This window comes from Aphelocoma coerulescens, chromosome 1A, assembly GCF_041296385.1.
Source record: "Aphelocoma coerulescens isolate FSJ_1873_10779 chromosome 1A, UR_Acoe_1.0, whole genome shotgun sequence".
NCBI lineage: Eukaryota > Metazoa > Chordata > Aves > Passeriformes > Corvidae > Aphelocoma > Aphelocoma coerulescens.
Window position 1 is genome coordinate 49,521,443 of NC_091014.1, and position 440,843 is coordinate 49,962,285.

At 37.3% G+C, this 440,843-nt stretch overlaps 1 protein-coding gene and 1 long non-coding RNA gene across 22 annotated transcripts; one reads left to right on the forward strand and one right to left on the reverse strand.

Annotated features, from left to right (window-relative positions):
• Positions 1 to 12,422: 12,422 nt before the first annotated feature.
• Positions 12,423 to 427,204, reverse strand: ANKS1B (ankyrin repeat and sterile alpha motif domain containing 1B). Of its 21 annotated transcripts, none has more exons than XM_069000638.1 (25): positions 427,032 to 427,204; positions 383,257 to 383,337; positions 379,435 to 379,591; positions 370,536 to 370,832; positions 362,939 to 363,014; positions 360,679 to 360,780; positions 352,330 to 352,440; positions 349,136 to 349,311; positions 327,147 to 327,287; positions 309,341 to 309,506; positions 286,125 to 286,261; positions 271,619 to 271,799; positions 229,321 to 229,901; positions 227,333 to 227,405; positions 207,584 to 207,690; positions 180,454 to 180,552; positions 170,011 to 170,163; positions 63,196 to 63,303; positions 57,697 to 57,876; positions 40,834 to 40,962; positions 35,914 to 35,985; positions 25,492 to 25,575; positions 20,819 to 20,956; positions 15,463 to 15,630; positions 12,423 to 14,320 (listed from the first exon to the last, which is right to left on the reverse strand). In XM_069000638.1, the coding sequence occupies exons 1-25, from the start codon at positions 427,163 to 427,165 to the stop codon at positions 14,210 to 14,212; spliced, it is 3,762 nt and encodes a 1,253-aa protein (XP_068856739.1). In that variant the 5' UTR covers positions 427,166 to 427,204; the 3' UTR covers positions 12,423 to 14,209. The 21 variants fall into 21 exon arrangements, with proteins under 21 accessions (XP_068856739.1, XP_068856747.1, XP_068856732.1 ...); XM_069000646.1 differs by having other exon boundaries at positions 12,423 to 14,317; positions 25,492 to 25,578; XM_069000631.1 differs by having other exon boundaries at positions 25,492 to 25,578.
• Positions 15,262 to 20,643, forward strand: LOC138102941 (uncharacterized). Its single transcript, XR_011147623.1, has 3 exons — positions 15,262 to 15,371; positions 16,017 to 16,203; positions 18,676 to 20,643. It is a non-coding gene; the product is annotated as an uncharacterized lncRNA (long non-coding RNA).
• Positions 427,205 to 440,843: the final 13,639 nt, after the last annotated feature.

The following is a 440,843-nucleotide window of genomic DNA, read 5'->3' on the forward strand; positions in this document are numbered from 1 at the left end:
TCCACCCCAAAATTATTTTGCCTCCTTTTGAAAATTGCGCAGTTAAACTCCCTATTCCAGAACGCTGTGCAAATCACTGCTTGGAGGGGTTTTTTACAATTTTTAAATTCAGTGAAGTCTCTTCAGGGAAGGCCCAGTTCCCCAGGTTGCATCTAGCCACAACAGAGTCTGTGTCCTTGTCACTGCTCTCCTGAGGTGTTTTGCAGAAGCTGATGCCCTTGCAGGTTTCCGGGGAAAGCCAGGCTGAAAGACTCCGACTGGGGTGGTTTCTTCTGCCCTCCTGGAACAGAACATTGCAGGGAGGGCACTTGCCCTCATCTTCAAGAAGCCAGTAAATGCAGAATAGCAGCAGATCACAGAGAATTCAGGTATGGTTTTGCAATTGCTAGTAGAACATAGCTCCCTTACTGAACTGTTTGGTTGCCTTTCTCCTTCATAGCAAGTACAGACTCCATGGCAATGCCGAGGTGTATTTGTCCACCTTATGCTTTCCTCTTCCTTCTGTCTACTATGGAGACACAAATCTGTTTGGGTTCATAGATGGTGATGATGATGCCCAAGAGCTCTGAGGACTTGGGACACCTTATTTCTGTTGTGATTCCAAGAAAAGGCAGAAGCCAAATGACCTTTACTCTTTGGAGAACAGGGAGGGTGCCAGATACTCTGAACACTTCCAATATGATACTTTTTTTCTTTTTCTGTGCTCAATTTAATTTTGTTCTTTCAAGCTAGGAATGGGGCACAGTCACTGGCTCTTCCAATATGCAGGAAGATGTTAAGCTGAGACCAGGCTTGTTTGTGGCTGGAACTCTGCAGTAGAGTGACAGTAGATTAACTGTGTTTTTCAGCACTTCCAAAGCTGTTTTGTGGCGTGCTTCTATCCACGTGTACGTTGGTGTGGGCTTTTATTTGGGAGGGGGGGGACCAGCGGGTTTGGAGCACGGATGCTGGCTTTGCTTGGCTTTTAAGAGGCTTTTCTTCCAGATTAATTTACTGCACACCTTTCTTCTAGGAGAGTTTTTTATGAGCAACCTTGCAACTAGACTTAATAGAGGCCTAGGCTGAGACTGTTAGGATGCATCCTAAAAGAGTATAAAGGAGTAAGATTTTCAGTCTGCATGTGTCACTGACAGCTTCATCACTTCCTATATCATCTCCCACAGTTACACTCGAGGGATATAGCACAACTGTGTCATAATTGGACTAGAACTATTTAAGCTGCCTCTGTGTGTTTTTCAGGAGGATGAGAAAGCTAAAGTATCTTGTAAGTGTTTCAATAGGCAGTTTCTCTCTTGGGGCCTGACTGTTTACAGAACAAATTAGCTTCCTGTGCTTGTTTCCATTTAACAAACCATATGTTGTACATAGGAGAAGTGCTTTGAGAATGGTTAGATTCATGTCCTTCAGGCTAGAGAGGATTCTTGTTCTGTACTCAAGAGGCATCCTCTGAGTACTACTTAGGATGCCACAATTAGATTCCATATGTTTATGTGGTATTTTTAATTTCTTACTGTATTAGCTTCCTTCAATTTATTTGTGTGTCTGATTTATTTTTAGCTTTGTTCAGTTTCTCTAATAATGTATGAACTTAAATGAGTTTTGAAAATCATGATGTTTAAAATGACTCAAAATGAGGCAAAGACAAATTTACCCATTCAAACTCTTCAAAAATAAACATGATGCTTCTGAGGTAAGCATGTGTTATTTCTAATGCATAAATTCACACGAAGTATGCTTGATATTAAAAATACCTTTTATGTTACTTTTCTAAAGCATTAGACTCTTCTAACTCTTCTCTGTAACTGTATAGAAAATATAATTTCTATAGCACTTTTCTGTAGTACTTTCTAGAACATGATAGCAGTGTTTTCTTTTAGTTCTAAAAATCATATTATTTGCCTGCAATATCCTCTGAATGTAGTAGTACCTGCTTATATTCCTCTTCCTCATTAGTGTCAGTATTTAGGTTGATAAGACTTTGTAGCCTGCTGGTTCAAACTCTTACTTCAGTGTTAAGAAATCTTGGTCTTAATATGTTTTGAGAGCAAGTTTTCCTGTTCTGGAGTAACAATGACAGCATTTCTTTTTGTGCTTCCCAGTTATAACCACTTAAATTCATCCTTTAATTTAATACTACGATCAGCATTGGCTGTTGCTTATAGGCCGCTTGGCAGAAGTAGTGTAGGGAAAAAGGATTAAGGGAAGACTGAAAAATACACTTTTGGTTTAATAGCCCTGAAATAATACCTGAGAGGAATAGCATATTTTTAGTGTGAGACTTGGAAATGCTTAAGGTTTTGTCTTTTTAGTAGAGAATAGATGAATGAATAGACATAGGCGTAGACCAGTGGAAATCTGTCTCTAAATACAGATCAAACATTTTGCTCTAAAGAATCCAACCTGAAGCCAATAATCATGACTTTATGGGTGAACACTCAGCATCTACACAATAAGGTAAGATATACTTACGGAAGCTGGTAGCTACTAATTTTTTCAGTGTATTTGCATGATTTCTTAAAAGGTGCTGTGGAGTTTATTTATATTCAGTTCAGGATAGCAATTATATGTTTTATATTTCCAGCTGAGATATTGGAGAAAATGTGTAGTCTTACCAATATGTGACTTAAATTTCAGAACTAGGAAATAGGAGGAGGAACAGTTTAAAACAGTTTAAACAGAAGAAATGTTGCCTAGATTTTACCTCTATTTGAGTGTATGTTTAACAATAGCATGAAAAAAGGTCACCTGAATGTGTCTGAGTTTTCAAAATATTTAAAGAGATGCTTTAATGTCTTGTGGATGTTTAACTCTCAATTTATCCAAGCCAAAGAGTTGTAGTTTTTCCACTTCAAAAATTATAGAGCAGATACTGCTTTTTAAAAAAAAATATTTCTACAGTATCAAGGATTGATACTGTAGAAATTTTTTATTTTGACTCAGCAGCTGGTTTTCTATAGTCTGGAGCACTGAGTTTGAGGAAGATCTTAAGGGTACACATTAATTCAAAGGAATGGTTGAGTGGCCAAGCTGAACTTGTGGAAGAATTGTTTTTCACTCTGAGATTGTGACTACCTGCCACTTTATATATAAAGTGAATACCTGCTAGAGATAGGTACAATTCAACTGAACTTCATGAGAATTTTCTTCATAGCATATCTTGAGAATTTAAATTAGGTTAAAAAGATATGGAACTCAGTAGGTGGCAATAAGCTATAAGTCTACCAATTTCACTGTTTTATCTCCTTTTCCCAGAAATATCTTTCTTCAAAGGGTTAAACTTCTGGTGGCTATAGAAAAAAAACCTCTCTTCCTTGAGTTATGATCTATTTTTCCTCTTAAGCGTCTCCTAGCTGTGAGCTCTTTACACGTTGCAGTTTCTCAAGCTCCTGTACTACTCTTTATATCTCATATTTAGTCCTTAATTACTTATGTCAACCTTCCTTCAAATAAGGGGTTCCACTGCTCTGGGTTCTCATATTGGTAGTGTTAAGGGAAGACTCGTTGCAGCAAAGTTGAACTTCACTATTCTTGTTTTCTTTATCACAAAGTAGTTCTGTGGAATGGAACATTTTCGCAGTTTGTGTTCTGGATTCTGGTTTCTTCAGCATGTAATAGCAAAAAAAGAGTGATCTTTAACAAGCTGTTACATTTATGTGTTATGCATCATATAGCTGTTTTTTTGCTAAAATACAAATTTAGGAAATTAAGATCATGTTCTTTGAAAATGATAATCCGTCCTATATTTATTTTTATTTTGCATAAAAATTACATCTCCTCCTTTTCAAAATTAAACCACAGTGCCTCCAGCTCATGCAGCTTGTCCCTCCATTTTGCTTTACTTATTTTGCTCTTTGAGTTCTGTGATGGGTTAGAAGTTACTTTAGGATTCTTATGTGTCTGCCTATGTGTTTGTTTTGTTAAGCAGGAACCTATCTGGAAAATGAGAATTTGATCAAAGTGAATACTTTGAGCAGTTAGAACCAAATACAAGAGGTCTTAACTTTGCTTTTGTGAGAAAGAATATCTCGTAGTTTGGATGTCTAAATTGGAATTAATACCCATGACAAGAAGCAAAGGGCTTGGAGCTTCTGTTTAGGATGTGTTTTGTGCAACATTTGAGTTCTAACAAAATGGTTTTTCTATTGAAAATGAGATTTTTTTGTTGTTGTTATTTATAAATTGACTGTTCATAGCTGCTGAGATTCCTTGAAGGGAAAGAAAGAAATGATCATAAACAAAGTCAGAACTTCAAAGTGAGAACAGCCAGTTTAGGTATGGTAACCCAAGGACTTAGTCCAAGGGGAGGACTGCAAAAATTCTTTCCCACAGGAAGTGAAGACAAGGTTTGAGCAACCACTGTCAGAGATCAGTAGCTCAGATAATCCAGCAGCAGTGGCACATTCAAGGTAACTGTAGTGGTGGTGGTTTTGTGGTGACTGGCAGAAGCAGCACTTCTTTTAGCAGTTAAGCACTTTTCACTTACCATTTGAAATACAAGGTTTTCTCTTGCAGATTCATGGACTTTGCTTTTTCATTCTCTATGTTGATTTTAGAGGCTTTGTTGAATAGGATGTTCAAATAATTCTGGCATTCCTTAAGGACTGAGTAGAGTTTGAAAACTGGGTACCTTAATCTATCCTTCCCTTTCAGAGTTGTTTTTTTCCCCAACAGATTCTTGTTACACTAAACAAATGAAGCCATATAGCAAACATTTCAGTAATCAGGCCAACATAAAGTACTCATAAATTATCACCAAGCAGCTCTAAATCTGTCATAAACTCTTACTGACTGGCTCACAGGAATGTTTATGTAATTGAGAGGAACTATAGAAAGGAAGTTAAGTCTCCTTTTACAAGTTAAATCAACTACAGTGAGATGAAAAACACCCACACATTTGGCTTTGGATCAGCAGAGACATTCTTGAAAAGCAAACCTTTATGAAATCTTTATTATAAAACCAATTTCAAGGTGTAAAAAATTATCACTTTTCCAGGTGTCATTGATTGTACTCTGCTTGCATATTCCTTGTATAACAGGGTATTACCTTGATCAGGGAGTTACAGATTTGGAAACATTCCAGCAAATAAATTTTGACATGGTTGGGAGCACAGATGTAATGTAGGATGTGTTAAAGCTGGAAAGCTTTGAAAGAGGTCCAAGAAGTCACAGTTCCACAGATGTGAAAAAAGCCCCCACACCACCTAATCTGCTGAATGAGATGTTACATGACATCCTTTTACAAAAGGTGTACAAGCTGCAGTGCAACACAGACATACATTGAGATGATGTTTATAATATTTTAGAGTGCAAATTATGAAGTATAAGAGCAACTGATAAGGGTTTTTACACCAAGGAGTGAAATACCAATAAGCAAAGCAAATGAGAGATTAATATTAAACCTATGTTTTAAAAAAAGAAATCTTAGAAAAAGAAGCTTATTCCGTTGATCAAAGGGACACAGTTTTGAAATAGGATGTTGGAAATACAGCATTGGAAATTGAAAATCTTAACAGAACAGGTTGCAAAAATGCATTTGTTCAAGCTAAAGAATTTTAAATTAGCAAGTCCAAATGATAAACAGCCGTTTGTCCGCAACAGATAGGATGAAGAGTCCTTTGAACCACACCTGGTAAAATTCATCGCACCTTAAAAAAATGAGAAGTTTCCAAAAAGTTCTGAATCATGGCATTTCTGGTGTTTTTAAAGAGGTGACCAAGGCAACTACTGACCTGAAGTCAGTCCTGAGGCAAACAGTGGAATGGCAGGTTTGAGGTTATATGGAATAGTAGAGTCTACTCTGAGCGCCACAGAATTTTTCTAGGCATTACTGACTGCTGTGGTTTTTTTGAGAGACTGGTTTTGGCAAATGTTACTGACAGATTTCTGATTGTTTTGTTTATGATTTTTGTTCTTAACATATCATTGTCAATACAAGAACTTTGGATTTCTTAAAGGAATTTAATTTATTATCACATCATATTTTGATTCAAAACAATCTTGTAGAATCATATACAACAACGGAATTAGCTCTTAATTCCTACATCTCTATGCAAAATGGAGTCTAAACAAACATCTCAGGAAAACATTCTGTTCCTACTTAAATACTGTCAGATGTTCTGTGTGTTTCAAATGTTATGTATTATTATAAAGCTAAGATCTTTATTTCCTTCCTTTCCATGTCTCACCTAAAAATAGGTACAGAAAGGAACATCAGAGACCCTCTGATAATGCTCCTTGACTCAGGTCTGCATAAGTCTGCTCTAGAGGAGGGATTGTAATGAAATTCAAGGATTCAGAGGTTTTGTTGGTCATCTGCAGATCAGGAAGAATTTCATTTTTGTGCTGTGTAATTTGATCTTTAAATCTTTTCACCTTCCTATGAGATTGGCTTTGGGATGTGCAGTATTGAACACAGGTGATCTGTACCTTCAGGTGCAATAGATACTCATATTTTTGTTTCCTTGCAGACTGCATCATGCAAGGACTAGACTTCTGGCTGGGAAACAGATACCCCCAAAGTCAGACTGGCAGGAATATTTCCTCCTGTCCATGGAGCCGGCTGTATGTATCAGCAGCTGGAATTACTTAGGTACTTCTCACCAAAGGGCTTTCCTGCCCCATCAGGGGCTGGGGATAATGTTGGCACCTTAATAGTCTCTTTTCCCTACTACTACTAACAATCAGTTCAATTTTCCAGGTTTTTGAGGTACTTAGCTTAGTTAACTCTTCAAGTTTTATGTAAGTATAACTGAGTTAAATGTAATGGCTGTGACAGAGAAATGAGGCCACAGTGAATGATCTAATATATTTTTATATTAACTTCCCCTCATGCACAACATTCCCAGACACTTGTATGTTTCAGTAGATTCACTCAATTCCAATGCAGAATTGTTAATTTAATCCACCACTGATACTTTTATAGACTTACATACTGTCTGGAAGGTAAATTAAAGAAAGCATATTAGTCTTTGCAATATAAACTCAAGAAAGAAGTAGTGCTAGCCTCAGCTATATACATTAGGATATTTTTGCTTAGGACATGCCCAAGCCTGACATTCTGCAGCCTAGCAATTATCATTATCCAATAATCACAAGTGCAAGAATGGAGACTGCACAGCATCTAATGCAGTTTTTAAATTAGTGTGGTCTATTTCTTTTTTTCCTCATGGTGTCACTATAGGATAAAGTTAATGCTCATTAGGTATTCTCTATATTGGAGCATATCTCCATTTCCTTTGTCTCACTGGCTTTCTGATTTCCCGTTATGTGTTTAGAAAATATGATAACAAATATACTGCCTTCAAATTTGAACACATTCTCTCAAGCATTGACCTATCCTTAACACTGAGCACAAATTTTTATTTTTCTTTTCCTTTTTTTCCTCCCTAAGGATTTAATATTAGTATGACTTTAGCTTTATATAAGGGTGTGGAGAATTTGAGCAGTTCTAATGATTTGAAAGTAGGAAATGTCATGTTTAAAAAGACAAAAAGGCATGTGTCTTACAATCAAGTGATCCTATGAAGTTACATCTGTGATAGACTTCTTCATCACACACAGAAACTGTATGAATCACAGAATGGGTAATGTTGGTAGGGACCACAGTGGATCCAACCTCCCTGCTCAAGCAGTGTCATCCTAGAGCACGTGACACAGGCCTGCATCCAGGCAGTTCTTGAATATTGCCAGTAAGCTTCATCTTTCCTTATTGTTGTTGTAAAGTATTTTGAATACAGCTTTTATGATTGATAGAAAAAGCAGTTTTTCTATCTAAGCTCAGAGTGGCAGGAGAAGACAGGAGAGAGAGAGGAGAGAGAATTTGGTTTCATTTACATACTGATAGCATTTTTGTCTGCCTAGTTGTTACCACTTCACCCAGACCCACATTCTTAAATATATCTAGGTACCTGACTTCCACAGAAGGAAGAAAGATGTGGCACTATATAAAGGTTAAGAAGGACTGAAGAGAAGTTTGCTTGTGGTCTTTACAGGAGCAGGAGCCAGCTGGAGATGTCATTTCCCGTTCATGCATTTGGAGCACAGCCTTCCTGAAAGGCAAGGACCATAGGCCATGTCTCTGCTTTCCCTCTTCTGCCTCTTCAGCAGGACAGTGGCGTTTGGGCTGGTTGCATTCAGGCTTGTAATGAGGATGAGTGTGACTGTCTAATCAGTAGGACTGAAATTATCTACCAGTTCTACAAAATCTACATCCAGTGTGAACTCTGGCCACAAGTGAGACTTGTGGTCAGCCTCTGTCTAGCTCAGGTCATCAGGTGTGAAAGTTAACAAGAACCAGCAGATGGTTAACCAGAATCAGTGCGGCCTTGATAGCAGTAGTGTCAGGTTGCTGGTTTAGCAAAGAAGTTGGTTCACCTAAAGAACCTGAAGAACACTGAACAATTGCAGAGCTTTTCAGTAGAAGCTTGAGCATTATCCCCCTATGCTTTCCAGTGGGCTGAAAATCCTGCTAGGATTTCCAGCCAGTTAAGAGCCTTTTTTTCTCCCACTCTCTTCAGATGGTCTTTTAACATGAGATAACAAATATCCCTCTTCTTAGGTAAGTGCCCACAACTAAATATTGTCTCTAATCCCTGTGCCATGTCTCTCACTTACATGCTTGTCACTGCCATGCAGTTCCTTCAGAGTCAATTGTTCTTTGGGCTGGTACTTTGGAGATAGTTGAAGTTACTATTTCTGGACTGTTGTCTTGATGACATCTTAGACATCATCTTCCAGTGAAGTGTGAAGCAGGCCAGCTGAACAGCACACATTGAAAGAAATCTAGGGCAAAATTAGAGTCCTGCATGTGGCACAAACTGCCTGTTTTAACCTAGAATGGGAGGTAAACTATTTCACAGTTGTCTGTGCATTAGTTGTCTAGCATGCTGCTTCTTTTCCAAATGACAGACACAATCTTCTTCACAACCTGACAATTCCCTTGCCAATGGTTACCATTTTATGGCCATGGCAGTTTTTGATGCCAAGATGTTGACTTTAAACTGAAATGCATGTGCACCTTGTGGTTCTGCAGGTGAAGCAGCCTCTCACAAACTTCCTGGCAGAATACCAGAACCGGAGATGCTGTCTTCCTGCCAGCAGTGGCTCTTCTGGCTTTTAATAAACACCAGGCCAGTTTGGAGGAGTCACTGCATCCAGTCTCAAATGCAACATCAACATCTGCTTTAGGAAACCCTCTAACTCCACAAACACAGAAGTTCCCTGTTGTCAGGACTTTCCGCAGTTTTAAGCCTTGTTCCAGCAGCAGCTCTTTTACTGTGCATATGTGGTGGTGCATCCCCCCCCTCACACTGGCCCACACTATCATTTCAGAAATGCTTGTTAGGCCTTGGCCTTGATGAATGACAGCTCAGCTAAGCTCCTTGAGCTTATCAGAAACACTGTGTGCTCCCAGGAACTTATTTTGGCTAATGAGCTCCTGCTTTTTAGCGAACAGTCTTGGAAACCTATTTTTCTTGCCTGCATAAGAATGCAAGTGTAACACTACTTTTATGATTGAACTTTTACAGAAAGTTACTGACCTGAATTGTGGCCAGGATGGAAAATTGCTGTGACAAAAGAAAACTCTCTTGCAACCCTATAAACAGTGGTTCTAAGTGAGACCCTCTGAGCTCTCCTGGACCACAGAGGGCTGCAGCCAGCAATTTCCTCTGAGTAGGACACTTCGCGGAGCGAGCAAATTCTCAAGTGCACTCTATTTGTAGGACCACTGCCAAAAGCCAACAATGGAGCCTGGGCTGATAACCCCACTCCTCAAGGCTCAAGTCTTCACCCTTCAAAATGATGCAAAGGCATCCACTATGAGTACTTCACTGAACCTGAGGGGAATTTTTCAGAGGTATGTGTCCATACTCCTTTAGAGTGTGTCTGCCAAGTGTGAGTATACTACAGCAAATTGTTATGGTTTAAAACCAAACAGCTGCTTCCCTTCTCCCCAATCCCCTCCAGCGAGAAAGGGACAAAAAGGCAGATATTATGGGCTGAGATAGCAATTTACTAGAGAAAAAGCAATGAGATAAGGAAAACAAACAGTAACAGCAAACAGTAATTGTAACAACAGTGCATAAAAGAGGTGATTTGCATACAAAAAGGTGCTCACCACCCCGCTCCAGCTCTGTATGGCCACCAAGATGAAGACAAAATGGTGGATGTTACTGCAGCCCAGCAGCTACACGGCTCTTCCCAAGACAAAGGACAACATGGCGGACACGCCCACAGCTGGTGTCCTCCTTCCCCAAGCCCAAGACAACGAGAAACAATGACGGACAAACCCTCCAAGCCAGATGGTCTGCATGGCACTGGCCACTTTGCTTGCACTGGCTGCCCTACTCCACATCCGCACCATCCCAAGGTCGCTGTTTTGCTCCGGAAAAAAGAAACAAGATGGCACCATTGCCACTGCGCGCTCACCTTCTCTTCCACCTGGAACCAGGTCCCCCACAATGACCTGGGTGGTTTAGAATAGTGACCCAGCCACACCCACGCGCCTTCAGGCCCTGGCCCTCTCAACAACAGTGAGAGAATTAACTCTGTCCTACACATGTGCTAGTAATTCTTAAGTAGATTAAATATGTATGCAAGTTATGCCTCTGAGTTACTGTCCTGCTCACTGTACATTCTAAACAATCTTTTCTTAACTTGTTTAAATTAGGCTATCAATGAAGTGCTATTAGGTTTAAGAGCTCTTAAAAACTTTAGGCCTAAACCGTTGGTCAAATCTGGAGCTAAGCTTGGTAAGAGGGTCTACTCTGAACTTTGTGACTCACTAGGAGGGTCCCCCTCATTCCTTTTCATCCTTATGCTTTGCCATCCTTAACTTTTTCCCATCTCCAATCTCCACATAGATAGTGTTAGATTGATTTTAGTTTGATAGATTTTAGATTTTAGTCTGATTTATTTCTGTGTGCTTCAACGACATAGTTCAGCAGTAAAGTGAACCTTGCCAATGAACTTTATCACACTTTCACTTTTTTACTAAACCTGCTTTAGCTGATACCTTTGCCAGTGATTTTTTGAGCAACCTAAAACACCCATTCACAACAGCATATTAGAGACCTCACTACTCATATAATTCTCAAAATCCTTTGTCACCCACACCTCGTTTGGATTTCAATTTTCTTACCTTCTCATGTCAAATGCAATCTACTTCTGTATCACCTTCTGCCTATTCTCCACCTTCCCACTTTAAGGCAGTCATTGGAATTAATTCTTGGTTTTACAGCATCCAAATGCTCCACCTTCTTCATATACCCTCCTTGACTGCCTCTGCTTCCCTCTTACCCTAGATGTCAAGAATAGCAATTTTCCTGACTTTCTGATCTTACAGAGATCTCTGGCTTTCTCCCTACCTTCACTCTTAAGACTGACCATTATCTGCTTACTGCCTATGCACTTCCAGCATACCAGGACCTTAAATGAAAAGTCACCTCAACCAAAGAAGACAAAAGATCAAGTGGTAACTCCTTTGGATTAGTGCAAGTTTGTAGAAGTCCCTTTGGATCTGAAGAAAGGACTGCTGAACCCCTGTCCCATGCTAGAGGAGGCCCCGTGGACTTCTCTCCAACTGGCTTACACTAGTATTGGTTAGTAGTGATGGATACGTTTCCTTCTAAAATCCCAGGTTTCTCCAAATACATAAGTCCCTTATGTGTGTTAAATATTTTCTTTCCTTCCAGTTCAAATTTATGTCTGCTGTGGGGGCTTCAGTTGTTCACTGCCTGTGTCCCAAAATCTTCACACTCAATTCTCTGCCCTACCAGTCTTTCATCTGTCTCATCTTTCATCAGTCCTGCTAGTTATCTTCAGTCTCTCTTGCCCCAATTATCTCTCCCAAATGAGTTCAGCTGCTTACTGTGCCACCTTACTTGCTTGACATCTCTTTGATGAACCTAGATCAAATTCTTCCTGCAAGGTGCCAGTTCTTCCTGTTGTTTCACACCTTTCCTTTACATCTGCTTAGAGTTTTGCTGCAGCTCCTGTCTCATCCTTTACTTTTAGGGGTCACTCAGCTGCATAAGAGGTGCCCCAGTTTTATATCCTGAAAACCTGGCCCATTTGTACTTTACGTGCCTGAAGTGAATGTGTTTTAACATAACTCCTGCACAAGTCTTTACGGGGTGTGATTAAATATGGGAAGTCAGCAGTTGAGGAGAGCATGGAAGAAGCAGTTAATTAAGGACTTTAAAGAGAGATGTTTTTACCATCTGTAAACAAAATCTGTATTGCAAACCAAAACTCCCTCCACAGCAGTTCCTAGGTTTCCTCGGTGCAAGATCCAAAGCCCAGTGAAATTAATGAAATGCGAGGGGGGATCTTCCACTGATTTCAGTATCCTTTGCATCAGGTCCCTGATTCCCCTTAGCAATGACAAAATGATACACAAAGCTGGGACTGTACAACTTCCTTTTATTTTGTGTGCTTTTATAGGATATAAATAAATGACAAAATTACAAAATTTATAACTGGAAGCCCAAGCATATTTACATAAGTATTTGTTGCAGTGAGGCTACTATTTACTGTTCTCCTATACAATTTTCCTTTTGGTACCATATTTTTAGTGTTATTTTTTTTTACTGTCAGTTGACTAAGTACATATCAACAGTGAATAAGCAAAAATATGTACAAGGAACTATTTTGTTCAAGTAAATTGAATACTGTATTAAAAGGATGTCATCACTCAGCGCTATGATTAGGTTTAACTAAACCATATACAATTATCAGTTTCAAACCAAGTTCAATTATCCATTTTTTGGAATATACCAACTGATGATTCTAACTGAAAAACCTCAGCTGGATAGGAAATAATAATTAAAAAAACATTAAGACAACCACACAATTTATCAATATCTCTATAATGAACTTCAAAATGATTCACAATTTGACTGGATAGAACAATATACATTAAAATGTCATTTTTCTCCTATAATGATATTTTTACTGTTATAATTTCAGTTCTACATAAATATACATCATGGTATTATACAAATACTCCACAGACATTAAAAAAATTAAAACACTTTAAAGAAAACGTAAGTAAATCTTATTTAACCAAATATTAAGCAAATGCTTAATTATTTTGTTTCATGAAAACAATTTTATTACTTTGGAATTTTTTTCTTTTTCTTGCTGTTTTTATTTAGAAAATGTTTTGCAGTAGAATTTTATCAACACTCTTCCAAACAAGCTTTCTGTGACAGAAATCTTGATAGCAAAATCCATGGTTTTGACTTTTTTTAGAACCACTGAGATTATTTTTTTAAAAATAGTAGAATTCATGGCTATAGCAATGTTGAACTGCATAAACTATATGTAGGTGTAGTAGAATGACCATTCCACTTTCATTCCAGACTTATCACACAGAACATCCAGTGCACTGATGCTACAACTCTTACAATTTTCATAATGCTGCAATAGCAGTCATTTACTTAACTTTAAAATAAACAATATTTCTCATCTTTAATCTGGCTTCCTTCCATAAATATTCATATGTTTTCCTATAGTACTTCTCTTCCATAAAAATATCTAATAAATGTTTTCTGTGCATTATTAATACCTTTTTCTAACCATTCATAAAACTCTGATCCTTTGCTACAATGCAAGAGGTTCTTATTTCTGTAGAGGATCAAAGGACATCAATGATTACATATAAAATCAGCGCACACAGAAATCAGGGTGCCTAATTTCTTGTCACTTTAATGAGTTCTTTATTCAACACAGTAATTATTAATGAATTCAGTGGTTTCACAAATAATCTATTTATTAATTCTGGTTCTATTTCAATTAAAAACTGCCAAGTTTTAAATAAAAAACCCAATCAAATACTCTACTCATAGGCAGCATTAGTGTTAGTTTAGAGACCTTTTGTTTTTTTTTCTTTAAAAAGTAGAATTCTAAAATAAGAAATCAAAGAAAGCACTGTGGCAGAGTCACAAGGGAGAACTGCATGAAAAATAAGGTTTCTCACTCCTCTTGTGGACTGTAATTTTAAAAGTCTTCATATAATGTCATTCTTCTGTCAGTGCTGCAGGAAGAAGAACATCACCAGAAATGACTGTCAGCCTTTTTTGTTACAAGGCCACTCATACAGTGCAGTCTTCCTCTCTGCTGGATTGAAACGTTGCCATAAAGGAAAGGCTGTGCTGTGACTGCTTGGCGTGCAAGGCACAACAAGGAACAGGGGGACAGTTTTGTATCAGAAAATTGTAGTTTCATACTTGGTATTAATGCCTCTTTTGGCCTCTTGTCCAGGTTCAACAATCCAGGGTAGATTCGCAAGAGTCTTTTGTTCGGATGGATCTATCTGCTTTAAGACAAATGCAAACATACAGACGGGTTACCATCTCCGTGCACGGCAGCTTGAGCAGAGGGGTTTTCTTTAAACTAACAGGGCAAATCCTGAATTGACAAAGTCGTACAGCAGCAAGTATGGTGGTGTCTACACTCCCATGTACTCATGGCTGCCTTCTTCTTCCTGTTGAGATCAGAGCTGTGTTTACCCCCAAGCTATAGGGTATCATAGTTCATTAAAGCCACACTTCATCCTGAGAAGTCTGTTCGCTAATGAGACAGACGATGGCATCAGGAAATGTTTCTACTTAAAATTTTATGGAGGAAGATTCTGTGGCAATGGATGACAAAGTGTACAGTCATACATTCCCCCCGCCCCCCCCCCTTACTCTCACCCAATAATTAAGTGTCATAGAGTACAGTTCTCACTTTATAGTCAGTGAATATGATACAATGTGCAGTCATTTTTCTCCTTTCCCTCCCAAATCACCCTGTGCCTGTGCTTTCACTTAATTTATGATAGTTTTCATAATTTTTTAAAAGGTCTACTGTAAAAGAATATTTCTCTGTCATCTCTGCACTTTAGGAGGGCACTTTAAAGACAATCAATACATATGCTTCAATGAGCTTTGTTTCTTAGGAGTCTGTGATCAATACTGAAAAGGTATATTGAATCCCAGATCAAAAAAAAAAAAAAAAAAAGGAGAAAAAACAGGGTAAGAAAAGAAAAGAAGTTGCTTGGTCTGACAGGATAATTGTAAATTGATGTGGATTTGTAATTTAATTAGGATACATATGCCGTGATGCTATACCAAACAAGTTGGGTGATAGGAGATTAGGGAAGTCTGTGAAACTTCAGAGTTTGAGAGGTATGCATTGATTAAATGGAATTAATTAAAGCTGTGTAATTACTGTAAGATACATATACACGAGACTAACCAAGCAACATCTTAAACTGGAGGAATCTGAAATAAGCAGTTGCTTGAAATGGCTGCCAGTGCTGTGGTGACACAACCCTGCCAGCTGATGAGCAAAGGTGGCAAGATGGAGCATTTCTGACTCAAGAGGTATTTTTATTTTACAGCTTCTAGTATATAAACTCTTAACTGTATAGCTGAATTTTAGATTTTTTTACATGCATAACTACCTTCTACTTACCACTGACTTCCGAATACTAACACGTGGTTTGGGAATAGGTTTAGAGGGTTTGTTTTCAAAGCTTTCAGGGAGGGTTGAAGAATGGCCCCCTTTTCGTGCTTGTAGTGCAAGCTGATAGGCCACCTCAAATGCTTGTCCTAGTGTAAGAATGATTTCGTAAGCTAAATTCTGGAACAAAACAGAAACAGTTAAAATTGAGGTGAGGTTGAATTATTGTCAGATACATGAAGTGGGGTAGTGATTTGTAATGTAAATAATTAAAATCATGCTGGTAATATGCTCCTCAGTCTTGGTAGTGTTTACATCTGTCATTTGATTTCTCATTGATTAAAAACAATCTAAATGTAATTTATTGTATTGAAAGTAACTACTTCTACACCCCTTGAAAATGTCTCACTAAACATGAAAACATGAGTGGGTGATTGTGTGCCATCTCTTTTTAGAACAAGTACATTAACCTTCCCACTTTCCCAACTCATCCTGTATCTGTTGTTCTCAGGATCCAGCCCCTCTTGCACTGTTGCTGTGTGATATTTGGCCTCTCTTTATTTCAGAACTCCTGAAAGTTCTGTCGTCCTCCAGAGCTGGCAGCCTGATGTGCTGCTTCCCTGGGCACATGGATGCTCTGTGCTCTCACCAAGCAGCACAGGAAGAGGCTGCAGCATGGGTGTGATGCTTCCAAAAGGACAGAATGCCAGTGCTGGAAATGTGTGTTCTGATTTACAGATGCAGTGCAGCTGGGTATGTGTGCAGGTCAGAGCACCGCTTCAGGTGCATGCTGCAAGTCCTGGGGAAACCTCCTCATGGGTTTGTTTTCTAGAAGTAAAACTGAGCTCAAATACTCGTGTAACAATACTCTTGTAAGCAAGGGGAAGGGAGGTTAGTGGGCATAACCAAAAAAGTCAGGCTATTATGCCTAAAACCAGTCCTCTGTTTATGGGGGAAAAAAACCTATTGAAAGATTTATAAAGCATGAGTGAGGTATCAGAGGGGTTGATATAAATACCTTTTCATATTTATATGTACAGTTTCACATCAATGAAAAAGCAGCTGTGAGTTTCAAATTTGACCTTAATCTAAATGGCAAGTGAATTCCTATGGTAATTTTTCTTCAGGTTTGTGGGTTTGTTTTTGTATATTTATTTTCAGGCTCCTACTGGAGCCTATTTTTAGGCTCCTACTAGAGCCTATTTCTGGGCTACTAACTCTGCAATAATGTTTAGAACCCCTGCAGAGCATCCATATGATGTCCTACAGTCCCCTTAGAATAATTCATAAATCTTTGATGTGATTCAGACATTACCCTCTCCTTCCTCAACCTCCACAGCCTATAGTTGGAAGCAATTCTGCATTGCTTAGAACCTAGGTGACCCCTTCAAATTCTCATGTTTCTGATACTTTTTCAAATGGGATATGTCTTTACTAGTCAAGTCTAACTGTTAAGCTTGCAGTAAGTGAGAAAGCAATGCAATGCACTTGGAAATACACTATTTGCCACCCTTCAATCATTAAAACAAAGTTAAATGGACAACCATTTGATTTCATGCCCTACACTTAAATTTCCCTGAAGAATTTCCATTCCTCTTTTATCACCCATATATACTGTGATAATATAGGCTAAATTCAGCATATTTAGCTCATTATAAGAGCTTCTTATAAAGGTGCCAGCTCTGTTCTGTGTTAGGTCAGACAGAAAACAATTATACTCCTGCACTGGGACATGCTCTCTGATGACTACAGTCACAACAGCAAGCCAGCCAAAGTTTCATAGCTTCCTAAATAAGAATGTCTGCCTGATTTGATAGCTGTAGTCTCCAAATTATCTCCCCTTTAACTTCAAGGGAAACTGGCCAGGACTGAAAAACACTGAGGATGCAGTTTGCCAGTGGAATAATAAAAGCAAAGCTAAAGAGGCTATAAAGTGCTCTGCCTTTTAGCAGAATTCTGGCTATGGAATTAAGAGCAGCAGAGTATAGTCGTTAAAAATGTCGAGAATAATATAATTTGAAATGGAGTGTGCTTTTCAGTGGGATAAGAATATTATTCTAAAGAGAGATGTCTTTAGAATCAGCTGTCATGACAGTAAGAGAGCACACTATATCATGATGAGATTGTCTGCAGTGGATATTATTAAGGAATACATCAGCAGGACAAGGTGGAGGAATGGCTTGTTGGAGAATATGCAGACTACAATACTAGTAGGAGTGAGAAAAACACCATCCAGTGTGGCATACAAAAAGATCACTTGAGACTGGCCTGAAAATTTGGGAGATCAGAGTGGAGACAGACTGAAAGTTTGCCATACTGAGCCATAATTTAAGTCCTGCATCTTGTATGAAGCCACTATAATCTGTTTTCCTTTGTTGTCTGTAAAATGAAAAAAATAGGCCTGCCTGGGACCTGAAAACCATAAGAAACATGTAACTGTTTCTCTGGTTAATAAATATTTGAAATATAGCAAATAAAACAGAACATTCACTGTTCTGTTCAATATTCGAAAAGCAAACTGAACCATAGCTTGTACATAAATTCATACATTGTGTATTATGGTAGAACCTTGACAAAGGGAAGTCTGAAAATGGAGGCAAGGAGGGCTTTAGAACTGTACATTGTAAAATTTTAAAAAATCATCTGAAAAAAACCCATAAGTAAATAAGGTTGGTTTGAAGAATTTCCCACCTGTAGTACTGGGAGAGAATTATAAGGACCAGAGTTGGTACAGATTCATGCAGGGGCTGTATTGGAGAGGTAGGAGCAGGACTCCCTTGAGGAGAGGGGTGGAAAACCAAACCAAAATCCATAGTGGAAATTCTTCTGATGGAGTGAAGAGACTTTACACCTTTTACATGTGGCACAAAAGGAAGGATCCAGGTGTCCCTCACCGACAGACGCCTAGCACAGAAGCTGTAGAGCCCCTGGCCACTGTAGGAGAGTCTGATTCTCCCAGCACCCCATCAAGCTCCTTAGAGAGGAGGGCCTGCAGTGCTTCCCAGCTGCTGCAATCCTGCTCCTTGCTTGGTATGCCACAGAAGGAAAGTGAGTAAGTCAACGCCCTTAAGCAACAATTTCTGGGAGGTGAGGAATGAGGTCAGCTGCCTTGTTTGCCAGGCAATGCTTCTGAGTCAGGATTCTTCAGCTTTAACTCAGCCAACCTGTTAAAATGGCTAATTGTTTCCTTACATTTTAACTGACTTTTTTGTTGTCTGTTCATAGGTGCATTGGGCAATGAAGGATTATCTTATAGATATTACTTTGGATATGTCCAATACCTGAACCAGAAATTGATACAGGACCTGTGTTGATGGTTTGTTTGTCCAGAGGGAATCCTTCACTTGTAGATAAAAGGCTGCTCGGTAAATGAATGAAAGTGAAGTGGATTTCAAATATTGAGCAATAAATCCTATTCTTCCCTCAAACCTTTTCCCCTTCACTATTCTGTAATAAAGTCTGATGGTTTTGCAATTTTGATTATAGAATTTTAACTCTGAGTACTCAAGTTAAATGTACAGTGACTCCTAAATAGTATCAGTAATGCTTGTGGTTGCATGTCACGACACTAAAATACTTCCCTATCTACAAATAAATTATTCTTGCCCACATTTCCTGAGAAACTGAAGGACCCAAGACAGTGATTTTTTTTCATAACATACGCAATATATTGCATTACAAAAATATATATGGTTTAAAATGCCTTCCACCTTACTGTGGATTTCTACCATTTTAAACTTTAGGTTTTTTTAATGATTGTATTTCTACCCATTGGCAAATGGGTAGAATTATTTTTATTAGCAAATGGGAAGATCAAGTTAACATGAACGTTAGCCTTTAAACAGAAAATTTAGTTCAGAGTATACTTGCATTCTGAATATCTAGCTGGATTTTATAGAGCTTGTACTCAAAAATGCTAGTTCCTGAGAAATAAAACAACACAAAAAGAGGATATCTGAGTAGGTTAACACCCCACTGAGGATTAGGTTGTAGGAGAAAACTAAGTTAAGACAGTTAGACATTAAAGTTTCCGTATTGCTTAAAATAGCCATTTAAAGTGCTTGGGATATTAAATGCTCCTCTTAAGGTACAGGAAGTGGGCAAAATGTAATTATTCCTGGATTACTTTTCTTCCCTTGCCAAGAAAGGAGATGAATTTCATCTGCAATACCTGAGTCTATGTTTCTGCTTGATTACTAAACCTATAAATGAAACTGCAGTACTCCAAAACCATTAAGCAGAATTTAAATGGACCAGGAGAAGTAATAACCTCACTCACTCAGTCTAATTTCAGTTGTTCACATAGCGCTAAAACCTATGTAATGTACCATCTTGTTGATCACTGTCTATCTATTTTTAACACAATTTCAAAGTTTTTCTACTCCCTGTGGATACTAAAATGTCAGCAGAGAATTTAAATAACAAAAGCACTCAACCAAAATGCTAAAATTCCTCTAACCTACCTGTACATCTTGTTATTTAAGTTCTCCCACACACTATTGCTGTGCAATGTTAACTATTTCCCCAGTCCCAAATAGAAAGCTGCAGTTCAGGCACCCCTGTTCTTTTGATTTAACTTATTTATATTCATGTAAGCATGTTTCAAGAATTCATACACATTCTATTAAAACATTTTTTCTTGAATAATTTTGAAGTTTTAATAGCACCTGAAATTTCTCTTGTTCACAACTCAAAGGGTAAGTTTTGGTCTATAAATCTAAGCCATAAAAACTTTAGCCACTACTTAATTCACCAAATTTAGCTGAAAACTGCATGACTGATTAATTGATATGTGCTCACGATTTCTTGAAACAATAATACTTTGTGCATCCCCATCAGAAAAGTACAACTGTAGGAAGAAATTACTAATTTTCCACCAACAGAATAGGAGCTCTAAGGACTTTTGCTGAAGTTACATTTTGAGATATGTAGGCAAGAATTATAGAACAAGGAAATAAGAATTAAATAATTAATTTGCTATTTTCAAAATAAAGGCAATCTTGCAGTGTGTGATGAGATTTTAGAATGGACGGCAAAACATACTCGTTACAAACTTTTTGGAAGGCTTAGGCTTATACCTTAGGTTATAAGAATTACATGGCAAGACTTGTATGAAAAGACACCCGCTAAGTTTACACTCAACAGCTGAGGTGACAGAGGGGAGTTATTTCAGATGGGAAATATCCAAGAAAATCTCTGCTCTTCTCCAGAAATGTCTTTTTGCTATCCCATAGTAATCTTTTCCTGGGGTAAATGAATGATGCCTTCCATTAATCACCATTAATATATCCTGAAAATGTTTTAACAGAACAAAATAACTATTACTAATAGAAAGAACTATTAAATGAAGTATCTTCTATAAACTGACCACATCAAACGCAGTGAATACGTGGCAGTAGTGGTGATTAGTCTTCAAGTCTTTAGTGATGTATGCAAACGTAGAAAGGTCTTCGGGGTCTTGTGCAGCACAGGAAATGTTTCGGATTTCATGTTCAGCAATAATATTCTGTTTAAAAGAAAATTCAATCAATTTAGGAATTAAATTTAAAAGAGCCATAAAATGTCTTAAAAAGAGATTTAATAAACCCCATGTGTGATCTTATACAGGTATTTGGAATTTTGACTCTCTCCAACTGCCAATCATCTGGTAGGAAACCATTATGTTCTAGAGTCTTCCCTATGAGGCCACTTGTGCTGTGGAGTTTATTCATGATCCTTTGACAAAGAGACATCTTTCCTGGCACACAGGACACAACTTCATAAGATGCTGGTATAGTGCTTAGAAACTGTATTTATAGATACATTTTCCAAGCACTATACCAGCATCTTATGAAGTTGCTGGGGTTTTGTATAATCAAAATGGGACACTGTTTCAGTCCACTGACAGACAGGATCTGGTGAAACCTAGCAAGCTCAATAGCCAGGTTTTTGCACATGCTGTTTGACAAATTTTAGCTTAGGAGAAAAAACCACCAAACATCACTTATAATTGAAACCGTGAGATATCTAAAGGATTCTGATTACTAAAATGGCCAGCTACAGGAGGATCTGGCAACTTATCTCCCCTTACTGACAACAGCATCCTGTAAGAGACATGTAGGAAAATGAAACCATTCATGCACCGAGCACACTACTTGCAACAGCCAATGTAAGCTATAGCACACTACTGGGAGAGAGGTAGGGCATGTCTGTCTGATGGAATAAAGAAAAGCTGTCTTAAAGCTTTGGAGAAAATTATGAATACTCATTACATAAACTGCTGATATGTAATTACTGTGTTCAGGCCAAAGGAACCATGAAGCCAGAGAAGAAGATACTGCAGAGTGGCTTATGACTAGGCCTTGCTTCAACAACACACGGGTTTCAAATGGTTTGTTTAAAGAGAAGAATGAGTCATTGAATAGGAATTTACTTAGGGGTTAGTTTATATGCTTTCTTGAGTTGTAGCCCTGCTGGCTGTAGCTCTGGCATTTCCACAAAAGCCCACAGTGACAAATCTTGCTGCAGCATGACATCACTACTGCATCATGGAACAGGTGACACCTGTAGTGTCCCAGTTCCTCACACAGCCACCACTTCCTGCTGCCATGATGGCATCTGTCCAAGTTAAAACAATCTCTGAGCATATCTGGTTTTCCCTCACCCCCCTCTTTTCCTTCCCACCTAGTTTCCTCCACCTCCTTTAATTTTTTTTTTTTAAATACATGCAACTAAATCGCTTCAGATGCTTTGCCATATCTTTTCTCATTTGCTAAGTGGCAACTTTCCCCTTGCATGTAGGTGTCAAGTTATCGAAAAGAGGTATTAACAGATCTAATTGAAGAAATCATGACTAAGGAAAAAATCTTAATAAAAAGCACACCAAATTTCAAATTATGGAAAAACCGAGATAAGGAAACTCTTACTGAAGAAAAGAAATAATCCTCTTAAATTGTTGCAACATACTTGATTATTTCTGTTTAATGCATTATTCATAAAAATGACAAAACCAGTACTTGTGTTTCAATATATGCCAATTTATAATGACATGTATAATCTCTGCTCAACAACTGCTTGCTTTTAATGTTACTTGAAGCATTTTATTTCCTTTGTTCTCAAATTGATAACTTTTACCCTCAATAAAGATTTTGATGAGAATTAGAATTATACCAAAACCAGGGATTTAGATATCCACAGATAGAGCTGTAATACACTGTCGTTGATGTAGTGTTGGCAACAATGTAGTTCAGAAAACAGAAAGAATTCAAGCTTGGAAGGTATTAAAATCATATGTGAAGTATTTATGCCAAATCATGAGCCACAATGGAATCACCTGAATTTATGCAGCATATGTGAAAAGAGCTCTGCTATACTGAAGCTTATTTCTAGGTGACCTGGGGTTGACACAGGGATTTGCACTTGAGTCAAAATTCATGGAGATTATTTTAATGTTTTAATTTTAAAGCAAGTGAATTTTAGAAACATACACATATCAAGTTTGTTTTGAATAAAATAAAGTATACCTAAACTAAATCTTCTGGATGGAAATTGATAGTGAAATTGAGTTTTTCCCTAGCTGCTCTAGGATATGCTCTGTGTTCTCCTTTCAAAATGAAACATTTTTCAGTGCACGTGTTTACTGTGTCCTACTGTCACATTTCAGTAGACCATGGTCATATTCTGTAGGAAGTAGAAGGCTATGAACCAGCTTGCTGTTCTGGGTACACTCCTCAGGCACTGACTGACACTCTACAGCTGTTCTAAAAATTGTCTTTCAGTTTGGCAAGAGAAACCTCCAATGCTTCTCAAAAAGTGGGGAAGCTGAAAGTCAGTTCTGGTTCTGCCAAGGAAATACCTTGGAGAGACCAGGTTTTTGTTAAGCAGCCTTCCTTTTGCTTGCCTATCTCATGCCAGCCAATCTCCCTTCTGGCAGAAATCACCCAGAAGTTAGGGTGAGCTGTGAGCCACAAGAAAATTCTGTAATCTGCTTTTTCCTAGGCAGCAATTTCTTTCTGGCCTCACTTGCAAAGAAATGGTGTCATGCCAAGCTTCAAGATGCCACTGAAATAGCTGTGGTGGAATGAGGTCAGGGCCCCTTCGTCACCTGAAACTTTGCCTGCTATGACTGGGAATACAAATTCTTAGTTTGGTGGCATAAAGGAAAAGGATGAACAGCCATGAGAGCTGAGTGTTCAAGCACAGAACTGCTAGCTAGTTTTGTCATTAAAAGGTATGTATTTATTGCTAAGTGGTGCCCAGCGCTGTCAACTAGAAGCTCATATGGAAGCAGTACAAGTCTGAATATGCTCTCACCTTAGTGCTAATCTGTTTTGGGTCTTGAAGGAATTGGGAACAGCACACTGTGGACAAGGATGATAACAATGCTTCTGGGAGAGTTGCAGGCTATTACCTGGTTTTTACAGAAGGGAAAGGCAGCGCAGATTTTGAACTGGAGAGAAAGCAATCTACCACTTGAGAAAAAACATTGGACTGTGGCACTATTTACCTCCATCAAATACATCCGTTGCACTACTAGGTTTCAGTGGGACTCATCTAGAGTGATCTAATGCAATTTGCCAAACTTCTTTCAGGTTTCCATCTTACATAAGACTCTATGCACTGTGCAAAGAGACACAAGAAGCTCCTTTTGTTCTCCTGATTTTTTTTGTAAAAGGACATTGCAGTTACATCCTTTACGCTACAGAGGAGATTTAAGAGCTGAAAACAGCATTATCCAAGTTAGAGTCAATAGCATTACAATGTCCTGATTTATGCCCTACACATGAGAGAACATAAAGGGAATGAGGGTTGTAGAAGCTCAGTTTTGAATCAATGGAAGGAAAAAGGAGCTGTCAGGAATCTCTGGTCCCTCTGCTATGGCAAATATGCCAGACTTGAAACAACAGTAATTTCACCTCAGTTTTTCTTTTATGCCATCTTCTAAATATAAATATGGCTTCCAAACTTCAGCAGAGGTTCACAAATCTGCTTCCACCCTTCACTTAAAACACAGTTAAATTAAACTTAGAAACTGATTGATTTGGCAAGTTTGATGGATACTGGGATAGATGTACTGTGTGGTGTGAATGTTCAGCAACACAAAGCTGCTATATACATTATTAACCCGGTCAGGTAGCTGGGTTGTCAGATTATTCTTTATATTGCTTAGTCAGTTTTAGTCACATAACAGAAAAGAGAATTTCTTTTCTGTTCATATAAAATCATCAGTATGGATTGTGTTTCCTTGCCGTTTTAGACTTACAAAGAAGAGAAATTAATGCATTACTTTACTTCTGTTTACAGAGCTTATACATTTTACTTTGGCAAAGCAATAATCCATTGCTCTATCCATCACTGAATTCTCTGATCTCTCAATTTCTGCTTTTGTGGCTTTGGTTAGTTGGGGTTTTTTAAAGATTTGGATGTATTTCAAAATGTAAGAAACAAAGCACAGAAGCATTGCCACACAGGAAGATGAAAAAAAAAGTGGAATAACAACTATTAAGAAGCTGCTGCACTTCAGGTAGTTAAATGGCTAGCATCAAGAAAACAGCTCACAGAGAGGCTGTAGTATTTGAGTGTCTGGAAAGGACATTCAAGGCTTGTGTTTCTTAATCTTAAAATATCTGGCCCTGGATGAAACTGCATCTTTATTCTTTATTGAGACATCTTTTTTTTTTTTTTTATTTCCCCAGATTATATTAACGAACATATATATATATATATATATAATGCATACTAAGGAACTGTATAGAGAAAAATATGGTAAAGGATTCCACAGAGGCTCCCTGCTGAATGTCTGTTGTGATAAGCTTGCATTTAATAGCAGAATGCTGGACGCAATGATCTCCAAATAAGCCATTAAAACTGCTTCACTTGTCCTCCAGACTGAGTTTCTGGAGAATGACAATGACATTATACCCATTTTGGAGAAAAGAGGAGAAAAAAAGGAGAGGAAAACATGAAGTGCAAATCTGTCCCCTCTCTGGCCTGGCCTTCATAGGTATTACTATTTTTCCTAGTTGTGAGAAAAAAAAGCTAATATTGAATAATTGCACATACCTTATTTGTGGCATCAATAAATTTGACTCCCTTGTAAGAGACAGATAGGACAATAGTTGGTACTTTCTTCATCTGTTCCGTAGACTTCTGAAATCAAAATGAAGATATTATTAGAGTTGTGTTGCATTGCAAGAACAGTGCTCTCTTCTTCTGATTAAATACCTAAGTTAAACAAATATTTTACTTTTTCTTCAGCCAGCTCCCAATTTATGCTCTCTTGTAGTTAAAAAACTAAAAAAAGCTTTAAGTTTGTTGTGAGGATGGTAAAAATTTTCCTTTTTCATAACACAGTGGGAAGATAATAAAGCAACTTTTCCAGGCTTAAAAAGACCAGTCATGCAACCAGTGTTTCCCAAAACATGTGTGTTTAGGACATCTATCTGATATGCCCCATCCACTGCTGCCTCCCTCCCCTTCTCCTGCCCTTCCCAGCTGTAAGAATCAACAGCACAGTACTTCTTGTACTGTTTTTCTTTGCTGCAATTAGTTGTTATTTAGAAATATTTCCCTGGTTTTCCCTTCTTCGCAGTTGTATTTGTGACACGAGGTATCCTTGCAGCCTGCCAGGCCTGCCAGTCAATCCGTCAGCCCAGCGTTGTATCTTGTCACTCCACACTTCGACTGCAGCTGCTACTGGAAGCTGCTTTACACATGAATTAGCACACAGGCTTATTCTGCATTCTCTCAGTGCCAGGTTCTCCTACCTACAGTTCATGCCCTCCTGTGAGATTGTTTTTCCTTTTATGCTAGTCTGCTTCTGTGTGCCTTCAGTGTGATGCACACAGCAAATATATTTCCCCCTGAACAGAATAGGAAAATATTTGGAGCAGATTTAAGTTCTCTGCAGAAAAAAATGTTCATTAGTTTACAGATTAAATTTACTAGAACAACCCCAAAACCAACCAAACAAAACCCCAAAATACAGCATAATAGTTTATAACTGATTTGAGTTCTTTTAAGGCAGAAGACAATTCTACATAAAACTACTAGACTATTCTACATAAAACTACTATAGATAAACAGGTAACACTCAGAAAATGCTTATTTATGGAGCTATCTGCAAACAATCACAGAGATCAATCAAATATTTTCTTGAGAGGAAATGAACTTTTGACAGTTACAGGCAAACATGAAGAAACGGGCACACAGAAGGTGAGTGCAAACACACTGAAGTCTAGAATTGGCACATAGGAAGATCATTAAAGCAGCTGAACAAAAGTAGCAGTGGTGGCTTTGTATTATTCAAAAAAACCCAGAGCAGCAGAGATAGAAACTTGAAAACACAAACAGTAACTAAAAAAATGTTTGAGAAAGTAGGCGATGCTAACACTAGAGAGCAAAACAAACAGAAGCTTAAAACAAAAAAAAAACAACCCTGTAATCATGTCTCCTTATTGGCTCTTGATCCTCCCAGAATCAACCAAGACTTCATTTTTGTCAGCATAAAGTTCTAAGCTACAGATCCTGCTACATTCTGCAATTAGTGTCTGGGCCATGAAGACTATAACCTCTAATTAAACTTCAAGGAGAGCCCCACCCGTCCGTGTAATAGAGAGGACTTGTTGGATCTCTCCATCTCAAATGACGAGAGACTTGAGACAGCAATCAAGCGTCAATTTATCCTGCAGAAAACTCCTTTCACCCAGAATACTCGGCACTTTTAAGAAATGAAAGCTTAAATGATAAAACATCCTGAAGAATTTTAACAAAATCTGAAGACACTAATCTGATCTGTGTGCTTCTGAACTGAGTGGGGAAAGAAATGGTATCCCTGCCAAAAGCAGAGCAAGCAGCTACCTGTATGTGTGTGTCACTGTAAGATCTTAAATGAGCCTTTTCATAAAATTCAATTTCAATGCACAGAAAGCATGACAGTGACTGTACAGAAGCTGCAGTACATACAGCTATCAGAATAACAAGCAATAAACCCCATACACGCTCATACTAGACAAAATAGTCACAAATATGACAATATCACTTTAATCATCTGGCAAGGCAGCAATCATCCAACTTTTGTCCTTTCATTCTAGTCCAACAGCTACACACAAGAGCGCTTTCTTTTGCATTTTGATTATTGCAATTACCTCCTTAACAGCAAAATTCCTTTTCTCCAATGAGCTATACAAACACAGGTACTCAGTTCACATATTTTAGCTTTTTGGTATAATTCCCACCATCTGCTATTTGCCATAAAGGTGAAGCATCCTGTTGGCCAGGCCACACTGTACCAACAACCTCCTTCCTCTAGACCTGCAGTTCATAATTTAATCATCTTCATCTGCTCCACATTCACCTGGGTCTGTCTAGACCAGACCTGACCTCTAGTATTTAATTGGGGTTGCGAACTGCCAGAAGACTGTCTCTGAGTGAAATAGCTCACCAAGATGCTATTAAATTACAGCTGGCAAATTAGGAAATGAATCAGAGACTGATGGACACTTGTAATTTATTAAACCAAACTGTCTCTTCTGGTAAGGAACACAGGATGTTCCTCATCAGCCTGTAAACCATACAAACCCCAGGATTTATGCAAAGGTGTTCTGGAAGACTGCAGTCCAGTGTAGAATTATGATCTGGGGTAACAATTCTGCACTTGTACTTCCAGTGAAACAAACAGCTGGGCAGTGGAGTAACATCCTTTGTTATTATGACAGTGCCATCAAGAAAAACACGCAGCTCTATTGCCTGGCTCGACTCTTAGTGATACAGTAACTGAAGTCCACCAGATAATTATTATTTCCAAGCAGTTTCCAGGCTTCAACAGTTTTGAGTTGTCATGGTGAGCTCACACTATTTGCTTGTTGTTCCTTTCTTTTTAATGAAGGAGTTGTCTGCCAGAACGTGTAACGTGAGAATTCAGAGATACAGGATGAATACCTTTTGCTCAGGCACTGTAGGTGCTTTGGCTCTGAATTCTAGGATGGCGAGATGAAGTCCCACAGCTTTCTTGGTCAGACATTTCACACCTCTGTGCAGGCCAAGTGGGCATCTCTGCCCATGTCTGTGCCCAGAATCTGAGAATAAGGTGGAACACAGGAATCAGTATTCCCTTTCCTCGGGCTTTTAGGTTCTAGCCACTGTATCAACTCCATGAGGACACGAGATGACAAAATATTCTTGTCCATCTGGTGTCTCTGTGGGAAGCATATGGACTTGAGCCAAAGTTACAGGAGTCACAGCTGAAGGCTGGCATTGGATGTCATGTGTATGCTGACATATGGTCTAATGCTCCAAGGCATGTTCATACCATAGTAGCAGGATTAGATTTCATCTCACGTAGAAGCAATCATAGTGACAGGACACTGTCTTTGGGCAAGTGCTCACTGGCCTGGAAGTGGTCATAGTTCCTATGAATTCCACTGTTTGTGACTGTAACTGCTCTTAATTTCAATGCACTTCTTCAGGAGAATCACCTGGGTGAACAGCAAGCCTCTTCCAGGCTCCCTGCCAGTGCCTGTTGCTGATCAGCTGGTCACCTATGTCAGGACAGATGTGCATGCCCCGTCTCCGTGGGTGCACTGCTCCTGCAGCCAGGAGTCTCTGCACTGCTAGCTTTGGTCCCACCTCTGAAATCCTTGCTGCCAGACAGGTAGGTGACTACATGAAAGCAGGCCATGTATAATTCAAGAACCGTAAAACAGGTTTGTCTGCGTACACAGGAAGACAGAAAAAAGCATCACCATCCTAAATCTAATGTGACATATGTGCAGCTTCCCCAGACTTCTCAAAAGACACAGAGCATCTTTCTCTTCAGAACAAGGAACATCAGGAGTACCAGTCTTGTCTGTATTTTGATGCAGCTGCTGCAGTGAAACTGCTTCATCCCCTCAGCACCCACAATGGAGATCAGCCCAGTGGAAGAAGGTAGAAGGTACCTTCTGCATAACTGCCTGGTTACTATAGTGACTGCTTTTACAATAAAGGTCTGAATTTAAGACTCTTCTGAGTTTGCATCTGAACTCACAGCTGCCATTATTTAGGACAGTGCCAAAAACCTGCACAGGCTTGGACAGTGCTGCTCCCAATTCCTCCTTTTGAAATGGGTTACAAGGCGATGCAAGACCAGTGGTGCCAGAGAGAGCAAGAGAGGGAGTGCAATCTTGCTTCTCATCTTGCTCATGGATCTTCTTTAGTTTCATGGAAAAAAACACCACTCTCATATCCAGAGTCTAAACTCATTTTCATACTACAGTAGTACTACAAATTATCTTAAGTATGGTAAAGCATTTCCACTTGCATATTAATTTTGAGTTAAAGGCTGGACAGAACTGCTAGACATTTATTTAGAATATAAACTAAAATACAACTAATTTGAGATCCACCCTGACAGTGTGCCTAACAAATCAAGGTAATTAACAATGACTTAAGAGGCAGAGGACTGTTTTTTAAATAAAGTAATATAAACCAGTGGTTTATTTTTAAAAATCAAATACAAAATCTGCAACCCTGAAGGGCTTTTAACCCTTTCAAGACAGGATTGTACCTAAATACCTTACTCTGATGCAGAACTGAGAGCACTAATTCAAAACCTTTGAATGCTCCTGCAGTGTACAAACCATGCTATCTCTGAGCACACACACACAAAGCAGCCGAATAAGAAATTCAGAAACACACATAGAATGGCGTCCAAGTAAGACGCTCACACATTCCCTTGATAAACTGTAGCACATGGTGTAACACAGCCCACTCTGAAAATCTTGCATCTCATTTATTTCCTGACAAAAGGAAATGGGACACCCTGGTACTTCTACTTTGTCACGTTGACCACCTCAATGCACTTACACATGTATTTATAATTAGATTACTCAGCTTTCACACAGTGGCCAAAATGAAAAGGTTCACTTATAGGTTTATATGTAATTATATTTGATACTGCAAATATACAGTAAAGAAACATTATTCAGCTATGACAAGTCACTAGCAATCCCATATATAAATAAATTCCAAGTAAAAGTTTATGAGCCTGTAAAATCTTAAGTCTTCATCTTGGCTTTCTACTTTTGCAAATGAATCTTCAGTCCTATATTGATTTTTAATATCTATATGAACACTGTAGCTGGCAATTCTATTCAGTTATGTACTGGAATCCACTTCATTATAAGAATCTGAACTTTTTCCCAAACTGGGAGCAACTATTAATTCTAAATGGCATCAGACTGCACATCTCAAAACATGTGAAACATCCGTTGGTATCACCTACTACCATACCTGTAAGCCTGTTATTTATTTAAGGCTTATGAAACTTCACTAAGCAGTTCAAAGAATCATAGAAGTCTTAGCTGGAAGGGAACCAGAAGAATAATTTAATCCAACTCCCAGCCCTGCACAGCACCATCCCCAGGAGTCACACCCTGTGCCTGAGAGCATTGTCCAAACACTTCTTGAGCTCTGTCGGGCTGGTGCTGTGACCACTGCCCTGGGGAGCCTGTTCCAGTGCCCAGACACCCTCTGGGTGAAGAATCTTTTTCTGATATCCAACCTAAACCTCCCCTGACACAACTTCAGGCCATTCCCTGTCACTGGCCAGCACAGAGAAGAGATCAGTGTCTGCCCCTCCTCTTCCCCTCATGAGGAAGCTGCAGACTGCAATGAGGTCTCCCCTCAGGCTGAACAGACCAAGTGTCCTCAGCTGCTCCTCATACAGCTTCCCCTCAAGGCCCTTCAACATCCTCATGGCCCTAATTTGGACACTCTCTAATAGCTTTATATCCTTCTTACAGTGTGGTGCCAAAACTGCACACAGGACTCAAGGTGAGACTGCACCAGCACAGAATAAAGTGGGACAGTCGCCTCCCTCAACCAGCTGGGGAAGAGGAGCTTGAGTGAATCACTTCGACAAGATCATGCATGAGATGAAATTGAAATAAAAAGTCTAAGTCCACAGTTGACCAGTTAGTTTTGAAGCCAATTTGCCTTTTGACAAATATTTACATACAATTATACAATCTGCCTTTTAAAAAATATTTACTTACTTCTCTCAGTCCAAAAGGTTTAAAAATGCATTAATGACATAATTTAACACCTCTTAGAATAAAACTACACCTGCAATCCTTGTGATACAAAACTCTTTACTTCTCTACAATTAGTGGATGTCTCCAAGCTACATCATTAATATGAACATTGCACTTGGGGTGCACCTGCAATGTGCCTGGTTGAGAGTGAGATGGTTTTTGTCTTTTGCAGTATCTCTAAACATTCCTCTGCATTCCTCCTGCCCCTTAGATTCCTTTCAGCCAGAATTCAAGGATATACAGTCCTCTGAAGAACATGGTACAGCATGATGTGGATGTGCATAGAGACTGAATGTACATAAGATGTTCCACCACTACTTATTTTTAACTTTTGAGTAATATCCATGTGCCTGTTCCACTGCAGACCCGCTGAAAGCAGTGGCCACACAAGAGAGAGGCAGAGCTACAAGTCCCAAGAGAGCAGAGACTGAAGAATCTAAATCCTGAAACAGTGTTTGATCCTGACATGGTATTTGTCTAGGGAGTTTCACCAGGAGGCATATGGAGGCTTCTGCACTTCTACTTTTGGAGGAAAAATGAAATGGAGATTGAAAAGTAAGAAAGGATTTAGTAGAAACGAAGAGAAACTGTCATCTAAATTCAGTTCCTTCTTTATATAAGAAGAAATGAAATGAGGAAGAAAGGCCCCAGATGCTGCCTGTTTTCAGTGAATCAACTCTGCTTCACCTTCCTCTCCAGAGATAAGAGAAGCAGATTTTGTAGCAATTCCAACTTTGACATTTTGGTCTTAAGTTAGCAAGACATTTAAATACCTGCTTTGTGAGCAGAATTATATTGCTGCCTCCTCAGAACTTTGACCTGAAATTTAAGAACCTATTTCTAACAAGAAAATATTTAAGAAAGAAATATAATACTCAGGAAGGTGGCAGGATCCAAGAACAAAATTTAAGTTCCCTTCTGCTGCAGTAAATATTTGACTGGTTTAGACTGTTCAGCTGGTGTATGCAACATCAGTGATTTAACACTGCTGCAAAGAAAGAGTCTACCTTGTTGCTGTGCTCATGCCAGTAAGTATAAAACAATCCCTTTCCCACCTGGTCAAGGAATTCAGATGTGTAAACGCCAGATGAAGTCTTCTTTAGAGAACAAGTCTCTTTCTAGCTCAAATTTAACTTTACCCCTTGTCTTTATTTTGATGCAAACACATCTTACTCTCCATTCATGTTCCTGTGATAATTTGCAATGAAGGCAGCAATCTGATTGAAAACACAACCTGCAGTATTTCCTGTTCCACACTGAAAAAGATGAGAGCTCTTAGCTTCTTGAAGGCATCTCTCAAATATAATTAATAAATCTATTCTGGCCAGCACAGCAAGATTTAATCTCCAAGTAGCAAAGGTCAGCTTACAGCAGGTGGGGACGGAGATAAGGACAGTGCTGTCCACTAGAGAGGGATTTTGTGACAGAAATAGCTGGAAGCAAATAAGAAACCATAAAATATAAAGGAGTGCAAATATATGAATGGGAAAGTAAAGTTCTTGACAAATATCTATAATTTTGGGTGGTTGCACGAATCTGAAGTTTGGGTGGGAAAAAACCTTGACCCCAATGTTGAGCTCAAGCTATTGCATCTGCATGATTTTCCCCAAACAAATCCATCACCTGCCCTGCTAGAGCACACTGCTGCACAATGCTGAGTAGCACAGTAGATTGCCAAGAAGAGTTATTAAGGTAAAAATTCCCAGGTTTTTGGCTTTTTTTTAAAATTACTATTGGAGTTTTTTTTACATTATAGAAGACTTAGGATCTCCCTTCACTCTTAAGGTGTAAGAGAAGGAGGCTGCTTTAAGCCTCTCTGCAGAGAGACACATGACACTTCCCTTGAGAACCAAAACCATCAATTGCAATAATTGAAAGCCCTGGGAGCATCTACAACTAACAGCAAGGGATCTGCAGTCAGCAAACATGTCATTTTTGTTGTTTCTCTGTATTTATAAATGATTAAGGAAGATCAAGATATTTTTTTCACTGATACACTTCTTTCATCCTTGTGTACCTGCTGACTGAAAGACATCCAGTGAATGTCAACACTTTTTTGAGAAGCATTAAGTTAAAGATGGAGAATCAAAAGCCACTTAGACAGAAAAATTAGGTACCTAATTTTCATACATTCTCCATAAAACCATTATGTGGCTGAGTCCAGAAAGATTTAAAAAGTGTGGGGAGTGACCTCAACCTGGTACAAGTTTATATGTCCAACATGTTTGATTGTAGCATGCTATAGTTTTGAAATATGTACATGGAAAAACCAATAAAATACTAGAATAAAAAATTATTGCTCTATCAAAATAGTACAGCCTTATGCAAAAATCTTACTGACTCTAGAGACACTGGACAAGTGTAAAGAATTCAGTACCTGAGAGACAAATAAAGTATCTAGCTTTTCACTTTTTTTTTTTTTTTGGAAAGTGAAAGGTCCCTTTCAATGTAAAATGTAACTAAAACAGAAGCCAGCTTTTCAATGACAACCCAGGGTTACTTAAATACAATAATGAACATCACAGCAAAATTTCAGGATGGCTTTGGACAACCTGGACTCCCAATTCACAAACAACAACTTTCAGGAGACATCCAGGGGGAGAAAGTTTTGGAAAAACATACATTTTTCTCACTGCAAAACAGGCTAAAATAATAATTTGTTCCCATTAAGTCAAAGGTTTTTGCTTTTGACTTGAATAGGAACATGATTAAGAGGACTACATAGAAAGAATAGTAGAAATCCTGATTAAAAACTATTTTATTCAAATATCTTTGCAATAAAAAACGTCAAACCAGAAAATAAACACTCTCACAGAACAACTGTTTCAAAAGAGTGTAAAAAAGAAATGTACATAAACCCCACCACTGTATTATATGTGTCCTGTATGGCACTATAGAAAACTAGTGCAACTGCACTATTTATATAGGAAATGTGTATTTTAAAATAAATTTTTTTCAAACACTTAGTTTTTTCAGATTTATAATTTTAATTGGCTAAACTTATTACTTATAGAAATAAATATTAAGGTGCCTATAAATTATTTAGAGTGCCTTTTTTGATGTTAAACCTCCTAGTTCAGTCAGAAAACTTACTGAAGTTGTCATATGCTACTATGGTGTCAACTTCTGCCCTAATTTCTGCACGGGCACACGCCTAAAGAATTGAACTGCTAAGCCTGACAGTTTCAAAACTGGATTGGAAGATGGTAAGCTTGCAGCCTCAATTAATTCCCCAGAACACGTGTATGTGATTGTAGATCCCTCTGTGTCAAATTGTCAGGATTTTTTTTAGAGGACTTTAAGCCCAGGTAAGGAATGATTAGCATGTAATTAGCTGAGAAACTTCAGCTCTTCAGGCAATCTAGTAATTGAGAATTACTGCCAGCCCTCAGCTAAAACAGCTTGTATGAAACTCTGTGTGCTGCACATGTGTAACCAGCAGGAAATGGTTGTCTGATTGCATGAATTTTACACACATTCCAGCTTTCTAACTGATCCAAATGTCACGTCTTGTGCTCAGAGACATCTTGAATAAGAGACGGATGATACACAGAAGAAAAGATTTTGCTCATTCACCTAGGCAATTGTACACCTTTGGTAGATTAGTGAACAATTATATTCTTCATTAATTAATGATACCAGACCATGATATGTTCACCATGGCTGTGAACAGGTGTGTTCTTATTACAACTACAGTTGGGAATAAATCAGGTGTGGTTTGTTTTGACTTTCCAGCAGCAATGTTGCTTGGAGATAGGCTGCTGTAATTTTCTACAAACCAGCATCAGGCCAAAGAGTCACAGGAAAACATATTTTTAACAGTCTGAAGGAAACCTAGCTGCTTTTCCCCCATCAGGTGAAACTGACTCAGATCCCATTTCACCCTTTAATCAAAAAGTATGTAAGTAACTCATAATTAAAGGAAATACTCATGTGAGTAAACGTATCCATAGGATTATGTGACTGTTGGATTAGACCATATGTAAAAACCAGTGTGCCTGGTAACATGTTAATATATTTGCTACTACATATTTAACACTGAAAATTCAATCTAGATTATCATATAAAAGCTATAAATTCTGTTTGCAAAACAACTGGATATGGGCATGCTTAAACTGTGTGGAGGGTACTTTGAAATGTACTTGAAGATTCATGAGAAAACATAACACATACATTTGGGTTTTTTTGTTAGATACAGCATGCAAAATAAAAATTTACCTTTAAATTCTGGTATTACTTCAAATTAAGATATAAGGCAGAACAGATTTCCTATTGAATACCAATGTAAAAGCAAGGAAAGGAAATGGGTAACAGTACATTACAAAAGCAAAAAGGATACAGTACAAGCAATCACAGATTGATGTTACTTAATACTATTACAATAGAGAAAGAAGTAGGTTTACAAACTTACCCTCATCTTTGCACATGCATCCTGTGTTGACTCTGTACCTCGTAACTCTTTTACCAGCATAGAACCTAAATACTAGAACAAAAATCCATTGAACTTAAATTAACTGAAATTCCCAAACAGACAAACATCTGCAGAAATGCACTAAAAATGCTTTAAAAAACCTAGTGGTATCAGTCAATTTCTTAACATATTGCTTTAGAGTTTTTTTACTCTGGAGTTCTTTGACAAATCACTTAAATCAATGTATTAATCAACCCATGAGACAAGAATGCACAGCAACAAGTGTATTGAATCAGCTGGAGTCCTTTGAAACAATATCCAAAAGTCCTTGAGCTTATAATTTTAGTTACTGAAGCAACAAACAAATACTAAAGATTCCATCTTAAAAAGCCATTTGATTAAGAAATGGAGAATCTGCTTTTAGCTGCCACCTGTCCAACTCCTATTGTATGTGTGCAATCACATGGATGAGAAGGCCAGCAGTGATCTTAACCTCAGTGTACTCAATCTGTAACTAATTTACGTGCAAATAGCAGAGCCCAATGTCAGCAAACAGAGAAAATAAATCTCTTCTAAAACTAGTTTAAACCATGATTTCTTCCTAAGGAAAGGCTGACCCTGAACTATTATTTTGAAGCCTACAGTGATCTGGAGGAGGGCTGTGTGAGAGGAAGCAGAAGGGTGCTGTGTCCTGGTCCAGCTCACTGGAAACCACCGTGCCCTCAGAGGAGCCTGCTTATCTCCAAGGGCAACAAGGCAGGCAGAGCCTCAGCGACACAGCCCCTGTCCTATAGGCCTCTCCCTCACTATGTCACTTGTTGGCACACACAGTTTGAGCCCTCCTGCACCCTGACAGCAGGCTCTGCTCCTCTGAGGTCTCAGTACCCCCCTACACCATGTCTGAATGGCACTGCTCCTCCAGGGATGGAGCTGGCTGCATCATCCCTGCCATTCCCACCTAGCAGCGAGGGGTCTCGTTACTGCTAACTGAGCTGTACCAAAGCCACACCACGGTCTGCATTTCTCCTATAGATGCATGCATCTTTGTTGGTGTGCATGTGTTCTTATAGCTCTGTGCAAACAGGACGTTTCTGAATTTCTATATGATGTCACATGCAAGTCTGGCTTAACTGGGCAGAGAGCACAACAAGGCACCCCTCCTCTTCCCCAGGCACAGAGAAGTCTCTATCTGTATTCTCACTGCAGCACAAAGCTACGGCTCCTCCTAAGTCTCTACTCCTAAGTGAGCAATGTGGGAGCTGAAGAGAAGTCATGCCATTGAGAGAATATGGTAAATAGGCTGCAGGAGGAGAGAAAGCGCTTTGGGCAGGAGTCTCTTTCCGGAGGATGCTTCAGCCCACCACTGCTGACCCTTCTCATTCTACCAGACTGACTCCTCTTGGAAACAGCTTAAGCTGACCCAACCAAATGGTGAACCAGCTTCAGCTTAGACAAGAACCTATCAAAAAGAACTTCAATTACAGATGAATGCAAGCTGGAACTGAACAGAGCGTACTGGTTCAGTTCTCTGGTCTCCTGACCTAAACTGAGATATTTTTTTTAAAGCCTCCAGTTTACACTGTGTACTGCAGGAGTCTCTGACCTGCAAAAAAATGCATAAATATTTCAATGTAGACAGTAGCCAATGCAGCAATTAGTGAGAAACACTTTATAGGACATTATAAATGGGCCAGTGAGCAACATCAACACTACCAGATAAGCACAAGCATAAAGGAATGAATGAAGGACATTCCTAGAGGACTGCAGATGTGAAAGATTCATAAACCGAGCAGCTGTGAGTCCCGCTGGGGGCTCAGTGGTGACGTGGATAGGGGTTTGGGCATTAATTTGATGGGACAGTTTGATATCACCCTTGAAGAAAAACAACAAACTTAAAGCAAGCTCTGAAATTAGAAGAGTAAACAAAAGCATATTGAATTGAACTGTATTTTTCTCTGGATCCTGCTGTCTGACACCTTTGGAATCCTTAGCCTTCTCTGGGCAGGTTGCAATTAATGTCTTCAATTTTTTGCTTGTTTAGTTGGATGGTTGGGGTTTTTTTGTTTAGGTTTGGGGGTATTTTGTTTGGTTTTTTGTTTTCTCATTTTTTTGGACTACAGTACAATGAATTGGTTTTTCCTTGAAAGCTACTAGTTGGTCAGGCACCAGGGTAAAAAAAGCAGTGCTTTTTGCTTACGGCAGAACAAGAGGAAGAAAGAGAGGAGAAGGACAGCTTCTGTCCCATCTGCACAGCAGCAAAAAGCCTCAGCTGAAGGCACTCAGAAATGCTTTGCAAGGTGGACTGTGGAATAGACACACAAATCACAGAAGTACCATCCAATTTAGTTGTCAGAAAAATCTGAAACTCTAGGAGGAAATTTTGCTTCCTTTTGACTTGCTGTGCTTTTGGATATGTTCCTTCTCAAACACCCAGAGCATGTGGGAGTAATACAGAGAACATCCAACTGTTTAACTGAGTGATGCAGCACACAGTGAAAGCTGCCCCAATTATAACTTACAAGCCAGGGTTTTACCCTATAAGGCTGAGGTCAATAGAGCTCAAGGAGCTGAAACAAAGCTGTGACACATGGTCCTCTAGGAAAGGAAGGTCCTTCCTTAATTACTACTATCTTGGATATTCCTGGTCATCCCAACTTTGTTTCTTTAATGATCCATCTTCCAATCTACTACAAAGGTTACATTCAATTATGAATTTACTGCTGGATCATGCAATAAGAGAAAAGGCACTCTTGAGATAAATATGCTCACTTCACTGAAAACTATGACAAATATTTGAAGAACTAGAAATTCATTTTCAATCTGAGGTGAGCAAGGAGGTTTTGAATAGTAGAAGAAGACTGAGAGCAGGTGAGATGGTCCTTGACTATAACTTCTGTAAGGAAGGCAGAGGTTCTGTCCAGGGATAATCACTGCATGCCTGGCAATTTTTAACCCCATGAAGGTCTGATGGAAGATACAGATGTGCTCCATAAAGACAGGTCTGTAACACCCCTTCTGCCCCTCCTCAGTGGGAGCCAGGCTCTGTCTCACCTGCATTTAGTCTCTGACACTTTATTGTGCCATAAATCGAGTCTCTCCTGATGGGAGAGAATTTGTTGAAAGTCCTTGCAAGGAGTTTAAAAGATAAAGCAAGACGTCTTCTGTAGTTTCAATGCTTCCAGATAGTTGTTTATTAAGTCTTATCAGAGGAACTGAGCCACTAGTGTGACCCAGGTACAGCATGGAAGGAGGAAAAGTAGGAGTGAGAGCGAGAGAGACTAATTATCAAGATTTACACAGCCTTTTAAAGACATTTTAACCAATAGTTACTAAAAACGTACATTATTTTTACTTTTTTACCAATTATTCAGTAACACGACTAGGAACTGTGGAATTTTCTATCCAATCAATCCAAACTACTTTTACTGCAGAATATGGAGTAATAGAAGAAGGAGAAGAAGGTCTAGAGAACAACAACAATCCTCCATTTTGATATTTTTTACTCTTATCTATTTATTATAAAGAGAAGCCTAAAAAGTCTAAATTTTTCACCCTGTGACAATCTTACATAGTAGTCTATCACCTAATTCACACCACTGTATTTTCTAGTTGTTGTCTCACTGCTGGTAATTTTTTCCAAGGTTTAAAGCTATACCAGTGGTGTCCAGGGGGGTAAAAACCCTTAAAAACAGGCAGAGAAATATTCTCAGCACTCTGGGTTCCTACATCCTCTAATTCCTGTCTTCCCGGATATGCCTTAATCTGGTCCAGCAACCTCCAACTGTTCCCCAAAATGCAGCAGTATTTAGTGAACAGAGCATTATCCTAAAATGCATCGAAGATCCAAGCCCCTTCAAGTGAACAGGATCTCAACCCCACATCCTGGACCAGTAGTTAACCTCCAGCTATCATCCTAAAGACACTGCAACTACTGAGTTTACTACCCTTTCCTTTGTACAATAAGCCAGCCTTCCTTCATAAGGTGGCCACCTCCAGAGAGGACACACAGTGGGCTGGCAAGCACCTTCAGCAACTTCAGCAATGCTATCCAGCAAAGTCGGAAGGGGAAATGCAAGCATTTAAAAAGGTGGGCTCAGGTACCTCCTCCAGAAGCTCCAGTCCCCCCACGCTGTTGACAGGGAACTCAAGATTTCAGAAAACTTTTTCATTTAAAAAGAAAGCCTTCCAATGACTTTCTGTACGGTAGGAGGCTTCTCTCCTCCACAAGCATTTATAACAGCCAGAGAAGACTAACTGTCTTTAGTTATAGACGGAAGCTCCATTTCTCCAGGAATGGGAAGTGGTAATCACCTGCAGCCACAGGGAGGTAAAAGTAAGTATGCCCTGACCCTGATGGAACTGACTGCTACTGGTACTTGAAGTAGCCATCAGTTTGGGAAAGGTCTGAACGTGCCCTTGTCCCATGGACGGAAAACACTCAGGACCCTCATCTTCATCTTCTCTATTTCCTTTCCCAAAAACATGTATAAAATTCAGGTGAGGCGACACTCACTTTAGCTGCCATGCACACAGCATTAAGGTATGAGGTATGGGTATGAGGATCCCATATTATGTTTTATTATTCTTCCATAACTACTAGACAGGGATTTGTAACAGATGAAAAGTGGGGGTGTTTGCTCTCACTGTCACTTCAACAACACTTAGCCACTTACTCACAGTGCCCTTCCTCTAACACTAATGCCACATGGACTGCAATATGTCACAAAATTCATAGCAAAAAAGTACTGTGCATCCTTGGTTCTCATTTATTACAATTACAGTATTTCAGAAGAATTGACCTGTCTCTCTAAAAGTGACTGAAAAAATATTATAAATGAAAGTAAAACACAACAGCCTATCAAAATCCAAGTTTAATGTATCTATACCCCAAATCAAACCACTACATTTATCAACACTTACAAATGCTTTATAATCGCATGACTGGAAGATGAGTTTCTCTGGATGATGTTGCCAATACTGTACAGGCGTTGATGCTGTGGCTTCATTTGGAGGTCGCAAGGTAATTGAAGGCTCTCCCCAGTCTCCTGTCTGAAAATCACAGTTGTTCAAGATGTAAGAGCATGTGCAGGCAATTTCACTATAAAGTAGCCCTCCACTGTTGTGTTCAATTAGCAAGAATTTATTTTCTACACATAGAGCCATGTTACTAAAACAAGGGAACACAACTCCTACAACATTTTTCATTATTTAATTTATAATCCAAAGTCATCTACTGTAGTGTTTAATGAGGCTTTAATTAAATCTCTTTGCTTTGAGAATAAAATCATTAGGCATCCAAAGTGTTCCTTAAACATAAGTGTTTACAATACATATATGAGAATGAGAGCACTTGAAAAAAAATCATGAGATGCACAAAAATGCCTTTCACAAATTCTGCTATGTGTTTCACAAGCTTTTCTGCAGAGTTAATACACCTTCCATTATCCAGCACACATAACCAATAACTGATTTTCTAAATGGCTAAATATCAGACTTTGTTTTGATCTGAAGACTTATTATACATTCTTCAAACACGAGGCATTCTTTAATCTCTTTATGAATATTTACTTTGATCACCTTCTCTTGATGCCTCGTTGTGGAGGTACTAACACTGCCCTTCCACATTCATCATTCTCATTGATATAGGAGATTGCCTTTCTGAGCTGTCATCTCCTCTCTTTCCTCAAAGTCCTCAGAGAACACAGGTAGGAGTGCAGTTTGCTGCCAAATCCCTTCCCAGCTCACTCTTCTTCCCTCCAAAAGAGCCAATGTAGGCATCAGTACAGGAATGTCCCCAGCCTGGCAGTGCTGGTCTGGGTCTCACTTGCCGTTGTGTATTTTTGATTCTGGCTCCACAGGACATGCACTGACCACTCCTTAGGGGCTTCTTCTACCTTGCAGGCCCATGCATCAGCTCACTTTAACTGAAAATGACCCGTGGATGGACTTCTCCTCTTCCTAAGCCCTCTTCCCTCTGCCACCACCCTCACTTCTCTCCTATCCTGTCTGGTCTGGACTGCCTCTCAATTCCCCTCTTCTCAAAACTGTCTTTTTGCAATTACATTTGTCCTTCCTGATGCTCCTCCTTCCCCTGTCTGTTCTCTCAAATTATTTTACCCTTTCCTATATGATTATTTCAGTTTGGGTTATGCTACTTCTTTCTTTACCTGCACTTATCTTTGTGTATTTTCTATGTATGTCATATTGTTAAAATGTGTGTTGGAACTGGCAAGGAATTGTCATCAGCACTTCACACAGAATATGGCTAGAAGTTTAGACTTCTACAACAAAAAGAAGTTAAGCATCAAAAACACATGAAAAAGTTCTATCAAAGACATTCAAAGTCTGGCAAACTATCACATCTTACTAATTAAGTCGGGACAGAGTAAACAAAACAAGTACATCATTTTCATGTGTCACAAAATAACGAAATGACACACGTTTGCACAGCTCTGCAATGAAAAGCAAGAGATAAATCTGGAAACATCAACATTACCCTGCCAATATGGCAACTTTAAGCAAGAGAACATCATAAAACAAGTCGAACCTAGCTGCTGTTGGCACCATTAGCAAATCTACCAATTACACAGCAGTGTAATTTCTGTCTTGCCTAGTTAAGTTGCCTATATGCCATGGATATGACTTCAGCATCAGATTTTGAAAGGAAAGCAGCAGGAGGAATTGCTCCAATTTTTGGCAGTTTGCATTCACAAAAACGAGTCCTTCTGGCCACTAATGCATAAAAACTTTCTATCTTATTTAATCTGAAGTGGGAATTTGATTTCTTTATGAGGCAGTTCTTCTTATAAAATAAATTTCCATCATATTACAAGGGGCAAGGACCTGCATCCTTATTAGTGGAGTCTGTCTTTGACAACAAGAGAAGACGGACTGCACCCATCACAAATTCTCACAGTGTGCTCAGCTGTCTCTTATGAACTGTTCAAGGCCACAGCTAACAGACCACTTGATTTAGTTCTTTTTTCCCCCCTAGTAAAGATACACTCCTGCATGTTTTGTGTAAGGAAGCAGAGCTCAGGAGGTACATCCAGGCAATTTAGCAAAAGGCCACTATGATGGAGAGGGAGTGAACTCAGGACAGAAAAGCTACAAAAGTACATCTTTTGACCACTGGTCTTTCCACCAAGCAAGGAAGTACAGGGATGGCCAGGAGGCAGGACCAGAACTTCTACTGAACAAGTGACTAGGGGTAGTGCTCCAAACCCTTGTTGCACTGCTCAGCAGGCAGCTTTCCTCACATGCAGGAAAGGGACAGCACTGGCAAAGTAAGCAGGGTACATAAGGAGTAAAATGAGTACACAGTTTTACAGTTTGTTTCCCTTTAGCAAATTAAGCATTAAAAGTGCTGAGAACTGCATTGTTTCTGTCTGAAAATAAAGGGCAGAAAAAGGGGAACAGTGATCACCTCCTGTTTTGGCTCAATTTTACAAAGAAATGAGAAATAATCTTCAACCAGGCTAATAAAACTAGTTTATGAGACACTCAGAGAGGGACTGTGCGGAGGCCATGTTTGTATCCATTTATTGCTCTATAAATGTATCATCCTACTACCTACTCCTTTTAAACTAGACAAAACAGAATTGCCGAGATTGCTATACATATCTCTAGGATGTTGGAAACACGCAATAGAGCTGAGGTTGGGGAATGCAGATACAGGATTTCTACTGTTCCTGACAGACCACTGCCCCTGGAAGCCTTTACTGTATTTCAGTGTGTCTTGTAGAGGGAGCAGCTACTAAGAAAAGACATTATACATAGTCAAAGTTTTTTTTAACAGCTGTATCATAAGTGATTTTTAACGCTTCAGCAGAAGTGGCTCCTGGTTTCCTTTCCTTTTGTTTCACACCAAACTCCTTGGACTTTTAAACAGTACTACTGTTAGCATTCAAAACCTATTTAAATGGAGTCATAACAGGGTAGTCTCCAAAGCCCAGATCCATGAAGATATTTAGAAGTGTAATTCCTGTTACATATTCCCCACCCAATTTCCTTTCCTTTTCTTTTTTTTTTTTTTTTTTAGGGAAGAAAAGCTTTTAAACAAGACAGCTAAATGCATTCATAAATCCATATCTAAAAACCTTAACAGGAAGAACAGGAGGTCCTCAGCTGACTGGCTCTAGTCAGATACTGAAATTCTGAGATTTAAGACGTGATGATGACAGTTAATATCAGGCAAAATACAGAATAGGACCATCTTTGACCTAGAGAAGACTTGAAACCATAGGGCTCAAGTCAGGGAAGAAAAATATGAATTACTAGTAGTCCTAAATCCAAGCAGTTGATGTGGAACAATTCATGGGTGATGTATTGAGATTCCAGTCCTTCATAAGCACCTAATACACTTTTCAGGCAGTACAGAAATGTTCATAAATTGCCGTGCAAGACCAACTATAATGTTTGATTTAAGTTTTAAAAATAGATATGATAGGATAACGATTTTCTGGTTTGAATATTTAATTTGCAATTATAAGAAATAATCAAACATTTAAGCTTATGTATTTTTTATGACACAATATACGGATGGAGATATTTATCTCTCTGATGAAGTAGAAAGGCAAGAGATAATTTCTTCTTCATCTAGCTTTACAGCTCATCAGACAGCTGTGCAATTTATCACATGGGTTTTGCTGTAATGCCTGTGTTTTAGTATTCTAACCTCCCTGTGACTTTAACCAGCACCCTAACTCTCATTGGCCTCTACTAACTTGAAAAAGAAGCTTTTTTTGCTCTGCATTTTGCAGAAAAAAAATTTGTAATCAGAAAATGGTCTCAAGGCAAGTGTCCGAGTGGTAAGGATTCAATACTTTTACAATGACAACTTTTAATAGCCTTAGAGACCAATACCTCTGCTCTTGCCGGGTTTTCTAACCCCAAAGATGGGCAGATAGGCACTTCTCAGTGCTCTAGAAAGGGTTGGATGCTTGATGTCAAAAGAGCAACAGAAGCAGACTACAGCTATTATTCTTTCTACAATTTTTTCTACAATTGCTGCACATTTTCCTATATCATCCCATTCCCTGAGAAGTGTATTTGACTTGTATTGAAGGCATCTGGATGCAGAGATAGTTGCAGATAAGAAGTAACCTCAATAAATCTTCTATAAAAATCCAACACCTCCCTCATCTTTTTATAAAAATGTCAAGTTAAAAAGCCTCCATGCTAAAAGGAAGAAAAAACCAAGAAGGCCTGGTTTTGAGTGGTTTGAATGTAGTTATTTTTAACAAGGACCACATCTTATAACTTTTCACCTGTTAAGCCTCATGCCTGGTTATGATAACGTGTATTAGTCACCATGACAACAACAAATTGGAGCACACATGGATACAACAGTTCTGGCTGAAAAATTTATAATTTTCTCCCTGTAAAAATTTTAAATGTTCTGCAGATCTGTCGAATCCTCATTATTTGCTTATGTTTTAATTCCTAGAGGAAGACACATTTTTTTAGCTCCTTACATGTTTGGCTTTTGAAAGAATGGAAACACGGTATACTTAGATTTAAAAAACTTCTAAAGCTCAGTAGCCAAAATGGCCCCTCTCTGGCAGAAATGTTCCCAGGAGTCATGACAGAATTAGGAGAAATCTACAGCTGCTCTCAAATACTCTGCTGAACAACTGGCTGTCATCCTTACCAGTCTGCAGTACGGATCACCAGGTTTGCTCTCACGTGCACAGTGTTTGTGACTGCCACAGAAGTGACAAAAAATTCAGGGCACCATCAGCATTACCTCCAACTCCCCCAAAGTGCCTCTGCAGAGGCAGTGTGTAACCACAGCTGGGCAAAGCCTACAGACCAACACAGAGAGGGCAGCACAACACACTGCGGGGGCGAAACTGTGCAAACCGAGCTGTTTACACAGTTTCCCGCTTTGGAAGAGTGAGTGAACAAAAACATCAGGAACAGAATTCAAAGCTCCCCCGGGAGAGACGGCTGCTGGCAGCGCCCCCCGTCCTGTACGTACGCACACCACGGAGCCGACACACGCTAACCACAGGGCACGATACACGAATGCGCGCACACACGGTCCCCGCACGGCGGACAAGGTACGGACTGCTTTTGTCATTTCAGCAACATGACACCCGTAGAGAACACCAAGGCAACAGACTGTACATCCATAGAGTGACAACATAGCCATTTATCACTGTATCTTACATTATGAACCTGATGAATCGATGAGAAAGGATATCCTGCATTCTGGTTGGTCCAGATCTCACAGACCGAAGACTGCTAATATAAACAGAAAACTGTATCTCATCTTGTAAATATTAATGCACTGCAACTGCCAAAAGGCAAGAATAATTAAGAAAAGGCTTGCAATAATACTAAGAAGGAAGTAAAACAGTTGTTAAAAGTAATTTTTTTATTTATTTGCTGACAAAATATTTTTGGACTGACTGAAAAGAAACATAGCTTATTCAGAGACTTTAGAAGAGGTTTCAGACTGTGAGTACAAGAAAACAATTTAGTCAGAAGTGCTTGTGATGTAAAGAGATAAAGTTATGCAAGCATAAATAGAAACTGCCTAGAGCAGAAGAAATATTGGTTACTTTCAGTTTTCAGCAGGGAAGAAGTTTGAAGTCAACATCCCAAGTAAGTTTTGAGACTTAAATTTCTCTTTGTTGGAGACGTTCACAGGGAGAAAGGAAGGGAAAAATCTGGCAACACAATCAACAGGAAAAATACATTTTCTTTATAACAATTACCAGAAATGAATGCATTGCAATTTAGTGAAGCAGCTGCCCACCATCTCCTTCCAACAACAGTTCCTTTGCATACTATGATACAGATAATATTACCTTTGGCATTGACCATGACCCCGATGTGTAAATGAAAGGTTTCAGTCTACCCTCTACATTACTATACAGAGAACCTATAGTAGTGAAGCAAAGTAAGCATATTGTAGCATCTCTAGCAAAAGCAGCAGAATTAGGCAAGCACAGCATTCACCAGCACCTTTTATATATTTCCTTGTTTGGACAATCATCAATAAATCATCTGTGGCACCTCAGCAAAAGCTAAGATAACGTTTTACAGTAGCCAGGCAACTAAAACAAAGCATCAGACGTAGGATCTGCCCACGCTATCTTCAGCAGGCAGCAACAAAAGGCAATAAACAGACATGAAAAGTGGAACTGCAGCATCCAGAAGAGATAGCAATTAATATATCAGTAATTTAACACCATCAAGAACATGCATTGCTGGTTTTTCTCAGCAGCAGCAGCAGGAGTTTAGCACCAATGCTCAAATCAACCCGAAGAAGTGCAACTCTTCTTAAAATATGACTCTTGCTCTTACCTTTTGTAGCCTGCAATCTGGCTGCCTGGCTGGTGACAGAGTAAGTTACCACTTCTGGTTACTGTCAGGGAAGCCTGGCATCCTCTGGACTGACTAAAGAGCGCTGCCAGACAGCCTGGTGGCTGCTTAATGTTGTTAATTGTCCCTTATTTACTTCATCATCTGAAATGCATGAGCACACATCCCATCCTCCAGCTTCAGTAATTTTAAAACTTCCACATATGTGGTTAATTCTACCTCCCTCATCTTGCTTTCAAAGTTCTTTGCTTCTCCTTCATGATGTGCAGGGCTCTACATTTTGATATCATTAGCTAATTAAAACTTTGACTTTTGTTCAGTCTTCTGCCTTGTCCTCTGCAACTTACTACAAGCTAGTCCTCCTCCATGTGATGAACACATAGTCTCAGTCCAAGGCCAGCAGCAAACACTGCTGCAGCTATTTCTGCTGTACCATCCTTAGGACATTGCACTAGTGGTTACCAATAACCTTTTTCTGTGTATGTCAAGCAAACTGACTTCTGGATGTTCTGGCCATGCCCATCACTATGATGCCTGTATCTGTTTGCCTGAGGAGGGGAAGATTCCTGAATAGGAGTCCATGGCAGAAGGCTGTGCCTCTGCTTTTCAAGAGAAGAGCAAAGAGAAGGCATTTCCATGCTGGTGCAGCATGCCCAAGCATCTGGTAATCAAGGTACCCAAGAAAACCTCCTGCACTGCTATTTGTACACACCGAGGTACTGAAAGCAGTAAGGAATGCAGGGTACCACATGCTGGCAGATATTTTGTTTCTCCCCAGCGCTGACAAGGGGTTGCCATGATGCTGCCACACTGTGCAGCCACTTCTCAGCATCATGATATTCTTGAGACAAAAGTGTGCCCTTGAATCCTGCACCTCTCCAGGACCTGCCTTTAGGGACTGGTGTGGGGCCACAGCCAGCTCGGTCGTGACCCGGAGCCCGTTCCTGAGCAGCAGAGGCGCGTGGGGCTCTCCCAGTGGGGCTGCAGCACCGACAGCACGGCTGCCACCACAGCCCCGTGTGCTGTGGCACTAAAGGTGTCGGTACATTGGGCACATCCTTCAGCTGCCCTGGTGCTAGCTCAGATGTGTGTGCGCAGGCTTCAAGTGGCTCCATTTAAAAAGAGGGCAGGCAATTAATCCTCTCTTACACTTGTCAATGGTACCCCATCCTGGCCCTCCGTCCCCAGCCCATCTTCTCCCAAATGGAAGCACAGCAGTTAGGGTACTCCCTCCAGGAACTGGGAACTCTCAATTTGATGCCCTTTTCCGACTGGGGGAACTCACATCTTTGCAGTTCACCTTTGTCTTTCACAGGTTAAAGCAGCAGCAGAAGACAGGCTGTCTTCAGCCCCTTTTATAAATGGGGGAAAGAAGAGTGCCTAAATGTAGATGTTTGGAGCACTCACCTGTGAGAGACAAGTGTTGGCTCCAAGTCTTTGCTTCAAGAACTGTTCAAGTGAACTTCCCCCAATCAAACAGATCTACCTCCAGAATTAAATTTTGAAGGATCTAGGCTTAAGCGGAATCATCTTAATACACAATCAACAATAAATCAAGCAGGCCAGCAAAGATTGAGAATTTCCCACGACTTCATGAATGCCCCATCAGGAGGGCAGCAGTGCAAAACATTATTTAGTTTTGCATTCATTAATATTTGAATGACTAAGGTACTGAAATGCAGTGCAGATGGAACATTAATTTTATGGATGGTAATGAATTCAAATTCAGAAATCAACCTTTTCCTCGCACCATTGTAAAAATATTTAGCATTTACTAGATACATATTTTATGTCTTCAAAGTACTTAAATTTTTTAATGAATTATGAAATGCCCAGGAGAAGTACTTAAAGTTGCATATTCCTGTGCTGGAGAGGAAGGAACCAAGGCAAATAAAAAGGTTAAGTGATTATCTGAGGCCAAAAAATAGGCAGTAGAAGGAAGAATGGGGATTAGGCTTCAAACACTCACAATTTTCAGCTCCCAAAACATATGTTCTCAAAAAAAAAAGCCAAAGAATTCAATCTGTGCATACACTTCCACCACAATAAACACAAATACACTTGGGCACCCAATACCACTGACACAGAGGTTCTGTGAAAAAGAGTTTAATGAAGAACATTTTCCTAAGTAATATGGTAAAGAGCAAAATAACAGCATCATCTATTGTCTGATTAGTATCAAACATGCCGTTATCTTAATACTTCCCAAAAGATAAATGCTTACAAGTAATGCCACAGCAAGACTCTGCTACCATATCCTTTTTGTGGTGTTCCATGTATAAAATGTTTCCCTGTCTAGTCATGGTGGAACACAACTCTGACAGGCAGCAGGGGCAAAGGAAGGGTGAAAAGAATTATCCAAGGGAAACTTTAGACTTCCTCCTCATAGACAAGAAAACTTGGTTAATAATCTGAAGAAAGAAAGTAACTACAAGACTGATCACAGAAATCATATACTTTCTAAGGAGAGGAAAGGAGGAAAGTGACAGAAAAGAATACCTGGACAGCACATGCAGGAGGAGAAGGAGCTGGGTGGAAGGCAGTCCAGATGTATTCATTACAGTTACATCAATGAGTTTCACTCAATGGCATGTTAGGAGATATTAAAGAATCACCTAAATTAGGTGCAATTATCCTTGAAAAGTCATAGAAGATACTAAAGGAGCAAAGAAGGGCTAAAAGAATATTTAAGATGGGAGAAAAGGAAGGTTCAGAAAGTTTCAGGCAGCTTAACTTCAAGGACCAGTAAATGACTAGAAATGTTTAAAAATCCAGACACCGTCCTGTGGTTCTCATGACCTTCTGACATCGCTCCTGGCCATCTGAAATAAACACTCAGGAATATATGTATGCATGCGTATGCATACATTACTGAGAATAACAAAGAAAAAGTGTAATATTGCCTGCCATGTGCTACCGAGACAGTTACTATGCACCAAGAAAAATTCAAGATGTTCATAATGAGATGATTCAGTATGAATCATCTCAGATCAAATTTCCTTCCTGTGTCAGAAAACTGGCCGATTAAATCAGCAGCAGCAAGGAGAAATACAGCAAGGCTTGGACACTGTGTGACTCCTGATGCAGCACGTTTTGAGAATGATTATTGGTATTTAAGCACAAATGGACTGAACATGTTGAGGCAATCTGCAAGGACCTGCTCCATGCTGTGGCTTGGAGGAGTGCCAGTGCTCTCTAAGGAGGATCCAGAAGTGAAGGACTTTTCAGAATGGGGTAAGAACTGAAAACAGATCTGATGAGCTACAGATCAGTCAGATGAAATTTAGTAGGATTACACATGGAAATAAAATAGTAAATAAATTAGCAAAGTGATTTAGGTTGGGGGAGATCAAAAAAGATCTGAAAGTTTCAGTATACTTCAAATTAGATAGAGCAGTCTTTCAAAAGAATAAGGATATAAATCACAGGATAATTCATGCTGCAAGGAAGCTCAGGAAATCTCCACTCCAATTTCAGCTCAAAGCAGGAGCAGCTGTGAGATGAGACCAGATTGCTCAGGGCTTCATCCTGTCAGGTCTTGAAAACCTCAAGGACAGAGACTGGACAGAGTCTGAACAACCTGTCCCCCTGTTTGCCTGTCCATATGGGGAGAAAGTTTCTCTTGGTGTCCAGTACCTCTCTCAGTTTTAATACCCAAAGCTACCTCTTCTCCAGCCAGTCCTGGTTGCTCAGACTCTCCTTGGAGGGCAACTGCTTTAGCTCACAACCATCTTGGTGGCCCTTTGCTGAATTTCCTTCTCCGATATAAAAAATTTCAGGTATTTAATAAAAGTATCATGGGAAGAAACTTTTATGCCCTATGGGGCAGCCACCAGTGAGGTCTCATATGGGGTGGTGCTCAGTTTTAGCCACTGCAGTGCAAGGAGGGAATCCAGGAGAGAGTGACAACAACAAACAGAAGTCTAGAAAACACCAGGGCATGGCTCTGGGTAGGAAAACAGTTTGTTTAGCCCTGAGCTGGTCCAAGTAGAGGTTGTTGCTGACTCCTGATCTTCTGCCGCCTTTCCCAGCTTCTTCTCATTGACAACACCCCTTCTGCTGGTGCTGCCAGCGACCAGTATACTCCAGGCTCTTATCCTTGCAGAGAGGATACAAACTTCTGGACAAACACCAATGAAAATTATGAGACTTTAATCCCTGAACACTGGGTATACGTATCTACCTTTCTGCCAAAAAATACCCACCCCCAAACAACAAAAACGCTCTTTCAGAGAAGTGCCCCCAAACTCTAAGCATGGCTTTTTCCAGCAGATCAAAAATGTAAATGTTAGATATTAAAATTCAGTTTTCATACAATCTTTTCAATGTAGACCTTCTAGTTCACAAGACTGAGTGTGAAAAACAGTAAATTAATGAAGAACATTTGTCCTTTTCTTGGTGTAGTATTTATGGCTAAAGTTTGGAACATTAATACTGAATATAGAAGCGGCTTCCTTAATTCCATTTGCTGAAGCAGCTTGTAGGTAGGACCAACCTCACATGAATTCAGTCCTAAAATGTTAGCTTCTGTAACATGCTTGAAAAAATTCTCTCTCTCTATTCAGGCAGAAATTAAGTAGATTTCTTATAATGTCTTTATCAGGTTACTTGTCCATTGCGCAGAGAAGTGCTGGATACCGCACACATGGAAGTGTTCAAGGTTATGTTGGATGGAGCTTTGAGAAACCTGCTCTAGTGGGAGGTGTCCCTGCTCAGAGCAGGGAGGTTGGAACTAGATGATCTTTCAGCTGCTTTCCAACCCAGTGGTGGTTCTATGATTCTATGAAATACACAATTCTCAAAGGATCTACGGATGTAAATGAGCTGAAATTTACAGACCAAGATACAGCCATCTATGGCATTTGCATGTATGTGAACTACAAATACAACTGCCAGCAAAACCTATACCATGCACTAGATTTAGTTAAGCATTTTTCTTTTGATGTTAAATTGAAGGTTGTCACAGCTCAGTCATCTTTCCATATTAAAAATATAATGCACCTAAAATATGAACCTTATAGCATTTTGTTTGGATTTGACTTCTTTTTAGATAGCTGTCCATTTATCCTCACAACATAAACTATTTTATGCTTATAAAACATGGAAATAAGAAGCCTAAGAAGTAACAAGAGAATGAATCTAGAGATCTGTATTTTTGTATTTATTGCTTAATAAATCAACTAGTAAAGAATTCTATTATTCCACAAGTAATTTCAACCATTGATAAAAAAAACCTTCTTCATTGCTTCTTAGATAATCTCATTTTACACACCAGTATTCTCTTGGGCATATTTTTCTTCATTCACAGTAATCTTTAAATCCTTTAAAAGCAGAGGAGATGGGAAAACAAAACATGAAACGAGTAAATAAAAACAAGTCATACTGTAGTTTAAAGTTACAAAACTAAAGATGACTTCTTTATTTTTGGTTCCTTCAGACTTTCTATGTCATCTTACTGAACCAGCAACATTCCAGTACATCAGCTTTCCTAGCTGAAAAATTGAAAGTATGATTTTAAATCACACAGCCTGACAGTGCACTGGAAATACAAATGCATTAGTATCTGTGAAGTATTTGGAAGACATTGCTGAGTTGAAGGTATTACTTTAGAAAGAAGCAAAAATATTTCACAATTTTAATATAAACCTGCCTTTGCTAATTCTGTCTTTTTTTAAATGACATTTCTCCTCTTCTGTAGGTAAAGGATCTGCTGTATTCAAACCATTTAAATGATTGTCCCCTACTTATCAATCCTAACCCAGCAATGAATTATTGTATCTTACAAAATAATTTTAAAAGGCAGAATCCCAACGCTTAGGACAGATTTACTTCAAACTTACTGTGCAGTCATTACAATGACCTTAGATTTAAGCTATCTTGTGTTTTAGGAAAAAATTAAAAATTAAAAATTTTAAAAAAACTTAAAAAAAACCGCAAGAGCACTCAGACCATGTGACTGAAGAACCCAGAAAGGCTTGAATGAAGTCTGAGTTCAGCAACTCTGGGAAAGAACTTCTCCTGTCAGCATTTGTTAATAATTTTTTCAACTCTCTCAGATCTTAAACGATCTCTTCCTTCCATCACAACTCAGTGGGGTGCCCCCATATGGCCCATGACTAGGTTTATCCTACTAGGAGGCTTGCTCTGACTCACTACCAATTTGTCCTCCCAGAGGCAGACACATGCTGGAGCTGTCCCCAGAGCCCCAGAAAGGCTCCCACCCACTGCCTCCCAAAATGACAGACCTCTCCTAGCTCGGGCTGTGTCGGAGGTTCAGCACCATGGCGAGGGCGTGTCACAGCATCGGGGGAAGCCTGTCCCAGCTCTCCTTCTGTAAGGAGTGCCGTGGGCAGGGGTGCTTCCCGCATCTCCCTGCATGCCTGCCACGGGAAAGATGTTTTTGGCCCTCACTCCTGGCTTAGGGCAGGGTGCAGAGCTCTGAACACCACGGCAAGAGGTCTTATGGACCAGGGTGGCTAAAAGCACCATATGTCACTGGCTGGCGCAATAAATAGCCACAGCCTCAGGGCTGGCAGTCTGGAATATGCTTGCAGCTAGTACCTAAAGCTTCTCTCCTGCCTGGAGAATTGCAAAACCTAAAAAGGTGACATTTTAACTGATGTATTTTAATGAACTTAGCTATGATTCCTTTGGACCTCCAAAGTTCTTCCCTGCAACTATTTCAGGGCTGAACGAAGGGCCCAATCCCTCCAGTGGGACTCCTCCTCCTACCAATTTTGGTTCCAAAGTACTCAAGCTTTGCCTGCATGATTTCAGTTCTATTTTAAAGGTTCAGCCAATCTTAAGAACAACCTCAGCTATTTTAAACTACGTTAATTTGATCATACTAACCTACAGTTTGCAGGCTCAGAATTCAACATCCACAGTCAATGATGACTCAGACTACTCATTTCTTTCTAGATTTTTTTTTTCTCCTTTTTTTTGGAAAACAAACCATCTCACAACCTTCTGTATTACCATTTTGGCAGTTATGATTTATACAACCAGACATCACAGACTTTCGGAGTTGGATGATCAACTAGGGGGTTGGATGACCAAACCTATTCCATTGGGGAATCTAAATTGGTTAGACTCATTGTTTATATTATGATTTTCCCCTTAGGTCACAAACAGTATGCTAGGGAGCTGCGAATGAAAGTACACGCTGGCCTTGAGACAAAACCACCCACATTAAGTAAATTTAAATCAGTGCTTCCTCCAGGAAACAAAGAGTTGTATTACTTACAAGCAGATTTGATTATGGTTTAGAGACTGTTTAAACCCATCTAGCACATCAAAGGAAAACAGATTTAAGCTGCGGTGCTCATTGTTTAAGAAGGACTGGTTGATTGATGCAAAGATCAACATGCTTGATGACTCCCTGTACCAGTTTCGTGACAACACAGACCATAGTAAAGATGGAAACATTCAGTTTCAAAATATCTTCAGATTTTAGATTTTAAATTAAGAATAAGATAGTCTTATTCTAACATTTTTGAAATAAAATCAAGTTCATGAAAGCAATACAATAAATAAATTCCCAATACCGTGTTGGCCTCTCTCTTCAAGGCCATAAAAATGCCCATTAATCTCATCATCAAGAACACGCTTAAAACGCTTTCAAAACATCACAGCATCCAAGATGTCTTTGTGCACATTTGTGTACTATAGCATCCGGTAAACATGCAGATTCATACAGCAGCATGCAAACAGCCTAGCAAAGAAAGGGCTAAGACAGAGGAACATCCTCAAAGCAATTCAAATAATCCCTCTAGATCATTCTGTATGTGAGAAGTATTCTAGCTGGGAAGCTGGACTAGTATCAGTTCAGAAGTTGCTGTTGATCTGACACAAGCCAAAGGAACCAGCAAACTGCAAGGAGAAAGTTGCTAGATAAAAGAAAAACCCCAAACCCCCCACAATATACAGAGCAGAAGGTTCATGCTAAGAAGCAGTCAGATCTCCTTAATTTTGCAGAAACAATTATTTTACTTTTAATTTCAAAGGGGCTTTGGGGGAAAAGACTGAAGGAAATACAGTTCATTTTGGCAGAGCAGATATTGTACAAAATAAATTTAAGAATCTATTTTTGGGCTAGAATGGTTGAAGAAATCCCTGATTAGCCTCTTAATGGGGTGAGTCCAATTTATTGAGAATGATCACCAGAGGGAGTCATTGACTTTCCCATTAAAGTCAAAGGGAATTTTACATACATCAGGAATGCAGAATTTGGGGGCAGAGCTGAAAAAGACTTCAAACAGATTGGAGCTCAGGGAACAACACAAACCACTGTTTTATGGATTTCATCTGAATCCATTTTCCCCTTTGGAGTCCCAAAGGATGACAGCTATATTCCATGGTTGAAGTTAGAGAGAAGGCACTGAAGTCATCCATTCAGTGGGTACACACTCCCACAACAACAAAAAAACCCAACCAAAAAAACCAAACAACAACAACAAAAAACGCCCCTAAAACCACACTAGCAAAAAAATCCCCTTAACCAACCAACCAAAAAAAACCCCAAAAAGCCCAAGAACAAAAAAAATCCCTTAAGCACTTAATTGGCTCTAGAGGAGTTTGGAGCGGTGTAAGTAATAGCTGCTCAATTTTGTCTTTGGGTGTACAATGTACCACAGTCCTTCTGGAAATGCAGTACTCAACAGCACAAAGAAAATTTCCAGGTGTCATTTATGAGAGTATGTCATACCTCTTGGGAATATCAGTAAAAGAAAGGAGTGAAACCGAGTCAGAAAGAATTGTTAGCATAGGGTTTTTTTGTTGTTTTGGTTTGTTTTATTTTTTTGTCTTCAGTGTTAGTGACTAAAAGAGGTAGTGAGTACAGGGATTTGTGAACGAAGTGATAAAATGAACTAATTAGACAAACAAGTCTACTCAGCCATGAGCAAGCGTGCATTTTATGCTCAAACACCTAAATTTCATGACCTTCAAAAAATATTTTCATGTTAAGAACTTGTCTTTTCTTTGCTGGACTTCAGCTCAGCCTTACTCTTGCCACAGAAGCCCAGCAGACTTTGGTTTGAAAAGAAGCTCATTCACTCAGCAACTTTCTCCTTAATTCTGTACAAGAAGATTATATAGCAGAAAATAGGATTAAAAAAGGGCAAGGCAACAGCTCCACCCAACCAAATGCAATTTCACTTTCCTAGAAATGTCCTCTGAACAAATGGAATTCAATTTGTTTCTGTGTTCCCAGGTAATGGCAGCACCTTGTTTTGTTTGTTTATTTAATTACTTCTTGTTCATGTAATTAGCTGACAGACTGCAGCCTTTTGTTCATTATAATACAGTTATTTGCATAGCTGTTTCCATTTTGAGGCTGAATTTTGGACAGAGGCTCTATTTTGGGTTGTGGCAGGCAGAGACACTGCTGGGAAGTCTCATGCAGGGAAGCATGCAGCAACCCTCTCCTTCGTGGAATGAGTCTCTCCAGGAATTGCCCTGGCTGCCCATCTGCTTCTGACAGCAAGTCAAAGTCCTATTTCCAGCATGCAGCTTAAGACCTGGCCGTCTTTCGTCATCATCAGTATCAGCAAAAACCAGTTGAGTTCATTCTAAAGCATTTTCACCAACAGGGTGTCCATGTATAATTTACTGCGCTTAGGTTGAATATTAGGAGAAACTTCTTCACTGAATGAGTGGTCAGGCATTGGAGTGAGCTGTCCAGGAAAGTGGTTCAATCGTAGGTGTGGCCCTTTGGGACATGGTTTAGTGGTGAACATGGAAGGGCTGAGTTAAGGTTTGAAGACCTTAAGGGTCTTTTCCATCCTACATGGTTCTATGGTTCTGTGGCATCACTCTGCTCAATGTATGCTTAATTTAAAATTATCGGTACTCTTTCAGAGGTGGGGGGAAAAAATTTAGAGATGGAGGCTACTTTAAACTTTTTTTCATGAACAGTTTGATTTAATATCCAGTTGAGTTTAGTGCTGTTCAAATGCATTTTTGCATAGTTAAATCTTTCTTTTAAATAATAAAAATATATGCCCAGATCACAGTTTTGCAGAATGATGACCCTTCCCATTAATGAATGCAGCAATCATCACCCTTCAAGTCCTCTGAGTTTCCAGCAGTGAACTGATGCCAACTTATTCCTCAGAATTTGAGGGATCTGCACCTTACTACAAAAACAAGAGGCAGACTCGGTGCTGGGATAAGACTGTGCACTCTGGTGCACAGAAGCCACCTTCATCTCAGCCTCCAGGCACCTAAACACCCCCAAACCTCCACCTCTCAGGGGAAATTATACACCAACACACCAATTTACACTAATTGAAATATAGACAGCTGGAACAGACAGCTTGGAAAAATTGTTAACATTTGTTATTTACAACTCAGCCTTCATTTACAACCTACTGCTATGGTCAGGATTAGTCCTGTAACTAAAAGCAGCAAAGCCCAGCCTTTTAATGGCACTGGTTTTAGTCCTACCTGTGCCATCTGCCTCTCCAGCTTTGACCGCGGGATATCATCAAAATAGTTTTCATTTCTTCTTCTCCTTGCATCGCCCTGCATGATAATGTGGGGAACGTCCAGGGAGCCACCAGTAGTGAAAGTGCTTTGGCTAAGTGATGGAGACAACTGAGGAGGAGTGTGGTTACCACTGGGTTCCTGGATAGAGAAAGAAAAATGCAGCATAAGAAAAACAGCATATTGCTGACTTCAAATCACACATTTATAAGTGCATTTGAATGGCTCACACTAAAAAAATTATGGAAAAATTCCTGCAGTAGAGGTTACTGTGGATGGAATTTGGAGATTTCCTACCTGAAGTGCAGAGCCCATGTAGAAGGAAAAATAGTTCACTATTTACATGAACTAGTGGCAAATTTCCTCTCCAAAACCTCCTTGTGTAATATATACCCTCTTCTAGAGATAAAACAGTGAGCTACTTCTTGCCAAGGCCCAAAAAAAGCCATGATTTAGGACTAGCTATTTGTAAGATGAAATACATTCTCACCACTTCTGAGCAGCTGCTCTGAGCAGTGAAAGTGATTTGAACACTAGCAACATCTCTTGCTGGAAAAAAGAAATGCGTGTCCATTTACGCAATATAGACACTTTGTTGCAATTTTTATAGGTTTTGCAGAACATCCATTTTAACTAGAAGTACCAAATATCAGACACAAGTCAAATACCAATTCCTGGAATTCATGAAAGCATCAGAGTACAAATATTTTACCTGCTTTTCTTGTTACCTGTACTGAACTGTAGCCTTGTATCAGTCAGTGTGCAAATACCACATTGAATTGATACATAAACTCTACCTAATAAATAAACAGCTCCTCCTGGTACACGTTTTGCCAGGATCTGCCACCACACCGCCCACAGCCAGACATCGTGTGTATGTTTGGAAACACCTACTCTCCTGCACAGCACATCACATCCCTTGTTCAAATACCAGCTACAAACATTGGTGTCCAGGTCCACCGTTCCACACTCTCTTGGAGCTCCATCAGCAGGAGCAGGGAGCTGCAGTGTACTGTCCAGATAGTCTGCAGGAGTACTGCCCGGTGTGAGCAGGAAAACTCTTGTCACAGCAACTGAATGGGAAATGTTCCTCTCTCATGAGGTAGGTTACTGGGCAGAATGTACCTATGTTCACATATGTTCACACAGTGCAGAGATTCTCCAAACCACCTGCTGCTGTAATGCTCTATTTCAACACCGAGCAACAAGAGGGGACCTGAAGATAGTGGTGCAAGCAAACCCTGCTCCAGTGTGGAAGGTAAAAAAGTGCTGCATTTTTTCTTTAAAGAGAGAATTAAAGTGGATGATTCATGCATTATTACACTGAAGCAAGCCTGGTTCTGAAAAGCATCAAGGTACTTTACTCCATGCTGTTAAGAAACAAGATCTGTTGTAAGAAATCAGAGTTGCAATCTCTTCCAAATGGAAAGGAAAGTTCCAGTCATAGTAATGCCTGATGTCAATATCTGAAGTGTAGGAGTCTATGTGACATTATTCCTTGAAATCAAAGTAATAGATTAGTATTTTTCATGTTGCCAACAAGAAAAATGCTAGGAAAATATAGCTCTTTAGTAATTTTTAATTAACTGGGATTAAATTTTTTTTTTAAAAATTCTCTAGCTTTTCTATGATCTGAGACAAGCACTTGACATTTCCCAGGGCAAAGAAAAGAGTGTTTTCCTCTTAGGAATAATCTTTTCCCTCCTTCACAAAAATCCACCTACATTTGGCCCAGTTAAAAGCTTCTGAAAAGCTGCAGTCTGCACATGCTCAGGAAGTTTGGTGAGGGATAATCTCTAAAACCCACCCTCCCTGGGCCTAACAATATGGTGCACACACCTCTGCCCTGAAAATAACCTGAGTACAGGGGCACCAAACAAGATCCTCTCCAGTGACTGCTACCTACTGCAGAATCTCTGCTCTGAATCAGGATTCACCCACTGTTGCAGGTTGATAGGGCCACCAGTGTATCAAAGTGACAGATGAACATAGAGATTCCAGCTCTCATCGAGCTTTTCATATTTTATCAAACTGCATATGAAGAGGAAATTCACTCTGAGAGGAAATTCACTCCGAGATCTATATTGGAAGATTGCTGGCAAGGCAATACAGACAAGAAATACCAACTCAAGAAATAAAAGAATTACCATGCCTCTGCATTATGGAACAGTATGTCATTGTATGATTTTATGCTATTTTCTCAAAGTTGTCCTTCACAGCACAGATGGATCCTCAACTGTGCAGCATGTTGTCGTATCCTCAGCACCGCGTTATCATTAGTTACCGTGTAGTCAGTATTTTATTCTTGCCTCATTCTGTGGCCCCAAACCTCTCTCCTAAAGTCTTTTCAAATCCTGCTCTGAAGATTGGATGATTAATATCATCATATTCATGATGCTCATAAGTGCTTTACAAATGTCAATCAATTCATTTTCACCACACCCTGTGACTTCTGGCATTTTATAATCACTGCTTTAGTGTGGGTGACCTGAGACACACAGGCAAACGTTAGAAAGTACCAGTCACTCAATTACAACATCTATTGCCCGATTTCCCAAGTGCTTGAGTTACAAACTCCACTTCTGTTGATCTAATTTTTAGCACTATGTGCTCAGCACTTGTATAAATCAGACTCAAGATTTTAGTCAAATATGGAGATTGTCAGTAACATACAATTAGTGACTCTTTAGGAGGCAATTAATTAAATAACTTACCATGCATTATCCAAGTTTTTTGTGGAAAAAACAGGTGTAAATCTATATTTTCATAGGTACAGCTATTCCTTCAATCATGAGCCTCTCTCCCATTCTTCCTTCATTCCTCTTCCTCACTCCCACCCACCTTCTCATCTCCTTAAACAAACCTGCAGACCAGGCATGGACACCCTTGCAGGTACTACCATGGCCGAGTACCACGCTACTGTTAGTCACCAGGTACTCTTGCCATGTTTCTACCCAGCTGTGAATGCAAGGACACATGACCTGCAGGGATGTCTGACCATATATTCCACTGTCAAAATCTGCCTCATCCCCTCTCAGACCTGCGCTCATGTAAACCTGGAACCACAAAGGTCAGGGCTGGAAGAGAGCTTAAAAGATCCTTCCCCAAGCTGCCTGGGCACACTTCATGTCCCATAGGTGTTTGTCTAAAAAAAACCAGAATTGTCTCCAATGAACTAACAATTGTGTTAAACTATCATTACCATTGTAACATTTCTCCTCCAAATTTTCTGCCTAAATTGTTGGTCCTCCAGTATAAATTCCAGCCTCCAGTGCTGACTGGGTGAGGAAGGGCTCCCATAAACAACATGGACACTGGTCCTATAATTAAAGATTGTCATGCACTCCAGGAAAGAAAGCAAGATTGCATAGGTAACCTGAGATCCAGCAATTTCTATACTTTTGTGTACAGAGAAGTATATCTATATATAGTGTGTATATATATATGTAAGAGATATATAGTGTGTATATATATATTTGAATATAGTATATTTGAGTATAATTGAAATCGAAGCAGTGTTTCCTTAGTACACAGTAACATACAACAGGGAATAACATATGTTGTGGATATTTTTAAGATTTTAAAGATTTTTTGCTTTTCCTCAATATTTAACCTTTTACTTTGAAATATTTTAAAAGCTAATACAAAAACAGTCAAAAAAGATGAAGCATTAGCATTGCTTAGTTTGAGCTTGGGAACTTAAAAGTAGACTTTAAATAACCAACTTTATTTTCTACTGATGTAGAGCAGCCTGATCTAGTGGAAAGTGCTCCTGCCCATGGCAAAGAGGGCTGAAACTTGACGATCTTTAAGGTCCGTTCCACTCCAAACTATTCTATGACTCTATATGAATCAATCTCATAGCAGCAGCAGTTTATTTAAGCCAATTTTCAAGACACAAATTATTGCAGACTACAAACTAAACTTTCTTTGGTTTTGTTGTTTTTGTTTCATGTGAAATGGCATAGTAGCAGCTGATGGGAAAGAAAAACTTTATTCCAAATGCATGTCCTCCTCTTTAGGATTCTCTGTGAAGACTCCAATTCCAAGAGGTGATAAATGACATTTAGCATTGGCCTGCATCAGTAGCTCTAGCTGTGCAGCAGCAGACTACTTTTTATCATTTAGACTACAGATGGAGGACATCTGGTTTTCTCTTCCATATTAACTGAGAATATACAGTTCTGACCAAGAATGTGGACTGTGGAAACTTTCTCACTTGCTGAAGAGGAATTAATTATGCAGTCCAGAGTACTGAAGGCATTGAGGAAAAAAGCGTGCCTTTTAATCTATTTCTCTTTCCTTGGAGTGTTTTAACACCTGCCATGCATTAGGAATCATTCACAAAATGCATTAAAAAAATAAAATACAAGAAAAATATCCACGTTTGCTCAATGTGCCTTAGAGGATGTTAAAGACTTGTCAGACCTTTTTAAATATGGCATTGGGAATAGGTTGAATTAAGGGATAGGATCTAAAATTTCTGTATGGGGCATCTGAGAATATGCAGGGTGAGAACTGGCTGGTCACTGAAATTTTAAGTACACTTAAAAATAAGCTCTCATTCTGTCTTTCTGTATTTCTCTTTACACCAGGAAATCTAACTTGGGAGCACAGACACTCTCTGACATTTTGAGATTTAATCCCAAATGAGATTCCCATCAGAAATGCAGCCCCATGAAAATAATCAGATCCAATCAAATGCAAAAGGTGTGACCTAAAATATCAAAATTAAAATGTTGCTATGAACTCTGTTGGAGAGAACTCAATAGGAATTAGTCATTAGACCACAACTCGTTAAGAGTAGCAGACAGCAAGTAAGCAAAGACATTGGATTGAGAAACCGAGTGAAGGTGGTGTAATAAGAGGAGATTAAATGTGGTCAAGTGTGGAAAAACCCCAGGGACATTGCAACAAGGTTTCTGAAAGAGGGAATATAAATGAAAATTAAAAACATGATGAAACTTTTGATATACAGAGACGCCTTAATGGCATTTTTATCTCAACAATTTCAAGAGGTTCTCCTTAAAGGAAGCCTAAAGCACATGTTTGAAAAGTAAGTGCAAACATACAAAAACATGAAAGGAAATTGGTAACTCTCCTGCAATGTCGATCAGCTGGGCTGGGATTCCTGTGGGCAAATGTAGATGTGCAGCTTTTACATCCCTGGTCCTGAGCTAGTTTCTTGAACAAAGATAAGCTGGTACTTCTAAGATTCTACTTATCCTAAGGCAGACATCTGAAGCAGGTCAGATGCATCACCCTGTAAAAATGTCAATATATCTCCGCTGGCCATAAGGGGAAGTGTGACAGAGCAGGTCAGCCTAAGATGTCCATATTGTACACCTCCAAAATGAGGTAAGTTGGACCCCACTCAAAGCAGCCGCTGTTTTCATGTGAATGTTATGAAACCCTTGCTGACTTGTCAAGAAATGCAAACAAATTTTCATGAGGACTCACCCTGAGGGTTATTGACCGAGGGGGTTTCTGAGGAGGATCTTCGTGAAGCCTGTCTCCCAAAGATGCCAGAACACGCTTCCGGTGGCCAATCAAGCTAATTTTTAAGACCTGAAATAATATCAAAAACACATTATTAAAAGAGCACATGGTAGTCATTAAATGAAGATCTATTCAGATTGAAGCAATTTTCTCTTTAAACCTCTTAACAAGTTAGTCCTGTAGACAGGCTGAGCAGACAAGGAGCTGTGCGAGCCAAAAAATCAGCAGAGAAAATGAGAGGTGAGATCAGAGGAAAAACACTGTAAAATGAGGGAAGAAACTACAGCCTGTATAGGTGTGGAAAACTGAAAAAAATAGACTCAAACATGAGTAAAGAAGAAACAAAAACGAAATGAAGAGAAGGTAGAAGAACAGGAAGAAAAAAAGGGAAGGGGATGAGAAGACTGGAGAAGGAAATGCAGAGGTGCATGCAAACAATGAATGATGAGCATTAAAGTGATTCATGGGATGAATGAGGAAAAGAGTGAGAAACAGCCAGTGAACACTTAGAGGGAGCGAGAAGGGAAAACAGGAATTGTACAATGAATAAATGTTACCACTTTTAAATCTATTCACCATGCCTTTCACAGTGTTGCTAGAAAAGGGTTAAAACTGGAAGATTTGGCACAGGATGAGGGAATAGTTTTGCTCAAAGTGACCTTGCAGCTGGGAACGCTAAAAATGTTGGTGTGGGAAAACTCCATTTATTATGCCTAACGTTGTTTATCCTCTGCCTGTTTTGAGAAGTAGAATTCCTGTGGAGAGACAACACTCTCTCACAGACATGCGGGTAGCCTTGTGTTATAAAGAGGCAGGAGCCCTCCCCTCCCCTGCTGCTGGCTAGAACAGAGCCACATCCCTGTCCCTCTGTCACTCGGCATGGTTAGCAAGGTAATGAAATAAACCTACTCTTCTCATTTTGGCTGTGGTTTGGTGGTTGCCCTTGGTTACCTATATGTGTAGATTCACACACACAGGTAATCTCCAAGTTAAGTCCCACAGTTTGCATTATCATGTAGAATCATCCTTGTGTAAGAAACAGGGTGGAAAAAATTTGCCCTGGAGTTCTGTTACTTTTATCAGACACAATGAAAAAAATCTCTGTTGAATGGAAACATGTCCATCAGTGAATACATTCACACACCTCATGCTTGTCCAAACTCCAAGAATACTGCCAAAAAGTTGCCCCACATTTACTGCAACTACTCTTCATTTGTATTTCTCTGTGTCCCTGCCTCATACAAAACCACCACTGCTCTCAGGAAAACAGGGAGAGCAGATGCAGTGAGTAGGAAATTTTAAATATTAGAGGGGAAAAAATATCATGTTCCAATGCTATTCTTTAATGGCCACAATGGCTGTAGTGTAAAGAGTGTAAAGCAGCGCTAATTGTAGCAGCAAGCCTCTGCTCTGCAAACAGCAGTGTCCTTACGTAACTCCTCCAGACTGTACATGTGGTTTCATACTCCAGAGCTGCCTCCATTCCCTCTCAGAAAACAGTACTTCCCACTATATTTAGGACCACCGTGTGTCAACACCCTTCAGTTGAGAGGAAGTTCTCGCTCAACCTAGAAAAAGTAATAGTCCCTAAAAAAACCTGGAAATGCTGCATCTTAAATGAACAACTACCTCAGCTTAAGCAGTAGCACTAAGAGCTACAATTCATGAGAACAAACAAACCCCATCAACTCCCCTGCTGCATCTCTTAGTTCCAGTATCTCAAAATATGATCCAGCAACATGCTGTCGTTATTCTGGTCTCCATGCCTATCCACCCATTATCCTGCCTATCCATGTGCACACGAATTCATCCATGCTTCCTCTGATGTCTCTGTGCTGATACTCTTGAACATCAACAACCTCTTTTCTGCCCGCACCTCCAAAATGATGGGCTACGACATGAAGCAGATGCAGGCCTTCCTCCAAGAGGCCGCTTACAGGGGTGTTGCAGACCCTGCAGTTCAGCAGCAGACACAAGCTGCAGTCCCACAAACCACCCTGCTAATGTGCTATCCTTTCAGTCTAAATCTAGAGAAGCACGAGTGAAGCTGAGATAATGCAGCACACAGAGAAATGCCTGAGGCATGCAGGAGACTTAGTTATGTATTCAGTTTACACTGAGTGTTAAACAGAAGGGTGCACAGTTTATCTCTGTATTTAACTATATGAAACACGTGAATGAACTACAGCTGCTTTAAGCATTACTCAAGTAATGCACTTCAGCGAACTTGCTTCTTTCATAATGCTTCCCCATCAACAAGATCATTTATCCAGAGATTTTTTAAGCCAAGCTAAAGTTCTTTGGGTTGTTTCAAGGTCCTCAGCACTCTGACTGCCTTATTAGCTATATCAAAACACACAAAGCAATTCTCTTTGACTTCACAGAGCTGCTGAACAACAGGAGAGAAAAGGACATGAGTCTTGAGGGACTGCACACATAAGAGATCAGCAGATGGGTCTTAATGACTAAATTATTTCAAAAACAGTTCTCAACTTGAAAGTAATACAAATCTTTAAACACCATAGGCACTGCTAAGCTAACTCCACATTTTGTTTTTCTATTATAATGGTGGTTGCCCCAAATGTGAATGGGAGGGAGTTAACGATGCAACCTACAGAAACATACGGTCCTCATGATGCCATGATGATTTTTTGCCTTTTCTTTTATACCTCTTTTATACCTTTTTACAACTTCTGTATTCTTAGTGTTTTTAGCCTACATTCTTAGACTTATTTGTCAGGCTAGGAGACTAAACATTTTAGAAGCTTCGTAGTTAGGGGTTAGTGTGCCCCAGACCCCAAGGTCCTCTCCAGAACACATTCTGTAAACTAAGATAGAATCATCCAGGGGAAGTTTCCTTGGGGAGGGGGGACTCCTTCAAACCTCTCATTGGGGAATCTTTGATAGATATGTTAATTAGTAAGACCTATAATGTTAGATCTTTTGGGGGTGTGCATTGAGGTGTGCATTGAGGTGTGCATTCGACCTGGACATGTGCACCTAAGGATCCTTAAAATAAATACCAAGGTAAAATCTCTTTTTCCCTTCTAACTGTGTTTGACTCTTGATTTTAAGACCAGGAAAAGGCATCACTCAGGCAACAGGCAGCTGCATCCCAGTCTCATCTGGAGCATATACTCTATTAACTGAAGACAGCTTTATTCTTCTGGAAATGACTCTCTAGAAATTTTCTTACTTGGCAAACCTGTTTCTCAACCTAGGAATGTAAAATACTGTTTTCTGAAACACTTCTATATTTGAGTTATGAGGGTTTAACAAACATCCTGAAACTCTGGAAACTCACCCTGTGATGGATTATCTTTGACAGTATTTATCAAAAATGTCAAATATCACAAATATAGGTCAACAGTGTGGAATGGTACAGTTGCCTAAAGCACTACCATAGAAATGTGTTAATGCTGTGTATCAGGTAACCATTAGAAATCTTGCACTTACACAGCCCACAAGTTAGCTTTCCTGGTATATAATTTCTATAAATCAGGTAACAATGTACTAACACTGAATAAGGACAGTCAGTACAGTGCACTTCAGTGTCATGCAGTGAGGCATTTTGTCAAATGGATTGTAGCCCACTTACTATACAACAATGAAATGAGTTTTGCAGCGTGGCTGCAGGAATCAGCAACAACGTCATCAAACTGTTCAGAGTAGCTGAAGGCCCTCCAGAGCCTGTTACTTCATTACTGGGACAAAAGGACAAAAAAAAAGCACTTACATGACCTGCTTCTTTCCACACTGACAGCAGGATACCCAAGTCAAAAATGATACTACTCCATTTCATGTATGTGATGTCGCAATACAATTAAAAGAGAATGGGACAAGTCATTTGTCCAAAGAACTGATACACACACAAAAATTTAATCTTATTTTTACTTCCATACTCTACAATGATTATCACACAAAATGGAATTCCACTAGGAAATGTAAGAAATCCACAAATATAACCAATGTAACACTTTGCATTTATATCTCTGTCTTAGTTGACAGATGTTTCAAAAAAACACATGTAGCCCAATAACTCCCTGATGACTGTGTATGTGCAGATGCTGGAATAAATGAATTATTCCATCTAAAAACGAGCATTATTTCTGCAACATTCTTCTGCCTGATCTTTTCTTCTAATTGAATAGTAATATCCAATATTGCATGATTCTAATTTTTTTTTTTTTCTGGAATATTACAAAGATTCCTGAGATTCAAGATATCAATTCTCTTTCTTTTGGAATAATCTGAAAAGTTATTGTATGGGCTAAAATCAGTATCATAATAGCACAAGAGGTCTGGACTAAATGTGTAGCAGCAATTGGACACTAGGAACCAACTACAAAATGGAAAAGTAAAGAGTGATCAGAACAGTGCTAGTGATTCTCTGGTAGCAGCATCAGACACCAGAATTCAAGAAAAAATGGTAAATGTAAGCCAAAAAAGTGGGATCTTCCTATTTCTGCAAGAAAACAGCCCAAAACATTTGCTAAAATCAATATTATTAACCATTTTACTGCTGGTCATATTGGAATAAACTCCAAGCTATCTGGAATTACGGATGAAGGGATACATTTGATTACTACCCCTCTCCTGCCACAGTGCTGCCCCACAGGGCCCAGAATACCCAGGAAGTGAGCCCAGACCAACCGTACAGCTCACTTGGCCAACAGGACTGGTTTAATTGAAAATATGAAAAAGGATTAAACAGACTTGTATAAATTTTCAGCATCAATTTTACAAATCCTACCCATAGAAGTGCTCTCAGTGTTAACAGTTAAAACAAGCATACAAACAAAACCCACCAAACAAACAAAAAACGTCAAAAAACTTCATATTCCCCATACTGACCAAGATTATTTGGTGTAATAATTGGTATATTTTGAAAATTAAATAGGCCCAAGTCAGCTATGATACTTAAAGAGGGCAGGTTTGGATTAGATATTAAAAATAAATTCTTTATAGTGAGGATAGTGAGGCACTGGAACAGGTTGCCCAGAGAAGTCATGGATGTCCCATCCCTGGAAGCGTTCAAGACCAGGCTGGATGGGGCTCTGAGCAATCCGGTCTAGTGGCAGGGGGCCCCCATGGCAGGGGGTTTGGAACTAAGTTGTCTTCAAGGTCCCTTCCAACCCCAACCACTCTGCGATTCTATGAATGCCCAGTGGCTTTACCAATACCAGACAAAGCCAAATCCAGTCAAACTATATTAGACTTCCATCGCATTTTTCACACGGGGATACTTTATGCTCTTTCTCAGCACATGGGAACAGAGAAGCACCAAAGCACCCTGCTGGTCAGAGGCTTGCTGCAACTTCTCTGGGATCCACACCTGCAGGGGAAGCAAGTGTTTGTTACGCCTATGAAGACACTTTTAAGAGACTTATTATTTCATATCATAATGATTTCATATCATAAGGATATGAAATATGTGTCACAATCCTCTGGAATTTTTCACCCAACTGGAAACATTTGTCAGTTGTCTTGCTGACAGCATTTCACAAAGGCTGGAGGCTGTCTCGTAAGCCCCATTTCTATATGCTACCATGAGGAACTGATGTTGGTCCTGGATCACTCAAATAAATAACTGAGATGCAGATTTACATTTAAGGACATTGAGAAAACAAAGGCCAAGAGTCTTCTCCAAGTAAAGTTGCCACTGCCACCCCAGGTCAGATTGAGGCAGGTGAGAATTCATCACTTTTTGTCTGGGTTCTCAGGACAAACTTTGGTGCTACCAAGGCTGCTGGAATGTTTGTCCTGACTTGGCCAGACAAGCCATTTTTGTCATTAAAGAGTCTTCTAAATTCTCATTAGTTTAAGAAATGGCTGACTGAAAATATCAGGTGCTAGTACTTTGGCTCCACTAAAGATAAAAATAGTAACCGTAATTTTGTGCTTGTAATCAATAACCATTAATATTGTGAAAAAAAATAGAAATTTAATATTTCCTTAAAAAATACCAGGAAAATGCAGTGAAATAAGACCTGGCCAAAACTGATACCTGGCCACTTTGCCTCCTGAGGATGTGTCTCAGGCTACATGCTGCACTGTTTTTTAAAAACAATTTTTAAATGAAAAAGTTAAATACATGGCCTCTTAAGAAATAGGTCACAGTTCAATCATTTTACAAGCCTCAGCTGAAATGACAAATATTACATACGTGATTTTTATCACGTTAGACTCAAGCCCCCATAAATCAGAAATCCTAAAGATCTATTATACATGCAAACACCAAGATTGTTACAGCAATGATTACCTATTCTAAGAGACAAGGCTGAAAGCATTATTTATGTGAAAAATGGCAAGCACTAAGCAGGTCTGTATACACAGGAAAACATTCCATTTTCAAAGAAAGTAAGTAGAAAAAATATTAAACAGTTCGAAAGGTGGACCACATTTCCAAATTGTGTCCTAGAAGACAGACTGTTCGCTCCACTGAGGATTTGCATTTCCATCTGTGTGTTGAGCTAATGATAGGCCCAGTTACTGGTTCAGGTCAGATCTGAAGAATGTGTGTTCACAGAGACCAGGAGAACCTGCTCCTTGAGGTCTTCAATGTTAATCATTTAGCACTACAAGAGAGCAATTGCAATACCAATATGTTATCCCATAATATTTTTCAGGATTACTTACACAGCAGATAAATTATAATTAAAGTTACTGGTACTACAACATCTTTCATAATGAGCTAATAATTTATTTATCTATTTTTAATAGGCAATTACCAGCAAAGCACATTAATCTGTACACAAGCATGAAATACAGCTCATGTAATGAGAAATAAGAGATAAAATAAAAATCTCTATAGAAAATTTTGATAGCTCTAAAATTGATCCTTTTTTTCCTGATTTTGATTCAATTTCATTGCAGAATTAATTCCAAGCAAAAGGAAAAAAAAAAACAAACATTCAATCCCATTTCAAGAATGGGACATTTGTCTACTAAATGAATAGCTTTTTTAAAAAGTCATCTAATAACATAGAGTAATGAGAGTTTTTACAGTATCAGAAGAAGAAAACAGCCCTTCACCACTTGGAGTAAAAATGCACATTACTCTAGCTCACAGTCATAACCCAGGCTGTCATGAAAAGGTAAGTTCTGTAATATGGGAATAGTATCAGTTAATTATAAACATATAATTAGTTTTGGAAATAAATTGTTTACTTCTATATCATGCAATTATATAATCTGATAAAAATTGCAGCAAAAATTGTGAAAAACCAAGACAGTGTTAGATATCTTCTAATACTAGAGTTTAATGAAAGTCCCTCTATGGATTTTTTGGTTTTTCTTTTAAATCATCAACATTCTTTAGATATACAATGACTGCAGAAAGACTGTTGTCAACATGCAGAAAGAAAACCCAAACACTGGAGAGAAGAACCCAGACCAAGGATCAGAACTAATGTTGTTAAGAAATGCTATTCAGAACACATTTAGCTTCTTGGTATATTTGCCAGTTACCAGATGTATGCAGGAAGACCTAATTACTTCTGCATCACAATTATTTCAATTTAGTAAAACTATTTTTCTGTACTGTAAAACATTCACATTAAAAGCATCGATTCCAGTCTTGAATATCTAGTTCAAGCCAGATCTATGCACAGGGGCTATGGCTTCATTCAGGCTGTGCTATCAGAACCACAGAATCATGGAAATCATTTAAGTTGGAAAAGGCCCTTAAGGTCACTGAGTCCAACCATAGAACTCAAACTTCCAGGTCCAACACTAGACTGTGCCCCTAAGTGCCACATCTATACATCTTTTAAATATCTCCAGGAATGGTGACTCCACCACTTCCCTGGGCAGCCTGTGCCAGTGCTTGACAACCCTTTGGGTGAAGAAATTTCTTCCTAATATCCAAACCTCCCCTGGTTGCAGCTTGAGGCGATTTCCTTTTGTGCTGTCACTTGCAACTTGGGAGAAGAGGCTGACCCCCACCTGGCTACAGCCTCCTTTCAAGCAGTTGCAGAGAATGATAAGGACTCCTGAGCCTCCTTTTCTCCAGGCTGAACACCCCCAGCTCCCTCAGCTGTTCATCATCAGACTTGTGCTCCAGCCCCTTCCCCAGATCCATTGCCCTTCTCTTGGACACGCTCCAGCATTCTGTGGAGCAGTTCACACAGGACATACAGCAATTCAAAATATACTTATCGCCTACAGCAGTATATATCCCAGAGTTACAACCATGACAAGGTATTATTGTTCTACTGCTAGCATTAATATTCACCCACTTTTTAAGGGGAAAAGTTGTAGAAGTATCACAATGATAAAAATCTGAAAAGTGTTTGTAGGCTTTGATACAGGAGCCATCACTGGTAATGTCAGTAGTCTAGCACTATGAAGTGACAGCATGATGCTACGGCCACAGCCCATCCCAATTCACTGCCAAAACACACGCACATTGCCTGTAAATCTTACGAAAACTGTGTGGAACTGCTTCCTTAAAAGAAAGATCTGCAGGAAGAAATACCAGGGTTTGGTCTCACAGGAAGAGTTCTGGGCTGCAGAGTGGGAGCAGCTGCAGCAGAGCAACCTCCCAGGGATCTCACTCCTGGGATGCCATCCACTCCAAAAATGGACCTGGGAGGTGGGCAGGGAACAGCTTTCTGTATGGCCAGCTCCCTATCTCCTTCGTTCTTTGATCATAGAAATGCTAACACTGGCACAAGTAAAGGGGCTGGAAAGTACAGCCAGATATGGAGGAAAGAGGAAGGGATGCAGCTGCTTGTGCTTACAGCAGCACAAAGCAAACATGAGATGAACCACTATAGTGAAACTTCAACTTCTCTCACAATGGGCCACCCAAGAGAAGAGGGCAGCTAGGATAAAAAAAAATCTGTAAAGAGCCATAAAGCAAATGCTTTAACAGAAACCATGATCTATGAGCCCATGCATTCTAGTACTCAGTAGCTCCTGTCTTAACAGCAATGAGTGTGGACTCACCCTATTTCAGAGTGGCTGCTTAGCCTTGGCCATACCACTGTCGCAGACAGCATTTGGCACACTGGAGGAAGCAAAACACATTTTGTGACATGTTGGTAATAGGCAGCATTAACTTTATTTTTGGGTACCGTGTGTTATGTCATCCAGGAATGTCACCACTATCAAGATCTTAAATTCATTAATTTACAGGAAATATGCACCAACATGTATGATGTGACCTAAAGAGGGTCCTCAATTATCGCTCTACCTGCACTGCAGCAGCAGCCAGCTGACCAATTTCATCACTTTTCTTTCAGCAAGGACACTCCCTAAAAGAATAAACTTTGAATAACTGATAAACTCAGTATAGGTTATGTTGTGACATACAACCTTAGCATGAAAATAATTAATTAAAAAAATTCTCCATCTAAATTTTTTTCCTGACATCTTTTACTACCTTGGTTTGTAATCTTTGCTCATTAAACAATTATGATATTAAATGCCAGCCCCCCTCTCCCCAAGTTTCACACCCCCAATCCACCTTCACCAACCTCATATTTTAACACCAAACAGAAGAAGCTACTGCATACGTAAAAGCTACAAATTCATCTCAACTCCAGCTATACTAATCTATACTATATACAGCTATACTACCTATACAACTCCAACATTTAATCTATACTAATACTGTTTTCTTTCAGGTAGCCTGATTGATCAGCCTACTTTAAATAAATTGAGAGAAATTTTGACTAACCTACATTCAGTTTGGATTGTGATGTTGCTTGCCAGATTTTTAACCCCAAATCTTGTACATTTTCCAAATACATGATATGGCTTTAAAAAAGCTATTAGTTCTCCCTTATATCCTGGCTTTGTTCATATCCTTAATGCTGTCACAACGGTATCAATGGTAGTCCTTAACTTAAAAAAAGGCAATGGCCATCATGGCAGAGCAGAATCATACATCACAGGCAGAGCCAGCATCATCCTGTACTTTGACTCTTAATCTGTGAGGAGGAAGCACCGTGGGTGGGAAAGAACAGGCTCTATAAGCCCAGCAGGACGGCTGGATTAACTCTGCCAGGGGCAGCAAGGGGACAGCAAAAGCATTTCTCAAAATATCTCTTTCTTTCATGCTTTGAGGTAAGAGCAGGAAGGAATACCATCAAAAAGTGGGGTTACAAAAGGATACAAATAAAGTAGCAAAAATATTCATCTGTCAATAGCTCAAGTAAGTTCTTCCCATGTGGTTCTGAGCAACACATTGAATTCCAACAGAAAAGATTATTGTCTGTGTGATTCGAGAGAAATTGAAACCACAAGGCAGTTCAGATCATACACATCTTCTTATGCAGATTCCTTCATTAAACATTCAACATTCATCTGGCTTAAGGAAGAAACGTTTTTGTACACAACCAAATTAGAACAAAGCAAGCTGTACTGAAGAGCTCTCCAAACATGAGGCTGATTTTGTACTATGGTTAAGAAAAAAAAGATAAACCGAACTTCATATTAACAGTGAAAACTGGCAAAGTTTTGGTCATCTCAAACTTCTGTCCTTGATGTCATTTTATAACATCCAAACTGGAACAAGAATACAGATGTATGTTTTTGAATCTGCGGTTTGGGCAGATCCATTATTAATGAGGCATTCTGGCAAAACCCACCAATGAATGGGCTATCAGGGGAAAGGTTTTCTTGCTACAAATTCTATTTGAATTTTCTCAGTGAGAAGGGCTGTACAGGACTGACTCCTCATACAGGGTAGTGCAGCATGTGCTCTACACCTCCACTCTTTCTCCTTTTTCTCTTCAGCCTTACCAAAAGTTCCTGAAAAAGGAAGGTTCTCTTCAAAGGGAGTATAAACCTCATCTCCATGGCCCAGGCTTTGATTTTCTTGTTCTTTATCTTAACCCCACCCAACCCATACAATAAAGTCAAAAGAAGGAAAGACATTTCCAAGGATTCCATTTCTCACTTTTCCCATCAGTAGCAGTAATACCGACAGGTCCTTATTTTGCAGTGTTACATGAGGGGATATTTGGACTTCCATGAAACCAAAATGACTTATCAAACCTGTGGGTTCAGCTAACCGCAGGATAGTTGTCCCATGTTGCAAGAAGTCAGAGGCCCTGAATTACGCCTATAATGATTTCCAAACCACATGGAATGTTGTCAAGAATCTCCCCAATCTCTAGTCATGTCTTTTTATAATTCTAAATATTGTAATTCAGCAAGTATCTTGGCAGTGCTAGCTTAAACTTAGCATTGTTAGCTTAACAGTTGGACTTGATCATCTTAGAGGTCTTTTCCTACCTAAATGATCCTATGACTATAAATATCCTTAACCCAACAACTAACCCCTCTGATTCTTGAATTATGGTTTTTGTTAATATTTAACCTAAATGGTCACTTCTGTATCTCCTGTTCTGTCCTCACCAATTTATGAAAATAATTCATCATTATGAAGAGTTTTACTTTCTTCTGCAAGTCCTTTACTGTAACATGCATACCATTTTGCAAAACTCTCCTACCAAGAACAGAAATTTGTTTTCTTTTCCTAGTTTGTTTTAAGTGGACATAAAGAATATATGTATAAGCACATTTTCCCAGGTGAAATATGAAGGGAAATATGCTAGGGGACAGAAATCTACAAGTTTCTATTCACACTCCTCTTGCTACTATGCACAACATTCATATATCACTGTACTTTTTTTGTGTTCTGTTGTTGACTGATGTTCAGTCAAATATCCAGTAACCCTAGTCCTCCTGCCCAAATTATTCCCCCATAGTGCTGTTCAGTCATATACTCAGAGCTCATTATAGTCTCTCATGTGATCTGTACTTTCAAAATAAATCACTTTCACATTTCTTCAATTAAATCTTATATAACTGTTCAGCCCATTTATGCATTGTGAAGATCATACTCTATTTTAATCCTATTTTACAACTATTACTACAATGTTAAATAATCACCCTTCAGATCCGAAATAATGCCATGAAAACCCACATTTGTTTGGGATGACAAGTTTTGCTACAGCAAAAAAAGAGATTAGTTTACATGTACACTTATATCTCTTTATATATAGTATTAGGTATAATAGCCAGAGGCATTACTGTGAAGCCAATTAAGTTTCTATATCATCTTGTCACAAACATGCACTAAAGTACAGATCACATTAACTCACTATAACATAAGAAATCCTGTCATGAACATTTTACACCAAATCACCACATGAACTCTGATTAATAATGAATCAGAAGAGTAGATTTATACGAATAACAGGCAAAGAGAAAAAAACTCTTATTATGGACAATTAGATGATAATGTAACCTACATATTTGCTATATTCTAATATGTAGCCACCTGGGGTATCTTCACATGACTTACTTAAAGTGTATTTCTGAGTTGTACTAGAGAATTAAATAACATTTTGGCTTTTCAAATTAGTCAGTAAGCCTAAATTTAGTCACTGTTAAGTATAGTTTTAGAAAGTCTACTATTCAAGCATGCATCTCATTTATGTGGGTTTTTTAATTCTTCCTGTATTTGTGATCCAGATCTGGATCCAGAAAAGTGTAAGCCTTTTCTCATTTTAAGAATCCTGACATTTAAACTTGTTTCTGCTGTAATAAGAATCTTTGAATCATAAAGTATTTTCCATTCATATTTTGTGTCCACATTTTCTTCTCAAACAGATTTGTCACAAATACTCAACTGCATAAATAAACCAAATTTCTGAACAGAATTGTAAGGAAATGACTGTGTTGAATTTAAAATATGCTTTTGAAATGTTATATTTCTGCATTAAAAACCACAGGCTTACTTAGCAGTGGGCAACTTCTTAATTTTCAGGAACTTTTGCTTTGTTTTGGCCTAAAGTTGGTCCAGTGATCTTTCAGGAATGAACACCGATTGCAAGGAATTTACCAAGCACTGATGTTCCCACTGAGCCCTGGGAGCTGGGTACTCTCCCTGGCTATGGGTCCAAAGGACAGAACCAGCACAAGAGTGGTGCAGGCAGCTTTTTCCCATCAAAGCATGGGAAAAATTATCCAGGTTCTTCACACTTGAAGATTCAGAATTATATATAAAATTAGCAAAACATTTTAAAATCATAGAACCATAGAACAAGATGAGTTGGAAGGGACCCATCAGGATCGTCAAGTCCAACTCCCAGCCCTGCACAGAACCATCCTCAAGAGTCACACCCTGTGCCTGAGAGTACTGTCCAAACGCTTCTTGAGCTCTGTCAGGCTTGGTGCTGTGACCACTGCCCTGGGGAGCCTGTTCCCAACCAGTGCCCAACCACCTCCTGGGTGAAAAGAAAGCACTGAATGTACTGGCTCTTCAGAATTGCTCAGGATATGAAAATATGTATTTCAGTTTGGAAAACAGAGGGAGCAGAGTACAGTGCACTGACTAGCTCCCTGAAGTTTCAAGACTGTTCCTAGAGAACAGCTCTCTGCTGGCAGAGCCTTCTGGGGACTGACACAGAAGATCCAGTTCAAAACCAGGATGCTGGTAGGCTTAGGGGTGGAGTAGTCTGAAGCACAGTGGAATGCTACAGTGCACAAATTTTCCTACCACCACCCCAGAGTGCCCTTTCTGCTTGGAGCTGCTTTGCTGCCATCCTGCACCTCCACTGCTGCCAACAGGGTCATGCTGAATGCATTGCTGCATGCTTCATGTCTGGCTTCACCTCGGGCATCAACGAATGCTCTCATCTTCAGAGACAACTAGGACTGTAGTGATCAGTAAGGCCTCAGTAGATTTGTTCTACATTTGATCTACATTTGATTTACAGACCAATGGGAAATAAGACCTTGCACAGGCCAGGGATGCCTCTGCATCGATGCTCAGGGCAAGCAAACAAATGACAAAACACCATGTGCAAATCATAAATGAAAAGATGGTGAGAGACACCATGAGTTACAACTAAGTGCTAACTGTACAAGGAATTATATCTGTTGAGAACTTAAAATGCAAATGCTAGGTTTTGTTAATCTGCTTTTTAACTGCAGATACAACCAACGCAAACTCCTGAAATAATAGGCAAAATGAGAATTTGGAACCTACGAGAGATAAAATGAGTGCTAGAATTTTAAGAGGATGAATAACATGGGAGAAGAATAGGAAGACCAGAAAATGGGTCATTATAGTAATCAGATGAGAAGTAGCTAATGGAAGAATTAACATTTTACAATAAAATTAAAAAGCAACTATTTAAAGGATATCAGTAGGTGACATCAGAAGGCATTTGTGATAACCAGAGTAGACTATTTTATCTGTCTCTTCTGGCTGTTGGGGTAACTTTCCCATTTTCTTCTTTGCAAATTCAACTTCCTTCCCTCCCTGTCAACCTCCCTCTTTCTCTTTACATTTCATTTTCAGCTCAACAGACCCCAAATTCCTTTTCCCTTGCAGCTTTCCTCCTTATTAAGGAGGAAAAATGTAAGTAAAAATGTGTGATGTGTGTTACCGTCTATGTACACACACAATGGCTAGAAAGGTCTCCTTTATTTATTTAGCACCCATCACCAGCTCAGCAATTTATCTGCACTTGCAACCATATTCCCACCTCATCCAGCTGACCACTGCAGAGGTGACAGGGAGAAATAACAACAAAAGAATAAGCAAAAACTGCTGACCAATGAATAAGGCAAAAAGTCCACAGAAACATGGGAAAGAAGCAGTTGGATTAATAATAAAATCAGGTTTGATTTAATGGCATCTGCTCTCCTCCATAAGCAGTGAAATAACCATGTAATGAACATTTTTAATGTATGTTTAATGTCTATTATATATGTTATTTACAGGATAACCACTCAGGGTTGCAGAAAAAGACCACCTCATTCTTCAGCAATCTCTGTCCTTATTTTGCAACTCTAGGATACCGTGCAAATGAAGAGAACAAACACCCACATACGTTTCTATTCTTTCATGGTCTGTGCAGTCTTGTGTACAAGTGGTGCTGCAAGGAGAACTGCAACCACCTCCCCTCATCAGCTGTGACCTAGGACGACTGAGTTTACAACCACACATAGTATGATTGCTTAATTCTTTTTTGAGATAAAACGTATAGAGAACACATTGTTTTACCAATAGGAAGCATTATGCAGAATGGATGGCTATTCAATAACATTTTGAAGAAAGAACTGATTTTGTGATCATGGGCTCCTGCTATGAATTTTATTTGTATAAAATTGTGCATCTAATTTTTAGCTATTTAAAATCCCACGAAATCTCCTCACCGGGATACATTTTCTTCCTGTCTAAACCAAAAATTATTACACTGTCATGACACAAGAAACACTTAGAAAATCTAAAAATTTAGTCCTGTATGTGTTACCATTGTATAATTTTGATAAAAAATTTCATAATCCCCCAGGAACAGGCATGTATGTTAAAACCATTTACGGTCATCTTTAGTAATTTACAAGCTTCAGTGGTTCAGAATTTCATATTTTTAAGAAAATGTGGCATGTGTTTGTATAAGCAAGTTTCATCCCTCATTATCCATCTCCCTCCTACACCTTTCTAGTATAAAAACCCCTTCTGCTTGCTGACAGAATACTAATTTGGCTCCATTTAAATGCTAAAGCAATGTAGTCCAGCTATCTCATTTAAAACATGTGTAAAGCTGTGAAACAATTGACAAGCACAACGAAGAGTGTCTATCATAAGATTTGCAGGGAATTATTTTTCAATAGGTACTCAAAAGCCAAAAGCTTATACTAGTCATCTTTTTCTTTTTCCACGTCTCTTAAAATCAGGGACAGGAAAAGGGTAGTATTTATCTCACAGCCCACCATTTCATATGACCTGTTAAGATTAAAGGCCAGATGATGTATATTCAGAACACACACACACACACACACACATATATATATATATATATATAGGTCTCTCTTTGTGCAAGGGCAGTCACTTATTCTTTTAACTTCAACCACATTTTTATTCTGCGTGTGTGATAAGAAAATGTGCATTAACAAAGCCTGCATCAAAAATAAATTGAGGGCAGGAAGAATTTCCATATGTGAAAAGTACAAAAACTCTAAATACAGAGCACTCTACAGACAAGACCTGGGCTGGTATCCCTCAGAGATACCTTCAAGTGACCTGTATTGACAAATCTCTCAGACAACCCTCCTCACAAAGGCATAGTTTTAAGGCAAAAATGGAAAGTATAATGAATCTTGCATTGGCATGATTCATTGAGTTGATTCCAAACACTTGGTCTGCAAGTATGTGCGGTTTAAATAAATACACCCACTCTTAAGTAAAAATGCGTGATGTGTGTTACTGTCTTTGTACACACACAATGGCTAGACAGCAGGAAAGAAAAATGTGCAAGAGACCCCTCATACTACTGCAGCAGAGCCAGGCACAACATGCCTGAGAAACAGAGATCACCAAAGCCTGCATTTGAGTAGCATCAATCTGCTCCAGGTCAGAGCAAACTGGGAGCTAAGCCTCATATTTCTGGGGTACACAACTGAGGAAATACTCATTCAGATGTTCCACAGAGGCTCACACAATCTATTTTAAGTTCAATATCAAGGCAGCTTCCCCCACCCCAAACAAAAATGCAGACACAAGCTACTGTGCTAAAATGTTCCTCACACAGCAGAGAAGGTACATGGACAAGTGAGATAGCAGAACCTGATAAAATTTACAACTGAGATTAAGATGAGATGAAAAAACATTTTCTCTCTAAACTCTCTAATTCCTGAAAGGTTAAAAATCTCCAGAGATTTAGCAGCAGAAGAGTCACTAGTAAAAATAATTTCTTTCAGAGGGTATATATAACTTTTGTTGTGCAGCTTGCAAGAAGACAAGAGCTGTTGGACACATCTGTATTTCTAAATATAATAATCTCATTTACAGTACAGTATTTTAAAGAAACGAAAATGTGGAAGACCTGATTGCAGTTCTAAACCTGCTCTGTGCAACAACACCAATGTAAGACTGACTTAAGAAGTTGACCCACATACTGAAAAATAGGATCTAAAATTAAATGGGAAAATGTACATCATTATTTTAACGTAGCTCAAAGTTGCACAGCTAAATCTCTGTGCAGCAAACTGAAAAGTTATCTGTACACTGCAGATTATTATGCACTCAATGAACACACATTTAAATCATTTTTGCTATGTTAGTAGCATTGAATTTTTCATGCATTTTAAAGTTGGATAAATGGTTATGAAAATAATTCAATAGGTCAGACATTTAATTAACTTAAATATTACCAACAAAATCCTCCAAGCAGAATCGAAATAATCAAAATGCCTTTTGTTTTTTGCCCTTGCCTGTGGACCCATGTACTTTTTCCAGGGCAGGAGAACCCAGTGAGAAGCCTTCTCAGCTTGCTGGAAGCCCCAGTACATCTGGGGCTGTACAACCCATACTCCCTGTAGAAACTGCTCATCTTGAGATCTGAGCTAACACTTTATCTTTTGTCTAGATTTACATTTATATTCTTGGTCTGAGGTGCCCTGTTCCCAAAGGAATCTTTGCTTTGTAAGAATTTTTGAATGCACACTGAATATCAGCTTGACACTGTTTAGTAACGAAGTGTACATGCACTACAACTTTGAAAGTACCTAAAATACTTTCCACAAGTTTATAAGTTAACTGCCTGCAATGATCTAATGCCAGTGCAAGATTCTCCTTCAAACACCACATATTGGTAACAAGGATGAGAACCTGGTTTTCTTGATGTCAATGTCAAATACCATTGACTGGAATGAAGCCAGTGTCTCGCTTGGACATGCTGTACTCCAATAAAATAGGGATTACACTGCATTGCAGAACTGAAAAGGATGGGTACAGTTAAAATGAAATGGTAGAATGAAAGCTGACTGTGTAAAAATAGTATTTTCTTATTCAGCAGACCTACCCTACAAATGTATTCAATCTCACAGCTGCTTATACTCAGAGCTAGAAAAACACCCTAGGATTACTTTTAATTTCAATTTCAGAGATGGCACGGTTATGGTGAGAATAAGCAGATCCTGTATATTGTCTTCCCCTCTTGTGGTTTCATCACGAGCCTCGACAAAGTCTACCTTCTTCCCAAAATCACAAACTTTTGAATCTCAGCTTTTGTTAGGAAGACAAATGCACAAGTCCCATGACTGCATAGACAGTTTTGAATTAAGACTTTTGTTTTCCTATGATATTTCAAGTCCTGAGCTTGACTAGTTTTTCATCATGTAGATAATCACTAATTAAAGGACAACTGAACTTCCAAATTCTACACACAGGAACAATCTGCCCAAGCAGGAGCAGCCCTACTGTAAATTGCCACCTTATTACTGTATAAGGCCAAGAAAGAAGCCTTACAGACACCAAATTAGGCTTTCAGGCAACATACATATTCTATTTAAGGGAAACCTCTTATTTCCAAACTTGACAACTTTTTCCTTGTGGTTCATAAGACAAAATGAACAGGGCACTTTGTTAATTCCCTAAAGCTTCAGCTTTTCACAACACTGGGTTGTCAATGATTCTAACTTTCACTGAAGTAAAAAGAATTTGCAATCTCTGAGGGATGCAAAGAAAAGCTTGGACACAAGTGTAATCAAACTACAAAAACCCAAAACCATATACAAAGATGAGAGGAGTCGTATGACGGTATCTCTCCCTGACTGTGTTTTGTAAAGACCTCTGTTGAGACTCAGGTGTAAAGGACACTGCTGTTAGTGCTAATCTCCTCTTGCCAACCCACTGATTCAGTGTGTAAAGCTGAGGCAGATCTGAGACAAGCTGGGGACAACCTGCAGTTTTGATGTGTTTCTCCCTCCTCTACAGGAACTTCGTCCAGGAGGTTGGTGCTAAGAGCCACAGATTGGCTCATCCCAGTCACAACATTAGTGATATGCTAGGATAAGACACAGATGTTAGCAACTTTTACTAATAGTTGCTCTTGATCCTATATTGTCAACTCTCAACTTTTCCAGACTGCTTTGTTAACACCCATGTTTTACTACAGCAGAAGGATCTTGGGTCTCAAGAAGAATGATACTCTTGGTGAAATGAAGACAACTGGATGCATCCTATTTGGTAAGATTTGTCTTTGCATCTCAGGCATCTAAGACTTCTGTCACTCCATGGTAAAGCATAAGAGAAGACATGGGCCATCAAGATGAAATGAAAAAGGGCAGTAAACTGCACATCAAATGAGTTTGGAACTGGAGAGCAGGGAGCGAAGTACAAGTGCTCAGACACAGCCTCCTGCTTCACTAGATAAATAAGAATAGGGTAGAGCAAGGTGATATAAGAAGAAAAATATATGACACGGTATGTTGTATTTCACAGCATGCTAAAAAATGATTAAAGAAATGTGAAGAAGAATGAAAGACTTGCTCTTTGAGTTTTACTTTCAAATACAGCAATATAACACAGAACCATTCTGATATGTGGCTGTATGCGTCACTTCTGTGTCTATTATCCAGCTTCCTAGAAAAATGAAATCCAAACCTACACATTTTATCTTATAACAGCAGCACAGGTTTTGCAGAGAGAGAGCTTATGAATGGTAAAACATGAATTTGGCACAGTGAAAAATACAGTCCAAGTTCAGGGGTCTATTCTCATTGCTTTTATACACTTCTGGAAAGTTACGTAGAAGCATTAGGAGTAGAATAGACTACTGTGAAATGAGCTCACAAATTAAATTAAGAGAGGGACAGAGCAATGAATAACTGAATCCCCTGAGCCAGAAGAATGCCACGCTGGAGTGTCACAGAAGGATATACAGTATGTGCTTCTATGCACCCACTTTGCAGCAGACCCACGTAATTTATTAACCTGACAGCAATGCCATACATACCCACAGGCTCTTCCTAACCTCCCTCCTGCCCATCAGCATGCTTCCACAGAGAACTGCCAAGGAGACTGACACAATGAAAATGCAGTGGTTTGGCTGCTTTTCAACCTTCTATATACCCTGGAGACATAAGGATTACTTATTATTAGCAATTAAGAAATTTAATCCACTATCCTACATTGCATATGATCAAGCTTTATTGTACTCTAGTGAGTCTTATCATAGTACAAACATCAGGCTATAAGCCCATTTTTTAAATGCATTGACTTTAATTTTATATAGAGTCAACCTTCCCTGTTGCAATGTCATCACTTGATTCTGTGTTGTTGATGAGAATGTGGCTCTTGAGTCTCTGAATAATGCAAGTTTATGTTTCTATCAGTGCAGAGGGGAAAAATATTAACTTGATTTCTCTTTCCTATTTTATTTTGAACAAATGTGAACCTGAAGCACATGTGGATTAACTGAAAAATTTGAGGCTGCAAGTGAAACTTGGCATACTAATAGGAATGAAAACCACATCTTCTAAATCCTAACACCATGCCTTATTCATAAAATCATTCTGGCTTTACTTGCTGTATCCACACAATCAGAATGGGTGAAATAAGACCATAAAAAAAACATCTACCATGTATACAGTCTGGCCAGGCACTGTAAGAAGTGATTCACGGTCTTCACTCTCTGAAAGCCTAAAATCAGATTTACCATGCTATTTTCTTATAGTGGCCTTTGTTCTCCTTAACTAAAGAGGGTATTTATGAAGGTAACAACACTCTTTCTCATGGGCTGCTAGTTCAAGTGAAAAACTGTTATGGTTACATAATAGACATTGCATTTACTGACCAAAAATATAAAGAAAGTCCCAATCAAGGATCGTCAAACATTAATCCTTGTAAAAAAGTAAAATATCTGATTAAAATATGTGAGAAAGAAAAAGTGAATTTCTAATGTCACCATCTATCACACCACTCCATTGCCTTCCATCCCAGACAGAAGGCATATTTATCTGCCTCTGTCTTCCCAGCACAAACACCGAGGAACTTTCCCACAAACTGGCATTCTGCTCAATCCAGCTCCCATGTGGTACTGGCTTTTTCCTGGGCAGAAGACGAGAGCACCAGGTGCTGGTGGTTCTCATCAGCCAGGGTACACTATCACAGTGAGAAGAGCAGTATGAAAAGTCACCTGTAACTGAGAGCTTTTACTTAAGCCAATATGCCATTTATCACACAGTGACTTGTTTTAAAGAGGCAACTGGTGATTGACCAGTACTACCAGGAGCATAAATAACAGCACATTTTCCTATGGATTTTCATGTATGTGTCCACAATCCTTCCCTTGGCTCATGCAGAACTCCTCCTTTCTCTGTACCTGTTTCTCTGTATTATTTTCAGCTTCCTCCATCCTCACTGTAATTTCAGCTTCCAACCATGGCTCTACTACTTAACTGCACTTTTTCCTACCCTCAGCAGTGCAAGCCACAATATCCCTGCCACAATGAGGATATTAAAAGGGTTCCATCTACTCACTTCCATGAAAGTTGTGAGAACTTAATACCTCTGAAAGAAACCATTCTTCCAGCTCAAATGCCCAATCAGTTTGAAAGACCAACAGAATCACTGCAAGACCATACTTCTTTAGGATAAAAAGTATTCTCCAAAAGGAAACTTCAATGAAGTAAATCAGTAACCAAAAATGCTAACATGCATGTCTTTCAATAATACAGTTCAGAGCAAGAACATCAAATCTTGTTTCTTATGTAACTTCACATAACTGCAGTTATTTAATTACTGCTCACCTCATTAAATAAAAGGATTGTCCTACTCTTAATATTCTTTTGCTTGTAACAGAAAAGTTAAAGCACTCCAAATTTAGATTCCATTCTGTCCTTCTGCAATGATAAACACAAGTCAGCAAAAGAAACCTAGGCTGCGCACTCGTGTTTACCTAAATGACATGATGTTCATGTAGAGTGAATGTCAATCTGTGCTCCTGTCAGAACAGTAATTAAGCAACTGTCTTCAGTGATTCCTCTCACCTGAGTATGCATGTCCAGAATTTATACACAGCATTCTTTTGATGCAGATTGGAAAGAGAGATCTGATCCTTAGGAAGAGCAAGGATCAGATTGATTTCTGAGCTTATAATACATCTACACTAACATATTAAAGTATTTTGAAATTAGAAAAATTCCAGTTCTTTGATGGTTTCTCCATAAAGGAAAGCATTTTTACCAAAATAGCCATACAGGTGATCTTCCGTTCAGTGAAGAACCAAGTCGTCAACCTGGCTGTTCAAATAACGAAAACATCAGACAGGCTTCTGTCAGTCTCATTATTACTACTGGGGAATTTTAAACAGGGGTGAAATGAAACACAAAGCTCACTAAATCCGGGGAGCCAAGGAAGTCCTACAGTCCATGTTAGTATGCCGCTGCTGCTGATGATGATCCAAGGGTTGTCTAGACGCTGCCAGTGCCAAGATAAATCAACACCTAACCCCTAACACCTGAGCCCTAACACACTGCAGCTAGGTGCTGTCAGAAGAGGCGAAACTGAGGTGAGGATGGTCAAACAGGCAGTGACCAACCCAGGATGCATAAGTTTCCTTAATGCAGAATTTTCACTTATTAGGACATGAAAATGTAAAAAAAAAAAAAAAAAAAAAATTATTTCCTCTAACTTTAAGAAAACAAAATTGTATATACTGAAGGCCTTATCCAGCAATGGCTCCAAATTCTCCTTTTGATGATCCACAGAAGAGAACCATCCTTATTTGTCCTTTTGACTCATACTGAAGCATAATTGCTGAACTTTTTTTATTGCAGCACCCATCTTCTCTCATTTATCCTGTTTTCCTTTTATTTCTTTTGTTCTTCTACATTTATAGATATAGAAACAGCTTTCTAAATTTTATTCTTTTTGATTCTATTGTGTTTTGGCTTTTTTTCCCTTTTCTGTAGCTTTTCAGGAAAGCCAGATACTGAGAGTGTGCCATTTTGCCTCATTTTATTTATGCATTGTTTGTGCTGAAATGGAAGCCAAAAGATCAGGACTACTTTAGTTCTTAAGACACCGTCCAAGCCTGCAGCTATTTACTTACGAAATGATCATGTCGATGACTGTGTTGGAAGTCATTAGAGGTCTACGGGAAAATGTCAAGTGTGATACAATACAAAAACTACAACAAGCTGAAACCACAGCTGCAAATACTTCTTAGCACAGGTAAGGCACACTGAGATAAACTTTGCTCTCTCTTCTGTCCTGGTTTTGTCTGCCCATCAACTGCCCCCTATAGACTGATTTTGTTCTCCATCACAGACTGATAAACGCCCCATTTTATTTAAATGAAGCAGGATCTTGCTTTGCAAAAAAACCCCAAGAAACCAACGAAACTGAATGATCAGGACTAAAGATAATAGCCTTTTTAAAGGTAAAACCACCAGGGTGAGAAAATCTGTATGAGTGGAGTGGAGGGGAACTGCAGCCTTCTGGAGCAGTAGGTGAATATCTGGAACCAAAGTTGAAAGCCTAACAGGTAATCTTGCAGGTTAAAAAGATTTGTAGCTGCTAAGAACTGATTGACATGAGGAAAAAGTCAATGTTTACTCTAAAAATAGTAGAATTATGCATGTGATTTATTATTAAACTTCAGTCCTTGCAAGAAGGAAAGGTGTCAAAAATTTAGGCAAGGGTGACTCAAATTGAAGCAGAGGGCCAGGCACTGATCTGTTGTTTCTGGTGACCAGTGACAGGACCCAAGGGAATGGCATGGAGCTGATTCAGGAGAGGTTCAGGTTAGATATCACAAAAAGGTTTTTCACCCAGAGGGTGTTTGGGCACTGGAACAGCTCCCCAGGGCACTGGTCACAGTAGCAAGCCTGACAGAGCTCAAGGAGCATTTGGACAATACCGTCAGGCACCGGGTGTGACTCTCGAGGATGGTCCTGCGCAGGGCTGGGAGCTGGACTTCGACGATCCATGTGCGTTCCTTCCTACTGAGGATATTCTATGATTCCGGGAATCATACTAAAAAAACATTCAGCCATACCGCATTCACTAATTTGGCTAATGCTGAAGACAACTTTCTTCTGAGTCAATATGACTTCCACCACCCTGAAAGACCAACTGTTCTCCTTCAGCATGACAACAGAAATCCTCCTCCATGCACTCCAACAGTCATCCTGCATCCATGAACACTAGTGAGACCTGGTTAATATATCTCACATAACAGACAGGGATGAAGGTGCTTACGTGGTTAAGAGTAACCTGACCTAAGAGGAGCAAGCATCAAGTCGATGGGGCTCCTCCAGGACTGTATATGCTTCCCTCTCACAAATAACAGCAAAACTGAACAAGATGAACAGCAGTGACATTTTGGTCATGGATACAGCATCCAGCTCCCCCTAGTCAGTCACTGTGCCAGCAGGGGCAGCAGGTGGCATTAGCATTTACCCTGAAGGCAACTGTGATCATTCTGAATTTCCAGACTTGTGTGAGAAAGGAGGCAGTGGAGTGGCCTGGAGACCACCTGCCGGTCTTCTTGGAGGCAGAACCGAGATGGCAGCCTGCCACAGGAAAGGAGCCAGCTTCTGCCCTGGTGACTGGCAGGTTTGGCCTTGATCCCTGGAGGAAAATGTATTGCTGCTGAAAAAGCAAGCCTGTCTGTGAAAGGCCAAAAAAACTATGAATGGACAATTACAGCTACACCTCATAAATCCCCTTGTTTTGGTACCACTTTACTACTTGTTTTGTATCTGAAAGAACCCATTTTAAGACACTAAATAAATGATACAGATTCTGGTGCTTTACTAAATAACTGGACATTCTTAGTAATTAAGCATTTATTCTACACAGTAGAAGGAAATATTCTAATGAACTGATTATATATTTTTTCCATGGCACGAAGCACATAAAAATAAGCAATTTCAGTAATCATTATTACTGCTACAGTATATATTAATACATTTCAGATAAATCATTGCCTCCACTATAACTCAGCTACTGCTCCTGCAAATAAAGCAATACCTTGTTACCTAGCAACAAAGCAAGTCCTTGCTATGCTGCAAAAAAATACATAAAAAAGGAAATATATATATTTATATATTCCCTTCATTTCATGTTGAGAGAACATCCATAAAGAACAAAGAATAATCCACTCAAATGCTCTCAAATTCAATATTTAAATAAAATGTTTGATCATCCACATTTCATGAGTATTTTCAGAAGCCTGGTCTAGATTAAACATGCATAACCTCTCGCTGACAATATAATGTTCTTGCTATGTATTTCTTGGAATATTTTAATGCATACATAAGTACACAACCATAACACATATAAGTCATGACAGGCTCTTAATGTTACATCTGATCTGTAACAGAATAGGAATAGGTATCACAGGGCGTGTTTAAAGTTCGCTTGCTTATGCTAAATCAGTTCCTCTCCCATTTAACACAGCAGTGCATAGTATCGCCTCTTACTGATGCAGTATCTCTTTTTAGGGTGCTGTCATTTGTACAAATTGTTCTTTGCGTTGCATTAAAAAAAAAAAAAAAAGTACTAAAAGCCCCACTACTTTGTTGCTTTGTATTTCATGTCTGTTTCTGATAGATTGTCAACACTGTGTGGTCAAAACCAAATAAAAGTAGCTCAGGAGTCCTACTCGTGTGGATGAGCTACAGAGTTGGGCAATGTGGAAATTGACAGCAGCTGGTCAAATCTGAAATCTGAACTCTCTGGTTACCAGTATGTGCCTGGTCCGTGCTTTACTCAGAGCTGGAAGAGGCAGCTCAAGGATTCATGGCCCCATGACCACGAAGTATGAAGAGAGATCCTTCCCTATGACAAGGAGTGCAATTGAGCTTGTGCAATAGAGAGAATATGAAGTCATTAAAATCGCTGTCCTGAAGGCCTACAGTTTCATTAGTAGGTTCTCAAATCCAGTCTATTGTCTAGGTCATCACACTGCCCCCAGACACAACATGAGATACATCTTAAGATAAAGCAAATTTCACTTCAAATTTGGTGGCTAATCACATACCACTACTTCTAATCACGAATTAGAAGATCACTAAACACCACACAAAAATTTTGAATGTTGCTCTTGGTAGCAACACCTATAGGGAAAGCATTCCTGAAACATTCTGTTAATGTTCTCTGGAAACTTTTTGAAGTCACCTATCTCTTAGCATGCAAGGATATTGGCTCAGTTAATCAGAGCACAAAGGTATACACAATCTATATCATGCTGCCTCGAACATCTGCTGCTGCTGTAATCCTTGATAATTCATAGCAAAAATATTCAGAAAATTGTATGCTTGCACCCAAAGGCACCTTAGTTTTTGTGGCTCTTGCCATTATCTCTGAGCTTTATATACTAGTTGGAAATTTTGTGCAGCTTGGTGTTGCCCATTTTTTAATACTCTTGCAATCTTTAACAACTAGGGATCATAGTTCACCTCTCAGAGGAATGTGTGGAGTTCAGTAAAATGCATAATGCATACAGAGGGGCAAGGATGAAGTAAGTATCAGCTACTGTTGTGTTCAAAAGCCTCTTGCAATAAAGATTTTAGAAGTTAGTGTAACACTGGAACTTATACATATTAGAAGGATAAAACAAACATCAGAGACCATACCCTACAGGCTTTGCATGACAAAGTCTGTGCATATTGTCTCTCCCTCTGGAACACAGTCTTCAGTGACAGATGGCACAACCACTACCTACAGATGGCTCCAATGGGGGCTCCATAGCTTTGATAAATACTGCAATCAGCTCCTAGGATAGGTATGGTTCAGGCAGCAGAGCAAACACAGGGAATAAATCCCTCAAAAACTTAACTGCATAAAATTCACACACATAGTATTATCCTAAACAGTCAGATGAAAGTCCAGGGCTCTTACTGAGCTGACAGAAATTTAGGACTACTTAAGAGGTCAGTAGTTTAGGATAAAAGTGTTTGAAATGAGCATCACTCAATTTCTTATCTACTTCATCCAGAAAAACATTTCCACTTTCATCATGGACCAAGTGCTCCAAGTGGTGAAAGTATTCTTGCTTTCTAGTGGGATTTGTTATACTTTGGAGGAGCAATCAACCCTATCACCAAACAAAGCCTTGGTTTGGTTTGTAGAAAACAGCCTTGCCTCAGACAGATGATTCACTACAGTGAGCAGAAGTATTTGAATCTACTACTCTAATAAATCAAAAGTCATGGACTGATACTGGAGCTATTTGTAGCAGACTAGCACCATCTTCTTCTAATCTTCTATAGAAGGCTTCAAATAAAAGCAACTGGAGTGATTTCATAAAGGAACATTTGCTTTAGTTGAGCCAATGCCTCAGAGACCCTGCTCTCTCACTCCTTACTGCTCAAAAAACCAAATACGACTTTGCAATGTCTTTTGTGGCAACACAGGGCTAGTGATGAGCCACATCTGCTATGACAGAATCATAGAATATTTTGGGTTGGAAGGGACCTTCAAGAACATCTAGTTCCAACCCTCCTGCCACGGACAGGGAACCTTCCACTAAATCAGGTTACCCAGAGCCCCATCCAGCCTGGTCTTGGACACCTCCAGTGACGAGGAGATCACAACCTCTCTGGACAACTTGTTCCAATCTAAACTTACCCTCCCTCACCTTAAGGTCATTCCCCCTTGTCCTATCACTATATGCCCTTTGGGAAGAGCCCCTCTCCAGCCTTCTTACAAGCCCCCTTTGTTGTTGTTACCTGCCTTCAGCCACTCACACTTTGTGCTGTTTGGCACAAGAGCTTTCTCCCAAGTGGCATCTACCAGAATGTTCTCATTGATGAAGCACTGCAATGCTATGGACAAATATGCAATTCAAAATGCACCGATTCCATAAACTTCAGATAGTCAGTTAAATAATAGGAATATTGCATTCTCAAGGTGATGTCAGAGATGCACTCTGTAAAAGCTAACATGCCCTTTGCTCTAATTTGCCTAGTCCCTGTAATGTACACACCTAAACATAAGCACATAACTATCAAAGTATCTCCCCGATACATGAGGAAGGCGGACTCAAGCTCCATACAGAGTCCTTGGATTACACAAGTTCCCCAGCCTGCACCTGGAGTATAACAGAAAACAATACCTTTACAGAATCCTCACAAGTGTAGCTCAGCAAGTCTTGTATCCCAGAAAATAAAACAAACCTACCCCATTAGCAGGAACTATTTTGGTCTTTCAAATCAGCCCTAACAAAATCTAAACAAGAATATGCCTACTGGATTCTTGCCTGGGGAAAAAGATACCAGAACACAAATAACAATAATTTAAACCTTGATTATGGTCCAATTAATACAGTATCTAGAATCAATCCTGAAGACCTGAAGTTTCTATTCCATTCTGCCATTACCGTTTTCCAGACTACAAACATGAAATACTAAAATTGCTGTTTTCAACTACTCCTCTTCACAATTTAACAAGTTTACTTTCCCTAACTTTCAACCTTCAGACCCTGTAAACACAGAGCACTGTAGAGTGAGGAAGAAGTCCTCTTGTCAGAGCTTCAAGAAATAGAAAAAAACCCCTTTATCTAAATTTTTTATGATGATTAACTAACACAACTTTTATCCCTTCTCAGATTATAGAAAACCATGACTGATACTCTTCTTTCGGAAAAACTGCTGTGTAGAAAAGGAAGACAGAGTTTGCTTAAATGTCAATGTAGTTTCTGAATGCATCACACAATCTTTTGTAGTATGTCAAAAGGATAAACAAAAACACTCCATGTGTCACAGTCTACAAAGGGTATCATGTTTGATAGACTAATAATGCATGACAGGTCCCTTAATGCTTCCGATATATCAGTAATTATGTAAATGCCTTCAAATTTGATTATACATTCAGACACACCATTAAAGTTTGAGCCACATTCAATGCTTTATCTGTGAATTCAGCAACATGAAAGCCTTTAAACCAAACTCGTTTGGTTCATACTGCTCACCACAGCAATGTGTAACAAAGAGTGACTTGAAGTTATACTACAGTCCCCTAATCCTCATTTTGAACCTGTAAAATATGAGGATGCCTCAAGACTGAGTTAAGCTTCAACCACCTGCTTCCTCCCATGCACATGGAGATTCAGAGCTTTGTCTCATCACTGGGGCCCAGTGCTGAGGTAGGAAGTCAGGAACAGGAGGAACAACAGGAAACTGAATGGTGAGATCCATCTTGGAGACCATCAGTTAAGGAGATTCTGCACACACACTCTGGAAGGGCACCACCACCTCTCCTTTGCCCATGGAGAAGCACAAAGGCATCAAGGCAAAAGGTCAGGATTTGTTTTTTGGAAATGGCAGATGTGAATAGTGAAATATAATATCCATAATATAAAAGTATAAAACTTAGTCTAAAAAAAACCCAGGGGGAAGGTAGAAGAAAAAAATTCAAGATAAACCAAAAAGGATAAATTCCACTTAGTTTACACATTCAAATCAATCTCTTTAGGGACACCTGACTTGTAAGGATTTCCTACATTCCTAATAAATTAAAGTAATACTTCAGGGATGTTATTAGTTTTTAACAAGCCCCCTCACTCTCTTAGTTATGTCTGCATTAGGATCAACATAACAGGGTTTTAACCAGAACAGGGCTGTGGTGGCTGAAATAAGATATTCTAAAAATAAGATTTATAAGAATGTGACACATCAGCCCCTAGCAATAGCAACAATACCAGATATAGCTTTTGTATAATGCATGAACGCAGGATTACTTCCATGAATCAACAGTTTTGCATTAAAGTATAAAATCATCATCACATAAGATAACTAAAAGTGAAGATTGATTAGAAAAGAAGAAATTTTACTTTACACTAGTATTTGTACCTCCAGCATAGAAAGAGATTATGAAGGTCAAAGAACAATCCTATTACTTAAATTACATAACTCAAAGCAGGGTGCATGTCAATGTAAAAACAACATGGAAAGATGACTGCTGTTTTGTGTTTATTCACTGCTTCTAACTGAGAATGTTTATTTTACACTACTTCTGTTCTAAACTGCTTTTGCAAAAGAAATTTTTTCACATGCACTCTAATTTTTTCTACTGTAAGTCAAGGAAGACATTTTTAAAAATCAATCCTATGCGATGCTCTGCAGATAAAAGAGGATCCTTCTCTAGCAAAGATCTCAGCATAGATTACCAGTCTCAGACACCAAAGAGCCAGAAGCTGGGGAATCACTTCCCAGTCTGACCAAGCTACTGTCCTCAGCTGAGGTGGTCTGACCACTATGGGGCATCACCAAGCCCTTGGGCCCCATGAGTGTAAGATGCCGTACCATACCGAGAGTCAGCAGAAGCAAGCAGCAGCTTTCCTTTACATGTAAAAGTATTTAGGAAACTGGTCAAAAAAGGAAGAAGCTTCCCAATTTTCTGTTAGCTACAGTAGTCTTTCGTCTCTCTAATAACCAAAAACTAAAATCTCAATGCTGTCAACTATTTAAATGGAAAAAGAATTGCTATTTTGTGGGCTATGATTTGCTCTCTAGCTTATGCTTTTAATAGCATATATTTTTTAATGAACATTAACAATACTTTCATTACAGAAGGGTAGTCCTGCAGTACTACCCTTAAATATCAAGGCCAAAGGATTTCAACAAAATATTTGACCTAGGAACATCCCTTGCTTGTATATACAGTAGAACATGGTATATTTAGTGAAATATACTTCAAAGGGAAACTTAACACTCTTCAGCCAAGCTTTTCAGATCAGGACCACCTAACATTAGTTTCCTATTTCCACAGCTGAGCATTTACAGAGAATATTAACTATACTAACATTTCCTCTAAAGGCACCTTTCCCTTTGAAAACCACATATCGAGTTTCCTCTTCGACATTTAATTTTCTTTGAAGTTTTAGCCAATTAACTGGTCAATGCAAATGAATCAAGAAGTAAATAAAATCACGTTAAAAGACGGCATCTTTAGCAAGACTCCACAGCGTTTCTCAGTGTCAGAGCTCTCATGACTGTGACAGCAGTAGGGAGATGCTCTCTACCTTCTGAAAGGTACATCCGGAGCAGCCCAAATGCTGCTTCACTGCAGTGGTAACTGAACACACTCTATTGCTTGTCCTTCTTCCTAGTATCCAGGAAGATTACTCCTGACAAGGTACCTGACACAAGCTCTTCAGCCTGTGCAGTCAACAGAATCAATGGTGCTATGACAATTTTCACTAGCTGAGAACTGTGTTCAAAACCTCTGAGTGCAAACCCTCAGGGTACATGATGCTTCCTTCCCCTGCCCTATGCTTCCCTGTGCATAACATCACTGCAGAGCTGCTGCTTAGTCCCAGACAGCTCTGTAAGGAACAAAAATGGCAACAGCAAGGAATGGGCACATACAACTACAGGTGTAAAGGGCATATTTCATCCAGGTAAGCCCCAAGATTATCCTGCACTGGTTGGCAGGTGCTTATGAAAGGAACATGATGTGGACAGCATTAAACAACTAAACTTGTAATTACTGTGCTGTGACTGTGACTAACACATGTACAAAGTATTTAAAAGATAAGTATGGAGCTGTCTGGCGTGGTGCTGAGATGGTTCAGAGCAGACAGTGATTTGGAAGCACTCAAGTCACGGCACCACAAGATGATTCCAAAATCTGTATCTTGTGCTAAGGCAACGGGTCTGTTAATCTTTCACACAAGTTAAAGATACCCTTGCCAACAACAAAAATTAGGATCAATACAATTCAAGCAGAAAATGATAGTTGTAATATTTAATGTTCTTTCCATATTTCCATATTTTAATGCTAAAAGAAGTGCAACTTTGAAGTATAGAGACAATATTGAAGATTTATTGTCATTTTGCACAAGTATGTAAAAATGACATGGTTTGTTAATTAATTAAATTAATAAGGAAAGGTGAAATCCCTAGGAAAAGGTTAGAGCAACAGGTTTTTAAACCTGTCAGCACCAGTTAAACATAACACTTTTATCTGAGTTTTTAAATGAAGATGAGGTTTGGAAGTTTTTTTATAGTATGCCTCCTGTAGAGCCAATTTTTGCTTCTGAAATGCCCAAGCTGGGCATAACATGCATTATAATTGAAAAATACTCACAAAAGCCTATGGAAATCCTTAAATTCTTGTCTCTTGCTAGTGCTAAGAGCCAAATCCCTACCACATTCAGATTTTAAAGAAAAATAATAACTTACATCCAGTTTATAATAGCTTCAGTAAAAATACAATGAATCATACAATACTTCCCTTAGGTTTTGCTAAAGTATTTTTCTGTGTGACTATTCACTCCAATATCTACTTACCTCTGTGGTGGTTTATTAATACTGGTACAGAAAATTGAAGTTCTATGTATTTTGATCGTATAATTACAACACAGGTGCTTCACAGACCATTTGGGTACACATTAATAATGTGCTTTCCAGGTGGCTGCACTATTAACAAAGTAACACTTTTCCAAGGTTTAGAATTATATCTGAAACATTCCTGGAAAACAAAAGCATTAAGAAAGCACAACAGTGACATAACAGCTCTTTGATTACTGGATTCTGAAGGAGATAATTAGCCAGTTTTCAGTTAAGTTAAAAATTAAGTGTTTTAACTATTTGCAAACTGACATTTACCAGCATATTTATTTATGCAGTGACACTATCTAAGATTGTATAAACAGTAAGAATTTACTAGATTATTTTTACAAAGCACTTTTTATGATTCTTTTTAAAATTATGAGAGCTTTAATATCAATTTCAGTGGGGTAAGATGAAGCTTGAGAACAGTGAGATGATCACATATTACAATAGTAAGACTTCTAGAATTAAAATTATTCCTATTATACATGCATACACACATACATAAACACACATTTTAGTATTATATAATAAATCTTGATGAACACTGTAACTGACTTTGCATTTTCCTATATTGGGAATAATTACATCCAACCATTTTTATGGCTCACCAATTTACCAGTGGCTTGTACCATCATTGATTGTATTGAGATATTTAGAAATAAAGATATTGTGTGTAATAGTGTTCTTCACTGAACAGATACACGAAGAAGAAAGAAATTATCTTCAGTATATCCATGGTAAAAGAGACATATATTCTCACTGATATCATAGCAAGAGCTTTACTTTACAGTACACAGAACCAGCAAAGGCAGCCTACATGCAAATAGCCAGAAGTACTGAAGGTCTGACTCCAGACTGCAGCCGGGAGGACCAGTCAACTAAGTGAAGAGTTTAGAAAATCATCAACAGTTGGACAAGCAAAACAAGTGGTTATCACCTTCACATGTCACCATGTTTGAATGTACTGCAAAACTAAATGTTTATTCTCCACTGTAGAGAAGCACTTTCTGGAAAAAAGAACTCCAAAAATGAAACAATGGTCCAAAATCTTCTGTCAAACAGGCAAAACTCCCTGCTGACTTCATCTGCTATTATTGCAGCTATTATTTACCCTTTTTACAGCCTCAGAACTTAAAACATTCTAAACAATAGAAAAAACTCTCTCAACGTTTGCTGACTGCGGGAAACAAGAGCAGAATGAAGAACAAACCAATTACATGTAATGAACTTCATATAAATCACCTTGGATTTCCTGCATCAAAGAGCTGGAAAAATGTAAGAAAAGAGACATATCTTTCCTTAACATGTCCCAGTTTTGTGCTTCTAGAAAGAGCAAACTCCAAAGACAAAGGCCTGGGAGAAAGAACTTCCATCTGAAGCTTCCCAAGACCCCACCAGACACTTATTTCAGGCACTGCCAGTAAGCCTGCAGCATGTGTGGTACATTTAGAAAAAACAGGATGGTTACAATAACTTAGTTCTGGACCAGCTGGAATTTCCAGTTGGTTTTCCCAAAGGAAAATTACTCTTCTTTTAGCAAGGGATCATGCAAGTCTTGGAAACAAGCCAAGATGTGGATATCCACAAGGGAAAGAAAGTACAATCTTAACCATCCACAGAGTGAGTATATTCCAGTGCTGAAGACTGCTTTCTAACACTGAGCAAGTGCCCTCAAGTGATAGCACAGCCAGAGATTTTAGAAGGTCCTCAGATATGCTGTCATTGCTCATTACTTCTTCTCTTGATCAAGCTGTGTTTCAGGCATTTGACTTTAACCCAAACTCAGTTCTCAGGGTACAGATATATTGGGATTTGAGTCCTAATGAAAAAGAGACAAATGCTGGGTATTGTTAACACTGATAGCCCTGCAGCCCCTATGTTCTTGTTATTCCCCTAGAGATACCATGAAGATACCATCCAACCTCACAGGATGGGCCAAGCAGGGACCAAATATCATTTGCCTTTAGGAAAGGCAGTGTAAAACTCGCTATGATTTTCCTCAGTCAACTGAGTTAGATATAACCCACCGGTAAGAGGCTGAAGGCAGTAAGAAAGGAATGGAGGGAGAACAGATATGGTCCTGGATTTTCTCTGTACTTGAGCATTTTCATGACAATAAGAAGCGCTTTGACTCTGTGATCAGAGGACAGAGACAGTCTCCAGGAGATGTACCAGCACTTCTCAACCAAGAATCACCATCCCTTTAACAAGGAAGAAAGGCTATCTCCCTGGTGATTTTCCTTTGGTTAAGGTTTGTCCAACACCAGTATCATCACTCCCTTAGGCCAGACATAACAATTGCTATCTGCACCTAACATGAAGCTGAGCACAAACGCCATCTGAAATGTTGCAAGATACTTCACTTCAGAGAAATTCATTGTGGGGTGTCAATGTCAACAAGATCCTTTAACACTATGCTCAAGTTTGTGAGAGTGAATCCAGCCCAAGTTTGAGGGTTTTTTAAATGAAGAATCTTTGGAGAGAGGAAGAAATGTTTCCTGCTTGACTGAAGGACTTTTAGAAAAATTCTACTGCTCCAGAGTATGTAAATAGAAAAGAAGGAAAACAACCCCAACCCAACACCCTGTATCTCCTCTTTTCTCCGAGTACTGAGCAGTATGTAAGTCCATGTGAAAAGCAGTCTGACCACTGAAACTGACCCAAAAATGCCTCACTGTCTTAACATGTAATCTGTAAACCAAGACAAGCTCCAAGAGCAATTCAAAGATAGGCACAGACTGATGCTCGATAGAGCTAAGTGGTTGAGAATAGGGTATATGAAGACCTGCATCTTTGAACTGCAGTGCCCAAAATACTCAGTTTAACATGCTGAAACACTCTAACAAACTTACAACCTTTTGAATCTTTTCTCCTCAAAGGCAAAGAAATATTGGAAAGACTATGGATAGAGACAGCAAGCAAACTAAGACAATGAAACACCTTCCCCAGCTTAATTACCTTGTCAAAGCCATATTTATTTGCAGCATAACCCTTTGATACTTGGAACCATGACTACTGTCTTGTAGACAAGCTGGCATAGTTGGCACACGGACTAAAAGATCAAGTACAAGCAGCCCTCTGTTATTGCCTACACAAAGGGAAAAATTGCATCGGATTGTAAAGAGTGCCAGTATGGTACAATTTTCTGAAGGTGTTATTCTCTGGAATTTGACTGTGATTTCTTAAAAATAAGCTTGCAGCTCATAGAACTGTGAAGACAACATTGAAATTGTGAACTAGTATAAGCCAGTATGTTCCCAAATGTACAAACAATACCAAATCGCATCTCTCAGAGTAAAAACTGGCCAGTTCATCACAATGCATGTTGATTTAGAAGATTCATATAAATTTCCAACATTTAATAAGCAAAGCATTATGATAATAGGATCATCAGAAAAAAAATCTAGTCATTGTTGGTATTTGGCAAATGAATAAGCTTGGACCGAGAATGGTGCCATTCACTCTCATCTCTGCTTTAACTTGCAGTCTGCATGCAGAGCAGGTCTCAGGACCAAGAGCTGAAAGAGCTCAAGTCCAAGGCTTGACAGTTTCTGTCTGCCCAAAGCAAGGTGGGAATTTACTATTTGTGAAAAATATTATTCATTATGCCTATCACTAACAGGTAACAAATAAATACAAATATCCTTACCAAAATGCCAATTGTTCAATGTTAAAGCAAAACCTGCATCCTCCCGAGTGATGGAAACAAATTAAAATTAACATTTCTGACATGGAATTCTGCTTTCTTCGACACTAAAGTGTCTTGTTCTTGGAATGACATTATGACTGACCTAGCTCTCTCTTAAGTTCCTCAGCAGCAAAACTTTTACCTAGAGCCAGTTTGCTTTAGGTTCTTACTTCAGTGCAGCCACCTTTGATGGCAGTTTCATTGCCAGTTCTGTTCCCAATTTTCACATCCTTCCTTTTTAACTCCATGTGCCCACTTCCAGTTAGAGTTGTCATTCTTCCCTCCCCATACCCAAGAAAAACGCTAAGAGAAAAAGCAGCAGGCCCTCAGCTTTCTGAATTAATTTTGGGGTACTGCATTTCAATGCCTTCTAAGTAGAATGAATATGTATAGTACATTTTAATTTGCCTTCCTACTGGATAAATTTATCTCTTCCTGACTATCACATCTCCTTTCTCTGGAAAAAAAAAAAAAAATTATAAAGGAGCTCACCAATAGTACAGAAAGCAGAACTTACTTTGGGCTCTTCTACTTCTCATCTGTCAACCATTTGCACAAATTCTTGAAATGGAACTTCTCAGGTGTGTAAAGTTAGGAGGGTGTGGGAGCGACAGCACAACTGCAGCTTGTATGTGTTATGTATCAAAAAGAACAGATCTCTTAGTGAGCAACTGCCAACAGACCAAAATTTTCTGCAAAAATCACTTGCTCTTCATTTTTTTCAGAGCACCACTGAAATTTTAGAATGCTATCAGAATGGAGCTTTAATTTGTTATCCTAATTATACACCATAGGATCAAGGTTTTGTACTCAGCAAACAAGTATCAACTTCACATGAGTGTTTACAATTTATGATCATATTTATTCAGGAAAAAAAAAGTCATATGAACAACCTTCCACTGAGGTTTTTTTCTAGCAGGTGACTATATTTTATATTTTGGCATATACAGAGGAGGACACAAATTGGTTCTTAAGGTGCATTCAAATGGGAAATCACTATCCATCATGTCAGGGTCTAGTCTAACAGTATTTTGTGCCTCGTTAAAGGAACAAGTTAAAACGTTCTGTAAGGAATCGTAAGATACGTTCTATCGGTAATCCTGTCACAGATGGACACTGTAGCATTCCTCATTAGTACTGCTGCTCCTAAGAACGGTACGGAGTACACCTTGATTTTGTGCATGTTGGCACACATTGCCACTGTTCGCACAGCTAAAGGAATTTTGCTCGGCACATGGCAACATGCATCACTCCACATGCTAAAAATGCTCAGGAAAACTGTTACTGCACGTGTGCAGCAAACTAAATTCCAAATTAAATGCTAAGGTATCGTTTGTCTCCCGATACCAATGCTGCCTTCTCGCCGTAAGGTACAATAACTGTTCGTATTTTTCAAACACGAGCCTTTTCTGAGATACGGAAACATAAACCATCATTCTGATCTTTACACACTTCTGCTTTCCACCCCTTTTATTCTTTCTCCTATTTTTTTTTTTTTTTTTTTTTTTTTAACAACCGTAACACTTCGCCCAGCTAGCGTTCCTGAAGAACCGAGCGGACAACCAGCGGTGCCGTGAAGGCGAAACCTCGCTTGGCAAGTTTCGGACCAGGGCACACCACGGCCAAGTTAGCAGACCCAAGCAAAGAGAGCTTTGCAGTGCACACACGGACACGGCCCCCCCGACAGCCGCTGCTGCGGGCTCTGCGCGCCGCGCTGCCGCTCTCCCGTGCGGCACCAGAGGTGGGTGCCCACCTCCCCCCTCCCCTGGCATTCATCACCGCTCCGAACGGCTCGGACGGAGCGCACCGGGGCGGGCGGGGCTGCCCGGGACGCCCTGTTCCCGCGGCCAGGCCGGCTCGGTGAGAACTCACGAGCCCCGAGCACCGGCTCCGTCAGGCGGCTCAAACTCCGTCCGGCCCGCCGCCCACCGCTGCCCCGTGGCCGCCTCCCCGTCGACCCCCGCCCGCCGCGGAGCGCGGCGCCCCGCAGCGCCGCCGGGCGGGAGCTGCCGCCGCCGCTCGCCCCAGCGGCACCGGCGAGGCGAGGGTTGACATAATCCGGCGAACGCAGCAACCGCAGGCGCCGCCGGCTCCCGCCCGCCCGTCCCCCGGGGTCCGCTCCCAGCTCTTCCCTTCGCCTGGGGCCGGGGGGAGACACCCGCGCCGGGTCCCCGGCTCCCGCTACCCCCGCGCTCCGGGCTGCGCGGCGGGGCGGGGGCGGTGCCCGGTGGCCCCGTGCCCGGCCCCCCGTGCTCGCCCAGCACCTCCCCTGGCCCCCGGTCTCACCTAGGAGCGGCGGCGGAAGGCTGAGCTGCCGAGCCCGGCGGGGGCGGGGAGAGAGGGGGGGGCCCCGACGTCTGCTCCGCAGCCGCTACCCCTCCGCGCTGAGCATCTTCCCCGCGCCCCGCGGTGAGTCAGGCAGGGAGAGCGCCGCGGAGCCGCGCACACCGGAGCCCCCGCCGCCCTCCCCGTCCGGCCGCCGCGCGCGCGCGCGCCCCCGCCGGCCCCCGAGCCCCCCTCCCGCTTTCCGCGGGGCCGCGCGCGCGCGCTCCGGGCCGCGCTGCCCGCGGGGGGGGGAGGGGCGGAGCGGGACGGGGGCGCGCGCGCGCTCACCGCGGCTCGGTGCGGTCCCGGCTGCGGCGGGCGGGAGCTGCCGCGGCGCCTCCCCCGGCCCCCGCCGTTACTATGGATATGGGCCCTGCGCGCCCCCGCGCACACCGCGCGGGCGGGGCGCTCCCGCGCGGCGCCGCTGCCCCGGGCCTGGCGGGGGCCGCCGAGCGGAGCCGCGGGGGCCGGGGGAGCCGCCGGCGAAACTCCGTCCCCGCCGCCGGCTGGCGAACGCCTTCCCTTGCTCCCTCGGCAGAACCACTTAACCACTTTTTTTTTTTTTAAACACGAGTGTCTAAATCGCATCCGAGCTCGAATTCCTGCGTTAGTACGAACAAATAAGCATCCCACGGGACTGTTTGCTTCGGTAACTGCATCCCATTAAGCAGCACCCGCACTGTCTAATAAATGAAATAAAATACAAAAGATAACGCCCCTACAATTTAACTTTACAAAATGTCAGAGGACAGAGTTGCACTTTCAGTCCCCCATGGCGGCTCTTATCTCTTACTCTGCTTCCCTGAGGAAGTTATACACTTGATGGCTGAGCACATTATCTGACAAGCTCAACCGGTGGAGACTGGAAGAAACATTTTACCAGGTCAAAAAATTTTACTCAGTTACAGCAGGTGAAGTGATGGGGAGGATGTGGTTAGTAACGCCTGCTGCATTTCTCCAGCCCACTCCTGGCAGATCTATCCAAGACATCAACCAGGCAGGTGCCTCAGGCCCCAATCCTGCCTTTGGAGGCTTTCTGTCTTCCATGAAATAAAATCCTTGATAAACAAGTGGAAGAAAAACTAAGTGTTTCTCTCTGGGCACCACAGCTTTACACAGACAAGTCACAGTGCTGAAATTCAGTGTCATTTTCAGCCTCTGCAAGAGGAAGAGCACAGATGAATGATGTAGTAGCTGCAGATCCAGCACACCAGCAAGGCAAACTTTCCAGGCGTACAAGTTCACAGGCAGATTTCTCAGAGACCTCACACTGATTAAATGTAGAAGCCTAATTCACTAGCCCTTTCGTCTGGCACGTTCAACTGCATGTGCTTATACAGAACTTCAAACATAGATGGCTTTGAGCACCAAAATAAATTGGGTTTAAGGCTCCGAGTGTATGTCCCTCAGAGCATTAATTAGGTCTCAAACTAGTGCTAAGCTGCATTTTTTCAAAAGCAAATCTTTCAAGGAGTGAATGATCATATTAACAAATGGTTCTCTTGGTTACAAACAGAGTTGATAACGTGCACATAGCCATGAGCTCAGCAACTTGTAATGGGTTGGCTGGACTGACTCAACCACAAGATAGTGCTGACTTTGAATGCACTGGTACATGTGTGAGTAAAGGCAGCAGTGTTTGCCTATGAATCACTAAGATAAACTGCTGATTATTTAAGGGTTGAAAGCAATGCTTAAAGTAGTAATGAAAACTCCTAGAGATACAGTTTTCCATATTGTAACTGATTTCAGCTAATTACTCCTGCCCAAATAATGTTGGGGAACCCTAAGCATTAGTTTGAAAGCACATTTTGGGATAAGATTTGGAAAGTGATTTTGATTTTAACTGAATACTCTCTGCTTCTTCGCAGAGCTGCATTGTTTCAATAAAATCTTAACAGTCTGGTGTTTATATAGATTTGATGTAGCCCATCTGGAGAAGGACTGGACAGAATACAAAAGTTTAGTTTCATCCTGAATCAGGAGAAAACATAAACATTTTGCAACACTTCCTGAACAAAATTTCAAAGACTGAGGCTGTAAATATGAAAATGTCCATTTCAAAACATTTCCTTTTCATCTTTTCAAAACATGTCAATGCAGTTTAAATTTTTACATCTAAATTGTCAGTGTCACTTTTGTTCTGACATGAACAGGTCTTTTCAAAGCAGATGCTTTGGCAGCATTTCCTTAAAATGTTGAATGATGTTTATGGATTTGTCTATATTTTTCCAACACCTTGGGTCTCCACGTCTCTATCCCTGCAACTAACAAGACTTTTAACACAGTTTCAACTTGCTTTGTCCTGGATTTTGTGATCTGCATTTTTAAACTGAAATCAGATCTTTAGTATCGGTGGGATGTGATCCATTAACAACTGTCTGAATTAGGAGCAATAATTAAATGGAATTGCTAAGGCAGAGGAGGAACCAGTTAAGGCTGTCAGCATGAGGCCAATGTGATGATGGCAGAGCATAGCAGATGTGCCAGCCGTTTTCTATACCTACCATAAACTTCATTACTTCCACTAATTGTAGCATATTCCAGACTATAGCAGCTCTCCATGAAGGAAAAAAGTGTGTAACACCTAGCAAATCCTAGGAAAGGATGAAGGTTTCTAGAAAGATGGTGAAAGAAAGGGCATTTTTAGACATTTAGAAGCTCAGTGAAGAGGTGAGCATGAACCCAGATTTTGTAATGTTTCGACAGGGAAGATCTGCATGATTTCCCCACTAGGTACATCTCCCATTCTGTCACTCTGGCCTTCTTTCTGCCTGGATTCCTTTCCAGCCAGTAGTATTTTCTCTAAGGTCTGACCACCTACAGGTGAGCAGATGCCATGATGTCTTGGGGTGACTTGATGATGCTGTATCCCCTATGGGCTGCTCTATGCCAGACATGCATCCTGTGCCTTTCTGTGCCTTTAAATTGGGTCCAGGAGAGGGAGAAGAGAAGCCAAGCGAATTCTTCAGAGCTGTTTTATGTTCAAGGACACATACACACCCCTGCGTTCTTACAGCTGCAGAGCCAAGGAAGCAGCTTCCTGCTTTTCCCCGGTTTTCGGCTCTGTTTCTCAGGACAGAGATGGAGAGTTAAAATTCTTTGCTTTTTAGCTAGCCTGCTAGCTGAGGCAGGACAGTTTTTTTCCCTGGGACTTTGGCTTCTTCTTCTTTTCTTCTGGACCGTTCAGCAACACCAGAACATCACCGAGAGGCCCCACACCATGGCCTGGGGTGGGGGGCCCATGCTGAACCCCAGCTGTGGAGAGGGCAGAGTCACACGTACAAAGAACTCTGAATCTACCCAGGTCTTCTTCACAGCAAGAGGTTTTATAATTTAACATGATTAATTCTCTTTTTTGGTGCCTGCGTGCATCCTGCTTGTTAAATAAATAGGTTTTTTTTCACTTTCCTCTGAAGAATTTCTTTCTGAACCTGGTGGGGGAGGGGCTGCTGAAATCTGCCGTCTCTTAGAGGATACGTTCATTTCGGATGTTTTCCTCCAAATCTGTCTCAAACCAGAACACATGGCTGTGTCAGTAGTGAGTGAGCCATGTCTGCACCTGCATGCTGTCATCAGCCCAGACAGTTGTACCTGGTGGTCTTGCCCTGCTCGTGTGATGGAGCTGAAGAGAAGTTGGCTACTTGGCATCCTGACAGGGCCAGATAAGATAAAAATAAATGAAGTGAAGGACCTCCGTCATAGCAGGACTGTACATTAGGATACCTCTCAGTCTGGTCTGTAAGGGAGATCTGTTACTCTAAAGGGAAAAAAATTGCTTCTCTCATAGCCAGGAACAGGCCATTTCTTCAGTGAGTGTTACAGGCTGGACAGAGATGGGGTGTGAGAAGCAGAAACTGTGGACAGACTGCAGTCCTGGCTTGAGGGCCATGGGGACAATTCTGTGTTTCAATAAGTGGAATGGCTGTCTTTTCATGAAGGCAGTGTAAAAACTTATTTTAGTAATGGAGATATAGGTAGAAGAGACAGGGATTCATTCAAAGAGTTTTAGTGAATACTTTTTTAAGCTTCAGAATCTTAGATGTGTATGTTGAGGCCAAACTTTGTCAGTGATATGAGTGGATCTGATCACAAATATAATTTTCTTTTCTTAAAATTTCACTGTGATTTTCCTTGAACTGATCAGCAAAGAATGCTGATGTGCTGATAACAGTGATCAAAGCTTGGTTCAACACTTCATTTATCTGTAGATCTGTGGATCACTATGAGGAGCTGCTATAGTGGTCATGATTCTTCTCATAAGGAATTAGGCAGCTTGCTTTCCCCTTTACAGCGATGGCACAATCCTGTGAAATTGTTTGGTTCTGTGAATGGCTTCAGAAATTTTTTGGGTGCCTTTACACATTCCTGCAAGCTTCATCCATTGTGACTAATTTGTGGACCTGGTTCTCTAAGCTGATGTGATGCTAGAGGGAAACTCTTAAGTGCTAAAAGCTGGAGAACAGTGGACACCACATGATTCTCCTGCCCTGGGAGTGGCTCAGGCTGAGCAGCAGTGGTTCAACTCGGGTATCTTCAGCAATGTCAGATGAGGAGTGCTACTTGCTAACCAGCCTCAGGGGAAAGGACTACCATTATTGTAATTGTCTGAATGAAATTTATCTGACCAGTAGGGAACTATGGTGAAGAAGTCTCCATTCCTAGAGAATGGCTAAAACAAGATCTGCTTTCTTATGCTCATCTGGTATCAAGATATACCCTAAAATCAGGTACTCTGGGGAATTCCTCATTGTTGTGGAAACCACCTGTGGGCAGCAACATTCCATAGATTCTAGTCCTGAGTCACCTGCACGTGAAAGTAGCAGAAATGTCTTCTACAAATGAGATTGCAGAAATGGGAGAGTTGGATTATTTCTGGAAAAGGATCACCCTAATCTATAGCATACAAGACCATTTCAAATAAAGAAACCAGTTACCACATGCATAGAGTTAATTACATCCCAGATTTCACAGGCTTAATCCATAAGTATCACCACACTGCACATTGATGAGTAAGTCAAAATAGACCTAGATTTTTAACAAAATGGCCCCTGAAAGTTATTTTTTCTACTGACAAACAATGTTAGATATATTTTCACTGAATGTGAAATCTGTTGAAACATAGGGAGGAAATCTGTTTCCTGCTTAAAATTCATTGTTAATAAATACTTAATTAGCTTCATACTGCAAGTTTTAGTCATAGAAAATTAATGTCTTTAGCAATGAAATTTATTTCTGAAAATAAGTTGAATCAGCTTCTTCTTAGTAAAATGTAAAAATACTGTATCCTGATTCTTCGAATAACTTCTCCAAAAGTTTGTACTCCTTTTGTTCTTTCACCTTTACAGTGCTGTAAAGGTCTGTGTTATAATAATTTGACTCTTTTTTCTTAGAGATAAGATTTTGCTAATTTGAACTGCTTTGCTGATATCCATACTCTTACTGGTTTATAGTCTATCAAGGGATCTAGAAAGTTAAAGCAAGATAAAATTAAATCACATGTTCAAGTAGAGAAGTGATCTTCATTAAAAAGCAAGATAAAAAGACTGAAAATATTTAACTGGACTGCTTTTACAATCTTTTTTCAGAGCCATGTTGATTTTAAATTTCCTGAATGGGACTGAGCAGATTGACTTTATACCATAGGTTATTAGAAGTACACATAAACATAATAATATTTAAATATTGAATAAAGTAATTGCTTACGTATGTTTACTGAGCAAGCAAAATCAGAATGTGAATCTAAGAGATAAACATAAAGCATATTTGAAAATTTTACTAGTAAATTATACTTGCCAAAATGCCCCTATAGCTGGTATATATAGGTCCCTGTAGTTGGGAATATACAGGTGAGAAAGGACACGTGGAGAGGGAGAGTTGCAAACAAGAATCACAGAAGTCTGTGGCTGTGCACAGTCCTGGAAGTCCAGTACTCAGTGAAAGACTCTGCACTTGGTAAAATCTGCTTACGTAATGCTCATGATTATAACTTGACAGAGACTGTAACACTTGCACCAGTGCTGTAGCAAATCAGGACAAAGGGAATACACTAACTGAAGATAGATGGAACAGCTGTGTTGGCTCAGGTAGGAAGCAGAGACATAAGTTTAAAGTGAGGAAGAAAAAGGAAGTTGTCATTTTTTGAACACAGAAAGCTAACAGAATGATGTTTTAAGCAGGGAAATCTCATGGGGAATTGAAGCCAGTCCTGCAAGCTTGCTTTATTTTCAGCTCTGGGTTAGCACTCAGATGATGGGATCTTGCTGTATAGCACAAACACTTCTGACAGCTTAAATATTCTGGAGAAAAAAGTTAAGGACTAGAAAGAAATCTAGCTATCATACTACAACGAGAGCTGTCTTTATATGTTTAATTCCAGTCTCAGAATAAGAAGCTGAAATGCCCATATTTCAGAATAATTCATAATTTTTAAAAATGTTTGTTCTTAAAATTGTCCAGTGCTGGAGACAATTTCAAAGAAGCTGTTAAATTTGGACTATACAGTCCCTTTGGCAAGAGTAAGCTCCAAATAAAGTTGTGTGGGCATGCAGTAACTGTAGGACCCAAAGAGATAACTGGTGCTATCTTCTGGAACCACTTGAGTCTCTGCAGGAGCTGGTGCTATGGTGTGCTGGGGTTTAAGGAGAAATTCTCAATGGCAAACATAGATTGTGCCCTCCCCCCACCCCAGGACAATCTCATAGGTCTGTAAAGAAATAAAGCGTTAATCAAAGAAATTTAATATGTGAAGATCAAACGAATGTACAAAGAGAGAGGTCTTGTTCATACAGACTCACAGAACACCTGGTTCTTGCTTGCTGAGAACTAACAAGTATCTGGGTGCCAAAGGAATGAAATAACTAAATCCCCTTAACCTGCCTTTGAATGAAGTGCCAAGAAATGATCCAGTCAATTACTGATGCTGGTGGTGTTTATAAACATGGAATGTGCTTATAAACATGGAATATTTGTAAAGTCAGTTTCCCTGAGAGCAAAAGACAGCACAAAGAGTTCCTGAGATGGTATGGGCTTCATGCTTTCAAGTTTGGTTTTTTTTTAATTTCCCTAAAAGAACCACATTGCAACCTGAATTGATACAAAAAAAAAAAAAAAAAAGATATAAAAATAATTTCTAGAAAACTATATAATCTAGTCTGAAGTGTCTATAATTTTCCATATGGAATATTGATATGAAGTATAATCTGGTTTCAAGTAGGTTAATGGAAAGAAACAAAGAAATCTAGGAAAAGTATATGGATCCATTTTATTCTTGTGACCACAATAGTTATTCTACCTTTAATTAAAAAAGAAAATAAAGAGTTGAATGAACAGATATAATGTAATGTGTGATCAGAAAGCAAAGCAATGAAAAAGAGTGAAAATCTGCTCTTAATCCTGATTAAGCAATGTATAAAGTGGAATATTACCTCAGAATTATAGAACAGAATATTTGTTTCCTAGTAATCAGATAATTAACCATGGACCCATGAAGGGGATGTATGTGAATGTTAATGTGCATGTATTTACTGGGAGAAGGGAAACAATAATGGAATATTGAAGTGAAGTAAGGAGGCACCTGGCTCAGCCACTTGGTGGTTTTTATCTAGAAAAGGAAAGCATAAAATCATAGAAGTAGTTCTGTTCTATTATTTTTTCTGAGAATGCACTATTTTTAAAGCTTGGGAGTCAGAGAGGAAGGAATAAATGCTTCCCAGAGAGTTAGAAAGAGAAGGCTACTTGAGAAAATAAATTTTGAGCTGGATGGTATAGCTAGTCCAAAAATACCATGAGATGATCAGCTTCTAACAGAAAGAAAACTTCACTTGACTTTAGAAATGCATGCATATACATATGCATGCAGATTGTATACAAACACTAAATATATGGCTTCAAATGTATATTTAATGTCCCTGTAAGATGCATATACATGTTTTAAAACAATCTAAATACTGAATTCTGCTATTGGTGTCAAAGGCCATGCTGCAAGTAGTTATTGTATTGTAATGGTGGTCATAATATATTTTAACTACTCAAATATTAGACACAAACAGTCTATTTCTAAGACTCTTTGGTGTAAAATTTCTCAAGATATTACTAGCAGATTGACAGATGGATTATAAAGTAGAGGGATCAGAAAAAAGTTCGAAGATAATCAAAAGGTACACAGTATCTTTACTAGGTGGCTTACTTTATTGAGAGCTGTAGTTTCTTCATAATTCCATGTTCCATTAAAACCACTGAATTTTCATTTGGAAGTCTAGTAAAAACATTTCTTCCTCAAATGTTGTGTTTTGAATAAGTAAAACAAAATTAAATATCCCATATTAATAACTTCTTAAAAAAATAAAAAAATTCTTTACTATCTTTCCAAATCAATGATTTTCTCCCAGAATCTATAAGTAAGATTTCTATGTTTTCCCAGAAGAGTAGAATCCCTTAAGGTCTTTTACCACAGTACAAGATTCCTTCTGAACAAATACCATGGTGAATCAGAGGAATCAGTGGACTACAAACTATGATAAAATATGTCTATGAATACTGATCCCGCATGAAAATGAATAGTTTAAAGTGCAATGCTACTATTTTTTTTGCCTGAAAATTCAAAACAAATATTTGTCTATGACCAAGAAATATGGACATATTATACATCCAGACTATGTTCTGAAAACATTTGCAGAATATTTTCTCCATTAAATATTTTCTGATTTCAGTTTCTTGACATGAATCAGTTAAAAGACATTTTAAAGTTACAGAATAGTCACTGATCGGAAAAATCTTTTTTTTTACCATTTTAAGGAAAAACCTATTAAAATTTTAGTAATTAATAAAAGAAAAAACATACACTGTATAAATACAAAACCACATTAATGATTGAGAAAATTCCTATCTTCTATGGCCAGAAGGTATTGCTACATAACAAGTGCAAAACAAAGGTAGAACGACCTTTAGTTCTCTCCCCAGGATCAAATATAAATTCATCTCATGTTAATATTTCACACGGCTACAAAAGAGAGAAATGTGTTATTTTTCTGTATGAAGATATTGGAATATCATCCTGTAAGACAATTTATGGCAAGGGAGAGGATCTAAGGAAGCTGTCTCCCATCCCAGGAACACCTGTATGCAAGAAGGGTGATAATACACACACTCCTGGGCTTGTCAGAACATCAGCTCTTGCTGTTCTGTAGTCACACCGGACTGACCCGGGTAAGCCATGGGAGAGAATTTCAGGACTCTCGTGGCTGCTGCCCCTCTTAACATCACTCTTAATTTCCCCCTTAAATTGGCCTCTGTCTCCTCCTTGTTTGTAGGGTTCCCTTTAGACTCAGATGTTACTTTTCATTCACTCTAGAAAAGTACAACGCAAACACTGAGCAAGATGGCTGTGTAGTACTCGACAGTGATTAAAGATCAGAGAATTGTCAAGGGACACAGTATTTAAAAGGATGTGCTCTGGCCAAGCAAGCTGAGTAGACTGGAGCTGAACAGAGGTGTTTGGAAAACAAGATCTGTGTGGGATTATACAGCTGAGGAAGTGCCATCCAGAGGAAAATGACATAACAAGAACTGTCTACGAATAATTAAAGGCATGTCATAAAGTAGGCCATATTTTTTGATTAATCAAAGAAGACTGAGGAACTCATTTAACATGCAGACGGGAAAATTTAGGTTACACATTAGGAAAGACTGTATAAGATTTGAACAAATAAGAGTTCATATACAAACCAGAGTGTACCATCACTAGCTTGAAGTGAAAAACCGTTCAAGAAGTCTTAATTTCTTTGGGGTTGTTTAAAAATAATTAAATAAACTCTGTGCTTTCTAAGAGAAAGTATCAGGTGACCCCTAGAGGTCATCTCAAGACCCAGCAACTCTGCAGCTGCAATCGCCTATGGCTTTTGTTAAAAGGCAACAAAAACATGAAACTGATTAATACCTTTGTACTGTATACAATAACACTGTATTTTAACCACCCTCTGGGTACCTCAGACATCTGCATACTATGTATGCAAACCATTCATTTTCATAAATGGTTTGCTTCAAATACTGTTAGATTAAGGATGTTAGTGTAACCTTATAATATAAACAGAAAGTGATTTATGGGCATGAGCGAATAAAAAGCAGACTGAAAAGCCAGACTCTGAAAGAATACATTTGGTTTTGTCAGTAACAACGTTTTCAAGGCTGCTGTAGAAACCAAATGTAAAGTGTTATAACATTGAATTGTGCATGACAGTGACTACTTAGTCCGCAGTCTTATAATTTGCATTGTGGTGAGACAATCACTGCCAGCACGGTGCAAAGTCCAGTGCCTGGCAAACTACCTTGGATGTTGCATGTTTTCATCCATTAAAAAAGATTTCCAGGAAATTACTTTTTTCTCTCTTCCATTTCATAATTCTTTATTTGAAGGTTCTCCAAATATCTTTCTTATTTCCAATGAGCTTTTGTGCCCAATGAGACTACACTTTTTTCTTTCTAAATGCTGTTTGTTCCTCCCAAATATGTATTAGTCAATGGCAATTTTAGCAATCACATTTTTGTCAAGGTAAAATCTTGTAGATGCTTCAACTCATTATTTTAAAATGGCATTCATAATTACCTATTCAAATTATTTCTTGAATTTGGCATGGTATTCTGCAAAGGCCAGAAGGGCTATTAATTAGCTGTTAATTAATCTGAATCTGTGATAGTTTTAATGCATATGTTTCCAGCATTATATCGTATGTATGCACAGTACATATATCATTAGGAAAGTAGAAAGGGTCTCAGTGAAAAAATTCTGTTAATAATGAAGATGTGACATAATTCTCTATCCATTCATTTGTGATGAGGCAAATGGATATAGTGGAGGGTGGACCATTTAGAAAAGTTCAATTGACTGCCTCGAAGAACACATAAGCAAGGCAGCCCAGCCAGGTCAATTCAGATTTTTGTTATCAAAATTCTGCCAGTTGATAAAGTATCAGAGTTTAGCTGGCTGTATGACTTACAGCTGGCTTTAGCACCTGTTTTATGACCATTTTTAATGTAAGTTTTATATATATATATATATATATATATATAAAAATAGATATAGATATAGATATAGATATATAAAATTGAAACTTTAATACAGTATCTGTATTAATGACACCAATGCACAACAAACTGCAAACTCCAAGCACAGAAAAATTTAATTATTTGGTAATCCATGATTCTGGAAAGTTTAGCCTGAAAGATTTTTGGTTCAACCTGAACTCTACCCACAGCTTTGGGGTTCAATACAGCCTCACCTAGAGCAGTCAAGGGGGTTTGAGTTGCTTTTTGTACAAGCTTCTCTCATCCATTCTATTGATTTCATGTTGTTTCAGGCAGAATGAAGCAAAATACCAGCAAGCTTGAGCCTGTTCCTGAATGGATACTGCTTATTTTTTGTAGTCAGCAGAACCTGCACATGCCAGAAAGAGACCCTGATTAATTTTTTGGTAGTGTATAATTTTGATAGTTATTTTTTCATTAGAATATGGGAAGATTCACTGGTTACAATTTTCATCTTCACCTACGAATCTATAAAAGAAATGGCAGGTGGTGATAATGAAATGAGAGCTTTCAGGGTGTCAAAAAAGGTACCTTTAGGATAATCCGCATTTTCAAGTTGTTTTCCAATTGGTGCAAGGAATCAAGCAGTTTACTATTGATATAGGCAGTTCTGTTGTTGATAAATAAACCTAATGTGTATAACATGTTGTAACATTTCAATAATGGATATATCAATAGGTATTTACTCAAAGCACCACATCCTATCAAATAAATTACATATTTTAGAGGCCAAATGACTAAAGTAAATTATTATATGAAATCAGTTTTAATAATATATTTTCTTCTGCTAAAATAACCTAACAAAAGGCAAGCTTAAATAAACATATTGGGGGGCGCAAACAAAATTTTAATGACATTTGTAATACTTTTAAATTTGGATAATATTTTTTTAATATATACTATTTATATATATCTATAAATAATTTTATATATTTATTTATACATTATAAAATAAAAAAAAAATTTAAATCATTCTTTAACAAGAGAACTTGCATTTTTTTCCACATGCACAATACTACAGAGCTCAGCAAATTAAGAGTAGTGGAATTACAGAGCAGAATAAAATTACTCCTTACTGATCTGGAATCTAGTATAGTGATTAAAGCATGTGGGCCATGCTTTAATCAACAACAACTACCTACCACAACTATAAAATTATTCAAAAGCAAAACACTTAAGTCTGAGCCTAGAGAGGAACAGAGTCTTCTGGACAAAAATAGAGTGGGAAATATGCTAATGGCTCTGTAAAGATGCTCAATCAGGTTTTGGTAGACAATTAAGATGAAAATAACTTGTTGCTACAAAACTACTTATTTTCCTCTTAGTTTTTCCTTAGAAGCTACTGTTCTCTTGGGATATTGTAGAAATTAATTCAGCTGTACTATTTTTGTATTCCATTTTATAAAAACACAAACTGTTGCATTATCTGTAATTATTTTTTGTTATCCAAAGTTGCATAATCAGCAGCTGCATAAATCAACATCTCAAAATTTTCTCTTCCTTGTGTTAGCTGCAGCTGATACAGTGGTTATTGGAATGAAATATAATGCATATTATTGGGTGAAACCTCAGATTAACTTCTGTCACTGATATGTTCAAACCTAACTATAATAGCTCAATTCCAGAATTAGAGTTCTCATATGGAAAACTAAATTTTGCTGATGTTTTAAAAATATAAAATAAAGCATCTTCCCTTAACTCTTTTAGATGAATGAAAGGACAATAATCTTTCAAACTTGAAAAAGTGATTTGCTACTCTGTATTTTTCATATTCCAGGGCAAAAATTAAGTTTCTTTTCCACTTTTTCCTGTATTAGTTGGTAACTATATTACAGGACTCTCTAGTGGCAAACTAGAGAGTCCTGTAACATTTCTCTAGTTAGACCTATTTCCAAAAATGCAGAAACCCCCCAAATCTGTCACCAAATGAAAATAGCCTTCTGTATTTCACTGACATAGCAGTATATTTTCAGCTACCTATCTATATTGTATTGAGTTAAAAAAGAAATAAAGAAAAGGATGACAGCATCACGATAAGATTCTGTCTTAATGAAAAATGTGTGGTCAGCAAGGAATACTTTAAATTAGGTCTTATGCAGTAAGAGCAGCAGCAAGGGCTGGTAATGTTGCCTGACTCTAAGCTCTGAGCAAAGACTTGCCAAGAGCAAGAAGTCCAGGCTGGGGCTGGGGTGCTCTTCATGAACCAGAAGATTGACTTTGAGGAAGAAAATAATCCTGAAAGAGAAACTGGATGATTCATTTTCATAGAAATACTTTGGTTTATCAGGTTTGGATAAACAAAGGCAATGACAGGAAATACCTGATGTTCTTTTTCTCCACGCAAGATGGCTGAGGAAAAAATTCTTCAGATCAGTTAAGTACTTGCTGTTATGGTTCTCCAGTGAAGGCCAGGTTTGAGATGAGAAAGGAAGAAAATCTTCCACTGTGAATGAACTACTAGGAAGACGCTTTCCTAAAAAAGAAGTTCCTGATCCTGATGGAAAGACTGGATCAGTAAGACATTTTCTGTAGTATTAGTGATTTTATTTAATTAAGTGAGACATTTTGTGTAGTAGTAGTAGTAGTGTAAGACATTTTGTGTGTGCTAAACAAGGAGGAACTCCCCAGCTTATCTAAATGAGTGTTAACTGAGCATAATTTTCTTACAGCCCAGTCAGCTGTTCACTTCTGCCTGTCTGTGCTGAAAATGTCACTTGGCTGGCAAGTATCAGAACATAGTTGGTCCTGGAAATGGTGACTCAATCCCCGGCCCCCATCACATCTCAGGGCTATAAAGCATTGATTTAATGATACAGAAATCCCACCAAACCCATGAGCATCGAGGTAGTTAGAAAACAGCTAATGCCAACTTCATGAACAGACTTTGTGTCTGATTTTTACAGATCTTTTCTTCTGAATGTCAGGGGAAAGGCAGTTGAGACTGTCCAAGCTGATAGCTACACCTTACAGCAGCCACGATTAAGGAGATTTCACAGCTCAGAATGAAAATTTCCTTTTTTTTGGGAATACATATATTTGAGCCCCTTGCATCCTCTCCCTAATAGAGCAGACATCCCTTGCTGTACTCTGACAAAAAAAAAGAAATTGATATTTATATCAGACATTTTCTGGGTAATATTTACCTTCCTGATAAGCCTCTAAAAATGTCTGCAAATTCACATGTGTTCAGAACTGATCATACAGGATGAATATGTTGAAGTCATTTATAATTTTAGAGATTATTGCAGGTTACTGTCTACTAGAATGGTAGTTAAACAGCTTTTTTATTTATCATTTGGACTGTGTAGCTGTCAGATCTTAGTAACTGCAATCCTCTTTATTGTGATGGATCTCGTGTAAGGAAAGCCCATAACACTGAACAAAATGCTTCTGGTTGTTTAATGAATGGGGCTTTTCCTTGTGAGTAAATAGCAAAGTAGTGCACAAACCACAGACCATATTATATAAACATGATACCTAACTACTTGCAGTTGTAAGGGGAAAAATACGTTGAAGTTTCCCAGAAAACACATAAATCTTGCTGACTGACTCTTACTTTGGATGATTTACTTCACTTTATTCAGTGAATTAATGAAATTCTGTAATTCTCATACTTTTTTTTTTCATTTTAATCATCACTACTCTTTTATCATTATCGATTTTTTTTCCTGTTATTTCTCTTTCTATTCCTGCCTATTCTCCACATTTATTTTCTGCATCTTGCATTCTCTGATCTGCACTTAAATATCTTTAAAAAAACCCTATTTTAATTAAATAAAATCAGTTTGTAGTGATGTTAAAGTACACATAAAGTGAGTAAATTCCAGATAATTGAATGAAATATAATCTTAATTACAAATCATAATTTATAAAAGTTCCTAGTGAGACATCAAGCAGTTTGGTGAAAATGTACTAATGTTTTACCAGTTCTACTAATTTACTAGAATTTTATTTATTACACTTATCTAGAAGCATTTTGGTAAAGGAATACAGACACAGGCAGATATTCTACCATGTTAATCAAAGGATTTGAGATTCAATTTCAGTACTGATAAATTACAAAAGTACTGCTAAAAAAGATCAGAGCATCTGAATTAAAAAGTTAGAGAAAGAACAGCAGCAATGAGACCCTACTTTAGAGTTTTTCTAGGAATAAGCACTGAAATAAACAAGATGATCCTGTGTGTGGTTGTAGGACAGAAGATTAGGGTGGTGAGAAATTAGCAGCTGTAAAGGGCAAATTTCATACATAGGATACATTGCTGGGAACTCTGTATTTGTCTGAAATAAGCTTTTATTACATCTTCCAAACTATTAGAAGGCTTAACCTCTTGAGAAATTTTCATTAGTTGTACAAAAAAATGCCATCAGATGGCTTCCTTTTTCCAATCAGGGATTCCACTCAAGAAACTCTGTGTAGCTGCTGGCTTTGATCTTTGTCCCATTATTTCAGTTTCATGCTTTCTCTCAAAGAGTTTTATAATACCCACTTTATGACAAAAATAATTTCCCTGCCAAATGAGAACTCCCCTGATAAATCTAGAGTGTCTGGATGTTTTTAAAAAGCACGATAGAATACAGTAAAAACTGCACTAAAACACACCCTTTTAACATCTGAAATAAGCAAGACAAATGCATTAAAAAATAAAGCATTTAAAGGGGCATCTGGGAAAAAAAGAGTAATCGTGGTAAATATGAGCAAGAGTTACAGTAAGATCACCTTAGGAAGACTCTCTCAAGATTTGCTATAAATTGGAAATGTGAAAAAATGCTTGGTAACAGTGAGAAAGTCTGGCAGCCAAGATGTTTCTACATCCAAGATACAGCTATTTTCTGTCCTAAATTTCATGGTAGAAATCCTAAAAAGGCGATAGTCATGAAAGCCCAAACAGCAGACATTTGAGGTCCATAAAAGAATGGCCCAGATGGAAGCTAGACTTTTAAATTAAGACATATAAGAGAAAAATATGGCAAAGTGGAATTGAACATACTTACATTTTTAGATTAAACGTCTTGTAACAGGGAATCTTATGATTTTTTCTTCCCTAAGGAACATCAGCATTACAATATGTTGTCATGGGTAAGGGTTGCTCATCTTTACAAACCTAATTTCTGTCTGTCAGTACAGTGCCACTGGCCAAACAAAGTATTTTACGTTGCTTTACTGCATCTCTGTTTACTAGTTTCTCCTGGTGTTTGCTCTTGTGCTTTGCTGAGATATCCCTGTAATTTGTTTACTTTCCTAACCACGGCAAGATACTGCATCAATGACTTTAAGTTTTCTATTTAACATCAACATTTTGGGTTGTCTTGCCCAAAATTGATTCAAAGAAGTTAGAGCTGGAGAAGATCTTTATTAGTGTCCCATTAAATCTCTGCAAATACAAGGATATTCCCTATATTTCCTAGGTTTTTTTTTTTTTCCCCAGACTAGATTAAAAGATCCCAAATGAGAAAGTTTTGGCAGTTTTCACAAGTGTTTTACTTTTTCACTATTTTCACGAGTCTTTTTCACTGTACCTCAATGATACTTCATGTTACTGAACTCTCAAGTTTTTTTTCTTTCCTTTTACTAATGGCCTTTGCTGCTGTTTATTCTTTTGTGAATAAATTTATTCTTCTTTTGTATTTCAGTCATTTGGACACTATTATGTTACTGCTTGTGTATGAAAAGTTACACAAATATTCAAAAAGTCTACGCCCTTAGTCAAAGCAGATCTACTGAATGCTTTATAATATTTGTATTTAGTTTCTCAAGACCAAGGTTCAATTACTCCACTGTACTTCCTGTTATTTCCCTGATAATGTTATTCTCATAAAAAAAACCCCTTGATATTATTTTTGCAGCCCATTTCTACAGATATGGTTCAAAATAAGACACCAGCCTTCCTAGATTTATATAATTTCTAATAAATGTTTTGATTTGGTTTAAATAAAGCATTTCTAAAGCTTAGTGAAACCCCTGTCTTATCAGATTGTCTAATAAATATGGCAGCATAAGAAACAAAAACCATAACACCTACCAACAGTAGAGCCACTTGAAAGTGACAGGAGATACACTAGAAAGTGATTACAAACAGATGCTTCCAATGCAAGAAGGAAGGAAGGAAGGAAGGAAGGAAGGAAGGAAGGAAGGAAGGAAGGAAGGAAGGAAGGAAGGAAGGAAGGAAGGAAGGAAGGAAGGAAGGAAGGAAGGAATAGACAATAATTCCTTATAAATATACACAAGGTCATATAAATTGCTGATAGGGAAAGCATACATTTAAATAAAATCACATTGCATGCTATTTGTTGAGGGTTTCCTGAACACAGAAGGCTGTGGAACCTTTCATGGCTTTTCTACTCCAAGTCCCATATTCATTCATGTGTTCCCTTTACCATCCTGTTGCCATTTCCTCTTCCCTGTCTTCCTTCCCTGCCCTGAGAACTCAGAGATTCTGTTTGCACATGGTGAATCTCTGGCTGCACCAAGGGCAAAACAGAAAATTTACGTCCTTGAGAAATTGACTGTTTTCAGTGTTCTGGAAAAAACAATGGGAGGGAAGAGGATTGGCACAAATTAGCTAGCTCGGATGATAATAATAATGAAGTTTAATAGACAGTCCAAAAGTGAGTTATTTTTGACATATAGTGGACAGTTGAGGAAAGGCAATTGAGGAACAAAGTGCAGACCCAGCAATTTGTTACTTTGTGGTACCTAATTACTACCCACAGCTGATATCCTGACAGAACAGGGAGGAGTCCTGCTGCAGCTTCTGGCAGAGGCAGAAGCTTAATAAAAGCAAATGAAGAGACGAATTCTGACAATTCTTGTAGCTTTTTTTTTGAGAAGTTTTTCTACTTCTGCCATATCTTTGCATAATCAAAGTAAGTCACTTCAGTACCAATGCTTGTTACAGAAGGGAAGGAATATATTCACCTGTCTGTCATATTGAAGAAATCACTTGGGATTTCCCCCAAATTGAAGATGACATGGAAAGACAAAGTGCTGGAAGGGGTTATGAAAAAGTTGTAATCTAGACTTGTGAGAGAATTGTAAGAGGAAACATCCTAGGTTTTCTTAGGACAAATCTTGACTGAAAATTCCTTTATTGAGAGACTTAGTATGATACTGGGCAAAATAAAAGGACAAGGACATATTCTTTGAGCCTTTTTTCAAGTAATAGGAAAGACTAAAGTAAAAAAAAGGTTTTATTGGAGCAGAACTCCTTGCCCACACTAGCTGTACTATATGTGTTGCCACTGTAGAGGGGTCAGAGAGCTACAAAATTCACCATTGAGCACAGACTTTCAAGGTACCTCAAGGTACCTAGCCAAAGAAGGTTGAGCAGGAACAACATCCTGCAGTAAAAACCTGTACATTTCTGACCAGAGAGAAGAGCTGTTCAGATACAGAAAACATTGCTGAGAAGAGTTTTACAACCCAAGCATGCAAACTGCTCAATTTTAACTTTAAAATTAGATTACATCTCTTTACGCTAGTGCATGGACAGCATAGTAATGCAGTGCTTTTTAAATGCCTAGGAAAAAATGTGGTATATTTATGGAACTGTATACCAGATTTTAAAAAGGGGGCTTTTTTGTCTTTTTGAAAGAAATAATGTCTTTTAATGTGAAATGGCTTTTTTATGGTAAAAGGAATATACCATTGAATATAAATGGTGCGGTGACACATAAAATCTTAGGTTCTAATGTATATTCTCAGTAGTATCTGAATACTCTAGCATTTGCAAACATATTTTTCTAGTCCTGTTTTCTTTGAGTCCTCTCATCTGGCACAGATGGCTTCTAAAGGTCCCTTCCGCCTTAAATTACTTGGGATCCTATGAAAGAAACAGGGTAGCATAGAAGTAAAAAATAACTAAGACCTGCAGATATTTTTGTGTCAGTTATAGTCTAAAAAATAAACTCTAGCTTCAGTATTCTTAGCTGGTAGTTAGAAGAATGCCTGTATTTGAATGACGAATTTATACAAGCTGAATTCTGCCCTCAGTTATTCAGATTCCTTCCCACTGACTCCCTTGGACTCTGGAATTTGTTTAAGCAGGATATGAATTAGTTCATGGAGTGCCACCAGGCCAATTCATTCTGGGGTATTTATATAATGTCTTTTAGTAAGTAAATTATTTGGGTTCAGACACTGGTAGTTTCTTTAGATTTCAGTGACATTGCTACCTGAGAATCTGAGTGCCCAATAACCAAGAAAGGCGGAAAGTAACTTTGAAAAGCTATTCAAAATAGAAAAAAATACAGGTCAAAAAAGTAATCTTCTTTTAGTTTTATGGAAACATCTAATTTGATAATTAGCAATCATATTATTCTCAAATTGCTACTCCTTGTAATATTTGCAATTAGATGTGAGCATTATACCATATATTCATGTGTATTATATTATAATCTCTATATGAACATGTGAAGGTTTGCCTACCAGTAAATTATACAAAATCTCAGGTAAACTGTAATATGCAATAACAGCTACACTAGTTAAATGAGAAAGTATTTGCCACATTAAGTTGTTACTGTATGATAATTACCAGAAATTAATGGAACTCAATTAAGATGCTATTCTTTCACTATAAATCACTCTGAGAATGGCTACAGCACATTTCTAATCAGCATCTGGTGAAAATTCTTCTGAATGTATTATTAGGCCAGAGGCAGTAAGGCAGGTATGCCTCAAGGACTCATGTCCAAAGGGTAGGTGGGGTACTTGCATGTAGGCGGAGGTTGTGTCCAGGTGTGTTACAGAATGAAAACTCTCTGCATTCAGCACAAAAACCCCCCACAAATCCAAGGAATTTGTCTTTGCCAGTGACCTTTAGCCAAGTCCTGGATATGTCAGAATAAATTATTAAAGGCAAATGCCCCTATCTAAATAGATAACTTACTTTTTTTTTTCTCATTTCAGTAACGTATAGATTTCATATAAAATTTACTGTGATAATTCTACCAGTGTATGTAATTCAAAATACTTTCATGGCAGTAAAGAAAACAGGAAAACACCTTGAGCCTTCCAGCCTCTATCCACAGGGAAACAACATAATATGATACTTTCAGCAGAACAAACTCCTAAGTTGTGTTCATGTGTTCTCTCTGTCATGTACCAATTAGCACTGTTCTATCTTTTCCCCAAAAGGCTCAGATGGTTTGCTGGATTTCATTCCTTTTGAGTGACAATAAAAAGCAGCAGTAAGTCCTAAGTTCAAATACACATGCCAACAATGAGCTACTGTTCAGGACAAGATCTGTAACCTTCAGATTGTACTCTTTCACTTCAGCTGACTGAGTTAAATACTGAGGCAAGCCATCATTCAGAGCTCTCAAACCTTAAAACTAAGATCTGATTCTAAGTAGTCTGTGCAAACACAGACAGAGTTGCAGCATTGTTCTATTTATTTTTCACACATCTTCTGGCTTTGTGAAATAAAATTTGCGTTGTGGAAATGAAGAGCCATTCAGAAAAACACTAATGTAGCCATTGACTATAAATACCCTAAAAATCAATCTGAAAATAATTAATGCATCCAGTGGCCCAAAATTGACAAGCTGTGTGAAATGCAAATTTAAAGAATGCCAGGAGTTATTTCTGATGCATCCACTAGCCTGCCACAACAATTGTATTTTGTGAACTACTATATGTAAAGTTTTGTACTGTTTGATACTTAATCAATAATAACTGAAGTATAATTGGAAACACCTTCTAGTAACCATGCCCTTTAAGAACCAACTACATCCCATAAAAGGGAAGCAGTCAAAGCACAGGGATGCATACTAAATATAAAATATATCAAGAAAACCAGATAATTTCCTACAGTGGAAAGCATTATCAGTTCCTCTCCACACTTCATTTAGCAGTCACCTTTTCTTATGATCCGTCTTTTAGAGCTCCAGTTTCAGCAGGGGCACAGTATCTCTCTCTGGATTTATGCCTCTGAACGGCATCCCAAAGCAAGCCAGTGGGAACCACAGGTACTTGGGAACTTGCTCAGCAGTTTGCAGAACTGGAATCACTGAAGAGTTCCCAGGCAAGCACTCTGAGAGTGAAGTATGGGTCACCATTCCTACAGAGCACCAGTGCACTGCTAATAGTGATACATGGCATATGTCACTGAAATCAGCCCGAGTTTCTTTGGGTTTTGTGGTAGCTGGATTTTGAATTTCTGCCACATTCTCTCTCTTCACTATAGGAATTGTTTATCCTAACATAACTGTCAAAGAGAAATATTTTGTGGGAAAACAGTGATTTAAATGCCTAAGGGATCAACCTCCCATTGATGTCCATGGAAAAGCCAGTGACTCTGAATAGTCCCTTTTGGACCAAATTCTCATCAACTTAGTTTAATGCTTTACTCCTTTTGAAAGGATGGGCAGTGAGTTTAAATTCATTATGTTTTAATGACTCTTGTTCATACTTGGATTGGACATTCCAAATCAAAGCCCCTCTAAAACAGAATAAAATTGAATTGAGCAGCACCATTACAAAGTATAAGATCAATGGCTTTAGGCTGGTAACATTTTTTAACAAATGAAAATCTCCAAGCTACTATTTGCTTTACCTGAAACTAATGCACATGCCATTAGAAAAACAACAACAAAAAAGAAATAAGTTGACAGTTGCTCTGTGGCTCACTGATAATTACTTTCCTTGCCTTTTAATGAAGATTTAGCACCACTATCAGGCCCAGGTTTCTCAGTTTAAAGATGAATGGGCCTGCAGATGCCAAATCCTTAATCCCCACAGGTGAGGAGGTGTCCATATTGTCCAGCAGTAATTCTTCTGGGTAACTACACTGTGTTAATGGGTTCTCAAGAGAATCTTTTTTTCCTAGACAGGAGTCAGTGATCAACATTAAAATATTACTTATGGTCCTGCCCACAACAGCAGAAAGGAAAAAATCAAGAATTTTAAATTGGGAACTTGAGAAGCTCTTCTGAGGCCTATTTTATTACCCATATATTCTGAAAAATTCTCTGCTCAAGTTTTCCTTGAACTTCAGGGGATTACGGATAAATAATGAGGAGAACACAAATGTTGCTTTAGCTTTCTCAAAGAATGAAAGCATAAAAGTAAAAGTTCTGTCACTAGGGGAGGAGAGAAAGGGAAAGAGATGACTAAGCCCTGCAGTTCTGGCACATTAAGGGGAGGAAAGGACTGTCCTGAAGCAGGAAAACAATAACCTAAAAAATAAAAAGAAAAGAAAAGTTATTAAAGCACTCAGAAGAATTCTTTTTTATTTGACTTTTAGTTCAGTTCATAATCAGATTTTTCTCTATTTAATACTGATTTTTAAGAACTGTGGTTTTTATAACAGTATTATTTCAGTGGGTTCTTTTCTAATTCCAAAAAGAGTTCCAGGAAATATACTGGCAAGAATGTCACCGAAAAGGACTTCAGTAGTTTCAGCTCTTACTCAAGGCCTGGGCATGGCAGCCTTTCAAATGAAATATACACTACCATGCCTTCTTGCAGAAATTTCAGCAATAATGAATGCCTTTGGAAACAAACATTCAGCTGCTAGCATGACAAGAGTTAGTTAAGAAACTACACAGAGCACCCTAAGAGCAACTAATTTACAAAAAATTGGATGAGGTGCAAAGGATGAACAGACCTTTTTTCCTCAGGACACCTTTTCTAATTAAAAGTAAACAAACTTCCATTTCATAAAGTAGACCGATTTCTTTAACAGCTTTACTTATTATCAGCCTCATTTTATGCTTGCAATAGAAAATTCTGTAGAAAGGGGTTCAGATGTCATCGCCATGGAGACTAATTCCATAATGAGCTGATGGGTTTCAGGAAGATATCATTGCTTTTCCTTCCTGTTGCCATGTGCTTTGGATCATGCTCATATTGAATTACAAAAAATCACAACAGTGACACTTATGGCAGAAAATTTTCATATTATTTGATTAACTACTGGAATAGAGAACTGTACTGTTCACAGTTCTCAGTTTCTGCTAATCAGGTAGTACAATGTGAGGAAGGAGGAACTATTTTAAAGTGCTCTAGAGTGAAACATTATTTTCTACTTAGATCATGATTTGAATTGATGGTATTATGTTAGTGCTTTGGCTGACAGTCTTTGATAGCCAGTTCCTCCAGATTTAAGTAAGGCTTTTGAAGTTGTTGTGAAAGTGCTTTTGATGGCTTCTCCTGGAAGATTATACTGAATTGTGAAGTTTTAACAAAAACTGAGTCCGTTATGCAGCATCATGGTTTAACCCCAGTTGGGATTAACTCTAATCCAGCCAAAACCAGCACATGCACAGAAATTAAGTGCATAGATGGGATTATGTGAAATTTATAGAGGTCTGGGTTTGCTTTTTTTCCCCCTGGAACATTTAAAATAAACCTTTCAGCAAATGGAGTCTTTTCTATCAAAATGCAGATCTTCTCTATACATTGAAGATTTTAATTTAAAAAGTGATCATTTTCAATCTCTGTAAAATTATGCCCTATGTTGTTCTATTTCATCCTGAGATAGGTTTTTATCATTATTTCAATCACCTCTTAAGGCACTTCTCACCACAACTATGATAAACAGCATTGTTCCACTTCTGCCTTGCTTACAGAACTCTGTTCTCTTCCATACTTTGATCTCTTCAACCTGTGACCCACCCTATTCATTTATTTAAATGTAGACATATTCAAAACTTGGCAGCTGGTAATTCCAGCACATGACAAGGCCTTTGATGGTGAGTCAGCTGGATGCAGAAGTCTTGTGCTTCTGAACAGGCATGATACAAGATCCTGATGTTTCATGGCTTTAAGATGAGGTACATTTTAACTCTTGTTTCATTTATGTCCTAGCACATTGCACTTACTGTAATTAACCCTGTTTCCAGGGGCAAGCTCCTTGCCAAAATTCTCAGGGTGAATAACCAAAACCCAAAGTCAAAATAACCTTTCTCAGTGCACATTTCCATATGTGCTGCGTGAGAAGCTGGAACAGGTTTTTACCTGGCAGTCACCACAGAACCATGATGTGTGTCCGATATTTTGTGTCTGACTTGCTATACATCAAACATTTCCCTGAAACCATGAAAGCCACCAGAGTGCAGCCAAGAGAAATATCTGCTTTCACTTGCCTTCAGCCTGTTTTCTACCCAGTGAGAGTCCCACCATCAGATAGCCTATCAGAAAGATAAGTAGCAATGTTGTAGAAAGTCTCTAATCCAGGAGGTACAAAGTGTGTTAAAATTAAGTCTCCCATTGCTGCTTGCTGTATAGGATTTGAAAAATTCTGCGCTACCTCTACATTTAGTAAGTAATGACAGGACAAGACTTCAATGTCCTTCAGTCCTCCAGCTGCTTAGGTGTTTTTCTAATGCTGGGGCACCTTCAGAGTATTACTGAAACAAGAAAACAGAGCAGTAAAAACAGTGACCTATTTTCTCCACTACACATTTTAATCCTTTATCTATAAATCAAATAAGACTTCTCCCACCTTTTCTGATTGGTTTGACCATTTCATCTCCTATATCTGCTTCTGATCCTCATTTTTCTACTTGGTAGTGTAACATTCAGAAATAAATATTGATGCCCTTGAACTTACCATGGCCATGTACGAGAACAAAAGAAAAAAAAGTCCAAGAAATATACCAGGAGAAAATTAACATAAGGTCACAGATTTGGTGCCATACCAAACTTTTAGAGATAATAAAATTTTCTTATACAGAAAATGAAATCTAAACTGCACACAATTGAGGCTAAATTATTTTAAGCTTTCTTCTAGAAACCATATAAGCGCTATAAGCTATTGTTACATAACGATTAGAAATTCTTTTCCAATAAACTTTCACCTGTAAGCCACACTTAAATTTGTGCCAGTGTTCCTGATATGTCATCGTGATCACTAATTGGTACTGATATTGCTGCTTCACTTTGCTTTGGAGTTGGGGTTATAAAAGTTCAAGCAAAGCAATCTAGAGGCTTGGCTGCAAGCTATGTAGGTAGTCCTTCCCTACTTCATCACCATCTTGTGAAAATGGAGGTTGTTTCTGCAGTGTTAAATCAGAGTTAAGAGGCAGGACAACGTTTTATACTTCAGGAATTTCTTTTAACAGCCTTGTGTGCCCCTATTAGTCTTGCCCTCTGAATCATTCCTGCATATCTTGAAAGCCAGGCCACTAAAGGAACACTGTGGTATTTCCAATGACTCAGCTGATTTTTCTCTGCCAATCTGTGCACCTATCTTGACCTTATTAACATTCTGGTCAGAATCCCTTTCCCTTTCACCCAAAAAAGATAAGGTGAGTGAAACCTGAAAGTACATTAATATGTAACACCCATTCCTTCTTCAGGTGTCCTGTCCAGATACTGCCAGTCAGAGTAGATTTGAATCACTGTTTAATGGCTATTGAAATACTGTCCTGCCAAACTAAGCAGCTGACCCAGAAGCCATACCTCATTAATATTATTTTGTATAGTATGAATAGAGATCCTTCAAGAACAGGAATATGTCAGAGACTCCTTAATGATATGTCCACTCCTGCTGTCATCAATTTAGTCCAAATTCTTGAAGAAGGAAGAATTGATACTAGCCTATACCTCTTTTCTATATACTGACTAATTCATCTATATAATGACTGAGAAGTAATATATGCCATGAATGAAGTATGTATCACTTCATATATGAAGTAATATCATTGCCATAAAAATAAAAGATAAATCATAACTATAAGAAATAGAAATCTAGGTTTAGAGATTTCTTATTCATATTTCAAATTAACTGTTGATTAACCTGAAATGTGTAATTTTATTCACCTTTATGAATTGGCAGGCTTAGAAATATAAATCATAAATAAATTCATAAGACTAATTTTCAGAGCCTGCCTTACCAAAAGGATTCTAGGGGAGGTTAACTTTTTGAAAAAGAGCAGCTGGCACTATAACTAGCAAATTCCTCTAACTTTGCAGATGCCATAAGATTTATAATAGCAACTGAAAAATGGATAGATAAAATAAAAAAGAATCCACCTTGTTTTCAAAGGAATCCAGGCTATATCCTTGCCAAATTAAGTTCCCATGACAGAACTTAGTCTTTTACTGGTGAGTACAAATTAATAACACCTTTCATACATTTTTAAACTATATCATGTGCAAAAGTAAATTTATTGTCTAGGGATATAATGTGCTGCAGCTGCTAAGTGATACTCTGACAGAAATTTTTCTAGACCATTTAAATAGACTAAATATGAAAAAACCACATTGTACTGGCACTCACATGGGATCAAGATGTTGGTCAGGTCTAGTTTAAACATTTTGCTCTCATGATAACTTCTTGGAATTGATCATTCTACATCTCAAAGAGAAAGGCTTTTCAAGGACCACTTAGATCCTTTATCCCCTGTATAAGAAGAGAATCTGGTTGATAAATTTTCTTTTCCTGTTTATGAACTGCATCTGGTATCTCTGGCAGAACACTGCTGGAGGAATGAAGAAACTTTATGTACTTTTTATCTTGTTCATAGAGAATCAATTAGTAAAACTGTAAGTTATATCTCAATCACGTGTTGTTTAAGAGGAAAGAGCATTTCTCCAGTGTAATGTATTTTCCCCCCAGTTCAAAAGAATCTGATAATGGCAGCTTATCTTTGGCAGTTTTCAGCTGAATAAAAGGTTAGATATATCTCGTTGAACTAGATCTCTTTGAGCCGATTCGTGTATACATGTTGTTCCCTGCTGGCTTGATCCTCTGTGCCATTATCCTTGCCTACAAAAAGGATATTGACTTATTGGTCTCCCTCCATTTTTATGCCATTTGCTAAACCCTTGGTCTCAGGATGCTGAGGAACTTTTAAGTGCATCTTTCCAATTTTGGGGGTTTTTTTTATTAATAGCATGCTGTAATTCTGGTTGGTGCTATCTTCAAAGAAAGGACAGCCTGTCTTGAAAGAGTTAAAATGAGGTTACTAGTCTTACCACTTTTAAATCCTTTGCCTCTGCTTAGGAAGATGTGTGGTAGTATTTGAAAGGCTATTGTTACACTGTATTGCAGGGAAAACACACTAGAATAAAAAAAAAAGAAAAAAAAAAAGAAGAAAAAACCCCACCATTTAAAAATCTTACTCTTCTTCCTGGAAAATTCTCTTCAGTAAGGGAATCAAAAACGTTTCTCTTTTTTAGCACCAAGTACAGCATAACATGAGGTGAAAAAAACTGGTATCAATAGGTAATATCTTTCTTTATCTCTAAGTGATGAGAAAGGGAATGAAAAATTGTGTTGCTTTAACAAAACCCAGATATGCCTCCAAGTTAGCAGCTGCACAACAGCAGAAAGGAAGACTTATGTTAGAAGAGAAGAACAAGGCAGAAGAACTAGAAAAATGCCAGAAAAATTCAAGAAAAGGAAGAATGGACAGAAAGAGTTGTATCCAGGAACAGATACTGGATAAGAAGCAGTAGAGCTGAGCTCACTGAAGGACAGTGATTGACATGCATAAGTGTATTGGCCTAGCTAACCCTGTCCTAAAACCTACTGAGAACACAAGAACACTGAAAGTTTTCTACTTACATGGGGCAGACAGACCCTCCATCAGCTATGGTCCATGGCTGTACAAATATGCATTCATCCTGCACACTGCCTTTTGATATGCTGCTTTAGTTTTCCAGTCTACTGTGCTGTTACACCTCAAAGCTACAGCTTTATTACTCCAGAAGTGCATTTCACTGAAAAATGCCATTCAACTGCATATCTCCTTTAATTATGAATTTTACTAAGAAAACTAAGCAGGTACTATAGTGTGAAATAATTTCCTACCGAATATTAACCACTCAAAACCTAAAATCCACTTTGCAAATAAAGCACAGTGTTTTCTTGGTCATGACCCCAAAGCCCAAGAGGACATCTGAAGAACCACAGTTGCAGCCTATTGAGAGCATTCTGACAGACTCTCTAGACCTGGTCCCCATCCATCACCTCTGTGTAAACATCTTTCTGATGTGCAGACAGTACAGATGTCTACCACAAGAAATGAGTATCATTCTGTAATTTGGATACAAGTAACATCTTTCAGCATACAAACAGCAATAATTTTTTTGAGACAGGGAAGCATGAGCCAAGGTGGATCTTTCAGATTAAAGTCTGGAATTATAGCACCACTAATATCTGTTTCAGGCAAGAGTTCAATTATTCAGTGTTTGGAGAAGGGGGAAATCTCAAAATGTCATGCTACAATGGAACTTTTCAGATATTTAATAATGTTAATGGATCAATCACACCTAATCAACTGGTACTTGCAGTGTCTTTTGCTCAGTGGTGAGAGGGCAAATATTAGCTATATATGACTCAGAGAATCACAGAATGGACAAGGTTGGAAGGGATCAATCATTTGATCCAACCTTCCTGCTCAAACAGGGTCATTCTGGATCCAGGATTGTGTCCAGATGGCTCTTGAGTGTCTCCAGTGAGGGAGACTCTACAACCACTCTGGGGAATCTGTTTCAGTGCCCAGTCACCTGCAGTGTAAAGTTCTTCCTCAGGTGGAACTTACCTGTGCATCAGTGTCTGCCCATTGCCTCTTGTCCTATTCCTTGGCACCACTGAGAAGAGCCTGGCTCCATCCTCTTGACACCCCCCACTTCAGATATTTACAGATGAGGTCCTCTTTCAGTCATCTCTTTTCAAGGCTGAACAGACCCAGCTCCCTCAGCCCTTCCTCATAAGTGAGGTGTTGCAGTCCCCTCATCATCTTTGTTGCCCTTTGCTGGGCCCACTCCAGGAGCTCCATGTCTCTCTTGTACTGAGGAGCCCAGAACTGGGCACAGCACTCCAAATGCAGCCTCACTAGGGCTGAGTAGAGGGGCAGGATCACCTCCCTCAACCTGCTGAAGGGCTGCACACCACTCTGGAGTATTGGCCACTCCTCCCAGCTTTGTGTCACCAGTGAACTTGCTGAGGAAGCATCTGCCCCCTCATCCATGCCGTTGAGGAATAAGTTAAGCAATGCTGGGCTCAGTATTGAACCTTGAGAGACACCACTAGTGACAGGGCTCCCACTAGACCCTGTACCACTGTTATAACCCGCTGGCATCTGCCATTCAGTCAGTTCTCAATCCACCTTGCTGTCTACTCACCCAGTCTGCACTTCCTGAGTTCGCCTATGTCATTGTGAGAGACAGTGCCAAAAGACTTCCTGAAGTCAAGGCAGGCAATATCCACTGCTCTCCATTCATCCAGGTAGTTGTTTCATTTTAGAAGGCAATCAGGTTGGTCAAGCATGATTCACCTTTAGTGAATTTGTACTGACTACTCCTGATCACCTTTTTGTCATCTATGTGGATAGAGATGACCTCCAGAATGAGGTGCTCCCACCTTTCAAGGGATTGACGTGAGGCTGACTGGCCAGTAGTTGCCCGTGTCCTTTTTCTTACCCTTTTTGAAGACTGGGACTGCCTTCCAGTCCTCAGGCACCTCTCCTGACTGCAATGACCTAAACTATGGTGTCCACCAGCTCTCTCAGCACTCGTGGATGCACCCCATCAGGGCCCATGGACTTGGGGATTTCAAGTCTGCCTAGGTGTTTTCTGACCCAATTGTCTTTGACCAAGGGAAAGTCTTCCTTCCAAAATTCTTTTACCCTAGTCTCTTGGGTCAGAGATCCAGAGGGTTGGTCTTGTCAGTGAAGACTGATGCAAAGAAGGCATTCACTAACTCTGTCTTCTCTGCATCCTCTGTTACCAGGCTCTACTCTCCATTTAGTAATGGGACCCCTTTTGTTTTTCTTTTGTTTTTGAAGTGTTTGGAGAAGACTTTCTTGTTGTCCTTGACATCCTTGTTCAGATTTAATTCCTGATGGCCTTTGGCTTTCCTTGTCTCATTTCTACTTCTCTATATTCATTCCAAGTGGCCTGACTCTCGTTCCATTTCCTGTGTATTTCCTGCTTATGCTTGAGCAAGGATAGGAGTTCTTTATTCATTCACACAGGTCTCTTGCCTCTTTGCCCAATTTCTTGCTCATCAGGATGCATCATTCTCGAGCCTGGAGGAAATGATCCTTGACTATCAGCCAACTTTCTTGCACCCCTCTTCCCTGCAGGGCCTGTTCCCACAGGATTCTTCAAAGAACATCCCTGAACAGGCTAAATTTAGCTCTCCTGAGGTCCATGGTTAAAATCTTACTCACTGCATGGCTCCCTCCTCACCCAATACTGAACTGCACGATCTCACTGTCACTACAGCCAAGGCTGCCCCAACCGTCACATCTGGCCATCAGCAGAGGCCTTCCCTGTTTGTTAGTATGAGTTCAAGCAGCACAACATTCCTTGTGGGAACCTCCACTATTTATGACAGGATGCTTTCCAGGAACCTCCTGGACTGTTTGTGCTTTGCTGTATAGCTTCTCCAACAGATATCAGGGTAATTAAAGACCCCCAGAATAACCAGGGCCTGTGACTTTGAGGCTGCTTCAAGCTGCCTGTAGAAGGCCTCATCCACTTCTTCCTCCTGGTCAGGCAGCCTGTAGCTGACACCCACAAAAACGCCACCTTTACTAGTCTGCCCTTTTATCCTGACCCATAAGCTCTTGACTTACTCATCATCCACCCCAAGAGCCTGATACATTCCAAGTGTTGCCTTGCAAAGAGGGCAACTCCATCACCGTGCCTTCCTGGTCTGTGTCTCCCAAACAGCAAAAAGCCCTGCATGACAACACTGCAGTCATGCGAGCTATCCCACCATGTCTCCATAATCACAATGAAGTCAAAGCCCTGGGACTGCACAGGGCTCTGTAGTTCATCCTGTTCGTTCCCCATACTGCAGGCATTGGTGTACAGGCCCTTTATAGAAGTATTTGATGGTCTCAGTATCTCAGTGAAGGTGGGGGTGTGAAATGACGTGCCACAGTCCTGTCTTTGGCTGCTTATGCTTGCTCGACTTTAGAATTTAGACTAATTACTAAAACCTGTAATTAATCTTCTTTTATGCCAAGTTTTATGGCCAGTGAAGGCTTATTTTGACTTATCAGAGTATATGTCTTAATAAAACACCTTCAGTGGTTGATTTACCAACATTAAAATGGCTGATTATAGGCTTATACAACTGGGAAAGAAATAGCTTTCCAGGTGGCAGTGGCTAAACACTTTTAACAAGATACAAAGTGCACTCCCATTACAGCTCCAACTACAGCTTCATCTAGGTCATCAGACCCATGCTCTGTGGTCAGTCTACTATGTTCTGAAGTGCCAAAAAAATAGTCTTGTTCCACCAGCTGAAGCCACTTCAGAAAAATATCCTGTAGAAGTAATGCCTGGTCCCACCTCCATCTCTTCTTGATGCATGAAGGTACTAATGATCTTCCATGCTTTCCAAAGTCATCAGTCATCATGACTGCTCATCTATTCAGGGCAACCTATTCATATGTATTGCACTGTTAATCACTGATGTTTCCACCTGCTCTTTAACATAATTTTGAAATAACGTTTTGAAATCTGTTTTGAAATAATTTGAAAATATTGCTAGCTGGGGGCAAAAGAATGACAGAATTGGTGGAGTTTGATTGTAACTTCAGGAATTTTGTTTGGTAGATCACCATTAAAAATTCCTTAGTGTGTCAATATCTGTTCAGAATATTATGTAATTGTTCTTTAATTGTCTTAAAGGCACTCCTCAAGAGACACCAGCTTCCTAACAACCCAACCTCTAATGAAAGGTGGAGAAATGCCTGCAAAAGTTGAAACTTGACAAAATATAAAAAAAAAGGAACCTTGCTGGATATTCCCTAAATAAACTTCTTCTGATCTTAACTGTGACTTCATGTACATTCAAAATTGTTTTTATAACATGAAACTTGATCTATCTTTAATAATGGAAAAAGTACTGTCCCATACTAGGACCTTATCACCAGGTATCCATTTATGACTATCACCTTATTAAAAGCTAAAAAAATATGTAAACAGACTTTTTTTGACCAGAAAATAAACCCTTTTCTAAATAATTTTTGTGTATCACATAGTAAGTGGAAAGTGAAAAAACTACCTTTAATAATTAAAATAACTTGAAATGTATTTTGCCTGATTCCCTAAAAAATGCAAAAAAAAAAAGATGATCCAGCTATCTAGGTATACAGTACCTGACAGTATAGCTTAGAGGAAAAAAAAAGATTTTTAAAATAATAATCTCTCTGAGGTGCGAGTAGCAATTAATTATATTGCAATTTTGAGATTTCCCCCTTTTGATCCTATTCATTATTCATTGTCATGTGAAGTGTTTTTTCTAATTTTCCCAATGGTAATTATCATTCCATTTATTATAATATTTTCTTTTTTGTAGTTCATTTTCACATTTAACTCAGGTTTCTCTTAACTGCTTCCAACTGTCTATGTATTTCATGAAACCTTTTTTCGTCATTTTGTTCACTCTTTCAAGTTCCCATTCCCTCACCAGAGAAGTGCATCAGTTCCCATTGCAAACTTCCCCAGAGCCCTGCCAGCACTCTTCAAATCATTTTGCAAGCATCAGCTCCACAGACATGCAAATAATTTTGCCTTTGAGTACACACAGTCTTAACCAACACCACTGAAAATTTGTAACAAATATAGAAGCTAGAATGGCAGCCATGAAATACATTTCACATAGTCCACTCCAGAGTCATCAAACAGCAGTATTAACAATTTGGTATTAACAGCTTGTGTCAGCTTTGAAGGATTTCAGATCCAAAAAGAAAGAGCAGGCTCTGTATGATGATCCTAATTCCTCAGCTTATCTAGCTGCAAAAAAATATGAATGTGTATGCATGACTCAAAGGAGTTCACTCTTTCTTGCTATTCAAAAAACCAATATCCTCATCAGTGCAGAAATACTATCACCAAATATTCCCACACTACACAACTAACAATGCTGAGGCTTAAAAAGAATGCAATACTAAACTGTACCAGAATTATTAGGCACGTATTGGGCATGAAAGCATAACATGAACCTTGTTCTTGGTTCTGCACAGTACTCTCTGGTCCAATACTGTACCTCTGCTTTTGCCCCCTTGACCTCTTAATACAATTTTCCTAGGAGCTAGGGACACAGTACCTGATAGTTATCTTAGAGAGTAGATGTACAATCCCTGAAACATATCATTCTGCACAGCCTGCAGCATCCCTCCTTCTCCCTCATAACTGCTGGAACAGATCATAGCTTCCCCATGATCTTAGTCCACTGAGATCAGACTGATTGGACAGTAGGAGTGAGAGAGAGAAAAACATCCTGCCTATGGCCCTTGAATCCTTGGTGACTCTCTGTCCAAAGATTTAACAGAACTGTGATAACTTAAGGCTACCATGATCCATTTCTGTTACCACATTTATCAAGACAGCATCAAATTAGTTCATTACTAATCCAATGATGTTCTTCTAAGATACTAATGCTTATCTACTGAGCTGTGCTCCATGAGACATTCTCCACACTTACACATCGTATCAGAATATCTTGCAACAAGTCCTAAGCTTTAAAAAAAAAGGAATGGAAACAGGAATAATACTCTAATATTAAGCAACACTTTTATAAGAAGAAATAGAGTTAATGCCTGAACAATGGAATAGATGGATGTTTTACTAAGGATGTTTTGTTGGACTTCATGTTGATTCCTATTGCCACTTTTCCTCTCTCCTTTGAAACTTTTTTGCTTATCTTTATATATATTTTTACTTTCCACTCTTATTTCTCCGATGTTCAGTGTACCACTGTTCTTACAGGTTCTGGAACAACAGCAAAAGTTAAGCTATCTGGGCTATGCTCCTGTTAACAGCATTTTTCCTTTGGCAAACAGGCAGCAGTAAAAAGGAGGGCTCTCATCAGAGACACAACATCCTTACCATGCAATCAAGTGCACCTTTAAAAGCCTGAGGTGGCTTATCTCACCCAAGAGAAAAAAACATATGCCCCACTGTACACCTGGCAGTATTTATGCTCATTTCCCTGCTTCTGGGTTGTTTGAGTTTGGGTTTTTTTTCCCCAGTGAAATTCTACACCCCTGAAAGAAAGATTTCTCCCATCAAAACAAAAAAATGCTCTCATGGTCCTGTCTTCCTTTCTAATGAACATTTTTTAGTAAGCTTGGAGTTTTATTGAACTTTGTTCCTTTTCTTGCCCCTACAATTAGACAATAGTGATTTATGATTTCTTTTCTTGCTGGTCCAGTCTCTATGGAACAACGCCTTTCAAACTCAGTTCCAAAACTTCACTGTTTTCTATTAGTGCAAGGAAGACTAAAATGTAACCTTGCAATGTGAATCCATCAATCCATTATTGCCACCTCAAATAAAAGCAAATGACAGATCATTCAAAGTACTTGTAAAATAATTTCAGATACATTTTTCGGAGTCATCTGGGAAAAATGGCACTACACTATCTAAAAATACCAATTTTTACCCTGAGGCAGACTACCTACTGAAAAGAAAGACTTTTACTTTGAGAATGATTTTGAATTTTTACCATAATTGAATTGACTAATTCTGAGTCTTATTTGAAGAGAAACAGAGGGAAAAACAGGAAGGAGCAACATTAACAGTCCAACTGAGTAGAAGAAGAATTCCTAAGATGAGAAAAGGAAATGTGCACCATCTGGAAGAGAAGTTTCTAAACATAGGCTATTAGGTTATATGGTTCATGATTAAAATCTGGCAAAAGCCTTCTTTTCTCTGGCAGAACAGACAGTATCTTGACTCTTGAATAATATTCATGATACTGCTTCAGAGCAGAGAACATTAGTTTCTAGGGATATGAAGTTCTGGATCCCCTGGGAAGAGGCCAATCTCTTGTTTGAGTTAAATACATTTCACAGATGAAGGGAAGGAAGAAGAAATAAAAAGATCTTGCCTATTTACCATTGATGCTATCAGCTGGGGAAAGCAGTCTGGCACAGCTCCATAAAGTGGGCTAGCAAGTATCAGTACTAGTTTTATTTCTTTGGTTGAAAGGACACAACTTTTTGAATCAATCCCCATAATTATTTGAATTTTTAATTTATCAACATCCATAGTCCAAACTGGAGCAATTCAAAAATGGCTTGGAATACATGTAAATACATGTAAATTTAGAACTAATTTTTTTAGCTGTGTTCTGTAGGCATCTGTTACCTATTAGTGAAATTATGCAAGATAATCTTGAAAAATCTGGGTATCACAAGGGATTTGGGAGTGATGACACCTGACAAATCATTTTGCCAGGCACTACACCAGAATTTCTTCTATGCAAGGGAAAAAGGAGAGTAAAATGAAAACCAGGTAATACCACTCAGAATAATGTATGAAAAAATAAAATCTTTCATAATTGCTTATCTTTACATTTTTACCAGAGAAGAAACCTTTTCAATTATGATGATACAGCACAATTCAGCACAGAGTACATCAGTGACTTGCAACATCGCAGTCACACCAGAGAGGGGATATGCCTTGTCCAACATACACAACTCCTTGGCAGAACAAATTAAAGCAAGCAGAGTGCAATAATACAGCTATATTGCTTCTTACTAGGTAAGCTGCCACAGTCTCCTGCAAATACCCTAGAGGTTAGGGCTGCACAGAGCTGTCTACCTCAGGGACTGCAGCTCCCATCTAAACATGTTCTGTGTTTAGCTATTACCTTGATTATTCAAGAAACAGCATATTTTATTGAACTTTGAAAGATTGACATACTTTTCCATCTAATTTTTCTATTTTTATGGACGTTTTTGCAATAGTAACGCCAATTATTTTCTTCTAGCCCTCTAAATTTTCAATTCACAATTTAAAAGTATCCAAGATAAGATAGTCTTGCTATGTTCTATTTTCTCACCCTCAGATTCTAAATAAGTTACTCAGAATGGTAGTATTTTCAGTTAAATGAGTATCTTGTCTTTCTTAATCAGTCTCCATGTACACAATAGAATACGAGCATAAAGTGGATAAAAAAAGGTGCATGTGTTTAGTCACATTGGAGACATTTGGACAATATGTTTTTTATATTTAATTACTTTCTTTGATTTCTCAGAGGCTGTGGGATATTCAGGGTCACTCGCCTTTACAAGGAGAACAAGCAGGCCAGAATGTCCTCAGGTCAAGAACTATCAAAAATGAAGGATCTTTTTCTAAAACTGATTTTAAAAAAGATAAACCATGACTAATGAGACAGTGTGGTAGTCTAAAGTCTCTAGCATGCAGCCTGCATGCAGGAATTTTCAGATCATGTATCTGATTATGAATCAGGGGAATTGGTTCCATGAATTATAAGAGAAGGTTGGACAGATTAGAGTGCATAACTGTTACGTAAAATTTGTTGAAAATAATTTAGGAAGATTTCATGAGCAGATTGGTGTCTGATGGTCTGTTAAAAACATCAGCAATGTTTTCTTCAGGCAGAGTGCAGAAGCTTTTTCCCTTTTGAGAAGAAATGGAGGTTTCTGATTTACTGCAGACCAGCTAGGTGCAGGAGGCACCTTCCCCTAGAAGACTGCAGAAAGCCATTTTTCACTGTAGGTCTTGGGCAGCTGATTTAGCAGGGAAGAGAAGAGAATGAAGGTAAAACGAGCTAAAATAGCTAGGAAAGTAGCTTCTAGTATCTGAATGCAGAAATACACATACTGCAGCTGTGGCATTACAGAGGCAATTAAATGGGTGTTCCATAATCTTAGCTTGACTCACAAGTCGAATGGGATGTACCGTTTTAAAATTCTGCCTTCATGTACTACATATGTGAATAAGTGCTGTATAATAATGTTCTATCTCCAGAGTAGTGGAGACAACATGACTAAGCGTGCTATTTTAATCACCTTTGCAGTGATGATTACTGTAAGACGCTTCTGAGAATCTTTAATCTAAGACTAGTCATTCATCTCCATTTCTTTCTTGTCACAATCCACCCAGATGCTGTCTATCATGACCTTTCTGCTCTTATTTCACTGTGCTGTTTGCCAGAAGATTATTTTTGATCCCTATGCTACTTCATAACAAATATGCCTTACTGCTGTCTTTTTATAGACTGAAAAATAGTGGTTATCTCAATATCTATGATAATCTGTTTAAAGTAGTACAGTGAAAGAGATTGCACAGGAAATACTTCTATGTCAGTTAATTCTGCTTCTTCTATCTGCCATACCTTTGTTTTTAGAAAGGGAGAAAAGAAGCAGACACAGGATGTTTTTGTGGAAGAACAGGAATATTGGATAAAACTGCCCTGTTCACTAAAGGACTGTCAGTGGGATATTATCACTGCAAAGCAACTCACTGCAGAAATAACCTTTATATCCTTTTTGTGCTACCAAATTTGTATTCTGATAAATAACAGTGATCCTTAGCTATTCTCTCAGGATATGAAGCTCATACAGGAAAAAAAAAATGCAAAACTTGCATTCATCTGGTGCTAGTTTTTGCTACTTCTTTACTATTCATATAATAAAATAATGCTGATCCCAAACTGGTGATCTCAGAGGGCCTCAGGTAAGCCAGCAACATCTTTTTATGAGAATTATGTTAAAGGGGCTTACCCAAAATTCAAATGGAGGGCTCTGTGTTATCTTCTGTTCTTTACAGAAAGTGTAGAAGAAGTGATGGACCAAAAGTTCCTATATATCTGAGAGCTCCCATTCTGCTATGCTCCAACAGATGGCAGGGCTTCCAGGAATTTCTAGGGTTTTTCCTGCTGGGATCCTATGTAAGGTATGGTTGTCCCTCTGCGTGAAAAAAAGGCAGAAGAACAAGCCATCATAAAACATAAGGGATATCCTTGTGTTTATTTTGCTAAATGAATTTACATAATTAAAGAAAGAGAAAGCTATAATTACCATTTTTGACTGCTAGATGGTATTGCTGATTTTTTAAGCACATCTCTACAAAGGGCAAAATATAAAAGTTCATCTTGTTCTAAAGATAGCATTTGTTGTCAGAGCGTTACCCATTCTAAGTGGTGGGATAGCTCTGGAAAAATAACACACATTTAATTGTGTCTATTAGATATTCAAGATAATAATTTATTTACTGGGAACAGCTTCAGAGCTTTGTGTAAGGTTGTCAGAAGGAGCATCTGCTAACTACTTGAAATAAAAACTAGGCAATTAAGATATACAAATAGGAGAGAAATAATAGTCTGTAGTAACTCTGGCCATGCTCTGTCCTCAGATCCCTCTTTGTAGTTCCAGAACAAGTCTTCCAAAAGCTAACAGTCACTCTGAAACAAGAAGACTGAAAGCAGTACTTGCTCTATGTTTGGAAACACTGTGTTAATTTCTACCTGAGACTACAGAGGTGAACAAAAATGAAGGTTAAGTTATACCAACTTCAATAAATCTGACTGATACTATTTAAGAAACCACATTACTAACTGTCTTGCTGGTAGCAGTAGCCCTAAAAATGCTACTTGTACCGAGTCTCTGATCACTGGCAATTAAGATGTATAAATGAATGTTTCTGATGTAGCACACTTACAGAATCTTGTATTGTGTTGAATGAACTCTGTGGCACACTTAGAGCTTGCTGTAAAATATATGTAACTTCCTCTGTTTAGACAAGCATATGCTTGGTTTTAGTTACCACAGAGCAGGAAGAGCCATAGTGGAAATGACAATTTGCAATTCTTACATGTTTCAAGTCTACAGAGAATTTAAGCATATTCTGAATTTTGAATTAGTCCCACTGAAGTATTTCTTAATAATTTTAATTAGTTATGGTTAAAGTACATGACACTAAATGTCATTATGTCCTAATGATATCTGCAGTATGAGTCTATACTAATGAACATATCCTTATTCATAACTTTCTTTTAAAATTATACTAACCACTACAAAACTGTGGAGTATGTAATCAATAGATTTTGTTCAGTTCTGTCTCTTCCACAAATTATTAGAGGTAAAGGGCAGGTCAATCCAATTGTAACAAAGTATTTCGTTCCATTATGGGGTGTGTGAATTAGGTGATCAGGCCAAACGTGACCAGCTTCATTCACCATCATGTATCAGCAAAACTGAACAGCTGCCTTGGGGTATTAGTGCCTCAGAACTTTAATTTTTGATCACTACATATAAGTAATCATGTCAGAAATACACCTTTGAATTAGTTATAGAATTTAGAGTAACAGAAATATATGTACCTCCTAAACCTGTCCTAGAGTCAAGTATTAGTTTAAGGGCTAGCTCCTTTAAATGGTATCAGAGTAGAAAACGTGTGAATGCAAAAATGAGTATACAGTTGCATTCAGAAATTTTGGGCTAGTATTCAGTGCTGATTATATGAACTCAGACACTCAGGAATAAATACTTTTCCTTAACTACAGCACAAAATACCCCAGAATTCCAAATGACCTTTCCCTCCCTCCCTCCTCCCCCAGTTTGCAAGATCTAAGTACTCCCATGACAAAGTCACTTCAAAAAAAAGTATGTCAAAGCACATTTGAAATGGCCAATTCATGAGGTATATATCTACCTGAGTGGAATTTCCAGAAATACTTACTTGGAAAAATGCTGACTCTGCTGTGGCTGTGTTTAGACTCATTTTGAGGCTAGTTTTTGTGTGCCTATTCAAGCAAATGAGTCAAGTAGCAGAACAGTTCACAAAAGAGAGAATAAGAACACAGAAAATTTTGAACTTAGAAATGTGACTAGTCATAAAAATTTGTAAGTTTCTTTTAACCAGTCCTGGAACACAAAAATACTATATGAGGCATACATCAAATCAAAGCTCTTTAAAACAGCTTAGATGTTGAATTTCAAGAATTTGTGAACAATATATACAGTAAAACTTACTCAGAGAAATTTTCTAATGAATATATTTGAGAAAATGATAACATATTCATGACAAAATCACATGCAGAAACAGAGCTAAAACTAATTAAATCAATTATTTCCCAGAAATTATTTGAAACTTCTAGTTTCACCAATATCAGATAACAAGCTTGTGAAATAAGAGTAAAAATGCTTTAAAACAAGAACAGTATCAGTCCCTTCCAACTTAGCATATTCTGTGATTCTGAGACAGTAGCCAACATTCACGCCCTTACTCATGATTATATTATTTACATATGATTTTAGCTATGACAGAATACAATCAGTCATTTTTACTTAGTTCCTTAATTTTATTAAAATTGTTTCTGAAAGAGCTCAGTATTGTTACAACTGCTGGAAGCATGCTAGATGACTTACAGTACAAACAGAAGAAAATTAACTTTATGCCAATGAGTTTATTGTAAGAATGTTTTTACTTTCGCTTTCTGGCAATTTCTTATCAAAAAACCCCAAAGAGATTGATTATTTGCATATAATCAATAAGTAATATATATTTGGATAAACATAGGGTCACAGACTTCTATGCAAACAGATAATGAAACAACAAAAGAAAAACTTCATTTGTTCAATTTGATACTGTGCATAAAAATTACTTCCAACTCTTAAAACTGTTAATTTAGCATGAAGCCTTAAATCATAACATAAGTGGATATCCTCCATCAACCCAACAGTATGGCTTTAGACCTACAGTCAATGAAGTGATCTGCAGAGCTCACTTAACCTCCACTAAAATGATTTCTTACTGCTGGGTACTTGCTAGAAACACAAAAAGAAATCCGAGTGAGAAAAGCAGCCTTCAAACTGGAGATATGCTAATATTTCCCTAATCAATAACAAATTACTAACGTGATGGTGCTTTGAGAAGGAGCTTCACATTTCCCCAGAAGAAATCTATTTAAGAGGTGCTCCACAGGAAGGAGGAAAGTTGTTTGGAAAGTCAGGACTTCAGTTTTAACTTTGGGGATAATGGCCCACAGTAGGGATTTTGAATGGTTTCTATCTCTAACCAAGAAACTGCCAGGAGAAGACCACTCTCCCTCAAGTCTAAAAATCACAAACAGTTGCAAAGTGGAACAGCTGAATTAGTAACTAAGTAAAATAAACCAGATTTATTTGAGTAATTTTTACTTCACTGCCTGCAATTTTAAAATTCACATTTGTATTTCAAGTAGATGACTTTGAGAATGGCCTGAGAGACATAGTAATGCAGGAAGAATAGGAGACATGATATCGAGTATCTCATACAGATGGAACCTTTTTGAATGAAAAGGTAAAGAGAGACAGGGCAGTGCAATGCACTGCAAAGATGATGATTTATTAATGCACTAAATTATTAAAATGGATGTTAGTTGTTGTGAAATGTGTAAACCAATTACTTCTATAAATTCAGGGTTGTTCTGTAATTCATTCTCATGATTCAGCAATGGACATAAACAATAACATGAAAAGCTGCCAATAGTTTACTTCTTCTCATAACCTCCTCCTTCTCCAAGAGAAGACAGAAGGATAACATGAAGGTCAATGAGTCTATAGAAATAAAGAAACAGTTTCAGAGAAAAACTAGTCTTTGCTCACTAGCAGCAAAACTGTGATTCCCTCTTGATGCTTTGCTATAGTCTATCTTACTTTCTTTTGCAGTGTTTTTTTTTCTTGTTGCTACTGATCCCCTTTTTTCAGTATTGTTCTGATATGCTGAGGATACAAACTCTACAGAAGGACAAAGGGGTTCACATCCTATTTTTGCTTACTCTTTTCCCCTTTCTTATTCCCCTGGGCTTTTGCAATTCAGGATATCTTCATAATTCCTTGCATAAAAGGAGAAAGACGTTGCATCAGTCTTCTGTTCTTCTGAAAGTTCAGTTGCTGTGCAGCTGAGCTCTCTCCTGGCCTCTTTCTGCTGTTGTATGACCATATGTAATGTCTTCTCACTTAGAAAGAAAAAAAACCAAAAGGTATGAGGAGGTTAGCAGTGATATTGGGTACTCCATTTCTCATCAAGTTTTAGACATGCAACATGTAAAAGGTAAGCTGGCAGTGGAGCAACACTAATTCAGGTCCTCTGGGGACCTCAACTTTAGTATTGATAAATCACCTTTATGGAAATGCACCTACTTGGAGGGCCAAATCAGAGTACAGTAGCAGATAATGCAAACCTGCATGTTTGGTCCTAATCCAGAAGGTCCTATTTGCACTGGTTAGCATCAGCTACAGCAGATTTGGAAGACCTCTTGGCCTCACAAGCTTATGCTACCAGTATCAGTAAATTCAGTAAACAAAAGTCAAACTTAATAAATCAGCACAGGCAGAAAATCTTGATAATGTGAGGTGGCCACCTAAGCATCTACAGATTGAAAACTAAATAGGCAGCTATTCCAGTGCCCTCATCTAAACATATTGATCAATTCATTACTAGCAGATAGACTATAAATAACAAAGTAGGCTACTTGCTTTCTAGTAAATTAATTTAGTGTTTGCTATTTCTTCTTTGGAATACTTACATGCTGCAAGACATTTATCTTTTACTGTAACAATGAGATACCATTTTTACTCTGGGGGCTAGCACAGTTCTTACATCAGAAGTGAATATTGAAAACCATCAGCTACTTAAAGTGAAATGTAAGACTAAGAAATGGTCTATAAAGGATATTGTGATTGACATATGCAGGTGGTTGGTAGAGACATTAATGAAACAACAGATCAAGTCCTGGATGCTAAAATTATAAATTGTGACATCAATTCCCACAAAAAACCACACACCCAAAAAAGCTGTGACATTAAAAAGCAAAATACCTTGTCTGGTGGCTTCACTTTTTGATAGCTCTCTGTTTCATTTATAGTAAGCTCTCCTGCAGGTCCAGAGAGGTGCTTTCCCTTCCAGGGGTGCTCTTTCTCTTGATCACCATTTTGAATGTTTTCTGTAATACCTGCCCTCCCCTCATGATACAGGAGATTGTTCTTTGGTGCTGTTCAATAACATGGTAGGCTCTGCAAATGCAAAAAACTTCACAATCTATTCCAAATCATTTAGGAAGAAGCAGATGTATCAGCCTACCACAGAGATTCTTTTGCTTTGCAAACTTAGAAAGGCATGGCTTAGTGTTTGGTCCCATCACTCCTTGTTGCTGTGACCAACATCTGAATGATGCCTGGAATGCTTGGAATAATCAAGATGAGAAGATCCTCCAAGATGTAAGAGCAAGTTCATCTCCTGCTTGGTGGTGGGTTTCAGAAGAAACAGCTTATATAGTAATTACTGATATGTAAATAGGTCTATTGGTCAAAAGGAACCAACACCACTTAGAAATACTGATAATATAGGTTGCAGAACCCACCTAAGTAATCAGATTTAATTCATTAATTCTCAAGAGGTAAGCATTTGCCTCCTCCTGGCTTGGGAACGACCTTTGCTGAAAACCATCCAGATGCAAGAAGAGTCATATCCTCCTGGAACTACTACTATAGCACAGGAGAGGCAGCTGGGTCAGAGTCCAAACAAAAGCTGAAATCTGGGACTACAGCTTCGTATTTTCCTGGTGTTTTTCTCTAAGCTCTTCTGGGAAAACAGTCCTTTTTGTGCAGTAGGGAAAAAAAGAATTATAGTTCTCATAAAAACAAATGCAGGCTGCTGCAAATCTAATTCAACCATTGCACCCAAGAGTAAAAGATCGGTGATCTGGATTTGATTAGGTGCTGTATATATATATATTCAAATTATTTTTTTAAATTCCTGTAGAATGGGACTTGTGACTGTTGCCAGGGCATTTTTTATGGTACGCGCAAAACCGGATTCCTTGGCTAGGTTGCTCAGAAGTTGCCTTTAACTCATAATAAAATTGCAGTAAGACTGCATGAAAGAGAATGAGGTATAAGCTGGTCTTTTCCTTCCATCTCAGGCACCAGGTTCTGCCAGTGCTCCAACAGAAGGGCTTGCATCAATTTATAAAGCAAGGCAAGAGAAGCAAAGCAGCAACTGACGGAACAAGACTAAATCACAACTTGCCTTTGAATCAATGAGCAATGCCCATTAGCAAGCCTGAAGCCTGCAGAGAAAAGCTGCTCATTCCAGCAAGGATAGTTCTGTTTATGGCTAAACTGCTCAGTGGAATGGAGCCAGGGAGTGAACCCAGGCACCATGCTGCTGATCATACATGTTAATTAACTGATAGCCTTCACCCTGGGATGGCAAATTAGCACTCTCTGTGGCACAGTTCTCAGGACAGACTCCTCCAGGGACCATTCTCACTAGTTCAGACCTGTTCTTTTGGAGGTAAGAATGAGATTTTTGCTGAATAGGTACCAGTCAGCTCATGCCACTTAATTTCAGAACCCACCAACAGTCCCTAACCATGTTCAGCTTGCAATCTAACTCAGCTTCTCTATCACTACCCTCAAAAAATCCTTCTTTAAATAGTTTCTAACTTTACCAGAACCTACTTTATCCTAAGTCCATCAGCAGAAAATGGCCTTGATGGCTTTCTAAAACCTACACACTGTTTCATCATACACAGGATTTAACTGCTTTTCTTAAATCCTTAAAAAACTCATATGCTCTGCTAGTTTGTCAGTGTTCTTACTGCAGTTGGAAACAGAAAAGAAGAAAATTCAAGTTTTGAAGTTGTAAATACTACATAACAAAAAGTGTCAATCAGAGGATTTCCACAAACCAGCGAGCAGCATGAAAGCTGCAGAAATATCAAACAGTACTACATTTCTTGGAGTCTGTATCAGTTTTAACATTTAGGAATTCTCCACAACTATGGGATATATGACCTTTTCCTGAGTAGAAGTATTTCCTTCAGAGATAAGATAAGGTGCTTTCAAATCTTTTTAGGTGAAACTTCCTGTCTTCTCAATTACCCCTGAAATCCATACTTCACCTCAAAAAGCATAGACTCTGACTCCTCTGGCTGTTGCCTGCTTCTGTTAATGGGTGAGAACATGTCTTTGCTCAATTTATATGAGGTATTTGATGTAGTAAGAACAAGAAGCTACTGGATCACTTCAAGAATGATCAGAAACATTCTAAAATTCTTCCTGCTCCACCCTCCAAATCAGCCCAGATGATCACCACACCACTCAGACTTGGTGACTCATAAAAGTCAGAAGTTTTCTGGCATATTACTCAACATGCAGTCACTGCTATGATGCAAACATTGCTCTATCCCCAGCCACTGCAGAAGAGATCACTATCCAGACAAAAAAGAAGACATTTTCCAACAGAACAGAACTCAGTGACATGGAATCTGGATATTAGCACAATTTTATTCCCCACCATACAGTCACCGTTGAACAATAGAGGTCAAAAGCACAATTTCAGAATAAACCAACAGTTAAGATGTGATAACTAGTCATGGGAGGTATCTATTTCCTTCCACTGACCTTGGAGAATGCCTACAAAGTAGCAAGGATAATTAACTAATATGCTTATATCAAAGAATAAAATTACCAAATAACCTACCTACACTTTTGTGAATTTAAATATTACAGTAACTAACAAATGTATTTCTTTGTTAATAATAAGTACAACATTTCATCCAACATAACTTATTTTCTTGTATTTGCAACTGAAAAAGAACTAAATGGCATGAGTGTGATATTTTGTGGAAAGCGTCAGCTTTCTGCCAGCCTGCACAGTCTGATCAACTCAATTTTCAGAAACCTATGAAAGTTTGAAATTAATTTAGAAAAATAGAGATAAACCAAGCCAAACAATAACAAAATCACCAAGCTTCATATTCAACTCAGTTAAAAGAGCTAGATTGTCATACACGAATGACAAGCCAGAGTGAGATATCCTAGAAATGATTCTTGAGTAGAAACACTTAAAATGTTCCTGTATCCTATATCCTAAAGAGTTTCTCCAAAGGTAAGCTGCTACACTTATGCAGTAGCGATCCTCAGCAAAAGGGTCTCTTTTATACTCAGATTTTGACATAAAGGATAAGGAAAAACAGAAGGTTGCATGGAGATCTTATAGCAACCATCCAGTACCTGAACGGGCCTACAGGGAAGCCGGAGCATGACCCTTCATCAGGAATAAGGAGCAATGGGTAAAAAGTAAAAGAGAGGGAATTTAGGTTAGATACTAGGAAGAAATTCTTTACTGTGAGGGTGGTGAGAGCCTGGAGCAGGCTACCCAGGGAGGTTGTGGATGTCCCAACCCTGGCCATGTTCAAGGAAGGTTAGATAAACCCTTGAGCAGCTCGGTCTAGTGGGAAGTGTCCCTGCCCATGGCAACAGGGGTTGGAACTAGACGATCTTTAAGGTTCATTCCAACCCCTTAACATTCTGTGATTCTATTATATAAGCAAGTAGACTACTACATCCAAATCTCTGAACACGCCAAAAGATCTAAACAATCTCAAATTCCAATAAGATAATACTGATATATTGGAAACTACATAAAGAGTGATTCTGGACTATTTTAACAACTGAAGGAAGAAAAGGAGTCATTAGGCTCATGCCACTGTCATGTTGCATTCAGCTACCTCTATGCTTCTGGTGAGGCCCAGAGCATGTCCGCTCTGGTGTCCATGGCATCGTGGAGGCCTCCAGACACTGCCATGGGAAAGCCCTGCACAACAACCCTGGGGCCATGTCTGACCCCGACCCTCACACCGTGCCTGATCCTGACACCCACCGTGGGCCGATATCCCAGTGCAGCCTGTTCCCTTCCCCAGGGAGATACCCGATCTCTGGGGCTGCCCTGGTCTCCCCCAGATGCCCTGTTCCTGGCTGGGGTGGTGGGACAGGGCTGGCCTGCCAGGCCCTGCCCTGCTGCCCTGGAGAGCCTGGTCTTGTGGGACCCTGTCACTTCCTACATCTTGTTGTTCCTCCGTCTATTCTCAAAATCCATTCCTTTCCAGCACCACTGGTAAAACATTCTTTAAGTGTTCTGCAAAGTGACTCTCTCAAACAGAAGATGGAGCTCTGTGACATGTGTTACACATCCGCTTAGTTCAGCTTGGAAATACTATAGTTTTAAATAACAGCGCTCGAGACTTCCGTCAGTATCTTACAGAGAAGTTGAGTCATTTCTGGCTCAGGCACTGCCAGCAAGAGGGAAGAGGCTGCGAGCAGAAGGGTGCTTTGCCCCTGCACCGCCCCACCTGCCAGGCACAGCTGACTGCTGAAGCACTGTGGCACAGTCAGTGCAGTGCCAGGCTCCCCCTGTGCCATCCCTGATCCACCAGGAGACAAAGATTCCCAGTGGAAGCAAGTCACAGGCTGGGACATACATAAGCACCAAGAGAACAGCTGCCCAGATGTGTGGCGTCAGCCTGTGCTGATGTACCCAGGTAGCACAGCTACTGACAACACCACACCTGTAGTCCCATGAGTTTCAACAGCTATTCCCTCAGGTAAAATCTGAGATGGAACAATTCATTTGTAAAGGATAAACCAGCTTCCATGGGGTAAACCAGGATGTATGAGACCTCTGAAATCCCACCTTCACACAGCAGTGCAGGCAAGCAGAGCCACCCTGTTGATGCAGGACAGGTGGAAAACTCTGTAGATAACACAGTGATCCCTCTTCTGAGGAGTTTGCAGTTAAAGTAGTAATGTCTACAGAGTGAACAATGGAAAAAGTAGCAGGCTTTAATTTACAGCTGATGTCAAAATTAGAAAGCAATCCAAAAACCTGGGTATTATAGAATGTGAGAGCACTGAAAAGTAGAGTAAAATTGTTGGAAACAAGATAATAATGGATGATATATAACAGCAAATGCCTAGATTATTCTCATTCATACTTTGTATCAACTCTTAAAGCAATTTTTCAAAATTATGTATAGTAATAAAGCAAAACACAGTAATAAGGGCAGGCTGCCAAATAGTACTTACAACACAAATGAGAGTAGTATGCTGGAGTACACATTAAAATTTAAACCTTTCATCTGCTGCTTGTATGAAAGTATTGTGAGAAAGATAGAAATGGAAAACTTTTGTCCCTAATTAAAACTCCCCATTGAGATGCAAGTCATTAGAATTTCATACAAAGTGTTCTTACAGCAAGACAGTAATGAAGATGGGTTTTGGTATAACTAAGACAAAAAGGACAGGGAGTTAAAGATAGACATTTGTCATTGCAGATAACAGGATATTTTTAAGCTGCTTTAATGCATGTATATACTTTATGATACCAGGCTAAAAATCATGCCGAGGGCACAAATTCTCCTGCCTTTTCCAGAATACTAGGATACAATGCAATGAGCAGAAAAATAAAGGAAGAAGCAGAAAAGAATCTTCATCTTTTTCAAGCACCTCTTCAGTGGTAGTGGGTATATGCCAAAAGGATACCTGGGTCCTTCTGAATGTGTGCTTTAGTGCCTAGACACATTTTCTAAGCACTGTTTAATTTACTAATATAGACATAGCTATGGAATTCATTGCTCTAAAGTCACGACTAATTTGGTAATAAGCCAGAGAGGTTATGTCTGTTTGCTTATTATTGCAGCAAGTACAAATCCACCAGGAATTATAGACACTTACACAGAATTAAACAGGTAGTATCCTGGGTGGTACACATGGAAATGAATGCAATAACGGCTTTGCAAAACGTGTGTGAAATCAGAATTCTAATCAAAACCATTCTTCAATGTTTTCTTTCTCTACTAGTTTCCAAAATTGTCTTGGTGTGTCAAGAACCACCAGGACAATCTGTAATCTGCCAGGCTAGTCTGTGACATTTTATGTGTTCTCTTGAGAAAAAACATACCATAAAAGGTTACTCTAGAAATAAGGCTCACAATGACAAACAGTATTTAGGACATAATAGAAATATTCTTTTGAAATACTAAGATTAAAGAAGTATACTTTCAGGCTTCTGAGTTCAAGGTCAATTCTGGCAATGCAAGATATGAACCATATGAAAAAGCTTTTTATGACAAAATGACTGACCCCTGCTTTTTTTATTTTGAGCAGTAAGACAAGTTTGAAATGTCCAAATGTTGGCAGAAGATTTTGTTTCCATATAACGATGTAATTTTTGTAGATCACGAATAATAGAATTCTCAAAGTATGTACTCTTCCTTTGTTTAAGGTAGGGCTTGTGGGCAGAACTGAAGCATGGGAGTGTTGTAGCAGCACTAGTATTGTTGCAATTGTACTGCTTAGAAACAAAAGTTAAAAATAATGCTCCTTGCTAATTCCTCGCACTCACAAATGCCTTCGTATTGGTTACAATGATAGTTCCTGCTTATGTCAAGCAACAGTAGTCAAAAGAATTGAAAAGCAAACTTCTAGTGGGTGTTAACTCGTAAGATTCTGGGTTTTAATCATAAAGACTGAGTATGGTTTTTGCAGTTCAAAGGCATGTCTGCTCCAACTTCACTAAGAAACTCTGGCAGAAATAAATTTTGCAAATACCCACATTTCCACACCCAGTACTGGCTACTGAGTGCTTAATTGCATTTGGTAAAAAGAGAATTAATTTCTTTCCATAGATACATTTCTGTATTGCAATATCTAGTTCTAGTTGGTCTTACGTTTTTCTAGAGTGACAGAGGTCACATGGGTATTTTAACACATGAATCATAATCCATTTCACATTTAATCTTCTATTTACCTGGAATTTTTAGGCAAGCTTCCTAGAGCTTAGAAGGCATTTACATCACACCTTTGCAATACTTCTGATATGGAGGGTTGGCTATGGCAAGATGAAAGAATGAGTATGAGTTTTAGAAAAAGTGTACCACTTATTTTTTGATTATAGAAAGATATAGCTTTCTATGTCCGTCAGCCAAAAAACTGTTTTTTAAAATATGCCATAGAACTTTTCAGACTGGTTTACTCTTTTTGATGAATATTTTTTGGATGCTGCAATCTTTTGAGACCCTTATATACAGAGAAATACCTCTACTTCTAGTCTTATTCAATGACTGAAGTAGATCTCCATTCTACACCTACCATGAAAAGAAGTAAGAAGATTATTCTGGTAAAGTGGTGCACCAATCCAGTTCCCCAAATAGGTTGTTTGGCATGGTGTTAGATGAAAATAGCTGATGAGTAGATGCTCTGCACCTTTATATTTAATAGAAAATACACAGCCTGATTTTACAAGCTTTCTTAACAGTGAGCTAAAGAAAAAGAAAAAGAAAACAGATACCAGATAAATTGTAATGATCAGTAGTACATGATATAAGCTCTCATTTCTGGCCTGATGGGAGTCTGTGCTGCGTTGTGGACCTCTGTGATCTGACAATAATTTCTAGTGTCTCAGCAGGGCTACTGTCAATAGGCTTATATTTGCTGCATATGAGCCTGCATGTCCACCAGAAACAAGACCACATATAGCGCATGAGTTTAAAAAACATTATCCAAATTGGTTTTCTGGTGTGAAAACTGGAAATTTATCATATCTGTTATGCTTTATTTTCTATATTATTCTCTGTAATATTCCAAAACTCATTCATTAGCATATTAGGAAAATGCAAACACAGCTGAAAAAAACTGAGTCCTGCAGTTTGTTTGCAGAACCATTTGGAGTAGTTACCTAGCATTAATAACATGAAGCATGTTTGCAAAAATAGCCAACTGTGTAACACCAGAAACGGTAAAAAAAAAAAGACAGAAAACCTTTTCAGACTCTTTCTTTTTTATAGAAAATCTAATGCTTTTCGTAGCACCAGCAACCCACTCTAAATCTTCTCAAAAGGGCAGGATTTGTAGTAATGAAAAACACCTTTTACTAGACCAGATTGACACATCTGGGAGATACAGGTGTTTGGGCAATAAGGCCTTCAGGTCTCAAATAGCAATTGCAGCCTTTAAAGAAGAATACAAGTTGAGAATATACAAGCTGCATGCCTGAAGTTGCATATCTCAGGCCATCTGAGAGATAAGGGTGATAAGTATAAACTGATTTTAATAAAAATATGAGTGACTGCACCAGGCCATAGCAGAGCCCTGTGTTTAAATCAACATCCTCTTAAGCAATGGCTCATACAAAAAGAGTTTCCCTGGTTGCTCATGTCCCATTCATGTTGTCACATTCTACCTTAGATGATAAAAAATTTTTAAATGTAATAAATTTACTAATTAAAATTCTACTTAGATTGATGATACTTCACACAAAAAATGTAATTAAAAGTTCATTGTGATTACAGTGCAAGTTTAAAAATTCATGGCATTTTTGAGGGCTGCAATAAAACACAGCTCTAGCAGTTTAGATAAATACTACTAGTAAGATAAATACTAAATGCTTAGCAATGGAATTATACATTATTGAAGTCTCGTATCTTGGTCTTATAAAGGACCACAGGTACTTTATCCTTAAAGAAATATAGTATTAGTGCTAACATCCAAAATATAACTAAATGTTTGGATTCTGACATACTCAGAATAGTTAAAAAACCTATCAATTAAAAAAAAAAAAAAAAAGCACGGATTTGCTGTGCACAAACATTCTCGATTCCCGATCCCTGTTAGAAGAGCACCAGACCCACCTAGTGGAATTTTCCTTTATTACAATGACTCCAAAAATGCCATCTTGTAAGCAATATCGCAATATATGCCTCTTGGTGGGAAAGCTGATACGGGTTATTGCCACTGAATCACACAAGTTAGGGCTGGGGAGATTCCTGCTAGGTTTCTTCCTGTCATGCATGGCTATTATGCTGGTTTTCACCTACTTTAAATTTATGAAAAAATGATGCATACACTGCTCATTTAGAGAGACAGTATTTTCTAATTTTTTATATGTCATGAACGGTTTTTTTCTTCTAACTAAATTAAATGTGTATTTTTTGTGTAATCTTATTTTTTAAGCAATTGAATACATTACTCTGACAACTATCTGGCTTTAAACTTCAAACCTATGAAGTTCTGTCACATTCCTTCTGTAGTCCATAGCAGTACTGGAAACAGTATTAAATTCTGTTAGTGATATATTTTAAACTCTCTGGTGAAATTTTTCTTTCTTCTCTCAACTCCCTGAAGCACATACTAGTATCTTTCTTGTATATGTGCAAAACTGTACTAAGATCATGCACAGAAATATCAAGGACACTTAAAAATATGTTTAGATAACATGCTTTTCTATAACTGTAAGACCATATTCAAACTATTTTGTATTTTAAATTAATCTCAGGAATATGGGCAAGAGTTGGTGATTCTGCATGTATGACTCCTCTGTTTTCAGCACATAGGAAAGCATAATCAGATTTCATTGATTCTTTGCCATATAAATACTTATTTACTAACAGAACACTAGAAAAATGTTTATAAAGTTTTCTAGGCCTCAAATGTAAAGCAGATTTTTTAGTTGAACCAGCAAGACATGCAGAGTTTAGTTTCTCAAGTGCTCGGTTTGACTGCTGAACATAGAATTAATATTTACTATCTTGCTATGAAGTTTACAAATTATCATCATATATAAAATTTATCCTTAGGAACTGCAAATTGGTTCAAATCTTTAGGCATAGCTGTAAAGAGCACAGCCCTTATAAAATCAGGTCTGTGCTATTTGAATGGGATTTATCTTGCCTGAATAAAAAGCACAAGTCCTGGACAAATCTTAGGAATTTAAAAAGGAAATTGGAAAATCTGTTTTATATGGGATTATTATGGGCTTTTTCAGAAAACTGACATGGTAGAAAAATGAGGTTATTTACTTTACACATTCTTTCTATTCTTAACTAAGAGCATGGATTTAAAAAGACATGGTAGAAGTTGTTCTCTTTTGTGATACAAATGCCCTAGAAGTACGAGAGACATAGTTGCAGGACTGAAAAAAGCCAGACATATGATACATGATGTTCCTAAGGAGTAGGCAGCATTTAGCAGTCTGGTATATCCAGTGGCTGTTAATGATAAAACGTGTTGGTATATGATGGTGTGCTACAATTACTTTCTCAGAACATACCGAGACTTTCCAGTACATTTCCTCAATTAAGAAACAGGTTTCCAGGGGAAACAGGTTTCATCTCAGGATTTTTGATACTGGGTCTTTCTTTTAATTATTATTTTTCCTGAATATCACAATTTTAAGTCAATAATTTCTACTGTATTTTCTCAAGTACAAAGCCAAGTAGAGATTCAGAGCTATATTCATCTTATGGCATAGAAAATGTCCACAATAGAGATCTCAGTACTCACGCAAAGGTCTCTTTAATTAACAGGGAAAAATAGGCACCTTTAAGGTATGACTCATTTGATATAATTTAAGCATTTGCTGCTTTAGGACTAGATGAATCACATCAGAGAAATGGCTGCATATCTTCAATGATATGATTATAGCGAGAAGCTAGACATGTATCTCCTGTGACTGAATTGTACATATGAATTTCACTGATTTAGTCAGAAACTGAAATTTTATCCTTTCATAGATCCTTCTTTTGCTAAAGTGGAATACAATTTAGCATGTTCAATACAGGTCAAAGAAAACACTAATGATTTCATTCCAATTGTCTGCAATTTCAAGTGATCACCTAGGTACATGAAATAAATTTTCAAGATTTTTTTAAATATTTAGATATTTTAAAATTATATAGAATTTCAAATGCAATTTAACTTTTAAAATATTTTTAATGAATTTCAAATTTTTCTTTTCATAACTGTGATATAGTTATGAAAAAGAGTGTCTGTTTCTTAAGCCAATTTATTTTAGTAAAAATAAAATAATCTGGAAAGTTACCAGTATATCCATGATTGGATACTGAAGGACCAATCATCACAAGAAACTTAAAAATTAACACATGCATAGGAAAAACAAAGGGTTTTCCAATATTGCAATGTCTTGCTCTACTTCCACCCACTTAATGAGTGGAATATGTAAAATAAGTAATTAATATAATGGGCAGATGAAAGATGCAGTTATGAATTTTGCCCAACTGTGCCCTTTATTTGGAATAATTTGGTAAAGTTGTGCTGTAAACTCTTTTGAATTTGAAGCATTTTGGGAATGGCTGGTTAGAAGATGCGCTCTAAAATACCAATAATGTAACAGGGTTATTCTGCTTATCCATGAGGAGAGAAACTGATTAAGTTAAAGCTCTCTGAGAATATTGTTAGCCTTGTTTTTTATTGCTCGTGCTGTAATACCATATGAAGACTGGCAGAAGTCTTAAAAAATAAGAGCCAGGGGAGGGAGGCCATAAGCAAATGAAACATAACACAAGAAGCAGATCAGGATAACTATACATTAAATTATATAACCCTGTTAAATGATTGTGAAATGCCTTTTTTTAATATTGTTTTGTATACAGCTTTACACATCAACTGAACACCTCATGGTATCCTACTGCCAGAGACACTTGAGTGCACCCATTTAAAACATTCCCAAGAGCCTCATGACAAGCAATGCACTGAACAAGCATGCTGGGTTGTTGGAACCCCGGGTTCTGAGAGTTTCAGCCTTTCAGTGCTGAGAGGCAGTGATCCTCAGAAACACACTGTATTTGATCCAAAACCCTGGGAAAAGCTTCCTAAATTGTGTGCTAACACTGAGGTTGTTGCTGTGTAATTAAGGTTATGTCACTGGGTGAAATATGTAGAAATGTAGAAAATTTGGTTTAGAACATATAGGTAAGAATAGGTTACAACATGGAGGATTTTGGGTGTGGATTTATGTCTTCTTCCTTCTCCTTCACAAAACTGAATGTTCTGTCATTGGGTCAAAAGTTCTGCACTGCAGAACATGAAAAGTTAGTAATTGGATTGTAAGTAAAAACATATCTCATTACTGGTTAGTTTAGACTTTAAAAAGCTTGGAAAAGTGAAACTCATGGCCATTTTCCACCCTTCCAACAAAGAGGCACAGTCTGTGCAGCTGTGTTACTGGTAAGATATAATAAACAACTAAGTCCGAACAAGAATACTCAATCTCCTGTGTCTCAATTCAAACTCTGAGTAAAAAGAACTTGAGATGTAAAAAGTAAAAGAAGTAAAAGTAATACTGGGTTACTAAAATATCAGTAAGTTTTATGAGGAGGTACAGAAGAATTCCAAGTTTTCAGCTGCTGGCAAGACAGCTTTGGTGAAAGCACTGAAGGTATAAGACCTCCAGGTATGTTCCAAAATGTACCTTGCACTGACCAGTGTTTGTTCTTCCTGTACTAAGACTACTTACTTTTGACATGTCAGGATTAGGAAACAGGACTAGAGACTCAGGTGGGAAACTCACAGTGAGAGCAAAGAAAGTTCTAAAATGTTTTAATGGGAGACTGCCCTTGAGATAAAAAAGATGAAGCAGAAAACAAAATGAACAACGAAAATAATTGATTTCTCATAGCATTTTTCAAAGCCAAGTGTCAGCTAGCTTCTGAAATAAATAAAACATGCTACTACTTATTTTACTAGTTGCATGTAAAAACTGACCGTGGGTATTGTCACTAACACTCATCTCTCTTACAATTCAATAAAAGATTTATTAGACAGAGATAGCTCTTTTGACAGATACTTGGGAAATATTTTGGGATTTTTTCCTTATTTTTGTTTGTTTGTCTGTTTTGTAATAATTTTTTTTACTTGCAAGACATCACTAGGACATGACGAAGACTAAACTCAAGTACAAGATTTCACATATTCAGAATTATGTGTGTTGTGATTCTGATCACAGATTTCTGCAGTTATCAGTAAACACGTTTCTAACCCTCCTATTCATTTAAACTTACCTTGACATTTTCTCATCAGAAGATTTATATTTCAGAACCTCTGAGTCTATTTAGTTTTTTGATAATTGCTACAAGCACAGTCAAAGAAGCGTGTTTCAGGACTGAATAAAATTCTTCATTTTCCTATCAAATGGCCTGTGTTTAATTATCAGCAGTATCTTCCTTAATTCCTTGTAGAAAAATGCAGTAGCTAATTCCATACTTACATGGAAAAAACCTCTTAGGTTAACACAAACAAATGGGATGCTAAAATGCTGATGCTTATGGAAATATAACAAATTGTCAGCAATAAACACAAAATCTCAGCCATTTTGCTTAACAGCACCTCCTGCAAAACAGTGAGGGGGTTTTATCCTTGACACATTGGAATAATCTGTGTTAAATCCCTGGGGAAATGCAGAGAAGATAGCAGCCAGATTGCTTCTCTTCCTTATCTGAATTCCAGCGACTATCAGAAATCTCATGGTGGAAAGCTGAAGTACACCATACTAAAATCCACAGGAAAGTATTTTGCTGAGAACCTCCTTTTAAATGAAACATCTCTAAAGAATCTTTTGTAAACTCTTAAACTCTTTCTCACATCAAGGCATTCTTGACACAAATCTCCTTACCTCAAACACTATCCAATGTTTTATTTCTTCTGTAATATATGACGTGGTCATCTTTCATATTTTCTGTAAATCATTGCTTTGATACCACAGTATTGTCTATTAATAACACCATAAAAATACTGAGAGAAACTATAATTTATGATCATATTTTAGAGTGTTCTAGGAGCTCGCTATCAAATCTTGAGGGTGATTCCCTGATGCAAAGGGTCAGCAAGCTGATTTGACTAAAGCAAAACAGAGAAAACCCAATTGTGAAAGCAGCTTTGAGAATTTGAAACTCTCTATGTACCTGTGTAGTCATTTGCTTCCATTTTAAATAGACATAAAATAAGGAGTTTCATCTTTTTTCTGTTTTATATGATACTTAGGTACTCTGTGTTTTTTCTTCAAAATGCATTTCTAGTCATTCTTGCTAAGCCCATTAGCATCTAATGGCACTTGTTTCTGCCTCTTGACATCTCATCCTTGCATATACCTCCCTCATTTACTACTGACTCTCCTCAGTTCTCAGCTTCCTCTTTCCCACGCTTCAGTTCTAGCGAATTTCCAAAGCCAACCACTCCATATGCTTACAGGCATATTAAACTTCTGTCAACTTTTTTCTCTCACATTGTCACATCTTATGCTTCTGATTCCCAGGGAGCCACAAATTAACAAAAAAAAGTTCACAGATCAGAGCAGATAACCTAAAATAATGAACTTTCTTTTGGTGGATGCCATATACTAGTGCTGCTGTATACTTTGCTATTAAAAGCAGGTAAGAAGAATTATTTCTACTTGCAAACTGGTGCTCAGCTTCAACTAAAGAAGCAGCATAGATCTATCACTTCTCTTTAATAATGTAAATTTATGAACTAGCCTGGTGTTTTGCCATCCATCCTCCTCGGCTATGGCTTTGATGATTATCTATTGCTTATATAAATCTTACATAAATTTAACTTATAAAGCAGGAAGCACAAACTACCTTGCATTTGGTTATGTTCACTGAAAACACAGTAGAACCATATTGCGTGTGGGAACACAAATGTTTTAAATACTTAGCTCTGCATAATTCTTCTTCTTGTGCTTTATGTGTGCACATGAGTGCATATGCATTTCTTTGTGGCTTACTGGAGGGGAATGTATTTTAAAGTACGACATTATGACTGTGTTTTCTGTTTCCAAGTAGATCATGCATGTAGAATAGGAGATGATGAAAAAATCCTTTTGATGATAGAGACTGAAAGACAGTCATTAGAAGCTCATCTGCAACTACTCAATAGAATTATTATTGAATCTATTACTTTAAAGGGTATCATGAAGTCCAGACCCTGACAAAATCAGGATGGCCAGGTGCTTGGCTCAAGAGTGATTAAAAATGCTATTTAGAAAACTGATATAGGTCCTTTACTGATGAGTGTGTTCATACAACCTGATTAGCTCAGATAGATTCTGATCCAGCTTTCAACACATGAAGAAAAGAACAGTGAAGGTCTAACTATATTTTTTCCAGTAGCTTCTGTCATTAGTGCATCTGAATCAGGTACTTGGTTCATTGATTAAAAAAACACAGATAAAGCATTCTAATAGATTTGAAACTGATTTTCTGGTTTGAATGCCATAAAACTAGAACAATCTCTAATTTTCTATTAACAGACTCACAGATTTGCAACAGCTATGTTGTAATTCATTATCTGAATAATATTTTGCATATCATTGCACAAAGAAACAAGTTTTAACTGCATTTTCTCAAATTATTTTTCAAATTATAGCAGTGCATTCAAATCCATAGGCATGCTGCTTTTGGATTAATACTGCATTTTCAAGATCTCTACGTGGTATGAAGAACATTCTTTAAAATAAGCAACGAGTAGGAAAGTACAAACTGAGGTAGGAATATAAATCAGGAGTTAAATGTACATAACCTTGCAATGTCTTGATCATTGTGAAAGGGATCACAAATACCTGCCAATAACTATTTCAAGGATGTAAACATTTGGGCTGCCAGTGTGTTATTTACATCTATAGAAAATTTACAACTGGAGATAATGGTATGTAATCTTGAAATGATACAGACTGAATATGACAGGTTTCTCCGCACCAACAGCTATTAGAATTGTGCATTTCCCTTTATGGAAAGTGACTGAAGCCTTATTCCTTTGAAATTTAAAATCAGTGAAGGACAAAAATCCTTGAAGATGACTTTAAGGACTCAAGCCCTGTTTGCTGTAGGCTGCAACAGAACCTTTTACAGTTGAGTAAATACTTCCTTTCCCCTCAGCTTTATTGTATCAAAAAATTTTGACCTTACTTCTATTAATAATCTTGGTATAGTACTTTTCAGCCTTTTTTGAAATCCAGAACTGTATCTGTATGATACAAAAGCAGAGGATTGCAGAGATATCCAAAGTATCTCTGGACAATGTGAGACAGGAGAATCAAGCAAAAGACCCAGGGTAAGGCTGCTGTCCTAATTCTGGCACATTAATCACACTGAAAGGTCTATATGGCACAGCACTGCATTGGCTCTCGCACCTGAGAACATTAACAAAATCTTCTATAGAAGGAAAATATTTCTAAAATATTTCTGATCTTCAACATCTCTATAGTTAAAATGACTGCCATACAGTCCCCTTTACCTCTAACTATTGAAATCAGTTGCAAACAGAACACAAATCATGCTAGCCAAGATCTGATACACTTGGGAATTTTAACTGGAAATATCAACTCCTCACAATATCCTATAAAGCAATGTAGAAGCAGAAAAAAAAAAGATCCAAGATGATTTTAAAGAAGAATTATTTCTTCTTTGCACACTATTGAACACAGTATTCTTTTAAAAAGCACCAAAATAGTACTGCAGTCCTTGAAAACATTATGTAATAAATTCTGCAGCTTTATCTCTTTGCAAAAAGGGATATGTCTTTATGATTATTATCATTGCAAAATTACTTCAAAGTAAAGGCCGAAGTATTAGTTTACAACATTAACACAATTATGTTCTCTTTTGCTTTTATCTATCATCACCTTCAAGTATTTTATATTGACCTTCAATCAACACAATCTGTTTTAAAGGGCCTTAAGCTAAAACTATGAGAGGAAGGTTTTGTGGGCAGAAAATGCAAACATTTGAAACAAACAATTTATTCCAGCCCAAGTTTCACAAATATTGTCTACAAAATAAAAATAAAATACCCATAATGAAATTATTTAGAGCAGCTATCTTTTACTACAATCAAATTCTTGTTGTAATGAAGGATGCCATCCTAAGCCTGCACATTTCAGAGGTCCAATTCAAAATAGGATGTGTATAAAATTTCTAAATTAATATCAGCTTGATCTGAAAAAGGACATTATTTTAAAATAGAAATCCAATTTCCTTGCTGGCTCATCAACACTTAAAAGGTTAACCTGGTAAAATACAATTCTTTATTCAGGCCTCTCCTAAGCTACTGAAGGCAGAACAAGTTGTTGCCTAGGACAACAAAATATTTAGTGACTGTATTTCATCTGTTTTTGTAGCGAACTCGTGGGCTGGCAGAAGAGGTTATTTTCCAGTGGTTTGAAAGGAAATAAGAAGTCTATTGTACTCCCTGGAAAGGTGATCACATTCTGAAACTTGAAATATGAACCTTCTGATAGAACACTGAGATTTTAGACAGAAAATCAAATGATTAGGCAATTTATTTGTTCCCTGAATGGAGAAAGATTTTGTTAGGATACTTCAGAGACAGTACTCTGGCAATAGGTAGAGCAGGTTGCTTTATAATGCAAGATAATTTTTTATTAAATCAATCATTTGTGCTACCCAGTGTGTTACAGGACAAGAAAATGATCCTGCAGATGAAACACAATAGGTGCTAAAATTGCTCAGCTTTGATTATTGGTGCTAAAAATGGCTGCCAATCACTACCTGATTATAATTTGTTTTGAAGAGAGTGTGGGGAAGAGAAGGAAAGAAATAAAAGAGAAAAAGAGGGGGGGAAAGCTCTGATTTTAAAAATTCTAACGCTAATGTTTGCCTCAGAAAAGAGTGAAAAGCAATTGCTATCTGCAAATTTCAATGGCTAAATTTACAAATCAAACATGGTTGTTTTAATATCACTTTTAAATCAGAAAACAATTTTTTTTTATTGCCATAATATAAGGAAATAATAGAATCACGGAAATTACTTCAAAGTAGTTATATCATGTCTTCTATTTAAATAATCTGTAGTGCAAAAGGACATCAGATGGATTATAAGAGAATCATTATACAACCAAAAAAAATAAATGTAATGATATTCTTCACAGTGCAAATGTTTCCTCTTTCTTTCTTTACCATATTGTATTGTAAACTGAATAAAGCACTGCATTTTGAACTAAAAGAAGTGTTTTTCCTCCCACTTCTCCTGAGTCTGGGCACTGCCATGATCCAAAGTGGGAAGAGGTAAACAGTAGATGTTTAAAGGAACTGCCATGGTTTATGTCATCTTGTGATCTTTTGCAAGTAACAGTACAGAGGAAAGAGAATGATGTATTTAAAAAGTATTTTCTTTAGCATGAGGAACAGATGGAAGTTTGCACATCAAATCACTCCAAGGCTGTAAGATCACTACCTATGCAGAATGTTAAATGCAGAAACTGTACGGAAGAGCTAAACATGTTACGAAGTTAAAATACTGGCACATGGATTTGTTGAGGATACAGAGCTTCCAATGAGATTTCTAGAGACAGACACTGCAATACTACAACAACAGTTTCTAAATTGTAAGTAACATCCACAGTAATTTAGGAGCTGAGTGAGTAATGGAGATGCTATCAGCATTCAGAACAGAAAGAGTCTGACTGCAGAAAGAATAATTTTCAAATGCAAGATCCAAAGGAACAAATTTAATACATGATTGCAATTGTTAAGTATTTAATTATTGCAAAAGAAACAGATATGCATTATTGAAACCATTTTGAGACCTCTGTGGGTGCCGTGGATAAGGGAAATCTACACAACTACTCTATACAGGGGAAAAATGCTATTTGTATAATATCCCATGGCTTCTTTTGTACATTTAATGAACCTACTGATCCTGTTTCAAAGGGAAATAGAGTAATTCAGAGAGTTATCCTTTGTATTGGCAACCGTAGTGGCTAACACATATTAATGGAATCCCATTTACAGCACTGTCCTACTAATGCAGGGGCAACTGAACAAATCCATATACATCTTACCTCATGAAGAAATAATGCATCATGATAAAAGCTATTCAGTTCCATACTCATCTTCAGAGTTTTTAATATGAAACATATGAACAACGTCTCTGTTGTAAAAAGAATGCTTAATATTTGGTCCTATATGTATCTATATATAAAAATTAGGATAGCTTTGCAAACTAAGCCAAAGAATTTGAATGTATATTGAAAGTTTCCTTTATATTTTCTCAAATAAACCAATGTTGTCCATTACCCATTTCAAAATTGTAGTTATTTAATATAAAACCCACCACAAATGCAGTAGAAAATGTTTTCCTGAATGTCTTAATGCATCGTATGCATAGACTGAGTGAGAAGACCCAAAGCTCAGTCTGCCTGGCAGAGAATTTTAAAGATTCTCATTAAACTTTCCAAGGCTAGAAATACCTGTTCCTTAGTAAAAGAGGCACATTTGTTTTTGCAGGGTGTCAGAGACATTCTCAAGCATTTTATGCTACCTAGAAACTTTGGAATACAAGACTTTTGGTCTTGCACCAGTACATCAATATGGTTGTCTCTAAAGAAGTATTGGTTCACATAAACTAACTTCAAAAACTTGATCAAGTACCCTAGTAATATGCTTCCAAATGTCTGGAAAGAGTGAACAAAGAAAAAGTCATACAGAAAACTTTCTACACTCCACAACTATAGAAGATATTTTTAATAATAAAATACCTAATAACTTGAGATCCCGCAACCTATTGCTAGTGCACCCTCATGGTCTTGAAAGCTCTTCTGACCATCAAAATTGTTGCTGCCATTTAGAAAGCAACCACAGGAAGAGCTATGGGCATCTTTATCAATCAGCAGTGTCTCTGGGAGATGAGAAAGGACTGCGGCTCTAAACACTCTTAGTTCTTTTCAGTGATATGAAATCTAGCAGGGGGGTCTGAAGCAGAGAGGAAAAGGAACAGGAGCTGTAATTCTGCAGTTGCAATGTCTGATGGTATGTCTCATTCCTCTCCCAAAACTCTCTGCAGAGCGGCACACTTGGGAAATTAAGTAAGAACAAGAGAAGAAGAGCCACAGAGTAATTTTTCAAACAGAATCTGAAGGACAGCCCTCTAAAGAAAAAGAAATCTTTTCATGCCAGATAGCATGGGAAATTAAGTTGTCAAGTGAGCACTGTACAAAACCCATCCATTTGGTATGTACTACCCAATCAAACTGTGGAGTTCCTGTCTGCTTTGCTGGAGTAGATGAAAAGGCTGCTGAGCAAGACACTAACCTGATCAAGGTATCTGAATGCAGTATGTGCAGTAGGTTTAAGTTCTTTAAGCACAGACTATAAGATTTATAGACATTGCAGGTGTATTAGTCAGCTAAGGCCTTATGACAACTCTGAGAACTAAGTTCAGCACAGTGGCTTCCATAACTTAGACCTACAGGCTCAAGCTAGATATGTATAAAGAAATTCTGACTTTGAAATTAGCCATGTATCATTGCCACTCTGTGACTGTACTGGAGCTGTAAAGACAAGGAACAGAAAGATACAGAACAAAGATTTCTGAATGTCTGAAATTACTAAATTATGTAAGACTCTTCAGTTTGCAAGTGAGACCATTGAATGGAGAAATGACAGAAGTGTGTAAAATGAACCACAGCACAGGAAAGATAAACAGAGAAGGAATTCAAGGATGAATTTGCTGAACTGCTAGCAGCAATGGGTAGTTTTTTTCCTTAAAAACTTCTTAACTGAGGACTGGAGAGTGACAAAATTGATGCCAATTTTTGAAAAGAGTTTCATGGAAGATCCATGGTAACACTGGTCCCTATGCCTGTCCCAGGTGAAATAGTAGGAAATTAAAAATGCATACTTAGTAATGGACACATGAATAAAGAACAAAGAAGAGTTAATGTGACTGCATGTAAGGATGCCTCATATCTCAGGAGCCTATTTCTGTTCCTTGAAGCAGTCAAAATCACGTAGAGAAGGTTAATGATTTGCTTGATCTGCTTGTTTGCCTGAATTTCTAAAGTCTTTTGATGGAGCCACTTTTAAAATGTTTTTATGAAAAAAACCCCAAACCCACAAAACAGCAGTCATGAAATTAAGCCATAAGAAGATGTTCTTTCAAGGAGAAATACCTGTTTTAACCAGGAAACTGCAGGAGAAATTGCAGTGGAAGAAGGTATCTAGTGAATTTCTCAAGAGATCAGTGAATGGACCTTGGCAGCTCAATATATTTATTCATTCCATAGGGAAGAAGACTAGCAGTAAGACCACAAAACTTGATGATGATAGAAACCTATTCAAGGTCAAAAAGTCAAGGACCAGTTGGGCCCAATTCCAGAAGTCCTTAAGAGCTCAAAATTATTATTTTACTAATGCTCTTCAGATAATTCATAATATGGTTGTTCATAATATACTTGCCTTCCCTGGTCATCTGTTCATGGTGATTTTTATAGACACCACAGTGGGTTATGTAGACCCACTGAGCTGCTTCACTATGGTCATTGTTCGGCTCTTTCATTCCTACAGTAAAAACATCATGGGCTTCAATAATCATGCAGCCACTTCAAATAAAACTGAAGAATCACTTTTCCACACAGTATGTAATTCAATTAAATTGTGGGACTCATCAGCAATCTCGTGAAAGGTCCAAAATATTTAGCTATAAACTAATGGAAGGCAGTGGTAGCTAGTTTCTCTCTCTGGTATCTTTGCTCTGATCCTCAACAGCAAACATCATATCCTAAGGGAAACCAGGAATGCAATTTGGGAGAGAGTTTCAAGAACACTTCCCAAAAAGTTCAGGATCTGGACAGTAATTGAACCATATCATAATGATTAATTTTACAGAAGACAAAGACTGAATCATCCATGTGAAAGAAGTATGTATGAGAAAAGAAGCTCACAGTGCAAGATGAATTAATTGAGAAGAAATGTAAACCAGGCCACTTCCATGTAACCCTCCTCCCAGGAGTTCAACTATCTGTGATTCCAGACCTACTTTCAGTACAGCGCAGCTGTGCAACTGTTCTCAGTTTCCTTCTGAGAAAATTGCTAGGGCGTGAGAGGGAGCTGTGAGAGAGTGCATAGGCTGGAAGCATTCAAGATGAGAAAGGTAAAGCTGCAGACATAAGTAAGATTGTTGAGACAGGGAAAACTGGCACCTCAAGGATTCAAGGAACAACACTCACATGAAGAGGTATAAAATCCTAATGAGAAAAAAGAAAGGGAAATCAGAAGATAGCAGCTTGGCAGTACAACAGATCAGCCTGTTCCAGTGAGCCCCAGAGGCCAGCTCTCCCCTACCTGAGTGATGACTACTTGCCCTTTACACTGAGTGACTCATTCGGTGGGGGTTGATTTAATGCCTAGTTCATTAGTCCTACAATGAATTGTGTTACACGACAAATAACCTGATTTGTGCTTTTAAGGTGTTTATATCTTGCCTGAAAAATCTCTGTGGTAAAAGTTCCCTGAAGAGAGTGAGTCCCAGAGGGGGAGGGTTATGTAAGTAATCCAGAATAACTGACAAGAATAATATGATTAGTCATATAGAAAAGCATTTATACTTCAAAGCACAGGTGCACAGGTGGGTTAGGGGATTACAGAACATACTGGACTTTTTTCAGCCAATGATATATATTTCAGAAAAGTTTCTCATAGCTACAGTATTGAATAAATTATATCTGAATCTGGATACAGAATCCGATCTCTCTAATGAGCCAAGAAACCTGGGAGACAAAAGCAAAACTGTTGGGAAGGCCTAATCTGGGAGAAGGCACTCTCAGGATAAGAAATCTCAGGATAAGAAAATTAGAACAATGCTTCTCAGAAAGGGCATCACAGAAAGAAATGGATCTGGGAAAATTCTAAATTATCTAAATGAAAAATTAATTAGAGAAACAAAATCTAAATTTCAGTCTGACTTGTTGAAGAAGAATTGAGAATGCTGGTGGGAGCTTGCAAGAAACACAAGTGAATAACTTTTAAAATTACTCTTCTGATTCAAATGCTTTTAGAAATTGCTGCTTGATGGCATTTGAAGAAACACATGCTCCATATACATGTAAAAGTTTGAAAGAAACTAGCATGTAAGTCAGAGATGACATTACCTTGCCAGAATTTGCAATAGATTTTAGGAAGCTGAATATTAAATTTCTTTCTTAATGCCAGAGAGCTGGCTGGAGTACCAGAAAAGCTGAGAGAAGATGCCCTTTACCACCAGTGCCTCAGACATTCTCCCTCTCTCATATGCTTGGTGTTCTTCTTGCAGTGGTTTTAAATGTGATTATCTAGATAGTAATTTACAAGAATAATAAAACTGTGTTGGAAATAAAGTAAGAACTGTTCTTTTTAGGAAGACAAAAAGATTCAAAGTTCTGATCATTCCAGTGTCCTGTGGGAATAAAGGGTAAATCATGAAGGTTAACTTTAATCATAGAATCATTTAAGTTGAAAAAGACCTTTAAGTTCATTGAGTTCAACCATAAGTCTAATGCTGTCAGGTCCCACTAAACCTTATCTCTAAGTGGCACACCTACATGTCTTTGAAATATCCCCATGGATGGCGCCTCAACCCTGGTGACTTCACTGGGCAGCCTGTTCCAATAATTGAAAACTCTTTCCTTTCAGTGAAGAAATTTTTCCTAATATTCAATAGTAACCTTGAGGCACTTTCCACTTATCCTATTGTTTGTTACTTGGGAGAAGAGACTGACCTCCACCTTCCTACAGACTCCTTTCAGGTAGGTGTAGAGTGAAAGGGTCTGCCCTGAGCCTCAATTTGTCCAGGCTGAACAACCCCAGCTCCCTCAGCTGCCCTTCACAGGATGTGTGCTCCAGACCCTCCACCACCTTTGCTGCCCTTTCCGGATACACTACAGTGCCTCAAACTCTTTCTTGCAGTGAGAGGTACAAATAGAAGATACTATCTCTACCACCAAACCTGTTTTATATTATGGTTGATTTCCCAATAGCTAAATGGAAAGAAGCACCAAATATGAACAAAGGGATTCCTTGAACCAAACTAGGCATGGCTTTTATGTCAAATTCAGTGGGTGTTTAAAAAGCTGAAATGAAGAAGTTATCATTTGTGTAGCCCTTGATATATTTTTATTGCATATTAGGCATAACTTTAATTTAAACTTCTTGTTCCATCTACAACTTAAGCACCAAGAGACACCAAACCAAGGGTACTCTGAATTCTTTTCAGGATTCTGAGTCTGTTTTTTCTCTTACTTTTCAAGTGCCTGGATTTTGACCTACTCAAGTGAAGAATCCTGTTCCTAACTTAGCGGCTTTGACCTTTATGCATTCTTTTATGAAAAAACTTTCTGCAATAAGCTTTTCTTTACCATCACCTGAAGAAGTGAGACCTTTGAAATCAATTTCAGACAGCAGGCCTGCTGGTCGAAGCTAAGTATCCCGTTCTGACAGACTGCACAATGATTCAAACCAATTTCTTGTCCGTTTCTGAAAGATTTTCATCAATTGAAAGAAAATAGTAATAGTAAATACCTTTCTAAGCTACAGATTTTCTCAGTGAACATAATATCATTACATTGAGCTCCTACTGTTTGGGGGGAATCAAATGCGGCTAGACTAAAATAGAAATTCTTATAATGCAAAACTGTTTTATTAACTCTTCTCTTGAACAACATAATTCAAACATTTCAGGTGGGAAAAATACTTATCTCTATAGATTCCTATATCTATAGAAGTACTTATATAACTATTAAACAGCTGCTTCTTGCAACTCATGGCAAAAGGGCATGTTTTCCCAAGAAGTACAGACCTTTAAATGGAATATAATGTTAAGCTTTAAAATTAGAGGGACATAGTGGTCTATACTAGTTTTACAGAAGTGTACTCCTTTTAACTTCAGTGCAGGTATTCCTCTTTTAATCAGTTTAAGCAAGTTTGGAATCAAACCACAAACCTTTAATGACGTTTTAATGATCCACTTGGGGGAGCTAAAGGGTAATTTGTTTCCAAATTGATTATGGCAAAATGGGATGCAAAATTACAGAAAACAATAAGAGCAGAGTCCTCTACTGTTTTTTTCAACTCAGTGCTGGGTGATGACCTATATTAGCTCCTGAGGCAAAGGGTCCCCTGTTCTTAGTAAAATTCCAGCCACTTAGAGAAAAAAGAATCCCAGTTATAACTAGCTTAGCTGAAGACACCTGTAATGCATCAGTCATATCCTGACTTCAATTATGCACCTACAAGATAACACTGAATGCAAGAGGGACATAACACATGAGGCAGAGTTTGGCCTTACACTACATTTTTGTGCTAGTTAACATCAACTGTGACAGCAACAAAAGAAATTCTGACATGCAATGGTTTTGTCTGTCAATTAATATGAAATAACTCCTTTTATATTTTTCTTTCTTTTCTTTAGATACTGGTCTCAGACTACACCTGTCTGTGCCTCATGCAGCAGATGCTGTGTTGAAACATGGCTTTGCACCATAGTTATGTTCTTCATTTCTCCAGCCTGGGACACAGTGGGAAGTCTTTCTTAGCAACTACACCAGCTGCTTTATCTTATGCTTGATTGACTATGGTTACTGGTAGCCCTTTGACTGTTCTGGGACTCAGGCACTAATCAGAGGCAGAAATGTAGTATCACCTACGCTGGAAGGAAGCACAGAGCCTTTTGTCTGTGAAGAATCAATAACAAGATATCAGGCTTCTCTCCATATAGAGGTTGCCCTAAAGTTCATATAAACTGACAGTACAGTTGATTTCAGAAGTCACAGCAAAGCTACAATCATTCATCTTTTATAAAAGAAAACAACTCTGTTCCAGACCTATAACTCACACAAAAATTCCACTGGCAGAGCTGTACTGTCAGTGTCTTCACTGTAACATTACAAACTTCCCTTTAACAGTACAAACTTCGTCTCATTCCAAACTACCCCACAGCGCAGTCCACATTAAAGTTTATGGTTGTCCATATGTGGACATCTAATTAAACGGAGTCATTTAAATGAGATTTCAAGCAGAAATTATAATTAAATTTAATATTGTGTTCTTTTAGCACAACTTACTAACTATAAGGTTTCCTTATTTTATGTCTAGTTCAGCTGGAGCATGTAGAAAAAGTAAATTATAAGTATCTCTACAGGAAGTACTGTTCCTAGGCACTTTAAAAGCAAAGATGTGTGCTTTGTAGCTATAAACTCCCCAAAAACATTTTTAAATGTCATTCAGCCTCCTGAAGGCAAACACAATAATGCTGATTGAATAACATGCTAAAGACAATGGCAAAGTAAATGGAAGCAAAGGATACAGTCAACCCAGCCAGAGGCATGAAAGGTGTAGTGATTAACAGCCCTTGATGACTGTATTTGTAGAGCAAATTGCTTTTCTGCATTCTCCTTGATGTATAAGGACAAGAACTATATAATGTATTTGGGAGAAACTACTGCTATAAATTCATCAACTTACATTAATTAATTCAATCTCCCATATTTTTTTCACAAGGTCCATCGATGTATAGCCATTAATTAGAAAGGATTTGGTATAGTCACCCAGTTCAATGGAATCCAGCCATTCAGCTACAGAGGAGGGATTGTAGCCATCGTGACCAATCTGCTTCATCTGAAAAACAAGAATGAGCAAAAATTACCAGTGATACTCATTAAACACTTTTCAGAACAGGAGCTGCACATATTATTTGCTTTGGGTCAGTTGTCTTATTCTCTGATCAATATTCTTTTAATGGTTAGTACAACATGAAACGATTTTGTAAGCAGAAGCAGTAATAAACCTTAGTTTTCAACGCATCTTTTCCTTAGGGCTGCTTGCCTTTTACACCAGACTATACCAAGACTGTAGCCAGAGTTCAATTCTTTCTGGACATCAGAGAATTCATAAGTGGGGGAAGACAAAAGGGTAAACAAGACACTAATATCCTTACTGCTCAAAAATGTCAGATTTTCACCTCAGATTTCTTAGAAGGAGAAGAAATTAGACTAAGAAATGGTTCTTTTGGTATCATACTGCAAATGAAACATATGGTCTTGATTATATTATTCCAAATTTATCTTTTCTACCAGGCTGTATGTTATTTTATAATGGCTGAACCTGCACTATATTTTTCCATCCCCAGGGAAGGTTTAAAAAAAGTCTCTTTCCTCTACCTGCTCACATTTTTCATGGAACTCCTGGGAATTTACCATGTTTTAGATTGCTCACTGTCTGTTAAGTTGCCTGAGATTGGACAATTGAATCAGATATTATCAGAATGGAATTGACAGAATAATATACACAGAAGTGCACCACTTGCATGTATATAGAAACACAGCCACCTAATCTCATAAATCTTATTTTCATAAAAAGCTAAAAAATACCACTAGCATCTAATTTTTCTGAAATTTTTAAGCTGCCAGGAAGGAAAAGCTGCAATTTCTCTTTCACAATTGCCTCTCAGTGACACAAGTGAAGACTTTCAATCTAGCCATTAAAGATATATCTGTATAAAGCCGATTACTGTGCACTTTGTTATGCCATACTGTTTTTATGAATTTTAAAGATACCTAAAATAGTGGCAGAAATAGAAGTAGAATGAAGTAGAAAAAATTATGAAATAGCCTTAATTTTCAACAGTATTATACATTGTCTTTCTATGGAAGTGTAACTATTGCTAACTTGATAATACACTGAACTGGTAAATTGTTAAGAAGCTTTAGAGGGTTAGAAACATGGGTTTTGCATAGGTTCCTGACTGTGCAAGGGTGACTGCAAATAGTAAAAGCCAGTCTCCCATTTTTACTTGCTAATATACATTCCTACTTTCTGAGAAACAATGGAAGTGTGACAGAAACATAACACTTTGAGCTTAAGTTTGAAGTGAGTGACAAAGTAATTTAAAAAGGAGAGAATTCTGAGCTTAATATCTTGCCTGAACCAATTTATTTCTCACATTTATTTGAAAGACAATTTAAATTCAGAGCAGAGGAAAGAAAATTAAAGTCTGCATTTGAAAGCCGCAGCAGTGTTCGTCGATCCGTCTGCTCAAATGCAGAAAGCCAGCATGTCATGGTCTTGATCTTGGCCTCCTGCAGTGTCAGAGAGGAGTGATGCAGGCACACTGCAACATGACTGCCAGAGTTTACTCATAGTCTTTTGCTGCAGATATTGGGTATAAAATATTAATGGCAATATTTAAATGATGTAATGAAATCGTTATCTTAAATCATGAAAGAAAGACAAGAGGAATCACAAATTTAGCAGTGGAAATCATAGCCTTTCAGGTCACTGCTGTAACAAAGGAATCATACTGGAAAGAAAGAGCTCAGTTTTGTTGTTGAACTTGAAATTTTGGAATTTACTTTCATCCTAATTTAGGATGAAATTATTCTATGACAAAAGTATGGCAATATCTTCTTTCATTGTCATTCAGACTTACATTAAATATTAGATTGACAGTAGTCTGTCCAGCAAACTGCAAAAACACTGGAGGATTCTGGGATCTCTGGCTCCTAGGAAACTTATTTCAGGATCTGATTTTAAACAAGGTATGCTTAAATAGCAGACACATGAAAAGCAAGAACCTGATAACTGGAAGAAGAAAAATCTAGGATAGAGAAGACAAGAAGACATACAGAGCCCACAGAGAACACAGGAGTTTTGGAAAATATAAGGTATTTTTGTCTCCTTTCTCTAACAACAAAAACTGAAGCACCATGAAAACAATTTTCAAAGTATCCAGATGGGGCACAGTATGCAAATTATTTCTTTTGTTTATTACTATTTAATTTTTACATTTAATAGATTCTGATTTTTAAATTTTTTTTTTTTGGCCCACTGATTTGGGCCAAAACCCATGCAGTCTGGTCTGTACTTTTGGTAACCCATCATCCTCTATGAAAATAAACACAATATGGCAAGTTTCTAAATTCTCAATTCCCACTGGAGATCTCCATCAAAAGGGTTGTTAAGATGGATATTCCTCTACTACACCAGAGTTGCAAAGGGCTGCAGGAAAGTAAACACAGGTGAACAGTGCAATAAACAAGAGGCTGAGAACAACTGAAATGGATGTGACAATGTCAGTCTTTGGATTTGGTGTCAATAGACAAAATTGTTATTGGGTCACTCAATAGTCTACATGAAAATACACTAGCCTGTTGTTGGGCAGCAGTTGATTCTGCAAGCATTTTCCCTCTTCCTGTCCCAGAGTTTTGGCTGCTTTTATTCAAGGCCACGTTGTGGGGAGTGCAGCTGCTTAGCCTTGGATCAGACTCATGTGAGGAAGAGCAGTGAGATGTCTGGCCAGGGCCATCCCACCTTTTGCAGGAGCTGCATGTGAGCTCAGGTCCATGTCCTGACACTTGCCTGAGCTGTGCTTTAGGTATGTCTGTGCCCAGCCATGCACCCTTACTCATCCTCAACCACTGACCCCCTGGAGCGACCTTGTCCTGTCCTCATCCCTGTGAATGTCCTGTGGATTTGCCCTGGGATGTGGCTGCTCACAGTCACTGCCACTGCCCCTGCCCTACTCACCTTGTCCCAGTACTCCCTGCCCACTGCCTCCCAAGCTCTCAGCCCACCTGCCCTGGAAGGACAGTTGCTACTATCACAGAAAATTAATCTCAGAACTGGAATATTTATGATTAGTTTCAGCACAAAAGCAGTATTTTGTTTTGTCATGAACTGAGAACCACTCTCTCATCTAAAACAGCCTTTCTAAAATGTGTCTAAAATGAAAATTAATAACATTTCAGTATCTGTCCTCTTGTATGGAAAGTCTCTTTCTGTCTTTTAATAATATCAACTTTATTAACTGTCATTCACAGTTACCTGACTGTTTTCCTTTCAAATACTTACTGACAAACATATTGGTTATCTAGATGTGACAGTATCATTAATAGTATCTGCTTTTCATATAAAATGTTATTGAGTTTTTAAATAAAAACACTTTGAAATATCTGTCCAAAAGTGCTGCCCCTTTACTTAGTCAGAGATCCAGTTTAGTTGCATCTTACCCCAGTCTTCATTAACAGGTCATGGCTCTTAGACTGTATCTTTTCTTCTGTACTGCACTGTTATCTTGGACTCCTCTCACAGATCATTTACACCCTGTAGGCTTCCTTGCTGATTGATATTTCTTGAAAGAAAGTTTCCCTCCCACCTACTGAGTGTATTTCCATGCATAATACTTCAATCATTTTGCACCAGCTACAACACAGGCACCAGCGGTGTCAAACATCCAAGCAAGGTGCGCACTGTTTGACTCAGATTGGTGCAAAATCTCTGAGCTGCGAGTCATGACAATGCTTCAAATATTAACTGCTCATAAATAGGGGCACTATTGTTCTTCCACAGACACTACTGCTAGTTCATTCAGTTGTTTAGAGAACAATACTAATGTTAGCTCTTTCATTGCAGAAGATCTTCATGTGCTGACTGTGGAAAAGGCTAGGAATTGAAGCCCATAGGATTTAGAGAAAAATTAATGTTTGAAAAGAAGTATGGAAGAAGATACAAACCATATGAGATTTCTCTCCTAGGTCCTATTGATATATCACCAGTATCACTTCCTTTGAAATTAGTAGAAAGCAGAAGCCAGAAAGAGCTGTTCCTCATAATAAAATAGCAATATCAAGTAGTATTCTAATGGGTTGAGAAATCCCTCACAAGAGACCATCTGTACAACAGACTTTTTAAAAAGTATATCACTGCTTTATCTATACAACATTCTACATTAGGATAAAAGGTACTTGAGTCTTTTCTCTCTGAAAGGTGGTCAAACAAACACAAATAGAGCTTCAAAGTAAACACATATGTGCCAGAAACATCAAGGTAAATTCAGTAGCATGGACTATTAACAGTTTTCTCTGATCTTCTCAGACAGATGGGGAATTAATACTATGTTCTCCAAAGGTAATATCACTATCTGGTGGAGCTTAACAGTGTGTGTATCAAAATCAAGCTTTTTATGTTCTGTAAAAGAAGGATTAGATTACTTGACTTTCACAGCTTTTTAAATGATGGCTGTGATTACAGTGAATTTACACTTGTGTTCGTTTGGAAGAAAGATCTTTTTAGCAAGCATATAATTCTTTCTTTTACACTGCTGTCCCATTCAAGAGCTTTAAGCAGCACTTTTGGGAACTTATATGAAACTATCAACTATGTAGCTAAGAAATTTTAGGTGATTGTAATGGGGGACATGTCAGTTCTTTTTTGTTTCCTATCTTTGTGAGTTCTCTGTTATATATTATGTACTTTACAAATGTGGTCAGTTGGAGTCATGTTGTTGGAAAAGAAGATCATTCCTCCTCTGGACTGTTGAAAGAAAAGGCTCAAAAGTATGACACTTCTGAAGCCCAGGGAGCCTGGCTGGCACAGGGGCATGACATGGAGTTGCTGCCTGCAGTGCCTGGGCAGAAATTGAGCCTGCAGTCAGGGGAAGAGGGGCAGCTTTCACAGTGGATGGGGACAAATCACAAAGGACCTGAGAAGACTTTGCATATGCTGCTGTTGAGAAAGGCACTGAGTGGAAACAGGGTCTGCCTGCAGAGACACAGCGGGTGAGGAAGAACTGTATATAAACCCTTTGGTTTTCTATTCTGTCTACCCTGTCATATATTTCAAAAGTTAACTATTCAAGCTTGTGTTCTATTAATGTTTGACTTTTCTTTCCACTGATCAAAAGCCTTCTGTCTTCTTGTGGAGGTTGCTAGAAAAAGACAGTACAGGCACATTCACTTCACAGCACTGCCTGATTGAGGATCTTGCCTCAATGGTAGGTCCAGAATACCCCTGAGTTCAGTGTTTCCTACCTAAGATTGTCAGAATTTCAATAGGCTTCCTTTCTATGTTTTTTTTTCAGTTGGAAACTGTCTTCCAAATTTAAAGGGAAATAGATGCACACATGGGGGGTTTTGTATTTGTTTTTTTTCTTTTTTTCTGGAGAAACTTGAACCGTTCCACATCCAGGAGAATGAAGAAACCTCCTAGTTCTTCATCAGACACAATATATGAGACAAGGAAATAAGAGTTGTCATTCAGTGATAATGTATGGAACAGTTTGGGACATATCCATTGCATAAAATATAATCTTAAGAAGATCAAAATCTGAAGTTTGTGACTAAGTTTGTGGACTACGACCTTTGATCTCATGAAAAAGTTTATGTCAGCTCCTTCAGGTTGTCATCCTAGTCTGGTTACGAAAAAAGGGAATTTCCTCTCATATAGCATATTTCTTTGCCTGCTGACTATTCTCAGAGCAGCCAGTAGACATTGTGGAGTCAATCACAAATAAGAAAGTATGAAAGAAGCAGGAAGGTAAGTAAGACATATTGTATGGCAATGGTGGCAGGACCAGCAGCATGCTACCATTATCTTCACAATACAGATAAATGTCACTGCATCATGTCTAGAGTGGCCCTCTGGTAGGCTCAGATAGGAAGAAAAATGCTTGTGATGCTGCTTTCATCAGGCAGTTTTGAAGCACATGCCTGGAGAGGATATTTAGTCTGTGGGACCAGTCTGAAGCTAGTCTGAAGTAAACACCTTGAACTAAAGCTTGCATGTATCTAACTGCTTTTACTGAATTGTTCCTATTGTGCTGCATTAAATAACGTAGACTACTCATTTGTATTTCAGACTTGAAAAATTCATGTGTTATGATGGATACTAATGCTTTTTTTCTGTCCTTACAGTTAAAGGTCTTGCAAGTGGTTCAGTGAGCATGTGAGTGGCCTCCCTTCAAACCAGGAAACTAATTCCTGGAGGCATTAGAAGCAGGGAAAACAGCAAAGTAGAAAGCACTTCCTTTGAATCCTGTTTTTCATCTTCACGTCCAGCAGACCAGAAACAAGGAGTCACAGTCAGAAAGGGTCATAAACATTTTGCAGCATCTCCTAGTTTAGAAACTGTGTTAGGAATGGAAGTGCTAAATGGGAGGTAATTAAACACCAGGATTAAAATCAGCTTGCTGAGCTCTGGGGTGTCTGAGCCAATAGCAATATAGCAACAGCAAACACATGATGTGATCTTTCTCTGCTACATACACAGCATAACTAATGAGCACATGCACAGTCATTCTCCTAAATGCCAGACTTACTGTGCCTGCACAAGAGTGTCACATATGAGTAGTAAGTCCAGCACTTTTTGGAAGCAGAGCTTTATCGCTCTTATAACACCACGCACAGACAGGATGTGCTCATAGCCTGCTCAAATCCTACTTCTTGTCTACTGCAAAGCACCTAAGAAAAGAGGCTGGCTGCCTGCACACCACTGCTATTCCCAATCCTGCTTTGTGCTGAGACCTCTCTGTGCAGGAAGGAACAAGCTGCTTTAAGAATAGCTCTGAAGCCAGAAGAAAGCTGCTCTCAGCTAACATCTTTCTTCCATCTGTCAAATGAGAGCATGTGTTTCCATTATATGCTGGAAGAAGAAGCCATACACTGAGCATCCCACACAAAACCAATCCTTTTTCTTAGAAAAATTTGGAGATAAGCTAGGATAATTGTCATTAAAAAAACACCTTTTGAGGAACCCATGGAAAAGTCACTTGCACATAGGTTTGGGATGCTGAAATAGCTGGACAATGCTCCTTAGGTTTTCTATGTAACTTAAGTGTGACTAAAATTTTATGCCATGACTGTTACTACTTTCTTAGTCAATTAAGCATACACTGCACACAATTCTTTTCTCAGTATTATTTTTTTTCTCAAGGTATTTGCAACTTCAGTATCTTTTTATATGTTTTCTCCTCAACATATGTGAACTTCCTTTTAATAAAGCATATAAAATCCTTCTCCAAAAATTTATTGATTTCATTTTTCCATACAAAAATCTTGAATGCAACATTAAATTCTGCTATTAAATTTGCTTTAAGACTGATGCCATGTATAAAATACTTCCATTTCAAGAATTAATTTTGTAAATGATATTTCTACTAGACTGTCTTAACCTTATGTTATTAAAATAAGCCATAAAGTGCTCTAGTTAATATTCATGTGAAACTTGAATAACTTAAATTACATTGGTACAAGATGAGAATTAGAGCTACAAGCTCTAATCCAACAAAAAAAGGGCATTTTGGAAAGAAGGATTCTAACTCAAAGGTTTCAACTCTACCTACCTACTGGTGAATATATCAGTTTTCCCTCTTATGAAATGTTCTTCTTAAATACAGACTTTCATGGGAAAACATTTTGAGAAATCCAGGTAAACATACCATTTATACCAGTTAAACACTGCATAGGAGACTACAGTGATTAATTAATCTATACTTGGCCAAAATGTGGATATTTTTCCCTATTTAAAACTACTTCAAGCTCTAGAGAATGGTTCCTAATCAGGACACTGGTGTTTGACATCTAGAAATTCGTCACTCTTTAGGAAGGCAGCAATTACGAGCAAAAAAGACAGTCTTTCTTTTCAGCTACTAAATACCTGTTGCATTTCCAGGCTGCAGAGAAGAATATGTATCAGAATAACAAAAGGAGCTTTTAAAAAAGGTATTTTAAAGCCTTCACAATAGATTTGTTGCTTGATTTTTACCCTCTAAACTTACTCAGTGCTGCCTGGGACTTTAAGGAAGTGTTGTTTGATAGGTATTTTTTAAAGCACTTAACTTCCACCTCAAAATATAAGCTAAAAAGTATCTCAAATCAGGAAAGATTATTAGTAAAACTAAAAATAACATCATCAACAATGCCATTAAGTAAAAAGCACATGGAGTCATCTAGATTTAAATTAAATGAGGTACAGAAAAGAGGTACATGTTCAAAACAAACAAACTAAAAGAATTTTTATCTAATGAGATTCAAATTAGCGAGACTCCAATTATGGTTTGAGGTCTTAATATATTTAGATGGTATGCACTATTTTGAATGCATGATGACAGAGCTGAACTTATCAACACACAATATTTCATGGTTTGTTGCAAGATGTGAAAGTGTTTTATGTCTTTAGCAAGCTGTTGTGAATGCAAGGGTGCATTACATTACATAACACTTACCATGACCCTAATTTTTGGGCTCTATAACTATTCTGCCTTCAAAAGAACTCACATTTATATTGGAAATTATGTACTTCTACAGTGTAAGTTCTCTTACATTGCTGAGTCATTTATGCGGAGAAACATGATGCACAGCTTCAGCTTGCAACTGCCTTTGCTTTGGTGTAACACCCTTGCATGTAACATCAAAGACATGTTAAAATGTGGTCCTTAGGGACTGCTTTTTGAGCTCAACAGGGAAGATGCTAAAAACTATCTCACCATTATTCAGCACATGCTTCAAGCCATCCTGTGTTACTCAATTATCTTTGGTTCAGAATTCTTCTGAGTAACTGCATTACCATCTTGTTCTCAACTGGTTTCAAGAGTACCTCTAGAGCTTGATTCTGTCTCACGTTAAGCAGATTTTAAAAGGACTGCAGTTGCAATTTTATAACAGAATCTGGTCTCAGCATTACTAAACTCTCCAAAAGCAGACAATATTAGCAATGTTTTCATAAACACCAGTCACTGAGTGCAGATAGCACTAACATGATGATATATTAACAATCGATTCATTAATTTTGAAGAATGCAAACAAGACTACATGAAAGCTGATCTCTCTAAGAAGTATGAAAAACAGAATAAATAGATCCTCAGCTAGGAGCTGGGCTAAAGATTAAAAAAATTTTGTTTGAATGATAGCATTGCTGAAAAATTCGTAAATTCATAGACAAACCTTTATGTTTTGCAATTAATCAAATGTTACTTTTAATACCCTACTTCTTGTACCATTTATCTCATTTGTCTAATACAGTACGTGACAAATGATTATCTTTAATGATCTTTGATGTTTCTGTGCACAGAGTCACACTGTAGTATATATGGACTGGCTAACACCTCCAGGTACAGAAATTGCTTCAAAACTTCTGATTTTCCCATACAAAAGAAACCCTTGTGCTCTTTTATAAGTCATCCATCCAGGAGCCTTCATGCATCAAAAAGCGTTTTCCAACAATGTCAGCTTCATGATCTAAACTGAAAAGTCTTTTAATAACTCTTGTCATTCTCCAGTATTATGAAACATCAAGCGGACTAATTTCTATTTACCATGATTATTTCACTCATGCTGCTACCAGAACACTCAGTGCACTTTACACTTGGTTTTATTCCTGCCCTAGTATTTTGCCAAAAGTATCAGCATCACATGTGACAGCCTTCTGAACCTTACTGGTGTCTGCTATTCGTCATTCATTCTCCTTATAAAGTTTTCCAAATTAAAGTAGTAATTTTCCATGCTAGGTCTGCTATCTCTCATTTGGAATGGTAGTAGAAGCCTCTAGTGATATATTCTGGTGTGCAGAATATTCTATCACTGATTTTAAAATCTAAATTGGCTAGTGCTAAAAATGGTTGGAAAAATGGCTGCAAGTTTTTCTGTCCGCAGCTAAGCAATGTTCATATACAGAGCAGAAAATTAAATACAAAACCTGCAGGAAGTCTCTGCATCTCACATGAAAGGCAGGTATTAGGAAAACAATGTTTCCTCCAATGCTTTTAAGAGTACTTACATAAGGGGCAAAGTATTTCGAGGGCAACTGCTATGTTAAGACAGACAATCTGGAGTTCATGGACAGCCTTATTTACACATATGTAATGGCAGTCTATAAATAGGCTGAAAGGCCAAAAATAATTCAAATACATTCTAAACAGCCATCACTTCAAATTACAGGTTTTACTTTCCTTTGCTTTGTTAACTACATCCATACAAAGGGAGTCCAATGCATTGACATTTTATTATGCCATATTTGCATATGCAAAAAACATGTCTACAGAACCAGTTATGTCTATCTCCATTCGACAAAGTGTTTTAAATAATGTGAAAGCTGCAGTGGTTGGTTCCCTCACTTGTATAATAACAGGAACTATACCTTTGGGAGAAGCTGGATTGCTTGGAGTATTCTCTGCCTGTGCCCAGAGTTAAGGATTCCTATTTCCAAGAGATCCTGGTCCTCCATCACGTTGCTTCCCTAAAAATGGGAAAAAAAGATGGAATAAAAATGAAAAATTTAACAGATGCCCTCAACAGTCTGAAACAGACCCTTCTGTCACACTTAAAAGAGAACACTTTGCTTAACTTACAGTATCTGACAAGAATAATAAATTGCTGATGATTGCATTCATTTTCATGATGACAAAATATGGTGGAAGGAGCTTGAATCCACGGACACTGCTAGCAGCACTGCCAGTGGAGAAACTGTAGCTCTCACTCAAGCCAAATACCAGATGTGAACATCCTTTCATTTGACTGGAACCAAGGACATGACAATAAAATTGTTCAGAAACTCTCCATTTTTCAATTCAACTCCTACCTCACCTAGCTATATACAACGTTCGTTTTTCTCCAGATAGAAAAGAAACCAACACAGAATAAGATGAGGAGAGTGGATGAGCATAAAATTATTTAGTTCATTGATAGTAAAATGATGAAGAAAGGGACTGGTATCAACAAACCCTGTGCCGTCCCCACCCCCCTAATTTTAACTGCACCAGTTCAATCCTAACCTTACTTGTCACTGCTTTTATCTTCCTGCTCGTGGGCAGGTCAAATAGTTCCAAACATTCAAATAGCTGAAAAAGACCATCTGTTCAAATAAAACACAAAATAATTGCCCAGAAAAGGTAACGAAATAAACCTCCACAATTCAAGCATCTCTTCTTAGGAGTTGCTAGCAGTAGGAGCTACACAAACAAGATAACACAACTCCTAAATTCAAGGAGTCTGACACCACCTAGTAAGTTCAGCATTTGAAGGTCAATGATCTAAGTGAGCTAGCAGTGACTATTGGAGGAGTCGCTATAGTGGCTCAAAAGGGGAATCATAGACAGGGATCAAGTCAGGATTACTGGAAATGTTGCGTTCTTTTTTTACCTTTTCATTTCAGAAAAAAACTTTAGCTTTTAAAAATATATTTTATTTTTTAAAAGTTTCTAACTCTTACAGTTGAAAACAAAACCTGAAAAAACAGATGACCTGTCCTGATCTCTTAGCCCTGTTGGAGTCTCATGACACTAATTGGTCACAAGCAAGAATTCTTATTTGTACTCATTTAATTTGATCGTGAAATAGGCTTTACGTGAGTAAATTCATGAAAAATTCACCTCTACCTTTCCATTTGGCTTGCTACTTCTGACTTAGCACAGCTTTTAAGAAGCAGCAAAATGAAAGGCAAGTAAGCATGTAACAGAACATGCTTAAATGCTTTGCTGAGTCAGGGCTTAAAAAGGATATAACTTCTTTCTGAATATAAAATCTCCTGTCCCAAAACATCATGGATTTCTTTCAAAAATCACACTGGAATAGGCAACACTTCACCCTGTTCAGCTGCTAAATCTTCAGTCTTTTCAGATGGACTGATTAGTTTACAGGTGTACCTCTGAGGACTCTCAAGTGCCACTCCACACAGTACCCTGCAAAATCTAGGCGATGTCTTTTTAAGGGAATCATGGAAACTTTGCAAAGCTGTTCTATTCTAAATTATATTTTCCAGTAAGCGGTATGATTTAAGACTACAAATCCGCAAGTCATACCCTGAAACAATCTGTGTGCAGCATTCAGAACAAGGCAGGCAGAGACCTGCTCTACAAGGAGAAGCTGTGCAGTGATGCTGGTTTCAGTAGACCACCCGGTGCAGGAGTGCATGCAGCACAGGCTGTGCAAACAGTGATAGTGATTAGGTGGGGGTAATACCCCCTTCACCTTCCTGGTAAACACATAAAAAGTAAAATTTCCTCTTTCTGCCTTTCCCTTTTAAGCAACCAAAAGGAGGCTGTAAACTTACAGGAAAAACTCTTGAAAAAAGCCATCCTTTCTGGGCTGGATTCTCCAGCTGCTGGAAATAGCTAGCATAACAGGATTTAAGGAAACTGAGCCAACTGAGGATCCAGTCCAAAACAAAGGCTATACATTTCCATTCATTTTAATAAATGCATCTATTTTGTTTGCAGCTACTGCTTTCACTTCATTTCACCATTTTTAGATTTCACCTTCATTACTGCATGATGTTTACACACAATCATGGTGTACTCATCACTGTTTACTGGTGCTAGTAACCTTGGCATACAGCTTCAAATATTGCAATGTTTAAAACTCAATTAAACTAACAGGCACAGGAAAAATATTTGCACATAGTTGCTGCGTAGCAGAGAAAGCATTATTTTATTAATTATTCGCTACTGGTTTTTTCCTTATTATTACTTAATGTATTTTTTAAAAGTATGTCAAGGTTACAAATGCAAATATTTAAAACTCAGGAAATCCTGAAATTCATGTTGCCTCCTTATTCCCAGTTTATTAAGGCAACAACCTTGTCTTTCAATGTGCCCAGATTTTAGAGCTTTTGCTGTGTCAACATTAAATGTCAACAGTAACAGACATTCATCCCTCCTGCAAAACTGATTTTATTGTCTTCTGCCATGGAGCTAAAACAACTTTTCATCTTTCCACAAGAGCAAACCAGGAAAACTTAAATACTTAGTATAATCCACTATTGCTTAGCATAGAGGAATAAACTCACAGTAGCAGAGAGCTGCTGTTTGGTTTGCAGAAATACCTGTGAAGAGAAAGAAACAGTCTTTCCCCCACAGTCCTATCTCCCTAGTATCTGCTCACGTTGTCCCACTTAATCCTAATCCCAGATTTTTTTTTTACCTGATTATTCCTCTCGTGCTCCTTCAGTCTCTTTTCATAGGCTCCTACACTGAGAGTGAAGAAAACCTTTCCTTCTGAAGAAAAGTTTCCTTCTGCAGCAGAGAAGATACAAGGGGAAAAATTCTCTCCCTGCTCTTAGCTTCCATCTATTATATGCTGGGCCAAATGTAACCTCAATTAACTTTACAGAGATGACATGGTAAATGTAATTAAAATGAATATGAATGCAAGACTGTCTTGCCACATTATTTCATCCTTAAAAATAGTTGAGCTACATTAGCTGAAATATTCACTGAAAAGAAATTATCCTGAACACCTAGAGAATTTTAGCCCAAAGATTTAACTTTTATATGCTTACATACAAAACAGGTTCTTATAACAGAAAATATGGGACAACAACCTTTACTGAGCTTATTATGCTTTCTGCAATGAAAACATAGGAGACTTTGTGATATTGTAGTTTCTTAAGTCTATAGGAAAACTTAGTTGGAAGGAAAACTCATTGGAATTAAAGCCGTAAGAATACACCAGAATTGCTTATACAAGGACAGATTCAGATCTCATTCACTTCAGCTTACAGTGTTGAAATTCCTGTATTAGTAATGCAAAATATTCTTATGAACTAGAAAGATGCTGATCTGAAGTTCCATTTAGGAAAGAGTGTATCTGAAACCCTCCACCCCTCAGACTTGTGGTTCTGCATGACTCCCAGGATCATCAGCTTTTCCCCTGTAAGCACACACAGGAAGCCAATCCCCTGAGAAAGAAGGCAGTAGTTTCACAGAACAGTTGGGCTCAAGAATGAAGAAAAAAAAGACTCTGCATGTGGGAGACTGGAGGCATATGAAAAACAACATAATTTTAAAAACCCAGAAATTCTGCAAAATTCTGAGATAGTTCCTATAAATAAGTTCAGAACAAAATGCATAATGGTATATTATGAGATAAAAATGTCACTGGCATTTATTTGGGTCGCTCAATACAAAACCACCTCTGGCATTCTCCACCTAGATACAGTCTTTCCCAAAAATTCTGGATTAGACCTCAGCACCCATATGCATTCTACCTCCTGCAGGAACAAAAGAACTCTGAAGATTTGTCTCTGAAGATAATAAAATATGGTGATTGAAGAACATATTAATTAGAATGGCAGGCATGACTGTGTGTTTCCCATTCTTCCTTTTGTACCTATGTTTTTAATCTTCCTTTGCATATTTTCTGTCCTGGAGAATTATCATGAAAAATTCTAATGTCTGGTTCTGTCACCTAAGTAAAACGGTACAGAAGCTTTAAAATAGCTGGCGGATATATCACTAGACTTATCTGAAAATTACACCACTGAAGCTGGAAGAGATGAGCTGTGGGAAACAAAACAACTGACTGAAAAAAAGAGAACAAATTGATTTTGCATTTAAAGCTTTCTTTCTCCCCTGTGAAGGAAAAAGACTATTACATTAGAAATAGAAGATTTGGGGGACTTTTGCCTTTAGGCTGACAATACCAACTTAACCAGTTCTTTCAGTGTTCATCGGTGTCAGCAGAGGAAGAAAAGTAGCAAATCTGGTACCTAAAGTTGTGTAAGAGCTGCTACTCAACAGACTGAGTTGAAGTCATTTGCTGTGCAGCTGCTATTGAGACCAAGGTCAGCTGGAGATATGAAGTGCTACTGGAGGTAGCAACAACTTCTGGTAACATTTTATGCTTCTGATATACTGGAAACTGGTTTGACAAAGAACAGGATTGGTGTGGGTAAGGGAAGGATGACTTCTGAGGTAAGTACAGGGTTGATGGGGCAGCAGTGGTGCTTGCATCACCCCCAGTGTGAAGGGAGCACTTTACACTCTCCTTTGTCCCCTCCCAGCCATCCATGTAGTAATCTGCGGCACCAGCAACATAATGAGATCAGAAGGGATTCGGAGGAGCTGGTCCAGGTGGCATCTAGCACGCAGCAGTGGGTAAGATCACGGTGTATATGTATGAAAGACAAGGTCTGGTGGGTGTTTGAAGTGCCTTGCCAATGTCTCTACCAAAGTGTACTGCACTGAGTCTCACCCTGATGGACTGAGACCTGGCACTGTGGGAGCACAGCTGGGGAATTTCAGCGGAGTTGTGCAACAGGCCTCGTACTTCGGCTTACAGGGCTGCTGGAAATATGACCTGGCACAGAAAAGAAAATCTGCTGGGCTGTACACTTAGCTGGAGTATCCAAGAGTACCATCATTCCTGTCACTCAGATAAGAGAGGTAGGAGCAGGGCAGGAGCAGACAGGAATGTTCTTCCATTACACATGGTTGTAGACTGAAGTCAGAGACAGAAAACTGAGATCAACAGCACCAAAGATCTCTATTCTTTCTTACTTTTTGTCATCCCAAATGCATAACTGGTGAGGAAGGGAGCATGTATCTGGTACCAATGGGAATAAGGACTGTTACAAAGCACATCCTCAACTGCTCACTTAAACCAGCCTCCTCAATCTGAATTGCTTTGTTTTTCACCCACCTAACCCTAATATCCTTCCAAACTGCATCCCCTTGATAGAGTGGACATCTAAACTGTCCTCTGACTCAGAAAAAATTAAAGACATCTCACAATGTAATAAGGAACACACTGAATAACCAAGACTTTTCTTTTTCCTAATCCAAAGCACATGCCAAAAGGTTTTTTTTTGACACAACACAGTTTTTCCACAAGGTAAAAGAATTTATTTCTTAGAAACTTGCAAGAAAGGACTAGAGAAATGTAGCTTTGAGTAATGAGCATTGCTTCTTATTAGGGCAAAAATTTCAGGCAATGTGTCACATGTTTAATTTCTAAACAAGAACTGGCAGATGACCAGAATTTAGCAAGCTTCATTATGAGTGAAAAGGTTGCCTCTCACTAGTATTTCCACTGTTAACATGAAAACAAGATCTGTAAGAATGATTACTGAGTTAAATGCCCAACTTGTACTTTCAGGTCAGAAAGATTTATCAGATTCCTGAAGACACTGCAGACATTATTTCATCTAAAAGCCCAACAAGATTTTGTTAGAAAAATCCCCTGCAGAAGCACAGAATTTTGTCTTGGGAGAAAGAGATTGATTATAAAATATGTTAGGAAGAAACGACCAGGCAGGTTGCAAAATAATAATTTGATAACATTCTTCCAAAATTAATTTGCTGTACAACTACTGATACTCATTCTCAATCCTCACCTTGCTCTATTGTCAGTCTTTACATTTATGACTTTCTTAGCAATTAAAAAACCCACAAAACTAGAGAAAACTGGAAGAGAGTTTTCCATGTTAGTGCCATTTAATCAGGAAGTAATAACAAACTACTGCTGAAATGTTAACTTAAAAAAAGGTCATTTCACTCATAGATAAGGGTGGGATCATAGCACTTCTGTGTACAAATTTGCAACCTGCATAAAAAGTGGTGGTGTAAGCAGGGCCAGTTCAAAAAGGAGTCCCAGCAGACCTGAGGCCTGAAAACTTAAGTTTTAAAGATCTTTCTGGTTCACATTCAGCTCTTCCAGAAATGAACCTGAAGCAACCAGTGCCATCAAACGCTTTTCAAATATTGACATCCAAATGAGCATATAGTCACATACATTTCACACAACAGGAATAGTTAATTAAAGTGTAGTGGTAACTAAACAATACAGATAGCTGGGACAAGGATCCTTGTAGGAAGAATTTCTGCTATTTTTATCCCTCCTCCATGTAGCACTGATTCATTACAACCAACACAATTGTAACATGCAAATTAGCTGCACAGATAAGGTGGCAATTGAAAAAATTACCTCTGATGTCACACTTGGCCCACTTAATTGCTAATGCTGTGGACCCAACTCTGTCTACCTATTTAGTCATAACAATTCAATAATATAATTACTAATACTTACCTAAATTACATCTTAATGTCTTGAATGTATATTGTGAAGATAATTTCACTTCATTTGAGTAACGAAAATTCCAGAGGGTCTATATTGTACCATTATTCAGATTACTTGCTATAAATGCTGCTTAGCTTAGATGCTAAATTTCTCAAAGGACCCACTTTAAAAATCAATATTACTGTGAGCTAATTAACAAACTTATAAATTCTCAGAAAAATATTCCTTTCTCCAGTAAGTGTGTAAAGCTGTGGAGTGCAGGAAGGGGCAAAGATGGTATTTTCAGACATAACAAATATGTTGAATACCTACTCTGCATGTAATATAGAGTTTCAACCAGCTAACACTGGTGGTATTGTAATAAATAAGGAGATGATAATAAAATAACAAAGTAACTTTTGTAATAAAATTAGGTGGTGATTGCTGCCAGCCAACATGCCTTCACTAAGAGCAAACTGTGCCTGACAATTGTGGTGGCCTTCTGCAGTGTGGTTACAGCGCTGGTGGATAAGAGAGGGACAACTGATGTTCTCTACCTGGATTGTGAAAGCATTTGACACTGTCCCACACAACATCCTTGTCTCTAAACTGAGACATGGACTTGACAGATATGCCTCTTGCCAGGTAAAGAATTAGCTGGATAGCTGCATTCAAAGAGTTGTGGTTAATGGCTCAATGTCCGAGTGGAGAGTAGGGATGAGTGGTGTCCGCTGGGACTGGCAGTGTTCAAGATCTTTGTCAGCACCATGGACAGTAGGACTGAGTGCACCCTCAGCAAGTTTGTCAACAACACAGTCAATACAGAGGTAAGGGATGCCATCCAGAGGGACCTTGACAGGCTTGAGAGGTGGGCTCATGTGAACCTCATGAAGTTCAACAAGGCCAAGGGCAAGGCCCTGAACGTGGGTCCCAAGCACAAATACAGCATGGGCAGAGAACGGATTGAGAGCAGCCCTGAGGAGAAGGGTTTGGTTGACATGACCTGGCAATGTGCACTCACAGCCCCAAAAGCCAACCATATCCTGGGCTGCATCAAAAGAATTGTGGCCAGCAAGTCAAGGGAGGTGATTTTGCCCCTCTACTCTGCTGTTGTGAGAGCCCACCTGGAGTGTTGCATCCAGCTCTGGAGCCCTCAGCATAAGGAGGACATGGATCTCTAGTCCAGAGGAGGGCCTTGAATATGATCACCGGCCAAGAATACCTCTTCTATTAAAGCAGACTGAGAGAGTTAGGGTTGTTCAGCCCCTCCTCTTCTGGAGAAGAACTATATGATCTTTAAGGTCCCTCCCAACCCAACCTATTTTATAATTCTACGATTCTATGAAATGTAAAAACTCAGTTCACCTCTCAGACTGTCCTACACAAGTATTTCCTTCTCCATATTTTTATCAACCGTAGTGTAATGTTTTTTAAAATGTGAGCCACCCAAATCACCCCAGAGAGCACAAAATGCAAAATTAAAGATTCTAAAATTCTGGGCAGGATCCACATCTTAAAAATAGGTTATTCCCAGAAGGGGCCTGTCAAATAACAACAAGGAAAACATGCCCAAGAACATACGTAAAATACGTTTCACACACTTAACGCCCTGAAGTTATGACTGACATCTTCAAGCACTTTTTCACCTCCTGCCTGCAACTGAACCCTGCTCACACTGGTGGCTTTACATTTGGGCTGTCTGGTATTCAAGCTCTCTGTTCTGAGCAACAGAGCAGCTAGGAAACCGCGTCAGTCCTTTGTGTGAGTCTAGAAAGTAGGCCCTCCTCTAAAATGTCATCAGAGCTTGATCTGGTAGGAAGTCTCAAAGTGTGCCCAAGGCAGAAACAGGAGCACGACATGAACTGGCTTCTGCTCTTTCTTAAAATGTGTCAAACTGAGGAAGAATGGCTTTACCTTTCTTTCTCATAGCACAGCCCACCTGTTAGAGGATTCATGCAGAAGGTGGGAGATCAGTTTTACCTGTCTTTCTCATACTCAAATTTCCTAAAAACAGAGGAAACTATGCATCAACTGTTAGGAAAGCACTCTGCGGCTGAGGAGGAGTTGTTCATTGGTCCTGCTGAAATTAAATTGCTGTGAGGTTTAGTCAGTACGCCAGAAAGAAATATTATCCTTTAGACCAGTGACAGCTGGTTGTGGCAAATCAATCTTCTTCTGCTGTTTCTAGAAATGTTTCTAGTTTATATCTAGCGACTGACAAAAAATAAGCAGGAAAAAAAAGCTAAAAATTTATTACTTTCTTTCATCCAAGTACCGTAACTTCTAAGCTACAGGCTCATGCTTGTGTTTCAATTTGAAAGAAAACAATGAACCAGATGTCCTTATCCAAAGGGTTGACTTGCATGTCAAGATCCAGGGAGCAGGACAGGAAATCCAGCCTCCAAACAGTGTCTAATGCAGGGACGCAAAGGGAGGCACAACTTTCAGATATAACTCCTGCTTTGGAGCATCTCACTGGCTTCCTCTGCTTAGCATTGCAAACCCTTTTTCTACTTGCCTTTCTCTTCCTGTTAAGTTATGCAGGGTCTTCTTTGCCTAATTCAGTTGTAGACATCCTGCTCCCAGAAACAGGAATTCTACAGTCAAACATCATGATGCTCACAAATCGCTGCAACTCACTTGCGTTTTTATTACGGTTTTAGAGGCCTCACTTGGCTGTTTTTTTAGTCCACTCCATGTGCTGCAAAATGAAGGCACTGCCTAACATTCAGGCACAAATCATTTTCAGGATGTAGCTGCTAGTAACTGGAGGTTGTTAGGTTGACTGAAACTGCTGGTTTGTTTAATATTACTAAATATAATAAAATATGATGCAGCTCCCCAAAATGAGAAATACTGGAAAATGAATGGTGCTTTCTATGCACCACTGATTTGTCATGTTTAAATGTATTTTACAGTCCACCATGCTTCTTTTGATATGCAGCCGTGCAGCAAAGGTAAAAGGTAAGAGACATAGTAAGATAACAAGAAACTGCAATATATTACTTTCCTCTAGCTAAAAATTAGTGTATTTAGAGTGCCTGCCAAATATAGTTGTTATATTGAGAATCATTTTAACATATTCTAACAGATTTTGTTTGCTAAAGCAAGCACAAAAGATAGCAGGATTGAATAAGGTTTTGTCATCTCCCACTGCACACACATATCTTTTACATGTGATTTTTCTTATACAAACCTCTGTCATTTATTTACACAGTATGTACAGAGATATTACTAGCCAAATCCCTGAGGCCCAAGAGGTAAGCGGAGATGGTCTCCATTTTCTTCAATCTCTTTCTAAAAATAAGAGAACATTTGATTAAGGGTTGACATTTTTCTTTTCTTCCTTTGCTTGTTCTTGTAATTCATTTCACATGGGAAGTGGGCTGTGTTTTTCTTATCCCTTCCAACTCAGCAGCCAGGAGGCTGGCTTTGCGGGCCCACTCCCGTCACCACGGCAACCAGCGGATCGCTGTGATGCAATCCCATGCACTTTGTGTCACTACACAGTGCTATTGTTCTCCAGTAACCATTTGGGGCAGGCATGTCAATATTCCCACAAAGGAGGATTGATCACCGTTCCACTGGTCATCCTGTGCATCATGTATGGACATCACGCAGCATCACCTTAGGATGTGCTTCACTTCCCATGCAGTGACTTCAGGAATGACTGGTTTGCACCATGAAGCCTACATTCAGCACCAAGCAGACCCTGCTCCTCAGAAACATTGCAGGAAATCTGAATTGAGGCTGCAGTTCAGAAGCATCAGTACGACCATATTAGATGAGATCAAAGGTCTCCCTAACTCCTTGGTTCAGTGTTTCTGCTAGACGCCAAAACTGCCCAGAAAAGGAAAATGTATCAATAATTTACCTTATTTTTTTTTTCACTCTCCTCTTCGGGCTAATTTAAAGTTAAGCACATGGGCATTTAGCTACACCAGAGACTGAGTGAGATATATATATATATATATACACATATATATGTACATATACATATGTATGTATGTATATGTATGTATATATACAGCAGGCAGAAGACCTGATTTTCCTAAATACAAGTCTACCATAAATTTGAATGGATACATGAGATTCAGCAGCTCTTTAGCATTTGGAGGAAACTGATTTACCATGCTTTTTCTAGACTGCACCAAAGCATGTCTGCACTGCAAAGCTCTCTCTTTTTTTTTTTTTTTTTTTTTTTAATGTATTGCAGAGATGACAGAAACCTCGGACTATCTTTCTTACAAATTTACTTTGGGAAGATATAATCCACAAGAATAGAAGCAAAAGCATGCCCTTCAAAACTGTGTTATGATAGCAGACCCAAACTTGTAGAGATCATGGAAGAAAGGATATTTAGCATCAAGCCCTGTACTTGGTACTGGTGAGGCCACACCTCAAATCCTGTGTTCAGTTTTAGGCCCTTCACTACAAGAAAGACATTGAGGTGCTAGAGTGTATGCAGAGAAGGGCAATGGAGCTGGGGAAGGGTCTGGAGCACAAGCCTGGTGAGGAGCAGCTGAGGGAGCTGGGGTTGTTTAGCTTGGAGAAAAGGTTGCTCAGGGGGGATCTTATTGCTCTCTACAGTTACCGGAAAGGAGGCTGTAGCCAGGTGGCAGTCAGTCTCTTCTCCTATGTTACAAGCAACAGGACAAGAGGAAATGGCCTCACTTGCCCCAGGGGAGGTTTAGATTGTATATGAGGAAAAATTACTTCATTGAAAGGTTGGTCAAATATTGGAACAAAGTGCCCAAGGAAGCAGTTGAGTCACACCCCCTGGAGGTATTTGGAAGACATGTGGATGTGGCACTCAGGAACATCATTTAGCAGTGGACTTGGAAGTGCTGGGGTAATGCTTGCACCTGATGATCTTAAGAGTCTTTTCCAAACTAAATGATTCTACAGAGTCATAATCACTGACTGGTTTGGGTCAGAAGGAATCTTCAAAGATCATCTAGTTCCTGTCACACACAAGGACAATTTTCATGTTGCTCAAAATCCCTTTCCACTTGATGAATGAGCCCAAACAATGAGAGAAATACATCCCATTTATGCTAACTTTATCTAAACTGTAAAGGCTCCATTTTGGAAAACAACTAGGTAGCCACTGATATGTAAGAAGTGCACTCTGGAGCAATTCACTACATTTCTTAATAGTCCTTTTTCAATGCCTGACAACATATTTCTAATATTAAACAGTAACATTTCATGTAGCATGGTCTAGCTATGTCATGGATAATGCAGCAACCGTCACCCAGAACCTATAAAAAAATAATGGCTACCACTTTGTAGCTGTTGACTGGATCTCATATAAAATATTAACTATCACAGGCTTCAAAATAGTTTGCCCACGAATTTTAAGTACCTTGCCATGGAACAATAACATTTATAATTTCAAAACATAAAAATAAACAAGCGCATCCAAAAAATAAACAAATGCAAAATCAGATTTCTGGTTGTGTAAGTCAGATAGCAAATTGTCTACTTTCTGTTCCTTTTTTTCCTTCATATCCGTTTCTTTTCCCTCTGCAACTTATTCCCAGTCCACATAATTTATTAAGAAATAGTTCCAATACTGTGACCTTTCATTCTGTACACATTCTCTCCTTTATTTACACATTTTCACTCTTTTGCAAATGTTCTTGAATTGTTTACCTCAGATACAACACAAAAGCAGTAATTAGACTACCACAGTTCTGTGTTTTCTACCTATACCTGAGTAGTTAGAAGATACAAATGCTCACACAAGATGTCATTTTTACACCAGTTCATAAATTAGTTGAATATATAATGGCAGGCATAATCTCTTATTACCAGTGAATAAGGGAAAAAAAATCCATCCATTTGAAGAAGCTTGTTCAGAGAAATGAACTATCTAACTTGTGTTCAGCCAAAGCAAGTACTGTCTGTGAAACCTAAACTCACATATTGGTCTCATACACACAGTCCTAGCACTTTGATATGGCCCTCTGAACTCTCCATCCTGACTAGAAACCAGTATTTGTCTTCAAGAGTCTTCTATACAAAGGTAAACTGGTTCTGCTTTTTGTCCAAGGGGCTCATTATTCTTCTCATGACCTACTGCATTTTCTTAAAAATCTGAATTAATGTGTTCAAAACTAATGAGAGGACAGATTGATACATTCTTTGGGTAGTATTAACTGTACACAGAGTAATTCAGTTGCAGAACACTATGGAAGGATTTTGTAATGTTGCTACACAGCTGATTTTCAAGGTGTTGGGATATCTACTGCCAAAGTCCATGAATCTGGCACTCTAGTACTTAATTCCCTCAGTCACAGGGAAACCTTCATGCAATCCAGTCCACCTTGTGTGGCACCCTTCTTCCTGATGCTATTGTGACGAGTGTTTCCACCAATCCCTTTCTATACAAGGATACTGCATTTGACAACTAACACTTAGGGATCCTTTGGGGCCTCCTCCTATCCTAATTCAAGACAAGTGTTTTCCTGACTATTTACACATTGCTCCATGAGCTAGCTCTGTCTAATTTAACTTTTCTTTGCAATAAAAAACTGCTCCTAATAGTTTGGTGAACACCTGTGAGTTTCCCTTGTCCCTTATGCCTCTGATATTTGGTCCAAACAGACCCAGTGCTATCAACAAATTGGACAATACAACTATGTGCTCCTGATTTAGTGAGACAAGATTGTGGGAGACTGTGACTTCACTTGATACAATTTCTAGATTTCAGGAAAAAAGAAAAAGTCATTGCAAAGAATAAAACAGACAAAATAAGAGTTAATAATCCCCACTATACATTATAGGAATGTCACGAAGCTACAAAATACCAGGCTGCAGACTGTTCAACACTGGCTAACCACCCCTCGCCCCGGGTTCCATATCCCACATGGCACCAAACACACAGTATAATTATATTTCTGAATAATCAAAGAATTCAGTACAGGAGGATGGGATAGTACTTGGAAAACAAGGCAGCTGATATTTCTTTTTTTAGCATTTATCATTCTCTGTGTGGGTCCATGTCTTATATATAGTTTCCCATTGAAGACCTCACCAGTAAGAATGACTCACTTTCTTCAGACTTTTTTTAGACATTCATTGAAATAATATTAGACAGCTCCAAACAACGAATTAATGCATTTTATAAGACTCCACCAAAGCAAGGTGGCATTTTAATACCCATTATACAGATAAAGAATTAAAGTAGAACAAATTAGGGTTAGAATTAAAAAAAATACAATATATTAGTTCTCAATGCCTAAATGCAGGGATTGCTTTCTTCCATTTCAGTAAGTACTTGGTATCTATCTACATATGTATTCAAGGGACAACTGTAGTTACATTCAATTTTAGCTGTGAGCATTCACACTTCAGCAAATCAAAATCTGCTCCTTCCCTTCCACATGTGTATTAAAGGATTTTGAATGCAAGAGTTTTATATGACAACTTTGTCACAATTTGTAGGTAGCAGTCCAGGTAAATCAGAAGCCTGAGATACCCTGGAAAATGGAAAAATCTGAGTAACATGGAACTACAAAGCATGCTGCAAAGCATGGCCAACTCTCTGCACAAAGTCAACTTAAGCCCAGACAAGGAAGTCAGTTTTCACTCAGCACTAGCTCTGCTGGGTTTAAGGAGTGAGTGACAAGAACATCAGTGTGAAAACCATCCAGTTAAATGTCCCACTGCTTTTCAAATCAAGTTAAAATGTTTTAAGTCAGTAAAAGAACATGGATGTGAAGCAGACATGTGCCCCTCTGTTTTCTGTTATTCCATATCCTTTTTTCCTCTCCTTCCCTCCCTCCCTCCTTTGATTTGGAAACCAAAGAGAAGACATATGGTAATTTCTGCTTGGGAAAGAGCAAAGGGAGAAATGGAGGACATGGGCAGCACAAGAAGAGTCCAGCCTGCAGGAATGGTGAGGCAGACAGAGATCGCACAAACCAAACAAGGGGAAAGGGTCAGACACAGAGAACCTCATAAATAAAAAGAAAGGAAGGGTGGCACTCAGGCAGGTCCAGGGAAGACAAGGGGAGTGTTAAGAAACCGTTTCTGCCATGAGTTTGGTTTATGGAATAAAATACATGACTTAAAGATTAAAATAATGATAAATTACATTTAGGTAGCTCCTACACAGAAAAATGTTTCTGATTCATTTTGCTTAATTATTAAATTAACTATTAAGTACTTGTTTCGTTATTCTGCGCTATTTTGAGTTTAAGTCCAATCCTTGTCACTGACTTAATTTGGAACTTAACCGACAGCACTCAGTGAGATTGTTCAGGTAATCTGGCTACCTCTGACTCCCTCCTGAGAAAGTGTTCTTCCCAACTACAGGTACTTAGAAATCTGGATATCAAAGGTTAGACACAAGCAGATAATTTTCCACAAGATAGTTCAAAATGCACAGATATTTCTATCCCAGGATCCTCTCTTGATTTCATATATGTAGGCCAGCAAAGTTACGTAATTTCCCTTAGCCAGATAAGGGAACAGACAGGCATTTTCCCCAAACTCATAATCCAAATCAAAAGCCGAACTCAGAGAAGACCCTTAGATATATTGTCCTGTGGATTCTCCATGGACCAGGCTGCTTCTGCATGTGCTAGCAAGTGTTTTCTTTATTTTCTTTTCCCCCAAGACTCCATATCTTATTTTTGAAGAAAGAGGGAAATCAGAATGCTTTTTAAAAATGCATATACTTAAAGCAGAGTTAGGAGATAGAGGGAAATCAACCATACAAGGAGGGAGAGCAGAATTTTCTGACAAAAAGCATGATATTACTAAGAATAGATTTGTTGGTATGTTGATTCTTTGGTGTAATATTCCACTTTTGCTGCATAAAGTTATTTTTTTAAACAGAAAGTGAAGATCTACTATTTCTATAGGCAGTAAAACAAGTACTTAAAATATCAGAATGTCAGGAAATAAAAAGCTCATGGACAGAATAGACCCATTTCCAAATTCCAAGGGAGATGGAAAACAAAATAAAATAACTTGCATTGTCAATTTGTAATTCCTTTCTGGCAACAAGAGGGATGCCTAGGGAGTTCAGAGAAGCTAACAGGGCTATAATATTCATACTATATTTAAAAATGGATCAAGGCCAAAAACCAACTCAGTTGTGCAATCTTTTATCCTAATGCAGCATAGCAGCTAAGAACTGCTATTTCTTTTTAAACGCCGTCTTAACTTACCTCAAGAAGTGCCTTTCTATGTGATTAAAAGGGGAGCTCTTTGGAGAGAGCAAACCTCAGGAAGTGAAAAAGCTGGTAAATAGTGTGGCTACTGAAGAACAGAAGCTATCAATCATTTCAGAGATTTAAGAGCTGTAACCAGCTGCAACAAATAATATACTTTTTCTTAGTGTAAGCTGTAAGATACCAGTGAATAACATGCAGACTTTTTCCCCTTCTTTCGGATTGCCAAGGGGGATTGCACACAGAGGGGCAACTCTTTGCTAATTTTTGGCTGCTAACTAGGCATTCTGAGAAAATACCATTTGAGATTTATATTGGAAGGTCATTTGATAGGTATTTATCCAGTGTATTTTTATTCATGGTATTCCAGTTTTTACTATTTAGCATTTCTATTCACAGTAACATTATCTCTCAACTTCTGTCACCTGGGCAATTACTTTGGCTTTTATATTTCAAAACTGCCACCTTTTGGATCAAAAAAATTCAAATAATTATTATCTAATCAAAGACATTCAACACAAATCTAGAGAAGGTATGGTACATCTTGCAAATTTAACCCATTGTTGTTCCCATCAATAATGTTATTAAGGCGTTCAATTTCCATTAATTCGATAAAATACTGCATAAAATAAGAGTAATAAATATCTGAAATATGAGGTTTCAGTTAAGTCAAGGCAACAAGTGTATATACCTTCAGTTTCATCAGTACTAGCCAGTATAAAGCAAATACAGTGTATCGCTGCATGGAGATTTTATCCCATACACACAATAATTGGGGTTTAATGAGGGACAGCAAAAGATACAGAATAGAACGTGTTCCATGGTGAATAAAACATTTGAAATGTTTAATGTAGTGTTTTAAAGACTACAGAAGTAAATTATTTCGGGATTAAAGTAGCATTTGTATTTCTTGCTTTACTGAAAATATATTTCAATCAGGAGTGGGCTAAGAACAAGACCAGACACCAGGTGTGAATTTCATTGTGTGACCTTGCACTTTCAATGAACAAAAGCCTTCTGTTAATTCAATCAATTGTGCACATGTGGAATAAAATCGTAGTTTAGACACAGCAGCTTGCTTTGTCTACACTGGGCCTTTACCTTACTTTCAGGAGATTGAAGAATGTATCTTTTGTCCCATATAAAGTCAAGAATACCAAAATTTCTTATAACTGAATTTGTGCTTAGAACCATGTGCAACACAGGCAGAGTTTTTGGAGGTGACTTCTGATGCACAGTTCTCAGCTTCTGAAAATTGTGACAAAAGTGTTTCTGAATATACTAATTTTCAATTCTCTAAAGTCATAATCTGAAGTACTACAATTTTATCTTTTCTAACTCTTTACAACCCAGTTATTAAAATGCAAATGAAAAGCATCCTCAGATATATAGGTATTTTTTTCTAATGTTCCAGATGAACAACACTACGCAAGTGTACATCACTGCTGAACGAGAAAAGAAGGCAGTTTAGGTGTTTAATTATTGTTTTAAAAGACTGTGGGCTAAGGTTGTAAAATTTAAGCAATGCAGCATTAGCAAAATAAAAACAGGGTTTTTTTTAACTGCTAGTTCTTTGAAATATGTGCCTGTGCATACTCAAATCTCAGTACACTTAATGAGAAAGGAATTTTGAGGGAAAAAAATTAGTAAAGAAACTAGTGACTGAAGACTCTGTCATAAAGCACATGAATCTGAGGAGTGAACTGAGGTCACCCAGGTACTGTAACTCTGCAGTTCTTTATTTCTGAGTATGTAGAATATTTCACTATAATGAATTACCTTTTTGTATAATAGCTGTATGCACAAACGTGAGCATCTGTGTGTGTGAACAGGCAAAATACACAGCATGGTGATAAGGCTACATGGGTGTCACCGCTTTTGTCACTGCCAAGGTTAAAACAGTTGCTGGGGTGTTGGCACCATAAACAATATATGGGCATGGTGTACAGGAGAAGGGAAAAAATCACCAACATGTGGCAAAACAAAAGATTTCCAAACTGAAGGACAGGAAATTTAGATATCCAGGAAATTTAGAAGCAGTCAGGCAAACGCTGTACCAGGAATGGCTTGCTTGCATGGCAATTCTGGTACATCATTCTAAAACAGCTTTAAAAAGGTATCTGTAGTTTTACTAGCAAAATTAAGCTTGTCTCCCTTGTTGAAATTCTAGTTACTTTTGACGGAAAAAAATTTCTCATCTAAATGATGGGGGGCACAATATGTTGTACAGTACATCTGTTTCTTCACTGGTTTCCTTTAAATGGTTCATCTCCCAGCTGCTGAGTTACTTCATTTAGCTTTATTCTCTTCCCATTACATCCCATTGCAGCACTCTGTCTACTTCCCCATTTTCTCTTCACCAGAGTCAGTACTAATGACCCATAATAACAGTAACTATCTATTGCCAATAACACCACCATACATCCTCTTGATTTAGGCAAAGGTTCTAGGGTGAATGGTTGAAGACAAACAGCTCAGGAGATTGGAAATCTGTACTGAGGAAGAATCCTGTGATCTGACATACATATTGGTACTACATTTATATTTTTAGTTGTCCTCTAATAATTCATTCACTCTCCAGAAGTTCTCGAAAATGATTGCTAAAGGATTTGGTATTTTCTCTTCAGTTTCTTAAAACTCTTCATCAAACATCACCTAACCTAGATGATTCATCTATTCTAATTAACCAAGTATTCTTTTGTCTGTTTGCAGTATGATTACTCTCACTCTTTCTCTTCCTCCAATTTCTCAGTGGTCTTCATTAACACTATACTTGACTAATTATTATATTTTGTTCTTTATGCTAAAACAAAAATGCATTTTATCTGATTCCAACAGTGGTTGTAACTTTCTTAATAGTCCTTTTAGCTATAGCATGTTGATAAAAACTTCTCTGAATATATTCTAGTCACATAGTTAATAACATAGCATTTTCTCCCCTAATTATTTTTCCTTTTTGTATTTTGATTATTTATTATTCTTTCTTCATTTTAGATTGTTTCTATTTTCTGATCCGCATTAATACTTATAACTGCCTCAGCTTTTCTTGTATCATCCCGTCTTCCTTCAAAAAGGATAACATGCCCAAGAATCATGTATTTCCAGTTATCTGTTTGTACTCATCAATCTTTGCCTGAAAACTCCTTCAGAGTCCCACCATGCCATTATCTGTAATCAAGCCACTCTGTACTGCTCTGTCCTTTAACTTAGTCATGGAAGTCTGTCATTGTTTGAAATTAATTGATCTAATGTTCCAGAGTCCATTTAATTGCTTCTTGTTGGACAATGCTGTTCTAAAGAAGTAATATACACAACTATATACTATGTTGCTTTGAGAATTCCTTTCATTCTGTTTGGGTTTTTTTCTTAATTTAATTAAAAATTATTCCCATATGGAATAACTAAGAATAAGCTGTAACTTCTTATTACATACAGGACATTAGTTTTAGAACTGTAAATAGAACTAAATACCAATTGTCCTGTGAATCTTCAGTTTTTCACTCTGAAGAATAAAACCTCTTTGATTTTTTGCCTTTCTTAATCTTAAATTTTCTGTTACTTTTAATGACTTTTATATCTTGTCAGGTTTTCCATAACTTTCATCAGTTATTGAGAACAGCATCATACACATCACTCTATACACAAACATTTCTAATTCTTGAAGTTTTACCATTGCTCTTTTTGGTCAAAAAATTCAGCTGGAAGGTTTTGGCCTTAAATAAATACAGAGCAAGATCTTTTTACTAGCATTAAACCTGTTATTCTAGAAGTTATTAAAACATCATACTTCATTCTGATTATTAGAGTTTTCATCCACTTTATCAAACTCAATTTCAGATGAAATACTTGCTACTAGTTTCTCATAAAATTGCATTTAATGCCAATATCCAATTCCTCCAATATGTAGTCTCAAAATACAGCTCATCCGTGTTTGTACATCAAAATGAGGCCACCCTCTGCACTAGGCAGGCTTTTAGCTTAAACACGCTGTTTAACATTAACATTTAACATATTGTTAGAACAGATGGGACTAATTCCCGTCCCCACGTATCGTACTCACAGATATGTACCATGAAATGGTTTCACTGTTAGTGGTGACTGTACATGCAATGGCTTTCAGTATCTGGATTTGGCTCTTTGTTCCTAGGGAGGTGTCTTGGGGTGAGTTTATGATGTGTATCCCCTATCGCCTGCTCTATGCCCAGACATGAATCCTGTGCCTTTCCGTGCCTTTAAAACTGGGTCCAAGAGAAAGAAAAAAAGCCCGTGGAATTCCTTTGGCACTGTGTTCAAAAACAGAGGACAGGAGGGTAGGACTGAGCCCAGTACATTGGTGTGTACCTTGGACAAGCTCTTTTCTCTAAGTCTGAGCTTAGCAAAGTAGCACATATGCACCAAATGTCACCAACGTGAATGGCAGAGGTGAGTGCAAGGACATTCCACTCAAGATACTGGTACCTGGATTGTTGACCAAGAGTGCAGCCCAAAGTCCTGTCTCTCTGCCTTGTATGTACAACCTTGCGTGGAACAACATTTAAATGAAGATGGCCAAATATTCCAAAACAACCAGAGAAACCCTCACCTAAAGGTTGACTTAGCAGAACCTAGCATACAGACAGATGGACCCATCCCTGATTATATCTTCAAGATACAATTGCTGAGACAGGTTTAGAAGAAAACATACTCCCTCTGACTCTCAAGGGATTCACCATATCCAGGATGTCTTACTGAAGCCAACAGTCCATTTGGAGGTGTGTTCCTTATGAATCAACCACTCAAGTGAAATACACAAAAACTTCATCTCTCTGTCGGGCAATCATTACTGCCAAAATTTTCATAAAGTCCTCTGTCCAGTGCAGGTCCAGTCCCCAGCCTGCAGTGCTATGTTTTTCACACACACACATTGCATATATAGATATATAAACATGAAGCAGATTCCTCTAAATTCCCTTTCCACTGGGGAATGAGCACTGCCTCTCCATTTCTGCATGCACTCACACAGGATGATGCAGACTTGCCGGACACCTCAAGAGAGAAAGACAGTGTAAGCTATTATTTACACATGCAATACTGGGTAGTACATTAATAAGCTCTTCTCTCTCTTGACTAGCTTGAGGAATACCATGACAGAAACATTAACAGGAGCATGTGGAATGGGATTATATGTTAGACCCACTGCTGTTGCAGGATGACAGGCACAATCTTCAACTCTGGCGCCCACCTGAGCTCTAATTTGCAGTTTCTACAGTAAGAATTCCTACTAGGATGAAAAAGAAGACCTTGAAGCCTCAGGGCTGAATGTTCTGAGGGAGGAGAAAAAATACTTTGTGTTTTGTTTTCAGTGAACCCTGTATGGATTCTAGCCCAAATTGAACCATCAAAACTTTTGTGTCTACATTATAGCTTCAGGAGATCTAGTACAAAACCATCAATACAGCCCAGGCAGTGGTTCAGCTGATCAGATGAATCTACTTTAATTTATCCTCAAATAACTACCCTAATAGTTATTCAGCCACCCAGCTAAATTGCATTCTATGCTCCATTGGCTTTAATGTCTGATTAGGTGCTTCACTTAGTCACCCACAGAAACAAATTTAGAGTCATCTGAGATGCTGCAAATGTATGTTGCTTGGAATCTGACTGAAGCTCCAGACAGGTATGGTTATCTTATATATCCTGTACCATAAAGTCCAAGCCTACACAGATGTCTCAGACATCTCAACTTAAATATGAGGGCAACTGAACTGAGTCCTACCGACCTGTAAATAGACATGTAATTGTCTATATTTGAACTTAAAATCTGCCCCGTTCTTTTCAGGCTAAGGGAAAAGGTGGCCTGCCATCAAGACCCACAGGTGCAAAGATTACTGAGGTGAAGGAGAGGAAGACTCAGAAGACACCAGAATGACAAAGTCACTTTACTCATGCAAAAAGCCAAGGCAACACTGGTACTGAGAGGAGCTCCACAATTTTAGTGTTAAGTTCTCTAGGTCTGCCATGAAACTAAAAGCAAATCCTGGTTGTGAGGGTGAGGTCCAGGTGAGGGGACTGAAACTCATGGTTCCAGGCATATATTCTAAGATTTTATCGGATGTATAGTAAATCTTAAATGACAGCTTATTCCAGCATCACTGGGACTTATATTCCTTCTACTCTGCCAGAAGTATGGCTTTCTGTATATTACCAACTTATCAACAGCCAGTTTTAAGGTTGCCTTAATTTCTGGGTAAACTACATACAGACAATGCCTTGTAAATCTTCTTAGGGTCCAGATGATGCTCGAGTACCCTGGTGAGTACCAGTGGTAGCCATTATGGGCCCGGAGAGCTCATAGCCTGGATGCTGCAGAGGTTGATCTGCATGTTAGGAGTTGGCTTCTAGAAGTCACTGAAGTCACTGCAGACTAGAACCCTTGTCAAAAATTGGCCTCTTTTTCATCACCTGCTACATGGTTAATTTAAGAAAGGTGTTGGCAGACTGACGGACTCTTTTTTAGCTTTCATCTAACTCAAATCATCAATATCTGCCCCATGTATCTTTGGTCAAAAGATCTGGTGGTCTCCACAACTGCAGGACATGAAGCCAATGCACTTAGAGATTTTCTTAAAGGTGCATTTCTTTCTAAGGAAATAAAATTGCTTCTGTCCTCTATATTTGATACAGAGTTTAAGATCCTCAAGAGAGATTAAAGGCAAGAAGAATTACTGTGTATTCCAGAGGAGCAAATCCCAGGAATGACACATGAGCGAAAAGTCTCCAGATAAACTTCACTGAATCAACCTCCAGAACTAGTAACAAAACGAAAGAAAAGAAATGAAGAAAGCGACAGAGAGGAAAGGAGAAAGAAAAGTCAAAACATAACTCAAAACTACATCCACAGCAGTCAGCAAAGGGGAACTGAGAAGGTAGACCATGCCTCTCAGTGAGAAACCAGGTAAATACTTTTGCAGGTAAGTTCACAGGACGAATACAAATACAGAAAATTATTAGAAGGTAAAGAAATGCATATGCAAATAAATGGAAACTCAAGACATCTATATTCAGTTTCTAGACATGTTACTCTGTGTAATTTAAGATTTGTTTCAGCTGCCTAAGCATCAGGACTCTACAGCTGTCTGAGGAGCTGAACTTGAGCTGCTAATCATGAAGGGTCTGGCTGTCTCTGGTCCTCAGCAATATCTGTCAGCCTTGTCTAGATCTCCTTGATTCCCTATGGTATTTCAATTGGTACTAGACACCTATATTTAAGCAACTGACTTGATCTGTTAAACATTCTGTTAGTAGGTATTTTGAGAATTAGTGCCTCTTACATCAAATGTATAAGAGTTTTAAATCCCACCCTTTAGTCACTCCATGCCTCAGTTTCCCAAAGTGAAAAAGATTAAAAAAAAAAACCAACCCAAACTACTTATGCAATACTTAGACCATTAGGCAGTGGAAGCCACAGAAGTACTTGGAGGGGTAGAGATGCGTGTCTTTTTAAAGGAATGAAAGCCTAGGATCTAATGCAAATATTAACTGTTGACAGTGAAGAGTACTTTAGAATGCCAAAGATATGATAAAATGCTTCATATTTTTCTGTTAATTCATTTTGAATGCTGGTCCCTGTTTCTGTCACAATGTGCTTTATAGATCTTTTTAAGAGACTTTTTTTTCATCAAACTGCAATTGTAAGCGTTAAAACTTCAGAATATCTTAAATTATTAGGACAATCTACAAATAGATAGTCATATGCAGTCCTTAATCAGAACTAGTCCCCACTGGGCAGTGATTTGATTGAACTGTTTTTATCTCTGTGAATCCAGAATGGAGTCTTTGATGAAGTTTCACAGTTGTAGAAAGCTGCATGAGAGCTTTTAGTGACCTTGCATATTTATATATTTACATCTGTTTCTCTGCAAGTCAACTTTTTTTTCTTTTCTCAGCATACTAAGTGATGTAGGCCTCCAAGTCTGCATAAAATTACAGCTTGTCCCAGGGATATCCATTGCACCTACGCATCAAAAAGATTCATAAGTTTTGTTATTATTTATATCTCGTTCATATACTGTGATTTATGACTGATCTAATTGTTTTCTTGCACTTTGGAATTGGTTTACCTGCAAAAGAGCCTTCACATTAAGAAACTGCAGTATCATCTGCATCTTCAAATATAGAGTATCTGCACAAAGTCACTACACATTTTTACATCTGAAGGACACTGCAGCCTATTACACAACAAATGATCAAAGTTAATGATGATTGCATATCCATATACATATTCAAGTGTCATACTACTACAAGCACACGCAAACCAAGTCTTGGGACTGAATCTGCCCGGGGCCTACTGAATATGATGGAAATGTCACTCCTGCATGACACTAACAGTGGGTAGGAAACGCACTTGCTATGTGCGCAAACATGCTGCAAGTAGAAATAAAGTATTTCATGAAAAAACGCTATTTTTTTTAATACTATGTTTCAATGTATTTTTAAAACATACATATCGATAAAGCACTGAAAAATATTTATACTGTAAAGTTAATAGGAATACAGCTGTTTCTTCATATAAAGTCCACATACTGCAGGTAAGATAAACAAATCTTCCTAATTCTAACTACAGTCTAGTGAATAACTTTCCTAATGCCCAAGGGAGACTAAACTCAAGGAGTTAATTTCCATTATCTAATGAATGATTAACCATGAAATCTTTTTATCATAAAACCACCTTTTTATTAAAATGCTAATTTAATTAATAGAATTTTGCTGTTGAGAGTAGTATATATAGGATCTATTTGTTCTCAGATGTATGTTATTCCATGGACATTAATTATAACATTGTGATATTCCCTCTTCTGTTCTGAACAGCTAGTAAGACCTGTACTACTAAATCATACTTAATAGGAGTGTGATGGTTGTTGCTTAGGCAACAGAATGAATAAATGCAGGTCAGAATGTGCTTCCAGAAAAACAAAAGCAGGAATATAGTACAGAATGAATAAGAAATATGTCTTAACTGATTTTTAGTGCATTGAACTATTACATTTCTTCAATGTAAAGTAGCTAACCTATCTGAAACATTTAAGTTAATAAGATTTTAAACTCAAGTTTAATATGTAAACCACTGTAATAAAGGTAAAGCTGTTCTGTCATATTAAGGAAGACTACAACATACTAAGTTTGGAATAATCTGATTTTTTCTCTTAGCATAGCAGGTGTTTCTTCTTTCATTTTCCTATATACTTTCTGAGTTTCATTTTCCCTTTAACATTTTGGCTAGGAGGAAAAATCGCTTTAAAAACACTCATTTAAATTTTTCAAGAGAGGATTTTCTTACATAATGCTAATGTATTCAAAGGAGTGATATGAAAAGAAATCGATGTTTTATTTCCAATAAAATATAGGAAATATTCAATTTCTGGTACAGACAAAAGCTGAAATATGCAAAAGCATGATGAACAGTGAAATCAATACATTGTAAATTATAAAACTACTGAAATTATGCATTTTTTATTACTATACAATTTCCCAGCTCTTTTTTTGTTATTGGATTCATGAGTCTAATACTCCATTCCCATATGCATGCTACCCCAGCTAATATGAAGAGTAATTATGTGTTTTACCTGTAATATATCAGAAAAGGCTTAAAAGGACCAGAAAACACCGGCTAACAGAAGTATGCAGGCAAAACTTAATCCGCCTGATACATTAAAAGTTCGATTTGTATACCGAATAATAAACTCTTGTATGTAATTTGTATGTTTACATAATTACAGTAATAAGAGATGTAGGAAAGTCTTAGAAATTCTTTGAGAACATGGTTCAGGCCCCTCCAGAGCCAGGGTATGACTGAAAAGCCCTCCAGGGCAGTTTATTTTACTTCTCTGGTGCTCATAATTTACATGTGGTAGGTGTACCCCTCTGCATTTGTTATGCCTCCTACAGCCTCTTGTGAACAATTTCCTTTTGTAACCTCTTTAAGACCAAATGATCACCTACTTATGTAACTAAGGCTACAATATTACAACATATATAAGAATATGCAGCATTTTGGGAAACTGCAGCATGAAACACACTTTTTTTTTTCTTTTTTTCTTCCCCATATTGCTGGGCTGACAGCACAGCTTTGTTTTAAAGAATATTTAAAGGTATAGATTACAATGATTTTTACTGATCTAAGCAAATGATCACATGGCAGCCATGTAAAAACAGCAAGAAACCTCTACACTATTATAATGTGTAAATGGCAGAGATATGTGCCTTAATTTTTTGACCAGTAGCCCAAAAGCAGGTAATGATGTTGGCAAAAATAATTTAAAGAGGAAGAACACAACTCAGGTGATGATTTTATAGTCATAATATTCATGCCATTTCACTTCTGTTTCTTATATGCCGGATACAAGTTATAAAAAGTTAGACTTGTTCCCAGATATACATGGATACTTAAAATATATTTTAAAGTATGGTTTAAGCCCTGACACTTTTTAAGAAATGCAGTCAGGATTTTTGGAAGAGGCTCAAGTAACAGGAATACTGAAGTGGGTAGAAAAGTGATTATATAACAGCCTTCCAAGTAAGCTTCTCTCTTTACTGTCAATATTCATTTCAATGGAAAGTTTGTGCATGACAGGTCTGTTACTTTACACCACATGGTGATATTGTAAATCCTGAACTAACTAAAATTTCATTTCATTCAAATATTCCTGATAAATGCCTAGAGTTAAAATATGAAAATGGAACAATTGATAGGAATTCATTACTTTTTCTCCCAGGGCGTAAGTTTCAACAAGTGAATCCCATAGCCTGATTATCTAAGATGCAAAAATATTTAATCAAGACATCTAGAATTACTTGCAGAGAGAACATACTTCATTAAATAATTTTCTGTTATTAAAATACCTCTCAAGGCAAGAATGGCATTGCATGTTCTTTAATTATCATTACAATTTAATGCTGAAATAAAAGTAAGAATGGGATGCACTGCAGAAAGGGATGTTTGCAGCTTTTTGATACTATGAAAATCCTGCAATGGATTAAAAGAACTGTGCATTTTTCTTCTTTAATCAGAAGATTAATGAGGGAGAGAAAGAACCTTAATATTCAGTTTTTATTTTACCAAATTTCAGGCTAGACTATTTTGTAATGTGTACAGTCTGGAAGTTTATAAAAAGACAGTTCATATATTAATTCAGCTACAGAGGAAAGTGAAACATGAAACAGATCTTAGTGCAATGCAGAATAGCTCTAAGGTTTTTATGAGCACATAAGAGACAGACAAAAAAGGCAGCTACAGTGTATATACACAGCTATGCACGGAAGGTTTCTTACCATAAATTGAACATTGTCAAATCCATTAGCCAGCAAGTGGTTTTCATACTGAGGTAGCCCAATATTTTCCAACCATTGTCCCACTGTCTGGACAGGGCATCGGGGTCCTGTAGGAGGGTGAAGAGGGAGGCGTTTAAGCAACGAATAACCATCCACTGGATAATAGCGGTAGTCCTGGGCTGAGAGGTGGCATTGCCACATCGTGTTCCTGGAAAAGTTGGTATCAAACGAGCCCGCCAGCTTGACAGATTAATGTTTTCAGCAAGCAGAAAAGTCAGAAGTAAAACATAGTTTTCAGGGCAGTATATAACGCAAGATCTGATCGCAGCTCTACATTTCCTGGTTATTAATCTTTACTACAGACCAGTACGTCATACAGTAGGGGGAAAAAAAAAAAAAAAGCATATCAAGCTGTCAGCTAAGCTGTTCTCCGTTATATGTGATTGTTGGAATACTCCACAATGAGCAATGCACTGCCAGCAGCAAGAATTCTTTTTATCAAGTACTCCTACACTCATCAGTATGCAGCTCCATGCTTCTTGCTCCCCCTCGCTCGCTCCCCTTCATTACCCAGCCTAGGCTACACCTCGCATTTTCAATAATAGCCATCAGATAAGGCAGATTTTTTTTTGTCTGCAAGCTGTAAGCCTGCTGCTGCTGCTTCCTCCTACACACCCATCCAAGCGTCAATCTTGAATGATGAGAGCAGTCAAAACAAATGCAGAAAATAGCAAGATTCAAAAGCAACCTAGAGCACTTAAATCTGAATAGAATCTTCATACCAGTTATGCTTTACATATCTATTTGTTGTAGATTTTTACATTTCACAAGACATTAAGGGATGCAATACTTAAAGCATAGCCCATGGCATGGTTAACTATGCCTTCCCTTTTCCTCTTTTAATGTATGGTAAGTAGTGGTCCACATCTCTGCTTATATAATAGCAAAACCCTTTAATGAATCAATAATGAATATATTTCACAGTTTCTCTCGTGTAGTACAGCAAAAGACATAAAAGGCACAACAATTTTAGTCAAAGTAATTAGATTATCTGCATGATTTCTTGAACCGTAAAATATTATAAGACGCAAGAAAACCTTCATGCCAACATATAATAATTCAACTTGAAAAGGCCACCATTTCAAATGAATAATTAGAAGAATGAAATTGTAAGTTTATATCCTTTCCCACAAAAATGTGAATGATAGCAAGTAGACATATAAGATTCACATGATTTCTAGAGAGGATTTAAATTTTATCAACTATAACTTGGAAAAAAAAAAGATAATGAATTTTAAACGAGCGGAAAATTCATTTTCTGCATAAGAAACCAAATACCTCATGATGTGTTTTCTATCTACATTCCATCTTTGAGACAGTTTCTCTTGAGATGGAAATATTTTATTCCTTTGTTCTGAAAGGAATGTTTACTAAACTTTTGTTTTTCATATCTGTGTGAAAGGACTCAGAAAAAAAAGGCAGGAAATAGGTATATTCAGGGTACAATTCTAGAAGGAATTCTGTCAGCGGTGCTTCATTTATTGAACATATTAATTACTTTTTTTGTTTGTCGTATCCATTGTGAATCTCGAGCAATGACCATCTCTAAGGAGGAATTTAATTCCAGGCATGAGGAAATGATAGATATTTGTCAAGGGGATAATATGGGACTGATGGTACTATGGCAGACAATTGTTTCATAGAAATCCAAACCTACAGTCTGACCAACACATTATATTACAAAGTCTCTCCAAGTGCCACACAGAAGGTCCCTGAGCAGTCGCAGAAGAAATTGTAAATATAGCTGAATATTTAGAATTAACAGTATTTTAAGAGTTTCAACTCTAATCTGACTAGTCTTTGGACTAAAACTGGATGACCTTTCACTCTGATACTGATGCTTGGATTTGTGAAACATCTCATGCAAACCGAAGTCCATAATGATTTTTTCTAGCATAATTTTCATTGAGCCATAGAAGATCTTTCATGAGGTTGGAAAGTTGCCTAAGGTCTCTTATAACACCTTCTGTTATTCCAGGTATTCTTACTGACTTGATAAATTTACTACACAAAGTATGAAAGGTTCATTAGGTCTTTAAAAAGAATACTGAATATTCATCAGGCACTGGTAAATCTGCTGGTGGTGACAAAACTTTTAGGAGTTTTCTAATTGCTAAATGTACTTCAAATAAATGACTGGATGATTAATTTCTTCTTGGAGAAAGTAGGTATACCAAATTGATAGGAAATCCAAGACTCATGGAAATACAAATGCATTTGTTCACACATGTCTGGAAATCATCCCTATTTTGAAAAGTTTTCTCTACTATGAATCAATATCTTTGTATATAGATAGATCATAATCCCTTCAGGACTGTGCCCAGTCAGCAGTATGAAGAAGGGTAGGCTATGTTGAGTTGAAATATAGGGGACTTCCCATGAGAAGGAGAATTCAAAAGGCTGGGCAAGATCTTCAGGGGCAAAGAGAGAACAAAGTTATCTTAAAATGAGAGTTATATCCTTTCTGAATTTTTCTTAGTTGACTGAGAATTAATAAACTTCTTTGAAAAGGATTCCTGATTTTGTCGTCCCTTTTCCCCTGTAAGCAGAAAAATTGATATCTGAAAGAGATCTAGTGAAGCATAATCCCTTTGAACGGATTATGCATGACTGGCTCCGCTATTTCCTATAAATGCAGAGACACAAATGTCTCTGCACTGTGTTCCCCAATACCAAAAATTTTCTGCCCACAAAAAGGCACACCCAATCATCAATATACTAGTTTCATGGTCAAACTGCTTTTTCCTTACCTTACTATAAACAGCATGGAAGCTATGCTGCCAGTGATGAGGAGTGCTTGGCTCAATGCCTAGCAACAGTGTAGGCAAAATTCAGTTGCTGAGTGGCTCCCCAGACACATTTCCTCATGTAGCTGTTGGTACTGTGTCTAACTATCTCCATGGCTCCGGCACTGGATGATTATAGCACTGCTGGTCTCACTGTGCACTCTCCTCCAACTCTGTCCTTTGCCAGTATAACTACACGTCTGAACCCATCAACACAACATAAGGTTGCTCAGCAAGGGGAAAGAAAATAAGGAGAAACAGTCAGCTTGCTGTCTAGTCCTCATCCCTGACTATTGTCTCATTGCTGAAGTATCCTGTTATCTACAAGTTTTCTTCCCTCCTTCTCCCACCAAAGGTTGTAGCAAGGCATAGGCAAAGGCAGGTACAGAACAGAGCCAGGACTGTTTGGATTAGGGAACTTGCAGCTCTTTAAGAGATCAGTTCAGGCGTCTTAACCTCAGCGGGGTTGCTTGGGCAGTTTTTCTGAGCCAGTGCAATGGGAACCTGGAGCAGATGTTCCTGCTTTGAGACTAAAAGGCTATCTCTTGATTTTTTTAAGTCTATGACTCAGTGCCAGGCCCACCAGTGTGCTGCTGCAGGCAGTGCCTACACTATGCCTGTGCCTACAGCTGGTGCCGACATTGAAAAACGCCATGCAGACTGTACGAGGTGGTCTCACCTCAACATATTTACACACTACCAGGCTTTCCTGTCATTTCAAAGGACATAAATTCCATGATAATCCTTCTGTGATACCACAATCAGAAAAGATGTACCCATTCCTACATGGGAAAACTGACACATAGGTCTCTTACAGAGACAGCAGTACTTGGCTCTTTCTTCTCCAAGGCAACAGAAGAAGCACACTGAAGTGATGTCTGCAAGAAAGATGCCATCTGGTATGCTATACGATAATTTCTACAAGACATCTTGTTCCCAATGGGATTCAGAATATGTTTATTGTGGGGTTTGGAACTGACTGAATCTGTGATATCAGAGGGCACATGATTTCAAACATATTGTAAGGCAGGATCTGCTCTAAATGCTAAGAAATTTAAGGTCCTCTCAATTTTATTTTTTCTACTGTTAACAATATGAATTTTTCTTGATTTTTCTTTATTTGTTTTTTTGACTGAGGAGGAGGAGAAGAAACTGCTGTGATTATTTGTAGAGGAGGTGTTCCCCCAGTCATTATGAATAGACTACTTTAAACAATTCTTTTTTGGTACCTAAATACCTGTTAAACATTGCTAAACACTTCTGATGCAAAGAAATCAAAAAGTGGAGGATTTTAGTAGCAACTAGTACTGGCCAAAAAATTTCTGAGTAGAGAATATGAAAGAACGAATCATTTAGGTAAGCTGGCAGCCAGTTTAGCAAAGCTGGAGAAGAAATTGATGCTAGAGTAAGTACTAAAAAGGGGGTTTTTTTTAATTAAAGATTTCAGCCTTGTCCAAAGCTAAATGGAATAAAATTTTTCTCTTTGTATTTATGAATTCAGGCAGATAAAAAAGTTACCTGTCTGCATTGTGACAGAACTTGTGCATCAGCAGTTAGCACGGCAGGGTGTTCTAGTGAATAAACTAACCTAATGCATGTACTCCTGAGAGGAGATAAGGATAGCTAGGAATAGGATGTTGTATGAGAAAAACTATGCCTAACATCCAGAAGACCACTATAAATAAATTTTATTATGGGAGAAGCATACTAGGTTCCAAGAAGTCTACGCAAGATTCTGGTTTATCTTACACATTTCAGTTATACTATAAGGCAACTCCAAAGGCTTAGAGATTTTAAATGATCTTTTCCATAAAACTCTGAAAAAAATGGATGCCTTACAAAAAATCTGTAGCTTCTGTCAGCAGCCTGGCTCTTTGGATGATGATGGCACTGTGGATGATAATATTTGGTGATGCTGAATATTTCTCTGAAAGTGCTTTTAGAGACATTTTTCATGGCATATAAAACAAAACAAAATCAACAGGGACAGCTTGAATTTAAGTAACACTATCTAGCATCTGTGATCTAAAGGTTACATTCCATTGCTTATGTGTAGCTCAGAACTCACAAAAATAGCTCTCAGATCACAGCTAATCAAGCTAATGGAAAAACCCTCAGCGACTAGGAAAAACCATCCTCACAGTTCCTTTCTGATTTTCATACCCATATTGATTATAACTCTACATTACCACTATGTAAGTACATATTGCCATTATGTAAGTACTGTATCTATAATAACTATAACCTCAAAGTCAACAAGGAAAATTCATTTTACTTGACAGATGATTTGTCAGCATTGACCTATACTTTGTGAACTGTACTGGCCCTTCTACGAGTTTGCATTTCTGACTGTTGATGTACTATTTACCCAGAAAGAGCTCAGTCAAAGCACTCCACTAGATCATGAAACATGCATTTGTCACAGACATTTCAAAGTTAGAATATTTTTCATGTTCAGTTGATTGCTTTGACAACTTTAATTTAGCCTCCTTCAGAACACATGCTGTTCAGTCAATGAGGAGCAGATCTCACTGGAAAATTAGAATACCTGTTTTCTAGAGCACAGCCACTGGACTAGGATGATTTTTTATTTTAAATTAATAGATTTCGGGGTAATTTTTTAAAGACATTGGGATAATCAAACGATATTATATAGCATTACAACACGCATGACTTCAGTCAGGTGTATATCCTTGGCTTACAGAACAGAAATACAAGATTGCATACTTCTGAATCACAAGAATTAATTAAGAACAGATGGATTTTTCACTGCAAGACCACAGGATCAACTGCACTGGATCAGAACACAGCTTTATCTAGATCATCAATCATCAGCTTCAATCACAGTGATTACTATTAGATGATTACAGAAGAGCATAAGAATAAGATGGACATCCAGTGATCCTTTCCTACCATTTTCCAGCAATTTGCAGCTAAATGTCTTTCTGAAAGAGAAAGTGCCTTATGCTTAATTGTCATTTATGTATTTTTTTGACAGTTTGGTGGTTGATGAAATATGGTCTAAGAAAGAGTCATCCTTATTCTGACTTCAATGGAAGTTAATAATATTTTCTGAAAAAAGGAGTTACTGTCTCAGAGCAGTTTCTGTCCTTGTCTTGGGAAGTTTTACGGGATAATAGTAACACTACACTCACCACCTATGAGTAATCATTTTCACTGCTTTCGTCTAGTAAGAAAAAAAAACCTTGAAAATTTACATGACACCATGACCAATCAAAATATTTTACTTAATTCAGTAAAAATTTTAGACTACTGTTAAAAGCTAGTACACTGAGTGCATATATATGAAAGACGTATACTGCATAGTCTTTCTAAAAATACTAAGGAAGCTCAACCCTTTATACTATAATTCCTGGCACCATAAATCCAAATTTATGTAATTTCAAATTTAAGCAAATCTTTTTTCAGCTCTGTGCTAAGCAACACTGGACTAGCAAACAAGCAGAACTAGGTAACAGAGAACTATTTGAAGAAAGTGCTCAAAAAAAAAGGTATCTGCACAGAGATATCTTAAGAAGTTAAATACAGCTGTTAAATAAATTGTAACCTTGATTTCATAAATTTGGTAACTACTGCAAGGTCCTGTGAAGAGCTGTGGAAACAAGAAGCACATACTGGCACATATCTTTGAAATTCTGAATAGTGAAATTATACTTGATGGAAGATTGAAGATTTCTCCTGGCATTATTTTATAAAGCAGATTCAACCTGAGACAGTGTGGCACTTCTTTTTCTGTTTGCTTTTGCCTAGCTGAGTCCAGAGGCTCCCTTGCCCCCAGGGCACCAGCTTTCGGAGCAAACTCCTCCTTTGAACAGCTGATCAGGTGAATTCCCTTCTCTCCTTCCTGTTCTTTATAACTTTGTTTTAGAATTCATTTTCTATGCTCCCTATTTATCTCACTTCTTCTTATTCTCCTTGTAAATGATGGTCATTTGCTCTTTTGTCATCATTCACCTCCAGCAACTACAATTTGTTTTTCTGTTTCACATCAGTCTTCTTCCTTTTTCTAATCTTCTTCTCCCACTTCCCCTTTCAAATCTTTTAAAACAGGTAAAAAAAAAAATGTTCATTTAAAAATGAAATTACTTATCTAAGATTAAATTACCCCCTGAGATTTCTTTAGAGTTGAGACTAGGTTGGATTTGGTATTTGAGGTAATACTAACTTAACTTCAGTGGTCAGTGGAGCGTGTTACCATCACCTGGCTCTGTCCACTGGGTGCAGATAGCTCCCTGCTTTTTAGGGAGCAACCATCCCTCTCAGCCTCCTGACAAAAAGTCAGGTTCTCAACAGGAACTTGCCTTATTACACAAAAACTCTATAACCACCTTCTGTAATATTTATCCCCTGCTAACACAGGCTCTGCAGCACCACAAGAAAACTGCAGCATCTTTCAATGAATAATAAAGACGTTACTTGAGTGGGTGGCATGCTGGCACAGCTCTGGCAACTCACTGGACTGCTTGCATATGGATGAGCTTACATAAACCCAGTTCGACCTGTCTGTGAGCTCCCTCATGCCAACAGCTCACTCTCCCACCTCTGGAGCCTAGGGTCTTGCTTCAAGAAGCTGTGCTGATGCTTACAGCAGTGCAAATACCTCTCATGTCACTGTACTTAGTCCTGCATGGCTTTTTGTTTTAGAAATTGGAATGATACAAACACAACTCTTCAGACAAGCTTCATAAAATGTACTCCAAGAATCATTCCCTACCTAGTTCATTTGTCAAGGCTAAAGGATCTCAGGTTGAGCTCAAGCAATCCTAGAGGTACATGTCAGCTGAAAATGCACTCATCAGACTAGTTCCACTAATGTTTTATAATGATTATTGTATGTTAATAATTATTTCCTATACTACAAAGCAGATCAAAACTTGAACTGGTTCAATAAGCAAACCCAACACCTACATTTAGTCTCTTACATTCTTGTCTAGAGCTGTTTAGCCACATTTCTTGCCACTTCATGAACATGGATTTTCTTCTTGCATAAATTTGAGAAGAATGGCTGGTCTCTATATAAATGCCATATTGATATGCAAATAGGGGGATTTGTGTACTGACATGATAATATATTCTTTAGAATTATGCTCTATGAAACACTTCAAATAGCCTACCAGAAAACAAAAGTAGCACAAAGTAACTGAGATAGGCCATCATACTCTGTAAATAGAAAAGCAAACAGCAGAGTTTGTAAGAAATATTTATCTAAACTCATGCATGAAGTGCAAGTGTTGTCAATGAATAATAAATACACTCTATAAATAGCTTCTGGAACAATTCACCACTTTAGACTAAATGCTAGTTTTAGCACTTAATGGAAATTCTTATTAGCAATCAATAATTTAACCTCAGCCATTCTCAGAATTGTCATTATGCAATAACCTAAAATAAAGAGCTAAAGGCAGCAATGGATAAAAGTAGAAAAACAGTTTTGTAAAATTCTTGGTATCATTAGTTATGATGTAGGGGTGGTAAGTAGTAACTAGCAAATAATTTTTGAAGGATGTGAAGGCATTCAAATGCAGTACCTTCCTGAACACAGGGCAATGAAACAAGAAAATACTGACCCCAGCATTACAATCACGAACTCAGGTTAACCGTCTGGGTGAGAAAGTAAATAAATTCACTTTAATAAGTTCAATATTCTGAATTACTTCATTTTCTCTAGGTGGAATGAAATCTAGAAACAATTTGGTGTGCTGTAAATCCTATAACAAGCCAAAAATTTTTCAACTAGCATGTGATGTTCTTGTGATTATTTGAAATGTGATTACTAGAAATATGAATCCAAGGATTCATATCTATTTAAATCCAAGGACTACTAGAAGGAAACATGAGTGAATCAGATGAACTTTCAAGAAACCGTTATTAATACAGTTTTAGTAGACTTAGAGCTCTATATTATTTATGAAAGATAAACTTCACCATAGTCTCACTTGCCTCAATATCTCCAACCCTAACATATTTGTAAGGGTAACACTCCTATTACCTCATACAAAACACCACCAGAGATACTGAACAAAATTTTAGAGATTTGCCCTTACCAATCATGTATGAAAATAACAAACTGATTACTAAAGGCAAATCTGTAAAATCTATTTTAGAAGTTAGGAATATTCTGTTGCCTTTAAAGTATTTCCTGGCCACAGGCTGTAAAAGCCTCATTTTTCATCAGATATTTTTAATTCCATTGATGTGCTAATTCCTATTCTGCATACATTTTTTCAACCTGGTATTGAATTTGATTCTGCTTTAGAAATAAATGCTGTTTAATTTAGTCAAATAAATTGAATAAAATATTAACATACATGTGTGGAAGTGGCTACACAGTTGCAAGGTTCAGATTAAACAGCAAGGAAAAAGCCAAATCTAAGGATATGATTTCTAAAACTTTCAAGTAATCTGATAATTCTTTTCACATCATTTATCATGGTTTGAAAAAAAATCTCTGTTACCTCTGGAATTACAGTAGGATGATTACTAGAGCATTATAGAATGAGGGCATCACTGATTTGCTCATTTTTAGGCACTCTGGAAAGCACTCTGGCATTAACTTTGTGAAAACCAACCAAACTGTCCTTGTGGAGAAGACACAGATTATTAGGACTCCCCTCATACTGTTGTGGTTTGGTGGAGAAACAGACAAGACCTCAGTCTTACTGGAAATAACTTTGAAAATGTTTTAGTCCATTTTCTTTTCAAGTTCTGAAATCTTCAATCTTCCTTTGTTGATCCTTTTATCTCTTATCTAGATGGGCAAAGCTCAGACATATATTCAACCCCATGGAGGAAAAAGATACATTCTATACAGCTCAGTGACTTCAGGAACTGGTCTGACAGGGGAGAGAACTGACCAGGAAGAGCAGATTGCAGCATTAACACCATCCTCAAAAATGTTTTTAAATCCACTTAAGAGTAAGGGACCCATTTATTACCAATAGAACCCAGGACATAATGTGAGTAATATTATTTTTAAGCAAGTTTCACAACCAATTTATTTGACATCTAACACAATTTGTTTTTATCAGTGTGATTTTGTAAGGTTAGGCCATAGGCAGGTATATCCAAACTTTTAAAGTGAGAATAACTTTTATTCACTTAATTTGGATTTTCTGTAGAGTAACATATACAGTTTTTCTAAGCACTGTCCCTGAACATGCTTAAACATCATGCTACTGAACTCTCCATTTTACTGTTATTTGTCAGTATTTTTGAGCTTCATGGCCTTGGAAGTAACTGAAAATCTGATTTTCTGAATTTTGCATTCTGTGTATTCATACCATTCTACACTCTGTCTCAAAACAAATATTAGAGGTGTTTATGAGTACAATATAGGTCGATATCATGACATATTCACTTATTACCATACACAGCTTCTTTAAAACTCAGTATCTCTCACTTCTTCTAAAAGGAAATTATATAATGTGAGAATATTTTTAAAATACTGAAATAAGGCTTTAATAACAGTGGTAAGCACACTATTTGAATTTTCATAGATTTCAGTAGCATTCAAATTGTACATAAATTGTTCATGTCTGTGGTCACAAAGACTTCTTTTTTAACCATATTTAACAGTAGAATGTATGGACCAGCTATTAGTTTAAGAACAAAATAAAAGAAGAGATGGCAGGGATTCAGTATGCATTACTCCTCTTTCTGAGAAGAAGTATTTCTAGAAAATAGAAAATAAGTACCTTTAGATCTGACAAAATTTTCCAAAGAAGAATATATTATTTGTATTCTGTGAGGGGGGGGAAAAAAAGTTTGGTTGCTCAGAAATGACAGTACTGCAGACCAGACTACTGAGGTTTTTAGTTTTTATTTTTTAAAAAGGAGAAAATATCACTATTGAAACAGGGCCTTAATTTCCTATGCTGTTTCAATAAAACATTGCATCTGGTGTGGGGAAATACTGCTGAAAAGTCTCAGCATATTAAGTCAGTCACAATTACACATCAATCCTCCAATTGAAGGCTCCTTTTGTCAAGCAGTTCTGCTGCAGACCAGGCCTGACAACCACAAGTAGACTACACCAAAATTGACAAGAATTAAGCCACACATTTACTCTCTGATGGATGCCAATATTTATGACATTATAGTTCCATTTTCCTAAGTTTCCTTGTTTGCTATCAATATTCTCTATTGCTTCTAGAAGACGTATGCCAGAAATCATTTATCCAAATCTGTGAATATAATGACTGAATTGCTTTGCAACCGTTTTGGAAAAAGAAGCCTAACACTGAAAAGCATGGACAGAGATAAAAGGTAAATGCTGATTGGCACTTATAGAGAGAGTGGATTTGTAAAAAGAAAATGTATCAGAGTTAAAGACTACTTTGGTAAATATGGTCTGATGACGTATATTTTTACTCTATTTTCTGTTTAGCCTGAGTCTTCCTTTGTAGTATGCTGTCTCAAAATTGGTATATGAAGAACATAGAGCTGAATATTACATTTATGACACTACAGGGTAAAATTGCTAATATAATAGGAATACTTGAGTATAAGAAAATAAAATAAATGCCTGCAGCTTTTTGCATCCAACTCCCATTGCATTTATTATAAAACATAGCTAAAAGCTCTACAATTATCTTGCAGTTTGCCCAGTTTCTGTAAGGTTTGTTTTGGGATTCAATGAATCATTAAAACAGATGCATTTTTATCACTTGTTCAGGTTTTTACAATGTAGAAGTAAAAAAAAAAAAATTAACCCAATTATATGTGATAACTTCTGTAGAATTTATATCATCTTTAGGTAAGTTCAGTGACATGCAATACATTAGGACTATCATGTTCTCAGTAAATAAGTGCTAAAAATACTTCCTCATATTTTATAGCTATATGCCTTCTGTTCTCCACTATTTTATAATCTAGATGATTGCATACACTTAAATTACAATTCAAATAATTTGAAATGAAGATATTAGTAATAGAAATAGGAAGATTGGTACAAATAATGCAAGGACAGAAATGCATATGGGAAAGCACCAGAAGAGACAGTGCCTCAAAGAGTTAAAGGCATGGTCTGTACTGATAATCAAGGACACTGCTGGCAATGGTGAAACACTAGGGAATATGTTCCTGTCAAGAGGAGGAGTGTGCTCTGATAAAACAACAGCTCAGACAATTTATCAGCAGAAGACCCTGCACTACAGCAACAACATTATGGCACATGCATGTGATATTCATCTTTTTGCTACTCCAAAAACATGACCTAAAATATCTGAGAAAAGGAAGCAAAAACAATGAGTGCCACTGAAGAAAATTTTGGACCATACCACTGCAAAGGTTTAGTTCTAAAGGTCTATGAAAAACTAATTTGCTTTTCCTAATCAAAAGGAACCCAATAGCTACAGTAAGAATGCAATAGTCAGCCTATCACAACACACATAATTGACAATGGACAGGCAACTTGGCCATGCACACCGCGGTGCTTTTCGGTACTGGGTGTGACAGGCTCCATATGAGAATGTGACTGACTGGAAACAGTTTTACCTCAAAGAAGAATCCCTTTTGCCCTCCGTAGCATCACATACTGACTTTGGTTATGCAAATCCCCCCAGCTGTTCTGCCATTGCAAATTAAAATTCCACATTCACATTCCAGTTGTTAATAAGATGCAAGGAAGGGCAGAACGAAACACAAATGTGTGTCTCTCTTTCTTAAAGAGCGGTCCTATAATTGTTGCTAAAGAGTTCAAAGACTAGCAGCTTAATAATTTCAGACTACATATGCATTTCCTATTGAGAAGGCATCAAACAGCACTGGGAGCAGACACCAGCTGCTGGAGCTGCCTCGTCTCATCAGGTCCCTCTGCTACCAGCTACACAGTCAGGTTCCCTCTGTCTTTACTTTTTTGCTGTCTGTGATGCCACAGGTACGTTGGCCTTTTTGTACAGCATATCAGCTTCAAAAGGAAGTTGGGAGGAAAGAGATGTTATCCTTATTTTACAGTCTGGTTGTTGTGGTTGGCTATTGCAAAATTATGTGTTCAAAACTGTAAGCTTAAGAGACATCCCATTTTGTGAGAAGTTGCATGGCTCATTTTACTAAATTCTATTAAGTCCACTTTATCAAAGCTCTTAGTTTAACCAAAAAGGACATTTAAAAAGGACAAGGTAAATGCTGGAAGACAGGGATGAAATGACAATAAAAATATATACTTTTAAGTCTATAATGTACCACTGTGAAATCTGCCTTATGCCAACATGCCTACACATATCCAATTAAAATTCTGCCTTAATTAAGTACTTATATTTTATCAGTTTTCAGCTCTTCGAGGAGGGAGGATATTAACAGCTTTGGAGGAAAACCACTTTGCCAAAACTGCAGCCATATGGCAGCAAACAGAAAAGGGCCAGCCTAACAAGGCTTCATTTGTTAAAAGAAAGTTTGACTTACATACTCTAGCTATATATTAGCTTTTATAGGCAGAACCACACCAGGAATGATGAAGGCTTCATGTCTGAGCAGTGGCAGTGGAGCAGATGGAAGAAAAGAGAGGAAACCAAGCATGTAGCTTCAGGCAGTCAAGGGTTTAGCCCAATTTCAATTATATTACAGCTGTGCAGGGCACAACACAAACTCTTACGCTTCTCATTCAGCTTTTCTGGCTGTGGCCCCACCTGATTCCATCTTTTCCTAAGCTGCTGAAGTCACATCTACTTCAATTTCCAAATCTTTGTGCTCAAAGTCACTTCCCTCACTAATCTGAAAAGTAAGATTTCCTAAAACTTTCCCCATACTGCAAAGGAGAAATCATCAATAATAGCCTTGGTCATACCAGTAGAGAAGGTAAATAAACAAAGAAAATAACTTTTGTATCACGACTGTCTGCAACTTTCACCCTGAAATGGAAGATTTGAGAAAGAACACTACAAAACATATTCCAATACAGTGCTCTGTGACCTACTGTCAGTCCCTGGCATTAAATTTGGACTACATGACATTGAAACACAAATATATAGTGGGCACATCGAGAAGCAATAAGGTCTCATTTGTGCAAAAGCTTGACATAAAGTGGAGTTGTAGGGTTCATTCTGAATACAGCACAATGTAGTGCAGTCCTGCTTTCAAATGAGATACAGCTAGTGCAGTCAACTCAGGCACAGCCTTCAGGGATTCAGGGTCCTTCTGTTTTCAAAGCAGCCCTAAAAGAGCCAACTCATGAGTCTCTCTGAAGCTTTAGACATGAGGATACATACTGCTAAGTAAATATTCTGCAAGATTTGCTAGCTTCCTTGAAAGTCTTTTTTTTTCATGGAGTGTGATTCTGTTTCATATATCTCTTCCAGTAAAAAGCAGCATTAATCTTTGAAAGGCAATCTCTCAGGTTGTGTCAGTGAGCAAAGTTTGTAGCCTTGACATTGATATTAAGACATAGATGCTGCATGTGGTGCTAGGATTATCTCCAAGCACAGGAAAAGGGACTGCTCTCACAAAAGGACAACACAAAACCCTGTAAAATACAAACTTGCTAAATGCAATAAGAACTTTGCTTATTTCAGCTGTAAGAAAAAGTCTTGTTCAGGATATTACATTTCAAACTAAAATTTTAGATCAAGAAAATTAAGTTAATTGAGTAAACCCTAGCCTGTCTGCCTCTAGGTGGAACAATGATAGCATTCAAGGGTAGGTACATGCTCAGCTGATGAAAAATATCCTGACTTGTATACACACAGCAACTGTTTAGTGCATTTATGGATAGCACCCAAAATAGAATGTATGATCAGTAGAATTATAAAGCTGTAAATCACCCTCCGTGTGCTAGAATATATTTGACAGAAGTGGCTCTCTCAAAAGCCTCGCACAAACCTAAAATGATTGTTGACTATTTGGATGTGGAATGACTTTCAACAATTATTTTCTTAGTCATTATATTAATTGGTCTGATTTGACAAACAATTCTAGCTTTAATCATGATGATGATATGATATCCATTATCCATGTTAGTTTGTGTTTTTTTGAAGTAGATATTTTTTTGATTATTCCCTTCCAAGTGGTTTGCAAATACAAGTAAACTCTGAGTCATGCACCTGCAAACAGCTACCAAGCTCCAACTAACACAGAATTACTGCTAGGTATGTCTTGAAAGACTTCTTATTGTTGAAAAAAATTTTTTTTATAATTAGGCAAAGAAAATACAAAATTGTAGTGTTTCTTCTTTTTACTTTATAGATAGGTTCCTTCTAAATCTTGTTATCACAGTAGTCACAGAATCATTAGAAAATAGACTCAAAGGGGCATAACCCAGTGACCTATTCCATTCTGACTCAAGCCAAGGTCAGTCACATCCCAAGCGTTATTCTTTCTCATTCTGGCAAATATTCAAAAGCCTTGAAGATGCTGCTGAACGTAACCAAAGTTATAATCTTCCTAATAATCTATTTGGATGCTTCACTACATCACCTTTATAATTTTGTCCTGAGGAAGAGGGGGATATTAATATCAGGTAGTTTTAGACAGCTACATCTGAGGAGGTCCTCTAAGGCACTCCCAGTGCCATTTTGCATGCTTCACACATTTAGACATGACGAACAATAACAAAAAAGAGTCTGCTTATCTAACTCAGCATTAGTGGCTCAGATGTGCTCAATGCAGTCCACACTCCAGAACTCTGAATTTAGACATTATGAATAAGATTAATCTGTCTGACCTACCATGTACATCTGTCTGCCCTACCATTATTTCTATCAAGCTCATGCTTTCTTAATTTGTTTACAAGGAAAACACGAGACATCAAAACCCTAAATGATGTCCAAATACTGGACCCCTACTGTTTTTTCCTTGCCTACAAAATTTCATATTCACTCCTAGAAGGGAACTGGATAGCTTTAATAGGTTTGATCTTGGCAAATCCATGTTGTTTATTACTTATTTCTTTGTTATTCTCTAGCTACTTAAAGTACTATATCTGTTCATTGACTTGCCTATTAAGTGAAAATAATTCCCCATATTCTTCTTCCTTTCCTCTTTTAAAGGTAAGTTCTATGTCATTCTCATTTAGTCTTTTGGTACCTGATATATCCTTCAAGAAATCTCACAGAAACCCACTAATAGGCCTAAATTTTGCAGATAGTTAAGAAACCTAACTTATATAGTCTGTTCTTTCCTTATCTACAGTTTAGGTTCTAGGTTTAGGATTAACTGTGCATGTCATATGTTCACCAACAACCTTGTCAGTAACTCATGTAATAAAAAAATCACTGTATGCTTTTCCTTCACTGTATGCTGCACCTTCTCCATGCACCTTTTCCATTCCTCCAGTTGCTCTCTTATGTGCTGAATATTTCTTTGTTCTTCTTCTATCTATTGATGTATTGATATTATTATGTTATATCAAATCTTGTTAGCTGCATCTCACTGAGTGCTTTGTCATTTCTGACATGTCTCTACATGCATGTGTTGCTAAGATACCTTGCAAGCTGACCCTTTACTTTCTCTCATCACTTTTTAAATCTTGTTTTAAATAATCCCAGGGATGAGACCTATGTTCAAGTGGCCTTATTTAAGACTATGATTTTTGTTCTTGCCAAATGGTTCTCATTATAAACTTCTCTCAGGAGGGAGAAGAGTTATATTTAGGGTGTATCTGACTGGTGCTAGACTTGGACATGAGATAAGAGACAATATTATCTTGAATCTTCAACCTCTTTATTCACTGCCACAGAGCCTGATAAGAACTTTTGATTTGCTAGGAAAATTCTTAGTAGTACCATTATTATTCTTTATCCTATGCTAATGCTTGGTGCAATCCTTTGCAATTTGGCAAAATTTGACTCTTGTGAAGAAACACATCAGCCATAATTTAAGTGACAGGTGTTGCAGATGTTTCCGCACCACCTTGAGTAGAAGATCATTAGCCAGCAGCATCTTTTACTTCCTCTTGGTAACAGAGATTTTGTATTCCTTGTGTTTGGGGTTTTTGTCTGTTATCAAGATTTGTTCTTACTTGCTTCCTGGTCAGCAGTCCTGCTTTTGATTTGTCAGAGGACATCAACAGGCATCTTCCTCTCTGTAGTTTTAAGCTTGCTCCTCCAGTACCTGTACTTCTACCAAACTGAAAGTTCGGCTTTAATTTTTTTGTTCCTGAATGCGTGCTGTAGATGAAGTCCTCATGAGCATACTCATTTTTGAATCTCTCCTTTTACTGTTCCTCTCATTGCTTCTTAAGAGATTTCGTTGGAGATATAAGAGAATTCTTCTCAGATATCATCAGGAGGAAAATATAGGCCAAAGTTCTGGCAAGTCCATTCAAGAATTTAATCACAAGATGTCATCATTGTCTAATTTTAAATATAGCTATTTAATTATGAGTATATGACATACTTCCTCTCAAATATTTTTCACTGAGAATGAGATACTATGTAGTACAAAAAGCTCTTTATGTTCAGGGCTGATAGAGTACTTGCATTTGAGTTGTACATATTTTTGTTTTTATTAGCAGTTGATAAAAACACTAAAGTATAATATGACATACAGGACTAAGCACACCCTAAAATGAAGGATTCCATAGGAAGCTAAATTTTCTCTTCAATATTATCAGAAATTTTCCTACTTGCTAAAAAGTTATTAGACAAGTGAAGTTTACTGAATACAGTGCTCAATAATCTAGATGCTTTCAGTTCAACAGTAGAAGTTTCTTTGACTTACACACTCTGAACACTAAAACCATTATTTTTAAGCCTTACTGGATAACCTTTTTCCACATATATTCAAGTAAAAACTAAAAAACCTCATATTTATACAAAAATAGCTGTATTTTGATTGATTGTAGCTTGATCTCTTAATTAAGAGCAAAATCAAATTATCATCCTAAACTAGCTAAAGACCCTTAAGTAGTTGACAGGAAAGAAAAAAATGTTGGTGTTCAGAAAGCTGCATACTGAATAGAAAGTTGGGACTCAATGTTCACTCTGGGAAAAGCAAAGAGCAGAGCAGATCTTCTGCCAGGTGCAAGAGTTGAAACACCAAATGCCATATTTGAATGTCAAGAAAAATAACGGATGCAGTAGAAGCCACAAAATGGCTGATGACAAGAGTTATGAGGTATTTTCTGGTCTTAAAAAAGAAAAGCAGTGGTCAATCATAGGAACAGACAGAGTAGTATTTACACATCACTAAGTTATGGAAATTTGCAAACACAGTCTGTTGCTATTGTCTCCTTTTCATACCTCTTACTTGCTGTGCAACTTCTTACCCTACACCCAATTTTGCCTTTGGTGCCTGTGTGCTGCTGTGGGAAGCTGACCCTGGCTGGATGTCAGGTGCCCAGCAAGCTGCTCTCTCACCGCCCTCCTCAGCAGGACAGGGCAGGGCAGAAAGTAAGACAGAAAAATATCCTCTTGGGTCAAGACAAAGGCAATTTAATACAGCAAAACCAAAGGAAAACAAAAGATTTATTCTCTACTTCCTATCAGCTGGTGATATCCAGCCTTGCCCTCCTTTTTCTTAGCTTTTATTGCTGAACAGCCTTGTCTGGTATGGAATATTTCTTTGCAGCTTGAGTCAGCTGTCCTGGGTATGTCCCCTCCCAAGATCCCGCCTGCCCTCTCCCCACTGGTGAGGGGGGAATGTTGGAGAGGCAGCCTTGGTGCTGAGTGAGCACTGCTGTGCAGTAGCCAAAACACCGGGGTGTTTGACAGGTGAAAGAACACCTTTCTAGCTACCAATACAAAGCACCATGAAGGCTGCTATGGGAAAGGTAACTCCATCTCCAGCAGACCCAGTACAACTACCAGGATAAAATATAATAAGCAAAAAATCCTGAATTATTTATAATAGCTTCAGAAATTATTCACTATCTCCTAACGTAGAGTTCGCCTACAAATAATTCTGATTTCCAACACTGCAAGTTGCAGTAAGAAAGAACAGACTGCCAGTACAACATGCCTAGCACTTTTTGTGATATTGCCCCTTACTTTTTCTAGAAGAAAAATAAGCTGAATCTTCTTGTTTTATCTGCAATTATATTTGCACTCAAATCAGTTATTTTTTCTTTATCCTAGATCCCCTTTTCACTGTAAGCTGCTGTTAAAATAGCTGTGTCAATTATATTTAATTGATAAGACACAGTTTCATCCTGTATTTATGTAATACTCCATTAAATGGACAGCTGTTCAAATATATTCTTTTCCACATTTTAAGCTATAAGGTCCATAACATCCTGCCCTACACATAAACCCAATGCAATTTTTAGCAGGGATGTACCACTACAGGTGAGCTAACAGAGCTTTGCCTCAGGACTAAATTATTTGGACATGCAAGTCAGTTTTCCCTCCATGAGTTAGGGAGAAGACATAATAAAATACTTAAAAAATTCTTATCAGCACATTTGCACAGGTTTATACTGACAGACCAACAGGCTAGGCATTACTTAGGGTTCTTAGAATTCTCCATGGCAGGGAAGGTTTGCAAATTTTCCCATCATTGCTAACACCAGTCACTGGCTGTCAGCAACATTTTCAGCCCTGTGCCAAATATTTCTTCGAAGCAGCATTATGTAATACAATACTTTAAAAAGTGTCAGCAGTTATTGGATTATATATACTCAGAGTCCCATCATTCCAAACAAAACCTCATCTGAAAAAGATTGTAAAATAGCCCCCTAGAAGAAAAGCTTCAGCACAAAGACATTAATGGAGTATTTTTTCTGGTAAGATTTCAAAACAACATTAATGACTCCAAGATGCTATTTAAAGCAACAGCTCCAGGTCACTGGGCCTAATGCATCCCTACCAGAAAACAACATAGATTCTGTTCATGGTTATTCAAATACCTACAAATTATTTCAACACAGTGGGTTACTTAGCAATGTCTTATCCACAGTTTCCCTGTGGACAATTAAGTCAAAATTAAACAATAGTTGGTTCTTTTTCCTTACTTGTAGCATGATCTTTCATCTCCCCCAGTCCAGTATTAATTCCAGCATCTATCGAACTCATGATTTTATCAATCTACAAAAGAGAGAACAGTGAAACAATTGATGGATCCCATCTTCATTATTTTAGTTTAGCTTTTCATGCATAGATTTATAGCATTATTACTCTCATTAGGAAAACAACAATCGAAATTGTAAAAACGCATAAATCAAAGGTAGACAATTAATTTCTCCACTTTGATTTTTATTTTGCAATATTTGTATGCTAGCAAAAACTAAAGATTGGGAATAGTATTTCTTTTTCCACAGTAAGTTCCTTTCATACTGATGACTCTGGCCATCTAGGTATAGCCACTAGTGGTTTATTTAAGCAATAATATTAATGAATAAAAAATATTAACTTGCATGTTATAAAGTATTTAGAATACACACAATTAAATCAATTGTTCAATTAATATTTCCAGAGAATTTCCTAGCCCCCTTTTTTTTCCATTTGCCCCACGGGCACTGAATAGGTACGAAACATAGCTGTGTCCCCATATACCACAAAACAATATTCTCTGTGAAACAGCACTGCACCGATCTCAAAACTTACTCACAAGTTTCTAAGGTATATTGAACTTACTAGGTCAAAACCATTATATCTATTTTATTTTCTGTAAGAATGGAACAAAACAAAAGGTGAATCAAAAGGTTGCTGTGGACTAAGAAGGTAGACAGAGAGACACACTTTACTCAGCCTAATATTAGGACTAGTAGGAAAAGTATGTATTAGTCACTGGTGACAAGAGAAAGTCTAGGAATTATGACAGAATCTGCAGATTGAGAATTCATACTATATATATATATATATATATATATATATATATATATATATATATATATATATACTGCACTTTTTTTACTCTTAAGAATAACCAAACCTTGATGACCATGTAGAAAGGCAAACCTGGACCTGACTCTAATCAGGATTTTATAATAATATATCCAAGTTGTAAAGATCAAAACCTGATATCCTTAGTACATTTCCACTGAGAGAGTGTCTCCTTTACAATAAAAAGTGCTTTAAAATGTCCTATCAAATCAGAAATTTAGGCTAGCTTGAAATACTTTCCTAGAAAAATAACCAACCGCATAATCAAACTCTGGGTTCTTTCTGAACACAACAGCACCCTGGAGATAGATGCATTTCCCCACTGTAGTAGTTTTAAAAAGAACTTGCTGACTTCTCTGTAGGAACAGCAAAGACCTAAACATTTCAGACTTAATTTACCTCAATGAGATGGGAACTTCCGTGTCTATGAAAAACCATTTACATTCTTGAAATTCAGCACAGGAAAAACAAATTAAACATAAAGGTGTCTAAAAGTTAATTTAAATTGAATTTTAAACCTAAAATAAAATCTCTCATATGAGCAAGCATGCGCACTAAAATTCAGCGTGGAAATTTCTGTTAGTAGTCCTGAATTCATTGCAGCTATAAGAGTACTCCCACTTCACACAGCAGTTAGGTATGTGCCAAGATTTAGTACACAGGCTACATACCAGCTAGAGGATATGATACATAAGGAGGGTTTGTAGAATGCACAATCAGCTCTCTGTTGCTGCCATTTTCTCCTGGCTCTTGCTGATGGGCACTGCCATGGTGGAAATAATTAGCAAGTATATAAACAATAGGCACAGTTAGTAAGGATTTTACCAATTTTATTAGTGTCAGTTAGGGCTTTAGTAGACAATAATTTCAGTGCCACAAAAAATTGCAGAATTACTTCTGGTTAACTTCATTCACTACAGAAACAATAGACTTTATTGAGTGGGCAGCATTTGAACAGAAATGTTTTACATTTTGTGCCAGCTGTTGAGCTATCATGGAGTACACTGTGACATTCTCTCTGAGGCTTTGGAAGATTCACTTTTTATTTTGTCTATGAAACTGAAAACAACAACAGCGTCTTCACAAGACCACAGTATTTATAAAAAGAAAAACTTACTTCTTCCCATTCTGATGTGAAGGAAGGTGTTCTCTCCGAATTCCCTTTGGAGCATTGTGGCTTTGGTGTGGGTTCACTCCAATTGCTTCTTGCTTTTTTATCATTTGGTGGATGGGTGATAAGATTAGAATCGGATTTCGAAACATTTTTGCACAAATGCATTTCCAGCAAAGTCTTTGGTAAAGATCGTATTCTGCCCAGCGTGCACGCTCGCTCCACAAATCCCCCAGTGGTAATAACCCATTGTTCACTTATCCTTGGCGCGCCAACCAGGGTATGATTTTCTGCTGGTTTATTTTTAGTATGAAATATGGTTCTGTTTACAATTGGTGGCTTTTTTTTCTTAACAGGAGGATCAGAGCTGCTTTCTTTCCGTAGCTGTATCTGCTGCGCTGCACTCTTGCTCAAAATGCTTTTCTCTAGTGGCCCACTGCACGGGTTTACTTTGCTGTACAGCTGGAGTGGGTTTTCAGGTGGGTCACATGCAGGTGATGATCCGTGAAGTAAACCTGCAAACTGCTCAGCAGGGTGTCCTTCAGGAAGCTCACTTTCAGTGGATGTTTCACCCTGGCAAAGTTGGTCTGAAATGAGAGAGTACCTTGTAAACATAAAAGGGTGATAAAATACTTCAAACTACAAAACCTTTCCTCAAAATTACTTTTTTATGCTGCTTGGTTGTTTCTTATGTAAAGAAACAAAAGACAATTATGACATGAACTGAATTATTATTCTCTTAAAAAAAAAAACCCTTAAATTTGACTATTTTATCCTGACTGGTTGAAGAACAGCCAACAATGCTCAGTGCTATATATAAACTCCATGAAAAAAAAAATTATAACATAAAATAGGCCATTGCTATTCCATCAACTTGATGATGTCTCTTTTAATTTGTATTGAGTTGAAATGTGCACAAATTATACAGTTTAGTATGATGAATTAGGTAGTTAGTTTGTAGGTGGTAAAATACATGAAGAACAAGTATTGTCAGGAGTATTCTTAGTAATTTTTCTTTTTATAGTCTTTATAATAATAGTGAACTTACACTATAATGCCTTTTTACTGACAGTCTCTAAGGACTAGATCTGAGTGTTGTTTTTATTTCTGGGAACTTTTGAGAATAGTAATAATAACCATAGGGGAAAAAAGAATACAAAATCAAGTCTTTTCAAACAAGCTTTACATGTAATTTAGCACATACATACACAAAAAGCAACTGCAGGAAAAAGTACTTTTTGGCACAGTTTAGAGTGTATTATTAAAATTTTAGAGCTCGTTTTTAACACTTGTTGCTGTAAGGACTAGGAGGGGAAAAAAAAAATAGGCCTGTGCTGTCTCCCTTAAAGTGCTGGTGTGGTTAACATCACTCTATCAACATGGCATTAAGTTAGCAAGTTCTAGTCAGAATAACTGTCCCCAGTAATGGTCACATCTGTATAACTACTTCATTAAAGATAAATAAATTCACCTCATTCTTGCTAGAAGTTGTATGTTCTAGACAGACTCTAACTGTAGGACTGTGTGCACAGCAGTAGTTACCACAAGGAATCAAGCACAGCATCATGTCGTAATTTGCAAAGATATTGAGCAGTTTTCTCCAATTAACTAAAATATCTGCTGGCAAAAAAACCCCAATCAAATCTCAAAATATCCCTTCTAAAAGAAAGCAGTGCTTGACTTTATGAATGACAGAAGAAAGATTTTGGTGTGTACTTCAAAACTTCATCAACTCTTTTACTAGTCAGCAGCTTAAAAATATAAAATTAAATGTTTTTCTTATTTGTTTAAATATCAAAGATATTTGATATATGATATATGATATATGATCAAATTCCAAGAACTTCAGTAAATATACTTTTCTTCTTTGAGAAACAAGTGACTAGAATATACACTTCAGACAGTTTGCAACCAAAAAGATGTGAGGTGTTACGGAGAAAGGTTAAATGTAGGACATGACAGAGCTTAAGGGATCAATAAACCCAGAAAGCTTTGGTTTAGGGGAAAAATTCAGGGAAAAAGGAGGACATGGGACATTCTCTCTTTGATTTCTGCAAGTTGCTGATTTATACATACGTCTGCAATTTTGAAGGTGAATTCAAAATGAGGAATAAATTATGCAAATAATTATTTGCTTTGGTGCTTTTCCTTTACATGAAAAACTCAGCAGCTGACACTCTGCTCCAGATTAAGACATCTCATTTTTCTACATGGGTAAGAAGCATTTTAGCTCCCACCATAGCCAGAGATTAGTGGAATAAATAAAATCAGTGGAACCTATCACTCCCTGTACTCTGTTAACTGGGCTGACTACACTGCCAGTGACTTACAGGAGACAGCATTCAGTTTGTGTTCAAATACCTACATTTATATATCTCAGTCATGAACTGAATCCTATTCTGATGTTTCAGACAGGTATCTTACAGCTGTGTATTGCACTCATTGAAGAGATAAATATTTTTGTCAGGACAAAGTAAACCAGGAGGAATAAATCAGGAAAAAGAAAAGCTTATAGACACCTGGATTGAAAGAATTTCACTATCTTTGCTACATCTATATTACTAGATAGCACTGGCCAACAGCTATTGGATCTCAAGGAATTACTAGGCTCATGTCCTTTAAATTGAACTCTCTCCTTTTCAAGACAGAGGCAGCCTATCCAAATAATTACTGGGAATAGTCTCTGGTCTCAGCTAAAACTTGCACTGTGTCTGGGTACTGTCTAGGTGGGTCTATTCAGTATTGGCCAAAGACTGGGAAAACCCAAACAGTTTAACAGTACAGACTGCCAAGAACCAATGGCATCTCATGCCCTGATTTTGTTCAATTTACTACTGTAAACAAAGGAAGTTCTTACTGAGAACACCCATTCCTCGGTGGTCAGTAAATATATACAGTGACCACTAAAAAGTGTGTGTGTGTGTCTCTTATTTTCCAGCAGTGTTGCAGTGACAACATATCAAAACATTAATTCTGGGGTTTTTTGTTAGTCGAAATGGGACCAGTTTACCATGTATTCAAAGATTCCAAAAATACTACAAGAGCCTTTTTCAGCTTGATCTTTCACAGCAGTTACTGCGTTGTGTACACATAAGTATCTATATTCTACTTTTTATAAGATCACTACTAGTTTTCAAAAATACCCTGTCTGTTTCACTTAATGTTCAGAATGAAGTTTGCTTAATGAAGAAGATGCCCCTCAACATTTTCATAGTATCATAGAATCACAGAACTGGTTAGTTTGGAAAAGGCCTCTAAGAGCATCAAGTCCAGCTGTCAAACCAGCACTGCCAAGTCCATGACCAATCCATGTCCCCAAGCGTCACATCTTCACATCTTTTAAGTATCTCCAGGGATTTATATTCTCTTTGCTCAAAGAGTGGTCCTATTACCTATTTACTGCACTTAAACTCTTCTTTGAATATCAAGTTATTCAACAGCTTCTCAAATTCTTATGACATCCATTATCTAAGGGCTTCACAAATATGGAATCATGTATCTTTTTGAGGTGAGACTGTAATGTGATACTGTACTAATTTGATAAATGGGAGATGAGGCAGAAGGATACAATGCTGAAAATGTACAAATGTTTGGGCATCTGATTAGAAATTCCTCAAGATTTTCTTTGTTCAGAGCACTGAACATTTTTTAACACTGAATATTTTCAAAGCATGGTTACTATTCACTTCAGTAGATCAAAAAATCAGACCCCTAATGCATCAAATTCATCACTCAAAAACCAAGGAACACTGTTAATGGCTACTTGGATAAACTTTGGTCTGTCTTGACCAGAGTAACAAAAGCCCTGGCAGAGACAGAGTATTCTCTCTGTTGCTTACAGCTGCCTCAGTTGTCACTTCTTCTCTTTGATACCTTTTGCTTTCAGTAAGAGCTTTGTTAATTATGTGACGAAGTAAGCAAATATCTCATAGCTATTCCTTCTTCACCCCATGATTTTGAGCAATGCAAACCACATCTATACCAGGCAACAAAAAAGACTGGGGCTGTCAGGGGAAAAAAAATTCCCTGTGGTCATGATGAAGATTAAGAAGCAAGCAGCATTGCATGCTGCACTGCAGCCCTAAAATAGGTTATCCAGAGTGGTGCCATCTGCACCCTTGGAGGGTTTCAAGGCCTGGCTAGGAAAAGACACATCTGATCTCATGATGACAGTCCTGCTCCAAGTAGGAGGATGGACTAGAAATCCTCCAGACACCCCTTCAAACCGACACTTTAATGAGCCAATTATAATTCTGAATCTTTTGACTTTTGAACTGGTAACTGTTGAGGCTAATGCTCTTTGAATACAGATTTTTATTATTATTTTAGTTCCCTAAAGTAGTTAATGTTTAATACTTTTATGTTTAGCAAATAAGGAGAGTACAGAGATGGACTGTAGCGCTGCTCTAAACAGAATAGTAGCCAACCACTCACTGTCATGTTCTACAGAAATTATAGAAGGAAAGAAAATAAACCATGCAACATATAATCATAAAATAATTTGCCAGCATAAGCTTTTCTTTCTTGTTGACCTAAGAACTGAAACAAGAGATGTTAAATAATGTCTTCAAATTGGACCAATAGCTAAAAATGGAGCTCCATGTTTCATGGGAATATCCATGATCTCCATCTCAAGAATTTAAAGTATGAAAAACTGTACACAGGATAATATAATAATACTACTACATCCTTGCAAAAATAGTCAACTTTATATAAAAAAAAAATTTAATCTTAGCTTCTAATAATTACCCATCTCTGAGATGTTTTTTCTTATTGTTGCATATTTCTGTCATAAATTTCAAGAAAAGTGATACTGAAATCAATACTTCTCCTGAGGTTTAGTAGTAATGCACAAAATGTGATATTTTCTATATTATTTTCTGGTTTTAAACATATAAAAACAATTCTTGTTTTGAATATTTCTGTGTATTGAAAAAAAACCATGCTATTGAACCTTTTATTAATTCTTATTTTTATTTCTTATTATTTCAACCAACTTAACTGGCACTAAGAAGTGATATAAACAATTACATCACCTAGGTCTATACTCAGTGAACAGCCATTTAATAATGCCAGGGTTTTTTTCTCATGGGCATTTGAGTAAGCTTTCTGAGAAGGGACTTTAGGAAAGAGGATGGGAATACAAGGGAGAGCAAACAGGAAAAGTTCAAGCTCTTGGACTGAATCCCAGTGGAGAGAAGCATTCAGCGTATAAATAATTTTTTTTTCTTTTTTGCAAATACATTTATTTTTGTAGTTTAAAAAAAAAAGTCAACAGATAGAGATCTTGCTTCCTTACCAGATACTGCTTTTCTTACCACTTTATCTTTTTACTCGTAAATAGTATCATAAATACCAAAACATAAACAGATGCCATTTCTACAGAACTTTAGTGTTTTTATAAGTGCACATACAGCTTATCCATCTGAGCAGATTACTTCTGAAAATCACTGTGATACTGCCATATCTGTGCTACGAGGAAAATATTTACATTTGGAACTACAAGTAAATTCAGTTGTGCCATAATCTCAAAGCCACAGATACATATTGCTATTATCACCAGTTTATATACAACCAAACTGGTATTTAGGCAGAAGATTGCAATTCAATCAGTTATTTATTTTCACACTGATGCACCCCAGCACAGTTGCTTGTGGTACATATATAGAACTCTATGGTATACCATTTCTCACTTTCAGTATTCGAGAGTTATAATTTACAGATGCTTCATCAAACTCAGATATTTTTTCCTACTTCTGACTCCAAGACTGCAGAGCACATTAAGAAAATCAGAAGCATGCTGAATATTGTGAATTTTGCATTCATGTAAAATTGGAAATTGTCTTATTCACATTTGTATCTCAAGAGATTCCATGTTCCAAACTAAAGTACATTCAGGAGAATAACAGTTGTTAATAACACTAATGAAAAGAGCTGTAATAGATAAATTATAATGACAGAGTAAGATCTTTAACAGGCATTGCTGTTGCCATGGCACAAATTTCTAATGTAAAATAAAAATCCACTAGAAAATTGTTCTATAGCTATGGTAACAACTATATTGCAACACGATTAATCTATTCAAATTCTGTTTTCATTTGATCCAGAAAGATGTTTTTAGCATCACACTTTGCACATGTGTAATATCTGCCCAAAAATGTATTCTCAACTCCTTTTTCCCTACATTCCGTTGATTGCTAAAACCAACAGTTAGGACTGAGTAATATTTGGAAACTACCCTCTTATAGAGGGATGGGTAAGCATATTTGCATAGTAAAGACTGCTTTGCAGACAGTAGAATACCCTCAATAGTGAGGATATCAGCTGCATTGCCAAAGTGATATAAAAGGGCATGATCAGCTAGAAAAGATGTAAGACAGAAAATTCATAGTATTTAAAAACAGAAATAGAAAAATTCAGGAAGGCATTATTTCATACAGCAAATAACATCAGGCTCTGACCAAGCTACAGCTCTTTGATGGCAGCACATCAGCTGCAGATATCTTAGATGAGGCAGAGCAATGTTTGCTCACTCAAGTAAATGCAATAGCAAGGCACTATGGACCTGGGAGACAGAACAACAAGACTACTAAGCAAGTAATGAAGACTCTGGGCTTCTCCTGTTACCAGCAACAAGACAAGAGGAGCTATAATGTCCAGGTTGCAGTTTCTTCTTCTGCTTATTTCTAAATCTGGAGAAACCACCAGAAGGTGGTTGGCAAGGTTGGTGTTGATGGTCTCCAGGCTCTGTGCCCAGGTTCCAACACCACCAGCTTCTCAAAACCCTTCCCTTAGAAATCACAGTGAGCGTCTCTGTGGGTTGGGAGTTTGCTCTTATAAGCTTCAAAACTGCCAATTCACTTCTTAGCGTCGCAGTCTGCACTTGACTCTGTACTGAGGAGTTTTACTGCCTCACTATCTCTACCTTCATAGTTTCACTGTCCTCATCAGTTTCACAATGACCCATAGGAACTAAAAAGATGAGAAAGATTTTCTGGGAAAGAAATCTCCATATGGAGTTTTCTGAACATTGCTTGCCAGCATCTAATGAAGAAAAAAAAAGCTTTGGGTGAGGAAGGCTATTAGGCAGTAATTACTGCTAATTCCAACCACATTATAATGCCTAAATATAGTTCTTTCCCAAATTTTCAGAAATAGCAGTGTAATCTGGTACAAACAGAGTTAATTTTAACTCTTATTGAACTGTTTTGACTCTTCTGTACATCTTCATAAATTTTTTTTGATACATGCATATTCTGTATTTGAGGAGGACAGAAATGTAATTTTCACAATCACATAAAGGGTTAACCTTTTACTGCAAAATTCAACACAGACAAAAATAAAGAGCTGCAGCTGCCACCTCCATAATGCCGTTTCCATGAGGATTTCTTTCTATGTGACTATATAAGGCATGGTTCCTAGACATCTTAAAGACAGACAGGCTCTCCTGAACAATCACATTTTACAGCACAAAATTCTGCCTTATGCCTGCACATCAAAATAAGGATTCTTCAGAAAAATAACATGCTAACATTTTTATAGACTAAGCATATCAGACAGATAAAACAATGGTCAACATCCCTTAGGTGAAATAGTGGACAAATTCAAGACTCACATTCAAGCTAAAATTCTACTGGAATTTTTCAGCTCTGCCATGCAGCAAAAGTAAAAAAAATAAACATCTCAGTGTTTCTTTGCAACTTTCAGTGAATCTTTCATAAGAAATTCTGAGAGATGAATGGCAGTGGATGTAAAATGTAATTTTGCAGAAAGATCGCATATAATCGCATTAAGAAATTCTGTGGTGATCTCTTTTTGCAGCAGAAAGCAGTTGAGTGGGTTGTGGCTGTGCTCAGAAAGTACATGTTAATTTGACAATACAGTACAGCAGGGAAGAGTAAGTCAAGAGGAAAACTTGGTGACAATAACTAAAATCAGCGTAAAGCAATATCAATGTGATAGATGAGCTTCTGAAACCATATCCTTTTGTTGAAGAATGTAAAAAACCCTGTTACATGTTCCACTCCTGATATTTCACGCACGCAAAGAAGGAATGACAAATTCCTCCACCAAGCGGGAACAAAACTTACTAATATTCAAGGCAAAAAATCCAGTAAAAAAATAATGGATGATTCTTAGAATAATGTTTCTAAAAGGAGACATTGCACAACAATGTCATCTAAAAGGAATGATTTGCCCTAGTAACAACTCAGTTTCCCCCAGCATGAGATACGACCAGAAAGCAAAGAAAGTGTATGTTCTGTCATTTGTACTGACCATACATTTATCTTTTCTACCCTTAGTAAAGAACGTATTTCTGATCAGAGCAGTATTTTTAAGATACTTCACCTTGTCTCTTTCCTCATTCCACATAAAAGACCTATGCTCTGTTTCAACTTATGGTTCAAATCCAGAAAGAACGGAATTGGTGTTTTCATAAGAAATAATGTAAAATAAAGGCCAAATCCCAAATGGCCTCTTTCAGTTTTTGCTAAAACTCTTGTTAGGTTGTAGCAATAAAGCTGTAAGGGACAAAAGCATACAAAATTTAAGAATGTCTAGAAAATATCTCTGGCTGTAGAATGAAAACTCAGTTCTAGATGTAGGTACATATACAGTCATGGAAAATTGCACCCAGATTTTCAAATCTATGTGGAACATTTACAGAAATTTTATGTAATTGCTTACATGTGACTGTATTGAAACCAATCACTAAAAATCATAGTCTTTTAGGAAGCTTGCAACTCATCATATCTTTTTAGTTATAAATATGGAGTGGGGAAAGTGGGAGAATAAAAAATAGATTAACTGTATTTACTTTCTCCTAATGATTTATTTGGGGGTTGTAAATGTGAGAGGAGAATGATTTAAATTCTTTTGAAAAGTATTTACAAAACATAAATGATCTTTAAAAAATCTACACAATTATGTGCAAAATAATTTCGCTACAAATAATAACTTTCTAGGCATATTGACAATCTCTAAAAGTTGTTTACTTTAAATAACTATTTACTTTAAAAAGTAATATTACACACAGAATGCTTAAAAACAGATGTGAAAAGAAGGGCAGAGATTCAGGCAGCTAAATGCAGACACACTAGAGGGGATCCAAAGTGACTGCAAGGGTTGACAGGTGTGACACACAGCTTGCAAACCCTTGTCTTTCTGGTGAAGCAGGAAGAGGTCAGAACCAGTATTTGTAGTATCCAAGTTGGTCTAGACATCTGTTTTAGCACTTAAATTGTTTCTTAGAGGTCAAAGGAGTACTAAAGATAGATGTAGATAATACATCTCAAAGAATCCTTTACTGTAGAATAAATAATTTCATATGTGCACACACCCCACTTCAGATGACTTACACACACTTACTTTAGATAGGAGCTGAAAACTTGTTACTATTTTAAGTAATGATTGTTGATACTTCTACCTAAACAGTCGTCAAGTTAAGAGGCCAGATTACCTGAGTGACACAGAGCATGAAAGGTTGGCAGACCTCAGGTGTCAGTTTAGGATATTTTGGAAACATATGTGCATTTGGAACATGGAATTAACCTGCTCTAAATTAAGTAATACTGCTAGGAGAGTTAACGTGTAGCTTTATTAAGCTGCTAGGATGCAGAAAAGCACTTGCTCAATTTAGGTACAGCTAAAGGAAAAACAAACATTAGACTACAGTTGCTCAGACATGGAAGAGCGGGGAGAAGAGTTGGAAGACAATTACAAACTTTCATGCTCCATAACAAATAACGCTTTATTAAGTTCTCCTACTAAATAAACAAAATCAAATAAGCTAAAATATTGTTATGAGAAATTGTATGAATCATCAACTAGTTGCAGGATAGAAGCTCCCACAGAGACAGAGAGGCACAGTTTTAAGTAGTTAAAACCCCTCTTACACAACTGGCTGGAAAGTCACACAACACAAATGCTACACATAGAAACCCTGAATGATTTATCTTCTGTTAGGATTACAGAAGAGTTAGAGGACAGTTTCATCTAATGAATAGCTGTGGCAACAGAAAATGTTATCACTCATCCAACTGCTCTTCAGAGAGAAGGGATGCCTTAACAGCTACACAATCAAAGCTGGGTGTAAGAACAGCCTCTGATCTGCTTATAGGGCTAATCAGCTGCCCCAGTTTGGGTAGACTAGTTGAGTTCACCTGGTTTATTTTGCTTGAGATGGATTAAAGGTTCTCACAGAAATCCTTCTGCTGAAGCCAGATCTGGGGACAGTCTATGAAAGAAGTGCAATGATCCAGAGGGGCTGGCCACACCTTCAGCTGCTCCCACAGAATTCTACCGTTCATGAAAGGATGATAGTTCTCCGCAAAGTAAGGGTCAGCTGTCCTCTGAAATGCAGATATCCCCCTCAGGCACCAAATAGCTCTGCTTTTCAAATATGTTACACCTACTAAGAATAACATTTTCTTAAGTAGGGGTAATAATGTGCATGAGGATAATAAATATTATGGTCTAATAAAGAGGACTAATTTATCAAGCTAAAAGCACTAAGATGGTACAGCTTTCAAAAACATCCTCCAGACCAGTAGAAATACATACATAAATTTTTTAAGAGTCCAGGAACTGTAAATAGGAAAACAGAAACTGAGTCTAAGGGATCAGAAAATAGACTAATATTTGTGGGAATTATACCATTCTAGTCCCATAATTGATAGACCAGATTCTGTTCAGGTAACAGTCTGATCAGAACACCAGGAATAATAGATGGTAGAAAACTCTTCCTTACCAAAGAACCTCATCAAGTCATTGGCACATCTTTAATAAGTAAATGAAACTTCCTTACTATGTAATTAGATACTTTGGATTTAGAAAACACCTTTTTTGATCATGAGTTATTTACTTAACATCTGCAATGCTTCAAGACAGGCGATAACAGCTCATTAGGTCCTTAAACCAGATACATCTGAAGCAAGGCAGCCCTAGGATGTTATTATTGCTTCATTCTGCTCTAATTTATTTATGTTACACTTGGTATCATCAATAATTATGTTTACCTGTGAACTAAGGACTCAAACCAGGCATATCTGATCTTCCTATCATTTATGTATTTCTGCTATTTAAGCAAGTGTGCTTACATTTCACCTGAGGAAGAGACAACAGATCACTGAGATGTTGTTTTCTAGATATGTAGATGGGAAGAATCTCCATCAACCGGGAAGTTCCTTGCAAATGCAAGGTGAAGAGATATAGCAAATTACCTAACTTACCACACACCCAAGAGAAATGAGTGTGCAGAAGTAGTTCGTTAAGTCAATCCTAAGTAACAAATAATTGCAGAAACAATATTACAGTTGTTTTAATTAGCATGTTCTTCATTTGGAATAAATTGGAAATCAGATGATCAGGGTCTCCTGAGAAATTTAAACAAGTCACTTTTGCTCTCTTTCTAAAAGCAAACAAGCATGACTAGCAGCTCAGCATATCAGATAACAACATTGCAAGAGATATATCAGAAAAAAAATCTGCAGATGATTTCTTTCTTTTTCTAGATTTTGTTGTTGAAATAATGAGAAATTACCATGAAAACATTTTAATCACTTTTCTGATTAAAAGTGGGCAAATGCCTTTTTTTTTTTTTTTTTGGTAAAAATAGGAAAGAGAGGGAAGAAGGAAAGGCAGAGAGAGAACAGGAGGAAAGAAAGAAGCCATTCTGATGACCACAGATAGTAAACCCAGAAACTCTTGATGAGACTTTCAAATTACAGTTGGTCCCAAAAAGGACTTTTTAAAATGTTCATTGTGGTTTTATGCTTGGTTTTTTTTTTTTAATTAGATGGCAAAAATCTTATGAAGATACAAAAATGAAATGTCTAGTATTTAGCCAATGCTGGTTCCCTGAAAGCATTTTTATGGAAACACTTATTATAAAGAAGCACAGTAAAAAAAAAAGTAAAGATGGTCACTCCTAGAATAGGCTGCCTTGAAAATGATTGTGTTATTAGCATTTTAGATTAAGTTAGTTAATTATTCTGCCTGTTTGCACCAACCCAAATGAAAGAAGGCTGATGAGGGTGGTGGGAATAAATGACATGCATTAGGTATTTCCAAGGAGAATGACAGGAGTTCTTAAATGAACAAGGAGTCAACTACCAAGTGGGTCATGTGTACTGGCCTCTTTCTAGCCCAGTGTTCCGGTTTGGCCAAATTTAGAAATATATCCTCTGAGAGAAGGCACAACCACCCCTCCCCCACCAGGTTCGGGAAAAATAAATTTTCCTTGAAAGAAAGTGAAGGAGATAAAAATTATTTATTTAACAAACACACGGAAAAGGATAATAATGCTAAATAATAAAATCTTTCCCTGTGGAGAAAAAACCTGGGAAAGCGTTAGAGTCCTCCCTTTGGTCTCCTTGGAGCTGGGGCTTGGCCCAGGGCCAGGCCCTCTGTGCCCGGTGGAAAGTCCTCCTGATGTGTTCTAATATTGAAGCAGTCCAGTGAAAAAGGGAGAAAATCCAAAATTCCAGGGAAGGAAAAAAAAGTTCAACTCTCAGTCTCTCTCTGGAGAAAAAGAAACTGAACAACTGGCCAGAAACTGACCTGGGAGCAGCAAGCCGGGTGCCTCCTCCCTCCCCTGCTGCAGCTGGAAAAAATATGCTGTCTCTGTGTGACCTTGAACAAGCTGCAAACTGCTTTGAAAAAGTTTTGCTCAGTTTTTCCTTCCCCCTCTCAGGCTCAAACTAGAGACATAGAAAGGCACAAAGTTAATTTCTGGGCATAGGGCAGCGATATGGGATACACATCATAAAGTCACCCCAAGACACCCAGTTAACAGAAAACTGAATTTTCTTCAAGTCTTTAGATGGAAAAGAAGGCACTAAGCTATTAAAAATCTTCTCTGCTCAGAAAACAGCTGGTGGGCCAGAGTTTAAAATCATTGGGACAGCTACAGTACTGGTAAACAAAGAATAAATCTTCAGAGAGAAAAGAGTTATAGATACCTTTTTTTTTTTTTTTGAAAGCAGCTTCCTTTCTTCCAAGTATAACTTGGACAAGTTTTAAAAAACCCCAAAACCATCTATACATATATGAGGATATACTATGGGTTTCTAAACCAAAACTAACTCCACAGATATGAAAATTGGCGAGTGAAGTTTAAAAGTAAATTTTAAGTGAAACTTGACTTAAGTTCACCTTGCAGTCAGACTATCAATATGAAGACTAAAAGTCTTGTCACTTGTAAGTGCTTTCAAATTATCTCTAATCAATCTGAACTTCAATTTTTTTGTCATTTTATAGAATCCCAAGACATGCAGTAATCACCACAGAGAAGTGCAGAAGTTTCAATCAAAATAACTGCCTGCTTCTTAAAAATGGCATCTTTCTTCTACATCAGGTAAATCCCACTTTATACTGAAGCCAACATAACAATGTTTATCACACCAAAGATTCAGAACAAGTCAGTAATTTCCAAGGTCTGATTCTTTTTTCCAGTTTTTGAAGTCAATTAATTGAGGAAAACTATTAGAAAAGACCAACACACTTGTATGACTTTACTTCACAGTTCTCAGGTGAAGGGTTGCAGAGCAATTATTCTTCCCCTACATGGCTAATCCTATAAGAACTCCTGTGGGAAAGTAAGAATTCTGAGCTTTGTGGTATGAGTTCTTAATTTATCTTGGCAGTTAGAGAGACTGACTCATAGAAAATAAAAATATTTCATCTTAATTGTGGGGATGGAGGTATCGCTTTACATCAAGATGTGAGAGGTCTATGGTGAGGAGGTTATTTTGCCTCTCTACTCCACTCTGGTGAGACCCCACCTCGAGTATTGGATCCAGCTGTGGAGTCTTCAGTACAGAAAAACATGGACCTGTTGGAGTGGGTGCAGAGGAGGGCCACAAAAATGATCAGAGAGGTGGACCACCTCTGCCACAAAGACAGGCTGAGAGAGTCAAGGCTGTTCAGCCTGGAGAAGACTGCGTGAAGACATTATTGTGGCCTTTCAATAATTAAACAGGGATTAGAAGAAAGATGGGGTCAGAATTTTTAGTACAACCTGTAGCAGTATGTCATGGTTTTCAACTAAAAGAAGGTATATTCAGACTAGATATAAAGTAGTTTTTTACAATGTGGGTGGTGAAACACTAGAACAGGTTTCCCAGAGAGGTGGTGGATGCCTCATTGCTAGAAACATTTGAGGCCAGTCTGGATGGGGTTTTCACCTGGTCCAGTAGAAGGTGTCCCAGCACATTGCACAGGTGTCCAACTGGATGACCTTTAAAGATGCCTTCCAACCCAAACCATTCTGTGAATTTTAAAGTTAGGCATCAGACAAAGGTCCCCGGCTGATTAAAGTGGACCAGAGCTTAAGGCAGTGCTGGCCCATCTTCTTCACAAGCTGACACGTGTGCTAATGTCTTTTAGAAAAACACACAATTTTGTATTTGGTAACACAAAATCATGAATTTGGGGTCAGAAAGTGCCATTTCCATCTGCCCTGCACATAAGAGCATAGAACAACGAGGTTCATCTCCCTGAATATATCTGATACTAAGACACTAAATATGGAAATCAGTTTTCAGTTTTAATCATGGGATGGTTCTTTCACAAATTAGTGTTTGTTGAATTATTTTTAAAAGGCAAAGCCCCTATAAACTCACTTTATTTCTATTTCACACTGCATTCATATATGGAATATACAAAAAGTCTGCTTGAAGATACTTAAAAAAGAAACCAATCAAGAAAAAAAGAGAAAACTTAAAAGAAGAGCTATAATACCAGAAAAAATTAAAAATATTCTAGAAAAGCAAGCAAGAAAATGAGTGGTAAAACACAGAAGCAGAAGTCAAGGGGGAATATGAATTATAGATATAGATACACATATATATTAACAGTTCTATATGGTTATATATACATATTAATAGTTCCAGGGAACTATTACCAGAACTGCACTACTTGACAAGTGCTTTCAGTCTTGCCACATCTGCCACATCTCTTGTCAAGAATCTCCTTTGATGAAAATAACTGAAATCAGACATCTCTGTCTTTCCTTTCTGCTATGTTCCTTGCCCATATTATCACAGCCACAGCAACTCTAAATTACTGCCCAGGTACAAGCTGAGGTTTTCAAATACTTGTTGAGTAGACACTGCTCAGTTTTTTGTTTCGCTATAGAGAAAGAGAACTGCAGGGAGTTTTTATTTTTTACTGTGCATCTTGCCTGAAGCCAATCATATTTAAACGCTACTTTTCTTACACAAACAACAATGACATTATTTTCTGTATCACATTTTATTTTCCTGCTTTAATTAAATCTATAGATTTGTCTTGGCAATTTCTGGACTAAGTCATAACAATGTTCTCAGTACCACAATCATGACAATCATGGGAAAACTTATGACAAAATTAAGGACAAATTTACACTAGTAAAGTACCTTTGAAAAACTATGTGTTGACTCAAATGGAATAGAGTAACCCCAAATACCTTTTAGTTATTCATTTTAGATGGGGGTTTTTTGCTAACTTAATTTTGACAGATGTCTTTTTTTTTTTTTTTTTTTTTTTTTTTTTTTAATGAAGGCATCTCACATGTTTAGCTGTGCCAACAGTGAGTTTTCTTAGCATATTCCATATTCACTCAGCAATCCTTTCAGCTGTGCCATGTGGGAAGCTCAGCCATGCTGTTCTGAGTTGTAAACCAGGTTGTAAAATCAAGGCTATTGCTAAGCAAAGATAGCCTTCAGTCATGAAGCCAGAATTTTTTCAAAATCATCAAAGACACCTTCTCAGTCCTTATATACTTCTTTGGTGTGCAGTCTTATACAATGTGTGTGTTTTTACTCCTGAAGGAGGATTAGTGGGCTTCAGATAAAAGTCTGGTGTCCCAAGTGTTTTCTTCAGTCACTGTAATTTTCCAGAACCATTTGAAAACAAACAAAGAAACATCACTCCAAACCTAACAAAAGAGTACAAAACACAAAGCTGGAAGCCAACCTGGCATAGCTGGAAGCAGATACCAAGATCATACTTGAATCCTGGGCTAACACTAGGAGAAGTCACCACTTTGGGAGAATTCAAATAATATCTGAAAAGCTAAGGGCAGAGGAGGCAAAGTTCAATCAAACAAGTGGAAAGAAGACAGAAGGGGTCAAAGAGAAGGAACAAAATACTGAAGGTATTTTTAGCCTGTTTCATGAATCTATGCCTTTCTTGTGAAGAGTTGGCCTATACTGGACAAAACAGAACAAAAATCAAAAATCCCAAACACACATGTCCATTACTACATAGACTTATATTTGCCATCACAAATATTGTAAATTGGAAGACAGCAATACACACTTACAGAACGTACCTTTCCTTTCGCTAACTTTATAGAGAGAACCCCAACCTAAAAATGTTAAGTTTCATTCTAAATCCTCATGAGATTGCAAATGTATTTATGGAGATTTTAAACCTAAGAAACACATTGGGATAGAGAGAAAAAAGGAAAATAGCTTAAGCAGGTAAAGAAGTCATTGGGTTCTATCACTTTAAAGAATATTACAGAATCTTAGGATGAATTTCAGCCTTTTCCCAATGCCTTTCAGCCTTTTGACAAAAGGGTATTTGATGAGCTAGGAAATTATGTACCCTACAACTGCACTCTTCAGAAAATAGAAACACTGCTAATATGCAGATCCAATGTTTGTGAGAGAGCACAAGAAAAGTGTGGAAAAGCTATGCCTGATATTGTTATTGTTCTGTTTCCCCTACAACTTCAAAGCCAGCTAATACAATTAGACTCCCACATACCCTTAAATTTAATGGGTGAATGAGACAGCTTTCTCAATATCGTATAGAAACACTATGACTGATTTGGAAGCATTATCCATAACTGAGTACTAGGTGTGACTCTCATCCCTTACACACCCTCAACACCACTAAAGCACACTTAACATCAGGATGGCACACAGAGCCTTTACTGGGGCACTCTCATCAGCATCAGGAGCACTTAATTGACAGCTGTGATCTTAGAGACACCAAGAATAAATTTTTAGATGTAGTAGATCATCTTTCACATCCCACTCCAGTGACACAGCTGGCAGTGTCATTGGCCATATCTCTACATCTCTGGTGGCCTCCAAGCATTTGCTTCTCAATATCCTGTCTCCACCCTGAAGCTTTCTATCTTCATACAAAAGAAATTCCCTTCCCACAATTTCAGTGGGAATGCTGCAGATCTGTCAGTAAGTTGATGGTATTTCTTTTTTTTTTTCATAAATCTGCCATCATCACAAATTTCCACTCTCCTAATTAAAAAATAGTTTTCAAGGTAACAACTCTTTTTTCTTGAGAATGTGGGAATGCAATGGTGCTTTCTTGGAAAATGTCTTTGCACGTGTGACACAGACTAGCTGAATAATAGTAATAATAATAATAATAATAATAATAATGATTCAACTACATTCAAAAATATGAAGCCATTTTGTGTTGACATATTTTTTTTCACAGTAGAGGATTCAAAACCTACTAAATCAAAACTAGAATAAAGATTTTACCTATTTTGAAAGAAACCTGATTTTTATATAAGTCACTGGAGAGGAATTGATTTTCTTGAAAGAGATCAATTATTTATTAGGATTTTACAGACTCTCAAGAATCACATAAATCAAGAGATTAACATATTTTTCATTTATTTCTGAAGTAATTTTTTTTTTTAAGTATGAAGGAAGGAAAATGGAATATAATTTAAGCTTCTAGTCTTAGTATCAAACTAAGGCTGAGTCATAAAATCACTGAAGACGGCTGTAATGATATGAAATTTACTGTGTACCAGCTGTTCACTGAGAGTATTACGTTAAGAAATTACCCCTTCCAAATATAAATTGTGGTATCCAGTGAAAAATCTGAACTACCTGACGTGGTAATTTCCCTTCTACTGTGGGGACATAAGGTTCTACACAACTCCTCCTAGATACAAAAGAGGATAAATAGACTCTGTTTATGAAACATAGAAAATGTATTCATTATCTGGTTTAATGGCAAATTTGCTTCTGGTCTGAGAGATGCTGTAGCTGCCAGAAAAAGGTTTAAGAAGTTAAAACTAATTTGAAGAAAATAAGAGTTTGCATTGAAATTCTGTTAAAATACCCCTCTGCTCTAAGTATTAATGCAAGTGTACACTAGAAACAAACTCTGCAGACATGAACACTTCGAAACTGTCTTGTTTAATGGCTGGATACTTGCATGCCTACAGAACATCCACAAAAATCACTTTCTTGTAACTTAAAACAAATACCTTTGCTTGCATCAAGTTCTCTCATCAGTATTTAACATTGCAGCTGAATCACAACAAGGGGGCAAAGAAGAGATAGGAAAGGTCAGCAGGAATTTCCTCAGCTGCAATAACACCAATCCTTCTAAAGGGCTTTAAGACCTGCTAAGGAAAACAGCACTGTAGGAAAGCTAAGTATTACCACCATCTTTTAAGATGTTTATCAGACTTCACCATAAACCCTGAATTTTTCAGAAGTTCTTTAAGAATGCTTATACTGTGGTTTTATACTTCTCTAATGTTTGTAGGAATCCTTTTTTAGCATGAAAGGAACTGAATGTATGTGAAAACAAATTTAACTACAGAGTATACAAAGTGTCATTACATATATAGTAAATTGAAAAATTGGAGAATGTTTTATAAAGCCCTCTGGCTATAATAATGATGTGTTACTCCTAGGCACACATACTTCAAAAGAAAATGGTTATGGTTTAACTCAGCAGAATGAATTTAAAATATTTAAAAGATTTGAATGATTAAATATTATTTTGCAAAATGTGATTTTTCACACAGTATGATACAATGAATTTAAATCAGAGGCAGATGGTACCCAGTATTCTCACTGAGAGGACTGATATGTCAGATGATTTTGTGTTTTGTTCTGTTTAAGATCAACACGGTCCCTAGGGTCTTCAAAAGTCATTTTATATTGGAAGGGGAGCTAGAAATATGGTGTTCACTTAAAACATTTATTTACTGTGCAACTGTACACAGAAAAGAGAGGAGAAAAACTGCATCAGGAGTCTGCAATATTGTCATGAATGCCAGGTTCAACTAAATACCTTGCCTTTTTATCATCTTTTCCACAGCAGCCCATCTAGCTTTTAGAGTTCTATTCATTACCCTTTTTTTGGTAATAAAACCAGTATTAATATTCTTTAATGCTGGCAAGAAAATCCTCCCCAAAATCCCCAAATAATCTCTGCAAATATAACCTTATTTCAGAAGCTGTGGCTAGCTCACTAACTATGACAGAGATGACCATTGACCATAAAGTTTTCTAAAAAACAAAGCAGTATTTTTTGAGAAGAGACATTTTCAATAAACTATCTAGATAACTAGGCAGTCATTGAGCTTACTGCCTAGATCCTGATATGATTTAAGGTCATCTGAGTAACCTGAAGAATTTAATTCCACATGAAAAGTAACATCCCTTGAGATTTTATACCTGTGAGAGCTAACCTTAGAGAATATGAGAGTTGAGACTCTATCAATCCAGCTATGAAACTTCCATTTAAAACACATCTTAATTTTCTCACTACACAGCTCCTGCTTCCAGAACAACCCTGTGCCATACAGCCTTTCCTCATTGCTCCAAGTTATGACCCCAAACCATATCATCTGCCTCCTCCTTTCCTACACATTTCATCTTTCCAGAAGCTGACTCAATCCCTATGCTTTCTTACACTTATCTAATTTCCCTACCAAGGAAAGCACACCAATAAGCAATGCTGCATAGCTGTGGAACATGCTTTATCTAACTCTGAACACAATGTAATGCAAAAATAGAAGACCAGGTGCAAAATACAGCCTTCTATGTCAATATATTTTTTGTCTATTTAGTGTGCTCTCTCAGGACTAACAGGTCCTCACGCAGGTCTGCAGGTTAATTGTTTCTATGTCCTGAATTGCTGGGTTTATTTTCATGAGTTCATTGTACAATACAGAAATATTGTGAAATGGAGACAATACTAACCTCTTTAAGATGGTATAAGAAATAATTAATAAAAGTACATGTTTTAAAACCCAGATGTCGTTCCACTTTTACTATTATCATTAGTGTTAAAGATTATCCAACTATCTTCCAAGCTGTTTCTTTACTGAATACCATCTATTTGCCATTGGATTGAGGGGAGAAAAAGATATTTATATTACCAAAGAATGATTGCTTTTTTACTTCCAGGTCTCTCTCTTCTGGGTTTTCTATAACCATTTCTTCTTCCAATAGTGGCTAAAACTTCACAGAAAAAATGTTCGTGTTGTACCAAAAAATGTCATTTGTATTAACTACCATCCATTCACTTCAGTTCCAAGAGGAGACTGTGACTCCCGCGGAGGAATACCATGACTAAAGGCTGAACACACCCAGGATGGGGTCACTGCATCCAGTCCTTCCTAAGAACAGGCATTGCTGCTGAGAACACTGGTCTGAAGAGCTCAGAGACCATCCATAGACATGCCATGAACTAGAGGTCCCCAAGCAGCTCCTCAAAACAATTTAAGACATACAGCACACCAAAATCCCCCAGAGTTTGCAGTGCAGTAAGTTGGCAGGAGAGATCAAGAACACTTCAGATGTCCTTTGGGTCTTTCATGCCCACACAATTTTTTGTGTGAAAATACCCAGAGGATCCTCTGCCATACCTAACATTCATGAAGCTGTTCCTGACTAATCCATATGGTGTGAGCATCTGCCACTTTTCAATATCATATTCATTTCCAGAGTGTCACATTTCCCACAGATAGCATGAATGACTAAAAAATAATAATTTTGTGATAATTCTGCTTCTGGGAAAACATGAAATGGTGAAAAACTGACATTATCTTTGGTATGTGCAAAGCCTCCAGAAGTCAATGAATATACAGTACTGCCTCAGCACACATTCAAGGACTATATGTCTTAACAGGAACATTTGCTCAAGGAGTTTGTAGAAAGGTGGGGGCTGGCCTCTTCTCCCAGGAACCTAGGGACAGGAAAAGAGGAAATGGCCTCAAGCTGTGCCAGGGGAGATTAGACATCAGGAAGAATTTTTTCACTGAAAGAGTGAAAGCAGTGAAACAAGCTCCCCAGGAAGCTAGTGGAGTGACCATCCCTGGAGGTGCTCAAGAAATGACTGGACAAGGCACTTAGTACTATGGTTTACTGGGCATGGTGGTGTTTGGTCAAAGCTTGGGCTGGATGATCTTGGAGGTCTTGTCCACACTTAATGATTCTATGACTGTGAAGACACAAATGTCTTTAGAAAGTAAATCATGTAATGGAACTGTTCAGAAATAGAATGCATGTTTTTACATGGTTTAAATGCAGCTTATTAAGTTTTAAAATACTGAAAACTAAATAAAGTTATAAATCCAATTTTTTTTTTTGTTATTCACATTTGAGTACAGACCTTTTTTTGGTCTGCAAATGATTAGTCAGTGTTTTCCCCTGCAGTAAGGGAATTGATATTGAAATCACAAGTATAAAAGAGAGTTGTCCAGTCTGCATACAGAAGCGGCTAATAGATGATAAAAACCGAAGAGCAGTAATTTTGCTGTCAATTCTATACCTTGGCAATTACTCCTTAAACAGGCTGGACATTTCTTATGTTAATTAATAGTATTTTTAAAAGAATAAATTGTCAAAAACCATTTTTATTTTTCAAGAAAAAAACCTGATTTTTTTTTTCTAGAAAAAGACCACATTTATATCTAATTATGCATATGGGTAACTTCATTCATTCAAACTGACCAGTTAATTTCAGCTTACATGTGTGTGAGCAAAGCCACATGGGTATGGAACTGGTGCATGGATTGCTGTCTCTCTACAGCCTGTTTTCTCCTGATACTAAAATAGCTACAGGGTTGGATTTTCAGTTTAGCTGTAAGTGTTACAGAAGGCACACCACTCACACCACTTCCACCACCCCCACAAAGAAGGGACACTTTATACAAGCAGAAAGCAAAATCGCCACGTACATTACCAAAAGGGCAGCTTTCAAATAAATTACCTCTCTACACAGTTCTTTAGTAGCAGAGACATGATGAACAGTGACATGGCTTTTTAATACTCACACCCAGCCTGGCCATGTAAAAAAAAACTTGTGGAGAGTCCCTGCCATAGTGTTTTATTGTTTAGGGGACTGTAAAATATAAAAATGTAAAATTTGGGGACTGTTACACTACAGATCATTGTGATGACAAGAGATGAGGAAGGAAAAAAACCCTCAAATCCATCATCTCTCCCTTCAGGTACCAGAACTCTACGCTAAACAAGTGAGCTAAAAGCATCTGAGTGCCTTATCCACATGTGCAGGAAAGTTATGCTCCATTAATTTATGCTAAAATCTAATTTTACTTTCTTCACCACTAAAAGGAATAAAAAAAGGAATAAAATGTTTCATTTTTCCTTTCACTGCATGTAAGTATGTTCTTAAAATACCTTCTTATTGCCTCAGGAAAGGAAATGTTAGTGTAAGAATTTCACCTTTTCTCATTGTATAAACTCAAACCCCCCAAATATTTCTAAAATATAATTACTGTTTTTCACATTACAGCATCTGATCCAAGAGTACTTAATCTTGTTAATACTTCCAAGAAACATACCATGGTTATTTTTGATCTTCCACATATATCAACATAATTGACCAATTAAATTTTGCTGCATATTAAACAAAGGGATTGAAATTTTCAATTTGCAGTAGAACAAATTAGACTGATAAATTTTCTTGAAGTACTGGGCCTACCACCCTCTTTCTGTTTAATGCAAGAGGAGGAGCAGTTGAGTGTCTTTATATCTAACAAGAGCTCAAGAGTGAAAACCATCAACAGAACTCAGGAAAACAACCTGCCCAGGAACCCTGCTTCTCATCTCTTGGGCAATCCTTTACCTGTGTGCAAAGCATGTGAAGCTCTAACAAGAGTTTGGGATTTTCTGTGCATCTCTCTGCTCCGTGTTTTATGTGTGTCTCTGAACAAGTCATGCCACTTGTCACTGCTTCATTTTTTTCTCTGAGAAATTCCCCTCTAAGAACAGAGGCTAATGGAAGCTTGTGTCCTCGGATATGCATCCTTAGTTCTCTGACTTCACCCAGTGCATCAGCTCCACCTTTGTATTTCTTGGGAGAACACTCAACATGAAGTTCCACAGATTTTGTCTAGTTCAGGGGAGTTTATCACCTTTCACTTTGTAAAATGCGATGGACAGTGCATTCCTTACAGCTCCCAAGACTGGGAGCTCTGCACAGCCCTAACTGTGTTCAGGTTAGAAGCGAGGAAGAAAGCACCAGCCACATCCCAGTCTTGGTATTTTACCGGTTGCTCAGGCAACCAGCTCCACTGTGAGGAAACAAAACACGGAAAAAGTAATCTCACTGAATGGGAATCCACTTAATTCAGAATTGGTATCCAGTTTAAAAAGTAGTGTGATGTTACCTAAGACCAGAAAAACTGTCCAGATTTGATGCACATTTTACATCAACAAAATTGTGAAAGAACTGATACTAACAAGTTACATTATTTCCAAACTGCACTGAACCATCAAATGCATTGAATCACTAAGAAAGCTGAATTTTAAACTTGCTTTTCAGAAAAAAATACTCACTGATATTCAGCAACATATTCATAACAAATAAAGCATTAAAATATCTGGGACTAACTTTTGTGATATCTATGCAAGGTTTATAGAAGCTATTCTCTTATTAATGTCACAGGAAGTTTTATGTCAGTAAGGAATACTGGATAAGCTCTTCTGAGTTTAATTACCCATCTGATGTGCTGAACAAAAGCATAGCTTTATAAAATCACTGCAATCTAAACACTAGTCCTATTGGAACAAATTAAGGTAATCATAGCACAGTCCTGGTACCAGCTTTCATTTTGCTGATGTGGTTAGGGTTATGGCTCACCAAAAAAAAAAAAAAAATCCAGTAATCTATACTTAAACTTTTAAAATATGAATTAGTAATGGAATAAAGAATATTAACTATACCATAATACTACCTCCCCTCCTAGTATTTTAGAATAAATATTTACAATAAATCCAGCGCCAATTTTAGCAGTCATTTTATGGCTGTATTTTACAGAGGTTAGTCATCATAGATACTCTGAATTTCATTTGAGAAAATAAGTATCATTTGACACAAAAAGAAATGTAGTCAGGGTATGTTAAGCAAGAAGGACAACACAAGCAACTGAAGAGTTGACAAAGTTTCACAGCCAAGAGTTCATTATTTAGCATATTGAATTGCATGAGAAAAATAGCAGATGTGTGGTCATTCCTTGTGTTTTAGAAAGGGGGAAGGGGTCCCTCTAAAGACAGAGGATCAGTGATAAAAATGTTAGGGCAACAGTGATTAATTCCAGGCAACTATGTCTTAGAATAAGTAATTTTCAAAGCATCAAACACAGAAGAAAAAGCTAAATCATACTAATGAGGTAAATATTGAAGTAGATACTGCAGCTGCTCACAGTTCTTCTTTTCATATCTCCATTTCAATGTAAAGTTCTAAGAATTGGCACTTAACCCAGTTTCTCAGCTACATGCTACACATGCATACTTGATTTTTTATGTATGATTTCCACTAATAAGAAAACAAGCAATAATATGTCACCTAAAATAGTGGCTGCATTTCATATTTTACACTTAGTGTAGACATGAGCTTATGTCTCTTTTAGGAGAAAACAAGTATTGGTCTACTGCTGTGTCACAGATTAGCTTACAACCAAGACATATTCCTCTACTGTTGGATATAAGCCTTTCATGTTCTCCTTATTTGATATAAATATTCAAGAAGTCAGGATCCATACCTCAGCTTTTAAGAGAAATTTAAATTAATACTTCTGTATTATGTTTTATTTTAAAACATGGTTGTTCTAAGAATCACATCTTTGGCTGCATTATAAACTGAACTGGATCTCTCCCAACTTTTCAGGTTTTCCTCTAGTATTTTACTTCCGCCCTCAAAGGAAAAAAACAGAATAATTGTCTTTAAACAGCACCTTCATTTCCCAATATCCCAAACTGAAAGTCTTATATTGTTTGCCTTCACAATGCTGTACTATGTATATACAGAAATGTATGCAAGAATTTCTTTGAAAAATAATAATTCTCCTTGCACAGATTTAAATTAATGACTAGAAGCACAATCATTCCCACAATTGCTTTGATCCAAACATCACAAAACACATTGTAACTACTCCTAACGGGCAGCTACCTCTGAAGAACACAGTAGCAACTATCCAGAAGACTTATGGGCAACATCACATCTTTTCTTGCCACAGAAATTAAACAATACATTTTCTTTACTTCATATTTTAGATAGACAAAGATGTAACTTATATTGGTGAAACTGTGATCAGCTTCTAAATTATGCAGGAGCAAGGAGAGAATTAATATCAGCCATAACTGAAGACCTTTTGTCCTTGGTTTGTTTTTCATAAAATGTTGAATTTGTGTGTTGGAAACTCTAGGAAAACATGTCTATGCAGAAGCATGTAGAACTACTTGTTTAACTTAAAGGATTCTTCCCTGCATTAAGTTTATAGATATTTTAATTAAGGAAGTACTTAATTTTGTTTTTTTCAATATAAGTTATACTCAGCAAAGAATGTGCCATTTATTGTATTAATTAGTTCTGATTTTTATGCCAATAATGCCAAATTAAATCTGTATGTTTCTGTTCTTTAATCAAATCAGCATTACTTGCCTTGCTTGAATCAGTTTGCATTAAGCACATATCAAACACTGGAAAACAAAATTATATGCAAAATTTGGGACAAAAAATTCAAGTAGTGTAGACAGCAAAACAGTTTTAAATGGTGCATTTCAATGTTATGGAATTTGAAGAAAGGTTTATATTAGACTAGTATCATGAACTGACTCAAATATTTCAAACACAATGATGAATCCTTTGATTAAAAATATTTTTTAGAAACTAGCACTGCGTCAAAAGATCATAAGAAATCTTGCTTACACTGAAAGAAATGTCTCTGTAACTAAATTAACACTGACAGTTGTTTCATAAGGGCATGATGTTTTACTGATATTTCTCTGAAGAAAGCTCAGTTTCATGATAATACAGCAAAAACAGGTCAAAACTTGAAAGATGAGAATATTATGCTGCAAGTTTGTAATGCAGGGAGAGATTAAATTTCCACCTGCAATTTTTTTGTGTTCATTTAATCTTCCCTGTAAAAAATTACAGTACAATTGGCAGTGATTAGAGTACATTGCAATTTTCTTTTTAAAGATGCAAAAAGAGCTTCATGAACACAGCAACATTTTGAGTACCAATTTAAATTCCTTGGAGTGAATTTTTACCATCTGGGAAATGCTTCACACTTAACTTATTTTCAGTAACTCTTTGCAAAATACCAGGGCAGCACAGTTTTCACCAAACCTTTCTTTATCACAATTCTATAATTCCAATATGCTATCTAATTATATAAAAATATGCAGAATCACACTTGAACTGTAATTGGGAAAATTGCATCGGTTTTGCTTATTCAGGCTTTGAGTTTCAAACAGCTCTGGTAAATACTTCATTGGAAAGGTACATTTCTATTGTTAACCACACTTTTCAGAAGAGTTTTCATATTTACTATGCACCTTTGGGTCCAGAAAGAGGTTCAAAGTCACCAAAAGGTGATATCAAAAGAGAATGCTCTATAAAGTTATATTTCCCAAACACTACACCATATACCATTTAACAGTGCAAGCATCTTTCAAATTTTGTATAAGCACCTTCCAGCCCACTACATGTTCCTATACATGGTATTCCAAAGCAGTACATTCAGTTTACTCTTCACAGAAATTTGGACATTTAGAAGACAATGTCACCTTAATTTCTACATGTTTAATATGCTTATTCTCCACTTCATCAATCAAATTCACTAATGTTTTATGTAGACAAAAGCTCCAATAATGGATCCTTAAAAGGAAATGTATCCTCCCCACCCCAAGACAAGAAGGGATTGTGGGATTTGCACTAGATCTGGGAAGGCTGTGAACAGAATGGCGACAAAATTAATAGCTTGAGAGATCCAATTTAGGCACTGAAAACTCTAGAACTGTCTCTAGCACGATTCACAGATCCTATCCTTAGTGATAACATGCTCTGCATTCACTTTATATGAAATCTCCTTATAAGCCATACTAACACAAGCAGATACAGTTGACTGAATGCCTCAGCAATAGAAATGATGACACAGAGCTTCACTGTGATGATCTTACAATATTTAAGAGTTCTGAGTTATGCAGAAAACTGCTAAGAAAATGTTCTGAAAACAAGATAGTAGTAATGTGACTATAGCTGTGATGGTCTGAACTAGGTATATATTTCTGTGATTTTCTGTTTATATACTGCTCTGAATCTACACAGGGCCAGACTGTGTACTGCTCCCGATCTTCTGTGGAGGTGTGAAAGCCTCCCACAAGACCTAAGGCCAGCTAGCAAGACAGCTGTCCAAAAACACCAGACAGAAGCTCTCCCTGAACTCTCTCCATGGTAAGGACTGAAGAGAGAAACCACTCCTCTCTTCTTTTGGCATGCTATACCTTATACATCTGAGGAAAGGAGGCAAAGACAGGGTCAAATTATTTTGCATTAATCTGCACTGTTAAGTAAAAAGCAGAAAAGAAGAAAAACAGAGTAATTTTTTCTAAAACATCCATGCTTGTCTAATAACCACTTATCCAATGGGATTCAAGTAAACTTTATCATTGGCATGACACGCAATGGACAAGAGACCCTCCTCTTTCTCTTCTTTCACAGAGCAGATTGTGCCCAGCTGAGACAGACTTCTTTGATGCACCTCCATCAGAAAAGCTTGTTGACTTTGTGTCACAACAGCCCATAAAGTTGTCTGAATGCTAAATGTTCAACTTAAAATTAGGAGTTACATATTATTCTATTTTTAAAAATTGTACTTTTCCTGAGCAGAGATTGACTTCATATCTGAGGAAGCCACAGAGAATGAGTTATTTCATCTATGGGCAGAAATAATTTTGCTTCTGGCATATACTTCAAAGCAATTTTTAGAATCTGAAACAGAAATAAGTGATGTACTGTGCTAAAATGCCCCAAATTGATTGCTAGCCTTAGAAAAACAGGAAGCATGCAGATTTAAATGCCTTTTTAGAGCACAGAATAATCCCAAGTCTTGTCATTTAAGTGTGCCAGTCCAATTCAAACCTGTTTTAAATCACTTTTTAGTTCTATCCTGCACATGTTCTACTTTAGAAATATAGATTTAGTTCAGAATGATATCCCACTGGCTTTGAACGAATGTATTTCCCTCCAGTGTTTTAGAAAGAAAAAGCCCTTCAATGCCAGTAATTTTTAATGTGTTGGAGTCTGATTGTATCTGAAATCTGCTAAACGGAGAAAGAATATTTCCACTAATACCAGTAAGCTTTGGATCAGGCCCATAGAGAATTTTAACTGATAATCAGCATTTTAAACACATTTTCTTACAGAATTGCATATATTGTTAGCATCAAATATTCTACAATATCAGATATCTTACAAAACCTTTTATTTTGCAAAATATATTTGCACATTTTGGTCTAAACAGTGACTTCAAAGAATAATACAGCATATGCAACTACAGCATGTAATTAAAACACCTTTATAAACAGTCTAATTTATTTTTCAGGTTTTATGAATGAATAGGCGGTAGCATGCAGAACAGTTTGCTATATCCATTAAAAAACAGGTACTTGAAAGGAGAATTTTGAAGAATAGATGAGAATTAGCAAACAAACTGCTGACTCTTGTTTTCACTTTCTCTTCTCTCTCCCACTTTTGACCTAGTCAATTTTTCTTGTTGTCTTTCTTATGGTTTTTGATAGTATTTCTAAGTCAGAATACAAAATATTTCTAAACGTCTCCTCAGATTTAGCATAATCATATTATTGACATTTACTTCAGAGAACAACTGGACCTACTTCCATATCTTTAGTTTATTTTAATTTTAGTTCTCAAGTTTCCAGGGAATGAGGGGTATATGAAATGCTAAGAATTACATTTCCTTTACAAGAAGAATTATTTGCTTAGAAACTTTTTTCTTTAATTTCATGTCATCACTGTCATTATCCTTGGATCATCAGATTTAGGACTACGACAACTGAAAGCTGTGCAATACAGTTAACATCTTTTTACTATTTTGTGTATTCTTTTCCTAATACTACTTTAGTGACAGTATTTAATAAATTCTTTAAGCTTAATTTTGCTTACAGATATGATGCTAATCGTACAAGATCTGCTGTCTATGGTGCTGAGGCAGAATTTAATTATACACAGAGTGATGGGTAGGGTTTTTATTTGTTCAACACTATTGCAACTCAGTATCAGTATCTGAATCTGGGGTCTGGAAACGTGAATGGCCTTATTGGTTGTGAAGTGGAAGAATGGAACAGAAGAGCACATACCCTGTAACCAAGCTTGGTTTCCAAGTGCTGAGAAGAGTGCATATAGCTCCCATAAAAAGAAATAAAGCTCTCACAAGGAAAACACAACATGACATCTAATTAAAATGAGAAGTTAAAAACTTATTCAAGGCATAATAATCTATGATCATTTAAATCCCAAAAGGTGAAGAAAGGCAACAAATATATGACACTTTCTAAATTGTGCTGATTATTTATGTAGTGATATAAGTACTTAAGGCAACTCAATATCATTCTTGGAGTAATAAGAGGCAGAGTAGTTTAGACTAAAATATATGACATTATTAAACTCAAAGAGTGTAATTTAAAAGTCTAAAAAATTGAAGTATGCATTAAGAGTGTTTACTTCATCAAGATTCCAGCATAATGAGATATTCTTGCTTCGATGTTGTGGGTACCTCATTTTGTGATAGTGGTTTGCTTTCACTGACGGAGAAAAAAATGTTTCCCCATGGCTACTGTTGCTATAGGTGATGTTTCAATTGCTGCTTTACTGTGGAAGAATGTTCTTCAGAGAAGGAATGTATCAGTTCATTATTTTCTGAAATCCTAAAATAATCATGTGTGATTATTTCCTGAAATAATCACTAAGACACGTTATGACACTTGATTGGAATTTGAAATAGGTCTGTTCCAAAATTTTTCTACTAAATTAAATGAGGCACTTATTACCTCAGTACTGCTCAGCTTATCTTTAATTGAGATTAGTCTTATTTCCATTTCCCCATCATTTTCAAAGGGTAGCTATGTGACAAAAGGCAACACATCACTCGAGCATCAATGCTCTGGTAGTACCTTATCAAGAGTTTACTCTTAGCATTCCTACATGGATGGTAACCAAGAATACTCCATCTCTATTCCACTGTGAAGTAGATAAATTTAGCATTTGCCATAGAGTAAAAGCATGAAGATACAGCAGGTGAGGGCTGGCTGCTTGTTAAACCATCAATGCACAGCTGCCTAAATTCTCTCAGTAACTCTAAAGTGATACAGTGTGCAAGCAGAACTTCCCCTGACAACATGTAGGCACCCCATGCGGGCTGTCAGTTCCACTGGCTTGGCATTACATTATCGAGGGGCTTCCTGCCTATAGGAATTACTAGAGTATGGTAAGCTCTGAAGGGCAGTACATCACTCACAAAGGGAATGAAAAGATGGACAGATTATATATCATTTTACAATATCAAAAAAAAATATTGTGATGAATATTTATTATTCTGTGGTCATGACATAAAACCACCTCCTAAATCACAAAAAAACTTGGGGGAGTATAGACCATGCAGTACATGCTGCTCTGAGAAATAATGTCTGTTTTTAGCTTTGTGAAAAATGCCTGGTAATACAGGGAAAAGCAGTCTTCCCTGTTCCCTGAACCTGTATTTTCAGCACTGTTTTTCTTCTTTAATGTTGTTACTCAACTTTTTTCTTTTTCAGTGTCTCCTTTCTCTTGCCTATGAAGAAGACATAGAATGCCTTCCAGAGGAGGAGGGAGGGGAGGGCAATTTTGAGTATCATCTCACTTTACCTGAGGGATATAAGCAAGCTAGGAAGCAGGTAGGGGTTATTCTAATTGCTTGGATAGACAGCAAGCGATTCAAATAATTGAATATTTATGGTTTTAAAATTTAATTCCTGGAATTGTTCCCAGAAAAGAAAAGCAAAACAATAAGCTTGGTTATACAAAACCTGTATCTCATAGTTAGGCTTTCTGATATTTGACATGGTAAAAGGGACAATTAGAGCTTTTTGTACAGCTGAAACATTCAGAATCTTCCATTTCTCATTGTTTTCATTCTTATTTTTTCATGATTAATAGGAGCTCATTTGTACTGAAGGCTTACAGGTGCATCTGCATTAGTGTTTTAGTTTGGCTGGGAAATCTCTCCACAGTTCCTATTTATGGTGGTTTTGTTCACATCCTGGAGCAATCTTGAAGTGCAATCTTGAACTGTCTTCCTTCTGGCTAAAATTAAATGGGGAGGTGGGCCAAAAGTGAGCACTATACCTTTGTTTAGTTTTACATTATTTACATGATTTGTTCTTCCACTATTTTTAAGGTGCCACAAGACTTTCAAAGCCAATATTTTAAGATCCAGCCAAGATTTATATGATACACAGGATGCATTTGAAATAGATCTGGTTTTTTTACTTTTGCCTTAGTAATGGCAACATTAAACTGCCTCTCAGACAACTGCTGTGTAGGCAAAAGTTGTTTTTTCATCATTTCAACCCATTTATCAGAAAAAAAAAGTCCCCAATGATAACGTTATGGTCCTACTCTGGGAAACACCAAATTAGACATAAAAAAGTAAATTAACCTTTAATCATTTGTTATTCTTTCTATTAAACATTGAATTATTATTCAACTATAGTATTGGTTTACAGTAGTCAATGGAATCCAGTGAACACTAAAACTGAATAAACCTATACTTCCTTTCTCCTGATTAAAATTCATGTAAGTCAAGCATAAGAGTCCCAGCATAAGCTGAGCTGGAAGGGACCCACAAGGATCATCGAGTCCAACTCCTGGCCTGCACAGGGCCATCCCCAAGAGTCACACCCTGTGCCTGAGAGCATTGTCCAAACACTTCTTGAGCTCTGTCGGGCTGGTGCTGTGACCACTGCCCTGGGGAGTCTGTTCCAGTGCCCAGATACCCTCTGGGTGAAAAATTCACCTTTTCCTGATACCAGCCTAAACCTCCCCTGACACAACTTCAGGCCATTCCTCAGGTCCTATCACTGGTCACCACAGAATAAACAGCTCTCAAGCATGCATACATACATACATATATGTGTGTGTGTATGTATGTATCTGATAACTTGATACTTTCGTAAATTAAAAGCTGCTTGGGGAGCATTATATTTGAAGAAAAACTTAAATTTAATTTTTAAAAAGCAGGCAAACTGGGCCCCAGAGATGTATTTAAACTAAACTAGATTTTTAATTAAAGTTGTACTAGAATGGTATGGTGAAATGATTTTTTGCATGTCTTTGGGTTTTCACATATAGATAGAGGTTTTGCATGATAAATTTTCTTTCTTGACAAGTAAACAACTTGCAAACAATTACACAAAGACATACTTCTCTACAGCCACTTACAGACTGACTTTTGCCAGCAACACAGATCCCATTATCAAAGGTACAATCTACCTAATACTTCAAAAAGATCATCAGAAGCGTGATACAAACTCCTTGGTGAGACTATGGGGAAGTCTGTGTTTGGTCTTTTTGATGACATGAGGTGTGTGTTGCCTCTACTTTTGACAAACTGGATTCTGGGGAGGAAGAATTACAGAGAATCTTGCCATTCTAGGAGATTTGGCTGCAGGCACCAATTCTTAAATATTTTCTTTAAAAATAAAATCTGTAGGAGACAATTAATATTATTCCTTGTGAGCTGTACAAGATTGATCCAGAGTTTTTTCTTAACAGGGCACTTCAGCATGACTTAAATATTAAGAAAGAGCATATATAATGCCACTACAGAGTAAGTCTTCAACACTTTCATACTTGTAAATACATAAACAATAAATAGCTCCTTATGAGATCTACAGAACACTAACAAAAGTGAAAATAAGACTTTCTTTTAAAATGATTTAACAAAAGTCTTCCTTTGATATAAGAAAAATATGCGTAACTAGAAAAAAAAAGCCATGAGATTAGCTAATTGGTCAGAGCATGCTGCTAATAACATTGAGGTTGCAGGTCTGATCCCTGCATGGGCCAGTCACTTAAGCGCTGGACTTGATGATCCTTGTGGGTCCCTTCCCACTCAGAATATTCTGTGATTCTGTGGTTAGAAAATTATTCTATGTCTCAGGAACTGAGAATCTTAGTTCTATGAACCATGCTGTTGAAATGCAGAAAACTGGCATCAGACGGTGTCACAATCTGCTGAATACAAGTCACACAAATGAAAGCTCTAGAACATAAACAATGGACCCACTTTTCAGCCTTCTGAGTTTTGAAATTATTGGAAACAAAAGATGCAACTCCCTCATGGTGACTGGATACTTAGTTAAGTGTGTAACTCCTCACAAAAATTCCTTGTGGGAACAAAAATTGCATATGGGTTGCATGGAGAATGGATAAATCCTTCGAACATAAATCTACTACGGTTACATAACACACAGGAAATACCCAGGAGGTACTTGGGCTTAGGAGGACCTTGGGCTGCAAATGCTGTAACATTCAGAGGAGGTGTCACTATGCTTTCGTTTTGCAATTACACATTTCCCAAAGGCATTCATAATTGCTCAAATACAGCACAGGGTAGATAAACCTTTACTCTTACTCGGACCAACCATTTTATTTTCTGTCCTTCTATTTTGCTAAACTTTTGAGAACTTATTCATTTGGATATCTGACAGTTCTGACATAATTTCAGAGTACAGCTTTCTATCTTCCTCAGACATGGCCATCTGCATTTTTCTTCTTCAAATGATTAAGTCCAGACTCCCACTGAATCGTCTGCATAACTCTAAGAAGATAATCAATCTCTAACTAAATCAAAATTAGAAATGGAAAAAAAATCTTTTCAATTTATTCAACGTTACAGTTAGAGCTACATTGCAATTATAAATAGGAACTGAAAAGTCATATACAGAATTTTTATGATCAAGTGCTAAATTAGGTGTAACATATAGTGTTTCTGTGGATTTTCCAAGAAATTTTTAGAGTTTCAATTTTATTATATACTGAATTTCTACCAACAATCATTTCTACCAAAATATATAAATGCTCCCAAAAGAAAGGAATATTTTAAATTTTTAAATTTCTAATTACAAATCAAACTATCCACTGTATAGAAGTTATTGAAAATAGCAAAAACCAGATGCAAATATTTTATCTTGGTTTATAGTAAGAGGTACTCAGTCATTCTGAAACCATTCATGAAATTGTCTCAGATTTATTGATCAATTCCTGCAGAAGAAAAGGGCTTTCAAGGCTGGAATCAAAATTCTGGAACTCATAGCATCATATCCATTTTAGGAAAAATGACAGTGGCTATTCCAGAATGAGGGAGACTCATGTTCAGTTTTCTTCTTTCACTAAATGGCATCAAATGTTCATTTTCCACAAGAACACTACCATCAGCAATGTACTCTGATATGTGTCATGTTTATGTTGTTCCGCTAGAGCTGTTTATAAAATACGTAGTTAATTAGCTAATGAGTAAGACTGGCTCTACCCTATTTTTTGGATATTCACCAAAAGTAAAGAAGGCTTGTTTACCGAACCCCATTTTTTTTTTATACAGCTTGGAACAACATAAAGAGAGATTATTGTTACATCAAATGATACTAGCATTACAACTGGACAGCAAGGAACAGAAAAAAAAAAGAGATCTAATGAGTTGTGTGCAAGAAGGAGAAACAAAAATTGTCTTTAATTTCAGAATGGCCTTAGGAGAAAACATGATTTTTTTTGTTACTGGCTGGTATGTAATACAGAGAGCTTTTTGTTTTCCTTAAAACTGGACATCACTAAGTATATTCAGAGGCCTAAAAGTTCTTAAAAAAAACCAGGCATATTTTGCCATTTCCTTCAGTTCTAATCATCTCACGTAGGGCTCAGAAATACAGCTGGTGAGTAGAAAGCTTTCTAAAAGATACAAAGGAGAAGAAGCAGAAAAGCGATTAAATATGAATAAGAGGGCATGGCACAGGAAAAGAAAAATAGATTGAGAGGTAAGACAGAGTATTCTAAATAATGGTTCAATCAGTTTAAATGCATTCATAGGGTGAAAGAAAACTGTACCACAAATAATATTGTGAGGAATTGAAGACTGAGACATCTTAGTGCTCTTTGCTCATTGCCTTCATCTTGCAATGGCAATTCTTCTGACTGATGAAGTGATTATATTTTCAAGAGCATCCCTCCAAAGCTTGGTCAATCTTATTTACAAAATGTCCAATGGAAAGGTAAGGGAACAATACAAGGCATGGTGACAGCCTAAAGACTAAAACAATCTGTCTCTGCAATTGGTCCTACTAAAAAGTTAAGGACTTACTTTGCTTCCAGCTCAGTAAAAAAACTGAACCAAAACAGCAAAGCAAAGAGCTGACTAAGATGGCAATCAGAAAAATATGAGTATTGTCTATAGTTAATCTGCTTCTAGAAATGGCTATGAATTGTAAATGACACATTACAGAAAATATTTTTTCTTTTGACCTTACATGTCAGGATAGTTATTACACCTGGAAAAAACTACATTAAATTTAGATAAATAAAAATTTTAATTATATTGCTTCTAATAACTGCACTTATAACCTCAAAAGATGGTTCCTCAAAAGAAGGCTCTTAGAAAGTCTTTATTGACTTAATATGGTAATATCTGTTGCTCCTTCAGGGAATCATTTTATGATATGATTAATTTTATTTATCTGTGCTGACATCTCTCAAGGAAGGGGATGCATGCAACTAAACGAAGTGTAAAAGATTTTAATAGTTGCAAATAGACATGTATACAAACATGCATGCATTGCAGTAAGCTTTACATTATGCTTACTTCAGAGGCAAAAAAAGATTCAGAGAAATAGCCAACTCCTGAACCTGATAGCAGTGTAACACACAGTGTTCCTAAGGATCCTAAGGAAAATTTTCTCCACTTTTAGGACAGTCTCTAAAATTCTCATCTCCAGCATCATCACAGCATTGTTCTATTTCCTACCTTCCTCCCTGCCAGACTGAGGCCTAAGAATACAGGTTTTCAAAATTAGTAAATATACCTTAAATATTGCAAGGGATCTTTTCCCCCTTGTATTGTCAACAGTTGCCAACTGGCTTTATTTATAATAAGCAAATAATGTCGGTGAAAAGAGCAAATCCTGTGAATAGCAATTTGAATAAAAGATTGGCAGGCACATGGCTCAACACATGCCTTTCCACATGTGGTCAGATGGTTCAGAATTTGATTTGAAAAGAGATAAGCTGTTTGTGTAATTTCTTGTTTGATTAACACATCCAGTGCTATATCTGACAACAGGGATTTTGAGACCCATCTGCAGTTTTATTACCTCAATATGCTTGCTATAAATTGTTTTATTTTCATATTACTTTACCATTTTCTAGCAATCAGGATGTCCGCATAGTGAGTGACATGTGAGAGAGTATGTTTGGAGAGCAGGTTCACATGAACAACTAAGTGGGTTTAGCCCAGATAATTCCCTTAAGCCTCATAAAAGACTGAATGACAACACTGCAGAGGCATTACTGAAGGGCTGGGTAACACTGTCATGAACTTTAAGTTGGAATAATATGGCTAATTCCAAGGAGATTATTTTTAAGTGCAGGTGACATGAGATTTAGGGGCATATTGTATCTGTTTCATGCAAGCACTAGCACACACCAGTTTCTTGAAAAAAGGTATACTGTTTTTGACTGGAACAACAGGAATTGGTTTCATCCACAGCTTTCCAGGTATTGCCTCAGAAGACCTTTCTGCCACCAGATTTTTGGACATGTTGACACATTTGTAACACTGAGATATAATTACAATGAGCTTCATGAAATACGCTGCTTTGAAACTGGACGGTGCAAAGAATAGTTAACAGAGAGAAGTTTATAATATTAATCAACCCTACACTTCTCTGTCCTTGTGGGACAGACTGTGTCTTGCCTTGGATAACTGTGAAAAGGCTGAAATTAGAAGCAGCAAAAAGAAGGGCAACATAAGGAGACCTGAACATGCTGCATCTGCTGGACAAGTTAATTAGAACAAAAAATAAACTGTATGAGACAGTACTGAGTATGATCCCCAGTAGCAGTTCCTGGAATAGCTCTACTATATCTTACTAATTGCACTCAGTTGAACTTAGGTATAAATTATAGGGAAAAAACATATAATCTTCACAGATGAAAAGGTTAGAATTAACGTGTTTTGAAGAATGCCTTGGCAGAATTTGTTGCATTGTAATCAAGAAAATGATAAGGAAAATTAAAAACCAGAGAAAAGAGGGCCTCAATTTCACGTTCAAAGGCATTTCATCTGGAAAAGAGTTCTCAACCAATGACACGTTGTTACAAACCTGTAATACCAGTTTTTCCAGATATTCCATAACTGGATGTACAGGTGTCCATATAAAGGAGATGGGAATGCTTTATCTACCAACATTTGTTGATTATTCCTATTTCATTGCAAGCCAATATTTTCCCCTTTTTCTGTCACTGGAAAATCATGCACTCTTTTGCTAATTAGTGAGGTATTGTTAATAAAGACAGCGTACCATGGACTTGCATGCAGCACACCTAAAAATGGTCTGGCAATAAAAGTTATTTTCTTCTTCTTTGTATTCTTTTCATTTTGTGTTTCAGTTCTAATAATTTCAAAACTTTCTATAATTGAAGAAACAAGGCTTGAAGAGTCTACATAGACATCACAGTTTGATCTTTTCCTATCAGCTCTTAATAAATGAAATACTTGAATGAGAAAGTAATGTTGACAAATATGTGATCTACTTTGAAGATCAGCTTAGTTATTGTCACCTAAAGAAACATTCCTGCAGCAGAATAAGTTCTAACTGTATCTAGGAATGCAACATAGCCAAGAATTTTAGGCCAGATCTCTGAAACAATTTTCTAATTCTAATAGGCTGTATTTCTTGATTCTCTCAAAAGAGAAAGACAAAACTGCAAGTTTCAAGCTTTTAGGGCTGCTTTTGCTTCTGGAATAGGGCTTGTGAGACATAACAATTTCATCAGATATGTACTTTAAAGAAAGATCTGAAGACACTTATAGAAGAAATCAAAGGTGTGAGTCAAGTATAACTTTTTCAAAAGTAGAAGAGAAAAAATTATATTCTACATGTTAAAGATTAAATTCTTGAATTGTACATTCTGGCCTGTTTTAAGGAAAAATGTAACCTTCTTAGATGAATTAAATAATGTCTCTCACAGTCGGAGGACATGGCATATAAAAGCACTAACAGCTATATTAAGGTCCTCTCCTGTGGAGATAGGGTTTCTAACTAAGAGATAAACTAATTAAATACTTCTCAGTACCACAAGATGAGAGAAAAACTGTATCCTCTTTTACAATAAATGGCATACTGAACTTACTGAAAATGTACAGATTTTCATGGACTGAAAATAAAAATTGTAATGAGGTTACCTTCAGACGTCTGCTGACATTTTTGCAGCATACATGAATCTGAGTACAGACCTATTTTGTGATCTGAAACAGAACAAGAACCTCTGCAGAACTGTCTTTTTAATTTCATGGCCCAATTATACTCAGGACAAGAAGACATAATGAAATTATACGGGTTAGAGAAAGATCCATTATTCCGACTGATCAAGCAAAAATGAAAAAGAAAATCATCCAGACTGACAATTTCAGCTGCTAGTGTTTATTATGCCAAGCTGATGCTACCAAAATGGCCACACTTTTGTTGCCTTCAATCCTTTAAGATTTACAGTTTCAAGAGAACTTGAGGGATGTAGAAAACAAGGCAGAGATCTATATTAGACAGGCATTTCCCTGAAAGCCCAGGCTGCCCTCTCCTGGAGTGAATTGTCTTCCACATCTGTGGTCTTAGCTCATGGTCAAAGTTACATGAGGAACATCTCACAAACAACAATCACCTGACCATCAGGTATTTAATTTTTCATTTGTGTTATCTTACAGAACACCTACTAAACATGTATTCAGATGATCAAGAAAGTTACACACATCTTGCCAGGATGGAGTTACATACAGAAATGACTTCCCTGTCCAATGAAGTGATCTCACTTTTAGTATAGTAACTTACTTTTCTATTATGTGTAATACCTGACATTACTGGGATGCACTGGCCTCCAACCTGGGGTGAAATTCAATGCTATGAAAGCATGACTATTCACTAGGAACTCGAGAATGCTTCTCTGATGTCAATGATCTAGCTCCAGATAAAGGCCTGAAAACAGGTCATGCCAAAGCTGCATTCACATAGTCTGCTCTACACATACTGGAGTAAGAAGTGTTCCCATCAACTTGTTGCAGATTCTTCCACCAGTTAAAGTCCAAAAAAAAGGACAGAATCTTTATCCTTACCTCAGGCAATCTGATATTGAGGTATCTCCTGCCATCCATGTATGCAACATACATGGTTTGTTTACTCTACAGGGCTATCTGATGCCAAAGCCGAAGCACATATTTACCATGGTATGTGGACTGTTCTCCAGATAATTGAACAGAAATGTTGTCATATGCTGTCATTCAGATAATATACAGCTGTGGAGAGTTCAGTGTTTTTCTATTTGATAGAAATATACTTCTTAAAAATTGGGACCCCTTTTTCAAATCAGGGGCTGTAGGGAATTAGCAAACACCAAGAGTAAAACTGCAATCCCCAAACATAAAAAGGGGTTGATTAGTCTTTGGTAGCAGACTACTGAGGTAAAATTATGAAGACTTGAGAATTTGAATAATTATTTTGTTGTATTCATCTCTCACTTTTACTTGAATGATAATGAATCATTGCAAATTTCCTGAAGAAAACATAAAAAGCACTGAAATTGAGTAGGGAAATACTAATGCCTTATTTGAATGGAAGTCTCTGATTTAGAAATCCTGTAAAAAGCATTTTAATTGTTTCACTCAAATGCAAACAAATCCTCAATTACTATTAAACTAAACATTCTTTTAGGATGCAGATCTTCCATGAATTTTCAAAAGATTATAGTTAGGTCATATGATGAATTGTACTTGTCACTGTAGATCTCTAAAAGGAACAAGGAACCTTTCAGTGAAACTACAGCTAGCTAAAGCAGAGAAAAGCTGCAGCAGAACACAGAACACTGCTTCTGCTGCTCCTTGCTGGCCATTATTATTCAAGGTTCAGCTTTTAACATTGTAGATAAGAGACATGCCTTAAAGACTTTTCCAAGAGAGACAATTTTGATCTGTTCTTTACAGATTTTGTTATTCCCTTTCCACATTAGTACTCCTTGTCTCTTGCAGAGTTACCGTGCATCATCTATCCGTAAGGAGTTGAAAGGAACTAAATGATTGAAATAAAATGTTGGTTTTTTTCATGCAGGCTAATATTGTGTCCAGTATGTGATCCTGTATGTTACTTAAATAATTCTAGGATACCAGCTGAGAATGGAAGGTGGAATTGTAATTTTACTATAATTATTTAATAACGGTAAATCAATAATTTACTGATGGTAAAATGTACTATTGAAATGCTGGTAGAAGGTGGCCTGAACTTCAGTCATTTTGCCTGTTATTTTTTCTTTGCTTTCTAGGCAGAGACAAGAGGAAATTCAGCTTTCACTCAATCCATAAATGAAATCATCCACAAATTAGAAACGTAAAATTCTAATAAGCATGACCTTATAGTCCCAATCTCAGATGAAAATAAATGCAGTAATTAGAAGTTACTGAGTGTAGGCCATTGTAAATTTAACCAAAGAAGATAAAAGTCAAGCAAACCCAGGTACTATGAAGAACTTTAACAGAACTGTGCAACAGCAGAAATCTGGAGAAGTTAATTGTGTAATGTCAGCAAATTTTCTTTCCGTTTTCTTATCTTTGCTTTTAAACATCAAGAAATATTCAGTATCATTCAACTACCCAGAATAAAATTGTGATGCTGAAGAGAATTTACAGTAACACAGAAAACAACCAAAACCTTAAAGAGTCAAATGACCCCAGACCTAGGAATAAAAGATACCATTAAAACGAGTTATTTCTAGTTAAGTTTGAAAATATTTACTATATCCATCATATAAACACATTCTGTTAGTTTCAAAGTTAGTGATACATATTATCTTTGTTTATATTATATTCCAAAAAACCAATATTAATAATTTCTGATCATTTTAACTCTCTCTTCATCAAAGAAAATAGGATTTCTCACTCTTATTTCACAATAGTTTCCTAACAATATAGTTTTCTATCAATCCAGCTATGAAAATAATTTTTTTAATCTTTTAAAAGCAATGCTTTTCATAATTTTTAAACTGTACCAATTAGGAAAGAAGAGGATTCATCTAATTTCAAGATCAGTACTACAAAAGCCAATTGATAATAGCACTGAATTTCAACATTTGTGTTATTTTTATTTTACAGTAATCTACTCCTATATATATTTTAAATACAATATCCCTTTAGAATTTGATCTGCAGACCCCATAAACTAGCTATCAAAGATATTTGCTTCAATACATCAGTTTTCCCAAATACCATACCCTTCTGCTACAAGTTTAGCCTATATAAAGCAACTTGCACGTGGAATTTGAAGGGACAAAGCCAAATGCTTGGTTTACTGACAATTTCCCATTCCTGAAGTTCTGATCTGTGAAAAAGGATATACTTTAATCCTTCTTAAAGCATTTTAATTACGTGAATCTCTGCTTGCAGATAAGACCTTCCCCATTACAATCACACTATCATTCTAGTCAACTCTTATCATCAGCGCAAATACATTGAAGTTTTACTTTAATGAATCCCATTGCTCCTGCAGAAACAACATGCAGTAACAGGTTTCTTAGAAAGCTTCCCTTCCTCATCTTTACTGGTGGCTACATAATGTTTCTAATTACATTTTTGCAACTTAAAACTCTTATTGGAGTATATTGACCACACAATGGTGAAAGTAGATGTACAAATCATCATAATTTCAGAAGCTACAATACCTAAATTCTAGGCAAGTCTGGAAAAAAAAGGTTTTGTTTATTCAAAATATATTCAGGGAAAAAGTATGTTTCATAATACTAGTCATAAAATATCAGAACTCTTGTAGAGTAGTAGGAAAAAAATCAGGAATAATTCAGTGTATTTATGATAAATGTATTTTACTACCAAAGACAACAGCAATTCCAACTTAAACCCAAAGACCTGAAGTTTTATAAAGCTTTGTTGACAGTCAAAGTAAGCTTTTTTTCTATACCTGGATGTTCTTTCTCTTCAAGACTGTATTCCAGAGATCCAAAGGAATAATTAGCTGGACTGATTGCAGGAGTAGAAATAAAACTTGCACAGCCAATGGATGGGTTGATTTCAAAATAATTGTGGCTGTGATTCATTCGGTGAAATTCCAGAGAAGATACTATGGATGTACGTTGCTTTGGCTACAAGAAAAATAGAAGTTTGGCATGAAAAATACAGACTTTTTGTACAGTTTTCATTACTTGACATTTAATAAATCTATCTTTCTCCATTTTTACTGTTTTTATTTGGCTCAAAGGTTATACTAGTAAAAATAATTTCATATGACAAGCTGTGGTGTGTAGAGATAATTTCCTTTCAAAATCTGGATAAATCTTTATTAGAAAAAATGCACGTCTGCATTCTAATCAATTTAATTCAACATCAAATAGGCTTTTAGAGCCTTGCATATAATAATTGCAATCATCTTTTGATAAGAAAGGGAGCTCTTCACCAGCTGCATTGCTGGGTACATCTTCCAAAACAATTAGAGTGCTGATGCCTGTATAATGAAATTTACTAAATAATATTGAGTGCCCACCACTCGACAGCCACCCTCTGCTGTTTATTCCATTTATGAATATGCTTCAAATATTCAAAGAATGGAATGTCTGGAAGCTTAAGGGAAAAGTGTCAGCTTCAAAAACATACATGAGAATCAAACTTTCTGCATGAGTTTTCATGGAACAGTTAAAAAACTTGGTACTCCTTTATTTCAAATATTTACTTTTGAAGCAAACCTCTGAGCAGACCCCACTTACTGGTTGTGCTTTGGATTGCAGAGTAGTTCCAGAGCATGAGAAACTCATTTCTTTTGGGTGGATCCACACCATCAGGCATAGAAATTAAATCTATATAGTGTGATCATCAGGTAAGCAACAACTTTTTCACTACATGGACTCGTTCCCATTGCATTGCCCTGCTTACTAGTACAGACATACCCTTAGTGCTCAGTATAATGGGTTTTAAGCCACAGACCACTGCTGGTTTGCAATGCCATGCTAAATAGCCTGTTGCAACACTCATTTGTTCCATACCCAAAATACCCTAACCCCACAATGCTCCTTGCTGCTTCAAGATCAATGACCTGAAAAACTAAACATCTCCAAAACAGAGGAGGCCCTGAATCCACATTTACAGCTGTCTGTGTGTTTATTTCACAACAGAGAAAAACATCTCAGGAAATGCTGCCTTAGAAAACCAAACATGGACAAAAATTGGAAAAAGAGAGTAAAAGATGCTTTATCTCCTCGTTCTAGCATGTCAGGCTTAACAGGTCAGAATATTTGTAAGGGTCAAGAATTTGTTCCTTATTGGTGTCAAGACCGAATTACTACCTTTGGGGGCATAAAGATCTTCATTGGACCACAAAGGTATTCACCTTACTTAGAACTACCTGTTAAAATACAACCTATCCCAGTGGAGTAATTTTCAAACTTGTTTTTGGTCTATTTAATTTTTAGGTTACAAGTCCTGCAATGCTTGTGTTATAAATACCAAACCAGGCTGTTTTCACTAAAAATTCACTCTTTCTATTGGAATGTCAAACAGAAAAATTCAACAGAATTAGGTCTGTATAATGTTGATTATTTCTTAAAGTTGTGTTAGGCACCATATAAATTAACTGTGTCCAGTTAAAACTGAGAAAAAAGGGAAATTTGGGCAATCATCTGGAACTCATCTATGGTCTATGGGACTTACTTTCTTTAATAATTGAAACCAGTTTCTGCTTTGAAAGCTTGACTCCTAAAGCCTAGTAATTTCATAGGAGAGTTCAATGAACAGGGACAGACTCCAACATCAAACAGTATGGCTGAAAGTCATTGTTTGGGATCTGAGCCAAAATACCTCTCAGATCAGACCAAAAAAATTCATGTGTATTAATTAAATCTAAATGGCACACTTTTGCTAGACAACAGATCCATGAATGACCTAATTATTTCTAAAACTGAAAAAGATCTCTGGTCATTTAGAAGTATGTTTGTGGCCCTTTCCCAAGCAATGGTGTCTTTGCAGATTTGCAGGACTTCAACTCCTGAGTTGAAAAGGGGACACCTTAAATACCATGAGGTGTGGTATCTCTGGTAATTCTTAATCTGAGATAGTCCCTGCCTAAATGGGCAGCTGGAATGGTCCAGCTTTGTGTCCCAAAGCAGCTCCAAAGGCAACTGCCCTGGCCTTTGTCTAGTCAGGCCTCCAGCCACTGCTTTGACCATGTGCCCCTTTCTTGGAGGCACCATTTGCCCTTTCACTATCTTATTTTGGACTTGGGCATTATTATTATTATTGCTTCAGAGAAACATATCTCAGTTTAATATGCCTTTCCAATCTAAGGCTTCTGCAGAGAACCTCAGTCAAACTCTAGTACTCTACAGCATTACACTGCTGCTATACTGTTTGGAGTTAACAAGGTCCATTTGTCAACACAGGCCAATAATTTTTCTACATAATTAGGAATGCAGCATCTAAGCCTTTATAGCTAACTAAGAAACTAGAGGAATTAGAGGAATCTTTTGTACTTTTCCTGTGTCCTGTAAAATGTTATGCTGTTAAAGTACACTAATTGTTCATTAATATATACTATGACAGATTCAGTAAACTGGTTTGTGTTGAGTGCATCTCTCTTTATCTCTCTAAACTACAATTTGCACAAAAAAAAACAAAACAAAAGAAAACAAAAAAAAAACAGTAGAAGTGAATCAATCTTTTTTTCTACAGTTAGGAATAAATTCCATTCCAGATTTGAACAACTAAATTTCCAGCATAGCTATTTATATCTACCCTAGTTATTTAAGCTCCCCTAGCAGCCAGTTGAGGTCTAGTCAATAAAATCAAGATCCAGTCAATACCATCAAAAGTTCAGAGAACAATTCACCTCACCCCAGTCCCATTGGTACTAATTCCCTTGCCTTAGTGCAGGTATCTACCATCACTGCAGATTCCTTAGGGCATCCCACCTGGCCTCCAGCTGCCATTCCGAAGAGTGCAGGTCTCCCCTATATATGCCCTGTACAATTCCTAACAGCCTCCATGTGCCTTTCAGAGACATCTCTGTAGCACCTCAAATGACATCAGATTCCTACTTTTAGGTAACTGCATTGAATCCTGCATCTGTCCTAAGCATGACAGGAGATTTGGTATATAAATCAGACAGAGATTCTTATATACAGAAATGAAAGCAGAGGTGTTTCAGTCACAGATTTAATCCCACCTCTAGCTCACATCTAGACACACTCTAGAAATCTTTCCTTAGAATCTGATGTCAAATTCCAGCCTTACTGGCAGTAACCTTGATTTGTTGATTGCATCTGCCAAAGCCACTGTTCGACAACACTTACCAAGAACTGTTGAGATAGGTTCTGAAAAATTCTAAGATTATTTACTATATGGAACATCATAACTCAGTCAGGGGTCAAGATTTCATAGTTGTGAAAGACAAATGCAAAATTTTGTCCCAAAGAGATAATGCTTCTTTCATTCTTTGAAGCCAGCTTTGTCATTACATGCCTTTCTTGTACTACTCCAAAGGTCTGGACATGCTTAGATAACCCTTGTAAAATTCTGGCATACTTATGGCTTCACCCCAATAAGCATGTTACATAGAATGCAGATTTGTCCTTAAGTAGACTTTTATTCATTACATTCACGTGTTTAATTAACTTGTTATGACTTGTTATGACTCTTTAATGACTGATATTTACTTTTAAGGCATTTCTTCACAAATATTATTTCAGTCATAATAATACCAACCTAGAAAACCCTACACTACCCTATAACAGCATACTAAATCAGGCTAATGAATAAATCTTTTCAATGCATAATCAAAAATATATCAGTACAAATCTTTAAAGATATTGCAATAATAAGATTTAAATAACTTTTAAATCAGATCTAATAGGAAGAATATTTTCTTGTGCAGTCTGTAGTGAACATGTATCAATGGAAGATATCCCTTTGAAACTGCAAAAACAGGAAAGGCATCAAAATACACATATTGAATTGCTTTTCCATTAAAAAGACAAGTAAGGACTTAATGCCTCCATTAATGGAATTTGCATGCAATTCTGTAATGCTGCCATGACTGGCATGTAACACTATGAGCACACAAGGGATCATTCAAATATTTCTTACAACATTTAGCAGAGGCAGCAGGGCAAAACTCCTCTCTCAATTTAACACCAAAATATTTCTTCAGCTTTGAAGTATACTCTGCAATACAAGCTTCTGACTTCACCTTCTTTTGTCTTTGTGATTTGTGTACATAGCACAACCATAGCCTTAAAAAAATTCTCACAACACTTTGTACTATGACAGAGCTAGTTGCCTCATTTTACAGATGCTGAACAAGGGCATAGAGCTTTCCCAAGGGACAGATGTGTGGTTTGTTAAAACACTGAGAACCAATGAGCCTAAAGAAATTCTGCATTTGGCAAAACCTGCCAAATTCCAGCTGCCCTACATAATGTAAAAATTCGTTTCAGTTGCAAGACATCATGCAGAAAATCTATGATAGAATAGAGAACTGCACCCACTTTCTCAAATTCTAGTTAGCACATAAAATACAGACTTATCAAAGAAAGCAAGAGGCTGCAGCCCCTTCCCCCAGGCTCATCTCACATATATAACACCGTGTGAGTGCATTTATGTGGCCACACAAATCCCTCATTTTGATACCTGCCCAGATGGTTCCATTCTTTCAATTCTCTGATCAACTCACTCCTTCTTCAGAAATTTTTCCTTCTCCAGCTTCCTTCCTTCTAAAATCTTGCTCTAATTCTAAACACTTATCTTCCCTTTCATAAACTCATAGAATGGTTTGATTTGAAAGGGACCTTTAAAGGCCATTAGATCCAAACGCCCTGCCATAAGCTGGGACATCTTCAACTAGACCAGGTTGCTCAGAGCCCCATCCAATCTGACCTTGAACACTTCTAGGGATTGGGCATCCACAACTCCTCTGGGCACCTCTCCTTTTCTATTTTCTCCTATCCATTGTTACACTCCTTCTAAAGCTACTTATGTTACTCTCAAAAAACCTTCACAGTACACAGTTGATGCCAGTTCTATTTGGTATTCCAAAATTTGCTTTTCTGCTTTCTCTGTGGTTTTGTCACCAAGGTCTCTCAAACTCCCTAATGGTCCTACCTGACAACGACTTTACAGTCACTACATCCCTCTCATTGTCCTTCAATGCATCCAATTTTAACCCCTGTCCTCCCTTTCAAATACAACTTTCACATCACTTTTATGGTTTCTGTCTTTTGCCTCAACATTCCAGCATACCATCTCTGTTCCTGTCTTTGTCTCCTTTGCTCATGTACACTTATATAAAAGCCCAAAACATTAAAAATTTTATTGGTAAAATACATCCTGTTACAGGACAGGCTTCTTTGTTTTCTCCTGTCTCCAGTTTGATTTGCAGAAATCATCAGTCCTGATACATTTGCATCAGTCAGTGCTGCTGTCAAGAATTATTTGATTTATAGGATCTGAGCTAAGGTGATCAAGTAGCCTTGAAATTGCAAAAACTGGAGATTACAATGCATTTGGGTTTGATTCATCTATGTCACCTAGAAGTGCAAGACTACATTGAATTATTACTAGACTACTGAATCAATTATTCTGTCAAGCCTCAAAATACCATGTTGAAAAAGCTCAAGACACATTTTCTTTTTAATATGGTAATATAATTTTCTCTTTTTTCATTTCACAAAACTTTATCTTAAATTATAGCAACAATTAAAAATTAAATATAGGCAGTTTCAGCACCCATCTTGACATTGTTGATTTTACTTGTCAACACTTTAATGTAGTTTAAGAGCAGAAAGCAGAAAATACACAGAGGCTGGTAACTAATACATCCCAAGCAGCCACAACAAGGAGTTTACAGGATCATGAGATTTACAAAAAAAAAAAAAAAAAAAAAAGATGCTTTCACTCTTTTTTTTTAACTGTAGGTCCTTTATGATACTAAAAGCATAATGCATTCTAAAACTAAATTAACTTTTAATGACATCATAGTGTCAAAGTCCTAGAAATTTTTGTTTGATTGATTTAGAGGAAGACACTGCTTGCATCCTGCATGAGCAGCAAGTGCATACTACTTTACAGTAATCTCATGGTCCCTCAGCATACTTGGATCGTTCCCCTGGCAGTGACATGCTCAGGAATGACACAGACTCAGCTTTTCTGTATAGCCTGTGGGCAGGAAGCTGTGCTGTGTGACTCTGGGTACCAGACACACACAGTGCTTTCTGTTCTCCTCTGCGCACATTATCCGAGCTCTGCCTCAGAAGTCCTCCACTGGAGTATGTAATTAAAGGTCAGAGGGTTGCTGCCCCTTCTGCCTGTGGTCTTATCTCAGATGACAAATCAGACAGGACAGTAAGGGAAAAAACTGATCTTCCCCCAGTTTGTATTTTCCTTGCCTTCTATTTTTATTTGAGTTGCAACCATATTGCAGCTGTGGGTTCTGAGGAGCAGCAATCCTGAATGTCAAAAACTGCAACACCTTTGGAGCAGTTTCCCTCCTTGACAGATGTGACCAGATTTTGAAGATACACAAATATACCTACCCTGGGAAAACACTGCTTGAAATGAGATTCAAATAGCAAGAGATAAATTTGATAAATAAGAGGAATGCCTTATTTCCCAGATATAAAAATTTCCTAACTTTCAAAGATTTAAAAAAAGTGTTATTTTTACTGAAACAGTTGGAGAACGGATGTAAGACCATTTTCTTCAAAAAAGCTCGGCTTCCAGCTGCTAGCAACATCCCATTTTGACCTGCAGATTATGAAAATTGCTTGTATGATATATTATATTTTTATATCATAAATTTTGAAAGGCCAAGGTGATGGCTCTTTTTTTAAGCTGCATGCTACAGACAACATGCACGTGTGAAAATGTGCATTATCAGATGATGATAAAGGGTTACTGAATAACTAAGGTGCTCAAACTCCCCCCCTCCCCATACTACACAGAAGCAAAGGAAAATGTTAAGAATCTAATGTAAGAAATCCACCAAGGCACTATAGGTAGGGTTTTAATCTTCCAAATTCTGAGTGTGTTACTGTTTCCAAGCATTATGGGTACTAGGGCAGGGAAACTGGCATGGATTTGTTCACACCCCTACAATTAAACTTCATTAGGTGTCAGAGAAGGGTCGTCAAGGCAGAATTATCTACCAAGAATGGTGCTTGCTCTGTGCAAATCACAAATGAGGCCTGAAAGCGGATATGTTTGGAGAAAGAAAATTGTACACTACCAAAATTATATCCAGGACTATGTCCATAATTCAACAGTGTAGATGACAACTTCGTGGAGCTAAAAGCTCATTTTACTAGCATAGATGTGCCTTTCAGTATCTGAGCTACCTTTAAAAACAGTATTTCACCTGGTCTGTTACAAGTTCATATAGGAAAAATGTTGTATATTTCTGCATTATTTGTGTTTATATTGAATCAGGAATCACAACCTAGAGAATCTCTCCAGGCGAGTAACCAACTTCAACCAAGAAAGATATGCATGTACAAGTGATATTCTAAAAACTAAGCACTCTTGACAATAGAGTGTTATTGTGCTTTAATTTATACCTATGTTTTAGTATCCTGTTGAACTGTAATTAAATGCATTAACACAAACTGTTTGCTGTTTTCATTAGTACCGTGTACTGGGTAGATGTGTTTATGTTTTCATATCAGCTCTAATTAAAATATCTAAATAGAATTATGTTTTATAGTTACTTGTCAAAGGAGATCTCTTACAATGCATCTCGTTAATAATATTTTGTTTGATGTTGTTATTAAGAAGTCCATTATTAAGAGTATCCATTATGCTCTAAGAAATTTTTGTTGTTTTCAAATATTCTCCTCTGGAGCTGTTACATGTCTTCTACCCATAAATGCTGTGGTAAAATGGGTGGGTGTTGAGGGGGGAGGGGGGGTGTCGGGGGAGAGGTGTGTGTAGGAATCGGTCCAGTGTCCAACCATAACCTTTTTTTGTGTTTGGTACTCAGTATTCCAGAATAAAGTAATTTCATAATGTCAGTCCTATTTTCAGCCATGCATGGACGAATTGCTAACCACATCTTAATGGCATTGACAGTATACCTCTTACTCTGCTTTGCTCCCTTTTTTTCAAGGGCTATTTAGGAGCTTTATTTTTTATTCAACATCATTAGAATGAGAAGACATCAAACTGCATGCAGTAGATTTGTATAGACATTTTCTGTCCCACAGAGAATAATCTGAAATATATTTACATACCTAGAATCAAGGTCACTGCTGTCAACCACCTTAATATGCTTGCAGCTCTAACAGATACACACAACCTGGGAAACACTCTGACATCCAGTAAAAATCTCCAGACCAGGCACACAAAGGATGAGTACTACAACTACCCATCTGCGGACTGCAGAATAAATCTTTATTTTAGAGGGTTTGGGGAATGCTCAGCACCTTCCAGAACTTCATAAAAGCATGTACACAGGAGTTTGGCTTTTACCTTGGTATGATGGGTTTGATCCCCCACAAAATCATAACTCTCAGCAAAGTTTTTTTAAGTTTTATTTGCCTCTTGTGCTAAGTATGGACACAGCACAAAGTGCAGCACCAAAACACAGGAGCAAAAGAAGTGTGCACCTCAACAGGAAGCACCGTGTGCCTGCACAGTATTTCTTCACTGTGGTTTTCCTGGTTATTCCTTGCCTGGCTGAACATGTTGTAAATGGAGCTTACCGCATAAAGCAGCTCATAGGAGAAAGAAGGTCCTCGCACTCCAGCTGTCCAGTGATCTCATTCAGAGAGTGGAGAAAATTTATTGCATAACAGTGTTCTCCAGCCCTCCTTTTTATGATAAAATGTAACAAAACAGATTTTGTGTGTGTGTGTGTGTGTGTGTGTGTGTGTTGCAAAACAAGTTCAGTAGATGCAACACAGAGCTCTCACGGTGTTGTGTACCGGTGCAACAGCCTGCAGCAGGGATTTCACTGAACTGGCAGAGACAGGAATGTGCCAACTCAAGCCAACTGTGACGAGGCGTGCATCTCATTTGTGAACAACTAAGGGAACCACAGCAGGGTGCCGGCACAGGGGAGGAACCAGGTGGAAACAGTTTCATTGTTTCAGCATGGGGAAACAGTGACACTAATCAACTTGAAAATCCTGTTTATGTAACCATTAGTTCTGAAAATTTATTTTCTGGAACTGTGATTTTCCAGAGTTTCCTCTAAAACGATTTTTTGTTTGATTGTTTGTTTGTGTTCAAAGTAGTTCCTGCACCTATCTGCAAAAAGAATGATACATAATTTCATTGAATGCAAATTATTATCATTTTTTAAGTCAATTAGGGATGCTCCAGAGCACTCATCGCCTACAGCTGTCCAGGCTGACACAAGGAGTGGCATGTCACGGTCCCTGTCTTTCCCTATGCCTAGATGAACCACATATACACAAGTTTGACAGGTACACTGTGCATGCAAAAACAGTTGTACATCTGGTAGCCCAAACAAGTGGGATAGGTCTGTCAGAGGCAGGATTCTGTTAGAACTTGCAGGAAAAGGAGACAATTTTTTTTGCCCGCTAATGTTTAAACTATGAGATGCTATTACATTGATAGATGTCTTAGCCAGATGAATGAGGAGCCATAGCTTGAATTGCAACTTTGTTTACAGAGGTTAAAAAAAGATAAATTGGAAAAAAATTATGATTCCTGTAAAGACAGCACATCCATATCGAAAAGAAGAAAAAAAACAATATTATGATGAATAGATTATTGCAGATCTTAGCAATAAAAACAGAAATAATAAGATTAGAAAATTTCATCATGTCAGAAATACTGAAATTATTTGTTCCTTTGTCTTCCTACCAGAAACCCTCCTTATTGCATTTAAACAACACTTTTAGGAAATTGGGTTATTCACATAAAATAAGGAAAATACTAATTCATGGAAGATAAAATCAAAGTCACTTTTAAATAGCCCATATTTAGACATCAAAAGCTGTACCTACAGTAAGCCATTTGAAACATATCTTTAAAAGACAAGAAGACAAAATGCAAATGCTGGACTACATTTAATAAATAAATTTAAAGGTGAGAAGTCAGAATCCAGTTTTATGAGAATTGGCCCAAGACCCTCAAGTAAATAACACTGGCAAAAGAAACAGTCTCATAGGAAAAAAAGGTGCTCTTTCTCCCTCTATAGATATAGTTTATTTGTTCAAATGGAGTTGAACAAATAAATAAGGAGAAGCTTATTAAATTTAGTAGCTAATACAAAAAAATACATGAAGCATCACAAGCAGTTCAATTTTGTTCAGGCTTCATCCAGACTGAGAGCTGCAGGAATTGCTATAGAACAAGCTCAATTTTACTATCACTTTCTAAAATTACAGTCTGATAAGGTAAGTTATATTTTACTCTATGTACTAATGTAACTAAGTTAAAAGTTGAAGAAACTTACCTACTTGTTCTCCTACCACGTCTTATTTTGGATCCCATGTGCTGTTAGTATATACAGAGGCACATGTCTTTAATTTGAAAGTATATTACTTTCTCAAAGTCTTAATTAACCAGCAATTCATGAGTTAAAACCTTAGGAAGTCTCATCTGGACAATCATAAAAATATGATCAAGCAATTCCAAACCTGAGCTAAATTCTGTTTACTTCTTTTCTGCATATATGCAACTTTTCAAAAAACCTTCTTTTTCAGAGACTGACCATGGGAAAATTTGAAAAGAAGAAATTTATTTGCAAAATACTAGATCACAGGTACAAGCCATAGCTAAGGTACACAGACAAAAGAGCACACAGAGCCTCAAGATACTGTTAAGTATGCCAGCCTCAGGACTGAAGGTAGTAGAGGTGGGTGGCATTGTGGCACTGAGCTTAATACTGCTTCTGAGAGCTCAGTCTCTCCAGGGTATTGCACAGTGCCAGGGAGATGCACCATCTACATTAAAATGGGCTTCAGCTTTAGCAATAGTACACTGGATTGAATGGTTGGGACACATCCAAAGGGAGTTTAAAATAGATCCCAGAAAGCAATGGGATCTCATAAGGGATGAGTGGTAGGGTCACAACAAACTGCAGGTTTGTCATCTCAAAATTAATCATAATTAATTGAAGAAAGGACAAGTTTTCAGAAAAGTGAGTGAAAGATTGGGAGAAAATATAAATTCCCAGCCATGTTTTGGGATATCATGTTTTTTCATATAAGAGGGGGATAATTAGGGCCAGGTAAAGAGAGAACTAGAACGAAAAAGACAAAACAAGTTTTGAGTCTCTGAGGAATCCCTTAACTGATCCAGGCCCATCAGGATTCACCCTTTGTGCATAAAATTGTTTCTGCCTTACACATCCCATCTATGGTACCTTCACTCTGTGAGCTGACAGTGCAGTATCACAGCCTCCCTCCTCTTCAGGGACCCCATGAAGCAGCTGTAGCTGATGGGATCCCCCAAAAGATGCACACGGTCTGTGAGGAGAAACCACTGTACTGTGCTAAACCTTGCATTCACACCAACATCTTCAAAATCTGTCATGTGCTGAAGCACTGCCATGACGTGAGCTGGCATATGTGCTTAGGAAAGGCCAAAGAAAACAGGAGGCAGAATGACCCCCACCTCTGCCTTCAAACTTCAGGTTTCTATTTTCCCCCTCTCTGCCACTGCCTGTCCTCACCACACAGGTTGGAGGAAGGAGTCTTTGGTCCTCTCAGCTACTGGTTCACAGAATCACAGAATTAATTAAGCCAGAAAAGACCTCTGAGGTGACTGAGCCCAACCTCCAACTGAACACCACCAGGTAAACTAGCCCATGGCACTAAGTGCCACATCCAGTCTTTTCTCAAACACCTCCAGGGATGATCACTCCACCAGGAGTGATCCATTCCAATGTCTAACCACGGTTTATGTGAAGAAATTCCCCCTTATGTCTAGCCTAAACTTCCCCTGATGCACTTTAAGACTGTGTCCTCTCGTCCTGCTTGCACAGAAACAGTGTTTCTCCTCACTGCTGGTAAACCATTATGTGTACAACCCTATAGGAAAGATAAGTAAGCCTGTAAATTAAAATAACTATATGTGTTGAAAGACCAGACTTCCCTGGCAGTTCCATCCAAGCTGCCAAAGCCTGCCTCATGCAAAGCTGGCTGCTGAAGAGTTTCCCATTCTGCCTTTCACCGGTACTTTCCTGTGCTGTATGCACAAGACATGAAAAGGGGAAAGAAGTGACAGCTGTTTTGGAAATCTATATGATCCCTAGTTTAGATCTCTTAGAAATCAACTTATTTTGCTAGAAAAATGCAAAGAGGCCCTGGCAGCCAACAGAAAATTAATTATTTTGCATATATTGTGTAGCTATTCATTAGTTTTGCATGAGTGGTGAGAGGTCAGTCAGGAATAGAATCCCATTGTGTTACCCTTCAAAGAGCTTGCCATGTAATTGAATGGAATAAAGGAAGTAAATATGCAGGCAGAATTAACACTAATGGTTAGCAAACAGCACATTGCGAATATCTACAACTTCTTTGTCTAAATTCTTGAGTTGAGGTCTTAGGGGAAGGTGATTAAATAAAAAACAAAAACAAAAAAAAAGAATACTGAGGGATGTGCATAAAACATTTAGAACAAAGAGAAGCACAATGGGATCTGAATACTATAGCACATCCAACTTCTCGTGTATTAGCACACAGACTTACAACATACATTATGCCTGTCTGCTGTTTTCTGCATAGGGAGCATAACATGTGTCTGGCCACGAGAGAGACATTTGAGCAAATGTGGTAAAATTCTGACCATATATATCACAGAGCTAGCTTTGTTCTGCAGAACGATGAGAACACTGTGAGTCAGTAAATGGAATGATTTAAATTTGAAAATAGCTCCCCAGAATCTGCTGAATCCATTCAGAGTTAACTAGCAGGAGAACATCACCATTCAGCGTTCTGGGTCCATCTGTTGGCAATACCATGATGGAAACAGCTTTTTAAATGCTATTTTCAATAAGCTATCACACAACAGCTTGTTTCAACAATATTTCATTACCTTTCTGTTTGTTTGCCGCCTACTATAAAAAACATCTTAGAGGGAAGGAGGCATTTCAGTACTACAGACTGATGTAGGGTGGGAGGGACAGAGAGACTACAGAAACAAGCAAAAAGAGAAACAACTATAAAAAGAAAAAAGGAGAAGCTGCTCTTATTTTAAACCCCCTGCAATCTAAATTTAAACCAGCATGTGGAACCTGACCTGCAGTGGTGTCAGAAGGGGATGGTCTGCACCACCCAGTCACTTGAATTACTGTACAGTGACAGTGTCAGCCATAGGAAGCCAATGGCTCCCAGATAGAAATGGCAAGTGCACCTGGTAATTTCCTTTTATTCTGCAAGACCTTCTGAACTGTGTGCTCCAGTGTGCTCCAACAAGTACCAAAAGGAAGATTCACCTCCAACACTGTAACACTCACTTGTGTGGTACCAAAACAACTATGCAACTCCTAGGAAAATATTATGTGTTCATCAGCTTGTTTTACTCTTCAAGTAAAACAAATGCCAGTGACTTACTGATGAAACAAAGTTTGCATCCACTAGCATCAGAGTGGCTCAGTTGCAGGGATCAGCTCAGCAATAAAGAACAGATGGCTGCACTTGAACCCTAAATTAGTAGGAGATGAAGTTCTTTTGGTTCACACTAAAAAAGTTTCACAATTAGTCAGTTCAGCAGGTAGTTGTCCCAGGTAGCTTTGGCACACCTAATGTCACGGCTTTTTAAACAAGGAAATAGATCATCCCAAGGTTTCTTCTGACTTAGTTACGCCATGATCCCATGATTCCAGAATAAACTCCTCTATGCTGATTATCTCTATACTACCGAATCAAGTTCTAACATGTATTGATTTTAAAGTTTTGATTTAAAAGAGCTGTACTCCTTAAAGAATTGTATGGAGCACTCAAGCCTTACACACATTATGCATTCTGTTTCCCAAACAGTATTAGATATAGGGATAGTTAGGAAGGATGGAAGTTCATAAGCAATACTATATGGGAAAGTAAAATAAAAAAAGGCATGAAGCATTATAACTTCATGTGAATGGAGATGCAGAAAGAAGAAAGTAAACCTGAAAAAGTAATATAGAAATAATACCGACAGAATCAGAACCTAACCTTGAAAGAAAACCAACAGTATGCAAAAATACAAAATCCTGCATAAGGACTTCATTCCTCACTAGCACTGTAAGAAATATATACAGATATCTCTCTGTACATTTGGGCTCATTCATAAAACAATTTCTCTTCTTCTGCTACTAAGATTGATTCTTAAGTAGAAAAAGTATTTTGTGTTCTGTTTATGTCTTTGCCCTACTCAAATGCGTAAAGCCATAACATCCTCTTAGAATATGTGCATCATAGCCTGCTATTAAAACGAGAAATACAACAAATAAGAGGATGCTTATGGTGAGCACCTACCTGAGGACGTATGACTTTCACTATGTTTTTAAGTGCAGTGTCTGGTGATGGAGGAGAGCAGTCAGGTGTTGGGCCTGTAGAGCTGTTTCTATGGTTACCAGATCCTGGTGTGGTAATTGCTACCTGAGGTGCATTATCTGTGAATAAAAATAACACCTATGTGAAATTACAAATACTTCATATATTTTAAAATACAAAAGAAATTTGAAAACAGAAGGTTACTCAGAACACTATTTAAACTTACAAAACCTAATATAATTCAAATATATTTGTTAAGGAATATATTGCATATCTACACTTATTTTTTCAGCCCACACATTTATTCTATGTTAAGGCAAGATACAGCATTTTCTCAATACCTAAACAAAATGAAGTGGAAACCAAGCACGAATATTTTACTTTCATTACCTTGAATTACTGACTGTGAATCCAAATATTATCACTATAACAGGGGTGAGTTGAGAGATTTATAATGCAACTTCTAGCTCATCCTGGAAAATCCTAACACATGCAACCCAGCTCTACATGTTAAACAAACACATACTAACTTAGAACACGCTAATAGCCATCATTGACAACTTTTCTTAACATTGTGATCAGCATAACTGACCAGCAAGGACTAATTACATGAAAATATGCTCAGTTTCTCAGGTAAAATTTGCATCCTCCATAGAGCTCTGCACTGCAGTAGCTTCCTTTCCAGCACCTCAGCTAGATAACCTACAGGTGGCTTAAAAATACCTGCACACCTGCATGTACATGGGAAACGCCTCTTTGGACGTATTTTGCTCTTACCATTTTATGGCACTCTGAAGGATCATTAAAAAGACTTAAAATATCATTCTTACCTTCTCCACAAGTTCTTAATGCTGTTTGATGAATGTAAAGTTAGTGAAAATCAGATCAGAGGATAGACAGGACGCTTAAATAGTTTCTCAGCTGTAATAGTTACCAATCACTGGAATGACTTAGCAGAAGGCCAAAAACTCCACATTACTTCATGCCTTTAGAATTGTAAAAGTAATGAAATGCTTTAGTTCAGATTCTGGGGAAAGTGCCATTGCCTGTGCATGGCTGTGGTGGTTATTAGAGTGTCTGTGAGTTTACTGAGCACTTTTGTCTGTGAGTTGCAAAGACGTGCTCCATGCTCCTAAATGTGCTGTTAGACCTGAAGCTCTGCATCTAGACAGTGATGTGAAATCTTGTGTCTGTGGGCCTCAACTGACAGCCTGTAGGGTTCACAGAAGAAAGCAAATTTATTTGTGATTGTGGTGGTTCTCAAATATGTGCTTCCCCTCTGTGCACAAACCCACTCCAGAAAAACCCGAACACCAATAAGCAAGAGCAGCTCACTTAAGCTGGAGAATTTTTGCCTGACCAACTTCCACAGGTACACGCATAAGCTCCTCCATCTGCACAAGTCACAAATGCCTCCGTGAAAGCCATGACAGAAGCTTCCCTCTCTCAGTCCTACTAACCTGAAAGAATTCTTGGAAGTGTAACAGAGATATCAAAGGGAAGGAAATATCCAGTTACATTAATAGAGAAGGTACATTAACACAGGAAAGAGGGGAATAGTTTCAGGAATGTAAACTTTATGGCCTTCCCAGCTTAGAGATACTTTCACAGCATGGGTGACTCTGGAATATACTTCCTGCAGAAACACTATGTAACTGGATGAGGTCTTAAAGTTTCTAATCAAATACAGACTGACAAATTATTCTTCTAAAACAAATACCAGGCAGGAATGTTTCAGCAATACTGATACAGCACTTACTGAAAGTATAAACTAAAGTTCAGATGGCAGATTGGCAGACATCCAAAATGGAGCCATCCTGTAGGCAACTGACTGAGGGAACCCTCCCTGTCACAGAAACAGAAAAGTGCAGTCCCTTAGGTGTGCCGTCTTACCACACAGATGAGTTCTTCCTGAACCATCACAAGAGTGCACAGAAAGCTTGGATCTGAAGTGATTTAGTTCATGAAATAATAAATGTGTGTTAATATGATATATCAAAACAAATTTTAAACAGCCCTAGAAAGGAATTGAAAATGAATTCTCACAATAACGTAACTGACATGGAAGAATTTTGATAGCATTTCGGAAAGCCTTAAGGCCCTCATATTCTTTCCTGCCTGACCTGGTGTCTAACTTTAAAACTGTTCATGTGCACCATGTAAATGAGTATTCTGTGTTTTGAAAGTCCAGCTCATCAAAGGAGAGATAGGGATTTGACAAGAGGACACACCTTTAAAGCCTTGCGATACTCTAAAAATCTCATAACGAGGAAAAAGGCTGGATATGAGTAACACCCTAACTGAGCTGAAAGTCTCTTTTGCTCCAGACTATGAAATAGCATCTTCTTTCACTCTATGGACAGATAGAAAATCATCAATGAACCTCCCTTACTGAGGAATCAGAGTTACTCTAAGAGATCCCTGCCTGTGTTTGGGGAGACACCAAACAAGGGACTATACTACCGTCAAGAAATGTGGGAATACAGGCACCATACAGGAAGGTAAGAAATTAATTCCAGAGTGAGAAATGCTCCACATGAATCCAGCTAAGTGTACTTAGTGCACTTATGTAGTCACTGGTGTGAGAAACAAACAGAATGATGGTCTCTGACAAACAGCTACAGCTATAAAGAACACCAACTCCTCCGTACTTCAGCAGTCCTTGCCTTTCTGTCACTATTTCCCTGTGAGCCCGTGTGGCTGTGCTTACCACAACTGCCCTTGAGCTATTCAGCACATGAAACCCTTGCAAGTGCAATCAGGGAGTCTTGCAGATGCAGAAGTATCTCAAGGATGGATCACTCAAAGGACAGATCGTAAGAAATGCAGATTGGTGCTGATGGTACCAAATGCAGTTGTCTGCCCACCAGTTTATTCTGTTTCAAAGCTTTGTCAAAAGTCACCTCAGCTCAGTTTAACCACACTTTAAATATGCAGAAGAGGGTAACAGAGGAGTCAAATTATATCAGCAAGATTTTGGTCTTTGCATAGGAAAGACTTCTTGTTGACCATGTTCAATAGCAGTTCACTGAAGGCTAGGTTTTGCCCCTACATACAGTCCCACTAAGTGGCATTGAACTGACTGGGAGTGACATTCTTGGAAGGAAAACTTATTGGAAAGCATACAAGAGGGGGAACAGAGCTGTTACATGCCCCACTAGACAGCTGAGAAAAAATTCTCCAGCTTCAGTGTGTGAATCCAACCATAACCAATTCAGCAACATACACAATATGCAACTATCTCAGAAAAGAGTAGTTACAGTCTGCCTTTCCAAGCAAAACTAAGTGGCAATACAGAAAAAAGGTCATGTTTATAGAGTCTAAAAACAAAACTTTGCAAAAAGAAGCCTTTTTTTTTTTTTTTTTTTTTTTTTTAATAAACAGCCCAGAAAAAACATCCAACTGCTCAGTATTTCATGCTGTTCCTTCTTTCTCAAGGGGCTAAGTGTCTGAAATGCAATGGTTTCTTGTAAACAATTTCTTTATTGTGGACAGCTGTTTATTTTCACAGTAGGATGTTCCCATTAGGCGACCAATAATGATTTACTACCTGGGTCTGCTCCATCAGAGAGAGAACAACACCATCAAATTAGTTCCTGCAACCAATTTAGAGAACCTGTTGGTTTACAAATACAGTACTTACAGTTTCATTAAGAGTATCTTTGAATATATTTTTTTTGGAATTAAATTATATAATAATAATGTTTCCATTTTCTCTGGTGACAAAACTAAAGCAAATTTTTTTCTCCTTCAGGTAACTATAATGACAACACTGCAAGTTTCAGAAAAACATTTCATGGCAAATAGAACTTGGAAACTTAAGAACCTACCAAATTTACCTAGGAAAGATTAGGTCTCATGCTGAATTTCTGATGGGGCCAACAGGGAAGTATTTAGAGCTGTCATTCTCTTCTAGTTCCTGGCTTACATTGCAATAATCTAGATGTTTCTGTGTAAATCAGATAAAGTCAGGCTCCAAGAATCATCTAGCAGCTAAAAACTAATGAACTGCAGCATGTTCTAACAATATTCCTTCCTTCCTCCTGTCACAAGGTCTGTGTAATTGGAGCTTATTCTGATTTTTGCAAATGCTTACTGAGGACTTGACATTCTCCATTTTCTTTATTTCAGGGCAAAGGAAATAGAATAGAACAAAAAAAAAATATATGAATGTGGTCTTCTTTTAGTATATTGTAAGAGCAAACTAAGGTGTTATTCTAGGGCTGTCTTCTAAGATGTCAGACAAAAACATAAATATCTTAACTGTTTAACTGAGATGATTAAAAAAGTCATGCCCAGGGAATTCTGCCTTTTCCTGTGCTGTGTGCCATCAGTACTCAGTTTCACAAGTCTTTTTTCTTAGGGAACACTGCACAGAGAAAAATGCCCTCATGGATAATAATAGACCGCAACACCAGAGTTCAACAAGTGCTTCATCGACATTTTCATCCCACTATCTATGTACTGTGAGGACAAACTGCTCACTGAAACTTTTCTAAGAGATATCTTTTTCTCATAATGCACTCAAAGAAAAGGCACTAAATGGATATAATGCCACAATATTAACTATCAGGCAATACCAAGGACACCAAACAGAACACTTACTACAGCCCAGCAAGCAAAATATCAAAAGCCAGACACAGCCCATATTCCAGAAATATAGTTATAATTAGATTTCACCTCAGAAATAAAGTTTTAAAATGGAAAACACAGTTAATCTAGTTTTCCACTTTCACTGCAGAAACATGCTAGCATCCTTATCAAAATTTACAGTTATGTGTGTATTAGCTGTTACATCCGTTATTTCTACAACTTAGTGTAATGGCAATGGATCAGCAGATCACAAACAGTTCATCTGCATGACACTCCATTTAGAATATATGTGGGTTTGAACTTTCAGCACTATATAGCAACTTATTTATTCTACCAGACACCCCCACCATACACACTCCTCACAACTTCCAGCTTCCAGAAGGACCCTATGCTTTTGGTGCCCACCTAAAATGAAGCTTCAGATCCGGAACGAATCTGGTTTATGTGCTCCAAAGCTGTCCTGTGACTGAAGCAATAAATAGTAACTGCAAATGATGATTTATTTCATATTCACATCCAGTGCTCTGAGCCAAAATGCAAATGTATACTCCTCCTATTTTATTTCCATATTCCAACTATTTGTGGAGTCACTTAAATACTATTCTCAGATTCACAATTTGCTATAAAAATGGAAGAAATGTGTATTTAACTTTAGAGGTATGGACCACTAATAACCTCAAACTAGATTATACACTACACACCTAATGCTGTGTTTAAATACATATACTAAATTCCAAAACATCTGTAAAGATAATACTAGGCATGAACAAAATACTTAAAGCACAAAGCCTACTCATTATGACCTTATAGAGATTTATACTATAAACTCAGGGCCTGGATAGATTTGTACACTGCAAATCTGGGAGAAGAAAAAGACAGGGGTGGAAAATGAATGTGCATGAACAAAAAAAGTATATAAAGATACGCCTGCACACATAAATGGACCACAAATCTAAAGGCATCCTATTATTAGTAGTAACTTCCTCAGGCTCTGTTCAGTGTAGAATATTTCATGTTATGCTTCAAACTACTTGAAGGTAGGTCAAAATCCTGCATCTGTTTTGGGCACCCCAGCATCAGGACAATGCAAAAATGTGGATAAACATCCAGACAGCTCAGTGCTGTCTGGGCTCAAAATGCTTTTTAGTGCGGTAACAAGACAGACCTAAGTTTGATCAATTACAGCAGACTCAATTTGCTAGACTATTAGAAAACTCTTATCCAGTCTGGCAATTTCTATGGTTTTGGATCTGCCTGTAGAAAAAAATGTTGGAGTGTCTTCGTCTGTACATGTTTTATGTCCTCTTAACATCCAATATGCCACATGAAGGCAAAAAGCGCTGAAAAGGACATGGCAGAAATCAGGTCTTGGACAGAAATCAGTCATAATCACAATAGAAATCTTGGAAGAGTACAAACGGAGATATTATGGAAATTGTACTATTTGTGGAGGATCAGTCCACAGTGACTGAACTTACATACATCTCCTTGCAGAGAACAGAGCCACCAGAATGGCTAGTTTAATTGACTGGTTAAGAAATTAACACATTAAGGTAGGTCCCATCATGCGTGGTACCATTAGGAGCAGATTTTAATGCTCTTCAACAATGGGGAAATGGTCATCTAGTCCTTTTAAAATATTCATAGCTGGAATGAAAAAGGAATTGCCACTTCTAATCACACTGGAGTGATAGATAAAACAGTAATTTCTGATTCCTGTGATAATCAAAGATACAGAAGCTTTATCAGGAATATGCTGATACCTTAATGCTGAGGAGACAAAGAAACTTGCCCTGATTATGCTTCAGGGAACCTTTGAGCTTGATCTGCAAGCAAGAGTCACAGGCCCACATGAAGAGTCATCTAAATCTGATTCTCCATGGTAAAGAGAATTTGGGCCCAGTGATGCCATGAATCTTGTAGAGGGCTCATTAAGAGCCCTCTCTAAGGCAAAGCAAGGAGAGTCAACCCATTATTCTAAAACAAACCCACAGACTTCAGTAAAAGTATGTGTGTTTGTATGAGGACAGCACTTGGGCTCAGTCTGTTCATTATGAATAAATCTTGGCTGCTGGATTCCAGCAACAGCAAATTTACAATGTAGGAGCCGAAGCCGTCAAGTAGGAAAGAACTAACATAGACCAAAAACTGTGCAGAGTAGGTCACAAAATAGCAGGAATCACACGGATTTGATTCAGAGATACCATGTGTAAGACTTCTTGGATAGCATGTGTGATAAAAATGTGGTGTCCCCTGTAAGTGGCTGACCTGTTACAAATATTAACAGCAATGGCATATAGTAAATTAAGCAGTTCATACAGAAATCCAGAAAACAATTTAGAAAATCTCCTATTTTGTCAGGCAGATTAAAAAAAAAAATCATGTTACAGAGTAGCCTCAAAAAGGGCTAAGTAATTTCACATAGCATAGGATTCAACTTTAAAATTGTTTTAACTTGACTAAATCCCCACGGCAAACCTTCTCTCCTACATGACTATTCAATATGGCATAAATCTACAAACTACAGATAAGGACAATCATGTATTTCAGGATTTCAAGGAACGAACATTACCAGAGACATTTCAAAAGAACAGATGGAATAGTGAATAACAGAATCAGTAGGTAGCTACACTGGATGCATAGGGAGAACGGTTGGACTCAACTGTTTGAATTTGCTCTTTTGAATTTGCTTGTTTCCCACACACTTAAACCTGAATAACCATTGTCCTGGGTAGAATTGTAAATATATATCTGCAACTGTCTTGTTGAAAGCATTTGAAGCTATAACTGGCCCAATCCTGGATGTGGCAGCTATCTCAGGATTGTATTTGGAATTAATTACCAGTGAAGTGCATTCCAGTGGCAGCAGGGGGTCTGTTTAGTTGTTTCTGCATCATCCAAGAGAGTTGGGTATGACTATTATCAAGTTTTTATTTCCTCTAATCACCCACCTGCACAAATAGACTTTGGAACTGCTTCAAGCTTGCATAACCCTTGTAATACCAGGCAACTGTCTGGAAAAACATCTCTCATTAAGTACTAATGAGAGATGATGGGCGATTTCCACCATTTCCTGAGTAACCTTTTAAGACTGCCTCTGCAAGCTACTGATGTCTAATTGAGCATTCAAAAACAATATTGCACAGTTGCCATCTTTTTGCCATCTACCCTTTTTTTGTGTAATGGCTTTTTTGTTGGCTTTTCCATATTTAAAAGGTTTGTAGCGAAATGATTGCACTTGTCTATGAGAGATTTCTGTATTTGCATTGTCTCAGCAAATAGGCATCATATTTCTGGAAGTTCAATGAAAAGCATAGAGTATAGTTACAGGCACCAAAATATTTTTGGTTATTTTATCCATTAAGTAAAAACTGGAATGCCTAATAGTCTTGAAAAAAAAAATACCCCAGAAAAGAATGGTATATATTGGGGATGTCTGTGCTTATTTTTAAATATAACTTATCAGTGAGAGGTCACTGAATGTGATCATATGCACGCCTCAGTATTTCATAAGGCTTCTCCTATAATCCAAAGAAAATAACCAAGCTGTGTTGTGCAGAAAAAATATTCTACTATTAGAAAGGCAACAGATGATTACTGAATTAGGCTACATTGTCAAATTATTTCAGAAAATAAACCACAAAAGGTGGTGAGAGTTAAGTGCTCTCAAATCATTTAAATAACAATGATAGCCATACACCCCAGGGATCAAGCTCAGTTAATAAATAATTTAAGCAGTCTTGAAGATCAACCTCCCAATACACATCTATCCACAGCTGCAGTGAAAATCAATTAATGGAAAAAACTATATTTTGATGAGCTTCAGTTCTTCCAAGTATCAATTAATTAATAAAGCTCTTTATCAGAACAGTGAAATCAAAGTGCTAACTAAAAAGATTTTAAAACCAAAGAGACAGAAATGATGTTTTAAATGTTTCAAGACGCAGTTATTCTTATTTAAAGTATCTAAATTTTTGAGCATCTTCAGAGACACTTGGAAAGCTCAACTCTCAACTTGAAATTTACATTTTTGTATTTTATATAAATTTACACTGAAAGAAGTATCTTGTTAATATATATTGCATATTGTATCCAGTTTAACAGCTGTACTCATTAGGCATAAAGAACTTGTCCACTAATACACAGTCAGAATTCAGGGAACGTTCATGGTCTTTACTGTTCAATTTGAAAGCGATACCAAAGCATCTGTACCAAAGTGGACCAGTTATGGTCCAGTATGTTGCTCTGATAGTGTCCAAATGACTTGAGAAAGGTAAAGGAAATACTGTGGATAATTTTGGAATAACATCATTGAGCTTCCAACCATTAACAGCTCATTTGTGGCACTACAACATTAAAGTTTCTAATAACTCAAAACTCTCAAAAAACTTGATTCCAGTTTTTAATTTCCAAATTTTCCATTTTATAATTAATGTGCCATTAATTTTTGCCATATTTTATATATTTTATTTGTACATAGCATTTTCATCAAAAAATACTAAAATTCTACCCTTTTTACTAATATTCCTGCATTAATTTATTTTCTATCTCCTTCAATTCAGATAAACTTATATATTATAAAAGTGTTGTGTATTTAGACATTATTAATCTTACCTTCTGACTGACAAAGCGGGATTTACATAACTTCTGCTCTAACTGCTTAGAATCTACTCAACACTTCAGCATATTTAATTTTGCTACTGCCACAGGTTTCTCCTCTTATTTTGGTTTTGGGTTCTCTAAGATCTGCATGATAGCTTTGAGGATTCCTTAAAATGCTTCCCATTAAGTATTTCCACTAATACCACCTACTAAGTTGGTTATAGAGACCACAGATATGTAGTTTAGATAGACTCTTGGGATTTTTGAGGGCTGCAGTTAACTACATAAAGGAATGATAAAGTTAGCACAGAACTTTGTATAATACTGAAGAAAAACTGAAGTGTGAAAATTGAAGACAGCAAACGAATAAATCTCAATTTCTAGACCATGCAGCTTTGGCCCATTTGTTTGATATAGAGCCAAATGAGTATATTCAGACAAGAAGGAGTATTCCAGCACGGTGGAGCAGAAACAAAGAGGGATTATAATGAAGTGAAACTATGGGGGGGTGGCCAAGTTTTATGGAGAAAAATCCAGCTTAAAACTTTTCAAGTATCTTTAAGTTAAAGCTCTTAAAATATAACAAGGAATCACAATTAAATCACACTGGAGTACAGGCAAGAATTTAACTAGAACCAAAGACAAGATTCACATGTCCTGTCATTCTTACTGGCAGAACTCCTAACCACTAACAATTTCCTACTGCAAATGCCACGATTCCATTAGAATATGTATCACAAATGCATTCCATATTGTGTTTATCAGGCTGATACCTGGCAGTTGGAACAGCAATTTATAAAATGCATTGCTTTTTGTTTGCAGTGACTTCACAAAGCAATTAACACTTTTGTTAAATTAATCAATAGCAAATCCTTGCAGTTGTAACAAGTTGGATGAGAAAAACTCTGAGAGACAACTTATATAATTGATCAGAAGGAGTATTTTTTTCAAAATTTACTTGCACAATATTCACAGAAAGTTCTGATATCTTTTCACTGTAATGTAAGACATAAACAGACGTAAAAGCAACGGAAATGCTCTTGGATAAAAATTTAGTGTCAATCCCAGTACTACAGGTAAGAAAATGGTTTTAATTGTGCTGCACTATTTATTATGTATCTTCCATCAAGGAGAGAATGATTTCTGAAAGAAAAAGGACATGGGGTGAATTGGATCTGGAGCTAGACTGGAAAGAGTATTCTCACTAACAGCTGGTTTTCATGTCATCATCTAGAACAGTTACAACTACATACAGTGATAGACTGTATTACAGAAAGCACACATGCTGCTCTGGAGCCACAAACTATGAAATGGTCTTTTTGAAAACTTCCTGTTTTCTGACAACAATAAAGCAGCTGGGTGTGCAAATATTCTTTCATATGGGTTGTTCCAAATCTGAGGTATTTTAATGCATATCAGTAAAAAAAGAGAAAAGACTAGTTTGATATCCCATTGCAGTAGCAAATTATTCTACTATTACATACTATAACATATATGCTGCAACTGCATGTTTGTGGATTGGCAAAAGAAAGCCATTCCCACCCTATTTTGATATATAGCAAAATCCTACATCTCTTGCACACTTATAGTTTTCTTCTGAGGTGGCACAAAAAGAAAATGGTATAAAAAGAACAAAAATCAAATCTCTGTAATGTAAGAGAAGAAAACTTTTTGGCAGCAAGCAACATGTTGCCATCAGGACTAGCAGATGAGAAAGGGAGACAGAAGCAGAGAAAATGGAAGTAAATGAGTGTTTTTTATTTAGCTTAAAATAGAACAGGAGGGAACTTTATTTTTTTTTAGAGAATTCAACACTGATTACCTTCACTAGGAACCAATGTTTTTCTATTTTTTAATCATTTATGACATGGAATAAAGAAAATAAATCTGTTCGTTATGTACAAAATTGGTTTATTTTAGAAATTGCTTAATATTTTCCCAAATATTTTGACTTTAACAAAATTTAGAAAGCCATGCCAAGATTTCTGCTTTCCAAATGTACCAAAGTTAATAGAGAAGTTTATTCAAATTGCATAAAACATATAATTCTCATTAAAATGAGTTCCCAGTGGAATGCAGTTAAAAATATTAAAGTATTAAATACACTCTTTCAATTCCTTTCAAAAAACCACCACGTTTAAGTTGGTTTTTACTGGAGAAGTAAAGACAGTAGAAAATCTACTATTTCAGATCTGATTCAGGCCAATGCTGAAATAAAATTATTAGTGCGGATGTTCAGTTGATTGTATGATATAAGCTAAAATTATATTCCAATTTTGACACAGTAAGTCGCCAAAATAAATTCTCCTAAAGACTGTTAGTCAGAAGAACCAGAAAAACTTTTTTTAGTTTGTTCGGTGGTGAATAAAGGGAAGAGTTACTGCCTGCAGTGTCTGGCATGGAGCTGGGATGCACACAGCATGGACTCAGCATTGAACAGAATTCTCATGTTCTGCGATACAGTCACTCATATTATAGCCTGATACTTAGGGCTCTCAGCTTGATCTTCCACATCCCTAATATGGAACATAGAAATACAAGGGATTGCCCAAGTCATCAAATCTAATAGCTAAATCAAAGGTAATCACATAATAAAAACTGTGTTACACATCTGCTTGTCATCTACAGCAAGTCACAAACCATTCCCTAATAAACTGTTAAACTTGCAATCTTCAATACAAACATACCAAAAAAGCTGTAAAAGCCACATAAGGAGCAGGAGCAGGAGAGATCAGGAACACTTTCAATGCTAAGAATGTCTAGAGTACCCTAAGTTATGTATATTTCTGTGTCTATCAATTAATCATTCAGAGCTGAGCAGCTTTATCATCTGAAATTGAGAGACCAAACAGTGGAGAAATTAATCTTCCACAAAAGGCAGAGTTCTTTGTGTGATTCAATACATATCTATATTGCATTTCCAGTGTTTCTGAAAACCACTTTAGCTTTTTTTACAGTACTTGAACTGCATTGCATTATAGACATAACTCAAGTGAAGCACTAGCTCTTGAGAACTGATCTCTCAAACTATAGGACTCAGTTTCATCTTAATCCAAAATAGCACAATATACAAAGTCTTGAATACAACAGGATAAAAAGTATGAACTCGAGATAACTGGTTCTTCCCAGCTTCTAAAATGGAGCAAGATTCAAACTGAAAAGCTTTGTAGAAAATTCAGCTTAAGGTTTGCAGAAAATTCACAGGTGCATCAGGAGACACATAATATTAGCTAAATGCACATTAAGATCTCCATGCAGTGCTATACCCATTTCATGCTTACATTCCTCTAGAACATACCAGATGCATGTAAACTGTAAACAAATTAATAGTAAGACCAAGTTTTACTATTACTCCTAATATTAGCAATTTGATGAGTTTTACAGAAGTATTATTTCCCATATATCTATTAAGTTACTGCCAATTATGAAAGGCACTATCATTTACATCTGCTCAATTATCAAACAATCTCATCACCACTCTGAGGGGTAGTATTACTAGAATGGAATATGCTCTACATGGTCTATATGTGTTCCAGCCCTAACTCAAAAGTACTTACAAAGGATGTTGCAACTAATCATCATTTAACAAAGATAAATTCAAATCCTGGTAAATAATATTTGCATGTGGGCTTTAAAATGCAAAATAACCGAAAATAATTATCTTTCTTTGAATTATTGTTTTGATTTGAAAAAGGGTTTTTGTCTGACAGCATGCAGTCAAGTGTATAATGAGATCATTCTAGACGGTAATCACACCAGGATGGATGAAACTGAGCGCTGGTCAGAGTGCACACACTTTGATGAGCACTCATTTGCAAAAATTGCCAAAAACTCCTGTGAGGGCTGATTTTTTTCAACTGCATTTTAATGAATAATAATAAAACCCAATGAAACATCAGAAAATGTTTAACATATGTCGAGCAGAAGCCTTTTTCTCTCAGTTTGTAGAGAAACCAGAACCTAGTCCTTTGGCAAATGAAATTACTTTAACAACGTAAACATATTTACTGGAACATAGTGGATGGGCGGAGATGTGCACGTATTTTGATAATGAACTGCTCACGTGGTATCAGTCATCCCCATGTGTTTTAACTTCAAATATGACAGAGTGTTTTTAAGACTGACATTTCATTCTTCAGGATATTATCAGAGATGTTATCCAGGGGAGCATTTGATGGGGAGCAATTATCCTAATTATATACTAAAAACCTTTTAGAAGGATGATAAGGTTTTAAAGGAAAGTACATTAGAGCTGCAATATGTAAGAATTGACACGACTTGTGCAACCTCAATTCAGTCTCCTGTGCATATGCATTCTGAAGAAGCCTTTATGATTATAATGCTGTTTCTCCACATGACCTCTGCTGCATCAAGGTCATAAAAATGTGGTGGAAATGGACAATGGAACAAACGAAATTATGGCACATTAGCAATGTGGAAGGAGCAATAATATTATAAACAGAGAGATGCAAAAAATTTTTCCCAAATATCAAACAGAAACTCACATGAAAATACCCAAAGGGAATGTGAAATGAGAGAAATTTCTACTAAAGCTAGAAATTTTTAATCAACAGATCTATCTAATTTGTATCCAAGAATTTAAAAAGATCTGGCAAGAAGTCATCTCAACAAATGGTGCTGTTTCTTAATAGCAACTGGCATATTGATAAGATTTAAGAAGACTAAAAGGAAGCTAATGGAGTAACCTAGGTCATTATAGGCTTTCAGCCTGAGATCAGGAATAATGGAATAGCTGATATGGATCACCATTAATAATAAATGGAAGGGACATAGGTCATGCAAATTAGCATTGCTTCAGAAAAACTGAATCTTATTATTTAAGCTGGGTTTTTAAAATAAAGCGTTAAGTTTGTTGAATAGAGGTAAACACTCACTACAAGTACATTTGGATTAATAAACTTTAACCCCTTTATTCAAGGGGTCTATGTTTGCAATGGAGAAATTAAAAAAAATGTTATATTGAATTGTTCCAGATACATGTCCATGAGAAGTGTGCACTAGCCAAATGGAAAAAAGGTAACAGTTTTACCATCTTTATCCTACAAATCCATTGTGGGTAGGAGAAGTGTCAAAAAGTCCACAATAAACCTCATTCTTTTAATGCTCTTTGTCAGGATTCTGGAAGGTGCCAGTTTCATGGGCAAGAGTCAGCCAAGAAAACACTCTAGAAACAGCAATCACTGAGTATTTCTGTCTCTCCCACTGTGTACTTCTCAGTTTGTGACACTGAAGTTTTATTTTAGCCCCGCAGGATAAATTCTGATTTTGTCAAAAGGCAAGAAGTGAAACAAACAAACAAAAAAAACCCCAAAAACAAAAAAGCAGATTTTTTATTTCCAACACAGCAAAGAATTAATTTTTAACATAGTGCTTTGGAGTTAGAGACTGCCACTCACGTGATGACAAAATAGGAGGATTTCAATTTTCTAGTTGTCAATATGAGAATTTTCTGATGAGAGGTTTGTTCAAATACAAAATTTCCCTGTTTAAAATAGAATAACTAAGGGAAGAGCTGTGTTAGGGGAACCCATGGCTTTATCTCACACTGCCCAGGACTGCTTAGAGGGGAAGCCAGTGGATGAATTGCCACTGAAATTTTTTATCATTTATTTTCTCCCATTACTTAATTTGTTCTGTAATACATTTATAATTAGAATAAAATCCTAATGAAAATGGTGCTTATTTTGCACAACAGAAGCTAATTTTTTTTCTCTCCCTTTGTAACTTCTAACAAGAAAATTGATTTCCATGTTGTACAGGAAATTGAAACACTAAAGCACAGATATATTTTCTTCTTTAAACATTAGAGAGTACATGTGTGCACTGTGGGTATATCTACTGACAGCAGGCTACAAACATGTCAAGAAAGAATATGGGACAGTATCTGTCTACATAAAGTGCATACAGATCACCAGGGCCTGTTTCTTGGGTAATACCAGAAACCTGCCCTATCTGGACAACCTAGGAACAAACTTCACTGTAGAAAGAACTTTCAGGCTGTCTCAGTCACCTCCTGAACACTACCCAAATATAGCTAGAGTGGCCCACAGCTTTAACGTGTTGTTACAACATGATTAGAGGGAGGCAGTTAACAGGGCAGAAATCAGAGCTGCACACCTCACTGACCTGTCTACAGCCACTTCCAACTACAACAGTGGAACAGATAATTTAAGAGACATCTTCTCCTGATTTCAGACAAAATCAGAAGGGAAATATTCTCACAGATAGTACCTCATTTTTCATCTCAGAAGAGGTATTTTTCCCAGTCTCATATCAATACTTAATTAGCTAATTCGTAATTCTAATGAAGACCCTTCTTTTGGAATATGATGCATACAGTGAAAATCTAACCCAACTGAAATCAGTGGTAAAACATGTGCTAACGTCAATGACATCAGGAATTCATGTCAGCCTCTGAGACTCAGACCCCTTGAAGACCTACTCATCGAGACCAGCAGGTCAGTAACACCTGTCAACAAAATACTAACCAACATAGGACCACGGGGGAACTGTGCTCCTCTAGGAGATACAGTATTTTAAAAAGTCAGTAGAAAGCATCCTAATTAAATAATATCAGAAATACAAAAAAATAGGTATGAAAATATTATGATGATGAAACAAAACTCCCAAGCTTCTCATAATTTGGGGATTTGTACTTTGAGAAAATAAAAGGAACTATTAAATGCCAGAAGATACTTTAAAAATTAAAAGGAATTCTAAAATTGTAATTTCTGTTATAGAAACAGCTACAGCACCAAATAATCTGGGCATAAACTTCAGGAATCTTTTCTGGTTTTGAAGGGTGCTTAAAAAAGTACTAGCTGTACTGAGGAAAAAACCCAGCAAAATGCAAGATGGAAGAGCTATTGTATATTTCACTCTTCCATCAGCACTCTCTTGATTTTTATTAAAATGTCACATGAAATTAAAAAAATCTTAGCTGTAAACATATGTTAATGTATTAGACAAAATAGCTTCTGGTAAGAAGTGTGCATTCTATACTGTGGCAGTCAGAATGACAAATACAAAATGTGTCATCACTGAAAGTCAGGAGAAGTTTGCTTTGGTTTCTGGTACAGTGTTCTGGCAAAGATGTGTATCTTCAAGCTCTGAATGTGAACCTTACAATACTGTACATGAAGCAGTTAAAACAAGTAAATTGATAAATTGATACATTCTGCCATAGCCAAATTATCTCCATTTGGCTCAAACATGGGTTTAAGGAAAGAAAAGAATAGGAGAGAAAAAATATGTATAGGTCTCGACACTAAATTTCACTATTAATAAGTTATTGACTAAAAATCCAGCTGAAAATTTTTGATAATTTTCAATTTGAAGTAAATTTTACTAAAAAGCTCATAAACAGCAAAATCAAACTACTTTCATTTGGACTAAATATAACATTTAATTGAAAAAAAGATATCTGTTTTCCAGTTCAGCTGCTTCAGTTGGTATAAACATCATAACCCAGATTTGCTTTCTGAAGAGTTGCTGGAGAGCTCCAACTTAGACAAAAACAGAATGTTAGGGTACCTCTGTCTTGACTGCAGTTGGCCATGAGTACACTGAAGTTGGAAATGACAAGCTTCTTAATCACTAGCACAGAAATCAGTGATCCTAATACAGACTTCTGTGCAGAGTTACAGGCACTAAACCCCAGATAATTTTAAGATGTATGTTGAAAGGTTTATTAAAGGAACCACACAAAGGCTAGAACCTAACTTTTCTCCCTTTAAGGGGAGTATTGTCATTGTGTCAGGGCACTGTGAGACTATTGCTCATTCTTTCCATGGCCTATGATACTCCTTCTGTGGTAAATGTAAAGGGGGATTATATTGTGTGAAACATCCTGAGAACTGGGAGACTTTAGTTAACAATGGGAGCGTTTCTCTAAGGTAAAAAAATTACTTAGAGAAGAAAACGCTTGCTGTCTAAAAAAGTGTTCAGCTATTAGGTTGTTATGGAAACACAAGCCTCTTTTGTCAGTGAACTACTCCACCACATGGATGCAAGGCTCACATTACAATGCACAGCTATGCCCTGTGCTCCGCAATGACAAGCTCTGAGTGGTTCTTCACTTCTCACTCAAGAACAATTATACTCTTTGGAGATAATGTTCCCTTGAGTAACAGACAGAACAATAAGGGACATTTGATTATCACACATATATCATCACAGAATATCCTGATAATAATTCCTCGGAAGGGATCCACAAGATCATCAAAGTCAAACTCCTGGCCCTGCACAGGACAGCCCCAAGAATCACACCATGTGCCTGAGTGTTGTCCAAACACTTCTTGAACTCTGGCAGGCCTGGTGCTGTGATGTCATGTCAGGTCCTGAAGCACTAGTAAGTTTTACTGGCCCCGACAAGGTTCTCATTCACATCCCTGCCGCTTAGAAAATTCAGCACTGATGGCAGGTAGGTAGTGATGATTTTGAATATGCACCACAATGTCAAAAGCCTTCATGGACAGTTGGTTGTTTCAGAATCATTTGTGTTAAATTAGGCTGAATTTCATAGACTAGGCTGAATTTTCATCTGGTTCTAGACCAGCTGTTACACTGCCTACTCCTTTATTATGTTCTTTCCTCTACACAACTAAGATGATTTTTCTTTATCATTAAATACCTCTTCTTGACAGTATTTAATCCTGGGGAGTTAGACTGTAGGTCATGTGTTCAAGTGCACTATATCCTGCTATCTCTGGCTTAAAAAGCACACTTAAATGAAATACAGCTCTATTAGCAGTCCTCCTGCTTGAAGCAATTTGTGAGTGGCTTTCAGAAAGGTTTGTGTGTGACCCTTCAGATCAATTAGAGTTTCAAAGTGATGAAGCATCGATGACTAAAGCTACACTCTTGAATTTCCATTCACCCAGACAATTTTTTACATCTGGCAGTGTGATGGTTCCTTCTTGTGGCCACTTTTCACTGCTTTGCTTATAACTAGAAAATAACTGCACAAAAGTGAAGGTATAAATTCATCAAGTTAGAAAATATGTATTTGGGATCTGAATCTCAATCTGGAAAACTGAAGTGTGCAAATATTCCCGATTACTGAAGTCAAACAGAAACTGATGATCCAACAAATAGAATTTTATTTACCAAGCCAAGTATTTGATGATTTTGGAAACTAAGTAAAAGACAAATTTTAATGTTGATAAAAATTTTATGACAGCTAGGCCCTTTTTTAAATTCAGGTTTCTGGAGAATTGTCTCCTAGATATCTGTATGAGACTGCTGACACAGTGTTAAACAGCAGACACAAGAATGCAAGCTAAGGTGATCTGACACACTGGCTACAAATTTTCAGGTTCATTTTCTCTGTAATCACAAGAGAGGGATGCCAGACTGAGAAAGCAAAAGAACCTCAAACCCTAATATTACAAAGAATTGGCCAGCTTGGGGACAGTTTGATATATTGTATTAATTCAATGTCAACTATCTTTTTCTTAATTTCCCTTCTGTGATTTGAGGCTATAAGGAAAAGGTATGATTAATTACAGATTTATTAACTGCATGGTCCTCCTTACAAGTTACTGGCATTTAAGCACAAATCAAGTAATTTTTTTAAATAACGAAAACATCCTGACTGACAACAGCAAGATTGCTTCAAATACACTTAGCTGGGTGAAGAAGCAGAATAGCTGCTATCTCTTTCTTTATGTTTCAGCTCCTTGGCTTGTGTTTGCCTGCTACAGGCTAGTGGCAACACATCACATATTCAGGGACAATTTTTATCCCTGATAGAATCCATATCTTTGATATAGCTGGGTAGAGTAGCTGTACAAGAGCTATCTTTAAAATTGCTGACCTGGGAATTGCTGACTGTGCAGTGGCTGAGAGCTCAGCACAAGTGAAGCCCCATAGTATTTATCTTATTTCTCAGCTGGATTTTTCAGCCCACACTGAGTTCTGATTTGCCACAGCTCAGCTGTTTTCAGAGTTGAAGATGGCTCACTAAGGTGTCCCTGACCCGCAGCCACAGTGAAGTAACATAACAAAACATAATAGGTTCTTGAACTAGAATTCTCTTATCCAATGGTGAATCTCATGCAGTTTACATAGAGAAATGTCTCTTCTTGTTATTGAGATGCTTTATTAAAACCTTTGTTAATCTGCATAGACAGATTAAATTTTCCAAGGAAGGTGGTTGTTTTTTTCTTCCACAAGTTGTTCAGAAGAAACAGAGTTTGAAAAGTCCTCTCTAATTCCTGATAATATTCAAGGAGACCTAAAAATATTTTATTTATTATTGGCCTTGACTCACTATTATTGAAAATTTAGCATGTAAACTGTCACCTGGTCTCACTCATAGGGAGTTTCTGCAGTAGAAATGATAAAAACAGACTCAAAGAGATATAATCTCCCTACTGGGTAGGGACATGCACTTAACTACAATAAAAAAACCAAAAAAAATTTATTCTGCAATGTATCTCAGATTTTATTCAATATTTCTCCTAAATAAAATGGATGACACTATGAGGTGCAAGGATGGACTGTGGTACAGAATGTCTAAGCTACCAATTGTACAAGTTAAGTCTGTAAGGGTCTTTAACATCAGAGCCCCAAAAGCAGCCTAGTGGAACACCTAAATCAGTATTCTGGACTCTATATGAAGTGAACAAAACCACAATAACTTCAGGAACACCTTTTGAACTTCATTTACACCTTTTCCAAGACGATTTGTTGCTATAGTTCACAAAATTTCATTACATTCCTGAAAGTAAAAGGACAATACTAATGCATGGCTTATGAACTATTAAAATTTCATTACTATTTTTCAAGATTAATTATGTCATGTGACTTCTTTTCTAAATAGAAGAGTGCTGCAGAAATTAAAATGAGTAGCAGAAATGTCTAGTTTAAGGAATAAGGATACTGTCCTGGAAGAGGACAGGACAATATCCAACAGGACAATATCCAACAGAAGAATCACTAAGATTGATTCATGAATCAATTATTTTATATTCATTTTATGAGATTGATCTATGAAAATTTAAACCCAAATTTACATTTTACTTAATGGAAAAAAATGGTCTTAAAGAGTGCAGTATTTAGAATATTCTTATTGTGTCTTAACAATTATTTTAAAGGTAGAAATGCTGAGAAATGCTTACACACTCTGTCAAACTTGTCCTACCAATCTATCACAGAAACAAAGAACAGTTTAACTTGGACTGGGACACACATGCAGACTTTTTTAGTCTTAAATCAGTCCTAATTAGAAGCAACTGCTTTAACTGCCAGCATAAACCAATAAATGTAACTGTTTCTCTTCCTATATAAACCTAATCTCTTGTAAACCAACATAAAACTCACACAACACAGGATTTCAAAAGTACAGGTAACCAACTTTATGACTACTTTTATTTGCTTTCTATTCAGTTTTTCTCCCTGAAATCTAACAAGCCTTTACCATTTGTTGCATGGAGTTCTCATCCTCTGTGATTCAGTACGAGTTCAACAATAAAATTCAGGAGAACTACAGAGCAGTCTGTTTTTTCTCCCCTGTAGATCAGAGAATGATGGCTGACAAGGTGACTATTTCCAACCTGTTAGGAGTTTACTATCAGGGTAGATAACAGTAGCAACATGTAGCTCTACAGTTTGAAAGGCCAGCCAGAATGACCTTTCCTCTCAGTACAGGAAAGGATAATTTGCAATCACGGAGTGCAGTCAGCCTCACTTCTGCTGCCTAGAGGTACGAATGCCCCAGACAGTGCTGAGTGTTGATCACACTGGCCTACTACCTAGGGAGAGGAGACTGACAGATGCAATTTTATGTTCAAAGTGCTGCTTCATGTTCTTAAAGAGCCCTACATATCACATAATACAGAAATTTGAAACAGTATTCCCAAAGTTGGCATGTCTCAGTGACACAAAAATGGAGGGAAATTCAGGGAAAAAAGCATGTAATATTAGATATTCCTTTTAAATAAATGATCTATAATCATATGTAACTTATTCAAGCAATAAATCTATATGACCTAAAGTGGCAGGGTGACATTCACATGCAACTACACATAGTGCTAAATACCTTATAACTGAGAGTGACGTGTTTCATTTCATTTGGTCCATTTGTAGTAGAAGATAAGAGCCAACACGATTCCAGATATGGCTTGCAAGCCAGGCCAGTTGGATAACTTCTACATTTAGAGCTTAAAATAAAACTACATTTTTCTATACAGCCAAATGTTCTTTTAAATAAAATGCCAAGGGGAAAATATCATAGTGGTATATGGAAAACTAAGACAGAAGGAATTACCGTACATTTGTATTGTCAACTCATCGATCTTGTTAGATCTTACAAATACCATGGGTGCCTACAGCATGAATGTCCTACAGCTTCCCTGGTTATACTCTAGGCCTCTGATACACACAAATTTAAACTTTACACAAAACATACTTCCAGATTAAGACATAAAAATGTCCTTTATAGGATCTGTGTTTCACCTTGATCTTAATGGACTTACTATGCCTAAGGAAAATGCTTGTGTTCAGCAGAGAGCTCAGTTCCAAAGCCTGGTATTTTAACTAGTGAAAACTCCCTCTTTTTTTAAAAAATACTAATTACAATGGAAAGCGTTGTTGTTGAGCCCCATTACTAAGAAGGCAGGTAATGAACTCCCCCTACCAGTTCACTGGGTATGTGTACGGCAGTCTTTCCAGTGCAATACATATGTTTATGGTGATTATTCAAGTTGAAGTTTTAAAATAAAAAAGATAATTTGGTATTTTCTTCCTTTACTGAACAACAAACTACAATATTGTCCTGCACAGACTAATTTTTTTTTAGATTATCGGAGCCAAAATCATCAACAAAGTAAGAAACACAAGTAGTCATTCTGGTCCTCAAGTCAGATTCTGGTTCATGCTGTACAACTATGCTATGAAGATGCTATCCTATTTTGTGCCACCTTTTAGACTGCTGCTCATAATACGGGTTCCCTCAAGTCTTCTTTAGCCCAAATTTAATGGAGGGGTGGGAATTATGATCCACTCCACCTTACCTTGCAAACTCCAAAGCTGTATTTTGCTATCTGGCCCTCATATACTATGCCTCATACAGCTCTGGCACTCTTCCAATACTAGTTCAGCTGTGAAAGCAAGAAGGTGCTGCCCCTTACACAGACCAGATCAATAACATGATGTTAGTCAACAATCATCTGTCACTCTTGCATATTACCCAAATTATGATTCCTAATCAAGATCACACAGGTCAGAAAGTCAATTGCCTGTTTCAAATAGGTCTCTGCTGCTGAGAAGTGTCATTTGTGAAAGCAGACTCTCAGTCCAATTAATTAGAGCAAAAAGAGTACATTCTGAAATTCCTGTACCAGGTGGTGACTAATGAAGAGTTCAAACAAGGGTAATGGAAGAGATCATATCATTTTGGAGAATGTAAGCAGAGCTCTTACAGATAATGTCATACTTACGCATAATATCTGACTTATCATAATTCTATTAGTTTTTAACTATTTTAACTCATTGCTGTTCAAACCTGTATATAATACAAATAGCAGCCTGTCAAACTGTCATTTAATATTTCCCTTAATTCTCATTCCCTATTTCATTTTCAAAAATGGATCAGATATTCCTTCACGTAACATGAAAATGCAGAGTACTTTAAATTTTGAACTAGTTCCATAACGTTGTTGCTAAGCAATACTTAGGAAAAAAAGAAACAGGTTGGTTAAAGGATTATTGCAAAAGGCTCGACTACAAGAAACTATAATTTGGCTTTTTGCAACCTTGTATCTATCTAGGAAAGTATTTAAACATCTGCTTTGTTTTCACTTCTACAACATTTTGCTATTAATCTTTATTCTGATGTGAAGCTCTTATGGTAGCTAATGGAAGACTATAATCATACTGTCATAAATAAACAGTGCTGCATGCTTAAAAATATAAACCTATATATTCTATAAATTAACACTTAAACCAATGACTGTGTAAAGGATTATTTGGTGATTTACCTGGTCTTGAGGAAGGAACTCTTGCTATCTCTAGGGAACAAGGCTTTTTGGTGACTGCTATGTCTATTGAATCACAAAGACTGCTGTCATTTTCTGAAGGAACTGCATCCAGAGGTACAGAGGGTATTGCTTCCAATGCATAACCTCTCTTCTTTGAATAAGATTCCTGAAATGCAAAAATTTAAGTAGGTAAGAGAGATATTTCTCAGATGACACAGGAAAAGAACCAGGCTCAATAACTCTGGCTTGCAGGGTTTAGAATTCAGCAAATTAAATACCATATTCTGCTGAAATCCAAACTGTATCAGACCAGAAGAATTACTTGCATGCTAGAAGATAACATTTCTTATTTCTTTAAATTTTTGTATAATACAGTTCTTGTTCAGTTTACAGAAGAACTTCATTCATCAAACTTTGTATTTAACAAAAGCCAGATAACTGCTTTTGCCATACCTGTTTTGCTAGGTTCTAACTCAGGGGATGTCTCTTTTTTTTTTTTTTAATTGTATTTCTTGAGAGCAACAATTACATTAACCACTACAATTACATTCTCTTCAGGGATGGTTTTACAAAATGTTTATATTACATATAAGAAAACTAAAAATATGTTTTCTACATATGGGAGGCAGGATCCCAGGCTGTGAATGAAGATGAATTACTGCTCTACATTTGAGCAAAATAATGACAAAAGGTACCATAACAGCGATACGGACAGCAAATTCTACTGATTAGCAAATGTTGAGGGAGGGGAAAAAGGGAATTAGAAGTTTTGCTGGTACAGTAATCCAATCAAGCAGACTGTTTCTAGTTTTGAACATGAATAAGAAGATAACATCCAGTTTCAGCAGAGTTTCACCAGAGATTTATTTTTTTTTAATCCCAGCAGAAAGCAATTGCATGGTCGAAGACATATTTCCACATCCTTCTTACATTGGACATATGGATGTCTCGGAAAGTCAAGCATCAGACATAAATCAAATATGATATAATAAAAGGCAAAGGGCAAGAAAGCACCCTGACAGTTAGATATTATTATAGCCCTACTCAGAAAATGATTGAGAAATGTGATGTCTGAAACAAAATGTGGAATAACAATTTCTTCACCAAGAACTTACATTACCTAAGGCAAACTATGGCTGTAGGTAACAGTGCCTTTTCAGATAAATGATTTATTTTATACTGTTAGCAGATAATTACATGACTCAACTTCTTGCCTTTTTTTTTTTTTTGTCCTGGTCATTGTGCTCATTTGATCTTTATGAGAGTTCATAGCTTGGCAATAATTCAAGGCCTCTTGAAGGACAGGGTTAAGATGGGAGCAAGAGGAGCTTCACTTCAAAATTCTTCTTGATGACTTCAGTAGAGACAGATTTAAATCCCAGGTTAAACCAATAAAGAACTTGAAAATGAATACTGGAAACAGTGATCAGGGAAAAATCATACAAAATAAAATAAATAGAATACTAAGATGCATTTGTAATAAAAAAATTAGTATATACTATCAAACAATACAAAATTGGTGGTCAGCATTCAAAAAACATGTCTAAAAGAGGAATGTGGCTGTGTCTCTACCTGTTTCACCCCTTCCAGTTTATACCTAGTCAGAGTATGAGCTCTCAGTAGTCTCACAGATATAAACTAATAGTAACTAGTTCCACATAGTAGACATAATAAGGATTAGGAAAGTTTTCAAGTGGGCTTCCTGCAGCTCCAAATGTAACTTTATTAGCTTAAGCCATTTCATTCCTTAAATGAAGTTAATAGAAAATTATACAGAGGCATTGAAGCAGTTGAAGTGCAACTGCAGGACAAGAAAAGGAATCCCTCCAACCTTGAAGAAAAAGGAATTTCTACCCTGTCCATTTAAGTGTGATGTAAAAAGGCAGAGGCAAAAATCTATTTATCAGAGCAATTAATAAAACAGGAGACTTCAATTTAATCCTTGTACTCTTCTAGAAACATGCATTTAAGACAGAATGCCAAAACCCTAATTATAGTAAATCTGCCTAGAGAAGCCCATGAAGAAATACTGCAGCCTTAAAATTGCGACCAAACTCCAGAGTGAAACTGTTCAGTACCTGAATTCAGCCACATAAAAAAAAAAAACCAAAAAACAAACAAAAAAAAACCCAACAACATTATAAATCGATACACAAAACATTAGAATAGACATTGGATCACACTTTGTGTCACCCAATATTCTGTCTGTAAAGGTAGCCAACAGTGCTGACCTAGAGAACAGTGAAGCCAACATGAGACCAGGTCAAGCATGCAGTAACTGCTTCTCCTCCTGCAACACTTTGTGGGTCTCACACTTCATAGTCAAAAGGTGATGACTTTGTTTTGCATGTCTACCAATCCAACTTTCTAGAATTACCTTCCCAAGTTGCCTTTAGATGTCCCCTTTTACAGTTTGCATGCCCCCCATTTTGTTTTTAGCTATCTCACCAAGTTTGACATGGCTGTTTTATACATTAGATGGCCATGAAGGGTAGCTCTTTACTTTTCCTCTCCTTGTGATTTCACAGACATATGCACTTCCCATGTTCTCTCCTTTAAGGAATGTGAAATACTAACCCTACTCACCCAACTGTTCCCGGATTTTCACCATCCCTGTCACCCTTCATCCTCTCAGTCTTCAGTGATGTGACAGGGTTCACATTTTCACAGATTTCCTCATTCAAGATGAGGGCTCACCAAGTAGTCATACTGACATAATGATGTTCCCTCTTTTGTACTCTACTCCTTTCCTAATTGCTCTTAACATTGAATTTGATTTTCTGAATGTAATTCAACATTCTGTAATTAACACTGCATGAATATAAATGTCAGAGAAGAATAAATAAAGATGATGGAGTTACTCAAAAAATGGTTCGAATGTAAACTACTGACAAGTAAATTCTTACTAAATATCTCTCTAACAAATAAAATATAATAATAGTATGTCCAGCAGAAGTTAAATGAGTTATAGTCAAAAAAGAATTGTTAAGACTTTAGAAAGCCTGAAATTGAACCGATTAAGCAAAGATTATGAACCTTAATTAAAAAGTGCATATGTAGCAAAAAGAAAAAAGAAAATTTCTCATAGCTGGAGAAAAGCATTCTGAAGTCTTCTTGTCGTTACAATATGTTCTCCATTTTGCTGGTACTGAGCATTTCTATAAATTTCTAAGATCTAAACTAATTCACTAACTTCAAGTTAGATGTTAGCAGATGACGTAAGATTGTCTTTAAGTATCAGGCATGAAGCAATGTGATTCTGTTTTTATCTAAGATTAAAAGTTCTTCACCAACTGCAGTAACAAGTAACTCTACAGTAATTCTACATGTCCAAGTTATTATCAACTGCATAATAAAACCTTCTAAAAATACTTTTCCTTTATCTTTAGTCCTGAAATCAAAATAATCTAATTTTTGTTTTAAAAAGAGAATATTCAATCTCAAATTGCTATTAACCATTCCAAATTGCTGAACATGAGACATACAACTGACCACCACCATCAAGACAGAATTAGTCCTTTTTTGAAATTAATAACTTCATAAAAATCATGTGTTGGACTGCTAGTACATTAAAATAAGGAAAGGATAAAAATACATTCACAATAGAAGTAACAAAAAAAAAAAAAAAGATTGAGAGTGACTGAGTCCCTGGGAAATCACTAGAGAACAGCCACCCATACTGATAAATAGAAATTAGATTTTTTGTCTTGTAGAAAGAAACAGTAATGTGATATTGAAGTTGCAGAGCACATGCCAGGGACACAGGACACACTGTGGCCCTTATTCATAGGCCTGCAGTCAGCTGGGTCTCTTCTGAGCATACGCTTGATGGTATAATACCTATGACACACAATCTGAAACCTGAGCAGGGCTAAGAGCTTGTTTATCAGTGGGAATGAAATTGCTTCTAAAATATCTATATGGCCATTGCAAAGAGTTATATACAGTTGTGAAACAATGTGCCATAACATGACTAAATCTTCAAAAACTACATGATGTTGAGTTAGACCTTTTTTCCACATTTTGCCAGGTTTCTAGCTGCTCTTGCTTCTGCCTTCTATATACTCTTGCCTTCCTTTTAACAATCAAACTGAATGATGTATGCTTAAGGGCTGAGATATAAGCAGTATATGCAAATTTGTGTTTGTATGAGCTATGAATAAAACAATAGAGGCTCAGAAGGCATCTAATCTGAACTGACACTCTGACAAGAAGATGGAATTCATACTTAACAGAAAATTTTTCATTCTGTCAATATCCTCTCCTATACAAATCAGGTCACTTGAAGCTTTATTACTTCCCTGGAATATGGGACAACACACCAGGCGCACACATTACATTCCTCTTAAAGGAGAAATAATCTGGGAAATACAGAAAGGAAAAATGCAATATATTTGCCACCTTTAGAAATATTTTTTTCATTTATACAGATAGCGAAGAACAGCTATTAAATTCTGACATACCCCTTGAGATCCACCAGGGTATTGTGCTGTCTCCCCTGGCTTGCTGCAGGCCAGAGGACTAGTATGTAGAATCCAGGTGGCTTTTCTTCCATCATAATATGATAAATTCTGCCCAGCTGTTCCTTAGAAGAGTACAATGATACCTTATTGATGAAACTTTGGAGAGTTATTGATCTTACATTCCCCATCAACCCAAAGCTTATGATTATTGTGAGAGTGAGCAATGAATTTATCCCATTTATGTAATAGAATCACAGAACTAGGGAATGGTTTGGGTAGGAAGCACCTTTAAAGGTCATCTAGTCCAAACCCCTGCTATGGAGAGGGGTATCTTAAACTAGACCAGGTTTCTCAGAGCCCCTGACATTGAATGTTTCCAGGGATGGGGCATCTACCTCCTCCCTGGGAAAACTATTCCAGTGTTTCACCATCTTGATGGTAAAAAATTTTCTTTCTTACATCTAGTCTGAATGTATTTTCATCAAACATACTTCTTGACATTTGTAAACAGACTGATGTTTAACCTTGTTGGGTTGGGACACTTCACACTGAAATATTAATGATAAGTAACTGAAGGTTGCTGAGAGGAATCAAGAATTCAAGCAAGAAAGAAGTCCTGACCAGTGATGGGAGATAATCAGAACAGTTTTCTGACATGCAGCAAGGAGGAAAGGGAAACACTTGAACCTGAAGGCCGTTGTGCAAGTTTGCTACAATAATGTACTAAGCAAAACCAGCTGAAAGTATTTCCTATGTCACAATAACCCAAAAGCCCAAGTAGATGGTGAAATATTTATTTTGACTGCCTTTCCAGTCAAAGATATCAGGAATATTACTGTAATTTATGGGTAGTAAAAACACATTTATCTATTACTAATAATTTAACCAAAGAAAGTTTCATGATATCGTGCAATTAGAATAATTTGCCATGAATCAAACTATCATAAATGTTCATTGTTATGACAGCTAGAAACTTCTGAATGTGTAATTTGTCATATAATATACAATAAGGTTCCTGATATATTACAGAATCTGGAAAATCACCAATAATCTTATTTAAGGGTAATGACACTGGAGAATCTACTCTGGTCTGCAAAAAGTATTTCTAATACAGATTTTAAAATAATATGCTCTTTTACCCTTGCACCAAACATCTGAAATTGTGGGTTTGCTGTTGTAGGAATAATACATGTACAGAGTTAACTGAAATAATTATTTCCCTTCAGCACCTGAAACAGCCTTTTTAAGTTTCAGTAAGCCTTCCACAGAGCTGAGAAAAACACCAATTTTAAAAAGCACGCTAGAGTTGTTGTCCTGTGTATTTACTTAGAAATGTAAACATGATGTTTAATTTTTCAGAAACCATTCAAAATTTAGATTTGCTTTTTCAAACTTCATATATGAAAAAAAATGAGTATTATTTATGTAACACCCCAAAAGTAGGTTTATTTTCTCCTTTTCCAATGCATATTTTCACATATCCTGTTTAGAATTTAAAAGTTCATACAAAAACTCTACAGACATGAATCCCTGAAAGCTAAAGATTCCTACAATGCCTTACAACACAAAAAATCACTACTATAGCCTAAACTATAAACATCTGAAGACATGGGTAAATTGTGAGCATAATGAATGCAGTGCCAACCTCAGCAGCAGGAACATGTCACTATATTTTATGCAGTGTTTTCATAATTCTAACTGGCAGATATTCAGCATTTCAAATGAAGTTAGATTGTTGTAGTCATGTTACATGCTTTCCCATGCACTCAACACTAAGGCCATGAAAAAGAGCAGATGCTTCCTCTAATAAATAACTCACTGTGACAAAGAATATACTAAAAGTGTACATAATCTGGTTTATGCAAATGCTAATTGTTGTGTATGGCAATGCAGCAAAATATCATAACTGTTTTAGTAAATGATTCTTAGTTTAGCTGAAAAAAAATATAATTATAAACTAGAAAGCAATTTCCAGTTTAAATACCCTCCCTTTTTCTATTGTTTTCATGAAAGACGTTAAAAAAATCATGTCTTGTTGGAGTATCAAACTATGGGAAAATGCCTCTTTAAAATAAAGGCTATTATATTAAAAAAAGATAAAATGAGCTGAAACCTAAGCTCCATGGAAACAATACTTCTCTGCAAGATGCTTATGCTCTAATGCCTAGTTTTAAACATACACACACAGTTCCAACTGAAGCAGCAAACATGAAGAATAATTCCTCACATTATAAGGGCAGAAACCATGGAAAATGTTAGATATTGAGAAACCTTAAAGTGATGTCAGTATTTGACAGCAAATGCAGAAAACAATTAAAACACTACTCTACGTTAAGCAGACTCACATTTCTCACATTTTATAGCTTAATTTCTATCAATTACTGTGCCAGTAAATGAAAAATGTATGTGTTGCTGTGAAGGGGAGAGAGGAACTGAATGCACCTAAGTAAATCTTGAAGCAAAACACAACAGCTCTGTGAACAGTAACCCTAGAGCTCTAAACTGACTCGATTGGAGGGCAGATAATATCACTAAAATGAGACATTATGGGAGAAATTTTCTTTGAAAAGAGAGATTTAACACCAATATGTTAATCCATTATCTATTACAAATAACCTATGTCCTTCTTGAAAATGTCCTATATCTGCCCATGCATTGTGCTCTGAAGCCAACTAAATACTCTGACAAATTTGCACAATAGAAACCAATTAATTGATACCACATACAATAGATTTGATAGAAGCGACAAATAAACATTTGCTATTTCAGGAAGGACAATCTCCCATGTTGGAAGTTTTTGACACTGAAGAAACAAAAAATTAAGTATGTTTGCTATAAAAGTTATTATTGCAACAGCAGAAGCCAAGACTCTCTGTAAAGAAATCTCTCCTACACATGTTCCCACAGTAAAACAAAAAGAACAAGAAAATGTTTTTTAAAATACTGAAGTTATGGAGAGTCATATTATCAAAACGAAAAAACTTTGTTTATTACATACAAATATACCTTTATTTGTTACACAACTGAAAAGTGGAATACAAAATTAACAGAAAAAGAGTTTGAAATTGTTCATTAAAGATCTCAGCAACATGCAAAGTTTGTAAAACCTAATACTTCCTAATGAAATATTACCAAATAAGCTTTGTCTGCAGGTATTTCAGCAATGTGAAAACTAAGCCTAACAGTAAGAGACAATTGGAAGGAAATTAAATTCAAACTGTAAGTTAGAAGTGGTGCTTGAAACAGTAAAACAAGTTATTCCATGACAACAGAGGACATATGCACATCAGCAGTAAACACAAGTTAAGAGAATATTGCCTGTATCCCCTATGATCTTAAAGAACCCAGTAATTTTCTATTTCATACCATAGTTCAGAACAGTAGTTCTGAATGGGAATCTATGAACTCTGCTATTTCCTGGCCAAAAATGTGCCAAAGCCCACTAACATTCATAACATGGATGTTTAGTTTTATGGATACAAGAAGCTCCATTGCTCTGTGCTATCTCACCATAGTGCCTATTTACTTGGGAATTTTATGAGAGCTAATGTGGCCATGTTGAATTTCAGTAGCTAAGATGGAAATATAAGGACAATAGAGGAACTTAATTCACTGCTCATCGCTGAAGGAAAACCATTCCGCTAATAAACATGCGCCTTCAGTACAGCTCTTTAAACAAGAAATCCCACTGGTTTATGTCAAAGCTCTACTGCTTTAATTGTTACTATGATGATTTCTGTGGTATCATAATCTACTTACTCATTGTAAATTCTCAGCCCTAGCTATTAAAAAATGGAAACAGAATGTGAAGATTACATAAAATGAAATTAAAAAGGATTATAAGGGAACCTAAATCACATTTTCAATAAAATTGGAACTTATATTTTCTATGGGTTCACTGCAAGATTCCAGTTTTGGAACAGCTACCACAGAATCATCTGTCTATTTAACAAGAACTTAGGGGTCTTGCTCCAGGTTTGCAGTCACACTAGCCATATGGAATACTTTTACCACAGGTATTCTCTGTTAATGCTGTGCGACCTTCTTTCATATGCAAACAAACTACTATGCCAGTGCTTCCCAAACCCAAGATGGTAAAAATTTTTCACACAACAAATCATTTCCCTAGTGAATCTATTGCTCTCAGTCCTGATTCAATTATTTTCTTACATTTCATCAAATTAATAACTCATCTTCAAAATAGCAATGTCAATGCTAAAAGTTAACAAACATTCAAGTAATTTGCAAACTCAAGATCCTTTCATAATTTCATGATGAGAAAACAGTGTTGGTAAATAAAAGAAATTTGCTAGTTGGAATGCCTGGACATAACATGAAACCACTAAAGCCAGACAACAGGAAACCCTTGGCAGTGGATCTTTCTTTCTGGGTCAAAAATGAGATTCCAGCCACTAAAAATCCAAACCGTGGAGTGCGTGCAGTTGTTCTTTGATCTTACAGTCCTGATGAGAAATAACTGTCTGTGGGAGAAAGATGCTAAGATTGCTATCCCTTAAGAGGCAGCTCAAAAATTGTTCATGAACCTTACAATAGAACATTATTGCATTCAAAAAGATAAAAAAAAGATACACTCAGTCTGCCCACTTTGGAAGTGGGTAGAAAGGAGCAAAGCCTTCTGCTTTGTCAGCTGTGTACCCTTTCTAAGTGCCCTGGTGTTTAATTTGCACACAAATTTAGCTCAAAAACTAGGCATGTAGTCAAACACATCCATCTACTTCATGTCTCACACTGGCTGGTTCGCAGTGGCTTCCTGTTCAACAGAAAAGAGCAATCAGTCAAACATCTTCAGAGATGTGGACACTTTCCCAATGATACAAGGAGCAAAAGCATCCAGATGGGTTTCTGAAGCAACTTTCTGCTGTTGATATTTGTTTTTCACAATGCAAAAACACTAACTCTATAAAACCAGTCTGAATAAGGCAGAATTTAATCACCTGTCCATATACAAACAGATTACAATAGTGTATTAAAAAAAGGTTTATGTGTATATAGAACTGCTATGCATATGTAGTATCTGCTAATCATAAAAGCTAATTAGGGACAAACCTAGTGATTTGTAAGTACTTAGGTCATTAGGCTAAAACATTGTCTCAGAGTTATAGACTCAATTTTGTTAAATTCAAAATTAGGTAGATATAAATAGGACTGAACATTGCCTAAAGATTTTATTTTCTCTCTTCTTTTTCACAGTATAAAATATGGTGAAACAAAAACTAGGATGCTAAAAAATTATAGCACCTCCAAAAATAATACAGTTGGTTTGATACTGTCAATTTATTATTTAACTTCAATGTCTTCACATTTGCATCTTTTATCTTGAAAATCTACAAAATGCCTGGTGGACTGTTTGGGTTATACAGAGACATATTTATAACTTTTTTTAAAAAGCTATCTCCCCCTTTCGCCAAAGGAACACAACTATTCTCCATACTATTAGGAGCATTAATGTTCCTTCTTTCTATTATAGTAGATTTTATGAAATTAAACTGCTTATTGCTTCTGGAAAGTGAAAAGAGCATCTGCATTCTACAGCAATGTATAGTTTTAACACCATTCCAGATAGAAGAACATAAAACGTGAGATTCCCATTTCCTAGCTGAATTGCCTTCCTGAGAGACCTTAAAGTACAAAGAAGTATTTCACTATAATTGGTAGATGACATTTGCTATCAAAAACAAATCCAAAATAGCTTTTCATGAAAACATGAGACAATGTAGTCTTATATATTTCCCTTTGATATCTCATAAATGGACTCCCTCAACTTCAGTTTCATTTTATTTTACATCCAGTTCATGAGTTCTTCTTAATTACATGTTGCTAGTGGTGAAAAAAAATCATAACAATCAGTTTGGGATTTTAAGAAACTGTTAGACCAGTTTTGAATTTTGGTGAAAATATAAGATCTCTTTATAAAGTTCCATTTGTATGGAAACCCAAGTGAGACTGAGCACATTAATGCTTAAGAAAGTTGTTGATTCAGGATCTATCTCATTTTCAGACCCAGCATACATAATGGATATCAGTATTAAAAGTTTTCAGTAAAATACAAGCGCTAGACATGACTTTAAACCAAAGGCATGCAATTCCTTTTGCACAGCAAGAGAGGATTCACAGTTACAGACCACAGAGCTGTTCTTTTTTAAAGTCCAGCTTTCAGTCAGGTCTTTTCTTCAGAAAGAAATCGGGTCTATAAATTGTACAGACTTCTCATGGACTTACTCTATGAAGACACTATTTTCTGTATTATAAAAACTGAAGTAAAAAAAAAAAAAAATCCCTCACAGGTTCCAGTATTAGCTGGGTTCTCAGATATATTTTCAACATGATTAAAAATAAACCAAACAAAATAGAAAGTAGATTTTCAGGCTCAAAATAAGTCCAAAAATGTCAAGTGCCTTTAAATAACCCTTCACAGAAATACAACCTGACACAAAGCTTGACTTCATGGATAATCCGTGTAGCAAATCCATTTAGTAATCAACATGTCCAGATATCCCCATTCAACTGATATCTTAACTCCAGATAGCTCAATACCAGCACTTCAGTCCATAAACTCTTCTCCTCCTGTTACTCCGGTAAGAACAACAAATACAATGTATCAATGATGGCTTTTTTCCCACAAAATGTAATACTGAACAGTGGCCCAATTTGGTCAGATCAACCAGGAACTTCTACATAAATTTTTAAGTTCAATATAGTGCTTTAATATTTCTGTTACGAAACAGCTGAAGTTCAAACATGAAGCTTTTAACACTAAGTTGAACTTCTTTCATGTACAAAACCAATTGCTATATGTTATTACTACCTATTTACTGTGCAATTCAATTTTTTTTTTTACTTTTCCATAATCTGACAGGCAGCACTGAAAGCAAAAACATTCCATGGGTGTGTGTCTTCTGGTTACCACTAAACTGCAAACTACAAACCAACAAAATGTAATATACTTATACTAGGTAAGATTTTCCCAGATTACCATTGTGACATGTTTCAGTTAGGTATGTGACAGTGTTCAATTCAACATTAATTTCTACATGAATTTAAATACCATTAATAGGAATTAAATTTCATCTTTTAAACCACTACAGTCAACAATATTTCAGATTATTTCTGACATAGGTCAACAATTTCAGTACAATTAGACACCTCTCCTTTCTCTGTCATCCCATTTAATTTTGCTGTTTCATGATCACACCAAGAGACAACACATCCCAGCAGTGACCAGATTTATACAGTGCTGGACAGGGATAGCCATACTTTCACAAACAATTATTTGCAAACTGCAGAGTCAGTGCTAAATTTTCAAAGCAATAAGCTCATCTGAGGTCACATAGGTTTACAGAGAATTATAGAACACAGATGTTAACAACAAGATGAAAGAGATCTCTGGAAGTCATCCCGTCCAAACTTGCAGTTGAAGCAGAGCTAATTTAACCATTAGGTTACCCTGAAGCTTGACTAGTCAATTCTGAAAATACACAAGGATGAAGAGATTACATCTTCTCTGGTCATATGACATACCTGTGCAATGGTGTCTGGATTACACAACTAGCACAGTAAAAATCCATTTGCCACAAGACACCTGCAGTCCATGGGCAACTGCAAATTTACACTGGAAATTAAGCAGCTACATATGTAATACATACCATATGCAAGAACAAAACGTTCAGCTTCATTCCTTAAAACACCCTCAGAAAATGTAGCATAGCACTAAAATAAGCCACAATTTTTTCAATATACTTATTTTCTATCACTGTTCGGCAGGGTATAATCATCACCTGCTGATTCTTTCTAGGCAGAATACATATTGCACTTTTCAGTAGCTGCTTCAGTGTGTGGGTGGTGTGTTCCCGAAATTACTAATAAGACTTAAGCTTACTGCAAAAGAGACAACACTGCAAATCAAGACTTAAACAGAAATATTTTTTATGGGTAGTAGAGCTTTCCATGTAACTCCCATTTAAGTAAGCTCATAGTTTAATCCACTAAATTAGGAAGAAAAAACTATATTTCACTGAAGGTTAGAAACTATAGGAAAATATTATAGATAATATAACAATCTTACTCTGGCTATCCTAACTCAGGCATATTTTAGGCCAAAGCTTTCTCTGTCTATATCACCACTAAACAAGATGACAGGTTTCCTCCCCTGTAACACAGAAATTAAATAATGTCACAAGACTTTCTGTTTCTAATTTTGGAGAACTTCAACACCAAGTAAGATCATCCAAATCTGCTTCTTTACTAGTCTAGTTTGAAATGTGCTTCCACTGAATGCACTGAAAGGTAAAGTTATTAATGGATTGAAAAACCAAGCTGAAAATTTTAGCCATTATCATTTAATTAAAAATATGTTTGCTTTTCTGTTTTTATTAAAAAATACTTCCTCTTTTATGCTACCTCCCCTGCACCTTAGCAGTTCAAAAAATGACTATAACATTCGAACTGAGCTTAAAATGTAAGACAATTTTTTGAGGCAACCGAAAATAGAAGGAGTTAAAACTGAAAGAGTCTGTTAAAATGAAAACAAATAAAACCAAATAAAATTTCCAATAATAAAATTTTTCAAAAAGAGACATTATAGAGTCATGCTGCATCTCTCCAGAGAGTGTCAGTACAGAGGGGTTTTTAGGAATAGACTTGATCTCTACGTGGAAATTGAGTTAGCTCCTTACTTAATTACCCCCTTTATCTCTCATGTGTCCAGAAGTGACTTTGAAAATGTAAACATAATTGCAACATAATAATTTCCAATGTCAGGCTTTCTAAAGAACAATCTTAACTAGCTTCTACAATACAAACAGTATACAAAACTTCTTCCCATTAAAAATTACTTTTTAAAATTTACAAAAAGAAGTACAAAATTACAGACGAAATGACTTTCTGGAAGGCAGACATGAAATGCATAACCCTAATAACTGATGCATCAAACTCTAAACTTTAAATATTCCTACCATAGCCTGTATTGATAAAGAAACAGTATTATATACAGTTCATCTCCTAAAAATGTAGTTAGGACTCCACTTTTTCTTCCCTCCCTCTAAATAAAAAGGCATTTTGTGGGGAAAGTCTCTTCCACAGGAGAATCCATAACAAAGTTGCTGGAGTTCCTGACCCTAGGAACCCTAGAGTTATATAAGCAGAATTTTGATCAGTCTTAAAAGAAAATGTCAAGGTCTCCCAGAAGTTAATTTCCTCTTAGAAGATGAAAATTTGACACTAAGCTAGAAACATAGCATTTATATGTTTAAGTAAATTTTCCATATATTTTTTGAAGAGGCATGCTTCCCAGCAACTGGCAACATGAAGATTTATACTTAGGGCTTTTGAATCAAAGTTCAATTTTCCCATAGCAACTGCACTGCTCTCTTTACAGACATTATTTCCATTTTGTAACAGTTAGACAAATGAGGTGCTCCTGGTTGTCACCACATCAAACACAGGGAAAAACTGCCAGGATTTTTAAGTTATATATACAACACAGTTCAAAACAGAGTCCAGTCAAGCTGACCCAGCAGCATCCTAAACAGGACAGAGGTTAACCTGCCTTATCTCACACTTACTTTATATCATAATTGGAAAAATATGCAGGCATGCCTGTCAAGATTAAGGTATGTGAACTGCTTACTTTAAACTGATAATACTGGAGGGATCATGGAGAACTCTGCAGCACTTGTCTCTCTTTTACTGTAGACTGCCCTCTATTTATCTCTGTACATCAGGCCCTGTTTGCCCCTTAGCAGAGGAATATTCAAGTTACACTATCCATGAAAAAGAAAATAGAATGATATACATACATTCAGACTATGCTGCTTTATTCTCAAGAAAATATGAATATGTATGTGGGTACTGATAAACTTGGTAAAATAAAAATATTTGGAGCTAAACAGTAAATTAACCTGCACTGCCAAATTGATTATTAAGAACAAGAAACAATTTTATTACTGGAAAACAAGAGTGTTCTGCATTTTTTTACTACATTCCCTCTCCTTCCTTACCTTGCCAATTGATAATGTAAATAAACACCCTCAACCAAAATTATGTTTGTTCAAAATGCTTTCCACCACTTTACCAAAATATATATTCAGGCAAAGTAGGAGAGAAAGGAGCTATCTCTTATTTTATCTTCAAGATTTCTGCCATAAGGAGACTTATTTGAGAGAAATGGCTGAAATATTCCAGTCCCTTCACATCCAGGCCAAAGCTGCTTCATGCCTATTTCACATTAAAGTATAATGAGATTCCAGAAGTTACTGTTCTGTCCTCCCCAAAAGGAATGAAAGAAGGAATGATGGACTGACATGCACACCACTCTTCATCATTCATGTTCATCAATGACTTGGATGAAGGGGCAGATGCCTCCTCAGCACGTTCACTGATGACACAAAGCTGGAGGAGCGGCCGATACCCCAGAGCGCTGTGCAGCCCTTCGGAGGGACCTCGGCTGGTTGGAGAGATGGGCAGAGAACCATCTGAGGTTCACAAAAACATGCATCAGTTTTAGCAAGGATGGAATTTCTGCCCTAAACCACAGATGAGCTCCAGAACAAAGCAACAGCCTCAAATTAACCTTAAATCATAATCCACAAATGGAATACATTCTCTGCTAAAATAAGAAGACATATCTAAATTTCAGCCTCCAAAAATCCAGCTGCATATCCTAAACCCCTGAAATTTTAACAAGACACAAAGATTTTTCCATAAAGCTCTTCCAGCACTTCACCAATTTTGGGATTGTAAAAGAGAGTTGCTTGTCCTGAGAATACCTATATTACTGCTATGCTAGGTTTTAAATTTACACAGAACTTTCTGTAATAGTCCCTTCTGAAATGACACTTACCAGCACAGTACAGATAGCAATGACATACTGCATGCCAGAAGTACCTCCAGACAAGCTTTTTTCCCTAACAGCAAAAAAAGAAACCAAGTTTATCAAGGAGATTACTTCCCTCTCCTTTGGCATATTGAAAACTGTTAGCTCACTAGGTCACAGATGGACATTTTCATAATCTCACCTAAAACTCAGTTTCATGTTATCATTGTGCCTCTGACTGTGTACATAAAGCAAGAATCAATCTTTATGTTTGTTCACCTTTGATGTGCAAACACAATATATCTATATGATAGTAAAATCTATTTTTAAATAAAGGAGAAGTGTAAAAATTAACTTCTTGTTTGTCTTCAAAAGTAATTGATAGACCCTTTTCTCTATTTTTGGACCTTTAGGAGAGTATGGATTCTAAGACACCATGTCAAATACCTTCTCTCACTGCTTCTTCGTTATGAAGTCTGCACTTTCTGATATGTTAGTGCACTGACATGAGTATCAGAAACTATTTTTACACTTCTACCTAAAACATGCTGTTGCATATAATATATAATTTGTTAGACCAATTCAAGATACTGTTCTTAATTCAAAAATTTACATACATACTTTGTGTTTTCAATCCCTTAGAACAAGATGTTCTCTACTGCATTCTGAAGTAAATGTGAAAGATCCAACAGATTAGCTAACATCTTGAAAGACTGCATAGGGTGACAGCAACAATTTATAAAAACCAAAGTCACTGTGCTTTAGTTTGGAGATTTTTCACTATCTAATTTCTTTCCTTTCTCCCAGAAAAAGAAATCAACAAAAGACTAAAACTATCTCTGTCTTCAATTTTTATGGATAAAAACAATCTAGAAAGGCAATCTGTCATATCATGAATTAAAGCATAATAACTATACTCTTTTTTTGTACTCATAATTAAAAATCTTATTGTTCTCAGAGCAAGAAGGATGAGATATTGCAAGTCTGAGCTTAAAATTTAGGTACAATGAATAAAACTAATTCATGAATCACTGTATTAAAACTTACATCGCTGTTGAAATGAATTTCTCTTTATAAATAGGAAAGACGTACCAACCAACTAACCAAACTTGATCCCATTTTTCAAAGGCATGCCTCAATTTTATAGCACCCTTTATGTATACCTTACATAAAAAAAGAAACAAGGAAAACAAAAACATTTTCTAAAATTAGGAAAGAAAAATTGCATGTATGTCCATCATAGGGAAGTTTAACAATAATTAGGTCACATTTAAATATGGAAAGTTCCATTTAAGAAATAGGTTTTGAAACAAATGCTTAAAAATGAGGAATTAGTAACTATAGTACTCCTATTGCAAATCAGGATCATTCCGACAACTCTGCACTTTGCCAAATGTCTAAAGTGATGGATAATATGAAGTAGGAAACAGCTGCTGAAAGGAGAAAGGAATATAAAGGCTCCTTATCAAGAAACAGGGCAGTGCTCATTGTTATTCAAGCACATTAGCTGCCGTATCCTGTTTCCATTGACTGCAGGGAAGGCTTTAGCATTGACTTCAAACAGGTGCAAGTCCCATGAGACTTAAAGGGAATAAAACGTACAGTCACTGTATGAAAGCAACAGTGTATGAAGTGTGGTGAGACAGGATATGTAATTCCAACGTGGTACACAAGAATCTGACAAAGCTATTTAAATGCAGTGCCAAGTAAGGATGCAACTGAAAAAACCAGACATTTCTAAACAGAAATTTGGCAGGTCTTCATTCAATGCTACAAAAGAAAAAGCGCAGGAAAAATGTTGCAGAAACAAGAGTGCTAATTTATAGTGTGGGGAGAGAACAAGGGACACCCAGAAGCAGCAATAAGCATCATCCTGTTCTGTAGCAATACAATATCACTTGTTCAGGACACAGCTGCTGGAATGCTTTGGTAGATACTGCAGACTGGTCTTCTCTGAGAATTGCTGGGACCTAGACCCAAATACATTACCCACTTCTATTTGTTCTCTTCTGTATTATCATGAGCATTTGAAAATGTTTGGGGATCTTTTCTTTAACTTACATAATCTTCAAAGAGAAGTCTTAGGCTATATTCTTACATCAGTTGAGTTATGCATGATGTCCTCAATTAATTCTATAAAGAAAGTAGCTGAGATGTCATTATACTAATTAGAAGCTGGTCAAAAATAGAGTACTTATCTCAAAGGAAACTATGTGACTTCAAAATTTCTTTCCAGATGGAAAAGGAAGATATCCAACACAGCAACTATCTGTCTAAAATAGAGGCAGTAAACATCAGTCTCCATATTAAACTCATATGGATAAGTATTACAGCAGGGTGACCAAACCTCAATATTTAATTCTGGAACCAGATTTTGACATTAAAATGAAGAGTGAAAGTACCACTTTTGAAGGGAATCAGGCAAGACTAAAAATAACTCTAAGGGTTATGGCAGAGATTAAGCAGCTCTTCCATAGTTATTAAGTTTTATGATGAAAAGGGAATCACATACCTGTGCAAGCATGGGAAATCCGAGGTTCCTGCATCCATTACAAGGGGTCAGTGCCTCCCATAAACCTGAGGGTCCACAAGTATTTTCACCTCCATCATCATCTTCTTCCTCCCTTGGTGATAAACGCATTGAAGAAGGCCTCTGTGCATAAAGACACAATACTTTCAAATTAAACACGGTGATATATTGTAAAGAAACTTTTTACCTTATGAACTTAGGAGTCTGCCATTCACAAATTCCAAAATATAAACTGGTATTTTAATACAAAGTACCTACTCAACTGTTAAACTGCTGTATGAAAAGAATACTTTCTAAGGAGGGTGCATAATAAGCTATATGCAATTATACTTTAAAATTGAGTGAACATATTAATATATGTTGAAAATCTTGATTGTCTTTATTATAAAGAAATTGGCAATTTCTACTTCATTTTACTTTAAAATTTGCAGTAATATCATTAGGTTTAGGACATTCCACAAAGAATAAAAACTAACATTTGCCTGGATGAGTTCAAGGTTTTTGCAGAAAAAAAATACTAAATAAATCAAAATATGAGGTTTCAATTTTTGCATGATATTTATCAATAATAAATGTGCTACATTATTTTTTAGGCAAAATATGTATTTAAAAATGACTTGTATTATTTTGCTTCATAGTCTGGAAGGGATGAAAAGTATCAGGAATAGTCATTCACTTATGAACACCGTGACTTACATATTGATCTGAGTGAAAAGGAAAAAATGATGATTTTTGCTTAAACCAGTATGCTAATTTTCTGTGACAGACAGAAATAGGAAGAGTGTTCAGTTCCCATATATTTATCTTATTTTGCTACACAGGATAGTCCACCCCAGCTGAATTGCAGCGGCAACTTTTAAACTTTTATTAATTTCAGGAGAAATTAATTTCTTTCCTTTGGAAGAAGAAGGAAAGTTATCCCAGTAACGAATGATTTTTAAAATCTCATGTCAACAAAAATCGCTACAAGTTAAAAAAAAGTAATTTTTACATCTTAATTATTTGTCCATATTTAAATTGGAATACTGAATAGCTGTTCTAGCCTGCTTCACATTTGCTTGAGCAGCCTGCCTGATACTCAGTTAGTAAATGCTGTCTTTAGGAATGCTTTTTTCAGAAATGGCTGGATTTTTGCCTGACCAGAATAACACTGTTGAGAACAATGGCTGACCACAACTATCAATTTGATAGTAACATTAACTCTAAAGCACTGCTATGAGGTCCATGTAAAATAATTTTTAAATCCCCAACACTTAAATGCAGATTATTTTAGCCAATAGAATAAAGAAATGCATGCTGCTGCAAGGAAGGGAATAGAAAAGGGAAAGAAAAGTAAGAGGGAAAAGTAGAGAAACAGCAGCAGTTCTAAAGATGAACACAAGCTGATGGAAACTGTAAGAGAAACAAAGGCACCATACAGACAGGCACTAACTCAAGTTGTGTAACATCTGAGGATCGCTTAGTTCCTGACTCTTGTGCTCAATTCTTAATACAAATGTTTTTGGTATACCATTAATTGAGCAGAAAAAATATTTCTAAATTCTATCTCAAATCACACATCAAAAATGAGAAACACAATATATCCCACTCCATTAGTCTGATTGCCCTCTGTTAGAAAATGGTTGTTCCCATGTTTCAGACTTCATGAATCTAGCCATATCTTCTAAAGTTAGGTGGATTTATTTACTTTTTATTTTAAAAGTCAATTTCTAAAACATTCTTAGCATGGTATTTCATTAGGTTATTTTGACACACTAGTAGTACCACAGAATATGTTGCCATAGCAACCAATATTCTCACACTGATTATTAAAAGGATTGGGTTAATTCTGCAGAGTGTAGGTTGTGAAAGACTATTATTGCTAGGTATTTGTATAGACAAAGGAAGCAGACTAGAGGTCTTCCCCCTCTATTTATGATGCCATCTTCAATGGTGAAGATTTATATTTTAAATCTCAGCATTGCTGCAACAGAGAATAAAGTGCTTCTTGGCCCCCTGGAGAAAAAAGCAAAGAACTGCAGCAGTGCTCAGCACAGGAAAGCAGGTAACACACATCAGCTATGACCTTACAAGCCAATGGAACTGAATGAAGACAAAAGTCATATGAAAATGTCAGTACACCTTATAAAGACAAAAAACATATACACATTATATAAATGAGAAATTTCAACACAACTAAAGGAAGATTAATTACAATAGAGTCACTGGAGTATGATTATATGAGTATTTAGCCATTACAGGAACAGAGTGAAAAAACCCCATGCCAAACAATTATTGGATGATAAAAAACAAAATACACAAGCAGAATGAGAGTTGTATATTTCCATTAGACTTATTTTATATAAATAGCCTAAGATAGAATGTGAATCACAGGAATTTAATGTCAATATGAATGAGAGGAAGTGTGAAGTATATAGTCAGATCTCCTGATCATTCAAAAAGGATCAGTCAGTGTCAGAGTTCATTAGATACACTGTTGGAATAAACTGACTGGTACTCTCATGCAACTAGACAATGCAGGTATGAACATGATACAGACTAATTTACAGACTACTGCAGATCAGGGTTAGCTCTTTTTATACTTGCTCAGATTTCTGCTGCCAATAAAGCACTAAAAAGGAACCATTAGGAAAAGGCTAGGTGAAGGGTGAAGAAACAGTTATTGCCATCACCTTTCTCACCCATCCCTGCTGACAGAAGCCCAGTTCTTCCCAGGAAATGGGAAAGAGATGTGTGGGAATTACTGCAGCGAAAGAAAGCTGCATTTGCAAAGAGGAGGGAAGGAGATAATAACTGCATGAGAGAAAGGGGTCACAAATGCCCCAAATTCAATAGACTGGGGTTGCATACCCTGGGGAGAGGGATGCACCTGGACGAGGCAAATGAGATACAGAAACATCTATAATCAATTCACAGACCTCAGACTGTCACACAAACCCAAGAAACTCCAAACCCAGACCACACAGTTTCCTGTTACTCTCTCACAGCCTTCATTCCTTTCCCAGAACTTCTTAATTTTTCTGTTCTGTTGCATAATTTAATTTTGCCTCCTTGGAGATCCTTTGAACATGAAAATCTAATTCTGTGTGTGCAACTGGGAAGCCTTGAAATAGCCCTGTAGGGAGAGTTTTAGTAAAACCAAAGTTATTTATGCCCACTTCTCAGAAAATAAATAAATAGAGTAGAAGATATTTCTGTCAACTAAAGTAAAACAGACACAATTGAGAACCTCTTACTTATTCCTGTTTTGAGTTAAAATAACCCCAAAACCTGTAGTTTAAAAATGCCATCCAAATCACAGTTACTCAATTAATTGAATTAGACATTATGAAATGGCAAAGTCAATATAAACTGCAATACTAAGCTTCAATAAGGCCACTTCTGCCTAAGTTAGAAGAGACACAAGTATAAGCAACACATATCCTCAAACAAAACAGACAGAAAACCTTACCTGATATTAAATATGATATGCAAAAGGGAAATTTGGGAGAGAAACTGAAAATATTAATAGAGAATAAAAGATTTATTAAAAGTTCTGGTTTTTACTGGAACACCAAATTAAGTATTAGACATTGCTTGCAGCAGTAAGAGGCTAACAAAGTAATGATACAGCAGTGAGAAAGTAGTAAGATCTAGCACAAGGACATTGGACCACTACAATTAGTGCAAAATTTCTTCAGACTCTACTGATCTTATCACATCACCTCTCATTTTCATACTTAATGAGCATTTAAACCACGTCTTCAAAAATTTAGGTATGGAAGACTTCCTCTTCATGTCTCCATCTGCATAAAAGGCAAAATTTGCCCACTAGGATACTTCATATTTAAGGACACTTTATAAAGAGGCTATTTATTCTCCAAAACATGTATGTACATCAGATTGTCTATCAATAACTTGGAATCTCTATCCCAATCTAAGAGAGCAAGCCAATATTTATCAAGAGAGAATGATGAATACAGACAGAAAAAGCAGAGAAAGTCTGTTCCATTTTTAAAAGTCAACGAGACGAGAAGGTGAGAGCAGCTTTAATCTTACCTATTAATTACAGTTACCAAGTTCACAGCTCAGCAGTGGTACACAATGTATAAAACATACATAAATATCTTTATGTAGGGCCTTCCTCTTAACAGATATCAGCTACTTGCTATCTAACATATGACCTTATTATCTAGACAAGTTTTCTCTAGGAATATAGTAAATTATACAAGAGGTCTTATTTCCTTTCAGTCCGTCTTTTTCTCAGCTTTTAGTGAAGACTGGTCTGCTTTCTGCCTTGACATTTGTAAGCAGCCTCTGCTAGGAAAAATATGACTCAATTCCCTTGTTTCAGACCACATAAGAATCTTTCCTGTACTAGTCCAGCAAAACCTAAAAACCAAACATCAAAATCCTTACTTATTGTATCTGTTTTTTCATAATTATCATCCATTTGTAGTATTTCACATACCCTTTCAAAAAGTATCTGCTAGAGCAAAACAGCATCAGCAAACTACTACAGGTACAAAATAATAGGGCATTTACTGTTTGCTATTGCATCATAGCTCTGGAGACATGAACATTAACTTATCATTTCTCTTCATAAGAAAACAAGATTTTTAAATGGAGCAGCAAAGAGGAAATCCAGAAGGCAATATCCTTCTGCTTACAGGAGGCAGAAAGCAATCAGACTTTTGATAAGCCAAATGCTGCCACTCAGTTTGAAACAATCAGGTCAGTACAAAGTTTCTTCTGTAGAAATAATTATTCAGACGTAATTATTTTCTATCATGCTAGCAGAGATGTGCCTCTAACTCTCCTAAGCCCAAAGAACACGCACCTACATTGTGAAATAAAAGTAAAAAGTTACAGTTCTGTTACCTAGTATTCTATTTTGACATTACACTAAACTAATAGAGCAGGAAACTGCTCCTGAATCTCTTCTATGAATTAGGATAAGCAGGTCGATCTCTGCCACGGTTGTCCCCAGCAGCTGCGGCAGTCAAGCCAGGGACAGCAGAGCTGGGACAGTGTTCTGTGCTCTCAGTGCTCCCCCTGCTGCTGCCCAGGCTGCTCCCAGGGGAAAATGCCTGAGGTATGCAGAAGACAAGAAAAAAAAGGAGCATTAGGGCATGACATACAACATCATCAGTTACTATTTTTCTACAGCAGGATCCCTGCACATTAAGCAAATGTGGCCTTCTGGGATTCAGTAAGAATGCTGAAAAAAAGGAATCTCAATTACGACACACATCCTATGTCTCTCAGACAGTGAAGGATTTTGGTAACCTGGGCACACCTTTCCCACATCCCCCAAGGCCTTCTCCCTACTCATGTTTTTCTGTTTCCCATCCTCATTATCTTTTCTTTCACCTTACACTGCACATCTGCTGCCATTCTTCCACAAACACGTTCCAAGTTTGCATCTCTTTCATTCGCTATGAGTCTGGTTAGAGTTTGACTGCACCTCCTGCACTCTGCAAAGCAGTACCAGCAGGACAACGACAGTCTTGTACTTAAAGCAGCTGAATGACGGAAAAGTGTACTCTGTACTTGCCTCTGCCACAATCCATTGGGATGCTGGCCATGTCATTTAAACATCTCTAACTTTGTGCTCCTGATCTGCTGGCTATATTGAAACTGAAGGTGAGTTTGCACAAATGCTGGGCTACATCAGGAATCATCTTGAGAGATTCTGTGACTATTTTCAGTAGTATATAAGCCTAAGTACTCTGCAAATCCCAGCTTTAGCAATCCCAGACGTGGAATCTTGATCTCTACACCACTGCACATCAGCCCAGCTGCATGGGATGATATTTTCTGACTGGGGAGCCAAAAGGACCACCACATCTGAAGCAGTCACACACCTTGAACTCCAGATCACAGTGACATCTGATTCTGAGGAGAAATTCCTGTAACTTGAAGTCAGTACAGTCAATTTAATTGACTGCATGTAACAAACAAAAAATGTATTAACTTTAGGCAAATGTGATTAATTCACATACGTGAGGAAAACCACATGATTGTGTAGTTGCTGCCCCTCAGTGGGGGCTGTTGACACCTATCATGATGAGCACCCCAAAATTAATCATCATTCTGTCTCCAGAGCAGGATCTGATGTTATATAGGAAATACACCCTGGAACCAGATGACAAATACAATGCATACTGAATAAGGTCAAAAATTTAAGTAAAAATGAGATTACAAAATGAGTGCACCTGAACATATATTGAAAGTAGAGCAATACATTTGAAATTTTTAAAAAATCCTTGCATGTAGCATAAATAATGACAATTAAGGTTATTCTGAATCTTTGTACTACTCTCATAAAAGGATGCAAGCATTCATAAAACAAAAGTTTTAGGATTTAGAAACCTAATAGCTTATCAATTAATCAGAAAATAACAGGCATAAACTAAAAAAAGACACATTTTTTCTATTGTTAAAAGAATTGTATTTTTCAAACCTTAAGATAGCTTTTCATTTGCTAAATAACCATTAAAAAGAATGATCCATCAACAGTCAGTCATTTACTAATAAAAAGGTTAATTTTGACTAATTAATTCTTCAGTAAACATAAAAGCTTTTGAACTGAGTGTTGTGATCTTCATATGAAAACTATGTCATCTATACATAAAAGCCACTAACAGGACTCTCACATTTAACAATATTTAACAATAAAAATATTCTGTGCATATATATTAAGTGCAAAACAAAAGACACCTCAATGTAACTCAGTAACTCAGAATCTTCACTCTTTTCTAATTCCTGCTTAATTTCACCAAATGACAGAAAATTCAAGGACTCAATAAATCAAAAAATTGCACAGAATGGGTGACTAACTGCTTTTAGTAACTATAATTTAACCACATTACAGTGGTATTCAGTACACAGTATTTCCAAGAATTGTATAGTAGTTGGAGCCTACAGAATTTTCATTTTTAAATATCTTGGGAAGTAAATACTGTGTTTGTGTATCAGTTGAAATTAGGAGGATGAAGTATTAGCTGCTTGAAGCTGCAATATGCACTGCTCTGAATCAAAAAAGCACTTAGAACATCATTCTCTTAAACTAATTTGAACTGTTTGAAACAGCATCTGGATAAACACATCATGCAATGCCTGAGCAACTGGCTCACGGGTCAGACACAAATGAATGTTACAGTGAATGGGATAACATCAGATTGGAGACCTGTCACTTGGTGGGGTAGGTCTCACATGGCACCATCCTTGACCCAGTGCTCTTTAACGTCTTCATTAATGACTGGAAGGGATATTTATTAAGTTCACAGAGGAAACAAAACTGGGAGGAGCTGTTGTCTCCCTCAAAGGCAGCGAGGCCCTGCAGACAGACCTCAACAAATAGAGGACTGGGTAATCGCCAACCATAGGAAGTCCAACAAGGGGAAGTTCCAGATTCTACACCTGGGACTTGATAACCCTAGATGAACAAACAGACTGGAGAACAAGATGCTGGAGAGCAGTGCCATGGAAAGGAACCTGGAGGTCCTGGTTGATGGCAGGTTGAATGTGAGCCAGCAGTGCCCTGGCAGCCAGGAGGGCCAAGTGTGTCCTGGGGGGCATCAGGTACAGCATCGCCACTGGGCAAGGGAGGAGATTGTCCCACTCTGCTCTGCACTGGGGTGGCCTCACCTTGAGTCCTGTGTGCAGTTTTGGGCACCACAATATAAAACAGACATTAAACTATTAGAGAGCTAAAATATTGGGCCAAAGTTGAGCTACAAAGATGCTGAAGGGCCTTGAGGGGAAGGGGTATGAGGAGCAGCTGAGGACACTTGGTCTGTTCAGCCTGGAGAAGACTGAGGGGAGACCTCACTTCAGTCTATGACATTCTCATGAGGCAAAGAGGAGGGGCAGGCACTGATATCTTCTCTATGCTGACCAGTGACAGGATCCCAGAGAATGGCCTGAAGTTGTGTCAGGGAAGGTTCAGGTTGGTTATTAAGAAATGTGTTCTTCACACAGAGAGTGTCTGGCCACTGGAACAGGCTCCCAGGGCAGTGGTCACAGCACCAGCCTGACAGAGCTCAATATGTCTTTGGACAACACATCTCACACACGTGGTGCGACTCTTGAGGTGTCCTGTGCAGGGCTGGGAGCTGGACCCGATGATCCATGTGGGCCCCTTCCAACTAAGCTTATTCTGTGATTCTGTGATTTAATAAGTTATTTTTTTAATCTACAGATTAAGCTACTTCTCTATAATGTATCAAAACATAGGCACTTCCATAATTTACTCCACTCTAATATTTGTGTTTGGGACAGGATTGAACTGCCAAATTTCTCTCTCTTAATATTACCTAAAATAAAGTGAACCTGTGTTTTAAACAATTGTCCAACTTTGAGCACATACCTAATACTAATAAATCAGACTAAGCACACTTAATTTTAAATGTTTAATATCAAAGCACTTCAAGTGCTTTACTTTACCATGAAAAAGAACTTAGCACATGAAGCATAAAGCCCTAAAAACAGAATTCACTCAGGAAGTCATACAGACTGCAAGGACACTCTGCTACAGAAATGTGTTTGTAGGAATGCCTTTCCATCCCACAGGCATAGTAGATTTGACCTAAGTTGGTATGTAGGAACGGTATACACAAATATAGGCTGTGAAAAAAGGTAGGAATTTGGTAACTATTTTTTGAGTCTTGAAATTTAACCACATGAACAGTTCCAATAAAGTTAATGGAATATTTCATGTTAATGACAGACTTTTGCGTCTCCCTGAATCAATATGCACATGACTCACTCCAAAATGTGACTCACTGAAAAACTCATGTACCAGATAAAAAGAAACTGATAATGAAGGGCATAGGAGCCCGCAGAAAAGCAAAATCAAGTGCTAATAATTTTAGAAGTATTAAATAGAATTAAAAGCTACAGAATATTTTCCCTTGCATAAAGGAAAAAATCATAATTCAAAGTAATAACCAGCATTTTTGGCTTTAAATGTCTCAGAGAAAATATTGCTTGGAGAACAGCTACAGAGGCATCTCTGTATTTAACAGCCCTATACCATCTGAATGTTTTCATATAACATTTTAAAAATTCGGTGCAATGTAATTGCCATGAAAATCAGCTGTAAACTATGCATTTTCCCTTTTTTAAAATTGTGAAAGAGAGGGTGGTTAAGTGGGTGGCAGTATGATGAAACGTATAGAAAATACATTATTTGTCATGAAATAGAGCAGAAGGGAGAGAAATTAAAGTAGGGGGGAAAATCAGGTGGTAAGAGAGTAGGCAGAAGTCACCACTTTATTACTCCTCCAGTGCACAGTTTTTTTTTTATCTAGCACACATATTCTCAGTAAAAGTGTGTTACTGAAAATGCAGTTATTATTCCATTAAGTTGCTGTTGGCTTAATAAAGGACATAAAACAAAATCATACCTGAATAGACACAACGAACTATATACAGTATTGAGTTAGCCATCTGAAGATGAATGCTGGTTGACAGTGGATAATCAAAAGAACTTTGAAGAACATTTTTGCTAGATGATTTACAGATCCAGCAGTAACAAATTACTAGTGGTTTGCCATATTGGCAGCCAAGTGCTAAACATCATGTAAACACAGTAGAACAGCTGCCAGTTGAAATGTCTTAGCCGGCTATAGAAGTTGAAGGCCTAACTGGAAAAGATCAGTCAAAGAGTTATGTACTTTTTGCTCTCAGAAGCACAAGCAACGGCTCAGACTCCTCTAGAGGTGTTGAAAATGATCATGCACGCACACACCCCCCATCAGAGGTGCAGAATACTATCTACTGGACAACAGCTCTCAATGCAGTCCAATTTACATGGCATGTGGAAGCAGCATTCAAAATCATCTTCACTAGGAAGGCAAAGTCTTCGCTACAGCTGGTAGGAAAATCTGCCAGTGTGAAGCTCACATACTGCAAGTTGCTGCTTTTTCCTGTCTTATATAATTAAGCCAGTGATGTCACTGCAGTCGTCTCAATAACCACTACTAGCAGAAGATGTAGGACAGCAGGTGCTTTTCCTGTGCTAGCTCATCAGTACCTTTTTGCCTGTGGTAGATTCAACACCGCCCATACAGATCCACCGCAATACAAGCACACCTCTATGTTCTTTTCCAGACACACTCCTAAGGAGCTGTGTCTGGAAAGAATTTAAATATTAAATGAATATTTAAATTCTTTCTCCAGCCACTCATAATATAATGTCTTAAAGCTCCTATAAAATACAGATAAAAGCATGTTACTGACTGGCTTGTTTATCTATAACTCCTGTGAAACACTGTATTTCTTAGAAAGCATCAATGACTATATAAGTGATCGTAATCTGTTAAAATTATTTAGATTTCTTAAAGGAAACGCCACTGACAGAGACAAAGGCAAGGCAACAAATATTCCAGTACCCATAAGTAAGAAAATATTAATAATTAAAAGAAAGACCAGCACAGCAATAAAAAAAGTAATTATATTTTGACTTTTGTCTAAGTTGGACAGGCAGTATTGAGGCTACTTCTCTGCAGATTGTATACAGCCCATATGTCAGAGATATTATGCAGAGCACCAATATCAACAAAAATAATAGTGGTAGTATTCATGCAAATTGCTTAATCTCAAATAATTACCGAAGCAAATAAAATTTAAGAGCCTCTTCTGAGATTCTTCCCTCATGACACTAAACTGAAACTTACGGTAAGTTTAGGAAGGATAGCTGCCAAGAAAAGAGAAATGAAAATATTCAAAAATTGTGTATATCATTCAATCCTCACATTTCTCTGGAAAAATAAAGAAACTTGTGTAAAGACCAACACGTGCATCACGTGACACGACACATCAAGTAAATCTGGTTTCTGATTCTAATCTCAGTTTAAAAACTTATACCACTGAACTCAGCCAAGGATTCCAGTATATATTAAAGTCACAGAAAATCTAAGGGGTACATTTCTAGCACACTCTTGATCTTCAAAGGCAAACATTTCTAATGCATAGTAAATATCAGGTGTTTGCCCTTAACTGAATTCCTCAAGATCTTATATTTTATAGAGCTATAGGAATCTGGTCCAACATATTTTTCTATACATTTTCTACTTGCTAAGCTCATTAACGTGGGCTGAAAAAATCTGTCAACAGAATAAAATGAAACTCTCTGTCATGAGTGGTCAACTATTTCAAGACTTAAGGACAAAAATACCGAATCTACTTTATATGCCTATTATAAAATAAATCTACTTGTTGCCATTAGGATGGAATAAAAATGAAATTAAACAAGTAGTCCAAACAAACTGCCAATGTTCTAATTTCAGCTACTAAACAATTTTAAAAGAAAGCATTATTTTGCATTAGCATATCATGGGTGGTCATTTTGCCCTGTGAAATATGGCCCACTATTTATCATTAGCATTATTTGTATACCTCTTACTAAGAAGAAAAGAAAGTGAGACTGATGCTTCAAAGAAAGTACCTACTTACTCAACTTCAAAAGAATCATACAATAAAATATAGTGAAACTATACATTAAATCTCCACCCCTTAATGGATCCTGTAGAAGTTCACACAGCTCTGATGGAATAGAGGTCTCCATCTCCAGTTTATACCATTGGGATAAAATGATGCTGTTCCACTCACCACAGAAAACCACTGAGACATAACCATGTGGTTTTTACTTTTCTCATGCATTTCCTGTCAGATGGTGATCATCAGGCTTCACTGCAAGTTCCAAGTTTAATAACTTTATTCTTACACTAATGGAATAAACCTGAAATCAGTGTTGACTTGAGGTATATATAAAAACATTTAATTTTTTTTTCCTCTACTGTTTGTAACTTGATGTGTAGGTAGAACACTCATTTATTCTGAGGTTACTACGTATTACAAAGCACAATCGAACCTGCATTGGTACCTGCTGACAATAGTGATAACAGTACCAAAATACTACAGAAATTCCCACCTCTTAAAAATGCAGAAACATCAAAAGCTAAAAAGTTCTAGAAGTTCTAGTTTTGTTTAGACTGCAGGCTAGATTCTTCTTCTTTCCTTATTAACTCAGTTATGGTTTCCCTCAGGTAAATATCTACATACGACTGTGAAAAACAAATCTCCCATGTATCTAATCTCGGTCTTCTTATATTCTATCAAAAGCAGTTTTTTCCAGAGACCAAAAAGTATGTTTTCAGAAATTAAAATCTGATTGTACCTAAATGTTGGCAAAGTCTTTTATATTCCTTCTAGACCTCATACATTGTTCCTTACTCTACTGCTCAAATGTGATAAACCAATACACCTTTGGAGTATCAGCACTCCTACTGGTGATGATCTAAATCACATAGGCAGAAAATGTATTTTGAGAAAACCAAGGAAGATCAAGATGAAAAGAACTTTTTGTTCTCTTGTGAAAGAGAATCTGAAAACATGATTCTGACCAGAACACTGGAGAACAGTCTGAGGAGAGGAGAAACCTAAGGAAAATGGAGGAGTCCACGACAGATTTTTTTTGACAGACTTCTAAGGAGGGTCAGGGCTTGAGGGAAGCACCTCTGGTGATCAATAACTTAGTCTTCCTGATGATTTGGTTTAATAATAATATGACAGAGTTGATGTTAACATTAAAAAGTCACCTCTCTGGGTGGAAATCTCATGGTATTATCTTCTCATTCTGTTCTCCAGAAGCGACTGAAAGTCTCTTGGAAGGTCCTAAATTAATCTGGAGATTGCAGCTTAAAAATGGACATCATATTGTACACTACTGCATACTCTCAGAATGATGGACCCTGAGGGTACCAAAAAAAATGGAAGAGACGGGTTCTGCAATGCATGTACTGGCAACAGTGGCACAATGGCACAGGCAGCTTAGGGATGTTAAAAAAAATAATGAAACACAGATGAAAAAAAAGGTTCTCAAAAGCATTGAATAACACAAAAAAAAAGATTTAATGAATGCAAATACATTTCATATTGGGAAGATTATTTCAAGATCAGTTCTGATAGAGGCCTCAGATCTTGGCTAATCCTATTGAGTTTAGTAGGTATCTTTGGTATTCATCTAAGTATAATGAAACAGAGATGACTCTTCAAATCACATATGTGCTCCATATTGAACTAAAATTGTTCTTGTGAAAAAAAAAAATTAAATCTACTCTAGTCAATTTAATAAAACCTAGCTGTCTAACAGAATTGTTGAGTAGACAAAATTTTACTCATCATTGCCAGAGCACCCCAAATTTACACACAGCTTCATAAGCATAAAGACAAACAAGCTCTTTGATCTGAAAAGCTTGTATAATTACTTTATATGGAAAAAATTCTAAATCCATATCCAAGATCCTTATGTAAAAGATTTAGCTGAGATGAAAGAGTCCACAGCAGGACAAGTGAAAGTGCTTTGCAGCATGGAAAGACTTACACACAAAATAAACTTGAAAATGCTAAGATTACTTAGTCAGGAAAAATAAAGCTTTAAGAAAGAACAAGCCTGAAGTATTGCAAATTATGGAGAGTGTGCAAAAAGCATTTGTTCTTTTCTACTGTCAGATTTCACCATATAAGAATAAATGGAAGCATATACTCAGCCAACAAAAGAAAATGCCTGTGTATAGAGCACACGTTCTGCAAAACAGCAATACAGGCTCATGGTGGTAAACAATGTGACAGACTGGAGCAAAAGGATTAGATACCTTTAGGCTTCACCACTGCAAGCTAAACACGTAACAGCATTGAGAGAGATGCATTTGTCTGTAAGCTATTCTCCTGCTAGCACCTGATAGTCAAGGAATTTGCCGCACACACATAATTGCACAAACTGCTTAAATATTCCAGAAAATCATTCTAGTGGAAAAAGGAGTAAGTACTTTTTAATGCAGACTAAATGAACTGGTGGCCTGGCCAGGACTTTCCCCTAGTTATACTTAACTCCATGTAGTTTAAATCATACCAAGTGTTGTCATGTTTCAAGATTTTGTATCTTAAACAAGCACTGGCTTTCTCACCGGGTAGGTCTGTGCTGCTCGCTGGAGGATTGTCTAGCAATCCTTCTACCCGAAATCACAGCAGCAGGGAGCTGCAGGCCAATTTAGCCGGCTGTGAAGCATGATACCAGGCAAATTATTCTGCACAGAGTTCTACATAGCTGCTATTAGGACCCCTCTAACACAAATTTTTACAACACTGTGCTGAAGCATAGCCTAACCTACACATACAGATTATAATCTTTTTTAATAGCTATAGAACACAGGTTAGGAAAGGACACATTAAGAATGTCTGAACTCCCCTTCACTAGGTAGCTTAAAAGAGGGAGCAAAGATTTGTATCGAGTTGGTTTCCCTGTGCTTCTTCGTAATCACCAGCTCATGTTTAAATAGAATTTAGAAATCATTTTGAAAAGCAGCTTATGGAAAGTATATTATTCTATGTTGACTGAGTGGATGTTTGGTACTGGATGTCCCATTATAAATAACTAATGAAAAAAGGTAGCAGCAACAACAGCTCTCAGTGGGAAATACTACTGCGTGCACTAGAAATTGGGAGCAGCAGATGGTTTTTAGTTGGGTAGTGGCTTTTTAAATCAATTTTTAAAGTTATATAATCTTATCTTCAAAGAGTGGGTAGACCTTTCTAACAAGGGAATCTCAAAAAGTAATGTTTACATGTACCAGGAGAGATGGCCTTCATACTTTTGCTTCCCATAGAAATCAGCATCAGTGTAAGCTTGCAAAATAGGATTCATAACTGAACTGGGTAAAAGAGCAATTTAATACAAAATTCTTGCAACATCATTATTTGGCAATACCTAAATGATCTAATACTATTATAAAAAGGGAATTCAGTAAAGCAACAATATTCCAAACATTGTCTCTCAGTACAATTCTCTTCCCTTTTTTTAATACATCATAAATACCTGCAAAATACACTGAAGCTTTATTATCAAATTCAGTAGATGTTACTATATTAAATAATTTAAAATTTATCTGTTTCTGTCCTTGAATCCCCAAGCAATCAGGCCTGATTATCTTACTATTCCCTCATGAATAAGCAACCAAAATTGTTCTGGAATGTGTTTTTAATGTATCCTCATTAGTAAGCCATTTTATATACTTCTGGCTTGCTCATCATCATTGTTCTGTGAAATTTTGTATCCCTCTCTCAATAATGCAGGCATGCAAGTTTGTGGTATTTTTAAAGGCTCAAGACAGCAATTATTTTACTCAAGCATGTTTGGTCACTCTTAGCTATTATATTTCAGCCCAGCCATCATTTATTTTAATATTATATTAAGAGTAAAAACCAAAACAGTATTCTGGAATAATGCTACCTAATTGTTTACTTCAATATTCTTCAACAAATTCTAGAGATTATTATATTATGAAGTAATAAAAAAAGGTGTGATTTTTATAAAAAATAATTGTTCTTTTCCTTAGAGAAAAAAAAATTAATCAGAATAACTGACTCCTGAAAAACCATGCATAAACTTTATCCACCCTAATATATTCTCTTAGTCAACTTCTTTCAAAACCACATAATTCTATGCTTTTGAATCCCTCCTTAGATATAAACCAAACACAATTATAGTTTTATTGCTGTTATATAGCCTCATCTTCTTGATATTCTGACATAAGAGTAAAAAGTATATCTTTGAATATGCTCCATCATTGTTTTCAGCAATGTTATTATATTTTTAAGTATATTTTTTTCCACTCTCTCAACATGCACAAGTATCAACTTCCTTTTCTGGATGACAGAATTAAGCAGAAACTGACATTTATATGCCTGTGATGAAATCCAAATCTTTTCCCTGAGACTACACAGAACCTTTCCTCATGTTTAAATTTAAATTGCTGCTGCCAACCTTTATTATCTATTATATAACCACATTAAATTTAAACAGATATGCTGCTGCCACTTCTGTGAAATCCCTCTGTAGTGCAGTCACTACATGGTTTTACTATCTTCAGTTTAAAAAAAGAATAAATTAGGGGCACCTTAAACTTAAGTTTCTCAGTATTTATGCCATGTAATTAAGCAAAATCCTTTAACATATACTCTGCTTTTAAGAACACAGAAAACTGTCTGGAACTGTTTCTTTAATCTAAACTCATGTCACAAATCCAAAGACAGAAAGATACTGCATTTGCACTTGAAATTCAATAACACATTTTTTTTTATTATGCTTCTGAACACAACAGCATAAATGTAAAAGCAAACATTGCAAGAAACCACCTACTACAGAAGATTAAAGAGACTGTTCTGAAGAAAATACTTCAATTTGGAGCTTCAGTTTTATTGAAGTGACACATTTTAAAATTAGCTGTAGTTCAAAAAATCTCAGGAGTTCTCAAAAAATAAGGAAAATATTTATGGTTACTACATGAAAAGAAAACCACACTTTTCAAAGTAAGGACTGGAATAAACTTTTGAATACAGAGTAAGATGAAGCCCTTTCAAGAGTCAGTTTTAGGAAAGTATTTTTTAAATAAAATATCAAGTTTATGAAAGAAAAAGTCTGAGATTTATTGTATCCAACATGTACATCTAGCAAATGTACATATACATGCAAGTGTAGAAGTTCTTAATCCCTACTTTTTGTTCTGCAGTCACAGGCTGTCCAAAGCAAATAAAAAGTAACATATTCTTTAACATCTGTTGGAATTTCTTACATGTACAAAAAGCCCATATTTCTATTTTCTGATGTTATTTTTTAAAGAAACACAATGTGCAAATACATTGCAATAAAGATGGCATATTTCTGTGTTTAATAATACATTTAGAATGATTTGTCCTCACATGAATACATACACAGGACTCTCACACCTGACAGGAAACTGGTAATGATCTTAGTACTTCAAGGACAGAGGAATCTAAAGCAATTTACTTGCTGGAGCTCAGAATTCTCACAATACACATTTTGACAGTCTTCTGTTCACCTTCCTGACACACTTAATTTTTCTGCATTCCTGCTTTGCATGTTATACCTATTTAAATTTTCTTGCTCACTGTTCAATTCACACAGATTGTTTGAATACATACCCAGTGTGTAACCTCTTTGCCATGATACACTTCTAAATTTAGTCCTGATGCTTTAGTTTAAATGTTGTTCCACAAATTTTTCTCCTAGAGGAACTAAAGGTGTTCATTTTGAAGCAGTTTGGACTATCAACTGTGTTTAAATGCACAGTTTTAACACAGCAATGAAAAAAGTTGGAAAACTCTTATATAAGATGGTTGCTTTTGTTCTTGAAATTACTGAACCAGACTGCCATCTATTGGAAAATAAATATTTTTTTTTTAATTATACTTTTTTTTTAAGAAAAAAATCCCTGAAACTGGTATAATTTACTGTCAAAAGCTGATTTTGCTAGCAATCATACTTAATTAAGCTTGAAAAGGAAACACCTTTGTTGACTGAACTGCGATAAAATCAAGGATTTTCCTATATCTTTTTCCACCTCATCTTTTCTGGAGCCTGTTTTGAAGCACAGCTCCTCTTCTGACTCGCTGAACAATCAAGCTGTAGTTTTTTTGAAAGATTTTCCAAAAGGGCAAGATTTTAAAGAGAACATAGAAAACCTGAATTATGTCAGCACTGTGCAATACACAAGTATAAAGCTTTCCCAGCTTGCCTGTGCAGCACCAGTCAGGGCTTTCCACGCCTTTGCATACACAGGGTAACTAAAGAGCATATTCAAATCACAGCGACCAAAATGGGAGAAGCAAAGACAGGAACTGGAGGCAAAAATCTGTGAACTGACCATCAACCCCACCCAGAATACAAGTCATTGAGAAATACCAGGAATTCCAGCTAAAATGATGTATAGCTGCATGAATGCCTTTTGGAGCTCTCTCTGAAATAGAATTGCAAAACTATGCTTAATCTGGCCTTTAATTTTGTGGAGACAATGAACAGGGGTTTGTCGTAATGTACATGTTTTAATGACCGGTAAAGACAGACTAGGAAACATGGCATTAATATTTTGCATGACAGCACACCAAACGCAGCCAGAGTTGCAAAAGAAAACCTTTAAATCATAAAGTTTCCAGTGCAGCTTTGACATCCTTTAGTTTATTCTTTATAATGTACTCTTCAAGTAAAAGATCTCGTTAACTTACTCTCATCTGACTTCGTGCTATTCAGCATTCAGAGTTTTCTCCCTCTTCATTAATCATTCCCCCCCATTCAGGAAGTTAACACAATCTGCTCTTCTGTCACAGCTCCCCTTTCGACTTTTGGAATGGAAGCGTCCTGGGGGGACATTTTTACTCACCTCCAGATCTGTTCCCTATACATGTCTACACTATGGGTCTACTGTTACTGTCCTTACTTCTACTTACTGCTCCATTGTACTCTCCCTCTCCCAAATGTTATGCCTTCCAGTCCCCAAGATCCTGACCTCCAATTTTCCTATTCAGCTCCCCCATGTCCCAAGGAAACTTAAAGAGTCAAAGCTGACCAGTAATTTGAAACTCAGAAGACTAAACCCAAAAGTTTCTTTTTTCTTCTCGTATTTTTCTCTTTTTTATTTTTGTTCTTTCTCACCTAACCTCAGAGCTGTGCAAACTCTGCTTCCTATTTGACTTGAAAATACTGTAAGCGCATGAATCCCTGGGCTTTTAATGCCTTGTCACAAATCACACACCTGGCCAATAGAAACAGATAAAGTAATAAAAACATGTATTGTTTTCAATGCAAAATTTGATGAAAAGTAGTTCCTTACTACAAACATTCCAGAACAACTTGTTATGTTGTTGGATGACTATTTGTCTAATAACACAGCAAATGGAAGAATGGATTCAACTCTTGTGTTTGATCTAAAAGACTTCCAACCCACTTCTTTCAAAGAAAGTATAGAATTCTACAAGTGCTGTACGACTGAGCAAGAAACAATGCAAGACGGCTAAGACCAGAAAAGGAAGAGAACGTGCCTGTGAACAAGGCATCCATAGTCCTGCTCTCCAGATTGCACTGGTATTCTTTTCTGCATTGTACATTGGTGGCTGTACAACGCAGAAACAATACTAGAAGGGATCATTGACTGATTATTAGCACTTTATCTGGGAGACTATAAAACCAATGTTGAAACTCACCTCTATGCCATGGACAGAACTGAACATCACTCTTCCAGATGAAGCCTTTATTGTCAAGTTATTGCATTAAAAAGCAAGCATCCACACTACCCTTACACTAAATAAAATTTGTGAGCCCCACTCTTTCAAACAGTAGAGGTTGGCACTTAAAATTCAGGAAAGAATTCCAGGCTGTGGATTCTGGATAGAAAGACACTTCCTTCTGCAGTCCCAAATCAACCTTAACCTCATTTAGCCAGAGCAGCACTACACTTGGTTTGGCTCTCTTGAAAAGAGCCAATTGTTAAAAAAATGCTTTGAAATACACTATGCTTCCTGATGCCTTCTCTTTCCCAAGCCCATGCTATCTTCAGGAGGTGGCTCCTGATGCTCCTTTCTCCATCTTCCTAAGTTTATGATCCATAAGTTACTATTTAAATCAGAAATTCCCCAGTCTTGGCCTCCTATTTCTCTGAACAATAGCATGATGCAAAAAAAGCAGATGTCTCCTAGCAGACAGTGCCTTTGCAGAATCTCCCTAAAGGTCACAAAGTGGCATGACTTGGGGTTTGGAAACTTTTCAGATTGCTGAACTGCATGAAGTTGAAAAGCCTTCAACAGTCATTGTCTCTGGAATTGACATTTGTTCTGGAAATGGCACTGTCTAGCACATCAGCAACAGGGACCTAACTTCTACACCTCTTCAGAGATAGAGCCAGCAATGAAAGTTGGGAAAAACCTGCTGATTTGAATCTGAAGTAACTGCTCCTTCATGGAAGCACACCAGGTGTGATTCCAGCCCTCTGTTGGAGCTGGTAACAGAGAAACACTCAGTCCAGTAGGTAAAAAGAGTAAAGAGTCTGTACTCCAGTGTCACAGACTCCTGTGCTGCCCATACTTCCACAGGGTCTTGGCATGTGCAGTGGAAACAAATGTGAGACGAACAAATGCAGACAACAGACACGAACCCACTTGGCCTATTGAGATTCTTACAGAAGCTTCCCACGGAGGAGAAAACTTAAGTCAGAAAAAGCTGCAAGAATCTCTCTTCTTTAGAACATATCCAAGGAATCTATTTCTGACTCTCCACATCTATATACATCCTCACTTCTTTCTCTCTGTATCTTCGTGTTCTTACACATAAATATTCATTTAAGTTTCTTCAATCATCACCGTACTGTCACACATCTTCCATGACTATGCTTGCTGGTCCTGCCCCAGCAGGCTGGGGAGCAGTTTGGCAGCATTTACCTTTGAAATAATTTTCAGAGCTAAACGTATCTCTTCACTTTAGTGCTTCTTCCCAATTATTCTTTCATGACTCCTTACAGAGCATGTGTATTTTCATATCACCCATGTACTACATAGGGAGCCTAAACACAAAGGGAAGGCAGTACCTGCCCAAAACTAAAAGACATTGTATCAAAAATGGAAGCAACTTCAATTTTTTTGAGGCAAGGCATCCAGGCAGCAACTGAACAGACTGAATCACCCTAAAATGCACTAAAAAATGAAATGGATGCTTTAGAACAAACAGGAAAATCTCACAGCAGAGTCCTCTCCATACAGATCTATATAGTTGGGTTCACTGTAGGGGAAAACATGTTCTGCCCTCCATCCTAACTTTGTGTTGGGAGTGCACACCCATCTTCTTGATTACAGTTTTCTCTGAAAGAAAAGCTGGATGCCCTAGTAGGAGAGCACCATAAAATGCTTTTAACAGTCCCCAACTTTGAAGATTTGTTTTCACATATAGTTCAATATAAAATATATGAAATATCAAAAAAATATATTGCCTGATTTACCTTTATATTTCCCTGTCACAGAAATTACAGATTTAGTGTCTGAATATTTTCTCTTCATATTGTATTTCATTTAGGCCTGAGCAGACGGGTTTATATGGAATACATTTTCTGCAAAATAGCAGCTGAGAAGATTTAAATAGCAGTTAGCACCTAAATTCAGAGAGACACTAGACAAGTGTCTAAAAATGCTTAAATGGGATCAGTACCTTGTTCAGACTGAATTCAATATGAGTTATATATCTAAGCATTCAAACATCTAGAAGGGCTTTACAAAAGTATCTACTGCATTTCAGGGCAGCTACGCATCTTTGTAAATCTCATTTTGTCTCTATATATCGTAATAAATCCTCCAAAACATGAAAGTCCTTAACTCGCCACGGTTTTCCTTGCATAAGTGAGCATAATTTTTCATAATTAATGAAAAACATTAACTGAAATTTAGAACATAGCGGTTTTCCTTTGTCCTCTCCTTTACTCCCTGGGCAATCACATTTATTTAGTATCATGATTTAAATTTAAGCCTAAACTAGCTGAAACCAGGAAACCTACTGAGGAAGAGAATTCAATTTTTAGAAAAAGCCTTGTTACAGTAAAGAAAAAATTAATCCTAGAGTACTTTATTCATAATATTAGTAGCAATGAAGTCATCTTCAACTGTAGTTGGAAATCACTGAAGTGTCACAACCACTATTTCTGTATTAGATCAGTCTTCAATGCCATTAGGCTACTGAGAAAGCTATATAGTAATAAAATGTGTAAGAAAAATAACTGAGGATGTTTAGATGGTTCTTTTGGGGGCATATCTGATCAGATTCTGTTAACATTTGCTATTCAGTATAGAATTGAACATACTGATCTCCACTGATTTCTCAAAAAACCCCTTCCTCACCCTCCCCATGCTCAAAACAAGTAACCTGAATGTATTAGTGGTGACATAAAAAGCCTTTCTGAGGCGTGGTAAGCAATACCTTTGTAAATGAAGTGAACATTACATTCTAAATCTGTAAGAAGCACATATTATTTTTTTTTTATTATAATGTTAACCTTGTACTATTCTCACTGTTTTACTATTTTTTTCTTGAATGTGCCATAAATAAATCAGATGTAACTGAATATATTGTCCTTGTATCCCATCTTACTTACTACATTAAGCTTGGTTTGGCTTCCACTGGTCATAAGATCTTCCTCTGATACTTTACTAAAATTTTCCAGATAATGGTCTGATAGAGTATGAGACAGATCTTCAAAAGAGTATTCCTTTTCTTGGCACAATTTGATTTCATCTAAGAGCTTTGATAATTCTCCAGTCACAGCTTCACCTTTAAAAACAGACACACCATTAGTCAGTAATTGGAATACCAGGAGTAATTTATGCCTAAAAAGGAAATGCACATTCTTTAAACTTTATTGAATATCTTTTATTTTCCGTATCTTATCTTCTAAAAAATTATCTTCATGCACCATTCTCTGCTCAAAAATAATGGTATCTCGTTCCAGGATTGGAATTTGCTAGAGGCAATCTACATACTTCTGCATTGCCCTATACCTTGCATTTAATTAGGATGAATACATACTTACCCTTTCTCTGTTTTCTACTCCCGAAAATTTCTAGAAATAGCAACTATCCAAGAATATAAAAAAATCCAGCAAAGTTTCTACAAACCTACAAAATCAATATCCCATACTCTGCATTGGGTTCATGTTTGCTGCTGTAATTAATTAATACACTACATAAGCTCCATAAACTGTGAGTGACTAAGAATGCATATCTCCCCCATCAAAGCAGCTATGCTTTATGAATAATTCTTGTTCACTCTCCCAGGATTAAATGAAATGGTGGAAGAATATACTGGGCAAACCCCACACATTTAAAACATGCCTCCCTACAGCAGTCTATCAGAAACCCACATTCTGCATTGTGTTTTGTGTTTTCTCCTTAATTTATCAGATTTCTTAGTCAAGAAATCTACCAGAACAGTAAGACAATATTGGAAATAGCAGCAGTAATAAGCACTAAAATCACACTGAGTGCTAACCGTTCTGCAAATAGTCTACTGGCAGCAGCAAAGCCTCCACAGACTGAAAAGCTGCTCATTATGATCAACCACACTGGGTTCTGATTATCTGCTGTGTGTGTGTTACACAGCTACCTTTAGTAATTGCAATGAAAAATGAAAAAGCCAAGGGTTTCCAGGAGCAAGTAAGAAACCCCATTTCTTAACTAGGTTTACAACCATCATATTGGTGGAAACTACAGCGCTTAGACTTGATAAAATACAGATGCTTCCATGTTACTCCATCTTTGAAAATAAAATGCTGTAAAGGGAAAACAGAGTGAGCATATTAAGCTCAGCATACATAAAACAGATTTAAGTACACTCGCATAACTAAAGAGTCCACTGGCAAGACTGTATCTGCCTGGTGTACAGCTCTGTTTCATTTCTTTTTCATAGTTACTGTTTGCTATGCTAAGTAAACACTAATACTCAAAAATATATTTCAAGTTATTACCATGGCCAGTTATTACCAAAATTTTCAGAGATAAGAACAGTTCTTAATTAAAAGCATTTAATTACCTTTTAATATCTAACAGAAATTTTGCATTCAAAACTCTTGCTACTCTTAGTCAATGGTAGCTTTGCATGAAACTTGTAAATTAAGCAAAAATATAATCAGGTTCATTTATACTCTGCTTTTTTAATTAGAAAATTGAAATTTTTCCAGATTAATATTATAACTAAAAATTGGAAGAAAAATACCTAAATATTAAAAACTATTCTAAAATCATGATACATTGTGCTATAAAGAAACAGAACCACTGCTTCCTACAAAACTATGTTCATTTCCCCAGTCCCATATTCTCCCACATATGGCCTGCAGGATGTCTTACTGGGCAAGAATGAATTCTGTGTGACAAAACTGAAATGACCTGGGTGAGAGTGCACTAGCTGACTGGCTGACTGCAGCCAGAATACATAAAAAACACATTTTGCCTATTTCTTTCAGGGCAGGGTCTAATTAGGGTCTTTCTCCTCTATCCAGCTCCCTATTTTCATGAAAGTCACAGAAAGGTAATTGATAGTGCTATCCCTCTTCCAAAGTTGGTTTAAATTATTTGAAATTAGATTGTCAGAGAATGGCAGACAGATTGATGAGAAGCACAATAAAGTACAATTTCTTTTCTTTAGCATCAGATTACACAACAGACAAGCAAAATCCAGCTAGCATATTTTACATTATTTATACCTTGTAAGAGGAAATAAGGAATGTGAGATCATGACCTTATTGTTAAGAAGCAAAACATATTTTAAAAATATTTCCTACTTAATTTCAGGACAGACACTTCTATTGCATATGGTAGTTGGCTTCACAATCCCACTAATCTCAAAGGAACCATTTATCTTCACACACCACATATGCGTTAAGTACCCCAATGGGAAACATCCTTGGGACTATAGCAGTTGTTCACTATCACCATGACAATCATAATCTGACATGCATCAGGAAGTTTTTTTTTCTCATGAATGAAAACTCTCCCAGTGAACATGTTAAAGAAAAAAAGAACATGTTAAAAAAAACCAAAAAAACCAAACCAAAACCACAAGAAACCACTACCGAACAAAGTAACACCACAACTCACAGAACAAAACCAAGGACAGGGTTAGTTATTTGCCAGCAGTCAATTACATTCAGTCTGGATGATTACTGAAGGCAGAAGTCAGGTTTGGTTCTACAGGAGGATGATTTTCATGAAAGAGCAGGATGACACCACACTCAGGAAAGGCCCTGTTTTAGTGGCTGTGGTGTGTAAATGGTGAAAGAACATAAAATGAAAGCACATGCACACAACAGTGACTGCCGCAGTGTATGAAAGCTGTGTTAGAAGATTAATGGAAGAGCAGTAGACTTGTGACCTTTGAAAGAAGCTTCCAAAATGTAAAACAACTGGTAGATGCACTCATTGAGAAAGATGAAGTAAATTCAGTTTTTAAGCCGAATGTGAACAATGCCTGCAGAGTATTTCAACATACTTAGAATTTTTTGTTTTACTTGATTATGAAATGGATAAGGTCAGCTGAATTAAAAATATTTAAGATCAAACAATGTAGTACATTGTAATCCATGACTTGTCCTTTCTGAAAATACAGTTCCTTGCTTTTGTGTATGACATGGATTACAGTGTATGTAGTCAAGATAGGTAATTCATGGTAGAAAAAAACCTACTTGATATCAATAACTTTCTTAATCTTTTTTTTCCACTTTGTAAGTTTGTATGAATGTTAATAATAAAGAGAAATTCAGTGCAGCTTTTGCATTCACAGAGTACATGTATTTACTTTTAGCCTTTGGAGACGGAGGAACTTCTGGGGACAAAACGCAAGACTGATGTTCTGCGCATTCCAGTGGGCGCTCCTCTGAAATACTTGCATTTCCTGTTTCCATATATTCTGCAAGGTAAAGATACACATGCACTTAAAAGACTGAATTAAGGAGGTTTATTTCAATCAAAAGTATATTTGCTACTTCATTTTACATAAAAGCCTTTTCAAATTTTCATATTACCACCCTGTAATTATTCATAAACATTGCTGCCAGGCAATCATTTGTTGAAAATACTGTAAAACACTATAATGGCCAGTCCTCTAATCTGTGGAAATGGCTACAGAAATTTCGTTGTAAGGGTAATGAGTTCAGACTATCCCTGTGTTTTTCTTGTCTCCTTGAAATATCAATGTAACTGTTCCATTATATTATTACAGTTAAAAGAGACTTTTATTCTAAGTTTGTGGAGAGTTTTTAGTGAAGATATTCAGGATGTTCACAATACATACAAACACTGATATTGTTAAGAAAACTAAATGTTCTGCTTGCAGCACAGATATAGTACATGAGAAAAAAAAGCAAACTTGAAAATTTAGTTAAAAACAGCAGTCTCAAAAGCAATGTGCTAAAATTTCTGGGTTTTATCCTTAAAACTTCCCTTGCCCCATGTTCACAATGTTTACAAAGACAGAAAACCATGAAATAATGCATGTGCTAAACTTCAATTTCATTCCTGTTCTTTTCATATAAATATCTACATTACTTTCATGTGCTTTTCTATACAAGCTACCTCAGTGGAAGACCAAAACCTTAATGAATTGCAGAGCAATAAAAAATAAGAAATTGATTTATGCAATAGTGGCACCTTTTTTTTCCAGCATAGTGACTGGTTCTCAATTCTGGCAGTTATTCTGCATCTGCATTTTCTTGAGTTTCTGAAGTTGCTTAAATAATTTCATTCTGATACCGATGGTAACCACAGTAGCACATGTTGCAACACACAGAGCAGCAAAGTACAATAACTTCTTCCATAAATGTCACACTGAAGCACTAAGGAGTTTCTGGGAAGTGAAATCTCCCTCATTTAATTTCTACAGTCTACAATGCACTTGTTTAGTTTGCTGTTACTCATCATTAAATAACAAATCCCAAAACCCAAATACAATCTGTGATAAAATAGACATCTGAGAAATTGAAATTGGAAATGGCATAGAACAGCATGCAGTTTCAAAATGCTTTGCAGATTGTTGGGGTATTTTGTTTTTAATTGTGTGATTTGAAAGTGCCATATATTAAATTTGATGGCTGGCAATGGTCCCTGGCATAATCCATCATAAATTTCTTTATATGAAAATGGGTACTTTATTTTGTGTTTGTGTGTATGTGTGTCGGTCTGAAAGCAAAGATGAGCTGTGAGAGACTATGAGAAAACTAGTACCATGACAAAATGCACTGGAATGTTTTCCAGCTCTGTCAGCTATGGTATTTATCAAGCTAACGTGCAAGACAGAGGAGAGAGAAAAAGGAAGCCAGACCCAAAGAAAATTAAAAGAAAAAGGAATTAACGTCCAAAAAATGTTTGCTTGGTAATTATGCAACTGTTCAAAAGGAAATGTAATTCTATCAGGTGAATGTTACAATTACTAGATCAATACAGCTATGATTAGAAAAGGAAATAAAGGGAATATCGTGAAGAACTCTAACCTTGCTGTCACATAACCATACAACATGGGTTTTAAAATATTTCTCTATTTTTATTCTCTGTCAGGCCCCACTTCCAGACCAATGCACTTACCTGCTGGAGGCTAGTTCTGAGGAAGAAATCCCAAGTTCAACATAAGTCTTAAATACTTACTTTAAAAAATGCAGAGTTCCTTCCAGAAAACCTTTACAAGTGGCTCACCCAAGGTATGGTACAAGAGGTTTACAACAGGCCAGCAGCATGCCAATGCTGTGAGTACAACCCTTGAAACTTCGGGCTTCTGTGGGACTTTTACTCCTAACTTGGTTTCATACTATTGAAAATTCTACCAGATGCATACAAGACAAAGACAGGGCCTCAGCTGCAACAGGCTTATAGTCTAGGTAAATGTATACTTACCCATAATATTGTCAAAGAAAGAAACACGAAACAGGTGATCTCTATCAAGAGCCAAAGAAAAAACACACAAAAGCACTGGATGCTTTCAGCAGCAGCTGAATTCTATTCACCTGCAGCTGGCTAGGAATTCATCTTCAAACCCTGCCCAAACTTACTGACTGCTGGGTGTTTGAGAGACTCTTCAGGCTGTATTATTTTTCTCAAAGCAAAAATGTAATTCAGAAAAAGCTAAGCTTAGTGAATTATACCACTCCAATACCAGAAGAGTTTCCCCATCTGTGGTTTCACACAACGTAAGAAGAAAACCCATCATCCCTACAATAGGGGAGAGTAAAGGCTGTTTAGGACACAACCTGTTACATTCATAATGGGAAGAATGGACTATTTTATCTCTGTAAAAGTAAGTACTACTTTACTTTACCCAAAATAGACCCTACAGCTCAGTGAGGATTAATACTAAGAGCTAAAAAAACTTTGTTTAGTAGGATTCTTTCCTGTAGTTACCAGATTTTATCAAAGCCCCACTCAACCGAAAGAGGGTTGTGCACAAAAAGTAATACCATAAAAATGGCCACACAGCAGTGGATATAACAACAGTGGGGAACATATACCAAGGAGGGAACAAGCTCTGGAAAGTTCAAACAGCTGGAACTCGAGCATTCTCAGTTTCTGTAACACCAACTAGGCCAAAGCCAAACAGACAGTAAAGACTAAACACATAAGCAGAGAAACACAGCTGCCTCTCCACCATGAAGAGAGCATGGCCCAGCTCAGATAGAGCTGCTCCTGAACTTCCAAGGAGTGTAAAAGCACAACTTTCTTTAACTTCAGCTCCTCTTCGATCCTAATTTCTCAATGAGGTGATAGGGTTAAGACTTTTCCTTTATTTACAAACCTTGGCTTTTTGAGTAATGGTTATATTCACCTCAGAAAACTTTTTATTTTAATGGAAAATAAAAAACCCAAACAACTTTTTCAAAACATTTTTTTCCTTTAAATGAAGTATAAGCTCTTTTCTTTTGTTTTTAGACCCTACTTCAGCCATTCCATGGGGTAGATTCATATAGAGTGCGTCCTAGAACAATTTTTCCCCAAGGAGACCAAAAGGCTCTTTAACACTCTAGAAAAACCAAAAAGGCCAAATTTGATCAGAATAAAAATCAGAACACTCACTTTTTCAAACAGAAGACTCTCCAAGTACCTAGATCAGAGAAATAAAACACATAGAAACCACTCCTCTCCACAGCCAATGTCCCTGGAGGGGGGTGCTTACACCTCCTTCACTCCACATCTTCCTGAAGGGCAGCAATCTTCAGAAAACCCTCTGCCCTCCCTAAGACTCTTCCAGAACCTGTCTGAGGATCTTACAACTCCACTGACTCCTGCCCCAGCCTGGAAGCTCTGAAAAAGTTCTTCCCAAAACAGCTCACTTGCTCCCATGGGAAGGAGCCCACCTGAGGCTTCATGACCCAATTCCTCTTCTCTTTACAGGACCAGCATTAGCAGAAAACTGACTGGTAACTACTATTGTCAGATGTGCCAAGATAACAGATGAGCTGAGATGGAGGCTGGTTCACTTCAGTCTCCTAAATTTCAGAGGACAATTTCTAAATGATTGAAGTTTAACTAAATCCCAGAGAAAGCTGAAATCAGTAGATGTTTTTGTGCATGTGTTCAGGGAAGATAACAGAAACAAGCACTGAAGTACTCCTATGATTGTGAGATAGGTAAGGGTGCAGCTAAACTTTCAGTCTTAACAACAGCAGTTAAATTAATTCATGAACACAGTTAATACTCTACAGCTTTTGCACAAGAGCCTACAGAAGAAACTGAGAAGTCCCCAGAAAAACAAAACAAAACAAAACCTTAAACAACAGCAAAACCATAAACAATGAAGGGGGATTGAGATCTCAATTATTTTCGTCCCACACAGCTGTAATTAAATTCTTGACTGAAAACCTATCCCATTCTTCCAGTGAGGCTGGCCCCCTGCACTCAAGGGAATGGAAGATCTACTTGTCCACAGAAAGAGCAGAAGAGAGAGTGAGAATACAGAAAAAAAAAAAAAAAAAGCCAGAGCTAGTGACACCAAAGCTAATTAAGCAGAGAGGAATAGAAAAGAGTTCTGGTTCTGCAGCTGCTCTGCATTTTCCATTTATGAATAATTTGGTAACAGGTACAAACAATGTTAGGCTCCTAAGCAGCTTCAGCAGAAGAGAGGAAAGAGTTTTCCACTGCATCTCACTCCATACTGTCTATGCAGCAGTGTTTACTGTGCCTTCCTGGGGCTTGTGCCATTTTTCATCTGTTTATCTAGTATCTCCTTTGTTTCATAATAACAAGAATTCTGATTCCAGAAATAGTAAAAGAGCAAGATTCTAATAGAGAGCATAGTGGGCTGTGGAGAAAGAGTTGAAAGACGGTACAGCTCGCACCTGCGTCACGTTCACATGTGCTAAAACTAAAACACAGCTGGTTGGTTTAATTTTAGGCCTACTAGCCTTGGCAACATCCCTTTTATCTCCAATGCCTAATTATAAAAGCCCTAAGTGCCAATACTGTTAACTGCTTCAGCACTGACTACTGTTGTTTCACTGCACCCATGAAATGCATCCCATAGCCCGGCCTTGCTTGGTACAATATCCTAATTCTCCCCTCTTTGAGTACATAGTGCCTATACAGCTATTTCTTCCTTACCCCATTAAGAATCCAAACCCTAATAAGTATTTTTAAGTGAGTTCAATGCTACTCACACCTGATGAAGACACAGAAAATGATGTGACATATGCAAAAGACATAGAATTCAAACCTGAACCGTCGTTTCTATGAATTCCAATTATAACTATCAGCTTACTCCGCCTTTTCCATGTTGCTCTTTAAAGTGATCTTTTAATTTATTTTCCTTCTATCAGATAATGTGCCAACCTCTCAAAAAAGATGGCAGACTTTTCAAACACAAAAAAAATATTTTTGCCGAAACTTCCACTTGTCTTTTCTCAGGATAGTGAGAAAAGGTGCAAAATAAGGACCACAAAAATACTAGGATCACATCTAAAACCTCACGGGCAAAAGGCCTTGTTTCTTTAAACCTACAATCTGTAAAAAGTAATTTTCTAAATATTTTTTAAAAGAGGGAGAACAATTTCTATCCACAAATCTTAAATTCTGGGAGGGCATTTATCCACAGGTGGATATCAGCCCTGTTGGGTTTAGTATCAGCTGAACGGATTTAGTGTTACTGCCTCCATGAACTGCTTCTAAACACATAAATTACTTTTATCTCTTTCAAAGAAGTTTCTCATAAATATCCCCAAAGGCAACTCATTTTCTTTCTAAACATTTCTCAGAACTCTGTTATTCCTCTGCATATAGGGGTGTAGAACCTATCAGGCCCACCAGTAGTACCAGTCACATTATTTCCTTGTCCATTTTGCCAGCCTGTTCATATGCATCTTTCAGCCTCTGTTTTATATTTTAAAAGCTAATGTTTTGTGGCAGGGACAAATATTATGCTATGTTAATACTGTAAACTGTAAAGTGACACTCATAACAGTGCAAGGGTGAACCAGTAAAAATTAATGAGAATGCTTGGTGATAAAATCTTAGTCTATCCTGGCAACAAGGTGAAAGAACAAATTTAGTGCTACTATGTCTGCATAAACACAAAATTAGCAAGAAAATTACAAAATCTAGCCAGTAATTGTCTGACACCATTAATTTAATTTCTATTTCCTATAAGTCTACATGAAGGAGACATGTGAGCTGCTCTAGACAATCATCTGAAGACAGCTGCCTTAATGGGAATGTATTTGGAAGTCACTAAACCTCTTTTAGTAACTGCCCTTTCTTTGCATGGAATTTGTTATGCACTGAAGTCAAACTCAATTATAGTACATTCAGGATTCCAAAAATCCCAGTGCTTCACTGATTTTTCAGCTACAATAGGATAAATGCCCACACTTTAGTGAAGAGTATACTCAACGGTCTTTTTAGAGGAGGGTAGGTCAACCATACCATCAGTAGTGCTAGTACTGAATCCTGCCACTCCTGATTTTTTCAGCTTCAGCTTATAGTTCAAACTTTGATGGTTAAAGGTTCAGTGAACCTCTTGCTTATGAAAAAGGATCTAAGTAAGTTCCACAAGTGAGTTCTGAAGGAGCTCCTCAGGTTGTCTTAAGAGTCAGAATGGCATCTTTGTAACCATTTCTCATCCTTGCACATCACTTCTTATTATAGGCAGAGAGCAAAAATAAACAGCTGCTCATTACAAGGCAGTTTCATCACACTAATAAGAGCTGAAACTACTAAGCAGTCATTTTTATACTCCAAGGCACACATTTGAAAAAGATTGCATGTCAAAGCAACAAAAAGCCTTGAAATTAATATATTTCTTTGTGTGTGTGGTAAAGACTGAGGGCAGGTACCGATCTACCAACATGAGAAACCCATGAGAGGGGTTTGGGTGCTTTATTTATTCATAGGGCAAGAGTAATTTGAAAAAAATGTTCATCAGTGGGGTTGAGACTGCAAGGTTATCACACTAAGGAGAAAATGGAACAAAAGAGAGATACTAAAATTAAAATTAGTTTAGTTGATGATGGGACTTTATGATGAATCTTAGATTAATACCTGAAGGACGATTGATTAGGCTCTCTAAGTGGGAGCTCTGACTGACCCTTTTCCTGTCACTGAAGAAGTTCCAGTGTGACATTAACCCTCTTTTCCTCTACATGGTACTATATTCATGCTGCAGCTCTGTGAGGACATAAAGATTGAAGATTGAGTCTGAGTCAAATTAGGAACTCCCTTCTGCTGACAGGGGAAAGCCCCTTGTCCCCCACACATATCTTCCTCACTAGTTTTCGATGCACATTTCTGTCAGTTACCTGGGACAGAGGTAACTCTGGGACCTGAATTACACTGGAGACAAGCTAATTAAAACAACAAGTATATTTACAAATTTTTAATATTATTTCTTATTATTGTATATGTATAATAAATATATATTCTGTATTCTACCCATTCATTAACTGAATCAAGTCACTTTGAAGCCTCATGTAAATAGGGAATATGTAAGGGAACTGTGTAGGTGGAAGTAGGGGAGGAGGAAGCAGGGAAGTGAGAGAAAAGGCAAAGGAAAATAGGAAGAAGGGAGAGAGGGAGACCTCAAGGCAAGCTGTTAACTGGTACATTACATGAATTTAACATATATTAAACATAAATAACAATTACTAGATTCATGCATAACATGAATCTGCTCCTTACAGGAATACCTCTCCTAGAGCCTGCGAAAGTTTAATTATAGGAGCTTTGTGTCTTTAGTCCATCATCTTACTGGAAAACTTTACGGAAGCTCATCAACAAGTTTGGAAGTTATTCAGAAAAGAAACAGCACAGTTTGGCCATGTGACCTCATTTTCTCTAGGAAATGTCCTTATAAAATACAATTATGTATGAGTCTGAAGCATGAGCTAGTTCATATGTAGAACCAACACTGAACTGATTAAAATGGCTGATTTAAAGGTGGGAATAATCAATACTGATGAAGATGCAGCACTGATACCTGCAGGGACCTCCTCTATCAAATGCACTTAATGAAAAGCTAATCTGAAAATGCAGGGAACAAATTCCAAAGGAGAGAGGAAATTAAGTTTAACACTGAATTATGTGCTAGTTCATGTTTTACCACTTCTAGAGTAAAAGACTGAAGTAAACAATGGACTTCCATCAACCTTACACCATGAAAGTAAGATAGGGAATGAGAACAAATGTATGAATGAAAAATTTTATTATTTCTCCTGTAATAACAAGAAATACTGTCTGGTTTTTTGTTGGGTTTTTTTTTTAAATTTATGGAAAATGAAAAAAATATAATGAAATTATTTGAAAAACTGTCGTCATCTTTCAGTCATTTAGTTGTTATTTATGAACAAATGAAGCATTTCAATTTTAGGTTATCATTACAATTTAATGGAACTGCTATTGAAATATTACAATATGTTATGGTGTAATGAAGAATGTACAAAGACTAACTATAAGTGACACACCATGCTAATGTCAATGGCCCACAAAAAGGAAAGGTTTTACTCTGAAATTCAAATATTGGACAACTTATTTTCTTTCAACTAGCAAACAAGACTTCTGTCTTTTTGAAACAAAAGACTGCTCCTTTGTAAAATAAAACATTTAAAGAGTAGAAATTACCATGTACATTAATATTTCTCTATTGTCTCTAACAAATGTATAATAGAATATGGCTTACCTTGAAGTAGAGCTGCAATTTGGAGAGACTGCTGAGATGGATGCTCTTTAAGTATATCCAAAACTGTTCTACCCAAACTGTCCTTTATGTTGGTATCAATCCCTGAAAAAGAAAGGGATCTGTGGTGGAATATTTAACCCTAAGTGCTTTGGATTATAAATGTGGTATATCAGACTCAACTACCCAACAAATTGAAAAGAAGTGGTTTTACAACTGCATTACAGCTGAAGTACATGATACATTTCTGTTTAAAGCTTGAGTAGCCTAAAAATCACATGCTGACATGGATGGTTTTTATGTTTCTATATATCATGGGGATATAAAGTAACCAAATTTGGGATTATTTTAACAGATTGTTCCTAAGGAACAGCCATCCTGAAAAGGATATTTTATAAAATCAAGAAATTCTCAGAATATTATTACTACATTTCCCTCCAAATTAGAATCTCCGCTTTAATTAACTGGGGACTTTCTAGTCCATAGTACCAGTATGAGTTTTGGGAGCAAGACTGAAAAGGTTTTTATCTTTATGTTAACAAAATTCTACTTCATGGCAACATTTTCAAAATTCATGCCCTGAATAGACTGAAATACCCATGTGTAGTATACAGGCACTATGAACAGCCACAGCATTTCCTCACAGACTGTCCATACTGCTAACAAAGTAATGTTTTGGCTTAAACTGTGAATTAAGTTTGAGACTTGCCCATAATCAGAACCTATTGCATGTGGTACTGCATGACTCTCTACCTTTGTCTTGGAAATGTTTGCGTTATGGTAGAATGCTCACGTTGTTTTTCAGTTTAGATGTACTTTCATAAAAAGTAAAGGTATGACATATCCTAAAACAAAGTGAAATTCTTCTCAGGACACTGAACAGAGAAAATCAGAGGAAGCAGGATTTATAAGGACACTCTGAAAGCATTCTCCAGAAAAGGCTGCAATTACAGTTATTTCCTAACCCAATGGATAGTTTCCTAATTTGTTTTGTGAGAAACACAAAATTTTCTCACTGAAAAAAACCCCAAAACATTGCTGGGCTATTTAGCAGCAGCAGTTGACTTTCAGAGGGCAGACATACTAACTCACATCTTTCCTTTGTAGTAGCTACTTATAACATCTGAGTCTTTTTGAAGCAGAACTAGAGAAAAGGGGATTGTTAGGTACAAAAGGCAGAATGTGAGGAGTGGTGCAGAAGTGCAGAGCATTTGGGGTTGAAGGAGTTCACAGGGAAGATTCTACTCCACTGTCTTGACAATTGCATACTGGTAGAATCTGTAACAAGTATTAATCTAAAATAGGTGGGCTTTTTCTGTGGTCTAAAGGGCTTCCTATGTTTGTGTGATGTTCTCGTCCTTCCTTTTATATGAAATAAAAAGGCCCTGCCTTTTTACGGGCAGGTGAAGATCCCTTTCAGCCTCCTTCTTTTTCATCCAAACAGAAAAGCAACTTGGAAGGACCTTTTTTTTCTGAAAACAAAGCTGAGATCAGGGATACACTAGTTGAGATTCAGATGAAGAGCTGTGATTAGCATATACCTTTTTTTGCAATATAGAAGTAACACCATGAAAACTGATAATAAAGACCAGTGAGATCCCTCGGTGTAATGGAAGTTCACGGATATGCAAGAAATTATTTCTAAGTATTTTCATTCTCATTGGTCTTCCCACTTATCTGAGAAGACAGTTGTCTAGATGAGTAATTTACCTATAACAACTCTGAAACTTATTGTGTAGTAGAGGAGTTTGTGTGGACTTTATATCCCTGTTATTCTTTTCTTTCAGGACAAATGCAATTCTCAGAGACACAGTGCCTTCCCCCTTCTTCACAGGCACTCAGTTTATCCACGAAATGAAGAAGCAAGCAGAATGGTGTATTTTCTAGGAATAGCTAACTGAAGGAAATAAATGTGAACATGAATCTTCTGGTCTCTACATCAAAGAATATTCTTGGCTGCCTTTCAGAGTGAATAACAAAATTTTATGTAGCCATTTTGTTCTCATAATCCATTTATTCTCAGAATATGGTGGCATACACTGAGTCATACATGGAATTTCTGAGTCCGAACATCACCTTTGTTCTCTGTGTATAGCAATTTCTTATTCTAAAAGAACACTGTTTTAATGAGAAGTACATGTAATTAGATTTGCAAAGGCTGATAAAGATAAAAGTTATTTGTATAACCAAAATTTAAGGAGGCATACACCAGATTAGGAAAATTAAGGATATTTGTTCAGTGTTTCCTGTAAATCAGATTTACCTGTTTCAAGCAAAATGCGTACTACCTCCACCTTTCCAAATAGGGCTGCTTCATGTAGGGCACTCCCTTTTTCTGTCTAGAAGAGAAATATTGTGACATTTAAAATACCAATTAATCTTTCTGTAAAGAATACACTTGGAAAATAAATATTTCTTTTTTCCCCTCTACCTACACATAAAAAACAGAATGTGCAAGAATAAATACTACCATTTTTTATTATTCAAGACAAAAGCAAAAACGTTGTCAGTTCTACTATAAAATTAATAACCATATAAGAAAATATATTAGGAATGTAAAACAGCTCGCTGTTAACAAGCCTGCACTTGTGTAAAATTTCTAGACTCCTATTCTAGGCAGAGAAAATCTAGTCAACATCATCAGTGGAACACAGCTCTTCAAGCAGAGTCAGACAGTTTAAATGCGGACAGCTACATTTTGATGTTTTAATGTGAAATGGGATCACACCCTAGAAGGTCAATTCAGTTATGTGGTGAGAGATGCCCTAGGATATCCTGGTCTCCAGCTGATGGTCCAGCTGCTGGTCCAGTTGATGTTCACATTTGATCTACCTCACATCTGCCCCATACAGATGCCTCAGATATCCTAAGGCACCCCCAACAGCTTTAGATGCCTATGCTTATGTCATTTAAATTCTACCTTGTATGTCTGTGAACTTGATTTTGCAGATTTTTTTGACACAAAATTCTTTGTGAGCAGACTTCTGCTCAAATAAAATTTACAGTACTGAGAAACATACTACCTCTCTTAACAAGCTACTTTTCTTAGTATTTTATACTGCTATTAATGAAAAATGTGAACAGAATAACTTTCCATCCAATAGCATTAGCATTAGCTAGAGCATTACTAGATCTCACTGAATATCTGACTTACCTCCTGTCTTTTTGATAGTAAATTAGATTTTGAAATTTATTTCTGGCAAGTGTTAATGGCTTTACTGCTTGAATTTGTTTTTTCTATACTTTATCCAAGTCATATGTGCTATGGTAGAAAGACCTTAAAGATACACACACACAAAACCCAATTCTGAAATAAAAGAGTAATTCATTATTAATTAGTTGTGTCAGAATGCATCAGAGTTACAGCAATCCAATGACAGGATATTTAGAAGTAATCAGAGATCCCGAGATAGGATGTGAGCACACTCTAAGTGTACATTTGTCCTACCAACGCTTAGTACATGGAGGTATAAAGTAGAGCATGCCCAGTGACATCTACATCCTGCCCACCACTTATACTAACAGTATAACAGAGAGCAGAGGAAGTCAGTAAGAGAGTATACATATGAAACACATATCTCAAAGCAATTTCTAATATTTCTATTTTCAGAAGCAATCCAGTTGAACATTCACAGGTTTATTTGGAAGAAGAAGACTAAATATTCAGATTTACTTAGAGATGGTTTCAGAATCCTTTACTCAAACAATATCTTCAGGATATTTCCAGTTAGTTCAATTGACTTCAACGTGGGATAACTCTGCAATGACAGTGCAACCACAAAGATACACACAGAGATTAATGTGCAGCTCAGACATTTCTCAGAAATGTCACCAATCATTATAGTTCTGATTACTGAAAGAGGCTTGACATCAGCAATCTTGAAAAAAGCCTATTATCCTCTTTGTGTCATATGGCATTTCCTTTGGATTGATCACTTACTGACATGAATAAACCTCCAGACGATTGGGTGGACCTGGTACTATTAAGATAGAGTTCTCTGTCGTCGAGGAGTGTTACCAGGTCAAGGGAGGTGACCTCCCCTTCTGTTCACTACTGGTCGGTCCACACCTGAAATGCTCTGTTCAGTTCTGGGCTCCCCTGCACAAGATGGAGACAGAGCTACTAGAGAGAGACACTAAAATTGTTAAGAGACACAAGCATCTCTTCCATGAGGAAAGGCAGAGAGAGCTGGGACAGTTTAGCCTAGACAAATGAAGGCTTACAGAGGATCTCATCAATGTGTACAAATATCTGAAGGGAGAGTATAAAGAAGTCTAAGCCAGTGACAAAAGAGATAATGGGGAAAAACTGAAACACAGTAGGTTCTGTTTGAACATAAGAAAACTTTTTTTTTCTGCTTTGCAGAGCAACTGAGCCCTGGTACAGGTTGTCCCGGGAAGTTGTAGGGTCTCAGTCCTTGAAGATATTCAGAAATTGTTTGGACACAGTCCTGGGCAACTTATTCCATGGGATTCTGCTTGAAAAGGGGGAGTTGGACTACATGACCTCCAGAGTTCCTGTCCAAAATCAACCATGCTCTGATTCTGTCAGGGATAGGAATTAGTGATGTATACACCAACAATGAAATCCACAGAGGTTCAATTGTTAGAGGAAGCCAGAGAACTAAATTTTATTTCTAAGAGATTGAACTGCAGAGATGGAAACCAGTTGCACCTTGACTAAAATTGCAGAGGTAATTCTGTACTAGTAAGGAACCTTGTTTAATGGAAAAAATGGATAACTTTACTGACAACAACTTTCTAAAATCCATTGCTGTACTACAATCTGAGACTGAGAAAGATCAATGTTCAGGCATACTGAATCAAACAGCTTTGAGGACAAGGAATAGGATCTATCCTCAGATTACTCAGTTATAGGGTGGAATACAATAACTGACACTTGCAGCAGTCCTTTCTGTTGATCAAAACTCCCCACTGGAAGAAAGGTAACTCATATTTTCCTTGATGAAAGCACACATCTTGTAAGAAAATGAATGAAAACTAACATGAGAAGAGAAACTTCCTGCAGATGTGTAAGGCAAACAAATCTATCTGGGGGCAACTTGAGAGCCAGAAGACAGTTCTGCTATGCAGAAAGGGTGTAGAGGAACTTAAGCCACTTTTATGTATGCAATTCGTAGAGTCGGGAGAGGAGTCCAAAGTTAAATGTCATTTTTTTTCCTTATATACTTTCTTGCTTCTTAGTCTATTCTACCATGATATTTCCTGTCATATCAGAACACGATCTTAAAATGCTTTACAGACATTCCACACTGCCCCGCATTCTAGGGCAGTCTATGCTTTATAACTCTGAGCTATCAGACAATACTAATGAATGTCATATCCTGGAAATGAGACATATACTATGAACAGTTTGTTCAAAAGAGGAATTTAAAAGGCACACCATATCAACAGTGCAAGGATCGGTACACTATAAAGGTGATTTTCTGAACAAGAGGGGAAATATTACCATGAAACTGAGCTAAAATCAACCTGAGAATATGGAGGTTGAAAGCACAGTTGTAAGATGCAGATCCATAATCCTGCATAAGACGTCATGGAGATGAATGCTGACACAAATCTTAAAAGCCCTAGGCAGGATTTCATCGTAATAGTGAATAACTAACAAGTGAATCAGATCCCTCGACCCAAAAACTATCCAGAAGGCAGAAATGTCCTTGTTACCAGACAGTTCAGTTACCAAATTCTGCTTTAACCTAGATGAAATGCTGAACCTCGGGATGAACAGGGCCAAGAGAAATTCAGACTGGCTGAGTAGATGCATCTCTCTTTGTAAATGCACGTCTTACTACTTGAAGGTAGGTTTTTTTTCTCGTTCAATAGAGCATTTGCACAAATTGCAATTAAAAAAAGAATTAAAAACTCTAATAAAAAGGAGGATTAAAAACTTTAGTTGCAAATAATTTCTATATATTATTTAAGATGAGCTAGATCTTTTAAGTAGATTTTTTTCCCTTATAACGGTGTACTTATGCACTAATAGATTCTTCTTGTTTATACTACAGCAAGTGAGTTTCAGATTTATAGACAATGATCACTGCTTTACTTCCTGAAACTTTCATTGCCTTGGATCATATTTTCCTGGCAAAGTGAACACTACTATTGTATTTGGAAAGTCTTTCCCAGTCATATTAATACAAAAACTGCTGGCAATTTTTCATGAACAAAGTGAGCTAAAGTCTGCTTGAGTTTGCACCAATGAATAATATATTGATTCTCTGGAATAAGACTTCTGTATATGAAATACAGAGAACTAGAGCACAAATTGTGCTAAGCGTATAATAAAACGGTCCCTGCCCCTGCTTACTGCTAAATACAGGTAAAATGTCACAGCTGGACACATAAACCAAGCTAGGACAGGAGGACATTGTCAATAGGCACACCAAAATACTCAAGTCAACTTGGCATACAATTTGCAGGCTCACAGAGAAGCATCAAGGGTTTTAAAAATTACAGATTTTCTTTTAATTATGTAAATATGCAAGAGCTTGTAATTAGGTCACTTGTCTACTGCTTATTCATAGGCAGTTTACTGCAGTTCTGACATGGATTTCAGACAGAATCTGAAGGACAGAATGGTAGCTTTGCAAATTGATTCATGGAATATCCTCCCTATACAGTGAGAGCAAAAAGGAAGGGGCACAGCTTTTTGCAGGAGAACTACAGTGATAAGCAGTGGAAATTGCTGTCATTATTGGAACAGACAGGGAAAGCAAATAGGGATAGATGAAAGCTGGATAAGCAGAAGGGCCCAAGATTTGTAGGTACTTACAATTATTAAACTACTGTTTGCATGAAACATACTGAACTGTGCAGAATCTTAATTTACTGAGGGCCCAAAATCTATCTCTCAACCAAAACCTGTGTATTTTTCATATGTTTCAATTTAAATGAAAACTTCAAAGCATAAAGAGATTAAACAGATTTGTATTGCCCACTCCTAAATAATTTCAGATTGAAGGATATTGGATAGACCTGGGAAATTAATAAAATGTGTGATTAATTAAACCAAAAATTATATGCTGTCTTTTATTAGCCCAAATATTTGCTGTGATTAAAAGTGCTCAAGGACTACAGAAGAGAAAGATAAGATGGCTAAAGTAAACTTCCCATTTAAACAAATACATCTTTACAATTACAGAGTGGTATGTGACACGCTACTTCTATAATCATCTCTAAACATTCTGAGAGGTTTTTACTGGCAATAAACTGAATTTATTTAACACGTGTACAACTGTATTTACCATGTAAGATTTTGCTTTGTATATTGTTCTTTCCCAATCAGTGATGCAGACCAATTTAATTAACAACAAAATAATTGAGTTTAGTTTTAAGTAACAGGCTGATATTTTATGTTCTCCTTAGTTTAACAAGCTGCCAGTAATCATCAACAGAATTTTTCAGAGGCTATTGAAGTAATAAGTTAACAGTAGGTACAGAGCCAAATTACCAATATGCTAAAATGCTGAATGAAAAGGAACATATTGATAGAGAATATGTACATCGGTAAGAAAATAAATAAATGATATTTCCTTATGGCAAGTAGGACAAAAACAGAAGGAAGAAGATAAACTAGTGGAAAAAAAAAAAAAAAAAACCAAACCCAAAAACCCCTGCCTCTGAATAAATACAAAAAAAATCTAAGTACATAAATTACTTAAAAGCAATCAGAATAAAAATAAATTTAAAAAATTATAAGCCCTATAATTTTAGTGTAGATGCCAAAGAGATCACTATTATTAAAAGAAAATCTCATTTCTTAAAAGAAGTTTGCAAAAAAAAAAAAAAATGCAGGCAGTGTATTTTTTAAAGACCAGTGAAAAACTTTTTAGTATAACTCGAGATAAAAATGGCTTAGGAGAATTCACAGTAGTGCTAAAATTATCTAAATTACATAAGAGGAAGAACACATTTCATAAAAGCATTGTGTAATATTTTGCCCTCATGTAACCATCAGTTTGTAAGTTGCCATGACAGAGACTATTTTTCTTCAATTGTTCTATTTCTTAAATATCAATTCAGGCATCAGTTTCTTTCAGATTTTTTTCTCATTCATTTTCTAGAGATAGAAGAGAAATTATACATTCAGAAATATGCATTTGAAAGTTCTGTGTTGCTGTAGCATTAAACTTTTCTAAATTACTGAAAATGTAGCAATAGTAAAGGACAGATAAAAAATGAGCTGCTTATATTAACCTTTGCAAGTGTCTTTCTTTCTAGTAAAGAAAACCAAAATCAAATTAAATTGAAAGCCTGATGGGAGGCAAACTCACAAGCAGACAAATCACAGAAAAGTGTTTCACTTTAAAATAGTTTGAAGCAAGTACCAACATTAACTCAAAACATGCAAGAGATAACAAAAGTAGTAAAACAATTTTACTACATTTTCCTTTAGAAGGCACTTGAGAATATCCTCTTTTAATCTTAAAATACACTACTATTTTCTGGTTTGCTTTCTTGCTTTTTCTTTTTTTTAACCTATCCTTTCTTCCCCCCTTCACATTCTTTTTCTCAAAAGTTGAAAAACATAATCTTGATGGCTCCAGAATCCAGAAATAAAACTGCATGGAATCCAGGTCCAATCTTTCTATGTAAAAGGGAATTTTGTGTATAAAGGAGTTTGATTTAATGCACCTAAAGCTTAAAATGGATATAAAAATTAATCAAAGTTAGGCAAAGTTTGCAAGATTTGTTCACAGATTCACAGAATCTTCTGAGTTGGAAGTGACCCAGAGGGATCATGATGTCCAAATCGCAAGTTAATGGCCCATACAGGGATCAAACCCACAATTTTGGTGTTTTTATCACCAGGCTCTAACCAACTGCTAAGTGGTAGAGAATGGCTGAATGTGACTCTAAAGTAGATATAATTATGTTTGGTTGGTTTTTTTATCTGAAAATAGATATAAACCTGAAAAAACCTTAATTCAAGGATATTTTATATAGCAAGAGAGACAGCAAGAAAGTTATTTTAAATCTGAAGATAAAATCCACACTACAACAAATACAGTGGCATCAATCAAATCAAGAGAAATCATAAGATTGAGGTAACATTTAAAAACACATAACAGAATCCAGTCCTCTGTAGTTAAAAGGCTTGGACACCTTCCAGTACAAAGAACTGAATATAAAATGTACTGCTGCTGTACCTTGTGTCTCTTCCCATCTATGTCTATTTTATTTAAAGTTACCCCTTTTACGTCATTATCAGTTACTGTGCATAAAACTAGACGCAACAAACAGCTGACAGGTTGGAGTCTGTAGCTGTGAGCATGTATTGCTATAGAATTTTCTCTTAGATTTACACAACAAGTGTTGTAAAACATCAAAATTGTTATTATTTAGTAACTTGAGTTTAGAATGGAATAATTATAGGAAAATGATCTCTCAGTCAAACTGTTTCAGATTGCTGTGACCGCGAAAGGCCATAGCTTTAGAAAATCAGTTTAGTATCTTTACAGCCACTGCTGTAGAAAATATATTTATATACACCTACATGAACAGTTGATATGATTTGTGTATCTACATGTCTCAAGACAGCATTAAAACATGCACCCAGCTTTTAAGATATGTATCTTTCTTGAGTTATCCCTTTTAACACATCCCTTTTTGAGTTGTAATAAATAAAGCTGTATTGTGTATCACCTTGCAGCATTTCTAACAAAGTAAATGCAAGTTTACTTTAAAGAAAGAAATGTAAGAAGTTACTTCATTTAAATAGTAGTCTAATGATAAAGGAAGGGAAAGGGGGGAAGGAAGGAGGGAAGGGAGGAAGGAGGGAAGGGAAGGTGGGAAGGAGGAAAGGCGGGAAGGCAGGAAGGAAGGAATTACACACTAACTTGGCAGCTGACATCCATTCCAGCCTCCAGAAGCACCTGTACGACAGCTTTGTGGCCATTACGTGCAGCAAGATGCAAAGGAGTGTGTTTTCTTGTATTACAGTTCATCAGGTTTGGATACGCTTTGATGATCATTTTTACAACGCGCAGACGTCCATAAAGCGCTGCCAGATCCAGAGGTGTTTCCAGTTTGTTGTTTCTTATTGTGGGGTCTGTCAGCTCTTCTAGCAGAACAGCAACAACTTCTGAATGACCATACTGAGCTGCACAATGCAGTGCTGTTTCATTTTCATTGTTCTGTTAAAACAAAACAAAAGCTTCAGAAATTCATGTTTAATCACACAATAGAAATGCTCAGCTTCTATAAATTGTCTCCATGAGATCAGTACAGAGACAGGGTTTGTAATATAATGTATGGTAATGTATGTTAAATGCCTCAAAATTACTCCACTGAAATTTTAATAACACATTAATACTTCAGCTTGTGGCTCTCAAGCAGATGAGCTCCCTACATGTCTACACTGCTCCCAAACCATTTCAACATGCCCCTCAAAACCTTGTAGCTCATGATACACCAAAATCCATAACCTTCTTTGATTCAACTGTTCCTGAAATTATGATTAAGTCCTTCTCTTAGAAATACTCTGACACTGAAGTCTTTCTTCCTGTTTTTGCTGGGTTTGTACCATAGCAGTTTGTTATTAGAGAACTGAAATTATGGAGAAAAACTCTGCAATGAAAATGTATCAGGCACAAGGTTAGTTTCATGTATCACTATAAAAAGTTACTAACCAGACAACAATTAAATCTCAGAAAAAGACAAAATAGCACCTATCAAAAGACTTAACAAATCACTTAAGCAGTTTGTCTTCTCAGGGCTCCAGGGAGAGGTACGTATGTGTTTTAAGGCATATGAGTATGTGTATGCTGTGGACTGAACAGGTTTTGGCTTTATAAAGCAATGCCCCCTCCAGTGTTTCCCAAAACATTCAATAAACTTAATAATAAATATTGAGAATAAACATTATCTTTTTTAATTGTTCTCTTCCAGTTCTGTCTGTATACTTGCAATCCCAAAGAGACAAATAACTTCAGGCCAATAGGAAGGAAATAATTTATCAAGCTCTCTGAATTCTCTCATATTCTATATGAAATCTATATCATTAATATATCATACGTAGACTTTACAAAGCTTTAAAATACACTAGACTTTATAAATTTTAGAAGTATGTACACTGAATGCCTCTTCTGATATATGATTTACAAAAAGTTGTGACAGTTTACGAATGCTGTAAAAGTACAAAACCAATAAGCTAATGCGTTATATAAAAAATTAAAAATTAATGTAAATTCAGGAAAGATACTAAAAAAGGGTAGAGATATAATTCTAAAGAAAGAAGAAGTGACAAATCTGAATCCATAGTTCTATTTCTTAAGGAACCAGCTGAAGAAAGTTCAGGGGACAGAAAACTGAAAACAGAAAAAAACAATTGTCTTTTGAAAGACAAAGTCAGAGATTCAGAGAAATGAGTCTTTGGACTCCTACTCAAAAGCTAGCTAGGATAAGAGTATCCATGCTGCACAGTAAAAACTAGAAAGGTAAGGGAAAAGGGAAGAACTTTTTTTTTTTGGTAATGATGTATCTAATTCTGTAACCAAGAACTCAGCTCTTGGTTTTGTGGTTTTAACAACATTACTGTCATTTTCATCTCTTCTTGCAATCTAAGATGGCTCAAACGAACTTGGGAAACAGAAGAGACAGATCAATACATTCAGGTAAATCAATGTTGCAGTTAAACTCATCGGGTGTCTGCAGCACCACACAAGATCTGAGAGACTGGAATGTGTTTCCTGCTAAACTGCAAGACAGAGGCTGGAGAAGATCCAGGCGGAAAGAGAGAAGCTTCCAATGGTAGACATGGCTTGACGACCAATAAGTATTTAAATCATTGTGCATTATTCAGACCACCATGTGGGCCTTCTTTATTACACAGACCAGAAATTCAGATTAAAAAATATATACTGTCACAATACTACACTGCTGCAATGTTAGATCAAACTACCTGAGACAACCTTTTTCTGCTCTAGTGACTTTTAATGTATCCTTTATATAGGACTGGGAAAAGCAATTTTCCTATGTGCACTAGTATGCCCACAAATCACAAGCAAAGTTTATTAAAATTTTTAGATTTTCAATATTTCATGGATAGATAGATAGATAGATAGATAGATAGATAGATAGATAGATAGATAGATGAACAGGCAACTGCAGCCTGTTTTTGTGTACAATTAAGTATGGAACTCAGATAACTGCACACAAAATGGAAAATTATGGTAATTTTTGCCTACAGTTACTGTATGCATGTATCCAATGGAAATACTTACACACAGAAGTTTTATGTATAACTATATTGACATTCTGTGAGGTAAATAACAAAATACATGTTTACAATTGTAACTACCTGTCCAGTATCTGCTTATGTTTGAGGTTTTTTTCAAGAACTTATGGAAGTACTAATTGAAATATTTAGAATCTTGTACCAATGATCTAATATTGTAGCTTAAAAGTATTCGGATTAAATTTTCAAAGAAACATAAAAATTAAATTTGCTATGGCCCTTTTCTCAAAATGTGACAGACAGACACTGACAGACAGATACTGACACATAGAGATCAAACAGTCCAAGTTGCTGCTGCTGAGCAGCAAACTGAAATTTGCTCCCTCTGGATAAAGAATATACAGCTGAATTTTCACAGAAGGGCATATTTACAGAAAAGTCTATTTTAAAACAGCCTGGTGCATAAAAGCAAAGTAACAAAATGTTATTGCTTTCATATGTATATTGAACATTTTTCTATGCTTTTTATTTGCCAAATAAAAGCCACATTTCAGTTCATGACCAATCAAACTGATACAAAATTATAAAGAGCTAGGTATCCCTGAAATAAAGCAGAAGAATCTAACCTGGTCAAACATGATAAAGAAATTACCTACATATATGCACTCAGAACAGGCATTGTATATATTGTGTTATCAGAGCTGAGAGGTATTACCTAATTTAAACTTGATAATACAACACTTCCTTCTTCAAAATGTAAATTAATCAACTCAGGTAGAGAAGAGAAAATAATTTTTAACTTTCAAAGAGTAAATTAAGACTTGTTTAACTGACCTCTAAATGTATCTATTTTGACAATTTAGAACTACTTATATAAAATAAATCAGCTTAGAATGGGGAGGGAAAGGGAAAGGGAAAGGGAAAGGGAAAGGGAAAGGGAAAGGGAAAGGGAAAGGGAAAGGGGAGAGGAGAGGACTATTGATTTTGAGGTAGTTTGTCTTCTTATCTTTAAAGCAACATACTGTTTTGAAGCAATATTTTAAAGATCTGACAAAATTATTCAAGAAATTCCTAATAATTTAGTGTTGTTGCCTGTATTTTCAGTTCTAAGCATAAACAATTGTTTCTGTAGCACAGAAAGTTTATGTGTTAACATTCATTGCAATAAGCAGGTAATCTGCTATAAAATATCTGCATGCAAATTACGATTTTGTAATTAGAGCTTTAAATCTGATATCCAAGGGCTAAATAATACATCTAGTGCTGAAGAAAAAGACTAGAATCCTCATGGAAATATCAGATACTTCATTATATGTTAGCAACTAGAAGACAGACTCTATGACTGAATGGTTCTAGAAAAAGAAAGATCAAGAAATAAGAACCAAGTAAAGACGCACAAAATGTAAGATAAAAAGAGTAGACCAGTATTATGCAAACACAGTATTTTTTAAAAGTCTCTAATATTCATAACTAATAATATTTTTACCAAGTAGTTACTCTTACGGTACAATTGACCTCTTTGAGAAATAAGGAAAGCATTCTATATTCGGCTTTTAACCTTTTTTAAACTTTCTTCATTATTTGTTACATGTGTCTTTTCATGGGCATGATCCTGACTTTTTGTAGCCTTTCTCTGAATTTATTGTCTTCCACATACAGCCAGAATTCAGGCTTGTATGGCTGCAAGCTGAATTGTGCCTTCACAGCCCTGCATCTCATCAGTATTGCAGGCTGTGCTACATCATTTAGCTGCTAAGGATGTGTGCCACTGCAAGATGTTCAACGTATCCTGAGGTCTATTCATTAGAGGGCAGATTAGCAAATACATTACAGAGACAGTTATTGCAGCTTGGCAGTCTGATAGTGAAGAAGTACAGGAAGTATCAAGAGAATGAATAGCTATCATGAATATTATATAGGTCCTTGTGAAGTGACTATTAAACTGTGGGTGAATTTAGGACATTTATTGCATAGTTGTGAAGACCTTTTTTTTTGCCAAGTAAGTTTTAAAGCTCCTAAAGTCCATGCAAGTACTGTACAAGCAATGATGACTCAAGAAGTGATTTAACAGACCTTCCCAAAGAATGCTCAACTCCTTTTTGCATCAAAGCATTTTGATGCTGAACTTGAAAAAGGAGACTTCCTAAATCACTGAGCCATTTCTTTGTCACATAATCCCAATGTAAAGTAAGTGAACAAGACATTTGTTATGAAAAGCTTTTTGCTATTTTCCCAGTTATGAAATGAGAATTTAAATTAAAGGAGGGAACAATGGGAGATTTTGGAAATATCTATCTCTATGCTGAATATACTCAAGAGTAGTCAGCTAGACGAAAAAAAATACAGAAATAAGGCTTTAATGACCAAATACTTAAATAGATAAAAAAGTAACAAAAGACTATATGCAAGACAGAGAGGAATGATCTCAGGATGGTCTTACTTTACATATTAAATCAGGAAGACAGTTCCCTTAGAAGTTCCACCAAGTAAATCATTCTGAAAAAATAAAGGAAGTTTGCCTGAAAATTACTCAGTGTGAATCATAATCGTTTCTACTGACTTCCCATTGAAATTCACCTTTCCTTATGTAAATGTTATTAAAAAGTAATGTAATTTGGTTGGCTAGTTTGAAAAAAACTTCTTTCAATTTATTGCTTCAATTGGCTTACATCAAAAAGATTGCTTCTGTACTTTTTTTTCTTCTAAAGAAAGTATCGTAAGAGTTGCAAGGAAAACTCTGAAATTGATCCACATAGTCTCCAATTTAAATGAGGGGTAAAATCAAATGCAGAGCTTGAAAGATATTATGTTTTCAGGCTATTTTGGAACCGAATTGAACTTCTGGAAGCCCCTGAGGTGACACTGAAAGAAGCATGTAATGTCTCTGTTTCATTTGGAGGATTTGGATAAGTCAGTAAATAGGTTAAAAGTTGGGTATTTACATCATATGAATGTATCCTGAACTCTTTTCTTCGTATTTCAGAAGAATTGTTGAATAGTACTAAAGAAATGTCAGTGGGTTTTGTGGCAATTACAATCTGATGCACAAGCAAATTCTACAGAACACCGAATCCATAAAAATTTCAGAAGTGTTCACATTTTTTCCCTGTAAATTTTTCACTACGCATATTCTGTATGTATATAATTGGAATAGATTTTATTCATATTTAATACTAAATATTTGTATTTATTCCTGATGTTATTCACATTTTTTTCCTGCAAAAACCCAAACACTCCATATTGACCTATATGTGGCTGTTTATTAATAATTTTTTCACAGATTAGGATTTGTTATCAATTATGCGATTTTATGATTGAAGTTGCCATAACAAATGTTTTAGCTATCCAGATGTCCTTACATAAATAAATAAATATGTAAGTAGTTTGACTATTAACAGCACACCTTTTTATTTTATTTGGTGTTATCAATTAACAAGTCTTGATCTCATACTATTTTATTAAGTTTATAATTTGCATAATTTTAAGTCTTCATCAATGAAGTTAAATACACACATTTTTGCAGCGTCATCATATTTTGTAATTTAAAACATACCCCATATGTGTCATTTAAGACTCCCATATTAAACAATGATAGAATTCTTCTTACATAATTGTTATGCTGTAACCATTTTCTGTGTGTAGAGTTGCCAGTCTACATTCCACCACGCCCACAATATAATTGTTATTTAACTGTTTATCTCTTTACTGTTTGTTCCAATTTTATGTAATAGGAACAGCAGGGGGCATTCAGAGCTTTAGATGCTGGATATGGTTGGATATGATGCTATGATGCTACTTAACTGCATTTTGAAAGTGTAGAATGCGGTTCAATCAATTTACAAAATACCATATAAAATCCATTATTTCATGTAATATACATTTATGCATCATGAACTTGTCATTTACTTCTTTTTTGTGTGGTTCATTGCTTTCTTGTAAGTTTTTAGAAGCATTTCTTTCACATAGAATTTTAATAAGATAGATGAAAACAAAAATGTATTACAAATTAGTTGCAATAATTTTTATATTGTGAACAAAATTATTTCCTTAAAGTGCAAACCATTACATCTTAATGTGATCCTAGGAAAAAAAAAAAAAAACCACAACAAAAACACAGGAAAAAATCTGACTTGAGTACACTATTTGCTGTGGTGAAAAAGTGTCATGAAACATGGCTGTCCTTATCTCCAACTCTCAGAAGAAAAAGGAAGGAAGAAAAATAGTCCAGGATTTCTTACAAGCTGTAGCTTCAGCTCCAGAGATCTGAGCAAAGTTATGAGAGCTTTGAGGAGCCACCTGCCTTAGAGAGCCTATCTGCAAATAAGCAAAAGCCTCAGAATCCTACAGGCTCCTAAGAATGTACAACAGGTGTTAGGGTGAGGATGCCTCTCGTGTTATTTGAGGATATGTGGGTGGTGGTGGCTCTGTAACAACATGACATTTCCCTCTTTCTGTGATACAGTGAATATTCTCCTGCGTAGAGCGCTAATTAGCAGCGGAAAGTAGGCGCCAGCAAAGTAGACCACATACTAAACCTGGCCATTGTCTAGAGTGGAACACAAGGAATTTACAAGGTCAGAAAAACTCTGTATGCTTGAGTTTAACTTCAAAGTTTAATATGATCGAAATTCCCTCAAAAGACTTTAAGGTAACACATTTCTTGTGAGGATTGCTCACACATTTTCTGTTATAAGGTTTTTGGGTTAAATGCATAAACAGGAAGACATCTGAGGACCTTTTTTGAGTCAGTGGGGTATAAAAGTATCAGCTGTATCCCTGCTTATTTGCTCCAGTGATCAAACCAGATACAGCACACCTAATCAAGTCTGAGAATATTCTAGAAGTCTGGAGGTACATGTGGGATTGGGGAGAAGTAGGTTTAAATTTACATTTCTCTCTCCAATCTTACCGAAATATCTTTTTCACTCTCACCCTCTCTGAAGTTCCTACACAGCTTCCAGTATTCTGTCAGTAGAATGTATGTAACATCTTCAAGCACATGGGTGACACGCAATCCAATAGTTGCTTTTTGTTTTGTTGCATAAATAAAACGGAAAAAACCCTCTCCTTGACAAAAGGTAATCCTACAACTCAACTGGTTTCATCCTACACAAAACAGCTGATGAGAATGAGAACGTTGGAGAATTATCTTAATCTAAAACTGAGATCACAGAATGACAAATTTTGAGTTTTGTTTGTTTCTTGGATGTGTCAGCGTATCATAGGATTTCCCAGGAGACTGTCACATGGGCATGTTTTATTACTTTACTTTCCTATATTTTGTGCACTGATACTTGACATTCACATCCTAGTGATTCTATGGATTCCAATGTCCAGGTGTATAACCTCAGATATCAAATACATTACTCAAAGCACGGCATCTCACACTGGTTAAGTGTTTGCAACCTAGGTCTCACATTTCTTATTTTCTCACAGTTTGCCCTCTGGCCACCCTAATATAGGCACTGAGAGAGAAACTCATTTGTTAGATTTCACTTTGCAATTTGAGCTGCTGTGGGGTGCCAGGTGGTACCGCACCTGGACTTCATCACCTACTCCACAAGGACCTGGAAATTCTGAGCACCCTCTGCCACACTTTCAGGCCCATCCAGATGTCTCAGTTACTGCAGGCCCTTAGAAGGTACTGCATTTCTGGTTTTGGACACTTGAATCCTCCTTTCAGTCACCTGAATAGCCCTGTTGGCTCCTGTGATTACACCGACCAGACCTCTGTGGAACCAAATGGTGCACATACAGGCAATGCAGACATTACAGCTTAGGTCTGAATCAGGAGCTGACTCCCACCTTCACATTCCAACAACTCTCTGACTACCCAGGCAAATTCAATAGCTTAATGGTTACTATCTGTATTTCACAGCCTACTTCCAGCCTGTAAGCAGCTCAGCCTAGATGGTGTCAAATTTTAATCAGCTTCTTTCTATTTCTAAACACTAACCCTATGAATGGACCATGTGAGAATATACAGAATAAAAACAGAAGGTGTACCATATGTTTTACAGCAGAATGCAACATTTTTATACTGCCCTTACCCACTGTAATACTCTTATAATTTTTCTTGGTCTTTCTCTTTTTATGTGTCCTTTCTGCTGCACATGCATGCATGCAGTCATGGTTTGTCATTTACCTCTGCATACTTGATACTTTACAGTAGTCTTAAAATATACAAAGGATATTAATTTTATCCCAAAGATTTTCAGGAACTTAATATCTAATATAGTGAAATACACACAAAGTTCATGCAAATTTAAAACCATACATAAAAGATGCATAGTTAGAGTACGTCTTCATGTGACTTTTCAAAAACAAACAAAGGTTCTTCCATACTTCTTAAATCTAATATTCTTTAGGTCAGTGCCCATCCAGAATAAAGGTATCTGGTATGCTTGTATGGGAAGATTTTATCAGTCTCAGAGAAGAAATTACTGAAACAATGGAAAATAGACCTTTTTCTTTTTTAATTTGTCTATAAATTGGTCAGACCTAAAGAATATGTGCTGCTCTTCTCTGATGATGTACACAAATACTTTTTATCACTTCACCTGTTCATTCACTCTGGAGTGTGATGGTCCATGATGGATGAGAATCTTCACAATATCTACATCTCCTCTCCAAGCAGCCAAGTGAATAGGAAAGTAACCTTTATTATCTGCTACATTAGTTGATGCTTCATACTGAAGTAATTTGAGAACTATATCCCTGGAAAACAGGAGGTAAATCTAAAAATCGACAGGAAGCTAATTTTATTAAGTTTTTACATGAACATATATATTACCAATATTTTTATCCTGGAAAAGAGAAAAAAATCCCAAACCTGTATTTCAAGTGAAACAGCTGCAAAAAGTGAAGACCAGTAATTTTTGAAAATGAAATAGACAGTAAAACATAGACAAAATGCTATTAATTGTAATGATTCTCACTTCTTATTAGTACCATTAATCCCAATATCATCATCAGCTCTCTGAATCTGTTTCTTGCAATAAGATCACCTGGCCACAGAATCATTTTTAGAATTTGCCCGTCCAGGCTGGGTGCATGTCACTCAAGGCACTAAGGCAGAGAAGTACTCTCATCCCCATCACTGCTGAATTCTGGAAGCAGGATGACAAGAGGATAGTTTTATGGAAACATTTCTCACAGTAAGGCTTAAGTAACAGTTTTTCCTCTTCTTTAAGGAATTATCTCAAAGACAGGTAAAACATTAATGATGATGTAGCTAGAAATATACTACTTCTATGAAATAACTGCTTCTATTTTCATTTCCCACATTCAGCTGCCTTGTAGCAGTGAGGGGAAAAGTGACTTATTACCATTTTAATTCTCTTAATATTCCTTTCGGTACTTTTGGTGTGGCTTATCTTACATTAAATGAAAGAGTATTATAAGTTGGTATATTGCATCCCTGATTTTTAAGCAGTCTCCTGTACTTTGAAAGCTAAACATGAAGATCAGCTGTGAGGTATGATAACATTAACAAGCACGTTAGAAACTAAATAAATTCTGTCTTATTGCTGCATTTGTCATCTCGTAGTTTGAAATAGTCAGGCCTCATTAGTTATTAAGCTAAGTGAATCCCCAGTGTGGGCAGTTCTATGCACACTTTTTACAAATATGGAAACACTGACTTACTGATTTGGCTTAAAAAATCAGTGAGGGGAGAGAGCTCAGTGTAGCCTATCTTATGACTAAAAATGAAACCCTTGACGACAAATTAAGACAGAAGATATATCTAAGGCAATTATTCTTCCAACCTTGATGGAACCTTATTTAATTGCCCCTTGAAAGAAAAATGTGGCGAGTTACGAGGGAATATATCCAGGTCAAAAGAAATTCCCAGTTGACTTCAAAAGATACTGGAGTTATCACATCTAAGCTTTGAGGAGAATTTAAGCTGGATTTTGGTTACTCCTGAAAAGGTCAAATGCCGTGAGAACAACCAAGAAATAGCTGCTCCACTACAGAAAGACTTCTGCTACACAAAAAGTTCCAGAAAAGTGACTCCTGAGGGAAACTTTTTAGTACACGTAAGGTTTGAGAGACTTCTCATAAAATAATAGTTGGTTTTGCAGAAAATGGTCCAATGAGAACTAGAGATACACAGCAGTTCCTTTGAAAGGAACACAAAACAAAGGAAGCATAAATTGAACAAAGAGGAAGAAAATCAGTAAAAAGCCTTCCACAGATGAAATCTAGAGATAAGAACATACAGGAATTGTTGGGAAGAGTCCACTGCAAGAGTCAAGCTACAAAATAGAACATGCATCTCCTTCATCCTTCAAGAATGCCCTGACCCATCACACTTACCTAGGGTCAGTCTTTTTTAGTGCTTTGTGAGAACTTTTTCATTTTGTACAGATACATTTCAGAGAGGAAAAGATTGAAAGTCCTTAGCCCAGTAACATTACTGGGCTAAGTGAAATTACTTAGGGAGACTGAGATTCCAGTACCTGCCCCAGATATGATTTAATTACTTATATAAAGCAGAATAGTTTCTCAAGGAAAGAAAACCAACCCAGAATAACCAAAGAGGAGGGAATTCATCACATACAGTGATCAAGCAAGGATTTGAACAATGGTGTCCAACAAGTATCCCAGCCACAAATTCTTGGTTGGGTCATTAAGTCTTATGTTCTTACTTTTCCTGAAAACTTTGAAAACTCTCAGGTTCAACCTGGTGTAAAGGGGGAAAAATTAAAATCCCAGAAGTTTTTAAAGCACAGGAACTTCTCCTAAGTGGGAAGATTTTTGTGTCAAAAGACTGTATGTCGTTTTGATTTTGAATATCAAGTCTGAAAACTCAAATAGAGTGTAAAGTAGTTTATTTGTTATTTGTGGTGACTAACAAAATTAGAACCACCAGGTGTCTGTCCAATTCTCTTGCTGGCAGTGCTACCATTGCAGCAGGATCAGTAAAACGGTTTGGATAACAGGTCCTGAGCCCTCATGATTTATCACACAGTAGCACATGATGTATTTCAGCTTACTTTAATATAACAAGGTCTAACTGTGATGTCAGTTACTGCTACTTATCCTGCTGTGAGTGCAAGGGGTCATAGCAGCAAACATTGGACTTTTCAAAGGCTGCTGCTGTACGTAAGTCCACATTTTTAAGTCCGCCCTGACTTCAGCAAAAGTTCGGTCAACACTGTCTCTGAAAACATAATTTGGCTTTTGTATGTTTTGGGATTTTTATAGTTTATATTGCTAGGATTCACATGAAATCTTGGATAGTTTCAGCGTTTATACAGCAATACTTTTAGCTTTCTGGGTAACTATTGGTTTATTGCCAATATTAAACATACTAAACCCAATTTTCACCTATTTAAAACCGGCAATCTTTGCAAGGCAATGCTTGTGGTTTTGCCAGTCAAAAATTAGCAATAGCACAAGAAACAATCCATAAATTATGAACAAAAAGGCTAAGTTTAATAGACCATATTAAGAACCTACACCTAATTCCATGGAGGTAAAAATATATTAATGGATGATTCTGAATCTTCCAACACAACTGAAATTTTGGAAAATGTACAATATCTAGTTCAAGAGTATTTTAACTTCATATATTTATTTAGAAACAGAATATCCCACATTTATCAAAAGATTAATCTGTCCTAAAGAAAACAGGCACCTTTCTAGAATACAAGACGCATCCTACAGTTTTAATTTTTCCGTAGAAGGGTGCAAAAATTGTGCAATGAGTAAACTAAACACATAATAATTATCTATTCATGTACTGTTTTATGGACAGTCCAAAATCACATTAACATTCATGCAAATCACTCTTAATTTCAATTGGATTTGGATCAATTCCTTATCTCCCACAGAGGAGTTAAGCAAAGCTTTATGTCAAAATTCTCTTTAGTGAAAATACCCGGTTTTTCCTGCTTTCAGGTGTATAATTATTAAATATTCTTTTCACATTACTTTTGCTTCGCTAATGACTAATCTATACTGTTTTTTATGTCACAAAATTGCTTCCTGAAACATTCACACACTAAACATTTGTACATACACACAAAAGTATACTACAGTATTTTCTGCTGCAATTTCCCAGCAATGAAAAAGCACTAGAGCCAAGATCAGCAGTAACAATACTAAATTTCCCCCAAACCAAGGAAGAATTTGGAAGAAGCAGTATAGAATCAATAGCTTTTAAACTAAACATTTCCCATTTGTCATTACCACTTATTGATATTGGTGACAGTGTCAGAACATCCTATGTTAATACATCCCATTGGAAATAAGGCTCTTTTAGTAAGTCAAGGCTTGCCAGTTTTTGGTACAAATCTCAGAACTATGCTATATTTTCTTACGTTACAGAATTAAATACCATTCTACATAAAAATTAAACATGAGGCACTTACTTATGTCCATTTAAAGCTGCATGATGTAAAGCAGTATAACCTGAACTGTCAGTGCAGTTTATGTTTGGTCCTCGCCAGATGCTGCAAATAAAGCAAAATTGTGAAGTTAATTTTTTTGCTTGGCAAGTACAGACGTGTCAGAAATTTGATCTACAAATAATTTAAAGATCTTTGCAACAAGTGTGATTAAACTTTAGAGATTAATTACCTTGAAAGAAACTTAAAATAGCAAATGTAATCTTGATATCAATATAATTTATTTATAAAAATAATTTTACACATCCATATATATAAGAGTAATGAACTTCATGTAGGACAGTCTCAAAGAATAATGACAGAATAGTCATTTCAATTAGAACTGTTCTCTCTTTTACTCTGGTAATTACACTGAGGTTATCATCTGATTTTGTACTATTTTTCCACAAGTTTGTGGAAAATTGTCTTTAGGTCAGGTGGTCTAGAATCAAACAAACATAAGATTACTGAGAATGAATCATATTGTTTAAAGGGGCAGTAAATTTATTCTTTTTACTTAACTTGATAGTTTAGCTCCCACTTTAATTGATTATATTTTTAAAATAAATTAGATATACCTTTAAAAATAAATTAATTAAATTATGTTTTGTTATCTTTCTGTATTTTACAGTCAACTTCACTTCATGTCCTGTTTAGCCAGTTTCATGATCTCTTATGGACTCTTCAAGAAACAGTAAAATAGATATTTTGTTTCAAAGCGGAAAACATGGCTGCTAATCTACCAAAAACCATCAACAAAACCAAACCCTGGAAATTGGTTAACAGAGGTGTATTGAGAACCAGCAGGCTTTTTTATCTAACCAATCACATTTGAAACTGATTGCATCCTTTACAGAAGCAACTTACTCTTCTGTAACAAAGTTTTCAATCATCAGTATTACAACTTCCAGAACATAAAATTATGAGTCCTGAATTACAGACTGTTTTCTTTAGTTTCTAATACAGTGCTAAACAGTCATTGGCGAGCCATAATTCCTTTCACTTCATATATTAGAAGCAAGTGCTGTAGTTTAAAGAAAATAATTTGAAGCTAATAAGTAAAAAGAATTTCTCATACTGACATTTTTCATTATCTACATCAATAAAATGACATGTCATGCTTAATATATGACTTTTAAGAATTATTTATTATTGAATCTGTATTTTACTACCTATAAAATGGAATATATATATGTACATATATATATATATACACGTGTGCACACTACATAATACCGATGTAGACAGGTCTCTTTTTCATTGTGTGTATTTGAATGATTCATTAGCTCATAAACTTAAGCAGTTGTTTTCCCACAAGTAACACTGTGCACATACAGAATTATTTGTGTGAAACATTCTGTTCTGCAGTGAGCATAATTCTACACAATGCTGGGTACCTCACCTTTCCCTGCAATTTAATTTCTTGGAAGAACAGAATTGAATTATTTTCTTGGGTGCAAAGAAGCAAAGAAAAAGTAACTTTTTATAAAATCTGCTCAGACATCTAAAGATGTTCTTTTCTACAGAAGGCAACTTTCAGATGAGAAAAGACACTCTAATCTTTTCAGTTAAAGGAAATTATTTTAACTTCATGGAATAGTAAAAATTCAGTCCTTGAACTGATAGCTCCACCATAATAGACAGATGTTATTTATATGGCAAAGACAAGCTGTCTTTATCTACTGGAAGAAAAGAAGTCCTTACTTATTGATAAGGTACAACCTCTCTTATACTTTTGCACAGCCTTTATTAATTATTGTCTTATTTATTGAATAATATTTTCATCCTCTAATTTATACCAGCTTATAAGAGAATGAAGAAAACAAGAAGTGGTATAGAAAGTAAGATTTTAAATAGTAAAAAAAAATATACAACCAACCATACCATAATTTACTTGGTTTTGATATCTTGCTTGCTTTACTTAGAGTTGATAGGATTTGTCTGTTGGTTGTTTTTTCAAAATGGAAGGATCTGTGAGTTCATACACTATTCATGATGCACTAGGCATCATGAATTAAAAAAAAAAAATCAAAGAAAAACTAACAAAATGCTCACCAAAACCCCCAAACAAATCCTTATACATTCTCCCCTAATTTTCTCCTTTAATCCATGGACTAATTAAAACATTGTTGTACTTCCTGACTCTGTCTTAGTAAATATTTTTCAACTGAACCTGATTTAAAAAAAGTTCCCTGAAACTTTATTAAAGAGTATATAAGTGCACCTATGTGAAACTCCTCAGGACACGCAGGCTGGGAGGCTGAGGCTAAGGACAAAAGACAGTGAGTAAATCCTGATGACTCAGAGACACAAGACAGGATGGACAGCCTAATCACTGTCAGCTCCCAAAGGGTACATAAAGACATGCTCAAATTCACAGCTTGGTTAGCAAACTACAGAACACAGCAAACACGAATAGGACTCGGCTGCAGGCAGCTCTCTTCCCTTGGGCCAGTGTAGAAATCCTCTCCGAGGAGGTCTTGCATTGCGACAGTATTGCAACATTATTTCCTACAAAAGGAATGCAGGTCCAGTATATACACGGGATATTTATGCTTTAATAACTGAAAATCAAATTCAGACTGGACAGTCTGAATACAAATTCTTGCATTTTTACTTTTCTTTTACAATTCTTACTATTGTTTCTTTTTTTTTTAATGAGCTTAAATATATATACATATATATATTACATATAAAGAATAGTTACATATGTAACATATGTTACATATAAAGAATAGCATTTCAAAAGAAACATGAAAATGACAGATAAAAGAAAAAGATGGTTACTTGATTGATTTCTTATTTTGCTATGCTTTTTGGAAAGAAAGAACTGTGAAGTGGCTGTTGTTACATACATATGAACAGAAAAGCAAGGAATAAACACTTTTTCCAGCTAATCATCACACAGACACACTCCCCCTCAACAGTACAGGAACTATGCTTGCAAGGTACACATGATTTTTCCATCGCATTTCTTCTCTGTACATAGATCTGCATTATATCATTCCATTATCATGATACTATTTCATGACTATACAATAATATCTCTGGTCCTTATACGGTAGTTTTGCTAAGGTGAAAGGAAAATATTTTTGGTAGACAATGATAAGAATTTTTAAAAGCCTTAGAAAGGTGACTGATGACATGAGTGTCTGTCTGCCCATTGGTTTCACTAAACCTTCTCTGATTACTGACTGGTAACTCTCTTTGGAATTCATTTATTCTCTGAAATGAAGCAGCAACGCAGAGGATGACACTCCAGTTCCTCCAGAGAAGATGCACAAAGCATGGTGTTCATGCCCGCATTTTTTAGGGTCTAAACCCTGTCGAGAGCTGAGAGGCTTACATAGCCTCGTGCAAACCCCTCCCACCCCTCTCTCCACCCTCTCTCCTAAGTCCTCAATATCTTTGGAGGCTCTTCCTAGAGACACCTGGCTCTTCAGTACAGCAGAAGTAATGAATCTCGTCTTGCCAGGTCAGTTTTAACAGCTGGAAATTCTAAACTTCATCCTCCTTCCATTGATGTCAGTGGCAAACACCAACCAGTTCAGATTTATACAGCTTCCTTACTCTTCCTGTGTTCCATAGAATAAATACATATAACAGGAATTTGTCTTGTTCTGAGCCAAAATCTTCCAAATTTTCCATGTTTTTTTGTTAGTCTGACAGAAACACATTGACTAAAGATTTTTGAGCACACAGCCAGGCTCTTCATTAGTGCTCTGTCTACATTCCAACACAAGTTCAGTTGTGTAAACTCAGTTTATACAAAGTACATGGACAATTTTACAGATAATTTTGAAAATGTAAACTTTTACACAATAATATGTACCAACATTCAGGTATAATAATAATGTTACTTACTGTGAACAGCAGAAAAATAGCTCCCATTCTCTGTTTTATGCACAAATACACCAAACTCACATTTGCACCTATATAAATTAATAATGTTACTTATCAAATATAGAACTGCATAATTTTAGTAAAGGTGATTTTTTTTTTCCTTTCTGTGGATTCCTCTTTGGTAGAATCCAGTGTTATGCCAAATATAGTATCCTATAATTTTTTTTTTCATGTATGGTTTTACATATTATTAACACTGCCGTTAGTCCAAACTGCCATCCATAGCTTCTCCAGTGAAAAGAACTATGAAAATGTTGATTATAAATGACTGAATTTCAGCATTTGGCTGAGAAGAGGCAGAAAGCCAGACACATAGAAATACCTAAGTCCTGGATATCCAGAAGTGACTTAGTTATGATGAGTTTTAGAGAGTCAATATGGCCTTATCCTTTGAATAACTTCAGGATAAAAGAATTGCAATTGAAAGAAAAAGGTCTTACAAAAGTGTATTTGATAGAATTAGAACTTAAGAAACATCTTTAAAGCAACTCTGGATGTGAGAAATTATAGAACCTGTATATGAGGACATTACAATTGTGAAGTACCCGAAGAACAGGCTGGAATAGTACTGAGATAATTGCAAACAATACAAATTCTTATTCCCATGTTAGGTTATGTGATAAACAGTGCCTGTGTATATCCACAAATGACCACAAAGGGACAGAAAGGGTGAGAATCAAGTAGTACCCTGGCCCAGCTACTTTGGGGTTCATCACAGAGGCATCACCAGTGCATTAAAAGCCCATCTCTGTAAGTCCAGCAGGACACAGCAGCACCACATCAGGCAAAGACACACATTGTTGGGGTCCCTCTCGTAACTGGGCTGTGAGAGCCTCCACCCCACTGCCCAGGGGTGACACACATCAACATGAAGCAGTGCTGGAGAACACTTCAGGCTGAGAGAGACCACTGTCTAGGGTTACGGGACACATGGATTGGGTAAGACTCCTGATAGGATATTTAGGGGAGGAACCAAATGCAGGGAAAGGAATGGATTTAGGTGATTTGGGGAGGAACAAATTTGAGTAGATAGAGGGATAAGGGGACAGAAAGGGTTGATCACATGTGCATAGTTGGCTCTGCAGTACAATAAGCCTATTGCAGATCATGTCCTGCACTCAATCTCTTTAAATTCTGATTCGATTTTCCTGGGCAAGGGCCTCTATCCTTTGTGGATGAATGAGGGCCTGTAACTGAGTCAAATGACGGGTTAGAGAGAATATATGTCAGTCTGGCCAAGAACTGGAGCAAATGAGGGTCTGCATACCAGAAACTGGAGGGACACCATGGATCAGAGGACCCGTGTGCGTCCATGGAGGCTGAAGCTGTAGTGTGGGTGTGTGAGACAGCATGTGATTGCTGATGAAGACCAAGCTGGATCAGTCAGCAAAGTAGGTGAAGTAGCCTGGGAGCCACTTGTGTGGCTGCATGTCTCTGAGGTTAAGACTGTGCAAGGAGGTGATGTCATGTGAGACCAGGGAGGAGGTTACATTTTGCAGAACAAAAGATAACCAGGAGGCTTCTGCAGAAGTCCTACTAAGTATTTTGGGGGTTAGCCAACTTTGATCATCTATATTAAAAATACTAGAGAAACCAGTGGTCTTCTATGGCTGACATAGACCACTGGGAGGCATGTCCTACAACTGCAGACTGCAACTATGCTCAGTTTGGGAAAGAATCTACCTGGAAAAACATTTTGATGACCACTCAGTCTCTCCAATTTTACTTTGTATGGTAAAATCTAAATAAACTAAACCTGAAGAGAAGTCACATGAACTATTTTAACTGAGTTAGAACTCCATTTACTTGAAGCCGCAATCTATTTCCCTTGAGGGTATATAGCTTTATCCTGATAGCCTTAGTAGTTACATCACTTTAAATGTTGTAAAAAATCAGTTAACATGCAAAAACCAAAAGGAGAAACACAGTGACTTCATGATGATGTCACACGAAGGAATAGGAAATCAATTAGTCATGCTTTATTTAAAAAATCTGTCATATATAAGGTAACTTTGCATTTGACCTTTATCTAACCAGTTTGGCTTCATCATTCTTTATGGACAATGGAAGTACATCATATGGAAGTACACTGGCTGAGTATACTCCATGACACTATGGCTATATTCAGAAAGCAAAATTTTCCTGACTAGTACTGGTTACCTTTTACAGTCAAGATCAATTTGCCTGGAGTGGTTAAAAGCCTTCATCAGTTACGATGGAAGGGTTCTTCTGTATTCCACTTGTCTATAGGGACAAGCTGGGGTTTTGCTTAGTTCACAGAGAACCACAGTAACTCCAGCTTGTCAGTGATGAGTCAGACAGATCTTTGGATTCAATCCAAAGTTCTGTCCTTGAAAATCCAGTCATTCTGACAGGAAAAAATGTTACCTCTCATTTGGCATCCTCCTGCAGAAGAATGCTGTAAGAACAGCTACTAAATTATGAAAATACTCAGTTCAAAACCAGATCAGCAGGCAGTACCTTTAATAAGTAAAATCATTCATGTTTAAGCAATGTGAATCATGTTCTAAAACCATTGCTAATGGTATCTCCATGTATGATCTTAGGTGATTTGAGCAATCTGCAGGAATGCCACCTGGCTAATGCTGAAGATCAGTGTATCAGATGAACTTGGGCTCCCTAACCTATATGAGGTAGATGGGTTCTACGTATTTGTCATGAATCAGACCTATGCACTTTGTACAACACCTATAGATTGATCAAGATTAACCAGGAACACAGCTCACTGTGTTAGTACTAGGCCATGTATTAGAGAAAGGCAATTAAGCAGACATGCTTGACTGTATCTTTTTTCACTCTGTATACAATACTTAGGGGTACGTACATATATTAAACTCCCTTTATAAATAAATACTGGGTTCTTTCAACTCTTCCCAGACAACTAATATTTAGTGAAATTACATAAACAATCATTATTTTTCTATAAGCATGACAGAAATCGATCTCCTGAGGGGTTGTGAAAGTCCTTACATATCTCATGATTCTAAGTACATCAAACACTCACCCACCCATTGGTTGAGGCAGGGGATTGTCCCATTCTACTCCGCATCAGTGTGGCCTCACCTCGAGTGCTCTGTGCAGGTTTGGGTGCCACAATATAAGAATGATATAAAGCTATTAGAGAGCATCCAAAGGAGAGCTACAATGATATTGAAGGGCCTTGAGGGGAAGCCTTATGAGGACCAGCTGAGGATACTTGGTCTGTTCAGCCTGGAGGAGACCTGAGGAGAGACCTCAATGCAGTCTGCAACTTCCTTTTGAGGGGAAGAGGAGGAGCAGACACTGATCTCTTCTCTGTGCTGACCAGTGAGAGGATCCCAGAGAATGGCCTGAAGTTGTGTCAAGGGAGGTTTAGGTTGGGTATTAGGAAAAGGTTCTTCACCCAGAGGGTGTCTGGGCACTGGAACAGGCTCCCCAGGGCAGTGGTCACAGCACCAGCCTGACAGAGCTCAAAAAGCATTTGGACAATGCTCTCAGGCGCAGGGTGTGATTCTTGGGGATATCCTGTGCAAGTACAGGAATTGGACTTGATGATCCTTGTGGGTCCCTTCCAACTCAGCATATTCTATGATCTTATGATTCTATACACTGACATGGATATACCCATGAATCCTGATGTATAGTATATACATCAATATTTTCTTTTGAAGAACAGAGCACATTCCCAGATAGACCACTCTGACTTCTTTTGTAGAAATTAGCTGATATGAAAATAAAATTTTTTAAAAGCCACTCTAATATTACTTTTATCAAAAACAAATTGAAGCAAAGTCCTATTTCTCTTTCTCTCACGAATACAGATATGATGACATATTTTGTTAGGAGAGATATTCCCTTAACCATTCTTTTTCCTAATTCAACTGACCTTGAATCTTTAGTGAGAAAAGAGAGTTTTCTCCACAATATATTTTTGGAGATCCAACACAGTATTCCCATCCATCATAAATTCATGGTGTTTGCAATTTTAAACACATTCTTATCACAGACAGGCAAAGTCAATATTTACTAGAAAAGGAGATTTTAAAACCTCTAAATGATTAATTATGCATCCTGGAACACTTACTGACATTTGTTTAAGTGGAATAAAATTCCTGGAGCTCTGGCACTGGAAGCAGCACTTGGAAGAGCAGCAATTTGCATCAAAGATTTTTGAATATGGATGCTGTTAGATCTATGACCTCATTCCAGTACTAAAGATTGTTCATCTTAGAAACCAACCTGAGATGAGACTCTTTGTTATAGCTCTAGGACACACAGAACAGAGCTTGCTATATATAGAGTCTGCAATTCAGCTGGCTTTAATACCTTGTCCTTCCTCATCTGGGTTTCCTCAAAAGTAGGATAATTCTATCAGACACTAGCAAAACAGACACCAGAAAAAATACGTTATTCCATTTCCTCTTGATTCTTGAAGGCCTTCTCACACCTCATTCTCAATTTATGCTGAGATTTGAAAATGAGATTCAGAAATCAACTATAGTAACATTAAGCCCTGCATCAATGTAATCAATCCCTCACTATCTTGACATACGAGAATGTAACAGATGTGAAAGGTTCACTTTGTGTGTTTGCATCCACATGGTACTAAATCAGCTATCCACATGATCTCCCATATTCTCAATTCAAAGCTTCCATATCTTCATCTCATAACAGCAGCAATAATGTCCAATCCTTTTGGACAACCTGCCATAACCTTACCCTAAACTCAGAACACTGAAAGAGTGCAAGCTCCTGGAAGTAAGTTCTAAAATATGAATCCTAAGATATTAAGGCTCTTGAAGCCTATCAATGACCTGTAACATATGTAGAATATATACGTGACATTTATCCTTTCCTTAGTCGTTCAGACTCTACGGGCCTAAGCAAACAATGAGTAAGGCAGGGAACATCAGAAGCCTGCCACAGTACATTTTTGCAAGAGATAAGGTAAGTGAAAGTAACCTTGATCAAAATGAATTCAAAAGAGTACTAAAACCCTTTGCTGTCCATAACATAAATATTAAACAATTTGAGTCCGTTCTTTGGAGAAACAGTTCCAAATCAGAGGAGCACTTACTACATTTGCTAGAATGCTACCATGGCGTATCTACATGTTGACTGCCTCCATGCAAGTGCTAACACTCATTCTTTCCATCAGCTTTGTATTAACTTCATTAACAAGAACAAAACTTAGGAAAGACATATGAAATATAAAGATAGATAGGACAAATATATGATAGAAATGATAGTTACTGCATAGAAAAAAAAATTAGCACCTGTCCAGATTACATCAACATTTCTTTCTTCTCCTTAATTATCAAGTTAAATAAGGAAGTTAATTGGTGTGAAATTAGCTATTCCAGTAAGTACAACTGGGGAAAACCAATCCACTGATCAGGTTTTTTCAGAGCCTTAAAAATTGGTCTTTATCAGACATACTGCAAACCTCAAATGGAATCTTTGTAAGATCTAATCTTTAACACATAGAACTATTATAATGTGACATTTTCAAATGTTTTTGGCATAGAATAGAAAATCTGAATGAGAACAATATTGGATGAAACTATTGTGTGGTACAAAAATTACTAAATCAGGTAATATTATTAACTAAGGACATTTCAAGCAGAAATCCTCTATCCTATGCTCTAGCTAATTGGAACAGTAGGACAATAAAAGGCTTTCCAACAATAAAAACACAGAATTAGTGCCTTAATTTCTTCTCTCAGTAACATGTCATATTTGAAATAAATAATATCAAAACAGAAGCATGATACTCAGCAATACATTTCATTTGCTGTGCTTTGCCAACAGAGGTCAGAATTACCTCAGCAGCATCCAAAGCATTACTATGATCATGACAAGAAATACTTTTATTACCACAAAATTACTTTCACAAAGACAAATAACATACTTTAACTAGAGGCTGAAGTTTCACAGCGACATACTGCAAAGGTCTTCCAAAGCTTTTTGGCATGTAAAACAGTATCAGCACTTAAAATGTCCTGAACACTGTTACTGAAATAACTACAAAGGTCATATCCATCACATGACTGACAAAGTATTTGGTAAGATATACTAGTAACCATTTGGATCACTCAGAAAAAATCAATTCATCCAACATGAGGCTTTTCATTGAACAAAATAATTTATGACACATAGCTTAGAAGGCAAAATGTAATTACAGTAAAAATATTCAGTACGTTTGCAGTGTATTTATGTTAGAATTCCCTATTTAAATCCATTAGGAGTTATTGTTTCTACTCTATTTAAAAGCCTTATCAAGTGTAGAAATGAAATCCAAGACTAAGAGGTTTAAATGACACAGAAGCTTCTACTATAATTGGCTGATGTGTAGTTTCAAGTAGCTTAAAAAGAACAATAACCCATCACTTATTTCCAGATGTATCTAAAGTGAACACTGTGTTTTATAATTTTCCAAAAACTAATTAAACACTGACAAAGAAATATTCTTTGTACCTCAAATAGTTTTACTGTGGAATGTTTTCTAGAAAATGAACCTGAGACCTACTCCATAAGTATTCCAAGTGCTCCATAGAGTTGCAGCTCTGTGGATCATGAACTTTTCAGCAATATTAAAATTAAAATGCTAAATTTGGGGGAATATATTTCAAGAACTATCTTTCAGCAACTTTCAGCATCTTTCTGCTTCTTTAAATTGAAACTGATAGGATACTCCACAAAATCTGTTCAGGCAAATATTTTCATGTAAAATATATTACAAGAGTCGGCCATAACAGGAATAATTTAATGTTTTTTCTGAACTGCCTGTCTGGTAACAGATATCTAGAGAACCCAAATTTGTGTGCAAATATGCCTCCTAATACCATAGGTTTAAAAAAAAAACATTGGAAAGGAGATCCCAGTTCCACAATAAAACACCATGCAAAATGATTCATCGCAACTCTCTAATCTACTATCAGCACTATGGCACCTGCAGGACTCATGGAACAATTACTGTGATATTTTCTGCTGTGTTTAATTCAAACAATGTTCCTACATCTTTATATAATTCAGCAGGAAAAAAACAATCCCCAACTAAATACCTTAGGTACTAAACTAAATGTATCCTGCAAGGCTAGACTGGCCTACAATAAAAAGAGGGAAATGATACACCAAAAAAGGTTATGAAATGCATGTGTGGATGGCAGATTCCATCTTGATTTCCTTTATTATATATATGTAAATATCTTTTTCTTTCATTAAAGATCATACATTTGCAGAGAGGAAGGGATCCTTGTTTGTGAAATCTCCAGAAAGCTGTAGGTTTTTAGAAAATGGTGGAGATGGGAAGGCCTCTAACATACACATGGGCTAGGTTCTCTAAAAGCTATTTAGTATTAACTGTTAAAAGAATCCAGACCCAAAACCCCCTGAAAAACAGACCCCACCTGAATTTACCTTATTCTGAATTCACTTTAAATTTCAATTATCTTTAATCTTGGAAAGAAAGGTCTTTTACTACATCTCATTCTAAGGTCACTTTTAACAATTGGATTTGACTGTTGGTTCAATCTTGGCAGTAAAATTATTCAGATGAAGCCATCATTTCACCAAAGGGGGCACAATCAGATTTCAAGTACTTAGAAGAGGAACACTTTCACCCAAGGGCTGAAGCCTGTCCAAAACTACACTTGTCATATTTGGAATCACACTAGAAAATCCACATATAGCCTTCTAGTGGAATTAAATTTTAAAAGTGGCCAAGGCCAATCTAATTGGTAGTTCATGGCTGGCCCCCCATGGCCCCACTACCCAGGCAAAGAAGCTCATACAGATGTTTCTGACACAGTTTAAGTTAGTAAAATTCAAGGAACGTTCCTTTCCTAGGGCAAGGGGGTTATAGTAGAAGGTAAATGTTTAAAAACCATCTAGTTACTAGCATATCCATCTCTTCTGGACTTTCAAGCAACCAGCTGAAAAGAGTGCAAACTGATCTGAAGGAACTTGGCATCTTAAAAGACATGAGAGCTCACCCCAAAACATGAAAAACCTGCATTGATAACACACAATTTGAAAAAAAATACTGTACCACAGCATTACTCCTATAACATTGATAACTGAGACACTGATTAATTGGGGGTACATTATTAGCATAAAGACTCCCTGCCGCCATGATTCCATACAAACTTTGATCATGCCAGTTCAGAGTAGACTGAATACACAGAGAATCTGTAAATATTTTTCAATAAAAGCATAATCAAACAAAGCTGGAAGGTTAATTTCTCCTTGGGCACAGAAACAGAATACCAGGATGCAGTTTATGGTTGTAGAAATTCTAAATCTATACCAAATCTACAGCAAACAAAACAGAAACAAAACTTCTGACCTTTTTTGGTAAAACTTTAACAGTTCGGTCAATGAAGGAATAGATTCTTATTACAGTGAAATACAAATTTTAACATAGTTGATCATATAGTTCTGCCACATAGAAAACAAAACTTTAGGAGCAGTCCAGAGCATGAAATAATTTCAGAACAGCTTGGAGGCTTTTTAAAATGGCAAGATGAATTTTATAGTTTCAGTTTCGTAGCCATTACAGTTACAAAAATCTTCACATAAAGGTAAATTGGTACAGGGTTGTCTCTAAGTTTGCAAACAGAAACTGGGTTTTGGCTTTTCTATATCAACTAGTTCCTCTGAACAACTTAAAATCCCTAACAGATTTTAGTTTCATCTACTGTTTAGACAGTAGAGTTTTATGTACTTGTCTTCCATGTCACAGAGGCACAATTGTTTCAGTCATTTACAAAATAGCAGTGGATATTGTGGGATCTAGAATATTTATGTACTGTTGAGATCACAGTACAATCGAGATCATTAAAACTATCCGGCTCTGCTTAGCTCCCAGAAAATATGTCATGGGTTGTATGCAGGTTAGGACTCTCCATTCTGCCAGACTCTGAATGCCATGTCAGTTCTCTTGTTACTTCAACTCTGAACCATCTAGGAACTCAGGCTGCACCAGCAATAGTAAAGTAAACATGTTTGGAACTATTTTCTGGCACTGAGGTCATACTGGCATAGAATGCTCCACACATACACTAATCAAACTTTCTAAACAGGATAGCTGCATCCAGATTGTCTATCAGGCCCTAGGCACATACTAATTCTTCAGCTGTGCCTGGTAGCTCTTTCCTTGGGAGAATGCCACATGGCACCTTCCAGTAGCCAGAAATGTTCCCTGGCACGTTAAAGTTAGATGCAGCCTCACATTCCTGTCATAAATTTGGCAGAAGCCTGTCTCTCACCAGCAGCATTTATCAGCTTGCAAGAGCACCACTGCTTGAGTTTGGGTCCAGACAGATCATGATGAGCCTCTGCCCCGTGGTTCATGTTTCTGCTTTATGCCTTTGATTCTCCCAGCAAAGGGCATAGAAGGGAGAAGTGGTGGCACACTGACCCCAATTCCTTTTTTAGCTCCTTGCTCGAGTGCTTGACTCCATGACAGCGGGTAAGGGGAAGGAAAGTTGTAGATGTGACTGCCCCAAACAATACACTGCTGTAGTTAATTTCTTTTCTTCTAATCTCCTTCTTCACATGCACGCTCATACTGATGGAAATTCCTAGCAGTGCACCCATAATAGCATAGTATACCTGCAAGGCAGCCTAGGAGTCTCATTCTGGTAAAAACTTAAGAAAGGAATCCACAATGGACTCAGAATGACCTTATTGCAGGAAAATACTGCTAATGGTTATGGCAGCATGAATCTCTTCAACTTTTTAGCAGAAAGAACACTTACCAAAAAAAGCAGGTTTTTTTGTCAAAAAAGCAAAGGTAGGCATAGATCTGAAAAACCTTCACATCGAAAATACCTACATTTAAGTTCTATAAACAGGGACTGCTGGAAAAAACTCCAAATTGTATAGAAGGAAGCCAGAAGTGACTGGGTGGGAAAAAAGAATTAATCCCACCAATACAAAATGAGCTGAAATTAAAGACAGCCAAAGGTTACTAAACTGACAGATTTCTCACTTCTGATTTCCCAGTCATCACAAATCAAGGAGAAAGAAGCCTTCTTAGGTGAGAGGGACCTAGTTAAACCTCGGAAATTTGTCCCACTAATCAAAGATATTGTTTTCCATAATTAATTAGATGGTCTCTCTAGAAGGAAGAATAAGTTTCCCTCTTGTGAGAACAGGTCAAGGATGAAAGTGAGACTTGGATATCCATACCCATGATAAAGGATATCCTGGAACTAGGCACTACCATAATGCCAGCCTGTCACACTGTTTCTGAAAATCCCTTAAAAAATGGAAAAGAAAGGAAGATGTAAATCAGGAAATTTAAAAAAAGAATGGAACTCCAATGCCTCATCGCAGTTGAGGCAGGGCAGGAGACACATTCAATTGATCTCTGAGACAAAGTTTCAGCTTCTGGAAGGCTGAGGTCATAAAATCAAATTACAGAATGTTGTCCTAAATCTCCTTCTCACAGTTTACAAGCCTACAGTAGGTCTGATAGTGTATTCAGAGCTTCTAGGAATTCGAGTGTTTAACTCGATATACTAATCTGAAAGATTAGCCAGCTTCCAGTATGGCAGATAGAATTTCATATCACTTTGTTTATGGATCACATGGTGGCAGAGCTACACTTCCACACCTAATCATCACAGTGAGGTTAAAAAGGTGCTCCAGTCCACCTGAGCATGGGAAACTGCCACTGAAGATACTTGGAGTCACAGAGCCCAAATTACAGGATTATGTACTGGACTTATTCATAACAAATTTTAAATTACATTTTCCTCAGATAAATCACATTATGGAAAAAAACTGTCTTACAAACCAAGAGATACAAATGACCTCCGTTGATTTAAACATAAAACAGCATTGAATTTTATAATCTGAACTATTCTTCAAGTTCAAGATGGACCCCATTTTCTTTCAAACTTGAAAGTAGCTGGTTTACCATTGGTTTCTTATGCATTAAAAATGGAACTAATTTCTTGGGCACTGTCACACAAAGTTGAAGGAAAATGGGAACGGTTCTGTACAACAACGGGGCGGGGAGGAGAGACTTTAGCAGATTTTTTAACCAATGCCCATACAAAGATAAGCCACAAAAGTAGAGTCCTCCTATTCTAAACACAACTTTGATAAATTCAAAGGGATTTCTATTATTATTTCTCTCTATTTCTGAAAGAAAAAAAAAAAGTTTATGCCAGTCTCTTATTCTATTGGCCACATAGAAGCATTTTATGCTTCAAACATTGTTGGCAGTTTGGCTGTGCACAGAATCACAAGGGAATCTTACTCTTCAGTGTCATTCCTCATACAGCCAAACTGCCAGCAATGGTTGTAGCAGATGTGTTTTCCTGACCCCATGCACTAAAAGCAACATTAGAGACATATGCGCTCTCCTGGATATGGTATTTTCCTTGTGCCAACATGCTGTAAGATTTTGAGCTCTGTAATTAATAAGTTACCATTCATCTAATCTAGGGGATCATCCATTTAATATTTTAATTGCCTGAAAAACTCCAGTGATAACATTTCTGGTGTCAATAACTAGAAACTGGAAGCATTCATACTTACTTTTTTGCACACAGGTGAGAAATAAACTAAATACATCACAAGAAAAAGGAAGAAAGAAATCAAAATACAGTTTATTTGAACTGAGCTCCTACTAGTTCAATCCTGCAATTATAAGCATTAAAAGATCACAAAGATTTGCTAGCAGGCTGTACCATCTTGTTTTCGCTTGTACATGGTAGATGAAGTGAATTACAAGCACTGCAGGTCAAGCAGTTCTAATTTCAGCTGCATGGTCTTATGTGTGCAGAAATCAATCAACCACAAACTTGTGGTCAACCACAAGATTAAAAATAATAAGAAGAATTCAAGTTAGTTATACTATAAAAGTAGGTTTGGGGTTTTTTTATTATTCATCATTTACTATTGCTAGAGGTGTGGTTCGCTGAGAAATAAAAGTATATAGTTCTAAACTTATACCCCAACCCATGGATCTCAAATGAAATATACCAAAGTCAACATAGTTACTATCAAATCGTCATCAATATTTCAGCATTGTAAAGATAGCAACATAAAATTAGGTTTTACTACAACATTTGGTACTATACTATAAAACATAAATTATGTATAAAATATTTTGAAGTCAGATGAGAGAAGTTACTTTGTCAATAATGCAGGCAATAAAAGAACAGCAATTTCCCATGTTTTAAGTTTTTCCAACAGCATTTGATTCTATTTTTATTGGTTCTATTGCTATTTCTTTATTCTTGTAGTTAAGATGAAAACATAAAAAGAGGGGAAGTTATAGCTGTATAATACATTAATAAAACAGTGAATTTTTTTTCCTAGTATTTTCCTGAATTCTTTTTATGTAAAGGGATAAAGTTTTTTTAAATAAAGCTATCTTTTCAGGATAAAATAAATCAAAATAAAAACATTTGACAAATTTAAGTCCAAACCATCAGCATAATTACTTCACTATTGTTACTGAAAGAGAAAAATAATTAAACTTCCAAACCTAAGGGACTGGAGTATCTTTGAAGAGTAAAAGCTGTCTTACAGCACTGTTTAGGCTAGAGAAGGCTTGGGGAGGATCTCACAGTAAGTATACAATGGGAGGGTATGGACACGGCAAAGCCAAACACTTCCCAGCAGTGCCCTGTGGCAGGACAAGAGGCAACAGACATGAAGTTCAACACATGAAATTCCATCTGGAAATAAGAAAACATTTTTTTACTGTAAAGGTTATGGAACACTTGAATGGGATGCCCCAAGAGGCAGAGTGTCCATTCCTGGAGGTACTCAAAATCTTCCTGGACAACCTCTTCTATCTGACCTCTGCAGATGATCTCCTGAGGGCCCTTCCAACATCAACTCTTTTGTGACATACATTAATTTTACATGAAGATGTATTCTTTTTTTTTACTAAGAGGTCCACCTCTTGATGTCATGCATGAAAGAATATATAACAGAAAATGCCTCTCTAATAATTTTTTCTTCCAATCCAGAGAATTCAAATTCTCATCTTCAACTATACAGAGTTTCATCTAAAAAATAAATCTAGACACCAGTAAGTAGACTGCATCAAGAGTAACTCACATATTATAGTGATGGAGTAAGTATACCCAGTCAATCCAAACCAGTCAGGTTTTTTTCCTTTCTAACACATATAAGGCAGGTGCACCTCTCATTCCGTCCTATATACACTTCCTAAGAAACTTGGAGCTAGGATGCATTCATGACATCTTGGCTGCTTTTGGCAGTCCTAGAGAGGCATGTAGGAGACACATTGAACTGCATTCGTTACTGCCATAACTTTCTCCCATTAATCACTGGGATAAGAATAACGAGACTGGTCAAAAGTTGATCAAGTGACTTGTACTGAAAATAAGACCACAATACATAACAATCCACATAAACTTGCAACATAATTATTTCTTTTCTCCTGAAAATCTAAATGTTTGTGGTCCAATTTGGACAATTTGAACAATTTCATCTTTTCAGAGTGTTTGTGACAATGTAGGTAATGGACTGACTGGGATTACAGAAGTTCTATCCCACTTAAAGGTAACCCTCTAATTTTCAGAGGATGAAGGAACTTCTAGGTACCAGAACTACTTTATTGTGAAATTATTTGTGAAGAATGCCACCTTTAACAAAGACAGACTGCAGTGGAAAACAAAGGGAACATGCAGTCATCTCTATCAACTCCTAATGAAGAAAGTAATAGATAAGGAAAGTTACTAAATTAGTACACCTTAAATTAGTCAATGAGGAAATAATACTACCAAAGAGGAAGGGAGGAGAAAATCACACTTGTCCAACAGTCTCACTGCTTAAGAATCTGAGTAACAGTAGCAAGTACTGAACATGACAGATCACGATCAATTCTTTGGCCAAGCTTCAGCACCAAAAGAACTTGCAGCTGTGGATATTGTTGCCAGAAAAGACAAAATGCTTATGGTGAGAATGTAACTGTGAAGATTTACAGAATATATGAAATGGACCTTTGGAATAATTTCATTCAACCACTTTCTCTGAGATGGGAAAATTTCAAAGCTGGAGCTAATTTTGAGATCAGTTCAGTTTGCTCAGGAAATTGTGCAGTCAAGTTTTAAGTATCTTCAGTCATGGATATTTCACCATCTCTCTTGCCAATCTTTTGCAGAGCTTGATTACCCTCACTGTGATTTTTATCCATAATACCCAGTCATAATTTTCCTTGTTGCATTTTGTATCTGTCCCCATTTTCCCCTTGCTGTGCACACCTGACAAGAGCGGGGCCCTTTGTAGTGCCAAAAGAAGTACTTTAGTTGAGGACACCTTAATGAGATCCTGCTCTGTGTTCTTTTCTTGAGTCTGAACAAACAGATCTTTCAAATTCTTGTATGTCAGTGCTCCGGCACCTTAATGATCTTGGTGAGTTTCTCACTTCTGGATTTTCCCCAGTTTTTTCGTATCTTCTATAATTAAGTCCAAAACTGTAAAAATATTTGAAGAGAGGTGAATAGGTACTTCCCTCAATGTGCTGGCCGTGTATTCTGTTGGCCTTCTCTGCTGCGAGGGCATACTGTTGACTTATGTTTTCATCACAGATGGCAGATGGGTTAGCCAACTACAAATTAGCCTTGGTAAATCCATGTTGATTCCTTCATTCACCCTCTAGTCCTTTTATGTACTTGGACACGCTGTCATGAAGAAAATACAGATGCCCTGATGGGGCTGAAGATATTAAAAAAACTGAAGATGATTCAATAAAGGAATAATCACTTTACATTCTTTATTCTATACATGGTTTAACAGAAGCCCATTATTATAATGGCTGTCTTTCAAATCTTGAACTTACTTCCTTATTCATAGGCTGAAGTCTAGATATTGTCCATCAATTCACTACTGTGAAGCCCTTTGAATTTCCAAGATCTCTTTTAAAGAGAAGAGCATACCAAATTGTAAACAAATACTACCTGGATAAAGCTGAAGGGCTACCACGTTCTGTGCTCTCTCTTCAGGTTCCTATGACCTATATTTCCTTTTTTTCATTCAGTTTAAAGTGCAGTGTTGCTGTTTTCTAAGGCCCAGAATTATGAAAAGGACAGTGCATACAGGATAGGTAATATAGATCTTTCTCCTCCGGTTAAGTAAGTTAAATACCTAAGAACAAATACACATACATTGAGTTGCCAGAATTAGGCACCTCAGCTAACACTCAGCAGAGTAATTTAAAAGAAGAACACTATGCAGTTCCTTAAATTTAGTCAAGAAGAAATTCTTAGACACACACTTCTGAAAACACCCTTCATTTCAAGGATAAGGAATCTCAAGACTAAAGAAAAATGTCCTCCATTTACAACCCATAGATTGGGGGACCTTTCAGAAATATAAGCAGCCATCTCCTCTTCCCAAAGAACACAGAAAATACTTTTTTTCTTTTCAAGGTGCTCAGTGGTGGTGGCAAATCCTTAAAAAGGGAAATGAGAGCATTCACCTGGGGAATACCCTGACTCCAGTCCCTTAACTAGTGAATGACTGTATATTTTATATTTTGGTAATTCTAGATAAAATACAGAAACAATCATAAGGATAGTAAATCCTCACACAGGCTTTGCAACAGAACATTTCAAGCATGAAGAAGAGCAAGGATTTTCTCTCAGTAACCTGTAACAAGTCTCTATGATAAAGCCTACACTGAATTATGCAGGAGATTCTGCAAATGGCTTGTGTTTCTAATGACTGGTAGTTTTATTAAAATCTGTCAAACAAAAGTAAGAAATACGAAGTTTGTGGCAAGATATCCAGCCAAAAAATAATCTATGGCATCACATCAAAGGAAAATTTCAGAAGTTATCCCAGAAATGTGCCATATTTTCATGATTGGATTCTTTCTTGAATTTAAGACTGAGAGATTACTACATATCAAAAAGGATAATGTGAATATTATCTTACACTCCATATGAACTGAAATCCTTACAGACCCAAGTAACAACTAATTCCAGGCTCTACTACTCCTGGTCCTCCTTGCACAAAGCAGGAATGGAATCTTTCACAGCCAGCTCAGAAGAGAAAAGAGAACAGTCAAAGGATCTAGAATACTTTAGCATTAGATTGGCTGTTACTAAATGAGCAGAAAAAGTGAATGGAAGTGAACTTCATTTAGTTGTCTAGATTTTAGCTGTGAAAAGAGCAGTAGGCATAATCACAAAAGAGTACTATTATTCTGTGAGAGCATATGAGACAAAGCTGGGAAAAGGTATGGGAGCTGTGTTAACTTAAAATTCTAAGGACTGTGACATTTGCCTTATGTGATTAAAGGGTTAAAACAACAGATATTCTCATTGCTAATAGCCTGGTCTGTGAGAGTTCAAATTTACCAATTATCCTGAAGCCAGCTGTCCATACCATTCTGTTCTAAATTTAATAGTCTTGAGAAAATGCTATCTTTCTAAATTAAAATGATTTGCAAAAGACAGGCTAAACCACTATCAAGTAAGATATCCACTTAGGCACACACATACATCTTTCACTCTCACTGAAGACAGTCTCCCTGCTTTTACTATCTCGCACTATACACTTGCTCCTGAAGAGCATCTACAGCTTTAAAGAAGGCATTTCAGTACTTTTATCCATTCCAGTTTTAATCCCTTTCTCCTACTTTATTTCTCCCCATGACAAGTAAGAAGCTTCTGGTAGAAGCTTCCTTTATGCAGATGTGTATTACTTTGGATGCCTACAGAAATATGAAATTTGTCAGATTTATTAAACTCTTGCTTTATCTTGAATTCTGCAATTTCCAGTACACTAATTTTAAAAGTCTTTGCTCATAAGTTAATGGATAGTCTTACACCATCAACTTTAAAACAGACTAAAATTGAAGTTCAGTTGAAAGCATCACCATTAAAAATTTGATTTTAAGGCAAAAGATCAAGATAAATAGAGAATAATTTCACACTAAAACTTGATCTGTTATTATATTAATAATAGGAATGAGCTGACATGCATTAATTATAATTATCCATGTAGGACCTCCTCAAATCTAAACAAAAATGCCTGAATACTTGATCTATTCATTAAAAAAAAAAAAATTGTAATTTCAAACCATCTTCTGAATTTTGTTCAGTTTTACGTCTAAAAAGGAATGACAGCTTGGATTTACTTTGACCACAACTGCCACACTTTAGAAGGCAAACCCCACATATAAAATATTTTTGGGTGATGGGTAATGCTAGATCCATTTAAATTAAGCCTTAATGTATTTGATTAATCTGTTATCAGTCAACTGTATGATGTTTCACTGACATTGCTTCTTGTCATTTCTAATACACTGTCTATTATGCTTTCCGGGAATTTTCAATCATGAACTTCACTAAACCTATTCATAAATACCTGAATAGGAAATAATTTAATACACCTGCCATGGGATAATGTAACACAAAACTAATGCATGATGCGCTCATTCCAACTGTTTAAATATCATACTCTTCTCAGAATAGCAACGCAATACTCTGAACATGTGCTTAAGTTCCTCTTGACTCCAATATCCTTGGTAATGTACAGAAAGGGAAACATCTCTTGAAGATTGTAGAAGAATTTACGTCTCAGGTACAGCCTCAAGGATCACCATCTAAAGGTGGTTTTTTAGACTCACTGCAAATTGCATCTTCAATATGGAAGGACAAATAGGATGGTTCTCACAGATCCAATATAAAACATAAAGATCTATTTCAAAACATGGGCACCTAGATATCAAGTGTAAGTTATATATAAACATGTTGGGTGCTGCCAATAGTCACTAATTTTCACTACAGTGAAAGTCAGATTATCACTAAGTTTGATAAAACTTCTGAAAATGAAATGGCAAACCTGTACACAAGGCATAATTTTATCAAGAGAAAGCAGTACACACTAGACCAGCAATCTTCTATGATGAGAAAATTTTCACTAACCTGAGGAACTCATTTAATATCAAATTATTTTTTAAATTATTGAAAATATGTCACAAATTACTGCCTTGATAAATCATTTAAGTAAAAAAAAAAAAAAATCACTATTTGTGATATCAAGAATAGATCCCAGTGTATAGTGCCAGATCAGCAACAGGGTTAAGTAACAGATTTTGCCCCAAATATCTTCAGGAACTGACAGATTAGAATTCCCCTGGATGTTTCAAAACAAAATGAACCAGGCACCAGGATGTGTCCCGGATTCCAACTGTATAAAAGACACTATTTTATTACAGATACCAGAGAAGAGGAACACAAATACCAAAATGCACCTACTGGAAGTTGAATGGAACTGAATACCAAAATGCAGACATCTGAGGAACTCTAGACAGACTCAAAACAAGTAAGAACCGCTCGCCTGTACGAAGAGATGTGAGAAGAAATTAAAATTTTGTCACACACTTCTTTTGTCATCTTGAGAAAATTTGAGAAAAACTGTTGGGAACATTTCTATTAGTGTTGCTTGCCAATACTGTGGTTTTGTATTGTAAACCGTGATTAGGAGTATTCTTACTGTATGTTGCTAGAGAATTTAGGTTCCCTGAGCTTTCTTGAGATCTCTCCATTCTTTTGATAGTATAAACAGAAGTATATGTATAGAGTGGTTATGTAAAGAATCTGATACCAAATTCTTCATATTCATTATTCTTTATATATTTTGTCTTTAAAAATATATTTTTGTTCTTAAAAATATTCTTTACTCATCAAAATGTTTAATTGTATTTAACCCATGCCTGAAGATTATCAAGGTTTTACTATAGTCTAATCCTGTTTTATAAAGTATTTTGCAATAGTTTCCAGTTTTTCAGTATCTGTCAATTTGACTAATGCAATTTTAGTATCTTCCTCCAAAATGAAAATACTCAGCAGAATCAAACTTTGGCATGTCTCTAAGTGACAATTTATTTCAAGACACTGAACAAAGGAAACAAACAGGTTGGAGAAATATGGGAGCTTTCAGACCAGACTTTGTTGAGATTAGCTTGGGAGTCAGCCACATTTAAGAGCATCTTCCTTTTTGTTTTATTGTTAGAGTAACCCTCTGGCTACTAACATTAAAATTCGGTAGAATAAGCTATCATTTATAGTCTTTATGTTTAAAGTCGCTTATCTAGTAGCACTTTAATCCATGACAACATTCATATTCAAGCTAATTCAGTGTTTGGTTTTTTCAACTTTAAGGCTTTAAGAATCAGAGTACGTTTGATTTACTTAAATATGATTATATATTTAAAATAAAAATGTTGCATATTCTGTATTCCTTTCATTATCCAATTTTATAATTCTCTTTTAAGATGGAACTTAGTTTTTCATAAATTATCATTCATTAATTATTAATGCTTTCTGCTCAGGTTCTAGATAATTAATGATTTTTTTTTCTTCATATTCCAAGTTAAATGATAGTAAAATATTATACTGGACTTAGAGAAAGCAATATTTATTGTCATATTTTTCCTTTCTGAAAACTATACTCCGTACCAATGGATGAGTTCAGTTCTTCACCATTTTCTTTAAAGAATTCTCAGATACGGCAAACATTTTCAAGCTAATACCCTTAATAAAATAAAACATCCAGCACATACAAAAAAAAAAAAAAAATTACTGATGTAGCATGTATTCTGAAATTTGCATTTTTTGGGTGGAGAAATTTTACAAGGTCTTCTCCCACTGTTCACCAGGCAAATACTTTGAGAATGTATCCTTCATAGTCAAGATGGATTTATAAAAACGTTGAATATACTGACATTCTGAAACTATTTCTCTACTTGGAACATGCTACCAGTGCAGCAGTTCTAGTGCAATACAAAGTACCTGCATCATGCTGGATGTGAGCAAAACAGTGCTTTTAATGGCACAGAGGAATTCTTCCATTCACTCTCCAGAGTAACTAATCAAACCAATAAAATTAACTTCATTTACTGAAAGATTGTTTTTCCTTTTAGATATATGTATATATACACACATACAAATAAATGACCTTTCTCCCCTTTTCAATCAAAAACTTGTTGATTCCAACTTTTCAAGCATTTTCATTATTTCTTTGAAAAGTCACTTAAATCTTAAGATTTCTAAAATTACTTCCATACTACTTGATTGCAGCATTCCCATCATTCTACTATAATAATCAGATTTTCTTTCATAAACCAGAAGTTCCTCGAGTGTACTATTTACACACTAGTGCACTCTACGACTCTCTTCATCCCACCATGCAGAATTAAATAAATCACTGTCTTCTGTACAAACCATGCTAGAAAGCTACTGCCCATCAGTAAAAAGCAGATTCAGATATGTTCTTTCTCTGGCTAACTTTTCTTCTTTATGGATGGTGAATTTAGCAAGTGCTCTAGCAACACTGCCTATTCTTATGCATTACCCCCTATCCCCAGTGTAAAAATCACATTTTACTTTGCTTATGACTAAAACTGCTTTGTTTAAGGTGAAATTTCACATGTCAGACTTCTAAGAAAGGAGCTCTAGAGTAGAAGAAGAAAATAAGGGATGAGGGCAGGAAATCTGAATTAGCATATGAAGGGAAATTCACAGGAAATTAAAATAAAATTAAATGAGAAGACAGAAAAGAGAACCCAAGTCATACAGGCAAGACATGAAATTTGGAGAGAAGGTGTTGAAATAATTAAAATAACTGAGGAAAAGACTGGCAGCATTAGCCTTCCAAGGGTAAAATGAAGAGCTGTAAAAGGACATGAAGAAACATAGGATATTTGGAATAAAGGCTAAAGCTAAGAAGACAGTTGGACAGACTAGAAGAGTTGAACTTTCATCAAGTGACCAGAAACACTTGTTAGACCCTGCCAGACACATTTTCCAAATGTGAATCCCATGATAACTGGGCAAATATCAGCAACACTTTCAAAAAAATAATAATGCACACAACCACTGGCTACCTGTACCAAGCATTCTAGTAAAGCACACAGAGCTCTGTGCAGCACATCCTGATGTGCCATTTCTCATTGATTTACATCAGGTTCATCTAGTTAGTGGCTTACAAGCTTGATAAGGCCAAAAGATGACTTCTTTGGCCATGAATACTCAGGGTCTTAGCCCCATGAGTTGCTATCACGCAGCTGGTCAGCTGCAATGCAAAAATTGAACAGGCCTAATGTATCTGTGTTGGTACCACAAACATGATGGAATTGCTACTTTATCAGGGTTTTTTTTAAAAAAAGAAAAAGAAAAAAGGAAATTATATATATATATAATCATGTAAAAATATTACAAGAAATCACACTGAAATGTCAAGAAATAGCACAGATAAGTTACGCATGCATTTCTTTGCTCATTAAACCTGCCTCAGCCTCTCTATGTAACCTACTCTAAAGGTAGGTCATGTACCAACAGAGCCTGCTAAATGTGATGTTAAACAGAAAGGGAAATACATTCTGAATGAACTAGATGACTGCATGGGAAAAAAGGTGAAATTCGTATGCAAGGTAGTGCAATATTGCCCTAGAGATGTAGACCTTCTGTACTACAGAGGTTTTCCGACAGTAAGAAAGTCTCTTAAATCTAACTTTGCAAGAATGATTGTCAAGCATGTAACTTTCAGAGTGGCCACTTCATATTCTGAATTTTAACAGCAAAAGCACTATTCGAAGTTGCCCTGCTAGTCAGAGGAAATTGTGCTTTGCACTTTTAAATGGTTTGTGATGACAAATATTCTGCAAAATCATAAAGCAGGTTTTAGGTGTTTTGAACCAGGCATCTAAAATTACTCAATGATGTTGACCCTAGTGTCTCAGGGCTTCACATATCCATTTGTAAAGTGGAGTAATTATACCCTGTCATCAAACAAGGTTGTTTCTGAAAATAAATGCATTATACTTGTAAAACTCTGCTGTGAAATAAGTGAGGAAAAGAACCCTCTTTACAGAGGCATCTGCAAACTGTGTGCTAAAGGCATAAGCTAACAGTCATAATGAGAAAATAAAATACTAAGTAACAACTAAGAGAGCACCATCCCTCTTGTACGAATTAAGTGGAGTGAATTTTATCTGCAGAACACCATGTGGTAATGTACAACATTCAGTGATACACACAATATGCCACCGACACGCCACAGTTCACGGGCAGACCATCTGCAGACCAATGTGGGTACACAGACATAGGACTGTCTGCAAAAGCCAGTGTGGATCTAACAGCACTTCTTAGCCAACTGCATGCATTTATAATGTTCCCAAAACTAGCTAAAGTCTGGAAGAATTGTAGCCACACTTGCATGACACTGAATCTGAGCTAAGAAGTCCCACTAAACCCAAGCTCGCTCTGTGTAGATCTAGGCTGGGTATCATTACTCCATGCATGTCAATCTAAAGAGAACCATATACAGATTATTAGATCTATATATCAACAGGGTCTGTTGATCCTGACACAGATAATGTCATCACAGGTAACACTGGCGCTTGTTACCTCACCATGCTTTCCAGTGCTTCAGGATATAAGAGATCCTAAATTTGCTCTCCCCACTTTCTATAACTGCCTAGACATAAGATGTTTAAGAAAGAAAGAGGATTTTGAAGTGCAGTATATGACCTTGATCTCTGCAAGACAGGTTTTTTACACATTAGCTGATCTATTTCTCAAGACAATTGCATGGTAACTGTAAAGGACATCCCTTCTGTACCTTCTCTTTATATCTCTTTTAAATAGAATATGTTTATTCATGCTTAACTAACAAAATCATGTCTCCAGGTTTTTTATAAACCAGTAAACCAGCCAGTCACTGTACTTCTCCTCACTCTTTCTGCTTTTTCATTATTTTAATTATCTTATTCCAAAGCAGCCCCATTGTAAATCTGAAGCATTTGAGTGTGAAGTTCTTTTGCTTACAATATGTTATAAAAAAAGGGCCATCCAGCACAATCTAGTAATACCATGGAAGTCAATTAAATGTGCGTGATCTAAAATTTCTCTCTTTACTGCCAGGAACCCCTAGTCACACTTTTTTCTCTTTTCACTATCATCTAAATTATCTCTGAAAACATATCAGACATCCTCATCTTCAGCTCTATTTTCTGAAGTAGTTTATTTTCTTATCAGGTATTTCTGCATAGAATTTTATTTCTTCATGAACTTACATATAATTAGTCAAATAGTCCAACAATTCTTTAGGATACTTGCTATCCTTATTATTAAGTCTCAGCTCATAGAAAAGAGTATACAACCCAAGCAGATTTCCATATTCTAAATAAAACATGTCTCCTCTATTTCACACTTTTCCTTTTTAATGTTGATGGGACTATGAGTGACTTGTCCTGTTTTAGTCTAATCATACTTGCCATTGGCTCATCCTCAGGAACACCAACACTTTTCCTAAACAAAGACATGAGTTTCTCTCTTTTCAGACTACTTTGTCACTGTATCCTTCCATCTAACTATTTTCAGCTCAATAGGCAATGCTTCCTGATCTGTGTTCTTGTATTATTTTGTCTCAGGTGATTCTCTTTATGGCTTAAACTGGTGGAAAGAGAGAAGAGAGAGATGGTGGCAGGGCAGAAGCGGGTGCAGAGATGTGGTGAGAAAGAGATGAACAGAAAGGCAGAATAATAGAGATAGAGTGATGGGGGAGAGAGAGGCAGAGAAGGGGGGCACAGGGAGGGGGGAACAGGTGGGCAGAGAAACTAAGAGAGAGGGATCAGAGGAAGGGGGAAGAAAGAAATGGAGATATTAATGAAAGACCTCTATGCTCCAAATTGATATATTTCAGTAATGTGATATTTTAATGAATGTATTTTTCTCCAAACAGTTCATCTAGAAGTCACACATGAATAGTAATTACTTCAGCAGACAAAAATTATTGCACAAATATAAAACTTCACCACAGACAAGAACGGATTGATGATACTCATCTGAAAAAGGATCGGTTTGAAATCTTGTTCAGTGCCTAAACAAATCAAACCTGTGACCAATACATGCATAACTGCACAGTTCTGCTAAGTCTATAAAACTATGGTCATATTAGTCTGAGAAGTCCGAAGTCCTGTACTTCGAAGTCCATGCCACAGAGAAAACTGCAGGTCCACTTCAAACAGTGCTAACGCTTCTGAACCTACCATCAGCACTCTTAACACATTTCTTAGTCATTCAAAATGTTGTCACACAAAAACAATGGAATTGAAAGGTGTGGTTTAGAAAGGTTTCAATACAGTACAAACAGAACACTCCCTTATTTTGCAACAAATTGCCTTTAGAATTCACTAAAGTATTTGACTTCCAAATTTTGAGTCACTGGTAATTCCACTTTCCTATGTGAGGCTTAAACTCAAGAATCATTCTGAAGTGGGGCTTTTTCGTGTTGACTCTTTAAGTTCCTTAAACAGAAAAGAACAGAATGTGAAACTCAAGGCTGCTGGATTATGATGGGAAGATTAAACTTAAAATAACCCTGTACCACAGTTCTGTTTCCCAAGCAAGTGTTGTGACCAATACTGCTTGGATGTTTTGGATTTAGTATCTTTAATCTATTTCAATATTTTTATGTAACTCTGTATAATCTTTGGTTTGAGGAAAAGTACATGCTGGATAAACCAGTTATTGAGAACTCTCCTGGGATAATGACAGACCAGAGACTTGAACCTGAGTCTCCACATCAGAGGTGAGTTACATGGTTATCAGCTTAACTACTGTTTTGGGCTCTGTTACACTCCATGCCATTTCTATGGTCAGAAACTTAGATCACAAGTATCATAAAAACTGCCACAGTTCAACAAGAAAAGCTGGTGTTTTTTTTCACTGAAGCTGTTTTTTTAAAAAATTATTAAAAAGAAATTATCCACTTTAATTTTACTACCTGATTCATTAGGACTAAGCTGCTCTTCACTGCTATGTGAAACATTCATGCACAACTACAGACATACAAACACCTCTACTTTCTTGAAAAAAAAGATAATGATTGGGAGGGAAGAGGACACGTATGTTTGACATCATCATATCATTGATGCATGCCTCTAAGGAAAGGAACTTGGCTCTTTTCACTGAAGCATAGATCTATAAAATGGACACATAAATACCTAACTGTGACTGAGCTAATTTCAAGATTTTTCAAGGTTTCCTATAGAGGCAAGATATAACTCAAATTTATTTGCAAAATTTCTTCAGTATCATTTTTCCCACTTGCATTATTTTCTGGAGGATGGTGATACCCAGCCCTGTCTCATTAGCATTGAAATAACATCCCACAACAGGAAAAAAAAAAAAAAAAAAAAAAAACCAAAAAAAAAGTGTAAAGATAAAGTGAGAAATTATTTACATTTAAGTTTTTAAGCTGTAGTGAAAAATACTGACCTATCGAGAAAGTGATAGGCTCACTCATTATTGATTAACAGTGAAACACATAAACACAACTTGCTAGTGTTTCAAATGAAAAAGAGAATCTCATGATCAAAGCACTAACAGAACTGGAGTCGTAATATTTAGCACAGTAACACTCAGTTACACAATATCATTAATATGGTCAGTGTCTAGTTACAGAATACATTGCTGTTAGCCAAAATGCATTTTCTTCATTTCGAATGTGAACTAATGTTTAGGTGTGCAAGTCTTCAGCTGTTATGCTAAAGATAAATGATCCCAGCTTAAGTCTGAGAATCCATTTGAAGGGATACAATGCAAACTTCTCACTGGATACTGTAATTGCTACTCAGAGCATATGCCTACTGACCCAAAAACCTGCTCAAAAAACAACCACTTGAAAGTGATGAAAAAAATCAGATACTGTATTACATAGAGCCAACTTCAGCACAGCAGCACAATACCAAATTAAAAGACATTAAAAGACACTTCAAATGAGAAGCTAAAGTCAGACTACTTTTTTCCTTTTCTGATAATTTTTAAGCCAGGTCACAAATCACCAATCTTAGTGCCAGGTGTTTGTTACCAGGTTTCTAAGCATTTTCAAATCTCGCTAAAAATCTTTCCAGGATGCCCATGAAAACTAAACTTAAATCATCTTCAGAAAGAAATTCTTCACACATGAATCAAAAGTGATTTAAATATCAACTTTAAATGAAAAAAAAAAAATTTAACCATTCATATTATTGTCAAATTCTGTATGCTTAGATGTGTAATAATGTACCCTAATGGAGTTGCAAAGGGAAAATGATTTGTCATCAAAATTATAGTGTGTTTGCCTCTGATAATCTGACTGTTAGGCCATGTGACTAAAATTGTAGACAATTAGAAGTATGCCCTGAGCAGTGCTAACACAGTCAGGACAGCCTCCTTTGCTGCTCTGGTAAATTTAAAAAAGTTCTTGACAACTCCCTATGTGAGTGTCAATTAAACTGCTTTGAAAGGTAGCATCTGCCTTATAGTTACAGTGAAAATAAAGCCATCCTTTGCTGAGTTTTGTATGCTTTACCCAAGGTTCATCTGATGCCCAGTAAGTTTGGTAGTGCAATACTGTGAAATGAATCTGGCATATAGATTGCTTTCTATGGAGCTGAGAAAGAAAATCCCCAAAGACCCAACTTTCCAGGAGTGTAACGAATTGCCAGTTTTACCAAAAGATTTATTTTCCTCGGGAAGATCTCAGCTGTATTCTGGACTTTTCCAAGAATCCCAGAAGACTGCAATAATGCATGTTGCGTGACAGTTGCTGGAGCTACAGTGAATGCTACAGCAACTCACAAGCCAAATGAAACTTAGCAACAGAGATGCATATTATGAGCTGACCTTCTGCAATAACTGTTCTTAATTCCTCTTTAGGAATTGTGACACTCAGAAATGGTGACATCTTGTGTAATTTAACAAAGTCATACTTTCAAAGGAGATCTGGATAATTAGCTACTATGAAGACTAGCCAAAGTAGTAAACTTTCAAAGAAAGAAGTCTAGACATTCTGGCTCCATCCTTAAAAAAATAATCCTGAGCCTGCCTTCTCATTCTTGACTGGTTTTTTTTTAACCCAAGAACATACTCTAACAGAAATACCACAAAGGGACTGAGTTCCTTCCATCATTTTTCAGAGACAGTGGGTTTGGCTTTGGCATTTTCCCAAGTAGCTAGGGAAATTCATCCACATTTGCTATGGGTCCCTTGGGCAAAGACTAGACAACATCCAACCACCTGCGTGTATTTTCTTGTCACTATCTAAAGAAATTTATTTGCCACTTCTTAAGTTTTCATCAGTCTTTGAGGAAGGTTCTGAAAGTGGACCTCTACCACTTTGCCCAGGAAATTATCATGCCCTACTTTGCAAATCAGTCCTGTACCCCTGATCTTACACTTTTGATCAGCACTGTGTCTGTTCTTTCAAACTACCCAATGAATTCTGCTCTATGCTCAATTTTTCCATGCCATCTCCAGCCTAGTGCCTTCTGCATTCTCTAAAATCATTAAAATCATTAACCTAGATCTTTTTTTTTTTTTTTTTTTTTTTTTCACATGGACTCCCTGGTCTTGAAGTGAATATCTTCAGCAAGGTTCTCTTTTTCAAGGCTGGCATAAGCAACCTCAGGATTCTTCACATCCTAAATTTTTCCCCTGTTTCAAGCTGGGCATCATAGTTATACTGGGAAAAGAAGCGATGATGATGAGAAAAAATCCCATGAAAAAAATATTTAGTTACTGAGGGAAGGGAAAGAAATCTCTTTGTCTCTTACCACCATCATAATTAGCTCATTTATTCCCTGGAGGTTGTCTACTGAAATAGGCAGCCTAACAAGGAGGATGCTCCCTTGGCATTTTAAAAAGCAGACACTTCTAAACAACCTCACTTGCTTTTCTCAAAACTTATTTCCTCAGTCTGTGCTCTGTTACAACCAGTTGAACTTTAAAGCAAAAGAAGGAGAGGAAATACTGCAACAGTTCATGTCATAGCAAAAACTATTCATGCACCAGAGACGCATGACAAGATTTCTGCTGCTTTTACTCCTTTTATGCCATTTATACCTATGCAGCTCTTTCTTGCTTGAATGACAGAGACATGGATGCTCAGTGCTGAAGCTTCTCTCTTTTTTTTGGTTAAGCAGTACCACCACAGTAAGTACCATGGACCAGGAATGGTGTCACTTCTAAGTCACTCATTGGTTCTGGTTCACAGTTTAAGTGGGAAAATTATGCCTCAAACTATCTTTCTAGGGCATAAAAGGAAACGTTTCATCACTGGGGAATGACCTTGCTGTTTCCCCAATAACTGTTTCCCATAAGAGAAGAGAGGAAAATAACATCCTTCCCCTACAGAAAGCTCTTTCATTTCATCTCTTCTTCACACTTTACTTTCAACAATTAAAATTTGATTTTTCTTGCCTCACCTTTGCTGTTTCAGGTAATATAATGGGAATCTTGTTCAAATGAATACCAGTAGTTGCTGAAAAGGAAAAAAAAAAAGGAAAAACCATCCTCCAGCATCTCAAATTCTATATAATGTCTCATAAAGATATTAGATACACATCAGGAGTTGTAATCTTTTGTAAGTTATTAGAGGTATCCCCAGTTTCTCTATATTCTGTTCACCACCATATGGGTAGTCTATATTTACAATCTCAAAATAAATACATTTTTCTCTGGAACTTTTTTTTTTTTTTTGTGGAAATGTATATATAACTATATACAAAAAAAAAAAGTATTAAAAATTGTTGAGATTGCAAATGCAAGGATTAAAGTTCTGGTGTTAAGTCATCCTGCTAACACATAGGTATTAGCCTTAATCACATTATTTCCTTTTATTTTGCAATGAATGCTGATCTTGGAACAGCTGCAGGCCTATCCCCTAGAATGGGGATGATTGAATAAAAACTCTTTTCTTTTTGAAAATCAAAGGTATTAAAAGGTTCATTGATGTTTATTAAATCAATCAAACAAGGTAAGAACAGCAGCAGCAGTTTAATGCTGCACCACAGAACTGAATTCTATCTGTGCCTGTTCTCCAGAAACAAACCTCTATATATCTGAACAGATCTTTATACATTTGGACATATAAAATGCTACTTAATTTATAGAGAATGTTCCTCACATAATACTTCATTAAGATGTGAAACCCTTGCTGTGAGATGCCATAAATGCTGAAAATTTGCATTGCTTCAAAGACCAATTGAACAAGAAAAATCCACTGGAGCTACTTAATAGAAAGACAATACATCTGTTGTAGAAAGCTGCTGTAAATTGCTAAAAGCTGTGAGAGCACACTGGAGAAACTGTTACATACTACACATTTGCTTTGCCACTATATTCTTCTAAGAACAGGCTCTTAACTCCCAGTCAAAACTGGAGAAGAGTACTTTGCTAGACAGACATTCATTCTGACCAAGAAGATCCACTCCTATAATTTCACACTAACTATATTAATACTGCGAAAAACAAGCTCGCTGAAGTCACCAGATGGAAACACCAATTCAATACATACTTCTCACCATAATCTAAGAGTGCTTCAGTCAGCATTTTTAAGTGCAGATATTAAAAGCCCTACCCAGTCACTGAAGTACAGGGACAGTAAACTCATTAATGTTGTGAAGCAGTCAGACACCATCAGCGACAAACATCACCAACAAAAAAAAGCTCAGGAGAAAAATGAATCATTCTTCTCCTAGAGAAGAGTTTGAATTGTGTGCAGAAAATGAGGCTCAGGGCTAAACACTGAATAATAAGTTAAAAATGCTGAATAACTGCTTATTTAATGAGCACTGTCTATCCTGGGCTGCAACTGAGGAAAAGACTACAGATTGTGTCATTAAAAAAAACATGTAATTCCTGCATTCAGTGGGATACATAAAAACTTCACTGGCAACCTTATTTTTATCATTCATAAAAAAAGCAAACTAAAACTCCTGAAATTTCACCATGCAGTGTCATACTGGCAAAACTTTACTAGATGATTTATCACAACTACTTCTTCCACTTACACTAATGGCATGACTGGTGGCACTTTATTAACCACTATTATAGCAATTTATTTTAGCACTAAAAGAAAAGGAGACAGTTTGCAAATGCATTTCACAAATATAGCAAGGAAATATGAAAATGTCAAGCTTTGAATGAAAACTGTATTTCAGTGCATGTACATTTTCTCTCTATTCTGCTGAATGAATTTTTCTTTATTCTGTCCTGTTCCTCGTAGCTCATCTAAACTTTTCTCACTCTCCTCAGCACTGCTAACTACCATGGCGAGTCTCAGTTCTCATTCCTAATTTCAATCCTTATACCCATTTCTTTTACAAATCATTTCTAGCATTCCAGCCTTCTCAAGAATTTTACACACAGTCTGCTTGCTAAACCACTCCAAATACCTTGAGTCAGGTCTCCACCTGTCTTCTATCCACATCTCCTCACCCAGAACATACACCTATTCCATACCTTTAGACGCTTCAGTTTCTGTTTATGACAAGACTCCTCTCCCTCTGAAATCAAGACTTACATAGTCTACATGAAAGGAGGAATAGAGGGGATAGATTTAACTGTTGTGACAGGCAAACAACAGATCTGTAACGTATACATAAACTACATGCTGTATACTTTATTTCCACAAATTATAGATTTGGTTCTCTGAAACATTACTTGTGCACATTATGTGAGAAGATCCCTGGCAGATCTACCATTTGGTTATGCAAGATACTGCTCTGCAATAAATGTGCACAAAACAGGAAGCAGAGTGATTGCAAATCACTTAGGAGCATATTTTGACAAATTAAGTACACAGATGACAAGAAGGACAAGGAAGTGGATAAATAATTACTTGAGAAAAAAATGAAAACTAAAAATAAGCGCAAATTATGTTTTTAAGAAACCTTACCAATGACTTAATTGAGATTCTGGGGTCAAACTGCTAATATTACTATGCTGGGGGGGTTAATTTGCAAAAAATAACCTAGACATAGAGATTCACTATTCATATCAAGTGACATCTACAAACAGAAAACAATGACCCTGACAAGTCAGTACATAAAGATGGAAGACACGAAACTCAAGAGTTAATTCTCAGAATTACCAGTAAAAATTATACTGGCAAGTTGTATCATGAAAGCTTAAAATTCAAGCAATATGCAGTAGGAAAATACCTAGTCTAAAAAATATTCCCAATCCTGATTTATAAAACCCTTCTTTTTTCTTACTTCCTCTCAAGGACATCTATCACCTGGACACTCCTCATACTGTGACAGCATGAATACTTTACAACTTAACCTATTTCTTGTCCAGGCTATGAAGGATTAGGAGAAAATCCACACCCCAATCACACCATTCTTACAGGAGAAAGAAGTTACTAATGTGTAAACTCAAAGACTAAATGTGATACTTGCAGTTTTGTAATGACTAACATGTCAGAAAAAGAAGTAAAACACAAAAAACTCCAGCACAAGAGCCTGTGAAGGACTACATAATGTTTTTGCCCGAATTTTGAGAGGCTCCAATGAGCTCATTTCTCCAGCCTGTCCAGGTCCCTCCTTACAGCAATTCTTTGTATGAATGGTTTCTCCCCAGTTTGGTGTCATCTACAAACCTGCTATACTTGATACATTGCAATCAATACTGGCCCTTGAATCCTTCAGAAACCCTCTAGTAGATACAAGCAATTGGATTTTGGACTGTTGATCACACCCTCTCACAGTTCAGCCAAGTTTCAACCCACCTTATCATCCTCTTACTCAGCCCATAGCTCACCATTTTGACTGAGACTGCCCTGAGGTAAAACACCACGCTTTTCCCCTTGTTCACAGACACAGTTTTCACACTATAGAAAGCAATTAAGGTTGGTCAGGCATGACTTAAGCTTAGTAAATCCATGCTGGCTGTTCTCAGTTGTGTTCTTATCCTTTGTGAGAGAAGAAATTACATTCATGAGGACATGCTCTGGAACTATCTCTAGGACTTAGGATGAGCCTGATGACCCCAGAACCTTCCTTTTGCTCTTCCTGAACACAGGCATGACATTTTCCTTTTTCAATCACCAGAAACTTCCCATGTTTGACACAATCCTCCAAAAATTAACAGTGGCCTCACAGTAATATTGGTTCCTCTAATGTAAATGTTCCCCTGATCTTCCTCTACTGTGGGCCATGTTTCATTGCCACACAAATCTTGCTAGTAGGCTCATGACGTTGGTAAGTCAAACTTTACCACCAAACAACCAAAGCTCATGGAAAAGGCAATGATTCTTTGCTTTTTCCATGAGCTGTGTCACTACGTCTTCTGCCCCACCACGCACCAAGTCCACATTTTCCTTTCATGTCAACATATTTACTTTTGCCTTTCCTCTCTTAACTAGTTTCCACTCCAGTTAATGTTTTCTAACTTGTTTCTTGTACAGTTGGAGCATTTTCAATAAACCTCATGTGATACAAAATCATGCATTTTAAGTAATTATCATGTATCTCTAACTTCAACCATCCAGAATTCTGCATCTTGACCAGCTAATCTACTGATTATCGATCAGTACCTATTGTCTACTGCTTCTGAATTAATCCAAACCAGCTATAAAACACAAAAGGAAAGCAATTCTACCCAAATTTAGCTTCAACCTACCTATATAAGTGGTCATTTTTATATATTCTACATATACTTTCAATTACAAATGTTTCCCTGTTCTTCAAAGGTTACCTACAAAAATATTTAAATTAGGGACATGTTTCATCTTGAAATAAAACCACTCAATATCCACTTTAGGGTGAGCTCAGTCACGCTCTATGCCCCCTAACTGTATTGACTAAATCTCCATTGGCTGTGATAGGAACTTAGACACCTAGCACTGACATCAACACCTATAGAAACACAGCTGCCACTGGCTGTTCTAAAGTAGAACTAAACTGCACTCGAGATGTCATTTTTAACATTTTTCTCTCTTTAGAAAACGTATGTGCAGTACATAGGAAACAGTGTAAAATGATTATAATAAAAGCACAACCTTGTGGAATTAAATCTTACAGAACCTTTCTCATAGCAGATACCTCTACATTATTAGAAATTCATAGATGTTGAGGTGCAGAACAGTTGTTGTATCACTTCTTAATGCAAAGTGATCATACTGAAAATACTGTCATCAGGAAAAAGTAATCAAAAAATTTTAAAAAGTCTTCCAATAAAGTCTAGAAGGTTCAAAAAAAAGGCCCACTTCCCAAAAGGGTCCACATATGTGAAAATGTCATATCAGTAGGCAGAAATTAACACTACTTACCATGCCTCACACATTTAACATTAAAAGCTGTCAATATATTTTATCTTGAAGTATTAGTATAGGATTAGAATGTGTACTCTAACTAGAAGTGGCCAGCAGAGAAATTCCACGGCAGAAGAGAATTCTAGCTGCGGAACTCTTGTATCTGTCACCTCCCCAGGTGAGCACACTAAGCTTGCTGAAGAAAAGGCACTGTAGCTGCACTCTCCATTACACTGTCCCTTAGAGATTATATACCAGTAGCATAAATTAAAGCAGTTTATAGGATGCTTCAACTTTGTCAAGAAAATTTTAAAAATGGGCTAGAGCTGTAAGCACTCCTTAATGGCTCATCCATGAATACTCATACAAACAGAAACTGAGGCAAATAAGATAATCTACCTGTAGAGTTTCAGAAACATGGCTATGTCCTGGATCACTACTGCAGTGACTGTGAAACATCTGCCCTAAAAGCATCTGTATTTTTTCTTCATAACATTTCCAACCTTCGCAAGATACAGACCTCAGACCTTTCAGATAACATGCGTCTTCATTCTACTTCATTTATTTCCCCTCTTAGTTCTGCTATAACATTATTACTTAAAAACAGTACTTATCATGTCAATCTCAAAAATGTATAAAGCAGCATTAATTCTGTTGAGTTACCAAACTACTAAAATCATAGATGTTGGACAAGAGGGGAAACACAGTGATGATCACAATGAATTTATAGGGTCCTCTGTGGAGTTAGACACTAGACATCTAGTGGCTAAGAATTCTAAAGTGTTGTTTTAAGTTATAGACACTTCAGCATTCTGAAGGTTTTTCCTTACCTTCTCCTTTTAACTTGTTTGTCAAATTTCCCTTACTAGTCTGACTGATTCTGTCATGAACTCCATCAGTCCTCCCAGTACAGTTACCATTACCTGATCCTATATATGGTTAGATAAAATTACCTTGGTAGATTTTACACCAAATCTGTACTTCTTGCTGGTCATTTTTTGCACTTGGTCTAATATTTTAGAAAAATAATAGAACATACACTTGACCAATACTCAGGAAACAAGTTCTGGACTAAGGAGAAGTGAGAAGTTTATCCATACAGTTGAACTACAGAGCTTGAATCCAGGATCATGCTGAACTCCTAGGGAAGATTTATTACACAGACTTTGTGAATTGACTTGCCCTTAACCATCTACCATGGTGTCCTGGATACTGTTATATTGCTACCTATACATATTGTAAATATTTCAAACTAGAAAAGAAATCTAAGGAATTCAATAGATAAAATGCTGTCTGAACTTTGATTGAAAGCATTTACCAAAAGTGAGAATAAAAATAAGTCTAAGAAGGGTAGAAGATAACAAAATGACGGCTAAGAGAAGCTCACACATTTGAAAGGGCAAACGAACAAAGCCAAGGCAGCAATCAACTATCACTAATACCAAAAAGCATAAACTAACTGTTGTCCTGATTATTAGTTTGCATTCCATACTGAAAGGCAAAAAGAAGAAAGATTAAGTATGTCCTCAAAAGAATTAGTTTACCTCCTCTAACAGGATAAAGAAAGTAATTTGGAAATCTGGGAATGCTGGTCTCTGCTTAGGACATCGGTACAAACCCCTTCGTTAATTAAAAGTAGTATAACTAAAATTAGAAATAAATACAGACTAAATGGATGCCCCATTGAACTATGTAATAAATACTTTCTATTTTATTATCTGTGCTGGTTGTCTGAAATAAATACCTTGGAATTGTGTGAGCCCAGAACTCTGCTACTGCAAGCCTCACATAAGAAAATCTCCCTATAAAAGAACCTAAGAAAGCTCCCCTTACTTTAAACAACGCTAGTTGTAATGATAAACAGAAGTAGTCCCCTTATTCTTGTTGATAAGTTGATCCATTTATTATTCAAACTATAACATGAAAAAACTTTCAAACTGTTAACTAAAGCTTCATAAAGTATTTCAACATTTTGAATACTTCCTGCTCTACAAGCCCTACCAAGTGTGATCTGTTTTTGCAAAGGAAGCTGAATGAATCAGAGGGCTCTGCACAAGGACAGAAGAGGATCTGTGTGGTTTTCAGCACGCACTGAGGCCATCAGGCTAAACTGTGGCTTTGCTACAAGCAAGACACTGCTCTGAGAAACAGATGAGGAAACAGATTGCAACTCCCAGACTGACAATCTGCTTGCCGTGTTTCTTATACTTTAGAGGAGAAATAACTTGGGCCAGGCCTATACGCGGTGTAGCTGCGCTAAGTAAGGCTGAGCAAAGAACGGAGCCATTCCCGGCCACAGTGCCAAGTGTGGAAGGGGAAGAAACCAGCTCCAGGCAGGCTGCTCCGCCCTCTCATGCTGTGTAATGGCAGCAGCCAACAAAGAGCAAAAAAGGGCCAATTCAACCTTCCCTACTACTCTGTGCCAGTTCATATTAATTAATATTCAATCCCACAGTCCCATTAAAAATCCAAAGCTCTTAACATGTACAGTTTAAAAAGACTAAAAATTAGCATATAATCAAAACCCATCCATTCTTGCTAGTAACATAGAACAAACAGGCATGTACATGACTACATGTGGCAAAATGTGATAAGGTCTCTGAGATACATTAAAACCCTCAAAGTTATTCTTCCTAAAAACACTTTGAAAGAAACAAAGGCTGTCTCTATCCAACAACAAAAAACTGGTTGGTCAATTAAAACATGTTCTGTACACAGAGATAATCAAATTAAGTAAATTAAAAATACCAGGTTTGTTAGAAACACTTTACTCTTTCTATGTGTTAAATCCTTTAAAATATGAACATTTACGCATTTAAGGATTTGGGTACAGAAATTAAATTATACATTGTGTCAAAGAGACTGTGGGATTTTACTGTCAAGTTTTTGTGTTTACACTGGAATAATATAAGAGCCAGTGAAATCGTGTAAAATATGTGAAAATTCTATTTGCAATCTGGAAAAAAAATCCCTAATTCTAAACTTAAAAACCTTTTCTTTTTAATATGAAACATATTTAATGTACTAATGTGTGACAATTCCAGGCAGTGGAACCCACAAAGAAACAGAAAAAAATAAATTTAGACTTAAGTCTTCTAAACTTTGAATGTTTTATGAGGCGTCTCAAAATAGCCTTGTTTCATAGTAAAAGAAGAGAGCCCAGCTCTGCACTAATGCTTTGGGTTGGGGACCATAGGCAAGACATGTAACACAGCTTTAGATATCCTAGTGTATCACACCTGGAATTTAGATGTATCTCCAGAGTTCCTGGTTCTTTGTCAAAGCCCATCAGTCCATTCAGAAAACACCTGGGCACCTAAAATACCAATAAGTACCCAGGTTTAAGCAATTAAATTATGTCAGGTGTTAGGTTACTTGCTCTAGCATGTTGCAATGCCTTATGCTGACCTTTTCACCTGAGGAATTCACCTTCACTATGTTCAGCCACAATCTTTATAATAAAGAGCTAACTATGGAGATTGAGGCACGGGGCACAAACTGACCCAGAGCAGCCTTCCAACGCTTCTCCTGAACTGAAACGAGTTAGAAAGTCCACACAGTCAAACATCACTGATTTGTTGTCATTGTTTTAGGTACACAAATCTGGGCATGAGGTATTATATAGTAACTATTACAGATATCTGGGTGCATATGAGGTCTTAATTAAGCATACGTCATTTTTATGCACTTTGCACATACTCTAAGCATATGTTTAAATTCTCGCAGGAATTCATTCATACATTTATATGTGTGCTTAAATAGCTTTCCAGAACAGAGCTGTTTTCCTGAACTGTTGTCATAATTTAATGACTTAGAAGTCAGGCCTTTAAAAATTAAATAATTCAGTTTGCAATTAGCATCAACAAATAGGTTCAACTCTAGAATAACCATACAAAAGTTTGCCCTATTTTCCCCCCAAGTGCCATAAAACACATTAACCATTAAGGAAAAAAAAAAGCTGTTATAAAAATGTGAATAGGACATCAGAGATCAGATAGTTTGTTCATTGGTTCAGATAATAATAAATTTGTATTTGTCAATTTATGAATATTAAATTTCATTCACAGGGAACATAATTACTGTAAAGCCAATTTCCACCAAAAAAAGGTGTCTCACCGTAGAGCATTCAGCCACATAAATGCAGTTGTCTCCAGCACTTTGAAGAAATCCAAAGGGAAAATGTACTCCTACTACCTAGACCAATGCATCAGGCACGGTATTAGTCCATTTGCATCCTGAAAGAGTTGGACTGTTCCAGCCTAATGCTAGAAACAGAACTGCCAAAAGGAGAAAGAGCAAGCAACATGGACTTTCTCACCACAGCGGGACACCTACAGTCCTGGGGCACCATTTTAGAAACTGAGCAATAATTATGATCAACAAAACAGCAGGAGTTACTGTCAAACATGACTCCTAAAAATTATATAAAATGAAGAAAATTATGTCCCTATATTCTTCTCCGTTGCTTCTTTAAAAACAACTTTCAAAAGAAGTTTTTATTCTAATAAACTGCATGCGAAAATACGAATATAGCTCTACTAGTAAACTTCTTCAATAGATTTTCTATTTAAAAAAATCTTTGGATCCCCCTCAATTTCAAAGTTTTATACTGTACAATTATGGCTCTTCTACAACTTTGCTGTTTTCAGTAAGTGTTGATTTCCCAAACAGGATCAAGATGTTCATATGACTCTCAGTACCTTATTTTGTTTCCATGTTTTCTGTACCAAGACAGATCCAACCTTAATCTTGCATGTCATTCTGGACTTAATCCATAATTAATGGCATCAGTTAGGTCATGGAACATCTCCAGAAAAAAAAAAGCTCTGTCAAAATACCTGTCACATACAATTCTTTCCTGAAAAACATTTAGTATAATGCATAGTAGTTTCTGCTTTGAGCATCCTGCTGACCCCTCTAAAAAGTCTTGTGTTCCATACTGTGTTCAATTGTGAACATTTACGCATCAAACCATTACTGAATTCTTTCTAAATTAGAAATATTTAATCATACAGCTGGATGCAGCATACAGCTGAAATTTTGCTCTTCATTTTTGAAGTTGCATTTACAGAAGCCATAGACATTCTTGTTAACATTAGTAAGAAATGCCATAAATTAAACATCTGCTTTACTTCTCTTTAAGCTAAGTGCACTTCCAGGAAAAAAAAAAGCCAGTTGACTTTACAACCTAAAATACTTCAATCCTGAGTAACAAACAAGGACTGTGCTGACCCATCTGTACATACAAAACACATGGTTCACGTGTTCTGTGTACACAACATACAACAGTGCTGTTAAATAAAGGAAGGCAAGCACAAGCAAATACACCCCCTCTGGATACACAGAACTTCCGACATACAACATGAAATTAACAGTGCAAGAATACAGCTCAGGCACTAGCCCTGGAGAAAGCCACTACACCAATCATGCATTAGAACTAGATTATAAATGGCTAGTCATTGCACCGAAGAGAACTAACTTCTGTACTCAGAAAAGTGGGGATCATATTTCAAATTCAACTGGCACACTTCTTCCTAAGCAGCCTATTTGAGTACAGTACAAAAAGCAATCACATGGTATGTTTTGATTTTGGTCAATGGGTTAGTAATTCAACAATGGTGCAATAGCATAGAACTTTGGTAAACTACAAATACCTGAACTGCTGTTGTTTACAGCACTAAACCTAGCTTTAAAATAGCAAGATTTTATAGTAGAGTTTAAACAGTATAATTTGGAGAGTTAACACTAAATTTTCCCTGACAGGGAACTTTGAAATAATATAAATACCTTGACAAGAAGGCACTGGCAACAGAATCACAAATACATTTTCATTTAATCAATTTCCATTGTGCCAGGCCTCCTCTTTCTTTAAGGAACAAAAAACCAAACCAAACCCCCAATTTATTCAAGTTCTAGGTCAACAGTGTTTCAGTTCATTTTGTCTTCCTTTGCTATGCCTAGTTTAGTGTTGGACACTAGCACTGGACTGTGCTGCAGACTTCCTCTGCTCTGAATACAGTCAAATGTCATAAATGATTGTGACAATGCTCTGACTTAAGAGCATGATGAAACTTACGATCAAAGCTATGCTGTAGATCGCAGGAGATACAACTAATGACTGAAGTTAAGCCCTTTCACCCAACATGGCCAGCAACCCAGTTTCACTCCACTAAATCTAGGTACCTTGAAAGTAATACTGCTCTTACCTAACCTGTTCCCTAAGTTTTACACCTCCTCTGCCTCGATGATCTCCCACAAAAAAGATTCCCTTTCTTTGTTTTGTAGGCTTATTACGATGGCATGCCTAATTTCTTCTGCAAGCAAGGGTAGCAACTATGGATGAGGGTATGGGGTGAAGGTATGTCTTTTTACAGAGAATTCCACGATGCGATGCCTTGTCTGTGATAAACACTTCCACCTGTGATTAAAGTAGCAATTTGAAGACGGAAATATCAAAGGAAGGGTAATTAATACATTGTATATATTAGCCTAGCAGTCAAAACATAAGTTCTGCACCACAGCTAGTAAAAGAATGAACAAGGACCCTGCAGACGCATTGAAGGCAGGAAATTCAGTACCACTGTATTAATAAAATGACTGCCTGTGACTTTAAACCCTGGCATGCTTCTACTTGGCGAGAGAGTGAAGGTTTTATTGTTACTATGAAGGATGCGGGAATGGAAATGAAGATGAGAGGGGTGATGATAATGATGATAGGGAAGAAGAGGTTAATATCCCCAGCATTTGATGGGGAACGATGTCCCTACCTCAATAAGCTGGATAAGGGAATAGCTCCAGATCCACTGCCCAGGATCCCTCCTTTCCTCCCAGAGAGGAGTTTCTCCACCAGAGCCACATTCCCAGTGCGAGCGGCTTCCAGCAGTTCCTGGTCCTTCCCCATGGTCGGGAACCAAGCAGCCCCCCACGGAAGAGCTGCACCCCGGGCCACAGCGGCCCCCTCCCTCCACAGAACGGTCTCCCCTCCCCAGACCCTGCCTCAGAGCAGAGCACAGCAGAGATTCCTGCAGTCCCTTCCAGACCAGCAGGAGCAGCAGCAGGAGGGAGGAGGAGAATCACCTCCTCCTAGTTTCACTGGATCATTTCTGGGTGGAGTGTGGAAGAAGGGGGGAGGGAGGGAGAGAGGGAGGACGAGGCCAATAAAGAACCTCCCCCCCCCCACTCCCATGCACACACGGCCCCAGCCGGGAGGATGGGGTGGGGGGAGCGGGCAGCCTCTGCCCCTGTGGGCGGACGGGCTGGCGGGGAAAACGACGCTCACGGACGGACGGACGGACGGACGGATGGAAGCGGGGAGGAACGGGCGGAGGGAGGGATGGAAGGAAGGAAGGAGGAGGCGCAGCCCTGCCGTGCCAGGCCCGTTGCTGAGGAGACGCGGCTGGCGCGCTCCCAGTGGCTGCCCGGGCGCGGTGCCCCCTCTGCCCGCCCCGGCGCTCCCCGGCCCCGCGCTCCACTGCGGTGCCAGCAGCACCGCCCGGCCCCCGCCCCGCCAGGTGCGCCGGCCGCGGCCCCCGCGGCGGCTCCGAGCGGCCTCAGGGCAGCGCCGGGCCGGGGGCGCCTGCCCGCGCTGAGCACGGGGCCGGGGTGCCGGGGGCTGAGGGCCGAGGAGCCGCGGGAGCGCAGGGAGCGCAGGGCGGGCTCCTGCGGCGGGCGCTGAGGGACATTGCACCCACCCCCGGGGCGAACTGTCAGCAGGTGCGGGCGGGGCGAGGGGACCGTGGCACAATGCGCGCGTGTGTGCGAGGCGGGGGCTGGAGCAGGGATTCCTGCCCATCCAGGGACGCGCAGGAGCCCCGCACCGACACCGCCGGCCCCGGAGCGCTAAGCGGTGCAGGCAGATAGGAAAACCCGGGCCCGCGGAGGGCAGGAACGACTTGGGCGGGCGGCACCTGCCGCACGCCAGGATCGCGGTCTTCAGTGTTCCCAAGGATAGGAGGTATAACGGAATATATTTGGTATCAAACCCAGTCAGCCCTTCTGGAGCTCCCGTTATAGAGACCTGTTATAGAGACCTTTTCAATTGTATGACTTTTCCGGGCACTGAAATTAATCGTTCCTTACGGATTTTAGGTTTTTTCAAGCAGTGCTGAAAATACTCAGTGCTGGCCAAATCATAGGTACATCCTTGACAAATGCGCCGTTTGATACTGTGCATATGTGAGAACCAAATTATAGCCCCGTGTTCCTGTTTTAGTTTAATAATTGGTTTAGGTAGGACTACAGGCAAATAACTTACGATCCCTCACCATTTTCCCCACTGACATCAGTGGCACTCTCCTATGAATTGTGTTCAAAAGAAGCAGTGGCAGCAATGGCAAAATAATATTGTGTTAGGCAGGATTCTAATGTTGTGTTTTCAGAGTGTTTAGTACACCAAACCTATTGTACATGTAAGGCAGTGGAAAGATCCTTGTTGATTTCACAATTGATTTGTTTTAGTTCCTGTCAGTGACAGTTCTACAGATGTTTTTGTGTTTCTATTAGCTAATTAAGCAGTTTTAATCTCTTAAAAATGGATAGAAATTTAATTCTGGGGGCTGATTTTCTCTTACAAAGGAAAATAATAAATTCTTATGGAGACCTATCATTCCAATAAAGTAGTCCACAGAAACAACACAGTATATTTTAGCTAAAGAATGTAATTTACATAGTTTGTCATTTTCAGGATGTGAAATAATGTCTTCTCCAATACTGTCAGCAGGACACAGAATTGAGCACATGCATAAAATTAGTAGGGACTCTGTAACTACAGCCTTTCTTATTGAAAGAGTCTGATATAAATAGCAATTTTAAGGCCTGATTCTATGATCGCAAGTGTTTCCTTATGGTTTGAATATATAAATGTATAATCACATGAATTAGGATTTATAGTTTAAGTCTTTAGTCACAGCAGAGTCACAGTGGAAAACAGTAATGTAAAGCTGGACTAAAAAGTTGTATCTTGTTGCCAGCGACTTGAGAGTTAACTAGTGCCAAAGAAGTTAGCCATAAACTAAGAACACCCCGCCTTCTGAATTCTTGATGTCCTCTGTTAAAGTTGCCTTAATTTCCCTGTATTCCTGCTGTGCTTTTGATTTTATATGCAATCACATGCATTGCCTGATAAACACCTTCTCACGTACCCTCTGCATGCTTTGCATGAAGAGATTTCTTCAAGTTTGCTGAGAGCCTCTGAAGAGGTGCCAGTGTTTGGTGAAGAGCTAATCATAAGGCAGGAGTATGTGCATAAACCTGCACATTTGTGAAAAATTAGATTAGAAGCAGATACCTAGGAAAATCTCAGGTTTTTAAGAATTTGTATTGTTTATGTGGTTGGATCAGCAGATGGCAAATATGACTCAGTATAAACGTTACATAAATCTTCAAGGGAAAATAAAATCTCAAGACTGTGCTTTAATTGAAATGATCGTCCAGAAAGCTGTTGAGGAGCAATATGGAGAATCAGGATAGAAATATCAATGGAGCAGATGCATGCAGTAGCCAGCAAATTCAGAAAGATTTTATGAATGTAGCAAGCCTCAAAACCCCAGTAAACCCATCAGCCTAGTGCCAAAAAAACCCCTGTGAAGGCCAAGTAGATTTAGTTTCATTAACAAATAGGGCAGAACAGAGTAATTCTATCAATTTGCAAAGATAAAAGGAATATAAGCAGCACTAGTTAATGGAAGGGTTAAACATGGAGAAATTCTAAGGGGTACTGAAGGGAAGAATTGAGAACATGAGCTGGTCTGTTTCCAGAGATTAAATCGACAGTGGACTGTAGTAAGAAAAACAAAGTATCTAGACTGAGTTGAATCTAAATGGCCAAACCCATTCATTAGATTAAGTGGACTCCTTTCTATTTTTAAATCTTACGGTTTTTGCTCCTGGTAACATCAGGACAACACTGTGGAGTGTTAAAAGTTGTAGGTATGATAAATAGGTGAATTAGACATAGAAAGTAGAAACATTGCTTTATAATTCACAGTAGTTACAGAAGAGAAAAATAATTTGTAAAACGGCAAAGTGATCTTTCAAAACGTTGTATGCTTTTTGAGCAGTAATGTTCCATATCACAGCAGACTTTTGATTCTATGATTTTAGTATTTGTGAAGACATTTTAAGTTGTGACCAGTGCAGCTGTCAGTGTCTAAGTGGCATCACACCTTCAATCTCAAAATTTCTCTTAACAGAACATATGCTTTACCTTCTGTTTTCTTCCATTTTCTAAAATACCAGAGGGAGCACTTAGCCTACCTAGAAATTCTTTAACTGGTTTGTCATTTGAAAGAACCGGGAGTGATTGTAAAAAGCAGGGAGTTTCCTTAATGTTTTTACAATGCAACTATCACTGAGCTTTGTTCTTATATCAGGGTGACAACTTCTTCATTTCTTCCTCCTGCAGCCTCCCTGACTTAAAGGCAAATTAAATGGGTGCTTTCTAACATTCCATTCCCCTCTCTACTTTCAAGCAGAAGCATGGAAGGGAGTATGAAAAACTGAGTTGTAGGTTTTGAAGAAAACACTAAATCTGTGATATTAAAAAATAGTTGTGTGGAATAGCAAACATATTAACATCATATTTCAGGACTATGTGTTATCAATTCTCTCACATATATCTATAAGGCAGGCCTAAGATCTTGATTACAGATTCTGAGGGGTATTCTGAGAGAGAGCACAAAATGCTAGAATAAACCATCAGTTCTTTTTGACAGCAGAAAATGAATTAGCATTAAATAGGCCTGATTATTATTCTAGTTTTTTTGTGAAGGCTGCCCAAGAAAAAGTAGTATTTTTCATGCGTCTGGGTGGCAAGTGTTTTTCGGTCTTGATATTGTCTTTTGCTCTTTAAAGCGTATACCTATAGCAAAAAAAAAGAAACTGAGTCTCAAGCCATGAGCTCTTGAGGCCAGGAGTGAATGCCCAACATGTCCTGGTTCCCTGCCAAGGTGAAACCCAGATGCAGGTCAGCCCTCCTCTGAAGGCCCTCCTCAGGGATAGGCTCAGCAGGTAGATGGCACAGTGGACATGTCCTTGGTTTAGATAACTGGGACACACCATAATACTCACACGATGCTTAGTTTAGCTCTCACCACTGAAATATGCAAAAGGACTTGCATTCTCCCCCACTGTAAAAGAAAATTATAGAAACTGAAGGTACTAAAACTAACTCATGAGGGAGATAAAAACACCAAGAGTGCTGTGGTTTTAAAAGACTGCATGGATTCTCGGATTCACCCGATTAAATAAAAGCTGAGGTAACACGTGAGGAAAAAGCCATGTTTGACAGCTTACCCACAACAATCCTATCTCTGACCATACAATTCTGACTAGATCCCATTTTCTATAAACACTTACTTCCTTTCAAGCATGTTGGAAATTTGCAGGGGAAAAGAATGGAAAACCAGTCCGTTAGTGATGTTGCACAACAGCAAGGCACTGTCTCAGCATTTGCAGTGATCCCACCACATCATTCTTATGGGGCTCTGAACACGTTAAAGAAGAGCAAGAAATTAAACCGTGATTCTGTCTCGCAGCCATTAACCTACAGAGTCATCTGAATGTATCATGGGAAGTGTGCTGCATTCCCCACAGGGCTGAAATGTCCCGCTGCTGGAAAGTGTCGAGTACACACAGGCTGCAGGTTGTGTCAGTGCTGGAGAGCTGAACCTCCAGAATATGGGGATGGGATAGTACTGACAGAAAGTCAAATCTTTCTCCCATGCCATTTCCAGTGCAATTGTGATTTTGCTCTCATGGCAGATGCTAAGGTTAACTGATATATCTATACATTTCTTTACATGTATTTCTTGTGTGACAGCAGGTGGGATTAGCAGTATGATTATTCATCCAATCCTTCTGCTCTGTGTTAGGTTTACATCAGTGCGCTATCAAAATATGCCTGAGACTATTTTTAATGCATTAGAGGGAAATGCACAATCAAATGTGGATACAAGTTAGTGAGAGCAGCATGCTGATTAGATGCTCCAATCCAGTGTGTGCTGACAGATACAGTACAATATTAAAGCTTTGCCTGTACTGTTTAATGCACAGCTTATTGCATAAAAAACAACTTGTTCCTACCTTTGATACATTGTAACCTCTTTCGGACTATAAAATATTCCCCCCTTCTCATCTTCCCTTGAGGATATGTACAACATTGCCAACACATCAGATTTTGACTGCCTGAAAGAAGGATCATAGAGAAGTCTCAGCCAAAACATGCAAGTAACGAGGGACTGCAACTGCAAGTACAGACAGCTGGTAGAATTGTGTGCACGTGTTATCCTTGCTCTCCATCAGTAATATCGAGGAAAGCACCACAAGGGGACTGGTGCACTGTAAAGCAATAGCATAGCTAGAAGTGTTCTGCCAGGGTCTGTTCTGGTTTTGTCTCCGCTAATAGTAACTATCCTACACGAATACATAGTGGTAAATCACTCCTCAGAATTAATATAAACAGTTGAGCAAACACTCATATGTCATACATTCTTTAGGTATGTTTGTGTTTGTGCTTACACATGGTGATGACCAACAAGGCAGAATGTATTTGAAATTTCCACTGCTGTTGTGCAACATCACTTCAGACCTCACTGGGTCCAAAAGAGAGCATGGTTAGTGGAAATGAATGGTCCACATGGAACAAAATAGAGTATATTTAGGTAATGATCTGGGAAGGCTCATAACTGTCTATATGCATTTAAAAGGTGTACCTGTCAGACGGAGAGCTGGGCGGTAAGAGGTCTACAAGCAGGAAAAATAGGAGAACTATTTAAAAGGAGAAATACATGACGAAACCAAATTTTTTATTAATGTTTCAGTGAGAATTAACATGGAACCAAACAGACACAGCATTCTTTTTTCTCAATATAGCATTGTCAAATATACAGTTTTCCACTGATTCTCTTACTTAATTTACCAAATCCTTGCAAGTTTTAGCTTTGGTGCTTTTTCTTAACACAAATGATGCAGATAGCTAACTTTGCATGGGATTCTTGGTCTGGCCAGGTTTCTTTTCCAGTGAGTATAACTATTTGTGGTGAAAAAGTGGTTGACATTTCAACTACCAGGGCCTTTCGTTACAGGCCAAGTCCAAGGTGTTAACTGAAGTTACAGTCCCATAAGAAAAGGCTTTGTTGAAACAAATCAATAGATCAAAATAACTTGCCTGGACCAGATTCAATTCTCCAAAGACTCTGAAGAACCTCAGATCTAACACTCATGAAATTAAAATGATGACATGTGAGCTATTGTTTCAATTTGCCTTGTGCTAGATGAGTGGAAGGTGGCAAATGTGATCCTGATAACTCCTAAGGGGCTTGAAGGGGGGCATGGAGAACTACTGAGTCTGATTTGCATGCTTCCAAAATTCTTAGACACCTGGCTGCATACAATAGTGAAGATTCAGTACAGCTTTTGGAGAAGAAAGTCATGTGTTTCTATTAGAGTTCTTTGGAGGAGTCAAAGAGCATATAGAAAATTGCCAGTCGATCCATAGGTTGTATTTGGCTTTCCAAAAAGCTTTTGACAAGGTCCTCAGAGAATACTTTTAAAGAAATCAAATTGTTATTAAGAGGGATGATTCTCTTGTGAGTGGACAATTGGTTAAAGGAAGTAAAGGGGGGAAGAGTGACCAGTTTTCACATTGGTGAGAGGTTGTCAGGACAGCTGTGTAGAGGTCTCTCGTAGGACCTGCACTGCTCATAAAGAGCCTCTGAAGAAAATATGAAGTGAAATAAAGTATCAAAACAACAGGTTTCAGAATAGCTTGGACTAAAACTGAATATGAAAGAGTACATTATTCTAGTAGATAATAAAACAGAAGGTGGAACTCAACGTTGACAAAACAATGGATTAATTCTCTAGTGGAGGGATATTTTGGATTCCCCTTTTACAATTCCAAAACTGCTGTTACATCTCCATACATTTCTATAAAAATGCCCATTTAATGCTATATGGTAATCAAATCGGCAAATAAAATTATTGGGAATTATTAGGAAAGGAAATGAGCATCAATATGTCAGTGTATAAGACCACTGACATATTGTCCTGTCTCCAAAACATTACATCAGAACTAAGCAAGGTACAGTAAAGGAGAAGAGCTATAATAAGATGTATAGTACGTACAGGTTCTTAAAGCATAAATAGATGAGGCCTCTTCAGCTTTTAAAATATTATAACCATAGGGAGATACAAATAGAAGTATATTAAATAAGTGGCTTGGAAAAGGTAAATATAAAACAATTACCCATTATTTTTCCTAAACAAGAACTTAAGAATCACAGTGGTCAGGGGACAGACTTAAACCATGTTAATATATTGTTTTCATTCAAATATTTTAATTTAGAATAGGCTTGGGGTTGCTTTGTATTCTACTTGGAAGCATGTGCTTTTATTCTGAGAAATGGCATTTTAGTATGGACCTGTATGTGTGCACACTGATAGCAACATAGCACAAATAACAGGTATGTAAGCTGTGCTCATCATTTTGCTGATCTGTTTTATCTCAGGTTACTGCCTTGTGTAAGAGTGTCGTTTAATGGAGTTGTTGTATGTAAATTAAAATACGCAGCACATTGTTTATTGTGGTTTTGCACAGTACATATACAACCACGCAGTTATTCTGATGTTAAGGGTACTGCTACTGTCTGTCAAAAAAACCCAATTAATATCAAATTTGTCAGAAACAGTGATTTTGTGAAGCTGGTACTTTGCTCCTAGCACAAGATTAGGGCCCTGATGTATTTTATTCAGTTAGCCCAACAGTAAAAAGGTTCTTCATTCTCAATTACTTCTTCAAGCCCCACAAAACAATATTATAGAGTGTTTATTAAAATTAGAAAGCTAGTCCTGCACTGCCTAGAGAAGAAAGTTATTGCTTTTTGCATGAGGACATGGTTTTGCAGTGAATTTCTTAATCTTAATTACCTCTTATGTAACTGGATTACAGAGGAAAATATTAACATGAGTAATTTGTTTGCTGATGTGCAACTCCCTCATTTTGAGCCTTCTAACAATACAATAGGTCTCGGTCCAAAAAAATAATTGGTGAAGTCTGTGGCTAAACCAGCCAATTAATTTGATTTACACTTATTCATCTGAACTGAAGGTGACTATCAACCCCAGGCAAAAAGCTCTGACTTTGTTTCAGCAGCTAAGTTAAAGCTAAGATCTCAGAGGAAGAACCATGCACAGGAAATTATCACATGTAAGATTAATGTTTTATGAACACAATAGCGTGCTGACCTACCCTAGAGCATCAGTAGCAAAGGTGGCAGAGAGGACTACAGGAATGCCAGCATATACAAGACACTCTTCTATCTGGTGCTGATTTAGAAAAACACATTTAGGAATTAATCTTTGCATTCTTTCACATTGGAAGCAAACTGGTGCAGCTATTTGTGATAGATGTTCTATTTCCATATTCTATTAAGAGAATAGAAAGTACAGAGACACCCTCTGCTATGGATATGCAAATATGGCATAATCCTAGGAAAATATGCAATAATTAATGCAAAGTAATCTTTAATCAAATAATTAAGTATATAACAAATTGGAGCTAAAAGATCTACCTCCAATAAAGCTGGGTGAATAACTAAAGTAGGATGAATAATTCAAGTAGGAAAATTCTGAAGGCACATAAATCTGATAACTGCTGTTTTCTTACATTTGTTTCCTCTTTTCACACCTCTGGACCTGCCACACACTGTAGTTTTTTGAAAATAGGTTCTGTAATGGCAAATTAATGAACTTCTATGACACTACTACTTATCACATCATGCCCTTTTATATTAAGGATTCAATAAAACATTTTTAAATTTGAAATATTAAAATATGGAACTGCCCAGTTTTATTTTGATGTTAGTATTTCATCAAATGAATGCTTTTCTCAGCAATATCCCAGTGAAGACACCACCCTGCATTAGCCCAATCCCTTTACACAGAAATATTCAGGTTGGAAAAGACCTTTAACATCAAGACCAACCAATGGCCCATCACTGCCAAGTCCACCACGGGACTGTGTCCATAAGTGTCACATCTACACGTCTTTTAAACACCTTCAGTGATGGTGACTCTACCACTACCCTGGACAGACTGTTCCAGTGCTTGACAACCCTTTTGGTCCAGAAATTTTTCCTATTATCGAACCTAAACCTCCCCTACTGCCACTTGAGGCCATTTCCTCTTGCCCTATCACTTGTTTCTCGTGAGGAGAGACTGAAACATTTCACCACCACCACCATCTGAGCAAGGAAACAACAGATTTGCTGTGGAAGCCAAATCTCTTTTTTTTCAGGTAGGATTGTTTTCACACAAAACCATGTTTTCCAGTTATTTTGAATGCTTTGATACATTTTGTAATGTACACAATCTAATGCACGTTGTGTATACAGTAACTAAATGTTCATAGCACCTGATTTAATTAGTATTCAGTTTGTCTGTTTATTGTGCATTTCTCTCTTGCTGCAATTTTTAAATTTCCTTTCATAGAAACTCCCAGTCTCTCTTTTCTACTTCCTTCTATAATACAACCCTGTCTTTCTCACAGGGAAGATTACCCTGTTAGGGTGGTTGTAGTGAAAATGTACATCATGCCGAGGATGTGTTTGTGCTACAGCTCTGCCTCATCCTTTCTTAGTTACACACAGCTTCAGTTAAGTTCTCACAGTAACTTCACCTCCAGTGTTTCAGGCTCAGATTCCTCTGGCAGGCCCATTTCCCATGCGTATCAGGAATGGTAGAGTGGGTGAGACTGGATACCGAGTATCTGATAACTAAATTTCCTGTTATTCATAAATCCCACTTTATGTAGGTTCTCCTGATTGGCATAAGAAGTTTCTAAGGATCCTTAAAATGAAAGGACATCAGCAAAGTGGGAGATTATGACAATGTTTGTCAGTTAATAGCTAGCTAACACATGCAGTATGATGTTGCTCCATATATGAGTTTTATCACCAGATGGAGAAGAAAAAAATAAATATGTTACTGCCTATAAATTACTATTTGCTGCTAAGTAAAAATATTCCTTTTGATTCCAGCAGCTGTGGACTTAAAGGCAGCCACACTGACATTAAGGATGAAAGCTATTCAGCCACATAGGAAGATGTTCTCATGAATAAAGTGCTCAGAATTTGTTCTAGTGTATTGTTTTCCCTATGCTTATTTCAAACTCTCCCCTTTTTCCTCATTGACTTACAGTAGCTAAACAACAGACATGTTTTGCATAATGAAAAGGCCAAAGAGATTAACTCTAGGTTGCCTTTGCCTGCTGAAATATTTTGTCAAGTCCCATTTCAAGGAGTCTTTTAAATCTTCTTAACATTGTGACTTTGAAGGAATACTTTCCTGTTGCATGAGCTGAAAATGTTTCTGATAATTGCAAAGGAAGGTTTAACAACAGCATTCAGGTCATGACTGCTTTCAGATATATCTTCAGATGAGTATGAGTTTGAAACTTAACTTGTAGTTTTCCATGAGTTACATTGCCAGCTGTTAGTGATTTGGGAAGATTTAGGATCCAGTTAAAGAAAATAGCACTGATACTGCTTTAAAGAGTTTCTCAATGACTGACTGCAACTTACCATATTTCTTACATTACTTCTGGATAGGAAATGAAATGCTGGGGGTGACTTTTTTTTTATAATTCTTTAAGAAAGCTGTTGTATAAGTATTCTTGTATATATATATATATGTGTGTGTGTGTGTATATATATATACACACACACACTCAAAAAGGTCTGGTGAATACTACAGAAAGAGCAAATCTCATTTTTAGAAAGAAGTGTTTTTTCAGGAGACTTCCTGCTATCTTCCTGTTAAGTTTGAACAGAGAAACCTCATTTCTACATCAAACTCAGTTCAGGTAAGCAGCTGTGATCATGCTCGTGTCCATTATATTATCACGTTCTGCAACATGTTCTAGTATGTGGCACTGCAGGATGACACCTTAAAAAACTCTCCCTTGTACCTATCCTGAGTTGCAGCCTCTTGTTGGAAACAGAATTAAAAATAAGCAGAAGGAAAAAACTACATTAAGATTCCAGAGGAATGAAGAGACAGCTGCTTTCTATGCTATTTTCTCTATTTGACAAAAATAAAGCGACCCCATTCCTACAGTAAATTTTATATAAATTGCTTTTCTCTCTGCTTAGTCATTCTGCCTGTAAGTTTTTGAATAGCCAAACAGGATATAAAAAGAAATAACTCCAGATCACTTACCACACACTATAGTGTTAATATAAACTGTCGTGCTAGATTACCATCTGGCAAAGGTGAGTAAGGTAAGCTTTTTTAAAGGATTACATTTGGTTATTCCCAAAGAAACATAGGGAACCTCTCTATATGCTCCTTTTATTAGAAACGAGGGTTTTTTCTAGTTAGCAAGGAAATGGAACAAATAAATTGTTGATATCAAGGTGGAGCTTTTAATCTATATAATGATGGGAAAACAAGAAAAGTTTATTCTACACTTTTAAGAGATAATGATGAAGCACAAAAATTCTGGAAAATTCTTACCATAAAAGGGACACTATGTAGAGAAAATAAGTTTTTGGAATTTATTTAAAGCTAAAAGGGGGAAGAAAATCTTTCTTCTGACACTATTTAGGCAGTTCATGTGATTTACTTAAAGAGGAAAACATATGCCATAAAGAAGGCAGTATAAACAAAGCTAAGCTATCTAAATTTGAAAAAAAACCCCAAGCTGTCAGATTTAAAGTGATGTTATGAAACTGATCATGAGAAGTTTATGGAAGGCCTGGCTGCACGCTGACACTGCCCAGAGTGGTGCCCCCGGAATGGCTCCCGCACCGCCACCTGGCGGCAGCGCTGCTCAGCGGGGGCGGCGCGGCTGCACCCCAACCTCCGCTGAAACACCCGCACCTCAGCGCGGCTTTTCTGATCGCTGAAATACTATAACCTTCACGGACTGCGAGATGGTCATTCTCATCGCAAAAGGATTTTCCAGTGCTCAAAAACTCCACGGTTGCCAGAACAATATAATTACACTGACAGAGCTGTTTCTGGCAGTGCACCTTCCGTGGTAGTGGTGTATTGAGGTTTGCAGATTTATTCCACAGGTAAGTTGCATAGAGGCTGCCTCTTTATTCAGCACTTACTGCCTCAGACTATCACTTCTGAAGCGCTCATTTGTTCGTGTCTCTGTCAAATGTTTAAAATACTTACCAATTATCCAACTCAAATTAAATCATGGTGGTTTCAGACATACTCTGTCCTAGGAAAAATGCATTAACCAGTTCATGCATTATGCTCCACACACTGCCATCTTACTCTCACAGAAGATACAGCATAAGTACATCTTATTTTTACTTCCAAAACAGTGCTTTCAGAGATTCTTAAAACTATGTAAGATTTAATACTGAGATTACATGGTGGAAAGCTTTAGGAAATACGTATATTCTACTTCCACTCATACTAAAGACAGTGAACAAAAAGAAAGGCAGGAGATAATGAAGAAATAATAAATTACAGATACTTTAATGTAACTGCTTAGGAGTGGCTTAGGCAATGGCAGATAAAACCAAAAAATTACCTTTAAAAAAAGTTATTATCTGCTTTTTTAATTAGGTGGCAATTGAAAGATTCATCTTGTTGGGATGCAGAAGTTACCCCTTATTTTGGGAGAGAACACAGACTATCAAGAGTTTAGTTGATTTTTAAAGATTTAATTCCTGCAAATGTGTTTCAGCTAGCAAGTAGCATGAGACATACTTGCAAGACATTCTACAGTATCTGAGAAGCTGTGAGTTACAAAAAGTTCTTGAAATATTGAAGTGATAAAAAATATCTTTCATAAACCTTAAAATCAGACGATTTAAGTTTTTATATAAGCATGCTAAAAATACCTAAAACTGTAAACAACTGTAAACACACAGCTTCTATTTACCAGCAATCTTTATGCTTTTTCCTAATTTTATTGAGAAACAAAGCCTTGTTCCTCCAGCAAAGACCACTATTCCTATCCAAGTTTTGCATCCCTTAATGCCGTTTAGCACCATCTTTGTGCTGCTTCTGCTCTCAGGTCTCCTGTTGTTCCTAAGATGAGGAGGGCACTGCCAGAGAACTCAGCAGAGCGAGCTGAGCACGCTGCTCGGTGCTGCACCACTGGAAGCCACGCGTTAGCCTCGGCACGAGAGCCGTGCTTCAGCACTACAAAGCCTGCCCCTGGGTTCACAAGGACATGGATCTTTGCTGAGGCACAGGAAATGGGGCTGCTATTCAAAAGCCAGTCAGCAAAAGTGAAGTGGCATGGGTCGGAATTAAAAAAAGATAAGGTTGTATTGCAGGGCTGTCAAAAAACTCATTTCCCTACTGGGAGGGGTGAATTGGTGGATTTCACAGCAAGTGCCCACAATTTAATTGCTACTTAACATATTAGCAAGGTGATGTTCTGTTCCTACAACAGATAAAAAGACATTCACTTACATCAACAGCTGAACTGGAATCCGATGTACTCTCTAAAATGTGCAGATGGCAACAGTGAGCTGAAAATCTTCTTCAAGCATTTTGTGATGAATGTTTTAAGAACTGGACCAATGTGAGCACATTTTTCTATATAGAAA

Excerpts from the sequence above, each read along its gene's own strand:
- ANKS1B (XM_069000631.1), bottom strand. The coding sequence starts at position 427,165 with ATGGGGAAGGACCAGGAACTGCTGGAAGCCGCTCGCACTGGGAATGTG. Across the intron at positions 327,288-349,135 it reads GCCAAACCAAGCTTAATGTA|AGGCCTTCTTCAATGCGTTT; the intron begins GTAAGTAAGATG and ends CTTTATGCACAG. Across the intron at positions 35,986-40,833 it reads CATGCGATTATAAAGCATTT|TATTTAGGTTCTATGCTGGT; the intron begins GTAAGTGTTGAT and ends TTTTTGTTCTAG.